Raw genomic sequence first — 576,716 nt, 5'->3', positions numbered from 1 at the left:
AGTACGTGGCACTTGAGTGCAATGGCCTAGGTGTGCATGCAAATCATGGCCAGGGGTGTTCTTGCAACTCTGCTAGTTGTAAGTCATGGCTTACTGGAAGTATATGATGTGGACAAAGTTCTGCATTGCAAGACATGTGTGGCACTGGGATTGGTCAAGGGTTTGCTGTCTCCTATTTGTAGATGCACCTTACCTGTGGTGTGGGTGCCGAGCCAAACACATGTCCATCTTTCATAGGCTTCCTGGGTGTCCATGTTGTTTGACATTGTTAGTTGTTTCTCCACCCCACCACCCTCAAACACAAGCATGGGTTTGTGAATAGTGTACCTAGGACTGATGATACAAGTATGTTACACAGACATGTAAATCAGTGAATCTTTGGTCGGAACCTAGTATACACATTCAGGTTTAGCACATGAGTACTATACTAGCAAGTCCATTTACAACTTGCAAATCAGGTGGCTCTAGAGTTCCATCCCGTACACTGACATTTGTAGCCCTGGCATTGGTGGAGGATGCGCAGCATGATTGTTAGCTGACAACTGGCAGAACTCTGGTGCCAAAATCAGGCTAGTTGTTACCCATTTTTTAGGGTTTGGATGTGCTATGTGTCATATGACCTTTGTAAGCTGGCCTGCCGTGTACTTCCTCAGGGACATTCAATGATCTGTATGATGATAGGAGCTGTTACAAGTACAGTAGATGTACTGTCTGATTTACTTCTTGGGCCATTTCACACAATGCAGTTCCTAATGTAAGTTTTTTCTTTTGTCTTTACAGCTGCTAATATGACACCCATCCAGGTCTGTGAATTCCAGAGGGGGGCAATGCGTTACCAGCACATCCTGCTGGTAGAGTCGGGGTACAGAAGGATGGCCCGAAGATACAGAACTAAACGTGCCTCCGGAGCCTGGAGGGCTTTCCCACAGGGTGGCCCTTCTTTGCCCACCACAGCCACCACCAGCATGACCACCACTACCACCCAGGTGGCACCACCCACAGCTGGGACCGTTGTGCCTACAACATCTGCAAGTGCTCCAGGCCCTAGCAGTGGACCACCTTCAGGGCAGCCCACAGGCATTGACCATACACGGCCACACACGTCCTCAGCTGGTACCCAGACCGCCCCAGCTGCTACAATTGACCCTTCTGCTTTTGTGGACATGCAGCGCAAAATGAACTGTGTCCTCAGGAAAATGAGTCACCTGCGGCGGGATGTTTGCCATATCAACAGGCGTGTGCTGTCCATTAAGCAGACCCTCCGGAGGGCCAACCTCTAGACTTTGTTGATGGGCATGATTCCCTCCCCTCCCTCCTTCTAATACTTAGTGGGCTTAGGGGGCTTAGTGTTAGGTTAGTATAGGCTGTTAGTTAGTGGGTGGGGGGGCCTGATAATTTCATTTTTTTTTTTTAGTGTGTGGGTGTGCGGCTATGTTGGGGTTCTTGTGTTTAGAAAAAATATATATAAAAAAAATATATATATATATGTATATATATATATACATATATATATTTATATATATTTGTTTAGGATAGGATAGTATGTGTTTAGGTTAATATCTGTTGTCCTCCATGTGTCCAGTCTCATAAGGGGGGTGGGGGGTTGATGTTTAGAACATTTCGTTACATGTGATAAGTAATTTTAGCTTAGGTTAGTTAGGGACAGTTATGGGTAATGAGTAGTTAGGGTAGATTAGGGTAGGTAAGACTTTTCCCCGAGTTTCCTCTTCTGTTTCTGTTATCACCATTTAATAAATATGTAGAGAACCCTTTACAGTATGTGTGAAATGCTTGTAGATCAGGGCCTTGGCATAAGTGTACATTAATTCTGTTCTATTACATTTGTGTCCTATGCTATGAACAAATCCCAACTGAGCTGTAAGATTGTCAGCTACCCCAGAGCTACCTTGCAAAGATTCGACCATTTATTGCATCCACCAATCACAGTTACTATGGATCCCAACATGTTTATTTCATTACGTATGTTTTCAATGTCACATACAGTGCTTCCATATTTCGTATTGGGGACACTGTGTTATGTCTGAATGCAGTGTGATGTTCAAGGAAACCCTTATTAGCTGAGTGGTAGAAAGCACTCTTGTAGTATTGTGTTAATGACTCACAGAGATCATTTGTGACACTGTCCAGCATGATTACTTATTTGGATGTAAACTCAGACACCTTCATTCATCCAATTTGTTGACTGTTTGCTTAGATTTGTGGGCAATGTTATATATGTTAGTATTGCATGGTGGCAATATTTTGCTGCCACTATTTAATGGCTTAGATATCCCTTGAGGAAGTATTATTCTGTCCAACACAGCATTATGGTGTATGGTTTCTCTTTTCACCAGATATTGCCCTCATGAAGGGCAGAGTAGTGTGCAATCCAGGCCACTGTGCATAATTATCAGACTACATAATTTCAGGACAGTTGTATTGACAATCTATGATTTTTGACAGGAGCCAAAATTCAGTGATCTACTGCACGGTTGATGTGTCACATTACACAGAGACAAAGTGGTTGTGTAAGTGCTATTTATTGAAAAGTGCTGTAGTGCTATATGTACATTGTCCATGATTGGGAGTCCATTATAGTGACATCTTCCATTGTGATCCTACACAAGTGCTAAAGAAAAATGCACTTGACATGCTGGGGTGATGTGTCAGACAGTGCAGAGGGACAGGATTTGCCAATGAGTAAGTGAGAGACAATCACTGGGCAGGCTGACAAGATATACAGTGGTTTGCAGAACAGCCATTGAGTACAGTTGTTGTAATACTGGCATGTTACAAAGCGCTGGACCTTGGTAATACTTGCCCATGTGGCAGGGACTAGTGCTTAAGGGTACTTTTACGTGTGACTGTGATCTGTTCCATGTCTTCTTCTTCTGATGTGTGTGTTGCCTCCTCTGTCTTTGGTGGTGGTGGTTGTGAAGGGGCAACATACACCTCAGTATTAGAAGACGTGGAGTCAGACATCCCTGTTGCTGCTACCTGTGAAGATCTTAAGGGCAGTACTGCTGCAAGGAGGATCTGCTGGTTCTTGAGAATAGCAGCCACATCACGATGGTAGGCAGCCAGCCAGCCCTGAGGGGTTCAATGTTGCATTCGTGCACGCGTTGACAGGATTGATGTTGTAGGTGTTGGGTCAACTGTATTACAGCTGTGCTGATTTCCTTAAGCCTTTTTTCTACTTCCCTACAAGATAGTTGTTCGCCCTTGCATAGCTGCTGCCTGTTCTTCAGTTGACATCATGCACGAACGCACCCCCTCTACGCTGGCTGCCATATTTTGCATCCCCACCCGCACCTCCTTGGCCAGCTCCCGCTGTACTCCAACTACAGTTCTCTCAAAGCTGGTGCCTGTGTCATCTGAGTCCTCAGCTGTATTGGAGCTGGCAGGTCTTACACTTGGTGTTGTGGGTGGATCCTCTGTGATGGCTGCTTGTTCTGAGCTCCTCCTTGTGACAGAAGGTGGGGTCTGGAGGGTTCCAAGGACATCTTGGAGGGTCTGGTGGCTGATGTTTGTCAGCTCGTCATCCATGTCATCAGGGTAGTCCTGGACAGGCATATCTGAAGGAGATCCATCTTCCTCTGCAATGCAATAGGGTACAATTAGTGTGTCTGTGTTGTGGCATTGGTGATGTGACATGCCTGCCTTGTGATGATTTTTACATTGTGATATTGTTTCCTGTTCATTGCTCCAGTCTTTCAGATGGGCATTTTCCCAGGCCTATGCCCCACATGCATGTCACATGTATTGTGGTAAGTTATTAGACTTGTCGGCATCATCTCCTCTAGTGTTGTTTTAGGCCAAATAGTGAGTTGCCACCTTCTTGTCCTACTTAACCCTCCATCTACATCCATTCTAATGGCGAGGCCTTTCACTGGCTGTGGGTGTTCTGATGGCACTAGCAGTACACTTAACAATCTGGACCTGCCCCAGTCTCTGATCTTTCACATCCACTTAAATGTAGTTGAAATGTAGCGTATCCCATGCATAGCATTGTAATGGCACGATATGGATGTTAGCATTGGTAATGTGTACAGCTGATGTAGGGGGATGTGTGGAGATTGGATTGCCCTGATAGTTGTAGCAGTGTCCTTTTTCCTTTTCTGACTGTGCAGGTGTATTTTCCTTGTACCTCTGCTGTCCTCTCTCTGTCCATTTCCCTTTGCTTTCTGCTCTTCCCTCTGGTAGCCATCTTCCTCCGTTTTCTGCTCCTCTTCTGTAGCCCACTTGCTTCGCGTCCTGCTCTTCTCCTGTGTCCTTCTCTTCTTCCTCACCGCATTTTCATCGTGTTCTGCTCTTCCTCTGTGTTCCGCTCCTCTTCCTCACCGCATTTCCTTCGTGTTCTGCTCTTCCTCTGTGTTCTTCTCTTCTTTTCTCTTCTTCCTCACCGCATTTTTGTCGTGTTCTGCTCTTCTTCTGTGTTCCGCTCCTCTTCCTCACCGCATTTTCTTCATGTTCTGCTCTTCCTCTGTGTTCTTCTCTTCTTTTCTCTTCTCCCTCACCGCTTTTTCTTCATGCGCTGCTCTTCCTCTGTGTTCTTCTCTTCTTCCTCACCGCATTTTCTTTGTGCGCTGCTCTTCCTCTGTGTTCTTCTCCTCCTCTGCACCCCATCCTTCTTGTTCTTTTCTTCTTCTGTGTACTTCTGCTCTTCGTGCTCTTTTCTTCTTCTGAGTTCTTCTGTGTTCTTCTGTGTTCTTCTGCTCTTTGTGCCCTTTTCTTCTTCTGCGTTCTTCTGTGTTCTTCTGCTCTTCGTGTTCTTTTCTTCTTCTGTGTTCTTCTGGTGTTCTTCTCCTCTTCTGGTGGTCTTCTCTTCCTCTGTTCTCTTCTCTTCTCTTCTTCTGGGTTTTTCTCTTCTCTTCTTCTATTCCTCTCTTCTTTTCTTCTGATTCCTCTCTTCTTCTGTAATCCATCTCTTCCCTTCCCTATCCTCTTTCCCTTCCCCTCTATCTGCCCCCACACCCCCCGCCCTCTGCTTTCCCGCCGCCACCACCCGTTCGGCCCAGCCCCCCCTGCTCCCATTCGACGCCCCCCCTCCCGCCCCCAGCTGACCCCTCCTCCCCCCCTCCTCCCTCTTATGGCGGCTGCTGCACAGCTGCGCTGCTGGCGCGCCGAAGGTGCGCCAAAGGCAAGCCCGTCTACGCCCGTTTGTGCCTGGACCTCGCCCAGCGCCCAGCACCACGACCCCTGGCCCCCAGCACTCCCAAACCCCGCGGCGCCGCTACGACCCCACCTCCCTCCACGCACTCAACCCGGGACGCTCTAGAACCTGCTTCCAAGCCAACCCGAAACGCACCCATGGATCCTTCGCATGCCTTACCTGCAAGCACACCTTCCACCGCGACTGCACCCCGCCCACCAGCCCACGCGCCAATAACCACCTCAAATGCATCCTCATCAACGCACAATCCGTCCACAAGCACGACATTGAACTTTGGGACCTCCTGGACTCCACCGCACCGGACGTCGCCTTCATCACTGAGACCTGGATGAATGCCTCCTCGGCCCCCGACATCACCATAGCCATCCCTGACGGCTACAGGATCGCCAGGAAAGACCACACCAACCAAGTCGGAGGAGGAATTGCCATAATATATTCAAGGTCACCACTTCCACCGAAGACACCCCCCTCGCCGCCGAACACATGCACTTCCAGATCCACACCGACCCCAGGACCATCCTCAGAGGAACTCTCATCTACAGACCCCCTGGACCACGTGCCCTCTTCAGCTAATCCATCGCTGACTTCATCTCCCCGCACACCCTAGCCTCGCCGAACTACATCCTCCTCGGAAACCTCAACTTCCACCTGGAACAGAACGACCCCAACACCACCACCCTGCTCGACAACCTCGCCAACCTTGGTCTCAAGCAACTGGTGAACACCCCTACCCACATCGCCGGACACACGCTCGACCCCATCTTCTCCGACAGCAACCACGTATCCTTCAGCCACTCCTCCATAATACACTGGATCGACCACAGATGTGTCCACTTCACCTTCAGACGCAAGACTCTCCACCTCCGCACACAACCTATCCCACGCACACATTGGAACAAAATCTCCATGGACAGCTACTCTCCACTCTCAGCCACAGCCAACCTACTATCTCCACCGACGCCAACAACGCGGCCCTCAGCCTCACACATTGGATCACCAACTGCGCGGACAACCTCGCACCCCTCAGACGCCTCCCAAGACAGAACAACACCAAGAAACCTCAATGGTTCACAGACACCCTCAAGGAATCTAAAAAAAACTTCCGTACCCTCGAGAAAGCCTGGCGCAAAGACCACACCGTAGAAAACATGTCTGCCCTCAAAAACGCCACCCACGAACACCATCAGCTGATCCGCGCCACCAAGAGAACATCCTTCAAAGACAGACTGGACAAGAACACTCACAACAGCAAAGAACTCTTCAACATCATCAAAGAGCTCTCCAATCCTAACGGCATCTCCAACTCCATCACGCCCTCTCAAGATCTCTGCAACTCCCTCGCCACCTTCTTCCATCGAAAGATCACCGACCTTCACGACAGCTTCGGTCCTCAGACCCAGCCAGCCACCACAGAACCACTGCCCCAGCCATCACCCTCAACGCCTGGACCCATATCAGCGCGGAACAGACCAAAACTACCATGAACTCCATCCATTCCGGTGCCCCCTCGGACCCCTGCCCCCACTTCATCTTCAACAAAGCCGACGACATCATCGCCCCCCACCTCCAGACCATCATCAACAGCTCGTTTGCATCGGCCACCTTCCCCGAGAGCTGGAAACACGCGGAAGTCAACGCTCTCCTGAAGAAACCTACGGCAGACCCCAACCACGTGAAGAACTTCCGCCGCATCTCGTTCCTCCCCTTCCCTGCCAAAGCCATTGAGAAGACCGTCAACAAGCAACTGACCAAATTCCTTGAAGACAACAACCTTCTCGACCCCTCCCAGTCCGGATTCCGAGCCAACACCAGCACAGAAACCGCCCTCATCGCAGTCACCGACGACATCAGAACTCTGATGGACAACGGAGAAACAGTCGCCCTCATCCTCCTCGACCTCTCGGCTGCCTTCGACACCATCTGCCACCACACCCTAACAACCCGCCTCCTCTCCACCGGTATCCAAGGACAGGCCCTTGACTGGATCACCTCTTTTCTCTCTGACCGCTCCCAGAGAGTCTCCCTCCCGCCTTTCCTCTCCGATCCCACCGAGATCATCTGCGGCGTCCCTCATGGCTCCTCATTCAGCCCTACTCTCTTCAATATCTACATGAGCCCCCTCGCTGACATCGCACGCAAACACAACATCAACATCATCTCCTACCCCGACGACACCCAGTTAATACTCTCCCTCACCAAAGACCCTGTCACCGCCAAAACCAACCTGTGGGATGGAATGAAAGACGTCACAGAATGAATGAAACTCAGCCGCCTGAAGCTGAACTCAGACAAGACGGAAGTCCTCATCCTCGGAAACTCCCCGTCTGCCTGGGACGATTCCTGGTGGCCCACGGCCCTGGGCACCGCACCGACCCCCTCAGACCACGCACGCAACCTCGCATTCATCCTGGACCCCCTTCTCACCATGACCAAGCAAGTCAACGCCATCTCGTCTTCTTGCTTCCTCACACTCCGCATGCTCTGAAAGATCTTCCGCTGGATCCCCGCCGACACCAGAAAAACTGTCACCCACGCCCTCGCCACAAGCCGCCTGGACTACGGAAACACCCTATATGCAGGAACCACCGCAAAACTTCAGAAACATCTTCAGCTAATACAAAACGCCTCCGCTTGCCTCATCCTCGACATACCCCGCAACAGCCACATCTCCGCCCACCTGAGACACCTGCACTGGCTACCCATCAACAAAAGGATCACCTTCAGGCTCCTCACCCATGCACACAAAGCCCTCCACAACAAGGGACCCGAATACCTCAACCGTCGCCTCAGTTTCTACACGCCCACCCGTCAACTTCGCTCTGCCAATCTTGCACTCGCCGCCGTCCCTCGCATCCGCCGCACAATGGCAGGTGGGAAATCCTTCTCCTAGCTGGCGGCCAAGACATGGAACTCCCTCCTCGCCAACCTCAGGACCACCCAGGACCACCTCGCATTCCGGAGGCAACTCAAGACCTGGCTCTTCGAGCAGCAGTAACCCCCTCCCCTAGCGCCTTGAGACCCTCATGGGTGAGTAGCGCGCTTTATAAATATTATTGATTGATTGATTGATTTCAGTGACCAGTTACATGTGTTCTCCCCCTCAATTCTGTTATCTGAGCAGTATGACATTTGGGATGTTGCATTGTGACCCAGGCACAGGATGGACCCTGGCATATGCAGCATGGGTGTGACCTTAGTGCTGTGTAGCTCCTAATGTTGAAGACATTGGCTGATGTTTGGGGCAACTATGGGCATTCACATTTGACTGGACTGGAACATTTGTCTTGCTTCAGGGGATTGTTAAAGTTGTCATCCTCAACCCACTAATTTAGGTGTGTATGATCCATTGGGACATTACTGCCATTGGCTACTTGAGCTGCAAACAGAGTGGAGGTGGTAGTGGCAACTGTTGTCACTGTTACATTCTGGTTGTCGGTATGGCTAGAGGTTGTTAATTGGGCCCTAGTTATTGTAGGGGGTATAGTGGCTGACGTGTGACGGGATGTCAGTTTGACATTGTGCCCTTCCCTCCTGGCGTGGCTTTACCTTTGTTACATCATTGGCATGGCAGCATACCTCCATGGGACTGTTGTTGGTGTTGTGTTATGGTGTGCCCCAACTTCTCTCTGTACAACCCATGCTCCCATTGAGGAAATTCGATTTTTAATACGATCGTATCGACCCGCCATTTTGTGGCCCGCCGCCATTTTATGTTGCCTTCACTCAGGCAGCACAGCGAACGAAGTCCATTCTGCCTTTTCTGCTTATTCTGCAACATGGTGTTCAAAACAGCCTTCTGCCTCTATCTTTACAAGGCTGGTATTAAGGTCTGACCGAGTACACTAATCCCTGTCTGGTTTTCTAATCCTTGTTTCAACTATCTGTAGGCTCACACTATTCTCCGCCGATCTTATCTTATCGTCTGGCCTTCGCTGTCCTTTGCTAGTAATCTCTCATTTCACAACTGTCCTCCAAACGCACACAAACTTATCGCACCACATGCAACTTCGTTGTGGATCGGTTAATGAATTAGTTCAAGGGAGGGGTGACAAACACAGCTGGAGGGGAGGCAACCTTAAGTCACTTGATACTTTGTTTTCCAATTCCTTCTATTGGTGCTGTCTTGTTTTCCGACATTTCTATTGGCTCTGTTCTATCTTCACATTATTCTTACTGGCTCCTTTCTATGTGTTCTGGGAGTGTATGTAGTTAATAAATGGTTTTTATACGGTATATAAGATTGTGCGCCACAAAGTAAAGTGGCAGTCTCCTGAGAACATACCTTGTGTACTTCTTGGACAACTGTACTAGCTGCAGCTAATAAAATCTGATCTTTTACGCCTGACAGAGTGTCCCGTGTCTCTGTTAGTTGAGGCAGGTGAATCCAAGGAGATTTCAGGCGTACCCTGCGCCGCCAGGCCCATAAGGTTCTGGTTCTTCAACTGGCGCCCAACGTGGGGCGGCTTCAGCGGTACCGGTTCTGCCTGAAGGTCGTGAGGAACCCCGCAAGAAAATTCTGGAGGAATCGCGAGCCACGTCAAGCGACCCCTGTATGTCGAAGTGGTCCGAAGGTCTTTTTCAGCGCGGTTACTCCTTCCTGACGGCTACTGACGACTGCTGCCCTGACTGCCGCCCTGCCTTGGCCCTTTCTTTGATGATGTATGGTAAAGCGAGACGATAGACGGGCCTCTGTTGGTGTAAGAAGACATCCTTAGTTAAGTATTTGGTGGGTCGCGCCCACAAATTTTGGTCTTTGTTTTGTCCTTAGGTCCTTAGATTTGGCCATTGCAGTGGCCAAAGCCGAGGGGTAAGTGCATTTGTGCTGTGTAAACTGAAAGTTTTACCCCCTTGATGTTTGTGAACAGCCAGTAAAAATCGTGAGATGTCTGGTCTGACTAAGTTTGGAAAACTTTGTTGCTTTGGTTGTAATAGGGACTCCCAGCTTGAGGACTCCTGTCCGATTCCTTCGGTTGGAACTCCCACATATGAGCTCTATTCTAAACATGGTGTTGGTCCTATTGCCTTTAATAAGACATGGACCCGATATGCAAAGAAAGATGGTGTTTTAAAATGGCAAGAAAATGGTAGTTTCGAAACTGATGTGCTAGATAATTTAGAAGCAACGTTATTTAAAAGAAAAGCCCGGCCGGCAATGTTTGACTCTTTTCGCCTTTGGCGTAAGGAAGCCAAACAGAGAGAAATTAAACAAGCGAAACGAGATAGGAAAACACAGGGAATGACGATTATACAGGCTGCTCAGCAATTCAAAGATGATGAAATAGATAATGCAATGGAAATTTCAGACAGACAGCATCGAATGGCAATAGATAAATGCTATCCGACGTTGCCTATCTCTTCCCTTGATAAGAGAAAAGATTTTGAGGAAGATTCCTTAATGTCCCACTTATTGAAATTGCCTCCGCCCTATGTACAAGGTGCTAATGCACCCCCGATGTTACAGCCTGTTCAGCCGCCAGTTGTGCTTCCGCCTGCTCCAGCTTTTCCACATTTGCCTCCTCAAGTATTGCCTATGCCAGCTTTGCCTTTAACTCCTTTGCCTTCTGCTCCTTTGGCAATTCCTAATGCTCCTTTAGTTAATTCACCTAATACCTTGTCCCCTATCCTTATGTCAAATTCTCCATCTATGCGTAAGCGATTTGCAGATACTGTCTCTGGTCTCTTATCACCTTTCTTTGAAGCTTTAAATGTGTCTCCAGCTTTTTCTCGAAGACAGTCTCGTAGTCAATTCCCAGACTCCGAAGAGCGAGAAAAATTGGACTCACTTGCTTGTAGATGGATCAAGAAGGGTCCCCAATATAGTACGTCTGATATTATGTCCACCTTTCTGCAATGGAATGCACCTACGCAGAGATATGTTTTTAAAGTTATGTGCGATACTCTCGCTAAAGAATGGGAGGATATGAATTTGGGTTCGGTCCCACAGGATCTGTTAGATGTTCAGGCTGACTTTGACAAAGGACTTATTGTGGGTCCTAAGGTTGAAAACGCTGTCAGAACACTTATTTCTTTCAGATCCCTATTGTTCTCACAGACTTTTCCTGATTCTGATCCTTCAGTTAGGACAGCACTGAAAAACTATCCCATGAGAGAGGTTTCTCCAATATGGAAGGAAGAAGTTGCAGCAGCAGGTGCTAATCCAGCTATTCCTGCGCATTTTCAGCGCATATGGATACATGTCCCCTGGAAAAGGTCTGAAGTTTTAGCACTTAAACAGTCACTACCAGATTCACGCAAAAATCCTGCTGGTTACTATAAAGAGTTGTCGCAAACAGTTGATGCATGTACTATGAATCTAGCAGATATTGACATGTTGATGGGAAATGTAGTTCCACAGACAATATGGGCTAAAATTCGTAGAGAGGATCACGCTCAAGAATTAGGCGGCGATTGGAACGCTATTATTGCCGCAGATAGAGGTCAAGTAGGTGGTGCAAAGCCCGACGCTTTGATCTCAGAACTCCCTGGTAGGATTATTACATTAATGAAAACAATGATGCCTGCTTTGAGAGTTAATTGGGATAAGCTAGCAGCATGTAAACAAAAGAAAGATGAAAGTGTTTCCGATTTCTTTACCCGATTCGAGGAGACATTCATTGATCACAGTGGTCAAGATATGGCTACAGAAGGGGGACAGCGATTATTTGTGGATAAGTTCGTATATAACTTGCTTCCTGAACTATCACACAAGCTAAAAGACTCCGAGAGTTCATGGGCAGTTTCTTCTTCCGCCCAGATATTGGCTACTGCACAATATTATGAAAATAGAGACAAAGAAGAAAGGGAAAAACAAGAGAAAAAGACGAAAGAATTAAAAACTAAAGTTCTCTTGCAACAGGCTTATCCTCCTTGTTATGTTCAGCCTCAGTTTCAACAGCCTCCGCAGTTTCAGAGGTTGTATCAAAAGCCTGAACCATTCATTCCAAGACCTTTGCTAGGTCCCAATCAATGTGCTTATTGTAGGGAGGAAGGTCATTTTAAGAACAGTTGTCCGGCATTGTTGCAGCGTAATGGAGCAACATCTGCTTCACGAGGTCGTGGTGGTCTTCAGTCAGCAAATAGAGGTAGAGGTCGAGGTGTGTTAACCCAAGAGCAGCGTTCTTTTGTTCCTCCAAATTCCGGAAATTACTTTGACCAGCAAAATGTTAGGTCTACACAGTATTACAGTGAGGATCAGTATATTGAAGGAGGGAATGAAAGTCTTCATTTTGAATAGGACAGCCATGGACAAAGTAAGGGGGTTACGTCAATTCCAGTGGATCAGAATGGACCTTATGTTAATGTCACTACAATGGGTGTTTCAGAGCCATTTCTTTTAGATACTGGTGCCATGAGAAGCTCTATCATTCATTCTAAACTCCCTGGCGCACCTTTGTCTGGCTTAACGAATGTATCTGTAGGATTTTCTGGCGCCCCTGTTCGCAATCCAGTTTCTTGCCCTTTGCCTGTTTCAATAGGCCCTTATGATTTAGAAGCTCCGCTTCTTCTGACGAATGGTTGTGGTGAAAATCTGTTGGGTTTAGATCTATTAAAAAGAATGCATGCTACGATATATTGTTCACCTTCTGGTGTATACCTCACTCTAGGACAGAAAATGACTAGTCCAATGTACTTATCAAAAGATCAATTCCCACCTGAATTGCTTTCTCTTCCCGAAACGCTTTGGGCTACGGGTCCGAATGACGTTGGTTGTCTTGAGATCCCACCTTATGTTGTTACTCTTAAGCCCAATGCTGAAATGCCACGTATTCCGCAATACAGAATCTCTACTGAAGGTGAGAAAGCACTTCTGGAAATTGTCCATGATTTGATTCAGAAGGGTGTGGTTGAGGAAACGAGAGGAAATACATGTAACAGTCCTGTTCTTCCGGTTCTTAAACGCACTGATCCTTCTCAGCCTCCTGTTTATCGTTTTGTAATTGATCTTCGGGAGGTAAACAAGATTGTCGTACCGCAGTTTCCTGTAGTCCCAGATATCACTGCTCTGTTGACGATGATACCTTCTACAGCGACTTGGTTTTCAGTTATTGATCTAAAGAATGCTTTCTTTAGTATTCCCATCGCCGAAGAGAGTAGAGATATTTTTGGTTTTTCCCTCGGAGGCCGAAGCTTCCGGTTTAAACGCGCACCTCAAGGTTATTGTGAAAGTCCCTCTATTTACAGTCAAGCTCTAAAATGTCATCTTGATGCCTTTTCCTTACCGTCCGGTGCCGCTCTCATTCAGTACATGGATGACTTATTAGTTGCCGCTGATTCAGAGGAGATTTGCAAAAACGTGACCGTTGCACTGTTGCGTCATTTGTTTGATCTGAATCACAAGGTTTCTCCTTCTAAATTACAATATGTCTGTCGCGAGGTGACTTATTTGGGTCATCTCTTGTCAAAGGAGGGACGACGATTGACCCCCGAACGAATTCAGGCAATTGCACAAATGTCAGTGCCATCCACACAAAGAGAGGTACGTGCCTTTTTGGGCATTACTTCTTATTGTAGACAGTGGATTCCGAGTTTCTCTTTATTGGCTAAACCGCTGTTGGCGCTAACTTTAAAAGATACGCCTCAGCCTCTTCCGTGGACTGACGAATGTCAGAAGAGTTTTACTGATTTGCGTATTGCTTTGTGTTCTGCTTCTGTATTGGGTACTCCTGATTACAGTAAGCCCTTTACGCTCTATGTCCACGAAAGAGAGGGTTGTGCATTGTCAGTCTTAACGCAGCGTTTTGGAGATCAACAGCGACCATGCGCATATTTCTCAGCTACGTTAGATCCAGTAGCTAAAGCATTGCCTAGTTGTCTTAAGGCGACAGCGGCAGCAGCAATTTCTATTCGACAGTCTGCTGGAGTAGTGCTAGATAATACTCTCATTGTTATGGTGCCACATGCAGTGGATACTTTACTAAATAGGACAAAAACGCAGCATCTTACGAGTGCTCGGTTGTCCGGATATGAGCTGACGCTTTTGACTAGTCACATACACATCAAACGATGTAATACCCTGAATCCAGCTACTTTGTTGCCTCTTCCAGAAGAGAGAGATGTCTCTGAACAGCATGATTGTTTTCTCCGTACTGAAGAAGAGACTAAGGGTAGAATTGACCTAAAAGACACGCCATTGGTGAATCCAGATGGAACACTATGGGTAGATGGTTCTTGTTTCAAGCTCCCGAATGGAGATACAGTTTCAGCCTACGCTATTACTACTTTGCATACGATTGTGGAGACAGCACGCATTAGACATAATTCAGCTCAGGCAGCTGAATTGATAGCCTTAACTAGAGCGTGTGTGTTATCCAAAGGAAAAAGAGTAAACGTGTACACTGATAGCCAATACGCTTTTGGTGTAGCGTTTAACTTTGGGCGTTTATGGAAGGAAAGAGGATTCTTTACTTCCCATGGTACTAAGATACAACATGGTCAATTAGTGACTGAACTTCTTGAGTCACTTACAATGCCTACTCAGATAGCGATCGTGAAGTGTAGTGCACACAAAAAGATTGTGGACGATGTTGGTCGAGGAAATGCATTTGCAGATGAGGTAGCGAAAAAGACAGCCAGAGACAACACAAGTCGAATGTATGTTGCAGGTCCCGCAAACTGCGTAAAAGAAAAGGGAATGTGTGAAGATACAGTAGAGAGTGTGAAATCAATTCAAGGAGAGGCTACGGAGAATGAGTTGAGAAAGTGGAAGGAAAGTACAGGAATGTTAGATGAGATGGGATGTTGGGTTGAATTATCAGAACATCAACGTTGGCTGTTACCAGATGCTTATGTACTACCTGTAGTTACTATGGCACATGGTCCAGCTCACCTAAGTGCAAAAGGAATATGTAAACTTCTGGCTCCAGTGTGGCAAAATGAGGGGATTCCAAAGTGTGCAAATAATGTAGTAAAACATTGTATTGTTTGCTTGATGTACAATCCGGGAAAGGGAACCCCAACTCCAGCAGGTCATTTTGCTCCTCCAACATATCCATTTGAGGTGTTGCAGATCGATTATATTCACATGGAACGATGCAACAACCTCAAATATGTTCTGGTGGTAGTATGTGCTTTTTCTAGATGGGTAGAAGCCTACCCTCTGAAGGACAATACTGCTTTATCAACTGCCAAAATACTTTTGAAAGAATTCTTCCCTAGGTTTGGTTTGCCGCGCATTGTCTGGAGTGACAATGGGAGCGAATTTGTGGGTCAAGTCATGCAAAAAGTTTGTGCAGGTCTTGGCATAAAACAGAAGTTCCACGCGGCGAATCACCCACAGTCGGCTGGTTTAGTAGAATGCTACAATGGAACCTTGAAGCTTAAAATTGCTAAGGTGCAAGCTAGCACAGGACTTAATTGGCCTGATGCTTTACCATTGGCTCTTCTGTCCACCAGAACAGCAGTACACTCTCGTTTGGGGCTTAGCCCTTACGAAGTGATATTTGGTCGCCAAGCTAATGTATGGGGAGTTCCTCGCCCTAAGAAATACTCAGACTTGCCATACCCGATGTTGATTGACTACTTGCATGACCTTACAACTAAATTGCGTGTTCTTCATCAACAGGTTCAGAGTGCTCTACCAGAGGCTTCCACAGACCCAGGTCATTCCATCCGACCAGGTGACTGGGTCTGCACGAAAAATTTCCAACGACAGAGAAATTTGGAGCCCAGATGGAGAGAGCCACGCCTGGTTCTTTTGACCACAAGAACAGCAGTTAAAGTCGAAGGAAAGAAAAACTGGGTGCATGCCGTGCACTGCAAGAAAGTGCCTTTGCCCTTGCCTTTCGATCAGTGGGTCCGTAGAGGCATCAGTGACTCTGAAAGTGAGAAAGTTCCGCAATTTGTACCATTCAGTGATGCACGTCTAATTGGAACACTTTCTGAGAAAGAGGACGACGACATCCTTCAAGAAGCAATACCATCGCATCGTCGCTTGAACACGACAAATCCAGGAACATTGTTTCAAAACCAGACTGCCTCTGGACAGGAACGCTATAATTTGAGACCAAGACCAAAGAACTTGTAAATTTCTCTCCTATGTAGTACTCTATCCCGGTTGCAGGGTCACGGTAGGAGTCTTAGTTACGACCTGAGTAAGTGGCAATAGGCCTGCAGGACCTCACAGTGTCATAGGACGGTAGATAATCGTGACTACAGTGATTGAGGAAGATTGCCGTGAGCATCCACTTAGAAAGATGGAGGCTACATTAGATAAAAGAGAAAGTAAAAATGTAAAGAATAATTGTAAAGAAATATATAGTCGTTGTAGTATTGCTCTATGCGTCATTATATTGTCGTGTATTCTTTTGGCATCTGTAAACTGGATCATTATTACTCTGCAGCAAAAAGTTGTCTCTTCTCCTACCTCTACATCTTCTTCTACTATCTCTCCGCACCTATTTCACACTCTTCCCCAGCATGAACTCATCAGAAGAACTGAATACTTTAACAATTCCTTCGTCCAGTTGTTACATCAACATCAGTTAGTGATCAATACAACTGACTGTTGGGTGTGTGGACTCATACCACATACGGTAGAAAAAGGAATGCCATATTTAGTTCTTCCATTCTCCTATGAAGGTTCCGCTTGGGCTTATTTTGTCATTTTCAATAATGCATATCAAAGTAAAATTAAACAACCTGTCAGTTCACATAGTGTTGGTTCAAATTTCAGTCATAGTTTATTGATAAAGGGAATGGTAGCTATGGCTAAAATCATGGAAAAAAGTGAAGCTTCCATAGATGAAAGAAAAGCATATACCAATTGGAACATAACTAATTACATTTCCAGCCTCAATGATAAGGTTGAGCAAGGAAAATCTCCTCCGATACGGGTCATACCCCAACAAGGAAATTTCTGTCTGCAAATAAATGGTAGAACTCCAAACACCGGACAAAGAGAAAGTTTATGTTCCCATACATATGTTTATTCAGCCCTGAATTCACTGCCGTTAGTACCATCTCAAGGTACATACTTCGTTTGCCACGATAGGGCTCATACATGGTTGCCAGCTGATTTCTCTGGTACTTGTTATATAGCCTTTCTTCTTCCCCCTACATACACCGCTCCTGCGAACCATCATAAAAATAGATATGGCAGAGGGATTGTGGATTCGAAAGACACAGCAGGACAAGAGGGAGGAGATTTCCTCAAAGGATTTCTTCCCTTCTGGGGTCCAATGGCCAACAGCAGAAATATAAGGCAATTGGTTCGTGTCGTAGAAACCACCATAGACATCACTGTAGGAGCTTTAAGTAACATTACAGCTGAACTACAGGCTGATCGTCTTATGTCCTTGCAGAACCGTGTTGCCTTAGACTTTGTTCTTGCGGACCGTGGTGGAGTATGCAAATTGATCGGATCAAGTTGCTGTATTTTCATACCTAATGACGCTCCGACAGTATACCAAGCTATCTCTAAGTTACACATAATCTCCGAGTCGATTCATCAGGACGAAGGAGATTGGTCCTTTTCAGAGTGGTTTTGGGGATTACTGTCCAAATGGGGTTGGAAGGTATTGACATTCTTTGGAGTAATTTTAGCTTTTATATTCTCTTGTTGTCTTTGTATGCACTGCGGTCCTGCCATCTGCAACCTATGTGCTACTGCATGTATTCCCAAACCCAAGTCACAAAGAGCAGAGAATATCAAAATGATGGTACAGCAACAGCTTGATGACCTCATGGCCATAGACATCGACTCAGATTAACATGAGTTTGTGTATCTTGCCTGAGTTCTGGCAAAAGGAGGGTCTGAGGAAATTCGATTTTTAATACGATCGTATCGACCCGCCATTTTGTGGCCCGCCGCCATTTTATGTTGCCTTCACTCAGGCAGCACAGCGAACGAAGTCCATTCTGCCTTTTCTGCTTATTCTGCAACATGGTGTTCAAAACAGCCTTCTGCCTCTATCTTTACAAGGCTGGTATTAAGGTCTGACCGAGTACACTAATCCCTGTCTGGTTTTCTAATCCTTGTTTCAACTATCTGTAGGCTCACACTATTCTCCGCCGATCTTATCTTATCGTCTGGCCTTCGCTGTCCTTTGCTAGTAATCTCTCATTTCACAACTGTCCTCCAAACGCACACAAACTTATCGCACCACATGCAACTTCGTTGTGGATCGGTTAATGAATTAGTTCAAGGGAGGGGTGACAAACACAGCTGGAGGGGAGGCAACCTTAAGTCACTTGATACTTTGTTTTCCAATTCCTTCTATTGGTGCTGTCTTGTTTTCCGACATTTCTATTGGCTCTGTTCTATCTTCACATTATTCTTACTGGCTCCTTTCTATGTGTTCTGGGAGTGTATGTAGTTAATAAATGGTTTTTATACGGTATATAAGATTGTGCGCCACAAAGTAAAGTGGCAGTCTCCTGAGAACATACCTTGTGTACTTCTTGGACAACTGTACTAGCTGCAGCTAATAAAATCTGATCTTTTACGCCTGACAGAGTGTCCCGTGTCTCTGTTAGTTGAGGCAGGTGAATCCAAGGAGATTTCAGGCGTACCCTGCGCCGCCAGGCCCATAAGGTTCTGGTTCTTCACCATGCCATACCCCTTTACCCATGCCACTTCATGTATATCATGGCTTCCATGCATTTTGTGGTCGGTATCCCCCGCTTACAGTTAACATTAGTGCATTTTAATTCCCCATGCTACTTACCCTGCATGTGTGCTGTCTCCTGGTAGTCTGCGCTGTCCTGTCCTTGAATCCCTGTGACGATCTCCTCAAGGATGACGGCTGCGACAATCTCCTCCATGTGGTCCAGGTCCTCCTGGTGTGCTGGACTCCCACCTCCAATCTGCAGTGCTGCTTTCCTGTTCCTGGCCATCTTTTCCTTGGTCCTGCGCTTGCAGTCATGCCAGTGTTTCTTGCACTTGATGACTGTTCTGCGTACTTCTGCCACACTGTTAATCTTGTCAACAATTTGATGCCATATTGCCTCTCTCCTACTGATTGGCAACTTTGAGGTGACAAACAGTTGGTGCTGGTGTTCCGTCACCTCTTTAACCAGACTTTCCTGTTCCTCTATACTGAGGCGACACTTTCTTTTCTTCTTCAAACTGTCCTGGGTCTTGTGTGGGTCTTCCTGGCTGGTTCCTGGTCTGTTGTCATCTTCCTGGGGTCTGTACAGGCATCTGGAATCCATTTTGGCTCTCCTCTGCTGAAATGGCTGTGTTTCCGGGGAATTTTGACGCTATTGCGTCAAAAAACGCCGCATATCCGGTTTGCGGTGTCGTAACTCGACCCACAGTCATTTCCTCCACGTTAACGTCGTTTTGCTTTACGACTTGACGCTGCGGTGTACATAAAAAAATGATTTACACCTTTGGTTTGTGCCACCATGCGTCAAAGTATAAATTTGACACCCACACAGCGCACCGAAATGGTGTTAGCCAGCAGTAATATTTTTGACGCAAAACTGCGCCAGTGCAGTTTTGCGTCAAAAAGTATAAATATGGCCCTGAGTACCATAACATTAAGTACTGCAACACTAGGGCTGGCTAAACAGAGATTCACCTTTTCACACTACAATTAGAACTGTGGTTGCACTTATCATGCCCAGTGCCTTGAGACCCTACCTAGCACGCTTAACAAATTACTGATTGATTGAATGAAGAAAGACAAACAAGGGCATTCATTATATCACATATAACTTTCCTGCATGCATAGGGTTAAACTAAAAGAAACAAAAACAATCCAAGAAATACAAATGTCCATTCTGGGCTTAAACAGTTAGGGTGGCACAGTTTGGTTTGGTTTCACTGTGTGTGTGTGAAAAACCCTTCAAAAGCAAATTCCTCAAACCTGAAACACAGGCATGAATGACACAATTTAAATCCAAAAGTTATGCTATTAGAGAAAGAAAAGTTACGTAAATGCTCTTTTAAAACTTTATAGCCAATCAGGAAAGCAGTTGAGTTATAACATGTGGATGAGTCACCACACCCAATTAGAAGCACATGTCTACATCACACACAATTAAAAGCACATGTCTACACCTGCTCACATTAGCAAACAAGCATTGGTAAAACAAGCATTGATAAAAAACAATTTTATAACACAGCACATTATGTTTACTTAGAAACATGAAGGTTTAACCAAGAACAGAGATATGATTTAACCCTAATCCCTGGGGATGCTGACAGAAAATGCAGGAGGCACCTTGGGGATTCCTGACACCCAGAAGGCCACACCTGGGATCCAGGACCCTATCCACCCAATAGCTTTTCTTTGTTTAGCAAGAAGCAGTTAAGAAAATAAGCAGGAGCTTATATGAGATCTTGCGACCTCTGGGTTTCACCACCATACCCAAGAGACAAGCTCTGTGTCTCATAGGGACAGCTATTTCCTCCAATAACTCGATGTGGGGCACCACCTCATCCTAGAAGCTATGCACCCCTGCATAGTGCCATGCCAAATGTATGGCTGTGGCAGCTTTCTCCCCATCACATGCACATCGCCCCTCTCTGCCCTGCCAGGGTTAATATGGTTGCGCCGGGCCAGGTTTATGTATGTGTGGTACAAGTAGTTAAAGTGGAGTGGTTTAAATCAGTTGTTACAGGACCCCACCTTTACCAGGCTTCATGCATGATTCCAATTTTAAACTTTAATTACTCCCACCACATCTATTTCCCATGCTGTTTTTGCTTTGTACATTGTTCATCAGGTCACCCTGAAGTGCTTTATGGAACAGGGAGATAAGGTATCTGCCTTTCCCTCAACAGAGCAGCCACTTCAGTATGTGTGAAGGTTGTGGTGCTGCTGGGTACGTGTGCCAGATTTCCTTTGCTGTGTTTTCTAATTTGGCAAACTGCAGGAAATGGCCTGCACTACATTAAAGGTGTCCTGTGGATCCTGATAAGTGAGAAAGACCTCCCTGGGGTACAAATCTCCTGCTAAAAGGCATTCACCCTCTCTCCACCTCTCCATGGACATATCAAGGTAGATAGATCAAAAGGGTTCCAGGTCCTATATGTGTAATTCCTTGTCTAAAGGGGCCCTGCAAAACATGTTTTTCACCACAGTTTCCCACATCTGTGTAGTATGGCGAACCAGATACAGTGTTGGGGTGTCTGTCTGGCCCACCCTCATTAATATGTGCAGTAACATTCCATTACCAATCATACCCTGTAGGCGGCATGTTGCAGGTGTGCTGCAAAATAATAAAGGTGTATGACTGAAAGGACAAAGCCACCCTCCCACATATCCCTTTTCAAATCAGGTAGGGCCACTGTGCTGCATTTCCCCATTTATATCAGTGAGAGGAGGAAACTATTTAAAATCTGAAAAAGATGCCCATGTGTGGGGAAAAGTGCATTCTGTACCATATATGGACACCGTGAAAGGAAGACCATTTTAGCAACAGCTGCTTTCCCCATGACCGAGAGGAGCAGTGTGTGCCAGAATTCAACTGATTTGGCTAGACCATGCACCACCCAGTCTGCGCTGATGATCTGCTGCCATCCTAGTGACCATAATGCCAAAGTACCGGAAGCTCTGCCACTCCCACCTGATGCCCCGGCCCGACAGCCGGTACTGCAGCAACATGGCCAGTCTCCAAATGGGGTACAGCAGAGTTTTCCGAATGCTCATGTGTAGGCCAGACACTCGTTCAAAGGTCTCCAGGTGTCTTAATATAGCAGGCAGCACTTCTGTAGGTGAGTGGATATTCACAAGCGCATCATCAGCAAATAATGAGAAGATGTGTGTTGATTCTTCCAGCCAAATTCCCCAAGGCTCCAGCTCCCTAAGCAATGGCTGAGTAACTAAAGCGAATAGGAGTGGCAAGAGGGGCATCCCTGTCGGGTGCACCGCTCCACTTTCCAGGCCTCTTATACCTCTCCCACCAACCTGACATGGGCTATAGGGCTCAGGAATGACAACTTATTAACTGTAATAAGGAATCCCAAGTGTTACGTTATGAGAGGGGTAGGCCTCACAGAAGTGAAAAAACAATGTTGACAGTTTTTCACCACAAGGACATATAAAACTTGAAAATACATGTCCTGCCTTTTAATTACAATAGCATCCTGCCCTATGTGATTCCTAAGGGTTAGGTTCGGGTTTTGAGAAAAAGGGGAGTTTAAGGCCTGGCAAGGGGCATTAAATGGTAAGTTAACCTGGTAGTTCCAATGGCAAGCCTGGCACATGTTTTAAAGGGCTACTTAAGTGGGTGGTACAAGGAGTGCTACAGGCCGGCTAGAAGCATTTAATTTACATGCCCTGAGCCCATGTAGTGCACTTTATTAGGGACTTATAAGTAAATTAGATATGTTAAGTAAGTGTATACCAATCAGACCATGTTTTAAAGTAAAATCACATGCACTTTAGCACTGGTCAGCAGTGGTAAAGTGCTTAGAGTAGTAAGGCTAACAAAAAGAAATGAGGAAAATGTGAGACAACCAGGCAAAAGGTTTGGGGGAAGACCACTGTTAGGTCTAACAATGAGGGTTGGATTCAGAAGTATAAAGAGAATGATGGTAAGATGCAAATTTATAAAAATTATCCCCATATTTGAAAGGAGGAATTGTATTGTTTCAATGGATACAGTTTATTTTAACCCATTCGTTTTTTTAACTTTTAAATAATTAACTAGACAGTTTCCTGATTTATTTTGTTATCCATAATATTTATCAATGGATTTAAGGAGAAAGGAAGCATTCTCCTATGTAGAGACACAGCAGAACTCTGAACCCTCTCTGGAAATTATTAACACACACAAAATAACACTAAGAAACACAGGGTAAAATGTTAAAATGTTTATTTTCTAAATCCCTAGTCTAATGCATAGAATTTGAAAGGTATCCACACAGAATGTGAAAAAACATGCAGCAATGCATGACAACACAAAAAGATGATGGACAGAATGCTGAACATTTTCAAACATTCACCCCTGTCACAGATCTCAGTTTAATCCATAGTTATTTAGCTTGCCATGTCATTCCAGTGTGTACCCGGCCATATGCTAATCAACCTTAACCGTGCTCCCTGTGGGAACAGTCCAGCCCGAACTGCCAGGACAGATCCTCCCTGGCCTGGAAAACAAGGCTCCTCAGACCAGTTTCGGGGTATCATACCTCATTAGCCAGGAAGGCTGGAAAACAGCCTGTGGTGTGGAAATGCATGACACGGCCAGAGGAATAAATTTGAATACTCCCAACATGATTAACAGGTTTCTAGCACCCTAATACACTAGGGTAATGTCACAACTTAGCAGAAGCATACGACAGTCAACCTAGAAACCGAGGCCCAGACTCTGGAAGGTGTCACGCAGCTCAGTGCAGCAGCCAAAAATGCTGCTTTGTACTGTGTGTCAAGGAGAGAGCAAGAGAGGGCCATATTCACATAGAAGTGGCACTATCCTCCCCTCTCCCTAGAGCAGGAGCTGATTTCAGCTGCTGTGTGCCACGCACACACCTTAGCACCATGGTGCTAGGATGTGTGTGTGAGTCTATCAGATGTTTTGTACAGGAACTGTATCCCTTCTGTACAAAATACTAGGCCTAGACAAGTGGAAATGTTTTTCCTACTGTGTATGTGTGTTGTACAGTGCAGCACACATGCAAAGTCGGAAAAGCAGGGACAAATAAAAGCATTTCTCTGTTGAGTGGCCATAATGGTGGGCTCTAAACCCTTCCTTCTGATGTTTCAGAATATGGTTTAGCGTCAAAAAGGATGGGTGGGAGCAGAGGTATGCCCATGTACCACCCATTTACCACCCCCTTGACAGGAAGTAATGCAAAGCACCATTTCATGCTGCTTTGTGTTCATTTGCCACGCAAACCAACACAAATACCACTTTGCGGTTGTTTGTGAATGCCAAAAAATGTTTAGCATAGGTTTAGCATTACAATGTAATGCTAATCTGATGCTAAATCTTTGAGAATCTGGGCCTGAGTTTCCTAAATTAGATCACACAGCATACCTATTTCAGTAAAAATAGATGTTTAGCTAACTTCAATCACAATCCTTACCCAGGAATGATAAACAGTAGTAGGCTTAATATCAGTTCTCTACTCCATTCTCATAGTCATGGAGCCAGCCTGGCTGGGACTGGAATGTGTAGAGTTGCGATCATGACGAAATGAGTGCACATAGCGGGATGGGACATTAGGTCCCATCCTAGGGTGGGAGTAAGAATCTTACCCATAGAACTAACGTAAGTGGTCTTGCCCGCAGGGACACGTGGAAGAAGTAATAAATAGGGGACCGTGATGAGAACCCATCTCCACTTACTGCAATGTCAAGTACGAGTGAGCACCCATCCGGTACTCACCACGGTAGACACTGAAGCCTCCATTAACCTGCTGTCCAAGGCGATGTACCAAAAGCTACACCGACCCCCCACCTCTCCAGAAAACACTTGTCAAAGTCTTTTCATATGGACAATGCCACCCAGTCGCCATTCAAGGGAAGTTCCACATGCCCATCTCCCATAGGGCTGAGTCGTGCAGCTTGGTTGCATACGCCACCGAAAAAGGCAATGGCATGCTGTTAGGGTGCAGAACGGCCGAAGCACTGAAGATCGTCACCTTCACCCTTAGAGTCCACCAAGAAGGAGTGACCCACATCTTTGACGAATTTCTTGATGTGTTCAAAGGAATCGGGTGTCTTAAAGGAAATGAAATAACACTACACATTGACCCAACAGTGAGGCCAGTAGCTCTACGACACTGTAGATTTGTATTCCACTTGAGGCCACAAGTAGAAATAAAGCTTGCAAAACTAGAAGAAGAAGGCATCATGTAAAGAGTGTCTGGGCTCACCCCTGGGGTTGCCCCAGTTGTAGTGATGCGAAAACCAAAACGGTCTGGGGAATCTGGACACGTAGCTGCCTAATGTGGCTATCAAGCGGGAATTTCACCTCACCCACACCGTAGATGACCTACTAGTGGAGCTAAGTGGTACCTGCTGATTCTCAAAGGTTGACCTGTGCTCCGGATACAATCAGCTCCCCCTAGCAAAGGAGTCACAATACATAACCACTTTTTCCACCCACATTGGACTGCGACGCTATCGCTGTCTAAACTTCGGCAACTCCAGTGTTACCGAAGTCTTCCAAAACACTATCCATGAGATCCTGGGGGACCTCCCAGGTAAAATAAATGTCAGTGATGATAGTCCATCCCAGAGCACAAAGGCAGACTCTGAGGGGTGCTCCAAAGAATTCAGAAACCGGACTCACTCTCCATGAAAGCAGATGCTAATTCCTGACCCAACAGACCAGATTCCTTGGGTACACCTTCACAGCTGAGGGGGTTTCCCCAGATCTTGAAAAAGTACAGGACATCAAAGAAGCTGTTGCACCCACCACCTTAATTGAAGTTTGTAGTTTCCTGGGGATGGTAAACTACTGTGGAAGGTTCATTCCTGACACAACCTCTCTGGGAACTCATGAGATCCTCAATGCCTTGGCACTGGGGGGTCTCCAAGAGCTTTTCAAGCAACTAAAGCAGCCCTGTCTGCTGTCTTCACCGTGGTGCACTATAACCCACAGAAAGAAACCACCATTGATGTTGAGGCTGGTCCAAAAGGATTAGAGACAATTCTAATGCAGTGACCTGAAGGAAGAGAGTGGGCTCCGGTTGCCTTTGCGAGCCAATCGTTTATGGACACCGAGCAGCGGTACTCCCAGATAGAGAAGGAGGCCATCACGATACACTGGGGGTGCCGGCATCTTCAACTCTATGTCTACAGTCAGCTGTTTTTGGTCACCACCGACCACAAACCCCTCATTCCCCTGTTCCAAGGAACTGCCTTGAAGCCACACCCAAGGATAGAAAAGTTTCTGCTACAATAGCAGGAGTATGCCTGTCAAGTGGAATAGGACCCGGGTCCTCCAACCCGGCCGACTATCTATCCAGGCACCCCAGAGCAGTGACTTCAAGTGAGGAAGATGAAGCCCAAGAACATGTCCAGTGTGTTGTAAACCGATCTCGCCCACTACCCATCTCCCTGGACCACTTACATCACAAATGCTTGCAACAAGCCTTTGAGGGTGTGAGCAGAAATCAGTGACATTGGTGTAAAGCAAGGTGGGCTCCCAAAATGCCTGAGGCATGAAATATCATGTAGGGTCTGTACCATATCCGTCAAGTGTTGGTCGCTGATCCGGAAGGATGCCTGTTGAAAGGACACCGGCTGGTCATCCCCGCCAGCCTCCAGAACCAGGTGGAACAACTCGCCCATGCGGGCCATCAAGGCATGGTCAAGACCAAGAGAAGGCTGTGCACAAAGGTCTGGTTCCCCCTCATGGACGAGCAATATCGAAGCTCTGGTGACGGCCTGTCCCTGGTGTCAAGTTACAGGCGCGGCCTCGAACCCGGCCCCAGTAATACAGAAATAGGGCTGCAGAAACTTTGGGTCTGTGCTAGTTTGGACTTCTGTAGCCTCCCTGACAGATGTCACACCATGTTAGTTATCAGCAATTACTTCAAGTACCTCGAGGTCGAAATCCTATCATCCTTAGTGGCTCCTGAGATGCTTCCCAAGCTAGAAAATATAATGGCCACCCATGACTGCTCAGAGAATTGAGAACTGACAATGGACCCCGTTGTCACAGCCAAGAGATGGCTGAGTACCTTTAATCCTGGAACTTTAAGCACCATCTGACTACCCCAAGATGGCCTCAAGCCAATGGGGAGGCCAAGCGTTTTATGAGAACTATCAACAAAGTGATCCGGATCGCTCATGCCAATCAACAACCATGCAACTGGGCCATTTATGCATTTCTCAGAGAGTATAGACAGATGCCCCATTTCAACAATGGACATGCCCTGGGGCACCTGCTAATGAGCTGAGTGGTGCAAGACTCCATTCATCATCATCCTGCGTGAACCCCCATCTCAGTGGATCACGAGAAGGCTCTCGGTAACAGTCTAGTGCCTGCACCAGTTGATGTAATAGGGCCAGGCCCTCAACTCTCCGAGTAGGCGACTTAGTGCTCACCAAGGACGGAAATCCCGGCAACAAGTTTTGACTGCCTTTCAAGAGATCCCGGTAGATCATCACCCATATACATGGCACCAAGGTGTCTGCTCGGTGAGAGAGCGAGGTGGTGTCCCGAAATGTGTCACATTTCAAAATGTTCCACATTTCCACATCCTCAAGTCCAGAGACTGACCTAGAGGAACTGTGTAGTGAGGATGGAGACAGCCCCCGAATGACTGAGTCCAGAGTTGATTCTCTGCCGGTGGCGAGAGGGGGCGGGGGCGGAGACAGTGTGGCCTTGGACAGTTCTGCAGAGAAAGAAGGGGAGTCAGCCCCTCCTTTTTCCGGCAAGGAGAGCAAAAAGGCACAATATCAAATGATGTGGTCCAATCCGGCCCCATTTACTCGGCTGAAACACTATGTAATGTATGAATAATGTTGTCCTTCAGATTAAGACTTGAGGGAAGTTTCAGGTGAATCTGTTTTGAAGTTTGTACCATTGTTTAAAATGAGGGAGAAATATGATGTTGCGCTCATGACTAAATAAGTGCGCAGAGTTGGATGGGACATTAGGTCCCCATCCCCAGGGGGGAATAAGGTTTGCCTGCGGGGTCACGTGGAATAAATGGGAGACTGCGAGGGGTGGGGATCAGGAAGGCTCTGAACCAGACTGATACTGGTCCGTGTATTCTTGGACCTCGGCCCGATAGTAGCATCGCCAGTGCACTGTGTTCTCCTGCCGGTCTGCCAGGGAACATTACAGGGTGCAGCAAACATGTGTGGCTCTTGACAGGATAGTTCCATTGTGAAGCCTCTTCAAACTATGGATAAATTCAGTTTTTTTTTTTATAGCACCTGATCTCTAGTTTTTATCTCATGTTTATAAGTTTAGAGACACTAATGTCACAACAAGGCAAAATAAGTATGGCGACAAATTTGTCATTTAGATTCACATGTTGACATTTTTGCATCCATTGTAAGTATTCATATTAACATGGCAGCGACAATAACAGAAGCAATGATAATATGTCAGCCTACATAGGAGGTGGACATGATGCTAATTCCTTTGTGTACGTCTAAACATCATATTTTAGAACCAAAAAATGTAAAAGAAAGTCTGCAGGCAAGTATACACTAAAAATAGAAGAGATTTAAACGTGGAGTGTCATAATGTTCATGACATGACAGATTTTCAAAAACTTCACCAACTCAGCTATGAAGATTTCTATGTTTAATTCCTTTCAAATATGTTTGTCCTTCCTACCTTGTGAGCCAAGCCCTAATGTACAAAAAAACCATAAGGGATCATTGGCCCATATTTATAATTTTTGACGCTAAACTGCGCTAACGCAGTTTAGCGTCAAAAAATTTTGCGCCGTCTAACGCCATTCTGAAGCGCCATGGGGGTGCCGTATTTATGGAATGGCGTTAGCCGGCGCTAGCAGACTGGCGCTGCCTGGTGTGCGTGGAAAAAAACCACGTAGACCAGGCAGCGCCGGCGTAGGGGGAAAATGGCGTTAGGGCATCTTAAAATGGGGCAAGTCAGGTTGAGGCCAAAAAATCGCCTCAACCCGATTTGCGCCATTATTTTCGACGCCCAGACGCCATTTAAATGACTCCTGTCTTAGTAAAGACAGGAGTCATGCCCCCTTGTCCAATGGCCATGCCCAGGGGACTTATGTCCCCTGGGCATGGTCATTGGGCATAGTGGCATGTAGGGGGGCACAAATAAGGCCCCCCTATGCCACCCCAAAAAAATTAAAAAATATAAAAAATTATACTTACCTGAACTTACCTGAATGTCCCTGGGGTGGGTCCCTCCATCCTTGGGTGTCCTCCTGGGGTGGGCAGGAGTGGCAGGGGGGGTCCCTGGGGGCAGGGGAGGGCACCTGTGGGCTCATTTTGAGCCCACAGGCCCCTTAACGCCTACCCTGACCCAGGCGTTAAATAGTGGCGCAAATGCGGGGTTTTTTGACCCGCCACCTCCCGGGCGTGATTTTTGCCCGGGAGTATAAATACGACGCATTTGCGTCGCTGTCATTTTTTTAGACGGGAACGCCTTCCTTGCATCTCATTAACGCAAGGAAGGCGTTCACGCAAAAAAATGACGCTATTTGCCCATACTTTGGCGCTAGACGCGTCTAACGCCAAAGTATAAATATGGCGTTAGTTTTGCGCCGAATTTGCGTCGAAAAAAACGACGCTAATTCGGCGCAAACGGAGTATAAATACGGGCCATTGTCTGTGAGAAATTACATGAAAATATGATTTATGAATGTAGATGCACAAAGCAATCATATGCTGTGACAACAAATCTTTATGAGTAGAAATTACAAGATATTGAACTGCAAGTAGTGGTTTGGTAAAGAGGTACAAATTGTGAATATCACACTAGTAGCCACTGATGAAACTGGTGAACCAGGAAGTGAGCTAGGGGCGGTGTTACAGAAGAGAATAGAGGTACAGAGTGTATCTCTCTACCAGCATTTTAACATCAAAATGGCAAGTCAAGAATCAGCACAGGGTGGGACAGAAAAATAAAGTCGAAGTATGCTGAGTTGGAAATCTTGGTGGAGGAGTGCTCGGATGAGTATGAAAAACCATTTGGAAAGTCACTATTAAATGTTGCAAAAGCCACCAAAAATTACAATGGCGAATTAGAGACCACATCAGCTCGGTTTAGAGTCACTAACAGAACCATTAAAAAAATCCAAAAAGCAGTGCTAAGATTTGTGATGAGGTACGAAAGCAAGGTTGATTGCAAAAATAGCAGAGGCTATTGGCACTGAAGGTGGTCGTAGCACTAACCCGTGCCCCCAGCACCAATGGAGATAATGATTGCAACAACATTTCAATCAAAGGCAATCCGTGGGGTCAGTAACATCAGCACATTAATTGTCCATATTAACAGCGAAGACACCTTTGGAATATGTTAGTTAATAAAAATAAGCATTTTACAAAGTAAAGCATATCTTAAAATACACTCACTCGTTCATACACACTTTGAGACAGTCATTCGTCCTGCATAAGTAGCACAGGCTTCAACTCATCAATTAAATCAAGTATGACTTCCATGCTCAGCCTATCTTTTCTAAACCTCATCTGTCTAATCAACAGATGAGCTCATCTAAAAATCCGCTACTGTATATTCTCTTTCTTCATTGTGGTGCCCTCAGTGCTTACATCCCACCACCATTTTATAAAGTGATGCCATTGTGGATGTTTGTGGTATATTTTGGGTCTGCTTGTTAACCTTTTACCTGGTTACCAGCCGTTTCCAAGAGATGGTAATGCAATTTGGATGTTTTTATTTGGGAATAACAAAAGAAAAAATCAAATTTTTACCTTTTCAAATATATTCACTTCACTGTGCATTTTTTGTGAATTTTTATGTTCACCCCTAATGTCAGCCCATTTTTGGGAGATTTGCAAACCGGTTTCTACCTGACTTGCGAATCGCTGTTTTTTTCTTTTTTCCTGTACAATAGACCCCACATTACTTATGTGAACGTTGTTTTTGGAACTGGGCATTGCACATGATTCATGTTGTTTACAAACCCTTTCCACCAACTTTTTTAATAACATTCACAGCCAGCAGTAACAAACATTAGCAATGACCATTCTCTAAAAGAACAATGAAAGTCTCCTTAAAAGTCATATCATTAATACAGTTGTCATTTGTTCATATGTTTCGTATTAGCCCTAATAACAATTTTCGTTTTGAAACATACTGGATATGAAATTGATTGACCTTGGATTATCTGTGTAATGTATTCAACATTCATTGAGCAACCGCTTTGAGCCAGGGTATAAAAACTAATATTTACATGTAGTGACATATTGACTGAAATTTCAAAACGAGTTTCTCTGGAATCAAAGGAGTAACCGACTTAACCAGGAATATTTCTAAATCGTTTAGGCGTAAAATACAAGACTTTCCAGTCCATCCATTCCTACTCTTTGGCTGAAATATTTAACGCAAGACAAACCTTACTAGTATAATAGGTTTATTTCACTTACTCTGTGCCAAATGTAATTGAGTTAGATCAGGGTGTTTTCATGGCCCAAACCTATGCCATAGTATAAATTACTCCCAGGGAGCCTTTGCTACTTTTAATTTAGTAGAGGGTGGACGGATTAGTCATTTTTCTTTAAGCCTGGTGGGAAAGGAAATGGCAGTGCAATGAATGTATGTCTCCCTTGTATAGCGTGTAGTATGATGCAGAACAGTGGTGTATGGATGTTTCCTGTGTCTTGTGTTTATGGATGGTATGTTGCCCTCTTACCTGGGTGGTAGCGGTTATGGGAAGATTTCTTTGTCTAGTGTAAGGTTGTGACTAGTGTCTTATGTTCTGTTTCTAGGACGTATGGCAGATGCTCTCAGTGTGAGGGCGTACAAGTTGTTTGGATGGTGATATGATCTCTCCTGTCCATGACCCTGTCATTTTGCGATTTCTTGTAGATGAGGTTGTTTCGCAACATGTATCTAGAAACCTTTAATTGTAAGTCTTAATAAGCTGTACGTATTTTGACGATTTTCCTTTTGTGCCTGTCTCAAATCTGCCCTTTTTCAAAATCATTAAGGGATTGGGGTTTAGTCTGATATGAATTTGCTTATACTAATTCACTGCTCTGCTCAGTCTGTGCACATGAAGCCCCATATAATGATATATATATATATATATATATATATATATATATATATATATATATATATATATATATATATATATATATATCGTTGTATGTTCAAGATCAATTGTCTATTGTGAGGTTAATGAAGATCATTTCAATATACAATTTAGGAAAATATTGCATAAGAACTTTTAAAAGTTTAAAACATATCAGCACCTTCTGACAAAAAACAATGACATCATTAACAATTCATTTTAAAATGTCATGTTATTAATTAAAGCAACTTATATTGTGTGAGGCACAGGCTTGAGTTTTCCTTCTCCTTTGGCTGTTATGGAAAAGTAGTGTACAGATGCTTATGGATCAGACAACATAATATCAAGAACTTAGCCGTTGTTTTCCATTTAGTGGTCCAAAGAGAGATAAGATGCAAGCGGGATTCTTATTCAACTGGCGTAGCAAAAGAGAAAAATACACGTATTTGATGATTCAGCAGCTTTAGCTGTTGCATTCTAATGAAATATGTTCAAAATGATTGTCTGTCTTTTTTTCAGTTTGACTGTCCCAGATGATGTAAACTTAAGAGTACTGGCACATTATATAACCTGGTTCTGTTAATGTTTTACAGTTCAGTTGCCCAGGCATTAGTGCCATTATGCATAACATACAAGACAATATACTTGTGGATTCCATGGTACCTACAAGAAAACTGAAAAATACTAGAAGACTTAAACTAACAATAGGAGAAACAAGACATACTTTGGAGTTACCAAAAGGAAGAAAACTTGTCTGACCCCTGGACAATGGAACTATATTTCCTGAATTCATATCAACAGTCCCTAAGCTCCTGGCATTCGGTAAAAATCTAAAGACCACCGTTTCACCCTCTTCCTACTACAGTTTCCTCTCCCTATATTTAGGCAAAGTTACATTATTGTCTTTGATAATAATACATTTATTTTTGGAAGTCGGTGCTGTAAGTGTTCATGGCCATTTCATGAAATGTTTTATGTAAATTGCCCCACTGCCCCTCAGCTAAGCCATTCTCTATAAATATCATAAGTAAATAAATAAATATATCCAAACACAGCCCGCACCGTATAGTAAGCTATCAACTAAAATGGGCTACTTCGAACCGTGAGTGGGTCTTAATTAAAAGGATGCAACCCTAGTTGTTTTATGATTTTTGTCCACAGATGACGTGCCCAAATATTGGCGATATATCACTGCAGAAACTGGCAAGACACTTTTGATTCTACTTCGAGCTTTGACTGGTGTTTAGTTGAGTTATTGTAGCCCCCCTAAAAAATCTTCAAGAGTTTCAACATATGAATAAGATTTACAATTATATGAAATACTATTGTTATTTTTAAATTCTTTTTATTGAGTTTTCCAACAGTTCAGTTTTACAGTGCAGTAACAAAGTGCCACCGTCCCTAGCCACATCCTTTTCACTTGATACCCCCTTTTGATTTCAATAACCAATATTATAACCCACAGTTCATGTCACCTCGCCCACTCCAAACCCACCACTGACATCACTGTGCCCCAGATTGTATAGTGTGCATTTCTTACCCTGGGGCCTTCATACAGATGTCCATTTCAGGGTATGTTGTTGTGCTCTTTACATTGTCTCCAGATTTTGTTATATTTATGTGGACAACCTCTTAGCCTGTATACCGCCTCTTCAACTAGTGCACAATAGTCCACCACCCTATATCACCTCAAAAATGGAAGGGCTCTTTAGATCTCCAGTGGCCCGCTATTCTCATTTGGGCAGCATGCAGCCAATCCTGATGAACAACTTTTGTCCTCTGTTCTCCTCCCATCCTGGGAATACCCTCATGATTACCACTTTAGGGTTGCAGTCTATCAGGATGCAGATCAGCATTTCTAAATTATGGAATACTAAGTTCCAGCATCAAAGTGCCTCTAGCCTGACCAAAGTGAAGACAGGCATGGCCGCTGCCCTGCCCCATCCTACACAGCCTCTCAGGTGTGTAGTACATTCTATGGAAGTATCACAACTAGATTATTGTGAAATGGGTCAGTATTACCAGTTCTCAAGCCGCCATTTTGGCCTCCATTTACTCTTCCTCTTCCAAAGGGCCTCAGATCTGACTTCCACTGTTTGACTAAGGGGTCCGGGACCTCTAACTCTAGAGTTCTATATAGGTTGGATATGCCCTTACCACAAGTGGCAGTCATCGTGAGTCGGACCTCTAACGGGCTGTATGTGGCAAAATTGCAGACAAAGGAAAAACTGCGATCTATGAAGGTCATATTCAGCTGTTTGTTGCTCATAGGACATCATGTGGTGTGTCTGCCATATGTCTCTCAGTTTAGAGATGCTAAGCCTATTCCATTACCTAAAGCGCTAGAGACCCATTATTTGGGATAATCGTGCACCCATCCACAGCAGCGTCTCCCTAGTGAGCACCCTATACCACCTTATCCACTGTAGTGCCTTTTTCCAACTGATAGGGATAGCCACAATGGTTGAGAAGTGGAATGCAAGGGTTTCCCCGTATAGACAAGACCATTGTACTTGCAAAATGAAAGAAGTCCATTTAAGTCTCATGACCAGTTCTTTGTGGTCTCCAAGGATCCAGACATTGATATGAGCTGCTGGGCTGGTCTTTAGGACAGCCTCAAGCCTTCCATCATGTTACACCTGCCATTGTTGGTGTGGTTTCCTCTGACGTTTTGCCTTCAGATCTCTTGTTTTGATGACCTTGTTTTTGCTGGCTTAAGGATTCTGAGCACTTTACCACTGCTAACCAGTGCTAAACTGTGTGAACTCTCAGCTTAAAACTTGGTAACATTGGCTTATCCCCAAATGGTGTATGTAGTTTACTTATAAGTCCCCTGTAAAGTGCACTACCTTTGTTCGGGCCTGTAATAAAATGCTACCAGTGTGCCTGCAGCACTGATTGTGCCACCGATTACTATAGCACTTCAAACATGTCTCAGGCCTGCCATTGCAGAGCCTGTGTGTGCAGTTGTAAACTGCCATTTCATCCTGGCAAAGTAACCCTCTTGCCAGGCCCAAACTTTACTTTTTAATACTTATGTCACCCCTAACGTAGGCCCTGGATAGCCCAAGGGCATGATGCAATGTATTTAAAAGGTAGGTCATGTCCTGTTATGTTTTACATGTCCTAGTAGTGGAAAAACTCTTAAATTCCGTTTTTACCATTACCGGGCCTATCCCCCCAATAGGATACCATTGGGATTACCTTATTACATGTTATAAGTGTGATTTCCAATTGGGAAGAAATGGGATCCCCAAGTTTTGTGTTTCTGGAATCACAATTTAAAATCACAACTTATGGTGAAGTTGGATTTTAAATTGTAATTCTGAAAATGCCACTTTTAGAAAGTTGGCATTTTCTTACTTTAACCATTTAGTGCCTTCTGCCTGTCTCTGAATACACGTCTGATCTGGTTGACAGCTGGGCTTTGTGCATTCTCTCTAGACAGCCACACACAAAGGGAGCTTAGGTTGGAATGATGGGCCAGGCGCAGCCTGATGGGCCATCCCGGTTAGGATGGGAGGGAGGAGCTGACACACTTGAATAGGCTGTGTCCTGTCTCTACACAAAGGGCTGCATACCTCTCTGTAGTGAGTCTGGACCCAGGGAAGGAAGGTCAGGGACTCTGTGCACTTCAAAGGCCTCTCCTTGAATCTGGATGTAAGTACTGGATCTCAGACACCACCATCTCAGTACTCTTCTGAACCTGTGGATACTTTGCCAGGAATGAGGACTGCTGTGCTAAAAGGGCTACCACCCTGCTGCACTGCTACCCTGCTGGGTCCTGCTCTTCTGTTCTGACCTGCTGCTGTCCTTACCTGGGACTGAGAAGGACTGGACCAGCATCTCTCCAACGCAGTACAAAAGTCACTCCAGTGGCTTGCTGGCTTGGCTCCTGTTTTCTGAAGTCTCAGGGACACAAAATACATCCAACTCATCTGCTACAGCACATGGGCTCAGCCAACTGTGAGTCTTGTCTTGCCAAGTGGTGCCAATCCAGTTCTAGGCCTATGAAAGTAGGTATAAAGTGCTGCTCCCGTCAAATCAATGCATCATCATCGCTGCATGGATCAAAACCGGTGAATCACTAGTCTATAATTTAAATTTGAATAAGAAGGGGGGGAGGCACATACATTTTATCTCCTTTGAGAGAGTGGCTGGAAAGAACTGGAAAGTACAGGTACTTGTAAAGTGGTTTTGGTGTTGTCCTATGATTATACTACTTACTGGTCTCAAGATTTTCTCTGTGGAGCCAAAGCTGCTCACGATCAGGATTCAGTTCTGACTCCAGACAGGAGCCTCTTGCCGGAGAGAGGTAAAGAGTGAAAGGAGGTTTCTGTGTTTTCTTTGGGAGTCCAGATGGTCTGGGGCCATGTCCTGCCTACTAATGCAGTGTTGGGTGTCCATGGTCGACATGAAGCCATTTTGGTCAGTGTACACCAGAGATGGCACCTATTTACAAGGGCCTTTGCCACAATTTTGGCCTCTACATTTATTAGGGTGATCATTCTGTAAAATGTGCAGTCTTTAAGCAGTTGATGGTTTGGGAAGGACCACAACCGTGGTGCCACAGATGTCAAAGGGGAGGATTGCTTCAGTCCCTGCTTGGTCTACCATTGCAAGAAGATGCTGGATCCCTGTGGATGCAAACCTTTTCAGGAATTCCACAGGAAATATGTTCAGGCCAGAGGCCTTCCCATGTTGCATCTCTTGTAATGCTGCCAGCAATTCCTCCATGGATCGGGGACCAACCAGTCCCCTAGCGACGATCTTAGGAGAGCTGCTGCACTACCAGTTGTACTGCTATGGGGTCTTGTTGTTCTACCCTCCCTGGTGGGTTTGACTGGTAGAGTCTCTCATAGTACTGAGTGTACACCTCTGCTATGGCTGTAGTGTTTTGGGTCACCGTCATACCTGCAACTTTGGGGATCAAACCTATCTTCCACCAATTTAGTTGCTAGACTATGGATCAAATTCCTGGTCTTGTTGCCAAATCTGTACACTCTATGTTGGGATTCTGGCATGGTTGCTCTCTCTCTGCAGTTTCTGCTTAAGGGCCTCCCTGGCCACCTGAAGGCAATTATATACACATTGTCTTCTATTTGAGTTGAGTGATCCAGATCCTAAATCTGCCTTTCCAAGGCCATTATATCTGTTTTCTCCCTACTATGTATGCTATCATTCCCCCCCTAAGGACTGCTTTCATAGTTTCCCATAGTATGATTAGTGTGACATCTGTTGTGGAGTTTACTTTGAAATAGAATTCTATCTTTTCGCTGAAATGTGCCTGAAACCAAGCGTCCTTCAACCATCCAGTATTAAGGCCCCATTGCATGTTAGGGCTGTGTGCGACGAGTCCCACTCTAAGCGCAATCGGCGCATGATCGGACAGCACCCTTGGGTGAATTTTGTCCCTCAACACCTTTAGGATTTTGGCAGATTAAAGAAAGTAATAGTGTAAACTTGGGTGTGACATGTGTATGTGGGAGTAATAATTGAACTATTGTGCTGTTGAGTTCCTAACTCCTCATAGGTCGCTGAGCCCAAGAGATTCTGCCCATGATGGCAGAGTCATGTGTCGCCTCTTTCCGGCCCACCTTTTGTGTCATGTTGCTGGTGCATACGTAATTAAAACCCCCTTCCCCACCATGAGTACCCAGTCTGGGGAAAGGGTATGACTTTTACCACATCTGTCATTGTAGTCCCCTGCAGCATTGGTGCGACATACACTGTCATTGCCGTCCAGGGTAGCAGGAACAGTTAACCAGTAACCACCACATACCCTGTCATAGTGTTCAGGATGAACTCTGTAACCACTAGAAGGAAGGTTTTATATAGCAGGATCGTCACCCCTCTGGACCCCCTGATGAACCCTCCGTAATACACCCAGTTGAATGCATGGTGGACCAGAAACTGCACCTATTCCAAAGTAAGTGCATCCCCTGTAAAAGAAGGACCACTGGGGTCAGTTTATTCACTTGTTGGAGGCTGGCTGAGCATTTGATTTATTTCCAGCAGCCCATTTACATTCCAGGACACTATCTTTTAGTGTGTGCGTTATTGTTAGAGGTCATGGAGGGCCATCTAACATGTGTGTCTGAATCTCAGGAGATGTGTCCCGCATGTGGTGTAGTGTGGCATCTAGAACTAGACTGGACTGAGTATCCTCAACTGTTTTCCCAACTCCCCACCACCCAGTCCTTTGAAATTGGAAGCGTTTGTTGCCCTACAAACAAAAATGCTCATTATAAGCAAGAAGCAGTAACAAAATGAAACAGCCACCTTATGTAGCGGGGAGGATCTTGTCCCACATCAGCCTCTCTTTCTGAATGTGACATGTCCCTTGGCTGCACCTGCTGAGAATGAATATTTAAATACAACGGGTGAGGGAAGGTAGCAAATGCCCCTACCATCTCAATAGACAGCCTTCCTTTAGCTACTAGTGGGGTGCCCTCCAAGATGAAATGTGAGCATAGCTCAGTGTCTGGGATCCATGACTTGAACCAGTTCCATAACGAATTTCTCTGGGTGCTGGCCCTCCAGGTCTTTCAGCAGACCAAACAGCTGCAAGTTGTTTCAGCACAACTTGCCTTCTGAGCCTTCCACTCGGTGTTCAAGGATTATTGTCAGTTCTAACAACCATTTAATATCCTTGCCTGTGGTGCCCACCACATCCTCAAGGGATGAAATTCACCCCTCTGCCTCTGTTGTATGAGCGGACAAATTACGTAAGTCCTGGTGAAATTCACTTCTGGTGTCACTCCCTGGTTTGTGTCAGAGGCGGAAGGAGCCATCACCCTTCTCTTGCCTAATGGGGGCCTTGTACCCAGCCAAGCAAAATCTTTCAGGGCTGATCTTCCTCATGAGCCTTTCATGGCTGCTGCACCTGCAATCCCCAGTAAGGGGAGAGAGGGGACAAAGCGGACTGCTGATGTCATCCTCGCTGACCTAGCTGTATTGGCTATCAAAAGGCCTATTGTCATGTGGCCTGTCTGCACTCTCGGTCTGTCGGTTCCCCAGCTCCGTTCTGCTTCACCTGGCCCACGTTCTTCAGTATGGACTGAGGGAGGATTAGAAGGGGTGAAGGAGATCAAAATCCAGTGAATTGCTGCTGGGACTTAGTTACCGCCGGTTCCAATGTTGCAGGATTCTCGGGCTGACAAGGAGTTCACTTAAAGTGCAGCTGCCATCTTAAGATGTCTGGCTATGCCAATATATACTATTATTGAATATGTTTTAAGTAATGCAAAGTCAAATTATATATGTGAATTACTTAAGAGGAGTCCACTAACTTTACAACATTGTGTAAATATGAAGAAGAAAGCTTTTTATGATGACCTTACAAATTATGCCCTGGAGCCGCTAGTCTTACTGTATTCACAGAAATTTGACAAAATCCAAACACTGACTTTGCAGGGTATGTAATATGTCTTTCTTGCTTAGAAATTACATATCAGTGATTTTGTTGTCTCAGATTTGAGTCAAGTTTGTTCCCAAAGTCAAAAGGCAGAATTCTCACATTCACTTGCTTACTAAGAACCGACTCTGATTCTCCTGATAAATATTGAGATTGAGACTGAGTACCACACTCACTCAACACCTAGCAGAAGACAGACTCATCAAAGGTCCTACATTTGCTTGCCTCAAGAAAAAATGTAGAGTCATTATAATGTCAACATTCACTCAAATCCAGGCAATCAATATATTGTTAGAATGTCTAGATTTACTCAGAGCCTCATTAAGAGTTTGGAGTGACCTGAAAATCTTCCAATATCTGTGAGGCACTCTAAGTACAGAGTAGAATATGCTCACTTTATTTCTTCCATAATGATGTCGCTATGATGAAGACATTTAGCTGGAGTGTATACTCCATATTTAGATTTAGAGATTTGCTCAGAAGAAAACTTACCTGTAACTGCAGTTCTCCAGTATTGGTATCTTTCATAGATTCACATGCTTGAATCATCCCCGTCGTCGAGGTGGGAGCCTCACGGTAAGTTTAAATACATAAAGCAGTAAGTCAGTTTAAAACCAGTAGGCCCTAGTAGGCCTCATAGGGTATTTTACAGTCTATCCACTTTGTTTTGTGAGAAGACCCAAACTTCAGTGTCAACCAATCAGGATTCAGCCCCTCCCAAACACTCCCAACAGAGGCTGAATTCCCTCAGATTTTCTAGTAGAAGTGTGAAGTTTCATATCTGTATAATAGGGGAGCTTCTGAGGGGAGGAGGGTGGGTCGCATGTGAATCTATGAAAGATACCAATACTGGAGAACTGCAGTTACAGGTAAGTAACTAATTTTCTTCTCCAGTATTGGATCTTTCATATATTCACATGCTTGAATCAGAATAACGAGCAGTAACGTTTGATAATTAGTGAATTAATTTGACTGTAATTTTATCGTAATTCTCTAAGTGATGTCACTCACGTTAGTATACATTTATACATCTATATATATATATATATATGTGTATATATATATATATATATATATATATATATATATATATATATATATATATATATATATATATATATATATATATATATATAAGAATAATAGAAAAAGCTGTATGGCAGAAAATTTTGACACAATATGTTTTGTTGTTGTTTTGAGGTCTACAACATGTTAACACAGTTATGAAAAGGCGTTGAGATTACGAATAATTTGAAGCACAATCTTAGAGTAATCCACACTGTGATATAAAATTAGATATTAACGAGACTGAGAACCAATATCGAACATACCTTGAGTTTGGTGGTGGGATGTGTAAGAGGCTCACCTTAATGAAATAAATGCCTCAGCACTGCTTGTCCCACTGCTGTATCGACGTTACTAGTTTCCTCGAGACAGTAGTGTTTTGTAAACGTATGCTGGCTGGACCATGTGGCCGCTCTGCAGATGCTATACAGTGGCACCCCTGCAAAGAGTGCAGCTGAAGTGGCTACCGATCTTGTGGAATGGGCTCTCACTTTGCTGTGGAGCGGTTTACCTGCTTTTGCATGGCAGAATTGAATTGCCAGGCCAATCCATCTGGCTATAGTCTGTTTGGACACCGCATGTCCCTTTCTTGTTCCGCCAAATGCAACAAATAATTGGTCAGACTGGCGGATGGTTTGTGTTTTCTGTAGATAAAACTTTAAACACCTTTTAATATCAAGGGAATGTAATGTCCTGTCGGCTACTGTTTGCGGATTTGGAAAAAAGGTTTTTAAGATGACTGGTTCATTCAAGTGAAACGTTAAGGGAACTTTCGGGACGAACTTAGGATTTGTTTGCAGGATCACACCTGAGTTTGTGAATTGGAGGAAAGGCTGTTTGACAGTGAAAGCCTGAATGTCGCTGACTCTTTTGGCTGAAGTAAGAGCTAGTAGTAACGCAGTTTTCCATGAGATGAATTTTAGATCGGCTTTGTGGATTGGCTCAAAGGGAGCTTTCATGAGCTGCATTAATACAACATTCAGGGACCATAACGGCGGAGGTTTTCTAACTGGCGGGAAAACACGAAAAAGGCCTTTCATGACTTGCTTGACAAGTCTTGTGGAACATAATGAGACCCTGTGTGGTGATCTGCGGTACCTCGAGATTGCTGCCAGATGCACTCAAATGGAGGAATATGAAAGTCCTGACTTTGCCAAGAGCAAGAGATATGGAAGTATCTGCTCTGGAGGAGCGGAAAAGGGATGTATGGCTTTTGCTGCACACCATATGCAAAAACGTTTCCATTTAAGTCTATAGGTTTTGTTGGTAGTGTCAGCTCTAGCTTTTGCTAAGATGTCTCTACACTCTGAGGAAATGTTGAGATTCAAATATTTATTGTATTCAGGAGCCAATCCGACAAATGAAGAGATGACGGATCTGGGTGCCTGACTTGTCCCTGGTGCATTGTTAAGAGAGTCGGACTCTGTCTGAGTTGCACATGTGGCTGTTCGGAGAGCATTAGGAGCTCCGTGTACCAGACTTGTCTGGGCCATCTGGGAGCTATGAATAGGAGGCGACACCCCTCCGTCTTTAGTTTGTTGATGACTCTCGGAATGAGCGGGATCGGAGGAAAAGCGTAGGCATAAACCACGGACCATCTCATCGAAAACGCATTCCCCCACAAACCTTTCTGGGGAAGCCAACTTATGTAATACTGGCATTTCTTGTTCTCGAGAGTGGCAAATAGGTCTAGGTTCGGTTTGCCCCATAATAGAAAAAGTCGGTTGAGAATTTTCTGGTCTAGCTCCCACTTGTGATAAGGTATCACTGTCCTGCTCAGGGTGTCTGCCAGAACATTGGTTTGTCCTGGCACATTCTCCGCTTTGAGTGAAATATTGTGCTTGATGGCCCATGTCCAGATTTGTTGCGCTAGCTGCGAGAGTTGTAGGGATCTCATGCCTCCTTGCTTGTTTAGATAAAACATGCTGGTTGTGTTGTCCGTCCTGATTAAGACGCTTGAATTTTGTAGCTTTGGCAAGAAAGCTTTTAGAGCTAAGTGTATCGCTTTGAGTTCTAGGTAATTGATGTGGAGTTGAACCTCTTTTGTATTCCAGGATCCGCTGATTTGCAGGTCCTGGCAGTGTGCACCCCATCCTTCGAGAGAGGCATCCGTTGTTACTATGTAACTGGGTGTTTGATGAAGAAATGAAAGTCCGTTTGACAAATTGGTTAGAGTTGCCCACCACCTCATAGTGTTTTGCATTAGAGGTGTTATGTGAATCTTGTCTTCGAACGAACCGTTGATCTGGGTCCATTGTATGTCCAATTGCTCTTGCAGGGGTCGCATATGGAGCCTGCAGTCTGGGACTTGCGGAATGCAAGATGAGATCATCCCTAGCAATGATTTGTAGATGCGGACTGAAACGAACTTTTTTGTGGAGAGTCTGCCTGCTAAGGAGGTTAGTTTTTGTTTCCTCTCGTGAGATGGGTACGTTATGTTGTGGACTGTGTCTAGTATTGCTCCTAGGAAGTTTAATACTTGTTTGGGGTGGAGCTGAGATTTCTGGTAGTTGACTACAAACCCCAGGCTGTTTAACAATTGAAGGCAATACGAAATATGACGTATTACTTGCGACTTTGAGGGTGCCTTTATGAGCCAGTCGTCCAAGTAAGGAAAAACCTGGATACCCGACTGGCGGAGATGCGCTGCTACCGGAGCCAACATTTTTGTGAAGATTCTGGGGGCCGATTTGAGACAGAATGGGAGAACTCGAAATTGGAGGTGCATACCACCCACTCTGAACCTTAGGAATTTGTGGTGGTTGCAATGTATGGGAATATGAAAGTAAGCATCCTGGAAGTCTAGGGATGCCATCAGATCTCCAGCATTTAAAAGACGCAGGACATCCTGAAGTGTTTCCATCCTGAACCACTGTTTCTTTAGAAACTTGTTTAGTGCTCTTAAGTCCAGGATGGGGCGCCAGTCTCCTGAGGGTTTCCTTACGAGAAAGAAGCGGGAATAGAATCCTCTGTTCTTTTGAGAAAAAGGAACTGGCTCTATCGCTCCTTTGCTCAGCATTACTTTTACTTCCTTGAGGAGTTGGTTCATCCTCGGGGGTGGAGGGCCCGATGGAGGAACAATTGGTGGTGTTTGCGTGAATTCCAGAGTATGACCTCTGGCCACTATATCGAGTACCCACCTGTCCGATGTTATACCCTCCCATTGGAGGAAATAGGAAGTGATGCGACCTCCGACCCTCGATATTGGTGGGTGGGGAAGTGCTGAGATGACTGGCGGGTCATCGTTTTCTGCCCGTATCTCTTCCTCGGGCAGCTCCTCTTCCTCTAGTTGGATGTTTATAAGCTGCGGCCGGTGGTAACCTGTAATGCTGCTGTTGCTGGTGGTACTGGTGTCGTGATCCTGTGGAGGAAGACTGATACTGGGATTTGTACTGTTGGTATCCCCCTCGAAGGGAGTAACTTCCTCTTCCCCTTGCTCCACGAAAAGGTTGTTTTTTATATTGAAGGGTGTAGGAAAGTACCATCTTGCCTGGCATGTTACCCCCCATATTTCACTGTATGTATGTTGTTTTAGTTGTATGTGTCACTGGGACCCTGCCAGCCAGGTCCCCAGTGCTCATAAGTGTGCCCTGTATGTGTTACCTGTGTTATGACTAACTGTCTCACTGAGGCTCTGCTAATCAGAACCTCAGTGGTTATGCTCTCTCATTTCTTTCAAATTGTCACTAACAGGCTAGTGACCAATTTTACCAATTTACATTGGCATACTGGAACACCCTTATAATTCCCTAGTATATGGTACTGAGGTACCCAGGGTATTTGGGTTCCAGGAGATCCCTATGGGCTGCAGCATTTCTTTTGCCACCCATAGGGAGCTCTGACAATTCTTACACAGGCAGCCTGAGTGAAATAACGTCCATGTTATTTCACAGCCATTTTACACTGCACTTAAGTAACTTATAAGTCACCTATATGTCTAACCTTTACCTGGTAAAGGTTGGGTGCTAAGTTACTTAGGGGGTCATTCCGACTTCGGCGGTCAAGGACCGCCGGGGTCGGCGGTAGCACCGCCAACAGGCTGGCGGTGCTCCGCCGGGCATTCTGACCGCGGCGGTACAGCCGCGGCCAGAAACGGAAAGTCGGCTGTGTACCGCCGACTTTCCGCTGCCCATGGGAATCCGCCATGGCGGCGCAGCTTGCTGCGCCGCCATGGGGATTCCGACCGCCATCCTGTTCCTGTCAATTTCGACCGCCAGGAACAGGATGGCGGTGAGGGGTGTCGTGGGGCCCCTGGGGGCCCCTGCAGTGCCCATGCCAATGGCATGGGCACTGCAGGGGCCCCCGTAAGAGGGCCCCACTTTGAATTTCAGTGTCTGCTCAGCAGACACTGAAATTTGCGACGGGTGCCACTGTCGCACACCTTCCACTCCGCCGGCTCCATTTGGAGCCAGCTTAATCGTGGAAGGGTGTTTCCCGCTGGGCTGGCGGGCGGCCTTTTGGCGGTAGCCCGCCAACCCAGTGGGAAACCCAGAATGACCGCCGCGGTCTTTTGACCGCGGTACGGTCTTCTGGCGGTCTTCTGGCGGTTCAGAATGACACCCTTAGTGTGTGGGCACCCTGGCACTAGCCAAGGTGCCCCCACATTGTTCAGGGCCAATTCCCCGGACTTTGTGAATGCGGGGACACCATTAAACACGTGCACTACATATAGGTCACTACCTATGTGTAACTTCACAATGGTAACTCCGAATATGGCCATGTAACATGTCTATGATCATGGAATTGCCCCCTCTATGCCATCCTGGCATTGTTGGTACAATCCCATGATCCCACGGGTCTGTAGCACAGACCCGGGTACTGCCAAACTGCCTTTTCTGGGGTTTCACTGCTGCTGCTGCCAACCCCTCAGACAGGTTTCTGCCCTCCTGGGGTCCAGCCAGGCTTGGCCCAGGAAGGCAGAACAAAGGACTTCCTCAGAGAGAGGGTGTTACACCCTCTCCCTTCGGAAAATGGTGTGAAGGCAGGGGAGGAGTAGCCTCCCCCAGCCTCTGGAAATGCTTTCATGGGCACACATGGTGCCCATTTCTGCATAAGCCAGTCTACACCGGTTCAGGGACCCCTCAGCCCTGCTCTGGCGCGAAACTGGACAAAGGAAAGGGGAGTGACCACTCCCCTGACCTGCACCTCCCCTGGGAGGTGCCCAGAGCTCCTCCAGTGTGCTCCAGACCTCTGCCATCTTGGAAACAGAGGTGCTGCTGGCACACTGGACTGCTCTGAGTGGCCAGGGCCAGCAGGTGACGTCAGAGACTCCTTCTGATAGGCTCCTTCAGGTGTTACTAGCCTATCCTCTCTCCTAAGTAGCCAAACCCTCTTTTCTGGCTATTTAGGGTCTCTGCTTTGGGGATTTCCTTAGATAACGAATGCAAGAGCTCATCAGAGTTCCTCTGCATCTCTCTCTTCCCCTTCTGCCAAGAAATCGACTGCTGACCGCGCTGGAAGCCTGCAAAACTGCAACAAAGTAGCGAAGACGACTACTGCAACTCTGTAACGCTGATCCTGCCGCCTTCTCGACTGCTTTCCTGGTGGTGCATGCTGTGGGGGTAGTCTGCCTCCTCTCTGCACTAGAAGCTCCGAAGAAATCTCCCGTGGGTCGACGGAATCGTCCCCCTGCAACCGCAGGCACCTAAGAACTGCATCACTGGTACCCTGGGTCTCCTCTCAGCACGACGAGCGAGGTCCCTTGAATCCAGCAACTCTGTCCTAGTGACTCCCACAGTCCAGTGACTCTTCAGTCCAAGTTTGGTGGAGGTAAGTCCTTGCCTCCCCACGCCAGACTGCATTGCTGGGAACTGCAACTTTTGCAGCTACTCCGGCCTCTGTGCACTTCCAGCGGAAATCCTTTGTGCACGGCCAAGCCTGTGTCCACAGCACTCTAACCTGCATTGCATGACCTCCTGAGTTGTCCTCCGGCGACGTGGGTCTCCTTTGTGTAACTTCGGGTGAGCACCATTTCACTCCTCTTCGTAGTGCCTGTTCCGGCACTTCTGCGGGTGCTGCCTGCTTCTGAGAGGGCTCCTTGTCTTGCTGGGCGCCCCCTCCGTCCCCTGACGCAATTGGCGACATCCTGGTCCCTCCTGGGCCACAGCAGCATCCAAAAACCCTAACCGCACGACTTGCAGCTAGCAAGGCTTGTTTGCAGTCTTTCGGCAGGAAAACACTTCTGCACGACTCTCCATCGCGTGGGGGCATCCATCCTCTAAAGGCAAAGTCTCTAGCCCTTGTCGTTCCTACAGAATCTTCATTTTCTACTGTCCAGTAGCAGCCTCTTTGCACCAAAAGCTGGCATTTCCTGGGCATCTGCCCATCTCCGACTTGCTTGTGACTTTTGGACTTGGTCCCATTGTTCCACAGGTACCCTCGTTTGGAAATCCATCGTTGTTGCATTGCTGATTTGTGTCTTTCCTGCAGAATTCCCCTATCACGACTTCTGTGCTCTTTGGGGAACTTTAGTGCACTTTGCACTCACTTTTCAGGGTCTTGGGGTGGGCTATTTTTCTAACCCTCACTGTTTTCTTACAGTCCCAGCGACCCTCTACAAGGTCACATAGGTTTGGGGTCCATTCGTGGTTCGCATTCCACTTTTGGAGTATATGGTTTGTGTTGCCCCTATCCCTATGTGTCCCCATTGCATCCTATTGTAACTATACATTGTTTGCACTGTTTTCTAATACTATACTACATATTTTTGGTATTGTGTACATATATCTTGTGTATATTTGCTATCCTCATACTGAGGGTACTCACTGAGATACTTTTGGCATATTGTCATAAAAATAAAGTACCTTTATTTTTAGTATATCTGTGTATTGTGTTTTCTTATGATATTGTGCATATGACACTAGTGGTACTGTAGGAGCTTCACTCGTCTCCTAGTTCAGCCTAAGCTGCTCTGCTAAGCTACCATTATCTATCAGCCTAAGCTGCTAGACACCCTATACACTAATAAGGGATAACTGGGCCTGGTGCAAGGTGTAAATACCCCTTGGTACTCACTACAAGCCAGTCCAGCCGCCTACAAAGTGTACCTAGAGATTTTGCCGTATCCGTATCAGTTTTGATGGCCTGTAACCTGTCGTCGACATGCTTCCCAAACAAACTCTCTCCATCAAAAGGCATGTCGAGAACGCGACTCTGGACTTCCAGTCTAAAAGATGTGGCCTTTAGCCACCCTTGCCTGCGCAGGACTGCTGCGCCAGCCAATTGCCTGAAGCCAGTTAGAGAAATGTCTATTGCGCTGTCTATAATCTCTGCGGCAACCCTTTCTCCCTCCTGCAACACCTTTTTTGCTTCCACCTTGACGTCCTCTGGTAGGAGATCCAGAAAAGCAGACATGTCTGCCCACATTTGGCGATCATATCTTCCCAGGATGGCGAGGGAGTTAGCCGCCTTAACTGTGACCGCTGCGACAGAGGAGAATTTTTTACCGATGTTGTCTAATCTCCTCCCTTCTTTGTCTGGGGGAGATGCTATAGGTGCAGAGGGGTTTCTGGAATGTCGCTGCGCCGCCTGTGATATCACAGAATCAGGTTTTGGCTGTGACACTAAACAGGCCGGAGAATCATCTGGGGCCTTGTACTTCTTCTCTAATCTTGGCATTTGTGAAGGCACTGTTGCAGGATTTTTCATTGCCTTCAAACCCTCCTGCCATAAGAAATCTACTATAGGTATAGCTTTTACCGATCTCTTTGATGGCTCTTTGAAGTCGTACAGAAAACACTCTGTTTCATGAGAGACAATTGAAAGGCCAAAACGCTTTGCCGCTCTCTCTATCAGATTATGAAAACCTCCTATGTCTTCTGGAGGTGAATCTACTGGACCTGCTGGAGGTGAAGATGGTGTGGGGACGAGATAATCATCCCATTCACTAGTCGCAGAATCTCTTAGCTCACCCTCTTCCCTTTCGTCGTCTGACAAGGGATGAGCTTCCTGAGTTTGGCTAGTTACCGGTATGCTAGCCTATGGTGTTTCCGGAAGATTAGTAGTCTGGGTTTGACGAGGTGTCTGGTAGCTTTCAGGTCTAGGTGGCGTGGTCTGCGTTGATGGTGGAAACCTTTTATAGTAGTCATTAAGCATATATTGTAGGTCCGCTACTAGTGTGCTAGGCATGGAGAGGGGCGATTGTTGTTCCGCCTGTGGGTAGGATGTTGAGGCATAACTAGGCTGGTAATGCTGTTTGTCCTCCTCATCAAAATCTTGGCACTTGACATGGAGTTGAGACGGGCTACTAGCTGCCCCAAACATTCCCTCGTTTTGGGAGTATGCATCATCATCTAAGAGATGTTGTGGGGGGTATGGCAATACCTTGCTTGGTGAGGAATCCATTGGCAGAATATAAGAAGCTTTGTCCCCCATGGTGATAAGTGAAAGGGGTAAGAACCTGGTGGAGTCGTCCTGATGATAAGGCAGACTAGTTGATGAATGGTGCGGTGGAGTATCCAGGAAGGTCGATGGTCTATACATTGTTAATGTTGTGGACGATATGATCGTCGACGGTTCCCTCGTCAACGGATCCGTCACCGATGGTGTTTTTGTTGACGGGTCCTTCGTCGACAGGTCCTTCGTCGACGGGTCCTTCGTCGACAAGCCCTTCGTTGATGGGCCCTTCATGGACAAATCCTTTGTCGGCGGTTCCTTCGTCGACGGTGTCTTCGTTGACCGTTGTTTCGTCGACGTATCGTCTGTAGGTGCCTTCGTCGGCGGTGCCTTCTTAAACCTCATTGAGAGGTGCTTCATAGATGGGAGTGCCCTGGTCGATTGGTGATCCCAGGAGGCCTCCGCCGTCGACGATGTGTTTGCCGATGAAGCCTTTTTTTAAAAAATTGCTGTACTTATCGTCGTCGACGATAACGGCGACGACGTCATGATCATCGGTGAGACCGCTGTTGTGAAACGGCGACGACACCGTAGTAGATGTCACCGTCGACACCGTCGTCGACGGGGTGGTCGTCGACCTGAGTTTTTTCCCTGAAGAGATTTTTTCTGGCTCTTTCTGGGGTGACAGAGACAGGGATGTCTTTTTTGAGGTGCTTTTCCTATGCAAAGGCGTAGTAGGCTCTGAATGAACCTTTTTTGGCAAAATTTTTAGTGTCTCTGAATGGGAAACATCCTTTTTTGTCTCAGTAGAGACTTGTTTTATCTTCTTGGGCACCTTCCTTGGTGGCTCATCAGACACTCTCCCTCTCTCACCTGTTCTTTTCTGAGGGCGAGGAGCATGAGATGACGCTTCACTTTCGTCTGAGGAAGGATGCTCCATGGCTTTCTGTTTCTGCTGCCATAAGAGAAGTCTACGACCACAGTCCTGGAGGGGTTTTTGACTAAAGGTGCGACAGATCTTGCAGTCTCTCACCTTGTGGTCTGGAGGGAGGCAGTAGATGCATTTCTTGTGGGGGTCATCAACATGCAGTCTCTTCTTCCCACAACTGTCACAGTCTCTGAACAGACCCTTTTTTGTCTGTTCAGACATGATAAAGCTGTAAAGCTAGTTTCCTGAGAGAAACAATCTTCAGTCAGAAATAAGGTAAACTAAGCAGAGCTCAGGGAGACTCCCTTCACACGACGTGCGGTAGTAAATCTGAGGGAATTCAGGCTCTGTTGGGAGTGTTTGGGAGGGGCTGAATCCTGATTGGTTGACACTGAAGTTTGGGTCTTTTCACAAAACAAAGTGGATAGACTGTAAAATACCCTATGAGGCCTACTACGGCCTATTGGTTTTAAACTTACTGACTTACTGCTTTATGTATTTAAATTTACCGTGAGGCTCCCACCTCGACGACAGGGATGATTCAAGCATGTGAATCTATGAAAGATCCAATACTGGAGAAATTAGAGAATTTTCATTTACCAAAAAAAGCTCTAAATGAGGACTTAAGTCCCTTCTGAAACCTAGCCTCAGTATATTGCTCACATTGATTCAAGTCTTAGTAAAGAACAGGGGAAGTTTAACAACCAATTCCTCAGCTTGTGACAAAGCCGCTGTTAGAAATTGGGTTTCTGGATGGCAGGGGTATGCACCCTGTTAAAGCAGGAACCACAATCCTAGTCAGGGTAAGTCAAAAACACACCCTAAATGAACCTGTGCCCAACCACTAGTAGCTTGGCAGAGAGCAGACAGACTTAACTTAAGAGGCAATGTGCAAAGTATTTGTGCAACACTTCAAAACGTAAAACAGTGAAAACACCACACAAAAAGATACCTCACCTGATTAGGAAAACAGAGCTTAATTTAATGAACAAAACAAGACCAAAATGATAAAAGTCCAAAAAGTTGAACCAGAGCTAAGAATAGAATGAAATGTAGTGCTTAAAAGCATAAAGTGCCAACCGGGGCTATTTGGTTGTGCTAGACTGGATCAAATCCAAAAGTTCAGGCCAACTGCAATGGAGCATAGGTTGGATACAAGGACCAGTCTTGGCCTGCTTCAAAGTACCTTCTTTTGCATCGACGTAGAGGGAGATGCGAGGACCAGGGGAGATAATGCGTCATTGTTGATTCTTAGGGTGGGGGCGATGCACTGGTTTTAAGCCGCACAAAGTCAGAGATGTATCGGTAATGGAAGTGATGCACTATGCTGTTGGCGATGCGATGTACTCGATCCTTGCAGCAGCATCTATGAAGATGCACCATTTTGAGTAGTTTATACCCATTTCCAAGGGATCTGGACTGGATTGGCACCACTTAGCAGGGCAAGTCCTTCTGTTGACAGAGTCCTAGTGCTGTAGCAGATGAGATGGAAGTCTTTTATGTCCCAGAGACTTTAGAAAACAGAAGACCAGTCAGCTGGCCCTAGAAGTCTCTCTGGGTGTTGGGTTCAATTAATGTGGGTCCAGGCAATAAGGGAAGCAGGTCAGTTCAGCAAGAAAACAGTTCTTCCAGATCAGCAGAGTGGCAGTCCTTCAGCAGCACAACAATCCTTCTTCCTGGCAGAGTATGCACAGGTCAAGAAGTGTAATGAGTTGGTAGGGTCAGAAATCCAATTCCTATACCCAGTGGTCCCTTTGAAGTGGGGAAGGCTTTGAAGTGCACAGAGGTCCTCTCTTTCTGCCCTGGCTTCAGACTCACTAAAGGGGTTTAAATAGTCCTTTGTCTGAGGACAGAGCACAGCCTATTCAGAGGTAAGTGTGAGGCTCTGGCCCGCTCCTACCCAGGATGGCCCATCAAGTCCTACCCAAGCTCCCATTGTGTATGGCTGTTGTTAGACCTGGCATCCTTGGCATGGTCTCCCCTAGCGTTTTGCCTCTACTTCCCAGGTTGTTGCTGTGTGCTGGACTCTGTTTTTGCTGTTTAGGGTCGAGCCTGCGTTGCATGCGCTTGCGCATGCGTATCGCAGCAAGACGCTTTTGTATTTAGAAAAGGGCTCGGAGCCCTGTCAACCTCACGTCAGTGTTTTTTATTGGTTCGTGGGCTTGCCTAATAAAATCTGCTTGCTTTCATTAGTCAAAGGCAAGCATACGTCATGCCTTTTCCGGTGGCTAGCCCTCCTCGAGCGCAGCGACCAAGTACTGAAAACATGCGAGGCTTGCTGTTTTCCATCAGGCTCGTGGACTTTTTTTTCTCTATTTTACTAGCGCGATTTCGCTTGGCAGAAGTCGAGTGCTTTGCACAGTTAATTTCACTTTTTCGGGTTGTGTATACAAATGCACTTTTGCCCGATAGGTGAAAAGTCGGGTTAGGAGTTTACAGTGCGATCAGCTCTAACATGAGCAAACGCGAGACCCGTTGCATTGTAAATGCTTGTTTTGTTACTCTTGGCACTTTACCACTGCTCACCAGTGCTAAAGTGCAAGTGCTCCCTATGAGAAATTGTATGTGTAATTGGCTTTTCTATAATTGGCATATTTGATTTACTAGTAAGGACCTAGTAAAGTGCACTAGAGGTGCCTAGGGCCTGTAAATCAAATGGTACTAGTGGGCCCACAGCACTGATTGTGCCACCCACATGAGTAGCCCTGTAAATATATCTCAGAACTGCCACTGCAGTGTCTGTGTGTGCAGTTTTAAACTGCCAATTCGACTTGGCAAGTGTACCCACTTGCCAGGTCTAAACTTTCCCTTTTTATACATGTAAGGCACCCCTAAGGTAGGCTCTAGGTCGCCCCATGGGCAAGGTGCAATGTATGTTAAAAAATTTACAGATGTGTTTTATATGGCCTGACAGTAAAATACTGCCAAATTAGGTTTTCACTGTGGTAAGGCCTATCACTCTCATAGGTTAACATGGGGGCTGCCTTAAAGTATCCTTAAAGTGCAGTTTCCCTTTGGGAGCAGATAGAAATTTGGAGTTTGGGGTCTCTGAACTCACAATTTAAAAATACATATTTTAGTGAAGCTGTGTTTTAGCCTGTTCGCTTGAAAATGCTACTTTTAGAAAGTAGGCATTTTTGTGCTTAAATGTGTGACTCTGACTGTTTGTGGATTCCCTGGCTGGGTCAGACTAATATTTAGGCTGTTTGTGAATCTCCTCTAGACATTGACACAAAGGGAGCTGGGGTGTAGCCTGCGTATCCTGATGAACCATCTGGGCTAGAGTTGAGGGAGGAGTGGACACTTACACCTGAATCGTCTGTGCCTGCCCTCACAGAATGCAGCCCCCAACCCCCTGGTGTGTGTATAGGGCCTGGACTGGGCAAGGCAGGATCCTGTAAACAAACGAGACTTTTCTTTGAAGTTGGGTAACTTAAAAGGCAGAAAGTAGTGGACCCAAAACCCCAGACGTTAGATTTCTTGAAGATCACTTCTCAATTCAAGAGGACCCTCTGCCAAGAAGAAGAGCTGAAGTGCTGCCCCTGCCTGTGACTGTGCTTTGTAGGGCTATCCTGCTGTTGCTGCTTCTGCCTGTGAAAGGGGACAAAGACTGGGCTTTGTTGTGCATTGCTGCTTGAGAAGACTCTCGAAGGCCTTGGACTGAGCTTGTCTCCTGTTTTGAAGTCTCAGGGCCATCAAAGACTTCTTCTGCCAGCCCCTGGCTCTCTGCTGAGACTCCTGCCCTGCCAAGTGGTGCCCCATTAAGTCCATAGGCCCTTAAAAGGTGAAGCTGGCAGAGCAAGGACTGAAATCCACGCACAGAATACCGTGCGGGGAATTTTTAGCCGCACCACCTGCAACGCGGCTGAAAAACGACATGCCACCCGCTTAATGGCTCGAATCAATGCTCCACCTGCATTGTGTCTGAGAGATCGATGCATTGTGGCTGGAGAAATAATTCAACACCCACTTGCGGCTGCTGATAATGACACAAACCCCATGCAGCAAAGTTTTCCAACCCCATGCGACCGGATTTCTCAAGCATCGTCGCTGGGCATCAAAGTCACCATGAACCTGCACGGATCTGAGGTGACCTGTCTAGAAATAGACGCATCGCTCTCTTGCATGGGAGAAAAACGACGCATAGCCTACCAGACTGGAGACGAAACGATGCACGGCCTCACTTGCAAGTAAGGGATCAACACATTGTTGACTTTTCCAACGCATGCTCACCCGTGCAGCTTTAGTTTTGATGCAAACCAAGTACTTTGAGTAAAATCAGTGTTTCCATTGTTTTCTATGGAGTAAGCCTCTTTTTACTTTGAAAATTCATATCTTGATTTGTGTATTTTGGATTTTTGACATTTTGGTCTTGTTTGATTTAGATAAATATGACCTATTTTTCTAAACTGGTGTGGTGTCCATTTGGTATTGTTTTCACTGTATTACTGTGGGTGTTGGTACAAATACTTTACACATTCCCTTTGAGATAAGCCTGACTGCTTGTGCCAAGCTACCAAGGGGGTGAGCAGAGATTATCTAATTGTGCATCTCCATTGCCCTAACTAGAATGAGGGTCCCTGCTTGGACAGAGTGCAAACTGACTGCCAACCAGAGACCCTACTTCTAACAGCTGTCTAGAGGAAATGCACAAACCCCAGTTGTCACCCACCTAAGACGTGTATCGACACAGGCTCGGGCACAGAGGGATAAGAGCAGGAAAATGACAACTTTCTAAAAGTGACATTTTCAAAACTGAAATAAAAAATCCGACTTTACCTGTAAAGAAAATTCATTATTACAGTGCATAGGTACTAAATATGAGAGATCTACCTCTTCTCAACCAGGAATTCCAACTATTAAATGTAATAAGGAACCCTCAATGTTATCCTATGAGAGAAGTCGGCCTCCCATTAGTGGAAAACAGATTAGGGAGATTTTAACTGCCAGAACACTTAAAGCTTAAACGTACATGTCCTTCAGTTTAATTACACAACACACTTTCCTATGGGCTACCTATGGCCCACCTTAGAGATGTAATATGTAATAAAAGGGGAGTTTAAGGCTTGGTAAGGGGTATTAAATGCGAAGTCCACATGACAGTGTAACACTGCCTTCAGGCCATGATGACAGGCCTAGGACATGTTTGCAAAATGCTACTTAAGTGGGTGGTACAAGCAGTGCTGAAGGCCTACTAGTAGCATTTTATTTACAGGCCCGGGACACATGTAATGCACTTTACTAGGGCTTATAATTAAATTAAATAGGCCAATTATGCATATACCAATCAAACCATGTTTTAGGGAGAGAGAACAAGCACTTTGGTACTGGTTAGCAGTGGTAAAATGCACAGAGTCTTTGGCCAACAAAAGCAAATTCATCGAAATTGGTGGCAAGCAGAAAAAGTTTGGCTGTCAGGTCCAACACCCACACTGAGAACAGAGTTCACTTTCACCTCTTTCGTGATAAAGGCTTAGTTCGCTATAAAGTGTCTCTCATATTCATGAAGATCTGGATAGATTTCTGTCTCACCTCTTGAAATATGAAGGATACACTTAGCCCTTTTTGAATCACTGGCTTACTGGATTCAGTCTGTGGTATGATATGCCACAGCTATATACTATTTTCAGGACTAATTTCATGAACCTATTTATTTTGATATTGGTGTAGCATCTGCTGACTTACAAAAACTAGTAAAAGGAAATAAATTGCTTACAGTTTTTGACATTGTTCCCTGTATTCTCCTAGAATGCACGTTAATATTTCATACTTGTTAGCTTATATTTTGTAATGCAATTGCATTTTAGAGTCTTGGGTGATGACCACAGAGGTACTTATATTGAGTCAAACGAGCCTCAACGTAAGCAGGTAGTACATTGAAAGATAGAGAGCTCAAACTTACATGGCTTCATTGTAAATGATTGGTGTGGTGTGGGTTACAAGTATGATCCTTGAGGTAAGTGCTTTAAATGATGTCCGTGATGAGCAACACCTTGCCGTTATCCTGTTGCTGCAATTGTGTAGAGGTATTGTATGGGTTGCACTGAATCAGAGAGAAAGATATCTGCATTGGTATTGGTGTATGCCTTGCCTTCATAGGAGCTTGTTTCTGGTTCTTAAGGAAGTATGATCCTATAACATCCCTAGGAGAAGGGTCAACACTTTGCCACCTTCCTGAATTGTAGGTGGACTTGGATGGCACTAGCAGTTACTGTGATGGAAACCCAGAGGTAAGCTACCTGTAAAGTGTAAGAGGTTCTACAAATTGTGACTTCATACAGGATTGATGACCAGCAGGAGTACCAGTCTACAGCAAAGGTTTCTATTCTGTATCTTTGAAGTTTTGCTTGAATGAAGGTTGGGCCCACATGTGGGAAGTTGGAAACAAATTGACCGTTGACAGTACAAGTTTAAAAGAGAGGATAAAGTGGTACTTCCAGACATGTTAAAAATGAATATAATCAAGTTGTGTAATGAGGGACATTATGGAATTATTAAAACTAAGTAGGATGTGAAGAGATGCTTTTGGTGGCCAGGTATGGATATCAGCAAAAAGAACAGATGATGGATGGAATGCTGACCAATGTAAACATTCATCCCCAGTCGCAAAGATCTGGGTATAATCCATTTTTTTTGCTCACCATACCATGAATGGATTAAACCCAGATCTTTGTGGCCGGGGGTGAATATTTGCGTTTTCAGCATTCGGTCCTTCATATATTATTTTTGCATTTGTCACCCTAAGTGCAAATGGTATGCCCAGACGTAAGTCCTGTGCTCACTGTGCCACTAGATTCAAACTAGCCTATTCGATGAAGGGTGATACCCTGAAACCGGTTCTAGGGTGCTTGTTTCTGGTCCACGGAGGACCTGACTTGGCAGTTCAGGCTGGACTGTTCTCATGGGGAACAGGGTCAAGACTGGTTTGCATATGGCTGGGTCCAAACTGGGGTGGTGTGGTGAGCAAAAAAAAACGATGGATTAAACCCAGATCTTTGTGACTTGGGGTGAATGCTTGCATTGTTCAGCATTCCGTCTATCATATGTTCTTTCTACATTTGTCGCCCTAATTGGGAAGGGTATGCCCAGACGTGGGTCCCGTGCTCACTGCGTCACTAAATTCAAGCTAGCTTGGTTGATGAAGGGTGATACCCTGAAACAGGTCCTAGGATGCTTGTTTCTGGTGCAAGGAGAAACTGGCTTGGCTGATCGGGCTGGACTGTTTCCATGGGGAATAAGGTCAAGACTGATTTGCATATGGCTGGGTCTCAACTGGGGTGGTGTGGTGAACAAAAAAACGATGGATTAAACCCAGATCTTTGTGACTGGGGGAGTGAATGTTTGAATTGTTCAGCATTCCGTCCATCATTTCTTCTTTTTGCATTTGTTGCCATAAGTGGGAAGGGTATGCCCAGAAGTGGTCCCCGTGCTCACTGCCCCACTAGATTCAAGCTAGCCTGGCTGATGAAGGGTGATACCATGATGTTGTTAGGTGGGGCAGGCGTGGTGCAAGAAAGCTGGCACATCAGCGCTGATGAGCCAGTTTTAAGTAAGTGTGCCCTGGAATGTATAGACTAAGGGCCTGATTTATAAAAAGTTTGTGCCGCCTTAGTGTCATATTTTGACGTAAAAGCAGCGGAAATTTACAAAATATAATTGCATTTTGTTAGTTTGAGCCACTTTTGGACCAAAAAATTATGTTAAGGCGGCGCAAACTTTTCATAAATCAGGCCCAAAACCTTAGGGACCACCATCGATTTCATACCTCTCAGGCAAAAGATTACGACCTTGTTATTCCATAATTATCTCTAAATGCAAATCACTTTGTAATCTTTTGCTCTTCTATTTATCAGCATTTTACCACAGCCCCAAGAAACCCCTCTGAGTGTATGTGTGGCTATTCAAAAGTGAAAAATGCATAAAGGCATATAAAATGTGATGTGATATAAGTCCAAAGCTGTTATGCAATTCATTTATTCATGCCTTAATAATATAGGGGGTTATTCTAACTTTGGAGGAGTGTTAATCTGTCCCAAAAGTGACGGTAAAGTGAGGGATATACCACCAGCCGTATTACGAGTTCCATAGGATATAATGGACTCGTAATACGGCTGGTGGTAAATCCGTCACTTTTCCGTCACTTTTGGGACGGATTAACACCTCCTCCAAAGTTAGAATAACCCCCATAGTGTTCAGAAATGCCACCCAGGCACCCATCCTCATATTTTCGCAATCTTTGTTTTAGGTTCCAATAAAGTGCAATACAGTCTCAGAAAATGTTGCCCATTGTGTTGGGGCGGGTAGACAAACAGCAGATGGTGTTCCGTGCTACAAATCTGGCTTAATCCAGTTATCAGTCGGGAGTTTAAACAAACTCGCAGCTATGTTTAGATGCCTTTCGTGCTGTTGTTAAATGGTGCGTTTTATGGCATTTCCTATTCTTTGACAAGAGCACATATCCTAGAGAGGAAAAAGGAAGGAGTCTGATCCTGCCATGTCTTTCCGACTGCGTATGATTCCACCTCAAATGCCTTTTGTTCACGTAAAATTATCCCTCAGAGTCGTTCTTGGGAAAGCGAGAGAGGACATTATCCAGTAGTCACTAGGGAGCTCAGACTTTAGCGAGTAGGGGCGTGAAACTCCGCGAGTCACCTCGCAGTTTGTCGAGATTGTTAGTGGGAACTTCTCAAGCCGTATGCCACCCTGGGGGTGGGTGTTGGACGTGTCAAAGCGTTCCCATCTCTTTTGGGCCAGTGACGGAGTCTACCTCCAGACAACCTTCCCCGGACAGTAATTATGGGGTTCCACGCCACTGGTGTGACCTCACTGTCATTGTTCGCCCAAGGGCAGAAGTAGAACAAGACACTGAGGCGGACGTTGTATTCTACAGTACAGACTTCCTCTCCATGGCGCTGTCTTTCCTTTTACTAAGGAACTTTCAGGACACAACCTCAGTGAAGAAAGAATGGGCCATTGTATGTTTTTATTTGATATGCTGCTGTAAACGTTTCGGGGAATGATTCTCTGGTTTTGAAACGCAACATTGACGACATCGTATTAATATGTTTTCGTGTTGTTTTATTGCCAGCTACAGTCACATTACTACGAAATGTCTCACTGTATCTCGAGTCAACGGCCTAAAGTAAATGTCAGCACATTATAGTTATAGCGCATGCAGGACCACCCCGAAAAGTCACATTCTTTTTCAATTCCTAGTTGAGCTGACTCGCAGTGGATAGTAAGCAAGCGAATGGATGGAAGTGAGTTTCTAGCGCTGACTAAAAGTCAGTTGCATCAAACTGTGGGGCAGACTTATGGAAAGCGCAGTGAGTGCTTCCCCACTTTCCCTGCACCCCTTAGCCCCTCAGCCACCGCCATGTGTGCGCCGTATTTAAAATACGGCGCACCATGGCGCAGGATAGGGGGCAATAGCGTCATTATTTTTTACACATTTGGGGGCATATTTACACTTATTTTGAGCCAAATTTGCGCCTTTTTTTTCTTCTCAAATTCGGTGCAAAACTAACTCCACATTTATACTTTGGCGCTACAGGGGTCTAGCACCAGAGTTATGGAGTTAAAGTCATTTTTTGGATGTGGACACCTACTTTGCGTAAATGAGATACAAAGTAGGCGTTCCCATATGTTAGACTTTTCTTCCATGGCGTTGTCTCCCTTAACTTTTTGCTTCTGTTTCCCAGGTTGTTGATGTGCGCTGGACTCTGTTTTTGCTGTTTTTGTTACTCTGGGCACTTTACCACTGCTAACCAGTGCTAAAGTGCAAGTGCTCCTATGCAAAATGTGTATGTAGGTGGTTCATCCATGATTGTCATGTTTGGTTTACTAGTAAGTCCCTAGTGCAGTGCACTAGAGGTGCCCTGGGCCTGTAATTCAAATGCTACTAGTGCATTGGTTGTGCCACCCACATTGGTAGCTCTGTAAACATGGCTCAGACCGGCCACTGCAGTGTCTGTGTTTGCAGTTTTAAACTGTAAATTCAACTTGGCAAGTATACCCACCTGCCAGGCCTAAACCTTCCCTTTTCTTACATGTAGGTCCTAGGTAGTCCTGAGGGCAGGGTTAAGGTAGGACATATTGTAATGTGTTTTATATGTCCTGACAGTGAATTATTGCTAAATCCGTTTTTCATTGTTGCAAGACCAGTCCCTCTCATAAGTTAACATGGGGGCTACCTTTAAATATGATTAAAGTGTAGATTCCCATTGGAAGCGGATAGACATGTGGAGTTTGGGGTCTCTGAGCTCACAATTTAAAAACACATCTTTTAGTAAAGTTGATTTTAAGATTGTTTGTTTGAAAATGCCACTTTTAGAAAGTGAGCATTTTCTTGCTTAAACCATTTCTGTCACTCTGTCTGTTTGTGGATTCCCTGTCTGGGTCAGTTTGACAGTTGAGCTGGTTGCACCTCTCACTAGACGGTGTGACACAAAGGGAGCTGGGGTGTAGTCTGCATTTCCTGAGGAGCCATCTTTGCTAGGAGGGAGTGGAGGAGTGGTCACTCACACTTGAAAGGTCTGTGCCTGCCCACACACCATGCAGTCTCCAACCCCCTGGTGTGTGTCTGGGACCTAGCCTGGGCAAGGCAGGATTTCACAATCAGGCGAGACTTTCCTTTGAAGTAAGCCTACTTCAAAGGGAAAATGGGTATAAGAAGGACACCCAAAACCACAGACTTTAGAACACTTCTGTAAACCAAGAGGAACGTCTGCCTGGAGAAGAGCTGAAGAGCTGAGGAAAAAGAGCTGCCCTGCCTGGTTTTCGGACCATCGTGCAGCTGAATTTCTGACGCAAACACCGCTTGGTGAGTAAAAACAATGCAAGGCCTGCCCGGACCTGAGAGTGCTGACCAGACGCATCGCTGTCCTGCGGAGAGAAGAAATGACACACTCCGACCAACTGAAGGAGAAACAACACAAGGTCTCACGCATGAGTGAAATCTATGCTTCGCAAGCCCTTTTTGACGCACAGTCGCCCTTGCTGGTTTTTTTTGGACGCACCCAAGGTACATTTTCATGCTAACAGCGTTAGCGTTGTGTTTAAAACTACATGAAGACTCTTTTTGGTTTTTAATTGATAACTTGACTTGTGTATTGCGGATTTGGTCCTGTTTTGTTTAGATAAATATTTTAAATTTTTCTAAACCTATGTTGTGTCATTTTGTAGTGTTTCCATTAAGTTACTGTGTGTGTTGGTACAAATACTTTACACCATAGCACTCTGAAGTTAAGCCTACTGCTCATGCCAAGCTACCAAGGGGGTGAGCGGGGGTTAGCTGAGTGTGATTCTCTTTTACCCTGAGTAGCGTGAGGGTCCTTGCTTGGACAGTGGGTAACCTGGCTGCCAGCCACAGACCCCATTTCTAACACTGTGCAAAAAATGACTCTATGGCCTTAGCGCCATATTTATCCCCCCGTGCTAAAATCATGCACGGGGTGAGGAGGTGTCAAGTAATGGTGCAAATCTTGCTTTGCACCATTATTTAATGCCTGGGTCAGGGCAGGCATTAGGGGACCTTTGGGCCTATTTCCATGGTGGAACACCATGGAATAAGCCCAGAGGTACCCTCCCCAGCCCCAGGGACACCCTCTCCCACACCAGAGGGACATCAGAGGATCGGGGACCCCATCCCAGGTAAGTATAGGTAAGTACAGGTAAGTATTTTATTTTTTATTTAAAGCACCATCGGGAGCCTCACTACATGGCACTGGGTGCAATGGCCATGCTTAACGAACCCTGGTCCCATGTGCTGGCCACTGGGGTGGTGGGCATGACTCCTGTCTTTTCTGAAAAGAGTCTTTTTTTTTTACTCTAACCTGCCAAACGTCATTTTTTGGTGCAAAACCCCCTTCTTCTGTAGTGTAGCCATTTTTAATATAGCTTCATGCACGTTAGTTTCTCGTATTAGGCCACTGTGCACTTTGCCCTGGATATATTTTATTCAACTTCGCACTGTTAGTTTACAATAACCAGTTTTACGGTCTTGTTTTAATTTCTTCTATCGCACTGTTTAGCTTAGTTCAGCACTGTGTTCTCAAATAATGCATTCTTGATCGCCCTGTGCTTCAGTCAAGGCTACAGTCTGGTACATTGCCGGTAAACGTGGTAGAAGTTTAGACTCCAGTATTCGTAGAAAATACACATCCTCTTAGAATTTTCTTAGAACATCTGCGTGTTAGTTATAAAAATACTTCCTAGTCCTAGTACACGTCAAGAGGGAGATTCCGGCCAGGAACCTACAACTAGATGCTGAATGCCCCGTTGCAGATGCTGATGCAGATTACAGGCCTTTGCTCAGGTATGAGGGTTGATGTCCTCCCGGGGGAACATGAAAGGCAGGCGTGGAGATTCACATGCTGTGCTCAAAATATAACTTAAAGAGAAAATAATATAGTGGCACTATGATAGCCATATTCTTGTGCTTCACTCTCATTGTTACTATTTTAATCCTACTGTGTTGTGTAGTTCTGGTTATTGCAGCTCACGCTTTGCTATCTAAAATGCAGTTGTTTTATTAAACCAATTGTTAAAACTTAAACTGCCTTTGTCATTTATATATGAGACCGTACTGTGTATGAGAGAACCGGTTGTGACCTGAGTGACCACGACTTCCCTGGGAAGTGTTAAGATGTCATGCGCTCGGCTGCCCAATTGTCTCTACCATTTGGGAGACATGAGGCACTGCTAGTTAGCCGGAGCAAAACCTGGATCTAGAATGATAAGGGTCCTCCACCATGGGTCGGACTTAGTCCCCCACTCTGTGAACGATCTTGCCACTCAAAATCCAGTAGTCTCATTAGGATAATGAGAGCCTACGTGACATGGCGCCCAACGTTTGGTCAGGCTTTAATTTTCAGGTCCACCGGCATATCTCGGTCTCACTTTTATATAATGACCCCTCAGTTCCGTATACGGAGACATCCGTGGTACTGAGGATTTCCACCACAGCCGCATAGGTAACCCTATTTTACAGCGGGTGGTTGTTCAAGCTTGAACCTTAAAAGGAAAAAAAACCTGTCTTGGTGTGCCTTCTCTGAACCCTTACTGCTTTTATAATGGCGAATCCCCAGGCTGTATAAATAGCTCTTAACATGAGACAACCACTTATGACACATTTACTAGCACATGGACTTACAGCACAGGGAGGTCCAGTCACATTTCTGGTGGACTCTCACGCAGCCTATAGAACAGAGCTGTTTTACTCTTGGGTCACATTTACAGCAGTTGGTGGGAACACAAATACATTTCATACATATACAGTTGTGAACGCGCCTGGGCAGTACAGGGCGTACGCATACTTAGAGATACCTCTATCTTATCAAGAACATAATAATTGGCTTGATGGCGCCCTATCCCATACAATATTACCAGTGAGGTTAGGTCCACTAAGTAATGATGGTCGTACCTGGCCTTTATTGAATTGACAGCAATATATAGACGATTAGTACAATTTGTGATGCAGACACTGAATACAAACCCAGCGCGTGCTGCTCCAGCACAACCACATGCAGTAACACCAGGTATAAATCCGGTGACTGTACAGTCTATTATGGGTAAAGTCCCAGTCAAACGAGAGGAAACTCAATTTTGGCTAGCACAAAAAAGTAATACGCTGGAGGCAGTATTTCCCCATACGGGACCTCAGGATAAACATAGAATATTAACTATGTGCTTGCCCTTTGGGATGGTTCCCACAGTTGAACACTGTAATACATGGGGCACGGTATTTGCCGTACTCTATACAACGGCACACGGTACACCAACACTTGCCAACCTACCCGACGTGCTTAAACAAATACAAGATGAATACGGGGCTGCCCCGGCCCTAGATTTAGGAATGCAACTGATGGGCAACTTTGCCACAGTTTCTTCAATTATTCTAAGTAACGTTAAAGGGGAAGCAGTTGCACTTGCAGTGCGCATGTGTCTTCGTGACGTTCCGCAACAAGATCAGGAGCGAGAACTGCCTAAAATAATAGCGGAAACATATTCCAGTATCAGCCGAGATAGCCTTGGGGCTAGACCACAAAAACCACAATTTCAGGGTAAAATTACTAAAGACAATACTAAACAACAACCTGAGGGTAATAAGAAGCGCTAGGAGAAAAAACAACAAACGCCTAAAAAAGAAAGGGGCGAATCGCCACGCACGGAGACCCCACAGAATAGGTATAATCTCAGAAATAGAGAGAATATAAAAATGCCTGATAGATATCAATATACTGATACTCGCCAATCTCGTTCCTTTCAGGACTCATCGGAAAAGAGAAATGAGAGAGGTGGGTGATCAGAGCAGAGAACAGAGTACGTGAAACCGAGACAGGAATCACAACGCTCTTCGGAGGTTTCTGTTAAGAAGGAAGAGACCAGTACAACAAAAACAACAATTTAAAAAGAAAAATTGGCAGCTGTCTCAGTTAGACATGCCACTCAGGAAGAGGGTTCTCTTGAAGAACAAGAACTGGGCTCTAGCACTGCTAGATTGAGCGGCAGAGGTCACAATAGTTCGCCGGAATCTTCTAGAGCATCTGGAGGTGAAAGCAACTGATGGCTTCATTCAAGTAGAAACAGCAGATATGCGTGTCTCCAAACCCGATAGGGTGTATAGAGTAACTCTACAATTAGAAGGAGAAATTGAACGCACCATACACGCAATCTTCTGGGATCGCGTAGTTAAAATATATGACATTTTGTTGGCCGAACAAGATTGGCCGCCTGATTTTGTCCGCACCTGCCCAGCTGGGGAGGAGGTTATTAAACCTTCCTTCTCGCCCCTTGTTCCAGAGGAACTCTCTGAGTCCTATTCTATAGAATGGGCTCTCGCACAAGCACCTGCGTTGTATAGAAATCACCTAGGGCTAGGGTGGGACAGGGATTCTCCATACCATGTAATTCCCATTAAAAGTGAACCTCAGCCACAACCGCAGTATCCCATAAAACATGAAGCAAGGGCACCGGTGAGAGAAATACTTATGCAATTAGAATACCAGAGGGTGATTGAACCCTGTGTTTCACTGATGAATAATCCCTTATTTCCTGTAACTAAACCGGACCTGTAGCCGGGCATCTACAGAAGCAGCTCCCCATACGGCTACCGGGATCGAGTGGCCATACCCCCGGGGCACGAGAAAAAGCCTCGGGGCGTGACAGCAGCCGGAAGAAGCCGCGTCGAGAGAATAGAAAAAGACGATGGACTAGGGGAAGAGGGCAAGCAGGAAACGGAGGACCTCGAACTAACCGGACCGAGAGAGCGAGAGAGCCGAGAGCCGACGACGAAGGAAACGAAGCCCAACCAGGGAAAAGAACCGCGGGGAACGAAGGAAAACCCCAGAGCGCCTCTCGGCCCTGCCGAAGCAAAGTCGGGAGACCACGAGACAGCCGGCCGCGTCCCCGGAGGGGCGTGGCCCCTACAGTTATGTTCGTACCAGAACAGGGGCTTCCTGCCTCAGGGGTTACGGGAAGTAGGGGCTAAAAGGGGGCCTACCGGGAGGGAAAAAGGAAGGTCCTGTCGGGAGGGAGAAACCCTTTAAGTCGGGGAATATCTGCAGGAACCGTCCCCCCCCTCTTAACCTCACAAAAAGCCCAAAGAGCGAAAAGAGAGAGAGAAGAAAAAAAACACCCTCTCTAGAAAAGAGAGAAACCTAGGCACCACAGGGGAAGGTGATGCACACCGAGTGAATGACAGTTACCTCACCCCAACCACCTGCACTTACCCTCACCCCTATTAACCCGCTATAACTTTACTTACCTCTACACTTACCTATTTTTCGTTCTGTCTTTATTTTGGGAGACACTCTGCTACTTCCACGCAAGACCAGACAGGAATCCCTTCAACTCAGGACCGGACCACAGTGGGAACCCGAACGGAGCCTGAGAAGGAGAAAGGGATACTGAGTGAACAAAACAGGAAGTAAAACCTGTGGAACAAACAGAGACAAAAGAAAACCCATTCTTGATAACGAATAAATAAATCATTCAACCCCCTCAAACTGCGCCTATTGAATTATTCCAATATCTATCCTACTCGGAGATAAAGAACCCGTTACAGTGGTGTCAGAAGTGGGATATTGGAATAGGCGACGGAATCGATAGAGACCATGGAGGGTACCCCTACAATAGCTGACATGATGCAGCAATTAGCTGAGGGTCAACGTCACCTGCAAATCGTGTGGGAGGAGCAGCAGAAAGAAGCAAAAGTGGAACGAGAAGCCCTACAGAATGCCCTTAAAAGTCAGGCCACCATCATGGCCAACAACCAGTTGGTACATGAGAATGCACTAAAAAGCCTCACGGATACCATTGCGGCCACTCGAGTACATCCAAACGTACCCAGCTCAGTCTTACAGAGGTATCAGGAAGGCGACGACCCGGACGCCTTCTTTACCAACTTTGAGCGCGTTGCCACTTCCGCCACCTGGCCTCAAGATCGATGGGTACAATACATCGCTCCTTTACTAATGGGGACACTTCAAGCTGCGTACCAAGCGGTAAACCCGGGTGGCACAACACCATATCAGGACATAAAAAAGAGTATCCTGGAGCGGGTGGGCTTTGACACGGAACATTACCGGGTCAGGTTTAGGAAAGCCAAGTGGGGACCCTCCGAGAATCCCAGGGCATTATACTTTCGGATTAAAGATTTGGGTCTCAAATGGCTAGGACCCATTGGGACTAATAGGGAGGATCTCATTGAGGTTGTCCTTTTAGAGCAATATCTATACGCCCTTCCCACCAATACCCGCAACTGGATCAAGCAACACTCGAACCCTGATACAAACACTAACATTGAGCTGGCCTGTGCCTTCCACCGCTCCCTCGAGTTCAAGACGCCCCTCCCACGTACACCACCTAACCCCATCCGACAGAATCCCGGACAAACCTCGTCCTTAGGGCGAAGATCGGTAGAAGACCTAGGAAAAACTCGAGCAACTGAGAGACCATACATACAGCAACCTCAATGTTTTAGTTGCGGAGAGTGGGGTCATATCGCCCGGGTTTGTCCCCTAAAAACTGAAAAACCTGAACCGATGGAGATAGGGGTTACCAGAGGAAGGGTCTTCTTCACAGGGGGAAAAGAAACCTAGTACAAGAAAGAACTATTAATCAATGGGAGGTTAACTGTGGCCCTCATCGACTCAGGCTGCAGTCAGTCCGTAATTAAAGCCGATTCAATAAACAGTCATGCCTTCCCTCCGGGACTCACTGTATCCATTTGTCGTATACATGGGGAAACAAGGGAATATCCCCTAATCTGGGCCACCCTTTCATGGGAAGGAAAAGAGACCCCCATACGAATAGGGTTGGTTGAACGACTGGTTGAGGAAGCCATCATAGGAACAGATTTTAATGACTTTTCGATACTTCTGGACAGTACAAGGAATAAAGAAGACATGAGTACCTGGTGGAGGAGCGCTCCCTTCTTTAACCTACCAATTCAACCTCCTGTTGTACGATACAAACCCACAAGAAGAGAAAAACGAAAAACAAGGAAATCCTATGCACAAGGGGATTCGAGCCACAATGGGGTAATTACACGGGTCCATACCCTTACCGGTCTTCCTCCCTTCCGTAGTTGTCAAAGGGAAGATCCGAGTTTGATTAATGCATGGAAAACTGCCAGACCTCGAAGTCCCAACGATACGGGTCCATCCTTTACGATAGATAAAAATCTGTTATATCGAATCACTGGCCCTAATAGGAGGGAAAAGAAACAGCTACTAGTACCCGAACCTTGTAGGTTGCAGGTACTACACCTGGCCCACAGTCAACCAGGGGGTGGTCACTATGGGAGAGAAAAGACAGAAGAATACCTGTTAAGAAGGTTCTACTGGTATGGGGTCTTCTCTCAGATCAGAAAATTCTGTCAACAGTGCCCTAAATGTCAATTGATCGATCCCGGCCCAAAGAGAAGAGCCCCGTTACAGCCCCTTCCCATTATTGACGTGCCCTTTTCCAGAATAGGAATGGACATTGTAGGTCCTCTTCTTCCTTCATCTAAAGGATACCGTTATATACTAGTATTTGTAGACTACGCCACTAGATACCACGAGGCCATCCCCATCACCAGTATTAACACCAAGAGTGTTGCTGATGCCATGATAGGATTCTTTTCCCGGATAGGATTTCCCCGAGAATTTTTAACCGACCAAGGTACCCAGTTCATGTCCAATTTAATGGCACAGGTTTGTCAACTGCTGAGGATTAAACAGTTGAGAACGGCGGTTTATCAGCTGCAAACGGATGGGTTAGTCGAGAGATATAACCGCTCCCTGAAAACTCTCCTAAAGAAATCAATTTCAGAATCAGGTAAAGATTGGGATAGGAAGCTCCCGTTAGTATTGTACGCCATCACAACACATGAACAAGCATCTACGGGACACAGCCCGTTCGAATTGTTGTTCGGGGGACAACCTAGGACATTACTCGATATGGCAGCAGAACAGTGGGAGGAAGAAGAAGACGGGGAAAAAAGCCTTTTGGATTATACCAGCGACTTAAAATTCCGATTACAAACCGTATGGGAGGACGTTAGGGAACATATGGAGAGTGCCCAGGTTAAACAAAAACGATATTACGATAGGAACACGCAATTGCGAACCTTTAAAGAAGGGGACAGAGTATTGGTACTTCTCCCCAGTTCAGATAACAAACTGTTGGCCAAATGGCAGGGGCCCTATCAGGTAATAGGAGTGGTAACTCCTGTTACCTACAATGTCCAACTCTCGACCCATCCCAAAAGGTCACAGATCTTTCATGTCAATCTGCTAAAGAAATGGGAGGAACCGATAGTAGGTCAGATCACGGGATGTTTAGTTAATACGTTTAAGGAGCTAGAAATAGGATGGTGTCCTACTGACCAAACCTCTGAGCCCGAGGAACCCCATAGGAATACAGAAATCACGCCTCAACAGAACAGACAATTAACCCTACTCCTCAACGGTCATTCCCATGTGTTTTCCCCGACCCCGGGTAAAACCACCCTAGTACAACATCAAATTATAACTCAACCTGGGAAGGTAGTTCGGTTGCGACCCTATCGTATCCCCGAAGCTAGAAAGGTTCTGGTAGAGAAGGAAATAGAGAAGATGTTAGATCTGGGTATTATCGAGCCTTCCCAAAGTCCCTGGTGTTCCCCGGTGGTGTTAGTACCGAAACCGGATGGGTCGATAAGCTTTTGTATTGATTTTAGACAAGTCAATGCCGTATCACAATTTGACACGTATCCCCTTCCACGGGTAGACGAACTACTAGAAAAATTAGGGAAGGCCAAATACATGTCTACCCTTGATCTGACTAAAGGCTACTGGCAAATTCCTTTAGCACAGGCAGATAAAGAAAAAACGGCCTTCTCTACCTCCTCAGGCCTATATCAATTTAATGTTCTCCCTTTCGGGTTACATGGGGCACTCGCCACCTTCCAACGACTCATAGATACCATCTTACGACCTCGTACTGGATATGCAGGCGCCTATCTGGATGACATCGTTATTTATAGCGAAACATGGAGTGACCATTTGTTACATTTAGATAAAATACTTACAGCCCTACAGAAAGCAGGACTGACAGCCAACCCATCCAAAAGCCGGTTGGCCTTCAATGAGATCTCCTACCTGGGATATCATATAGGGAGAGGTATCATTAGACCACAAATGAATAAAATAGAGGCCATTTTATGCATAAACACCCCCACTACAAAGAAAGAGATCCGTTCGTTCCTAGGCCTAGTGGGGTACTATCGGAGATTTATACCGCACTACTCCACCTTAGCAGCACCCCTGACAGACCTTTTTAAAAAAGGGCAGCCTAAAAACATCTCCAGTCTGAACCCAGCGCAGTCCCTTAGTTACCATATCCTACAACGGTGTCTTACTACCTAACCTGTTTTAAAGTGTCCTAAGTTTGACCTCCCGTTTCATCTACAAACGGATGCCTCGGATGTGGGACTGGGGGCTGTACTTTTCCAGAAAGATAAGGATGGCATAAGTCACCCAGTAGTATTTATTAGCAGAAAACTTTTCCCCCGAGAACAGAAGTATCCCATAATTGAACGTGAGTGTCTCGCCATCAAGTGGGTGATCGAGAGCTTGCAATACTACCTCCTAGGAAGATTTATTTTGTTGTATACAGACCACGCTCCTGTTACCTGGCTCTCGAGGTATAAAGATACCAACGTTCGAATTCTGAGATGGTTCATGGAGCTTCAACCTTTCTCCTTTCAGGTTTGCCATCTCCCTGGGGCTCTTATGGGTCAGGCAGATTATTTGTCCAGGTTCCCGGGCCCTCTGGGTCTCGAACAGCCCCATTCAAGGGAGGGGATGTGTAGCCAGGCGTCTACAGAAGCAGCTCCCCATACGGCTACCGGGATCGAGTGGCCATACCCCCGGGGCACGAGCAAAAGCCTCGGGGCGTGACAGCGGCCGGAAGAAGCCGCGTCGAGAGAATAGAAAAAAACGACAGACTAGGGGAAGAGGGCAAGCAGGAAACGGAGGACCTTGAACTAACCGGACCGAGAGAGCTGAGAGCCGACGACGAAGGAAACGAAGCCCAACCCAGGAAAAGAACCGCGGGGAACGAAGGAAAACCCCAGGGCGCCTCCCAGCCCTGCCGAAGCAAAGTCAGGAGACCACGAGACAGCCGGCCGCGTCCCCGGAGGGGCGTGGCCCCTACAGGTACGTTCGTACCAGAACTGGGGCTTCCTGCCTCAGTGGTTACGGGAAGTAGGGGCTAAAAGGGGGATTACGGGAGGGAAAAAGGAAGGTCCTGTTGGGAGGGAGAAACCCTTTAAGTTGGGGAATATCTGCAGGAACCGCCCCCCCCCTTAACCTCACAAAAAGCCCAAAGAGTGAAAAGAGAGAGAGAAGAAAAGAACCACCCTCTCTAGAAAAGAGAGAAACCTAGGCATCACAGGGGAAGGTGATGCACACCGAGTGAATGACAGTTACCTCACCCCAACCACCTGCACTTACCCTCACCCCTATTAACCCGCTATAACTTTGCTTACCTCTACACTTACCTATTTTTCGTTCTGTCTTTATTTTGTGAGACACTCTGCTACTTCCACGCAAGACCAGACAGGAATCCCTTCAAATCTGGACTGGACCACAGTGGGAACCCGAACGGAGCCTGAGTAGGAGAAAGGGATACTGAGTGAACAAAACAGGAAGTTAAACCTGTGGAACAAACAGAGACAAAAGAAAACCCAACCTTGATAACGAATAAATAAATCATTCAACCCCCTCAAACTGCGCCTATTGAATTATTCCAATATCTATCCTACTCGGAGATAAAGAACCCGTTACAGGACCATTCATACAGAATAGTTTTAGACTACAGACATTTAAATGGACATACCGCACATATTCTATACAAAATTCGCATAGAACTGCACTAATGAGTAACATTGTGCGAAAAAAATATAAAACATCTTTAAATATCTCAAATGGATTCTTCTGCCAGAATATAGCGCCTGAAAGCAGAGATTTAACAAGCTTTAGCGCACTAGGCTTCCAGAAAATTCTGTTGTTTGCCTCAAGGGTATGAGAACAGCCCAGGACTGTGTGCAGCTCGTGTGACTGCTATTTTACACGAGATAGACCCTGAACCATTGTCATATGTGGACGATATATATCTCACGGATGACGAGTTACTACAACATTTAAGATGGGTAGCCCACATTGTTGAAGGGTTTGCCGAACTCAGCTACAAATTTAACTTCAAAAATTGCCTTCCTCAGCGTCCTGTTCCTGGGATATAAGCTGTTGAATGAAGGGAAGAGCCTAGCGCCACAATTTTGTTAAAAATGTGCACAATTGCAACCACCAAATAGGATTAAAAAACTACAATCATTGTTGGGCTTTCAAAATTTTGGCATAATATACATTACTGATTATGCTACACGCATAAAACCTTTATATGAATTAATACGTCCTGATTTTTCAAGCAAATACTGGACAATTGAACACACACATACTCTTCGAGAGTTACAGGCACACATGCTAGCAGCAAAACATTTACACACACGGGACAATAAGACACATTTGGTCATTAGGGTGATAGCTGGGTCATTGGTTTTACATACGTCACCTTTAATGAAGGTGAGACACTCCCGATTGCATACAAATCACACCTGTATTCCGCTTCAGAACAACGCTTTGCACCAACGGAGAAAATTCTCACTGCTGTCCAGATGGCTGTTATTAAAGAAAGACCTCTTGCCCAAGGAAAATGCATCATTGTCGTTACTCCTATTCCGGCCCTTGAGGCTGTTACAAAAGCTAGTGTCCCGAACGCAAAAGCACTTCACCCACGTTGGATACAATGGTCTACATCTTTAACAGCCACTGATTTAGACTACATCTTCGACCCAAAGTTACAAACTCAAGAATTTCTACAATATGAAGTAGAATATCCAGTTCCCGCTGACACCTTGCCTATTGATTAATACAATGTAGTCATGTATACCGATGGCTCTGCGCAACCAGCAATTGGAACCAAACATCAATATTCTGCTGCATGTGCGGTCGTGAGCGGCTATATGGAGGGCGAGAAATTCTGTCCCCAACATACCTATACACAGACCTTAGGGGATTGTACAGTACAATTGGCTGAGCTAAAGGCTCTACTAATGGCACTAGAACACACAGATCTGACACAGTTTACACTGATTGTGATTCATATTATTGCATCCAGTCTTTTAATGAATACCTGCATTACTGGTGCTTGAATGGATTCAGAGATTCGAAAGGTAACACCATAAAACACAGGCTCCTGTGGGGCAAGGTAGCAGACCTGAAAGAGACACTACACAAAGTCCATGTTGTGCATACACTTGGACACCACCGCGTTGGGATACACGTTGCTGGAAATACTTTGGCTGATGAAGCCGCAAAGTCAGAAGTTGCAGTTGCCACTGTAGCTGCAGTGACTCATTCGAGTTCCAAACCAGACACAGACATTATGGCTGCCATAAAAGCTACGGTTGGTGGTACGCCTTATCATAAAGGATTTCCTAGTATATATCAACACTTGATGGGAAGTATGCTGAACGCTGAAGTTAAAATTCTAGGCGTAGGCGTACGCGACATCCCCAATACAGATGTAAGACCACAATTGATTAAAGCAGCGCATGACGGGGTGGCATCCGCACATGCTGGCATGGCTGCTACAATTTCACTCTTGCAGGCCCGTTATTGGTGGCCTGGTCTCTATAAAGAGACTAAGCAGTACGCCCTTTGTTGTGACATCTGTCAACAAATTAAAGTTTCCACAGCTAAGCGCCCACAGCAGACACCCCTCTTAATTCAAATAGACCATTACAATGTGTGTACTTGGATCATTGCGGTCCATTAACACCTGATAGTGTATACAAATATATACTAGTTGCTGTTGATTCTTGCTCCAGATTTGTGTGGGTGTGGCCACAACACTCGGCTGATGGTCGGACTGTTATTAAAGATTTGCGAGTCTTTGTCGGTACATATGCAGTTGCGGCATTCCATTCGAATCAGGGCCCTGCTTTTGCCTCAAGGGCATTCAGGGACACCATGGCTTCAATGGGGGTCCAGCTCCAGTACTCGTCTCCATTTCATCCTGAGGGAAATTCTGTCGTGGAGTGATTAAACCGTGATTTAAAGCAATTCTTAACGGCCAGAGTCTTAGGTACGGGTCGTAGTTGGCTAACCCATCTGTATGGAGTTCAGAGAGCACTAAATAACCTGCCTAGAAGGTCCCTGGGGGGACGTACTTCATATGTGTGCCTGTTCGGAACACAAATGTTTGTTCCGGATCTTGATGGTCCTGGTGTGGAGGCGGCAGAAAACACCTTTTGACATAAATGATTGTGTCACTGTTTTACAGGAATTACAGCAGTTCCGTGAAGATAACTCTTCTAAAAGTGCTGCCTCCACAGGAATTAAGGATGTGCCAGTAACACTTACTGGCTAGATTCCCCGAGTTGGGCATCTGGTGCGTGAAAAGGTCGCAGTGAAAAAATTATTTGGCCCTTCTCATCGAGCACCAGTCCCTGTGTTGGGGATACACGGTACCAGAACTTTTATTCTACCACCGTTGCCAGGTGCCAAAGAAACCCGCTTTGTTTCTATTGACAATGTCAAGTTACAACATGTGGCCGATTCTACACAGCCGACCAAGAGGAACGTCCAGTAGTTCCCGAATCCCTCTCACTACTGGAGAAGAAGTTCAGCTTCAAGTTGTCTATACCAAGACTGATGCCTCTCCGAGCTTGGGGAGGGTGGGTGATGATGATCTTGCATTGGTTCCACTAACAACAAGCAACTTAGAAACATTTGATCAAGTCACTATGACTACAAACGAGATGGATGGTGCTGTCTACTGTGTACCACCACAGGAAACACCAAGTCCTCCATTGACTATGGCAACACCTTGTGCACAAACTGCCTCTGGTTACTTTGCCGACTACAACAACGGTCTATCGGACTCATTTGCCTCTTCGACTGCTGACCTGTCAGGTGCACGTAAGCTGATACATTGGCTTAAAGATACGTATTTCATTTTTCCATGGAACTATGTGTGGCTTTCCTTGACTGTCCTAGCCTTTTTTCTTTGGATTGGGTTTGTCATTACCTTTCTTCTGTTAATACATGGTCATTTTCTTCCCGAGAGATCAGCGGTTGAACAGGTGGAGGAGGTATTGAAACCACATTTTTCATCACATAAGGTTCAAAGAGACTTGTCCTTTGTGAACACTTCTGCAGTGCCAATTCCGGATGGGATTGTGTGGGATAAAGTAATGTTTGATATATATGGCCGCACTGAAATAATTCAAATACTGTATGTGTTAAAGTTATCCATGAACGATATAGTAATACCAGGCACTGTATCTGATGACTGGGATGTGAAAACAGTTGATTCAATGATGACAGAATTGCAATATTATACTGTCTATGAAAATGAAGATGTTTACCAGTTTAAAGACAATTATGGTGACATGTTTTGCTATAATTATTATGGGCACCACTTCATACATAAAGCGAGCAGTCCAAAAACGATATTTGATTATGCACAATGGGAACATTGCCCAACTCCCCCTCAAGGGAGTTCAAAAACTTATTCTGAAAAATGTGTGTATTTTTCTGGGCATCATCAAAAAAATGCTGAGTCATATTATTTTAAGATAACTCTGACTAGGGATAAACATATGTTGTTGGCCAACCCAAAATTTGTATATTCTGACTCCTTTGTTTCCCGGTTATCAATTGAAGGTTATGAATATTGGTCAAAAAATATTGATTTGAAAAGTGTTTGGGGAACAAAAAAATGTCAGACCAAGGGTAGAGAAACATTGTTTAGAGCATGTCTCATCCCGTTCAAATGATTTTTTTAAATGAAACAGTACAACAGACCAGTTGCTTAGGCTTAGCTACAATTAGAGAATTAAACATGCCCAATATACCTGCCCCTGCAAAATGTAATAACTGGCAAAAGTACACGAATGCAACTTTTAATGAGTGGGTCCAGAATGGTACATTTAATACTTCACTGACACGTCCAGGCGGGTGGTTATTGTGGCCAATAGATACCAATGGGTGTCATCAACATTTTGTCACCTCCTCTGGGGGTTTCCGAACGAGTAGGTCAGACCCTCGCTACATATCACCAGAACATGCTGACATAATTACGACATATAGGGGGTCATTCCAATGTTGGCGGGTGGCGGAGGCCGCCCGCCAGAATTCCCCCATCCGAAATACCGCGCCGCGGTCAAAAGACCGCGGCGGGTATTACAAGTTTTCCCCTGGGCTGGCGGGCGGTTGCTGAAAAACCGCCCGCCAGCCCAGGGGAAAACGACCTTCCCACGAGGATGCCGGCTCGTAATCGAGCCGGCGGAGTGGGAAGGTGCGACGGGTGCAGTGGCACCCGTCGCGTATTCCAGAGTCTGCAAGGCAGACACTGAAATACTTTGTGGGGCCCTCTTACGGGGGCCCCTGCCGTGCCCATGCCATTGGCATGGGCACGGCAGGGGCCGCCAGGGGCCCCGCGACCCCCCCTACCGCCATCCTGTTCATGGCGGCTTTCCTGCCATGAACAGGATGGCGGTAGGGGGGGTCGGAATCCTCATGGCTGCGGAGCGCGCTCCGCAGCCATGGAGGATTCACACGAGCAGCGGAAAGTCGGCGGGAGACCGCTGACTTTCCGCTTCTGACCGCGGCTGAACCGCCGCGGTCAGAATGCTCGTTGGAGCACCGCCAGCCTGTTGGCGGTGCTCCCGTGGTCGGTGGCCCTGGCGGCCACCGGCCGCCAGGGTCAGAATGACCCTCATAGTGTAGGAACATTGTGCCAACAGTGGCTAAAATCATCCTCACTAGATGCAGTTAAGACACATCTCAGTCTCCTGTCTAACAATACTGACTTACAAGAATTTTTGTCAGGCCCAAAGATACCACGTAGGAAGCGTTTCTTGTATGAGGTATACAATGAAATATGGAAACTTTCCCAACAAGAGGCTGCAGCCCGGTTAAGGCAGATAGATCAGGAAAATCTGAAAAAGGCATTAGCTGTTGTGGATAATGGGATTCACACCTTGTCCGACCGGATATATACAATGAACAGCATTGTTTCTTCTGCTATAGACATTATACGATCTGATAAGTCTTCTTTATATCATGGACAGAGTCAGACCAGGTCCATTATGCAGTTTGGTGGATGCTTCAGACATTGAAGGCGGGTCGCTTTCTGTGTGACTACATCAGTGCCAGGGAAATATTTTTTTCCTTTAATTTAACGCAACAACAACAACTAATGGCTAAAAAGGAGGCGACTTACGTCATGCTCAACAATGAAAAGATAGAAAGATTGCCTTTTACCATGGCCGAGATTCCCTCAGCAGAGTGGTTGATACACGGGGTTATTAATCTGCCTATTACTACATTACAATTCACTTCTTGTGTGAAACATGTTCCGGTAGGCAGATGTGAAAAGTTGGGAGATATTTACATCCTTGAGGTGTGGGAGCTTCCCTTCTCGTACAAATACCTCAATGGCATGAAAGAGGTCTTTCTTAGCGGCAGTGAATGTGAGACTTTAGTCAGCCATTCGATGATTTGTAAGCAGCTGTCCTTGCATGGGGCGTGTAATGCCTCGGTTGCAAACTTGGCTTGCTATCTGAAGGGAGTTCTGGTCCCCTTGATTAAACGCACGTTCCAGGTGCTTTCAAATAGCAGCTACGTCCTCCTCAATAGTGAAGACTGTTGTGGCATCCGGGCTGGAATAGTTTACGTTGTTTCAGTCACTAAGGTCGTTACATGCTGCGGGAACGTGTTGTTTCCCCCGCTAAAATTAGGGAGGTAGCAGATATTTGGCCTCACATTGCTACTTCCAAGGTGAATTTTGACAAGTTAAGTAGACTGAAGGCTTTATTGTTTCAGAAGCATGTGGCCCTTACATCTGTACGCGAGACCTACGGACTTCAGGTGGCAAGGTCATCAGCGGAAATACAGACCCTGTTAAATACAAACTTTCCGAGACACTTTGGTGAACTCGTGGGACGTAGATTTAATGCGTCCAGCACGGCTGGATTAGCACATTTTTTCAAAGCTGTTGGTATTGGTTTTGTTCACACCTTTTCCTCCATATTCAGTTTAATACCTTCGGCTATTCATTCAATTTTCAGAAGCATTTTTGGGGGATTTCCGATAACTTTGGCTTTATTAGCCGGCATTTTGCTGTTGCTGTTGTTTTTCCGCAATGGCTGTCCCGCCGCAACAAGGACAAATGAGGGCACTCCCATCAGCGCAGCTGTGTCGTGAACGCATGATACAGCACTTTGGAGCAACACTCCTGGAACATTTGGGGTGTGACTGGTCTCTGTCATTCAGACCGGTTTTGGATTGTGTGCAGCCCGTGTTTCAGTGCCGTTGGTGCTCTTTTAAACAGGCACTGGAAGTTTGTCTCTCACAGCAACGCCCCTCAGTGATTGATGCTGATCTGTTGATGTTCTCGTTGAGGGTTCATTACCAGATGTGCGCGCTGCGTTTGCTCAGAGAGGTTAATTACGAGCTACCCTTCCTGGAGGAAGTTACCATTAACTCGTTGATAGGCACTGCACGGGATGCCGCCTTGGTTGACGCTGGGGCTCTGGAACACTCCTGCTCCTTGGTAGTTTTTGGCATGGATTTACCGGTTTTGTCATCTGCCGAGGTGGAGAATCTCCTGCTTTCCATGACCGATGCTTGATTTGGAACTGTCCTAAATTGACATTCTCCTTTGAATTCGGCTTTTGGCCGCATGCTCATTTTAAAATTGCCAAATAGTATGCTTGTGTGTCCTCTTAACTTGTTAAAATGAAGTAGGGTTTTAAATATATTTGAGCTTAGGGCATTTTAGCTTAGGCTTAAACCACTTTCTATCGACAAGGGGAGGGTGTAGTGTAGCCATTTTTAATATAGCTTCATGCACGTTAGTTTCTCGTATTAGGCTGCTGTGCACATTGCCCTAGATATATTTTATTCAACTTCGCACTGTTATTTTACAATAACCAGTTTTACGGTCTTGTTTTAATTTCTTCTATCGCACTGTTTAGCTTAGTTCAGTTCTGTGTTCTCAAATAATGCATTCTTGATCGCCCTGTGCTTCAGTCAAGCCTACAGTCTGGTACATTGCTGGTAAGGGTGGTAGAAGTTTAGTCTCCAGTATTCGTAGAAAATACACATCCATACTTAGGGACATTTTCCTAGAACATCTGCGTGTTAGTTATAAAAACACTTCCTAGTCCTAGTACACGTCAAGAGGGAGATTCCGTCCAGGAACCTACAACTAGATGCTGAATGCCCCGTTGCAGATGCTGATGCAGATTACATGCCTTTGCTCAGGTATGAGGGTTGATGTCCTCCCGGGGGAACATGAAAGGCAGGCTTAGAGCGTCACATGCTGTGCTCGAAATATAGCTTAGAGAGAAAATAATCTAGCGGCACTATGATAGCCTTATTCTTCTGCTTCACTCTCATCGTTACTATTTTAATCCTACTGTGTTGTGTAGTTCTGGTTATTGCAGCTCACGCTTTGCTATCTAAAATGCAGTCATTTTATTAAAGCAATCTTTAAAACTTAAACTTCCTGTGTCATTTATATATGAGACTACACTGTGTATGAGAGAAACGGTTGTGACCTGAGTGACCACGACTTCCCTGGGAAGTGCGAAGATGTCATGCGCTCGGCTGCCCAATTGTCTCTTCCATTTAGGAGAGATGAGGCACTGCTAGTTAGCCGGAGCAAAACCCAGCTTTAGAGTGACAAGGGTCCTCAACCGTGGGTCGGACTTAGGGCCAGATGTAGGAAGCCTTTTGCGACTCGCAAACGTCGAAAAACACAGTTTGCGAGGCGCAAAAGCCCTTACGCGATGCAGAATCACATTTTGCGAGTCGATACCGACTCGCAAAATGTGATTCCGATCTCGCAAATAGGAAGGGGTGTTCCCCTCCTATTTGCGACCGCATCACGATGTAGAGTTGATTTGTGACCGCGAAAGCGGTCGCAAATCAACTCGCAGTTACCAGCAAAACAGCCAACATGTGTTTCGTCTACAAGACTTTTTCAAGGCTTAGGATATGCGAACAGAGATTCGGTTAATAAATGTAATGAATTCGTAGTGGTCTTGGATCACTAGGAGCAGTCAAATAGCACTGAAGTGATCAATGGTGGCCATGATAAGCCTAATAGAATCTGAAGGAGTTATCCGTGCAAGACGCGTCGGGATGCCACACACTTCGTGCGTCTTGCACAGATTACTCCTCGAATCTCTGTTCGCATATCCTAAGCCTTGAAAAAGTCTTGTAGACGAAACACGTGTTTTCTGTTTTGCTGTATGGACTATTGTTGCAATTGGTCATTCTGTTTGTAACTTTGACCATTTAATATCATCTGGCTGTTTGGATATATGGACTCACTGTACATGTAGTCTTTGGGATTGAGACTCTGACTACCCATCTGCATCTATAATAAATCTCGAAAACGTCATCTTCTCTGACCGGACATCTACTTTATTCCTGAATATTATCTGGATCTACGATACGGTGTGCCCTGGCCACTTCTCTTTCTCTGTCACCGATGATGACCACCAAGTAAAGCTGCTCTTTGCATCAACAGTGACCACAAGCGACAACTGGCAATCTGAGACTTGCATGTTGCACTGTGGCAAAGACAGCCCACAACAACCGTCAACATAAAGCTACAGCAATGGCCATCCATGGTACCTCACTGGCTCTTTGAGCTGCAGCCACAACCATCCATGATGCTGAAACTGCTCACTGATGGTCAGCTTCTTCCTCACCACCTCCAATGCAAACAGAACTCTGTGCCGGACTTAGAAGGTAACTTTTCAAATGGGTAAACCTGATCCCTGGAATCTGACCTGCTCTCTAATGCGGTGGGCATCAACCTGAGACTTTTTCCCCTGTCTAGTGTGACCAGACGACCACAAGTGCTGATTAGTGTTTTTGGAGCTATTTGCACTAAACATGGAAAAACGTAATATCGCAGGTGGGTGAGGGCCAAGATATGCTGCCAAGATACACTGCTGGACTTATATAGTCAGATTATGTCACCTGTGTTTACCGTAGGGTTCAATTGTTTCATGAAACCTCTCTAATGCATGTATGAAGCTATATATATTCTTGAAACTGGTCTTATGCAGTATGAGGCAATTCTTTCATAAAGTGGTCAGCCACCCATTGAGTCTTGTTTGCACTATGCAAATAATGTATAAATAAATGAAATAAACATCAAATAAATTTGTTATGGTAATAATCCCTGTATTGCATTGGCTGCACTGGTGTTAGGCACAAGTTATTGGGAAGGCTTGGGAAAGCTTTGATGTTCTGTGCTCAAGGTTTTTCTGGGTAGCCCTACGCTTTTCCTACAGTGAATTTAACAATCATAAAAATCCATAGAGGTGCTCAATCTATTTGTTTTCTTTTTATCACCTAAGATTGTGGAACACCCAACATTTAACTTCATCGACACAGTAACAACTATTCCCTCAACAAAACTATGTGGATACCATTGGCAGTGGTATTAGCAAAGTTATAATCTAGAGGCACAGATGTTTTTACCTATACTACTTTGGGGAGACTCCTAGTAGTTGTCCCTGATTAAAGATCCATGCTGCTCCCCAAACAGGGATCCATTACTTTTACCATGTGTGGGGCAGGTACAAAAGATGTCTATGTGGGTTACAGGTTGTTGGCAATTAGTGGGGGGCGATTTAGACAGATTATGCCTCCTGCAACTGATGGAGGCTTTTCCTTTTAGAATGCTGCCTCTCTATGTTTTAAAAACCAGTCTGATTATGGTCCATCCCAGGTCTCCTTCACCAAACTGATGCTACTGTGTCAGTGGTAAGATGTCACCAGCCACTACTTTGTTCAGAAGTTTCACCTTACCTCATTGAAACCAAGCTAGCTAGTTTCTTTGACAACAGGCAGAGATGCAGAAATTTGCCTGAGTTGCAACAAATCACTTAGGAACAAATATACGTAGGTTTAGGTTTGTGATTACCAAATAGAATTGTGATTCGCTATTTGGTAGTGGCAAACACCTATGCACGAAAGTGTGATTTATACTTTCTGCAATTCCCATTGCGTTAAAAATAAATCTACCTTGCTAATATTCATGGGGCAAGTCTTGCTTTGTGACCCATTGAGAATCACAAAAATCACAGGGATGGGGCCTACTGGGACCAGCAGACAACCATGTCTGTGATTGTTTTTAAATAAAGCAATGATTTTTTTAAAATTCAGTCTGTTTTCCTTAAAGGAAAATGGATGTATTTCGAAAAGAAAAAATGAAAAGATTTCTTTTAATTTTTTAAGAGTAGGCAGTGGTCCAAGGGACCACTACCTGATCTTAAAATTATTTTCCCACCCATTCCCAAAGGGGAGGTAGTCCCTTGGGGACCCCCCCCCCATTTGTGAATGGGTTACCACCAACTTGCAGTTGGTGGTAAAATGCAAATGTTTTGTGACCGTATTTTGGTCGTAAAACATTCACACATACCACTGCTATTCGGTATTAGGAAGGGATGCCCTAAACATGCCTCTTCCTAATACTGTCTTGCAAACTCATTTTGCAATTCGGTAATAGGTTACTGAATCGCAAATTGGGACTTTGATATTAAAAAATGCCTTTTTTCATTCGCAAATACCCCGATTCTGCAAATCGGGATGTTTGAAAATGAAAAAAAGCTTTGTGCAGCTGGCCCCTGGATCATTCCAAATTGACTGGACAACTACTGGCTGCAGAGCCCGGGGAAACTAGACAGCAGCAGGAAGATGCACAACTCCAAGTTCTGAAGAGTGTGCTCCTCTGTTTGCCTGCCTGCAATGGCCAGCAGATCATTACTTGATAGATCATCTGGACCCTAAGGCGGCCTGCAAACCATTGTAAGAGGTGATGTTTCAACTGGATGAAAACCTCTACTGCCTTCTACTTTGGCTCCAAACTGTGCTCAAGTCTGGAAAGCCTGCACAAAGCTTTCTTTCTTTACCATGTAGAGTGGTGTAGAAGACACCAGCAAGATAATTTAGATTGTATTCAGCTGAAGTAGACAACCTAATAAAGGAGGAACTGCACAAGGCCCAGCTCACCAGATAACCTTCATGGAAAATATCTCGAAGGGCTGGGATCAACCAGGAACACAAGGTCTTTGCAGCCTCCTTGACTAGGAGAAGAAAACATTTGACAAACAAGCAACATCTGGATCTGGGAGCTACAGCATCTCCTATCTTGATCATTTGATGAGTCAGCTATGTCCCAAATAACTGTGTGCATGTACAGATCATGTGTAGTGATCTTGTGTCTGTTTCCTCAATCCCAGAAGAACTAGAGCAGAGGGCAGTCAACCATGATACTCTTCCATGAGGTGCCAGTACTTTTGGATGGAAAAGGTAATCCAAGCATGTGGCTTGATTCATCTGAATAGAAGAGCCCATCTCAATTCTGGAACCATTATAACTGCCAACGAATAGTTTCAGATGCATTATATTTCACGTTTGTTGTCAATTCATATCCTAATATTCAATTCACAGTATCTGTGACTGGACATCTTCCATTATGGCTTGTATTTTAGGATCTGTATCAGTCAATACTTTAGGGCTGGGTTTTTATGGTTGGAAGAGGATGGTTGGGCACAGCGTATATTTTTGGGACAATGTTCATATCGTCTTGGATACTGGATAGTACAACAGATGAGGTTTCAGTGCAGTGATACCAATGTGGTACCAATGGCTGGACCAGTAAGAGATTTGGGTTCAGAGTCCGCACATATGTATCCCCTGACAAGCCCAAATACCTGAAGAGAGAAAGTATATTTAAGAGCCATGACAACCTACAATGTATAAACTCTCAGAGATTAGGATAACATTTTTAAGGCCAATATCACAGAAAAACATGCACCTAGTGCACAGAAGCACCAAAAATGTTTGGGGTTGTATCTTGTATCTTGAAACCTGGCTTGGATGAAAGTTGGCATTTGAATCCTTCCAGGTTCAGGGTGCTGACCCAGGCTTGGACCAGTTGTTGCTTATTGTTGCTTATTGTTCTTAACAAATAATTGTAATTCTGTGTGAGGTTGAGCTTCTCTTAGGTGCTGAACAGCGAGGTCTGAATGAGTTGCAGGCAGTGCCTGTGGCTTTGAATGTCTTACATGGATACGACTTTCCAGCATGGTTGTGTGTTGTTGCTGTATTAGTGAGTTTTGATATTGTTATCATAATGTAGTCCAAAAAAGCTCCATATAGAAGTTAAAGATGACGGGGTACAAGCTGGAACCCTAGGAGATGCATCAGATGATAAGAATATTTTGGCACAAATGAATGAGGTAGTGTTGGCTAGCTAGATATGTCAGGAATGGATCAGGGGTACATGGAGGCATACGACCAACAAAAGCAGCACACAGGCATGGCAGAGAATGACTGTAGAGAAGCAAGAGTGGAGGATTTGGAGGGCTAGTCAGTGGCTAAGGGGGCACCAAGGTACCAAGCAGAAGAAAGATCTGAGGAAAGGATTGAGGTTCCAGAGAAATTTAAAAGCAGTGGTCGGTTGTCTTTCAACTGCTTAGTTGTATGATTTTAAATAAAGGAATTAATTCATAAAATTAGCTTCTGTGTCATTAATAAATTCCAGATTTTCTTTCCACCAAAGCTGAGGAAAATCTACATTCTCTGACTCATATATTTGACCACTGTTTGCCCCTTGCCTTCACCTTTGTTGCCATCTCACCTCCTTTCCTTACTTACTCCCCTCTGAAGTTGTCTACCTTATTTGATTTGCCCACTCCTGCATCTAATGAATTACTAGTTATAAAAGAAACCTTTTCTCAACACAACCATTATCTGGAAGGTTCTAATATCCTGTTTAAAGTTTAGACTGTCCAAAAGGCTCTCAGACTTCTAAAGTCAATGAAATGCACCAATGCCAGGCATGATAGATGGACCCTGTTCTTTTCCCAGTTTCACTATATCATGACCTGCAGTCCGGCAAAATAAATAAGGCAAAGCAGATGCTCTATCTTAATTAAGGGGTAGAAAACAATAAGGATCCTGAGCCCGTGACCACTACATTAGCTGTGAAGACAAAAAAGAGAATTTCAGATCAAGTCCAGCACGATGAAAGTGAAATTAACACTTAATTACAAGAAAATCCCTCCCAAAGGGGTAAAAAACAGTGTTATTTGTGCCAGGATCATGCCAATCCTTGTTCTGGTCTTCCAGAAGGCAATAAACCACTGAATTAGTAAGGTGGTTGTCTTGGTGGCCTAATGTGAAGAGGACACTATAGGACTTCATTGATATTTGCATCACTTGTGCCCAGAATAATTCATCCCACGACAAGACCGTAGGTTTCTTAGTATTGCTACCAGCTTCGATGTAACCAATGTCCCAACCATTTATGGATTTCATTGTGAAGCTACCATAATATGAAGGATGCACTGTATTGTACATGGGAGTGGAATATTTTTCTAAATTGTCCCATTTAGTTCCGATCAAGTATTTGCTACAGCAACAGAACTTGTTCAGCTTTTTGCAAAAGAAATAGCCAGACTCCGTGGGCTTCCTGAGATAATAATTCATAGGAACTATTATAAGTCCCTGAGTTACCATCACCAAATTGATGGTAAGATGGAAAGACTAAAGCAAACAATAGAACAATATCTGCATTTTTTTAAAACTGACTACCAGGAAGAACGGGTAAGGCAGGATCGCTTTTAGCAATTCATAGCATAGTTCCCTGGGGTTATTGCCTTTTTTTGCATTTTCTTGTGCATTCCAAGAGTCTGACATAGGGCCTGAGTTGGATTTTGGTGGCAACAGTTCTGCCATTGAGTTCTCGACTGAAAACTCATCTACCGCCATGACAGTCCGGCCGTCATATTTAGATGTTGGTGGTCCCAAAGCTGAAAGCCTGCATTCGTACCACTGTCTCCGCCAAGAAAAAACATCTGTGTTGATGGCATGAGGGGGAAAAGTGAATGCCGATGGGACCTCAGCACCCTTTACGCTGTGTAGATTTGGATGTGCCTTACCACCAAGCAAAAAGTGGTGGTTCAACTTCCACTTCTGAGTTGGTGGATTGGGGGGGGGGGAAGGGGTGAAAACTTACCTTTTTTCCAAATTCCACTTCTGTTTTCAACTGGATCCTGACTGTACAACACCTGCTGTTCCTGCTGCCATTGACCCACAGAGAAAACACAACTCCACGTCACCAGACTCGAAGTTAGGGATGCTGCATTGCCATGGTACATTGGGTGGGCACTTCATGGGAGGTATTTCACATTCATTTCTTTAAGTCACTGTGACATGCATATGTCGGGGAGCCAATTGTGTCACACATGGCTTGGGGCACACTGGCACATCTCACATTTTGGACACATACATACATGTCATTGTGGTGTCAGTATTCTTTGCCAAATGAATGCTGGACGACAATGACGGTACTTCACAGTGGCAATGGTGTCCATGTGTGCACATTGCAAGGTGACTAGTATTAGTAGGTTTGTATGTGCATCAGTACGTGTATCTGTGTGTGTGGATTTGCTGGATAGGTGGTGGGAGCTGGAGTGAGTGCTATGGTTGTGTCTGTATGTTTGTCGCTTGCATGTTAGATCTATGTTGTGGATGTTGTGTTGTCATGTGACACATTCAGGTGAGTGTTGTTTTTGCATGGCAGATGCGATGTGTGTAGCTGTGTGTGTGTGTGTGAGTTTGTTTGTGTAGATGGTGTGTAGTTGTGTTGGCTGTTGTGGTTGTGCCATGTGTGTGTGCAGTGTCAATAGTGTCAATAGTGTGGGTACTGTGTCATGGATGTATGTCAATGTGTGTTTTCGGCAAGTACAGGTTGTGTTGGAATTGTAATGGATGATGGTGAAGTATGTGCTGTGTTTTGTAGTGTGTAGTGTAGAGGGACACATATAGTTAAGGGACAGTGTGTGTGTCACTTACCTCTATTCCATAGACTCCTCCATTGTACAAAGTCCATTGGGTCCTGCTGGCATTTCCCTCCATGAGCAATGCATCACTAGTCCACTGCTTGCAGAGCTGTAACATCTAAATGCGGCAGGTGGAACACTGTTGACTTGACGGTCTTTCATGTCTGCTGCCCATACGGCTTGACAGTAATACCGTCAAGCTGTAAATCAGGCCCATAGTTCCTTTGGTCCCATTGTTTGCCTTCTGTATGAACCATTTACAAGGTTTAGCTGAGGCCCACAAAACAACTGTACAAAACCTTTTATGAGCCAACATCAAGTATAAAAAATGTACTCACACACATAGGGGGTCATTCTGACCCTGGCGGCCGGTGGCCGCCAGGGCCACCGACCACAGGAGCACCGCCAACAGGCTGGCGGTGCTCCCACGAGCATTCTGACCGCGGCGGTTCAGCCGCGGTCAGAAGCGGCAAGTCGGCGGGCTCCCGCCGACTTACCGCTGCTCGGGGGAATCCTTCATGGCGGCGGAGCGCGCTCCGCCGCCATGAGGATTCTGACAGCCCCTACCGCCATCCTGTTCATGGCGGGGAACCCGCCATGAACAGGATGGCGGTAGGGGGTGCCGCGGGGCCCCTGGGGGCCCCTGCCGTGCCCATGCCATTGGCATGGGCACGGCAGGGGCCCCCGTAAGAGGGCCCCGCAAAGTATTTCAGTGTCTGCCTTGCAGACACTGAAATACGCGACGGGTGCAACTGCACCCGTCGCACCCCTGCAACTACGCCGGCTCAATTCTGAGCCGGCGTCCTCGTTGCAGGGGCATTTCCTCTGGGCCGGCGGGCGCTCTTTCGGAGAGCGCCCGCCGGCCCAGAGGAAATGTTTAAATGGCCGCCGCGGTCTTTTGACCGCGGTGCGGTCATTTCACGGCGGTACCTTGGCGGACGGCCTCCGCCGTCCGCCAAGGTTAAAATCACCCCCATAATCTTTGGTATGTCTCATTATGTATGTGACCTAGTGTGGTTTTCCTCAGCTAAATTGGTCAGTCCTGGTACACATTCTAAACTTGGTCCTTTTACAGTGAAGGTATGGGGGAAAGGCAGAAGTACCATTAAAACTACCTTATAGCTGGCACTGTGCAGGGTTATGGGAAGAGGCTGGAATTGCAACACTCAGCGACTTGTTTTCAGAGGGAACATTGCTGTCCTTTCAAGAGCTCAGAGAACTCCACGGTCTACATGAGGGAGCATCCTGTCCTATGTGGCTCTCTAAGCAATGCTACAGCAACACTTCGGAGTCCATGGTCAGATCTGACACAACACCCAATACTCCACACACTATACTTAGTAGGCCATGGTAGCCACTTAGGTCCTCATTTATGAGGCCCTTGTGCCAACGGAGCGTCAATTTCTAGCGATGCTCCAGTGGCGCTCTGCCCAGCTCCATATCTACAAGGCAACATTAAGCCACTTTACATGGCTTAACATGACCTTGTAAGTATGAACTGCTCTGACGCCGTTTTCTGCAGCTAAGGGGTATGAAATGGATTTTGCTGTGGGCGTACCCATACAATACCCATTGCTTTTTCTGCACCAGATTTAAAAGAAATCATACACCTGAGGCAACTCCAGAAATTGACTCCACCCCAGGGGTGGTGTTAGAGTGGCACAATGAGGAGAAATACTTTTATTTCTCCTTGTTTTTTGTTCTCTCTATGTGTGCTGTATTCTTCAGCACACACAGAAAAAGCAAATCACCAATAATGATTGCTTGTGTGCAAGAAGGTGTCTCTTCCTGCACATAAAGAATCACACAGTCTTGTCGGCATCCTTGTACTGTGGCACAACAGTGGCTGCATTGACGCTATGCAGCTGATTTAGTGCCGGTGCAGGGGAAAACACAGGGATGCACCGAATTCTTGTAACTAAGTCACATCCCTGCATTTTGAAAATGATGCAGTTCAGCACAGCAAAATTGCTTGTGGCAGCGTGCTGCACCATTTCCTCCTAAATGAGGCCCTTAGTGCCATAGATGTACTGAGCCTTTGCCTTTGACCCCCTTGAGGTGCTCACCAACCTGAAAGTGTGGGATGTATCCCTGGGGCAACCAGTCCATGATTCGGAGTGGCTCAAGGTGTTAGAATACCCCCGTAAATTCCTTTGCGATATATACAATTCTGTATCCTACATAGGGTCTACCTGACACCTAGGTCACTGTATCATATCTATCCTTTAGTTGTGGATGAATGTCCTAGGTGCAGGACCCTACTAGGATGCCATATTGCTCAACATATCCTGAGCTATGGGATGGGAAAAATTGGACACTGCTCACAATACCTATGGACCTCACCCCTCGCCCCCAAAACCTGTAAAATCATGATCCGCTTCACTGACCTTGCACTACTTCTGGCCAATGGAGCAATATCAATGCAGTGGAAACTGGCCACTCCTCCTTCAGTCTTGCACTGGCATGCAGAAGTGACTAAATGGGAACAAGTGGAAGGCACTGCACTCCAGAGAGGAGCATTATGGGCTGCAAAAAGTCCCCCTCACAAGTCACTAGGACTTGATCCTCTGTTATTTCATGTCTCAGACAATAGATGACAGCCAGTCCCTTTAGACACTGTTGCAAAACATTGATGCCCAAACCTATCCCCACGGTTACCATGGCCCTCCCCTTTCTTATCTAAGTTGTTGGTTGGTTGGTTGGGTATTTCCCCCTCACACTGTCAACCTGAACTTTGATACCAACATATACTTGGCTGCCATGTTTGAAAATAACGTTTTGGTGAGTTTCCAGGGGGGTGTAGCTTAGTTCTTCATTTACTTGTTAGTTCATAAGAACATACTCATACTTCTAAGACAAACAACACTACAATACATGCATACTGCTATCCTGGTATATCGCTGAAGGGCTCCACAATCCAGATCACATCCCTGAACAAGAACTCACCAACTTCTGAACTGCCTTGCATGCCAACTGAACTTAAACCTAGTTGTACATATTGTTCTACAATGTTCTGCTTTGTATTTGGCATTACAAATTGGTTTAAAAAAATACCTGATAGCTGAAAGAGTCACCCTGTGGTCAATGGCCCTGATTCACAAAGTTAAACTGAGACTTTTGGTCTAAACTTAGACCAAAAGTCTAAGTTTATGACTTTCGGTATTCACAAAGGGCATTGATGAGTAGTATCTTTCTTTATGTTCACACTCGGAGAGGATTCTCCACACTGAGGGTGGAGAATATACACTCGGGCAGAATCTCTGCCCTCGGGGCGGAGAATCCGCACTCGGCCTGGCACACAAAATACTTAAGATGTAGAACCAAAATAGCATATAATACATCACTGACAATATGAAATAGCTACAAGTAGGCACTGGACAGTTACATATGTAGATGTGTATGGTGTGTAGTGGAGTAGTAAATGTTCTCTCACAACTACATACCACTATAAGAAAGTTTTAAAACTTAATAAATGCAATAAAACATTTCCTCTACAGTTTCACAAATAACCCACAATCATGGGTTATGTAAAGTCTTCCACAGTCAATTTGTAAATGTAAGATCCCACTCTAATTCTATGAACAAACATCAGAATCTTGCGTTTCTCCCAGAAATACTAAATACACCTGTGTCAGTTTTACCATCCCCCGAGGTTGGAAGCTGTTAGCCAATCACAGCCTGGTTGTGGATATACAAGCTGAGCTGCCACACACAAAGCTTTTCAGACCTTTTAACATGTCTGTGAATGTGCTTGCTGGTTTGCCCCTGGTCATGTGACAGAATACTTTGAGGAGAAGGCGGTAAAGGAGAGCAGAGAGGGTCTTCAGGCAAAGGATTAACCTCTTTGGGATGTCCAGCCAAGGTGTCAGCTCCAGATTGTGTTTCCCCTCCTTATGTCATCCTGGAGATGGATTCTGAGTGGGAGCAGGATCTTGATTCTGTGACCTGCTGCTCTCATGCCATCTCAGCCTATACCAAGCTTCTAGAAGCTCTTCATTTCTTTGCCACTGGCTCATTCCAGAGGGTGTCCAGTGTCATTGTGGCCATACCACAGGTACATCAGTCCCAATGCTTGCATCAGGTACTGCGATGCATAAATAGGAGAGTGCATCAGTTTCATAAAATGCCACATACACTGGCAAGAAAGCATAGATCTGCCAGGGCTCTTTACATATTATCCTGCTTCCCATGTGTGGTTGGTGCAATCGATTGCACTCTTGTGGCACTTCAGCCACCTCGCCACAGTGCCCACATCTTTCGCAACAGACACAGCTGGCACTCCATCAATATGCAGGGTGTGTGGTATGCCAGTGGCTTTTTTACGGTTGTGCATGCAGTGTTCCCTGGTAGTACACATAGCAGTTATATATTCCGCAGGCCACCCCTGGCCTTGCAGCTGACAGCGGGAGAATTTGGCAACATGTGGTTTCTGGGTAAGTACACAAACTACAGAGAAGTTTGAATGTGTGTAAAGTTGTTTTCATACACATCCATCACAATACAATTATTTTTTGCTACATGTATATGAAGGCAACAGACACTGGATGTACCATTTCATCTATAAATAACTTACTAAGTGCAACAGGGATATGCCCCAAAATCTGTACTTTTCCTTCCTCATGTTAAGCCACATATGCACTCTCCACGCATCTCCTCACACCATACAGACATGCAGTCACTGTACCTCAGCAGAAGTATAATAGGACACACACATAGAGAGAAGCCATAGTCGAGTATACCTTTGGACTCCTAAAGGTATGTTTCAGATGTCTTGACCATACAGGGGGCATGCTGAAGTTGTGTGCAAGATTATAGTAGCCTTTTTTGTCCTACACAACATTGCAGTACGTCAGGGCTCACACATACCTCTGAACCCTCTTCTAGGTCTGAATCCAGGGAACAGGGCCATTGTACAACACAGAGGGCAGGGCAAGCTGGTGCGGGACTTACAGGTTCACACCTTTTCTCTTGAACCACTAGTTGTGTTATGGACTTTATGTGATTGCACAGTGTAAGCCATACATAGAATTTGTCACCAGCAAATGTTTTCAAGATTCAGAAGTCCCTGCTACAGATTTTGTGTCCACGTCAATGTGTAGTGTTGCCACAGTGCAAATGACTCCATTGCCTAAAGGGAGTACATGTTAATTTATTTGTGTGATCTTCCTGGACAATAGATATCTTAAACATTTTCCACATTAAGAACCATACCTATGAGCCTATGGTGCCACTATACCATTACTTTTTGTGACGCAGTGATGGCACAGACCTTGCCACCATATCACTTTGGGTGATTTTGAACGGCCTCATAGATACGAAGTAATGCAGAGCTGCACAAATTGCTGCATTGCCTTTCTCTGCACACTGGAGGCGTTCCGTGTTCCAACCCAACACCCATGGATTTAGATGAATCCCCAGATTTACAAGATCTTGTTTAGTTGGGGATGTGCCAAAGCCTTATGCCTCCCAGGGGAGGCGCCACAAGAAGAGATATGTTTGTTCCTCCTTCTTACCTCATCCTATGTGTGCTGAATTTTGCAGTACAAGGCAGTATTATGAGCCCTGGGGGCATATTTTCTCAAATTTAGGGCAGTGCTGCACAGTAAGTTGCTTTGCCGCGGTGCACTGTCATTGGGAAATGTCCTGAAATCACCACATCTAAGGCACATGGTGAATTGCTGCCCTCTATCCCTGCACTGGTGTAAAATGGGATGCCTAGTGCCAATGCATGCACCTTTGCACCATTGTACACAGGGTGCCTGTGTTGCACTCATGATTTAATTTGTGCAGGCAGAGACACCCTCCTGCACATAAACAAATCTGGGTGGCTTTTCCCTCTTTCTATGTGTGCTGCAGGGGAGAAATAGTGAATTGGCTCCTCATTGCACCACACCTCTGGGACCTATGTTTTTTTTAGCTTTTCTAAGGTTACATGGGCTTCTAAATTTGGGAATGTGTCAAAATCCATGGGTGTTGCATGGGAATAACCACTGCAAGCCAGAGAACAGTAGTGTAATGTAAAAACTTGTTAACATTACTGCTATGTTTGATTTATGATGCCATTCAAAGCCACTTAAATGTAAATTGGCTTTGTGTGGCTTCATATAAATTTGACATTGAGGCTTGCATCATGCATGTACCACTTTGTGTGGTGGTAACATGATGCAATGCTCTCATACATGTGTTTCTTAAAATTTAATTCAGCTGCAGGAGTGTTGCACTCTTTTGTTGGTGGTAAGGTTGTTTCAAAAAATATTAAAATTGCTGTGTAATGTTAGGTACTGTATTTCTTGTTTTTTTGTTACCTGGGTGCCATTTTCTTCAGTAATTCATTGCTTCGTAGGTTGTGCATGGAGTCTCCGCCCCAAGCGCGTACACTTCACACACGGAGCAGATACGTGGAGCGTAGACTCTGAAGTCCGGCTCAAACCCAAATCCATCATACAGGATATGACAAACAGGAACTAAACAGCAGGACGTTCATAAAAGAAACCGTCTGGCAACCATTTTACAGTCATTCTGAGCCATCCTAACCTGCAAACAAGATCCTCTACCATACTGCTGCTCTGTCTACCAAATCAGTCCTCAACATGGCTGAGGGGCTTGGGGCCAGATGTAGGTCTGGTTACCAACTCACAAAATGGAAATGCGACTCGCAAATAGGAAGGAGTGTTCCCCTTCCTATTTGCGATTCGCATTGTGATGTAGAATTGCTTTGTGACCGCAAACGCGGTCGCAAAGCAATTCGCAGTTAGCACCCAAATCAAATGGGTCCTAACCCATTTGCAAAAGGGAAGGGGTCCCCATGGGACCCCTTCCCCTTTGTGAATGGCCCTAAAAACATATTTTCAGGGCAGGCAGTGGTCCTATGGACCACTGCCTGCTCTGAAAAAATGAAACAAAAACGTTTCATTTTTTCTAGTGTATTGCAACTCGTTTTCCTTTAAGGAAAACGGGCTGCAATACAAAAAAAATAACTGCTGTATTAGAAAGCAGTCACATACATGGTGGTCTGCTGTCTCCAGCAAGCCACCATCCCTGTTAGTGCTGCGAATCACAAGGGGGTCGCAAATTGCGACCCACCTCATTAATATTAATGAGGTGGGTCTTTGCGACTCCCTTGCGATTCGCAGATGGTGTTAGGGCCACCATCCTGCATATGGGTTTGTGACTCGCAAATTGCGAGTCGCTCAGACTCACAATTTGCGAGTCGCAAACCCAAACATACTGACATCTGGCCCTTGATGACAGGGCACCCTCTTTCAGCAAGACTGAATTAAACATCTTAGCTGAGGGAGTGCTTGTTGGGTGACCACCTGGCATTGTGGTAAATTCTGGACAGGTCTGTAAAAAATCAGGACAAAGGGTCAAAATTCAGGACAAAAACTTAAGAATAAACATCAGTTTTATAGACACTTCCAAGTGAGGCCATACCCCATTACGTTATCAGTGCATTTATTTACTCTTTTTTACATAGAACCATATAGTCACTGTGGTCTTTTTGTGATTGTCTCCTGGCATGCTTCATTATGTCCTTGTTCAGTAGTGAATGAATGCCCTTCAGCATTGTGTCAAGGCTACCAACCCTACCCAAATCTACCCAATCTTTCTTGGGGAGACAGCAACAGCAACATTTTGATTATGTTTCTAAACATTTCAAAACCCATTAAAACAGTTTGGGAAATATTAAAGTAAGTAATCTTATGCTAGTTTAAACAAGTTGAACAAAAACATGTGGCTCACATCAACCTCCAATGGACTTTCAACCTACAAACAATTTAATGAGACAGAGCAGATGGTGTAGGAAATGGTCTTACACCTAATGTCAGGATGTGAGGTATCCACCTCTCACAGCACCAGAGTGTACGTCTGGGACTCTACCTTCATCTCAGACCTGGGATCCCGGACTAACAATCAAAGATAACAAAAGAGGAGGGTGAAAGTGAGATCAGATAGGAGATCCAGAGCAACTGATTCAAAGAGTTGTTGCTAAGAATTGGATAAGTAAGGAAGAGAAGAACAAGGTGGGACAATTCCTAAAATAAGACAAGATGGGTCCACCAAGAGTATCAGAAGGTATTGCGTACCTGTGGGGTTGTCTCTGCAGACAGGAGAGAAACAGAAGAGGCACTATCAAGTAGTTGAACAAGCAGCACCAACCCACCCTGGCAAACTCTTCTGGTGCAATGGTCAGCTATTCATGCTTTTGAAGGGTGAGCAGGTGTCAGACCCCTTGCAAAGTTGTGCTAGACAATTGCCCACTCTGTCCATGTCTTAAAATAGTTTTGCAATTGAGCAAAAGCCAAACCAGTTATTTGTCTTATCCCTAAGTGTCAAGTACACGTAGAATCTTTAAAATATATGGGATGAAAACAAAATGTTAGAATATGAGAAATGCATGCATTACGCCACTTTGTAACCCGAGGCGCTACATTAGGCCTGCGTCAGGCATAATGTATGCAAAGGGAGGTGTTCCCACATTAGGGTGGCTGAAAAAACGGCACATATAAATCTAATAGATTTCTTTGCATCATTGTTTTTTACACTTATAACACCTGCTCAGAATAGGTGTTAAAAGGAGGCACTGTGTTACTTACAATGGTTCTCAACGGGCTTTGCAGGATTAGCATCAACTTTTTTTACGCTAATCCTGCAAAGCTCCGAACTAGCATAAAAAATTATGATGCCAGTTCCCTAACTGCCTCCATAAATATGACACACACATGGTGGCGTTATGGGGGGGGTGCTAGAAAAGTGGAAGCGCCACTTTTCATAAATCTGCCCCTTAGTGTTTCTTCAACATATGGTACTGTTTTCCTCTTTATATACAATTAGATATCAGATTGAACTTGGAACCCGTTGCCTTTCGATACCTAGGGATTAATATCCACCATTTCCCCACTGATATGCAGGATGGAAATCTCAGCAGAACGTAACAGTCCCTCTGAGCCCATTTTGCTTTTTGATCTTCTCTTCTGCTTTCTGTAAAGGGCCACATGGCGCCAGTGAAGATGGTGTGCTACCCTGATTATTGTATTATCTTGCAAACCTTCCGCTGCTCATCCTTGATTCCTTCATCAGAATTGATCACTGGAGTGCCATCGGATAACTCTTTCTACTCTAAAGCTATCCAATGCTGATGGTGGATTAGGCCTTCTGGGCTTAGAACACTATTATTTAGCTGCACAGGTCCAACGGGTGGCTCGCTGGCTGTCTGCCTGCCCCCTGCTTGAGATGGGATTTATCACTAAAGGCTTTAAGAAAGGCTTACTGCACTACTCATTGTTTCCTACTGACTATCCTATGGAATACCACATTCACAGCTTTATCCTGCCTTGCTAGAACCTGTAAACTCACTGACACAAAGAAACCCTGTGTTCCTGCACTACCTTTGCTAGGACTTTCCACTCACACAGGATGGCTGTGCTCAGAGCAACTCCACCAGTGGCATTCTGCAGGCATCTTAAAATTTTGGTATTTGTTTCTGGACGGCGAGCTACTAGATTACCAAAGCCTTGTGACAGACTACCATCTTCCCACTGGTCAACTCCTCACTTACAAACACCTTAAACAATCATTAAATGGCCTATTTCATGTCTAACACCGATCACTTACCCTACACGAGGTGTGCCAGAAGCGCTACACCATAGGGACTTGCAGCCAACTGATAAGATGGGTGTACAGACTTTTCCTGCAACATGGAGACCACTCCAGGGCTTTTCATCATACTACCTGGGAGATTGATGTAGCCAAACTTCTGCAAGATACGGACTGGGCTAAAAAACTGGACTTTCCCCACAAAGTATCCCACGGCTTCCACTTTAAGTACATTCATAGAGCTTCCCTCAGAATGCAGTGCACCCGTTGCTTGCCATTGACTTGTTGGTTTGTAACTCACATTTTGTTGCTTTCAATTTACTGGGTCTATCTGTTTTAGGCTATCCAGCTTGACGTTGTCCCTTCCCTTGCCCAAACCTTATTTACAGCATCCTTCTGAGTGCTCCCTTTCTGTAAACAGGGATTTAAAGCTTGTCCTTATCTCATCACATTTGCTGTGCATTCAAAGAACAAGGTCAAATATCAGGCTCTTTCTTCAGGGAGAGCTTGGTGTTTACTTTTCTTTCTCTAACTTCAAAGTGAGATGATTTATGTGACAATCTTGTTGGACACAGGGAGTAGGAAAGATTTATTTCTATCACATGACATTTAATTGAACTCCGCGAGAAATTCAGAATGTATCAGAATTAGGAATACAAATTAAGCACATTTTTATTAATTCTGAACTGTGCTGGAAACAAATGCCTTAATATGATTAAAACCAATCATTACACTAGGTGATGCAATTTCCACACATCATCATCTATGCACTGACTAGTTTTATTACAAAAAACAAATTTCTGTTGAAATGTAATGGTAATTTCAATCAAAAATGTGTTGTCTGTAATGGCAGTGTGCTACCAAATCATGCATACTTGACTCCACTCTACTCTGCACCGTTCCACACCACCGCACCCTACTCTACAACAATACACTTTACATCAGTCCATGCTACTGCACTTTGGGACACTGCACTCTACTCTACTCTGAACCACTCCACTCTATGCCACTGCACTCTATGCCACTTCACCCTACCCCTCTCTACTCTACTCTGTACCTCTCTAAGTCAATGCACTTTACGCCTCCCTACACCACTGCGCTCTGCAACTCTGCACTCTACACCACACCAGTCTAGGGCACACCAATCTAGTCTACACAACTCCACTCTATGCCACTCTGCAACTCTGCACTGTACGTCACTCCACGCCAATACACCGTATGGTAGTGCACTTTACTCTCTAACACTAACCTCTGTGCCAATGCACTCTACATAAATACACTGTACGTCACTCTATTCTACTCTGCACCACTGCACTGTATGCCACAGCACTCTACACCACTATACTCTATGCCATCACACTCTATGACACTCTACTCAACTGCACTCTATCCTGCACTTCTCCACTCTACACCACTTCACTCTACTGTATAACAATCTACTTTACACCACTGTACTCCACTCCACTGCACTCTATGCCACTGCACTCTACACCACCCTGCCCCACTGCACTATAAAACACCACACTCTACTTCAATGCACTCCATGCCAATGCACTCTAAACACCCACACTACACGCCACTGCACTCTACTCCACACCACTGTACTCTATGTCACTGCTCTCTATGCCACTCTACACAACTGCACTGACACTCTACTCTACACCGTTGCACTCTCTGCCACTGCACTCTGTACCCTTCTACTCTGTACTACTGGATGGTGTGCCAATACACTCTATGGCACTGCACTCTACGCCACTGCACTCTATGCCACTGCACTCTGCATCACTCCACTCTATGCCGCTGCACTCCACATTACTATACTCTACTCTGCATTGCATCACTCTACGCTACTGTTGACCGTACCACTCCACCCCACTGCACTCTATGCCACTCGAGTCTACTCTTCACTCTACGCCACTGCATTATACACCACTCTACATTACTGCACACTCTACTGTATGCCACTCTACTATACGCCTCTACACTTTATGCCACTCTACTCTGCATTACTCTACTCTCCACCACTTCACTCTGCTATGCACCACTCTAATCTATGCCTCTGCATTCTATGGCACAGCATTGTTTACTGCTGAATTCTATCCTGCTGCATTCAATACCACTTCACTCTACACCCCTGTATTCTACAACACTCTATACCAGTGCACTCTACACCAGTCAACTCTACTGCATACCACCGCGCTATATGCCACTCTACATGACTCCATACTATGCCACTCCTAAACACGACACTCTGCCACTCCACTCTACAACACTTTACTCCACTCTTTGCCATTCCACTCTGTGACACTCTGCACCACTCTCCTCTAAGCCACTAAATTTTAGCCGTGCTGAACAACAGCCACTCTGATGTATAACATTGCTAAAACATATTAGTAAAGCCAATAACTCTTGTGTAGATGAGACCCATTGGCAATGTTTGTTAGTACGATGTGATGCTGAGGTCCTTAAAAGCCCTGTGAATGTGTACATCCTTATTTTAAACATGCATTACACTAAGCATTATATATGGTGCTACAAAATGCGCTTTACATTTAGGTTAAGTAGAAAAAGCCCTTCTAAAATATTGATTTCAATAATATACAGATTATACCTAGTGCAAACATATTTTATAACTGTTAATTAAACCCACACACTCCACAGCTCAACTTATAACATCCTTACAGTACCTCTCTAAAAATATCTAGAAAATATATTTGTCATCAGAAAACGTAAGTGACACCTTCAATTAAAGCCAATACAGGTTTCCAAGCACCTTTACATTTGTAGATTTACCACTGCACATTTGCATTTCTTTTGGGAAGGAGACACCCTGAAAAGAAGGCCTGCTTCTTATCTGTCTGCTCCTCCCTTGGGAACAGAGCAATCCTATCTTTCAATCCAGCTGGGGAAACAGAAGTTTCCTAATTAAATTTGTCCTTTTGCTGAAGGGCTAAAATTATGGACAAATACGTCCGTTACACCTTTCATCATGGACAACGGATGGTAGGGCTAAATTACAGGCAGTCCATGAAAACTACGGACCGTGGTCACCCTAGGTGCTTGGTAAGTACCCTCAGCTTTATGGGGTCCCGGAAGAACAGCTCAGTACTACTGCACGCACCAGATTATGGGAACACATTGCAGCATGCTGCTGTGCAGTGGGTTCAGCAGTTCAAAATGTCTAGGAATCACTGAGAGGACCTGCAATTCTGGGTCCGGATTAAGGCCTAAGAACTATTCGGCCTGTTCTCCCAGCCACATGTACATGGGCCCCACTTCAGCCAACTGTACTGGAAGGTTCTGAGAACAGCCTAGCCGACACTCCATGTTCAGCTGGAGGAGTATGGGCAGCAGAGACCTGGTAAGAGCATGAACTGCTTTATGTGTCTAGTAGTATGATGTGAGTGGTGAAAGAGATATTACTTCATGTCTATTTGTCAGCTTTCACCCTATGCATGTTATGGTTATAGTATTTATGAGGTCTATGTCTCCTTGTAGCAACTGTAGCTGCTTTATGAGGGCATTCTGAGACTTGTAGTTCAGTAAACACAACGGGTAAATTTCACTTTCAATTGCATTTTAATGAATAAATGCACTTACAAAATCATGACTAGTCTACAAAGGACCTCATTACTGTTGTATCCAATGGGGAAGTAAGGGCTTGCACAAAGTCTAGTGTCGGTATTTGAGGGGTTTGGGTGTCGGATGCTGTCTCACACGTGCTTTTTGTGTGTATTTGTTTATATGTTGAATAACATATTTTGGGATAATGAAGTAAAGGCTGACTTTGTAATACTTGTCTTACTCAAAATTATACAAACATATCAAAGAGCACATACACACATCTTCAGTGCAGTGGCACATATGTCATTTAGAATTTCTAGATCAAAGTCCTAACTATGCAAATTTGGTCACCGGTATACAGCATAGACAAAGCTGTCTGAACATGCTAAATGAGGCACTTGTCATATACACTGTCTGATGTTTTATAGGAATATTATAGTATTTTGAATCACATCTTTGACTAGGTCATATCCAAGGCATTGTTTTTATCTGTTCACTCTATCATGCCGGTATGTAGTGCATCCGTATGCTACACAACAGATGACATTTGATAGTAAGCGTATGACTGTTGAGACTGCACATTTCAGGATACTCCTGGACCCACTTTTAGCTGTGGATATATCCATTCTGACCATGGCCCTCATTATGACATTGGAGGTAAATGCTGCTTACTGCGGCGGTGACGGCCGCCAATATACTGCCGTGGTGGCGAATATCCATTTTCCATATTATGACACACACACACACACACCAAACCAACAGAATACTGCCACATACACAAATTCGCCAGCCCAAAGGTCAGTGTTAAAGTGTAGGCATGAAAAACCATACCTTTACGACAACAAAACAATGCCCACCACATTATGACCCACGAATCACCATGGCGGACATTCAGTGGCGCGTAAACCATTGACGGTACACACCGACACGCTTAGAATGGCCACCCAAATACAAAACAACACAACGTTGGTCTAAATGAAAATCACACACCTGACACTGATCCACACACCACACACACCTACCCACAGCACTATAAAACAAACACCCAGATTACCCACAACCCTTTACCAAAACCAGTAATCGCCACAAGACTAACACGAAGACCACTGAGACAACTACACACACACACCACAAACACCCATATCCATCCATCACGCACCCCACATCCCACATCCCACCACGTAACTCAACACCCTCTGCACAACACACTTCACACAACACCCATGTCCCCACAAAGGCACCCCCGTTTCACTGATGAGGATTTGTGGGTCATGGTGGAGGAAATAGTCAAGGTAGAGCCACAGCTGTTAGGAGCACAGGTACAACAAATATCCATTGCCAGGAAGATGGAGCTATGGCGTAGAATCATGGACAGTGTGACCGTCATGGACAGCATCCAAGAACGAGGGCCGACATCAGGAAGAGCTGGAATGACCTATGGGAGAAGGCATGTTCCATAGCAGCAAGGCACCAGCTCGTCATCCAGAGGACTGGTGGTGGACCCCCACCTCCTCCTCCACAGCTCACAGCATGGGAGGAGCAAGTCTTGGCAATCCTGCATCCTAAGGGACTCGCTGGTGTACCCGGAGGACTGGACACTAGTGAGTCAATATTCAATTCTTATTGCCCCCACACATGCATGCCATCTCACCCCCTCACCCTCACTCCCATCACTCCACTCCATCCCACACGTTGCACCTACACATCTGACTAACCCAAATGCCAAGCCCTGCATGCTATATCAATGCATGGACAGCCCTCCCAGCCCTGCATGTACGCCCATCACCAAAGCATGCACAGATTGCAGAACTAACAATCCCACAATACATCACCATACACAAACAAAGGGGCCGGGCAACAGAAACAATAGAGGGAAAGCTAGGGATGTACAATATGTCACAGACATGAAGCATAATACATCACTTACATCCCCACAGGAGCCCCAACCAATGTCAGCGGCGAGGAGGTGCCACAACTATCCAGTCCTCCAACAGAAGATGCCCCCAGTGATGACAGTAACTCTGGGCTTCAGGATCTGGATGAGCTACCTGGCCCATCAGGGACCACTGGTCAGTCGGCTAACCCAGCCCACTCACAGTCCACCACAGACCCTCCCCCATCAGTATCCAACACCAGAGCACCCACCCAACGTCCCCACACCTCTGTCCCCAGGACACATCAATCAGCAGTGTGCCCACCTGTACAGGGACCCCAGTCCACACCTCACCCCCAAGACAATCAGGGACCTGGGGTCAGTGGCAGTGGGCACACCTTTAAGGGGACAGAGGTACAGGGGAACAGGGACACAGGGAAGACTGCTGTGCACCAGGGGAGGGACAGTCCCAGGGAACCAACTCTCTAGGAGGCACTCCTTAATTTCCTGGGGACTTATCAACAATCCCAGGATAAGATGGGCCAGATCCTTACCAACATGCAGAAGAACAAGTGGCTGCAGGAGGAACACTATCAAGATATCAGGGAGCTCTTGCAGGCCCTCAACACTACCATGGTCTCCACAGCAGGTGTGAGAGAACGGTTCTGACCATCAGCTCTGCCCTGCTTTTTCGCTTTTTTACTACCTGTTTTTTTACCTTTTACTTTGAGGGAGTCTCCTATGCGGGGACTCACGCTCAGTAAACTGATGGTAAAATGGACTGCGCGTGTTTTCTGCAGGTGCCGCCATACTAAGGAAAGGTTGCTGTAGCGCAGCAATGGCAGGAGGCCCCGGGCGGGTTACATGTGATCATTTGTGCACATGGATGTGCACCCATGTGAGGGCTGTGTGAGGGGGATTCCTGGTGTGCGCAGCCCAAGAACTGCGCTTAGGTAAGCCTGGTGCAGGAGGAACTACGCAGAGAGGGGTGTACACATGTGAGGGATAATCAGTGTGCTCACTGTCTTTTCACTGTAGGGACACTCCGTTAAATGCCAGTGTCAGTGTGCTTAATGTATTTGCATTGTGGGGATACTCCATTAAATGTCAATGGGAAAGTATGGCCTAGAGTGCAACTCCAGTTCTCCGAGGTCCACCTAGACCAGAGTCACACCAAGGTACACTGTAACCTGTAAAAAAAGAATGATGCAGTAGGTTACAAGACCATAGTTGTCCAAGTTATGGATCATCCAGGGATGTCATTTTTCTCTGACTCAGCTCAGGATTAGGGCCAATTACTGCGCTCTCCAGTTGCTTGAGCAGGGCCTTGAATCAATCAGGCAGCTCTCATTCTGTGCCAGGAGCAGGCTGGAGAGGCCCTGTTAGGAATGTCAGTGAGGAGGGGCTGAAACTTTCAGAGTACATGTGGCAACTAACTCCTGGATGATGCCATTTTGAGCTAGCCCAGAAGACTGTGCAGAAAGGAGGTGATGGGGGCAAGGACGTGATGTGGCACATCTGGATAGGCCAGAGGTGCAGACCTGATGGACACTTCCACCCCCACTTAAAAGGTCCTGCACAGGGGAGAGCTCTCTCTCTTGGCTGTGCTTCACTGCTGGATGCAACTGGAAGGAAGAACCCCCTGACTGCCCCTAGGGCAGGTACTCTGCCCCTGAAGAACTTCAGGCCAGCAAGGAAAATGCCAGGGCCAGGTAAGCTGGCCCCCTTACCCCACTGACGACTAGTTGGGGGAAGGATTGGCACGCTGCCCAGAAGGAAAAGAGGGCACCCAGAGGAAAGGCTGGTACAAGGAGTCAGTGAAACTGGCTCAACTAGAGTCTGAGACCCTTCTAGGCCAGGAGGCCTAAGGAGAGTCGTCCTGGTGGCAAGGGCTTGTCACCAGGAGCAAAACAATGCCAGAATCATGAAAATCGGCCCTTGGGGGCCTGAGATATTAAGGGGAGAAGGATTGTGACCTTTGACCTTTCCAGAGGCAGCGACGAAGCGTGTGGTGCTCTGCCACTGCTCCAGACTGTGCCCCAGGGGTGAGCCAGGGCCCGGGGGCTGCCCCAGGAGGAAGAGGAGCCGGGGGAATGCCGTCGCACTCCCCCTCTGGAGGAGGGATGGGGCCCAGGGCCCCGTGAAGCCTGGCCATTTCAACCTGATGGGGGGGCGACGTTGTGCACCCCCAGCCACAGTGGGTAGGGACCCCGGACCCCATCCCGGGGCTCCCTGTGGCCAAAGTAAAGTCGTGAAGCTGGAACATGGTGGAAAGGGGCCCCGGATCCCATCTCTGGGCCCCGTGAAGAAGGATGAGTGGGGGTGCCATCGCACTCCCCTGCAAGATGGCCGCTGGCTGTGGAAGGGTCCGGCAGCCAAAGAAGAAGCCGGGGAGGGACGGCATGCTCACCATGAAGATTGGGGTGGACTGTGCCCACTAGGGGTGTAAGATGATATTATACAATGTCAACCAACTGTAATCTGAATGTTAACAAAGAGTAATTCAAAAGTAATCCAAAGGTAATCTAAAAGTAATCTTAGTCTTTAAATTGCTTAAACATAATCCTACCTGTTCCTTGTTGATGCTAACTTGAGTAATGAGAATGACAGCCACCTCTTGGCAAGATAGATGTACTTAATTTCAGATGTAGGTGTGTTCATTCTACATTACAGTCAAATGTTGCATGGCCACACCGGGGATTGTTTCTTGGATTATATTCCCCCTCTGGATTATATTCCCCCTCAGGGGGACATGAGAGATTACACAATGTCATCCCAGAGTAATTCCATCACTTTGTGTATATTTATAAATTGTTGCATAGTATTGAACAGCGTATGTGTGAGTAATAAATGTACTTTTACTTTATCAAAATAAAAAGCACAGACTGGATAATCATTTTTTGAGGGTTATGCTTGTGTGCTTGTGAATGTGGATTACTAGCCCACACCACCTCCCTTGAGTAAGCCTTGGACTGCTCTGCCTCGCTACTCTATGAGAGTCAAGGGCTACAATGGGATGTTTGGTTCCCAGTGGCGGTCGCGTTCGGACCCCTTACTTGTGCAAGCCACACAACTAATGACCCACCTTTCAACAGCAGGGGTGCTGGCAGATATAGCCAACATCATGAGGGAATGGACAGCACACCAGCAGGCCCCTACCACTAGCCATTCTACTTACCAGCCCTCTACTTCTGCTGTAGCCAGTGGGCAGGAGGCCCTGCCACAGGACTCACAGGCCACCAGCACTCCTCCTGCAGAAGGTGAACCACCCTGCAAACGTTCCCTGTGACCCAAACGGAAGCCAGAGACACTTGCCAAGACCAAGACCAGCGCCAGGAAATGACACCCTCCTGAATGTTCTCCTTGTGTCCCACCCTGTCACCTTGTTCACTTTGAACTGCCTTTGCTCCCCTTCCTATGGCCCCTTGGACACTGGACCTGTGCTACAAACAGACTGGAACAATACCCTGGACTTTCCTCTACTGTCACCCCATTCCATTACACTTTTCCGTCAATTATTTGCACTACAATAAACACCCTTGAACACAAATTGAGTGATAGTGTTTTATGTGATGACAATGTGCATTTATGGAAACAGTCACATCTTGTGCAAATGATCTGAATATTGTGATAGCATAGAATTCGTGATCTGTAGATTCCTGTAGTCATCACATCAGTGCACAGTTGTTATATCACCAACATCTGCAAAAATGAGAAGCCATAGGTGACAGTAAGTTGAGATGCAAAGGAAGTGAATGCCATCCTGCTACAGCCACACAGAAAACATAATTATTCAGAGGAATGATCGGTTCCACTGTCTCACCTGTGTGTCATTGGAAGTATTGATGTATAACTGATGGTCTGTTGTCCACATCCTCATCCTCTGCCTCCTCATCCTCACTGTCCTCAGGGTCCACTGCTGCCACAAGGGCATTTCCAGTCTTGTCCTCCTGCAGATAAGGCACATGTCGTTTGAGGGCTAGGTTGTGCAACATGCAGCATGCCACTACTATCTGGCAGACCTTCTCGGGTGAGTAGCACAGGGATCCACCTGTCAGATGGAGGCATCTGAACCTAACCTTCAGCAGGTCAAAGGTCCGTTCAATAATTCGCCTGGTTCATCCATGTGCATCATCATATTGATTCTCAGTGTCTGTCCTGGCATTCCTCACAGGGGTCAGGAGCTATGATAGAGTCACCTGCAAGTATTGAGGGACAAACATTAGCCTTACACAATGGTATGGGTTTAACACGACATCCATTGGGTGGGGAGTCAGGCTCACCAATTAGCCACACCCTGTGCCTCTGTAGTTCTGCCATCACATTTGGGATGCTGCTATTCCTCAGGACGAAGGCATCATGCACCAACCCAGGATACTTGGCAGTGACATGGGAGATGTACTGGTCTGCCAGGCACACTATTTGCACATTGAGTGAGTGGAAACTCTTCCGATTCCTGAACACCTGTTCATTCTGGCGAGGGGGACAAACGCAATATGTGTACCGGCAATCGCCCCATTAATATTGGGTATATGTCTCATTGCATAGAATCCTGACTTCACAGTGGCCAAATCTTCCACCTGGGGGAAAGCTTTGTAGGTGTACATGTGTTTGACCAAGGCAGACAAAACACTTGCCAGCACGATTGAGAACATTGGCTGTGAAATTCCTGCTGCCAAGCACACCATCGCTTGGAAAGAACCAGTTGCCAGGAAATGGAGCACTGATAGAACCTGCACAAGTGGGGGGATCCCAGTGGGATGACGGATAGCTGATATCATATCAGGCTCCAATTGGGCACACAGTTCTCTGATTGTGGCCCTGTCCAGTCTATAGGTGAGTAGCATGTGTCAGTCCTCCAACGTAGCCAAGTCCACAAGGGGTCTGTACATGGGAACTTGTCTCCTCCTCCTATTCATCAGCAGTGGTAGGTATCTAAGGGACACAAGAGTGAGTAGGCTGTCACAATTTGAACAATGGAACCACCACCTCAGTGTACATTGAGCATTGATGTGATGGAACAATGGGAATGTCAATGTATGTGCAAATTGAAGCAATTATGCAGTTATGGATTATCTGAATATAGTCCATCACCATTAAATGGGGACCACCTGTCCTCTATCTAGGGACAGGTGGAAGTGAGGGAACTCCACCGAAGTTGGGCATCATGGCGGAAGACGATCTTGCACAGCCATGCAATTCCTCATTGGCTGATATGGGGCTCTATGGAGAACAGTGGTCAATGGGGATTAGCCGCGGCGTGATGGTTTACACCAGCAAGGACGTGGCCGCCATTTTCTATCTAATACCTCACTTGATTCCTGATTTCCCACAGGACAACACCTACACTGCGTGCGCTGCTGTGACCTGTGTCTGGATCCTGCCATGGCCTCTTTGACTGGGGAAAGGGCCCCTGCCTTCACTTCAGAACAGATGGAGCACTTGGTGGATGGGGTCCTACCCCAGTATGGACAGCTGTATGGGCCTTCAGACCAACAGGTGAGTACACCTTGGGCATGATGCATGTGACAAGTATTCATGAAGATGTGTGTGCAAGCATTGTGTCACTTGGGGGGTGGTATGTCTGGTGGTAGTGTGCATGGTGGGTGCTGGGTGATGTGTGTGCCAATGGAGATGGGAATGGGATTTGTGGGCCACATATGTGACAGGCCGGATTGTATGTGTAATGGTGTCCTCCTGTCGGTGTTTCCTCTGCAGGTCAGCACCAATCAGAAGAACTAGTAGGCAGGTTCCCCTTTTCAGCTGAGGTGCCCTCAACCCCTCTTCCCCCTGAATTGCCTGACCATTTCCAACATGATGCTCCTGCACAGTGTAGTGTGGATTTCGTCAGGGAACAAGTTGGGGCTTGGACTGTGCCCTGTGGCCATGTGGGCCTTTTGTACTTTGGACTGGCCATTGGCCCTTTCTGAATATTTACTCAAATTTCTCTTATCACATAGACAATATGGTGGCTGTTGGCATCAAATTACAATATCAGTTATAGCTAAATGTTGTCTTTGCATTATTATGATGTGGGTCCTGTGAGAGTGGTTTTCCTCTGCAGCTGGTTGTGTGTACGGTGTGTGTGTGGATGGTGTGTGCTGTGCATGTTTGTGTCACTCTCCTTTTCCTCCCTCCCTCCCTCCCTTGTGTGCTAGGCGGCCGTACTCACCTTCGTCGTCTTCGTCGGTGTTCTAGTTGGAGCAAGGCGTATAGGAGCATTGAGAGGACTTGAAGTTCCGGCTCCATGGCGGCGTTGATCTTCTCTATGTTTCTGATGGTGAGTCTTTTGTCATCTGAGTTCTGTTTCTGCAAGGCTTTTGATGGCGTTGGTACCGCCCCGGAAATCGTGGTGGTTTTGCTATGTCCTAATATGATGGGCAGTACCTTGTCTTCCGCCTGGCTGTTGATGGCTGCCCCCGTGGCCAGTGGTGTTAACACCCTGGTGGTTGGTGTGGTACATTGGCTGTCTATGGGAGTTATTACTGCCATGATCATAATTTGGTGATGATTACCGCCAGCCAGTTGATGGTGTTACCTCCACTTGTCACTGCCATTGTCATAATGAGCACCTATGTCTTATACCTACTTGTAAAATGTTACTTTGGACGATGACTATGTTTCAATGACCAGAAACTCACATCACACCAATGCAGAAGGAGAGGATTAGTAAATACTGAATATTATACAGAGACAACCTAAAACAGATGCCATTGTGTGTGTAATATCAGGGCATCCCAGTAAAAATGCACAGGGTTCCAAAATCATGACATTGCCTAGTAAGATCAAAGGATTACAAAGTCAGCACTCATCTTCTTTATGATTTGTACACCAACTACACAATTGTTTGCCTTCTATTTCAGTGGACCCGGCTGGCCAAGGGACATCCACCCAGGACCAAGGACAGGAGAGTGAAACCTCAGCTCGTAGGCGCGTGCAACCTTCTGATTCCACCATTAAGGAGGATTAGGGAGATGAAGATCGAGGCAAGGGAAGTGAACCTACCTGGATCAAAGCTTCTCCAACAACACCATCAGTCCTGGTGGAGGCTGGGGACATTGATAGGGATACCAGCAGCCATGGTGGGTGGAAGAATGTGGGTTTCCCCTTGGCCCAGAAGAACTGGATTTTGATGTTGTGCCCCAAGGCAGGCGCCATCTCCATCTGTCCTTGCTACGACCCCATCCTGAACTTCTGGGACCCCATTCCATCAGATTCTCTAGTTGTGCCCACCTCCATGTGCCCGCCTAGAAGAGCTGAGGGAGGCACCTGCCAGACACCCCACATCCCTGTTGTTCAACCTAGACCTCTCCATGTACTGTGGTTCCTCTGGCCGCATCCGAGGAACTGGTTTCCTTGATTGAGGGGAATGTGTCCTCTCGGATCTTACAGGAATTCAGAAATGAACTCTGTATCTTCTGAGAGGCACAATTCGAGGTATTGCTCACTTCAGTACCTCCATCACTTCCTTGGGGGCAGCCCTATTGTCTGTGCTGGCCCAGTACCCCCATGTCATGTCTGCCAATGCGTTTACCCTGTCTGTATCCCCAGCTACCCCTCTTACTCCTCATGTTGCCTTCTCCCATCGGATGTCTGGTCTTGTATTTGCCAGCCAAGAGGAGTCCACAGATGAAGCTGACTTGCACATTGTTGTCAAAGACAATGAAGATGGCCAATGATTGAACATTGTTTGGACTAGAGCAGAGGCCTTCAACCTTTCCTATGATGAGAGCTACCTCTGATCAATACAAATTGTCGAGAGTGACTAATGACTTTGCTCATTGTTGCAGTAGCGACCTCATCAGGTACGACCACAATAGTGACCACATTTTGCAAAATTATATTTATATATATATCAAGATAAATAGATTTGGATCAGTTTCAGCATGCCCTCCATCATTTTCATAGCCAAGGCATGGTATCTTGCACTCGCTTCTCTATGGATGACAATGATCTCATTTATCTTCTTTGATATGCCTTGCTAAGATTTATCCATCCTGTATAGGACCTGGATCAGTCGGTTGGCCATCTGAGGGAATTGGCGCATGACCTATAGTGAGTCTGAAATGTAATACAGAGTAGCCCCTATGGCATGAATGTCCTGCCTCCCATCAGCCTGCTGTTGGCAAAAATCCTCCTCCCACTGGCCACCATAAACATCTGCCCCTTCCACATGGGATGCTTCGGACACCACCATCAGATCTACCAGAGGAGAGAGGGGCAGGTGGGAGACTGTGGGCACCAGGTTGGTACCTACGGGATACCTGTTCCTCACTATGGGTGGTAGGTCCCTCAGATGATGGAGAGAAGGCCTGGGAAGCACTGTCATGGGTGGAGTGTGTAGGGGAACCAACACTTCTGACCTGGATGTGAGGGCTGTGAGGAGCTGTGAGGGGTTGATGGCTATGTTGTGGTATCTGTATGCTGTGGCTGGTTGGCTGACTGCTCGGAATGGGCAATCCTCGAGGTGGAGGTATTATGCTGGCTGGAGCAGGTGTGGGCTTAGATCTTTTGCCCAGTGGGCCAATAATGGTGGGCAGAGGAAAAGCCTCATCATCTTCTGTAAAGACCACCAGATCTTCTTCAACCTCCTCTATTTCCTCCTCATCCTGTGCATTACTGGCAGCTGAAAAGGCTGCTTGGAAGAGGAGTGGCTTCTGTTCTTGGATTGGCCATTGCCTGCCACTGGTGGATGGTACTTCTTCCCGAAGCAACTCATCGTCCTCAGCACCTAAAAAACAGAAGTTGCAACAGGATAAATATTGCCTTGGAATATCATGCGGTGCAACACAAGGGTTGAGTAAAATGATCTTTGCATCAACGAATGTTCCACATGTGATCTGGTTTGTGTACACCTACAGCTTTAAGGGCTTCAATGCAGATTTGCAATGCAAAAGCAAATTCTCCACTCCATTACAGCTCTGTGTGGTATAAGGGTTTGGTATGGTTTAATTCAGGAATGGGAGGATTGCACCTGTCTTGAGCACTTCTAGGAAGGTGCCCTTAAGTGAGGGAGACGCTAACTATGGTGAGTAGGGCTGAGGGAGCTTCAGAGACAGCTTTGATGAAGTACAAGTGTAAGACACACGGGGTCATTCCGAGGTCGGTGGTCTCATGACCGCCATGTTGACAGTGGCGGTTGTACCCTCAACAGGCTGGCAGAGAAGACTGCCAAATTATGAGCATGGCAGTCTTACCAATAGACGATAGCCAATCCACCGCTGGCACGGCCAGTGCGGGAAGGCCGCCATAGACGACAGGTGGCGAGCATGTCCTGACGGACAGATTATGAGGCTGCACACTGCCAAGGTTTCTGCTGTGGTTGCACCACCATGGAAAGCCTGGCGGAAGGCAATTCCATAAAAGGAGACATTCACCTTCAGGAACAATTACCCGTCTTTTTTTTTGTGTCCTCATTTGCCTTATAGTTTTCCATACTCAGCGCCAAGATCTTTCTCTACTAGTATGGAACGGCCCCAGGAAGCTCAATGGTTCTCATCTATAGAAGCCAGTGATACTGACTTTTGGGTGTCTCTCACTCATCACCACATCTCGATCCCATGTGGCTGTAACCATTGGAGTTTCACCTTGCTACCAAAATTGATTCATACCCTGCTTTCCCTTTCAAACCACCTTATCCAGTGGGTACACAGTTTTTTAGTCCTTTTTTATATGGGTTTGATTAATGTCCGTCTTGCAAGCATGAATTTCTGCATTCAGCCAGTCAGTCTTTGAAGGGGCCTTCAAAGATGTCCATTGTTTGAAAATCTCCCTTCTACCCAGTAACATCAGATAGAACAACAAGTCTTTGCTTTAGCCGTAAGGAGTGCCTACCTTTGGTGACCACCCAAAGAAGACCAATACTGGGCTTCCATCGATCTGTAAGTGGAAGACTGCCAAACTAATACATGCCCATCACACAATACACAGCCATCACAGCGGGACGAATGCAAGGCACACACCCACACATGCTGGCCAAATACAACTGATAGCACAACCACCACACATACAAAATGTACTCACACATAAACAAAAGCAGCCAAGACCAAATCAGCCATAAAGAATGAAAGGTATTAAAAATCTGATCTTGGAACCAACAACTGGTTGGCCCAATGTATGGCAACAAATAAATATATATAAATATAGAACTATTTACATAATAAGAGGCCATAGGCTAGACCATACACATATGTGCTGCAGGCACATATAGCATATTTCAGTGCCCCTGCTTGACTCCTGACTGCCATACAAGCTCTACAGGTAGGGGCATCAAGGGGGCAGGCAGTCACCTCAGGGAATAGGGGGGAGAAGGGGTGGTTTGGGTTTTGGTTTGGGAGGTAGATCCTTGGACTTGGGCTTGGGAGGGGGAGGCTTAGGTCGAGGCTTAGGGTAGGACATGGAACTCTTGGGAGGGGTTGATATCTTAGGGGGGGCATGGGTACCTGTGGGGTGCCAAGGGAGGACTTGGGGGTAGAAGGGCTGGACTTGGGGAGGGACACATATCTTCTGGGGGTCACACGGGGTGGGAGAAGAGTGGGGAAAAGATTCAACTCTGAGAGGAAACATTTCTTCTACACATGGGGACAGTCATTGGAAAAGGGTTTGGAAGTGGAGGGAGAGGGAGTGATTGTAAGAGGTGTTTTGTGGATGTCTTAGGTGCATATGTGTGTGAGGTATGCTTGTGTATGGATGGTGTCTGTTGGGTGGGTGAGTGAGTGTGGGCATTTTGTGTCTTGGGAGGAGGGGGTGGAGGTGCTGGGAGATGCCATGGTGGATGGCTGACTGTCTGTTGACTGTCTGTTGATGTGGTGACTGCAGGTATGGTGGATGTGCTGCACTTAGGCGTGTCAGTGGTTGTATTGTCTGCGGATGTGATGACTGGGGTGGATGTCATGGGTCTGCTATTGTGGTGACTGTGGGTAGGAGAGGATTTGTGGCTGTAACAGTGAATGTTGGTGTGGTGTCTGCAGGTGTGACCAGTGTAGTGTCTGTGCAGGTGGGGGTGATGGGGAAGTCAGTGCAGGTAGTGAGTGTTGGTGTGTCTGCAGGTGGGTGTTGTCTGTGTGAATGCTAGGGATGGGTCTTGTGGTGCCTGTGTCTGTCAGCCGTACCCTTGGATGTTGAAGTGGGTGCATGCTTGTCTGTCTGTGTGCTTTGGCTGGGACAAGGAATAGGGGAATGGGATTGGGAAGAGGAAGGTGGAGGGGGGACAGAAGACAAAACGTGACTGGCTGCGGTCAGTGTGGAGGCCAGAGCCTGAAAGGGTCTCTGTGGGCCAGCCAGTATAATGTGAATGCCCTCCAGGAAGGCATTGCTCTGCTGGACTTGAGTTGCCAGTCCCTGGATGGCATTCACAATGGTCGACTGACCCATAGAGATCATCCTCAGGAGGTCAATAGCCTTCTCACTGAGGGTAGCAGGGCTGACAGGGGCAGAGGCAGAGGTGCCTGCAACAAAGGAGACACCCACCCTACTGGGTGAGCGGGCACAGACACCTGGGTGGGACAGTGGTGGTAAGAGGGAGGCAGACAAAGATGGTGCTGGGGTGGTCCCAGAAGGGTCCGTCATTGCCAGGGAGTGTCCACTGGAAGAGGATTCCGATGATGAGGAAGCATAAGATCCGGTCTCCCCCATGGCACTCCCCTCACCCTTTGGGCCACTGAGTCCCTCACTGTCGTGGCATCAGCACTCTGGGTCCCATAGCTGGTAGTATCCCTACTCGCCTGTTCCCCAATACCTTCGCCTGGCGATGATGATGCACAAATATAGAGAGAGAGGGAGGGAGAGATAGCGAAGGAGAGAGAGGGTCATCACATTCTTCACATACACACATTATATCAAGGACAACTGTAGGTATACATCTCCTGCTTAGTCCATGTCATCTAGTAACATACATAATTTACATCATGTCATAACATGTTACTCCTATCCACCCCTTCATGTCCTCCCTATCACCCACATCATAATCTAATTGAGGTGGGACAAGCGGAACATTGCAATAAATCACCTGTAATGCTATGTCAGCATGCTCATTATGCCCTTGCCGAAGCAGAAAATCTGTCCTAATCTGGATCAGAACTCTCCATACTCTTATAACCTTTAGGAAAAACATTGTACTGATCACAACATAACATGTTCTGAATCTACACCTGACCAGTCCATGTCCATAAGTAATGTCCCATGATAGTTAAGAAACTCATTCTCAGACCACACAGCACCTGACATTCTAATCACATGCCTTGCTGGCCCTCTGTACATATATGCCATAATGGAAACAATCACTGATGTAGCCACAACATGAGGCACTTTCATACAGGTGACATCTGATGTGTATGATACATGTCTGTAGAACAGCCATGTCACTACATGTACCAAATTCCAGAGGAACGTCTGCAGACACAGAACGCAGATACACCACATAACGTCATATATGCATGTGCAGCTACAGTGGGCTACATAGCACACATGACACATCCACTGACAATCACCGAGTGCAGTGTAAGACTACCTAAACATTAGCCAGCCATGAAATACTTCATAGGGTACCTAACATACCACCTGGCATGCTGTTACAGTTTCACCCCATGACTACATGAGTAAAGCAACACCACTCACACCTTTCCTGACATGTGATTACCTGTACTTAAGTCCAGACAACACACATATCCAACTGAAGAGACATGTAAACATGATGTACACATGGAACTACACGACTGCCATTGCACTGACAAGATATCTCGCACCAACATATGTATTAGAAATTTTAGTACAGCTAAACCATTAAACTTTGAAATTAGAAGTCACTCAATGACAATTCCTGTCCAAACTGCAGGGGCAGAGGGTAGCAATGATTGACCCACTCTATTACATGTGACCCCCCCAAAGTAACCATTGAGACATGATGTAGGCAAATAATAACATATGTATCACTGTAATTGGTAGGACATTGACGCACATAGCCTGGACATTGTATATTATAAAAGAGTAGCTCTGCCTAGCCACTTACCACCTAGAGAACAAAGTTATTGGGATAAATGTGATTTGCCCAAATGTCAATGTCATGAAAATGCATGAAAAAGACAAATAGACAAAATCGGACAACCAAAGTAGAATAGCCTTCCTTTACTATCTTCATATAACCCATAGTATGAAGATAATGGGACAGTGGGGAGACATCAACAGACTCATATGTTCTGTCCCTTGCTGGCCATATCTGTGTTGTGATTGAGAGGCCTGCCTCACATGGAGTCAATACCTGTACAGGACAAATGCAACATAACCCCTGTACAAAATACCCAGTTGCAAATATAGGTTATCTAGACAGATGGGAGTGCGCAGACACCTTAGAGCTACTAGATCACATATGTTGAAGGATGGACCAAGACATACTCTATGGGTAGGATAAAACTGCAGCTTACACCTATAAAAATGGCTAGGTGGAGAACATATGTGGCATTGTCATCTGAGCATCTCCACGTGCAGTCATAGATATGTCTTGACACAGGTGAAATAAATGTATGCATAGCAAGCCATGAAAGCTAGATCTACATCTAATAAGCAATGGGGGTACTATGTATTCCCACTAATCTATATACATGTAGCACCTACAACATTGTCACAGCTGCTACAGTGTGACTGGAAACACCATACAACCAGAGCCAAGTACAAGGATACAGTCAGTACTTTCACCATTGTGGCTGCTGTGCTGCCTTAAAAGACCCTTCCACCTCAGGGTAGGCCACCGCCAAAATGTGAAACATTAGGGGTGTCAGGGTCCACCGGGCACCCCTCCCACTTTGAGAGGACATCCCCAGCTGGGCCTCCGCGATCTTCCAGGCCCAGCGTCTCAGGTCCTTCCACCGCTTGCAGCAATGGGTGCTCCGTCGGCTTTGACCCCCAGGGTCGGCATTTGCTTGCCGATGGCACTCCATATCCCCTTCTTCTGGTGGTTGTTCACCTGCATAGATGTCACAGACAAAAGGAGAACGTCATGTATACATGAACCATCCCATTATGAGTGGTCACTACACATCTGTCACTGCAAGAAGGCACACATACCCATCATTCCTGCTCACACGACTTCACAATTTGGCATCTGCATGCATCTACACCCTCACCAGTTCACATGCCAGAATAAATGTTACACACAACACCAATCATACATGGCTGGGCCATTAACCTCACCTGCTCCTCTGGTGCCCCATATAGCTGTCCATACAGGGGTAGGACTTCCTCCACTAGCTTATCAAGCTCTTCAGGGGTGAAGGCAGTGGCCCTATCACCTGCAGGATGTGGCATGATTGGTCCCAGAGGCAGTGCATAGCAGCTCACCTCATTGATGTCTTGCTGGCAACAGTGTCAGAAGTTCAGTGAGCAAAACTACTGAAAATGTCGGTCACAGCCGCCATGTACAGGACCGTCACCGCCGGCGGTCATGCCCATTGGCCCAAGACTGCCAAAGGCAGTAATGTTGACCAATGACAAGTAGCATGGTGGTTGTGACTGCCTACAGCCATTATGACTTCCACCGGCAGACTTATGTCACTGCCAACTGTCCACTACAGTAGGTCAGGTGCCTACCATTTTATGGCACATGTAATCGATGGGTGTGCAAAATAATGTGTATCAGTCACTTACTCCCCCTATTTTCTGTGTGACCGTTTGTTTGGCCATCATGGTTGTGCAATATATTGTGACTCTGTAGTACATTGGACACGGCTCGGTATAGGTAGATACCAAAACGTATGTGTAATGAGTCCATGACAGCAAAGTCACCCACACATGTACAATGACAAATGTTTTATATGTACATTCCAATTTACATGTAAGCCAATATGCAGCAATGAGGGTGAATTAGGTACATATCTGTGTTCTGTGTTATATATGTCAGCAGTCCTACACCACCTCTACAGATGCTAGTGTCATGTAACAATCAATGTGTTGGTGATGTGTACATACTGCAAAACTAATTGTACATTCCCTCCTCTCAACCTAGTTGTCCTGCCATGAGAAGAGTGAGACAACCACCAGTGTACTGTCCACTAGTTGGAGGACAGCTGTGTCATCCGGACATATCATCTGAATCGTCATACCATCATGGATCTATGTACACAGTTGGAGCCAGTCTGATGCCACCCATTCGCAATCCCTATTGCATACTTCCCACAGTTCAAGTCTTGTCAGAGCTACACTTCGATGCCACAGGGTCCTTTCAGAATTATGTCGCATTAACATCAGGGATGTTTCAGCTCATGTTCAGTTGGGTATTGAAGGATGTACTGTGTGCCTTGTTGAAGCGCCTGGACAGCTGCATCAGGTTCTCCCAAAGAGCGGATTTGATGTTTGTGAAGGCAGACTTTGATGAGATGGGACACATTCCTCATGTGGTGGGAGCCATTGATGGCACCCCTGCAGCCCTGGTCACTCCCAGTGTCAACGAACGTTTCGAGAGGAACAGGAAGAACTACCACTCAATCAACGTACAGGTGGTGTGTCTGGCAGACCAGTACATCTGACAAGTCACAGTCAAATTTCTTGGATCATTGCATGATTCCTACATAATGTGGAACAGCAATGTCCCACATCCTATGGCATGACTACACAGAGGGGCTGGCTGCTTGGTACGTATGCACTGTATTGTGTGTTTCAGTGATATGACACCTGTCATCACATCATAGGCAGTTGCTGAAGCTATTTATGTATTGTTCTACAATTGTGTTCACAGGTGACTTTGGCTATCCAAACCATCCTTGGCTGTTGACACCAGTGAGGCACCCCAGCCACTCCAGGGGATCTCCATTTCAGTGAGGCCCACGGGAGGACAAGGTGTGTAATTGAGTGAACATTCAGGCCCGTATTTATACTTTTTGACGCTAAACTGCGCTAACGCAGTTTAGCGTCAAAAAGTTTTGCGCCGGCTAACGCCATTCTGAAGCGCCATGCGGGCGCCGTATTTATTGAATGGCGTTAGCCGGCGCTAGCAGACCGGCGCTGCCTGGTGTGCGTGGAAAAAAACCACGTACACCAGGCAGCGCCAGCGTTGGGGAAAATGGCGTTAGGGCGTCTTAAAATGGTGCAAGTCAGGTTGACGCCAAAAAATCACCTCCACCCGATTTGCGCCATTTTTAACGACGCCCAGACGCCATTTACATGACTCCTGTCTTAGTGAAGACAGGAGTCATGCCCCCTTGCCCAATGGCCATGCCCAGGGGACTTATGTCCCCTGGGCATGGTCATTGGGCATTGAGGCATGTAGGGGGGCACAAATCAGGCCCCCCTATGTCAAAAAAAATATAAAAAAAATTACAAATTATACTTACCTGAACTTACCTGAATGTCCCTGGGATGGGTCCCTCCATCCTTGGGTGTCCTCCTGGGGTGGGCAAGGGTGGCAGGGGGGGTCCCTGGGGGCATGGGAGGGCAGCTGTGGGCTAATTTTGAGCCCACAGGTCCCTTAACGCCTGCCCTGACCCAGGCGCTAAAATCCGGCGCAAATGCGGGGTTTTTTGCCCCGCCCACTCCCGGGCGTGATTTTTGCCCGGGAGTATAAATACGACGCATTTGCGTCGCAGTCATTTTTTTAGACGGGAACGCCTACCTTGCATCTCATTAACGCAAGGAAGGCGTTCACGCAAAAAAATGACGCTCTTTCCTCATACTTTGGCGCTAGACGCGTCTAACGCGAAAGTATAAATATGGCGTTAGTTTTGCGCCGAATTTGCGTCGAAAAAAACGACGCAAATTCGGCGCAAACAGAGTATAAATATGGCCCTCAGGCTCTTTAAGGCAATATTCAGGTGCCTGGACCAATCTGGAGGTGCCCTCCTCTACTCTCCTCACAAGGTATGTCAAATAATTGTTCCCTGCTGCATGCTCCACAATCTAGCCCTGAGACTTCACATACCATTAATAGCAGATGAGGAGGAGGCAGCAGGACCAGTGGCTGGCAATGCTGATATGGCAAGTGATGATGAGTCAGAGAAAGAAGGAGCAGCTGACTCTAGGACAGAGCTCATAAATCAGTACTTCTACTGACATCCAGGTATGTGGAGTGGAACTTTACAAGTGTGCATGTGCACATTGTGATGTGAATGGCTGCCATGACACCTCCTGACTAGATTCATCAGTGGTGGTGTAATGAGCTCTAATGCCTTATATGTGAACTGGGGAAGCTGACTGATAGATTGTAAGGTGTACAGTAATAGAGGGTCAGCTCTAACATGTATTATTACATCTGATCCTAATATTCACTTCTGGAATGAATAGATTATCCAGTTTTGAGCTATGTTTCTGGCATTCTCCTATCCTCTTTTCCTTCCACTCGCTTAAATTGCATTTTCCTGTTTGCCTCTGCAACCTACGTCTTGAGTTATTTATTGTCAGTAGCCAATGTTAGTTGATGACAGACATGATAGTTGATAATGACAAGTAGCAGGTAAATTGGATATATTTACAATGGGATGTTAACACATTTGTATTCCATTCATACATGTGGAAATTTGACAGCTTCATCCTTTCCTATTACCAGTGGGGCTGGGGGGATGTGAAGTGGTATTTTTCATGTCAGTTGAAGTATGTGGCACTTGTGCGAAGAAGGGATAATGGGCACTAGCTACACAGTGGGTGGAGTAGTTTGTGATGGCCATGGGGCCTAGCTGTGTTTGTATTAAGATGTTGTTGTACAAGGTGCAGATGACTGTAAAATGATAAATCAGTAAGAACATTACTCTGGGCATAGGCCCTATGTTAGTGTATGGTTAATGTACTGGGTCCTCTGTGATGTCATATGCGTGTTCCATGGGATATGTGATTATGTATCTATGCTATGTGTATGTGAAGAGTCTGTACCTGGTGATATATAGGTCCATTCTGGGCGCCCCTGCTTTGTAGGTGAGTTACCATAGCCATGACTTCTGTCACCTGTATTTGTACATTGTGTGCGACTATGCCTTCCATCCTGATAGTACTCTCTGTCATGCTCTATTTGCAGATTGAAATACTGACTATACAATGGTGTTGGCCTGGATTGCAACTTCTCTGACACCTGTCCTGCGACATCTCTGTTGTATTATGTCTCATGCTGTGGAATTCTCCGTCTAATGAACATTAGACAGGCTGTTCAATGCTGGGGGGCATGACCACCCCACAGTTGGCAAGCATGACAATTGTTGAGGTATTAATAAAGACACATATACAGGAGCTATGCTCAATTGTGATTTATTGTGCACATCATGATGAATAAGGTCAAAATCAAAGTGGTAAAATGAAAAAAGGGGTGATGAGTTAGGTCATGGTAGATGGATTCATCAGAGTAGAAGCTACACCAGTTGGTTACACAGGTCCAGTGCCCATGTACCATTGGAAAATTAAGTCCTGCCTGAGAAAATCGACAGGGTGTCTCAGTGGCACACAAGGGTGACATATCAAACGAGGTTCATTCACTGGCAGTGGGTTTGGTTTGGCATCTGCTCCAGTCGGATGTCTGTGTGGACGTCCACATTTATGGGGGGTTCTTTAGCGATGGAGGGAGGGGTGTCTAAGGCTTTGTGTGGTTCCCATGGCAAGTCCTTCATTCCACCAGCTACCGCAGATGTAGATAGGCAGATGTTAGGTTGCTAGTGGAAGGGGTCTGATGGTGTGTTGAGGAACCTATGAGGGTTGTATTGGTGTCCCTCAGCACCCCTGTGATGGGAGTCATGGTGGCAGCATGTGCCTGCCATAGCTGCATGACTTCTTGGTGGTATTCCCTATGCAGCCTTTGATTCTCCCCCAACATGTTGATAATTTGGCCCATCCTGTCCTGGGAACTTTGGTAGGCTCCCAGGACTTGGGAATGGTTTCCTGGTCTGTGGAGTCCCTATGAGACCCACCTTCTGGCCCACAACTTCCCTCCCACACACCTTACCTCCAGCTGCCTATGGCCCTGGCTCAGTGTGCCCACTCCCAGTGGTAGCAGGGCATTTATAGTCAGGGATGTCAAGGTTCGACTCAGGTCCTTGTACTGTGGGGCATACAATTGATTGAACTGGCCTTGGGACACAGATTGGGGAGTGAATGGTTGCCTGTGATGTGGTTGCACCAGGGGTGGGGGGTATTGATGTGGGCAGGGTGAGGCTGGGAGTAGTTGACTGACCAGGTGTCCCAGATGGTCCAGGTTGTTCGTCATTGTGCAGACATCCAGGTGTGTAGTTCTCACTGCAGCCTTCATCCTGACGTGGACTGGCAGTGTCTGGTATCCTCTCCATGGTAGCAATGACTGGGTTATCTGTGGAGGGATTGAGACAGAGAGTTCAGCTTGGAATGTGTGTTAGATTACCCCCTAATGAGAAGCATGACAGTGGCTCTACATGATTCCCTGCAATGACATTGACAGATGTGCACAACATACCTTTGTTGTATATACTACTCTATGACATGATTGCCATGCTCCATGTTGAGAGATGTCATAAAGGTTTGGTACAGATTGCATAGCAGGTGAGTTCTGTTATTGTGTGATTATTGAAAGAAGAGTGGCCAGGGCACACCAATAGCATGAATCCTGATCCTGATAATGTTCAAGAATAAATAGAAAGTTCGTTCTTGGAAGATGATGTGTAGATATTTATTATAAGTGCAGGTAGAAAGTACAAATCTCAATCAAAAGACTGCGTTGTACAAAATGACCATGTGTCCAGAGCAGCCAGATGGCGATAAATGGTCAAAGTTACAATAGGATGTTCGAATGTAACAATAAGTCCATACAGCAAAGCAGCCAACACGTGTTTCGTCTTCAAGACTTTGTCAAGGCTTCAGATGTATATAAAACATTATATGTAAACATGAAAGGTACATAGATCAAGCTGCTGGTAGTCATGAGTCCTTGGGAGAAAGTATTTGTGGAGCGAATAAACCTGTGCCGTGCGCGTCGGGGTTTTGGCAGAGTGTTACACGCTCACGGCACGGGTTTATTCGCTCCACAAATACTTGAGGCTTATCATGGCCATCATTTGCCTATACTATTTGATTTCTCCCAAGGACTCATGACTACCAGCAGCTTGATCTATGTACCTTTCGTGTTTACATATAATGTTTTATATACATCTGAAGCCTTGACAAAGTCTTGAAGATGAAACACGTGTTGGCTGTTTTGCTGTGTGGACTTATTGTTACATTCGAACATCCTATTGTAACTTTGACCATTTATCGCCATCTGGCTGCTCTGGACACATGGTCATTTTGTACAACGCAGTCTTTTGATTGAGAATTCTACTTTCTACCTGCACTTATCATAAATATCTACATATCATCTTCCAAGAACAAACTTTCTATTTATTCTTGAACATTATCAGGATTCATGCTATTGGTGTGCCCTGGCCACTCTTCTTTCAATATTTAGGCAACCACCCACTCTCCAGTGTGTGGCCCTCCGACACCTGTGGTGGCAGGTGTTAGGGCTATCCTGGCACCCAACAACATATTGTTTAAATTTTATGACTTCGCTTGGATTTCACTATTGACATACGCTTTGCAGATGTGCAAGCACTCTCTGGCATCCGCCACCTTCTTCGCCTATTGTGTGATTATTGACATGACTGTTCACCTCTGTTACCTAGTGGTTTGTGAGGCTTGCTAGATGTCACAAATTATAGCTGTACAATACACAATTGTGTCCTAGTGGGAGCACAGTATGTGAGTATGCAAGAACTAAAGTCCTGTATGTAGATGTTTTGCATGTGTGTCGACTCAGCCACCTTACTTTCCAACCCAGTTCAGTCTATTTCTGGCTTAGGATCTCAGGAATAGTCACTCAGCTGCAGCTGTATGGTGTTTTGTATGCTATTGCGAGTGTGCCATTGCATTTCTGTCATTGCCATGTACTGGTCCTGGTGCTGGGCAATTTAGATAACAAGAGTAGTTGGGAGGTGAGAAGGCATGCAAGACAATACAGTTGTAAGACATGACTGTTGTAGGTACTTATCAGACTCTAGCCCCCCAGGTAGTCCGATCAGGCCCTCCGGATGCAGTATGTCCAAGACCTTCTCCTCCCATGATTTGAACTGTGAGGGAGGCGGTGGGGGCCTACCGCCAGTGTTGTGCACTGCAATCTGGTGGCGTGATGCCAGGGAACGCACCTTCCCCTATAGGTTATTCCACCTCTTCATGATGTTGTCCCTTATGCAGGGATAGCTGCCTACTGAGTTGACCCTCTCAACTATCCTTTGCCACAACTCTATTTTCCTGGCAATTGATGCTTGTTATACCTGTGCTCCAAACAGTTGTGGCTCTACCCTGACAATTTCATCCACCATCACTCTCAATGCCTCATCAGTGAAACGTGGGTGTTTTTGTGGGGACATGGTAGTGGTAGTAAAGACAGTGAGGAAGTGATTAAAATGATGAATATTAACTGTGTGTGATGATATGTGTGTGCTGTGATGTGAGTGGGTGAGGGTTGATGGGTATTGTGTGGTTTTGTTAATTGTGTGTTGTGTATGTAGTGCAAGCCTGGAATGTGTACTGAGTGTAATGTGTAGGGGTGCCTATTGTTAGTTTAGCTAGTTATAATTGCTTTACTAGTGTCTGGCTGTGATTGGCATTATGTTTCAAAGGATTGTGGGTTGTGTTGGGATGTGCTATGGTGCTGTGGTTTACCGCTATGGAAGAACTGCTGCTGATTTGTGGTCCATAATCTGGTGGGTGGATTTATGTCAGGCTGGCGGTGCTGGTGGTGGAACTGCCTCTTTCCCTCCCTCCAATGTCCTGGTGGTCTCAGATTTCTGGATGTTGTTTGGTGGTCCTCACTGTGTGACTCTTAGTACAGCATTCGGATGACCTCCAACATGGTGGTCTTTTGGAGCCCTGCACCGCAACTGTCTTTCGAAAAGATTGCCAAAGTCATAATGAGACCCACAATCTTCATCAGAGGTGTTTTTAATGGAACCGAGGATGTGGGTGAGGTCCGTAAGAGTGAAGGTTTTGAAGGATTAACATCATGGGACACAACGCAGAGGAGTGTGCATCATAGGTGAAGCACTCTTGGTTTGGTTTTATCAATGTGCTGTGAGATCTTTGTATATTTTAACTAGGTTTCTACTTTCAGAATTAGTGGCAGTATTTTATAGTAGTTGGCTTTGGCTGATGAAATAAGTTGGCTGATTAAATTAGTAGTATGCATGTTTCGCAGATGGGTTTAATAGTGTGAGGTCATCAGATCCTGTGCGTTTTCCAAACTAAATTGAGATTTTAGTTTTATTCTTGCTTATGTTCCTGTTGTGTAGCCATTTTAGTTATAGCTTCATGGACGTATTTTTAGCAAATTAGGCCTGCCTCTGTGCACTTTAACCTAGACATATTTTATTCAGCTTTGTTTTATTATTTTTATCTAGGCCAGCACTGCGTTCTTAAACAAGACATTTCTTTCACTCTGTGCTCTTCTCAAGGCTGCAGTAAGATTATGAGCTGCCAAAGATTATCGCGTAGACCTACTCTAGTATTGGTTGAGATAGTCTGGGGTCAGACCTACAAAACCACAGTTTTAAGGTAAATCTAATAAAGATTCTACCAAGCAAGCTCCTGAGGGTTCTAAAAAATGTTGGGATAAAAAAACAACAAACACCTAAAAAAGAAAGGGGAGAATCTCTGCATACAGAGACCCCACAGAATAGATATAATCTCAGAAATTTAGATAATATAAAAACACCTGACAGATATCAATATGCTGATACACGCCAATCTTGTTGCTCTCAGGACTCACTGGAAAAACGCAGTGAGAGAGGTGGGCGGTCATAACGAAGAACTGAGTACGTGAAACCGAGACAGGAATCACAACGCTCTACAGAAGCTTCTGTTAAAAAGAAGAGAAACTTCCCCAACAACAATCCAATTTAAAAAGAAAAATTGCCAGCAGTTGCAGTTTGTCATGCCACTCAAGAAGAGGACTCTATTGAAGAACAAGAAGTGGGCATTAGCGCTATTAGACGGTGCGGCAGAGGTCACAATAGTTCACCGGAAGCTTCAAGAGGATCTGGAGGTGAAAGCAACTGATGACTTCTTACAAGTTGAAACTGTGGACATGCGTGTCTCCACGAATGATAGGGTGTACAAAGTAACATTACAGTTAGAAGGAGACATTGAATGCACAATTGACGCAATCTTTTGGGCCCGTGTCATAAACATATCTGATATTCTACTGGCCGAAAGGGATTGGCCACCTGAATTTGTCTATACTTGCCCTTATGGGGAAGATGTTATTAAACATTCTTTCTCACCCGTTGTTCCCGATGAGCTCACAGAATCCTACGCCATTGATTGGGCATTGGCACAGGCACCTGCATTATATCGCAACCACGTAGGGTGGGATAAAGATTCTCCCGACCATATAATTCCAATAAAACATCAACCTCAATCTCAACCACAATATCTAATAAAACATGATGCTAAAGCACCCATGAAGAAAATCCTTACACAATTGGAGTACCATGGCGTAATCAAACCCTGCGTCTCACCAATGAATAATCTCTTATTCCCAGTAGCTAAACCAGACCTTTCATATAGAATAGTCTTATACTACAGACATTTAAACAATCATATACACACATACGCTATACAAAGCTCACACAGCACAGCACTCATGAACAACATTGTGTGCAAAAAATTCAAAACAACACTGGATATTTCCAATGGTTTCTTCTGCCAAAATATAGCGTCTGAGAGTAGAGACTTAACAAGTTTCAGTGCACTAGGCTCCCAGAAAAAAATTCTATTGTTTACCCCAGGGGTACAAGAACAGTACACGGCTGTTCGCAGCTCGTGTGACTTCAATATTGCATTACATTGACTCTGAAGCATTGTCCTATGTAGATGATCTTTATCTCACGGATGATGAAGTACTGCAAAATCTAAGAGGGGTAGCCTGCATTGTTGTAGGTTTTGCCAACTTAGGCTGTAAATTCAACTTTAAAAAAACAAAAATAGCCTTCCTTAGTGTCCTGTTTCTGTGATGTGAATTATCAAGTGAAGGAAAGAGCCTAGTGCCACAATTATTAGAAAAATGTATGACGTTACAACTGCCAAATACAATTAAAAAACTCCAACCCCTAATGGGTTTCCTAAATTTGGACAGAATTTACATTCCAGATTACTCATCACGCATAAAACCTTTATATGACTTAATACGTCCTGACTTTTCCAGTAAATTTTGGACAGTCAAACACACACGCATTCTCAGAGCTTTGCAAACAGACATGCTTGCAGCACAACACCTACACACAAGAGACAATAAAAAAAAATCTGGTCATCAGAGTAATTGCTGGTGACATTGGTTTTACCTATGTAACTTTCAATGAGGATGAGACGGTCGTGATAGCATACAAATCACATTTGTATTCAGCAGCAGAACAACGCTTTGCTCCCACTGAGAAAATTCTCACTGCTGTTCAGATGGCTGTCATTAAAGAAAGACCACTGGTCCTGGGGAAATGCATTATTGTCGTATGTCCAATCCCCGCCCGTGAGGCTATTATCAAAGCCAGCATTCCAAACGCTAAAGCATTACATCCACGTTGGATCCAACGGGCAACTTCTCTGACAGCCACTGATGTTCACTTTATTTTTGACCCAAACTCAAGAGCTTTTGCAATATGAACTAGAATATCCAGTTCCGGAAAATACACTGCCTATTGATCAATATCAAAGAGGCATGTACACCGATGGCTCAGCACAACCAGCAATAGGCACAAAGCATGAAGTGGCTACATGGAGGATAATACATTTTGTCCCCAGCATATATTCACACAAACCCTAGGGGATTGCCCAACTAGCAGAGCTGAAGGCTCTGGTGAAGGCACTGGAACATATGGATCCTGCACAGCTAACACTGATTGACTGTTATTCGTACTATTGTGTCCAGTCCTTCAATGAATACCTGCATTACTGGCGCCAGAATGGGTTCAGACGTTCTAAAGGCAACACCATCAAACACAGACTTCTGTGGGGGAAAGTAGCAGATCTGAAGGAAACTCTACCAAACATCCATGTTGTACATACACTTGGACACCAGTGTGTTGGTATACACATTGCTGGAAATACACTGGCTGATGGAGCAGCCAAATCAGCAGTATCTACGGCTTCTATTGCTGCAGTAACTTGTTCTGGAATGAAACCAGACAATGACATATGGGCTGTCATGAAAGCCATGTCTGGAGGCACGCCCTATCCAAAAGCATTTCCCGCTAAATATTCCTACTCAATGTGAGGCTTCCTTGATACAGAAGTAAAAATACCAGACGTGGGAGTTCGAGTAATTCCCAATAAAGACATAAGACCAGAGTTGATTAAAGCAGAGCATGAGGGGGTTGCATCTGCCCATGCTGGTGTGGCAGCTACAATATCATTATTGCAAGCACATTATTGGTGGCCAGGTCTATACAAACAGACCAAGCAGTATGAACTTTGTTGAGACATCTGCCAACAACTTAAGGACTCCACCGTCAAACTCCCACCGCAGACACCCTTCCTAATTTCCAACAGACCTTTATAATGTGTGTACTTGGACTACTGTGGTCCCCTAACACTGGATAGTGCATACAAATACATCTCAGTCGCTGTCGACTCTTGCTCCAGATTTCTATGGGTGTGGCCACAATGCTCAGCTGACGCTCAAACTGTTATTAAAGAGTTGCAAGTCTTTATTGGCATATGTGCAGTTGCAGCTTTCCACTCGGACCAGGGCCCTGCTTTTGCCTCAAGGGCATTCAGGGACGCCATGGCTTCATTAGGGATCCAACTCCATTACTTGTCTCCATTTAATCCCGAGGGTAAATAGTGTTGTGGCATGATGAAACCGTGATTTAAAGCAATCCTTAACAGCCAGAGTATTAGGTATGGGTCATAGTTGGCTTAATCACCTGTATGGAGTCTAGAGAGCACTTAATAATCTGCCTCGAAGGTCTCTAGGGCTTCGTGCTTCATACGAGTGCCTGTTTGGAACTCAAATGTATGTTCCAGATTTTGATGGTCCTGGAGTGGAGGTGGCAGAAACACCTTTTGACGTAAATGAACGTGTCACTGTCTTGCAGGAAATTCATCAGTTCCATGGCGACAACGCTTCTACCAGTGCTGCCTCCGTAAGAATTAAGGATGCACCAATAACATCTACCGGCTGGATTCCAAAGGTTGGAGATCTAGTATGTAAAAAAGGGGGTGTGAAAAGGGAATTTGGTCCTTCTTATCCTGCACCAGTCCTGGAAATACATGGTACCAGAACTGCCATTCTACTACCGTTGCCTGGCGCTAAAGAAAATCGCTTTGTATCTATCGACAATGTCAAGTTACACCATGTGGCTGATCTTGCACAGCAGACCAAGAGGAGCAGCCAGTAGTTCCCAACTCCCTCTCATTACTGGCCGAGATGTCCCTCTACACGTTTTGAGCAGCAACGCTAATACCTCTGGAAGCTTGGGGAGGGTGGAAAATGATCTTGAATTAGTTCCACTAACATCTGTTACAACAAACAACACAGAAATTACTGATCGATTTGACACAACTTCTATACAGGCGGATGGCATCATTTACTGTGAACCATTGCGGGAGACCCCTACCAGTTCTCCTCCTGCAAATACGGCTTCTGGATACTTTGCCGACATCAACAACACTTTCTCTGACTCACTTGCCTCATCTACATCTGAACTGTCAAAAACACGTAAGCTGATAAACTGGCTTAAAACAAATTACTTTATTCTCCAATGGAACTATCTGTGGCATTCTTTGATTATATCAGCTTTCCTCCTTTTGATTGGCTTTGTCATAACATTCTTTCTATTAATACATGGTCATTATCTTCCTAAAGATCAACAGTTGAACTGGTGGATGAGGTCCTAAACCCCAATTTTTCTCCTCACAAGGTCTGCAGACACTTGTATTTCGTGAACATTTCTGCTATACCAATTCCTGATGGGATTGTTTGGGATAAAGTCACATTTGATATATAAGGCCCAACGGAGGTCATTCAAATACCATATGTGTTTAAACTTTCAATGAACAATGTAATAATACCCAGCTTTGTTCCTGATGACTGGGATGTAAAAACAGTTGATTCTATGATGACTGAATTGCAGTATTTTACAGTGAGGATGTTTATCAATCGAAAGAGAATTAGGGTGACATGTTTTGCTATAATTATTATGGACACTATTTCAATCACAGAGCAAGTGCCCAAAGTCTACTTTTAATTACACACAATGGGAACATTGTCCAACTCCTCCACAAGGGAGTTCTAAAACGTGTTCTGAAAAATGTGCATAATTTTCTAAGCACAATGTCAAAAATGCTAAGTCAATGTATTTCAAATTGTCATTAATGGAAAATGTACATATACTATTGACAGATACAAAATTCATTTATTCGGATTCCTTTGTTTCCTGGTTGGCAGTAGAAGGCTATGAATATTGGCTGAAGTCGATTGACGTAAAATGTGTGTGGGGAACAAACAATTCGCAAATAAGGGGAAAGGAAGCTTTATTTAGAGCATGCCTGATACTTGTTCAAATGATATTTTTAAATGAAACAGTACAGCAGGCAAGTTGTTTAGGCTTCGCAAAAATTAAGGAATTGAATGTGCCCACTATTCCTGCCCAGCAAAATTTTACAAATGGCAAAAATCTATAAATGCAACTGAATATCAGCTCGATGAATGAGTCCAGGATGGCACGTTTAATGCTTCACTTTCACGTCCTAGTGGGTAGTTATTGTGGCAAATAGATACCAATGGGTGTCATAGACGTTTTTTAAACTCCACGTTTTTTTTTAGAACAATTAGGCCAGACCCTCGCTATGTGTCATCTGAACATGCGGTATAGTAGCAACATATAGTGTAGGGAAACTATGTCAGCAATGGTTGAAGAGTTCCTCACTAGTTGCTGTTAGAGAACACCTCAGTCTCCTGTCTAGTAACACTGACTTACAAGATTTCCTGTTAGACACAGGAAAACAACGCAGAAAGTGCTTCTTATATGCAGTCTATAATGAAATTTGGAAGCTTTCTCAACAAGAAGCTGCGGCCCGGTTAAGGCAAATAGATCAGGAAAACTTACAGAAGGCATTAGCTGTTGAGGGTAATGGGTTTAATACTCTGTCCGACTGGATATACACCTTAAACAACATTGTTTCTTCTGCAATAGACATAATACAAAGTGACATGTCTTCTGTACATCGTGGACAGAGCCAGATAAGGTCCATTATGCAGTTAGGTTGGACACTACAAACATTGAAGGCAGGTCGCGATCCCTGGCAACACGTGAGCCTAAGGGATATATTTTCTGCATTTAATTTAACACGACAACAACAACTAATGGCTAAGAAGGAAACAACTTATGTCATGTTAGATATTGAGAAATTAGGAAAGTTGCCTTTTACTGTGGCTGAAATACCATCTGCTGAGTGGTTAATAAACTGGGTTATTAATCTGCCTGTTTCAACACTTCAATTCAGTTCCTGCTTAAAACAAATTTCAGTAGGCAGATATGAAAGGCTAGGAGATAGTTATATCCATGAGATGTGGGAGCTGCGCTTCTCATGCAAGTGTCTCAGAGGCATGAAAGAGGTCATTCTTAGCAGTAGTTAATGCAAGACTTTTGTCAGCTATTCAATGCTTTGTAAACAGCTGTCCTTGCACGGGGCGCGTAACGCTTCGGCAGCGATCTTGGCTTGTTATCTGAAGCGAGTCCCAGTCCCCTTGATTAGACCTACGTTTCAGGTGCTCTCAAATGGCAGCTAAGTCCTCCTTAATAGTGAAAACATCTGTGGATGCGAGCCAGAATAGTTTATGTTGTTTTGGTCTCTAAGATTGTTACATGCTGCAGGAATGTACTTTTTCCTCCTACACGACAGGGGGAAGTAGCTGAGATTTGGTCCCATATCGCTACTTCAAATGTGAATTTTGACAAGTTGAGCAGACTCAAGGCTTTATTGTTTCAAAAACATGTGGCGCTCACATCTGCAAGGGAGACCTATGCGCTTCAGGTTGCAAGGTCATGAGCAGAGATACAGTCCCTTTTAAGTGCTAACTTTCCAAGGCAATTTGGTGAGCCCGTGGGACAAATATTTAATGCATCCAGTACTACTGAAATCGCAAACATCTTTAAGGCTGTTGGTTCTGGTTTCATTCACACTTTCTCCTCTATATTCGGCTTAATACCTTCAGCCATCCACTCAATATTCTCCAGTATTTTGGGGGGAATTTCCAATAAATTTGGCTATAATAGGTGGCATCTTGCTATTGCGACTTTTTCTGCGCAATGGCCGTCCCGCCGCAACAAGGAGGACTGAAATCGCTTCCATTACCACAGCTGTGTTGTGAACGCATGATGCAGTACTTTGGAGCATCACTCCTGGAGCAATAGGAGTGTGAATGGTCCCTGTGATTCAGACTGGTTTTCTACTGTGTTCAGCCTGTGTTCCGATGCCTCTGGTGCTTGTTTGAACCTGCCCTGAAAGTTTGTCTTTCTACGCAGCGCTTGCTTTCATTTGACACTGATCTGTTGATGTTCTCGCTGAGGGTTCATTACCAGACATGCACGTTAAGGGTGAGTTTGGTACGGGAAGCACCTTATGAGTTGCCCTTTGTGGATGATGCAGCTCTAAACATATTGTTGGGCAAACCACGGAATGCTGCTGCCTTGGCTGGAGCTCAGGCTTTGGAACACTGAATGCTCCTTGGTTTTCCTTGGCGATGAACTTCCTGCTTTACCACCTGCCGAAATGGAAGATTTCATGTCTTCAATTATCCTGGCTTCGATTAGCAACTTCCAAAATTACTCTAACTTGTGAAATTTTGTTTTGTTTTTATGGCACAGTTAACATTTCAAATTGTCCTTCTTACACATGCTCAAGAGTCTTTTTAACTTGTCATAACTGACAATCTTATATATATGCTGGAGGTTGAATTTTAATAGATTTTATAGATAATTAGGCTTTGACAATCCTTTGAGCCGGCAAGGGGAGGGTGTTGTGCAGCCATTTTGCTTAAAGCTTCAGACATGTTATTTTAGCAAACCAGGCAGGCCGCTGTGCACTTTAACCTAGACATATTTTATTCAGCTTCGTTTTATTATTTTAACAATAGCCACATTTGTGGTCTTGTTTTATTTTCTCTATCTAGCTGTTCTTTGCCTAGGCCAGCACTGCGTCCTTAAACAAGACATTTCTTTCACTCTGTGCTCTTCTCAAGGCTGCAGTAAGATGGGTTGCCGGCAAACATGGTAACGCTTTGTCTCTAGTGTTCATAGAAACATACACACTCTTACATGGGGATCCGTTCTTGGAACATCGCTGTTTTATTATAAAAGCACTAAATTGACCCCTGTACGTTAGAGGGAGATTCCAGCCAGATGACCACGACTGTATGCTGATTGCTTCACTGCAGCTGCTTGTGTAGACTACAGGTCTCTTGCTCAGGTTTGAGGCATGATGTATTCCCAGGGGAACCTGAAGGGCAGAATTAGAGCTTAACATGCTGTGCTCTAACATAGCCTAGGTAGGAGCTTTTTTTAACGATTCTAGTGATAATATGATAGCATTATTTTTATGTTTCACTCTCCTTGTCACAATTTTAATCCTGTCATGCTTCATCATCCTAGTTATTGCAGTATGTGCTTTATTATCTAAAACCCTATTGAATTCTATTCAGCCTCTGATTGTCCTTGTATATGTGAGACTAATGTAATGAGAGAAACAGATGAGATCTGACTGACCACGATTTCCCTGAGGAGTCAATTGTGTCATGCACTTGGTTGTCCAATCATCCCTGCTCTTGGGTGGAGATGAGGTACTGCTAGTTAGCTGGAACAAAACCCGGATTAGACCGACAGTGTCACCTGTAGTGGATGCAGACTCAGTCCCCACAGTGCAAGTGATTCTGCCGCCCAAATCCAGTGGTCTCATTAGAATAATGAGAGGCTATGTGACAGTCCTACAAGTTTTCAGTATACTTGCACATCTGCTCTGTGACTAATCATGAATGGTTTTATTTTTCACTTCTGAGGTCTTAGTGACAAAATGGCAAAGAACATTTTGAGACACTAAATTGAGGGGAAGGCTGAAAAGTATGAAAATGGAAGGTGCTGATAAAATGAAGGGTCACTAAAACAAATATGAATTGTTTTACTTTGTGAGCATCACTGTGAATTCATCACCATCATTAGTACTTTAGTAAACTTGAACAAGCCATAAAAGTTTACATTAAATATAGGACAGTACATAACAATATAAAACTTCATTAAAATCATAAAAGAATACAGCTGATAAAAACCTCTGGTCTATGTATTTACCACAAATCCGTAGTGCACTTAAAATTAAGTTCAACACTGTGTGGATAACCTTGTTGCTTCCCAAACTATGTAAATAAGCAAGGGTGAGCTAATTCGACCTAACTTCTGAAGATAATAATACTGGATGGAGAGATTGCATTCTCTGTGTGAAAAATAGGGTGCAAATTAAAATAAAGTGCTTCGTGCTTTAGGATGATAAGCCATTGCAGGGATGAAAAGGCAATGATGACAACCATGTGCCCTGACTAGGAAAAGCTACAGAAAATGTATGGATTTAAGGCAGAATCTGGCAGCACAACTGTATGCCGCTCATGTGAAATTATCTGCCAATACAATGCCGGGTATAATTTGGCATGTATAATTTGGTCAGGTATTATTTGTTAGTTCTTGAGAATCATCCTTGAGAAGGTACCTATTTGCGATGCGGGCAGAATGAGTGCATTTCTAAAAAAGCAATTTTACTCTGCACGCTGCTCTGGCAGTGAGGGCGTCCGGATTAGAAAAATATTCTGGGATGCCTAAGTTTGTTAAACTATCTTTAATATAGCTAAGCCATGGTGTATCTAAAGCCTTAGCCAGGGCTGATCAGTCATTCACAGCTAATCTATAGAAATTGGCCTATAGGTTCTGCCGAACTCTAGGCCAAAGAAAGTAACAGAGGCTGTAATTTGATATGATCTTCTATGAGCCCAAGCCCAACCTCTTCATGACAGAAAGGTGTAGGGGTCGACTGCGGCACTGCCAGCAGCCTTCTCAAAAATTTGTTTTCAGCTATTTGGAGACAATTACTGCTGGCATAGCTCCACAGGCCAGCATCAAAAAAGACAATAGATAAGCACTTGCTCCTAAAACACAGAGTAAGGGGCATATTTATACTTTATGATGCAAAGCTGCACTAATGCAGTTTTGCATCAAAATGTTTGGCACCGGCTTGCACCATTCCTGCTGTTATTGTTAATTGAACGACACTGCAATACATGGATACGAGTGCAGGCAGTGAATGTGAATAAGGATACACCAGGTAAAAGGAAATAATGTAGTAATTCAAGGTTGCCCATTAGCTTCACTACTGTGGTTTCAGTAAGTGATGGATCTGCTGTTGGTCTTTTAAAAATGTGTTCCTTCTCGCCAGTGCTTGACAACTATGAAATACATTTATGTGTATACAAAGATGACCTCATCTTGTTTAAATGTACCTAACTGGCCTGCAAAGTAAACTACAAGTCCAGAAACAAATTGCAGATTAGGTGAATTTCAGAGTTTATTTTAGTTTACATTTTGATATTGTAAGTGACATTTTCACCTAAATATAACGTCACTTTAACCTTTGTATATTTTATTGAATTTCTAGGGTTGTTGTAAGGCAAATTAATTGATTACTACCATTCCTAACTATACCAGCCATGCACTGCACATTACCTGTGGACAAGCTCTCTCCTACCACAAGCTTTGATTATGTACAAACCAGAATAGATTTTTAAAAACTAGTAAGAAAACTAAAACCTAACAAGTGGCATTATCTCAAGTATGGCTGATCGGGTGAGGCCAGTGGAATTGTAAAAGGCTACTGACTTGACAATTGGGGATGTAGACATGCTTGTAACCCTTCAGGAGTTGGAGCAATGGAAGGCCCAAGGATATTGGAGTACTAACATTTAAAGAGTTGTTGATGAACTAGCTATTGCTTATGATAGATATTTACCTAGGAAATCAACTTTCCTATCTCAGATGGCTGCTGATTCCACAGGCACCTTTTAAGGACATCATCATTAAAGAGCTAAAGAAAATTAGGACTTGCTGAATATAACAGATGGTAAAGTTTATCATGGGACCAGGGAAAGCCTATTGTAGCCTGCACTAGAGATGTCAACATTGTGATTCGTCAGGCCGATAAAGTGGGCAACATTGGTAATTTTCCCAGGGTGATTTACGCAAGAGAAGCCAGTTGACAATTAGCTGATACTAGCTGCTGTATTGTAAGCAATGGAGAGATATGCAGCAGAACTGTTGTTGATTATTGGACCAAATTTGCTGGTTGGAGAAATCTCAGTGTATTAGAACAGGAAGAATTTGATTAACTCAAGACAGTCTTTTTGGCATCTGCCATAATTGTATTTATTACCTAAATTCATAAGGACAGCAATAACCCACCTGGGAGACCAATATTTTCCTCTAGCAGCACCACTCCTGAAAACACTTCTAGAATTTTCTTGGAAAAATTGAAGGTGTAGAGTGGGCAGATGATTCCATCCTTCTGACTATGGAAGACTGCTCCCTCTATACCAATTTCGTGGACGTGAAAGTTTTAAGATTTAACTTTATTACCTTTTTTATGACAATCTCTTTTATTAAACATTGCACTGTGTAAATTGCTGAAATATTCATTTCATTGCAATTATTGGTCATTTTATTTTAACAAAGACAATACTGTAGGAGGCTGGCCTGGTGTGTAGTGGATACCTAAGGTACTTACACTTTATACCAGGTGCAGTTATCCCTTATTAGTGAAATGTGGGCAGTGTGTAGCAGCTTAGGCTGGCTAGGGGTAGCTGTGGCAGAGCAGCCAAAGCTGAACTAGAATACATGCAAAGCTCTTGCAATACCAATATAGTCACATAGCACTTGTACACAATAAAAGACAAAACTCGGTGTTACCAAAAATAAAGGTATTTTATTTTAGTGGCACAGGGCCAAAAATATCTTAGAGGCAATACTCCTACTGGAGGTAAGTATTATACACAATATATACACTAGTAACCAAAATCAGGTAAGTAAACAGTCATAGAATAGTGCAAACAGTGAAAAACACAGTGGATTGCAATGGGTCTAGGGGCAACACAAACCATATATTAAAGTAGTGGAATGCGAAAGTTGGATTCCCCCTTAGACAAGTGTAGTGTGTAGAGGGGCACTGGGAGTGTAAGAAAACACCAAAGGTACGCAAAATACCCCATCCCAGAGCTCACGAAAACAGGAGTACAGTACAGCATGTTTCCTCAGAACACATTAGAAGTCGTGGGGAAGTATTATGCAAGAGCCAAGCAAGACTGCAAGAAACCAATGATGGATTCCCAGACCTGAAGACCTGTGGAGAGAGGAGACCAAGTCCAGAAGTTGATGAAGAGTCTAGGAAGTACAGGAGCCCGTGCCAACCTGGAAGAAGGTATAAAAGTGGATTCTCCGGATGGAAGAAAAGTACAGAAATGCACCAAAGAAGATAGCTGTGGGTTCCTGCTTGGTGCAAGAGATATCCCACGTTGAGTCGTTGGATGCAGGCTGTTTGTGTTGCTGGATTCCACCAACAGGCATTGGTTCACGCAAGAACGCATTTTGCGTCAATGAGGAGCTCCCCACACCCAGTAGGGACCTCGGGGTCTCAACTTGAACTGAGGAGACAGAGGGTGCTCTCAGCACTTCAGAGAGCCCTCAGAAGACCTGGCAGCACCCACTAGAGGCCCAGGACATGGGGACAAAGGAGTTTCAAAGTGCGGTCACCGCAGCCCTACACAAAGGGATCCCATGCTGCCGGAGAACAACTCAGGGAGCTGAGCATTGAAGGGTAGAGTGTCTGGGGACCTGGGCTACTCTGTGCACAAAGAACTTTTGGAAGAAGTGCACAGAAGCCCAAGGAGCTGCAGAGGATGTGATGCACAGGTGTACTGTCTAGCACGGGAAGGCAAGCTCTTACCTCCACCATATTTGGACAGCTGGACCTTTGGACAGTCAGTGTCACTTCAGTCCACCACCTGTATTCCAGGGATCATGCTCGTCGACAGGAGAGGAGTCCCAGAGTACCGGTTGTCGTCGCAGAGAGGTGCCTGCTGAACCAGGGATGTGACTCTGTCACTCCATGGGAGATTCCTTCAGTTCTTCTGGTGCAGGGTGAAAACAGGCATTCCTCAAAGTGTACACAACCTGGAAACTGTTGCAATTGCTGGCTAGAGCTGAAGTTGCAGGTCACAGTAGCCTTCCTGGATACTTTGTTGCAGTTACAGCGGTTCCTGGAGAAGTCTGCGGTTGATCCGACAGTCAGAAGCTGAAGCAGAGGATGCAGAGGAGTCCTGGTGGAGTCTTGCAAACCGTATCTTAGGAAACACCCAGAGGAGAGACCCTAAATAGCCATGAGAGGGGGATTGACCTATCCAGGTATGCACCTATCAGAAGGGGTCTCTATCGTCACCTGCTAGCACTGACCACTCAGGTGCTCCCAGAGGGTCCCCACACCTTGTAATCCAAGATGGCTAACACCAGGGACACTCTGGAAGAGCTCTGGGCACCACCCCTGGGGTGGAGATAGACAGGGGAGTGGTCACTCCCCTTTCCTTTATCCAGTTTTGTGCCAGAGTGGGGACTGGGGGTCCCTGAACCAGTGTAGACTGGATTATGAAAGGAGGGAACCATTTGTGCCCTTCAAAGCATTTCCAGAGGTTCTGGGAGGATACCCCTCCCATGCCTGTAACATTTATTTCCAATGAGAGAGGGTGTGGCGCCCTTCTCCTAGAGGAAATGCATTGTTCTGCCTTCCTGGGACTGAGCTACTCAATCCCCAGGAGGGCAGAAACCTGTCTGTGAGATGGCAGCAGCTGGGGCTGCAATGGGACTCTCAGAGAGCTGGTTTGGCAGTACTGGGGGTCCATGGTGGAGCCTCCAGGGTGCATGGAATCAGCCCCCAATACAAGATTTGGATTGGTGGTTCAATTTCATCATTTTAGTCACCTCACATGGCTATACACCACTGTGAAGCAACATATATGTATTGACCTATATGTAGTGCACGCTTATAATGGTGTCCCCACACTCACGAAGTCCGGGGAATTGGCCCTGGACAATGTGGGGGCACCTTTGCTAGAACAAAGGTACCCTCACACACAGTAACTTTGCACCAATTTTTCAATAACTGAAGGTTAGAATTATAAGTGACTTATAAGTTACCTGGTGCAGTGAAAGATGGCCGTGAAATGGTGTGTGTACTATTTCACTCAGGCTGCAGTGGCCGTCCTTAAGGAGTGTTTGCTTGAGCTCCTTATGGGTGGCAAAAGAAATGCTGCAGCCCATAAGGATCTCCTGGAACCCCAATGCCCAGGGTACCTAGGTACCGTATACTAGGGACTTATAAGGGGGATCCAGTGTGCCAATCAGAATTGGAATATGGAGTCACTAAACTATAGTGACAAATTTGGTACACAGAGCAAGCCTAAGCACTGGAGTTCTGGTTAGCAGAAATCCATTGACGCAGTCAAGCATACTGACAACACATATAGACCACAAACTATGAGCACTGGGTTCCTGGATAGCAGGATCCAAGTGAGAGCAGTAAAAACACACTGACAATTAGGTCTCAAACTATGAGCACTGGGGTCCTGGCTAGCAGGATCCCAGTGAGGCAATAAAAACACACTGACAAACACTGACCAACAGGCCAAAAATGGGAGTAACCATGCTAGAAAGAGGCTTCTTTCTCACAAATACATGTTGATATTGTGATCCTTTCAAAAAGCCAATAGGCCAACTTTTTAAATGTTGGTTGTCGGATCTTGTGACAAATTCAGTAGGTCTGCCTCACCTAAAATGACATCCAGGCCTGTGCTCAAGCTTCTGCAGCCCATGACTGTTGTGCAGCAGTGAGGGTAGGACACAGGGATTGCAGCCAAACCCACATCACGCATGCCTGGAGGCCCTGCGCGGTGTAGGGTTGGCTGCCAGTGAGAGGCTGAACTTAGTTATTGGTAGTAGCATCCAACACCATTCCAGACATGCCAGGCACTTGCAACTAAACCCATAAATTATGTATGCGTTGAAGAGGGTGAGGCAGAACGATGAACACTGAGGCACTCTGCAAATGGGTTTGTGGGTGTCTGAGGAGTAAGGTTCTAGGCTAAACACTTGTGATCTAGCCTTCAAGAAGGAGCACATCCAGTGGAGAATATGCCCCTGGATGCCAATCTTGTACAAACACCTGATGAGGATGCGGTGAGGATGTGTGTCAAATGCTGTAGAGAGGTCCAGGAGAATAAGGGCTGCTCTGTTTCCTCGGTCAAGGATCATGTGGATGTCGGACAACTTAATGAATGAAAAATATTGGGATACCAAAATATCTTGTCAATAACAGCAGGATGTAAAAAATATTGTGGATAGCTATATTGAAGTTAAGAATATTGTAGTAAGTGTTGTTTTCACTATTGTTTTAAAAAATATCAAATATCGTTGTGTAGAATATTGTTTTATGTATTTCAAATACAATGCTGTATAGTTTGTAATATTTTAGTTGTTTGCTAACTTTTTTGATTAGTGTGTTTAGTAAAATAAATTATATATTAAAGTATATTGTGAACTTGTTAAAGTTTTATTAATGTAAATAAATAATGTTTATGTTATTGTGTTTTAGTAGCAGGATGTTGGGTTTTTGAGGGATAAGGGTGGGGAGATTTTTAAAATGTGAATATTTTAATTTGATGTTAGGTGAAATATTTAGTAATATGCAAATTAATTATTTGACATTTTGAAAATGATTGTTTTTTTAAGACTAAGGCCCTCATTACAACCTCAGCGGTCTTCTGAGAAGACCGTCGAGGCAGGGGGCGCCAGAATACCGCCAGTGCTGGAGGCATTCCTGGTTCCCTATTTTGACTTTTCCGCTGTGTGTGGCCCGTGTGGCCCAGCGGAAAAGTCACACCAACATTGCGGCTGGCTCGTAATAGAGCCGGCTGCAATGATGATGTGCAGCAGGTGCAGTAGCACCCGTTGCACATTTCACTGCCTGAAACTCGGGCAGTGAAATGCGCGATGGGGCTATGCCAAGTGCATGGCCAGTGCAGGGGCCCCCAGGGGCACCCCAAGTCCCCTTTACTGCCAGCCTTTCCATGGTGGTGTTTACCACCGTGCCCAGGCTGGTGGTTGGGGACTCATAATCCCCAGGCGAAAGCCTGGCGGTATAGTAGAGGGGCCGGAGATATGGCCGTGGCTATACGGCCACGGTCATAATAGCATGCAGAACACCACCAGCCTGTTGGCGGTGTTACTGCCAGCTTACCGCCGGTCGTCAGGGTCGTAATGAGGCCCTAAGTTTTTTTAAATGTGCAATTATTAATTCAAATATATTAATACATAAAGAACAGAAAAAAACCTTCTTTCATCTAAATGTTATTTTAATTTTTATCTAATTAAAACATTTTGGAAAATTAAAATATTAAGATTTCAAATTGTAGAATGTGAATATGTATGTAAAATGTACCTAATTTATCATTTTAATACATAAAATTGATAATTACCGTTTTGTAAAATTAAATGTATTATATTTGTTTTGTTTTTGGTTTTGAAATCTGAAATATTTAATTTTCCTTTTTAGAGTAATGGGTAAAATAATTGTTATATTTTCAGTGTAAATTATTTAATACATTTATACATAATTTGTAATATATAAACTTTAAGTAAAAAAAGTTGAATAAAATATGTATTAATTATACTGTATTTACAAATAATAAATTTCTGTTTACATTCCTTATGTATATTTTTCTGATGTTTTATTAATATATATTATATTATTTTTTGAAACTTGTAATCATATTTTTATAGGTACTTGAAATATCTTTTACTATTTCAATATGATTATTATGTATATATTTATGTTTAAATTTTTATTTAGATTTTGTTACATTACTGAAAATAATAAAAAATTATGAATATGTTTTTGGTTTATGTTAAATGTATAGCTTTTTTCTGGCAATAGTGTGTTATAAGTGATAGTCTTATTGACGTTATTAATAAAGTTAACATGTTTTACTATGGAGTATGAATTGTGTATGTAAATCTCTACCACTACCTTCTCTTATATGGTTTTGATTAGCATGGAAATAGTATATATTAACCTTTAGTGCTCAACACCTTCCCTAAATAAATTAGATTTGAGTGGGAATTGTAAATGTGACCCCTTTAGTGTACAGCACTTTCACCAAAATTGTTTAGATTAGAATGGGAATAGCAAATGTGTCTCTTTTAGTGTACAATTCTTTCACCAAAATGGTTTAGATTGTAGTGGGAATAGTAAATGTGGCCCCTTTAGTGTCCAAAACCTTCCCCAAAATGGCTTTGATTGAAGTGGGAATAGTATATCTTACCCCGTTAGTGTCAAACGCCTTCTCCAAAATGGTTTATGTTTGAGTGGCAATAGGAAATGTAACTGTAGCCGGTTGTCAGGAAACCCGGCTCATGACGCCTCCGAATGGCGTCTACCGCGCGGCGTTTGTGGCAAGGAAGACGGCCTGCCCTATTGCCTAGGCAACAGAGACGCTGGAACCTCCTGCGGGAAACCGGATATCCGGGTTCCCGACAAACCAGAAAAGGAAGACGGACTTCCCGGAAGGGGACGCACGGAGGATGAAGAAGACGCCGAAGAGACAAGACGAGAGGAGGACGGAGAACGCACCAAGGACGAGGCACGGAAGACGAGCCACGATGACAGCAGGATCGGGAACCACGCGGTTCCCAAGAAACCAACCGAGCAGTGGGGAACCGAAGAAAGTGGAGAGACGCGAGCATACCGCCATGCCCCAGGAGGGACGTGGCTAGCAAAGGTACGGTCCTTTTTAAAGGACAGTGTTCTTAGGAAACGCGAGGGTTACAGAAGGAGGGGAAGGGAGGAGGACGGTACGGGAGGAGCGAGGGGAGAGGCTTGGAGGGAGAAGGGAGGGGACGAGGGGGAATAAAAGAAAGGCAGCTGAAATTTAAATGTCCTACAACCAAAATGTTATAAAAAGCACGTGAAACAAGGGATGTTCACGGGGTGAAGTACAAGGAGGTGACTTTGCACACTCACTCTTATATAATACTACTTGCACACCGGGAGACATCTCTCTCTCTCTCTCTCTTTCTCTCTCTCTCTCTCTCTCTCTCTCTCTCTCTCTCTCTCTCTCTCTCTGTCTCTCTCTGCCCTCCTATCTACTCCAATTAAGATGGTCAACCTCTATAACCCTGACTTACCTTCCTTTTTCATTCCTCTTTTCGGTACGGCTGGGGAGTACTGCAGACCATCTTCGCTGGTCAAGAGGGGACCTGGGAAATGAGAGAGAGAAGAGTCACTCTATGGGAAGGAGCACAACCCCCCTTCTCTACACTATTGGCAAACCTAAAGACTATAAGAACTATAAGTGAATACACGGTTTCACACGTAATCAAGCATCTGAGTCCTTATTATCACCTGGCCCACTGTTACAATGGTGTCAGAAGTGGGATTGTGAAAAGTGATAAAAGGAGCACCATAAATAGGAAGCCATGAGGGAAAAACCAACACTGGAGGACATGATACAACAGCTAGCTGAAGGACAACGACACCTTCAGCTAATATGGGAGGCACATCAGAGGGAGGCGAAGGAGGACTGGGAAGCCTTGCAGAGTGCACTAAAGAGCCAAGCCACCATCATGGCCAATAACCAATTAGTGCATGAGACGGCCCTCCAACAGCTTACGGATACCATTGCAGCTAGTAAATTACACCCCAATGTACCTAGCTCTGTCCTACAGAAGTTCCAAGACGGTGAGGATCCTGACGCTTTCTTCACTAATTTTGAACGGGTGGCCTCCTCTGCCCAATGGCCAGAAGAGCATTGGGGTCAGTATATCGCACCGCTGTTAACCGGTATCCTCCAAACAGCATATCAAGCCGCCAACCCGGGCGGTACCACACCCTACAAAGAAATCAAACGAAGTATGTTGGAGCGTGTAGGCCATGATTCTGAATATTACCGCATCTGCTTCCGGAAGGTCAGGTGGGGGCAGACAGAGGATCCCCGGACCTTTTATTTTAAAGTCAAAGACCTCGGTTTGAAATGGTTGGGACCTCTAGGGACTGAGAGGGAAGATATCATAAAGGCAGTAATATTAGAACAATATTTGGAATCTCTTCCCTCATCCACTCGGAGTTGGATAAGGCAGCACCCAAATGTTAATACTGACATGGCTGTGGATTTAGCCTGTGCCTACCATAGGTCGGTTGACTTCAAGAACCCTAGCCCTAAGATGTCACCAAAACCAGCTGTTGTACCTGTCAGGAATTTTTTTCGGAAACCCCCAGAAGAGACAGTCCCTCCCAGACTTGGAGAAAAACCCCCTATGCAGCAACCCCAATGTTATAGCTGTGGTGAGTGGGGCCACATACCGAGAGTATGCCCTAGAAAAGGGGAAAAACCGGAACCCATGGAAATCGGGGTCACAAGAGGGAGTGTCTTATGTACCGGTGGGGGTAACCCCAGGTACAGACAAACAATCAAAGTCAATGGAAAGGTACTCCTAGCTCTCATAGACTTAGGATGCAGCCAATCTGTGGTGCGAGCAGATCTGCTAAACCATTCAGACCAAAACACCAATCAGTGGGTCTCAATCTGTTGTATACATGGGGATAAAAACAACTACCCCCTGGCTCTCGTGCACATAGAATGGGAAGAGAACCAGGATCCACTATCTGTTGGGGTTATGGACCGATTAGTGGAGGAATGTATTCTGGTAACAGACTATGAGGGTCATTCTGACCCTGGCGGCCGGTGGCCGCCAGGGCCACCGACCACGGGAGCACCGCCAACAGGCTGGCGGTGCTCCAACGAGCATTCTGACCGTGACGGTTCAGCCGCGGTCAGAAGCGGAAAGTCAGCGGTCTCCCGATGACTTTCCGCTGCTCGTGTGAATCCTCCATGGCTGCGGAGCGCGCTCCGCAGCCATGAGGATTCCGACCCCCCCTACCGCCATCCTGGTCATGGCGGGAAAGCCGCCATGAACAGGATGGCGGTAGGGGGGGGTCGCGGGGCCCCTGGGGGCCCCTGCCGTGCCCATGCCTATGGCATGGGCACGGCAGGGGCCCCCGTAAGAGGGCCCCGCAAAGTATTTCAGTGTCTGCCTTGCAGACACTGAAATACGCGACGGGTGCCACTGCACCCATCGCACCTTCCCACTCCGCCGGCTCGATTACGAGCCGGCATCCTCGTGGGAAGGTCGTTTTCCCCTGGGCTGGCGGGCGGTTTTTCAGCAACCGCCCGCCAGCCCAGGGGAAAACTTGTAATACCCGCCGCGGTCTTTTGACCGCGGCGCGGTATTTTGGGGGCGGCATCCTGGCGGGCGGCCTCCGCCGCCCGCCAGGGTCATAATGAGGCCCTATATACGGTTCCCTGAACTTTTAAACAGGGTAAAAGCAAGGACCATATCAGAAGACTGGTGGACGGAAGCACCCTTTCATGATAGTCACATCGAAAACAACCCATGTCGGCCAAGACTTACTAGACGAGAAAAGAGACAAGTAAAACAGGCATATCAGGCCACTGGAAAGAGAAGGGTCGTAGAGAGAGTGGTGGCCAATACTACAGCCCCTTCCCCGTCGTTTCGAGCAGTCAGAGGGAAGACCCGATATTATGTCTTGCGTGGAAGACAGCAAAGTCCGAATCCACTAATGAGGTGGGTCCCTATTTTCTTATCCAAAATAATCTCCTTTATAGGGTCATAAAGCATAATAATATTGAAAAAAGACAACTAGTTGTACCAGAACCATATCGTTTACAGGTCCTTTTTCTGGCACACAACCAACCAGGAGGGGGACATTGTGGTAGAGAAAAGACCAAGGAATATCTATTAAGGAGATTCTATTGGCCCGGGGTATATGCTCAACTCAGACAATACTGTGCGCATTGCCCACGGTGTCAGCTAATAGATCCGGGACCCCACAGGAAAGCCCCACTGCAACCCCTACCTATCATTGAGGTTCTCTTCTCCCGGATCGGTATGGACTTAGTAGGTCCCCTTTTGCCCTCCACAAAGGGATACACATATATTTTAGTATTAGTTGATTATGCTACGAGGTATCCCGAGGCAATACTCCTTTCTAGCATGACCTCTAAAACAGTGGCCCAAGCTATGATCACTTTCTTTTACAGGGTTGGATTTCCTCAGGAGATCCTAACGGATCAGGGAACGCCCTTTATGTCCTCCCTGATGAGTAATATCTGTAAGATCCTTGGGATCAAGCAACTAAAAACCTCGGTCTATCACCCCCAGACGGATGGGCTGGTGGAACGCTATAACCGTACTATAAAAACACTACTACGAAAAACAGTCTGTGAATCAGGACGTGATTGGGATCAAAAACTTCCTTTAGTCTTATATGCCATAAGGACACACGAGCAGGCTTCAACAGGACATAGCCCCTTTGAATTGGTCTTCGGGAGACAACCCCGCAGTCTCTTAGACATGGCAGCTGAATTATGGAAAGAAGAGGGCGGGGAATGAAAAGCCACTGTTAGATTATATACATAACTTGAAAACTTACCTACAGTCCGTGTGGGAAGATGTTCGTAAACACCTAGAGAAATCCCAAATAAACCAAAAGAGATATTATGATCAAGGAACGAAAACCCGATCTTTTCAACCAAATGATAAAGTCCTGATATTAAGACCCTGTTCCGGTAATAAACTCTTAGCCAGGTGGCAGGGTCCGTACACCATCTTAAAGGTCATATCCCTGGTTACTTACCTGATAGAGCTGTCACAACACCCCAAAAGAACACAAATATACCATGTTAACCTATTAAAAATATGGGAAGAACCTACAGGGGCCCCAACACAATCAGCTACTGGTTTCTTAGTAACCCCTGAATAACCCCTAAATATAGAATTATATCCTACGAACACGGAGGAAATAGTTAAAACTTCACATATAAATATCGACCTTACAGAGGGTCAGAAGACCCAACTAGAGGACTTACTAAAAACGCATCAACCATTCTTCTCAGGACGTCCTGGAAAAACCAATTTAATCCAGCATCATATAAGAACCCCTGAGGGAAAAATAGTAAGATTACGGCCATATCATATTCCTGAAGCCCGTAGACACCTAATTGAGGAAGAAGTACAAAATATGTTAAAACTGAAAGTGATAGAACCATCAACTAGCCCATGGTGCTCCCCAGTGGTCATCGTGCCAAAACCTGACGGGTCCATCCGTTTTTGTATTGACTTCCGCCGACTGAATGATATATCACTATTTGACACCTACCCCGTACAAAGAGTCGATGACTTACTAGAGAAGCTGGGAAAAGCCCGTTATATGTCAACCCTAGACCTAACAAAGGGATACTGGCAAATACCACTCGCGACAGCTGATAAAGAAAAAACAGCTTTTTCCACACAATCAGGGTTGTACCACATTACAGTACTCCCTTTCGGTCTACACGGGGCTCCAGCCACATTTCAGAGATTGATGGACTACCTTTTAAAACCATTCCAAACTTTCGCTGCTGCATATTTAGATGACATTGTGGTATTTAGTAATACCTGGGAAGACCATTTGAAGCATCTCCATGAAATATTCCGCACTTTACACCAGGCCGGTCTCACAGCCAATCCTAAGAAATGTAATCTAGGTTACGATCACATTGCATATCTAGGATATTTCATAGGGAAAGGCCAACTACGCCCACAGAAAAGCAAAATAGAGGCCATCCAACAGGTACCCATTCCCTCTACCAAAAAGGGGTTACGGTCCTTTCTGGGGTTAATGGGGTATTATCGTCGCTTTATACCACAATATTCTACCTTAGCCGCCCCCCTCACGGATCTCCTCAGGAAAAACATACCGTCAAAATTTCCATCCCTATCAGCTACACAATTATCCTGTTTCAACCAATTGTAAACTTGCCTCACAACAGAGCCAGTCTTACAGTGCCCTGACTTTTCCAAGGTTTTTCATCTCCACAGTGATGCTTCGGATGTGGGGTTAGGGGCTGTACTCTCACAACCCGACAAGGAGGGCCGTGACCACCCTATTGTTTACATTAGCAGAAAATTACTTCCAAGGGAATGTCATTATCCGATTATTGAACGGGAATGCTTAGCTATTAAATGGGCTGTGGACAATCTGAAATATTATTTGCTGGGCCGCCCTTTCGTGCGATTTACCGACCATGCCCCTTTGACTTGGTTAGCTTCTCATAAGGATTCCAACTCCTGCATACTTCGATGGTTTATGGAACTTCAGCCTTTTTCCTTTCAGATCCGACATATTCCGGGTGCTCTCCAAGGTCCCGCAGACTTTTTGTCTCGGTTTCCGGATCCTTCGGTACTATATCAGTCCCGATCTTGGGATGGGGTATGTAGCCAGTTGTCAGGAAACCCGGCTCATGACGCCTCCGAATGGCGTCTGCCGCGCGGCGTTTGCGGCAAGGAAGACGGCTTGCCCTGTTGCCTAGGCAACAGAGACGCCGGAACCTCCCACGGGAACCCGGATATCCGGGTTCCTGACAAACCAGAAAAGGAGGACGGACTTCCCGGAAGGGGACTCACGGAGGACGAAGAAGACGCCGAAGAGACAAGACGAGAGGAGGATGGAGAACCCACCAAGGACGAGGCACGGAAGACGAGCCACAATGACAGCAGGATCGGGAACCACGCGGTTCCCAAGAAACCAACCGAGCAATGGGAAACTGAAGAAAGCGGAGAGACGAGAGCAGACCGCCACGCCCCAGGAGGGTCATGGCTAGCAAAGGTACGGTCCTTTTAAAAGGACAGTGTTCTTAGGAAACGCGAGGGTTACAGAAAGAGGGGAAGGGAGGAGGACGGTACGGGAAGGGAGAGGCTTGGAGGGAGAAGGGAGGGGACGAGGAGGAATAAAAGAAAGGCAGCTGAAATTTATATGTCCTACAACCAAAGTGTTATAAAAAGCACGTGAAACAAGGGATGTTCACGGGGTGAAGTACAAGGAGGTGACTTTGCACACTCACTCTTATATAATACTACTTGCACACCGGGAGACATCTCTCTCTCTCTCTCTCTTTCTCTCGCTCTCTCTCTCTCTCTCTGCCCTCCTATCTACTCCAGTTAAGACGGTCAACCTCTATAACCCTGACTTACCTTCCTTTTTCATTCCTCTTTTCGGTACGGCTGGGGAGTACTGCAGACCATCTTCGCCGGTCAAGAGGGGACCTGGGAAACGAGAGAGAGAAGAGTCACTCTATGGGAAGGAGCAAAACCCCCCCCTCTACACTATTGGCAAACCTATAGACTATAAGAACTATAAATGAATTCATGGTTTCACACGTAATCAAGCATCTGAGTCCTTATTATCACCGGGCCCACTGTTACAGTAACCTATTTAGTATTTAGTGTCAACACCTTCTCCACATTAGTTTAGATTGGAGTGTGAATAATAAATGTAACTCCTTTAGTGTCCAACACCTTCCCTAAAATGATATAGGGCCTGATTAGGAGTTTGTCGGACGGGACAAACCGTCCGCCGACCTTCCGATCGGGAGGTTGCCGCCATACTGGCTACCTCCCCGCTGGACCCATTACAACTTTCCCACTGGGCTGATGCCGCACGGAAACCACGGTTTCTGTCCCCACAGGGGGCACCAGCACCCTTGCAATGCTTACTGGGTGTTGGGCAGGGGGACCCCTGTGCATGTCACGTGCATGGGTGATACAGGCCCCCCCCATGACCCCCTGCACAGGTTCTCCACCAGCCTTTTCATGGTGGTTAATCCGCCATAGAAAGTCTGGTGGAGAACCAGGTCATTATCAGAAAGGCTGCGCTGCATTTAGTGCCGCCCTGGCTGATTCTGACCTCTGCCACCATCAGCTCGTCTGGATCATTGATCCCGGTGGAGGCGGCAGTATCCTGGTGGTCTGACCGCCAGGGTCGTAATGTGGCGGTTGGACTGCCAAAGCAGCGGTAGTCCTGACCACGACTGCGAGGCTGGCAGTCTCAAAACCACCAGCTTTGTAATGAGGCCCTTCGATTGGAGTGGGAATCGTAAATGTGACCCAAGTAGTGACCAGAACTTTCTCAAAATGATTTAGAGTGGCTTGCGAACAGTAAATATAACCACTGTAGTGTTCAAACCTTTCCCCAAAATGATTTAGGTTGGAAAGGGAACAGCAAATGTGACCCTTTTAGCATCCAAAACTTTTTTCAAAATGGGGTACGTTGGAGTGGCAATAGAGAATGTGACTCCTTTAGTGTTCCACACCTTCCACAAATTGGTTCAGGTTCGAGTGGAAATACTAAATGTAAACCTTTCAGCACCCGATACTGTTGTTAAAATAATTTTGTATACAGTAGGAGTAGTTATTGCAATTTAATTAGTATCCCAGAGTTTCTAAAAATATTTCACTTATGAGGTGGGTGTTCACTCGTTTACCATACATGTTTACCTTTAAACTATGTACTTGTACTTCTACAAAACATTCATATTGATAAATAAACAATATGTTAATGGAAATGTAGTGTTAAATAAAACAGATAAAACATATTCAAACTGTTTTTTATGTTTTACAATCTTCTGTGTTTTTTTCCATTCTGTAGCATTTTTTACACAAATTCATTTCTTTCAAGTACATTTTTACACATAATTTCTTACATAACTTGTTTAGTATCAATTAAATAATTGTACAATTGTATACTAATATTTAATTGACACGTTGCATTTTATTGATTTGTTTTTACATATGTTTTACATATTTATCATTTTTTTTCCCTTTTTCATCCATTTTTCACACATTTTTATTGATATTCCCATTGTTGCCCATGGGGAGATAGTCTTTTTTCAGTTTAATTTAGCAGCCATTTTTTCACTGCTATACTCTATTTTGTAGGCTATTTGTATCAATATTAGTCTATTTTCCTGGAAGGAATGTGCTACTGTTTTTCGGAACAGGTAAAACCTTTTTCAAAGTTTTTTTCTTAGGTTTTTGAAGTGAGGGTGAAAAGACAGAAGGTGTAAACTTTAGTTATAGTACTGTATTTGCGTTTTTTATACATTTAATTGTATTTCTTGTAGTGTTGTTCACTAGTGTGTTGGCTTGGGCTTAGGTAGAGTTTATTGGTAGTGTATCATTATGAAATGTTAAATTATGTTATGTTATGTGCTTTTTCATTAAGTGTGATGTATATGCTATTTTTGAATTTACTGTTTTTGATGGGTTTGTATTGTGTTTGACTTTGCAGGTTTTTGATTATCAGTGCCTTCTATAGACATTTCGAGTTATCATTATTTTTTTTAAAGGAAATAGTTTGGGATTTTAGTAAACCAATGTTTTTATTTTGATTTCCTTTTTTTTTGTTTTCTAGGAATGCTTCTTTTTTTAAAAACCTTTTCTTTTTTTATGATTTATGAAGACTTTGGACTGCTTCAATGGATCTTTATTCGACTAGTTTATTTTTGCCTTTTTTTTAGTGTTCTGTAGTTTCTTCTTACATTTTTTGTGGCTGATACTTTTTGATTGCCTGGATACAGAGGAGGATCTGCAGCTGAAGAACACTTAGTAATATTTATGGTTTTTGTTCTGGGTGAGAAATGTTATATTTTATGCGTTCTGTTAGATTTATGTGATTGAAACTTGATAAAGTACATTTTATGAGCTATTTGAAGTTTGTGGTTGGTGAGATTTATATTTTTATATAAATAATATACATACTAATTTTATTCACCAGTCTTATTTAAAATTGAAGTTTTATTTATTTTTTGGTTGATTTAAAATACAGGCCCTCCTCGTGACATTGGTGGTAAATCCTGCTTAACAGCACAGTTACGGCCACCAATATACCGCCTCAGTGGCGGATATCCGTTTGCCATCTTATGACACGCAAACACCAATCCAACAGAAGACTGCCACATACACAAATCTGCCAGCCCAGAGGTCAGTGTTAAAGTGTCGGTACCAACACCCATGCTGTTACGCCAACAATACAGCGCCCACCACATTATGATTCACAAATCACCACTGTGGACATTCAATGGCGGTAAACCATTGGCACTACACACCGGCGAGTTCAGAATGGACACCCAAATACAAAACAACACTACATTGGCCAAAACCGAAATCACACACCTGACACTGATACACACACCACACCCACCCACAGCACTATAAAACACATACCCACATAGCCCATAAACCTTTACGAACACCAAATATTGCCACCAGACTGAAACAAAGACCACTGAGATAACTAGATACACACACCACAAACACCCATACATCCGTCACGCACCCCACACCCCACACTCCACCACATTACTCAACACCCTCTCACCAACACACACCACACAACACCCATGTCCCCACTAAGGCACCCTCGTTTCACTGATGTGGAGTTGCGGGTCATGATGGCGGAAATAGTCAAGTTAGAGCCACAACTGTTTGGAGTACAGGTCCAGCAAATATACATTGCTAGGAAGATGGAGCTATGGCAGAGAATCGTGTACAGGGTGGACGCTGTGGGACAGCATCCAAGAACAAGGGACGACATCAGGAAGAGGTGGAACAACCTACGGGGAAGGTACGTTCCATGGCAGCAAGGCATCAGCTTGCGATCCAGAGGACTTGCAGTGGAACCCCACCTCCTCCCCCACAGCTGACAGCATGGGAGGAGCAAGTCTTGGCAATACTGCATCCTGAGGAACTCACTGGAGTAACCGGAGGACTGGACACTGGTGAGTCAATATTTACTTCTTATCACCCCCCATACCTGCATGCATGCCATCACAACCCCTCACCCTCACTCCATCACTCCACTCCATCCCACACACTGCACCTACACATATGACTAACCCCAATGCCTAGCCCAGCATGCTATACCAATGAATTGACAGCCTTTCCAGCCCTGCATGTACCCATCACAAAAGCATGCACAGCATGGAGATCTAACAATCCCACAGTACATCACCATACACAAACAAAGGTGGCAGGGCAACAACAACGATAGAGGGGAAACTAGGGCTGTACAATTTATCACAGACATGTAGCATAATACATCACTTACATCCCCACCAGTGCAACAGACAATCTCAGCAGAGAGGGGTGCTACGTCTAACCTGTCCCCCAACAGAAGATGCCCCCAATGATGACAGTAACTCTGGACTTCAGGATCTGGATGAACTACCTGGCCCATCAGGGACCACTGGTCAGTCAGCCACCCCAGCCCACTCACAGTCCACCACAGAGCCTCCCCCATCAGTATCCAGCACCACAGCACCCACCCAACGTCCCAACACCTCTGTCCCAGGAAACTTCAATCAGCAGTGTGCCCACCTGTACAGGGACACAAGTCCACACCTCACCCTCAAGACAATCAGGGACCTGGGGTCAGTGGCATTGGGCACACCGTTCAGAGGACAGAGGCACAGTGGAACAGGGACACTGGGAGGACCGCTGTGTGCCTGGGGGAGGACAGGCCCAGGGAACTGACTTTCCAGGAGGCACTCAGCAATATCCCGGGGGCTTACTAACAATCCCAGGACACAATGAGCCAGATCCTTAGCAACATGCAGGAAAACAAGCAACTGCAGAAGGAACACCATCAGGAGATCAGGGAGGATTTGCAGGCCCTCAATACCACCATTATCTCCATAGCAGGCATACTGGCAGACATGGCCAACATCATGAGGGAATGGACAGCACACCAGCGGGCTCCTACCACTAGCCAGCCTACTGACCAATCCTCCACTTCCGCTGCAGCTAGCGGGCAGGAGGCCCTGCCACAGGACCCACAGGCCACCAGCACTCCTCCACTGCAGAAGGTGAACCACCCCACAAACATTCCCTGCAACCCAGACGGAAGCCAGAGACACTTGCCAAGACCAAGACCAAGACCAACAACAGGAAATAAGACCTTCCCAAGTGTCCCCCTTGTGTCCCACCCTGTCACCTTGTCCACTTTGAACTGCCTTTGCTCCCCTTCCTATGGCCCCTTGGACACTGGACCTGTTCTACAAACAGAATGGAACAATACCCTTGACTGTCCTCTACCATCACCCAATTCAACTGCACTTTTCCATCAATTATTTGCACTACAATAAACACCTTTGAACACAACTTGACTGATAGAGTTTTATGTGATGAAAATGTGCATTTATGGAAACAGTCACATCATGTGCAAATTATCAGAAAACTGTGATAGCATACAATTAATGATCTGTAGCTGTCTGTAGTCATCACATCAGTACACTGTTGTAATATCACCTGCAAAATGAGAAGCCATAGGTGACAGTAAGTTGAGATGCAGAGGAAGTGAATGCCATCCTGCTACAGTGACACAGATAAAACAATAGTCAGTTACACTGTCTCACCTGTGTGTCATTGAAAGTATTGACGTATAACTGATGTTTTGTTGTCCACATCCTCATCCTCTGCCTCCTCATCCTGACTGTCCTCAGGGTCCACTGCTGTCAACGGGGCATTTCCAGTGTCCTCTCTTGCAGATAAGGCATATGTTGTCAGAGGGCCAGGTTGTGCAACATGCAGCATGCCACTACTATCTGGCAAACCTTCTCGGGTGAGTAGCACAGGGATCCACCTGTCAGATGCAGGCATCTGAACCTGGACTTCAGGAGGCTGAAGGTCCTTTCGATAATTCTCCTGGTTCGCCCATGTGCATCATTGTAAAGATTCTCAGCCCCTGTCCTGGCATTCCTCACAGGAATCAGGGGTCAGGTGCCACAATAGGTTTGGGTAGCCTGAGTCCCCTGCAAGTATTGAGGGACAAACATTAGCCTTACACAATGGTATGGGGTTAACACCAGAAGGCATACACTGACATACATTGGGTGGGCGCTCAGGCTCACCTATTAGCCACACTCTGTGCCTCTGTAGTTGTGTCATCACATTTGGGATGCTACTTTTCCTCAGAAGAAAGGCATCATGCACCGATCTAGGATACTTGGCAGTGATGTGGAAAATGTACTGGTCCACCAGGCACACCATTTGCACACTGAGTGAGTGGAAACTATTCAGATTACTGACCACCTGTTCATTCTGGCAGGGAAGGGGACAAACACAATATGTGTTCCGTCAATTGCCCCAATAATACTGGGTAAATGTCCCATTTCATAGACTCCTGCCTTCACAGTGGCCAAATCATCCACCTGGGGTAAAGTAATGTAGCTGCACATGTGTTTGACCAAGGCAGACAGAGCTCTTGCCAGCAAAACTGAGGACATTGGCTGTGACATTCCTGCTGCCTAGCCCACTGTCACTTGGAAAGAACCAGTTGCCAGGAAAAGGAGCATTGATAGTACTTGCACAAGAGGGGGGGTCCCAGTGGGATGATGGATAGCAGATATCAGATCAGGCTCCAATTGGGCACATAGCTCTGTGATTGTGGCCCTGTCCAGTCTATAGTTGAGTATTATGTGCCGGTCCTACAGTGTAGCCAAGTCTACAAGGGGACAGTACACAGGGGCTTGTCTTCTCCTCCTATTCATCCGCAGTGGTAGGTACCTAAGGGACACAAAAGTGAGTAGACTGTCACAATTTGAACAATGGAACCACCGCCTCAGTGTACATAGAGCATTAATGTGATGGGACAGTGGGAATGGCAATGTACGTGCAATCTTCAGCAATGACGCAGTTATGGATTATCTGAATGTTGTCCACCACCATAAAATGGCGACCGCTTGTCCTGTATCTAGGGACAGGTGGAAGTGAGGTAACTCCGCCAACGTTGGGCGTTGTGGCAGAAGGCGGTCTCGCACCGCCATGCAATTCCTCATTGGCTAATATGAGGCTCTATGGAGAACAGTGGGCAATGGAGATCGGCGGCGGTGACGGTGTACACCGCCGCTGACGTGACCCCCATTTTCTATCTAAATCCTCACTTGATTCCTGACTTTCCACAGGACAACACCTACACTGTATGTACTGCTGTGGCCTTTGTCTTAAACCTACCATGGCCCGTGTGACTGGGAAAAGGGCCCCTGCCTTCACTTCGGAGGAGTTGGAGCATTTAGTGGAAGGGGTTGTACCCCTGTATGGACTGCTGTATGGCCCTCCAGACCAACAGGTGAGTATACCCTGGACATGATGCACGTGGCAAGGTTGCATGGAGATGTATGTGCAAGCATCGTGTCATTTGGGGGGTGGTATGTCTGTTGGTAGTGTACATGGTGAGTCCCGGGTGATGTGTGTGCCAATGGAGATGAAAATGGGATTTGTGGGACATATGTGTGACAGGCTGGATTATATGCGTAATGGTGTCCTCCTGTCTGCATTACCTCTGCAGGTCAGTGCCCATCAGAAGAAGGGATTGTGGCATGCCATCGCCAAGGACGTGTGGACACTGGGGATCTATAGCAGGCAGAGCACCCACTGTAGGTAAAGGTGGGTGGACCTGAGACGCTGGGCATGGAAAACTGCGGAGGCCCAGCTGTGGATGGCCTCCCAATGAGGAAGGGGTGCCCATTGGAGCATGACACCCCTGGTGGCCTACCCGGATCTGGATGGGCGCTTGAGGGCATCACAGCAGCCACAAGGGGGTGAGTACAGTGGGTGTCACTACAATCATTGGTAGGTGGCATGGGATCCGGGTGGTGTGTGTGAGTGAGTGGGTGCCCCTTAATCCAGGTCAGACATTGCAGCGTGACCCAGCTCAAGGGTAATGGGTGTATAGCAAATTCAGGTAAACTAGCTAGGTTGTATTCCATATCCGACAGGGCTTAGTGGGTCCCAGGAGGGCTGCAGTTGGCGGTGTTTGGCCCTCATCTTGCTGTGGCACCTAGCCAATTGATTGCCAGTGTGGTGCATAATGCTCAATCCTGAACCCTATGAGTGATGGTAATGTGTATGCCAACTGTGGTGTTGATGCTGTAATTGACCCAGTGCTCCCTTTCTCTCTCTTCCCCCTTTTTTCTTCTGTCATCCTGTCCATGTGTGCATTAGCATCATCTGGCGGAGGAGCAGGAGCACGGGTGACAGAGGGAGCTGCATCCCACATGGCCCTGGAGGCAGAGTCCACCGACGCCGAGCGAACCAGTGTGACGGAGGGCGAGGGGAGCACCACAGCAGAGACAGGAGTTGACAACACTGACTCTGATTCCTCCTCTGATGGGAGCTCCTTGGTGGTGGCGGACACCTCTGGGACCAACCCAGCTCCGGGTACAGCAGCCAGCCCCTGTACCAGCACTGCCCTCTCAGGTGCCCCTCACCAAGTTGCCCCTGCCCACTCACCCAGGAGAGTGGGCATCTCCTTCGCCCCAGGCACCTCAAGCCCTGCCTCAGTGAGCCCTGCTGCCCTGAATGAGGAGGCTATTGTCCTCCTGAGAACCATCTCTGTAGTGCAGTCACCCATAGTGAATGCCATCCAGGGGCTGGCATCCCAGATGTAGCAATGCAATGCATTCCTGGGGGGCATCCAAGGTAGATTGGCGGCCCAACAGAGATAATTTCATGCTCTGGCCTCCTCTCTGATGGCAGCCATTGTCCCTATTCCTTCCGTTACCCCCCTCCAACTATCACTTCCCAGCCCCACTCTCCTCAACCCTAACCCATCCCATGCACACATACAGACAATCATGCACACAAAACATCACACAAGAGTAGCACAGTCAAACACAGGCAGCACACTTCAGACCACAAGCACCCACACAAACAACAGATAGTTGCATACACAGCAACATCCACTGCCTCCACTGTCTCCTCCTCCTCCTCCTCCTTCACAGTCACATCCGCACTCACACCTGCATGCACTGCTTCAACAGCCAGTACCACCATCACCACACCAAACAGCACACACACCTCACTAGCAGACACCTCCACAACATCCATCCACGTGTCCCCTGTGTTCTCTCCCACCCTGTCTGTCCCCCCTTCCTAAGGGACACAAAAGCATGCACTCAGACACCCAACAGCCATCCACCTCACATCAGCACACTGCCCATGCACCTGCATCCCAGTCCAGCAGCTATACACCTCCAACAACCACTCCCTCAACCTCCACTCCCATCCCTCCTCCTCATCCCACCCCACCGTCCCTAAGCAGCTTTTCCTTGCCCAACTTGACCTCTTCCCTCCCCTCCCACCCCGTCCTGCTGTAAGAGCAGGGTCCCAATGACCCAGCCCAGCACCTCAGCCAAACAGTTTCCCCAGCCTCTGGAAATGCTTTGAAGGGCACAGATGGCGCCCTCCTTGCATAAAACAGTCTACACCGGTTCAGGGACACATTCTCCCCTGCTCTGGCAGGAAACTGGACAAAGGAAAGGGGAGTGACCACTCCCCTGTCCATTACCACCCCAGGGGTGGTGCCCAGAGCTCCTCCAATGTGTCCCAGACTTCAGCCATCTTGCATTGCAAGGTGTGGGGGCACTCTGGAGGGCTCTGAGTGGCCTGTGCCTGCAGGTGACATCAGAGACCCCTCCTGATAGGTCCATACCTGATAAGGTAGCCAATCACCCTCTCAGGGCTATTTAGTGTCTCTCCTGTGGGTTCCATGGAGATTCTGCCTGCAAGTTTCCTTCAGGATTCCTCTGCAACAACTTCAGCATTCTCTGAGCTCGGATCAACCGCAGCCTGCTCCAAGAAATGCTGTAACTGCAACAAAGTGTCTACAAGAGACACTTTTATTCAGCAACCTCAGCTCCAAGTCAGCAATTGCAACAGTTTCCACAGTGTGCATGCTCTGGGGACTCCCTGTCTTCATCCTGCACCAAAAGGACCGAAGAAATCTCCAGTGGAATGATGGAGTCACTCCCCTGCTCCAAGCACGCACCTTTCAAGGAAACGACTGGTACCCTGGGACTCCTCTCACGGTGACGAGCGTGCTCCTAAGGACACAGAGGGTAGACATCCTGAAGTATGTCCTGAAGTCCTGCTGAAGCAATTTGGAGGAGGTAAGACCTTGCCTTCCACAAGAACAACAGTACCCATGTGTACTGTGTCTTCTTCACCTCCTGAGGTCTCTGTGCACTCTTTGCAAAATTCCTTCATGCACAGCCTGGCCCAGGTCCCCAGCACTCCACCCTGTGATGCTCATGAGTTGTTCTCCGGCGGCGTGGGACCTTCTTTTGCTGTGCTGCATCAACTGCGTTTTGCACCTCCTTTGAACCCAGATCCGGCAGCTTTTATGGGTGCTGGCTGGCTTACCGAGGGCTCTCTAAAGTGCTGAGAGCCCCCTCTTCCTCCTCACACAGAGTTGAGGCCCCCAGGTCCCTCCTGGGTCCATCCAGCATTTTGATGAAAAATTCACTTTTGCCATAGCCAAGGCTTGTTGGTGCTTTCCAACACAAAATCTCATCTGCAATGATCTTCACACCGTAGGACATCTTTTGCATCATGCAAGAACCCACTGGCATCTTCCTAGGGTGCATTTCTGCAGTCTTCAACTAACCAGGGACTCTTCTTTTGCACCCTCTTCTGGGTTGGCAGGGGCTCCTGTCCTTCCTGGAACTTCTTTCGACTTATGGACTTGGTCCCCTTCCTTTGCATGTCTTCAGGTCCAATAATTCAGCAGTTGTTCTTTGCAGACTTGGTTGGCTGCTGCAAAATCCCAAACACGAGGTGTAGTGTGTCCCAAGGAAACTTGCAGTACTTTACTCCTGCTTCTCTGGGGTGGGGTAATTTACTTACCTTTACTGTATTCTTACTCTCCCAGCGATTCTGCACACACCACATTTGTCTAGGGAGGAATTTGTGATTCACATTCCACTTTTTTAGTATATGGTTTGTGTTGCCCTAGACCTATTTTCTCCCATTGCATTCTAAAGGATGCTCTACTGTTTGCATTGTTCTATGACTATATACTTGTCTAATTTTGGTGTCTAGTGTATTTATTGTGTATAATACTTACCTCCAGAAGGAGTATTGTCTCTAAGATATTTTTGGTACTGTGTCACCCAAATAAATACCTTTATTTTTGGTAACACTGAGTATTGTCTTTACTTGTGTATAAGCACTGTGTAACTATAAGTGGTATAGCATGAGATTTGCATGTCTCCTAGTTCAGCCTAAGCTGCTCTGCTATAGCTACCTCTATCAGCCTAAGCTGCTACAACACTACTACATTCACTAACAAGGGATAACTGGACCTGGTGTAAAGTGTAAGTACTCAAGGTACCCACTACAAACCAAGCCAGCCTCCTACATTCGCTATCTCAGAGACTGTGACCTTGCACTCCCCAGCATTGGGAAATGGTCATGGAGCCCCCTCCAGAAGCAGTGGGAGAGTTCCCCACCTCAGAGACTGTGACCTTGCACTCCCCAGCATTGGGAAATGGGCATGGAACCCCCTCCAGAACCAATGGGCAAGTTCCCCACTTCAGCTGAGATGCTCCCCACCTCCCCTTCCCTCTGAGGTGCCTGTCCACTTCCAACATGTTGTCCCTGCACAGCTTAGTGCGGAGAATGTCAGGATCAAGTTGGGGCTTGGACGGTGTCATGTGGCCATGTGGGCCTTTTGTACTTTGGACTGGGCATTTGCCCTTTCTGGACAATTGTTCATGTATATTTTTTGTCACTTCGGTACTTATGGTGGTTGTTGGCATGCAAATACAGTTTCAATTCTGCCTTACTGTTGTCCTTGCATTATAATGACGTGTGTCCCATAACATTGTTTTTCATCTGCAGCTGGTTGTGTACATTATGTGTGTGTGAATGGTGTGTGTAGTACGTATGAGTGTCACTTTCCTTTTCCTCCTTCCCTCCCTTGTGTGCTAGGCGGCTGTACTCACTGTCGTCGTCTTCGTCTGCGTTGGTGTTCCAGGTGGAGCATGGAGTAGAAAAGCATTGGGAAGACTTGCAGATTCGGTTCCATGGCGACGTTGATCTTCTCTGTGTCTCTAATGGTGAGTCTTTTGTCGTCTTTGTTGTGTTTCCGCCAGGGTTTTGATGACGTTGGTACCACCCTGGAAATCATGGTGGTTTACTGTGTCATGATATGGTGGGCGGTACCTTGTCTTCCGCCTGGCTGTTGATGGCTACCGCCGTGGTGAGTGGTGTTAACGCCCTGGCGGATGGTGTAGTACATTGGCTGTCTATGGAAGTTATCACCGCCATGGTCTTAATTTGCGGTAATTACCGCCAACCTGTTGGCTGTATTTCTGTCACTTTAATAGTCACTGCCACTGTCATAATGACCACCATAATATGAACATTATTTATTTAAGAATTGTTTAGTTATGCTAGTTTGGATTATGTTATTTCTGTTTGTAGGTTAATATTTATTTTATAGTAAGGGTTTGGCTACTGACCCTAGCTAATATCCTACTTTATTGTTTATAATAAATAGGTTTTACATTGTAGCATGTCATACATTCCGTTAGTTTGTTTGCTATTATTTGGTGTAATTCGGGTTACTTGTTCCATTCATAGTTGTTGGTAGCTATAAGCCTCATTACGGCATTGGCATTCCCACCATGGGACCACCAATGCTGCAGGGAGGAAGCCACCACCATGCCCATTGTGTCCCCTTAGTCATATTACAATGTTCCCGCCGGGCTGACTAGCAGGAACATTGTATCACGACCTTCCCGCTTGGGTTACTGGCTGGAACAGAGCTAAGGTATTGGCCTGGGCTCCCTCAAGGGAGCCCAGCCCAATACTGTAACACACCAGCAGGCAATGTGCATTCTAAGTGGGCATGTGCAGTGCAGGGGCCCCCATGTAGCCCCCAGCACTGGCTTTCCGCCAGCCTTTCCATATCGGGGTGACTGCGATGGAAAAGCTGGTGGAAAGCTGAGTTGTAATCAGCATGGCAGCACTGAGTTCAGTGGTGCCATGGTTGACCACAACCCAGACCATGATCTACCCATTGGGAACCATGTTCCTGCCATCGACGGTGGTCGTTAGTCGGTCCCACCCACCAGGTTGATAATGTCTGAAGACTGCAACACTTGTAATGAGGCCCTATGTTCTTTTTGTAGGACTTCTATAAATGTATTGTGTGTTGTTTGGGTTCTTCCTAGTGTGGATTGGAAGGCATTGTGCCATCCTTCTTTTGAATTGTTTGTTTTGGCTTCCTGTGCCATGGTGTTGCCATAGACAGTCCACCATGGTATCTGGAATTTGGTCTGGCGTCTGTGTCCAGTGCAATGTAATCTGTCAACCCAAGTCTTCAAAATTAACCACTATGGAGCTTAGGCCCTGATTATGAGTACAGCGGACTGAAGACCGGACTACCCGAGGTGGTGGTCCAACTGCCGCAACTTTGCCGGTACCACCGGCAGATTACAATGCTGCCAGTTGGACCGCCACAAGACCACCATCACTGCCAGGATTGTGGATCTCGACATGTTGACGGTGGTGCAAGCCATGTTCAAGCACAGCGATGCCATGTCAGCACTGCCATGCTGATCACAACTTGCCTTTCCCTCTGTCTTTCTATGGAAGGGAGTCTGCCATGAAAAGGCAGATGGCAGCGCAAAGAAGGGGCCAGAAAGGGGGGCCCTGCACTGCCCATGCCCATGTCATGGGCAGTGCAGTGGCCCCCCCTGTCAGTACAGTTGGAATGCACACTGTTTGCCATGGCAGACAGTGCGCATTCCGACTGCTGGCAGCACAGTCAGTGTAACTGGCATTGACCTCGGCTCTCATGCAGGAGCCTCATAATATGGCGGTCTGGAGGCCAGCGGGCAGCCTCCTGACTGTCATATTGGTGGTCCCACAGTCAGGTCGCCAAACTCATAATCAGCCCTTAGTTGGTGTTTGTTTTGTTGATATAATGAACTTTCTATACATAAATTGTAGTGGTTAGCTACCCCTGTGACAGGGTCATAGGCAGCCATGTTTTTTTAATTCGGAGGCAAATGGTCTGATTGTAGCATATTCTACACTCACTGCTGATTATTGGAGATATTTTCATATGCTTTGATTGAAATGGTAGTAACAGCCTTGTATGACTGTGTGTGAGTAAAGTTTTAAAATGGTTTGAATCATGGTTTGTAAAAGATGTGTTATTATTTTTTGTGGGCAGTAGTTATACGTTTTAATTTAGATGTGGTTTAATAGTTTGGAGCATGCGTTACTTTGTTTATTAGGCAGAAGGGCATATATGAATAGTATGTTTGTGAATTGATATTAATGAGTGTAGAGTGCATATCTGGATGAATGGTTTGGGAGAACATTTGGAAGGTCCTGTTCATCATCCAGGTTTAACTATGGGGTAGTTTTAGTATGTTATCTGTTGTAGAAAATATTAGGATTTGTGTATCATTGTGTAGGTTATACTATAAGATGAAGGGTTACTAATTATACGTGATCAGATATTTCGATATTTTGGTATCTTCTGGGGCAGAAGGGGTATCACTGGTTACAATTAAATGTTTCAAGGTGGGTTAAGCTGGTAGTTGGCCTGTGATGTTTTGGGGAATTTATGGATTATGGGCCTTATGATGATAATAGCGGTCCAACCACCGGACAGCCAGTATGGCAGTGGGGAAGACACTGCCAAGCCGACAGCCTTCCCATCCTCATATTATGATCACCCTGCTGGGCTTGCTGGAAAAAACAGTGCAGCGGCTTTGGCCAAGGCCAATACTACCGCACTGTCAGTGCCACCAGCATACTCGTAATGTGCACTGTCTGCCAAGGTAGACAGTGCGCATTCCAAGTGTGTTGACAAGGGGGCCTCTGCACTACCCACGACATGGGCATGGGTATGGGCAGTGCAGTGGAGCCCTTGTGGCGCAATTTCTGCCTTTCCACTCACCTTTTGATGGCAGGATCCCCGCCATAGAAAAGCTGGTGGAAAGGTAAGTTTTGATCAGTATAATAGTGCTGACATTGGCACCGCCGTGCTTGACCAAGACTTGCACCACTGCCAACCTGTGGGGATCCATGATCCTGGTGTGGTGGCGGTCTTTTGGTGCCCTGACTGCCAGCATCTTAATCTGGCAGTCGGACCGCCAAGGATGCAGCGGTTGGACTGCCACCGCAGGTACGACAGTCCATGGACCTCCGTATTCAAAATAAGGCCATGTATCTTTTAGTATTTTAGTTGTAGGCTCTTGGCAGCTAGTGCTTGCTTCTCTTATATCTTGCAACATGTGTCTAACTTCTATTTCTGTCATATTTGGAGGGTGGTTGTGTTCCCTTACATCAATTACAGCATCATCTTTTGTAGTGGATCTCCTATAGCAAGCATTTGAGTAATATTTAGAATATTTTCAGTTGACAGTTTCCATTGTTGTACTTCCTTGATTGTAAGAGTATCCCATGTGAGATCATAATTGCTTTCCTTTCTGTGATGTGATGTATCTTGCTAGTTCTCCCTGAAAGCAGTGTAATAGTATAAAGAATTACAATTTTAAAATGCACAGTACATTTGTTATTCACCTACAAAATTATGCAATTTTTTTGCTAGATGTTGCACATTTTCTTTGCAGGTTTTGGGGGTGTTGGAAGGGTGAGCAGATGGTCTATTGTATGTTGGTTTGAATAAAAGTGTATTGGATGTATTTTAAATGTAGGTTTGTTTTGTTGGTAGATAGTGAGGGTTGAGGCATTTAGGTCTTTTTTTAAACAGTCAAATTAAATGTACATATTTGTGTATGCCTTTTCCCTGTTATGTGACTGTTTTTTCAGTAGATTAGCAGCTTCTAGATATTATAGTAATGTTTTAAGAGTAACTTAATATAACGATTGAAGTATCAGTGTGGTTTGTTATGTGTTTGTTAGTTGACATTTTTAAGTTCAATTATTTTTATGTTTCAGCTTCTATATATGTTTCACTTGGGGCCTCATTATGAGTTTGGCAGTCCAACCAAGGGACCACCGAACTCACGGGGAGGACGCCAACCCCGGCGGTAACATTGCAATACACATTCCCGCCCTGCTGACCAGTGGGAACAGTATTAGGATATTGGCCTCAGCTCCCTTAAGGGAGCCAAGGCCAATATCCTAACACTACTGTACCCACGGAATGCGCACTGCCTACAAAGCAGACAGTGCGCATTCCGACAGTGCTGGGCAGGAGGGGTCCTACCCTCCCCAAACCATGAGCATGGGCTGTACAGCGGCCCCACTGTGGCCCCCGGCACTGACTTTCCACCATCCTTTTCATGGGGGGGCTCCTTACTATGAAAAGGCTGGCGGAAAGAGGGGTTGTAATCAGTCAGGCGGTGCTGAGTTCAGCGCCGCCATGGCTGGTTACAAGTCCGACCCCCATCACACCCTCAGGATCTTTGATCCTGACGAGGGCAGCAGTCTTTAGGCAGGTCTGCCGCCAATCTTGTAATGTGGCAGTTGGACCTCCACTGCCATTGCGGTCCGACCACCACCGAAGGGTTGGCGGTCTTAAGGCCACCAGCCGCGAATGAGGCAATTCCTTTGCAAAGTTGTTGTATACGTATGTCCACTTCTGCTTTCAGGTTCTGGGTAGACAGTGCAGTAGAGTCCCCTCTTCTTGCAGCTTTTGTAGTTTTTGGAAAGCAAGTAGATAAAAACAGTGTGTCTTTTATATTGTTGGATTAATTGTTTGAGTGATTTTATTAGTTAACTTTGTTTATGGTTCCTTTTTATTGATTTTTTTTCATTTATGTCCTTTTATGGTGAATGCTAATTAGTGTATGTTTTAGAATGATTAATATATATTTAAATGATTATGCATTTATTTTATTTTATATATATATATATTTCTTTTAAAATAATTAAAATATTGATTAAAAGTTTGTACTTATTAGAAATATTTTAATTGATTTTATGATGTACTTTGTTTTATTTTGGGTGATTTCCATTGATTTTAGTAACGTTATATATTTATTATGTTTAAAAAAATGTTTATATGTTGTTTAATGTTTATTTTTATATTTTGTTTAACGTAAATAGCTTTTATTTTTATGTTATCTGATTATAACTTGATTATTTTGGTGATATTAATGTAGTCAATATCGTGTGAAGCAATATTTTTGACTACTTATATGTTAATTTAAAGGTTACAATATTTATGTTTCCTATATTTTTGTAAAAACCTATTTTTATGGCAGCAATATGTTTGGTATCGATATCTGTGATTTTCTTGGTTAATTATAGAAAGATATTATTTTTGTGAACTATATTTATTTTCCAGTACTGTTGTGAATCAATATTTTGTGCATCAATATTGTATCATTAATCGGTGGATGTTGTCTGTGGTCGCGGTGAGTTCTGTTTCTGTACTGTGATTGGGCCCGAATCTGAACTTCATGGGGTTGAGGAGCTGGTGGTTGTTGAGGTGGTCAGTGAGGTGTCAGTTGATTATTTTATCTAAGACTTTTGTGTTTATGTTAGGAAGGAGATGGGTCTGTAGTTTCTTGAGCAGGGACATGACGGTGGTATGCTTACAGGTGCCCGGGAATGTGTCTAAGTCGATGAGATGTTGATGATGGGTGTCAGTGCTTTGCTGGTTGGCAGGGTTTTGGTGAAGGCATGTATGGGACACGGGTCAGGTAGGGCCCCCAGGTGGATGGGCTTCATGGTAGCAGAGATTTTGACTGTGGTAATGGCAGGCCACAAGATCAGGGTTTGTGATGGGAAACTGAGTTGCAAAGGTAATGGGGTCTGGTTGAGGCTTGAACTTGCAGTATAAGGAGGTGATTGTGATACAGAAGAATTCCCAGAGCTTCTCAATACCATGATTGTAGGATGTTGACAGCCCAGGGGTGACACTTGTGACCAGAATTCAGGCAGCCTGCACTGGCATTTTGCTTGCCACTCCTTTTTCAATTTACAAAATGCACTCCACCCAGTTTATTATCTGTTTGCTCCATCAACCCATACAAACCCATAAATGCCTGTACACAGGAATAACACTGGGGGTCAAGTCTCTGAAGGGATATGTTTGTGTATGAGGAAGACTACAGGGATTGTACTAAGCGTACTACAGACCAGCTTTTCAGGGAAGGGTAATCTAGATTGCACAATAAACAATGATTCTGCCAGATGTAACAAACGATATTTATATTACATAATTGTGCAGCATATATTCACAAGGAAAACACATGTATATTGGGTATTTCCATACTCTGGAAATACAGGGCAGCATTGTTTTGTTAAGCGGTTCGGGATTTCTGATTGTACATCTGAGAAATGCAACAAAATATTAAGCAAATCTATTAGAAAATGAAAATTACACCACATTTTTCAGTGGTATTCAGGCTTCAATGAGAGATTGCTGCAGGATTCTGTCTAATACAAAGCACGAAATGTGTCAAAGAATGTAGTTGGTATGGGTGCACTACGAGACCTAAGATGTACTTATGCTTCAACAACCTAATGTCATTTTTAAACTTCAGCACAGAGGTGCACTAACACCCACAATGAAAAGATGAAGAATTTAGGAGAGTTACAGGAATAAAGGAAAAAGAATTTCATGGGCTTTAGTTTGAGGTGTTTGGATTTTGGTTTGGCAAGATTTAAAGGGGTTGGTGCTACCAGAGTTAGAGGGGGGGGGATTAAAGAGATCCTGATGAAATTGCCTGACAAGATATTATGGAATACAAACATAGGGCAATCGAAGGGACAGTTGTGAGATAAATTAAAATTAAAATAAATTAAAATTACCCAGAAAGGGACCTGTAGAGGCAGAAGCCCAAGGTCCATAAAGTCTGAATAGAAGTCCAAAAAGTCTTCCTAGAGTCAAATAAGGGGATGCTTATGGTAGCTTTGAAGTTGGAAAAAATATGCTATTGTGAACAGGTGACTCGGTGTCAGGAATTTGGGATGTGAATAGAAGGAAAGAGAAAGAGATAATATGAAGATAATAGTGCCAGCACTTTCTTTGCCTTCTGGTATGGCAGGTGGTTCAGGGAGAAGTAAGTAGATGATACATAGGAAGAAGGAGATATTGCAGAGTCAGAATCAAATTTCAGTGTCAAAAGGAGGCACAAGTCCATGTAGAAAGAAACATATACTAGCCATTGGAACATCCTCTAGTAAATCACAGAGTATTAGCTGGATGGCACTGATAATTGGGCACTTAAGACAGTATTACAAAAGGGAAAAGAAAACAAATGCACTAAATCCCAGAACAGAGCGAGAACCACAGATAGAAAACAGAAATATACAAAAGAGTAGGAGGTGGATACCTAGGAAATTGTCCCGGAGAAAAGGTGCCTCGGCTATAAAGATCTGTTTGTTAGATTAAAGGTCCTGAGAGGAATAGGTAATACATTGACATTGCCTGATAATGAGGGTTGCTAGGGAAAGAAATGAAAGCCAATATTAGGCTGTTGTCCGGTGCCTGTCTTTCCTAGCTGGTGAATACCTGAAGGTTAAAGGCACTATAGAAAAATATCTGACTTGTCTTGTCAAGAAGATATAGGCTGCACCATTAGGTATCACTTCCATAGACAGGATATGTCACGGTGGAGCATGGCTATATGTCATAACAGTTTGAGCCTTTGATGCTCTAGGGCTTAAGCAGCAGGTAGTCAATAGGCATAACACAAGCAGTAATATCAGAGATTGAGAGGGTCAAGGCTGCAAATGCAGAAATGTTGTTGTCCAGCAAGCTATTAGTCATTGAAGGATGGTTGAAGGGTTAGAAGCCTGGGATGGCAAGGGCATATGGTCAAAGAGTTATGGAAATGGATTGAAGGGAGCTGCCAGAAATAACTTGGCTAGGTTTGCAATCCAGAGGCTAATGGAGAAGTCCAAACAGCCTTCACGTTCCAGGAGGACATGTGAATAGGCAAGGTTACAAACATGTGAAGAATATACTGCTGTAAATTGACAACAAGCGGGGAGGGTTTATATATGATCCAAAGAAGTTCCACAAAGGAACATTCAGCAGGTGTCTAGGCAAGGCGAGGCCACAATCCTGCCAAAAAGTCACTCATTATCCCAAAAGTAATGGGGTTTCATTATGGACCTAAGTAGAAGCATGTTGTCACAGCATCCAGGAAGAGCTTCACAGCTTCCATTAGCATAAAAATCAAGGAAAATGTAGACAGACCAAATCAGCAGATGACCTGCAAGTGGAGTGACTTAGAGCCTGATTTAGATATTGGTGAAGGGGTTACTCCATCGCAACGGTGACAGATATCCGTCCTCCGAAATCTAAATACCATTGTTTTCCATGGTATTTAGATTGCAGTGGACAGGATATCCTTCCTGATTGTGACAGAGTAACCCCTTCACCAAGATCGAAATTAGGCCCGTAGTGTCAGTCATGACACAGCTGTTACTAAACATGCCAGTGGTAGGGCTTCATAATCTGTTCTAAAGCATTGATAGGAATGCAGCAGGGCAAAGAACTGTGAACCTTAAACTGAAGAGGATCAAATTTGAAGGAAGTCTAGATTTGCTGGCTCATTTGTTCATTGACAAGTCAACAAGTAGTTCCTTGAACTTAGAAGGAGGCACTATCTCAGTCCTTGTCAACATAAAAGACTACAATACAGAAGAATCTGACAACATTTAGGGAAAATGGACTCTAAAGTTCGATCTAGCGCTGCTACTAGAAGGAGAGTATTCATTTGAGTCATTAACTAAACAATGAGTGAGAAAGTAGGGAAAAGTAAAACTGGAAGTTTCTGGGGAAAAAAGCCACTTTGTGCTACTCTTGTAATTATCACAATGCGTGTGCTTAAGAATAATGTGACTATATAATTATATTAATTTGTTTTTCACGTACAAAGACAAATTTAAGATAACTATTACACTGATTGATTTGCTCATGTATCCTACATGATGATACAATGCAGGACATATTTTCTATGTACGAACATTGCTCATGACTATGAAAGAGAATTACTATGGCGAGTAAATATTTCAGCCTCAAAATAGATGCATGAAGTCCATCCAACACAAAACGTGTTTGCAATTATGCACAGGCGCACACATTGGCACAATGCTAATTAGGTACATAGTTGTTTTATTGTTTTCGGATTATTCCACTTCAACCTCAAAATAGATGCATGAAGTCCATCCAACACAAAACGTGTTTGCAGCAATGCACAGGTGCATACATTAGCACATTCCTAATTTGGGTACATAGTTGTTTTATTGTTTTCGGATTATTCCATTTATAGACCTCTGTTTTTCCATAGTTGTACATGTTTCCTGTGATAACAGGACCGATATCTTTTAAATGATGCGCAAGCAATATATCCAGATCATGAGCACAATACTTAGATACAACGTCAGAATAAAGATCATATACATTTTAAGTCTAGTGGCCGGCGGTACACTGGACAGTAGGCATTTCCCAATGGTCCTCCTTTCTGGCCTCTCATCCAAAGTGAATACAAGTGAAACCAATTACTACTTCACATATTACAAATGAGAGATGGTGCCATGCTGAACCAGGAGAATATTATTTCTTAAAGAATGAGCTACCAACTCTGTGTTCGGCCTTAGGCAGAACTACAGGTGTCATTTCCCACAGGGTCACCACAGACTAATGTAAAAAGTGAGCGATAACTAACACAAAACTGGAACCTGGATGCTGCTTTTAATTTTAGAACCAATTAGTAATTCATAATAAATACATTTGGAATAGAGAATAATTGTAGCGGTTTGATTTTGCCAGATTCTTTGTGGCGATGGACACGGCATGGCACAACATTAGACCACCAATGCCAGGGGTGGGTGGGGGGCAATAACGTATGAATTTGTGTTTGAAAAATCCAATTTCTAAATATATCCAGAATAACTGAACACCCCTGTTGGTACTTCAGGCAGACTGTGCATTGGAACTGGCAATGGCAGAATTTGTGCAGCACGGGGCCATAGATAAGGTTTTGAAAGATTACCTGGAATTAGTTACAGAAGCAGAATTAGATAGTATAAGAGCCCTTCAGTCAAAACTAGAACCAGTGGGCTTAAACACTGCGGTCAGCCAGTCCATGTTGGTCCAAGTCAATGTAAGAGTCAAAGGGGGTCATTCTGACCCTGGCGGTCCATGACCGCCAAGGCGGAGGGTGGCGGAAGCACCGCCAACAGGCTGGCGGTGCTTCCTGGGCTATTCTGACCGCGGTGGTAAAGCCGCGGTCAGTAAAGGGGAACCGGCGGTTTACCGCCGGTTTTCCCCTGGCCCAGGGAATCCGCCATGGCGGCGCTGCTTGCAGCACCGCCATGGGGATTCCGACCCCCTTCCCGCCAGCCTGTTTCTGGCGGTGTCCACCGCCAGAACCAGGATGGCGGGAACGGGTGCCGTGGGGCCCCTGGGGGCCCCACAAAGATTTTCACTGTCTGCTTTGCAGACAGTGAAAATCGCGACGGGTGCCACTGCACCCGTCGCACCCCTGCAACTCCGCCGGCTCCATTCGGAGCCGGCTTCCTCATTGCAGGGGCTTTCCCGCTGGGCCGGCGGACGGCCTTTTGGCGGTCGCCCGCCGGCCCAGCGGGAAAGTTGGAATGACCGCGGTGCGGTCATTCGGCGGTAACCGCATGGCGGGCGGCGGGCGGCAACCGCCGCCCGCCGCGGTCAGAATGACCGCCAAAGTGCCAGGGAACAAACACCTTGCCCATCAGGAAATTTACCAGTGGTGGCAGATTTTTTTTAACCCTAAGGGAGTTATTTGTTGTGGTGTTTCCATTTTCAAAATAATTGTTGGTGCAAAAGGTTCCCTTTTATGATCAGTCTTTACACACTTGGGGACTTTTCAATTTGGAGATTCGACAGTTGCTCCCCTAGCTTTGTTCAATCTGTATAAGTTAAAAAATTGATCCCTTTATTAAAATGTCTTCTCCTGAATTGTCCCAGTGAAGTTGTTTTCGTGATATCTTTTCCAAGAGATCTCAACAATGTCTAAAACAGGAGGCATGACGGCAAAGGTTATGGATTATATCCACTTTGATAATTTCTAGTAGCCTGTAATCTAAAATAGAGGAGAGGAAGGGACATTTTAGCCTGACTCACACTGGAAGACGATCCTGTCTTGGAATGTGATAATTAGGAATAGCTTTGAAAAGAGATCGTTTCTGGGGGCCTTTCTTTCTTCTGTGATTGGTAGAATTCCAAGTGAAGGAAGGAGGCAAATTGAACACTGAATCGGCTGATTAGGGGCTCATCTGATATATGCCTTTGGACAAGTTTATTTAATATTTTATAATACATGGGATTCTGTTATCCCTGTATAAATGCACATCTCTAATTTCTTTATAATGGGCAACTAGTGACATATTCAGTTGGCGGATATGAAGAAAAGCTGTATTTTAATAGCTTACAATGACAAGCAGAAAGAAAATGCGTATTTTTGCACTCCTTAGATAGAGAAAAGCTAGAGTCTTTCTGCATCTTTCTACACATCCCAAGCTACTGCAGTCTTTTTTTAATGACTTGCATCGAACTGTTTCTAATATGTGCTTGCAACAAATATCTAACTGGTTTTTGATGTGTTCAACTTTGCACTAGAAGTTAAACACTTTCATATTTTCATTTGGAAAATAAAAATATTTATTTTTATTTTTATTTAAAAAATATATATTTTATTTTTATTTTCCATATTTGCTAACATGCTCACGTGAAATGTAAAATAAGTGTGCACCAATGTAGGAAAGGTAATGTGTGAGTATGTATTATATGGGATAAAAGTACCCCATTCTTCCTTGTTCCTCCACATGGTTATTGAACTCCTCAGTGACTTACAATTTCCTTATAATGTACAGCAGGGTGTACATTATCTCTTATATAGTCTTTTTACTGATGTCAGAACCCCTTTCGGAGGATCATGGGGCAAGCAGGAGCTACTGGCCCCAACTGTGGGGGTTGAGGCCTTTTTATCAGATGTCTGAACGCCCAAACTACTATGAGTCCTGAGCAACTGGGCCAAGTACCCCTTCACCTTTTGATTCCTAGTAGTAGTGTTGGTCGAGTAGTAACAGGCTTCTTGTGGGAGGTAGATGCAGGGGGTGAACACAGGCTCACAACTCAAAATGCGTTCAATAGGAGCAATAAATGATTGGCTAGTCAATTACTTGATTTTATGAAAATAGGAGTATTATATACAAAGACAAAGTAAAGTAGGACATGCACAAATAATACACACAGTCCTCCATAGGTCAATACACTAGAGCTTGATAGGCAGGCCCTCGAACCCCACACCCGCTCTCTATTGGTAGTAGTTATTTCCAATCCATGATAGGTGACATTTAGGTTAGGTCTCACTAGAAGTATGAGTCTTGGGAGTCACACTATTTGAAAGTCAAAATAGTTCCTATACTCACAGAACTATGATGCAGAACAAAGGCTCTTCGGCCCTGTGATCAGTTTTACCCACTTCCACTGGGGTTGCTCTACAGAGCCCCCAGGAGCGTTCCACGCTTGGATATTGCAGAGATCTATAGCGGCTGCCGGTAGTGAGTAGGACTTGTGACTTCCCAGGGGCAGCAGCTGGTTGTCTGCAGAATTCTCTTCAATGACACTGTTACTTCTCCCAATAACAGGTAGAGGAACAATTGTTTGTGTTCTGATGCTTCAGTCAGGGCTCAGGGCACTCACAAGTCTCTGTGATGTCTTTCCCGCTCAGCATCTGCAAAACTAGGTAGCCCTTGCTTTTCACAGCTGTCACCCCTCTGGCACACTGGGTCACCGATTTACTCCGGATGGGGCCTGGATCCCAATTGGCACAGAATTAATTAACTCTTCACGGTGGCCCCTTTGACACATGGGCTCACCAAGTTTACTTCACATTCGTTCGGTCTATGGCTCATCTGCTCAGCAGTAATACACTCCTCATGGTAGACCCCTCCGGCACACGGGGTCATTGATGTTACTCCGCACATCAGCTATGACCCCCTTAGCACAGCATTAATGCACTCTTCATGGCGCCCTCCACTGGCATACAGGGTCATCAACTTTACTCCTTACCCAGGCTATGGCCTGATCTGTGCAGCAATGCCATTATTCTCGGTGACATCATCAACTTAAGTCAGCACAGGGGTGAGTACCAGATTGGTGCAACAGCATCTTAGTCACACCTCGCTACAGGAGTCCACTTGCCAAAATTCCTCACTGGACCTCTCTCTCTCCCAACACTCCCCTCTCCCCTACAGGGCATGCTGGTCTTGACAAGCAGGTAGGCACTGGTGCTCCAGTCTCCAGGGCAGAGGCTCTTTGATTTCCCAGGTGATGTCACTCACATAGGAGACTGGCAGACCTTATCCCCCGGTCCTGTTTACAAGCAGAAGTCTTGCAGAGTATTTCTGCCTCATCCTACAGCCTGACTGGCTGTTCAGTAGTTGAACATTTTGTAGGCCTCGAGCTCCCTTTGTCACGGTTGACTCCTCGCTTACCAGATTTATCTGCAGGATGGTCTTGCTACTAGTAGGTCCTGCCTTGGCCAAAATATGGACAACCCTTTCTGGTAGCCTCAGTGCTGCTGACAAGGGAACGTCAAGGCAGTCCGTGCCCTCCAGAAAGGAGTCCCTGAGGAAAAACCAGAAGGAAAAAACCTCAAAGGCTGGAACTCCCTGGAACAACAAAAAAGGCACAGGCAAAGGTAAGTTTTCAATAACAAAAATATAACTGGAAGGGCCAGAAAAAGGCAAAAGAAAGGCTGGAAAACCAGAGCATGATCACCACTAAAGGAAGTGTTGCAGTGCAATGAGTTCAAGTGTCTCAGTCCATATATACCCAAGAAATGGAAGGGACATTCAGGAAGGGAAAAGACGCCATGTTAGTTTTGGAAACACTACCATAGAGAATATAGATGAAGTCACCATGTTAGATAGGGATCCTGATGCATACAAGGAAGAGAAAGGCATGCTGGGAAGAAGAAGCAAAAACATGGCTCCACACAAAAAGAGACAGACAAGACAAAGAAAAACAAAAAAAGAAGAGAAAAGAACAGAGGAAAGCAAAAAAACAGGTATGTGACATAGTGGGGGATAAGGGGGCCCACCGTTAATTCTTAGGCAGCGCCGCACCCCGAGCTCGCCGAGGCCCGATGCAAAACCTAGGGCCTTGTGCGAGGAAATACCATGAAAAAGGGAAGCAGCATGCCTGGTGGCCGAGGAATTGTACCGCGGCCGCAGCCGCGTCCCGACTTGGTGCCTCTGAGCGTGCCGTGGTAGGCCGCGGCGCAACACCCCTTCATATAGTTAATTTTCAGGCACAAAATAAATTGTGATTTAGGCGCTCATTACAGCCCTGGCGGTCAAAGACCGCCAGGGTTGTTTTGGCGATCGTACCGCCAACAGGCTGGTGGTACAATTTGCCATATTACCGCCAGGACCTGTGGTTTCTCAACATTGTTGTCCCGGCGGTTATAATCCGCCAGGGCAGTGGGGATTATAACTCCCCTTCCCGCCAGCACTTGGCAGGGGCACTGCAGGGCCCCCCAGGCACAGCTCCACCCTGCTTTTCACTGTCTGCACAGCAGACAGTGAAAAGTTCGACGGGTGCAGCTGCACCCGTCGAACAGCCGCAACACCGCCGGCTCCAATGTTACAGCTGACATCCCCGCTGGGCCGGCGGGCGGAAACTCTGTTTCTGCCCGCCGGCCCAGCGGGGATGTTGTAATGCGGCCGGCGGGTTTACGGCTGCAAAGGCGGCCGACAGCGGTTCAACCTTGGCGGGTGGCCGCCGCTGCCCCCCAAGGTTGTAATGAGGGCCTTAGTGCCTGAGTCTTGGAAGTTTGTGTTGGGTTCTGCTTCCTTCTGAAGAGTCCACTCCTTTGTCCTGCCCTTCCCCAGAAACCAGTCTGTCACAGCAGGTAGAACTCCAAATTTGATAGCCCCACAACACAGGCCATCAGAATGACTAGAAGTTCACACATGGATGCCAGCCACTGTGATATGTGCACCAAAGGATTATCAAAGGGCCCCAACCATACTATATATGATTTCCTTATTAGCCCCATCTTTTTCCTAAAATGTGCCTAGAGCCCAATCCAGTGACCTCACTCAGAACCAAAGAGCACCCTTTGAGGTGTACTGAAGAGCTTGGTTCTTGCTTCCTTCTATGTGTCTTCCAACCATCTCTCTGGAAAGCAGCAATACACAAATAAGTCTTGGGGGACTCCTCTCCCTCCCCATGCTCCTTCAGTTAGCCTTGGTCTCCCATAATGGAATCCAAAGTCCTCCATGTATTGTAACACTCACAGGCACACATACACCCAGCACATGCATGCAACCATGTGTGCTGCACAGTGCTATATACAAACATGATGTAGGCCCAGGGTGAGTTAAGCACACAGCAGTGGAATTTTACATGGATACACCTGTAGGCCTCACTCCAGTGACACAAGTAAACAGGCCTTTTCACTCCTACTGATCACTACATGGCTTGCCACTACAGCACTTGTGCTACGTAACTCCTGATAAAGACAGTAGCCTTTCACCACCAGGAGGGTAGCTCTTTTGGTGCTCATCCCAGTCTAACAAGAGCACAATCAGTGAGACAGGCCTATGTCATGGCAAACACGCATGACCCATGTTCAACCATGATTTAAAAAATCACCATCAGGAATCCAGATATCATTGCAACTGGGGCACTCAGGGAAGGGATGCACATCAGTCACCATGCAAGAAGCTTTTCTGTCACAACAAATAAGTTTGTCAAAGCAATACAAATAAAAACTAACAAAATCATATTGTTATGAAGTTGACCTGACATTGATACAGAAAAAAGGATGTAGAAGGATTAGACATTTGTTAGCAAAATCATACTATCAAATTAAGTCAGCAGTAACCAAATCATACCATGTTATGCCAACAATCAACCCAGTGTTATTGCTTTGTAGCGATTCAATTGCCAACACAAATTGAAGTCACTGACCGGACCTCTGCTAATTTTGTAAAGTTAGATCAATTGCAGGAGAAACCAGTGTTTTGTTAGTAGTGGATCACTGCAACACAAAACACATAGGGCTTCATTAGGAGTTTGGCAGTCTTTTGGCAAGATCGTAGCCAAAAGACCACCCTGTTGGCGGTCATAGGAAAACCGTATTAAGAGTCACACTGCAAAGCCGACCAAAATCCAGCCAAATTTCTGGAACCGCCAGGACAATGGAGGGCGGGAAAGAGGTGTTCCCACCACCACCAAAACAGCCCCCCAAAAAACCTCAGATCATATTACAATCCACAAATCATGATAACAGTTCTCCTATGCCAGAAAACAAATGGAGGCGCGAACTGCGGTGGTGGGCGGTCACATCAGTAAAACATCACACCACATTGGATAGTTTGAAAACCCCACACCTGACACACATAAACACTCTGACACACATACTCACTGCACAATATAACACACCCCAACACAACCCACAATCCTTTGATAACAGAATGCCACTCAGAGCTAGAGAGAAGCAACTTAAAAAAATCACAAAGCATGCAATAGGCACCCCTACATATTTCACCTAGCACTCATCCCACACTTGCACAACAAACACACACAAACACAGGTTAGTACCCCACACAATAGACACCAACAGTCACCCACTCACATCACAGCACCCACACCTCACCACCAATTTATTTTCCTTTCCATTTCTTCTACCTAAGCGTTTCATCCAACACTACCATGTCCCCACAAAAACATCCATGTTTCACTGATGATGAGTAGAGTGTCATAGTGGACGAAATGATCAGAGTAGAGCCACACCTATTTGGAGTACAAGTCCAGCAAACATCTATTGCCAGGAAAATGGAGTTGCGGCAAAGGATAGTCAACAGGGTAAATTCTGTAGGCAGCCATCACATGTAGGAAAGTACCATCTTGCCTGGGATGTTACCCCCATATTTCAATGTATATATGTTGTTTTAGTCTATGTGTCACTGGGACCGTGACAGGCAGGGCCCCAGTGCTCATAAGTATGTGCCCTGTATGTGTTCCCTGTGTGATGCCTAACTGTCTCACTGAGGTTCTGCTAACCAGAACCTCAGTGGTTATGCTCTCTCTGCTTTCCAAATTTGTCACTAAGAGGCTTGTGACTAAATTTACCAATTCACATTGGCATACTGGTACACCCATATAATTCCCTAGTATATGGTACTGAGGTACCCAGGGTATTGGGGTTCCAGGAGATCCCTATGGGCTGCAGCATTTCTTTTGCCACCCATAGGGAGCTCAGACAATTCTTACACAGGCCTGCCAGTGCAGTCTGAGTGAAATAACATCCACGTTATTTCACAGCCATTTACCACTGCACTTAAGTAACTTATAAGTCACCTATATGTCTAACCTTCACCTGGTGAAGGTTGGGTGCAAAGTTACTCAGTGTGTGGGCACCCTGGCACTAGCCAAGGTGCCCCCACATCGTTCCGGGCAAATTCCCTGGACTTTGTGAGTGCGGGGACACCATGACACACGTGCACTGTACACAGGTCACTATCTATGTACAGCGTCAAAATGGTAACTCCGAACATGGCCATGTAACATGTCTAAGATCAAGGAATTGTCACCCGATGCCATTCTGGCATTGGGGGGACAATTCCATGATCCTCCAGGTCTCTAGCACAGAACCTGGGTACTGCCAAACTGCCTTTCCGGGGTCTCCACTGCAGCTGCTGCCAACCCCGCAGACAGGTTTCTGTCCTCCTGGGGTGCAGGCAGCCCTGGCCCAGGAAGGCAGAACAAAGGACTTCCTCTGAGAGAGGGTGTAACACCCTCTCCCTTTGGAAATAGGTGTGAGGGCTGGGGAGGAGTAGCCTCCCCCAGCCTCTGGAAATGCTTTGATGGGCACAGATGGTGCCCATCTCTGCATAAGCCAGTCTACACCGGTTCAGGGATCCCCCATCCCTGCTCTGGTGCGAAACTGGACAAAGGAAAGGGGAGTGACCACTCCCCTGACCTGCACCTCCCAGGGGAGGTGCCCAGAGCTCCTCCAGTGTGTCCCAGACCTCTGCCATCTTGGAAACAGAGGTGTCTGTGGCACACTGGACTACTCTGAGTGGCCAATGCCAGCAGGTGACGTCAGAGGCTCCTTCTGATAGGCTCTTACCTCTCTTGGTAGACAATCCTCCTTCCTAGGTAGCCAAACCTCCTTTTCTGGCTATTTAGGGTCTCTGCTTTGGGGATCTCACCAGATAACGAATGCAAGAGCTCATCAGAGTTCCTCTGCATCTCCCTCTTCACCTTCTGCCAAAGGATCGACCGCTGACTGCTCAGGACGCCTGCAAAACTGCAACAAAGTAGCAAGACGACTACTAGCAACCTTGTATCGCTTCATCCTTCTGGCTTTCTCAACTGTTTCCAGGTGGTGCATGCTCTGGGGGTAGCCTGCCTCCTCTCTGCACCAGGAGCTCTGAAGAAATCTCCCGTGGGTCGACGGAATCTTCCCCCTGCAAACGCAGACACCAAAAGACTGCACCACTGGTCCTCTGGGTCCCCTCTCAGCACGACGAGCGTGGTCCCTGGGACTCAGCAACTCTGTCCAAGTGACGCCCACAGTCCAGTGACTCTTCAGTACAAGTTTGGTGGAGGTACGTCCTTGCCTCCCCACGCTAGACTGCATTGCTGGGTACTGCGTGATTTGCAGCTGCTACGGCTCCTGTGCACTCTTCCAGGATTTCCTTCATGCACAGCCAAGCCTGGATCCCGACACTCTAACCTGCAGTGCACAACCTTCTGAGTTGTCCTCCGGCATCGTGGAACTCCCTTTTGTGACTTTGCGTGGACTCTGGTTCACTCTTCTTCCAAGTGCCTGTTCAGGTACTTCTGTGGGTGCTGCCTGCTTCTGTGAGAGCTCCCTGACTTTCTAGGTGCCCCCTCTGTCTCCTCCTCCAAGTGGTGACATCCTGGTCCCTCCTGGGCCACAGCAGCACCCAAAAACCTCTACAGCAACCCTTGCAGCTAGCAAGGCTTGTTTGCGGTCTTTCTGCTTGGGAACGCCTCTGCAAGCTTCATCGCGATGTGGGACATCCATCCTCCAAAGCAGAAGTTCCTAGCTCTCTTCTTTCTTACAGAACTCCAAGCTTCTTCCAACAGGTGGCAGCTTCCTTGCACCCTCAGCTGGCATTTCCTGGGCTCCTGCCCACTCTCGACACTTTTGCGACTATTGGACTTGATCCCCTTGTCTTACAGGTACTCAGGTCTGGAAATCCACTGTTGTTGCATTGCTGGTGTTTGTTTCTTGTGCAGAATCCCCCTATCACGACTTCTGTGCTCTCTGGGGGTAGTAGGTGCACTTTACACCTACCCTTCAGGGTCTTGGTGTGGGCTATTTTTCTAACCCTCACTGTTTTCTTACAGTCCCAGCGACCCTCTACAAGCTCACATAGGTTTGGGGTCCATTTGTGGTTCGCATTCCACTTTTGGTGTATATGGTTTTTGTTGCCCCTATACCTATGTGCTCCTATTGCAATCTATTGTAACTTTACACTGCTTGCATTACTTTTCTTGCTATTACCTGCATAATTTTGGTTTGTGTACATATATCTTGTGTGTATATCTTATCCTCATACTGAGGGTACTCACTGAGATACTTTTGGCATATTGTCATAAAAATAAAGTACCTTTATTTTTTGTACTTCTGTGTGTTATGTTTTCTTATGATATTGTGCATATGACACCAGTGGTATAGTAGGAGCTTTACATGTCTCCTAGTTCAGCCTAAGCTGCTTTGCCATAGCTACCTTCTATCAGCCTAAGCTGCTAGAAACACCTCTTCTACACTTATAAGGGATAACTGGACCTGGCACAAGGTGTAAGTACCTCTGGTACCCACTACAAGCCAGGCCAGACTCCTACATCACGCACAAGGGAAGACATCAGAAAGAGGTGGAACGACCCCAGGGGGAAGGTGCTTTTCATGGCCACCAGACACCAGCTAGTGGTCCTCAAGACTGGCGGTGGGCCGCCACCTCCGACCCCAACTTTCACATCATGGGAGGAGAAGGTCTTGGACATTCTGCATCCTGAGGTCCTGACAGGAATACCTGGGAGAGTAGAGTTGGGTAAGACACTACACCATTAATGTCACCAAAAGGTTTTGTCTTGCATGCTCACTGATCAACTTTGGCCACCTCAACAACCAACCAACCAACCCGCCACCCCTGTGTCCAAATGCCCAAATACCCCTCTCTGGCATGCAACTAAACTCACCTGGGGGCACATTGCCTGTGTATAGCCTGGGTAGTACAGGGACTGACAGCACTACAACTCCCAGCAGGCAATGTTCCACCTTTAAGAAAACCAGAACAGTGTACTGCAAGGAAAATAGCCTTGCACGTGAAACTAACAATCAATTCCATGCCCCTGAATGCTCCACTATTGTACAGTCTATTGCAATGTCATCAATGCTATGGCCTACTAGCAGTACTACTAGAAGCAACACACAGCTACAGTTGTGTCCCCTACCAAACTGGCTCTTGAAATGACTATCCAAACAATGTAATGTACTCCCCTGGTGGTAAAAACTATATAGGAGGCTGGATGTATTTGCAGTACACCCAGACAGAAGCCCAGGTTAAATGGTAACTCCCATTCTGTGGGGCAGTTCTGTCACCATAGTACATTTTGCAGCTGTTCATTGACTCAATGATGCTATACACCTTACTAAGAGATAACTTTCCATTGTCATGTATTTACTCAGCCAAGATATGTGCCAATGAACAGTTATCTAACCACCAAGATACTCAAAGATCTTGAAGCATGGCATATGAAATTGGAAAGGTCTGTGCCCCACATATCTCTAAGCCAGATTTGGAAGTGGGTGTAAGTGTCCTATCAGGGGATCATGGACAGGCTTTGTGTGCATGTCACAGAGCATGTCCAGCAATCAAACTTTTAAATCACCTGTTGCATTGCTTTCAACAACTGTGTGTTCCACATCTCCTACAGGTAACCTTGCCATTGTCACCACGGAGATGTCACCAGAAACTGCCACTACCCATCCGGATGAATGTCCCAGTGAGGAAAACATCCCCGAATGTGTGGACATTGAGGATGAAGCTGGCCCATCTGGGACACCTGGTCAATCAACAACTGTCAGCCTCACCCTGCCCACATCTACTCCTCTTCCATCTTGTTTCCCCAGTAAAGGTACCTGAGTCTCTTGTTGTGAACCCAGACAATGATGGACCTGCCACCAGTGGAAGTGGGCAAACTGTGCCAGGGGCACAAGCACATGGGGGTAGGGTGCGTGAGAGGGATGGTGAGGGCCAGAGGATGGGGCTCCGAGAGACACATCTGGCCAGGACACCATCTCCCAAGTCTTGGGAGCTTACCAACAATCCCAAGACATGATGGGGCAGGTACTTACCATGATGGAGGAGATCAGACAGCTGCAGAGGGACAACCGCCAGAAAGTCATGCAGCACTGGCAGGCCTAAAATACCCATTTGGCTCCGATTCCAGGGGTGCTGAGAGACATGAATACTACCATGAGTAGGTTTTGTACCCAACATCTGGCCTCTTCCACTAGCAATGAAACATCAGGCACTTCCACATCTGTGGCAGCTAGTGGAATGCAGGCCCTGCCAGGGGAAGGGTATACCTCAAACAGCCCATCCTCTGTAGCAGAGGAACCACCCCAGTAAATGTGGACGTTCCCCTAAACATCCAGGAAGAGCAAATGCCAAGACCAAAACCACTGCCAGGAAGTAAACCACTACTGATTAGTTCCCCTTGTGTGGCACAGATACACCCTTTTCACTGTTCTGAGACCTATCTCCATTTACCTTTGGTACAAGGACACTGGACTTGTGTCCCCAAATAGTGTAGCAGCTACCCTGATGATTTCATCCACCAGGACTGAACCCTTCCCTGTTTACTTTGTGTTTTGTTTTGTTTCAATTCACTAATTTTGTTGTGCACTCCCCAATAAATACCACTGAACCACAGATCATGTGTTAGAGTCATTTATCAACCATATACAACTGTCATGTATAACACCTCTTGCACAATAAGTTACTCTCAAATGTAAAATCTTTGTAAGGTTTCATATACATCTACTGTATAACCAGACAATATTTTGTATGGCCTGATAATGATAGACATAACTTAAATCACCTGCAATTCACTTTCCCACATATAGGTTGGAAAAATGCCAAGGATCACACAGTGAAGTACTGTTGCTAACTTCAGAGTTACAGCATATGTGTAACGCACCCACAGATTTCTGAAGTTAGGGACATGCCAGTCTTACACTATCCCAGGAGGCAAACATATTGTTTCAATGTATCATCAGCTAAAGCCTAATCACATACCCATACCATGGATCCCAAATGACCATACCCCATGAAACAGAATGAGGCCAGTACAAATGTCCCCAATCATTGAACCTTCCAACTTACCATGGTGAGGTATCTGTATGATTGCCACTCACCTATGTCAGTCATCAGGCACAAGCACATTGTTCTGCATTAAGGAAACACACTGACAGCTACATACAAGTTTGTTTTTAGCAACACAAACCATTATGACGCTACAGGGTATGGAGAGCACATGATGACACATTTCAGAAAAAAATGAATACACACATGGCACCATTGGCCCCACATACAATGCCAAGCAGGTCTTTAGTGTAGAATAACACACTACCATCCCACTGACCTGACAGTCTGGGCATAGAGCTCACACACAACATATCTCAAGCCTGACAGGAGTCTGTGGCCAGGAAGTGCAGCACAGACATTACTTGTACAATGGAGGTATGCAAATGGCAGACATCACATCTGGCTCCAACTGATGAAAGAGATCCATGATTGTATGCCTATCGAGGTGGTAGATCTGAATCACATGTCACTCCTTAATGGTCTGCAGGTCTGCTAGTGGACGGTACACTGGAGGTTGTCTCACTTTTCTCATGCCAGGGTAACTATGTGGGAGAAAACCAGTATGTATGTGAATCACTCAATCTGTACATCATAAGTATGCTCACACCTACGTCACATATGATGCTAAATATTTAAATAAGAAACTGTACATATGTTGGACACAGCATATACCTAAGCAAATAATGGCTTATAACTGCATTAACATCCCCTAACCCCTATCATGTATTTGAAACGGAGAAACATGTCACTGACAGTTTATGAGACATTAATCTTCTTTACATGTTGCACATATTTGGTACACTTATACCGTTTTCAGATAGTCATTACTCTGCTGACAATACTATTACATGTACATAATTCAGGATACATCAAATTTAAATCCTGTAAGTGAAAAATGCACAATTCAACATGTTCGCTTAAAGCCTGCACTGAACACAGTGTCATAGCTATGCTTCTCAGCTTCTGAAGCTACTTTAAAAACTTTTTCGTTTATATATGAGCATTAAAATTGCAGCTGCCAGACCCACTGTACTGGACATTAGGAAGTGACCTAACTTCTCTAGCAGACGTCGTCATGGTGGTAGGCGGATACAACCACAGAAGACATTAGAACACATTGCTGCCTTTGGCGGTCTTGAGCCAATGGCGTTCTCTGCATGCTGTGATAGTCATGTACGTGGCAGACGTGACTGCCATCTCATACTTCATCTCTCACTTGACTCCTGACACTGCTGCCAGCAAGACCTCTACTACCTGAGCTGCTGTGTACTGCTTCAGGGAGCAATCATGCCACGTTCTGCAGGTGATGGGGCCCTTGCCCTCTTGACAGAAAAGATGGACAAGTTTGTGAAGGAGGTCCTACCCCTGTATGAACAGCTATATGGTGCACCAGAGGGGCAGGTAAGAGCAATGCAATGCCAATATTTGAATTGTTGACAGTATGATGATGTTCAGGAAATATGGTTGAATGAAGGATTGAGGTAATATGTGTCGGTAGATGGACATATGTACATATGCATAGATAGATATTAAGTCCTGATACATAGTAGAGAGTGTGTGATAAATGTACCCTGACCCACATACATACAGTATTCCATGATAATTGACGGTGGTGTTAAAAATATTTGGGCAGATATACCATGTTTAGAGATATGCTTGTGGTCTGGTCATATGTTTCAAGCTGATACATGGTGCTGGATATGCATGTTGTATGCCTGTCACACATGGACTGGCTGCAGATGGTCATTCTCTTCTTGTCTGTGTCATCCGTGCAGGTCAACGCCCATCTGAAAAAGGGACTTTTGCATGCCATCGCCAAGAAAGTACGGACCCACTGGGTGCACAGCTGGTAGAGCACCCACTGTAGGAAGTGGTGGGAAGACCTGGGATCCTGGGCCCGGAAGACCGCAGAGGCCCCGCTGGGGATGTCTTCCCAAGGAGGAAGGAGTGCCTGTCGGACGTTGAGCTCCCTAATTGCCTGCATATTGGTGGTGGCCTACCTGGAGTTGAATGGGTGTTTGAAGGCAGTTCAGCAACCAGAATGGGGTAAGTACAGACTTAACACATTTTCATCCCTTTACCAGGTCAGTGTATGAATTGAAAGATTTCAAGCTCTGACAATGTGGTAAGTGCAAAGGGTAAAATATCTCCAAGTAACACGTAGATGTACAGTCCCCAACATTGATACACAGGTGTGCACATTCTGTTGTGTGTAGGGACATATTACTCACCTACTTTGTCCCCTCTGTACAGAAACATATGATGATGCACATGTGACTGTGCCATATGTGTACCACTATGCAGCTTTTCATACCCTGATGGTTGTTCCTTCCCACCAACAGAACAATACTCCCAATATTATGATGGTAAGTTGTCCAGGTCTTTGCCCTCTGTCCAGTCCAAGGTCCCTTGATCCATGTCTATGTGCAACACAGAGTGTGACAATTGAAATTAGTTCCTAATTTTCATTAGGTTTCTGATGAGTGGCAGGATCATGTGAGGCTGTGATGTCCATCTGACATTTAACATGCCATATTTTCAAAACGTATTCAGACCTGATATAAGGTCTATCCCCTTTGGAAGTGTGGGATGTACATTGGCCTCCATAATGTGTCATCCGAGTAGCCATCATACATGTGGGTAACCATGGAGGTATTGCTAGGCTCCTATTTGATCACATACATTGATGTCAGCGCTGTGAATGTTAGTACCTTATTCATGTTCTGTAGGTATGAAACGGCTACACAATTATTTCCTTAGCCATTGTGTTGTAGGCATGATAAATAGACCAAAACAATCTTATCTGTTTTTCGCCATCAAGTGTACATTGTAAGGTTCATTCATCAATCCACATTGTAATGAGTATTAAACATCATTTCTAGAGCTATTATGGATATGTTTTGAGTCCGTCTTGTATGGTAAACTACTGTTTGCACTGACTACATTGTGGTGCAGTTGTGGAAGTTCACATACACATATGAGTGAAATGGTATGTGTAGTCAGGCATTTGACTTGCATCAAAGTGCATGTCCCTGTCATGATAGACTCAGATGTGGTTTGTGTCTCTCAGGTTTTTTTTCCAAACAGTTGTAGGGCAGTCATGTCTGATGTGTGGATGGTGATGGGCTCTTGATGGAATAATAGCATGATATGTTGGACTATATGTCACCTTCATGCACATGGTAGGTGTCCATTGCATTGAAATAGTAGTTATACTACCTGTGAATGTGTGTGGGTGAATGCTTTGAGATAATTAGGCTCTTCTAATTGTGCCATACTTTGTTTTCTGGAGTACAATGACTTGGATGACTTGGTCCACAAAGTATGTATCACAATTGCTCCATGTGTAGGTGACATGTGTTATGACTCTATCATACTCAAAATTTGGGTGTGCCAATTAGAGTAGTTGCATATTTGCCAATTTCCTTGGTGAAGGTTGTGTACTTAGTGACATGAACTGGGTATGGCGTGAATGCAACATGCTGTCTTGTGTTTACTATACAATGAGGACCCTTGCCTGGTATATGACATCAGGTCAAAATGTAAGTATGTGTTTAGTTTGTGTACATGATATGTGGAAATGTATGTTACCTATATTTCCAATAGCTTGGATGTTGGTTGACTATATTGATGTGAATAGGGACACAGTATCATGCGGCCAAGTCACCTTTTCATGGATTAGTTTGTATGCTCACTCTACTGATATTGAGGTGTTGTATGTGTGTTATAGGTAGCTTAGCTGGTGTGTGACAAGATTTTATTGAGGGTTGTACATTGTATCATGTTTTGACATGATGTTGGCATTAAACTGGTACTACCTGAGGGTGTTGTACAACTAGATGTGGTGTTGCTGATGTGTACAGGGTGATGCAAGTGGTATGTAAAGAATGTGATGACCCTACCTGACTTTCTGTTTTCCAGCATCGGCAGGCGAAGGAGACGGGGCACAGGCGAGTGGGGAAGCTGCTGGCCACCTGACCTTCAGTTATGAGAACACCAACAGCAAGGGACCCAATGGCCTGGAGGACGAGTGGAATGCCACAGGGGAGACTGGATCCAGTTCTTCATCTCTGGAATCCTCCTCCAGTGGACATTACCTGGTGGTGGCGGAACCATCTGGGACCACCCCAGCACCATCTCTGCCCACCACCCCCTTTCTAGCACCACCCTCCCTATAGCTCCCCACCCAGTTGGCCGTGCTCTCTCACCAAAGAGGGTGGGCGTCTCCTTTGCGGTAGGCACCTTTGTCCCAGGCCCTGTCAACCCTGCTGTCCTCAGTGAGGAGGCTATTGACCTCATGAGGTCGACCATCCTGAATGACATCCAGGGACTGGCAACTCAGATACAACAGAGTCATGCGTACCTGGAGGGCATTCACGGTGCACTGGCTAGGCTACAGAGATAATTTCAGGCTCTGGCCTTAACACTGACTACAGCCAGTCACCCTTTGTCTACCATCCCCCCTCCACCTTCCTCTTCCCAATCCTAATGTCCCCTTCCCTGACCTAGCCAAAGCAAACGAACAGACAGGCATGCATGCACCTCAACAGCAAGGGTACCACAGAAAAACCAATGCACGCTAAGACACACCACTGGCATACACACAAGCAACATACACATGCACACACAGCAGCAGTCACAATATGCCTTGACATCTCCACCACCCCGAGCATCACAGACATCACACCTGATACACCTGCAGACACCACTCCAACATTCACAGATCTAGCCACCACACCATCCTGCCCGCAGACAGCACCACAGAAGACCCGCAGACATCCATCCCAGTCACCACACCCACAGAAACCACAACCACTGACACACCTACATGCAGCACATCCACCATACCTGCAGTCACCACCCAAACAGACAGCCACCCATTCACCACGGCATCCCGCGCCACCTCTACCCGCTCTCAGCCCAAGAGACATAAACTCTCCCACTCATCCACCCAACAGACACCCACCACTCACAAGCATACCTCCCACAACCACGCACCCACGACATCCACACCAACACCTCATATGAGCACTCCCTCTCCCTCCACACCCAAACTCTTTTGTTATGACTGTCTCTGTGTGAAAGCATTCCTCTCGGAGTTTTACCATTTCCCTACTCCTCCCTCCCATGACACCCCTAAACATTCAGGTTCCCTTCCCAAGACCATCCCTTTCACCTCCAAGGCCAACCCTAGTCCCCATGCCAGTATCCATGCCCCTCCCCCACCAAGAAGGTGACCCCTCCCAAGAAGACCTAACCCTCCCCAAAGCCAAAACCAGAACCCCTGACAAGCCAAAGCCCTCTCCCCCTCCCAAGCCTAAGCCCAAGCCCACCCTCGGCCTCTACCCACCAAGATCATCGCTGAGGTGCCTGCCTTTCCCCTTGATGCCCCTACTTGTGGAGGTTACATGGCAGTCAGGACTCAAGTTGGAGCACCATATAGTGTCTTTGGCACCCCACTTTGTTTTAATATTGGACTGGCCAATGGCCTTGAACCTTTCTATTTGTTGTTTGTGATGATATATTCAGACCAACCAGTTGTTGGTTTACTGGTTGCATCTTCATCTTTGTCCTGCTTTTTCTTTCCTAGATTTAGGTCGTTCCTACTTGACATTGATTGTGTGTGAGTATTTGTGTGTGTGTGTGATGCTTGTGCTTCCTGTACAGTTTGAGCAGTAGTTGAATGTGCGTGCAATGCTTTTGTACCCAGGGACAGAGTGTGTGTCGTGTGATGGGCATGTGTATGTTGCAAACATGGGCCCTCATTACAACCCTGGCGGTAAGTCCCGCTTACCGCCGTGCAGAAGACCTCCAACACACCACTGCAGCAGTGGACTTCTGCTACAGCTATTACAACCCACAGCTCGGAATCCGCCAAAATCCAGACACCCACACAAGTCCGCTACACCAAAGGTCAGTGATAAACTGGCGATAACAAAACCTCCACCGTCACGCCAACAGGAATACGCCCACAGTATCACGACACACGAATCCACGCAGCAGTCTTTTAACCGTGGTATTCCATTGGCGGTACACACCGCCACACTCAAAATACACACACATTTGCAAAACACAACCAGATTGGACAATTCAAAATACACACACCTGATACACATACACACACCACTCCCACACACCCAATCCAATATAAAACACACACCCACATCACCCACAAACCCTTATGACCAGAATTGCGATAGAAGGCCAGAGAAAGACACCACCAGAAACAACACTAGCATCCACAGGCACATCATCACTCACACAACATCCACGTGCCTCAGACAACACAGACAAACACATCCCCTCACACATCACAACCGACACCACTTCACACATCACCCACACCACATCATGGCACCTCAACGACACCCCAGTTTCTCTGAGGAGGAGCTCAGGGTCATGGTGGAGAAAATCATCTGGGTAGACCCACAGCTATTCGGATCACAGGTGCAGCACACCTCCATTGCTAGGAAGATGGAGCTATAGCGCAGAATTGTCGACAGGGTCCACGAAGTGGGACAGCACCCCAGAACACGGGATGACATCAGGAAGAGTTGGAACGACCTACGGGGGAAGGTGCGTTCCGTGGTCTCAAGACACCAGATTGCTGTACAGAGGACTGGCGGTGGACCCCCACCTCCTCCCCCACAACTAACAACATGGGAGGAGCAAGTCTTGGCAATATTGCATTCTGAGGGCCTCGCAGAAGTAGCAGGAGGAATGGACTCTGGTAAGGCAACTCTTAACTATAATATCCCCCACCCTACCTGCATGCCATCACATACCCCCACCCTCACCCTCACCCCCATCACTCCAACACCTCACATATGTCCCACTATCACAACCCACACATCCCAACACCAAGCCCTGCATGCAACACCAAAGCATGGACACCCATCACCAAAGCATGTCCACTACAGATACCCACACAGACCCCAAACCAAATATCACACAAGGACCTAGACAAGAATGCAAGCACTGGAGTACAGGGTCACTCACCCAATCGCACACAATGGTACACACAGATGCAATAATCATCCCTTTACACCCCTGCAGGACCCCTATCCAACGTCACCGGACAGGAGGTTCCAGACATGTCCAGTCCCGCCACAGAAGAGGCCCACAGTGATGACAGCATCTCTGCACAACTGGATAAAGATGACCAGCCCGGCCGATCAGGGACCTCAGGACAATCGGTTCCCCTGACACTGGCACAAGCCACGACAGAGCCTCCCCCCACAGAAAACACCAGCACAGCACCCACTCAGCGGGCCCATCCCTCTGTACCAAGGACACGTCAAACAGCAGTGTGTCCACCACTACAGGGAAACCAGGCAAACCCACCACCCCAAGAAAATCAGGGACCTGGGGTCAGTGGCAGTGGGCACACGGTTCAGTGGACAGAGGAACAGGAAAATAGGGAAACTGGGAGGACTGCTGTGCGACAGGGGGAGGACAGGCCCAGGGAACCCACTCTCCACGAGTCCCTCTCCAACATCATGTCTGTGTACCATCATTCCCAGGAGACGATGGTAACGGCACTGGCCAACTTTCAGGAGACCCAGCTGCTGAAGGAGGAACACTATCTGGGGATCAGGGAGGAACTCAAGTCCATCAAAACCAACCTGGTCACCATTGTAGGGGTGCTGCAGGACCTTGTCAACACCAGGAGGGACACTGTGGCACAACAAGGGGCCCCTGACACTAGCCTGGATGATGAACAGCCCACCACCTCCACCAGCGCTAGTGGACAGGAGGCACCGCCACAGGACCACGACACCAGCACCCCACCCCCTGCAGATGGAGAGCCACGCTGCAAATGGTCCCTGAGATCCGGGAATGAGACAGCAAACATTGCAAAGAACCCCAACAGGAAATGAGACCCCCCTGAATGTCATCCTTCTGTCCCACTTTGTCACCCTGTCCATCCTTCAACTGCCCTTGCTCCACTTCCTATGCCCCTTTGGACAATGAACCCATGAAACAAATAGACTGGACCCTGCCATGGACATTCCTCGACCATCACCCCTGACCATTTTACAACCTCCTCCACTTATTTGCACAAAAATAAACACACATCAATCACAAAACATTCTGGAGTCAGTCTGTGCTTTCACAAATGTGTAATTGCAATAACTATGGAATATAGCAATTTAAATGTCAACATACTGATGTAACACAGCTTTAGTCCATGAGGAAATATAGCAGAGGTCACAAAGTGGGACCCACATCTGTTAAATGGAAAGGCAAAGTGACAAGTCAGAGTCCATACACTGGGTGAAAATGACATACTAAAGATAGGTCAAAAAATATTATGAGATGTGGGAGGCAGTGATATCTTCTTACTGTGTCTCACTGGAAGTATTGCTAGATAACGTTTTTCTGTTTTCGATATCCTCTTCTTCTGCCTCCTCTTCTTCACTGTCCACAGGCTCCACAGCTTCCACAAGACTTCCAGGTGGACCATCCTCCAGCAGAAAAGGTACCTGTAGTCGCAAAGCCAGGTTGTGCAGCATACAGCAGGCCACGATGATCTGGCACCCCTTCTTTGGTGAGTAGTAGAGAGAACCACCTGTCATATGGGGGCACCGGAACCTGGCCTTCAGGAGGCCGAAGGTTCTTTCTATAATCCTCCTAGTTCGCCCATGTGCCTCATTGCAGCGTTTCTCTGCCCTTGTCCTGGGATTTCTCACTGGGGTCAGTAGCCATGACAGGTTTGGGTAACCAGAGTCACCTGAAAATATTGAGGGACAACTGTTAGACACACATTAACCCGAAGGGACAACCCCAGACCCAGGCAACTATTCACAGGGTATAGGGTCCTTGTCCTCTCCTATTAGCCACACACGGTGCCTCTGGAGTTGCCCCATCACATAAGGGATGCTGCTGTTCCATAGAATGTAAGCACCATGCACTGAGCCAAGAAACTTGGCATTCACATGGGAGATGTACTGGTCGGCCAAACACACCATCTGCACATTCATCGAATGGCAGCTCTTCCGGTTTCTGTACACCTGTTCACTCCTGCAGGGGGTACCAAGGCCACATGTGTCCCATCAATGGCACCTATGATGTTGGGGATATGTCCCAGGGCAGAAAAGTCACCTTTCAATGCAGGCAAATCTTCCACTAGAGGGAAAATGATGTAGCTGTGCATGTGTTTCAGCAGGGCAGACAACACTCTGAACAACACGTTAGAGAACATTGGCTGGGACATCCCTGATGCAATGGCCACTGTTGTTTGAAAAGACCCACTTGCCAGGACATCAGGTCTGTCTCCAACTGTGGGCACACAGTTCATGTATTGTAGCACAATCAAGTCTGTAGGTGACTATTAGGTGTCTCTCTTCCATTGTCGACAGGTCCACCAGCGGTCTGTACACTGGAGGATGCCACCATCTCATCACCTGCCCCAGCGGACGTACCCTATGGACAAGAACAGCGAGCAGAGAGTCAGCCAACACTGAGGTATTGCAAAATGTTATTTGCACACATTTATTAATCCGCAATGTGCCTGTCACTGTGTGTATGCAAGGCCTAGATAGGTGTGACGCAGTTATTATTAATGCCATGTGGCACCCTGAAATGGCAGCTGCCTGACCTGGAAGGTGGGAGAAGGGGATATGAGGTAACTGCGCTGGCTTCCAACACCATCGCGGTAGGCGGTCAAAGATCGCTGCGCAATCCTTCATTGGTTAACATTGGACCCTATGGGTTCCAGGCGCCAATGACGATGTACGCCGGCGGTGACGGTACGGCGCCATTTTCTGTCTGTATACTCACTTGATACCTGACCTTCGACAGGAGAGGACCTACACTGCAAGTGCTTCTGTGACCTCGGTCTGGAAGCGACAATGGTTCATGTGTCTGAGGAAAGGGCCCCTGCCTTCACCTCAGAGGAGTTGGAGAAGTTAGTGGATGGGGTCCTCCCCCAGTACACGTTACTCTACGGTCCTCCAGACAAACAGGTACACTGTGAGCATGCTGCATGGGAAATGCCTGTTTGGAGTGGTGTGGATGGAAGATACATATGGTGTGGGGGACTGATGCCTGCATGAACTGACGGTGTGTCTATGTGCGTCAGGGCAAGGATGGGAACGTGGGCCAATGAGTATGATGGTCCAGACTGGTAAAGATTATCCTTTTCCCCTGTAAGATGGGAGGACTTTTGCCGCTGGAGCAAGAAGACGGCGGAGGCCCAGCTGCGGATGGCCTCCCCCCCTGATGTTCCAGATCCTGGCGGTGGCATGTCCCGAGTTGGATGGGCGCTTGAGGGCATCACAGCAGCCATAAGGGGGTGAGTACAGTCACAATCATCTGACTCTGTGCGCATTACGAGGTGACTGGGTAGGGGAGGTGGCCAGTGGGTTCCCCTAAGCCTGGGTGAGCTTGGTAGGCATGGTCCCTTATGAGGCAGGCTCAGTGGCACCCTAACCCCACTAGTGGTTAGTGCCATCTACACCCAGTCAGGATCCTGTGACTTCCATGTGTGCATCAAGCGGGCATAGGCCTTGTACCCCATGGCCCTGTGAATAATCTAGGAACTATAAGTGCATGGCATAGTGCAGAGGTCTGCTGTGCCTGTAGTGTCCGCCAACGGTAGTGGTGTTGCATGCACTGAACATGTCTTCCTTCCGTCTCCCCCCCCACCTTTTTGTTGTCTCCCTGTTCTTGTGTGCAATAGCATCATCAGGCAGAGGAGCATTGGCAGCGGAGCAGGAGGGAGCTGCATCCCACTTGGCCCTGGAGGGTGAAACAACGGAGTCTGAAGCCACCAGTGGGACAGAGGACGAGGGGAGCTCCACCGCGGGGACAGGAGGTGACAGCAGTGACAGCGACTCCTCCTCTGATGGGAGCTCCCTCGCGGTGGCAGGCCACTCTGTGCCTCCCGCATCAGGTACAGCCGCCACCCCCCCTACCAGCACCGCCCTCCCAGCAGCCCTTCAGCGTGTGTCCCGTGCCCGCTCACCCAGGAGGGTGGGCATCTCCTTCGCCCCAGGCACCTCATGCCCTCCCCCAGTAAGCCCGCCTCCCCTCAGTGAGGAGGCTATTGACCTCCTGAAATTCCTCACTGTTGGGCAGTCTACCATTCTGAATGCCATCCAGGGTGATAAGAGTCATTTGGAACAAACAAATGCATACCTGGAGGGCATTCATTCTGGCCAGGCATCCCAAAAGAGAGCATTTCAGGCTCTGGCCTCAGCATTGATGGCAGCCATTGTCCCTGTGTCCAGCCTCCCCACTCCAACTTCCTCCACCCAGACCCAATCCCCTGTACCTCAGCCTATCCCAAGCACACCACCAGACCAGCATGCACACACCTCAACACAAGGGTGGCTCAGGCAAACATAAGCACCACACATCCCACAGGCACTCACACAAGCACCATACCCAGGCACACATACCAACTTCCACTGCCTCCACTGTGTCCCCCTCCTCCACATCTCCCTCATCCCTCCCAGTCTCGTCTCCACTCACACCTGCATGCACTACATCTTCAGCCACTACCTCCATCACCAGCACGCCCATCGCCACACACCGCTCACGTGCACTCACCACCCCTACTACCATTCACACATCCCCTGTGTCCTCTCCCAGTGTGTCTGTGAGCCCTCCTCCCAAAGTACACAAACGCAGGCATACACCCACCCAACAACCATCCACCTCACAGCAGCCTCCAGCCCATGCACCTTCACCCAAATTCAGCAGACGTACACCTCCTACAACCACTACCTCTTCCTCCACTCCCAACCCCCCTCCATCTTCCCGTCCCAGTGTGTCTAAAAAACTTTTACTGGCTAATATTTCCCTCTTCCCTACACCTCCGTCCCCTAGGGCCAGGCTTTCCAGGTCCCAACCCAGCACCTTAGCCACCACATCCCCAGGCACAGTGGTGCCAGCAACTGCAGGCTACTGGAGTGCGCCAACCATCAGGGCTGCCAGAGTGCCACATAGCGAGGGCAAGGGCATTCCTCCACCTGCAAAACTAAAAAAGTTGCCCACATCCTGGAAGGAGAAGCAGAAAACACCTGCCACCAAGGGCTCAGGGAAAACGAAAGGCAATAATGGCAAGACAGCTGCGCCACCATCCAGGGTGGGGAAGGGCCAGAAACTAAAGGGCAGGTCAGGAGAGGGCATGGTGGCAAGGACTGAGGGACCAGTGTCACACCTTCTGTCCACGTCGACGCCAACCTGTACGGCGGAGAAGACCGCCACCTGTACCGCCATAGAGCCCGCCACCAGCACCGCCCCCACAGAGCCCGCCGCCAGCACCACTGTCATTGAACCCGACACCAGCAACGCTGCCACAGAGCCCGCAGCCAGCACCGCCGCCACAGAGCCCGCAGCCAGCACCGTCGCCACAGAGCCCGCAGCCAGCACCACCGCTACAGAGCCCACAGCCAGCACCGTCGCCACAGAGCCCACAGCCAGCACCGCCGCTACAGAGCCCGCAGCCAGCACCGCCGCCACAGAGCCCGCAGTCAGCACCGTTGCCACAGAGCCCGCAGCCAGCACCGCTGACACAGAGCCCGCAGCCAGCACAGCCGCCACAGAGCACACCGCCAGCACAGCCGCGACTGACACCGCCGCAAGCACCGATGCGACTGACACCGCCATAAGCACCGCCAGCGGCCCCGTGACATCATGAGCCAGTGGCACCACCCCAGACATGGCTGCCATCCCCAGTGGTCATTCATCCGATGAGGCACTCTGGGCATCAAGTCCCCTCCAGAACCAGTGGAGAGATACATCCACTACCTCTGTCCTTGGCAGGATGAAGCACTCTGGGCACAAAGCCCCCTCCAGCACCAGTGGAGAAACATATCCACTACCTCTGTCCTTGGCAGGATGAAGCACTCTTGGCACAAAGCCCCCTCAAAAACCAGTGGAGAAATACATCCACTACCTCTGTCCTTGGCAGGATGAGGCACTCTGGGCACAAAGCCCACTCCAGAACCGGTGGAGAAAGGCATCCACTTGTGATACTGTGGCTTTGCACTCCCCAGGATAAAGCAGTGGGCAACCCACCCACTTGAGACACTTGAGAGACTGTGGCTTTGCACTCCCCAGGATAAAGCAGTGGGCAACCCACCCACTTGAGACACTTGAGAGACTGTGGCTTTGCACTCCTCAGGATAAAGCAGTGGGCAACCCACCCACTTGAGACACTTGAGAGACTGTGGCTTTGCACTCCCCAAGATAAAGCAGTGGGTAACCCTCCCACTTGAGACACTTGAGAGACTGTGGCTTTGCCCTCCCCAGGATAAAGCAGTGGGCAACCCACCCACTGAAAAGACTTGAGAGACTCTGGCTTTGCACTTCCCAGGATAAAGCAGTGAGCAACCCACCCACTTGAGACACTGTGGCTTTGCACTCCCCAGGATAAAGCAGTGGGCAACCCACCCACTGAAAAGACTTGAGAGACTGTGGCTTTGCACTCCCCAGGATAAAGCAGGGGTCAACCCACCCACTTGAGACACCTGAGAGACTGTGGCTTTGCACTCCCCAGGATAAAGCAGTGGGCAACCCACCCACTTGAGACACTTGAGAGACTGTGGCTTTGCACCCCCCAGGATAAAGCAGTCGGCAACCCACCCACTAAAAAGACTTGAGAGACTGTGGCTTTGCACTCCCCAGGATAAAGCAGTGAGCAACCCACCCACTTGAGACAGTTGAAAGACTAGCTTTGCACTCCCCAGGATAAAGCAGTGGGCAACCCCCCCACTTGAGACACTTGAGAGACTGTGGCTTTGCACTCCCCAGGATAAAGCAGTGAGCAACCCACCCACTTGAGACACTTGAGAGACTGTGGCTTTGCACTCCCCACGATAAAGCAGTGGGCAACCCACCCACTTGAGAACTTGAGAGACTGTGGCTTTGCATTCCCCAGGATAAAGCAGTGGACAACCCACCCACTTGAGAGACTGTGGCTTTGCACTCCCCAGGATAAAGCAGTGGGCAACCCGCCCACTTGAGAACTTGAGATTCTGTGGCTTTGCATTCCCCAGGATAAAGCAGTGGGCAACCCGCCCACTTGAGAACTTGAGATACTGTGGCTTTGCATTCCCCAGGATAAAGCAGTCGGCAACCCACCCACTGAAAAGTCTTGAGAGACTGTGGCTTTGCTCTCCCCAGGATAAACCATTGGGCACCCCACCCACTTGAGACTCTTGAGAGACTGTGGCTTTGCACTCCCCAGGATAAAGCAGTGGACAACCCACCCACTGAAAAGACTTGAGAGACTGTGGCTTTGCACTCCCCAGGATGAAGCAGTGGGCAACACACCCACTGAAAAGACTTGAGAGACTGTGGCTTTGCACTCCCCAGGATAAAGCAGTGGGCAACCCACCCCCTTGAGAGACTGTGGCTTTGCAGTCCCCGGGATAAAGCAGGGGGCAACCCACCCACTTGAGACACTTGAGAGACTGTGGCTTTGCACTCCCCAGAATAAAGCAGTGGGCAACCCACCCACTTGAGACACCTGAGAGACTGTGGCTTTTCACTCCCCAGGATAAAGTAATGGGGAACCCACCCACTGAAGAGACTTGGTAGACTGTGGCTTTGCACTCCCCAGGATAAAGCAGTGGACAGCCCACCCACTTTAGACACTTGAGAGAGTGTGGCTTTGCACTCCCCAGGATAAAGCAGTGGGCAACCCACCTACTTGAGACACTTGAGAGACTGTGGCTTTGCACTCCCCAGGATAAAGCAGTGGGCAACCCACCCTCTTGAGACACTTGAGAGACTGTGGCTTTGCACTCCCTAGGATAAAGCAGTGGGCAACCCACCCACTGAAAAGACTTGAGAGACTGTGGCTTTGCATTCCCCAGGATAAAGCAGTGGGCAACCCACCCACTTGAGACACTTGAGAGACTGTGGCTTTGCACTCCCCAGACAAAGCCATGGTGTAGGAGGCTGGCCTGGCTTGTAGTGGGCACCAAGGGGTACTTACACTCTGTACCAGGTCCAGTTATCCTTATTAGTGTAGAAGACGTGTTTCTAGCAACTTAGGCTGATAGAAGGTAGCTATAGCAGAGCAGCTTAGGGTGAACTAGGAGACATGCAAAGCTCCTACTATACCACTGGTGTCATATGCACAATATCATAAGAAAACACAATACACAGATATACAAAAAATAAAGGTACTTTATTTTTATGACAATATGCCAAAAGTATCTCAGTGAGTACCCTCAGTATGAGGATGCCAAATATACACAAGATATATGTACACAATACCAAAATTATGCAGTAATAGCAAAAGGAAGTAATGCAAGCAATGTAAAGTTACAGTAGATTGCAATAGGAGCACATAGGTATAGGGGCAACACAAACCAAATACTCCAAAAGTGGAATGCGAACCACGAATGGACCCCATACCTATGTGAGCTTGTAGATGGTCGCTGGGACTGTAAGAAAACAGTGAGGGTTAGAAAAATAGCCCACCCAAAGACACTGAAAAGTAGGTGTAAAGTGCACCTATAACCCCCAGAGAGCACAGAAGTCGTGATAGGGGGTTTCTGCAAGGAAGACCAACACCAGCAAAGCAACCAAAGTGGATTTCCGGACTAGAGTACCTGTGGAACAAGGGGACCAAGTCCAAGAGTCGCGACAATCTCGAGAGTGGGCAGATGCCCAGGAAATGCCAGCTGAGGGTGGAAAGAAGCTGCCACTGGATGGTAGAAGCTGTGGATTCTGCAAGAACGAAGAGGACTAGAAACTTCCCCTTTGGATGATGGATGTCCCACGTCGTGAAGAAGCTTGCAGAGGTGTTCCCACGCAGTTAGGGTTAGGGTTTTTGGATGCTGCTGTGGCCCAGGAGGGACCAGGATGTCGCCACTTGGATGAGGAGACAGAGGGGGTGCCCAGCAAGTCAGGGAGCCCTCAAAGAAGCAGGCAGCACCCACAGAAGTACCAGAACAGGCACTTGGAAGAGGAGTGAACCGGAGCTCACCCGAAGACACAAAAGGGAGTCCCACGACGCCGGAGGACAACTCAGGAGGTTGTGCACTGCAGGTTAGCGTGTCGGGGACCCAGGCTTGGCTGTGCACAAAGGAAATCTTGGAAGAGTGCACAGGAGCCAGAGCAGCTGCAAATCACGCGGTACCCAGCAATGCAGTCTAGCGTGGGGAGGCAAGGACTTACCTCCACCAAACTTGGACTGAAGAGTCACTGGACTGTGGGAGTCACTTGGACAGGGTTGCTGAGTTCCAGGGACCACGCTCGTAGTGCTGAGAGGGGACCCAGAGGCTCGGTGATGCAGTTCTTTTGTTGCCTGCGGTTGCAGGGGGAAGATTCCGTCGTCCCACTGGAGATTTCTTCAGAGCTCCTGGTGCAGAAAGGCGGCAGGCTACCCCCAGAGCAGGCACCACCAGCAAACAGTCAAGAAGGCGGCAGGAGAAGCGATACAAGGTTGCAGTAGTCGTCTTTGCTACTTTGTTGCGGTTTTGCAGGCGTCCTGAGCAGTCAGCGGTCGATCCTTTGGCAGAAGGTGAAGAGAGAGATGCAGAGGAACTCGGATGAGCACTTGCATTCGTTATCTAAAGAATTCCCCAAAGCAGAGACCCTAAATAGCCAGAAAAGGGGGTTTGGCTACCTAGGAAGGAGGATAGGCTAGTAACACAGGTAAGAGCCTATCAGAAAGAGTCTCTGACGTCACCTGATGGCACTGGCCACTCAGAGCAGTCCAGTGTGCCAGCAACACCTCTGTTTCCAAGATGGCAGAGGTCTGGAGCACAATGGAGGAGCTCTGGGCACCTCCCCTGGGAGGTGCAGGTCAGGGGAGTGGTCACTCCCCTTTCCTTTGTCCAGTTTCGCGCCAGAGCAGGGCTGGGGGATCCCTGAACCGGTGTAGACAGGCTTATGCAGAGATGGGCACCATCTGTGCCCATCAAAGCGTTTCCAGAGGCTGGGGGAGGCTACTCCTCCCCAGCCCTGACACCTTTTTCCAAAAGGAGAGGGTGTAACACCCTCTCTCTGAGGAAGTCCTTTGTTCTGCCTTCCTGGGCCAGGCCTGGCTGGACCCAGGAGGGCAGAAACCTGTCTGAGGGGTTGGCAGCAGCTGCAGTGAAACCCCGGGAAAGGCAGTTTGGCAGTACCCGGGTCTGTGCTAGAGACTCGGGCGATCATGGAATTGTCTCCCCAATGCCAGAATGGCATTGGGGTGACAATTCCATGATCTTAGACATGTTACATAGCCATGTTCGGAGTTACCATTGTGACACTATACATAGGTAGTGACCTATGTATAGTGCACGCGTGAAATGGTGTCCCCGCACTCACAAAGTCCGGGGAATTTGCCCTGAACGATGTGGGGGCACCTTGGCTAGTGCCAGGGTGCCCACACACTAAGTAACTTAGCACCCAACCTTCACCAGGTGAAGGTTAGACATATAGGTAACTTATAAGTTACTTAAGTGCAGTGTAAAATGGCTATGAAATAATGTGGGCATTATTTCACTCAGGCTGCAGTGGCAGGCCTGTGTAAGAATTGTCAGAGCTCCCTATGGGTGGCAAAAGAAATGCTGCAGCCCATAGGGATCTCCTGGAACCCCAATACCCTGGGTACCTCAGTACCATATACTAGGGAATTATAAGGGTGTTCCAGTATGCCTATGTGAATTGGTGAAATTGGTCACTAGCCTGTTAGTGACAATTTGTAAAGAGAGAGCATAACCACTGAGGTTCTGGTTAGCAGAGCCTCAGTGAGACAGTTAGGCATCACACAGGGAAAACATACATATAGGCCACAAACCTATGAGCACTGGTGTCCTGGCTAGCAGGGTCCCAGTGACACATAACAAACTTACTGAAAACATAGGGTTTTCACTATGAGCATTGGGCCCTGGCTAGCAGGATCCCAGTGAGACAGTGAAAACACACTGACATATACTCACAAACAGGCCAAAAGTGGGGGTAACAAGGCTAGAAAGAAGCTACTTTCTAACACAACCCCCCCCCCCAAACGAAGGACAATAAGGCTAACCTTGGCCACTTGAGACTTTATTGTCTAAGTGGTGATAAGTAGAGAGTAGCTCTGCAATAGACTGGTTACTCCCTTTATCATCCACTATATGGTTACTTCCCTGTGGGGATGTAAACCACCCTGTTTGAAGTTGTTTAGCTAAGCAACAATGTGAAGATATGTTTTCAGAGTTTCTATCAGTAAATTTTAGTTTAGAACAGTGGGAATTGTCCACTGGACCTATTTCTAGTGATGAGAATGCCAGACAGGGATGCTGTCGCAGTAAAGCCATAGCTGGGCAAAAACGTTGTCCATATGGCTGGAAGAGAGAACAGGGATGTTGTTTCTCTTGAGTTGTAGCAGGGCAGGGATGCTGTCCTATGAGCTCCACACTAGGGCAGGGCTGCTGTCCTAAGTGTTGTGAGGCAGTGCAGGGTTTCTGCACTAAAGTTTCTCTGGGAGGGTTGGAGGGATGCTCCATGTTAACTAAAATGGTGCTCTTTTTCTCACCAATATGAGTTATCCCACAGAGAGGTACTTCCACCTCAGGGAGTACAGCTATGCCAGCTGATGATTCCCTTGGAACAGGTGCAACCCCAGGAGAGGTTTCTCCCACCACAGGAATGGTATCCTGAATGGCAGGGTGGTCAGGGGATACTGTGATACCCTTTTTACCTGTTGTTGGAGAGGGATCCTGAGTTTTCAGGTTTTCTTCTCTCCTTTACTTTTTCATTTCAGTAGAAATGAGAGGGAACAATTCCTCAGGGATACCCAGCATGGCTGCATGGGTATAAAACTCTACATCAGCCCAACCTGAGGCCTCTAGGTCATTACCTAAGAGACAGTCTACAGGTAAGCTAGGTGACACTACCACCTGCTTAGGGCCAGTAACTCCACCCCAACTAAGCTGAACTATAGCTAAGGGAAGAAACTTAGTGGAGTTATGGACATCAATAATCTTGTACTGTTGTCCAATGATGTGTTGTTCAGGGGCCACCAGGTTTTCAGTCACCAAAGTGATACTGGCACCTGTGTCCCTGCAGGCCTGGGCCTCAACATCATTTATTGAAACTGTCTGCCTGTACTTATCCATTGTAAGGGGACAAGCAGCCAGTGTGGCAAGGCCAATGCCACTAGGTGTGACAGAAACTGTCTTGGGACTGACTACCCCAGTTTCTATGATGGACCCATAAGTGAACCCAACTACACCCTTAGCTTGACTGTTGCCAACAGTCCCACCACTATTACCACTACTGCTAGGGGCACTAGAGCTTGATGTATTAGTGGTGGTAGGCTCAGGGGGTTTACCTGGACAGGACTTATCCCCTGGCCTTTATTTTTACACACAAAGCACCAAGGCTTTTTAATGTGTGTAGGTTGTGAAGAAGAGGAAGAATTTGTTTTATCCCCACCCCTTAAAGAGTGTTTAGGATTTGAAGAAGGATCTTTGGTTTTACCCGTATCCCCATGCTTATCTTGAGATTTCTCACCATCTTTCTTCTTGCCATCCTTGTCACCCCCTGTATGAACTTTTCTGTTCACTCTTGTTCTGACCCTTTTGTCTGCCTTCTTTCCCAATTCTTGGGGAGAGGTCAAATCTGAGTCCACTAGATATTGGTGTAACAAATGAGACACACAGTTATTCAGAATATGCTCTCTCAGGATCAGATTATACAGGCTTTCATAGTCAGAAACTTTACTGCCATGTAACCACCCCTCCAAGGCCTTCACTGAATAGTCAACAAAGTCTACCCAGTCTTGTGAGGACTCTTTTCTGGTTTCTCTGAACTTAATCCTGTATTGTTCAGTGGTTAAGCCAAATCCATCCAAGAGTGCATTCTTCAAAACTGTAAAATTATTGGCATCACTTTCCTTCACAGTAAGGAGCCTATCCCTACCCCTTCCACTGAAAGATAGCCATAGGATAGCAGCCCACTGCCTTTGATGGACCCCCTGTACCATACAGGCCCTCTGAAGTGCAGCAAACCACTTGTTAATGTCATCCCCCTCCTTGTAAGGGGGAGCTATCTTATGAAGATTCCTAGAATCATGCTCTTTCACAGGATTACTATCAGGAGTACTGCTGCTGCCACCATGGGGTCCAAACCCCAACCTCTGTCTCTCTTTTTCTAAGTCTAGGGATTCCCTGTCTAGAGCCAGCTGTTGCTGTTTAAGCTTCAGCCTGGACTCTTCCACTCTCAATCTATTGAGTTCCCTTTCTAACATTCTGTCATCAGGGTGGGTGGGTTGGGAATGCTTTGACACAGAAGAATGATGTGAATGAACAGAGGGAGACCTGTCCCTAACAGTTGGCACCGTAGCAACCTGGCCTGCAGGAATAAAAACATCCCTACTGTGATGTGAGCTTCCATTAGTACCAGCTATGCTAGGTGGTCTGCTAAGGGGCAGGTTAGGAAGGGCACCCTCTAACACTCTTACTGGGGGCTCCCCCGAGTCAGAGTGTGAGCTATCTTCTAACTTCTCAATTGAAGTGCCAGCTAAGGCCTTATCATTTTCAATAAGCATGTTAGACAATAATTCTCTAGAGGGGTTCTTTCCTATCACTAAAGCTCTATCAATGCAAAGACTCTTTAGGCCCTTAAAGTTAAGGTGGTCATAAGCTGTATTGACCAAATTAAGAGGAGTTCCTACATCAGACATGATAGAAAAAGGTTTAGGGACAGATAATAGAGAGAAAAAGTTTCAGTTTTCTTTAAGGAAACAGAAAAATACTTTTTCAACTTTTTAGAACCTTTTTGAAAGTTTAGGAGTACTTTTCAGCACTTAGCAGATAGTGTAAGAGAAGAAAAGCAAAACTTTTTGGTTAGGTGTACGTACACTGAACTTGTTTTGTATATTATTCTCTTATGAAAAGTACAATATGACAAAGTGGTAAGTAGTTACAAGTACTTATCCCACCGCTGCACAACCGATGTAGGAGGCTGGCCTGGCTTGTAGTGGGTACCAAGGGGTACTTACACTCTGTAACAGGTCCAGTTATCCCTTATTAGTGTAGAAGAGGTGTTTCTAGCAACTTAGGCTGTTAGAAGGTAGCTATAGCAGAGCAGCTTAGGCTGAACTAGGAGACATGCAAAGCTCCTACTATACCACTGGTGTCATATGCACAATATCATAAGAAAACACAATACAAAGATATACAAAAAATAAAGGTACTTTATTTTTATGACAATATGCCAAAAGTATCTCAGTGAGTACCCTCAGTATGCGGATGCCAAATATACACAAGATATATGTACACAATACCAAAATTATGCAGTAATAGCAAAAGGAAGTAATGCAAGCAATGTAAAGTTACAGTAGATTGCAATAGGAGCACATAGGTATAGGGGCAACGCAAACCATATACTCCAAAAGTGGAATGCGAACCACGAATGGACCCCAAACCTATGTGAGCTTGTAGAGGGTCGCTGGGACTGTAAGAAAAAAGTGAGGGTTAGAAAAATAGCCCACCCCAAGACCCTGAAATGTAGGTGTAAAGTGCACCTATAGCCCCCAGAGAGCACAGAAGTCGTAATAGGGGGTTTCTGCAAGGAAGACCAACACCAGCAAAGCAACCAAAGTGGATTTCCAGACTAGAGTACCTGTGGAACAAGGGGACCAAGTCCAAGAGTCGCAACAATGTTGAGAGTGGGCAGATGCCCAGGAAATGCCAGCTGAGGGTGCAAAGAAGCTGCCACTGGATGGTAGAAGCTGTGGATTCTGCAAGAACGAAGAGGGCTAGAAATGTCCCCTTTGGAGGATGGATGTCCCACGTCGTGAAGAAGCTTGCAGAGGTGTTCCCACTCAGAAAGCCCGCAAACAAGCCTTGCTAGCTGCAAGGGTTGAGGTTAGGATTTTTGGATGCTGCTGTGGCCCAGGAGGGACCAGGATGTCGCCACTTGGATGAGGAGACAGAGGGGGCGCCCAGCAAGTCAGGGAGCCCTCACAAAAGCAGGCAGCACCCGCAGAAGTACCAGAACAGGCACTGGGAAGAGGAGTGAGCCAGTGCTCACCCGAAGACACAAAAGGGAGTCCCACGATGCCAGGGGACAACTCAGGAGGTTGTGCACAGCAGGTTAGAGTGTCGGGGACCCAGGCTTGGCTGTGCACAAAGGAAATCCTGGAAGAGTACACAGGAGCCGGAGCAGCTGCAAATCACGCGGTACCCAGCAATGCAGTCTAGCGTGGGGAGGCAAGGACTTCCCTCCACCAAACTTGGACTGAAGAGTCACTGGACTGTGGGAGTCACTTGGACAGAGTTGCTGAGTTCCAGGGACCATGCTCGTCGTGCTGAGAGGGACCCAGAGGACCGGTGATGCAGTTCTTTTATTGCCTGCGGTTGCAGGGGGAAGATTCCGTCGTCCCACTGGAGATTTCTTCAGAGCTCCTGGCGCAGAAAGGAGGCAGGCTACCCCCAGAGCATTCACCACCAGGAAACAGTCGAGAAGGCGGCAGGAGAAGCGATACAAGGTTGCAGTAGTCGTCTTTGCTACTTTGTTGCGGTTTTGCAGGCGTCCTGAGCAGTCAGCGGTCAATCCTTTGGCAGAAGGTGAAGGGAGAGATGCAGAGGAACTCGGATGAGCACTTGCATTCTTTATCTGAAGAATTCCCCAAAGCAGAGACCCTAAATAGCCAGAAAAGGAGGTTTGGCTACCTAGGAAGGAGGATAGGCTAGTAACACAGGTAAGAGCCTATCATAAAGAGTCTCTGACATCACCTGATGGCACTGGCCACTCAGAGCTGTCCAGTGTGCCAGCAACACCTCTGTTTCCAAGATGGCAGAGGTATGGAGCACACTGGAGGAGCTCTGGGCACCTCCCCTGGGAGGTGCAGGTCAGGGGAGTGGTCACTCCCCTTTGCTTTGTCCAGTTTCGCGCCAGAGCAGGGCTGGGGGATCCCTGAACCGGTGTAGACTGGCTTATGCAGAGATGGGCACCATCTGTGCCCATCAAAGCATTTCCAGATGCTGGGGGAGGCTATTCCTCCCCAGCCCTGACACCTTTTTCCAAAAGGAGAGGGTGTAACACCCTCTCTCTGAGAAAGTCCTTTGTTCTGCCTTCCTGGGCCAGGCCTGGCTGGACCCCAGGAGGGCAGAAACCTGTCTGAGGGGTTGGCAGCAGCAGCAGCTGCAGTGAAACCCCGGGAAAGGCAGTTTGGCAGTACCCGGGTCTGTGCTAGAGACTCAGGGGATCATGGAATTGTCTCCCCAATGCCAGAATGGCATTGGGGTGACAATTCCATGATCTTAGACATGTTACATGGCCATGTTCGGAGTTACCATTGTGACGCTATATATAGGTAGTGACCTATGTATAGTGCACACGTGAAATGGTGTCCCCGCACTCTCAAAGTCCAGGGAATTTGCCCTGAACGATGTGGGGGCACCTTGGCTAGTGCCAGGGTGCCCACACACTAAGTAACTTAGGGCCAGATGTAGCAAAGGTTTTTACCCATTCTGTGTCTATGGGAAAAAGTGTTTATACATATGGCCCTTAGCACCCAACCTTCACCAGGGGAAGGTTAGACATATAGGTGACTTATAAGTTACTTAAGTGCAGTGTAAAATGGCTGTGAAATATTGTGGGCATTATTTCACTCAGGCTGCAGTGGCAGGCCTGTGTAAGAATTGTCAGAGCTCCCTATGTGTGGCAAAAGAAATGCTGCAGCCCATAGGGATCCCCTGGAACCCCAATACCCTGGGTACCTCAGTACCATATACTAGGGAATTATAAGGGTGTTACAGTATGCCAATGTGAATTGGTGAAATTGGTCACTAGCCTGTGACAATTTGTAAAGAGAGAGCATAACCACTGAGGTTCTGGTTAGCAGAGCCTCAGTGAGACAGTTAGGCATCACACAGGGAACACATACATATAGGCCACAAACTTATGAGCACTGGGGTCCTGGCTAGCAGGGTCCCAGTGACACATAACAAACATACTTAAAACATAGGGTTTTCAATATGAGCATTGGACCCTGGCTAGCAGGATCCCAGTGAGACAGTGAAAACACCCTGACATATACTCACAAACAGGCCAAAAGTGGGGGTAACAAGGCTAGAAAGAGGCTACTTTCTCACAAGTGGGCAACCCACCCACTGAAAAGACTTGAGAGACTGTGGCTTTGCATTCCCCAGGATAAAGCAGTGGGCAACCCACCCACTTGAGACACTTGAGAGACTGTGGCTTTGCACTCCCCAGGATAAAGCAGTGGGCAACCCACCCACTTGAGACACTTGAGAGATTGTGGCTTTGCACTCCCCAGGATAAAGCACTGGGCAACCCACCCACTGAAAAGAGTTGAGTGACTGTGGCTTTGCACTCTCCTGGATAAAGCAGTGGGCAACCCACCCACTGAAAAGACTTGAGAGACTGTGGCTTTGCACTCCCCAGGATAAAGCAGTGGGCAACCGACCCACTTGAGACACTTGAGAGACTCTGGCTTTGCACTCCCGAGGATAAAGCAGTGGGCAACCCACCCACTGAAAAGACTTGACAGACTGTGGCTTTGCACTCCCCAGGATAAAGCGTTGGGCAACCCACCCACTTGAGACACTAGGGAGACTGTGGCTTTGCACTTCCCAGGATAAAGCAGTGGGCAACCCACCCTCTTGAGACACTTGAGAGACTGTGGCTTTGCACTCCCTAGGATAAAGCAGTGGGCAACCCACCACCTGAAAAGACTTGAGAGACTGTGGCTTTGCATTCCCCAGGATAAAGCAGTGGGCAACCCACCCACTTGAGAGACTGTGGCTTTGCACTCCCCAGGACAAAGCAGTGGGCAACCCACCCACTTGAGACACTTGAGAGATTGTGGCTTTGCACTCCCCAGGATAAAGCAGTGGGCAACCCACCCACTGAAAAGACTTGAGAGACTGTGGCTTTGCATTCCCCAGGATAAAGCAGTGGGCAACCCACCCACTTGAGACACTAGAGAGACTGTGGCTTTGCACTCCCCAGGACAAAGCAGTGGGCAACCCACCCACTGAAAAGACTTAAGAGACTGTGGCTTTGCACTCCCCGGGATAAAGCAGTGGGCAACCCACCCACTTGAGACACTTGAGAGATTGTGGCTTTGCACTCCCCAGGATAAAGCAGTGGGCAACCCACCCACTGAAAAGACTTGAGAGACTCTGGCTTTGCACTCCCCAGGATAAAGCAGTGGGCAACCCACCCACAGAAAGGACTTGAGAGACTGTGGCTTTGCACTCCCCAGGATAAAGCAGTGGGCAACCCACCCACTTGAGACACTTGAGAGACTGTGGATTTGCACTCCCCAGGATAAAGCAGTGGGCAACCCACCCACTTGAGACACTTGAGAGACTGTGGCTTTTCACTCCCTAGGATAAAGCAGTGGGCAACCCACCCACTTGAGAGACTATGGCTTTGCACTCCCTAGGATAAAGCAGGGGGCAACCCACCCACTTGAGACACTTGAGAGACTGTGGCTTTGCACTCCCAAGAATCAAGCAGTGGGCAACCCACCCACTTGAGACACCTGAGAGACTGTGGCTTTTCAATCCCCAGGATAAAGCAGTGGGCAACCCACCCACCTGAGGCACTTGAGAGACTGTGGCTTTGCACTCCCTATGACAAAGCAGAGGGCAACCCAGCCACTGAAAAGACTTGAGAGACTGTGGCTTTGAACTCCCCTGGATAAAGCAGTGGGCAACCCACCCACTTTACACACTTGAGAGACTGTGGCTTTGCACTCCCCAGGATAAAGCAGTGGGCAACCCACCCACTTGAGACACTTGAGAGACAATGGCTTTGCACTCCCCAGGACAAAGCAGTGGGCAACCCACCCACTGAAAAGACTTGAGAGACTGTGGCTTTGCACTCCCCAGGATAAAGCAGTGGGCAACACACCCACTGGAGAGACTTGAGAGACTGTGCCTTTGCGCTCCCCAGGATAAAGCAGTGGGCACCCACCCACTTGAGACACTTGAGAGACTGTGGCTTTGCACTCCCTAGGATAAAACAGCGGGCAACCCACCCACTGAAAGGACTTGAGAGACTGTGGCTTTGCACTCCCCAGGATAAAGCAGTGGGCAACCCACCCACTTGAAACACTTGAGAGACTGTGGCTTTGCACTCCCCAGGATAAAGCAGTGGGCAACCCACCCACCTAAAGGACTTGAGTGACTGTGGCTTTGCACTCCCCAGGATAAAGCAGTGGGCAACCCACCCACTTGAGACACTTGAGAGACTTTGGCTTTGCACTCCCCAGGATAAAGCAGTGGGCAGCCCACCCACTGAAAAGACTTGAGAGACTGTGGCTTTGAACTCCCCAGGATAAAGCAGTGGGCAACCCACTCACTTGAAACACTTGAGAGACTGTGGCTTTGCACTCCCCAGGATAAAGCAGAGGGCAAACCACCCACTTGAGACACTTGAGAGACTGTGGCTTTGCACTCCCCAGGATAAAGCAGTGGGCAAGCCACCCACTGAAAAGACTTGAGAGACTGTGGCTTTGCACTCCCCAGGATAAAGCAGTGGGCAACCAACCCACTTGAGACTACAGAGAGACTGTGGCTTTTCACTCCCCAGGATAAAGCAGTGGGCAACCCACCCACTGAAGAGACTTGAGAGACTGTGGCTTTGCACTCCCCAGGATAAAGCAGTGGAAAACCCACCCACTTTAGACACTTGAGAGACTGTGGCTTTGCACTCCCCAGGATAAAGCAGTGGGCAACCCACCTACTTGAGACACTTGAGAAACTGTGGCTTTGCACTTCCCAGGGTAAAGCAGTGGGAAACCCACCCACTGAAAAGACTTGAGAGACTGTGGCTTTGCACTCCCCAGGATAAAGCAGTGGGCAACCCACCCACTTGAGACACTTGAGAGACTGTGGCTTTGCACTCCCCATGATAAAGCAGTGGGCAACCTACGCACTTGAGACACTTGAGAGACTGTGGCTTTGCACTCCCTAGGATAAAGCAGCGGGCAACCCACCCACGGAAAAGACTTGAGAGACTGTGGCTTTGCATTCCCCAGGATAAAGCAGTGGGCAACCCACCCACTGGAGAGACTTGAGAGACTGTGGCTTTGCACTCCCCAGGATAAAGCAGTGGGCAACCCACCCACTTGAGACACTTGAGAGACTGTGGCTTTGCACTCCCCAGGATAAAGCAGTGGACAACCCACCCACTGAAAGGACTTGAGAGACTGTGGCTTTGCACTCCCCAGGATAAAGCAGTGGGCAACCCACCCACTGGAGAGACTTGAGAGACTGTGCCTTTGCGCTCCCCAGGATAAAGCAGTGGGCACCCACCCACTTGAGACACTTGAGAGACTGTGGCTTTGCACTCCCTAGGATAAAACAGCGGGCAACCCACCGACTGAAAGGACTTGAGAGACTGTGGCTTTGCACTCCCCAGGATAAAGCAGTGGGCAACCCACCCACTTGAAACACTTGAGAGACTGTGGCTTTGCACTCCCCAGGATAAAGCAGTGGGCAACCCACCCACCTAAAGGACTTGAGTGACTGTGGCTTTGCACTCCCCAGGATAAAGCAGTGGGCAACCCACCCACTTGAGAGACTGTGGTTTTGCACTCCCCAGGATAAAGCAGTGGGCAGCCCACCCACTGACCAGACTTGAGAGACTGTGGCTTTGAACTCCACAGGATAAAGCAGTGGGCAACCCACCCACTTGAAACACTTGAGAGACAGTAGCTTTGCACTCCCCAGGATAAAGCAGAGAGCAAACCACCCACTTGAGACACTTGAGAGACTGTGGCTTTGCACTCCCCAGGATAAAGCAGTGGGCAAGCCACCCACTGAAAAGACTTGAGAGACTGTGGCTTTGCATTCCCAGGATAAAGCAGCGGGCAACCCACCCACTTGAGACTACAGAGAGACTGTGGCTTTTCACTCCCCAGGATAAAGCAGTGGGCAACCCACCCACTGAAGAGACTTGAGAGACTGTGGCTTTGCACTCCCCAGGATAAAGCAGTGGAAAACCCACCCACTTTAGACACTTGAGAGACTGTGGCTTTGCACTCCCCAGGATAAAGCAGTGGGCAACCCACCTACTTGAGACACTTGAGAAACTGTGGCTTTGCACTTCCCAGGGTAAAGCAGTGGGCAACCCACCCACTGAAAAGACTTGAGAGACTGTGGCTTTGCACTCCCCAGGATAAAGCAGTGGGCAACCCACCCACTTGAGACACTTGAGAGACTGTGGCTTTGCACTCCCCATGATAAAGCAGTGGGCAACCCACGCACTTGAGACACTTGAGAGACTGTGGCTTTGCACTCCCTAGGATAAAGCAGCGGGCAACCCACCCACGGAAAAGACTTGAGAGACTGTGGCTTTGCATTCCCCAGCATAAAGCAGTGGGCAACCCACCCACTGGAGAGACTTGAGAGACTGTGGCTTTGCACTCCCCAGGATAAAGCAGTGGGCAACCCACCCACTTGAGACACTTGAGAGACTGTGGCTTTGCACTCCCCAGGATAAAGCAGTGGGCAACCCACCCACTGAAAGGACTTGAGAGACTGTGGCTTTGCACTCCCCAGGATAAAGCAGTGGGCAACCCACCCACCGAAAAGACTTGAGAAACTGTGGCTTTGCACTCCCCAGGATAAAGCAGTGGGCAACCCACCCACTGCAAAAGACTTGAGAGACTGTGGCTTTGCACTCCCCAGGATACATCATTGGGCATGGATCCCCCTGTGGAGCAGCGGCGTTGTGCGTTCATCAGGCTGAGGTGTCCCCCTCCCCCTGAGGTGCCTTTTTATTTTTGATCTGATGCCCCTTCTGTGTTCACTCCATTTGGATGCAGGTATCTGGTGTTGGTCTTGCCCATGCATTTTTGGCCCAGTGGTCCACGGACAATGATTGGTGCACTATCCGGACTTGTGTAGTTGGTGAACATAATTGTATATACTGTATTTAGAGTTTTGATTACTGGATTTTTATTGATTACAGTCGTTCAAATCAATTCCTTTTGTCCTTGCCTTATTCAAGGGCGGTGGGGGTGTATATGTAATGTTGCAGCATGTATTTGTGTGTATGGTGTTGTGGGTGAGGGTGGGGGTGTTGCGTGCTGAGTGTTGCGTGTCTCTTTCCCCCTCCTCGCCTGTGTTGTAGGTGCAGTACTCACTGTGGTCGTTGCTGCCGTCTCTGGAGCTCCAGATAGAGGAGCAGGAAGACCATCGCAGGCAGGATGTGAAGTTCTGGCTCCATGTCGTCCTAGTTCCTCATGGGGTGTCGCCGTCTTTTTGTTCGCATTGGTTCCGCCCCAAAAAGGTGGCATATTGGCATCTTGTGATAGGGTGGGTGGTACATTGTCTTCCGCCTGTCTGTTGGCGGTTACCGCAGCGCTGTTTGTTTGTACCGCCATGGCGTTCAGAGTGTTAAAGTGGCTGTCTATGTTGGCCGTGGTCGTAATCCCATTTTTTTTCCACCGCCTGTTGGCGGTATTACTGCCGCTTTAACACTGACCGCCAGGGTTGTAATGAGGGCCATGTTGTTGTGATGGTATTTTGTGGTGTTTGTGTTGACATGTGTTTTATGTTGTGGTATGTGGCTTTGTGTGCTTTGCCTGTGTGAGTGTGCGTGTATTGTGCATGTCATGATAGGTATGATGTGCTGTGTGTGTTGATTGCTAAGTTGTGTGATTGTGTAAATGTGTGTGTTTTTTCTCTGTTGGTTGTACATTGTGTTGTATGTGTGATGTGTCCCTGGCCAGTGTTGATTGTGAGTGCTTGACAATGTGTATATTATTTTGCAGTTGTGGTGTGTTATAATGTTGTGTGGGTTTGTGTGAGACTGTGCCTGTGCTGTATAGCCATGCATAAGTGTGTTTTCTTGACATGTGGTGTGTGTGGTGGCTGCAGTGTGTGTGCTGTGTAGGTGTGGGTGTCTTTGTTGTTGTATGTGAGTAGGTTTGTCAGTGTACTGTTATGTGGCAGTGTTGCCCTCGCATCCCCTTCCCTCTGGTATGTTATGTAACTGTACAAAATGTAACAATATACAACTGCTACAGGTAAGTGTGTGTACTTATGGTTGTTGTTGTTGTCATCGGCGATGATTCTGTTGTCTTTCAGCCAGCAGAAGCAGCGGTATGACGTCTAGTTTTGTTCCATGGTGGCTTCAGACGAGTGTGGCTTCCTGAAGGTGAGTGTCTCCTTTTATAAAATTATGATTCAGCCTGCGTTTCCGTGGTGGTCTGACGTCAGCAGAAATTTTTACAGTGTTATACCTCATAATAGGTCTGACTCAAACATGGTCTCTGCCGTCCTGCTGGTAGCTCTAATCATCCACGGTGGTCTAACCACACTGGCAGGGCCGGTGGTGCTTTTGCTGTATTCCGTTGGGATCACCACCATAGTCATAATTTTGCTGTCTTCTCCGACAGCCTGTTGGCGGTCTGACCGCCACCACCAACATGGAGGTCACAGGACCTCCAAACTCGTAATGAGGCCCATATTCTTAATAGCGACCTCAAATGTTCATCAGCCGTGGTTTTGGGACCTGCAATAATAAGTACATTTTACCAAAATGTTGCAAAAAGTGATATATTGAAGCAAGTGGGTGTTTGGGAATGGAGCCTTTTGAAGATGGCCTGGCCGTCCTACACCAGCCAAGCACCAGGGCCACCAGTCATCTTCTGGAGCAGGGATGTTCATAACATAGTATAGGAGCATGGGCAGTGGTGCACATTGCAGTAAAACATTTGTTGTTTCAACAATCGTGCTAATGAGGTCAGACCAGGAGGATTGAATTGAGTGATAGGTCCAGGCCAGGTGTATGAAGTCAGCAGGATCAATGGAAAATCAGATACACTCGTAAGGTCATGACACGTCCATCTGGTGTAACTGATGCATAGTGTAGGATGCAAGATTAATAACATTAAAATGAATAGGTCTGTGCCCCTAGTTGATGGAGTAATACTTAGGGGGTCATTCTGACCCTGGCGGTAAAATCCGCCAGGGCCAACGACCGCGGGAGCACCGCCAACAGGCTGGCGGTGCTCCCTTGGGCATTCTGACCGCGGTGGTACAGCCGCGGTCAGAAACGGAAAACCGGCGGTGTACCGCCGGTTTTCCGCTGCCCTGGGGAATCCTCCGGGATTCCGACCCCCATACCGCCATCCTGTTCCTGGCGGTTTTGGCCGCCAGGCACAGGATGGCGGTATGGGGTGTCGTGGGGCCCCTGGGGGCCCCTGCAGTGCCAATGGCATGGGCACTGCAGGGTCCCCCGTAACAGGGCCCCACCAAGATTTTCAGTGTCTGCCATGCAGACACTGAAAATCGCGACGGGTGCAACTGCACCCGTTGCACCCCTTCCACTCCGCCGGCTCCATTCGGAGCCGGCATCCTCATGGAAGGGTGTTTCCCGCTGGGCTGGCGGGCGGCCTTCTGGCGGTCGCCCGCCAGCCCAGCGGGAAACCCAGAATACCTGCGGCGGTCTTTTGAACGCGCAGCGGTATTCTGGCGGTCCCAGCCAGGTCGGCGGCTTCCGCCGCCGGCCGGGGTCAGAATGACCCCCTTAATCTTTTCTCAGCAGTGACCTCAAATATTATTGGACAGAGATGTGCTGAGGTTAGTCTCCCACCGCTCTTTAAGGTTGTCTGTAGTGGAGGGGATCAGAGCCTCCTTAATCCTAAATGAGAGGGAGACCCCGCCCCTAGTGGTAGTAAACAAATACATCTGTGTGACGGGGCAAACTCTTGTGGTTCTCGTGGAAAGTCAGGCCATTGTTTCAAGACAACAAGGTACAGTCTAAAATAAGCAAACTTGCTCTAGTCTGAGAAAGAGGCCTTCTTGAAATAACTGACTAATTTTTGTTTGCCTGGTCTCAGCAGCGTAGAGCATGCAGGCTTAGACATTGTAGGAAATAAGGATAGTATAAAAAATGGGCATCGCTGGGGAGTAAACCTCAGACAGTCCAGCACACTTCACCAGCCACCACACTGTCTAGTGCCTACGGCAAACTATTTAAATACATTTAGGACTGGGCGTCTTAATAGCTAGCGTAGTGTCCAACTTACCATCCTCAAAGTGATCCCTCTCATTTGAAAGGTGATGTGCTGACCCAGTAGACAACATAGTGCACCTGTACAGCTATGAAATAACGTCCAGGTTCGGGGACAGCAACAGCATCCCTTCCAAAGGCTCCAGTGATCCATTCCCAGCTCACATGCAGAGTTTCACCATTCCATACGAGCTGTGTCAGAAAAGAATGGAGAAGGGAAAGCAATATCCTACCCAGAGGAATGAGGATGAATATGAATGAAGATAAGAATTTTAGAAGGCTCATCATCTTTATAAGCAACACTTGGTCAGCCAAAGACAGGGGATGGGCTTGAATTAACATTTAACCCAGGTCGCAAGCTTATCTAGTGCTCTGTAGCAGTTATCCTGGAGGACTGAGATTACACATCTATTGATTGACCAATATAGCAAACTCGGACATCCTTCCACAGTAGTGTGAAATCTAATGGGAACCACTGAGTATAATCTGTGAGAGAGAATCTTTCTGGATCAGTTGAACTGAATACTGATAGCCAAAGTCTGATCAGGGCCAAGACCACTTAGAACAGTAGAAATTAAGGAGACTGACAGCTTCTGTCACAAAGAGACTGACATTAGTGCTCAATGTGTGAAAACATAAGTAATGGTCCCCAAAAATATCCATCAATTGCTCACTGTTACAGTAAGAGTTGCCAGCTGCTGTGGAAGAACGGGGGTGTGGGCCAGGGAGGGCCTTTGATTCTTCTTTTATTGAACTGGGCAGGTCACAAGTTGAACAGGAGTACCCAGCCAACTCTGACAGCTGCCACTATTCATCTGGACAATCATCCTGGTGGAAAGGAAGCAGCACACTGGTTGGGAGACAAAGAACAATTCTTCTTCCTCTAGTATGTTTCAGTGAAATAGGACACCCAACACACTGAAATGACGAAGGGTCACAGTATTGGGTCTCAGCCTTCTATTACTCTTGACCTTTGTGACCTTTGCTTTCTCCTGCTGCACAGTAGAACACTGATACAGCAGGAGGTGGTAAAGTGTCTCGTCCCCAGAAAATTATGACCATGACTGACACACACCAGCCCATTTAGTAAATTCTTATTCAGTAGATAACTGTTAAAGTCACAGATTCTGCAATCTAATTTCCAAGTACCATAAACAGGAGAGTGTACTTTTACATTGCAGGCTACACCATCGAACTATCCTGCATTATAGAATTTGGACCATTTGGGTGTAATAGGCCTCAGCAGCCCCTGAGGTGCAGGGGGCACCTAACCCTCTAGGGGACCCTTTCATTCCAAGGAAAATTAATATCTACGAGACATGGGAGTCTGAGGCTTACCCACCCATCACATTCTGCAGGGTGGGCCCATCGTTTTGCATTAGGCCACTGGTTCAAACATAGGCCCTCATTACGAGTCTGGAAGTCTAAAGACCACCAGACACGCTGTGGCGGTTGGATCGCTGTGGTTGTGGCAGTCTGAGCACCACATTACGACGTGGCAGAGCCGAAACGATCAAACCGCTGACACCGCCAGGTTGCCGCCAGTCAACAGCCTGGCAGTCTGGGTGGTCGTAATCCGGAAGGCTGGCGGAATGGGGACACCCTGGGGGTCCTTGTGTCGCGTAGGCTCTCATTATTCTAATGAGACTACTGGATTTTGAGTAGTAGAATCGCCCGCGGTGTGGGAGACTGAGTCTAAGCCACTGCCAGTGACACCTGTCGCTCCAATCCGGGTTTTGGTCCGGCTAACTAGCAGTGCCTCATCCCTACCAAAGGATAGTGATGATTGGGCAGCTGAGCGCATGACATACTAGGCTTCTTAGGGAAGTCGTGGTCACTAATGTCACATCAGGTTTTCTCATTTACAATTCAGTCTCATACATTAATGAGAAACAGAGACAGTATATGTTTCAATAATGAGTTTAATAAAACAACTGCATCTTGGATAGCAAAGCGTGAGCTGCAATAACCAGGATGACACAACATGACAGTATTACACTTTTGACAAGAAGAGTGAAGCATTGAAACAACACTATCATATTGTCACTATAATCGATGGACTATTTCCTATCTAGGTTGTAATTTGAGCACAGCATGTTAAGCTCTTATTCTGCCTTTCAGGTTCCCCTGGGAAGACATCAACCACTATACCTGAGCAGAGGCCTGTGGTCTGCATTAGCATCTGTAGCGAAACATTCAGCAATCAGTGTACAGTCGTGGTTCCCTGGTTGGAATCTCCCTCTAACGTGTAAGGGACAAGGAAGTGTTTATATAATAACACAGCTGATGTTCCGAGAAAATTTCCCTACATAAGGATGTGTATTTTCTACGAATGTTGGAGACTAAACTTCTACCACGTTCATCAGCAATGTACCAAGCTGCAGCATTGAATGAAGCACAGAGTGATCAAGAATGTCTTGTTTAAGAAAGAGTGCTGGCCTAGGCAAAAACAGTTAGATAGATGAAAATAAACAGGACCGTATGAATGGTGATTGTAATAATAATAAATAATAAAGCGAAGCTGAATAAAATACATCTAGGTTAAAGTGTACAGCGGCCTAGTGTGTTAAAATAACGTGCATGGAGCTATAACTAAAATGGCTACACAACACCCTCCACTTCTCGGTTGAAAGTGGTTCAAAGCTAAAGCTAAAATCTTATCGCTAAGAAAGCCCAACTTAGGATATATATAAAAGCAAAATCAATTCAGACAAGTTGAAGGGACACACAAGCATCCTACATGACAATTTAAAACATGAGCATGTGGCATAAAACCGAATTCAAGGGCATGTTAATTTAGAAAAGTTCCAATCTAATTCTGAGTCATTGAGAATAGGAGATCATCCACCTCGCCACGAAGGATGAAAGAGCGGGTGTGTTCCGTAGCCCCAGTGTCAACCAAGACGGCATCCTGTGGTGTGCCCAGTGATGAGTTGTGAACAACTTCCTCCAGGAATGGTAACTCATAAGTAGCTTCATGCAGCAAATGCAACCTCATTGCGCGTGTCCGGTAATGAACCCTCAGTGAGAACATCAACATATCAGCGTCCACTGCAGGCAAGCGCTGCTGCGAAAGGCAGATTTCCAGTGCATGTTCGAAAGAGCACCAGAGGCACCGAAACATGGGCTGCACACAATACAAAACCGGTCTCAATGACAAAGACCAGCCACACTCCAATTGCTCCAGGAGTGTTGTTCCAAAATACTGCATCATACGTTCACGACACCGCTGCGCTGATGGGAGCGCCGTCATTTCTCCTCATTGTCGCGGGACAGCCATTGCACATAAAAAACAGCAATGGCAGTATGCCAGCTAATAAAGACAAAGTTATCAGAAATCCCCCGAAAACACTAGAGAAAATTGAGTGGATAGCTGAAGGTATCAAACCGAATATTGAGGAGAAGGTGTGAATTAAACCAGAACCAAAAGCTTTGAAAAAATGTGCGATTCCAGTTGCACTGGACGCATTAAATATTCATCCCACGAGTTCACCAAAGTGTCTCAGAAAGTTTGTATTCAACAGGGACTGTATTTCTGCTGATGACATTGCCACTAGAAGTGTGTCGTTCTCGCGCACAGATGTAAGGGCCACATGCTTTTGAAACAGTAAAGCCTTGAGTCTGCTCAACTTGTCAAAATTCATGTTTGAAGTAGCAATGTGAGGCTAAATATCAGCTACCTCCTTAATTTTAGGAGGGGGGAAGAGTACGTTCCCGCAGCATGTAATGACCTTAGAGACCAAAACAACGTAAACTATTCCAGCCCGTATGCCACAACAGTCTTCACCATTGAGGAGGATGTAGCTGCCATTTGAGAGCACCTGGAACGTAGGTCTAATCAAAGGGACTGGAACACCCTTCAGATAACAAGCCAAGTTTGCAGCAGAGGAGTTACACGCCCCATGCAAAGACAGCTGTTTACAAACCATTGAATGGCTGACTGAAGTCTTGCATTCTCTACCGCTAAGAAAGACTTCTTTCATGCCATTGAAACATTTATACGAGAAGGGAAGCTCCCACACCCCACTTGGCATGGGCAGTGCAGGGGCCCCCATGGACATCCCTGTTGCGCTTTCCACTGCTCTTCGCACAGCAAGTGCTGCTGTACCTGCCACACTGCAACTTTGCCGCCAACTCGATTACGAGATGGCGTCAATGTCAAGGCCCTGTTTCCCACTGAGCTGGCGGGCGAAAACAGCTTAGACTGTCCCCTGGATCCAGTGAATTAGACAATGGTACAGAAATCACTGTCTAAGCAAGGTATGTAATCTCAACATGTCATTAAAGACTATTCTCTAAACACTGCTCCAAGGACATATTTTGTGAGGATATTCTCTATGGAATCAAAGATGGAAAACATATGTAGGACCCTAGAGGACATATAGAAAGATAACCATATTACTCCCTATTACGTCAAAGTATGTCCCCATTGGCCAACGTATGATTATGATCACCTGTCAACTAACCAAGTGGCACGTCCCAGCCAGTAGGACGGCATGGATTTAAAGACATAGGTACATTGCACTTTCTAACATTAGAACAGATAGAGCAGTGATTTAATCTTCATTGGTAAGGTGGAGTCTACTAAATTGATCTATTAATTTATTGGGGATTCAGGATGACATACAGTATAGCTTGGTAGTGTAAGGGTAATTTAGAGTCCAGTTGGAGGAGATGGGAAGCCTTTTCTGATAGTCATCGATTTCGAGCCTTGGGCCCTCATTATGAACACAGCGGTTAACACTGACATGTTCATGCTGGCGGTCTTTCTATAGACCGCCAGCCCTCCTGGGACCCTGCCGGCCGTATAATGAACATTCTGCTAGGCCGGCGGGTGGAAACAATGCCTGGCCAGGACATTGCCGGCGGCAATGCCTCTGTGCGGCGGGTGCAGCTGCACCCGTCGCGCAGATCACTGCCCATAAATCGGGCAGTGACCTGAGCAATGGGGCACTGCACAGGGGCCCCTGCACTGCCCATGCCAAGTGCATGGGCAGTGCAGGGGCTCCCAGGGGGGCCCGTGAGAGCCCCTTTTGCCAGCCTTTCCCTGACGGGGAAACCCACCAGGGAAAGGCTGGAGGAAATGGGATCATTATCTGAGGGGCAGCAGCGCTGCCCTGTCGGATCATGATGCTGTCCACCATCAGGCTGCCTGTCGGAGGCAGCCTGGCGGTGGGTGAGGGCCACCACACGCTGTTCATTATGTGGTGGTTCAGCCCGCCATGCCGGTGGCGGGCTTTTCAGCCGCCGCCAGCATGGCGGGCTGAACAGCCGGGGTTCAAAATGACCCCCTTGGTCTGTACAGACATATTTTGAAAGGAAGCCTGAGTAGCTCAGTTTTCAGAAGCTTGTGAGTGGTACAGATCTGAAATTAGTGAATAGTGTGATATCTATTTACTCTGTGTTTAAACATTTTGAAATATTGTTGGCTAATCAAATTTGCAGATGCTGACCGAAGACCACTCATTTGTGCAAAATAAATGTCAGTGCTTAAGAGTGTCCATGCATTACTTTTTTCTCTTCACATATTTAGGCCTATCTTGCCTTGCTTTGCCATTTACCATCTTTCAATCAATAATCAATAGCAACTAACCCGAACAGTTCATCTTCTTTCCCTAAGAAAAGACAAATGGCACACTCCAAAATACCAAACTATGGCCCATGTTTATACTTTTTGATGCAAACCAGCGCCGGCGCTAGTTTGCATAAAACAATTTACTGTTGGCTGCCGCCATTCTAACGCACAAGACGGATGCCTTATTTATGGATTGATGTTAGCCGGTGCTGTGGCCTGGTTACAGTAAAAAAAAAATGCCTCTAACCGGGCAACGCAGGTGTAGCGAAGAATGGGGGTTGTGCGTCAAAAAATGGTGCAAGTCAGGTTAGAGTAAAAAACCATGGCTCTAACCGGACTTGCGCCATTTTTTGAGGCACAAGCCCCATTGAAATGAGGAAAGACAGGAGTGATGCCCCCCTGCCCAATGGCCATGCCCAGGGGACTTCTGTCCCCTGGGCCTGGTCATTGGACACAGTGGCATGTAGGGGGGCCCAAGTTAGGTCCCCCTATACCACTTAAAAATTACTTACCTCTACTTACCTGTACTTACCTGGGATGGGTCCCCCCATCCATGGGTGTCCTCCAGGGGTGGGTGAGGGTGGAAGGGGGTATCCCTGGGGGCAGGGAAGGGTACCTGTGGACTGCTTCCATGGTCAGAGACCATGGAAATGAGCCCACAGGTCCCTTAACGCCTGCCCTCACCCAGGCATTAAAAAACAGCGCAAATCAGGCTGTGAGCCATTTTTTAAGGCCCGCCTCCTCCTGTGCTTCAAAATGACGCGGGAATATAAATAAGGTGCACAAGCCTTAAAGTCATTTTTTTATGGACGGTAACGCCTACCTTGCATGTCATTAACGCAAGGCGCTTTCCCCCATCCAGAAAATGACACACACTGCTGAATTTTGATGTTCGCGGGGTCAGGCGTCAAAGTATAAATATGGTGTTAGGTTTGTGCTGAATTTGCGTCAAAAATTGTGACTAAAATTTGCCATAAACAGAGTATAAATATGCCCCTCTGATCTAAGGCCCCTCTGGTATTTCGTGTATCTTCTGGCATTTCTGTCACTCACTGGTGCAAAGCAGTATCTCTGAAGGCTCTAAACTGATCCTCCTTATGCAGTACACAACATAATTTCTCCTGGTCTTTTTCTGAATCCTGCCAGCAGTAGGGGCTACATTGGGGAACAGCAGTAAAAAAGGTCTGATGTATCTAAACAGCCATCACGCCCTCCAGAGCTAAAGATATGGGAGATGCAAATGATGCTGGCAGCCAGATGTTACTCACATAAGAGGCGCACCCTGAAGGAACTCTCAAAAATGATGAATTAATGATCATTTAGCAGCTGATGTGTCCAAGTGTAAGCATCGTGTGTGTGGGGTTGCTGCAGACTTCATAGTCCCGGGTAGGGCCTGGGAACTTCGGTTACTGGTCCACGTGTGATTAACGTAGGGCTTGTAATGAGGAACTGGAAAAAGGATGAGGTCTTGGGAGGAGTGCCAATGGGCACACCTGCTTCGTTCAAGTATAACTTTAGTAGGAACCTCCAGGGACCTACGAGTCTTTTCTGTAGACCAACTCTTAATTAGGTTTCTCTTCAAAAGGAGGGGCCGTTAGTAGGCCAGACATTTGTAAGCATCTTCCCACGGGAGAGGCACGCAGCCTTGAATATGGGAGAGAATTAATCAAGTAAATTTATAAGGCAGTGAAGGTCCTGTGGAAGGCGTGGACATTCTTCTAATCCATAACATATGACGTGGACGAGTTAAACGACGAACTAACGAGAAAGTAAGAAACTAGGAAACATGGAGGTACATATGCCAGATGTTCATCGTGGTTTTGTGAAAGCTAATGAAAAACTCACTTTAGTCAATTAACATCACTGACACATCTCCATAGTTCCGCTGACAGTGGCATGGGTTGAGCGTCAAAATAAACAGAGGTCTTAAGAGCTGAGGAAGCTGTTGAGAAGTATTAGACTCAAAAAGGAAATCTCTACTTAGCAGTGAAGTGATAAGAAAGACATTTTGATAATGAGCTAACATTTACAGGAACAACAGCACGCCTTTCTTTCCAAATTGTTGGTAACATGCCTTGCCTTTGTCAAAACATGGCCCCAGAGACTGGTCCTTGTTCAGAATTATCGTGCATATTGTGTTAAACTACATTCGCTGCCTAATTAATTTTCCTGACATTTAAAACTATGAGGGGCAAAGGAGCCACAACACCAGCAACTTAAAAAAGGCGATAGAAAAATGCACAGATTGGACCTTTGCATGTCCCTTGATTATGGCTAGTATGTGGTGAATAAAACAGAATACACACGCATATTCGAGGAAGGGTCTGAACAATTGTAAAGATATCCTCTGGGGGTGTTATTGCTGCTTTACAATGACGAAATCTTTCCATTGTTTGCAAAATCGAAATTCATTATTTTCGTCTTTTGTCATTTCTGTTTGTTCCAAACTAATTGGGATTATTAGTGTGTGTGTGATGGTTTTATTGCAGTCGAGAGCGCTCAAGTGTAGTGGACAAGATTACTTTATCACCTTTATTTATTCCTTTTTAAGTCATTTTTTTCTTCAATTGCTTCTGTCTATTCCAACTCATTCAATGTCAGGTCTACCTGTGCCCTCCTACAAGTAAATGCCTCTTCCCTGGCCTTCTGGCCTGTAGCTCGCTGGAAAGGTCTGTTGAGGGAATATTCAATAAGGGTCTTTCTGCACCATATATTAACACCTCATACATAATATCCTAGGGTCATATGTACGAACACGTTCTCTCAAAGACACAGAATGGGTAAAACCCTCTGATACATCTGTTCCTTAATCCTAAGGAACTGGTTTTTTTCCGTTTTAGTATTATCATGTAATTAACGAAATGCAGTACGACGGGCCAGATGTATGAAAGCATTTTGCATTTTGCATTCGCAAACGGTGAGAATGCCCGTTTGCGAATGCAAAATGCCATTTCAGAATGTGTGAAATACATTCTGAACGCAATTGTGAGGAATCGTTAAACTAGCGATTCCTTAAAATTGCGACCCTGTTAAGAGAGTCGCAAATTGCAACTCTCTAAATTAGAAATCGCGAATAAGGATTCCTTATTCCCGGTTTCTTAGCACATGTATGAAGCAATTCCGAAATGCGATTATGGCATTTAGGAATCGCTAATTACCACCAAGTTGAACTTGGTGGTAACCATGTGCAAAATTTAAAAATGCATTTAAAACTCATTTTTAAATTGTACATGTAAAACACACATGCCCTTTTGGCATGTGTGCACCTTACATGTCCCCCAAAAAAATTTTGGGGTGCAGCAGAGGGGGCCTTAGCCGCCTAGCACCCTGGGGTTTTGCATTTCCAAAATTGCGATTTCTGGTTCAGAAATCGCAATTTTGGAAATGCAAAAAATTCGCGGATATGGGCCAACAGGCCCATTGCTGGGAATGGGGCTGGTATCGCAATTTGCGATTCGGTAATAGCATTTGCGATTTTTAAGAAATCGCTATTACCGATTCACAAATGTGATACATGGCACTTTGCGAGTAGGAAATAGCAATTTCTTAAAAATCGCTCTTTCCGAATCGCAAAGGGCCGTGATGATACATCTGGCCCCAAATCCTTGTCCATGACAAACTCACCATTCAGCCAGAGATGGAAGGCAAAGAAAAAGAATGCCCTATACCAAGATTTCACAGCACATGGACTCAGCCATTTAGAGACACAGATGGACCAAATTCTCACTAACATACCTCTGGCTCTCTGTTCGATAGTTAGGTCAAGTACATGACTTAATCCTACAAGAGATGACAGGGGCAGAATAAGCAACTCACGGTTCAAAACAGCAACGTCCAGACAATGAAAATTACAAAAAGAAAAAACAATGCATTGATTAGAAACCGCTTAGGGTGAAAGATCATGCTCCAACCTGGATTGATTATCTGTTAGAGATTTGCAGTTAGATTCAGAATTAAGGCAAAGTTTCTGGTGGCGTAAAGAATGGTCAGAAAAGAGTGGGTTGGTGTATTTAGTATTATCAGGTTTTCATACTGTTAGGATTGGATTGCTCGTCTTCTGAGGACGAAACACAATCAAGCTAGTAACTGCTATTTATGTGATGGAGAATGTGCCGCAGGCTAAAAGATATTTCAACTGGTCACCCGTCCACAACAGAAGTCTTTTAACTAGACTGATGGATTTACAGTGTGTCCAAAAACTAGCACCTCAACACCTGTACCCCAACGTCTCTTAACACCAGTCAATAAGCTCTCTCTCTCTCTTTTTAATCAGGATATAAAAACCTGGCTTCCTCCACCCTTTCAAATTGAAGTCTAATGCTGGTAGAGCTTTTCAGTCCAAGGCTCAGAATTATGGAACTCTCTACTACAGTGTTTGAGACACTCATCCAACTTTCTAGGATTGTTTAAAGAACTTAATGCCCATGTGTATCAAGCAAGTCAAATAAATGAAGACCAGTCTGAAGAGACCGTTGAGTAGCATGTGCTATTTAAATGTGATGCTGATGATGACTATCTGCATCAAGGTAAGGTTAGGCCTGCAGAGCAAAGTATCACAACACAAGGTCATTGTCTCAAAAATGTAGATTTTCCTAGTAAATTATGAAGGAAAGTCTTAATTTTATTAAAGACACGGAGACGTGTATTATGCTTTCTTTTCTTGGTAAATTTTAATAGCAGCAGTCAAGATAGAAAAAAACACCAATTATAAGTGGCAATCGACAGTAGCAAATGGGAAGAAACACATACTACACAGTGATACACCAATCAATAGCCAAATGACCCAATAATACTTATGTTGACCGTGAACAGCCGTCTTTTCTTGCGTGAGAGGTTAGAAAGTTATAAATATCAGAAAAATAGAACAAATTATGCAACAGGCCACAACAATAGACAACAATTCTTGTAAAAAGTTCACAACTCCAGGCATGAATTGTGGGAAAACCAAAGCGTCTGAATCTGAACTGTTGAAACAATCAGTCGAGGCTGCAGGAACTCCTGTATGGTGCTGAACAGGAAGAGTGTCCTTAGGAGGGAGCTTGCGAAAGAGTTGATTACACTATTAGGGAGTGAGAAAACATTAGGTAAGAAAATGTTGAGGTGGGTTAATACTCATCTCCATGTCATTAATAAAATTAAGACTTTCCTTCATAATTTCCTAGGAAAATCTACATTTTATGACAAGACCGGAGGCTCCTATTATGCCTGTTTGAAGCTAATTAATCACAGTTCAAGAAGCATGTTGTACTGGGATTCAATAAAACACTTTAAAAACATTATCATTTGACCAGTCAGCCAATCTGAGAATGTCCTCGAGCCTGGAACCAGCCCAGAATGCTTTAGAAGCCATAGTTCCTCTGGATGAATGGGCTCCAACGGAGGAAGTATCAATGCCCGCTAAGGACATAACCGACTTAACCCAACGGTCGACGGTGAGGAGGATACAGGTTTGAAAAGTTTTCTGAAAAAAATAAGGAGTTGGGATGATAAGGAAGTTCTCAAATTGACTGTCTTTTGTTCTTATAGCTTCAAACATTGACCTACACATAATTTAGGAAGGCCAGGAAATTAGGGATATAATACTGTTGATAGATTAGTCTAAGTGCATTTATTAATAGTAAATAAAACACCTGTTTGAGGAAATTGAAGAGAATTAATATCGAGGGCTCTAACGTCTGAAAGTCGTTTGAAAGAAATAAGGCATAACAACATGGTAAACTTAGCAGATAACATTTTCAAAGAAAGAACTACATTATCTGGCCAAGATAAGAATAAGTTCAATACATCATTGACATCCCACAAAGAACTATATTTTGGCTAAGGAGGATTACAAAATATTACTGCCTTCAACAGACGGCAGACCACGGGTGTTCTCCGACTGGTTTTCCATTGAAGTAAGGGTGAGTGGAGGAAATGGCTGACCTATACAGGTTGATGGTGTGGTAAGTTTTGTCTTTACTAGCTTCCGCTGCAAGGAAATTAACAGTTAAGGTTACATCTGCAGAAAGTGAATCTATATGTTTTCCCATGCACCAGCTAACCCATAAGGACCATGCTGATCTATACTTTTTTTTGTTCTTAAAGCCCAAGTGTGTTGGATGAAGTTTGAAGCTTCTGCTGAAATAGAAGGGATTGGCTGGGAATCCCTGATATTTTCCAGGCAGAGAGGGTAAGAAGATTCTCTAAGAATAAATTGTGAAGAAGGCCATGAGGATTCAAAAGTGGGTTTGGAAAAGAAGGAAGAAGAAATGGGGATTCTATTAGCAGCACTTGGGATTGCCAAAAGGGGGCTATGAGAACCACCGCTGTTCATTGACATCTTACCTGTGCTAACAATCTGTCGATCATGATGAATGGTGGGAAAAAGTAATTGAGAGTAATTGACCAATCCTGTGAAAAGCATCGGAGGCTAATGCCAAGGGATCTCGGCGCCAACTGAAGAACTGGGGAAGTTGCGCGTTGAGATGAGAAACAAATAGATCTAAATGGAAAGGGCCCCATTTCCGATGAACAGTGCTGAATATTTCGGGATGGAGCTTCCAATCGCTTCAATCTTGAAGATGTTGAGAATGCCAATCTGCCATTGAGTTTAAATTGCCTGGTAAGTAATCTGCATGAACCAAGATTCTGTTTTGGAGGCAAAAATCCCAAAACCGCTTCACTAGCTTCATAAAGGTTTGGATTTTGTGCCCTCCCAAATGATTCATATAGCAGACAGCTGAGATGGTGTCCATCCTGAGTAGGACAGAATAGCAAACTATGGCCCTCATTATGACATTGGTGGTAAATCCCGCTTACTGCCACACTGATGGCTGCCAACTTACCGCCGCGGCAGCGGATAACCATTCACCATATTATGAGACACACACACACATCAATCCGACAGAATACAGCCACATACACAAATCCGCCAGACCAAAGGTCAGTGAGAAACTGGTGGTATCAAAACCCACACCGTTATGCCAACAGAACAATGCCCATCACTTTATGACCCACGAATCACCACAGCAGACATTCAATGGCAGTAAACTATTGGCGTACATACCGCCGTGCTCACAATGGACACCCACAAACAAAACAACACCACGTTGGATAATTCAAACAACACACACCAGACACCCATACACACACCACACCCACACCACTATAAAACACCCACCCACATTACCCACAACTCTGTACGATTACAATTCATTGGCACAAGATTGATACTAAGACCACCTAGCCAACTAGAGCCACACACCACTCACGCCCATACACTACTCATGCACTACACATCACACACCCCAAAACATTACCCAACACAACTCACATAACACCAATGGCACCACAAAGATACCCCCGTTTCACAGAGGGGGAGTTAAGGTCCATGGTGGAGGAAATTGTCTGGGAAGAGCCACAGCTATTTGGAGCACAGGTGCAGCAAATATCTGTAGCTAGGAAGATGGAGCTATGGTAGATAATCGGGGACAGGGTCAACCCAGTGGGACAGCACCCCAGAACAAGGAACGACATCAGGAAGAGGTGGAACGACCTACGGTGGAAGGTAGGTTCCATAGCGGCAAGACACCAGTTCGCTATCAAGAGGACTGGCAGTGGACCCCCACCTCCTCCCCCACAACTCACAGCATGGGAGGAGCAAGTCTTGGCAATACTGCATCCTGAGGGCCTGGCTGGGGTCGGAGGAGGACTGGACTCTGGTAAGTGAAATTCCATCAATTATCACCCCCCATATCTGCATGGCATCACATACCCTCACCCTCACCCTCACTCCCATCACTCCACTACATCCCACACACTCCACCGTCACATCTTACTAATCCCAATGCCAAATACAGCGCATGCTGTACCAGTGCATGGACACCCCTCACAGCCCTTCATGGACACTCTCACTAAAGCATGCAGCATAGAGAACTAACAATCCCACCATACACCAACATACACAAGTAAAAGCTGCCAGGGCAACACCAACCATAGAGGGAAAGCCAGGGATGTACAATATGTCATACACATTCATCATAATACATCATTTACATTCCCACAGGTACCCCAGCCAATGTCCCTGGAGAGGAGGTGCCAGCACTATCCAGTCCCCCAACAGAAGAGGCCCACAGTGATGACAGTAACTCTGGACTTCAGCATCTAGAAGATCTACCTGGCTCATTAGGGACCACTGGAAGCCGGTTACCCAAGCCCAGTCACAGACCACCACACAGCCTCCCCCATAAGGAAACACCACCACAGCACCCACACAGGGTACCCACACCTCTGTCCCCAGGACACATTAATCAGCAGTGTGTCCACCCATATAGGGGCCCCAGGCCACACCTGATACCCAAGATAATCAGGGACCTGGGGTTAGTGGGCGCCCGGTTCAGGGGACAGAGGCACAGGCCACCAGGGACACTGGGAGGACTGCTGTGCGCCAGGGGGAGGACAGGCCCAGGGAACCGTCTTTCCAGGAGGCACTCTCCAAGATCCTGGGAGCCTACCAACATTCCCAGGACATGATGGGCCAGATCCTGGACAATGTGCAGGAGAACGGGCAACTGCAGGAGGGACAGTACCAGGGGATAAGGGAGCACTTGCAGGCCATCAACAACACCCTGATCTCCATAGCAGGGGTGCTGGCTGACATGGCCAACATTATGAGTGAGGCAGTCTCACACCAGCGGGCCCCTGCCACTAGCCAGTCATCTGAACAGCCTTCCACTTCTGCTGCCGATAGTGGCCAGGAGGCCCCACCACAGGACTCACAGGCACCAGCACCCATACCCCTGCAGAAGGTGAACCACCGTGCAAATGTCCCTTGCGATCCAGACAGAAGCCAAAGGCACTTCCAATACCCCCATCAGGAAATGAGACTCTCCTGATTGTCCCCCCTATGTTCCACTCAGTCACCATGTCCACCTTGAACTGCCATTGCTCCCCTTCCTATGTCCCTTTGGACAATGCACCTGTGCTACAAACAGACTGGAACAATACGCTGGACTTTCCTCCATCACCACCCCATCCCATTGCACTTTGTCCCTATATGTTAGCACTTCATAAAACACCCTTTGAAAAAAATTGATTTTGAGTGTGTCATTTATATCAAATATGTATTGTTTGAAACAGGTACAACCATTGCAAATGAACTGTAGATTGAATGAGCACAGATTAATGACCTGAAGTTGGCTGTAGTGATCACACCAGGAGTATATGTCATATTACCAACATCTGCAAGATGAATAGCCTTGAATTGGGAATTACCAGCATGCCAATGCCACAAAGAATACAATCAAAGTCATTGAAATGTAAAGTTACACTGTCTGCCTTTGTGTCATTGGAAGTACTGATGGATCACAGATGTTCTGTTTTCCTCATCCTAAACCTCTGCCTCATCATCCTAACTATTTACATGGTCCACTGCTCCCACAGGGGCATCTCTAGTCTCCCCCTCCTGCAGAAAAGGGACCTGGCGTCTGAGGGCCAGGTTATGCAACATGCAGCATGCCACTACTATCTGGCAGACCTTCTTGGGCGATTAGCACAGGGATCCACCTGTGAGAAGGAGGCACCGAAACCTGGCCATCAGGAGGCCAAAGGTACTTTCAATGATCCTTCTGGTTCGCCCATGTGGCTCATTATAACGTTCTTCTGCCCTTGTCCTGGCATTCCTCACAGGGGTCAGCACCAATGATAGGTTTGGGTGACCAGAATCACCTGCAATTATTGAGGGACAACATTTAGCCACACACTATCCTATATGGAACACACCGTACCCATACACCAACATACACAGGGTGGGAACCAGTACTCACCTATTAGCCACACCCTGTGCTTCTGTAGTTGGGCCATCACAATTGGGATGCTGCTATTCCTCAGGGCAAAGACATCATGCACTGAACCAAGATACTTAGCATTGACGTGGGAGAATATACTGGTCCCCCAAGCACACCATCTGCACATTCATGGAGTGGAAACTCTTTTTTTTTTTTTAAATATGTTTATTGAATTTGTTAAATGCTTTACAGTAATATAAACATAGAAGCAAATTATTATTCCAAGTCATCTTACATCTAGAACACCTCTTCTGTCATCGTGATGCAACAACAGATCTCTCGTTCAACATAAAAAAAAAAAAGAAAAGAATAACAATGAAATGCCATTTAGTCACAAAAAATAGTGGAACGCCCGTGGTTCAAACTCTTGTCTTGAGTGTATGAGGGGGGAGAGAGGAGGAGGAAGAAGGGGGAGCGGGGGGACAAGAAGGAGAGGAAAGGATGGATGGAGGGAAGGGACTGCACATCGTGAAAAGACCATAGAGAGAAGGAGAAGGTGAAATGAGAGCACACATCCTAATGAGATAGATTCAGTTCAAGGAGGCCGGGTGTCATCCTTTTGTTCCAGATGTTCTATGAAGGAGTCCCATATGTCCACCCCCTTGATCACCACCCCACTGTCGTGTAGTGTGTGTAGTACCTGTGCCTCTCCCCTAGCCCAATGCAGTAACTCTGATGACCAGTGGTGCGTGTCTGGGGCGCTTGGTGATTTCCACTGGATCGCTATTAGGCGCTTGAGTAGGACAAACGCAAGGTCCGTGCACCGATGTCTCTGCTTATCCTTCCAACATCGTGAACGCACCCCCAACAGGCAGGATTCCGGAGTTGGGAGTAAGGGTAATCCCGACCAGACAGCTGTCTGTGCCGTTACCTCTTGGCATACACGGAGTACCGATGGGCAACTCCATTTCATATGAAGAAAGTCAGCCTTCAGGATCCCCCATATCGGGCAATCTGGGGTGGAATGTGGAAACATATGCTTTATCCTGGCTGGGGTGGGATATGTCTGGTGTAGGTAATTAAATTGAGTGTATCGAAAACGGGCATTTCGCGACACCTCTCGAGTGGTTGTGAGCACTGTATTTGAAGTTTGCGTAGGTAGAGGTGAGAGCAAGGCAGCCTCCCATCTGGACTTGTGACTGGGGCTCCTCCGGTTAGTCTTATATATCCAGGATATATCGGATTGTGCACCTGTGCCCAGCAATAGCTCATGAAGAAACGTTGACGTGCGCAGCTCATTATTGCCGTTCCCCCATGTATTGCGCACCACCTGTTGCAGCGCTCCATGTGTGAGAAATTCACCCCGGCCTAGATCGAATGTTCTAGCCATTGTCTCATATGGTAGAAGTTGTCCCTCCCCAAACATATCTCCGATAGTGTGTATACCTTTTGCGACCCAGGCGGTTAATTTGAACTGCCCTTTTATTTTGTTTATTCAGGGGGTGGCGAGCAATGGGATCCTGGGCAAGTACGGCGGGGACTGCCCCTTCACCATCACGTATTGGCGCCACACCCATTCCGCCACTCCAGTCAGAATGTTACTGTGGGATGACGGGCCTGCTCGGCCGATGAGCCATCTCAATATGTCGGAGTGTCCCAATGAGGTATGCACCCCTTGTTACTTCGAGCCGTGGGGTTTACACATCCAGTTCATTATCCAGTGTATTTGTGCCACTGCATAATACAGCTCAAACTACGGCGCACCCATCCCCCCCTTTCCAGTGGCAGATAAGTCTTGGCTAGGGCCACTCGACGATGTCCCCCACCCCATATCAGGTCTATCAGCAGACTGGAGAGGGGTGCAAAGAAATTCTTGGGAAGCTTTAGCGGCAAAGCCGAGAAATAATACAAGACTCAAGGAAGTATGATCATTTTTGCTATTGCTACTCTCCCCAAGGGTGAGAGTGGAAGTGAACACCAGAAGGGCATCGAGCCTCTTATGGACCTAATCGTCTGATCTAGGTTCCCCTCCCTGAGATCCAGTTCGTCGTGGTATATTAGCACCCTTAAATAATTGAAAGTGGTGTGACACCACTGTAAGCTGTGCACGGTGAGTGCTTCTCTTTGTGGGCCCGGGAACGGTCGCATTGGGAACAGACATGATTTCGACCAATTTACTCGCAGACCAGATAGCTCCCCGAAGGCATCTAATAGTCTTAGTAGGTTGGATATAGATTCAGAGCAATTGCGTAAATATATTAGTGCATCATCTGCATACAGGGAGATGATTCTGTATTCACTCCCATCAAGAATACCCCAGTGCAGAGCCGCGGATCGCAGTCGCGCTGCAAGTGGTTCAATTGCCAGTGCGAACAGGAGTGGTGATAGGGGGCAGCCCTGTCTAGTGCCTCTGCCTATCGCGAACCCCTCTAATATAATCCCGCCTGTCTTCACTCTTGCTTTCGGGTCTGCATATAGAGTTGCTACCCATTGCATAAATTAATTGCCAAATCCCATGTGTTTCAGTGCCTCCATCAGGAATGGCCAGCCCAACGTGTCAAATGCTTTTTCTACATCTAAAGAGACCGCCATTCGTGTTCGGTCTAATTCTGGGGTCTCAGCTATGAGCCTTAGGAGACACCTGATATTAGTGAAGGTGCTGCGGACGGGTATAAAACCGGAGTGATCCGAATGGATTAGAGTTGGCATCAGTGGAAGGAGGCGATTTGCTAGCACCTTCCCCAACAGTTTGCAGTCGGAATTTAACAGAGACAGGGGCCGGTAGGACCGAACATCTAAGGGTTTGCAACCTTTTTTGTGGAGGACCACTATTATTGCTTCCCGTTGTGACTCTGGGAGACTACCCCGTTTGTATGCCTCCTTTAGCATTTCCAGGTATGGCATTAATGCCTGCGCTGAGAAAATTTGATAATACTCACCTGGGAGACCATCCCCCCCAGGGGCTTTATTATGGGCCATTCGTCCCAAAGCTTGCTGGATCTCGTCCAGTTTATGGGTTTCTCCAAATCGAATAATTTTGATTCCGTCAAGTGAGTTAATGGAGATGCCTGGAAAAATTCCCTCATCTGATCCGAGGGCGGGGGGACCCCGCCCTATACAGAGTGGCATAGTATTGTCTAAAGGCCTCATTTATCCCCAGCTGTGTATTGACTATGTTCACTCTGTCTAAGCGGATGGCGTTTATGGTGGTGTGTTCTTGTTCACCTCTCACCAGCCAAGTCAATCATCTGCTGGAGCGGTCCCCCTCAGCGTTCATTCGCGACGCGTAATGCTGGTAGTCAAATTTCCGTAAGCACGCATCGTTCTCGGTCCATTGTTTTTTAACTCCAGTTATATCGTTCATGTCTCCCTTGCCTGTCTCCACCCTCCTCTCTGCTCCCCGCAATCTCCCCTCAATGCTGTGCAGTTCCACAGTCAGCGTGCGTCAGACTCCTCCAGCCGCCGACATACACAAGCCCCGTACTACCACGTTATGTCTGTCCCACTCAACCGCCCGTAGCGATGCCCATTTCGTGTTTATTTTAAAATATAAGTCTATTCCGTCTGCCAACTCAGCTCGGAAGGGGGGATCTCGCAGTAGTGAAGGTTGCAAGCGCCAGGTAGGAGTGCGTGTGATCAGCCTACCCCATCGCACCGCGAGGACCAGCGGGCAATGATCCGACAAAGTCTTAGCCAGATATGATGCCCTGTCCAGGAGATGTGTGAGTTCGCTTGAGCATAATAGCAAATCTATCTGAGTGTGAAAATGGTGCACCGGGGAGAAGAAGGAGTATTCCTTGTCTGTAGGATGTAAGCTTCAGGCGTCGTGGAGTCTCCTCTCTGTTAGCCAAGACCGCAGCGCTTGGGAGAGTCTCCTGCTATGGGCGCCTTCAAGCGGAGGGTGGGATCTATCTATGGTTACGTCTGGCACGCAATTGAAGTCCCCTCCCCAGATGCTGGGTATTGATGGGTCCCATGACAGAGCTGTGTAGGTGGAGAGCAGGATATCTCCCTTTTTAGTATTGGGTGCATATATACCCATTATGGCCAGCTGTTTCCCATCCAATTCTCCCATCAAGTGGACGTATCTACCATCCGTATCTATTCGTGCAAGTTTAACTGTATAAGGGACCTAGGGGGCAATCCATATTAACACTACTCTTGCGAATGCCGACTTTTTTGTGCCGTATATCGAGCCCGACCATTTCCTGCCAATACTATCCAATTCGTCAGTCATGAGGTGGGTCTCTTGGAGTACAGCTATGTGTATTTTATGGCGCTTAAGGTAAGCATATATTCTACAGCTTTTGGGGATATTAGCCATACCTCTCACATTCTAAGTTAAAATATTATACATAGCCATAGCATTATAGTTACTGTGGGCCGTAACGCCCCCTGTCAATCAAGGGCCCCCCTGTCTCGGGGACCCCCTCCCTGCCCCCCCACCCCACCCACCAGCCAAGCATGAAAGAAATGGCATGCAAAGAAAAGGCATAAGGATACGAAAAAACTTACAATAACCAGAGCAACATTAACCTGCGTGGCACAACCGGTGCCAACAAAAACACTAATCCAATCAAGGTCCATTCGGTCACCCATGTGGGTGTAAGGGCGTGGTCAGGGAGAATCTGAGTCGGCGGGTATTCGTAGCCCATACAGATGATCATGTTTCCCTTACAGTCTCGGTCATCCGCCCTCCCGGCTCCATCTGTCCCCTTAGATCAAGGACTGACACAACTTCCGTTTCCGGGTCTGTCCCCGTCCCGCCCAGGGGGGCACAGCATGTTCAAGTCGCGGTTCTCTGGCAGCCACTGCAGCGCTGGTCTTTTCAGAGCCACTTATGTCTCATAGTGTTCCTTTATATGGCTGAGAGCTCAAGTTTTAAGTTCATCCGAGTCTGCATACGGTGTTTCAAATGTCATCAGCCATGCGTGGTGTTAGAGCAGGGCCAAATATAAGTGGCAACGAGGGGGGGCTTAAGCGGCCTCGCGAGGAATTTAAATATGTGTCTCTGATTTCATTTCTGGACAGTGTTTGCGCTGTCGTGAACATATTTGCCTCTTTAAGGGCTTGTGCCTGTTTGTCCGCGGCCTATGATTTTGATGGGCGTGCTTTAATCCCAGTGTTAATTTTTTTCTTCCTCCAAGGACGTTGTTCCAGCCAGTCCCCATTTCCATCAGCCTCTTCTACTGGGTCCACAAGGCCCTTGGCATGTAACCACGTCCATACATCCTCTGCTGACGGGAAAAAGAGAGTTCTGTCGCCGTCCAACACTCTTAATCGGGCTGGGAACAAGAGGGAGTAAGTGATGTTTTTGTCTCGGAGTACTTGCTTCACTTTGATAAAAGTGGTGCGTTTGTGCTGGACTTCCACTGTGTAGTCTGGATATGTTGTGACCTCAGTGTTCTCCATGCGGACAGGACACTGAGGGGCATATTTATACTCTGCTTGCGCCGAATGTGCGTCAAACATTTTGATGCACATTCGGCGCAAACCCTGCTCCATATTTATACTTTGACGCCCGACCCCGCGGACGTCAAAATCCCGCCATGTGCGTCATTTTTTGGAAGGGGGAACCTGCCTTGCATTAATGATATGCAAGGTAGGCGTTCCCTTCCAAAAAATGACTTTAAGGACTGTGCGCCTTATTTATACTCTGGCGTCATTTTGACGCACAGGAGGGGGTGGGCCTTAAAAAACGTCGCACAGTCTGATGGGTGCCCTTTTTTAACGCCTGGGTCAGGGCAGGCATTAAGGGACCTGTGGGCTCGGAAGGAGCCCAGAGGTCCCCTCCCCTGCCCCCAGGGACACCCCCTGCCACCCTCGCCCACCCCAGGAGGACACCCAAGGATGGAAGGACCCATCCCAGGGAAGTTGAGGTAAGTTGGGGTAAGTATTATTTTTCGTTTTTTTTTAAGTGGCATAGGGGGGCCAGATTTGGGCCCCCCTACATGCCACTATGCCCAATGACCATGCCCAGGGGACAGAAGTCCCCTGGGCATGGCCACTGGGCAAGGGGGCATGACTCCTGTCTTTGCTGTCAATGGAGGTTGGGCATTCAAAAAAATGGCGCAAGTCTGGTTTGAGGCCTGATTTTTGCCTCAGACATGAAGTGCACCATTTTTTGACGCACAACACCTATTTTCCCATACGCCGGCGCTGCCTGGTGTGAGTAATTTTTTTTTACGCAGCCAGTCCCCAGCGCCGGCTAATGTCATTCCATAAAAACAGCACCCGCATGGCATGTTGGAATGGCGTTAGCCGGTGGTAAAAATTTGCGTTGGCGCAGTTGTGCGTCAAAAAGTATAAATATGGCCCTGAGTCCGGAAGCCTTGCAGGACTTGATCCCTTTCTTAGTAATTTAAGAATCTTGCAATCAGCGGTCTGGGCGGAGCACCAGGACGGGGTGGCCCGCCTGTGATCCGGTGGGCTCGTTCTACCACCAGCAGTGGTGGTACGCTTTGAGATAACACTGTGTCCCTCAGCCATCGCTCCAGGAAGAGTTCTGCGTTGGGGAGCTTCGCTCGTTCAGGTATACCCAGGAACCTGACATTGTTCCTGCGTGAGCGTCCTTCTGAGTCCTTAGTTCTGAGTTGTAATAGCTTTATTACAGCTTCCATGCATCAGATTTGAGCGTTCATTTCAGAGATATCAGGTTGGGCCGTTTCAAGTGCTGATTCAGTGATGGTGACTCTGTCCGCCAGTTTGTCATGATCCGCTCTAAGGAGGTTAACTTCCAGCACTACTGAGTCTATTTTCCCTTCTAATGAGGTCTTAGTGTCCAGTACCGCCTACAGCACCTTGTCAAATTGCGCTGAATCAGTAGCCAAGGTTTCGGACATCCTATGTAGGGTGCCAGCTTGAGCTCCTGTTCCCCCTCTGAAGGAGGGGTCCCAGCCCCTGCGCTGGAGTGTGCTCTCAGTGGCTTTGGTTTAACCATGATTGCGCGTGACGTAGCTGCCTTGCTCACTAAGTAATGCGTCGACAGACCAGTTCCTGTCATATATTGCAATCCGCTCAGAGTTCATGGCAGGGCACGAGGTCCTCCCCAGGCACTTTCTACCCAACCCGTCCTGGTAGTGTATTCCTTCTCACCTCTCTCACCCCTCTTGGACTCCACGCATGCCTGTCGCCTACGCCGCAGCCCCCAGGAAAAGGTGGGGGTGATTGTTTCAAAGTTATTAGGTGGCGATGGCCAGGGGGGTTGTCATGCCTGTCTCAATACCGGTCTGTTATTGCTTGGGCTGGTCTGCAACGTGCCCGGCGTATTCTCGTGCCGCTGCGCAGTCCGGGGTTGACTGCCCACTCAAGAACTGGTGTCGCTGAACCCCCCAGCCTAGGCCACTGGTGTTTGGTTGAGGTAACAGTGGGGGGCAGGGGTGAAATCAGGGTCTCTTCCCGCAGGGACGCCATCATCAAGCCACAGGGAGAAAAAGAATTGTGGGGAAGGGGGAGATCTCAACCCCCCGCACCGTCAGAGAGAGGGCTCCACTTACTTGGGGATGTCCTGGTTTTCTTTGCTTCCCTTCTGTAGATCCTGACTGCCCCGCTGGTCTCCCCCGGGGCCAGTCGAGGATCTTCAGTTCTCTTGTGGTCGTTTTGGTAAAGCAGCTGTCCGGGGCAGGGGCACCCACAGGGCAATCCACAGGTGAAGTTGCTCCCCTGCACCTTCACTAGGTTGGGTGATCCGACCACGAGTACCCACGCGGGTCCCTCTGCGCTGGCGCGCGGAGTCCGCTTCCGTCTTCAGAGGGTCTCCCGGGGGGTCTGGTTCTGTCCAGGCCGCAGCTCTATCTTCCTCTTTCCTCTCCGGCCGCAGGACATCAAAGGGCTCGGCGATCTCTTCCGTTGTGGCAGCCCACGGCCTCAGATAAGGGAAGCCCTCGCCGTCCCTGTCCAGCACTCGGGCCCGGCAAGGACCCGAAAGCCCTCTCTCGGATCCCTTGCGTGCATTGGGAGTGACACCGGCAGCAGCAGCTGCCTCCTGGGGGCTCCGCGATGCCGAGGTAGACTTCGGGAAGACCTTAGGGATGGAGATTTACACAGATTAGTGTTAGGCCGCGAGCAGAGCTCGAACTACACGTCCGCTCCGGCGCCATCTTAACAATGCCTCCCATGGAGTGGAAACATTCTGGCGGGGGAAAAATGCAATATGTGTACCGTCAATCGCCCCAATTATATTGGGGATATGTCCCATTCCATAAAACTCGGCCTTCACAGTGGCCAAATCCTCAACCTGGGGGAATGCAATGTAGCTGCATATGTGTTTTTATCAGGGCAGATAATATTCTAGTTAGCACTATTGAGAACATTGGCTGTGACATTCCTGCTGCCAAGCCTACTGTCACTTGGAAAGAGCCAGTTGCCAGGAAATGGAGTACTGATAGCACTTGCACAAGAAGGGCGATCCCAGTGGGGTGACGGATAGCAGATATCAGGTCAGGTTCCGATTGGGCACACAGCTCTGTGATTGTGGCCCTGTCCAGTCTATAGGTGAGTATTATGTGCCTGTCCTCCAGTGTAGCGAAGTCCACCAGTGGTTTGTACACTGGTGTATGTCTCCATCTCCTATTCATCAGCAGCGGTAGGAATCTATGGGACACAAGAGTGAACAGCCTGTCACAAACTGAACAATGGAGCCACAACAATAGTTTGCATTCTGTATACATGTAACAGCCAGTGTGATTTGTCCAGTATGTGCCTTTTTCTCTTGTGATGCAGCATTATTCTGTAGGCCTGCCCCCCCCCTGAATTGGCATCCGCCTGCCCTGTGTGGCGGGACACGTGGAAGATAAATAATTCCGCTGATGTTGTGCACCGTGGCGGGAGGCGGTCGGGAACTGCCGTGCAAATCCTCATTGGTTCATATTGGGCCCTGTGGGGTACAGTGGCCAATGGTGATCTACGCCAGCGGTGATGGTGTGCACCACCACGGACGTGACCGCCATTTTCTATCTGATTCCTCACTTGTTACCTGACCTGCCATAGGAGAGAACCTACATTGCATGTGATGCTGTGACCTGTGTCTGGAACCTACCATGGCCCGTGTGATCGGGGAAAGGGCCCCAGCCTTCACTTCAGAGGAGTTGGAAAGACTGGTGGATGGGGTCCCACCCCAGTACGGACTGCTGATTGGGCCTCCAGACCAACAGGTGAGTACACTGTGGGCACGATATATGTGTCATGAATGTATGGAAGTGTGTGTGAAGGCATCGTTTAAGCGGGGAGGGATGTCCTCCTGGCTGGATACTGTTGGACTTGGCTTTTTGACAGGGTCATCCCCAAACTTTTTGCCTCCTTCATCCTATTTTTTTCTGACCTGTTGTTGTTGGCTTTTGAACTCTGGGCACTTTACACTGCTAACCAGTGCTAAATTGCATATGCTCTGTGTGTAAATTGTACTGTTGATTGGTTTATCCATGAGTGGCTATTTAATTTACTTGTAAGACCCTAGTAGAGTGCACTATATGTGCCTAGGGCCTGTAGATTAAATGCTAGTAGTGGGCCTGCAGCACTGGTTATGCCACCCACTTCAGTAGGCCCTTAACCTTGTCTCAGGCCTGCCATTGCAAGGCCTGTGTGTGCAGTTTCACTGACACTACGACTTGGCATTTAAAAGTACTTGCCAAGCCTAAAACTCCCCTTTTTCTACATATAAGTCACCCCTAATGTGTGCCCTAGGTAACTCCTAGAGCAGGGTGCTGTGTGGGTAAAAGGCAGGACATGTACCTGTGTAGTTTATATGTCCTGGTAGTGTAAAACTCCTAAATTTATTACACTACTGTGAGGCCTGCTCCCTTCATAGGCTAACATTGGGGCTGCCCTCATACATTGTTGAAGTGGCAGCTGCTGATCTGAAAGGAGCAGGAAGGTCATATTTAGTATGGTCAGAATGGTAATACAAAATCCTGCTGACTGGTGAAGTCGGATTTAATATTACTATTCTTAGAAATGCCACTTTTAGAAAGTGAGCATTTCTTTGCACTTAAATCTTTCTGTGCCTTACAATCCACGTCTGGCTAGGTTTAGTTGACAGCTCCTGCCAAGAAGAACTGCCTGGCTGGTCAAAGGACTCACCTGTCTGCTTTCTACAAAGGACTTTGAAGGAAGGGTTCAGCAAGGCAGCAGGCCAACAGCAAGGCAGCAGTCCTTTGTAGAAAGCAGACTGGTGAGTCCTTTGAGCAGCCAGGCAGTTCTTCTTGGCAGGATGTAGGTTCTGGTTAAGGTTTCTTCTCCAGCAAGTGTCTGATGAGGTAGGGCAGAGCCCCTGTTTTAAACTAAATTGTGCCTTTGAAGTGGGGGTAACTTCAAAGAGTGGCTAAGAAATGCACCAGGTCCCTTTTCAGTTCAATCCTGTCTGCCAAGGTCCCAGTAGGGGGTGTGGCAGTCCTTTGTATGAGAGCAGGCCCTCCACCCTCCCAGCCCAGGAAGACCCATTCAAAATGCAGATATATGCAAGTGAGGCTGAGTACCCTGTGTTTGGGGTGTGTCTGAGTGAATGCACAAGGAGCTGTCAACTAAACCTAGACAGACGTGGATTGTAAGGCACAGAAAGATTTAAGTGCAAAGAAATGCTCACTTTCTAAAAGGGGCATTTCTAGAATAGTAATATTAAATCCGACTTTACCAGTCAGCAGGATTTTGTATTACCATTCTGGCCATACTAAATATGACCTTCCTGCTCCTTTCAGATCAGCAGCTACCACTTCAACAATGTTTCAGGGCAGCCCCAGTGTTAGCCTATGAAGGGAGCATGCCTCACAGTAGCGTAATAACGAATTTAGGAGTTTTACACTACCAGGACATATAAACTACACAGGTACATGTCCTGCCTTTTACCCACACAGCACCCTGCTGTAGGGGTTACCTAGGGCACACATTAGGGGTGACTTATATGTAGAAAAAGGGGAGTTTTAGGCTTCCATCGACAAGGAGGTGAGGACCAAGGGGGTCTATAGCAGGCAGAGCACCCACTGTCGCAAACGGTCGGAGGACTTGAGACGCTGGGCATGGAAGACCGCAGAGGCCCAGCTGGGGATGGCCTCCCAATGAGGAAGGGGTGCCCGTTGAACCCTGACCACCCTGATGGCCCGCATACTGGCGGTGGCCTATCCAGAGCTGGATGGGCGCTTGAGGGCAACACAGTAGCCACAAGGGGGTGAGTACAGTGGCCATCATTACAACTTACCCCTGGTGGAGTGGTATCCAGGTGGTGGTTGTGTGTACTTGGGTGCCCTTATGCCAGGTTAGACATAGCAGCGTAGGTCCTCTGGTGGCTATGGGCCTGAAGGGAAAATAATGCCTACCTAGCTTGTTAGCATCCACTACTGGCCAGGGCTGCATGGGTCCCAGGTATGCAGCAATTGGCGGTGTGTGCCCCCCCTCATGCCTTGGTGGTTAGCAATATCACTGGTAGTGCAATGCACAGTACATAGGCCTGTTCCCTGTGTGTGAGGTGCTGTGTACACCAACGGTGGCGTTGGTGCAGTCATTGACCCAGTGTATCCTTTGTCGCTCTCTCCCCTTAGTTTTTTGTTTTGTCATCCTATCGTTATGTGCATTAGCATCATCTGGCGGAGGAGCAGAGGCACCAGTGACGGAGGGAGCTGCATCCCACAGGACCCAGGAGGCAGAGTCCACCAAAGCTGACGGCACCAGTGGGACAGAGGGCGAGGGGAGCACCACGGCGGAGACTGGAGGGGACAATACAGATACTGATACCTCCTCTGATGGGAGCTCCTTGGTGGTGACGGGCACCTCTGTGACCACCCCAGCTACAGGTACAGCTGCCACCCACCGTACCAGCACCGCCCTCCTAGCAGACCCTCAGCGAGTTGTCCGTGACCACTCACCCAGGAGGGTGGGCATCTCCTTCGCCCCAGTCACCTCAGGCCCTGCCCCAGTGAACCCTGCTGCCCTGAGTGAGGAGGCTATTGACCTCCTGAGATCCACAGTCAACCATTGTGAATGCCATCCAGGGGCTGGCAGCCCTAATGCAGCAATCTAATGCATTCCTGGAGGGCATTCGCACTGGATTGGCGGCCCAACAGAGATCGATCCAGGCTCTAGCCTCCTCTCTGATGGCAGCCATTGTCCCCATTTCTACCGTCCCCCCTCCAACTTCCACTTCCCAGTCCCATTCTCCTCAACCCCAACCCATCCCAAGCACACAGACTGATGAGCATGCAAACAGGACAACACCCAAGAGTGTCACAGGCAAACACAAGCACCACACTTCATCACACAAGCACTCACACAAAAACGATTCAGTTGCAGACACAACACAATCCACTATTTCCACTATCTCCCCCTCTTCCTCCTCCTCCACCTCCCACCCTGCTTCGTCCACACTCACACCTGCATGCACCACATCATCATCCACTACCTGCATCATCACCACGCCAAGCAGAACACACACCTCAATGGCAGGCACCTCCACAATATCCATGCACACTTCCCCTGTGTCCTCGCCCGCCGGGTCTGTCCTCCCCTCCAAAAGTACACAAATGCATGCACTAACAACAGCCATCCACCTCACAACAGCATCTAGCCCGTGCACCTGCACCCAAAATCAGAAAACATCTCCAACAACCACTCCCTCATCCTCCACTCCCATTACTTCTCCCTCTTCCCGCCCCAATGTCCCTAAAAACCTTTCCTTTCCACCATTTACTTCTTCCTTACTCCTCCCCCCGTCCTGCACATATGGCCAGCCTCCATGGGCTGCTGTGCGACCTGTCCCATCCAGAACCAGTGTGGGAGATACCCACTTGAGAGACTGTGGCCTTGCACTCCCCAGGACCAGGCACAGGGCATGCTGCCCCATCCAGAACCAGTGTGGGAGACACCCACTTGAGAGACTGTGGCCTTGTACTCCCCAGGACCAAGCACAGGGAATGTTGCTCCCTCCAGAACCAGTGGGCAAGTCACCCACTTGAGAGACTGTGGCCTTGCCCTTCACAGGACCAAGCACAGGGCATGTTGCCCCTCCGGAACCAGTGGTCTTGTTTCTGCATCCAGCTGAGGTGCCTCCCAGAGGTGTCTGCCTATTTCCCAACTGATGCCCCTGCAGTGTTCTCTCCGTATTAATGCAGGTAACGAGTGGGGCCTTGGACTTTGCCCTGAGGCCATGTGGCCCCTTTGAACTGAGGACTGGGCAGTGTCCCTTTTTTGTACATTTGTACATATCTGTAGCATTGGCAAAATTATCATTAATGTTTTGATCTTATTACAATCATTTTAGTAAATTCCTCTTGTCCTTGCATTATTCAGCCGATTTACGGGGATAAATTGTTTTATTGGGAAGCTGGTTGTGTGTATGGTATGTGTGTGTGTCGAGTGTGTGTTGTGCGTGTGTGTCACTCTCATTTTCCTCCCCACCTCCCTTGTGTACTAGGCGGCTGTACTCACTTTCATCGTCTTTGCCGGCGTTGTTGTTCGTGGTGGAGCATAACGTAGAATATCATCGGAAATACTTGCAGTTCTGGTTTCATGGTGGCGTGGTTCTTCCCTGTGTCTCCAATGGTGAGTCCTTTCACTTCTGTAAAGGGTTTCCGCCAGGCCTTTGATGACGTTGGCACCGCCCCGAAAAAGGTGGTGGATTTTGGTGTCATAATATGATGGGCAGAACTTTGTCTTCCTCCTGGCTGTAGGCGGCTACTGCCGTGGTGACTGTTGTTTCCGCCCTGGCGGTCGGTGTGGTCATTGGCTGTCTTTCGGAGATTGTTCCGCCATGGTCATAATTTTGCGGTAGTTACTGCCAGCATGTTGGTGGTATTACCTCCACTTTATCACCGACCGCAAGGGTCATAATGAGGGCCTATGTCTTTTTCTAGGCTTTTGACCTCAAAGGAGCCGGCAAGCATCTCTAAACAATTGATATGCAATTTTGACTCCTCTAGTGACCCTGTGCCTCCAGTCGAGATTGGACCACACTGGGCTCCCCAGCCTGAGCAGCTTGCATCTGATTCTAATACAATCTGGGGCTGATGCAAAGATGGTCTTGCCATTCCAGGCGTCTAAATGGTCTATCACCATTGCAGCTCTGCGAGAGATTCTTGATCTAGGGTAATATAATGTCCGAATAAGCAAGACACTTTTGAAGATGATGTATCTTTAGTCTTTGAAGGGCCTGGTAAAGAAGCGGACCACGAGAGAACCTAGAACTGGTACTAGCAATGACTTTTAGTTGTTGATGATAAATCTGAGGTCTGACAGAAGAGAACAAGTTTATTGGACTTTAGATTGAAGAAAATAAATATTTTGCTTCATAATCAGAATATTGTGTAAGTAAATGATCAATCTGACTCCTTGAGCTCTGAGAAAAGCTATTACCGGTTTCATGAGCTTTGTAAAGCACCATCGAGCAGAAGAGAGACCAAAAGGAAGAAAGGAGAAATGAAAAGTCTGGTTCAGCCTTTGAAATTGTAGATACTTCCTAGAGTCCGGATGCATGGGGACGGTGAGAAACGCATCCTGTAGATCCAAACGAACTATCCAGTTACTTTGAATGAGAGAATCTCTGAGATGTAAGATGGTCTCCATTTTGAAATGGCGATAAACAACAAAGTGATTGAAATGTTTCAAATTGATGACTGGATGCATCTTGTTGCTCTTTTTTTGAACCAGGAATATTGAACTGATGAAACCTGAAAAATCAAGTGGACAATGGACAATTGCCTGCTTTTGGAGAAGAGCCTGGACTTCTGATGAAATTAAGTATGTCATTTCCGTAGAAACTGGGGAGGATGAGGAAGCACTAACTGAAAAGGTTCTGAGTAAATCTTGATAACAGAACCTTGAACAGTGTTTAATACCCAATGATCCACAGTAATAAACTGACATTTTGGAAGAAAAAGTAAAAGGTGACCACTTACAATATGAAGGCCAGAAGGGTGACTTACCAGTTTGAGAGGAAGATCTGGAACTCCTGTTGCCTTTGTAGTGAAATCCACATCCTCTCTTCAGGTAGAACTGTGGTCTATAATCTTGGTAAGAGGTATTGAATGCACCACGGAAACCCTGGTTATTGTACGAGTTGCCGGCAAAGTGGTTCCTGCCTCTGCCAGCCCTGGTGAAAACCCAATTGGAGAACATCTTTTTAAGGGATTGCTTGGCTTTGTCCAGGGAAGCAAACGTAGCAACATATTTGCTAAGTTCCTTGATAAAGGAGTCCCCGAATAGGAGACCGTCCGCATTAATGCCTGGATCCGTGACGGCTAGATTTACCAGTTTGGGGTCAAGTTTTAGCGGGAGTCCTATTCTACGCTCATGTGTGATTGCCGAGTTGGCATTACCCAGTAAACATATGGCTCACTGGCCCCATAAAGATAAGTCGACTGGGCTAATGAGGGTATTATCCAACCTGGCTGACTCTGCCAGATCAGAGATGCGGGTTAATGGCCCCACAACATCTAAAAGTTTGTCCTGGCATGTGGACCATGCCATATCCACACCTTTGCAGGGATTCTTGCCAAACTTTGTAAAGAAGGTATGAAGGGAAGGGTCAATAGAAGAAGTTACAGTAATTTGGAATTGCAGGGAAAGACAAGGGCATTCTGATCTGAATTTTGTTGTGATCTGTTTGTCCAGAGGTGTACGCAGTCTTGAAGCAACGTACTCCCCAGCATGATCCACAGGAAACCATTCTGTAGAATGAGGGTGATGGATGTAATTTGGGTCAGACATAGGGACCACTTCCGTATCAGTAATTAGTACAGTTTGGAAACCTCTTGAGCTGTAATTTGGCTTTCTTTGGAGGTGGGGTGGGGGGTGAACAAGTCCCCATTATCATTATCAGACTTTCCTGCATCTGAGTCTGCATCTCCCATGTCGTCATCAGTATCAAGAATTTTTAAAATAATTATGAGGGAGGTTGTATGTTTAGATTTTGAAGTACATTCGAGAAACATTTTCTCTGTGTGGTTATCCCCTCCTGGTAAGTGAGGCCTGTGAGGAGCCACGTCCTGTGCCTTATGTGAGGAACCCTCAACGACCAACAGCACCACATTTGAAACTTTTTGGGAAAGAGGGTGCTTTCTGGTATCTCCCGCAGACTGTGCCAAAATCGTCTTGGAAACCAAATTGATGACAGAATTTTCCAAACTTTCTGATAATTTCCCAGAGAGGCAGAAACAGCTTGCTCCACAGAGATGTGAATAAAGTCACTCAAATTGGCTTTAATAGACTCCTTCTCCTCATTCAATGTATGTGAAATAGGGTAACAGTCTAGTAAAACTGTCCTTTAAATACAGACCGGTGAAAAAAGAGTTAAATTTATGAACTGGAGGAAAAACAGCTCAACTCCACCTATGGGTAGAGAAAAGTGAGGGACCTGCGAGGCAAGGAGGGAGAAAACCAAATGTGGGGAAAAAGGAAAACTTTCCGGCAATGAAGATTGCGACCGGCAGCAGCAGGGATAGAAGAAACCTGAAAAATGAGTCGGCAGTTGCAGTCTGACTACGGAGCCAGGTAATTAGCTCGATGTCTCCCTTAACCGTCGTCAAAAATGGCGACCGCAGTCTGAGGAAAATGTCAATGCTTCAGGAACAGCGCGCAAGAAAGGAGCGCTTGGCACAGTGCTGCTACAAGCCGACTGGGGAAGGATAGGCATACAAAGCTGCGTGATTAAAAGGACCAGCGCATAAGGCAAAAAAACTTAAATAACACAAATGCATGCAATGAGTGATAATAGTATTCAGAAAATATACTTCTCTTGACTCGAGCAGCAAAAAAAGAGGACTGTTCTTGGTCAAGATAAGTACTATAGGGTCATCTGGCTGTTGATTGGTGTATCACTGTGAATTGGCTATTGTCGTTCGCCACTTGGGATTAGTAGATTTTTCTGTTTTGACTGCTGCTATCAAGATTTACCATGAAAGAAAGCATAATATAGCCTCCGGTCTTGTCATAAAATTATATTTGCAAATAGTCCTTAATTATTTTGCTCCAGCTGGCCTGTTTTAATTGAATAGCAGTGTTGCATAACCATGTATGTTGCAAAATGCCAGTGCTGTTGAAGGAGTTGCATTTATTGGAGGGAGAGTGAGTGAATTGCTACAGAAAACCTGAGGTGCACATTTCCCAGCTGGTGAAGTTTAAAAAAAAGAATTTTCGGAATTGTGACTGAGTTCAGCTTGGCAACTTTGAGCAGCACTAACAAAGCTGCCTTTTCTAGACTCATCTTCAAAGTCACCATTGACACTAAAACAAATTCCTTTGCTGTGCCTATTGTGCCACGGAGCTGCGGTTGACAATTAGCAAAGTTAGTATGTGAAAAGGCGCATGACACGAAAATGTAGTTTAAAAAAACAACAACTCTATGTTCTAGCGGTTAAAATGGGTGATATATTGGTGACAAGAGGGTAGGAAAGATAAGGCGCAGCTGTGGCTCGCCAAGAGGCCTCGAAAGTGTATTTACAAAAGGGATAGGTTGACTTAAGCAGCATGATAAAAGGGGTTGGAGGTCTCTATCCGAGGTCAGCTGGCTGGGACATATCAGTTATGAAGTGCGCATTCCTGGCTCTGTGAGAGGGAGTCGCCGAGGGTGAGAATGAATGCCTCTACATTTTTATTAAATGAAAGGTGTTTGGAGAAAGGCTGAAGCAGGCAGACACAGTATATGAAGAATGGTGCAGGTGGGAGAGAGGTTAAGGAAAGAAGTTGGCAAGGTGACATGACATTGTTATACATTTATGTTTTCTCCTTGTGTGGTAAAGGAATGCGCAATAAAGGTGATTGAAGTATATGTGCAAAGCTTAATAGAGTAACTGCAAGTGCTTCAAATTTGCATCTGATCAGTAATGACTAACTGCAGACGCTGATATATGTATCTCGTTACAGCACAATTCAACAAGAATCTTGAAAAACATCTGATTACTGCTGGTTGTTACTAAAAAAATATAAATACTTGATGGAAGGTAGTTGTTAATATCTAGCGCTTTCTTTTACTTCTACGGTTCTCATTGTAGATGCAACGTGAACAAAGTGAACATGGCTTCTTGAACTAAAGGTTTAAGAAGCTAAACCAAGCATGTTATGAGATGTTTATGCTATATTGTGTTTAATATTTTTTGATGAATTGTATACTTTGCTTTCACTGTTCACTGATGAAGAAATGAAGGGTTACGTCTACTATATATAACAAAGACTATTTCAGCCCTGTTGAAAATTAACAGAAACAAGATTGAATTTGTGTTTTTTGCCTAATTTGAAAACTTGACACACTAGTATAATCAAAAAATAAGAGGGTCATAACCTCATATTCAAAGGTATCTTGTGGTTTAAAAAACGAAGTAGAAAGAAGTGAAAAAATATTTTAAAAAGTACATTCACTCCACAAGTTTTGAATATCATAAACAACTCATACTTATCTTTCGTCATCTATTTGATGTCAAACCCAACCCCTACTTGAAAAAATATCCCTGTCATCATCATCAAAGAAACTTTATTCGATTGTTTTTAACAATCATAAAAGTCATTATGCATAAAAAACAATTTTCAGAGGAAGAAGGAAGGAGGATGCAGAGAATAAAATGCGTATAAATATGAATATAAATACAAACAGGTAAAGATTAAAAAAGAAGTAAAAATTAATAAACAATTTGATTAAAACAGGTAAAATAATCTCAAATATAGTGCTTGGAAGTCTCACCCATTTGCCTCAGGACATTGTCTGGCCTTAATCACTGAACACAGGAACAAGGCTAATCCATTGCAAACCATGATAGACGGAAGGGATAAAAGATACAAAAAAGCTGGATGACATTGTTTAAAATGCATTAATTTTAAAAGTGGTATCACAAACATTTTCCTAGAAGTTGAATAATATTTGCAAAAGAGAAGTGTGTGCATTGTATTTTGATCGGAGACATTATCGCAGGGACATTATTCCAGTTGTAAAGACCAGTCATTAATCAGGGGAAAACTAACGAGACGATGAAAAGACTCTAGTCTCAAGCGCGTAAGGACAAACTGATGTCTTGGGTTCGTGACTTTGCATAAGTATGGTTCCATGCCATTCGATTGCTGTATCATATGGTTTCTCCTGACACTATCTTTATTTGCCTCTGCATCCCATCTCAATTCGGCCAGGTGGGTGAGGCAAGTGTTTTTAAGGTCTTTCCTGGAAATTGTTTTCAATTCATCTGGGGTAAAAAACAGCTCAGGGTGGCCTAGTTTAATAAGAAAGTGCTTTATGTAATTTAGACATGGGATTTTGGACGAGTAGGTAAGTGCTAGGGAATCTACTATGATAGCCTTGTTCAACCTCGCAGGATCTGAGGTCCATACTTTATGCCAGTGTAGAATTGGTTGGACACAAATGAGATCTGTAAGGTATGTTACTCCCATTTCTGAATGGCATACTAATGTTGATGTTGATTGCGGGACACTTAGGACTGTTTTCAGGAGAGCATTTTCGGTCAGCTGTAAGGTAGTGCAGTCTCGATATCCCCAAAGTCCAGCCCCGTACAGTGCTACTGAAACACATTTCGCATTGTAAAGAGTCATCATGTCTTTGGGAATTGCTCTCCCCACCCTTTTAGAAAAGTTTTTTATCGCCATAACAGTTTTCGTGAATAACAATTTTCTCGCTTTTATGGCTTGTACCCATGTACCTTTGTCATCGAACACAATGCCTAAGTACGAAAATGTCCCTGCGTCGACTAGTTTTGCACCTTTTAAGTCTATATGGCAGTTCTTTGGGCGGCATCTGGAATATGTCATAGAGATCGTTTTAGTGTGATTGATTTTGAGGCCCAAGACATCCATGCAGTTATCAAAGGTTGTTACTAATCTTTGCAAAGCGACTGGGGTGCGGGCCATCAGAATGGCGTCATCCGCATACAAGAGGGCCGGGATCTTCCGAAAGCCTACTTGTGGAATATCACCACAGGCATCGGAAAGAGTCCCCTCTAGACTATTAATATACAAAGCGAACAATAGGGGAGCTAACACGCAACCTTGAAGCACCCCTCGTTCAATGGGGAAAGATGAAGTGCATTCCCCTTGACGCCCATAACGGACCTTGGCATTTGCACCAGCGTACAATTCCCTGATAAAGTGGACTTTGGTAGTATCGACCCCCATGTCCAGCAAAATGGGCCACAACTTTGAATGCACCACACAATCGAATGCGGAGGTTAAATCGACAAATGCAAGGTATAGTGCTCTGGGCTTGGCCCTTGTATATTTACCAAGTATGATCTCTAAGTTAAGAGCCTGTTCCGTTGTCCCTATGCCAGCCCTAAACCCGTATTGTAGATCAGAGAGGATGTGATTTTCCTCTATCCAATCTTGTGATCTATTTAAAATGATACGTCCCGCAATCTTTGCAAGTGTGTCAAGCAGTGAAATAGGACGATAACATGCAGGATTATGGCGATCTCCCTTTTTATAGATTGGAATAATTATAGACTAGGCCCAGGTCGAGATGAAAGTAGTTGAACAGCAGGCGCGTAGCACCTGCGTCAATAGTGGACCCCAAAGAGAGATATTAGATTTATAGATGTCAACTGGGACTCCATCTGGGCCTGGGGCTTTTCCGCTTTTACTTGCATTAATAGCGTCAGTGACCTCGTTTAGAGTAAATGTGGTGAGATGAGGTCATGGGAGTCTAGTTTAGGGAGATTTGTTTCCAGTGCCAAATTGTCTGAGGAGTGTATGGCAGAAAAGAAGGCAACCCACTCTTCTTCCGTGATGGCAATTTCAATTTTTGGTATTTCTTCATCACATAGGAGCGGGGAGTTCACAATTTTCCAGAATTTTACATTATCATTCCGGAGGCTTGCATCATAGAGGGATTGCCATGCCTCATTTTTTAAGTTCTGTTTTCTTTTCTTTATGGCATTTTTATACTCCTTCCTCTTTAAACTAAGTTGGCGTTTATCCGGGATTTGTAAATGTAAGTGACATTTTAAGTTCTTGCGAGCTTGTGTACATTCAGCATTGAACCAACCTTTATCCTCTTTCGATTTGCTAAAAGTTGCCTTAAGAAACTGTTTTATACCAGCCGTAATTACCATGAAGGCCTCAATACAGTCTTGTGGGCTCATGTTGTCTCCAAGGCAAATAATAAATTCATTAGCATAATTAGTCACTAGTCGTTTCATAAAACCTGTAGGTTCAATGTCTGACCACCGGATGGTGTAACCATTTCTTGCACCCAGTTCAATATTTTCTACTATCTCTTCCATGTCCCTGTGTATAAGGGCGTGTTGGGGAAATGTGAGGCCTACGGTTTGAGGGGTATGGTCGCTGAATATGGTGTCTTGAATATCGTAATCAAGTACATAAGGGAGGAGGTTATTGGAAAGTAAAATAATTTCAATTGTCGTATTGGCTTGCCTACCGTTAAAAGTGGGTTTCAATTGTGGCCTACCCTGAGTCAGGCAGTTGCATAGGATGAGGTCAAGGCTAAATAGAACTTCATTCAACGAGTTGCCTGAATTGTTGTGTATGAAGTGTAAGGAATCATCATCACCGTCAGGGGCGTGAGGGCAGTAGCCCTTAGTTGATCTGGGACACAGGTGTGTTAAAATCACCTCCCCACACAATATAGGACTGTTTATTTGAAGAGTCACATACTCGGTCTATATCATCCTGGAGGAGGTTGAGTACTAATCGGAGATCTTGAAAAGGTACATTATTATAAAAATTAATGACCACCAGTTGTGCAATATTTTTTAGATGACATGAAATCACTTGATAAAACATATTAGATATTAGAGCAATGTCCTTGATTGTATCACACTTATTGTATATAAAGGTGCACAAACCGCCCTTAGCCCTGCCCCGTGCGGAAGGAACGGCAGGAGTATGTAGTGTCCTATAGCCGTTTATGTGAATCGGGTTCACAGACCAGGTCTCTTGGCGGCACACCCAGGGAAAACGCTGGATGTGTTCTAACCAGGCTTCATTCTCCACCTTAGATCGGAGGCCGGCCACATTCCAAAATAAAAAAGAAAGATGGTCTTTATGCATTGTTTTAGCCTGGCCCGCAGAAGACTTATCAATTATCTGAGTTTTCCCTGGAATAGTAATGGTTTCTGTGCGTACGAGAGGAGTCAGGGCACAGGTAGAAGTCTTTTTTGGCAGGGGTCTTGGAAACAATTCATCATTGACAGATTGTCTAGAGGAGGGTTCCATGTCCGATCGTTCTTCTCCAGTGTCTACTGCCGAATTGTCTATGCCCAGATGGGCGAGGTCCGATGTTTCTGTACGGTGCTTGGCCTGCAGGATTCCTTGTCAGATAATAGTCAATCAGTATCTTCCATGCTGAGCCCCCAAAATCTATTCACAGTAGGAATCATATATTGCGACTCAGGCCTGGTTCTATGATCCTCAAGACAAAGGCCAGGTCCATCATGGTTTTTAGTACTCGTATAAAAGAAACCCAAAGGAAGCAGGGCAACGCCATGGTTGGTAATCTGGTGTGGACTTAAACGTTTTAAGATATCTTTGACCAGCGTAGGGGTTTTGAATGAGAGAACTACGCAATCGCCCTTGAATATTTTATGGTTTCTACCCACCCATTTTACCCTTCTAACCATCTTGATGTCTTCAAAAAGTTTATTTGTCAGGCCAGGTTTCAGGTGAGTTGCAATCTAGTTCAGGGCCTTGTTCCTCAGAGCTGCCCATGATTCCCCCCGTGCTCCAGATAGAGTGGGGACATTGGCAAGAACTGCCACATAGGGGGTTGCCGCAGGCGGGAGGTCAAGAATGTCTCTCCCAGTTAAAGGGGCACCCTGATAAACTTTAGGAATAGTTACGTGTTCCCCTCTTTTTGGCGACATTTTGTGGGATTGGGCATTGCCAGTTCTTTCGGGTGAGGCACAAGGGTCAACTTGTCTTTGGGTAATCTGAGAAATGGGTGGTTGGGTGTAATGCGTTAGAGGGGGCCTAGCGTTGAAATCAGTATAACGAAGCTGTCGTGTAGTTGAGGTTAAAGGGTTTATTAATTGTGGATTCAATGTTTTAAGCAGATAATCCATTTTTCCCTCAAATTGGGTTAGGCGTTCCATTACTTGATCAAAGCGTGTACTAACTAGTTTTTCTAAGGCAGTCAATGGCTCTGCGGCACTAGTTTTCCCTTTTGCTGTATGGGGTTTATTCTTATGATCAGATTTTTCGTTTTGAGGGCGAGTTTGAACGTTTTGGATACATGCATTGGGTTGTGCTTTCGAGGAGCCATGTCTAACATTCACTGGCGGCTCTTGTTTAGATGGTATGTCCTTCCTTGCTAGTTGGGGTTTCCTCTTACGTTTTGGTGAGGGAGGATGGTCATCACCATCTGAGATAAAGTCAATTGTATCTTGAATACAACCATTAGTAATTTTAGTCCGGGTTTCACTTTCAAAAGGCTTTGCCGAGTGCTCAGGAGTTGTTGTTAAAGGGGTAGGGTTAGGGGGTACTAGTGGCCTATTCTAGGTAAGTATTTTTCCCTCGATATTGGTAATCTGTTTGTCGATTTCCCCCATTGCTCCTGAGATAAATTTCAGAATTGACGTATGTTTTTTTAAAAGTGAAATATCATTTACTCTGGGTTGTTTCCTTTTTCCCATTATTACTAGCTGCCTTAAGCACAGAAGTTCTATGGTAGTTGACTGCAAGGTAGAGGCTCACTTAGGAGGTAGAATAACAAACAATTGCTTTTAGGAAGATGGGGGCGAAGAATGGTAGATGTGTTATCCCAGTATTTTGGGGATTTTTTAAAAGGGGAGAGGTGCAGGCTACAAGAATATAGTCACGGAGGGTCAAGGAAGAAAAACACAGTACCTGTTTTGGAGATTTGTGTACCAAGTCCTGAGCTCGCGGGGAAGATCTCTGGGGGGTGGCCCAGCCCAGCCTCTGCCGGCCACTGACGGGCGCAGGATGGGCCCGCCCTTGGCCCGGGCGCCGCCCACGCGCGTCCCGCGAGCGGGAGTGCGAAGATTACATTTAAAGGGCTCCTGCCCTGCTTGTTCTGCCGCTGCCGCCTCCTCCTCCACTAGCCACAGGACGCGCTTCCCGCAGAGCGGGAGCGCGAAGATTAAATTTAAAGGGCTCCTGCCCTGCTTGTTCTGCCGCTGCCGCCTCCTCCTCCACCAGCCACAGGACGCGCTTCCCGCAGAGCGGGAGCGCGAAGATTAAATTTAAAGGGCTCCTGCCCTGCTTGTTCTGCCGCTGCCGCCTCCTCCTCCACCAGCCACAGGACGCGCTTCCCTGTCATTCGCTGTCACCCATCCATATTTCTATATATTATTTATTACATTAGGTTCACCAATGGTACAGATGAGAAAGGAAAATAAACATATGTCCTTTACATCTTTTTGAGGCACCCAAAACATTTATAAGATTAAAAATGGTTTATATACGAGTTGATTTATGAGCTGATAATATTGCTAGCTTTATTGCTATAATTGCAAGACTGGTAAAGCATCTTCTATGTTTGAGATGAGCGAACTGAGGCCCATATTTATCCTTTTTTTGTGCCGCATTTGCCTCATTTTTTGACGCAAAAGTGGCACAAACTTACAAAATATAGTTGTATTTTCCAAGTTTGTGCTGCTTTTGCACCAAAAAATGACACAAATGTAGTGCAAAAAAAGTATAAATATGGGCCTGAATTTACACACTATATTAGGCTAAGTATAGCTGATTCCTAATGAAGAGTAATACTGCTGATTCCCTAATGATTAACGTACGTTGCATTCGGGCTTCAAAAAAGTGTAATTAATATGTGATTTTCTTGTGTGACATTTTAAAATTTGAGAGAGAACCACGGGCAGATTTATCAACATTTAGCGCAACACAACTCAGCAAGACAACTTGCTGTACTGTGTCAAATGGAGATAGCAGGAATGCGCCATATCTACTAATATATGGCACAATCCTGCTTGCTCTCACAGTCTACAGTCTAGTGCCAACACAGGCATCCTTGCACCATGGTGCAAGGGTGCCTGCATCACGAGCAGAATTGTTTTTGTGCAGGAAGATACACCTTCCTGCGCTAAAACAATTCTCAGAGGCATTTCCTCTTTCTAAGTGTCAAAAGAGGATAAAAAACCTGGAGAAATAAAGTAATTTCTACTTTTTGCACCCCCTGTGATGGCATGACTTTTTGACACATTCTCATATTTGCTAGTTTTAGTAAATCTGGAAATGTGGCAAAATCTATGGGAACACCCAACTCCATCCTTGGAACAGTTTCCCAAGGCAGAGTAGTGACTTGCGAGGTGTTGCTTCAGATTTACTATGCCATGCATGGTAAATCTTCCTTAAGGCGTGTATTGCCCTTGTGTCACCTTGTGTGGTCCAAGGGCAACACAATCGTTTCTGAAATCTGGCCCCAAGTGTTTATTTTCAAAACATCTTGACTACTGGTTCTGCTTCTTCCCAAAAGCTTTGTATTTGTGTTTGTTAGAGCATCCTTTCATCGTGTAGTCCAAAATATATAGATTGAGTTTATTTAATGTTATCATATTTACATAGTACAGAGAAATTAAGAAAAAATATAAACCATGGAGCTCATGGGAATAGCAACCTTTTAAAAATCCCAGGACTAAAGCCGCATTTTTCTCTGAATAAGATATAATGTGTTGTCTGATATCAATGAGACAACAGGCATCATGTAACTTTGGAAATGAGTGATAAAATCTACCTTATTTAACAGGATAAGGACCTGAGGGGCATAATCACAAGCAAGTGGTGCATCATTAACGATGTGCCACTTTTCTTGCACCCCATTGTGCCACCCCCCCCCAATAGACCATGTGGGCACCGTATTTACAATATGGTGCACCATGACGCACGTTAGGCCAATAGTGCCAAAACATTTGAGCCCATTGTGGTGCTTTGGTGGATTAGTGCCAAAAATGATGAAACTAATCCATCAAAGTCAAGGGAGGCCCATTGAATACAATGGGAGCGTCACTTTAACACATGCCTAAGGAAGGCATTAAAAATGATGCTAAAAATGGCGCAGTGAAATCTTGTAGATTTCACTGCACCATTTTTTCAGGGCCTCCCAATGGGGGAACACCCCCCTTGCATGCAATATGCCTGGCACAGGCATAATGTGGCGCAAGGTGTTACAAAGTGGCGCAATGCTTGCTTTGTGTCACTTTGTAATTATGGTGAAATGAAAACACTGCCTTAACACCACATTAGCGTAAAAAACATTGCACTAATGTGTCACGAGAAGGTGCCAGGGGCTTGTATATATGCCCCTGTGTGTTGTCAGCATAAAAAAAGAATGTAAACTTAAAAGAATGAATCAACATAGCCACTGAACGAAGCGTAGGTCAAATAACATCCCTGTGGAACTCTGCATGATTGAGAGTGGGAAATGAATGGAAACGTGGATTATGCAACTGCTTGTATGTGGTCATTGAGGACAGATGGAATACGGGTGAGGGCTGTAAAGATGTCTCCATTTCGTGATCCTGAAGGTCTATCCTAGATCTTGTCAACTGACGTTGAAAAATCCATGAATCAATGCTGCTGCACCATTGTCATGCAGGGCTATCTAAATACCACCCAAAGCTCCAACTAACTCTGCTTCAGTGCCTTGTACTGGATAGAATAATGCTCGACAAAAGTATGTAGCCATCGAGCACTGCAAAATGTTAGAAAATCAATGATGTTTATTTTGCAGAGTGAGAGAGCAGGGTTGACTGGGCAAATATTAACAAGCACTTCTGGGTCTGCTGAATGCTTATATAGGCAGACTAGCTATAATCCCCAGCATACTGTACAGTAGAGGCGGAAGAAAGAGCAGGCTAAATTAAACTGTGGCAGAGCAACGGCAGCGCTGAGCCTTCCCCTCATTAGGGAATGTGGTCCTAATAAGTACATTTCCATTTTTTTACATTGAACTCTTTCCTGTATTGGAATGTCCATTTGTATCCCTTCCAACAGGGTAATTTCAATGCATTTCAAAAGGCAGGTAATGCATGATCCTTTCTCTAGATATATTGTTCAGCTTGTTTATACACTTGCTGTTGAGATTAATGTAACCCTTGTATTCACTCACTTGATTCCGGAGTAGGTGAATTTATCCATTTACTTTCCTAGATTAATATATACCTTTTAGTAATTCAAGATAATTCTGTTTAAAAGAGATTCCTTTTATATTTCGTCGAAGTGTCGGTGTAAATGCTCTGCACAAATGGGATAAGAAAAAGCCTTGTCGTTTTTAAAGCACTGTGTGTGCTGCATAAGGAGACTTACATATGTCTATTATATGGACCTAATTATACATAGATAGTTCAGAATCTTTAGTACTGTCTGCTGTCACTTCTTAGTAAGACCCAGGTCACAGCACAGGTTCAAATCCCCACAAAACAACCCAGGGTTAATATGCCTGCTACAGAGAAGTTGTAAGTGATATACAGATTCAAGTTCCACAAACAGTAAAAACAAATGGGGTTAACATATATGCATGTTGTAGAAATCAATGTGTGCCGTAAGTGTCACAGTGCACAGTTGTAGATAACTTACATGATTAGTGTTCCAGCTACTGAGATTTGTATACAAACTGTAGATCACAGGTTTGAGTTGCAGGATGGAGAACACAATCTGTGATCCTTGTGTGGATGACATGAGTTACTTTGAAATGAGTAATAGATGCAACTATTGTAACGCAATTTGTAATTGCATTTCCATAGCACTTACTAACCTGGAAGAGGCATTAAAATTGAGATATGCCTAGGTTTCACATGACGTGTACCCAAATACTTTTCTCTTTTCGTTACTTATATTGAGAACTGAAAGCCCATGGCCCTCACTATGAGTGGCCCGGTAACTGGTGCCATATTTACTAATTTATTGCATCCGTATAAAATGAGACTTTGCCAAGTCAGAAATAATCAGTTATGCTGCATACTACCAAATTATGGGTTTTTGCTGCACCAAGATCTGCATGTTCAGTAAAAATTGGACGTTTTCCACGTAAATATCATTAGTGTTAAAAGAGTCATTGATTGAGGAATTGATAACCCTACTCAAACAACAACCACAGCCCTTGTCAGGATGAACCACAAAAGTGACTAAATTTACCTGTTCTTATCGCTCTGGAGCACACAATAAAGTGAAAAGACAACACAAGAAAAATCCCTTACAAATTTAGAAAAGTAGAGAACATTTTCATAAATATAATGACACCAACACAAATTAAATCCAATCAGTCTTTAGTGCAATCCAGCACCTAAAAGATCAAAGGGCCAACCATGGGTTGAGTGAGACTGGGGCAAAGTCAAAAGTTGAGACCGAGTGTGATGGAGCATGGGTGTCAGACACACAAAGTGGATTTGACCCAGTCACTTAGAATGAATCATGAATAAAAGTCCAGGAGAAGGTAGAGTTTAGCAGGGAAAGGCAACAGGCTGTGTATGAGGAGGAGATGTCCTTATTGGGGAGTCGTTGAACAGAACTGCAATGAATATTTTTACCTTCAGACGTTGTCACTTTTTTGGAAGTTGCAAATCTCCAGTGGGATGAAACTGCAAGTTGTAGCTGACAAGGGCTCCATGAGGCCAGATACCTTCAGGTCAGGTTGAACAGGATATGCTGCTGCAGAGAGGAATGTAGCGGGAGCTGTCGCAAAGTCGGGTCGACTGGCAATGCAACTTGGGAGGTTTGGCAGCAGGTAGGTCTTTATTTTCTGTCAGTTCTCAGGCTACTTTTTGGTGAAAATATTTCTAAGTCTCAAATTTTAGGGTTAGGCAGGAGCAGCACACATCTAGTACCACTTCCAAGGATCCCGGACGTGGGAGGCACTACTTGGTGTCACTATCTGGGGGATTAGGACTCACTTTAGCAGAGGACAGGAACAGGTTTCAAGGTCTCTAGAGTTTGTTATTTCCCTGTAGCTCACAGAGAAGGCCAGCCAACTAGTCATTGGATTACCCTAGTAATCCTGGTTCAAGCAGCAAGGCATGCCTCAAGCAGCAGGGCAGTCCTCTGGGGTTTCAGACAGTCTTTCTGTAGTCTTCCACAGGTTCAGGAGTTTACTGAAAGGTTCCTCTGAAGGTCCAATATTTATACCTTGTGCCATCCTTTTAAATGGGGGATTTTTCTAGTCTACCCCCACAACAGAGTCTGGAGAGTTCTTGCCTTACCCGGCCAAGGTGCCAAGACATCTTACAGACAAAGTAATAGTGTCAGGTTGCTTTGTGTTTGTGCTGCCGTCAGGCCTTTGAAATGTAAGTGGGCAAGGAATGACCCTGCCCCTAGCAATCTAGGCAGGATGGTCCATCTTGCTTACCCCGTCCCCTTTTTCTTATTGTCCAGCAGAAACACACAAATCGTAACTGCAGAGCCATTCACAGTCATGTGACCCAGGACACTGACAGCAGCACAACAAGGGTTAGGGTAGGAAATTGCCAACTTTCTAAAAGTGGCATGTTCAGAATTGTGACAAATGTTTACTCTATCATAAAAGAGGATTTAACATTTCTATTCCTTTGAGTCTATACATTACATTTCTACATGTTTTGAATCAATAGTTAGCACTTATTATTAAATGTTATAAGGTAGCCCAATGTTATTGGGAGAGGTAGGCCTTACGGTAGTGAAAAGGAGTTTTTCACTACCAGAACATGTAAAACTGGATAACACACATCCCACTCTTTAAATACAATGCACCATTCCCTGTGGGCTTTTTAGGTGCCTACCTTAGATGTGACATATGTATTAAAAAGGAAGGTTTATGCCTGGCAAAAGGTCTATTTTGCCAGGTCCAGTTGGCAGTTTAAAACTGCACTAGAGGATGCAATGGCAGGCTTGATACATGTTTTAAAGTGCCACAGTAGTGGATGACACAAGGACTGTTATAGGCCCACTAGTACCATTTAATTTACATGTCCTGGGTACATGCAGTATCACTTTACTAGGCACTTAAAAGTAAATTAAATGTGCCATGTGCCAATCAGGTGTAGGCCAAGTTTGCCATGTTTTAAGGGAAAAGCACAAGCACTTTAGCACTGGTCCTAATTACAACAAAAACAAATATCAGAAAACAGGAGGGGTGAAGGGAAAGAATTGGGAGAAAACCACACCAAGGATGTCAGGTTTAAAAGTCAGGCTTGACCTGCTGATATTTATCATAAAAATCATGATTGTGATACACACAGTAATATTAATTACATTTAAGTGGACCACTTGTACTGAGGGCCTGCATGTAGTTACCTGCTCCCCATATCACTGCCACTCTCTCCATCAACAGGAAAGCATGCCTTCTGACATTAAATGGAAAGACAAATTAATGGAGCAGTACAAGGATTCAATTCCCACTGAAAAGCATTTTAAAGACTGCATTTCTAAACTGTCTAAATAATGAAAATATGAAGGACAGTGGGCATTGGCGTAGTGATCTGATCCAATAAAACATATGAATATAAGTAATGCTATCAATATTTGTGCTTTTCCTGTCCGATCTCTAAAACAAAAAATGTTTTGTGAATCCTTCACCACTTTTGGCCAAACCAAAAATTGAAATAGAAATAAAGAACTGCTGCAACACACTCTCAGTTTTCAGTCTGCTTGGGTATGTGCTTCTCCATATTGCTGCCAATAAAAATAAGCAACTGAGCATGTACTTGGCATCCTTCAGGCCAGGAAGAACAAGAGTGTAATTTTAAGATTACAAATGTGGCTGACGCATTAAAGGCAGAACAGTTTGCTAGGAAGTGCCATTTTGTGGCTTCACTCAGAAAACGTTTTTGTATCCATGTGGGAATTTGTTTCATTGACTCGAAAAAGGCAATATCCATGATACTTAGAGAGTTTTCTCTCTCTCTGTCATGGACATTATTTGTTTTCCCTGCCCGAGATTGCCATACCTTGACTGGCCCTCCCAGACAGATGTTATATGGTGAATGTATGGCTATTTGCTGGACTATCCTGGCATCACAGGTGTATAGCTACGCAGTCCTCGAGGTGGTAAATGGTTTAGTTATCTCACCAGTTTGCATATCCACTCTGAAGCCACGCAGGACTGGCTTGATGTGTTATTATAGGATCTAAATCTCACATAGATGGAGGAGTTTCATAATGATCAAGTAATTTAGAATACTTGGTTCAATGACACCACTCAATTGTTCCAAAGGCTCTGTAGTGTGGGTTCTTATTGTGGTACTGGGATAGTAACGCATGAGTATATGGGGAGGAGGTAACAGGACTAAGAATATGAAAGGATGAGAGGGCCTCTCCACCTTAACTTGCATGCTTGTATTATTATTATTATTATTAGTAGTAGTAGTAGTATTGTCATTGTCAGTGACCCTTGACCCAAGGGTAGGTCGGTCCCCCTGCCGCTGCAGCTCCTCCAGCTCCTCCAGGTTCCTGAGTTCCTGAGACCCACCTCACAGTAAGTACCCCCCCTCCCAGCCCCTCGCTCTGCCCCGCGCTACTCACCCTCTCTCCTGCTCCTGCTTCTTTTCTTCTTTTCTTCTTCTCTGTTCTTCCTCCTCGCTCCTCGTCTGTAATCTTCTTCTGTACTCTTCTTTACCCCCGTCTTGTCTCTTCTTCTGTGTGCTTCTCAGCCTCTCCTGTCGCCTCTCTTCTTCCTCATCTTCTTCTGTGGTCTTCTGCCTTCTGTTCTTCGTTTTCTGTATCTTCTTCTGTGTTCTTCTGTGTTCTTCTGTGTTCTTCTGTTCTTCTGCTCTTCCGGTCTTCTGCTCTTCTGTCTTCTGTCTTCGGCTCTTCTGCCTCCTCCGTCTTCTTCTCCCCGCGCCTGCCCTCCTGCTCCTGCCTCATCCTCCTCCCTCACTCGCATCCCCCTCTCTATCTCCCCAATCTAACCCGTTCACTATCTACCTCCCTCACTCCTCCTATCTACCTATCTCTCTATCTCTCTATCCCACTATCTAACTCCCTCACTCTCCACCTCCTCCTATCTTCCTATCTCTCTATCTATTTCTCTATCTATCGATTTCTCTATCTATCTATTTTCTCTATCTATTTCTCTATCTCTCCTCCCCTTCCCGCCACCCCCTCTATTACCTATCTTCCTATCCTCTCACTCTACCTCTCACCCTCACCCACCTCTACAACCCCCCTCCCCTATCTTCACAACCCTACTCCTATCTTTCTCCCTAATCTCCTAAACCTCCTAACACTCACCCCCCTCCACCCTTAAACCCCCCTTCCCCAGCTCTTCTCACTCTACCTGTTCCCCCCTCCCTCGCGCTTTCCCTCTGCGACCTCCTGCACGACCCCGCCCCCCAGCTCCCATTCGCCCCCAGCTGACCCCTCCCCCCCCTCCTACCTCATATGGCGGCCGCTGCGCGACAGTGGTAGCGACCCTTGACCCAAGGGTAGGTCGCTCCCCTGCCGCTGCAGCTCCTCCAGCTCCTCCAGGTTCCTGAGTTCCTGAGACCCACCTCACAGTAAGTACCCCCTTCTCCCAGCCCCTCACTCTGCCCCGCGCTACTCACCCTCTCTCCTGCTTCTTTTCTTCTTTTCTTCTTCTCTGTTCTTCCTCCTCGCTCCTCGTCTGTAATCTTCTTCTGTATTCTTCTTTTCCCCGTCTTGTCTCTTCTTCTGTGTGCTTCTCAGCCTCTCCTGTCGCCTCTCTTCTTCCTCATCTTCTTCTGTGGTCTTCTGCCTTCTGTTCTTCGTTTTCTGTATATTCTTCTGTGTTCTTCTGTGTTCTTCTGTGTTCTTCTGTTCTTCCGTTCTTCTGCTCTTCCGGTCTTCTGCTCTTCTGTCTTCTGTCTTCGGCTCTTCTGCCTCCTCCGTCTTCTTCTCCCCGCGCCTGCCCTCCTGCTCCTGCCTCATCCCCCTCCCTCACTCGCATCCCCCTCTCTATCTCCCCTATCTAACCCGTTCACTATCTACCTCCCTCACTCCTCCTATCTACCTATCTCTCTATCTCTCTATCCCACTATCTAACTCCCTCACTCTCCACCTCCTCCTCTCTTCCTATCTCTCTATCTATTTCTCTATCTATCGATTTCTCTATCTATCTATTTTCTCTATCTATTTCTCTATATCTCCCCCCTTCCCGCCACCCCCTCTATTACCTATCTTCCTATCCTCTCACTCTACCTCTCACCCTCACCCACCTCTACAACCCCCCTCCCCTATCTTCACAACCCTACTCCTATCTTTCTCCCTAATCTCCTAAACCTCCTAACACTCACCCCCCTCCACCCTTAAACCCCCCTCGCCCAGGTCTTCTCACTCTACCTGTCCCCCCCTCCCTCGCGCTTTCCCGCCGCGACCTCCTGCACGCCCCCGTCCCCCAGCTCCCATTCGCACCCAGCTGACCCCTCCCCCCCTCCTACCTCATATGGCGGCCGCTGGGCGACAGTGGTAGCGACCCTTGACCCAAGGGTAGGTCGCTCCCCCTGCCGCTGCAGCTCCTCCAGCTCCTCCAGGTTCCTGAGTTCCTGAGACCCACCTCACAGTAAGTACCCCCCCCTCCCAGCCCCTCGCTCTGCCCCGCGCTACTCACCCTCTCTCCTGCTCCTGCTTCTTTTCTTCTTTTCTTCTTTTCTTCTTCTCTGTTCTTCCTCCTCGCTCCTCGTCTGTAATCTTCTTCTGTACTCTTCTTTTCCCCGTCTTGTCTCTTCTTCTGTGTGCTTCTCAGCCTCTCCTGTCGCCTCTCTTCTTCCTCATCTTCTTCTGTGGTCTTCTGGCTTCTGTTCTTCGTTTTCTGTATCTTCTTCTGTGTTCTTCTGTGTTCTTCCGTTCTTCCGTTCTTCTGCTCTTCCGGTCTTCTGCTCTTCTGTCTTCGGCTCTTCGGCTCTTCTGCCTCCTCCGTCTTCTTCTCCCCGCGCCTGCCCTCCTGCCTCATCCCCCTCCCTCACTCGCATCCCCCTCTCTATCTCCCCTATCTAACCCGTTCACTATCTACCTCCCTCACTCCTCCTATCTACCTATCTCTCTATCTCTCTATCCCACTATCTAACTCCCTCACTCTCCACCTCCTCCTATCTTCCTATCTCTCTATCTATTTCTCTATCTATCGATTTCTCTATCTATCTATTTCTCTATCTCTCCCCCCTTCCCGCCACCCCCTCTATTACCTATCTTCCTATCCTCTCACTCTACCTCTCTCCCTCACCCACCTCTACAACCCCCCTCCCCTATCTTCACAACCCTACTCCTATCTTTCTCCCTAATCTCCTAAACCTCCTAACACTCACCCCCCTCCACCCTTAACCCCCCTCTCCCAGCTCTTCTCACTCTATCTGTCCCCCCCTCCCTCGTGCTTTCCCGCCGCGACCTCCTGCACGCCCCGCCCCCCAGCTCCCATTCGCCCCCAGCTGACCCCTTCCCCCCCTACCTCATATGGCGGCCGCTGCGCGACAGTGGTAGCGACCCTTGACCCAAGGGTAGGTCGCTCCCCCTGCCGCTGCAGCTTCTCCAGGTTCCTGAGTTCCTGACACCCACCTCACAGTAAGTACCCCCCCCTCCCAGCCCCTCGCTCTGCCCCGCGCTACTCACCCTCTCTCCTGCTCCTGCTTCTTTTCTTCTTTTCTTCTTTTCTTCTTCTCTGTTCTTCCTCCTCGCTCCTCGTCTGTAATCTTCTTCTGTACTCTTCTTTTCCCCGTCTTGTCTCTTCTTCTGTGTGCTTCTCAGCCTCTCCTGTTGCCTCTCTTCTTCCTCATCTTCTTCTGTGGTCTTCTGACTTCTGTTCTTCGTTTTCTGTATCTTCTTTTGTGTTCTTCTGTGTTCTTCTGTGTTCTGTTCTTCCGTTCTTCTGCTCTTCCGGTCTTCTGCTCTTCTGTCTTCTGTCTTCGGCTCTTCTGCCTCCTCCGTCTTCTTCTCCCCGCGCCTGCCCTTCTGCTCCTGCCTCATCCCCCTCCCTCACTCGCATCCCCCTCTCTATCTCCCCTATCTAACCCATTCACTATCTACCTCCCTCACTCCTCCTATCTACCTATCTCTCTATCTCTCTATCCCACTATCTAACTCCCTCACTCTCCACCTCCTCCTATCTTCCTATCTCTCTATCTATTTCTCTATCGATTTCTCTATCTATTTTCTCTATCTATTTCTCTATCTCTCCCCCCCTTCCCGCCACCCCCTCTATTACCTATCTTCCTATCCTCTCACTCTACCTCTCACCCTCACCCACCTCTACAACCCCCCCTCCCCTATCTTCACAACCCTACACCTATCTTTCTCCCTAATCTCCTAAACCTCCTAACACTCACCCCCCTCCACCCTTAAACTCCCCTCCCCCAGCTCTTCTCACTCTACCTGTCCCCCCCTCGTGCTTTCCCGACGCGACCTCCTGCACGCCCCCGCCCCCCAGCTCCCATTCGCCCCCAGCTGACCCCTCCCCCCCTCCTACCTCATATGGCGGCCGCTGCGCGACAGTGGTAGCGACCCTTGACCCAAGGGTAGGTCGCTCCCCGTGCCGCTGCAGCTCCTCCAGCTCCTCCAGGTTCCTGAGTTCCTGAGACCCACCTCACAGTAAGTACCCCCCCCTCCCAGCCCCTCCCTCTGCCCCGCGCTACTCACCCTCTCTCCTGCTCCTGCTTCTTTTCTTCTTTTCTTCTTTTCTTCTTCTCTGTTCTTCCTCCTCGCTCCTCGTCTGTAATCTTCTTCTGTACTCTTCTTTTCCCCGTCTTGTCTCTTCTTCTGTGTGCTTCTCAGCCTCTCCTGTCGCCTCTCTTCTTCCTCATCTTCTTCTGTGGTCTTCTGCCTTCTGTTCTTCATTTTCTGTATCTTCTTCTGTGTTCTTCTGTGTTCTTCTGTTCTTCCGTTCTTCTGCTCTTCCGGTCTTCTGCTCTTCTGTCTTCTGTCTTCGGCTCTTCTGCCTCCTCCGTCTTCTTCTCCCCGCGCCTGCCCTCCTGCTCCTGCCTCATCCCCCTCCCTCACTCGCATCCCCCTCTCTATCTCCCCTATCTAACCCGTTCACTATCTACCTCCCTCACTCCTCCTATCTACCTATCTCTCTATCTCTCTATCCCACTATCTAACTCCCTCACTCTCCACCTCCTCCTATCTTCCTATCTCTCTATTTCTCCATCTATCGATTTCTCTATCTATCTATTTTCTCTATCTATTTCTCTATCTCTCCCCCCCTTCCCGCCACCCCCTCTATTACCTATCTTCCTATCCTCTCACTCTACCTCTCACCCTCACCCACCTCTACAACCCCCCCTCCCCTATCTTCACAACCCTACTCCTATCTTTCTCCCTAATCTCCTAAACCTCCTAACACTCACCCCCCTCTACCCTTAAACCCCCCTCCCCCAGCTCTTCTCACTCTACCTGTCCCCCCTCCCTCGCGCTTTCCCGCCGCGACCTCCTGCACGCCCCCGCCCCCCAGCTCCCATTCGCCCCCAGCTGACCCCTCCCCCCCTCCTACCTCATATGGCGGCCGCTGCGCGACAGTGGTAGCGACCCTTGACCCAAGGGTAGGTCGCTCCCCCTGCCGCTGCAGCTCCTCCAGCTCCTCCAGGTTCCTGAGTTCCTGAGACCCACCTCACAGTAAGTACCCCCCCCCCAGCCCCTCGCTCTGCCCCGCGCTACTCACCCTCTCTCCTGCTCCTGCTTCTTTTCTTCTTTTCTTCTTTTCTCCTTCTCTGTTCTTCCTCCTCGCTCCTCGTCTGTAATCTTCTTCTGTACTCTTCTTTTCCCCGTCTTGTCTCTTCTTCTGTGTGCTTCTCAGCCTCTCCTGTCGCCTCTCTTCTTCCTCATCTTCGTCTGTGGTCTTCTGGCTTCTGTTTTTCGTTTTCTGTATCTTCTTCTGTGTTCTTCTGTGTTCTTCTGTGTTCTTCTGTGTTCTTCTGTGTTCTTCCGTTCTTCCGTTCTTCTGCTCTTCCGGTCTTCTGCTCTTCTGTCTTCGGCTCTTCTGCCTCCTCCGTCTTCTTCTCCCCGCGCCTGCCCTCCTGCTCCTGCCTCATCCCCCTCCCTCACTCGCATCCCCCTCTCTATCTCCCCTATCTAACCCGTTCACTATCTACCTCCCTCACTCCTCCTATCTACCTATCTCTCTATCTCTCTATCCCACTATCTAACTCCCTCACTCTCCACCTCCTCCTATCTTCCTATCTCTCTATCTATTTCTCTATCTATCGATTTCTCTATCTATCTATTTTCTCTATCTATTTCTCTATCTCTCCCCCATTCCCGCCACCCCCTCTATTACCTATCTTCCTATCCTCTCACTCTACCTCTCTCCCTCACCCACCTCTACAACCCCCCCTCCCCTATCTTCACAACCCTACTCCTATCTTTCTCCCTAATCTCCTAAACCTCCTAACATTCACCCCCCTCCACCCTTAAACCCCCCTCCGCCAGCTCTTCTCACTCTATCTGTCCCCCCCTCCCTCGCGCTTTCCCGCCGCGACCTCCTGCACGCCCCGCCCCCCAGCTCCCATTCGCCCCCAGCTGACCCCTCCCCCCCACCTCATATGGCGGCCGCTGCGCGACAGTGGTAGCGACCCTTGACCCAAGGGTAGGTCGCTCCCCCTGCCGCTGCAGCTCCTCCAGCTCCTCCAGGTTCCTGAGTTCCTGAGACCCACCTCACAGTAAGTACCCCCCCCTCCCAGCCCCTCGCTCTGCCCCGCGCTACTCACCCTCTCTCCTGCTTCTTTTCTTCTTTCTTCTTTTCTTCTTCTCTGTTCTTCCTCCTCGCTCCTCGTCTGTAATCTTCTTCTGTACTCTTCTTTTCCCCGTCTTGTCTCTTCTTCTGTGTGCTTCTCAGCCTCTCCTGTCGCCTCTCTTCTTCCTCATCTTCTTCTGTGGTCTTCTGACTTCTGTTCTTCGTTTTCTGTATCTTCTTCTGTGTTCTTCTGTGTTCTTCTGTGTTCTGTTCTTCCGTTCTTCTGCTCTTCCGGTCTTCTGCTCTTCTGTCTTCTGTCTTCGGCTCTTCTGTCTCCTCCGTCTTCTTCTCCCCGCGCCTGCACTTCTGCTCCTGCCTCATCCCCCTCCCTCACTCGCATCCCCCTCTCTATCTCCCCTATCTAACCCGTTCACTATCTACCTCCCTCACTCCTCCTATCTACCTATCTCTCTATCTCTCTATCCAACTATCTAACTCCCTCACTCTCCACCTCCTCCTATCTTCCTATCTCTCTATCTATTTCTCTATCGATTTCTCTATCTATTTTCTCTATCTATTTCTCTATCTCTCCCCCCTTCCCGCCACCCCCTCTATTACCTATCTTCCTATCCTCTCACTCTACCTCTCACCCTCACCCACCTCTACAACCCCCCCTCCCCTATCTTCACAACCCTACTCCTATCTTTCTCCCTAATCTCCTCAACCTCCTAACACTCACCCCCCTCCACCCTTATACTCTCCTCCCCCAGCTCTTCTTACTCTACCTGTCCCCCCTCGTGCTTTCCCGCCGCGACCTCCTGCACGCCCCCGCCCCCCAGCTCCCATTCGCCCCCAGCTGACCCCTCCCCCCCTCCTACCTCATATGGCGGCCGCTGCGCGACAGTGGTAGCGACCCTTGACCCAAGGGTAGGTCGCTCCCCGTGCCGCTGCAGCTCCTCCAGCTCCTCCAGGTTCCTGAGTTCCTGAGACCCACCTCACAGTAAGTACCCCCCTCCCAGCCCCTCGCTCTGCCCCGCGCTACTCACCCTCTCTCCTGCTCCTGCTTCTTTTCTTCTTTTCTTCTTTTCTTCTTTTCTTCTTCTCTGTTCTTCCTCCTCGCTCCTCGTCTGTAATCTTCTTCTGTACTCTTCTTTTCCCCGTCTTGTCTCTTCTTCTGTGTGCTTCTCAGCCTCTCCTGTCGCCTCTCTTCTTCCTCATCTTCTTCTGTGGTCTTCTGCCTTCTGTTCTTCGTTTTCTGTATCTTCTTCTGTGTTCTTCTGTGTTCTTCTGTGTTCTTCTGTGTTCTTCTGTTCTTCCGTTCTTCTGCTCTTCCGGTCTTCTGCTCTTCTGTCTTCTATCTTCGGCTCTTCTGCCTCCTCCGTCTTCTTCTCCCCGCGCCTGCCCTCCTGCTCCTGCCTCATCCCCCTCCCTCACTCGCATCCCCCTCTCTATCTCCCCTATCTAACCCGTTCACTATCTACCTCCCTCACTCCTCCTATCTACCTATCTCTCTATCTCTCTATCCCACTATCTAACTCCCTCACTCTCCACCTCCTCCTATCTTCCTATCTCTCTATCTATTTCTCTATCGATTTCTCTATCTATTTTCTCTATCTATTTCTCTATCTCTCCCCCCCTTCCCGCCACCCCCTCTATTACCTATCTTCCTATCCTCTCACTCTACCTCTCACCCTCACCCACCTCTACAACCCCCCCTCCCCTATCTTCACAACCGTACTCCTATCTTTCTCCCTAATCTCCTAAACCTCCTAACACTCACCCCCCTCTACCCTTAAACCCCCCTCCCCCAGCTCTTCTCACTCTACCTGTCTCCCCCTCCCTCGCGCTTTCCCGCCGCGACCATCTGCACGCCCCCGCCCCCCAGCTCCCATTCGCCCCCAGCTGACCCCTCCCCCCCTCCTACCTCATATGGCGGCCGCTGCGCGACAGTGGTAGCGACCCTTGACCCAAGGGTAGGTCGCTCCCCCTGCCGCTGCAGCTCCTCCAGCTCCTCCAGGTTCCTGAGTTCCTGAGACCCACCTCACAGTAAGTACCCCCGCCCTCCCAGCCCCTCGCTCTTCCCCGCGCTAATCACCCTCTCTCCTGCTCCTGCTTCTTTTCTTCTTTTCTCCTTCTCTGTTCTTCCTCCTCGCTCCTCGTCTGTAATCTTCTTCTGTACTCTTCTTTTCCCCGTCTTGTCTCTTCTTCTGTGTGCTTCTCAGCCTCTCCTGTCGCCTCTCTTCTTCCTCATCTTCTTCTGTGGTCTTCTGGCTTCTGTTTTTCGTTTTCTGTGTCTTCTTCTGTGTTCTTCTGTGTTCTTCTGTGTTCTTCCGTTCTTCCGTTCTTCTGCTCTTCCGGTCTTCTGCTCTTCTGTCTTCGGCTCTTCTGCCTCCTCCGTCTTCTTCTCCCCGCGCCTGCCCTCCTGCTCCTGCCTCATCCCCCTCCCTCACTCGCATCCCCCTCTCTATCTCCCCTATCTAACCCGTTCACTATCTACCTCCCTCACTCCTCCTATCTACCTATCTCTCTATCTCTCTATCCCACTATCTAACTCCCTCACTCTCCACCTCCTCCTATCTTCCTATCTCTCTATCTATTTCTCTATCTATCGATTTCTCTATCTATTTTCTCTATCTATTTCTCTATCTCTCCCCCATTCCCGCCACCCCCTCTATTACCTATCTTCCTATCCTCTCACTCTACCTCTCTCCCTCACCCACCTCTACAACCCTCCCTCCCCTATCTTCACAACCCTACTCCTATCTTTCTCCCTAATCTCCTAAACCTCCTAACACTCACCCCCCTCCACCCTTAAACCCCCCTCCCCCAGCTCTTCTCACTCTATCTGTCCCCCCCTCCCTCGCGCTTTCCCGCCGCGACCTCCTGCACGCCCCGCCCCCCAGCTCCCATTCGCCCCCAGCTGACCCCTCCCCCCCCACCTCATATGGCGGCCGCTGCGCGACAGTGGTAGCGACCCTTGACCCAAGGGTAGGTCGCTCCCCCTGCCGCTGCAGCTCCTCCAGCTCCTCCAGGTTCCTGAGTTCCTGAGACCCACCTCACAGTAAGTACCCCCCCCTCCCAGCCCCTCGCTCTGCCCCGCGCTACTCACCCTCTCTCCTGCTTCTTTTCTTCTTTTCTTCTTTTCTTCTTCTCTGTTCTTCCTCCTCGCTCCTCGTCTGTAATCTTCTTCTGTACTCTTCTTTTCCCCGTCTTGTCTCTTCTTCTGTGTGCTTCTCAGCCTCTCCTGTCGCCTCTCTTCTTCCTCATCTTCTTCTGTGGTCTTCTGACTTCTGTTCTTCGTTTTCTGTATCTTCTTCTGTGTTCTTCTGTGTTCTTCTGTGTTCTGTTCTTCCGTTCTTCTGCTCTTCCGGTCTTCTGCTGTTCTGTCTTCGGCTCTTCTGCCTCCTCCGTCTTCTACTCCCCGCGCCTGCCCTTCTGCTCCTGCCTCATCCCCCTCCCTCACTCGCATCCCCCTCTCTATCTCCCCTATCTAACCCGTTCACTATCTACCTCCCTCACTCCTCCTATCTACCTATCTCTCTATCTCTCTATCCCACTATCTAACTCCCTCACTCTCCACCTCCTCCTATCTTCCTATCTCTCTATCTATTTCTCTATCGATTTCTCTATCTATTTTCTCTATCTATTTCTCTATCTCTCCCCCCGTCCCGCCACCCCCTCTATTACCTATCTTCCTATCCTCTCACTCTACCTCTCACCCTCACCCACCTCTACAACCCCCCCTCCCCTATCTTCACAACCCTACTCCTATCTTTCTCCCTAATCTCCTAAACCTCCTAACACTCACCCCCCTCCACCCTTATACTCTCCTCCCCCAGCTCTTCTCACTCTACCTGTCCCCCCTCGTGCTTTCCCGCCGCGACCTCCTGCACGCCCCCGCCCCCCAGCTCCCATTCGCCCCCAGCTGACCCCTCCCCCCCTCCTACCTCATATGGCGGCCGCTGCGCGACAGTGGTAGCGACCCTTGACCCAAGGGTAGGTCGCTCCCCGTGCCGCTGCAGCTCCTCCAGCTCCTCCAGGTTCCTGAGTTCCTGAGACCCACCTCACAGTAAGTACCCCCCTCCCAGCCCCTCGCTCTGCCCCGCGCTACTCACCCTCTCTCCTGCTCCTGCTTCTTTTCTTCTTTTCTTCTTTTCTTCTTTTCTTCTTCTCTGTTCTTCCTCCTCGCTCCTCGTCTGTAATCTTCTTCTGTACTCTTCTTTTCCCCGTCTTGTCTCTTCTTCTGTGTGCTTCTCAGCCTCTCCTGTCGCCTCTCTTCTTCCTCATCTTCTTCTGTGGTCTTCTGCCTTCTGTTCTTCGTTTTCTGTATCTTCTTCTGTGTTCTTCTGTGTTCTTCTGTGTTCTTCTGTGTTCTTCTGTTCTTCCGTTCTTCTGCTCTTCCGGTCTTCTGCTCTTCTGTCTTCTGTCTTCGGCTCTTCTGCCTCCTCCGTCTTCTTCTCCCCGCGCCTGCCCTCCTGCTCCTGCCTCATCCCCCTCCCTCACTCGCATCCCCCTCTCTATCTCCCCTATCTAACCCGTTCACTATCTACCTCCCTCACTCCTCCTATCTACCTATCTCTCTATCTCTCTATCCCACTATCTAACTCCCTCACTCTCCACCTCCTCCTATCTTCCTATCTCTCTATCTATTTCTCCATCTATCGATTTCTCTATCTATCTATTTTCTCTATCTATTTCTCTATCTCTCCCCCCCTCCCCGCCACCCCCTCTATTACCTATCTTCCTATCCTCTCACTCTACCTCTCACCCTCAGCCACCTCTACAACCCCCCCTCCCCTATCTTCACAACCCTACTCCTATCTTTCTCCCTAATCTCCTAAACCTCCTAACACTCACCCCCCTCCACCCTTAAACCCCCCTCCCCCAGCTCTTCTCACTCTACCTGTCCCCCCTCCCTCGCGCTTTCCCGCCGTGACCTCCTGCACGCCCCCGCCCCCCAGCTCCCATTCGCCCCAGCTGACCCCTCCCCCCCTCCTACCTCATATGGCGGCCGCTGCGCGACTGCACAGCAGGCGCGCCAGAGGCGTGTCCGAGGCAACCCTGTCTGCGCCCGTCCGCGCCTGGCCCGCGCCCAGCGCCACGACCCCTGGTCCCCAGCTCTCCCAAGCCCCGCTGCTCCGCTACGACCCCACCACCCTCCACGCCCTCAACCCAGGACGCTCCAACACCTGCTTCCAAGCTCACCCCAAACGCACCCATGGACCCTTCGCCTGCAACTCCTGCAAACGCATCTTCCACCACGCAACTACCACGACCACAAGCCCACGCGCCATCAACCACCTCAAGTGCATCCTAGTCAACGCTCGCTCCGTCCACAAACACGCCGTTGAACTCTGGGACCTCCTGGACTCCACAGCACCAGACGTCGCCTTCATCACGGAGACCTGGATGAACGCCTCCTCTGCTCCAGACATCGCCACCGCCATCCCCGAAGGCTACAAGATTTCCAGAAAAGACCGCACCAACCAAGTAGGAGGAGGTATCGCCATCGTCTTCAAAGACTCCATCAGCGTCACCACCTCCACCGAAGACGCCCCTCTCGCCGCTGAACACCTGCATTTTCAGATTCGCACCGACCCGAGGACCACCCTCAGAGGATCCCTCGTCTACCGTCCTCCCGGACCACGCGCCCCTTTCAGCGACGCCATCGCCGACTTCATCTCCCCGCACGCCCTCGCCTCACCGGACTACATCCTCCTAGGCGACCTCAACTTCCATCTGGAACAAAACAACGACCCCAACACCACCACCCTGCTCGACAACCTCGCCAACCTCGGCCTCAAACAACTGGTGAACACCGCCACCCACATCGCCGGACACACGCTCGACCCTATCTTCTCCGCCAGCAAACACGTCTTCTTCAGCCACACCTCCGCCCTACACTGGACCGACCACAGCTGCGTCCACTTCACATTCCGACACGAGACCCGCCACCTCCGCACTCAACCCATCCCTCGTCGACAGTGGAACAAGATCCCTGAAGAGCAACTCTTCTCCGCACTCGCCGCCAACCAACCCACCCTCACCACCGACCCCAACAACGCAGCCCTCAACCTCACAAACTGGATCTCCAACTGCGCAGACAACCTTGCTCCCCTCAAACGCACGCATCGACAGACCAACACCAAAAAACCTCTCTGGTTCTCTGACACCCTCAAAGAATCAAAGAAAACTTGTCGCGCCCTTGAGAAAGCATGGCGCAAGGACCACACCGCTGACAACATGACCGCCCTCAAGAACGCTACCCGTGAACACCACCACCTGATCCGCGCTGCGAAAAGGAACTTTTTCACCGACAGACTGGACAAAAACAGCCACAACAGCAGAGAACTCCTCAGCATCGTCAAGGAGTTCTCCAACCCCAGCGCCAACGCCAACGCTGTCACGCCCTCACAGGAGTTGTGCGAATCCCTCGCCACTTTCTTCCATCGCAAGATCAGCGACCTCCACAACAGCTTCGGACACCAGACCCAACCAAACACCACCGAACCCGCATCCCCGGCCATCACCCTCAACAACTGGACCCACATCAACACGGAAGAAACCAAATCCATCATGAGCTCTATCCACTCCGGCGCCCCTTCGGACCCCTGCCCGCATTTCATCTTTAACAAAGCCGACGACATCATCGCCCCGCACCTCCAGACCGTCATCAACTCTTCTTTTTCTTCTGCTATCTTCCCCGAATGCTGGAAACACGCCGAAGTCAACGCCCTACTAAAGAAACCTACGGCTGACCCGAGCGACCTGAAAAACTTCCGCCCCATGTCTCTTCTGCCTTTCCCAGCCAAGGTAATAGAGAAGACCGTCAACAAACAGCTGACCACCTTCCTGGAAGACAACAACCTGCTCGACCCTTCACAAACCGGATTCCGAACCAACCACAGTACTGAAACCGCCCTCATCTCAGTCACAGACGACATCAGAACCCTGATGGACAACGGTGAAACAGTCGCCCTCATTCTCCTCGACCTCTCGGCTGCCTTTGACACCGTCTGTCACCGCACCCTAATCACCCGCCTCCGCTCCACCGGGATCCAAGGCCAGGCCCTGGACTGGATCGCCTCCCTCCTCGCAAACCGTTCCCAAAGAGTTTACCTCCCTCCGTTTCGCTCAGAACCCACCAAGATCATCTGCGGCGTACCTCAAGGCTCATCACTCAGCACGACACTCTTCAATGTCTACATGAGCCCCCTCGCCAACATTGTACGCAAGCACAACATCATCATCACCTCCTACGCCGACGACACCCAACTTATACTCTCCCTCACCAAGGACTCCGCCAGCGCCAAGACCAACCTACAAGAGGGTATGAAGGACGTCGCAGATTGGATGAGGCTCAGCCGCCTAAAGCTGAACTCTGAAAAAACGGAAGTCCTCATCCTCGGCAACACCCCGTCCGCCTGGGGCGACTCCTGGTGGCCCACGGCCCTCGGCACCGCACCGACCCCCACAGACCACGCCCGCAACCTCGGCTTCATCTTGGACCCTCTTCTCACCATGACCAAACAAGTCAACGCCGTGTCCTCCGCCTGCTTCCTCACCCTCCGCTTGCTCCGCAAGATCTTCCGCTGGATCCCCGCCGACACCAGAAAAACCGTGACCCACGCCCTCGTCACGAGCTGCCTGGACTACGGCAAAACCCTCTATGCCGGGACCACAGCCAAACTCCAAAATCGCCTGCAACGCATTCAAAACGCCTCGGCCTGCGTCATCCTCGACGTACCCCGCAGCAGCCACATCTCCGCACACCTGAGACACCTGCATTGGCTCCCAGTCAGCAAAAGGATCACCTTCCGACTTCTCACCCACGCACACAAAGCCCTCCACGACAAGGGACCGGAATACCTCAACAGACGCCTCAGCTTCTACGTCCCCACCCGCCTCGTCCGCTCCTCTGGCCTCGCACTCACTGCTGTCCCTCGCATCCGCCGCTCCACGGCGGGTGGGAGATCTTTCTCCTTCCTGGCGGCCAAGACCTGGAACTCCCTCCCCACCAGCCTCAGGACCACCCAGGACCACTCCGCTTTCCGGAGACTCCTAAAGACCTGGCTGTTCGAGCAGCGATAACCCCCCCTTTCTCCCCTAGCGCCTTGAGACCCGCACGGGTGAGTAGCGCGCTTTATAAATGTTAATGATTTGATTTGATTATTACTATCAGTATTAATACCAACAACAACATAACAATAATAATAATAATAATACATTTTTAAAGCACAATATACCCTCAAGAGGAGTCCCTTGGTGCTGGCCATTACTAAAGTACATGAAAGTTGCCACTGGACTAGTTCAACATTCTCAAGCATTTGGGTTGTCTTCGCTTCGTGCAAGGTGACTCAAGTGTAGTGAATCCATTTTAGTTTCCTGCTGGGACACAGGAGTTTATTTAGCCTTTGGCTTGCAGGCCCGTGCCCCTGTCACCTAGTGACCTTTTACCAGCTTAGCTTACTCTGTTTCATTTAATTTATTTTATTATTTCTTCTAGCTGGCTGCCATTGTTTATCTTTTATGAGAAATCTTTTGATTCTCATTATCAGTGCCATTCTGAGAAGGCATTATTAACCGCTTCTGTGCCTTGGACGAGATGATCTTGTCCAAGGCTACAGTTCCCCTGTGCCTTGGACGAGATCATCTCGTCCAAGGCACAGGGAAAATTGGGGGAGCACTAGCGTGCCCCCCCCCGTGCACCCCCCTCCCCCCCAAGGCGGGTATGGAAGGGGAACACCTTCCCCTTCCACCCCCCCCCGTGACGTCAGCGCGCGAAAGCGCGCTGATTTGTCACAGGGGCCTCCCCCATCGTGCTGGAAGCTCTGCTTCCAGCGCGATTGAAAGAGAAATGCAAAAGCATTTCTCTTTCAATCACTGGGGGAGGCCCGGAGGGGCTTCAAAGGGAAGGAAAAGTATTTCCTTCCCTTTGAAGTCTCTCCGAGGGTTTCAAAAGCCGGATTGCTTGCAATCTGGCTTTTGAAACCCCACTAGACACCAGGAATTTTTTTTTTTTTTACTGAAATTTCCATAAGGGAGCGACCCCTTGGGCAAGGGTCGCTCCCATGGGGGGCATTTTTTCGGGAAGGCCTTTGGGGGGATCAGCCTATTATTAGGCCGATCTGCCCCCAGGGGGGGGCAGAAACCTCTAGGCACCAGGGACCTTTTTTTTTATGTTTCATTTTATTTTTTTAGGTGGGGAGCGATCCCTTAGGCAAGGGTCGCTCCCATTGGGGGAAAATTATATTTAGGCCATTTCTGCCCCCCTTGGGGGCAGATTGGCCTATTTTGATGAGGCCAATCTGCCCCCAAGGGGGGCAGAAACCACTAGACACCAGGGAGTTTTTTCTTTGCGTGAATTTCACGCAAGGTGAGCGACCCCTTAGGCAAGGGTCGCTCCCTGGGGGGGCAAATTTATTTTAGGCCATTTCTGCCCCCAGGGGGGGCAGAAACCTCTAGGCGCCAGGGAAAATGTTTTTTTTTTGTTTTTTGTTTGTTTTTTTAGAGATGGGGAGCGACCCATCAGGCAAGGGTCGCTCCCCAGGAGTGCAAATTGTATTTAGACCATTTCTGCCCCCCTGGGGGCAGATTGGCCGAGTTTAGGTCAATCTGCCCCCAAGGGGGCAGAAACCACTAGGCACCGTTGTTTTTTGGCACCAATGTCACTCAGGGGGGAGCGACCCCGTAGGCAAGGGTCGCTCCCAGGGGGTGGGTGGGGGCTGGGGGGGCAAATTCATTTTAGGCCATTTCTGCCCCCCCTGGGGCACCAGGGGAAATTTTTTTTGGGTGTTTTTTTTTTTTGTTTTGTTTTTTTTTAGAGATGGGGAGCGACCCCTCAGGCAAGGGTCGCTCCCCTGGGGGGCAAATTGTATTTAGGCCCTTTCTGCCCCCCCCCCCTCCCGGGGCCGGCTGAGCTAGAGGCCAAACTCCACAGGTAGGCACTTTGCCAAAAACACCTCTGTTTTCTGTGAAAAAATATGTTGTGTCCACGTTGTGTTTTGGGCCATTTCCTTTCGTGGGCGCTAGGCCTACCCACAGAAGTGAGGTACCATTTTTATCGAGAGACTTAGGGGAACGCTGGGTGGAAGGAAATTTGTGGCTCCTCTCAGATTCCATAACTTTCTGCCACAGAAATGTGAGGAACATGTGTTTTTTTAGCCAAATTTTGAGGTTTGCAAAGGATTCTGGGTAACAGAACCTGGTCCGAGCCCCACAAGTCACCCCATCTTGGATTCCCCTAGGTCTCTAGTTTTAAAAAATGCACAGGGTTGGTAGGTTTCCCTAGGTGCCGGCTGAGCTACAGGCCAAAATCCACAGGTAGGCACTGTTTTCTTTCAAAAATTTGGATGTGTCCACGTTGCGCTTTGGGGCGTTTCCTGTCGTGGGCGCTAGGCCTACCCACACAAGTGAGGTATCATTTTTATCGGGAGACTTGGGGGAACGCTGGGTGGAAGGAAATTTGTGGCTCCTCTCAGATTCCAGAACTTTCTGCCACAGAAATGTGAGGAACATGTGTTTTTTTAGCCACATTTTGAGGTTTGCAAAGGATTCTGGGTAACAGAACCTGGTCCGAGCCCCGCAAGTCACCCCATCTTGGATTCCCCTAGGTCTCTAGTTTTCAGAAATGCACAGGTTTGGTAGGTTTCCCTAGGTGCCGGCTGAGCTAGAGGCCAAAACCTACAGGTAGGCACTTCGCAAAAAACACCTCTGTTTTCTTCCAAAAATTTGGATGTGTCCACGTTGCGCTTTGGGGCGTTCCCTGTCGCGGGCGCTAGGCCTACCCACACAAGTGAGGTATCATTTTTATCGGGAGACTTGGGGGAACATAGATTAGCAAAACAAGTGTTATTGCCCCTTGTCTTTATCTACATTTTTTCCTTCCAAATATAGGAGAGTGTGTAAAAAAGACATCTATTTGAGAAATGCCCTGTAATTCACATGCTAGTATAGTCACCCCGGAATTCAGAGATGTGCAAATAACTACTGCTCCTCAACACCTTATCTTGTGCCCTTTTTGGAAATACAAAGGTTTTCTTGATAGCAATTTTTTACTCTTTACATTTCAGCAAATGAATTGCTGTATACCCGGTATAGAATGAAAACGCACTGCAGGGTGCAGCTCATTTATTGCCTCTGGGTTCCTCGGGTTATTGATGAACCTACAAGCCCTATATATCCCCGCAACCAGAGGAGTCCAGCAGACGTAACTGTATATTGCTTTCGATAATCTGACATTGCAGGGAAAAGTTACAGAGTAAAACGTAGAGAAACATTTATTTTTTTTACCTCAATTTCAATATTTTTCTTTTTCAGTTGTTATTTCTGTAAGAAACCCTTGTAGGATCCACACAAATGACCGCTTGCTGAATTCAGAATTTTGTCTACTTTTCAGAAATGTTTAGGTTTCTGGGATCCAGCATTGGTTTCATGCCCATTTCTGCCACTGACTGGAAGGAGGCTGAAAGCACAACAAATTGCAAAAATGGGGTATGTCCCAGTAAAATGCAAAAATTGTGTTGTAAAATTGGGTTTTCTGATTCAAGTCTGCCTGTTCCTAAAAGCTGGGAAGCTAGTGAGTTTAGCACCGCAAACCCTTTGTTGATGCCATTGTCAGGGGAAAAACCACAAGCCTTCTTCTGCAGCCACTTTTTCCAATTTTTTTGAAAAAAAAGAAATTTTCTCTGTATTTTGGCCAATTTCTTGGCCTCCTTCAGGGGAACCCACAAAGTCTGGGTACCTCTAGAATCGCTAGGATGTTGGAAAAAAAGGATGCAAATTTGGCTTGGTTAGCTTATGTGGACAAAAAGTTATGAGGGCCTAAGTGCGAACTGCCCCAAATAGGCAAAAAAAGGCCTGGCACAGGAGGGGGAAAAGCCCTGGCAGCGAAGGGGTTACCAGCGTCATTATCAGTGATACACCTAGGTATTGTCATCATGTTCCTTTCTCACTTATGTGTGATAGAAACATCATGCACCCTTGTTAGGGATTGTTCATGTAATTGCTGCCACAAGTCTGCCACATTATCAGTTGTTTAGGAACATACCTGCATCAGGGATCCTACATGAGCTGCATAAATACATCTCACATGAAAAAGGTCACTAGAGGGTTCCTTCCAGATGCCATCTATGCTGCAAGTCACCTTGCTGCAGAACTCAGCCTTTGTGTCTCCACGGAGTCTGAACTAGAGAACTCATTCAAAGCTAACGAGGGTTGAAGGGCGTTTCTCATGGACATGTATTGGGAGGATAGGTTTTTTATAGTTAACTCTCACTAGGGTAGAGATTAGGTTCTCTTGGTTATGAATTTTATATCTCATGTTTATGGTAAGATGGTGGGGGGGTTATATTCACAACTCTCATCTCCACAATTCTGCTTCTTTTACCGTTCATTATCCTAATAATTGCAGCACATGCATTTTATCAAAGATTGCAGTCTTTGAAAGCCCTCCTGCATCTCCTTCATTGCTTGTGTGTGACAGACGTTGCTAACAAGAGAAAAGGATAACTTCCGTTCCACCACGACTTCCCTGAGAGGTCTTATCTAGAGTCCATGCATAAGGCTGCCAGAAATCACCTTTGCTTTCTGAGTTTTGGTGAGGTACTGCTTGTGAGCCTAGAGAGTTGGGCCAACAGTTGCGACTTGTTGTAGGAGTAGCTTAGCCATCTACAAACAAAAGTTCTGTTATCCCTAAACCAGCAGTTACGCTTAGGAGCGAGAGTCCAACTACGACATGGCGCCACCAACCATGGTGTTTTGTTGCTAATTTATGGATATCCTGAGTATCTCTGTCTCTCACGCAGCAGGTGCCATAAGTACCAATATACGGAGATGTCTGTGGTCTTAATGATAATCCTCCTCAGCTGAATAGGGAGCACCTAACTAGGCTGTAGGTTGTTCAAGCTTGAACTGTTAGAAAGGAATTCTCACCATATGGTGTTCCTTCTCTTCACCCATTATTCAACATGGCTAGCGCCATAGACATTTCAGAAAATGTCAGAGTGCATTAAAACAACATCTAATAGCCCATGGGTTAACAGATGAGGGTGGCAATGTCACATTTATCATGGAAGATCATGACGCTTACCAAACAGAAACATTCTATTCCTGGGTCACCTTTCCTGAAGAAGATGACACAACACATACATTTCACACATATAAAATAGTGAATGTATCGTAGCAGTACCAAGCTTATTGGTATCTAGAGATACTGCTTTCTTATCAAGAACATCAACATTGGTTCAATGGCACCCTACAACATGAACACAACCAGTGAGACTAGGGGCCAGATGTATCAAGCAATTTTGCATTCGCAAACGGTGCGAATCGCAAGATTTGTCTGTTTGTGAATGCAAAAATGCCTTTCAAGATGTATGAAAGGCATTCGCGGTTCAATTTTAAGGAATCGCAAAAATAACTATTCCTTAAAATTGCGACCCCATTTAGAGAAGCGCAAATTGTGATTCTCTAAACAGGAAATCGTAAATTCGGAATTCCTATTTGTTATTTCCAAAGTACATGCATCAAGCATTTCCTAAATGCAAATTGGGCATTTAGGAAATGCAATTACCACCAAATCCAATTTGGTGGTAAGCATGTGCAATTTAAAAAAATGTATTATAAATGCATTTTTAAGCATCACATGTCCGCAAATATTTTTTCGGGGTGCATCAGAGGGGGGCCGTAGGCCCCCAGCACCCTGGGGTTTGCATTACCTAATTTGCAAATTCCCAACTGGAATTCACAAATTGGGAAATGCAAAAACATTTGCACCTATGGGCCTACAGGCCCATAGGGATGAATGGAGTCCCATCTCTAATTGAGATTCGGTAATAGTGATTGCAAATTTTAAGAAATCGCTATTACCGAATCGTAAATTTCATACATCCCATTTTGCATTTCTTAAATAGCGATTTCTTACAATTTGCTATTTAAGAAACGCAAACCGGGAGCTTGATACATCTGGCCCTAGGTCCCTTAAGTAATGATGGACCAATGTGGCCTATGCTTGCCACATATACACCACATTCTGGCATATAGACAATGCAAATAGCTGACGTATGCACACTTTATAATGAGCTAGTACAACTTTACAGATGATTGGTACAATTTGTTATGCGGACCTTGAATACCGCCCCAGCATGGGTTGTGGCCGTTACTGAGATTAACCCACAAACAGTACATTCTTCATGGGGAAGGCACCCACGCAACGTGAAAAAATTATGTTCTGGATTGCTCAAAAAACGTACCTCTTGGAAGCAGCGTTTCCCCACATGGGAGCCCCATATAAATATAGAATTCTTAGAATGTACATGCCATTCAGAATGATTCCCTCAGTGGATGACTGCATCACATGGGGTACAGTCTTCACTGCATTTCTACCACATATGGTGCCCTGACTAATGCCAACTTACCGGAAGTGTTAAAACAAATTCAAAATGAGCACGGGGCTGATCCAGCTGTCGATTTGGGGGTGAAACTGATGTGTAACTTTGACACAGTATCCTCAAAAATACTCTGTAACATTAAAGGAGAAGTAGTAGCATTGGCTATACACCAGCGGCTCCAGGACATTCCACAGTTGGAACATGAGCATCAACTACAGAAAATTTCTTATGTGTTTAAAATTTCAATGACTGATGTAATTACACCTGGTGCTGTTTCTGGTGATTGGGATGTTAAAACAGTTGATTCTATGCTATCTGAACTGCAGGATTACACTGTATTTGGAAGTGAAAATGTGTATATAACCACAACACAGCAAATTATAGGAAAATGTTCTATTATCATCATTGGGGGACATTACTTTCTGCATCGAGCAACTAGACATAGATCAGTATTCAATTACACACAATCGGGACATTATTCAACTCCACCTGTGGGGAGCCCCAAAACATAGGTAGATAGATTTGCATATTTCTCTGGGCATGAAACAACAAATGCAGAGTCATATTATTTTAATTGACCACCTTCTAAAACGTGGAAGATTTTGCTAACCAACACTAAATAATCGATTCAGGCTCCTGTGTTTCCCAGCTTGCTGTTAAAGGTTATGAATACTGGAAGAGCACTATTGGTGTGAAAACTGTATGGGGAACACAATATTGGCAAATTCAGTGTAGGGAGGCTTTGTTTAGAGCATGCCTTAGTCCTGTCAAAATGATATTTTTAAATGACACAGTTCAGCAAAACATTCTGCTTTGGGGTTAGCAAAAAAACAAAAAATGAACGTGCCCAGCATTCCCAAACTAGCCAAATTCACCAATTGGCAAACATTCCTAAATGTTACAGAGGAAGAACTAGATGCTTGGGTTCAGAATGGTACCTATAATTTCACACATTCGAGTCCTGGCGAGGGGGTTATTGTGGCCATGAGACACAAATGGATGTCAGGCATGTTTTGTTAATTTCTCAGGGGGTTTCAAGATTAGCCGGTCTGATGCTCATTATGTCTTGGGTCAACACTCTGCTATAGTTACTATATACAGTGTGGGAAAACTGTGCCAACAATGGTTACGCTATAACACCTTAGCTGCAGTTAAAGAACATCTCAGTCTCCCGTCAGAGGATGTAGACTTTCCATGATTTCTTGCTAAGTCCAAGAAAACACCACTCTAAACGACTCCTGTATGCCATATACAATGAGATATGGAAGCTTTCTCGAATGGAAGCAGCTAAACGTTTGAGAAAGATAGATAAGGAAAATATGGAAAAGACTTAAGCTGTTGTCTATAATGGCATGAATACTCTGCCCATCTGAATATACACACTTAGTAATATCATGTCTTCTACGATTGACATAACTCAGAATGACATGTCCCTTTTACAACATGGGAAAAGTCAGCTGTGCTCTATCATGCAGCTGGGTTGGACATTGCAGATTCTAAAAAAAGGAAGCGTGCAATGAAATATATTAACAGTAGTAAATTGTTTGCTGCTTTTAATTTGTCCAGGGAGCAACAGATAATGCCTAAAAAGGAAGCAAGTTACACCATGCTTAACATAGAAAAGTTAGAAAAGCTGTCTTTCACCATAGCAGAGACACCATCAACAGTATAGCTTGTACATGGGGTTATAAATCTGCCAATTTCCACCTTTCGTTTCACAAAGTGCTTTACTCATTTTGCTGAGGGCAGATACGATCAGCCAGGAGATAGCTATATTAAGGAAGAGTGGGAGTTGCCTTTCGAGTTCAAATGTCTGAACAGCGAAACAGAGGTCTTTCCGAGTGGAAGCAAATGTGAGACTACTGTTAGGCATTCAATGATTTGGAATCAGGTATCACTTCACGGTTTCTTCAATGCAGAGGTCGCAAATTAGGCATGCTTTCTGAAGGGTACTCCTGTCCCTTTGATTCATCGAGCATTTCACATACTTTCAAATGGAAGGTATGTGGTCCTGAACTATCAGAGTTGTTGCGGAATGAGACCAGGCATTGATTACACAAATTCAGTCTCTCAAATTGTAATTTACTGTGGACATGTTTATTCTCTCCCACACAGGAGATAAGAGTAGCAGAAAGGTGACCTCACATTGATACTACTAATGTAAATTATGACAAGCTGAGCAGACTAAAGGTGATACTGTTCCAAAAACAGGTGGTGTTGACATCGGCCAAGGAGACGTGTGTTCTCCAGATAGAGAGATCATCAGCCGAGATAAAATCCTTATTAGATACCAACTTCCCCAAGCACATTGGAGAGGTGGTCTGCAGAATTTTCAATGCCTCGAGCACTGCAGGGATTGTACATTTTATTAAGAGTGTTGGGTCTGGATTTGTTTCTACCTTCCAGCCCATCTTCAGAGTCATTCATTCAGCTATCCCTTCACTCTTTTTGGATGTGCTTGGTGGATTTTCTATAACTTGGGTGCTGATTGGCGGAATACTGCTACTGCTCTTCCTAATATGCAGCGGTTGTGCTTTCCCAGCTATGTGGAGTGATGGAGCTACCACCAGCCCAGCTGTGTCATGATCGCGTGATATAGTACTTTGGTGCTCCATTGCTGGAAGAATTGAAGAATGATTTACCATTGTCATTCCAACCAGTCCTGTGGTGAGTGGAACCCATCTTTCATGCACCTAGTGCCTCTTCAAGTGTCTACCTTTGGTGTGTCTTGCCATGCCCCCAGTGCCTCCAGTGGATAAGGAACTGTTGATGTTCCCGATGAGGGTTCATTCACGGCTGTGCCCCATGAGACCGGGGTTGATTCACGAGGCCACTTATGAGCCACCGCTCGTGAACTACTTGTCACCGATGACATCTGGCATTATGAATGGTACTGCCTACGTGGGGGATCCTGCGCCTGAGGCCTCTGAACACTTCTGCTCCAGGGATCCTTCTGCCACTCCTGTGATCTCTCTGACATCTGCTGATGTGGAGTCCTTCCTGAACGCACTGCTGTTTGATGACTTCGGAGACATTCTTCAAGACCATGATTATTGTTGAATGATTTGACCATTGGGCTTTTTCAAACTTTAAAATATGACACCAAATTGTCTTATTAATTCAGCTCGTATTTGGCCTGCTGTGCTTGTCAGGGTTGACATTTTATCTCTTTGTATGTTTTGAATTTAGTTTTTAATTAGATTTTAGACTTTTAGTTCAGAGTATTTTAGTTTTGGACTCATGCACCCTCGCTAGTGAGTTAGCATCCTTGTTTCGGCAATGGGGAGGGTGTGGTGATTCCATTTTAGTTTCCTATTGGGGCACAGGAGTTTAGCTTAGCCTTTGGATTGCACGCCTGTACTCCTGTCACCTATTGACCTTTTACCTACTTAGCTTGCTCTGTTTTATTTCATTCATCTTATTATTTTTTCTAGCTGGCTGCCATTGTTTATATTTTATGAGAAATGTTTTTATTCTAATTTTCAGTGCCATTCTGAGAAGGTGTCATTATTGGTGGCACTATAAGTGATACACGTAGGTATTGTCATCATGTGGCTTTCTCACGTACATGTGATAGGAACATCATGCACACTTGTTAGGGATTGTTTATGCAATTGCCGTCACAAGTCTGCCACATTATCAGTTGTTTAGGAACCTACCCGTGTCAGGGATCCTACATGATCTGTATAAATACATCTCACATGGACAAGCTCATAAGAGGGGTTCCTTCCAGATGCCATCTATGCTGCATGTTAACTTGCTGCAGAACTCAGCCTTTGTGTCTCCATGGAGTGTGACTTAGATACCTCATTCCAAGGTAACAAGGGTTGGGGGCATTTCTCATGGACATGGTACTGGCAGATTAGGTTTATCATACCTAGCTCTCATTAGGTAGAGGTGAGGTTCTCTACTCTGAAAGGTCTTATCTAGAGTCCATGCGTAAGGCTGCCAGAAATCACCTTTCTGAGTTTTGGTAAGGTGTTGCTTGTGAGCTAGGAGGGTTAGGCCGACAGTTGCGACTTGTTGTAGGAGTGGCTTAGTCGCCTACAAACAAAGGTGCTGTCATTCCTAAACAAGCAGTCTCACTTAGGAGCGAGAGGTCAGCTACGACACAAGAACAAACACAAAGACTTCAGTAATATTTGCAAAGCTTTGTAAAGAAATGTAATGCAACACAGCAGCTTGCGCTTCATTACATTACATTTAAACCTAGAAGGCATTCCATGGGTGGAGCATGGGCATTCCCCTGCATCCCCCATTGATTTTGTCACTTTTCTAGAATTTACTAAAGATAGTAAACCTGGGAGTGCATCAAAATGGTACACCTTCACCACTGAGGCATAATGAGGAGAAATATGTTTTTTTCACCTTGTTACTTACTTTTACTGAGTGTGATGCATTCTGCATCACACATAGAAAGAGGACAATGCCTCTAAAGGGTGCCTTCCTGCACAAAAACATTCCTGCCCATAATGCAGGCACCCTTGCACCATGCTGAAAGTGTGCCTGCATTGGCGCTAGTCAGCACACACTGCGTCAACAAAAAAAAGAGAGCAGAAATGCTCCATATCTTTGTAAACATTTGGCACTACCCCAGCTTTGCTTGCTGCCGTGCGTTGTGTGAAAGATTAGTAAATGAGCCCCCAGGTTTTCAAGAATCATTAACATGATATCAATGCATACAATATCGAAACACTCAAATATCAGAAATGAAATATTTAATAATAAAAATATTGACTTCCTATACTGAACTAGTGAAACCACAAATATCAAGAACACAAATGTTGCTAAAAAAATCAATGTTTACCTACATTGAAACCAGAATTATAGGAAACGAAAATATTGTTACCTTTAAATAGACATATACTATGTCAAACATATTGATTCACACAGTATGGACTACAATATTGTTGCCAAAATAATTAAATAATTAAAAATACATTTAAAAAAAAATAATAATATGTAAAACAATTATATGAAAGGAACCCAAAACATTTTATACAAGTTTAAATTCAATGTAAATGAATATAAATACAAATAAATATAAATATATTGGCAACAAAATCAATAATTATTCATAGATTTTAAAAGAATCACTTTTTATATCAAATAATTATTGGAAATAAACCTAAAGCATTTTATACATGTTTAAATTACAAATGTTACATCAACAACATCTTTACCATTCACCCCAATAAATTATATACCTAAATTCATAACAATACAACCCAACAAAATATTACCATTAACTACAAACATTTAAACAATAACCTAAATAAAAATATATGTAAATACATCTGTATTCAAAACTATTAATCTATATGTATCATACATTAAAAATACAACCTAAATTAGTGCTTACCACAGAAGGGCATAACTGTAAAAAAATTCAAACTAAAACTAAACCAACCAATAAAAAAAAAGTCTGAACAACTTTAGCCAATAAAATTAGACGAACAATGAATATATATATCATACATTAAAAATAAAACCTAAATTAGTGTTTACCATAGAAGGGCATAACTGTAAAAAAATTCAAACTAAAACTAAGCCAACCAATGAAAAAAAAAGTCTGAACAACTTTAGCCAATAAAATTAGGCAAACAATGAAATCAACAATATAAAACGCACACTGATTTAATTAACTAAATACTTTGAAAACAACAAATGCTGCGAGATGTGGAAAATCTGCCAGATTCTCTCACCAGACCATTAAAGAAGAGATATATACATCTCAACAACTACTTAACAAAGTAAGTAAAACTTATATTTAAACTAAAACATATTTGTTAATAAAATTAAAAAGTAAAATAACAAAAAAAATAAAAAACACTCTCAGACTTCTAACTCTTTACATAAACTTTGAAAAGAGAAAACTATGGGGCCAATTATGAGAGACGCAGTAAGGTCACACCCGTGCAAATTGGCGGTCTGTCCGCCCAACTACGAGTTAAGCGGGTACACATAGGAAAGATCGCTGTAGCACCGACCATCACCACTAGGAAATACAGACCATAATGGCGGTGGTCGAGGCCAATGCATATGTCTGACGGCGGACCGCCGGTTCCACCATAGGTCCAATCACGATGCACCTTGCTGCCGACGTCACTGTGATGGACAAACCACCATACTTAAGCTGGTAGAAAAGGATGACTAAAATGCAGAAACTCACCTTCACTCATGTGTACACGTATCCTGATGTCATGGAGCATATTGTACATGTCCTGCCACTGCTGCTGCTGCTTGATGACTGGCAAAACCCACATCGTTGTGGTTGCAGCCAACGGCAACTCCTCATCTCACCCGTTTACACTTGCTTTCCAGTTCACAGATGCACAGACAGGGGCAATATAAGGTCCAGGGTGAGGAACAGAAATTGGCAAAACCCCCACCTCCAAATGTAGGTTACACATAAGGAATCCAAAAATATACCTTAACTAATAATAAACCTGTCTAAATGTTATTGAGAAGAGTTATCTTTTATCAAAACTGATTGATCACAATGCACAAGTTATTCTTAAACATGGTTGATAAGTATCAGTCCCCTCCCAATATTAACAAAAACGAATTTATCCAATACATTCACACACCAAACCACACATCATAGATCACATCATACCGTGCCACAAATCCAAACCACACTCTACCAACTAAAATAAATGTACAGCTGAAATCACCAAGACCATTGTTATACAAAAAACAAAATGTACTTCTATTGTACTGCTTCAAAAATACCCTTGAAACATAGAAGAGATATTGAAATTGCATTGTATGTTGTTGTCATTAATTCACACATACAGAATGTGATCTGATCATCCAAATATAGAAGAAGTTCACAATTTTTAATGACAGGAATGCAATAGAGATGTTACAACAACCAAAGATGACCATAAACTTTCCTTAAATTAAGAGACAGTATGAATTTTACAAGGGTCTCAGCTGAAAACTATTCGGATGGTGTCTGACAATTGTTGTTGCGGTGTCGACGTGTGTTTCGGTGCCACGTGGCTCACAGGCCATGCACCTTCTTTAGGACACAATCAACAGTGGTAGGTGATGCAAAAGACGAAAAGTCATGAAGGGGGCAAAATCCCTTGAATAATGCTCAAATAATATAAAAAAGATAATATAAGAACAGGTAAACATACACAAGAGGGCTAAATACCCCTGGTAGTACCTAATGCTCCCTTTAAGATCAACTAGACCAAAAGTACATGGAAAACAAAGAAATGAATGTTCACATGAGTTATGAAAACAGCAGATAAGAATTTAAAAACAGCATACAGTTGTAATTAAAAAGACCCAGAAAATGTGCTCTGTCATACGCTTTACAGCAGTGAACAAATACCATGAAGAAAAAGGTTTAAAAAAAAGAAAGACATAATGACTGAATAGATACCACTATGAGCATGCAAACATATAAGCATTAGATGTACCATGTCACCATAAAACCAGAAGAGAGTAACCCAACACTCAATTCCTGAACTTACAAAACATCTTCATGTTCATATTAGTACCCCAAGATGTCTCAAACCCAAATAGTATGAAACACAAGGACCAATAGAACACCAGTAATCTGTGCATCAAAATCAGATGTCGGGAACAGCCAATAATGTTTGCACCTAAGTCACCTCTCTGGTGTCCTCTTTGACCAGCTCACTGACACTGCACAGGGACACTCCTCCAATATCAAAATGTGTGCCGCAATAAAGGACAAGGGTAGTGATATGTGTCCACAATACACTAGCACAACAGCAGGTCCACACAAACATCACAGCAAATAATCACTGTGACACTCTCAAACTTCACACAGGCTACGTCCAGTATTGATAGACAACGAACCTAAGTAGGGTTGTAGCATTAAAATCAAACAAACCTTGTATGCCATAGTGCTGCACTAGACCATCACACATCAGGCACATCAACAATCACATTTAGAAAATGATGTCCTAAACAATACACCTAAGAACTAATGCAAACCCCCAATGGAAATACCCTCTGCACAACAGGTTTGTTACATTCAGAGAGCCCCCTAAAAGTCTGGGTCCCTGGGCCACAGTCCACTTCACCCATGCCACCAAATGTTTCTGCGCACAGGCCCCCAGGCTCAAAGTATAGCCAGGACATACAATAGCATCACCAAGTGCCATGCATATGTGTGCAATGTATAAGTGCAAGATATTTGAACAAACATATCAGTAACTGCATTCCTCAAATACAACTGAAGTAGTGTGTAAACTACACACAAAACAATGGACACGTCACAAAAAGAAGGGAAAAAAACATGACAACCAAACACCCTACAGGTGTGGAGAAATACATAACTAACTTGCACACAGTTAACACATATCCAACATACATCATTGGGAGAAGTGCAAGCCAAATGAGGGTGGCAATGCACAAGACTAGCTGAGCATTTTACCATTTGAAATGCCACACAAAACAATGTCATCCCCAATTTGGATATATCACACATATACATCCATGAACAGTGCTCATAACTTCTGTAAGTTATATACTGGTCACAAACATCTAATATACAAATCTGGTCACATTGATCACCATTATGGGGGAGAATAACACACCTGCATTCCTACACTCCAATGTTACATAACACAGAAATTAGGTGGGGCAAGTGATTTCCACGATCATGAATGTCTACCCAGAAAAGTACATAACTGTTAGACTTTTCATCCTTGGTGTGGTCTCCCTTAACTTTTTGCCTCTGTTTCCCAGGTTGTTGATGTGTGCCGGACTCTGATTTTGCTGTTTTTGTTACTCTGGACACTTTGACGCTGCTAACCCGTGCTAAAGTGCAAGTACTCCTTTACAAAATGTGTATGTAATTGGCTTATCCATGATTGGCATATTTGATTTATTAGTAAGTCCCCAGTACAGTACACCTGAGGTGCTCAGGGCCTGTAAATCAAATGCTACTAGTGGGCCTGCAGCACTGGTTGTGCCACCCACCTAAGTAGCTCTGTAATCATGTCTCAGACCTGCCATTGCAGTATCTGTGTGTGCAGTTTTTACTGTAAATTAGACTTAGCAAGTGTACCCACTTGTCAGGCCTAAACCTTCCCTTTTCTTACATGTAAGACACCCCTAAGGTAGGCCCTAGCTAGCCCTAAGGGCAGGGTGCAGTGTTTGGTTAAGGTAGGGCATATAGTAATGTGTTTTATATGTCCTAACAGTGAAATATTGCTAAATCTGTTTTCACTGTTGCAAGGCCTGTCCCTCTCATAGGTTAACATGGGGGTTACCTTTAAATTTGATTAAGGTGTAGATTCCCGTTGAGAGCGGATAGACATGTGGAGTTTGGGGTCTCTGAGCTCACAATTTAAAAATACATCTTTTAGTAAAGTTGATTTTAAGATTTTGTGTTTGAAAATGCCACTTTTAGAAAGTGAGCATTTTCTTGCTTATACCATTTCTGTGACTTTGTCTGTTTGTGGATTCCCTGTCTGGGTCAGTTTGACATTTGGGCTGGTTGAACCTCACACTAAGTGACAGTGACACAAAGGGAGCTCGGGTGTAGTCTGAATTTCCTGATGAGTCATCTGTGCTAGGAGGGAGGGGAGTAGTGGTCACTCACACCTGAAAGGGCTGTGCCTGCCCTCACAAAATGCAGTCTCCAACCCCCTGTTGAGTGTCTGGGGCCTGGCCTGGGCAAGACAAGATTTCACATTCAAGAGAGACTTTGCTTTGAAGTAGGCCTACTTCAAAGGAGAAATTGGGTATAAGAAGGGCACCCAAAACCACAGACTTAAGAACACTTCTGGAAACCAAGAGGAACCTCTTCCTGGAGAAGAGCTGAAGAGCTGAGGAAGAAGAGCAGCCCTGCCTGTGACTGTGTTTTGTGGATCTATCCTGCAGTTGCTGATTTTGCCAGAGTAAGAGGGCAAAGACTGGACTTTATGTGCCTTCCATCTTGTGAAGATCTCCAAGAGCTTGATTTAGAGTTTGCCTCCTGTTATTTGAAGTCTCAGGAACAACAAAGACTTCTCTCTGCCAGCACCTGAAGTTTCAGGAGAGACTCTTACTCTGCCAAGTGGTGCCCATCCAGTCCTTGGGACCCTGAAAGGAGAAGCTGGCAGCCTAAGAGGAAGAAATCCTTGCACAGAACGGCGTGCAGGGAAAAGATCAACACAACTCCGATCTGCGGCTGGGAAATCGGTGTGTCGCCGGCTTCACACTCACCTGTAATGTGACGAAGACTTGACGCACGGAGCTGGAGAAACGACACGCAGCATCACTGACAGAGGCTGGTGAGATCGCAACCCGCGCTGCTTGGTTTTTGGATCATCGTGTGGCTGGATTTCCGACACAAACACTGCTGGGTGTGTAAAAACAATGCAAGGTCTGCCCGGACTCCAGAGTGCTGGCTGGATCAACGCATCGCTCTCCTGCGGAGAGAAGAAACTACGCATGCCGACCCGACTAAAAGAGGAATGACGCAAGGTCTCGTTCATAAGTGAAATCGATGCATCGCAAGCCCTTTTTGACGTACACTCACGCATGCGGTGTTATTTTTGACGCACCCAAGGTACAGTTTCACGCTAACAGTGTTAGTGTATGTTTAAAGCTACATGAAGACTCTTTTTGCTTTTTAATTGATAACTTGACTGTGTATTGTGGATTTTTGTTGTTTTGGTCTTGTTTTGTTTAGATAAATAATTCCTATTTTTCTAAACCTGTGTTGTGTCATTTTGTAGTGTTTTCATTAAGTTACTATGGGTGTTGGTACAAATACTTTACACCTAGCACTCTGAGGTTAAGCCTACAGCTCATGCCAAGCTACCAAGGGGGTAAGCAGGGGTTAGCTGAGGGTGATTCCCTTTTACCCTGACTAGATTGAGGGTCCTTGCTTGGACAGGGGGTAACCTGACTGCAAACCAAAGACCCCATTTCTAACATTGGTGATCAGTGGTTGGGATTGGACTCGTATTTGTACTTGACATACAGTGATTAAGTGTACACTACTGTTTTGAGTGCAGACCACTACATGACCAAATACTACTTGTCTTGTGATTTCAGGTTTTTCTCTTTTGCTTGGATTTTCCCTAAATCCATTTTTGTGGTAATCTTTGATTGACTTCAGAACTTCATTTGGGAACTGCTTTTGGAACTTTGCACTTTTGTTCACTTTTCATCATGTCCCAATCTGGAGATGCATCAGTTGGAGCTGCTTTTGACCTAGAGAAATTGGATAGCTATACCAAGGCTTAGTTAAAGCAGTTCTGTAAAAGTTTTTACTGTCCCATTAAGAGCTCATACAAGAAGGAGGAGCTGCAAAAGACGCTGAGGGCCTGGGTGACAGCCAATAGCACTGAAGGGCACACAGAGGATGAGGAAGATGAGGAGGAGTAAGGGTATTCCATACACAATGGTATTGTGGGTGGGCCTGTTATGTCCAGGGAGAGGGCCTCTAGGGCAGGTAGCAGTGTCTCATCTAATGGTCTGACCCCTGAAGAATTGCAGGACAGGCAGGCAGAGAGGGAGCACCAGAGGGAGTTGGAGAAAATGAGGATTGCTATTGAAGAGAAAAAGTTGTTGTTGGCTCATGAGCTCAGCTTGAGGGAGATGGATCAGAAGAGCCAGTCTAATAGAGATGGTGGCAGCCACATCACAGTGCAGCCTGAAAGGAGGGTGTACATTCCTAAAGATCTAGTGAAGGATTATAAAAGGGATGATGACATATACTTGTGGTTTAAGGGGTATGTGTCTGCTCTCCATATGAATCTGGTCCCTGAAGCTCATTGGGGGGGAGGGTCTGTGGAAGCACTGTGAGGTAGAGAGGATTGTAGGAGGCTGGTCTGGTTTGTATTGGGTACCTTGGGTACTTACATCTTATACCAGGTCCAGTTAACCCTTATTAGTGAAGTAGTAGTGTTCTAGCAGCTTAGGCTGATAGAGGTAGGTATAGGAGAGCAGCTTAGGCTGAACTAGGAGACATGCAAAACTAATGCAATACCACTTATAGCTACACAGTACTTATACGCAAGTAATGACAATACTTAGTGTTACCAAAAATAAAGGTATTTATTCGGGTGACACAGTAATAAAAATATCTTAGAGGCAATACTCCTTCTGGAGGTAAGTATTATACACAATATATGCACTAGACACCAAAATTAGGCAAGTAAATAGTCATAGAACAATGCAAATAGTAGGAAATCCTATAGAAAATAGGTCTAGTTGCAACAAAAACCATATACTAAAAAAGTGGAATATGAATCACAAATTCCCCCCTAGACAAGTGTAGTGTGTGCAGAATCACTGGGAGAGTAAGAATACAGTAAAGGTAAGTAAATTACCCCACCCCAGAGCCCAGAAAAGCAGGAGTAAAGTACTGCAGGTTTCCTTCGGACAATCTACACCTCGTTTTTGGGATTTTGCAGCAGTCAACCAAGTCTGCAAAGAACAATTGCTGGATTATTGGACCTGAAGACCTGCAAAGGAATGGGACCAAGTCCAGAAGTCGAAAGATGTTCCAGGAAGGACAGGAGCCCCTGCCGACCCAGAAGAAGATGCAAAAGAAGAGTCCCCAGTTAGTCAAAGACTGCAGAAATGCACCCTAGGAAGATGCCAGTGGGTTACTGTGTGATGCAAAAGATGTCCCACGGTGTGAAGATTATTGCAGATGAGATTTCATGTTGGAAGGCACCAACAAGCCTTGGCTACGACAAAAGTGCGTTTTCCATCAAAATGACGCTAGATGGACCCAGGAGGGACCTGGGCGCCTCAACTCTGTGTGAGGAGGAAGAGTTGTTTCTCAGCACTCAGGATGCCAGCCAGCACCCCCAGGAGTCACAGGAACTGGGTTCCAATGAGGTGCAAAATTGCATTGATGCAGCACAACAAAAGAATGTCCCACGCCGCTGGAGAACAACTCAGCGAGTTGAGAATCACAGGATGGAGTGCTGGGGACCTGGGCCAGGCTGTGCACAAAGGAATTTTGCAAAGAGTGCACAGAGGCCTTAGGAGGCTAAGAAGACACAGTACACAGGTGTACCATCGTTCTCAGGGAAGGCAAGGTCTTACATCTTCCAAATTGCAACAGCAGGACCTCAGGACAGTCTATGTCAATGATATCCACCCTCTGTGTCCTTAGGAGCATGCTCGTCATTGTGAGAGGAGTTCCAGGGTACCGGTCGTCATCTTGGAAGGTGCCTGCTTGGAGCAGGGGAGAGACTCCGTCACTCCACGGGAGATTTCTTTGGTTCTTCTGGTGCAGGATGAAGACAGGGAGTCCCCAGAGCATGCACACCATGGAAACTATTGCAGTTGCTGACTTGGAGCTGAGGTTGCTGAAGAAAAGTGTCTCTTGTAGACACTTTGTTGCAGCTACAGCGTTTCTTGAGGCAGGCTGCGGTTGATCTGAGGTCAGAAGAGCCTGTAGTGTTGGAGAGGATTCCTGAAGGAAACTTGCAAGCAGAATCTGAAGAGAACCCACAAGAGAGACCCTAAATATCACTGAGAGGGGGATTGGCTACCTTATCAGGTATGGACCTATCAGGAGGGGTCTCTGAAGTCACCTGCTGGCACTGGCCACTCAGAGCCCTCCAAAGTGCCCCCACACTCTGCAAAGCAAGGTGGATGAAGTCTGGGACTCACTGGAGGTGCTCTGGGCACCACCCCTAGGGTGGTGATGGACAGGGGAGTGGTCACTCCCCTTTCCTTTGTCCAGTTTCCCACCAGAGCAGGGGAGAAGGGGTCCCTGAACCGGTGTAGACTGGTCTATGCAAGGAGGGCACCATCTGTGCCCTTCAAAGAATTTCCAGAGGCTGGGGGAGGCTACCCCTCCCCAGCCTGTAACACCTATTTCCAAAGGTAGAGGGTGTAACACCCTGCTTTCAGAAGAAATGGTTTGTTCTGCCTTCCTGGGCCTGGCTGCCCAGACCCCAGGAGGGCAGAACCCTGTCTGTGAGGTGGCAGCAGAGAGCTGGTTTGGCAATACTGGGGGTCCATGGTGGAGCCCTCAGGATGCATGGAATTGGCTCCCCAATACCAAATTTGGAACGGGGGGACAATTCCATAATCTTAGATATGTTACATGCCATATTTGGAGTTACCATTATGAAGCTACATATAGGTATTGACCTATGTGTAGTGCACACGTGTAATGGTATCCCCGCACTCACAAATTCCAGGGAAATGGCCCTGAACTATGTGGGGGCACCTTTGCTAGTGAAAGGGTGTCCTCACACTAAGCAACTTTGCAACAAACCATCAGCAAGTGAAGGTTAGACATATAGGTGACTTATAAGTTACTTAAGTGCAGTGAAAATGGCTGTGAAATAGTCTGTGCACTATTTCACGCAGGCTGCAGTGGCAGTCCTGTGTAAGGGTTTGTCTGCGCTCCTAATGGGTGGCAAAAGAAATGCTGCAGCCCAAATGGATCTCCTGGAACCCCAATTTCCTGGGTACCTAGGTACCATATACTAGGGACTTATAAGGGGGGTCCAGTGTGGAAATTGAAAGTGGTAAATGAAGTAATTGGTCTGCAGTGACAAATTTAAAAGCAGAGAGAGCATAAGCACTGAGGTTCTGATTAGCAGAGCCTCAGTGACACAGTTAGGCACTACACAGGCATACACATTAGTCCATAAATTATGAGCACTGGGGTCCTGACCAGCAGGATCCCAGTGAGACAGGCAAAAACATACTGACACACATGTGAAAAATGTGGGTAACATGCCAAGGAAGATGGTACTCTCCTACACAACCCCCCCCCCCAAACAAGAGACAATAAGGCTAACCTTGCCCAGATGAGTCTTCATTGTCTAAGTGGAAATATCTGGAGAGCCCATCTGCATCAGAGTGGGTACTCCCAGGTCTATGTTCCACTGTATAGTCCATTCCCTGCAGGGAGATGGACCACCTCAACAATTTAGGGTTTTCACCTTTCATTTGTTTAGACCATAATAGAGGTTTGTGGTCTGTCCGAACAATAAAGTGAGTCCCAAACAAGTAGGGTCTCAGATTTTTCAGTGCCCAGACCACAGCAAAGGCCTCCCTCTCTATGGCAGACCAACGCTTTTCTCTAGGGGTCAACCTCCTGCTAATAAAAGCAACAGGTTGATCCTGGTCCTCTAAGTTAAGTTGTGATAGTACAGCCCCTACCCCTAATTCAGAAGCATATTAGACAGTGAATTTTGTGGAGTAGTTTGGGCTCTTCAAGACAGGTGCAGAGCACATTGCCTGCTTAAGCTCCTCAAAAGCTTTTTGACAGCTAGCTGTCTATAATACCTTTATAGGCATTTTATTACTGGTGAGGTCATTAAGAGGTGCTGCAATGGAGCCATAGTTCTTAATGAACCTCCTGTAATACTCAGTGAGACCTAAGAAGGCCCTGACCAGGGTTTGAGTTGTAGGGGGAGCCCAGTCCATAATGGTCTGAATCTTCCGCTGAAGTGGTGGAATCTGTTCCCCACGTACCAGGTGGCCCAGATAAACCACTTCCCCCTGCCCTGTCTGGCACTTTGAAGCCTTGATAGTTAGGCTTGCCTTTTGCAGGGCCTCCAATACTTTCCATAGGTGGACCAGGTGTTCATCCCAGGTGGAGCTAAAGACAGCAATATTGTCTAAATATGCTGCACTAAAAGCTTCCAACCCCTGCAGGACTGTATTCACCAACCTCTGAAAACTGGCAGGTGCATTTGTCATACCAAAGGGAATCACTGTGAAGTGATAATGCCCTCCTACGGTAGAAAATGCAATTTTTGCTTTAGCATCTTCTGACATTTTGATCAGCCAATACCCTGCGGTCAAGTCAAAAGTGCTTAGGTACTTGACAGAGGCCAGTGTATCTATTAGCTCATCTGCCCTCGGTATAGGGTGAGCTTCTGTTTTTGTTACAGTATTGAGACCTGTATAGTACACACAAAACCACATTTCTTTCTTTCCTTCTTTGTTATGAGGTTTGGGGACAAGCACCACAGGGCTAGCCCAAGGGCTATTAGAAGGCTCAATAACTCCAAGATTTAAAAAAAATTGAACTTCAGCTTTTATGCAATCTCTGACATGGTCAGGTTGCCAGTAAATTTTACTTTTAACAGGTAAACTGTCTCCAGTGTAAATTGTATGTTCACACCAAGTAGTTGTACCAGGTGTAAGTGAGAAGAGTTCAGAAAACTGATCAAGGAGATTTGTACAGTCTTCCTTCTGCTCAGCAATAAGGCAGTCTGCCAGAAACACTGCCTCCACTAAACCATCAGTTTCAGTGATGGAGAAGAGATCAGGGAGAGGGTCACTGTCTTCTTCCTGTCCCTCATCTGTAGCCATGAGCAGGGTTAAGTCAGCCCTGTCATAGTAAGGCTTTAGGCGATTGACATGAAGCACCCTAAGGCAGCTTCCGGTAGTGCCCAGGTCCACCAAGTAGGTGACCTCACATTTTTTCTCTACAATTAGATGTGGTCCACTCCATTTGTCCTGGAGTGCTCTTGGGGACACAGGCTCCAACACCCACACCTTCTGTTCTGGGTGGTACTCTGTCAGGACAGCCTTCTGGCCAAACCATTGCTTTTGGAGCTCTTGGCTGGCCTGAAGGCTTTTGCTGGCCTTTTTCATGTACTCAGCCATTCTGCTTCTCAGGCCAAGTACATAGTCCACTATGTCCTGTTTTGGTGCTTTTAAAGGTTGTTCCCAACCCTCCTTAACAAGAACAAGGGGACCTCTCACAGGGTGACCAAAGAGGAGTTCAAATGGGCTATAGCCCACTCCTTTTTGGGGTACCTCCCTGTAGGCAAAAAGGAGGCATGGTAATAGGACATCCCATCTTCTTCTGAGTTTTTCAGAGAGTCTCAAAATCATATCTTTGAGAGTTTTATTAAACCTCTCAACCAGTGATTAGTCTGTGGATGATAAGGGGTGGTGAACGTGTATGTAACACCACACTCCTTCCACATTGCTTTTAGGTATGCAACCATGAAGTTACTACCTCTGTCCGACACCACTTCCTTAGGGAAGCCCACCCTGGAAAAGATTCAAAGGAGGGCCTTTGCCACTGCAGGAGCTGTAGTGGTCCTTAAGGGTATAGCTTTTGGATACCTTGTGGCATGGTCTACCACCACAAGGATAAGCCTCTTGCCAGAAGCTGTAGGAGGGTCAAGGGGCCAACAATATCAACCCCTACCCTTTTAAACGGCACCCCAACAACTGGTAGTGGCATTAAGTGGGGCTTTGGGGTGCCACCAGTCTTGCTACTGGCTTTGTAGGTGACACAGGAGCGACAAAACTCCTTTGTGTCTTCTGACAATTGGGGCCAGTGAAAATGTGGAACAAGTCTGTCCCATGTTTTATTGTGGCTTAAATGCCCAACTAAAGGGATGTCATGAGCCAGACTTAGGAAGAATTCCCTGTACTGAAGGGGGATGACCAGTCTCCTGGTGGCACCAGGTTTAGGGTCCCTTGCTTCAGTATAAAGGAGATTTTTCTCCCAGTAAACTCTGTGTGTATCAGTGACATCACCATTTTGCTGTTTGACAGCTTGCTGTCTGAGGCCCTCCAATATGGGACAGGTTTGCTGTGCCACACACAGCTCTTCCCTGGCAGGCCCCCCTGCACCCCAAAGCTCAGCTGTATAAGCTTCCAGCTCCTCTGGTGTAGGTTCTGCACAGCGAGAGAATTCCTCTTCCTCAAAAGGGGAATCATCTGTAGAGGGAGGGATAGTAGACAAGGGTTTGCACTTCCTACCCCTAGTTTTTGGGAGCACTTGGTCCATTGTTCCAGGATCTAAGTTTCTCTGTCCTCTTCGCTTCTTGGCCTGAGCGCTGGTAAGAGCAAAGATGTGCCCTAGAATGCCCAGCATTGCTGCATGGGCCTCCAACTACACTTCAGCCCAAGCTGAAGTCTCCAAATCATTGCCTAGCAGACATTCTACAGTTAAATCAGTACCTACCCCAACTTTCTTTGGACCAGTAACGCCCCCAGTTGAGATTCACAACAGCCATGGGGTGGCTTACAGTGTTGCTATGAGCATCTGTCTCTTGGTACTGGTGACCAAGTAGGTGCTGCTCAGGGGCAACCAGTTTGTCCATCACCATGGTGACCCTGGCACCTGTGTCCCTGTAGGCCTCAACCTGAACACCATTAATCAGGGGTACTTATCCATATTAAGGGGGCAAGCAACTAAAATGGCTAGGTCAATGCCACCATCAAAGACCAAAACAGCCTCAGTGATCTCCCTAACTAGACCAACCCCAACTATATTACCAATGGTGAGCCTAGCTACACTCTTTGATTGGCTATTAATAGTGTTCTTCCCACCAACACTGCTATTACTAGGGGCACTAGTGGTTGCAGTTGGGGTTGTGGTGGTGGGAGGCTTGGTGTTTCTTTTTGGACAATAAAGATCAGCTGCCCAGTGGCATTTGGCTTTACACATATAACACCAAGGTTTCTTATCTATGTGAGAAGAGGATTTGGACCCACCACCCCAGAGGATTTTTGTGGGCCTGTTGACGACTCTCATGGTTTTTTATCTTTGTCCCCACCCTTATCATGTGACTTACCATCCTTCTTCTTGCCATCCTTGTCACCCCCTGTATGAGCTTTTCTGCTCACCCTTGTTCTGACCCATTTGTCTGCCTTCTTTCCCAATTCTTGGGGAGAGGTCCGATCTGAGTCCACAAGATACTGATGTAACAAGTCAGACACATAATTATTTAAGATATGCTCTCTCAGAATCAAGTTATATAGGCTTTCATAATCAGTCACCTTACTGCTATATAACCAACCTTCTAGGGTCTTCACAGGACAGTCCACAAAGTCTGTCCAGTCCTGTGATGACTCCTTTCTGTTCTCTCTGAACTTAAGTCTGTACTGCTCAGTGGTTAAGCCCAGTCCATCTACGAGTGCATTTTTAAGAACCTGGTAATTATCTGCATCATCCTCTCTGACAATAAGAGGTCTGTCTCTACCTTTTGCCAGAGAAGATAACCAAAGAATAGCAGCCCACTGCACATAAGGGACCCTCTGAACTTTACAGGCCGTCTCAAGTGCAGCAAACCACTTGTTGATGTCACCACCATCCTTGTGAGGAGGGACAACTTTGTGCAGATTCCTAGAGTCAAAGGAAGTTTCCCTAACATTTGTATTCCTAAAACTGGTGCTGCCACCATGGGGAACTAACCCGAAACTCTGCCTCTATTTCTCCACAGCCAGGGATTCCCTGTCCAAGGCCAACTGTTGCTGAATTAGCTTCAGTCTGGCCTCCTCTAACCCCAGCTTTCTGAGTTCCCTATCTAGGGACTAGTCCTCAGGGTTAGAATTATGTGAAGCCTCTGAAACAGACGTAAGATGAGAGTTTGCAGAGGTAGATCTATCTCTAACAGGGGCCACTCTAGTGACCTGGCCTCTAGGGGTGAAGGGAGCCCTACTTGTGTGTGAACCCTTACCACTATCGGTTATACTAGGGGGCTTGTTGACAGATAGGTCTGTGGAAGGACCCTCCCCAGGATTGTCATCTTTCTCCTCTGAGCTTCCCTGGTTGGAGATATTCTCTACCTCTTCAGCAGTACTGATTCCCTGATCATCCTGTAGGAGGAGATTTAAGAGGTGCTCCTTATTGGGGTTCTTCCCATTTCCTAAATTTCTTTCAATGCAGAGCCCCTATAAGCTTTTATAGTTTAAATTGTCAAAGGTAGTCTGGACAGCTCTAGGGGTGGCTTCTACAGAAGACATATTGAAAGAAAAAAATGTTTTGGAAAGTGAATAAATAAAAAGTTAGTAGAATAACAGAGCTAACTTTTTAGAGAAAAGAAGAACACTTTTCAGAACTTTGTAAAAACCTTTGCAAAGTTTAAAGAACTTTTAAGAAAGTTAGAAATTGTTTCTATGTATATATTATATATGCTCTAAGTATTGGAGCAAGGTTTTCTTGTGAAAAGTCAGGGTAACAAAGTGGTAAAGCAATTGCAAGTACTTATCCCACTGCTGCACCACCAATGTAGGAGGCTGGCCTGGTTTGTAGTGGGTACCTTGGGTACTTACACCGTATACTAAGTCCAGTTATCCCTTATTAGTGAAGTAGTAGTGTTCTAGCAGCTTAGGCTGATAGAGGTAGCTATAACAGAGCAGTTTAGGCTGAACTATAAGACATGCAAAACTCATGCAATACCACTTATAGTTACACAGTACTTATACACAAGTAAAGACAATACTCAGTGTTACCAAAAATAAAGATATTTATTTGGGGTGACACAGTACCAAAAATATCTTAGAGGCAATACTCCTTCTGGAGGTAAGTATTATACACAATTTATACACTAGACACCAACATTAGACAAGTAAATAGTCATAGAACAATGCAAACAGTAGGAAATCCTATAGAATGCAATGGGAGAAAATAGGTCTGGGGCAACACAAACCATGTACTAAAAAAGTGGAATTTGAATCACGAATTCCACCCTAGACAAGTGTAGTATGTGCAGAATCACTGGGAGAGTAAGAATACAGTAAAGGTAAGTAAATTACCCCACCCCACAATCCAGAAAAGAAGGAGTAAAGTACTGCAAGTTTCCTTAGGACACACTATACTTTGTTTTGGGGATTTTGCAGCAGCAACCAAGTCTGCAAAGAACAACTACTGGATTATTGGACGTGAAGACCTGCAAAGGAAGGGGACCAAGTCCAGAAGTCAAAAGAAGTTCCAGGAAGGACAGGAGCCCCTGTCAACACAGAAGAGGGTGCAAAAGAAGAGTCCTTGGTTAGTCGAAGACTGCAGAAATGCACCCTAGGAAGATGCCAGTGGATTCCTGCATGATGCAAAAGATGAACCACAGCCTGAAGATTGCTGCAGATGAGATTTCATTTTGGAAGGCACCAACAAGCCTTGGCTATGACAAAAGTGAATTTTTCATCAAAATGGTGCTGGATGGACCCAGGAGGGACCTGGGTGCCTCAACTCTGTGTGAGGAGGAAAAGGGGGCTCTCAGCACATTGGAGAGCCCTCAGGATTCCAGCCAGCACTGCCAAAACTCACAGGAACTGGGTTCAAGCGAGGTGCAAAACATGGTTGATGCAGCACAACAAAACAAAGTCCCACGCCACTGGAGAACAACTCAGCGAGTTGAGCGTCGCAGGATGGAGTGCTGGGGACCTGGGCCAGGCTGTGCACAAAGACATTTTGAAAGAGTGCACAGAGGCCTCAGGAGGCGAAGAAGACACAGTACACAGGGGTACCATCATTCTCAGATAAGGCAAGGTCTTACCTCCTCCAAATTGCATCAGCAGGACCTCAGGACAGTCTATGTCAATGATGTCCACCCTCTTTGTCCTTAGAAGCATGCTCATCATTGTGAGAGGAGTCCCAGGGTTCCTGTCGTTGTCTTGGAAAGTGCCTGCTTGGAGCAGGGGAGTGACTCTGTCACTCCACGGGAGATTTCTTTGGTTCTTCTGGTGCAGGGTGAAGACAGGGAGTCCCCAGAGCATGCACACCATGGAAACTGTTGCAGTTGCTGACTTAGAGCTGAGGTTGCTGAAGAAAAGTGTCTCTTGTAGACACTTTGTTGCAGTTACATTGTTTCTTGGAACAGGCTGCGGTTGATCCGAGGTCAGAAGAGTTTGGAGTTGTTGCAGAGGATTCCTGAAGGAAGCTTGCAAGCAGAATCTGAAGAGAACCCACAGGAGAGACCCTAAATAGCCATGAGAGGAGGATTTGCTACCTTATCAGGTATGGACCTATCAGGAGGGGTCTCTGACTTCACCTGCTGGCACTGGCCACTCAGAGCCCTCCAGAGTGCCCCCACACTTTGCAAAGCAAGATGGCTGAAGTCTGGGACACACTGGAGGAGCTCTGGGCACCGCCCCTGGGGTGGTGATGGACAAGGGAGTGGTCACTCCCCTTTCCTTTGTCCAGTTTCCCGCCAGAGCAGGGGAGAAGGGGTCCGTGAACCAGTGTAGACTAGCTTATGCAGGGAGGGCACCTAAACCTTCCCTTTTATTACATTATAGACACCTCTAAGGTAGGCCCTAGGTAGCCCCAAGGACAGAGTGCAGTGTATGGTTAAGGTACGACATATGTGTTTTATATGTCCTAACAGTGAAATATTGCTAAATTCGTTTTTCACTGTTGCAAGGCCTGTCCCTCTCATAGGTTAACATGGGGGTTACCTTTAAATCTGATTAAAGTGTAGATTCCCATTGGGAGCGGATGGACATGTGGAGTTTGGTGTCTCTGAGCTCACAATTTAAAAAAACATATTTTAGTAAAGTTGATTTTAAGATTGTGTGTTTGAAAATGCCACTTTTGGAAAGTGAGCATTTTCTTGCTTATACCATTTCTGTGACTCTGCCTGTTTGTGGATTCCCTGGGTCAGTTTGACAGTTGGGCTGGTTGCACCTCACACTAGACAGTGACACAAAGGGAGCTGGGGTGTAGTCTGCATTCCCTGATAAGCCATCTGTGCTAGGAGGGAGGGGAGGAGTGGTCACTCATACCTGAAAGTGCTGTGCCTGCCCTCACACAATGCAGTCTCCAACCGCTTGGTGAGTGTCTGGGGCCTGGCCTGGGCAAGGCAAGATTTCACATTCAAGAGAGACTTTGCTTTGAAGTAGGCCTACTTCAAAGGTGAAATTTGGTATAAGAAGGGCACCAAAAACCACAGACTTTAGAACACTCCTGGAAACCAAGAGGAACCTCTGCCAGGAGAAGAGCTGAAGAGCTGAGGACGAAGAGCTGCCCTGCCTGTGACTGTGCTTTGTGGAGCTATCCTGCAGGTGCTGCTTCTGCCAGAGTAAGAGGGCAGAGACTGGACTTTGTGTGCCTTCCATCTTGTGAAGATCTTTTGGAGATCTCCAAAGGCTTGATTTAAAGCTTGACTTGTTTGAAGTCTCAGGGACAGAAAATACTTCTCTCTGCCAGCACCTGGAATCTCTGGAGAGACTCCTACTCTGCCATGCGGTGCCCATCCAGTTCCTGGGACCCTGAAAGGAGAAGCTGGCAGCCTAAGAAGAAGAAATCCATGCACAGAACTCCATGCGGAAAAAAGATTGATGCGACTCCGTTCTTCATCTGGGAAATCGATGAGCCACCGGCTTTGCGGCTGAAAATCACCGCTCGCCTGTAACGTGACCGAAGAATCAACGCACGGAGCTGGAGAAATGACGACCAGCATCGCTGATGGAGGCTGGTGAGATCGCAATCTGCGCTGCGTGGTTTTTCGGATCGTCGTGTGGCTGGATTTCTGAAGCAAACACCACTGGGCATGTAAAAACAATGCAAGGCCTGCCCGGACCCGAGAGTGCTGACCGGATCAATGCATCGCTCTCCTGCGGAGAGAAAAAGGTAAGCACGAGACCTGACTAAAGGAGGAATGACGGAAGGTCTCGTTCATGAATGAAATCGACACATCGCAAGCCCTTTTTGACACACACTCACCCGTGCGGGGTTATTTTTGATGCACCCAAGGTACATTTTCACGCTAACAGTGTTAGTGTGTGTTTCAGACTACATGGAGACTCTTTTTGCTTTTTAATTGATAACTTGACTTGTGTATTGTGGATTTTTGTCGATAGGGAAGGGGTAGCTGGGGACCTGGAAGGGGTGGATGCGGATATACTTGAGGAATTTTGAGAGATAGCAGAGGTGGTCTTGGGTGCGGGAGGGGTCGCGACCTCGTTCATAGTTGAGATAGGAGGTGTGGTAGGGTTCAGGGTCAGGGAAAAGGTATGGTCCTGTACAGAGAATTTAGGAGTGGGTTTGGGAAGGGGTGGGGTTTTCAAGGGAGATGGAGTAACTGTGACTGATTTGCCTGGGAGTGTTGTTGGTGCAGGTGCAAGAGTGTCTGGTGAATGTGCTGCAAGTATGGATGCCAACTAAAGGTGGGTTGTGTTGGGTGCTTGCTTGTGTGTATCTTTGTTTTTGGGGAGTATATGAGGTCAATGTGGTGTCAGTGATGCTTGCTGATGTGGAAGTGTTGGGAGTGGGTGTGGTGGATGTTGCTGTGGTGGTGACTGCATGTGTGGCTGTATGTGGTATGTGAATAATTGTGACTGAGGGGGTGCATGTGGGTGTGGTGTTGCCAGTACTGGATGTGGTGGTGGGTGTATGTTGTGTGCATTTGGGGTAGTGTCTGACATGCTGTGTCTGGATGTGATGGGGCAAGTGTTGTGTGTAAGTGGACGTTGTGTTGTCTGTGGTCGGTGTGGATGTAAAGCATGTGATGAGTCTGTGGTGGTGGTGGTGTTTGTGTTGTGTCAGTGTGTTTTAATGGGTGCCTGTTTTTAATTTTGTGTTTGCCTATGTGTGGATATGCTGCTTGGTTTTCAGTGGAAATGTATGCATGTGCTTTGGACAGACAGAGGAATAGGGTATTGCTAGGGGGGAGGGTGGAGGAGGGGCACTTGGTGGGAGGATGTGGAGTCTGCACAGAGGGACGAGGCCAGAGCCTGAAAGTATTTCTGTAGGTCATAGCACTATTAATGCCTTCCATGTAGGCCCCCATCTGTTGAAGATGGCTGCCTTGTCTCTGGATGGCATTCAGATTGGCAGTCTGACCCACATAGACGGGCCTCAGGAGGTCAATAACCTTCTCACTCTGTACAGCAGGAGGGATAGGGGCAGGGGCTGAGGTGCCTGGAGCAAAGGAGACAAGCCCACTCTAAGGAGAGTGGGCCTGGACAACTGGGTGGGGAGCTACAGGGAGGGTGCTGTTGGAACTCGAGGTGGCAGACAGGATTGACAATGGTACAGATCCTGTGGAGTCTGCCACCACTTGGGAGTGTGCACTGGAGGAAGACTCGGAAGATGACAAACTTGAGTTGCCACCCTTCGTGCCACTCTTTGCAACCTCATGGACACTGGGTTCCTCGCTGTCCTCCGACTCATAGCCAGAACCACTGTGGCCAGTAGCTTTCACAACAAAGTTGGCACTGTCTCCTTCATTTACCTTGTATGTACCTGAAATTACACATTAATAAGGGTTGATTGCATCTGCGTAAACACATATGTCCATCAGATTCAAGCACAAAATAGTACAGGAGGGCACAGACTGCTGCATCTGCTTGGCTCACTACATGTTACCCAACATTAGCAGGAGCATGTGCATGCATGCTGGATTAGCTGACAATAGTTGGTGACAGCCATGCCAAACCCTCCCCCCAATCCTAGACCAGATTTTTGCTTATTATTTACCACTCCCCATGTAGTCAGACAGTTTCCCACAGTGTATACTTTGATCCTTGTAATATACACCGCTGAACCGATTGCACAAGATTTAGACCGTCATTATTACAATGGCAGTGACTGTAAAAATGGCGGTAATACCGCCAACAGGCTGGTGGTAATCACCACCAAATTATGACCATGGCGGTGATAACTCCCATAGACAGCCAATGTACCACACCAACCGCCATGGCGTTAACACCACTGACCAAGGAGGTAGCCACTTACAGCCAGGCTGACGCCAAGGTACCGCCCACCATATTATGACATAGCAAACCACCACGATTTCTGGGGCGGTACTAACACCATCCAAAGCCTGGCGGAAACACAGAACAGAAAAAAAAAGACTCACCATCGGGGACACAGAGAAGGCCACTGCCACCATGGAACCAGAACTACAAGTCTTCCCAATGCTCTTAAGCGCCCTGCTCCACCTGGAACACCAATGTTGTCGAAGACGACGACGGTGAGTACAGTCGCCTAACACACAAGGGAGGGAGGGAGGAAATGGAGAGTGACACACACATGTACAACACACACCATTCACGACAAACCCTAAACACAACCAGCTGCAGAGGAAAACCAATGTCACAGGACACACGTCATAATAATGCAAGGACTACATGTAGGTATAACTGATATTGTAATTTGATGCCAACAGCCATCATATTGTCTATGTGAAAAGAATAAATAGGAGTAAATGTCCAGAAAGGGCAAATGGCCTGTCCAAAGTACAAAAAGGCCCACATGGCCAAAGGGCACAGTCCAAGCCCCATCTTGTTTCAGGACAATATCAGCACTACACTGTGCAGGGGCATCATGTTGGAAATGGGCTGACACCTCAGGGGGGAGGGGGGTGGGAGCACCGCAACTGAAGTGGGGAACTTGCCCACTGGTTCTGGAGGGGGCTCCATGCCCGATTCTCTGTGCTGGGGAGTGGAAGGTCACAGTCTCTGAGGTGGGGAACTTGCCCACTGGTTCTGGAGGGGGCTCCATGCCCGATTCTCTGTGCTGGGGAGTGGAAGGTCACAGTCTCTGAGGTGGGGAACATGCCCACTCGTTCTGGAGGGGGCTCCATGCCCATTTCTCTGTGCTGGGGAGTGCAAGGTCACAGTCTCTGAGGTTGGGAACAAGCCCACTGGTTCTGGATGGGGATCCTTGTACAACAGTCCCTGAAGGGTGGCCTACGTGCCCTCTGGTGAAGGTGAGGGATGCTCTATCTCAGCTGGAGTAGAGGGCTGCTGTGTCTCTGCTGGAGGTGAGGGCTCCTTGCCCACTGCTGGTGGAGGTGTTACCCTGCCTGCCTCAGCTGGAGGGGAATGCTGCTGTGTCTCAGCTGGAGATGAGGGCTGCTGTGTCTCAGCTGGAGGTGAGAGCTGCTGTGTCTCTGCTGGAGGTTAGGGCTCCTTGTCCACTGCTGGTGGAGGTGTTACCCCGCCTGCCTCAGCTGGAGGTGAGGGCTGCTTGCCCACTGCTGGTGGAGGGGGCCTCTTGCCTCTCTTTATTGGTGGAGTGGGTACCTTCTCTTGATTGGGTGGTGGAGTGGCATCCTTCCCTTTCTTGGGTGGTGAAGTGGGATAATTCCCTTTTTTTGGGTGGTGGTGTGGGAACCTTCCCTTTCTTGCTTCCACGACTAGGAGGTGCATCCACTGTCCCCGTCTCATGTCCCTTGAGTTTCACCACCCTAGTCCTCCCTTTCTGAGGCAGAGGTGTGCTCACAGTAGGAGTGGCAGCAATCACACTCTGGGTCCCCTTCGTGCCAGCAGCTGTTGATTTGATGGGAGCTGTGGCAGACTGTTTGGCTGAGGTGCTGGGCTGGGTCGTTGGGACCCTGCTCTTAGGGCAGGATGGGGGGTGGAGAGGGTGGAGGGATGGGATGGAGATTGAGGGAGTTGTTGTTGGAGGTGCACGTCTGCTGGACTTGGGTGCATGTGCATGGGCAGTGTGCTGATGTGAGGTGGATGGCTGTTGGGAGTCTGAAAGTGTGTGTTTGTGTCTCTTGGGGGGCAGACAGGGTGGGAGAGGACACAGGAGATGCGTGGATGGATGTTGTGAAGGTGTCTGCTAGTGAGGTGTGTGCGCTGCTTGGTGTGGTGATGGTGGTGGCTGTTGATGCAGTGCATGCAGGTGTGAGTGCAAATGTGACTGTGATGGAGGAGGAGGAGCAGGAGGGGGAGACAGTGGAGGCAGTTGATATTGTTGTGTGTGCAACTGTCTGTTGTTTGTGTGAGTGCTTGTGGCCTGAAGTGTGCTGCCTGTGTTTGTCTGTGCCACTCTTGTGTGATGTTTATTGTGCATGCTGCCTGTATGTGTGCATGTGATGGGTTGGGGTGACAGGGAAGTGGTAGTTGGTGGGGGGATGGTAGGAACAGGGACACTGGCTGCCATCAGAGAGGAGGCCAGAGCCTGAAACGATCTCTTTCGGGCCGCCAAGCTACCATGGATGCCCTCCAGGAACGCATTGCATTGCTGCATCTGTAATGCCATCCCCTGGATGGCATTCTCTCTGGTTGACTGCCCTACAGAGATGGATCTCCGGAGGTCAATAGCCTCCTCACTGAGGGCTCACTGGGACAGGACCTGAGGTGCCTGGGGCGAAGGAGATGCCCACCCTCCTTGGTGAGCGGGCACGGGCAACTCATTGGGGAGTGACTAGGAGGGTAGTGCTGGTATGGGGGTGGTGGCTGTACCTGTAGCTGGGGTGGTTCCAGAGGTGTCCGCCACCACCAGGGTGCTCCCATCGGAGGAGAATCAGAGTCAGTGGTGTCACCTCCTGTCTCCGCCGTGGTGCTCCCCTCGCCCTCCATCCCACCGGCCCCTCGGAGTCGGTGGACTCTGCCTCCTGGGTCCTGTGGGATGCAGCTCCCACTGTCGCTTATGCCCTTGCTCTTCCACCAGATGATTCTAATGTACACATGGGCGGGATCACAGAAGAAAAAAGAGGGGAAGAGAAAGGGAGCACTGGGTCAATTACAGCACCAACATCACTGTTGGCATACATATTACCATCACACACAGGGATCAGGATTGTGCACTATGCACTGCACTGGCATTCAATTCGCTCGGTGCTACTGCAAGATGAGAGCCAACCACCTCCAACTCTACCCCTCCTGGGACCCACTAAGCCCTGTTTGACATGTAATGCAACCTAGCTAGGTTACCAGATTTTGCAATACACTTATTTCCCTTGAACTGGATCACGCTGCAATGTCTGACCTGGCATTAAGGGGCACCCACTAACTAAAACCCACCACCAGGATCCCATGCCACCTACCAATAATTGTTGTTACGCTCAGTGTTCTCACCCCCTGGTGGCTGCTGTGATGCCCTCAAGCACCCATCCAGCACTGGGTAGACCACCGCCACTATCCAGGCCATCAGGGGGGTCAGGTTCCGACAGGCACCCTGCCCTCGTTGGGAGGCCATCCCCAGCTGGGCCTCCGCAGTCTTCCGGTCCCAGCGTCTCAGGTCCTCCCATCTTTTCCTACAATGGGTGCTCTGCCTGCCGCAGATCCCCAAGTTCCACATGTCCTTGACGATGGCGCACCACAATCCCTTCTTCTGATGGGTGCTGACCTGCAGAGGTAATACAGACAGGAGGACACCACTACACATACAATTCAGCCTGTCACACATATGGCCCACAAATCCCATTTCCATATCCATTGGCACACACATCACCTGGGGCCCACCATGTACACTACCACCATACATACCACCCTCCAAATGACACGATGCATGCACACACATCTCCATGCAACCTTGTCACATGCATTGTGCCCAAGGTGTACTCACCTGTTGGTCTGGAGGCCCATACAGCTGTCCATACTGGGGTAGGGCCCCATCCACCAAGCACTCCAACTCTTCCTTTCCCCAGTCACACGGGCCATGGTAGGATCCAGACACAGGTCACAGCAGCACACGCAGTGTAGGTGTTGTCCTGTGGAAAGTCAGGAATCAGGTTAGGTTATAGATAGAAAATGGAGATCACGTCCGCTGCGGTGTACACCGTCACCGCCGCCGGTGATCCCCATTGACCACTATACTCCATAGAGCCCAATATTAGCCAATGAGGAATAGCACGGCGGTGAATGACGCCCAGTGCCGGCGGAGTTACCTCCCTTCCACCTGTCCATACATACAGGACAGGCGGTCACCATTTTAGGGTGGTGGACAACATTCAGATAATTGAGAACCGCTTCATTGCTATAAATTGCACATACACTGCCATTCCCATTGTCCCATCACATTAATGCTCTATGTACACTGAGATGGTGGTACTATAGTTCAAAGTGTGACACCCTACTCACTCTTGTGTCCCTTAGATACCTACCACTGCAGATGAATAAGAGGAGGAGACAAGACCCGTGTACAGACCCCTTGTGGACTTGGCTACACTGGAAGACAGGCACATAATACTCACCTATAGACTGGACATGGCCACTATCACGGAGCTGTCTGCTCAATTGAAGCCTGCTCTTATTTCAGCTATCCATCATCCCAGTGGGATCCCCCCTCTTGTGCAAGTTCTATCATTGCTCAATTTCCTGGCAACTTGTTCTTTCCAAGTGACAGTGTGCTTGGCAACAGGGGTGTCACAGCCAATGTTCTCAATAGTGCTGGCAAGGGTTTTGTCTCCCATGCTCAAACACATGTGCAGCTACATTGCTTTCCCCCAGGGAGAAGACTTGGCCACTGTGAAGGCAGGATTCTATACAATGGGAAATAAACCTAATATTATTGGGGAGATAGACAGAACACGTATTGCTTTTGTCCTCCCCTCCCCCCACAATGAACAGGTGTTCAGGAATCGGAAGAGTTTTCACTCACTCAATGTACAAATGGTGTGCCTGGCTGACCAGTACATATCCCATGTTACTGCCATATATCCTCAGTCGGTGCAAGGCACCTTCGTCCTGAGGAATAGCAGCATTCCAAATGTGATGGCACAACTACAGAGGCACAGGGTGTGGCTAATAGGTGAGCCTGAGTCCCCATGCAATGTATGTCAGTGTATGCCCTCAGGAGTTGTCCCCATACCATTGTGTAAGGATAATGTTTGTCCCTTAATATTTGCAGGTGACTCTGGCTACCCAAACCTATCATGGCTCCTAACCCCTGTGAGGAACGCCATAACAGGGGCTGAGAATCAGTATAATGATGCACATAGGCGAACCAGGCGGATAATCGAACGTACCTTCGGCCTCCTGAAGGCCAGGTTCAGATGCCTCCATCTGACAGGTGGATCCCTGTGCTACTCACCCGAGAAAGTCTGCCAGATAGTAGTAGCATTCTGTGTGTGGCACAACCTGGCCCTCAGATGACATGTGCCTTATCTGCATGAGGAGGAGATTGGAAATACCCCTGTGGCAGCAGTGGACCCTGAGGACAGTCAGGATGAGGAGGCAGAGGATGAGGATGTGGACTACAGAACATCAGTTATACGTCAATACTTTCAATGACACACAGGTGAGACAGTGGAACTGACCATTCCTCTGACTATTGATGTTTTCAGTGTGGCTGTAGCAGGATGGCATTCACTTCCTTTGCATCTCAATTACTATCACCTATGCCTTCTCATTTTGCAGATGTTGGTATTATAACATCTGTATACTGATATGATGACTACAGACAGCTACAGCTAATTATTTGTATGCTATCACAGTGTTCAGATCATTTGCACACGATGTGGCAGTTTCAATAATTGCACATTTTCATCTCATAAAACACCATCACTCAAGTTGTGTTCACAAGTGTTTATTTTAGTGCAAATTATAGATGGAAAATTGCAATGGAATGGGGTGATGGTAGAGGTAAGTCCAGGGAATTGTTCCAGTCTGTTTGTAGCACAGGTCCAGTGTCCAAGGGGCCATAGGAAGGGAGCAAAGGCAGTTCAAAGTGGACAAGGTGATAGGGTGGGACACAAGGGGACATTCAGGAGGGTCTCATTTCCTGGCAGTCGTCTTGATCTTGGCAAGTATCTCTGGCTTTTGGCTGGGTCAAAGGGATCGTTTCCAGGGTGGTTCACCTTCTGCAAGGGCGAGGTGCTGGTGGCCTGTGGGTCCTGTGGCAAGATATCCGGTCCACTAGCTGCAGCCGATGTGGAGGGCTGGTCAGTGGACTGGTAGTGGTAGAGGCCTCTGGTGTGCTGTCCTTTCACTCATGATGTTGGCCATATTAGCCAGCACCCCTGCTATGGAGACCATGGTGGTGTTGCGGCCTGCAAATCTTACCTGATCTCCTGAAGGTGTACCTCCTGCAGACGCTTGTTCTCCTCCATGTTGGTAAGGATATTTCCCATCTTGTCCTGGGATTGTTTGTAAGCCCCCAGGACATTAGTGAGTGCCTCCTGGAGAGTCGGTTCCCTGGGCCTGTCCTCCCCCAGTGCACAGCTATCCTCCAAGTGTCCCTGTCCCCCCTGTGCATGTGTCCCCTGAACGGTGTGCCCATTGCCACTATACCCAGGACCCTGATTGTCTTGGCTGTGAGGTGTGGACTGGGGTCCCTGTACAGGTGGGCACACTGCTGATTGACGTGTCCTGGGGACAGAGGTGTGGGAACGTTGGGTGGGTGCTATGGTGTTGGATACTGAGGGGGAGGCTCTGTGGTGGACTGAGAGTGGGCTGGGGTTGCCGACTGACCAGTGGTCCCTGATGGGCCAGGAAGCTCATCCAGATCCAGAAGTACAGAGTTACTATCATCACTGGCGGCATCTTCTGTTGGGGGACTGGATTGTTGTGGCACCTCCTCGCTGCTGGGATTGGCTGCGGCACATGTGGGGATGTAAGTGATGTATTATGCTTCATGTCTGTGACCTATTGTACATACCTAGCTACCCCGCTATCTTCACTGTTGCTCTGTCACCTTTGTTTGTGTATGGTGATGTATTGTGTGATTGTTAGTACTCCATGCTGTGCATGCTTTGGTGATGGGTGTATATGCAGGGCTGGGAGGGCTTTCCATGCATAGGTATGGCATGCAGGGCTTGTCATTGGGGTTGGTCACATGTGTAGGTGCACTGTGTGGGATGGAGTGGAGTGGTGTGAGTCAGGGTGAGGAGGTGAGATAGCATGCAGGTATGGGGGATGATAAGTAGTAAATATTGACTCACCAGTGTTCAGTCCTCCGGCTTCTCCAGTGAGTCCCTCAGGATGCAGGATTGCCAAGACTTGCTCCTCCCATGCTGTGAGCTATGGGGGAGGAGGTGGGTGCCGGTGGGTGCCCACCGCCAGTCCTCTGGATGGTGAGATGGTGCCTTGCTGCACGGTACGTACCTTCCCCCGTAGGCCATTCCACCTCTTCCTGATGTAGTCCCTTGTTCTTGGATGCTGTCCCACGGCGTTCACCTTGTCCACGATCCTCCGCCATAGCTCCATCTTCCTGGTAATTGATATCTGCTTTGCCTTTGATCCAAACAGCTGTGGCTCTACCATGACTATTTCCTCCACCATGACCCACAACTCCTCATCTGTGAAACGGGGGAGCCTTTGTGCGGACATGGGTGCTGTGTGGTGTGTGTTCTGCAGTGGGTGTTGGATAATGTGGTGGGGTGTGGGGTGCATGATGGATGGATGGGTGTTTGTGGTGTGTGTAGTTGTTGCTGTGATTTGCGTGGCTATCTCTTTGCTATTTTTCATGTTCGTAAAGGGTTGTGGGTAACTTGGGTGTGTGTTTTATAGTGCTGTGGGTGGGTGTATGTGGTGTGTATATCGGTGTCAGGTGTGTATTTTTGTGATTGGCCAATGTTGTGTTGTTTTGTATTTGGGTGGCTGTTCTGAACGCACCGGTGTGTACCACCAATGCTTTACTAATTTTGAATGTCCACCGTGGTGATTCGTGGGTCATAGTTTGATAGGCGTTGTTTAGTTGGTGTAACAGTATGGGAGGTAGTACCGATACTTTACCACTGACCTTTGGTCTTGAGGATATGTGTTTGTGGCAGTATTCTGTCGGTTTAGTGTGTGTGTGTCATAATATGGCGCACGGATGTTCGCCTCCGCCACGGTATGTTGGCGGCCATCACCGCAGAGGTAAGTGGGATTTACCGCCATTGTCATAATGAGGGGCGTAATGCCTAGCAACAGTCCATCCCTACGTCCACACATGTCTCAGATTCCCCCTAATGCTCATTTTCCTGGAAAACGTCATGATGTGATGAATAGCAAGTCATTTAGCAAGATAGATGCAATAAGTGCTGTGGCAGACATCATGTCACATGGAAATGCAGAGTTCACATTGATTACATTTTTCTGGAGACACGTCTCCATTTGACCTGTTTCAAGATTGTACAATGAAAGCTGTACTAAGGTAGCTCAACTACCTATCACATGTAGCATAGAAATGTGGGCTGGAGAGAATCACAGCCTATACATTGGGAGATACATACTACAAATGTACACATCATGATAGTCTATATGCCACTGGGTGCATCACCAATCAGGGTGGGACCTGGTGACAACACCATTCTCAGATTTCATTCCTAGAAGCCAATACACCTTTTATGTTCGTTGTATGTCAGTGAATGAGAATCACATGAAGAGGGGGACACACTTCAGTTTTGATGGGCTGGCACAACACTGCACCATTTGGGATATGAAACACCAAAGAAAGGCCCTGTAAAATTGACTGCAGGCACTTACATATGAAACTAACTTTGTCACATATTACTCACTGCCTGATGCATGTCACCCATCAATGAATTTACAGACAAACAGTACTGCAGATGAAACAACTCAAGGGAAAAGTACACTGGGCAACGCAACCCCTACTGCTGATGTCACCAGTGATGTTTGCATACTCATATCACTGGAACCTCTATACTTACTACAAGTACAGGTCGGTTACTGCAGGTAAAGCTCACTGTATGCTATGGCACATGTAATATGGGTCCCAGAACATGAAACACAGCAGTGAGGGAAAAATGGTCCTAACGCAATGAAGACAAGTGGGCTGTCTGGTACAACCTTCTCCCAGAACATCCAACAACATGAGATGATCATGGCCTTACTCAGCCATGTGCCTGCTCTAAACAGACAATTGACAGTGGGCTGGGCTCTGCTGGCCTCTTGGTCAGACAAACATAAGGCAAAACACATCATCATACACCCACTTCTAGACCTACACAATTCAGAACTCTTTCTGTGCATTGCTCATGGCACAGCCACACTGTTTTTGAGCAATTGGCGACCTGAAAAAGAAGCCAATTTATAAGGTATCATGCACAATTCTGGTCAGTATTCATCCCCTTGAAGCTGCTGTTGGGCCCTCAACTGCCAATCCAGCTCCGGATAGGCCACCACTATAATGCGGACCATTAGGGGGGGTCAGCTGCTGGCGTGCATCCCGTTGGGTGGGACTTTCCGAGCTGGACCTCTGTGATCTTCTGAGTCCAGCGCCTCAGGTCCTCCCACCTCTTCTTACAGTGGACACTACACTGACAATAGACCCCTAGGGTCCACACCTTATGGGCAATGGCTTTCCATAGTGTCTGCTTCTGAATGGCATTGACCTACATGGACACATGAGATGAAAAAACATGTCAAGGCAATTATTGAGCTACTGTCATTGGTTGTAACTCAATTTGTCTACAACTAGCACAAACCAAAATCAAGAATGAATATATAACAAGTTTGCTTTGCACAGGATGAGCACTAGCAAGACATGTAGATACACTTGTGCTAAGCTCATCCCTGGTCATGTCCTACACTGACTAGACCAACACACTACTAACATGTTGCCCAGGGCCACATATGTATACTCCTGCTGGCCACAAAAAAAAATGACATACCATTCTGAGTTTAATAACAGCACAATATTTGTGCTTTATTGTACAGACACCTTTACATACAGGTCCATTGACTTGATGCATACGGTCCACACAGCTTGGAAGCATGGTACAGGCTACATCCTAAGACTTGGACAATCATGACAGCCCTCCCATCATAACCAGTGACAGCTTCCTCAATGCTTAAGTGTGGGAATGTGGACATGTTAAGGTAATGTCATGCTATGTCTGTTGAAATGTGTGTAGTATGTATCTACATTCCATAGTTGCCTTTGGTGAGGATGGATGTTAACAAATTGTTGATACATACTCCAAACAACATGTGAAACAAAAAATACCCACACTGCAACTGTGTAAGATGTGCACTAAGCCCCTTTTGGTAAATCATTACTTCTGGTAATTGAAATCCACACCTTTAAGGGTAAGGGGCCTGTCAGCACGAAATGTGACACATTGCTAATGTGGCTCAATGGAATGAGGCATCAGGTCAAAGTGGTTACCTCAGTCATCATTCCAAATCTATTCCCTGTAAAACCAAACCTGACTAATAATGTGTGTTCAAATTCTTTCAGTTCTCATCCAGGATTCAGAGATCTACAGGGGCAATACTCTTGGCGTCAGTTGTAGCACCACACAACCCCTACACCAGCCTGGCCGTAGTAATGATTGGGCACAACTCAATCCCATGCCTTGCCAACTGCAGGCAGAGCATATTTGTCCAAAGTGAACCTCATATTTCATGCATTTCAAAATGACATTTTAGATAATTCGGTATGTGTGCTCAAAGCTGTGAAGGTGTCTGTGTTCACAGACAGCATGTGTTTGGAGACATGAACTACACTGAGTGATAGGAGGTTATTTCAGGATACATTCACAGCTCATGCATTAAGGGTCAGACATGCGTTTGCAGAGTTAGCATGCTCTGAATGCCTCATTACTCTCAGCTCTCAGGATAGCTATACATGCATATATGGGTACATATCCCACCTATTAAATATATATGGCTTTCCACACTTCACATAGCCAAATGGTGATGTTCAATACACAATGTATACTGCTGCTCAATCCCAGACATCGCTAGCCTATGTAAGGGCCACAATTCTGTAGCCCAGTAATCATAGTGAGCATTTGGCCACAGAGGTACAATGTTACCTGTGGGAAGGGCCATTAGGGATTAAGACTGAGGGGGTCATTCCGCCAGAAGACCGTACCGCGGTCAAAAGACCGCGGCGGTCATTCTGACTGTCCCGCTGGGCTGGTGGGCGACCGCCAAAAGGCCGCCCGCCCGCCCAGCGGGAAAGCACCAGCAACGAGGAAGCCGGCTCCGAATAGAGCCAGCGGAGTTGCTGGTGTGCGACGGGTGCAGTTGCACCCGTCACGATTTTCAGTGTCTGCCAAGCAGACACTGCAAATCTCAATGGGGCCCTGTTAGGGGGCCCCTGCAGTTCCCATGCCAGGGGCCCCAAGACACCCGTTCCCGCCATCCTGTTTCTGGCGGTGAATACCGCCAGGAACAGGATGGCGGGAAGTGGGTCGGAATCCCCATGGCGGCGCTGCTTGCAGCGCCGCCGTGGAGGATTCCCTGGGGCAGCGGGAAACCGGCGGGAAACCGGCGGTTTCCCTTTTCTGACCGCGGCCTTACCGCCGCGGTCAGAATTGCCCCAGAAGCACCGCCAGCCTGTTGCCGGTGCTTCCGCGGCACTCTGCCCTGGCGGTTTTCAACCGCCAGGGTCAGAATGACCGCCTGAGTGCCAAATGCATGTGAGAGAGTTACCTGCTCCCCTTTTGAGCCAGCATCTCTAGCTCCTCTGCTGAGAAGAGATGGTCCCTCTTATCTGCTTGGGTAGGCATGATTGCTCCCAGAGGTCGCAAACTGCAGATAAAATAGAGGAGATCTTGATAGCAGCAGTGTCAGGAGGCAAGTGAGCCTTTTTCAAAACCTCAGTATATATGTATGTGATGTATGCGGGCATCAGCATATGCAGACACAGCCATTGTTCCACTAGGCAACAATCAACAATGTTAGCCTATGGCTGTATATGATGGGCCAAGACTGTCTTTCCGGCTCCTGATTATCAGGAGAGTTGTAATTACTGAAAGCTTGGTCTGGGGGTGATGTGGGTGTCTCCTCTGTCTGCATGGGCGGGCCAGTTGTTCTGCCGAATAGCCCTGTTGTGAGATAGAAAACAATGTTATTGCTGGAAGAGTGTTGGTTACATCCTGGTCTTCTGTGACACAGTGAGTACAAACCTAGGAGAAGGAAAAAGGTAGAGGTTACTATTATGATACATTTCAGTGGTCTTAAACGTGTTGTGAAGACATTTGTAGACACATGATTCATGTTCTTAAATAATGTAGTTCTTTGGATGTCCTGAGGTGTTTGCCTTTTGCATTGATGTCTGCACATTATGGCCCTCATTTCAAATGTGGCGGATGGCGTTAAAATGGAGAAATGTACTGCCAACAGCCTGGCAGTACATTTCCCCATATTACGATATTGGTGGTAACAGCCGTCGGGCTGGAGACTTCATTACGTCACTACCCTCCTGCGGGATTCTGACCCTGCCTAACGCCATGGTTTTTGTGGCTTCCTTACCGTCACAAAAACCATGGCGGTAGGCACTATCAGTGACAGGGAATTCCCTCCCTGTCACTGATAGGGGTCTTCCCCACCCCCCTGGTTTCCCCCCACCTCTCTGCCACTCCAGCCCCCCCACATACATGCACCTTCACTCACCATCGAACACACTCATATACACACTCATACCCACATTCATCCACCCATGCATGCATCCATTCACACACACATCCACACACACTTACATACATACATGCACACAGGCATTCACAGAACACAACATACACACGCTCACACATCCATACATGCACGCTTGCATCCATGTACACACAAACATACACACACACCCACACACACAACACCCCTTCCCCCCTCCCCCATTGGAGCACCTGACTTACCTGATTTTCGGCAGGAGACGGGACGGGGCGTTGCTGCCAGCAGCAGCATCCGCCAGCAGAACACCGCTAGGCCGTATCATGTGTAATGATACCGTCTGCGGCAGTCTACTGGTGTGGCACTACTGCTGGCAGCAACACCACCTTACTGCCATCCGCCGGCATGGCCGCAGCTGGAATTCCGCCATCCTTCTGGCGGAATTCCAGCTACGGTCATAATTTGGCAGATGGGTGGTAGCCATGGCGATGGTATTTTGTCAGCCACACTGTAGCGGTAGGCGGTTTGTGCCGCCAATGTTATAATGAGGGCGTATATCTCCCCAATATTCTAGTCAACACAGTGGAGATTTAACATTTCCATATGACAGTTTCAAAGGCCTAGCTGTGTAACATATAGGCAAGAGCACAACTTGTTTGCATATTTCACATTACTCATCATGTAGCCGGTGCTGTGACAATGGTTCACCTGAAATTAGTAGGAAACTGGGTTGACTTCATGCGTAGCTAAACTTTGGCTCACACATTTGCTATGATGTCAGTCCTTCCATCAATTGTTTCAATAGGGGGAACAGGACATTGAGAGTGAGTAACAGTTAGATAGCTGTAATTCACTAGAATCGAGTCCCTCAGGTATTCCAGCCAAGCCTCAGGATGCAGGATGGCCAAGACCTTATCTTCCCATGCAAACCATCTGATAGAGTTGCTGAGAGGTCCACCACCAGTCCTATTGGCCTCCAGTTGTTGCTTGGAGGCCAGGGAATGCACCTTCCCCCTGAGGTCATTCCATATCTTCCTAATTTCCTCTTGTGTGTGCAAGGTCGCACCTACTGAATTCACCCTGTCTACTATTCTGGATCACGTCTCCCTTTTCTGACTGAAAATTGTATTTTGGACTTGGACTCCAAACAATTGTGGCTCTATTCTTATGACCTGGGCGGACTCAACCTCACTGTTAAAGAAACAGGAGGGAGTGCATAAATTAGTTTGATTTCTGGAAAGAAGGGATCCAGCTATGCTATGGGAATAAAAACACCTACTCAGATACCAAGGTGAGTTTAATAGAAGGTTCTGTGTGGTGTGATTAAAAGGAGTGGGGAACCAGTGTGAGAGCAATGACTCACAAGGTTACCTATCTTAAAAAGTAGCCGACATGTTTCTGCCCTTGTGATTGAGCTATGGAGGGTCTCTGGGCATTCATCAGGGCGTTGGATCCCTGTTGCAGATGCTTATTGCGCGCTGCAGAATTAATCGCAGTAGGAAAAAGGGAAGGGAAGGAAGGGCCTACCTTAGCCAAGGGAATACCTGGAGAGGACCTATAGTAAATACAATAACATAAACAGACCAAAATTGGTGGTGAGAAGATAATTCACAGCAAACCACAGCACACGTGACAAGATTTCATGCATAACACAAGAGTACTGGTTGCAGATAAACGGTCGCGGCAATGCTGGCTATGCGCGGCGAGTGGTAGGTCAGGGAAGACAATTCCTTACCCTAACAATAGAGGCTACTAGCCTCTGGTATCCTGGAGAGGGAGCGTCCCCTTATAGTCAGACTCTAGGGTTAGGAGGGAAAAAGCAGAAGGGGAGAGTAGAGATGAAAAAATATATATGAAGGAATAGTACAGAAGTAGTCAAGGAATAGACGGTAGAAGCCAAGATCAGGTTGGAAAAAAACTGGAGAAGGGGGAAAAAAAGAGGGGGGAAAAAAAGGGGAGGGGTGTTTGTGTTTTGGGGGGAAAAAAAGGGAAGGAAAAAGGGGAGAAAAGGGAAAAAAGGGAAAAAGGGAAGAAAAGGGGGGGGAAACAAAGAAAGAAATAAGAAAGAAAGAAAAAGAAAGGAAAGACAGCTGAGAGAATGGAACGAGGGCAAGAGAAAAAGGGGCAGGAAAGAAGGGAGAAGTAAGGCTTCTTATCTGTGTTTCCATAGTTGGTCGACTCACTGCATCAAAGGTGGGCGCTCTCTGTGCGCCTATACCGACCTCTCTGTCAGGACCGCTTGGGTAAAGTGACCTGAAAGCCGGTAGCTGATATAGTGGTCTTAATGGGGGGAATTACTTGCAGCTGCAGGTGATCACCGCCGCGGCCCGGGGGCCGGAAGTAATGCGAGCTGTAAACGATTCTGTGCGCCGGAATTAATTACGGTCACCCCGGAGGTGCCGGGGGCCGGAAATGACCAATAATGGTGGGGGCGCCCGTGGGCATCGCCTCCCCAACATGTTATGCCCCTTCTAGGTATTGGAGCCGCCGCGGTAAGCGACCGCGGTTAGGGAAAGCCCTGTTTGGGCGTCAGCCCGCAAGCGCTGTCGGGAAACGTAGTTCCCCGGCAGCTATGTTGGCTGCCAATGCTCGCGAGGCTGGGAAACGTAGTCTCCCAGCTGCGAGCGGTGCTGCTAAAGAAGGGAGAGGCCGGGACAGGGGCGAAGTGGAAGGAAGGGGGCGGGGAAGGTTAGGGAAGAAAGGAAGGGAGAAATGTAAAGGGGAGGGGGGGGTTTGGGGATGAGGGGGAAGAAAAAAGGACTGTCAGACAAGGGGAGAGCAAAAGAAAAAGAAAATGAGGGGGGGCAGGGAAAGAAAGAGATGTTAAGAGAAAGAAAAAGGGGAAGAGAGAGGACCAAGAAGAGACAGAGGGTCGAGGAAGAGGAGGGAAGGAAAGGTGAAGGAAAGAGAAGGTATGAGAGAAAGAGAGGAGAGGGAAGGGAGAAAAGAGTTAAGAAGCGAGGGAAGGAAAAAAGGGGGTGCAAGGCCAGAGAAGGCGGAAAAGGGGGAGCAAAGAGGGTTCTAGATTTAAAGAGAGAACCACAGTATCTCGTCATTTAATCCAACCGTGTTGGTGTGCAATCTCCAAATCCGGCGTTGTTCTGCCCTAAATAGTCTTTCGGACAAGCTGGGGGTTGAAGGAGAGAAAAGTTCCAGGACCGTCCAAGACATGTCATCTGGAGAGTGGTTTTTTTGTAGGAAATGGCTGGTGAGTTTCGTCTCGTTTGCACCTAATCGTGCTTCTATGTTCACATATTCTGGTGCTCACCTTCCTCGTAGTCATACCCACATATTTAAGTAGGCAAGGGCATTTGATTAAGTAAACTACGTTTTTGCTGTTGCAATTTGTCAGTGATATTTGCACCCATGGAGTTTTGAGGTCAAGATCGATGGTAGTAGATCTATGGGTAAAAGGGCAAACGCTGCAGTTGCCGCATGGGTAATGACCTGCGGGGGGGGCCATTTGCCAAAGTGTAGTCTGTGTGGACCTTCGCTTCTCCTTTGGTCTAGTATGGACCACCATGTCCCGTATGTTGGTTGCTCTCTTAAACGCATGTAATGGTGGTTCAAAGGGTAAGCCACCTGATGTCAAAATTTTCCAATTCTCTCTAATAATCTTCTGGATTTCATTAGATAGGGGATTAAAGGTGGTGACACATACGATTTTATCCAGACTTGGTTTCTGTGCTCGAGGCTGTAGCAACTGGTCTCTGTTATTGTTGCGTGCCCGTTTTCGTGCCCTATTAACCAGATATGGGGGATAATCCTTGGTGTGTAGCTTGGTAGACAGTTTGTCTGCGTGTTTACGGTAATCGGTGACGGATGAGCAGTTTCATCTTAACCGTAGGAACTGCCCAACCGGGAGGTTATCTCGTAGGGCTCGTGGGTGGAAGCTCTGGTATTGTAATAGATTGTTGCAGTCCGTTGGTTTGTAGTAAACTTCAGTAGCTAACCCGCCGTCTTGTTCATAGATTAGTAGGTCGAGGAAAGGTAGTTTTTTCTCACCTATGTTCATTGTGAAGGTTAAAAAAGGGTTAGCCCCGTTGAGCCAAACAGCGAATGCCTGGGCCTCTTCTTTACTACCGGTCCATATTAACAGTACATCATCGATGTATCGCTTCCAGAGTTTAATCTGATCTCGGTAGGGGATGTCCTCATGTAGGACCGTATGTCTTTCAAAGTGGTCAACGTATAGACATGCTAGACTAGGGGCAAATGTACTACCCATTGATGTGCCTTGTGTCTGCAAGAAGAAACTATCTTCAAACTTGAAGTAGTTTCTGGTGAGGGCGAGATGTGCTAAGTCCAGTATGAACCCAGGGGGGGTTTGAGATTCACCCATATGTATGTCCAGCAGGTTGCTTATTACTTCCAGAGTAGCCTCTTGCGGGATGTTTGTGTAGAGTGATTCCACATCAAGAGTAATTAGAAGTTCCTTAGATTTGTCAAAGGCTATAGACTCCAGTAAAAGGAGGACATGGGTGGTGTCCTTAAGATAGGTCGGGATCATTTTGACTAGCGGTTGAAGGAAGAAATCCACAAATTTTGACAAGGGTTCAAGTGCCGAGCCTATCCCGGAAACTATGGGTCTACCGGGTGGGGGAATCTTTCCTTTATGTACTTTTGGTAGAATATAAAAGTACGGGATTTTTGGGTTGGTTTGTATCAATTATGATGCCTCATGATCTGTGATCCAGTTGTTTTCCTTCCCTTTTGATACTAGGAAGGTGATCTCTTCTTGGACATCAATTGTAGGGTCACGTGAGAGACGCTTGTAGTGTCTGGTATTCCCCAGTAGTCGCTCACACTCGTCTCTATACATTTTGTGTGGAAGGATCACAGTGGCCCCGCCTTTATCTGCGGGTTTGATGATTATATTAGGATTGGCTGTGAGGCTCTTCAGTGACTCTATTTCGATTTTACTCACATTGTGGAATACTTTGTTGGATGACTCGGTCAGCCCATTGATCTTAAGGGATACTGATTTTTCGAAAGCCAGTACCTCCGGGGGCATTTGCCCTGCTGGGGGGCAAAAGGTAGATTTCGGGCGTAGTCCTGTATTCTGTGCGGGAGTATCATATTCTTTCCCTAGGAAAAAAGTTTTAAGGCGGATCTTACGAAACAGACCTGCCAGTTCTGTTCTAGTTCTGAATAGGCCTACTTTAGGGGTAGGCACGAAATTCAGGCCTTTATTTAATGCTTGGGTCTCGATTTGACTCAGGGTCCGATTGGTTAGGTTAATGATGTTAACTGTATTCTCTAAATCGGGATTCACTTTGCCTTGCTTGTCCCTGGTATGGCGTCCCTGTGCATTGGGATTTCCAAAACATCCTCTTTTTGACGCCACTGTAGTTCTTTTCTCCTCCCTCTGTCCCTCCCATGACCTCTGTCTAAAAAAGGGGGTGGGGGTTCAGAGAAGGACCATTGAGCAGGGTGTTGCAGGTAAGGTGCTTGGTATTGTGGAGGGGGGCGTACTGGTTAGGCCACCCCCATTGTTGGTTAAGGTATGGGGGGTATTGGGGAGGTACGGGTGGATAATTCCATCCTCCTCGACGTTGGCCACATCGTCCGCGGCGTTGTCGTGTGTACCCTGACGAGTTGCTGTCACTATCTGAGTTGGTGTTGCTCCCTGAGGAAGTCTCAGATGTGTTAGAGGAGTTTTTTGCTACGTAGTCAGGTTTTGTATAAGGGTATATCTTTTCTAGGGAGAACCGATTCAGGTCTTTTTGAAACTTTCCTATTTTTTGTTGAGTTAAATATTCTTTCTATTCATTTATATTTTTGTTTACCTCCTCCAGTTTCTTTTTGAAGGAGAGAATACTCACACCTGACTTCAAGTTATTTTCACTGGTTTTTATCTGAATTAGTAAGGTTTCAGATAGCCTAGTAGCGGTTTTTATAATTAATATCAGCCAATCTCGTGTGCATTTCCATGCTATGAGTGACCAATCTTTACGAAACTCCAGATCGTCTAGGAATATGCGAGGTTCATTGGTGACAAGTAATCCGTTTGGTGCGGAGTTACTACGTAGGTATTCAGTGAGGATAGCTCCGTGTAATATGGTCTTAACCTGGGAGCGTTTCAATTCCACTAGGGAATCCCAGTCTCCAAGCTGGGATAGGCTTTTTGACAAAGCCGTGTCCCCAAGGAGTGAGGGGGCTGAGAGGATAGCTGATACTTCCTCGTCGTTGAAGGAGAGACCTTCTGCCATAGTGTGGCAGACGTAGTGGAGGGGGATGGGGATAAAGAAAAGGAAGGTGGGTAGTTAAGGGGTTCGGTCCACAGGTGGAGGGAACGTCAGAAAAAAGAAAAAGAAAAAGGCCCAAAGTACTGAGGGGCGCAAGCAAAGCAATGCGCTTGCTAAGGGAAAAGGGTTAAAGAGCAAACAACTCTCGCAACCAAAAGGCTGCTCTACTATGATAGTCCACAACGGGAGACTATAAGGGAGCGGGAAAGGACACCCATCGTACTCGACTCCCCAAACATAACACTAAATCACAAAAGAGAGTACGGGGTATTGAAATTATAAATGGATTGAAAGTGTGCTAATTGCGACACTAGACCAATCTTGGACCTCGACTAAAGGTAAATTGGGGTGGAACGTGGGGTGGTATGAGGTCTGTGGAGGGGGATTTCCTTTACGGACTAGGTGGTCTCACACACTATATAGTGTCATGCTTCATCATATGACCACCTGGGCGGACTCAACCTCACTGTTAAAGGAACAGGAGGGAGTGCGTAAATTAGTTTGATTTCTGGAAAGAAGGGATCCAGCTATGCAATGGGAATAAAAACACCTACTCAGATACCAAGGTGAGTTTAATAGAAGGTTCTGTGTGGTGTGATTAAAAGGAGTGGGGAACCAGTGTGAGAGCAATGACTCACAAGGTTACCTATCTTAAAAAGTAGCCGACATGTTTCTGCCCTTGTGATTGAGCTATGGAGGGTCTCTGGGCATTCATCAGGGCGTTGGATCCTTGTTGCAGATGCTTATTGCGCGCTGCAGAATTAATCGCAGTAGGAAAAAGGGAAGGGAAGGAAGGGCCTACCTTAGCCAAGGGAATACCTGGGGAGGACCTATAGTAAATACAATAACATAAACAGACCAAAATTGGCGGTGAGAAGATAATTCACAGCAAACCACAGCACACGTGACAACATTTCATGCATAACACAAGAGTACTGGTTGCAGATAAAACGGTCGCGGCAATGCTGGCTATGCCCGGCGAGTGGTAGGTCAGGGAAGACAATTCCTTACCCTAACAATAGAGGCTACTAGCCTCTGGTATCCTGGAGAGGGAGCGTCCCTTATAGTCAGACTCTAGGGTTAGGAGGGAAAAAGCAGAAGGGGAGAGTAGAGATGAAAAAATATATATGAAGGAATAGTACAGAAGTAGTCAAGGAATAGACGGTAGAAGCCAAGATCAGGTTGGAAAAAAACTGGAGAAGGGGGGAAAAAAGAGGGGGGAAAGAAAGGGGGGGGTGGGGGTGTTTGTGTTTTGGGGGGAAAAAAAGGGAAGGAAAAAGGGGAGAAAAGGGAAAAAAGGGAAAAAGGGAAGAAAAGGGGGGAAGGGGGCAAGAGGGGGGGAAAAAAACGAAGAAAGAAATAAGAAAGAAAGAAAAAGAAAAGAAAGACAGCTGAGAGAATGGAACGAGGGCAAGAGAAAAAGGGGCAGGAAAGAAGGGAGAAGTAAGGCTTCTTATCTGTGTTTCCATCGTTGGTCGACTCACTGCATCAAAGGTGGGCGCTCTCTGTGCGCCTATACCGACCTCTCTGTCAGGACCGCTTGGGTAAAGTGACCTGAAAGCCGGTAGCTGATATAGCCGGAGGTGCCGGGGGCCGGAAATGACCAATAATGGTGGGGGCGCCCGTGGGCAGCGCCTCCCCAACATGTTATGCCCCCTCTAGGTATCGGAGGCGCCGCGGTAAGCGACCGCGGTTAGGTAAAGCCCTGTTTGGGCGTCAGCCCGCAAGCGCTGTCGGGAAACGTAGTTCCCCGGCAGCTACGTTTCCCAGCCTCGCGAGCGTTGGCAGCCAACATAGCTGCCGGAGGCAGCCAACATGTTGGGGAGGCGCTGCCCACGGGCGCCCCCACCATTATTGGTCATTTCCGGCCCCCGGCACCTCCGGGGTGACCGTAATTAATTCCGGCGCACAGAATCGTTTACAGCTCGCATTACTTCCGGGCCGCGGCGGTGATCACCTGCAGCTGCAAGTAATTCCCCCCATTAAGACCACTATATCAGCTACCGGCTTTCAGGTCACTTTACCCAAGCGGTCCTGACAGAGGTCGGTATAGGCACACAGAGAGCGCCCACCTTTGATGCAGTGAGTCGACCAACTATGGAAACACAGATAAGAAGCCTTACTTCTCCCTTCTTTCCTGCCCCTTTTTCTCTTGCCCTCGTTCCTATCTCTCAGCTGTCTTTCCTTTCTTTTTCTTTCTTTCTTATTTCTTTCTTCCCCCCCCCCTTGCCCCCTTCCCCCCTTTTCTTCCCTTTTTCCCTTTTTTCCCTTTTCTCCCCTTTTCCTTCCCTTTTTTCCCCCCCAAAACACAAACACCCCCACCCCCTCCCTTTTTTTCCCCCCTCTTTTTTTCCCCCTTCTCCAGTTTTTTTCCAACCTGATCTTGGCTTCTACCATCTATTCCTTGACTACTTCTGTACTATTCCTTCATATATATTTTTTCATCTCTACTCTCCCCTTCTGCTTTTTCCCTCCTAACCCTAGAGTCTGACTATAAGGGGACGCTCCCTCTCCAGGATACCAGAGGCTAGTAGCCTCTATTGTTAGGGTAAGGAATTGTCTTCCCTGACCTACCACTCGCCGCGCATAGCCAGCATTGCCGCGACCATTTTATCTGCAACCAGTACTCTTGTGTTATGCATGAAATCTTGTCACGTGTGCTGTGGTTTGCTGTAAATTATCTTCTCACCGCCAATTTTGGACTGTTTATGTTATTGTATTTACTATAGGTCCTCCCCAGGTATTCCCTTGGCTAAGGTAGGCCCTCCCTTCCCTTCCCTTTTGTGATTTAGGCCCTCATTATGACCCTGGCGGTGTTGCACCGCCAGGGCCAACGGGGCGGGAGCACCGCCGACAGGCCGGCGGTGCTCCCTTGGGCATTCTGACCGCGGCGCTCTGGCCGCGGTCAGAAATGGAAAACCGGCGGTCTCCCGCCGGTTTTCCGTTGCCCATTTGAATCCCCCATGGCGGCGCAGCTCGCTGCGCCGCCATGGGGGATTCTGACACCCCCTACCGCCATCCTGTTCCTGGCGGTTCGCCCGCCAGGAACAGGATGGCGGTAGGGGGTGTTGCGGGGCCCCTGGGGGCCCCTGCAGTGCCCATGCCAATGGCATGGGCACTGCAGGGGCCCCCGTAAGAGGGCCCGCTAGTATTTCACTGTCTGCATAGCAGACAGTGAAATACGCGACGGGTGCAGTAGCACCCGTCGCACCTTCCCACTCCGCCGGCTCGATTACGAGCCGGCTTCATGGTGGGAAGGTCGTTTTCCCCTGGGCTGGCGGGCGGCCTTTCGGCGGCCGCCCGTCAGCCCAGGGGAAAAGTCAAAATACCCGCTGCGGTCTTGCGACCGCGGTACGGTATTTTGACGGCGGGACTTTGGCGGGCGGCCTCCGCCGCCCGCCAAGGTCCGAATGAGGGCCTTAGTGTTATGTTTGGGGAGTCAAGTACGATGGGTGTCCTTTCCCGCTCCCTTATACTCTCCCGTTGTGGACTATCTATTCTTATGACTTCATCAACCATGACTGTCAACTCTGCCTCAGAAAAACAAGGATTTTTAGGCCGTGGCATGTCCTCCGGATAGAGTGACAGTGCAACAAAAAAAGTGAAAAATCCACACAAATGGTTGATTAAAAAAAGGGTGCTGGCATGGTGTTTGGTGAGCAGTAATAGGGATGGGATTGAGAGAAAGGCCTTCTTTCTCTCAACAAGATACGCTGTGAGAATCGCTGTGCTGAGGTGGAGTGGCAAGGGATCATGGCCCCTCATTCATACTCCTTGGTGACCTCAACTTTCACCTGGAAAACACCTACGACTGCAACACCACAGCCTTGCTGGACAACCTCACAAATCTCGGCCTCAAGCAACTGGTCACGTCACCCACCCACTCAGCAGGATACACGCTAGACGCCATCTTCACCTCCAGCAACCACATCACCTTCACTCACACCACCACACTCCACTGGACTGACCACCACTGCGTCCACTTCTCCTTCATGAAACCCACCACCAACAACTCATCACACCCTACCGCTAGTGGAACAAGATCTCCAAGGAACACCTGATCACCAACCTCTCACAAACTCGACCACCCATCACCAACAACCCCAACACCGCCGCCCATAACCTCAAATGATGGCTAGAAACCTGTGCAGACTCCCTCGCCCCATTGAAAACAAACAAAAACACCTGCACCATCAAGACCGCCACCTAGTTCACCACAGAACTTCAATCTTAAAAATGAGAATGCCGAAAAACTGAGGAAGCATGGTGCCAAGAACCCTCAATGAGCAACTTCTCTGCCCTCAAAACAGCCATGGGCAAACATCACCAACTCATCCGGACCACCATACAATCATTCTACAAAGAACGCATAGACAACAACACACACAACAGCAAGGAACTCTTTGCCATCATCAAAGAACTCACCAAACCCAAATCCTGCACCATCGACCCCCCACGCTCCCAAGACCTCTGCCACTCCCTCTCCAACTACTTTCACTGCAAAATCGCAGACATACATGACAGCTTCACAACACCCTCATCATCAACACCCACCACCGCCACCACCGACACAACCAACACCACAACCCCCTACCGCACCAACCGACTAAACACCTGGACGCCCACTAACGATGAAGAAGTCGGCGAAACCATGAACTCCATCCACTCAGGCTCCCCAACAGACCTGTGCCCCCACCACATTTTCAACAAGGCCAGCCAAATCATCGCTCCCCAGCTCGGCACCATCATCAACAGCTCCTTCGACACGCAACCTTCCCAGACTTTTGGAAGCACGCCAAAGTCAATGCTCTTCTCCAAAAAAAAAAACAGACCCGGAAGACCTCACGAACTACTGTCCCTTGTCTCTTCTCCCCTTCCCCGCAAAGGTCGCCGAGAAGATAGTCAACACACAACTATCTCACTTCCTTGAAGAAAACAACATACTCAACACCTCCCAATCTGGATTCCGCAAGAACCACAGTACTGAGACCGCCCTCATCGCCTGCACAGATGACATCAGGACCAGTGTGGGCAATGGTGAGACTGTCGCCCTCATCCTCCTAGACCTCTCTGCAGCTTTTGACACTGTATGCCACCAAACCCTTCGCGCACGCCTGTTCGATGCTGGAATTTGCCACAAGGCCCTGGACTGGCTCACCTCCTTCCTCTCCGAAAGAACCCAAAGAGTTTGCCTCCCTCCTTTCCGGTCTAGAGCCACCAAGATCATCTCTGGGATCCCCCAAGGATCCTCCCTCAGCCCCACCCTCTTCAACATCTACATGGCTCCTCTCGCCAACATCCTCCGACCCCACGGCATCACCATCATTTCTTACACTGACGACACCCAGCTCATCATCTCCCTCACCAAGAACCCAGCCACCGCCAAGATTAACCTGCATGCCGGACTCCTCGACACCACCAAATGGATGACAACAAACCACCGCAAATTGAACTCAAACAAAACAGAGATCATTATCTTCAGCCCCAACAAGACAGCATGGAACGACTCCTGGTGGCCCACCACCCTTGAACCACCCCCAGCACCCACCACCCACGCACACAACCTTGGCATCATACTGGACTCATCCCTCTCCATGATCCAGCAAATAAACGCCATATCATCCTCCTGTTTGAATACCCTTTGCATGCTACGCAAGACTTTCAAATGGCTACCCCTAGAAACAAGAAGAACAGTCACCCATGCCCTCATCAGCAGCAGACTGGACTACAGCAACGCCCTCTACGCTGGGACCACAGCCAAACTTCTAAGAAAACTCCAGAGAATCCAGAATGCAGCCGCACGACTCGTCCTCAACTTCCCTCGTCACAAACACATATCCACGCACCTCAGATCCCTACACTGGCTGCCCATCAACAAAAGGATCATTTTCAAAATCCTTGTCCACGCTCACAAGGCCCTCCATGACACCGGACCAGCCTACCTCAACGAATGAGTAAACTTCCACATACCTACTTGCCAGCTCCGCTCCGCCGACCTCACCCTCACCACAGTCCCCTGCATCCAACGCACCACCTCAGGCGGCAGATCCTTCTCCCACCTCGCCGCCAAGACCTGGAACTCCCTCCCCACCAACCTACGCAAGACCCAAGACCTACTAACATTCAGAAAACACCAAAAACATGGCTTTTCGAGCAGTAACCGGACACTACCCCCACCCCTGTGCCTTGAGACCCTACCGGGTGAGTAGTGCGCTTAAGAAATTACTTGATTGATTGATTGATTGATAGGGTGTGTTTTATAGTGTGATTTTCAGGTGTTTCCACTTTGCAGTTGGTCATCAGGTTTGTTGCTTTTGTCTCCATGCAATGACCACTGTTCTGGTGCAATGCTGAGTGTGTAATTTGGCGGTCAACTGCTATCAATGGTGGCCACCAGTAGACCGCCAGTGCCACTATGTTTTCATAATCTGTTCGGCGGGAACACTCTGCACTGACGGCTATGGAGTACGTATAGCCAACATTGCAGTCAGCCGCTTCGCTGGCGGGCGACACTCCATCGGTGCGGCCATCATTTTGGGCTTCATGCATCGTAATTGGGTGTGTGGAAAATCGCCAACTCAGAAGGGACCCCCTCTGCAGCAGACTGGGGCTCCGACTGCCAAACACGTAATTGGGCTCTATGACTTGGAAAAACAATAAAGTGGCAGAAAAAACAACTACACAAGCCAGCCAAAAGAAAAAAGAAAGTAAGTATATATAAATTATTAAATAATTATAAACTCACCCAAATAGCGAGTAAAAATAAACCTAATGATCTTAACCTCTACAAACTACCAATAAATTAACATTTACAATGAAACTGGCATTTTTATTTTGTTCAACAGAAAATAAACCGCCTGTTCCACATAAGAACACCCCCAATGGAATAGCTGCAAAATTGTGTTAAATATATAAACAGAACATATGTAAGTATACAAAATAGAAGTAGTTGCATAATTTTACATGTAAATAACAGACATACAAACTTTAAAATATTGTATATATTTATACTATTACACTATTTTTAGATACAATGATACAGGCAGCAATGTACATACCTTTACGGAAAGGAAAACACTTACTAAATCACAAGGGCTACACCTACAGCCTCTAAAGTGCATCACACAAAAATGACAAATTGGAACTGTACCAAACATTATTCAAATGCATGCTATGGAAGGGCAACTATAAACGATTATGTAATTCATGCAAGAGAGCACACCTACTCTCCAAGTGTGACAGAAATAGAAGTAAGGGAGGGTATGATGGATACAAGAGAGGCAAGCACTATCTCCAAGGAACCAACCCACAACCAACATTTTTAAAGATATATTGCCCAAAATACCGGAAACATAACAGGCAAATTGTCACCTATACCCACTTTAAAACATTTAATTGCACAAACTATGAAAGCCACCATCTATACTCTGCCTGCCTCGTGAAGATACCGAGACATACAAATACCCGAACATTTAACAATGAAACATATGGAAGAACCTTTCATTTTACATGACAATCTAAATAATGAGAAACACATCCTATTTTTCTCTACAGCAAATAACTTACTAAAACATAGCCAATGTCAAACATGGATCATAGAGGGAAACTCCAAAATGTGTCCCAAACTATTCACTCAGATAAACACAATACATTGTGAATATAAAAATATAAATATTCCTTTTATTTATGCTCTAATAACAAATAAACAAAGTAGCAGTTAATACGACCTCTTAAACAACAAGCCCTGATTCAAACCACTTTTTAAATTTACCCCCACACAGCCATACAGGGCTGTTATTGTCATTTCAATCAAAGCAAATGGAGATACCTCCAACCATCTGCAGTGTAAAATATCCTACAAAAAGCAAATTTGCATTTGAAATAAAAAAAATATATAGCACTAGACTACATTCCTGTCACAGAGGTAGCCAACCATTTAAGTTTACCACTAGGAAGCCCTTTCTACCAACAAAATAAAGACAATCTAATCCAAATGGATTATTGTAAAGACTCAGGGGCTGGCAGACTGCAATGCTCCAGACATAGACCCCAACCCCAATTTCCATGGTGGAATGTCTATGACAACACCTTGGCACAGGAAGCCAAAACAAACAATGCAGTGGAAGGATGGCACAATATCTTCCAATCCACACTATGCAGAACCCAACAAACACTCTATACATTTATAGAAGCATTACAAAAATAGCAAAGCTATCAACAACTATGAATGGAGCAATCTGTTAGCCTCACTGCCCCTAAAATTATCAAACAAAACAAAAGAATGTGCAACATGCTACAATTTAAATTCAAACTTTATAAGTAACCCAGGAATACATTGCTTACAAACACTTACAAATACCAAACACATAATATTTACTCAAACAATAGAATATCACATTTCCCCCCCAAAAGAAATGAAATAAATGAAACTACCTGCTCTTTAGCTACAGACCTTCCTCTGTCTCCAAGTAGTCAAAAATAGTAATCCACCAAAAGTAGGAAAAAACCTGTCCAAAAAGCCCCAAAATATGCAATCCAATAGAGATCTCTCGAAGCAATCCGAAGTATGACAGAGCCATAAAAAAAGTTTTAAAACAAGAAATGCTTAAGGAAACTTGAAAAATGAAATCAAAGTAAAAAGTATTAGTTTATTATACACCAAAATTGACTTCCTTAAAAAAACTGAAGGTCCCAAAGCCCATAGGACATGTTAGTGGACCAAAACCTGTAAAGTAAATTAGAAACCCCCACTGCAAAGCACATTAAATTCTCATAAATACATATGTAGCACACGGAACCATTAAAATATAAGGAAAATACCACAATTTAACATAACAGAATGTTACATTACTAAAACTGTGTACGAAAAACCCGAACTACAAACTAGTGAAAAGCACTATTATTAATACATCAAAATATACCAAAATGCCATCTCAACACTGTGTCCTGTAGAGTTTGTGGCCATAAAAGACAGAAACGTCAATGGTTCCTCTTCTTTAACATCATTTACAGTAATATACTCTCCATCAGTCCATGTCATTGTTGGAACAAAGAAAGAATTGTATGGGATTAAGTATTCATAATAAACCTATACGGTTAAATGATTTTGCGCTTCCCAGTGACCATGTATATGGATTTATTCTAATATTGCTTGTGTGCTCATTTGGGTGGCGTCAGTGTTGTTATATTGATTTTTCTGTATTGGGTCTTTCCTGACTTTGAATATGATGTGTTTTATGATGAATTCTTAAAACAAAAATTATTCTGTGAGAACAGTACGCCTTTGGTTTCATGTTTTTGTTTTTTAGGTTAATTACATTGTTGGATCGTGTGGCCAACAAATTGAAAAGTATATTGTAAATAATTCCTCCAGGAGCACTTTTTTTGCACCTTGATTTCCCAGTTCCCTGAGAGAATATTGGATTGCCCTGTTGAGTAACACAACTTTCTAAAAGTGGCATTTACCGAACTGCAATTTAGAATTCAACTTTACCATAAGTTAGGATTTAAAATTGTGATTCCAGGGACACCAGACTTGGGGGGTTGATCTCTTCATATTTGGAAATTACACTTTTAGGAAGTAATAAGGCAACTCCAGTGTTATACTATAGGAGAAATAGGCCTTGCAGTGGTGAAAACACATTTAAAAGTTGTTCACTACCAGGACATGTAAAGCTTAAAAGTACATGTACAGCCTTTCAAGAACACTGCACCCTGCTGTCTAGTTGACATGGCAGTTTAAAACTGCACACGCAGGCTCTGCAATGGTAGGCCTGAGATATGTTTAAATGGCTACTTAATTTGGTGGCACAATCAGTACTACAGGACCACTAGTAGTTTTTAATTTGCAGACCCTGGACATAGGTAGTGCACACTACTAGGGACTTATAAGTAAATTAACTATGACAATGTTGCCATGTTTTAGAGAAAGAGTGCAAGCACCTTAGCACTGGTTAGTAGTAGTAAAGTGCGAGGAATCCTAAGACCAGCAAAATCGAAGTCAGCAAAAACAGGAGGTCTTAACACAAAAAGTTAGGGGAAATCATGCCAACGATGCCAGGTCTACCAGGTGGGTTTGCACCGATACTAGTGTCATTTTGCGATGGTGTTTACACTGACCTATAACATTTGTAAATGGGCAAAAAAAAAAAAGAAATGGGCTTGCCAGTCATTGCACATGTTTCTTTTACACTGGTAACTGAACACAAATGTTGGTGGAAATATTAATTTAATTCCAAACCATGAAATAGCCTAGCAGAAGTTGTGAGTGAATGAGTGAATCAATGAAAAAGCAGTGAGTAAGTCAAAGACATATTTCTGAGTGTGCAGTCACTTGAATGCGTCATTGCACAGTGCTGTAGGAAAAACATGGAGATCAGACACAGGAAGCGAAGTATCCAGTGTCTAAGAGAACAAATACGCCTTGAGACTTCTCCATTAAGGAATCTGGTTTTCTATTTGCCTTAAGGTGAATGGTAGATAATAAACTGATGCATAAAGAAAAAAGAACATAAAATAAAGATAAATAAAAATGGGTAAGGATTAGAATTAGGGTTAGGTGGAGATTAAATGTTAATGTACTATTACAAAATGTAACTACTAAAGTGTTCAATATAGTGAAAGTGCAAAACGGCTCTTCTTCTACAACCCGACCTGGCATCTCCGCTCAGCCGACCTCGCCCTCGCAACCGTCCCACACGTCTGCAGAACTACAACCGGCGGTAGATCATTCTTGCAGCTCGCTGCCAAAACGTGGAACACCCTTCCCACCCACCTGCATCAGACCAAAGACCTCCTTACCTTCAGGAAACTTTTTAAGACCTGGCTGTTCGAGCAGTAGCAGCACCTCCCCCCTCCTCCTCTCTCCTCAGTGCCTTGAGACCCTCACATATGAGTAGTGCGCTCAACAAATTCCTGATTGATGGATTGAAAGTATTAAGGTTTGCAAACAAGCTAAGAAGAAGGTTATTCCTATTCAGTGTTATGTCTATGTACGATAAAGTATTACAATTAGGTGCAAAAAATGACATTTGTAATTAGTAAATGCACAAAATAAAGCACTGAGTTAAAATTATTGAGGAATAATCACAAAGATAAGAAGTCACATGTAAATATGCTCTCATGTGAATCTGCTCCTGCATTTGGTGTAAATCTACACTTTTGTGCAGGCCACTATTTCTGAGTGTAGATTTACACATAAGGGTAGACTTACAAGTCTACCCCTGATAACAAGGGGTGGAAAAGACTAAATTTATGAGTGAGAAATTATCACTAGTAGTTTTTCACATGCAGGTTGAGATCTCCACTTATGGAAAAATATGGGAATAATGAGTTACGCTTTTTAATTTAGAAAACTATTAGAAATATTTTAATGTATAATATAAAAATAATTTAAAATACATTTTTCTAACCTGTAAATACAGTTACAGCACGTTAATTCATTAAAATGAATGTTCATTAAATAATTTAACTCTAATAATTTATTTTATAAATATTAATATTTAAACAAAATAAAAAACACCATGACTAGCTTTTTTATTTTAAACATATACTTCAAAAATCAAATTAAAATTGATGTGTTTAATTATTGTAGATTACTTTCTATGTTTTATTAAAAGGTTTAAAATGTAATTGGAGGGGTTGTAGTTTACATCCTATTGAGATGGACAGTTGAATGAGGACCTCGGAAGTCCATCATACTGGCAAGCTGCATTATATCTGTAGAGAGGCCATCTTCTGGGCAGAGTCATTTGCATAATAACATGAAGACTGACTTTATCAGGGGAACCAATCTTGGTCAGTATTAATAGTGTGGGGTTGGGAAGGGGCCATAGCTTGTATGTGTGATGTGCAGCCCTGGCTGCTTAGCCATGATAGGGGCTTTGGGAGTACTCAGGGCTGCACCTACTCCTGAGACATCATGTTGCCAGAGAACATGTACAGTGCCCTTGCCTCCTAAATATGTGCAGAACCTGGGCCAGGTCCAGAGCCCAGAGCGGGAGCATAGATCGGGCCCAGAGCAGGAGCATAGATCGGGCATGTGGCAGCCAGAAGATTGGGTCTAACCCAAGTAAATGGATGGATGGGCCCTGAGTTCACATGCATGAGAGAAGACAGAAGCAGACATGAGAAGGAGGGCAAGGTTATAGAATAGAATAGTACATGAATTGATCATTATCACAATTATGCTGCCCCTAATATTTTCCCCAATATTTAAAAACTTAAATTGGACAAAGCACAGTGTCTTCAGTTCTTCACCATTCAAGGCCAATGTACATTTCCTCTGTCCTAATGAGCTTCTCCATTAGAGAGACATAACTGACAGGGGCTTCGTAACACATGTTGGCAATGGCGGTGTTCTGGCACAGCTGAGGAGCCACAATGTAGAAGACAGCAGGAGTACAGCTCATCCCATTGTGTGATTGGTTGGTGTCAATTCAGTGGGAAAGGAAATAGTAGACAAGGCAAACTGCAAATTGAAGTACAAAGTGTAGCCCTCAACAGAGGTGAGCACTGCTCTGAATTGGGGGAGTTGTCACTTTGGGCAAAGGCCTCAGGTCAAGATCAGTAGATGCTAGGTGAGACAATCTAACCACTCATTTAGACCACATACAGAACAGCCTGGATCAACAAGAACTTTGTGTAGCTGACACAGAGCAGCACATTAAAGAGGTCTCAGTGAAACAAACAACCATGGGGTAAACCATAAAACACTGAAAAAGTCCCTGTTGTTCTGGGGATGATCTGCTTACTCTGGCCAGTGCAGCATTGTGGCAGATCGCTAATAGTCGGTACAGGTTTCTCTGAAGACTTGTTGATTTCAAGCTGATTCAAATAGTGGCTATCAAAGAATGGTTGAAAGGAGGCACCAATTGCTGTTTAGATGATATGGTAACATGAGCAGGTAAGCCATTTGTCTGATGGTGAAATCATGCATTACAATATAGGCCTGTACGGGGGGGACGGCTCTCAACTACAGCCCCATTGCGTGCATCGTCTTTATGAGTTTGTAAGTTGGAATATTAAATGTAATGATGCTTATGAGTAAACGGTAATTGACTCACTAGAAACTGAGTTGGTGGGGGGAGTTTTTGGTCCTTTCTGTCCAGTTGTATGTGCTCACATATTCTGTCACTATAGTGTACGTGGGCATTTCTATAGCTCCATATTTGCTATATATCCACTCTACCATACTGTATCACATTGTACTCCACTCCAGGCCACTCCACTGTACAACACTTCAATCCATTCTGTGATATCCTTCTCTACTCTACTCTATGCCACCTTCTGACACTCTACAGCACACCATTTCACTCCACTGTACCACACACCACTTCACTTTACAACACTTTACTCCACTGTAGATTATGCCACTCATTATACTCAACACCATTGTAGGCGAGAACATGCTAATCCAATGTATGCTATGCCACTCCACTGGACTCCACTCTAGTCCACTGCACAACATGTTACCCCTCTCTGTGGCACTGTACAACACTCCACCATCCACCACCCCATTCTACCACACTCTACTGCACTCTGTGCACTTCACTCTACAAAACTCTACTATACTCTGTGCTGCTATACTAACACTGGACTCCACTCTATGCCCCTACACTAAAATATACAACCCTCTACTCCACTCTATGCCTAAACCCCACTATACAACAGTCTACTGACTCCACAACACTTTTGATCACTCTAAGAAACACCACTCAACTATATTGCAGAGCACTCCACGCCGATTTATAACACTTGTCCCAACTCTACACTAAGCCTTTCCACTCAAATGCACTCCATGCCACTGTAGTATACAACACACCACTATACTTTATAACAATTTACTCCATTTTGTGCTACCTCACTCCACTCTATTATACTCTATGACACTCCATTCTACTCCCCTCCACTCTACACCACTCCACTCTACTTCACTCTCTTGTATGCCACACCACTCTACAACACTCCGCTCTATGCCACTCCACTGTACACCACTCAACTTTACGCTATTCCACCCTATGCCACTTCACTGTATTACACTCCACTCTACGACACTACACTATACTCTACGAAAGTACACTTTATGACACTCTCCTCCACTTTACTGTACAAAACTTCACTTAATGGCACTCTACCCGATGACAGTAAGCTCTACTATTTGCAACACAATTTTATTAAACATGAAAAAAACTAGAATTCACTGAAAGAAATAAAGCTTAAAATACATAAACATTACAAGCTCAAAAGTTATAGTTATACCTTAAATGTATAACTTACACACCACCTTCAAATGGCATAGTGTGTAATAGTGTAGAGTGTAATAGTGTATTGTGGAGTGTCAAAGAGTGGAGTGGCATAGACTGGAGTGGGATAGAGTGGAGTGGCGTAAAGTGGAGTGGCATAGAGTGGAGTGGCATAGAGTAGAGTGGTATACAGTGGAGTGCCATAGAGTGGAATAGCATAGAGTTGAGTGGCATAGAGTAAAGTGGAGTACATTGGAATAGCATAGAGTGGAATGGCACAGAGTGGTGAATAGTCAAGTAGCATGCAGTGGAATAGTACAGAGTAGAGTGGTGTGGCATGCAGAAGAGTGGTGTAGAGTGGAATGGTGTAGGATGGAGTGGAATAGAGTAGAGTGGGGTAGAGTAGCGTGGTATAGAGTGGATTGGTGTAAAGTAGAATAGAGTACAGTGGAGTGGCATAAAATGCAGTGGCGTACAGTGGAATAGCACTGAGTGGCGCACCATAGAGTGGTTTTGAGTGGAGTGCCATGTAATAGCGTAGAGTGGAGTGGTGTAGAGTGGATTGGTGTAAGGTGGAATAGCGTACAATGGAGTGGTGTACACTGAAGTGACAGAGAGCAGAATAGTCTGAAGTGGAGTGGCAGAGAGTGACGTAGATTTGAGTGGCATACAGAGGAACAGCATAGAGTAGAGTGGCGTAGACTGCAGTATCGTATGATGATGTGGTGTACAGTAAAGTGGCTTAGAGAAGAGTGGTGTCGAGTACAATAGTTAGAAGTGGAGTGGCGTAGAGTGGAGTGGCATAGAGTGGACTCATATAGAGTACAATAGCATGGAGTGGAGTGGTGTAGAGTGCAGTTGGATAAAGTGGAGTGGCAAGCAGTGAAGTGGTATAGAGAGGAGTGGCGCACAGTGGAGTGGCATAGAGTATAATAGCATAGAGTGGAGTGGCATAGAGTGGAGTCACATGTCGTAGAATAGAGTGGCTTGTCATAGAGTTGAGTGACATGGAATGTTGTAGAGTGGACTGGGCTTCCGTAGAATGTAGTGGGGTGTTGTAGAGTGGAGTGAAGTGTCACAGAATGGAGCATCATACATTGAAGTTGAGTGGCATGTTGTAGAGCAGTGGTTCCCAACCTTTTGACTTCTGTGGACCCTCACTTTATCAGTACTGGAACCTGGGGACCCCCACTGAATCATTATTGGAATCTGGGGACCCTCTAGTGAGTCATTACTGAAAGCTGGGTACATAATCTGTTCATATTTTTTTATTTTCTGAACAGCTGTGGACCCCCTGAGGAGGCTTCGCGGACCCCCAGGGGTCCCCGGACCACAGGTTGGGAACCACTGTTGTAGAGTATTGTTTGAATAGACATTGTGTGAAAATGGCAGAATGGATGTAGATTAAATTTGTCAGAAGTATGGATTATGTGGTGTAAAGGGTCGTTTTTGCTAGTAGATCTACATTGTTTGCATAGTTTTAAAGTAATAAAGCATAACTCAGAAAGGTAAACTTACAGTTTGGGTAAGTTTACAACTATTTGCTATTTAGAAAGGAATTTTACTTGTCGCATCTTTAAAACTGTGGTTTGTGCACAAAAAAATGTAGGAAAGTCCTAACTTTTTATGTGTGGAGACCGCGCAGTCACAAAGATACTCCCATTAAAATTCCTTTGTAAATAGCAAACAAAAAAGTGTAAGTTTACCATTGTGAATCAGGCACATATTGCACAAAATATAGTGATATAGCAGTCTGCGGTAATTTCATGGTATACCATGATATATGCCAATCAAAAAACAGTTCAAATGTGAAAGACAGACATATTATTTAAACCACACTTTGGTTGTGTTCTGGATTTTAAGGTGAGCATTGTATCCTACTGGCTTGTAAGTGTATAGGAAAAGATGAGTCAGTTTATGTAAATACGTAAAAGTAAGTAAAATGTGTGAGTTCTGGGTTTTAAAAGTAAATATAGTATAGTACAGTTTTTTAAATATATTTTCATATTTTTTCTTGTTTTTTTAGTTCTAGGCCCTATTTCCCCTTGGATCAAAGAATGCAGAGTAAGTGTGATCTAAACAATACTTCACCCTTCCAAAATTGAAAGTGCAAAATATATTTAAGATCACGCTTAGGGCCTCGTTATGACTTTGGTGGTCTGATAGTAAGACAACCGCAGAGGCAACTGATAAAAGACCACCATGTTGGTGGCAACCCGACCGCCGTATAAAAAATATTTCACCCTTTCAAAATTGAAAGTGCAAAACATATATAAGATCACCCTTAGGGTCTCGTTATGACTTTGGCTGCCTGACAGTAAGACCACAGCAGTGGCGACCACCATGTTGGCGGCTACCCGGCCTCTGTATTAAGAGATACACTGAGAAGTCTGCCAAAAAACAGCCAAATTCATGAAACTACCAGGACATTGGAGTACGGAAAAGAGGGGATCCAACCACCAGTCCCAAAAGCCCCACAGAAATCCACCCATCAGCTTATGATCCTCAAATCACAACAGCAGTACTTTTATGGAGGAAAGCCATTGGCAGTGCGAACCGTGGCAGTCTCAACTCACGACACAATGAACACGGTACCACATTGGATAATTTGAATACATACCCCACACCTGACACACATCCAAACACACAACACACCTACACACTGCACTATATAACCCAACCGTACAAAACCCACAATCCTTTGCAATCTGAACGCCACACAAAGCCACAAACAAGCGAAATCGTACACAGAAATAGGAAAACCAATATTAGCATCCACATACATTTCACTACGCACACATCACACACCTGCACAACATACACAACACACATTTTACTACCACAAACAATCCATATAAACTGTCACCCACTCACATCACATCACCTATACCTCACCACTTACCTTTTACTCCAGCATTTCATCTTTGAACAAAACCACACCGTCTTCACCACCACTAGCATGTCCCCACAAAAACACCCAAGTTTCACAGATGAGGATTTGAGGGTCATGGTGGACGAAATTGTCATGGTAGAGCCTCACTTGTTTGGAGCACAGGTCCAGCAAACATCCATTGCCTGGAAAAGTGAGTGGTGGCAAAGAATAGTCGACAGGGTCAATTCTATAGGCGGCTATCCACGCACAAGGGAGGACGTAATAAAGAGCTGGAATGACCACAGGGGGAAGGTACTTTCCATGGCCATGGCCTCCAGGTACCAGCTGGCAATACTCAAGACTGGTGGTGGGTCCCCACCTCATCCCCCTACTTTCACATCTTGGGAGGAGATGGTCTTGGACAAAACACCATCCTGAGAGCCTGACAGGAATACCTTATAAGTCCCTACAAAATACATGTAACACATTTGTCATGTCCTGCATGGTCCCTCTCCACCTTAACCCACTCCAATTCACATACCTCCCACCACATCTCTGTCCAAATGTCCTCATACCAGTCTCTGGCATGCCACCTGTCCACTCACTTGGCTCCACAGCCCTTGGAAATGGCATGTGAAGTACTGGCAACTCATAGCACTACAATTTACAGAATGCAATAACCCACCATTGTGAAAATCAGAACTGTGCAGAAAATGTGAGATGTCATGCTTGTGAAACTAACTACCAGTATAAGCCATCTTGATTGTGCAAGTGTGTAACAGTGAATGGCAATGACAGCAATGCAATGGCCCCTCCCACTATCATCACCAAGAAAACACAGCTAGAGCTGAGTGCCCAATCACAATGCTCATAGAATAAAGATACCTAAGAATAAAACGTACTCACCTGGGATTGAAATATTGGTGTAAAAGTGGATGCACATGCAGTGAAACTAGTTACAGGTCAATGTTTATTGCATTGTCCTATACTGTATTACTACTCTATTGTGCATTGTACACCTCTTTGTTGTGCTAATTATCATGTCAGACACTTCAAAAAGCAACAAAGATGACTACCCATAGCAATAATCTGACAGCATAAGATGGTATCAGCAGTCCAATCATCACTAACATTGTTTAACAGCCACAAGCATGGTGTATGGTATGGAAATTACAGAGGCTCATGTTGTAGTAAGCAAGATTGTGCAGCGGCTCTCAATGTCATTTCTGGGGATCATGTAAAGGCACTGTCTGCATCTCACACAACATCAACCATACCCTAAATGCAATAGCAACTCTGTGTTCCACTTGTCCCTCGGGTAACCTTGCCAATGTCAGCATGGACAGGATACCAGAGACTGCCGCCCACAAACCCTCTGGATGAAGGTCCCAGTGAGGACAACACCCTGGAAGTACGGACACTGAAGAGGAAGCTGGCCCATCAGGTCAGTCAGTAACTGTCATCTTCACCCTGCCCACATTGACTCCTCCCAGCCCTGTTGCATCTACATCACAGGCAACAATTTACTCCCTAACCTGTGTCCCAAGGACTGTGACATCCATTGTGTGCCCCACAGTACAGGTACCTGAGTCTCCTCTTGCCACCACAAACAATGATGGTCCTACCATCACTGGGAGTGGGCACACTATACCAGGGGCATGGGCACATGGAGGTAGGGTGCGTGACAGGGATGCTGTGGACCAGCGGATGGGGATTCCAAGAGACAATACTCACCAGGAAACCACCTCCCATGTCTTGAGAGCATACAAAAATTCCCAAGGCATTATGGGCCAGGTAATCACCATGATGGGGGAAATCCAACAGCTGTCGAGGGCCCATCGCTAGGAAGTCATGTAGCAGTGGCAGGCACAAAATGTCTGCCTGGCTTCCATTGCTGGGTTGTTGAGGGACATCAACACTACCCTGAGTAGTACTGCAGCACATCAAACCTCTTCCACTAGCAATGAGTTTACAGGCCCTTATACAACAACAGATGCTAGTGGAATGGACTCCCTGCCAGAGGAAGGACATGCCTCAGACACCCTACCCTCTGTAGCAGAGGAAACCCCCTGCAAAATTGGACATTCACTAAGACATCCAGGAGGAGCCGATGCCAAGACAAAACCCATTGCCAGGAAGTGAATCTCTCCTGATTTGTTCAACTTGTGTGCCACACATACACCCTGTTGACTGTTCTCAAAGCAAACTCCATTTTACCATGGTACAAGGACACTGGACCTGTGTATCCAAATAGTTAGCAGCCACCCTGATGATTCCAGCCAACAAGCCTGAAACCTTCACTGTTTAGATTGTGTCATTGTAGATTGTAGATACACAATAAATCACACTTTAACACATGCCCTGTGTATGTGCCATTTATTTACCATGTACAACTGAGATGCATGGCAACTCTGCTAGCAAAATATCCCTCTGTATTGTACCACCTATGGCATTGACACCACACATAGACAATATCAGCATAAGACTCATTACATTAGGATTCAAACATGGATAGATTCAAAGTCTTTACTATGGTACATCTACACACCTTTTTTGGTAGATATGCAAACAGGGCATTGAGTATAACTGACAGTAACATAAAGATGCCTGCTAAGTAGGCAGACACTGCTAATTCACAGGAATCAAAAGTTATGGACATATCAGTCTCACCACAAGCCAGAAGACATACAGAATGTTACTTTTTATCACCTGGTAAAGCCTTATCACATGACCATACCTTTGTTCCCTAATGTACATATCCCATGGTACAGACATGGTACAGACAGATATCAGTGCTGATGTCCTCAGTATAGGGATCTTTCACTTACATTGGTCACATGCCTTCAGGGTTGCCACTCACCTATGTCAGTCCACCAAGACATGCACATTGTTCTCCAAAGTAGGAACACATGGAGAACTAGGTTCAGAGTAGGTTACATACTACAATAAACATTGTGATGGTAGAGGCTATGGTTCCACATTTTCACATGTGCCAGACACAAATGGACACACCAATGCTCCATTTGACCACCTCCAGTACCCTACAGGTAAACCTGAGGGGTAGACAAAATTCTAGCCTGGTGTCCTGACAGTCTGGCCCTGTAACTTACTCTCCACAGACTCATTGCATTCAGTACCTGGTTTCAGCCGTGTCCACTTCTCATGTGTGCCTGCAATTTCCATCTGCCTTTGACACTGACTATGACTTGCCAATGATGATGAGCCAAGCTGAAAGTTGCTAAATCTGTGATTGACATGGATGACAGATAGGACATACCAGAAAATATTCCTCATTGCAGACAAGTCATGTTCACAAGAGGGTAATTGCAAGTGCATTAAAAATACATGATACTGTATAACAGTCTATTATTTCCACAAAACCAAATTACAGTCTGCATGCACAACTCACTCATAGGCATTTCAGCTATCTAATTCCCCATAGCTGATGGTAAAGAGGAGGTGACATGCTACACATCAACACTAGCTTAAAATATTTAATAATTGCATCATGATTACATCAGATACCTTGAGTCAGTTGGAGTACTAATTGATGATAACTGCCCTGGAGTCTCCAGCTTCATCCTCATCTGGCTCATCATCACTTGGCAAATCAGCATTTCCACCCAAAGGTACTGCAGGTTCCCCCTCATCTGGTAGAAATGGTATCTGATGTCTCAGAGCAAGATTGTGGAGCATGCAGCAGGCAACAATTATTTGACATATCTTGTTGGGTGAGTAGAGGAGGGCTTCTCCCGAAATGTCCAAGCACCTAAATCTTTCCTTCAGGAGCCCAAACATCCGCTCCACAACATGCCTTGTCCTCCATGGGCCTTATTGTAGTGGACTTCCCCTGGTGTGGTCGGTTAGGATATTCACCTGTAAGCAATTAGGTAGAAAAAAACAAACATATAGGTGGGACATGCAACATTGTTATGGCAGGAGACGTACTTTGCAGACACACATTTCTATAGTATCTTACGAACCAGCCAGGCCCTCTCTGTGTTGAGTCATGTCATCAGCAGTGGGACATTGCTGTAACGCATGATGAAGGAATCATGGACTAATCCTGGATACTTAGCACTGATTTGTGAAATGTATTGGCCTTCCAGACACACCACTTGAACATTGATGGAGTGGTAGTTTTTCCTGCTCCTAGATACCTGTTCGTTGGCACTGGGGGAACTAAGGCTACATGGGTGTCATCTATAGCTCCAACTACATGTGGAATGTGTGTCATAGCATAGAACTCTGTCTTCACATAAGCCAAATCTGCATGTTGGGGAAACCTGATGTAGCTGTCCAGGTGTTTCAACAATACACGCAGTACATTCTTCAAAACCAGACTGAAGATGGGCTGAGACAGCCCAGCATTTAGAGGCACTGTATTCTGATAGGACCCAGTGACCAGGAAGTGTAGCACTGACATGACTTGAAAGATGGGAGGTATTCTATAGGGATTGTGTATGACAGGCATCAGATCTCGCTTCAACTGATCACAAAGATCCATTATTGTATGCCGTTTAAGCCGAAATGTCTGGATAGTATGTCTTTCCTCCATAGTGTACAGGTCTACAAGTGAATGATACACTGGTGATCATCTTCCTCTCCTCGTGGAAGGGTAACTGTGGAAACATGTAAATATAGTATGTGACATGACGCAAGCACACATCATGTAAATGTCTATATACAAGTCATACATATCTGCTCTTGAGGTCGGTTACAACCTCTGACATCTACAGTACAGCACATAGCTATGCATCCTATGACACTCTCCTTGGTGCACATTCCCTCAATTACGTCATGTACTACACATGCATATTCATATATAACAGTGTTTTTTGTTAGTCCAACCGACTTGACATGTCGTACACATATTGTTGCACATTATCTACATTAACAATGCATATGGGATGCTCAGAATAAGTGTACTTTGTTTTCACCACATGTCCTTCAGTTACATGGCTTTTACTGCTCACATGCACTAATAGACAACTAAACATGAAGGCAGTTACAAATATAATGCACAATATAGGGCTTAGTTTATGACGCATATTACACAACTCTTCCATACATGAAACACGCTTAAAATGGCAGCCGCCTGACCTACTGTAGTGGACATTTGGAAGTGACCTGAGTCTGCCGGCGGAAGTTGTCATGGCGGTAGGTGGTTACAACTGTGGTGGAAATTACCATTGGAAGACATTGCTGCCTTTGACGGACTTGGGCCAATGGCAACTTCTGCTAGCTGTGACGGTCCTGTACATGGTGGACGTGACTGCCATCTTCTGAAGTATTGCTCACTTGACTCCTGACACTGCTGCCAACAAGACCTCCACTACCTGGACTGCTTTGTACTGCCTCTGGGAGCTATCATGCCACGTTCTTCAGGAGATAAAGCCCCAGCCTTCACTCCTAAAGAGCTGGAGAAGATTGTGGAGGAGGTCCTTCCCCTGTATGAACAGCTAAATGGTACACCAGAAGAGCAGGAGAGTCCAATGTTTTACCAATGTGTGAAAGGTGTGGCGTATGATTGTGTATCTGAAATGTTAAGTAGTGAAGTTGTTGATGCATGCAGATGCTAATTTGTATATTAGTGTCAACTGAGAGGTTGGGAATGTTTGCATCATTGCTGTTACTGAAGTGTTCTTTCCACTACTATTTGTTTGGTACATGTGGACAGGAATTGTTCCTTTTGTCTGTTTCATCCATGCAGGTCAATGCCCATCAAATAAATAGAACCTGGCATGCCATCACCAAGCAAGTGCAGACCCTGGTGGTCCACAGCTGGTGGAGCACCCACTGTAGGAAGCGGTGGGAGACCATGAGATGCTGGGCCAGGAAGACCATAGAGGCCCAGCTGGGGATGTCCTCCTAATGAGGGAGGGTTGCCCGTCGGACATTGACTCCCCAATGGCCTGCATTTTTGCAGTGGCCTACCCTGAGATGGATGGGTGTTTCAGGGCAGCACAGCAACCACAAGGAGTTAAGTACTGACAGAAACCATGTATATGGCTCTGCCAGTTAAGTTTACGATGTCTAAGTATTGCAGATGTGACAATGTGGTAGGTGCCACAGTTAAATTGTCTCCTAGGAATACATAGTACTATAGTTGCCAACATTGAAACACAGATGTGGCTATTGCATTGTGTATAGGGACATGTTAATCACAATGTAAACCAAATAGTATGACTGCATGAGGTGATGCACTTGTGACTGTGTCATATGTGCAACTCTACTCAGCCATACATATGTGTAACCTGCAGTGTCATTCTTCCCACCTAGTGTTCCCAAGTCCATTTACACAAATGGTAAGTTGTATTGCTCCTTGGTCTCTGGCCAGTCCTATTCCACTGGATCTAGTTCTCTGTGCAACATTGGGTCCGACAGATGAGTAACAGGGCCAAGTAATCATGTGTCATTAAATAGATGGTAACTTCATGTGGGACTGTCACCCCAATCAGTATTTTGGTATGGCAAACTTACTACATTCCCTACAAGGTTTGAGGAAGTGTCTCCATTGACATGTCAGATTCATATATTGGAAAATGTGAAGTTTTCTCAGGGTGGACATCCTACATAGTGAAAATCATGGTAGTCACAATACATTGACATTTCAAGACATAACACTGACGTGTTCAAATACCTTTTATTCTAATGTACTTGGTGTTGAGCAGGTATGTGACTAGGCTGCTGATCCCTTAGCCCGTGTATATTGTCCATGCTACATAGGGCAGTCCAATACCTGCATGAGTGTAACATAAACTATTTTGTGTCTACATCAAGTGTCAATTGATACTTTGTGCATATTGTTATGTCAAGACCTAATCTTTGCCAGGCTAACCTTTGCAAATCTGAGGCTGTTTGGACAGTTCTAGAAATGGATCTGCTCGCGACCCGGAGTGCTGATAACACCGAGGGACCCAGTGAAATGTTGGACACAGAGTTCTTTGTAGGTCGTTCGGTCAGTAGTATGATTGTGTATTTGTATGTGTGTTTTGCCTGTTGGTGTTACATTGTGAAGTCTGTGTGATGTGTCCCTGGGTAGTGTCCCCGGTGGGTCTCTGCCAAGTGATTGGAGATGGTGAAGTTGTGTTTTTTGTGTGCCGTGTTGCTGTGTTGTGTGGTACGGTGCGAGTGTAGGCCTGTGCAGTGTTACTTGAGTACCTGTATGTGTTTGTGACGTTTGTATGTGTGTATGTGTGTAGTGGCCGTGTCATGTTTGTTGGTATGTGAAAGTGTGTGTGTGTCGCTGTTTGTGAGTGTGAGTTTTCGTTTGCTGGTAGGTGTGAGTGTCACCCTTGCATCCCCTTCCAGAATGCTTGTTGTGTGTGTGTACAAAAATTGACAATGTACAACAGTAACAGGTAAGTGTGTATACTTACGACTGCTGTAGTCGTTGCAGATTCCAAAGTCCTTCTGCGAGCAGGAGCAGCAGAAAGATGTGTAGTTCTGGTTTCATTGTGGCTCCGGACAAATATGGCTTCCTGAAGGTGGGTGTTTCCTTTTATACAGTTGGTCTCAGCCTGGGTTTCCATGGTGGTATGACCGAGGCGGAAACCTTGGCAGTGTGCAACCTCGTAATATGTCAGACAGAAACATTGTACCTGCCAGCCTGTAGGTGGCTACTGTTGTCCGTGATGGCCAGTCTGAAGTGGTGGTGCTGGCAGTGCTTTGGCTGTTTTCTGTTGTGAATACTGCCTTGGTCATAATATGGCAGTCTTCTCCGCCAGCCTCTTGGCGGTACGACCACCACTGCTAACATGCAGTCCTAGCACCACAAAACTCATAAAGAGGCCCTTAGTGTGCATTCTGGGTTTTAAGGGGAAAAAATAGTGCAACACACTGCTGCTTTAAATTTTTTACATAATTTTTCAATTTTTTTTAAAGTACACTGTACTACACTATATTTCGTCTTAAAACTTAGAATTCCAACAAAGGCCCATATTTATGGGTTTTGAGGCACAGGGCAGAGCAGCATGTCACCTTGCTGACCTGCCCTCTGTCACATGGAAAGGACAGGAATGCATCGTATTTACTCAATGAGGTGCATTCCTGTCCCTTCCCCCTGCACTGGCAGCCTGTTGGCAGCCTAGCGCGAATGCAGACATCCCTGCACCAGGGTTACTATTGCATGGAGTCAGGCAACACAGCGGTTTGAGCTACTTTGCCTCACTCCATATTTGTGAAGCCATTCAAAGCTACCAGAATGGCTTTGGATGGCTTCAGAAAAGTGTCTTATTGGTTTGCACCATGCATGTACCACGTAGCATGGTGCAGCCATGGTGCAAACCACTCATAAGTATGTCCCTAAGTATAAAATGTATAAAAAGTTACATATGCAAAAAAAATATTTGAAAAACACCGTACTACAGTATCTTTCTTCTTAGGTATAAAGTACTAGTGTTCCTATTATTTTTTCAAATTTTTATTTGTTTAAATTTGTGTCAGTAGTGCGGTACTTTCTAGGTAGTAAGTTAGTACTGCGAAAACATTTTTAAAAGTACACAAAAAATGTAAAAAAAAACATAGTACATTATGATTTTAAAAAATGTGTACTGCAGTGTGTTTTAATTTTTTTTACACATTTAATTTTTTATTCTTTTTGTCAAGTCCTGAAGCACTTCCTAGGTAGTACTGTGGTACTCCATTACCTTTTTTAAATATATAGAAAATGATAAATAATTTTCCCAACCTATTGCTTCTTTAATGAAGTGGCCATTGGCATGGAAAAACATTTGAATCTACTACTTACCTAGAGCTAAAGCCCTAACCCAGAACACCGCCAAAATGTGGTCCAAACAACATGGCTGCCTTTTCCTTTTGTAAAGGCAGTCATTATCCAATCATACAATGCCTTCTCATTGGGAAGTACCGTGTGGTGTACCGTGGCCTGACATATCACTAATTTCCTTTGCCTTATAACTGCAAAACTTCTGAATGTATTTTCGAGAAATAGCAAAAAAGGATCCTTGCCAGACCATAATCTATGTAACTGTTAAAGTTAATGAAAATCCGCTCAGCTGTTTTGCTGCTATATCTGTCCAAAATGCTAAAAAAAAAGTCTATTGAAACTGCATTGGTGGAATAATGCATTTGGGACCTCCCTTTTTAATTTGCACCTCCTTGACAAATCACTGCAAAACATTTGTCTTCCGCCAATCAATATATAGCAATAGCTCTGCAAACTTTTGTGGAGATTGCTCAAACGGTGGCAAAGTTATCAGTGAACAAAAATCCTAGGAATTGCAATGTCTGTGAATCCGATATATATATATATATATATATATATGTATGTATATGTTATATTTTGTACTTATATATATATATATATATATATATATATATATATATACATATATATGTTACATTTTATACTTATATATCTATATATATCTATGTATCTCACTCACTTCATTGCGCTGAACGCCTCTGAGTTGCGAGACTGGGAGGTGTGCCACTCATCGCGGAGTCACCGTCCCTGCCTCAGCACATAAAGGCCAGATTTAACAGGGCCTAGCACCTCCTTGCACCACATTAGCAAATTTTTTTACTCTAATGTGGCCCAACAAGGCCAAATTTACTAAGTGGCAGAATGCATGCACTGCGCCATTTTGTAAACCTTGCGCCTCATTATGTATGTATATATATATTATAATAATATGATTTAACGTCAAAATAATGTTATTATTTCAACAGCTGTGTGTTTACTGCTTTTATTGTTATGTAAGTCTTCTTTTTGATAATATTGAACGATTATATTGCCCATTTACAAAGCACATACTCAAACTCGATTCAATTTGGATTGTTGAGAACTTGGGGCCATATGTACAAACACATTTTCCCAGAGACACAGAATGGGTAAGTTCCTTTCGTACATCTGGCCCTTGGTTTCATTATTGGTTCGTCTATCACACTTCTAACTATAGAAGGGTGACTCCCTGCCCGAAGATTGAGAAATATGTTGCCTCTGATTTAGTCAGACTCATTAACTCCTCCTCAATGACCCATTTAAATGGTATTCATCTCTTCTGCATCTGTTCTTTGTCTCATCCGCGCCTGTAGGCTGACTTTGGATAACCTACCAAGGCATCGTACAATGCATGCTAACCTGTTCCGTTTCCCTTAGCATTATGTGATGCCATGTCTGAGTTTCAGAATCTGTTGGCCACAACAGGGTGAACCCCTCAGCATTACTAATTGTTCGAAAGGACAAACCTTGGTATGCCTGCCAATCTCATTGCATAGCCAGCTGGCATGTCAGAGTTTCATTAGTGTTTGCCATGATCATTAGAGTTTGGATGTTCTGATTTCTTCCCTTGTTGGAATTTTCCAGTGGTTGATTCTCTGTTCTCTCCCCTAGCTTACTTTAGTTCACTGGCTAGCGGAATATCAGTCCCATAATCTGTTTTTCTCCCTTATTTCATGTGCACTTTGGAGCCCATGAGCCGTTGTCTTCTGGCGCACCTTTAACTGTGGAATCAGGTTAAGTTATTTGAACAATTGCAGGTAGTTTGGCAATTATTGTGCTACCACTTGCTAATATCTTGGTGTTCAACCTCGGGCAGGAATGCATCTGGCTCCTCTTTGTGTTGTTTTTACTTCGGGGATCATCGATACTGCCCCGTGAATTATTTTTTTCCTCCTTTAATGGTTGTTCCTTTGTGGGTTCTAGTCCTGAATTTGAGAACTTTATCAGGGATGTAAACCTAGCTGATGTTATTTTTGGTGCACTTTGTACATCAAAGTGCGCTAGACAAAGTCACCCAGGTGTCTTCCTTTTGAGGATCTGCTTTTACCTCCTCATACAGTTAGAACTCTTCTGAGGAATAGGGATAAGTGGATTATGCTTGGATGTTTTATTAGTAATCTTCATTATACCGAATTCTAGCTTTCCCATGACATTCCAACATTTCCTCCCACCTACCCAAGGTGTCTTCATCCATTTGTTAACGGACCGATTAGTGAGGATGAACCAAATGTATACGTTATGGAGTAAACGCTACACCTTTTGTTTAAGGTAATTGGCAATCTTAGTCCTAGTCTCCAGAAGGGCACTCATTAAGGCATGATTGACAAAAGACAGTGAGAAAACCATAAAATGCTCCTGTTGTTTTTTTTTCCTTCAGAGTGGATTACTGACTTTTTGGTGATTCACAAAGCTTCCCAGGCATGCACCAGGGAAGACATGAGAGCTGTAAATTACCCCAGTGCTTCAATTAAAAAAAAAACCGTGCATGCAGAAATCAAAATGAAGACATGCATTGGTGCATGGCACAGTTTTTTTCTCTCCACAGGGAAAATATTTTAACAATTCTGAGGCATGAATTTCATTTACATTTTAATGAGAACATTTAAATGTGTTACCTTCAATTAGTATATGACTACCGCCACAGGTACGAGTTTGTGGCTATTTATCTAATTTACCCGTGTGTTCTGGCCAAATATGATAACAATTCCACTGTCACTCTAATCCTGTGAGTTTGGCGATTCCGTCATATTGCTGTCTCCATAGGCGCACCTTATGACCACAAGTTTCCTCCAGTCCTGATTCCTGTAAACAGCAAATGTATGCGTTGAAGTGCTGAGTATGTGGTCCTGTCTTCAACGAAAGCTGCTGTGAATCAGTCACATTGCATTTAGTATGTAACTAGGTTAATCTCATAACAAGATCTACAGTAAATCTATGGTTTACCTGCTAAAAGTGCACCAGGAGAAATAACTAAGAAAATCAGGACCTAAATAACTGATTGTTTAAGCAAATCCCTATTTCAATCGGGATCCTCAGACTCACAAATGTAATATCGTGTAACGCCGCCCACCTGGAATTACTGATGGCTTAAGTAAATATGGTGTGTGGGGGTGTTAATTGGCATGACTTCAGGGCTCTCGTAATGAGGCCTTCAGTTGGGACTACAAAGAAAACGGGATAGATTCGGTATAATAGATTTTTATTAGCAGAGAATATCAAAGTCAAGTGAAAAAATGATGCAATCCCTGGATTGACTGAAGCTATGTGACCAACATCAACCATCTCATTAGGATCTAATTGCACTTTTATGTGTGTGCATCCATAGCTGCCATGTTTTCCAGGTGCGTGAGCCACTAGGTAGTCCAATCCTGTTTTCTTAAATTAGAATTCTGAGATATGTAGTCCTGCTTTTATACTGGGTTAAATAAGACTACAAATTCTAGAGTTCGTAATAAAAAAACAGGACTGGTCTAACTAGTCATGCATCGACAGGGGAAACTTGGCACCTCTATGCACTGGGATATTCATTTTGGCCTCTGCATATGAACGAGGGTTCTGACTAACCTCACAAATGGATTGGCAGGGGAGGAGATAGGAAGTACCCACAATGGCCAGTTTCCCTTGAGACTCCGCTAAGGCACTGCTACTTCCTGCCCAGTGGCAGTTTCTGGGACTACTGACAGTCGCTGTGTGGAGGACAGAGGTGGCCCACAATGCCAGGAAGTTGACAGTAGGTGAGCTGCCCCTTGTAGATGAGGCACTTGGCTACTTGTTGGCTGCGGCTTCCAACGAGTAGCTGCATGTCTGCCATCTTGGGTCGGGCCTACTTCCAGGAGTGGTATGGCGCTCCTGAGAGACAGTTCCCCAGTGGGCCCGAACACAGCAGATTTGAGCTGTGCTCCATGCCATGGCTGCAGCGACTTCTAATCTGTACCCATGCCACTCCTGGCATCACAAAGCCCTGGGATGTGTGGTGACACTGAGGTCTGGAGTGGGAGCTCTACTATAGCATGCAATTAAGTATTCTATCCCTTGTTGAGACCTCGGCTAGCCATGAGGTTTTTTTTTTATAGTGCTAGGTCACTGCACCTGGGCGCTGCCCTTATAGGATCACATCCATGGACTGCTGTACCTAGAATGGTTGCTGTGGATGGTGAAGTGTGAACTATTCAAAATCACCTGCTACTGTGCTGTCTTGGAAGGCAGGTGCTCCCTCCTTCAGAGTGGACGGCCTACGGGGCTTGTAATCTCCTGGACCCTGTCTGCAGCTGGCAGTCTCAGGGGGTTCCTTTGGTAGTCATTTAGTGACATTGACTTCTGTGAATTGACAGCTCATGCTGCTCTGGAGTGCCCCATCCCCTCATGTCCAGCCCCATGGATTACTGCTTGTCGCTGCCACCTTACTCAAAGAAGGATGGATGAAGCTAGGGGCCTTGTAGGCTGCTGACGAACACTGGTTCTGTACTTACTGTGCATTGAAGCTCTTCTGGCTTATTTCCTCTTCATTAGAGCTGGTAACAGGATTTACAGGCCCCTCAGAGTGGTCTGTGACTGGGACCCCTTGCCCCACATACCAGCTTTAAACATTTTTTCAGTGATGAAGCAGTGAATTCCATCCACTCCATCTGGGAACCAAGCATTTGTCCCTTCACCACATCACACTGCAAAGACTAGTGGTACACTAATGGTTGTTGTCAGCAGCAGCTGCCCAACTTAAGGTCAGCCAACCATGGACTGCTTCCTCCCCGACTGCCGCTGAAATGTTCATGCTTCTGGGGGAAATCAAAGTCAGAGGTGCAACTTTGATAATTATGGACTGTAAAATGATGGATCTCACCACAGAAGTGAAAACACTCTGACAGGAAATCTCTATGCTGCACACTTTAGACCAACAACTTGGTAGAAGCTCAATATGATGCTCTGCTTCACTGGGAGAGGAATATTGCCTTAATCCGCAACAAGATCACTGATTTGGAAGATTATTCTCAGCATAACATAATGTCCATATCTGCGATATTCCATAGAACACAGAAAGGGGAGATGTGGCCTCCTTCTTAAGAGATCTACTGCAGAAACTCCATAATCTCTGAGTCTCTGAAGCCTTGGAGTTTCAAACGGTCCACCATATCCCGGCTCAGAATTCTCAGTCTTGCTTCTCCTCACGGCCAGTTATTGCCTGTGCCTACGCCACCAACATGCCAGAGCATTCCTCCAAGCGACACAGAAATCAAAGGACCCAATATTGATCAGGGGTGCTGCATCTCCTTTGCAGACTATTACTCCATCACTTACATCAAGCTCCAAACCTTTCTCGCACTATGTCCATGGCTCTGATGATGGGATGTCCAATAAGGTCTCTAATATGGTATCATGGACACAGTACACATGCTGTTTACAACTGAAGGCAAAATGCAGGACTTCTCTGGCATGGAAGATCTGAAGTCCTTCCTAGGCAGGATGGAAGACTTTAATAAGGATACCCATCTCACCCAGGATGTATCTACATTTTCACCAACAGCTGGGTGCAGGCCGCTCTGTGGTCACAAATCCAACATCAGAAATGTCCACAGTGCTCACTTGGCCTATGCAGGGGATTGGACCACGAGGGTCTCCAGCAGGGGGTGAACTCTCTTCAAAAGGATAGATGTAGGAACAAGCCTAGATTGCCGCTCAAACCGGTGACAGTGGACCCTGCATCTGGCGATGGACACCAGACAAACCTCCAAGTGGGTCTCTAGAGTATGGGGTATGTTGTTTTGTCTACTTTGGAAATATGTCACTGTCTCTTTGGTCTTCCTACAGACTTAGGTCATCCTTGACATTGCTCCTACACCATTTGCCCTGACCTCTTAGTTTCCCTGCATGCCTCTTTTGTTCCAAATACTGGTATGGACTGGCTGGGGCTACTACTGGGTATTGTCCTGTTCTGGCACCTAGGGCATTTATTGTACGCCACACCTCGCCACTTTTGCCCAGATACTCTTGGGGGGTTGGTTGGGGTCCTCTAGTATTGCCCCCTCAGTTCATTGCTCAGAATGAACTGTGCCAGCAGTGTGAGGCATGATCACGTCCTGTGCAATGGTGATTCAGCTCCCCTTCTGTTACCGTGGTTTGACACCCACTTCCGTATTTTGGTGGAGGCTTAGGTTGGTGCCCTTGGGTGATATGGGAGCTAGCTCATGTCTTAAGGTCTTGTGGTTCCTTCCAGTTTTTTTCTCTCCCTTTTTCCAGCCTCTCTCCCTTGCACACAAGAGACAGCTGTTCTTGATTGATTTATGTCCTCCTTTCTCGTGCAGTGTGCATGGATGACCTCAGGTGTCCTCTGATCGGTAGGAACAGTTTTAGTCCTTTGTATCTTCCTCTCCATCTCTCTCAATCCCTTTTCCTACTCATAGTTTTCATACCCTTGCCATCTTTTCTGTAAGAAGCCTGAAGACCACACTGCTACATGTCAAAGTCTCTGTCAATACTGCCTTGTCATGAATACTAACAGCTTATCCCATTATGTTAAGTGAATTTAGGTATTGCATTATTTACATACACAAGATGCAGATCTCGCCCTGCATGGAGAAATGCACCTCTTTGAGGCTGAATCCCCTAAAGGTTAAAAGAGATGGGCACAGTTGTAATTAGCAGCTGACAGGTGTCAGCAGGTAGTGACTTGTCCTCACTCCATAGCTCCTCAAAGAGGTGTTGGTTCCCCAGAGAATAGAGCCTCTCCTGCAAAATTCTGAGAATCTGGACAGATGATGGGGGTAGATGGGACTTCGTCAAGCTGTGAATATTGGTAAAGTCAGTGATAGTAGAGAGTGGGCTCTATATATTCACACATTCAGGCAGGGTGACTTTCCCAGCCCACCTCTTCTGAGTTCTCACAGCTTTGGGATGCAAGGCTCTGATTTAGGGGAGTGGCTGGATTCTACCCCCTGACCCTGTCCTGGGCTGATCTGGCCACTCTGAAGGACATAATCGGCTAGGCAGGGCTTTACTGCACAAACTCTTGGAGAGTCATGTTTTTGTGGACACTTGGTATTTACTTCACCCCACAACTCAGGATAACCTTCTTCTCATGCCCACATGGGAAACAGTCTTGCATTGATTATGTCCTAATGCAGGAGCAAGTGCTACTGGATGTGGTGCAGTACAATATTCTTGCAGTTGGAATATTGGACCATAGTCCAGTGCAGTCGGATCTGGATGTTGGGTTGGTTCTGGGCCTGCCAGTTCATTTGAGGAAGAGAGCTTTTGCCTATAGATATCCTGAGCAAAACACACAGCTCAGGTACCACATCAGTCTGGCCCTCATTCTGACCTTGGCGGGCGGCGGAGGCCGCCTGCCAAAGTCCCGCCGTCAGGTTACCGTTCCGCGGTCGAAAGACCGCGGCGGTAATTCTGACTTTCCCGCTGGGCTGGCGGGCGGTCGCCTTCAGGCCGCCCGCCAGCCCAGCGGGAAAGAGGCTTCCACGATGAAGCCGGCTCAGAATCGAGCCGGCGGAGTGGAAGCTGTGCGACGGGTGCAGTTGCACCCGTCGCGTATTTCACTGTCTGCGCAGCAGACAGTGAAATACATTTAGGGGCCCTCTTATGGGGGCCCCTGCAATGCCCATGCCAGTGGCATGGGCACTGCAGGGGCCCCCAGGGGCCCCGCGACCCCCCCCTACCGCCATCCGGATCCCGGCGGTCGGACCGCCGGGAGATGGATGGCGGTAGGGGGGGTCGGAATCCCCTCGGCGGCGCAGCAAGCTGCGCCGCCTTGGAGGATTCAATGGGGCGGCGGTACACTGGTGGGAGCCCGCCAGTGGTGCCGGTCCGACCGCGGCTTTACCGCCGCGGTCGGAATCCCCATTGGAGCACCGCCGGCCTGTCGGCGGTGCTCCCGCGGTCCTCCGCCCTGGCGGTCTTTGACCGCCAGGGTCAGAATGACCGCCTCTGTATTTAGCAGACACTAAGAATCCTGTGGGCCGCATGAAAGGTGACATTGCATGGCATCATGAAGCATAAAGCTTTGTTGGATGTCTGACTTTTGGAATGACAAATCAATGAAGGCCAGAATAGTTAGCAACTGACACCCATGCCCATGCTTCTGAAGGAATTGGAACTGGCTAAGTCATGTAAAATACCTAAGTCACTGCAACAATGGAAAAGGCACTGGTGAAGCTGCAATGGGGGAGGTATGACCATGAAGAAAGAGTGGGTTGCCTGCTAGCTGCCCCATTGTTTCAACACAAGTCCCAAATGTCCATGCTGGCATTTTCGTGAGGCATCTGGCGCTGTCTTGACTCACCCACTTGATATACCAGACTGCTCTGCTTTCTTCCACTTCTCGCTATATATGTCAGGGTTTGAGGCCACTTTGGAACAAATCAATGCCTTCCTCTCTCCTCTAAATCTGCCCATTCTCAATGCTGAAAGGCATAGGTGCCTTGAGGGAGATTTTACAGAGGAACTATATTTGGCTGTGTCTACTTGCAAATCGCATGGAGATGATGGTTTTCCATGAAGAATTTTCGAGACAGATAGACCCCTTCTGGTGTCACCCTTCACTAGGGCATACCAAGAAGCAATAGCACTCAGACCGTAGGCCCGATGTACAATAAAGTCGTATCACCCTAATTTTTAAGGAGAATAAAAATGCGTTGGAATGCGCTAGTTATCATCCTCTCTTGCTGATACATGTCAACCTGAAGCTCGTGGCCAAATAACTTGCAAAACTACTGCTTTGGGTGATTACCGACCTCATCCCTAAATGATAGTTGCTCTTTGTCCCTGGTCGATGCTCAGGCAACCATTTCAGGACACTGCACACACCCTGTAGCATACTGCAGATGACGTGGCATGCAGGCTAGCCCTCTCACTGAATGCCGAGAAGGCTTTGGATTGGGTGGAGTGGCCTTATCTTTTCTGGGTGATGTGCCTGATGGGGATGAGTGAGTACTTCATAGGTAAAGTCGGACTTCTATACAACTCCCCCGTGTGGCAGAAATGAACTGTGGTGGCTTTCTGATGTGCACCTTCACAATGCACCAGGGCACTCTGAAAGGATGACCCCTCTCTCTGCTGTGCTTAATGTTGGCTCCTAGTCATCTTTATATTGCCAGTTGCTGGGCACCAGAGATTGGGGACATCCGTATGGGCAAAGGTGAGGTCAAGGCTTACTGTATGTAAGAACACTTTGCTTCTTCTGTAGCTTCTGGAGGCTTCTGTCCCAGCGGTTATGGCCATTTTTTACCATTTGGCCCACCTATCCGGCTATAAAGAGACTGGAGGAAATGTTAAATACTCCCTATGTCAAAAATGACTGACAGTACAAGAATACACACGTAGAATATGAGTTGAGTTCCATAGGGTCTCAAGTATTTGAGTATCCATATAAATAGCAGCCTCCCTGGCATGGCATGGTCCAGGATAATTTATTACCCTTAACGGAGAAACCTAAACACAACTTCCTCAAAACATGTCATTTTAGGAAGAGTTCAGTAAATATGATGGTGGTCCCTCAGTATAATTATATGTTAGGGATGCTGCTTCTTTGGGTGTCCCCTGCTCTCATTTCGGGGATCAAGCCAGATATCCACTCCTATATCTGGAGTTGGAGTAAGCCCCAACTCTGAGTCCCGTTGCTGTGGGCAGATACTACAGTAGGAGGGTTGTGTCTTCTTCATATGACATCCTAGCTTCTGACTTTTCACCTCTCTTAACTCTCTTACCACTTACTTGACTCAACAGAAGTCCCTGTGTGGGTGTGAATTTAACTCCATATTTTGTGATGCCCTGACTCAATCCCCCTGGTCTATTTGTCCACTTTCCACTGCCTCATGCCAGAAAACCCTATTCTCAATGTGATCCTTTAGGTATGATGTTCGGCATATAAGCTTTGGGCGTACCCCTATTGCTCCACTCAGGGTCCCCTTCATGGCCATCATGGAGTAGGGTGGGGATATGATTCGGGATAAGTTATTATAAGGTAGCATTTTGAAACCCTTCTTGCAACTACAGGATTAATTCAGCCTTCCCTACAGTAAACATTGGAGGTTTCAGCAGATGGTCCAATTGCCTTCAGAGAACACTGCCCTCTAATCGTATTGCCAGTTTCTCCCACCCATCAATATCTACAGCTCTGGTGCAGTTTTAAGGGGATGTGTTAGGGCTATATGAGGTACTGATCAGGGCCCTGACTCATCAACATCCAGCTGCATTGGCAGGTACTCTTTCATAAGGATTACTCACCCGAGGATTGGGCCATTCTACTTTTCAACTATGGCAGAGCCCTGAGAGTCTTCACTGACTGGTATTGGTCCCCATGTATTTCCCACAGGGCACATTTGTTGCCACACAATCTGTTTTTGATTTGCAGGAACCTGCGCTGTGACATATATCATATCTTGTGGTCATCTGGGCCTCACAGCTCTATTGGACGTTCTTGTGGGCCAGCTTTCCGACACTGGTTATCTCCTATTCCGTGGCACCCCTCGAACCCTTGAAAAGCTCTCAATTGGAATTAGTGGAATTAGTGGCACAGCTGTGATTACATGTGTGCACCATGTGGGGGTCCCTGGGCATAGCTCCCGTGCTTCCCCTGCTCACAAACCTTGGGGTACGGCTAGCATAGCCCCTCTGACTCCTGTGATGCTTTGCCTTGCCTTGCTTTGTTTTGATTTCTCTCACCTCTGGATGAGCTCTGGAGGGAGCTAACAGTTGACTGCCTGAACATTGGAACATTAGAATGGTTGGCTGTATGTTGTTGTAGTTTGTCTAATTGGTAGGATATCTGATGAGGTAGGTGAGTTCTGGTATGGAATGTAAGGGAGTGAGAGAAGAGTGGATGTAAGAGAGACAGAAGGAGGCAGGAATGTAAGTTGCAGATGATGGATGCATTTAAGTAATAAACTCCTGCTTCTACTAAAGTTTGTATAGTGCTTCATTTGGAGAGGGGGCGGAGTTGCATCATATGTCTATGCTTTCTGATCACTAACCTGCCTCACCAGGGGTGTGTTAGCGTGTCTGACCTTAATAAGTAAACTTACAGGGGGACGCGAATAGGTCGATGAACCTTTTGACTCACAATTAAGATGTTCCCACCAAAATTCCAGTACATCCAGATCAATAATCAATAATCAATACACAATATCAATAATCAACAATAATCAATAACAGTAATAGTCAATAGAGTCAGTAATTGTCATGCACCATGATCCTTCAGCCATGAATAACCACACATTTTAGTAAAAGTTAAAATATTTATTTCCCTATATTAACAATGCTAAAGTCATGTAAATTAATCTTAAAATCAAATTATATGCATACAGAAACAACACTGGCTGTCCAAAGCAATAGAAAAACGTAATCTAATCAAAGCTTGAACAATTACCCAATCTAAGTTTACAGTGCAACAAGAACAATTCTGCAACAAGATCACATAAAAGTCGATTCAGCAAAGAAACTTATCAAGCATTATTCCCTATTAGCAGATTTTCATTAGTGAGGATCCTTAACTAACACCAGATTAGCATCAGCATGTTGGGCTTCATGCAAAACAATTTAGTAACACAAATTTGGAAAAACATCTAACTATGGCTCTATCAAAACAGTGTGGTTGGTACCTAGAAAGAAAAAGCAAATATGCATAACAGACACATAGGTACGCTTTATACCTCTCCTCAATTGGATCGACAAGACAAGATAGACTTCATCATCAGGACATCAGTCGATTAGCAAGGCATCAGGATTCAGGATCAAAGTTCAGAAACGCAAAGTTTTTAAGCATTAAAGTTAAGCACGTCTCTTGTCAAGACGCAAAAGAAAATATTTACTTTTCAGACAGCAAGAAAATGGGCAATGGGCTTATGGCAAATGCTGGTTTCTTCTCAGTGCAGTCCCGTTAATTTGAATTCACTAAAACTATTTCCCAAATCCCTATTGGTCAAGGGATCGCATGTTCACACTTTGTCCAATAAAACTAAAACTCCAAATCTATGAATTCTACCATTACTCCATTCACATGTTGCTGATTGGCTTTCCTTTCAATATCCTCATCATCCGGCTCATCAGGTAACAATATTGTTGCAGCTTCTACTCCAGTCAGTGCCTCCATTGTTCTCCTCCTGAGAAAGTCAGTCTTACGCACATTACACACATACTGTTACAGTTAACAAGAACAGCATCTTCTAGCAGTCGGTTCTCATGAGAAAAGATTCTCAGCTGTGAGCACATTTACACAATACAATGGAAAATCACAGTTTAACTCTATAGGACAACCATTTATTAATTGTTAAGAAATACAGCTTGACCTGAGGCCTGGCAACTAGGCCAATAAATTTGCTAAGTTAAGACCTACAATTTATAAAGCTGATACATAATGTATAACCCTTAATATGACATATTACTACATTAGTCAAATATATGCTCAACATTTCTTAGTATTAGACTATTAATACGTACACTTTGTGAACATTCGCGGCCACTCATTGTAACCTCATTTTCAAATGTGTGCATTATTTTTCTATGTTATTATATTTTCTACAAAAATCCATTATTCAGAATACATGAATACTCATTAATAATTTTTATTAAAACACCATGCGCTAGCAGGTGCTAGGGGTTTTGGAGAAGATGGATTGTGGTAGAGCTGATTGACTGTTTCCTGTTTTGCCTCTGCTTCCTCTATGTTGCCCTGTCTTCAGGCCTTCCCACCTTTGTACCCCTTTCTCCACCCCCTTACCACTTTCAGTATCTCTGTTTTATACTGGCTTCTGAATGGTTTGGGAAAAACGTTCTTACTAATTGTTCATGTTGTCCGTGTGTACATGCTGATGTCCTTGTGCCTATTTAAACAGCCCTACCTGTTAGGCAATGGCTGCTGTTGTTTTTTTAAATTTAAATCTGTAAATATGTGATGCAAAATAACAAAAGCATAGGAGCTGCACAGTTTTTATTTATTTTATTTGAGTTCATTCGGTCTAGAAATCTAGACCATTTAGAGTAACAAAGATAACAATCATACATGATAGATAATATTTGTTAAAAAAACGTAATAGCAATATAAAAAAACAATAATAATCAGGACAGTATAACAATAAAATCAACAGGACTAAGTATTTGATCATAGATAAAAAGTACAATAAATAAGACATGGCTAAAAATGTTAAGAGAAAAAAGATAAAAGCTAGGATATAAAATTTTGTCTAACATACCAATGTGTGCAGTTATTTTCCCGTAAGACCTGGCCCTCGTCAATCCAAAAAACAAATAGAGTTCCCATTTAGGTATAGGGTACTTTAACAAGAAGCCTATCAGATTTCAGCAAAAAAAAAAGGCTATATAAGCTTATACAATCTCCATTGTTCATATAGAGCGCAACAAGTTCCTACTAAAAATTCCTACTGATACTACTAGAAAATAACAGTTGAGACTCCTTCTGTCGACTAATGTCAGGATGGCTCACATGCCCTTTGATACAATAAGCCTACGCAGGATGTACCAGGCCTCCGATAAATATTTGGTAACTGTAATAGCTACCACGGAGGATGAGTCATATGTACAGATTCTGGTGGCGTTTGCTCTATCCTGTAATGACATGTTTTTGCAGAGGGGAATGATCCACCTCCCTCTGGGACTCTAATACAAAGGGCAGAAAAATAGTATATGCTCTATTGTTTCTTTGCAATTTTGGCAAGAGATACATCTATCATTTGAAACGATGTTAGATGACCAGTGAGCCGTAAAACCATTAATAGGCAGTGTACCATATCTTAGTTGGAGATATAAAGCACGGGCGTACGGAGGCATGGGAAGGTTCAAGAAGTTCTCAGTCCAGGGCTCGTGCTTGAATTGGAGAAATTCCATTGTTAGCCTGCCCGCCCCCTTTTGGTGCAAGGAGTCTTCATTAACTTTCTCCCAATATCTTTTTGTGACAAGTTTCCTTGCATTATCGGGGATTTGATCCGGATATTTCCAGTAGCAAGGAAAACCTATTTTGACCCAGGCAGATTTCATCTCCTTCAGCCATGGAATTTTCTCCAGTGCCGGGGGGGCGGCTATGAGGTCTCTTATAGCCAGCCTATATGGTTCGAGTTCAACAGATTTCCATAAACGAATCCAATAGGAGAGAGGCCTTAGGGCCGCTGTGGTTTTAATACTGTTTAAACCTAGGTCAAGCCTTAGAGGGGTCATTGCTGAGCCCATACTTAACCGGGCAATCTGTCTAAGGAAATGGTTTTCCTTGGTTTGCAGAGTATCGAGGTTTTTGTGGGACCCCCAAAGTTCCGCTCCATAAAGGGCCGCTGCTCTGATTTGGACATTGTAAATCTCTGCAAGTATGTTCAAGGGGGGACTCGGAGCCTTTCTCGATCTACGGACAAGGGCCCTGCCTCTCTGGCTTATAATGAGAGCCCCTTTGTCAATGGCTGCCTTCCATTTGCCTGTGGTCGATAATCTGAAACCCAAATAGTCGAACTCTTCTACTTTCTCCAATGGAATCGAGTTCATTTCTATACTAACACGTGATCGTTTCTTGGAGGTACTATATATCATAAGTTTTATTTTCTTAATGTTTACGTCCAGACCATAGTCACTACAAAAAACACAGAATTGGTTGATCAGGTTTTGGATTCCCATTGGCGATTTTGATATCAAAATTGTATCATCTGCATATAGCAGACACAGGATTTTTTTCCCAACCAATTTAGGTGAATCATTTGTACAGTTCTCTAAGTAGTGGATGCAATTATTGATACATAGCAAAAAAAGAGTGGGTGCCAGGACACATCCCTGTCTAACTCCTTTTTTAATAGCTACGGGGTCAGTCAACTCGCCCCCCCTGGCCACATCTAATTTGAGCGAAAGTATTTTCATGCAGTTGAGCAATGAGTTTCAGGAGACCAGATGGCACTCCCATATTTGATAATGTTGACCACAGCAGGTTCCTGGGGATCAAATCAAATGTGGCTCTGAGGTCTATGAAGACCACATAGAGATTGCCCCTCCCCAGGTCAACATTCTTCCATTTTATTGACATGAATCTTAGGGCTTGGTCAACTGTACTCACTGCAGGTCTGAATCCTGCTTGTAGGTCAGAAAGAGCTTCAGACTCCATAATCCATTCCTCAAGATGGAGCAGAAGATGTTTTGCATAGATTTTTTGGGAGTTATCAAGGAGACTAATCGGACGGTAATTGGCAGGGATATTCGGATTTCCTTTTTTAAAAATGGGTACTATTTCAGCCCCTTTCCAAGTGGGTGGAGCGGGGGCCCCTGCTGCAATTGCATTGCAGATAAGGTTGAGATATGGTGCCCATATATCTGGTCTTGATTTGTATAGATCGCCTGGAATCTTATCTGGGCCAGGGGCCTTTCCCCATTTCAATGAGTCTATTGCTGCTCTTGTTTCGGTTAGGGAGAATGTGATCGAGGTGGTCTCTTGGTTTATTGAGGCATCAGGGGCCCACAGAGATGCTTCAGATGGCCCTTCGTATAGTTGCCCAAAATGCTCTACCCATGATGCTGAGAGAATTGAGGAGCCAGGTGCGGCAGGGGAATTACTACAGTCATCAGTTATTAGTTTCCAGAACCTAGATGTGTTATTGGATTTAGCAGTCTCCAGAATAATAACCCATCTGGCCTCTTCCCAGCTTCTGCGTGCCTTGGAACATTCCTTCTTATAAACCTTTCTGGCTGTTCTTAACAGCCCAACATGGCCTTCTTTTATTGCTTCCAGGAGAGATAGTTGTGCTTCTCTGCAACAATTGTCAAACCAAGGAGCGCAGTGCTTTTTGTTAGGATTATTAAGAATCTTTTTTGTAAAAAGATGCTTTAGAGATTGAAACAAATCAGTGTGGGCTGCTAAGAGTCTGTCACCCTCCCCATTCTCGTTTAGCCAGATCATACACTCCATCTGGTTGGCAAGCAGGTTGTAAATAGATGCCAGGTGTTTAGGGGAAGAAATAACAGATTCCCATTTTAGGTTGCATCTGTAATTAGTTAGGACCAGCTGGGAGGCATGGATCTTAGAGTAGGGCACATTATACGAAGGAAAAAGTCCTCTGGTCGATAAGATCAACGGGTCATGATCGCTCTCAATTTGCTTTTGGACCCTCATATCGAACATGTGGCTCCACAGTCGGATGTCAAGAAATATATAGTCAATACGACTGCTGTGCCCTCCGCGCCTAAAGGTAGCTTGCAAATTTACATCCGAGCGTGAGCGACCGTTGCAGGCTCGGAGGCTGCACAGTTCATTTGTTCATAACTAGAGAGGGATTTAATCCATATCACCACCCTTTCTTAAGCAAGCTATATTCAGCAAAAGCTGTATAGTGGAACATGCACTTGCATAACCTAACACTTTACCAGACGCTCCAAGAGAAGTGAGAAATGTTTGCAAGTTTACTGTGCACAATTTGAAATCAAAGACAGCATTATTGGTGCTATTTTTACAGCACCATGCTGCTGCACATTATATCACCAATATAGTAATTACATTATTCATGAAAATATCTTAAAATGCAGAATAATGTACATTTAACTGAAGAATAAGTAGTCACTAAAGATACTTATGTCCAAAATGAGGAACCAGGCCAAAGGACAAGCTATCTTATAAGGCCATGAGACATTCAAGGGCCTTGTAGTGTTCTTTGGATGTATGGTGCAGGCACACATTATTCCCTGGTGTTGCATTATGCTCCGTTGGGGTAGAGGGTATGGTAGAAGGAGCAGAAGTGAGTAGTCAATGTGTGACATACTCAGTACATGAAGTAGTGGCATCTTATGCTACTAGTACAAAGAGGTACAAAAGCTTGCTGTACCTATGCCTTTGCAGAGGAGATAGGAGTGCAGCCTCTAGCAATGCATTATCATGGTGGGATTATAATGCATAGATGCTTGGACTTGCCCAGGCCAGAGGTTGCCATTCTCGCACTGCAGCTGAAAAAGCAGGAATGTGGCAAGCCACAGGAACACTTTACATTTTAGCTTGTGCTTCTCCCTTTGAGCACCCATTTCCTTAATGTATCTGTAAAATGTTCACATGATTGGTTTTCGTTAAAGAGTTGGAGCCAACCTTGAATCCGAGTGTTCATTTGCTCTGAGTACAACCATTAATGTCATGGACATAGGAGACCTTGCTTGGCTTATCCAATGTTCACTTTTACTTCAAGGAGTGTTGCACACCTGTGAATAGGAAGGCTAGAACCAGACGCAAACCTTCTCGCTGTCCCCCATGGAGGAATAAGAAGTAAATCCCACTGGCTGAGGTCAAGATGATGCTGCTGCATCTGAAGAAGGAGCAGTAGATTGTCCTTCACAGAAATCTCCAGCCTTATTCAGCAAGCTCCTAAGTCCACTAAACCTCACTTGCTTTGATGATAAGTTAGCTTGCTGATATTGATGCCTTTGTTCGTCACTCAGACAGGACCATGATTTCCCATTCAGAATGCATGTAATTTCAACAAGAGACCTGTTGCGGCTCTCATGAAATCTGTCCTGTGCATCTGGACTCCTGTGCTATAATTGCAACCACATCCAGTCTTCTGCAATGCTGATGTCCATGTGACGCCTTAGTGCAAACACCCCTGAACTGATGTGCACCTGTGTGAGGCAGAAGGTTCCCACCCAGTGGATGCTAGTGTAACTACTAAAATATGCAACCACTGCCTATCCTAGTAGAACTGGGCTTGCTGGTTCTGTTGTGCTGTACAGAAAAACAGTATCTTTACCAATATGGTATCAGGGCTCAACCTGTTCAATAGGATAACTCTGAAAAGCAGATGGATATGGTTACATAAATATGAGAGCTGTATCTATTGATCCAGGAGGCACAGAGAAGTTAATGAGTAAATAGGTACACACTCAGAGTAGACATGTAATCATGATGCCCAATTAATTGGCATATTTTTGTACTACAGATAAAGTATTTTATATTTTGCTTAAAAGAACAACACTTCTTCTATAAAATAGATATTGTGAGTTATACATGTGTTATCTGACTGACTTGACGTTCTACCTGACACCATGCTCTGTGGGCTAAGAAGGAAGTACACAGCAATTCAATCAGCTCACATATATACAAGCCCCCATGTTTCCAGGAATGGGAGCAACAAGTGTTAAAAGCAATGCCTAACTGCTCTTGAGTCACACATGCCACAATAAAACATGGCTTGACAGACACGTATTGTTAGAAATGAGGTCTTTGGTTGGCAGTTAGGTTACCCCCTTTCCAAGCAAGGACCCTCACTATAGTCAGGGTAAGTCACACATAATCCAAATTATCCTGTGCCCACGCTCTGGTAGCTTGGCACTGAGCACTCAGGTTTAACTTAGAAGGCAATGTGTAAAGTATTTGTGCAATAAATTATGCAGTAACACAGTATAACACCACAAGAATACACCAGACAGTGTTTATAAAAATATATATAATATTTATCTGTTTAAATGCAGGTCAAAACGATTAAAATTTGATAAGTACACTTTGAGTTATCACTGTAGGAAATTATAAAATAAGTCTTTAGTCTTTAAAAAAGCAACAAATCTCTCTTGCAAGCACAAAGTACCTCGTTTGCGTTCAAATTCTCCGCAAGGGGCCGCAGAGGAGGAGATGCGTTGAAAACGGGGAGGTGTGCGTCGATTTTCTGGCGCACACCGACGATGCGTCGTCGAGTTTTCACACAGGGCAGGCTTTGCGTTGATTTCTGGTGCATAGACTGGGATGCTCTTCGGGTTGAGGGTTTTTTGGACGCCCTGGGAACGATGAGGAGAAACCCTGGGCATGCAGGATGAAGTCACAGGGGCTGCGTTGGGCGATGTGTGGAACTTTCAGTTGCACAGCAGGTGCTGCATCGAAGTTCTCGTCGCAACGCTGGCACTGCGTCAATCTCCTCTCAGGGAGCCGGGCTGAGTTGTTCCGGTTCAGCGTGCGGTGGTTGTCACACCGCAATGCAGGCCATACGTTCTTTCTTGCAGGCTGTGCATCGATTTTCACCGCACAAGGAGTTCTTCTCCAGAGATGAAGTCTTTTTGGTCCTGAGACTTCAAGGAACAGGAGGCAAGCTCTATCCAAGCCCTTGAAGAGCACTTCTCGCAGAGCAGAGGGCAGCAAGGCAGCAATCCTTTGCAGAACAGCAGTCAGATGAGTCCTTTGGGCAGCCAGGCAGTTCCTCTTGACAGGTTGCAGGTTGTGGTTCAGGGATTATTCTCCAGTGGTATCTTGTCCAGAAGTGTCTGAGTTGGTAGGGTCAGAGGCCCTGTTTGAATACCCAACTGTGCCTTTGAAGTAGGGTATACTACAAAGAGTGGCTCAGAAGTGCACCAGGTCCCCTTTCAGTTCCATCCTGTCTGCCAGGGTCCCAGTAGGGGGTTTCGCAGTCCATTGTGTGAGGGCAGGCCACTGTCTTTTCAAATGTAAGTGTCAGGCCCTCCACCCTCCCAGCCGAGGAAGACCCATACAGTATGCAGATGTGTGCATGTGGGACTGAGCATCCTGTGTTTGGGGTTGTCGGAGTGAAATGCAAAAGGGAGCTGTTAAGTAACCTACCCAGATGTGGATTGTAAGGCACAGAAAGATTTAAGCGCAGAGAAATGCTCACTTTTTGAAAAGTGTCATTTCTAAAACAATAATATTAAATCCAACTTCATCAGTCAGCAGGATTTTGTATTACCATTCTGGCCATACTAAATATGACCTTGTTATTCCTTTCAGATCAGAATCTACCACTCAAACAGTATATGGGGGTAGCCCTAGTGTTAGCCTATGAAAGGAGCAGGCTTCACAGCAGTGTAAAAACAAATTTAGGAGTTTTACCCTACCAGGACATTTAAACTGCACAGGTACACGTCCTGGCTTTTATCTACGTAGCACCCTGCCCTATGGGTTTACTGAGGGCCTAACTTAGGTGTGATTTATATGTAGAAGAAGGGGAGTTTAAGGCTTGGCAAGTACTTTTAAATGCCAAAGCGAAGTGGCAGTGATACTGTACACACAGGCCTTGCAATGGCAGGCCTGATGGATGGTTAAGGGGCTACTTATGTGGGTGGCACAATCAGTGCTGCAGTCCCACTAGCAGCATTTAATCTACAGGCCCTGGGCACATATAGTGCACTTTACTGGGGTCTTACAAGTAGATTAAATAAACCAAATGGGTATGAACAAATGTCACCATGTCTTAAGGGAGAGAGCATATGCACTCTAGCACTGGTTGGCAGTGGGTAAGTGCGCAGCGTCCTAAAACCATAAAAAACAGTGTCCAAAAAGTGGAGGGAGGCAGGCAAAAAGTTAGGGGTGACCAACCTAAGGTTGTCAGGTCTAACACATATCAATTACGTTACGCACAAGCTAGGAGGACTTGGTATGTTCCATAATTAGTATAAGCATAAGTTATTAATTTCTACTGCTCTGCCTTTTCATGTGAATAGCTCAGGATGACTTCCTGTCTTGAATCATTCAACAGCTCTGGTTGCTGAAGATATTCGCAGAGATTGTCTTTATTCCCTAAAAGGGTAGGTTAAGCAAATCACTGGAGAACTGAAGGAATGGTTTGCTGTGGATATTTTTTCAACAAGCTTAAATTGGGGTACCCCTGAGGGCTCCTGCAGTTTGCAACTGCAAAGTACAATCTTTGTAAAGTTCATCATTCTGCTTTCCAAATGGGGTTTTTCTAGTGTGACCTCTTTGGTATGACTGCAGTATAGTTTCTTCCCTACAGTATAGATTGTCACCAAGTATCTACCACTGTCAATGGTCTATTTTTTTCGGAAAACCCTTACTATCAAGAAAAAGAAGAAGGAGGAGGAAATTCTGCCCCACTGACTCTCAGGAGCTCATCAAAGCAATCCCCTCCTGGAGTTGTAGGAAAAGATGAGTCTGCATGTCTTCTGGAATATATGTCATGCTTTAAATGCTTCTGTCTGTATGAAGCTAGTCACCCCACACTACAAAATGTGGGACAACCAGTACTGTGACCTGACAGGCCAGCAAGGATGGGCCACCAATTCAAGAGTTTCAACAGCCAGAGCCAGCTAAGGCTCCACTAGCATCAACCAAGAAGTTCTTCTACCTTTGAGTAAAGTGTGGGAATCACAAGTCTGGTGGGCTAGAGATTAAGAGGTTAACAGCAGTGCTCCTGATCCACACAACTATAATCATCCCCTCTAACCCAAGTGGATTATTTACTGCCTTTCTTCTTCCCTTATATCTTTCAGCCATTTGTCCTTTGTTTTGTTTCTTCCTCCTTTCCTCTCTTCCTCTCTTCTGCCATGCCTTTCAAATGTCCCTCCGTTCCTTCTGCCTTTCCATTCTTCTGTCTTTCCTTCCTTAATTCAGTCCTTCATTCTTTGTTTCTTTCCTTACTTGCTCCGTTCCTCCATTCCTTCCTTTAATTCTAAACTTCTGCCATTCCTTTCTTCATTGCTTCATCCCTGCAATAATTTCCTTAGTTACTGGGTGGAGAGTGTAATATGGTAATCCCACTGTCTCCCCACACCTAAAACCAAAATCCAGTTTGATGCATAAAAAAGCTGAGCTTGTAGCAATCAGGCAGTGGATGCACACAAATTGTTTTGGCATTCTGTTTTCCTCCTTTGAAGTGTGCCTCAAATGTTTTTAGTAAACATAGCAGACCTGTCCAACAGGCTGTGACAGTACAGTGTGAAAAGAGACTGACTGTGATTGGGGCCTGACTTTATGGCAAGACAAAAGAAGAGCCCTGCTGAAGTGTCAGCTGTTTGCCTGTGACAAGGAGACCTCTTTGAAATGCTCCCAAAGTGTCAGATGAAAGGTCCCAGCAGACCTCTCCTGCAAGATGTGACATTCGAGCAGGACTTGACAGGAACCTTCCAGCCCCGTTTCTATTCTGTCATGTTCAGAGGGGTCATTTCTGCCAATTCAGGTCAGCGTGTTGTTTTGCACCTGAGAACAAGTTAACACCGCATTGATGCCCATTTAAATGGTAATTTCTGGCAGGTCAAAGTGGGAGAACAAATGGCAGATTTAGGTTCCAGAGTCTTCATGGAGAGCATAGGGTTTTAAAAGTTATTTTTTCCATAATATTTAGGTTTCACCTTTGACTTGGATTTTTTAAAAAAATTTCACTATTATTAGTTGCATAGTTTTTTTTAGCTAGTCCCATTACCAAGGTACAGTATTGGAATTTAATATTGCATTCCAAAGTTTTCTAGCGCTAAACATGTTACTGTGAAAATAGCTTTTGAGTGCATTTGTACTGTAAGGACATGTTCAACAATAAAACTTTCATATGTCCTACTCTAAATACCAGGCACACAGCCTTTAAGAGCAATAAGGCCTACTTTAGGCTTACATAAATATTTAAAAGGAAGGTTTAGGCCTGTCAAAAAAGGTTTATTTTTACAGGCTGAAATTACAGTTAAAACCTGCACATTTAGGCTACTGGTGGAAGGTCTGCAATCATGTTTGCATTGTCACTGCTGTGGGTGGAACAATGCATACCACAGTCTGCTTGTGACATTTAATTTACAGGCCTTGGGTACACCTTGTTATACTAGGGACTTACAGGTAAGTTAAGTATGCTAGGCAGGTGTATAATATTTTCATCATGTCGAAAGGTGGAGCAGAAGCACTTTACCACTGGTAGCAGGTGTGAAGTTCACATAGATCTATAGCCTACAAAAATAGTGTTCAGCAAAAAGGCAAAATAATCTGGATCATCCAAAATAGAAAGGGCACATTTCCAACAGTTACCTACTCCTTTCCCTGTTTGTTTCATTATTCTGTATTACACTTTTAGTTAATCTTCTGTACACTTTATTTCATTTGTGTGACTAGATTCAACAGCCTGTTTATTTAAAGTTCATAATTCTCAGAAAAAGTGATGTTCCAGTAATAGGTTGTTTCTACATTCTTAAGAGCCACCAGCTTTCTCTGCAGGAAGCAGACTGTAGGCTAGGCCACAGCAGCTTGATAGATGACAGAAAAGCCAAAGACGAACGTTTAAACTATTGAATAGCATCTCACTTTTCCCAGCCACGATAATAAAATTGAGTCTGAAGTCAAAAGGGACTGAAATGTGTTAGTCAAAGTCTACATGAGCATCAGTTTTTTAATTAACAATGCCATGGTACATTCATCTGGACGCTTTTTTTTTAAAGAACTTTCGGCCTTGCAAATGACACATTCCCTGAAATGTCATTTCATTGCTCACTTGCTTTATGACACAAGAATCGGCTATTTGGTTGTGTTGCACTTAGATGTCTTCATTATGATCACTTCAGATTACGTGAAAACGTTTCATTATTATGGTATATTTATGAAATGCAAAGTGAGAAAAAAAATATTGCCTTATTAGAAGGTGAAGCTATCAATTGTGTAGCAGGTGCAGAGGTACTGTCGCCCAAGGGTATAAGGAACCCGTGGCTTCCCAAATAGTAGCTTTGTTTACGGCCAAACTAGTGCATGTGGCCTCATCTAATTGAAACCATGCTTCACCGGTGTACCTGCTTTGTATATTTCTTTACTGAACACATGTGTAACACTGGGCAGTTCAGACCGTTTAGGTTGTTACAGTGTGTTTACTTTCCACTAAGCAACTCCTAAAATGTGTGCTTTTTAGCAAATCATACTTAGATGAACTCGCTCAAAGTGGCCACACCTTTCTCCTAGTCTGCAACAGTAGCACACGAAGGCTTAAATTTAGCAAAACTTTGTGGCAGTGCAAAGTCAGAAACAGAAACTGGCTCAAAGTGCTGGTTTGTAATTTAGTTTCCAGCACAAACTTTGGTTTGCCTTGGAAAGTTGGCTAATAGTAATGCAAATTAGTGCTTTGCACTATGCCAAACTCATACAAACTTTCCACAGAGGAATGGGGAATTACTGTAGAAACTGGTGTTTGTGCACTGATTTCTGTAATTCTGAGATTATGGACACTTGTCTGCTGACATGTTGGGTCGAGCTCTACTTGTCGAAATGTGTCAGTGGCAGTCTTCATATGTGCAGGTTTACTGCATTTCATGAAATCCTGATTCAGCTGGCAACGCTGTCACCAGGCGAATAGGCATTATCCTTGGCATAGGAAGTCAGTACTTTAGAGGGCCACAGTCATGGTATAATTATGCATTGTACGTATTACCTATGGTTTACCGCTTTTCTCTAAATGAGTGCAAAAGTGGGAAAGTGCACCTTTAACTGGAGCCTCTGTCTCACAGAACACAACGTTCTATTGATGTCTTACAAAATGTTTTAATGTCAGTTGTCAATGGAGCACATTTAAGAGCCCCTAGCGTCACCTTAGCGCTGCCTTAGCGTATTTTCTTTTACGCTAAGGTGAAGCTAAAGTGGCTTTTCTGCCGCACCATATTCACAAAGTGGCATAATGCATGCATTGCGCCACTTTGTAACCCCTTGCCCCACTTTATGCCTGCGCCAGGCATAATGTATGCAAGGGGGCATTCCTGTAGTAGGTGGCCGCAAAAAACTCACTGTGAAATTTAAAAGATTTCACTGCACCATTTTTGGCATCATTTTTTAATGCCTGCTCAGAGCAGGTGTTAAAATGACGCTCCCATAGTAACCTATGGGCCTCCTTTCACTTCGGCACTAGAGTCAACATTTTTTACGCTAGTGTAGCAAAGTGCCACAATAGCGTCAAATATTTTGACGCTGTTGTGCTAAGGATCACCATAGTGCGCTATATTATAAATATGGCACAACCATGGTGCCGTTAGGTGCCGGTGGTGCCGGGGTCAAGAAAAGTGGCGCATCATAGCTGATGCACCACTTTTTCTTAAATATGGCCAATGTTTTTTAAGGAGAAACATTTATACCCAGTGGCCAAAGTGGAACATTGATTCCTAAATATGGGGGAATTAGTCTTAACTAAATACTACAAGCTCATCTTTTGTGCTCACAGTTAGACCATGCATTGAATTATTGTTGCTCCTAGTTATGTGCCTACTCCTGTCTTTGCAGACAGACACGTAGACATAGATACACATAGATAGATAGATAGATAGATAGATAGATAGATAGATAGACAGATAGATAGATAGATAGATAGATAGATAGATAGATAGATTAAGGGGTATATTTATACTCTGTTAGCACCGAATGTGCGTCAAAACTTTTGACGCACATTCAGCGCAAACCTTGCCCCATATTTATACTATGACACCCGACCCCGCGGACATCAAAAATCCTCTGTGTGCGTCATTTTTGGGATGTGGGAAACCGCCTTGCATTAATGACATGCAAGGTAGGCGTTGCCATCCAAAAACTGTCTTTAAGGCCTGTGCGCCTTATTTATACTCCCCTGTCATTTTGACGCACAGGAGGGGGCGGGCCTTAAAAAATGGCGCACAGCCTGATGTGCGACGTTTTTTAATGCCTGCGTGAGGGCAGGCATTAAGGGACCTGTGGGCTCACTTCCATGGTCTCTGACCATGGAAGCAGTCCAGAGGTGCCCTTCCCTGCCCCCAGGGACACCCCCTGCCACCCTCGCCCACCCCTGGAGGACATCCACGGATGGGGGGACCCACCCCAAGTAAGTACATGTAAGTTGAGGTAAGTATAATTTTTTTATTTTTTAAAAGTGGCATGGGGGGCCTAACTTGGGCCTCCCTACATGCCACTGTGCCCAATGGCCATGCCCAGGGGATGGAAGTCCCCTGGGCATGGCCATTGGCAGGGGGACATGACTCCTGTCTTTGCTAAGACAGGAGTCATTTCAATGGGGGGTTGTGCATAAAAAAATGCCGCAAGTCCAGTTTGAGCTATGATTTTTTACTCAAACCTGATTTGCACCATTTTTTGATGCACAACCCCCATTTTTCCCTACGCCGGCACTGCCTGGTTTGAGTCATTTGTTTTTACTCTGACCAGCCCGCAGCACCGTCTAACGTCAATCCTTAAACAAGGCGCCCGTCTGGCACGTAAGAATGGAGTTAGCTGGCGGTAAATTTTTTGATACAAACCTGCGCCGGCGCTGGTTTGCATCACAAAGTATAAATATGGGCCTAAGTGAGCAAATGGTGAGTGAATGCGGAGTGGATATGAAGAATGATTGACTTGGCTATATAAAGGAGATATGTTTGGAAACTCTATTCCATTAAAAAAAAAAAATAGATGCTTTTAGTTTAGGAAAATCGTCTGGTGAACGATTGTTTGTTTAAAATACTGTTACCAGAATTGTCATTGAGCACCAAGAGCACATATGTAGCCTTAATCAGACAATGAGTTACTGTGCAGTTAATCTCTCCTTTATTTGTTTAAGAAAATACGTCATCTCATGCTTTGGAATGTATTATTTCTTGTGACGAATTTGGAGAAGTACTTTGGCAACTGCATTTATCAATTAAGCAAATACTTTTTTCTGCCTGTTCTCTACTGTATTTACATTATATTGCAGGGATATGCAATGTGTGCTTCTAAACTCGTGTTCCGCAAAGAAGCGCTCAACCATGATCATATAAAGCAATCCCTGCAAGGGCTAATTTTTAAGGGCATAGGGCCGTCTCACAGAAATAAACCAGTTACACTGCAAGTGTTAATTTAGGACTAGGGGCCGGATCACAAAACATTTTTGAGGGTGCTATTTAATGTTCTTGTCGGTAAGGTAGGGCTTGGTGCAAACACTTGTTTTCACCATATTACGAAAGTAAATTTTCAAAGATGGCAATATGTGACAAGAATGTTTGTTATGTGACGTTTGGCACTTTGTTCTTGGGGTGTTGTGTTATGTTGTTTTTTGTGCTGTTCTTTGTGCTACAGAATTGCAATGTAATGTTATGTTGTATTGGTGTTGCATTTTGTTTGGATAGTTTTGTAGTGATATGTCCTCATGTTTTGATTTTTGTTGATTTGTGTTTGTTATTGTGTTACTTCTGTTGTTTACTTTAGATGTGTTGACAAATTATGCTTTGTTTCCATCAAATTCAGAAAACACTGTTAAAAGTTCCAGTGACAAACAATCATTTACCACTATCTAAGCTGATAAAAAAGCACTGCCTAAACTCTCCAATTATTTAAGACACTGGCTGTTAGAAATTAGGTTTCTGGTTGGGAGAGGTATGTAACCTGATCAAGCAGAAACCACAATCCTAGTCATGGTAAGTCTCCTGCAAACCCTAAATTAACCTGTGCTCCACCCCGGTGGCTTAGCACAGAGCAGTCAGCCTTACCTTAGAGGCAATGTGTAAAGTATTTACGCAGAACTTCAAATGGAAAATACCACAAAAATGATACCACATCTGGTTTGAAAACAGAACTTAATTTAACAAATAAAACAATACCAAAACAAAAACATTCCAAGAAGTAGAACTTGAATTATGAATTTTTAAATAATAAACTGTAAAATAGTACTTAGAAGCAAGAAGCGCCAACTGGGGTTATCTGGCCACTCTGGCACAGGGTCAAAGTCAAAAGTTGAGGTAGACTGCGGTGGAGCCTGGGCCAGATACAGGGACCAGTGACACCCACCGAACAAAAGTATCTTAATCCTGGTTGTGTTGATGACGAAGATCTGCATTGCAGCTGAAGCAATGCGTGGGTGTCAATTCCAGCCACAGAGGAGATGGGTTGATTTCCCCATGCTGTAGATGAGATAGGTCAATTTTCTCCACGCAGCAGCAGTGATATGTCGGTTCTGATATGTGTTGTGTCCGAAGGTGAAGAGCCATTTCTGTTCTTGCAAAAGAGGCAATCCACCTGAGTCAATCCCTGCAGCAGAGGCGATGCACTGCTTCCAATCCATGCAACATGGTTCATGGGTCAGGTCTGAACTATTCAGCAATGGTTATGCATCAAGTTGATGGAGGGTATGTAGTTTCAGCTGCACCTTAGGCCTACTTCCACAGATCTAGGTGTTGCAAGCCACTCACCTAAACTCCACGTGGTTCCCATGAGGTGACAATAATTCCTGTTAGAAATGGGGTCTCTAGTTGACAGAGGTATTCACCTTTGTCCAAATAGGGACCACAATCCTAGTCAGGGTAAGTCACCCACAATCCAATTTATCCTGTGCCCACCCTCTGGTAGCTTGGCACTGAGCAGTCATGCTTAATTTAGAAGGCAATGTGTAAAGTATTTGTGCAATAAACCATACAGAAACACAGTGAAAACACCACAAAAATACACCATGTAGGTATAAAAATATATATGATATTTATCTGGTTAAATTGAGGTAAAAAATGATAGAGATTCAATAAGCATAGGTTGAGATATCACTTTTGCAAGATTAAAAAGAGTCTTAAATCTTAGAAATCAGCATTTGTCTCTTGTTTGCACAAAGTACCTGGTTTGCATAAAAAATAACACTCACGGAGACTGCAGAGGAGGAGATGTGTAGAAAAATATGGTGTGCATCGGAATTTCTGGCCCAGCACATCGTTTCTTTCCACGCTGCAAGGGGCTTTGCGTTGATTTATGACACGCAGTCTTGGTTCCTCACTGCGAGGAGGGGATCTTTTTGACACCCAGGGACAATGTGTGGAAAGCCTGGGCATGTGGGATGAAGTCACAGGTGTTGCGTCAATCGGTATGGCGATGTGTCAAATTTTCAGTTGCACGGCAGACGCTGCATCGATTCTTCACTCAGGAATTCGGGCTGCGTCATTCTGGTTCAGCTGTGCGTCGATTCGGTTGGCCTGTGAATCAAAGTTCCAGTATCAGGGCAGGCGCTGCATCGATTCTTCACTTGGAAGTCAGGCCGCATCGTTCCGGTTCAGCTGTGCGGCGATTTTCTTGTGGCAAGGTCGGCTGTGCAGCTGTTCAGACAGGCTGTCCTCTGATTTTTAGTGCACGAGGAGTTCCTTGAGGAGATGAAGTCTTTTTGGCCCTGAGACTTCAGAAAACAGGAAGCAAGCTCAATCCAAGCTCTTGGAGAGCACTTCTCAGCAAAGTCAGAGGGAAGCAGGGCAACAGCATGGCAGCAGTCCTACACTGCAAAGCAGTCCACACGAGTCCTTTGGGCAGCCAGGCAATTCCTTTTGACAGGTTCAGAAGTTTCTGATTTGGAGGTGTCAGGGACCCAGTTTATATACCCAAAAATGCCTTTGAAGTAGGGGGGACTTTAAAGAGTGGTTTAGAAGTGCACAAGGTCCCAATTTAGTATAAGTGTGTCTGCCAGGGTCCCTGTAGGGGGTTTGGCAGTACATTGTGTGGTCCATTGTGTGAGGGCAGGCCACTAGCCTTTGAAATGTATGTGTCAGGCCCTCCACCCTCCCAGCCCAGGCAAACCCATTCAGTGTGTAGATGAGTGCAGGTGTGACTGAGTATCCTGCAGCTGTGGTTGTGTGGGTGAAATGCACAATGGAGCTGTCAACCAGCCCATCCCAGACGTGGATTGGAGACAGGTTGAAAGGCACAGATGGATTTTAAGTGCAGAAGAATGCTCACTTTCTTAAAGAGTAATACAAAATGTAACCTCACCAATAAGGAGGACTTTGTATTACCATTCTGGCCATACTAAATATGACCTGGTTACCCCTTTCTGATCAGAATCTATCACTCAAACAGTATATGAGGGTAGCCCTAATGCTATCCTGAGAAAGAGGCAGACCTCACAATAGTGGAAACCCAATTTATGTGTTTTCCCCTACCAGGACATATAAACCACACATGTACATGTCCTGCCTTTTAACTACATAGTGCCCTGCCCTATGGGTTACATAGGGCCTACCTTAATGGTGACTTATATGTAGAAAAAGGGGCGTTTAGGGCTTGGCAAATACTGTTAAATGCCAACCCAAAGTGGCACACACAGGCCTTGCAATGGTAGGCCTGAGACATGGTTAAGGGGCTACTTATGTGGGTGGCACAACCAGTGCTGCAGGCCCGATAGTAGCATTCAATTTACAGGCCCTGGGCACATGTAGTGCTCTTTACTAGGGACTTACAAGTAAATCAATTATGACAATTGGGATTGAACCAATGTTACCATGTTAAAGGGAGAGAGCATAGGCACTTTAGCACTGGTTGGCAGTGGTAAAGTGCACAGAGTCCTAAAACCAGCAAAAACAGTGTCAGAAAAGTGGAGGGAGGCAGGCAAAAAGTTTGGGGATGACCACCCTAAGGCTATCAGGTCTAACAATCCCTTAATCGCAATGAGAAGTGACAGGGCAGCAATAAAGTACACACTGCAACCAAAGGAGTTTCCAAGAGGAAGGGGTGTTGGTGTGAGAGAGAAAGAAAGAAATACCAGGACTTCTGCATATTTGTTTTTCTCGCCTCCGGGCACTGCTGAGCTCAAGGCTATCTGGATTTAGGATACAGGCAATCAGGATTATTCAGATACAAGGGTCTGGACTCGGATTTCCCTTCAAAGCAACCACACTTTAAAACAGGAAAAACTAAAAAGATCTTTGGCATTAACTAACGTCAAATCAACATACCAATAATTTACACTAGAAACATTCCCCAGTGTGATTCAAGAATTATCATTAACTGGAATTATCATATACAAGGATTTCACTGAGAGAAAATAACTGGGTTAATCACAACAAAACTGCTTCAAATTCTTCTGTAGTTCAAGAGTCTCAAGAGTTCAAGGTTCATATGCAAATATTCAATGGCAATCAGATTATAGTTATCAATTGTCCCAAAAGTCTGTAGAACACCAACATAAGATTCCGATTGAGAAAACGCAGATTGATACCCAACTATGAGCACAAGATCCAGGAAGGAGCAGGTATTACAAGACATACAACTTTCCTCTAATGTGTTTTCAATCACAAGATTTATCTGAATGCTATTGCTGGCTTTAGATAAGTTTGATTAATCAGCGCTGATAAAGATCCCAAATTAAACAGAAAAACCTGTGTTACCTTATTTGGGATGACTCATATCTTTTTGGCAGTGCAACAAAGCGTGGTGCGAAAGATGAATTGCAAGCTGTCTGCCTTTTACAGGTACTATGGTAAATGCGGAGATGATCAGAAATGCTAGGTAGGAACGCATCGCTGCCAGGAGAAGCCTTTCACTGTGAAGGTATGAATGCTGCTTAGAAGAAAGGACTGCCATTGCAAAGGTAAGGCTGCCAAAGACTGGAGACAGGCAAGCGTTGCTTCCAAGTTAAACGAGGATAAGCAGGATTTAGTCTGAAACGCTGGCTTTTATAGCCAGCCTGAACCATTTGCAAGGAAAAATATGGGGACAATTGTAGAACTTGTTAGTCATTATTGTAATTGCCATGTTTCTCAACTGTCTTTTGTCCATTCGGAGGATCATTTAAAGAACCACCAGTAGCTGACAGTTGACAAGTGCTTCTTGGATTACCTAGGTGAGGGCCAGGTGATTGTAAACATTTTACACGTGCTTCTTGGATTACCTGGGTAAGGCTCAGGTGTTCAAAAGTTATCTTGACAACAAGCATTGGACTACATATGCTTTAAACATTGCCATTATGTTATTAACTTAGTTGCCAAGTTACACAAGGTTTCAAAGGCATAACATGATTCAAACTGGGACTGTGATGAAAAGAAAGTAACAGCATCTCTGATATCTCTCATAAAGAGGGGGATAAGGTATGACTAAGGCGTGACTAGCCCTCCTCACAGCTGGGACCATGACACAAGGATTTGAGGGGCACCACTTGGCAGAGTCCGGTTACAGCAGTGATTAGTTGGAAGTGCTTTATGTCCTTCCAATGTCAGATCAGGAGACTAATCAGCTGGCCCTTGGAGTCACTCTGGGTTGGAGAGATGCAGGCCCAGTCCTTCTCACTACCAGGCAAGCTGGCAGCAGGTCAGCAAACAAAGCAGGAGTCCAGACGAGCAGCAGTCCAGCATAGTGGTGGCCATTGTAGCAGCAAAACAGTCCTTTTTCCTGGCAGGGTATCCAGAGGTCCAGGTGTATAATGACGTCTTGGGGTCTGAGATCCAGCTCTTATACTCATTTATGCCTTTAAGGTGGGGGGACCTCAAAGAAGGGTCTTTGAAGTGCCCAGAGGCAATCCTTTCCAGCCTTGCCTCCAGGCTCACTACAGTAGTGTATGCAGCATTTGCATGGGGACAGGATACATCTCGCCAATCCTACCAGTCCGTGCGGCTGTCTAGAGGAAATACACATAGCCCACCTGTCACCCAACCCAGATGTGCAATCAGAGACAGACTGCAGACACACAGAGCTAACAGCAGGAAAACACAAACTTTATCAAAGTAGCATATTTAAATTTGTATTGAAAAATCCATCTTTACAAATCCATAGGTATTAAACATGACAGATTTGCATTCTTTTAATTAAGAATTGCAGCTTATTAAATGCAATAAGGAATCCCCAATGGTGTCCTTTGAGAGGGGGAGGCCTCACAGTAGTGAAAGCGAATTTGGGAGTTTTTCACTATCATGGGATGTAAAACTTAAAAGCACATGTCCTATCTTTTAATTACATAATACCTTTCCCTGTGGACTTCCTAGAGTCTACCTTAGGGGTGACATAAGTAATAAAATGGGAGTATATGGCTTGGCCAGGGGTTGTAAATGCAAAGTTGGCATGACAGTGAAAGACTGAACGCAGGCTGCAATGACATGCCTGGGACTTGTTTAGGAAGGCTGCTTAAGTGTGTGGCACAATACATGCTGCAGGCCCGCTGGTTGCATTTGATTTACAGGCCCTAGGTAAATGTTATTCTACTCTGCAAGAAACTTACAAGTAAATCATATATGCCAATTGGGTATTTGCCACTCAAACCATGTTTTGGGGGGAAAATACAAGCACTTAAAACTGGTCAGCAGTGGTTAAGTGCACAGAGTCCTAAGGCCAACAAAAACGAATTGAGCAAAATTGGAGCCAAGCAGGCAAAACATTTGTGGGAAGATCGCCTGACCTAAAGGTCTCACACTGACCAACTAAAAATTCTAGCAAAAACATTGAGCTGTATCACATGAAGTAAACATTGTAGGCGCTACGTTAAGATATAGGGCCTTAATACGAGGCTGGCGGTCTTGAGACTGCAAACCTCATGGTGGCAGTCTGGAACGTCACTGCTGTGGCGTTCTGACTACTGACCGCCACATCACAACCTTGGTAGTCTGACCGCCAGGCTACTGACTGCCACATCACAACCTTGGTAGTCAGACCGCCAGGGTACCCCCGTCTCGGCTGGGATCGGGGGATCCCGACGGGCTGACAGTGGCGGAGTTCAGAATAAGCCAGGGCAGCAATGCATGCAGTGCAGCCCTGCAGATTATGACCTTGTTCTCCGCCAGCCTTTTCATGGCGGTATCACTGCCATGAAAAGGCTGGCGGAGAACAGGTGCAAGTGGGCCACACGGGGGCCCTTGTAATGCATATGCCTTTAGTATAGGCTGTGCAGGGGTCCCCCTGCACAGCACCCTTGCAATGCTCACTGTCTGCTGTGCACCCTGCGCCAGCAGCCTTGTCACTGGCTCTATTACAAGCTGGCGACAATGCTGCTGCCACTTTCACACTGGGCAGACTGCTTCCATCTGTCTGCCCAGCGGGAAAGTCGTAATGGGCCCGGACGGGAGGTAGCCAGCATGGTGGCAACCTCCCAATCGGAAGTTCGGTGAATGGGTTATCCTGTCCGCCGAACTCGTAATGAGACCCATAGTCTTTGCAACAGTTTTGGACAGATTGATGGCTGAAATAGTTGACAGTCTGGAGCAATGGTATTTTAGCACCTCTGATAAGGGTAAATGTTTGTATTTTACTAGAATTTCCAGTTCATGTGCTGCTTTTGGCTTGAAATGTAGCAGCATTTGTTGACATCTCTAAAACTATTACTCAGCACAAGAGAACACAATGCAATAACATAAACCGAAGCAAAATAGCAACACAACAAAGACATAACATGAAAAAATTGGCAAGAAAGACTGCAAGGGAATACACAGTACAAGACAACAACACTACTGTATATTAATACAGAACACACCTACACCAAAACAATGCAACTCCTCACCACCCTCACAACATGTAAGACAGGAATGCACACAAATATACCTCTTATGTAGTACCAGCTCCACAAATTTGTTTTTCTACTACAGTGGTGGAAGTTGTTTACCTTACGTACCACCAAGGATACATATTACCTGCCACAAAATGTTTTGTGATATGGAACATTAAGTTTAAGGAAGCATACTCTACACCACAGAATTTCTAAATGAAAGACATTTCTTTTTAATAGAATCATTGCATTTTTATTAAATAGTGTGGTAAGTCAACATCTGCTAACTTTGAGATGTTGACACAACACAGGTTGCAAAACAGCTGAATGCACAGTTCCACTAAAAGGAGAATGAAAGCTAAACCCAATGAGGGAAAAAAGAGAAAATAGATCTGTGTGAATATCCAAAATCTAGGACAAACGCCCTCACTCACCAATTGGTGGCATGCTTCATCATCAGGCTTTGCTCCTTGTCAGGCTGGCGCTGCAATGCCTGACGGGCCCCTCAAGGGGGCTCTTTGCCGGAGATCTTTTATTGAGAATATTTGCCGGTATGTGACTGTGATTATCTGGGGATTGGTAAAAGGAGATGCTGTTAAAAATGACTAGAGGGAAAAATCCCAATAGAGCAATTTATTGAAAAAAGAGAAACCCTCTGTCATGATTAAAAACAATCAGTAAGGGGAAAATAGAATAATGTCTGTTCTACCCTATTTACATACGCTGTCTGGTAACCACAAACCCTATCTTCTGGGGATGTGGTGAAGGCAGGATCGGTCGTCCCTACACTGCCGTAAAGTAGGTCAACATGTTTCTCGCTCAAGTAGTCAATAAAGATCTGGTGCGATTCATCAGGACCTTTAACAACCTACCCAATCCTCACTACACTAATAGACTTAAAATAACTATATAATACAGGAACCTTCCTCACATTAAAGGATGGGCTATATAGGGATGTCGGAGAACTTCAGTAGTCTAGTCACTAATGGACATTTCATTGAAGATGGACCGGTTGACTACACCTACCCCAGCTCTGCACTCCCTGTAGTAACACAGGTTGACCATGTTAAAGATCATCTCAGATATTGGTAATTGTAAATTTCTCACATACAGGTGTTTTTCATAATTTTGGGTCCTATGACCATTGGTCCTCCTCCTTTCTTCTAATGAAGACCCTCCCCAAATAATTACTGAGGGGTTGAAATGCGGGTCAACTGCAACATATTTTTAACTGCTTTCCTTATAGATAAATCATGGTTTAAACTGAAAATAAGCTGCAAAGAACACTTTCTGATTAGTTTATACCACAGCAAATAAATAACCTTCCAATGAACCAGCCTATAAAAATGCTTTGTTGTTCACGATTTTCGTAATTTGACCTGCACTTATTCCAGAGCATAGTGCAATCGCCAATATTTGTTCACTGTAGTATCTGGTCCTGACTGCAATGCATTTTATATTAGCTTTTTAAGAATTCGTTTTCTACATAAATAGAGAGTCATACTTCCACACATTGTTACGTCCCATTTAAGATATTTTCTTTAGGTAGTGAATACCTACATTTTAGTAGATATGCTTTGATTGCCCTATCAGATTACATTTGCTAAATGTACTCCGAAGGCACGACTGTGTCTTTGTGATAGATATTGCCAGATTCTTAGGTACACTAGATTGCACATTTCACATTTATTCATTTACTGATTTTAATTGCAGCAAGATTACAAAAAAAGTTATCAGATACAGTAAAAAGGGATATAAAATCATGATCTGCATTAAAGCATTAAAGGGGTTTGGTCTTTGGGTGATGCATTGCTATCTCCTGAGTATCCAGTAATTTCTGCTAAGCCTGCCATTTAATAATACTTGAGCCTTCTTGCAATATATACAGCTCAGTGTAAATTGCGGCCTATCACTCTACAGTCTAACTCCTCTGAAGGTCCGTATATATCACCTCATTCATCCTGATTTTAATAAGCAATGGACTGTATTGGGTGGTTTCATTGTGTTTCCAGAAACTGATGATGCAGAGGCTCACTGATGCTTCTGAGATGAGTCCTGATGGGCTACATGACTTTGTGGTGCAGGGTAGACTTTTCCACTTGAGTAATCCCCCATGATGTGCCAATTCATTTGGGCTTTGTTCTTGCTCTGGCACTCCTAAGAGAACACAGCAACAGGGGTCTCCCAGGCCCCAGACCTATTAATTTAGGGGTGAAACACCAAGATGGGCCAAACCACATTTCTGAATGGGGGTCTAGATTGTATTGTGAATCCCAGTCAAATTAAAGAAACTGGGCGAGATTACGAAAATGCAATTTTGCATTTCTTAAATAATGACTTCATAGAAATCGCTATTCAAGAAATGCAGTGTACTAAGATACCGATTGCCTAATAGCGATTCTTACAAAGTAGGAATCGCTATTAGGAAATTGCTATTAAGGAATCCCACTGCACTTGATTCAATGGGCCAGTTTTGCATTTCCTAAATAGCAATTTCATATTAGGAAATTGCTATTTAGGAAATGAAAAACCAAGGATGGCAATGGGCAAAAGGCCCTCCTTGTTGCACCCCAAAAACAGGGGTGCACCTGTAGTGCATACATATGCCCAGGAGGTATGTGTGTGCTTTATTGCAATTAAAAAGCACTTTGGGGTGCTTTTTTGAAATTGCACCTGGTTAGCATCAACTTCAAGTCAATGGTAATTGCACCTCCTAAATGCCCAAGTCGAATTTAGGAAATGTATGGTACATCAGAATAGGAATTGCAAATAGAAAATCCCTATTGGTGATTGCTATTCTGTGAATCGCAAAGTGGGATTTCTACAGGGTAGAAGTCGCAATTTGCGATTCCTTAATGGTCTTTGTACATAAGAAAAGCCCAGTTTGCATTTCTTAACGGCCCGAAATAGCGATTCAAATCATTAAGAAATGCAAACAGGCTTCATGCATCTTGCCCACTGTCTCTAAAGGATCTCTTGTTAACCAGTTTTAGTGGGGACTGGTGAGAAATCAGAGCCCATAAAAATATGGTCCACCTTAAAAATTCAGAACTTCCATTGGTCCCTAGGAGGATACGTATTTCCAGGAACTTCTACACTACAATGAGGGAGTAGGAAGCAAATGTTTTAACTAATTCCTACACTAAAAGAGACAGGCTGGTCTTTCCAAGTGAGTCACTCCTATTTTTATTATGATATCAGGTTCACGCAAAGGAAGAGGGTACTGCTCCTTACAAAAATGTACAACATAATACATATAGGCTTGCCATCTTTAGCAGGAGAGACTATCCCCGGAGAGAACTGGGGGCAGGGCTATTCAGCAGGTCAAGCCAATTTTGGTAAGTCTTTTATTTTCATGTAGGGTTCTGGCTAAATATACATTGGAGCCAGAAATTGCTTCAAGGTTTTGAAGGTGTAGCCCCACGGGCTGCTCCAAGGAGGCAATCCATAATAAACACTCAGAATCCCTGACTATGGAAGGCTGAGCAGATTCACAGGGAGGGTCAGTAGGCACCTCTCCCAAGCATACATTTAAAGAGGCATGTGCCTCTGTGCTGTGAATAACATGACACCAACCACCAATCTTCCTACTGCTTGGGAAGGGGGCTGTAGTCATTCACAATATTAGTGGGAACACAGTGTGTGTGTTCCTCCTGCCTAGAAGAGCCTAACACTCTGTAAGGGAGAAACAAAGGGCCAGATGTATGAACATTTTTTGCACTTGCAAACGGTGCGAATCGCAAAATTCGGCCGTTTGCGAGTGCAAAAAAGTGGTCTGCGATGCATGAAAGGCATCTGCAGACCACAAATAAGAAATCGCTAAAATTGCGATTTCTTGCATTGCGACCTGGATTTTGTGAGTCGCAATTTGCAATTCGCAAAATCCACATCGCAAGGTGATACTGCAAAAAATCGCAAATTGCGATTTTTCGCAGAATGGCATTTTGCACATGCAAAATACCATTAAACAAAACCAGGTGGTAACCTGGTGCAAAATAAAAAAATGCATTTAAAATGCATTTTTAAATTGAATATGTAAAGCACACATGCCCTTTGAGCATGTGTGCACCTTACATGTCCCCCAAAACATTTTGGGGTGCAGCAGAGGGGGCCTTAGGCCCCCAGCACCTTGTGCATTTGCATTTCCAAAATTGCAATTTCTGGTTCAGAAATCGGAATTTTGGAAATGCAAAAACTGTGCAGCTATGGGCCAACAGGGCCATAGCTGCGAATGGGGCCGGTATCGCAATTTGCGATTCGGTAATGGCATTTGCGATTTTTAAGAAATCGCTATTACCGAATCGCAAATGTGATACATGGCACTTTATGAGTCGGAAATAGCGATTTCTTAAAAATCGCTATTTCCAACTCGCAAAGGGCCGTGATGATACATCTGGCCCAAAATCACTGTATAGGCTCTCCAAGTGGTGAACCCATCGTGCAATCTTACATGGCAGAATGAGTATAGTTGATGACAGAGTGCACAAAATGGAGGCAGCATTCAGGCATGACCTATCTATGATGGGCTTACAACCAAACATTCTGAGACATGCACACACTATAATAATGGTTAGACTCATCTCATGTGAGAAATGGGATTGTTGGTTGAATGGTGGAAGGGTGACCCCTTTTGAAGCAACAGTCAAAGTCACCATCAGGATGAGCCACAGAAGTCACTGAATTAGCCAGTGCTTACCCTCTGGTAGTTTGGCACAACAGCAGTCAGGCTTAACTTAGAGGCAATGTTTAAATTATTTATGTAGCACAAAAAGTAATAAAGTGAAAACACAACTGAAGAATAATCCTACACCAATTTGGAATAATAGAGTCAAATTTAGTAAATTATTTGGCACCAAAATGACAAAATTGAAATAGTAGAGATATGCAGTTTTAAAGATCTAATTTAAAAATTGCTTAAAATAAAAAATTGTCAACTGTGCTGATCTGGCCATGCCGTACCAGGACAAAGTCACATGCTCAGGCTAACCGCTTTGGAGTTTGAGCCGGATACAAGGACCATGTTAGTCCCACTAAGAAATGTACCTTAAATCCTGATACACAAAAAGGATGCATCACTCAGAGTGGTTTCTGATGAGCTAGGCATGCTGTGAGATGGGCTTGGTCGAGGCTACATCAGGCTGCGTAGGTTCTGATGAGGCACTGCGAAGAGCTGCATCAGGTTTCTGTTGTTATGCGTAAGTTCTGATGGAACCACACTTGGGCTGGCAGAACACCTTTAGACCCATTTCCAAGGTTTCAGGACTGGAGGGGCACCTCTTGGGGGATTTGGACTTTCAGCCGCTAGAGTTGAGGTGCAGGGTTGAAGATATTTGGAGCATTTTCTATCCCTTAGGCTCTGATCAGGAAATCAGCCAATTAGATCTTGCTCCTGGCTTCAAGGTGCAGGTCCAGTCCTTTTCACTCAGGCAGCAGGACAGCAGGGCAGCAGAGTAAAAGGGCAGCAGCACAGTCTTTCTTGCAGCAGAGCGACACAGCAGTCCTCCTTCTGAAGTCCAAAAGTGTACTAATGAGTTGGTCTGAAGGTCCTATTTTTATATCTGGTGCTATCTTTGAACAATGAAGGGGTGACAAAGTCTTTGTGTGAAGGAAGGGCACAGCCTGTTAAGTTGCATGTGGGGCAGTAACCAGTTCTGCCTCCCTCCAAACTGAGTGTGATGGCCCATCTAGGCACACGTAATCCCTCCATTGTATGACTGCCTGGGAGGAATAAACAAAGTACAACTGCCAACTATACCTAGTCATACAACCCGCCAACAGACTGCGAGCACCAGATAGGCAGGGCAAGAAAATGGCAACTTTCTAAAAGTTACATTTTCAAAATTGTAACTTAAAATCTGACGTTACCATTCAAAAGGATTTTCCCAGATACCAAATACAAAATGCTTACCTGTTTCAAATCAAAGGTTAGCTTGTATTAAATATAATAACGCAACTCAATGTTGTGCTATGGGAAAAGTTGGCTTCACAGTAGTGGAAAGGGAGTTTCAGAGTTTACCAATACCAAGACATGTTAAACTTAAATACAGTATGTCCAACCTTTTCATTACAATTCATCCTGACATCTGGGCTACAAAGCGTCCGCCTTACGGGTGAGGTTTATGCAATAAAAGGGTAGTTTAAGGCTTGGCAAGGGGGTTACAGTTCCAAGTTGAATTGGCAGTTTAATACTGCATACAGGCAGCAATGTGGGCCTAGGACATGGATTAAGGGGTTGCTTAAGTGGGTGACACAATATGTGCTGCAGGCTCACTAGCAGCATTTATTTTACAGGCCCTGGATATATTATATGTCACTTTAATAGGGACTTATAAGTAAATTAAAGATGCCAATCAGGTGTAAGCCAATTTTACCACATTTTGGAAAGAATGCACAAGCTGGTTAGCACTGGTTTGCAGTGGTAAAGGGCACAGTGCCCTAAAGCTAACCAAACCAAATTCAGGATAATAGGAGGGGTGAAGACAAATGGTTTGGTGGCCATTCTGTGATGACAAAGTCCAACAGTCATATCTCAGCCCAATAATGTGCTTGTACCTACTAATAGTTTGCGATCACCCTAATTGGGTTTCACTTTGTACATTTTCCAGAGTGAATATTAATCCAGGCACTCCCTGAAGAACAGGTAGACTTAAACAGGCAATGTAATAATTGGATACATATTTATAAAGGTCTTCACTCCAGAAAAAAGGTGTTATCTTCATATGTGTAGTATGTCAGATATTCCTCAAAACTAATGTTGGAACCCATTAGGCATAAATTAACTCCAGTAGCAAGTATGTGTCCTGGAAATCACACTTTAAGAGGCAAGATTTTGTCAAAGAAAGGGAGAGAGTGTTTGACCTCCTCAACGTTTCCAGTTATTCCCTAAGGACATGGTGTAATGATATGTTATTACATACCAAACAGAGGTAACTCAATCTCAGCCAGATGGTGTTATGTATTTCCACTATACTACTTGATTTATGTGTGACTTTTTCATATGCGGATGTGACTTGCTCTTAAAACCTTTTCAGTCTGCAATATGACACGGTCACATGGAGTAAAGCTGTGAAGCTCTGACAGGACAGTGATTCACTGAACTCTATTCCAAATATTCTTTATCTGCTAAAATCAGACACATCACTGTACCCTTTGAGAGTCAATAACCACTTCAGAACACTTGACACCAGGGACAGTGCACTTACCAGGCCCGCTGACATCAGTGGGAAAAAGACAGTTATTCATAATAGAAGAACTGCACAGTCTCTTCTGGCTGCCAACAGACCCCCCCCCCAAAAAAAAAAGTCAGAATATGGTAAACAAAATATGAATAATAATGTACCTTTCACTTTGGATTCGCAGCTTTCAGGTGACATTAAAGTCAGTTTCTACCAGTTGATGCTAATCAGAAAAAACATTCAACCATCTCACATTACTCAGGTGGTGCATGTATCAAGAGCAGATTCCAACACCAGGGTGTTTGGACAAAATATTGAGTTCAATACATCGGGGTCAGAAATATCAGAAGTGAAATATTGTGATACATAAATATTGCAATGTAATAACATTGTTGACAAGAATATAGGGCCTCATTACGGGTTTGCGGGGCCTGTGACCGCCATGTTGGCTTTGGTGGTCAGACCGCCAACGGGCTGGTGAAGAAGACTGACACATTATGACTACAGAGGTGACTCCAATAAAATACAGCCAAAGCACTGCCGGGCACCACCAATGCGGTGAGAGCACCGCGGACAACTGGAGTCTCAAGCAGGCTGGCTGAAACCATGTATCCGTTGGACGTATTATGAGGTTGCACACCTCAAAGGTTTCTGCCTCGTTCAGACCACCACAGAAACCTAGGCAGAAACAAACTGTATAAAAGGAGACACTTACCTTCAGGAAGCCACAGTCATCTGGAGCCACTATGGAACCAGAACTAGATGTCATCCCACTGTTCCTGCTCGCTGAAAGACAACAGAATCTTTGCCAACAACAACTATAAGTACACACACTTACCTGAAGCAGTTGTATATTGTTAAAGTTCGTACAGTTATATAACATATCAGAGGGACAGGGGGTGAGGGCAACACTCTCACTTAAAAGTACACTGACACACACACTCACATACAACTCCAAAGACACCCACACATACACAGCACACACCCTCAGCCATCCACACAAATACACACACGTCAAGAGCTCAAACTTACGCATGGCAACACAGCACAGGCGCAGCCTCACACAAAACCATACAACATAACAACATGCCACAACAACCTGCCACTTCCGCAACATCACAAACACATTGGCAAGCACTCACAACCGACACTAGCCAGGAAGACATCAAACATACAACACAATGTACAACCAACAGGGAACAAAAATACACAATCATACAACTTACCAATCGACATACACATCACACACACAACACATTGTACCTATCAAACCATGCATTATATACTCACAACCACAAAGTAAAAACACACAAAGCCACACTCCACAACAACAAACACATGTTAACTCAAACACCACACAATACCATCACAACAACATGTCTGCTATATACACATGCCCATCATATAACACACACCCTATCCCTGGGGGACAAAAGCACTGCACACACCCTCACATACTGCCCACACAAAACAATGAAGCACAAGCACCACACACACACACACACAAATACTTGCACACAACCAATGTAAGTAGGAACAACTCAAACCTAGGAATGAAAATGCAGGACAAAGATGTAACCAGATAACCAACAACTGGTTGGTCAGAATATATATATTGTAAATAAATAAGATAAGAGTCAAAGGCCGTAGGCCAGTCCATAGTCCTCGGAATGTGCACCAAAGGCACATAATGATACCCCAGCTGGAATCCTGACAGCCGCAAAACCTTCACAGGTAGAGGCATCAAGGGGGCAGGCAGGCACCTGAGGGAAGATCTGGGCTGTTGGTGGTGGGAGGGGTTGGGCCTAGGCTTGGGAGGGGGAGATGTGCTTTGGCTTGAGGGGGGGCTAGGTTTAAGCTTGGGGAAGGGTTGGCTCTTCTTGGGAGAGGTGGACTTCTTGGCAGGGGAGGGGCATGTGTACTTGCAGGGGCGGTACGGTAGGCCTTGGAAGTAGAAGGTATTGCCTTGGGGAGGGAAACTGAACATTTAGGGCTGTGATGGGGGAGCAGGGAAAAGATATAAGTCCGAGAAGAAAGCTTTCTTATACACAGGAGGATGGTCAAAACAAAAGGGCTTGGGTGTGTAGGGAGATGGAGTGCATGCTTGGTTGCATGTTTGTGGGAGGTATGCTTGTGGGTGGTGGGTGTCTGTTGGGTGGGTGAGTGGGGATGCTTATGTGTCTTGGGCTGAGGGGGGTGAAGGTGGAGGGGAATGCCATGGTACTATCTTTTGTGGTGGTGACTGCAGGTATGGTGCATGTGCTGCACGTAGGCATATCATTGGTTGCCATGTCAGTGAGTGTGGTGACTGGGGTGGATGTTTGCGGTTCTGCTGGGGTGCTACCTTCAGGTAGGATGGGTGTGGTGACTGGATTTGTGAATGTTGGTGTGCTGTCTGCAGGTGTGTCAGGTGTGGTGTCTGTGATGCTGAGGGTGGTGGAGGTGTCAGGGCAGGTTGTGTGTATGCCAGTGGTGTGTCTTGTGGTGCTTTGGTTTGTCTGCAGTACCCTTGGCTGTAGAGGTGTATGGATGCCTGTCTGTTTATGTGCTTTGGCTGGGTCGGGTAAGGGGTGATTGGGATTGTGAAGAGGAAGGTGGAGGGGGGACGGTAGACAAAGGGTGACTGGCTGCCATCAGTGTGGAGGCCAGAGGCTGAAATGATCTCTGTAGGCCAGCCAGTGCACCATGAATGCCCTCCAGGAACACATTAATCTGTTGTATCTGAGTTTCCAGTCGCTGGGTGACATTCATGATGGTCAACTGACCCACGGAGATAGACCTCAGCAGGACTGACAGAGGCTGGGGCAGAGGTGCCTGCAGCAAAGGAGACGTCGACCCTCTTGGGTGAGCAGGTACGGTGAACTGGGTGGGGAGCTACAGGAAAGGTGGTGATAAAACGGGGGTGGCAGATAGAGATGGTGCCGGGGTGGTCCCAGATGGGTCTGCCACCACCAGAGAGTGTCCTCTGGAGAAGGATTCTAACGATGAAGAACTGGATTCAGTCTCCTCTGTGGCACTCTCCTTGCCCTCGCTGTCGATGTTCTCATGACTGGACGACCCATGGCCAGCAGCTTCCCCACTTAGCTGTGCCCCATCCCTTTTGCCTGCCGATGCTGGAAAACAGAAAGTGAGGTAGGGTCATCACATTCTTTACATACCACTTACATCACACTGTACACCTCAGCAACATCACATCTAGTATCCAGTAATATCCAATGAGCAAGCCTCAATAAAACCTTGTCACACACTAGCTAATCTACCAATATCACACCTACAATACCATGATATCAGTAGAGCTCCCACACCAACTGGTCCATGACAAGGTGACTTGGCCACATGATACTGAGGGCCATATTTATACTTTTCGACGCACAACTGCGCCAACGCAGTTGTGCGTCAAAAAATCTAACGCCGGCTAACGCCATTCTGAAGCGCCATGCGGGCGCCGTATTTATTCAATGACGTTAGCCGGCGTTAGCCGGCGGAGCTGCCTGGTGTGCGTCAAAAAAAATGATGTACACCAGGCAGTGCCGGCGTAGGGGAATATGGAGCTTGGGCGCCAAAAAATGGGGCAAGTCAGGCTGAGGCAAAATTTTCGCCTCAACCCGATTTGCGCCATTTTTTTTTACTCCCAACCCCCATTGAAATGACTCCTGTCTTAGCAAAGACAGGAGTCATGCCCCCTTGCCCAATGGCCATGCCCAGGGGACTTCTGTCCCCTGGGCATGGTCATTGGGCATAGTGGCATGTAGGGGGGCACAAATCAGGCCCCCCTATGCCACAAAAAAAAAAATATATACTTACCTGAACTTACCTTATGTTCCCTGGGATGGGTTCCTCCATCCTTAGGCGTCCTCCTGGGGTGGGCAAGGGTGACAGGGGGTGTCCCTGGGGGCATGGGAGGGCACCTCTGGGCTCCTTCCGAGCCCACAGGTCCCTTAACGCCTGCCCTGACCAGGCGCTAAAAAACGACGCAAAAGCGGCTGGACGTCATTTTTTTTGACCCACCCACTCCCGGGCGTCATTTTTTCCCAGGAGTGTAAATACGGCGCACATGCCTCGGAGTCAACTTTTTAGACGGGAACGCCTACCTTGCATATCATTAACGCAAAGTAGGTGTCCAAGCTAAAAAATTACGCAAACTCCATGGACTTTGGCGCTAGACGCGTCTAACGCCAGAGTATAAATATGGAGTTCGTTTTGCGTCGAATTTGCGTTAAAAAAAATGACGCAAATCCGGCGCAAACGGAGTATAAATATGGCCCTGAGTCTCTATCCACAGCAACATGGTTAACCAACAACCAAGCTATTAAAAATATAGGTAACACGTATTTCCAAATATCACATGCACAAACTAAACACATATTAATATTTTGACCTGATGTCATGTACCAGGCAAGGGACCTAATTGTATAGAAAACGTGTTGCTTACAAGCCATAACCACTTCATGTCACTGAGTACACAGCCTTCACCAAGGACATTTGCAAACGTCCAATTACTCTAATTGACATGGTTGAAGCACCTGCGTGCCAGTGACTGGCAGCATTTCCAGTAACCTCACAGACAAAGCTGCTCTCTGCTGATGAAGGGCTGAACCCAGAAACACGTGTCCAGAGATTTACAGCACTTGCTGCACCTACTGAGGTGAAAAACTGTGGAGTACTTTATGGATACAAAACCAACTAACTTGTACTGCATTTACCATGATGCACTGGGACTGACTACATGCGTAGTGTACTACGTGTGAGGCAGAGTGCTCCCTTTCAGTTTTTCCTGTTTAGAAGGCTCCCTTGAGCCAACCAGGTGACAAGCTCTGGTTGAAGCACCTGCGTGCCAGTGGGTGGTACATAAACCTGAGAGGACTTTTGGCAGCATTTACAGCAACCTCACAGACGCAGCTGATCTCTGCTGATGAAGCGCTGAACCCAGAAACACGTGTCCACAGATTTACAGCACTTGCTGCACCTACTGAGGTGAAAAAATTTAGATTACTTTATGGATACAAAACTAATTTGTACTGCATTTACCATGGTGCATTGGGGCCCACTACATGCTGGAGTGTGAGGCAGAGTGCTCCCTTTCTGTTTTTCCAGTTTAAGAAGGCTCCCTTGAGCCATCGAGCTGACGAGCTCTGGTTGAAGCACCTGCATGCCAGTGAGTGGTACATAAACCTGAGAGGACTTTTGGTAGCATTTCCAGCAACCCCACAGACAAAGCTGTTCTCTGCTGATGAAGGGCTGAACCCAGAAACACACGGCCAGAGATTTACAGCACTTGCTGCACCTACTGAGGTGAAAAAAATTAGAGTACTTTATGGATACAAAATTAACTTGTACTGCATTTACCATGATGGACTGGGGCTGACTACATGCTGGAGTGTGGGGTAGAGTGTTCCCTTTCTGTTTTTACTCTAATTGGCATATCCAAATTTTGAATATGATAGAGCCAGAACACGGCACCTACACATGTACCAATTGTGAAGTAGGAAAGGATTTTACATAGTTTGTGGACCAAGTCATCTAAGTCATTGTCCTCCTGAAAACAAAATTTTACACAATTACAAGGGCCTAAGTAACTCAGAGCATTCACCCACACATTCACAGGTAGTATAACTACTCTTTCAATACAATGGACATCTGTCATGTGCCTGAAGGTGACATGCAGTGCAACATATCATGCGATTTTTCCATCAAGAGCCCAGTGACTGAGTGGCAACATCACTATCCACACATCAGACATGACTGGCCCTACAACTGTTTGCGCAAACAACTGAGAGACACAAACCACATCTGAGTCTACCATGACAGGGACATGCACTTTGATGCAAGTCAAATGCCTGACTACACATACCATTCAACTCACATGTGTATGTGAACTTCCACAGCTGCACCACAAAGTAGTCAGTGCAAACAATAGTTTTCTATACAACAATGACTCAAAACATATCCAAAATAGCACTAGAAATTATGTTTAATACTCATTACAATGTGAATTGTTGACTAAAGCTTACATTGTACACATGGTGTTGGTAAATTTATTCATCATGGCTACAACACAATGGCTAGGGAAATAGTTGTGTAGCAATTTCACACCTACAGAACATGAACATGATTCTAACATTCATAGATCTGACATCAATGTATGTGAGCCAATAGGAGTCTAGCAATACCCCCATGGTTACCCACATGTAGGATGTCCACTCAGATGACATATTACAGAGACCTATGTACATACCTCACTTACCAAAGGGGTAAACCTTGCAAAAGGTCTGACAAGTTTTGAACAAATGGCATGTGAAATGTCAGAGGGACATCACAGTCTCACATGATGCTGTCACTCATCAGAAACCTGATGAAAAGTAGGAATTAATTTCAATTGTCATACTTTATGTTGCACATAGACATGGATCAAGGGACATTGGAATGGACAGAGGGTAAAGACCTGGACAACTTCCCATCATGATATTGGTAGTATTCTTCTGTTGGTGGGAAGCAACAGCCAGCAGGGTATGAAAAGCTGTATAGTGGTACACATATGACACAGTCACATGTGCATCATCATATGCTTCTGTACAGATGGGACAATATAGGTGTGTAATATGTACCTATACACAATAGAATGTGCATACCTGTGTACCAATGTTTGGGACTGAACATCAATGTGTTCCTTGGAGATTGTTGACCTTTTGCATTTACCACATTGTCAGAGCTTAAAATCTTTCACTTCATACACTAACCTGGTAAAGGGATGAAAATGCGTTGTCTGTATTTACTCCCTTGTGGCTGCTGTGCTGCCCTCAAACGCCCATCCAACTCCATGTAGGCCACCACCAATATGCAGGCCATTAGCAGGGTCAAGGTCTGACAGGTACCCATTGGCACGTTCGCCACATTCAAGACCGTCACCACCGGCAGACATCGCCATTGGCTCAAGACTGCCAAAGTCAGCAATGTGTTCCAATGGCAATGTCCACTGCAGTTGTATCTGCCTACCACCATTACGACAGCCGCTGGCAGAGTTTGGGCACTTCCTAACATTTATTACAGTAGGTCAGGCAGCTACCATTTTAAGGCTCATATCTGAATGAAAAAGTTGTTAAATTAGCGTCACAAGCTGTGAAACATATCCACGACATTGTGTTCACTGCTGGCTTTAAGAAACACTTGTCAAAATGAGCATTTTTTCATGTACAGGTTGTAAATTTAATGTATTCTGAGCTATGTACATGTAATAGTATTGTCAGCAGAATAATGACAATCTGATAATGGTATAGGTGTACCAAATATGTGCAACATGCAATGAAAGTTAATGTCATATAGACTGTCAGTGACATGTTTCACTATTTCAAAAACATGATAGGGGTGAGGGGATGTGAATACAGTTATAAGCCGTTATACCCTAGGTATATGCTGTGTACAGCGTATGTGCAGTTTCATGTTGAAATATTTGGCATCTTATGTGACATATGTGTGATCATATTAATGCTGTACAGAGTGATACACATACTGGTTTTCTCCCACATAATTACCCTTGGATGTGGAGAACGAGACAACCTCCAGTTCACCGTCCACTAGCATGTCTGCAGACCATGGAAGTGCAACATGTGATTCAGATTTACCACCTGGATAGGCATGCACTCATGGATCTCTGTTGTCAGTTGGAGCCAGATCTGATGCCTGCCATTTGTAATCCCTATGGCATACCTCCAATTGTACAAGTAATGTCAGTGCTGCACTTCCTGGCCAAAGGCTTCTTTCAAAATACTGTGGCCCTAACTGAAGAAATGTCTCAGCCTATGTCAGTCTGGTCTTGAAGGCTGTACTGTCTGCATTTTTGAAACACCTGGACAGCTACATCCGATTTCCACAATGTTAAGACTGGGCCATGTAAAGGCTGATTTCTATGCTTTGGGACACATTCCACATGTGGTTGGAGCCACAGAGGGCACACATGTAGCCTTGGTTCCCCCTAATGACAATGAACAGAGTTTTAGTACCAGGAAAAACTTTTACTCCATTAATGTCCAAGTGGTCTGTTTGGCTGACCTCTATACTTCACAAGTTTGTGCCAGGTACCCTGGGTCAGTCCACGATTCCTTCATCATGCAGAGCAGCAATATCCCACTGCTGATGACACAACAGTACACAGAGAGGGCCTGGCTGGTTGGTAAGTCACATTTGTCATGTGTGTCTGTAACTTATTTCTGCTACCAGCGATGTGGATGTCCAATATTTATGTTTGGCTTGTTGTAACTGTTCCTTACAGAGGACTCTGGCTACTCTACCCAACCTCACCAGGAGAAGCCTCCTTTGATGAGGCCCATGGAAGAACAAGGCGTGTCATGGAGTGGACTTCTGGGCTCCTGAAGGCAAGATTCTGCTGCATCGCTAAGTCTGGAGAAGCCCTCCACTACTAACCCACCAAAGGATGTCAAATTATTTTTGTCTGCTGCATGCTCCACAACCTTGACCTGAAACGTCAAATCCCATTTATACCAGATGAGGGAGAGCCAGCAGTTCCAGTGGGTGAGAATGCAGATTTGCCAAGTGAGGATGAGTCTGATGAGGACGAAGCTGGATACACCAGGGATGATCTAATCAATCAGTACCTCACCTGACTTTAGGTATGTGATGTAATTAGAGTTCTTAAGTGGGAAATTGGTAAGGTTAGGAATGCTTGATAAGGGTCATAGTAGAAGTCATCAGTAGCTCCAAATCCCATGAGTCAGTTGTGCATGCAGATTGTTACATGGTGTAGTGTCCATCATTTGATCAACATGGTATAGGTTTTTCACACTGCACAATCTGAGTCACATTTGCATGTATGATTTGGCTGTGTAATGTTTATGTACCTAATGTTTGCCAATTACAAATTGCAAGTTAAGTGAACAGGCTCATCTTCATTTCGCAGTATCAGACAGTGTCACAGGTAGTTGGGATTTGCAGACTGACAACTGAGATGGTTATGGATTGAATCAGGTACTGTCAGCTTGAGATTTGTTGTGTGCGAGTTCTATGCTCAGACTGTAAGGATAGTGGGATGGTGGTAACCTATTCCACAATAAGGACCGGTTTGGCATCGGATATGGGGGCAATGGTGCCATGTGTGCATTCATTTGTTTCTGAGCCATGTCATCATGTGCTATCCATCCCCTCTAACTTCATGATGGTTTGTGTTGCTAAAAACAAACTCGTATGTTGCTGTCATTGTGTTTCCTCATTGCAGTCCAATGTGTGGGTATCTGAAAACTGACATGTGAGTGGCAAGCCTACAGATACCTAACCATGGTGAGTTAGAAGGTTCTGTGAGTGGGGACATTTGTACTGACCTCTTTCTGTTTCATGGGGTATGGTCATTTGGAAGGTATGGTATGGGTATGTGATTAGGCTTTAGCTGATGATACATTGAAATAATATTTTTGCCTGCTGGGATAGTATAAGACTGACATGTCCCTAACTTCAGAAATATGTGGGTTGGATAGTGCATGACACCTATGCTGTAACTCTGAAGTTAGCAGCAGTACTTCCCTGTGTGATCCTTGGCATTCTTCCAACCTATATGTGTGAAAGTGAATTACAGGTGATTTGAGTTATGTATATCATTATCAGGCTATGCAAAATATAGCCTGGTTATACAGTACATGTCTTTGAAACATTACAAAGGTTTTACATTTGAGAGATTTTTTTTGTGGAAAAGGTGTTATACATGACAGTTTTATATGGTTCATAAATGACTCTAACAAATGATCTGTGGTTAAGTGGTATTTATTGGGCCATGCACAGCAAAATGAGTGAATTGAAACAAAACAGAACACAAAGTAAACAGTGAAGGGTTCATCATGGTGGATGAAATCATCAGGGTAGCTGCTACAAAATTTTGGAACACACATCCTGTGTCCTTGTACCATAGGTAAATGGTGATAGGTCTCAGAACAGTCAACGGGGTGTACATATGCCACACAAGGGGAACTAATCAGTAGAGGTTCACTTCCTGGCAGTGGTTTTGGTCTTGGCATCTGCTCCTCCTGGATGTTTCGGGAGAACGTCCACGTTTGCAGGGGGTTCTTCAGCTACAGAGGCCGTGGTGTCTGAGGCATACAGTTTCCCGGGCAGAGCCTTCATTCCACTAGCTGCCTCAGATGTAGAACGGAATGATGTTTTATTGCTAGTGGAAGAAGCCAGATGTTGGGTACAAAACCTACTCAGGGTGGTATTTATATCTCTCAGCAAGTGGGCATTTTAGGCCTGCCACTGCTGCATGACTTCCTGGTGGCTGTCCCTCTGCAGCTGTCTGATCTTGCCCATCATGGTAAGTACTTTTCCCATCATGCTTAGGGGTTGTTGGTAAGCTCCCAGGACTTGGGAGATGGTGCCCTGGCCATTTGTGTCTGTAGGAGCCTCAATCCCTTGGCCTATCCCATCTCTCCTATGCACCCTACCTCCACGTGCCTGTGCCCCTGGCACCGTTTGCCCATTTCCACTGGTGGCAGGTCCATCATTGTCTGTGTTCACAACAAGAGACTTAGGTACCTGTACTGGGGGGTACAAGATGGAAGACACTTCCTATGAGACACAGGTTTGGGGGCGAATGGTTGCCTGTGATGTTGATGCAATAGGGCTGGGAGGAGTAACCGTGGGCAGGGTGAGGTTGACAGTTATTGATTGACCAGGTGTCCCAGATGGACCAGCTTCGTCCTCAATGTCTAAACATCCAGGTGTGTTTTCTTCAATGGGGCCTTCAGCCAGAGGGGTAGTGGCAGTCTCTGGTGTCCTCTCCATGGTAACAATGCAAGGTTACCTGAAGAAGTGGCAAACACAGTTGTTAAAAGTAATAAAACAAGTGATATCAAAGTTTGATGTGACATGCACACAAAGCCTTTACATGTTCCCTTGATATGACAATGACACCTGCTTCCAAATATTGTTTAGAGCTATGTGGGACACAGAGATTTCCAACTGCATACACCATGCTCCAAGGTCTTGAGGTATCCTGATAGTTGGATGCCTGTTCATTGACACATATCTTGTCTGAGTAAAGACATGACAATGTAAAGTTATCTCCTAGTAAGGTGTATAGCATCATTGAGTCAACTAACAGCTGCAAAATGTACTATGATGACAGAGCTGGCCAACAGTATAGGAGTTACCATTTAACCTGGGTCTCTGTATAGAGGTACTACAAATACATCCAGCCCTCTTAATAGTTTTCCCCACTAGGTGAGTACATGACATTGCTTGGATGGTAATTTCAAGGGCCAGTTTAGAAGGGAACATAGCTGTAGCTATGTGTTGATTCTAGTAGTACTGGTAGTAGGCCATAGCACTGATGTCATTGCCGTAGACTGTACAACAGTGGAACATTCAGCTTTGTTGAATTGATTGTTAGATGCACATGCAAGGCTATTTTACCTTAGTACACTGTTCTGGTTTTCTTAAAGATGGAGTTGTAGTGCTGTCAGTCCCTGTACTACCTATGCTATACACAGACAATGTGCCCCCAGGTGAGTTTAGTTGACATGAGGCATGCCAGACAAGGGTATTTGGGCATTTGGACACGGGGTGGTGGGTGGCTTGGTTGTAGAGGTGGCCAAAGGTGATCAGTGAGCATGCAAGACAAGACAAAACTTTTTGGTGACGTTAATGGTGTAGTGACTTCACTCCCCCAGGTATTCCTGTCAGGCCCTTAGGATGCAGGATGCCCAAGACCTTCTCCTCCCATGATGGGAAAGTTGGGGGAGTAAGTGGGGGCCCGCCAGTCTTGAGGACCACCAGCTGGTGGCTGACAGCCATGGAATGGTCCTTCTGCCTGAGGTCGTTCTATCTCTTTCTGGTGTCCTCATTTGTGCGTGGATGGTTGTCTACAGAATTTACCCTGTTCACTATCCTTTGCCACAACTCAATTTTCCTGGCAATAGATGTTTGCTGGACTTGTACTCCAAATAGGTGTGGCTCTATTCTGATAATTTCGTCCACCATGTTCCTCAACTCATCAGCAGTGAAACGTGGATGTTTTTGTGGGGACATGGTAGTGCAGGACAAGACGGTGAGGTAGAAGAAATGGAACGGAAAATAAATTGGTGATGAGGTGTGGGTGCTGTGATGTGAGTGGGTGAAGGTTGGTGTCTAATGTATGGGGTACTAATTTTTGTGTTGTGTGTTGTGCAGTTGTGGGGTGAGTGCTAGGTCAAATGTGTAGGGGTGCCTATTGTATGCTTTGTGATATTTTTTAAGTGGCTTCTACCTGGCTGTGTTTGGCATTTTTGCTGCAAAAGATTGTGGGGTGTGAAGGAGTGTGTTTTATAGTGCAGTATGTAGGTGTGTCAAGTGTGTGGATGTGTGTCAGGTGTGGGGTTATCAACCTATCCAATGTGGTATGGTGTTTCACTGATGTGACTTCCGCGGTTTGTACCACCAGTGGTTTTCCGCCATGGAAGAACAACTATCATGATTTGTTGGTTTTAATATAATCTGAGGTTTTTTGGCAAGCTTGCGGTACTGGTGGTGGGACCTTGTCTTTCCTACCGTCCAACGTCCTGTTTCAGAAATTTGGCTGGATTTTTCCAGACTTCGCTGTGTGACTCTTAATATAGTGGTTGTATGACCACCAACATAGCAGTCTTTTGGGGGTTGCTACTGTGGCAGTCTTGCCAAAAGACTGCCAAGCTCATAATGAGGCCCATAGTTTTTTGAGGTAAGTAATATTTTAAATAAAATTGATGTTTTTAATATTGTTTTCAGAAATATAGAGGTTAAAAATAGTGGGGGCCATTATGAGTTTGGCAGTCCCTGGACTGTCATATTGGCGGTGGCAGTCGTACTGCCGACTGGCTGGTGGAGAAGACCGCCATAATATGACCATGGTGGTATTCACAAAAGAATATAGCCGAAGCACCGCCGGCAATGCCAGTGCGGTCTAGCCACCACAGAGGACCTGCAGGCTGGTGGAGACCATGTTTCCGCTGGACAGATTATGAGGTTGCACACTGCCAAGGATTCAGCCACGGTTGCACCACCTCTTAAACCGAGACGGAAACCAACTGCATAAAAGGAGGCACCCACCTTCAGGAAGCCAAACTCATCCAGAGCCGCCATGGACCCAGAACTACCTGTCTTCCTGCTGCTCCTGCTCACACAAAGACTTAGGAATCTGCGACGATGACAGCAACTGAAAGTATACTTACCGAGTGCTGTTGTAAATTGTCAATTTTTCTACACACACACGCACGACATACATTCGGGAAGGGAGTGTGAGGGCGACACTCACATGTAACTGCACACTTACATGCACACTCACAGACAGCTACACACTCGCATATACACAACAAACATGGCACGGCCAACATACACACGCATACAAACGTCACACACACAGGTACACACAGTAGCACTGCACAAGCCTACACTCACACAGTACCACACAACACCACAACATGTCACAAAAACAATACAACCACACCATCTCCAATCACTTGGCAGGGACCCATGGGCACATTAACCAGGAACACATCACACAGACTTCACAACGGAACACCAACAGGCAAAACACATATACAAAAACACAATCCTACTACTTACTGATCGACCTACAAAGAACTCGGTGTCCAACATTTCATGCACATAACGCTCACACAGTCAATGCACACAAAGCCAGACAACACACCAAAAGACACATCACAAAACCAACAACACACAATAACAATACAACTTAACCCCTTAAACACACAAATGTACATCACACAACACATTGTTGAGCCGCCGGGACGTGCGCTGAAATTAAATAAAAGCCCTCTGGCCCCCTCCCCCTCGGCCCTTCACTTACCTGGGGTCCCCTCTTGGGCTTCTCTTTCTTCTCTTCCTGTGGGAAGCCATTTTTCCTGCTATCCCATCATACCTTTGCCTTCTCTGGTTCCCTGCATGCACCTGTTTTCCTTCTTCCTATGGCATTTTTTCCTATTTTGTTCTATTGCCCCTTCCCAATCCAAGATGGCCATTTTTTATTTTCCTTTTCATCACTTCCTGTTTAGAGGCATATAAGAGCATTGATTTCTTTTCTGCTTGCGTTGCAACACTGCTTGGTGGTGGTTACGCTCCAGCTGGTCTTCTCATTTGACGTCCAGTTTTTAGTCCTGTTTTTTCCTGTTCTCCCTATGTTTTTTCCTGGCTTCAAGGGTCAGATTTTTCCTTGTACCCTCCTTCTTCCAGGGAGTTCCCATCTGGAGGTTCTTTTCCTATGGGGTTTTTCCTCAGGGACTCCTTCTGGAGGGCACGGACTGTAGTGGCGTATAACTGTCAACACCATTGTGGCTACCGGAAGGGGTCGCCCCTACCTCGGCCTGAGCCGGACCTGCAAGAACCAAGGCCGTACCCCATCTCCCTCTGGTCTGGACGGTAAGCCAAAGACAAAGTTTGACACATAAACCCTACCATTTTCGTACAAAATCACTGGACACAGCCTCACATACTGCCTCACGCAGCCCAAGCAGCACACACACACACATACAGACACACAACTAATGTCAGCCAGGAACAACAAATACTACGGAAAGAAATGCATGATAAAGATGTAACTAGGAAACCAACAACTGGTCGGTTTAGATTAATATTTGTAAATACAAAGGCCATAGGAAAGTCCTTTTGCAAAATAACACAATGCACACAGTGCACATAAGTGTGCCCCGAACTTGACTCCTGACTGCCATGTAATCTTCATAGGAAGGGGCATCAGTGGGGCAGGCAGGCAGCTCAGTGGTTATTTGTGTGGGGCAAAGGGGAGCGGTTTGGGTTTGGGTTTTGGAGGGGTGCCTTTGGGATTTGGCTTGGACGTAGGTTTAGTGGAGAGTTGGCCTTTAGGTGGAGGGGGAGACTTCTTGGCAGGCGGAGGGGCATGGGAACTTGGAGGGAAGAGGATGTCTTGGAGGCGGAAGGGCCAGACTTGGAGAGGGACACAGCACATTTAGGGGTATCACAGGGTGGGAGAGGAGTAGGGAAAAGGGCAAACTCCGAAAGGAAAGCTTTTTTAGACAAAAGGGAACGGTCATAGCAAAAGGGTTTGGGTGTGGAGGGAGAGGTTATCTGAGGTGTTTGTGTTGATGTTTGGGGTGCATTTGTGCAAGGGATGCTTGTGAGTGTTGGGTATCTGTTGGGTGGGTCATTGTGGGTGTTTTTGTGTCTTGGGAGGAGGGTGTAGAGGTGCTTGGAGATGCCGTGGTGGGTGGGTGGCTGGGTGGCTGTTGGGGTGGTTTCTGCAGGTATGGTGGCTGTGCTGGATGTAGGCATGTCTTTGGTGACTGGGGTGGATGTCTGAAGGTCTGATGTGGTGCTGTCTGTTGATAAGATAGGTTACTGGCTGGATCTGAGTATGTTGGTGTGGTGTCTGCAGGTTTGTCAGGTGTTGTGTCTGTGATGCTGGGGTGGTGGGGGTGTCAGGGCAGGTTGTGACTACTGCTGTGTGTGCAGGTGTATGTTGCTTGTGTGCATGCTGGTGGTGTGTTTTCTGGTGCTTGTCTTTGTCTGAATTACCCTTGGATGTTGAGGTAGATGCATGCATGTCTGTCCGTGTGCTTTGGCTGGTTTGGGGAAGAGGGGTTTGGGATTGGGTAGAGGAAGATGGAGGGGGGCGTAAGACAAATGGTGAATGACTGCCGTCAGTGTGGAGACCAGAGCCTGTAAGGATCTCTGTAGCCCAACCAGTGCACCTTAAATGCCCTCCAAGAACGCATTACTCTGTTAAACTTGAGTTGCCAGTCCCTGGATGGCATTCATGATGGATGACTGGCCCACAGAGATGGACCTCAGGAGGTCAATAGCCTACTCACTGAGGGCAGCAGGGCTGATAGGGGCAGGGGCAGAGGTGCCTGTGGCCTAGGAGATACTCACACTCCTGGGTGCGGACCTTCAGGGAGTGCGGTGGTAGTAAGGGGGGTGGTGGACTGAGATGGTGCTGGGTAGTCACAGATGGGTCCTCCACCGGCAGGGGGTGTCCACTGGAGGAGGATCCGAATGATGAATGAATAACTGGATCCTGTCTCCCCCGTGGCACTCCCCTCACCCTCCGGCCCACTGGGTCCCTCGGTTTCACTGGTTTCAGCATTCCAGGTCCCGTGGCCATGAGCTACACCTAGAGTTAATCAAATTGAATGACAACATATGCCATAACACCAACATGTGTAGGTCAAATGAAAGCCCTTCTACACTACCAAGCAAGGAAGAAATGAGCAGATTCATTACTAGAACTGTCCAAACAGCCTCAGATTAGCAAAGGTTGTTCTGGCAAAGATGAGGTTTCAACATAACAATGGACATGAAGTATCAATTGACACATGATGTAGGCACAAAATAGTTTATGTTACACTCATATAGCTATGGTACTGCCCTATGTAGCATGAACAACATACATGGGCTAAGGGATAAGAAGCCTAGCTACTTACCTGCGCAACACCAAATACATTAGAATAAAAGGTATTTGAGCACGTGTTAATGTTATGTCTTGAAATATCAATGTATTGTTACTACCATGATTTTCAATATGTAGGCTGTCTACCCTGATCAAACTTCACATTTCCCTATGTATATATTTGACATGACAAGGGAGGCACTTCCTCAAACCTCATAGGGAGGATAGTAAGTTTGCCATAGCAAAATCCTGATTGGGATAACAGCCTCACATGAAGTTACCATCTATTTCAGGACACAGGATTACTTGGCCCTGTTATTCATGTCACACCTAATGTTGCACATAGAGCAAGATCCAGTGGAATAGGACAGGTCAGAGACCAGAGAGCTATACAACTTACCATTTGGGTACATGGAACACTAGGTGGGAAGGATGACAATGCAGGTTACACAAATGAATGGCTGAGTAGAGTTACACATAGACGCAGTGACATGTGCATCTCCACATGCAGTCATACTATTTGGTTGACATAGGTGATTAACATGTCCCTATACACAATACAAAGGCCACATCTGTGTTTCAATGTTGGCAACTGTAATACTATGTCTTCCTAGGAGACACATTACCTGTAGCACTTACCACATTGTCACAGCTGCAATACTTAGAAATCATACACTTAACTGGCAGAGGGAAGTACGTGGGTTCTGTCAGTTCTTAACCCCTGCGGCTGCTGTGCTGCCCTCAAACTTCAAATCCACCTCAGAGAAGGCAACTGTCAAAATACGGCCAGTTGTGGGGTCAAGGTCCAACGGGCACCCCTCCCTCATTGGAAGGACATCCCCAGCTTGGCCTTGGCGTTCTTCCGGACCCAGCATCTCAGTTCCTCTCACTGCTTCCTACAGTGGGTGTTCCACCAGCTGTGGACCACCAAGGTCCACACTTGCTTGGTGATGGCACGCCATAGTCCCTTTTTTGATGAGCATTGATCTGCATGGATGACACAGACAAAAGGAAACATTACTGTCCATATGCACCATACCAATAGTAGTGGACAAAACACTTCAGTAACAGCAAGTAGGCAAACATTTCCATCCTCTCAGTTCACACTCAGGTAGAAATTAGCCTCTGCATGCACCAACACCGTCACTACTTTTAATTTCAGGTACACCATCATACACTACACCTTTCACCCGTTGGTATTGCATTGAACTCACTGCTTCTCTGGTGCACTATATAGCTGTTCATTGAGGGGTAGGACCTCCTCCATGAGCTTCTTCAGCTCTTCAGTGGTGGATGCAGGGACACTATCACTTGCAGGACGTGGCATGATAGCTCCTGAGGCAGTACACAGCAGCTTAGGTAGTGGAGGTCTTGCTGGCAGCAGTGTCAGGAGTCAAGTGAGCAATATTGCAGAAGATAGTGGTCAAGTCCACCACGTACAGAATCGTCACCGCCGGCGGACATCGCTACTGGCCCAATTCTGCCAAAGGCAGCAATGCATTCCAATGGCAATTTTGACCACAGTAGTGACTGCCTACCACCATGATGACTTCTGCCGGCGGACTTAGGTCACTTCCACATGTCCAGTACATTAGGTTAGGCGGCTACCATTTTGAGCACATTTCATGTATGGAGGAGCTTTGTAATCTACGTCATAAACTAAGCCTTATATTGTGCAGTTCATCTGTAAGTACTGCCTTAATGTTTAGTTTTCTATTTGTGCATGCGTTGGAAAATGGGTTATTGGTAAGGGCAGGTAAGTACCTACACTTAGCAATAGGCCACTATCCCCCCACTTAGGTTCAGTTAGGTCTCAGTAAATTAAACCTAACTCAACCCTTGGTAGCTTGGCAACGAGCGACAAGGCTTAACTTAGGAGACAAAGGGCCAGATCTATGCAAAAGCCTTTTGCGAATCGGAAATAGCAATTTTTAAGAAATCGCTATTTCTGATTTGCAAAATGCAATGTATCATATTTGCGATTCGGTAATAGCGATTTCTTAAAAACCGCAAATGCTATTACTGAATCGCAAATTTGCATACTCACTTTATACAGAGCACAGGCCCTGGTACTGGTTAGCAGTACCCAGGACACCATCAGAGACAGGAAAACCCCAGCAAAAAGTGAAAAATGAGGGCAAAAAGTCAGGGGGCCTCTGCAATCAGCCCTGTTTTCCCACAGCACGTGAGCAGTAAAAGCTGTTTAACTGAAGGACATGTGGTGATAGCAATGTACACCTATTCTGTGGATCCTATGTGCATTGTTTATGTAGATAATGTGCAACAAGATGTGTACGACATGTCAAGTTGGTTGGACCAACAAGAAATACAGTCACAGATGAATATGCATGTGTAGTACATTAGGTAATTGATGGAATGTGCACCAAGGAGAGTGTCATTGGATGCATAGTTATGTGTTGGACTGTAGATGTCAGATGTTGTAACCGACCTCGACAGTAGAAATGTGTGACTTGTATATGGACATCTACATGATGTATGCATGCTTCATATCATATACTATTTTACATGTTTCCACATAGTTACCCTGCCATGAGGAGAGGACGACAACCACCAGTGTACTGTCCACTTGCAGACCTCTACAAAATGGAGGAAAGACATACTATCCAGATATATCGGCTGAATCGGCATACCATCATGGATCTTTGTGATCAGTTGGAGCCTGCCACACACAATCATTATAGCATACCTCCCATTGTTCAAGTCATGTCAGTGCTACACTTCCTGGCCACTGGGTCCTTTCAGAAACAGTGGCCATAACTGCAGGAATGTCTCAGCCCATGTTCAGTCTGGTTTTGAAGGATGTACTGTGTACATTGTTGAAACACCTTGACTGCTACATCAGGTTTCCCCAACATGCAGATTTGGCCTATTAAGAAGGCAGAGTTTTATGTTATGGGGCACATTCCACATGTGGTTGGAGCCATAGATGGCACCCATGTAGCCTTGGTGCCCCCCAGTGCCAATAAACGGGTGTGTAGGAACAGGAAAAACTACAACTCTATCAACGTTCAAGTGGTGTGTCTGGTACACCAGGACATCTCACAAGTCAGTGCTAAGTATCCAGGATAAGTCCATGATTCCTTCATCATGTGTAACAGCAATATCCCACTGCTGATGAGACGACTCAACACAGAGAGGGCCTGGCTGGTTGGTAAGTTACAATTGAAATGTCTGTTTGCAAAGTGTGTCTCCTGCCATCACAGTGTTGCATGTCTTACATATATGTGTGTGTCCTACTACCAAGTTGCTTATGCAGACTGCAATGTGGTATTGTGGAAAGAACAAACTGGTATACAGTATCATGTATCGTTAATGCACTTGCAATGACACTCTTGTGAAAATAACTTGTCTGTATTGTGTAATGTTTTCTGGTATGTCCTATCTGTCATCTATGACAAGCACATATTTGGTGACTTCCAGTTTGGCATATCATTGTTGGCAAGTCACAGATAGTGTCAAAGGCAGATGGGAATTGCACGATCATTGCTGATGCCACGATGGGCATTGCATGATGATTGCTGATGACACGACTCAACACAATGAGGGCCTGGCTGGTTGGTAAGTTACAATTGAAATGTGTGTTTGCAAAGTATATCTCCTGCCATCACAGTGTTGCATGTCCCACATATATGCTTGTGTTGTTCTACCAACTTGCTTACAGGTGACTCTGACTATCCTAACCGTCCTTGGTTGTTGACACCAGTGAGGTACCCACCCACGCCAGGGGAAGTCTGCTACAATGAGGCCCACGGGAGGACAAGGCATGTCATGGAGTGGACTTTTGGGCTCATGAAGGCAAGATTTAGGTGCTTGGACATTTCAGGAGGAGCCCTCCTCTACTCACCCAACATGGTATGTCACATATGTGTTGCCTGCTGCATGCTCCACAATCTTGCCCTGAGATGTCAGATATCATTTCTACCAGACGAGGGTGAGCTAGCATTACCTGTGGGTGGAAATTCTGATTGGCTAAGTGATGATGAGCCAGATGAGGATGAAGCAGAAGACTCCAGGGCAGATCTCATCAGTCAGTACTTCAACTGACTCAAGGTATGTGATGTATTCATGATACAGTGATCAGAAATCTTAACATAGGGTTGATGTGTGGCATGTCACCTCCTCTTAACCATCAGCTATGGGGTATTAGGTAGCTGAAATGCCTATGAGTGAGTTGTGCATGCAGACTGTAATGTGGTATTGTGGAAAGAACAGACTGGTATACAGTATCATCTATCGTTAATGCACTTGCAATGAGACTCTTGTGAAAATAACTTGTCTGCGTTGTGGAATGTTTTCTGGTATGTCCTATCTGTCATCTTTGTCAATCACATATTTGGCGACTTCCAGTTTGGCTCATCATTGTTTTTGGAGTGGGAATAGTACATTTCCCTCCTCTGTAATCTAACACTTCCCCTATGTTGCACAGACTGCAGTGGGAACAGTAAATTTAACCCCTCAAAAGTCCAACACTTTCCGTAGTATTTTGGTGACTACAGTAGGAATAGTAAACATAACCCATCCGAAGTCCATTTTCCTACTGTTGCATAAACTAGAGTACGATTAGTATATTTAATACTCTTTGACCCCAACAGTTTTCATAATATTGGTTAACTAGATTTTCTAACATTAATTGTTTATTTTTTGTATTTTATATTATTTGTTTTTATTTTAAAATGTATTCTGTTTATATTTACTAAATGTGTGTTTTCATTTACATTTTTAATGTGTTATTTTTCTTTATATTATTCAATATATTCTTTCTTATTGAATTGTATATTTGTTATGATTTTATTGTGCATGTATTTTATACATAGTGTAAAATAGTTACTAAAAATATTAATTTTACATAATATATTTATTTATAAAATATTCTAATGAATTCATATATATGTAAATATATATATATTTATTGTAATAAATAATGAATTAAACTATTTTAAAGTTAATATAAAGTAAAATAAATATGTTTATTAATCATGTTACACTATCTCTCTCTTTCTATATATATATATATATACACATATATATATATGAATATATACGTTGTCTGTTTATATAAGTATTTATTTATATATAGTGTTAAATATTTGTGGAATTTATTTATTTTACATTATATTAAATTTACATAATAAAATATTTAACATTTACTACTTTAAACATTTAGGTTTTGATTGACTAATTCGAGGAGAAAGTAAGATAGAAATAATTTATCAATATCGCATTCCAATGCTTCAGGAAACAGGGCAGCGGGATAAACCCAAAGTTGAAGTCTATGTGACCTTTTGTGTAAATGGCACCCAGATGGGTAGACGGAGAATGTTAGGTGACCTACTTGCACTGCTGTCAACAAAAATCATAAAAGCTGTATCAATACAAACATATTTAAGCATTGTGTTCTAATAATGGTAACACATTGAAACGCAGTTTTGAATCAAATTATGATTTTGGTTAATATATATGTGCAGAGGCTAATAACATTGCTTAAAATAATAGAGGAAATTGATTCTGAGATTTAATGGTTAAAGCTTGACCATTCAAAAACAATAGCCATAATGGTGGGGGATTTCAACTTAAAAGTGGTACCTTTGGCTGCAGATGTTATTGTAGGAGATGTACTGGAGGCGTGTAAAATTACAAAAGCCATTTTCCAGATTGTAGATTGTAGTTGAAAGGACTTTGCTTGTCGTAATGGGCACATACCCTTTGATTCACCAGCAGATAAAACCTCCTGTTATTGTAATTAAAACATTCCCCACTCTTTGTTCTAAAGTGACAATTTTGGTTTAGTGAATTTTAGTTGATAAGGAGTAAGGGAAGTGACCATTGGTTATTGGAAGTTTTTCTTCTTGCAAAATTTGCAGCATACATTATTATAACTTAGAAAGAGTCTTTCCAGTATGGATTGACTATTCATGAAGACTGCCTTCACGTTTTGACCAAACACATATACAAATGCTGCATGAGTCAATCAGACAAGTCAAATTTAGTAAAATCAATAATAAGGCTGAATGGTATTAAAGTAAAGTAATAAAAAGGTTGTTAAATGTATTTTACTTACCAATCTAAAAACCCATAATGGTGTAAGTGGGAAGAAAAGTATAGACAGAGCTAATTGATTTGATGCCTCCTGCCATGAATTGAAAAAAGAAAATATGCTTCATGGGAATGTTAAAAAGAAGATTACAATTGTGGGCTTTTGAATGGAAATAATGCTATTAAGAAAGAAAAACAATGCATGTTTGATGTAGAAGAGGGTAGCTTATGCTAAAACCAAATAAAAGGAAACAAACTCTGTTATACAATCGGGGGACGAGGAACAATTCTGGAGACTGGTGAATGCTGTATTTAACACAAATCTATCTTCATTATTAAATATATCCAGAGCTAAAATATGAATGTCATTTAAATAAATGATTTGGATTGCCTGTTACAAAATGTGCATTAGTTAATTGTGCGATAAATCAGGATATTGTAAAATTGGTCTCAATAGATTTTATAAGAAATACCATGCACAGATTAAAATGTACTCGTGCTGCAGGACTACATAACATCCCGGCTTTGGTGGTTCAAAAGAATATTGAATGGCAAATCAGATTTTACAAACTTTTATTTAAGTGGATATCAGTCACTGTTGGAATTTACTAGACTCCTGGAAGGGTGCTGTAGTAAGTAAAACCAATATTTTAAAAGGAAAATTGAAGTAATGTGCAAAAGTACAGATTCATTTTGCTGACCCATGTAGGATCAAAAATTTTTGTGAAGCTCATTCTAACTCACCTACAGAGTTGGAGTTTAAGGAAACATTAAAAATCGATACCTATAAAGTAGGGGGCTGAGGGCATTCTTAGAAGGTGCCTCATCACCCCTTCTACAAAAAGAATTCTGTAAACTCCACTCCAAGTTGCTGGTCCTGCAATTGCCCAAAGGGAGATCTTATGCATATCCTTTCTGAATGTCCTCCTACTGTCTCTTTTTGGAGAAAAGTTTGGTGTCAGCTTACCTGCATTTTTCATTTGCAATCCTAATTATCTCCACTGGTGCTTTTTATGGTAGTCTCTCTGCTGACATTGTTTCAGATTATGATAATTTAAAATTGATGGATCTCATGTTAGTTTTGGCCTTTCAACAAGTTACTCTCAATTGGAAAAATTCATCCAATATTTCCTATAAAGCTTGGTGGAATAATGTTTGTCACTACCATAGATTAGATATTGCTTTTACCTCTTTATGCTGCCCTTACATAAATAGAGATTTGTACTGGTTACCTTTGACTGATTATCTTAATGCTTAATGAAAGTTATGTTCAAGAAAAAAACGAATACTTGGTGCACCTTGATTAAAGAGTAAAAATGTAATACTGTTTGTAAATTGAGCTATGCTTAAATTGGTATATAGCAGTTAAATGGTGTGTTCCGGCAAATCTGTGTAGCAAATCTCTTAGGTTATTTTATTAAAGAAGGTCCAGGTGTCTTTAGTTCGTAGTGCATGGGTGTTGTAATTCTGTTATTTTGTGAGGAGTGTGAGAGAGAATTCAGTTTTCTTCCCTTTTCTATGAAGATGGTGGAGTTCTCTTCATATCAATCTCGGAGTTGGTGACTGCCTCTGGTTTTGGGAGAGTAGACTTTCACTATCTTAAATTGTCTTTTGCTTTGCCTGTCACCCTTTTTAGGTTTGGTTTTGACAGTGCAGCTGCCAAACATACCTAACTTTAACAATGTAAGCAGACTGAGCTTTGGGTTTGCCTCATTCAGCCCGTAGGTTTCTTTAACCAGTCTCTCAGCCTTTGACATGACACTACACCAATCATGTGTTGCCTCAACACAGTGAAGTATTCATCTTTCACTGGGTGATATTTGATGTTTGGATCTTTCTTTCTGCCTTCACTTGAGTGCTTGCATGAATCGGTAGGAGAGACCTATTTACAATCACAGCCCTTTCTGCCTGCTCCTGCTGGCTCCTTTGCTCTAATGAGCTAACCTTGCAAATAGAAGTACATTAATCCCAGACCTTTGGATTTGCCATTGCTTCTTAGGGAGGTGGGCTTAACCATTGAGATAAGTGTTTTTTTTTTAAATTTGCTTCTTTCTAATTAATGTTTTGCCATATTCTCCAGATCGAGCGAGGGCTACTATTTTATATGTATTTTTTAAAAGTTTTGCAGATCTTGTCTTTTGAATCTTTTGGGACAATGGCGTCCGTTATCCAAACAGTGCGCTACTAACTGATTAGATGAACAAATGGTAAATGTCCCATGAGGAACAGGGTCAAGACTGATTTGCATATGACTGGGTCCAAACTGGGGTGGCATGGTGAGCAAAAGAACGATGGATTAAACCAAGATCTGTGACTCGGGGTTAGTGTTGGCATTGTTCAGCACTCTGCCCATCATCCTTTTGTGTTAGTAGTAGGAGGGGATACCTTTCCTCATCAACTGTAAAGTGACAGTTATCCCACCCCGGAAGTGACGTCACTTCCGTTACTGGGACTTCCGGTGCCCTAGAGAGTCCGCCCTGGAACTGACATACGTGTGGAGGTGTCACGTGCTTTGTGACCTCATGATGTCACGTGTTACCCATGTGGCAGGGTCCTAGCCCCTGGATATTTGTCTAGGGGCTGTGTAAAATGAATGCCTTGGTGTTGTGCAAGCAGTTTCAGAGCCTAAGAGGACAGGTCTGGACATGTCAGACATTCAGGACCAAGTGGCTGTTTGGGGATCCCCTCACAGGGCTACAAAGTGGGCGGGCAGGCCAGACCTCCTCATGGTTAGCTACTCCAAAACAAGGGGATGGTCAAATTATGCAAAAGCTGTGACATGTGGTTAGCACCATGTGTAACACGGCAGCGTAACAGAGTCGCCAATGTGAGCATGTGATAGTTATTGGTTGTAGAGGCGTACGCCCTTTTGAACCGTTGAATACATATAAGTGGCAGTTAGAGCTACATGTCAAACCATGATCTAGAGTTGGAATAGGGTGTCTAGGCAACATGAAGAGATACAATCCGATAGCCAGAAAAACCGCGGCCTCAGGAATCGAGAACCCTATCAATGGATACTATCGGACCCTCGCACCAGTGGTGATGGATGAGAATGCACAGCAGACTCCTCCTAAAGATGGTGTTCCGACGTTACAGGGTTGCACGAGGAACTCTGCCAATGGCTTGAAAAGCTCAGCCTCAAGGATTGGTCGCAACTGGTATCACCCATCAAGGTTGATCGCAGCAACAGCTAAGCCTTGAAAGACGAACTAAGTGATGCAATCAACTTCAACGACACTGAAGATGTTGAAGGTGTAGCACCGCCAAATTTGCTGATCTATGAAGACATGGGTTTTCAGAAGGGCCCCGATCCAGAGCCCATCCTGATGCAACCGGCAACTGTAAAATCCGAAGTCACTTATACATCAATGGACCTATGTGACTCGCAAGATTTCAGAGGCGTCGCTGAGAGTGGCAAAAATGTTGAGGTTAGTAAAGACTCTATAGACAATTATCGTGTATATATCGTTATCATACTTTTAACTAATAGTATGTCTTTTGCTTTTCTGTTTGAACTGTAGAAAACAACTGCCGAAAGAGCAGCACTAGAGGGGTCTACGCCAAAGGTTAACAACGTAAATGTTTACTGCTTATGCTGTTCCAGACAGACTGAAAGTATTACAAGCCAGAACAAAAAGCAGCGTAAGAAATGTGTCAGCACTTACATTAGCGCCGATTATTAAAAGGAAACGCCGGGCATACCCTACTACGCCATATGGCCTGTTAAAGGTTTTGCGGCAGCAGTTGTGCACACATGTGTTAAATGTGACTATTATATCCTGTGTTACGGGCATAAAATTAACTAGCCCCAGCAGGAGGCTCAAGACTGTCTATATGAGTCGTACACTGCCAGAACAATTTGGAACATATGCAGCTGTTTAGACCCGCACAAGGTATATAGGTTGCTAAGGATGGTGTACGGGCTGGCAGCTGTGAAGAAAGGGGTCCACGACGATATGATTAAGATCTTGGCAGATACTGTCAATGAGATCTGATACACTTCTGAGCCCTTCTCAAAACTGGAGCGCATGCAGGGGTTATGTACTTATTTTGACAAAAGTTTGATAGAAAGGGTCATAGAAAAACGTATGTGTGATATTTATTATAAAAATAGTCGAATTACGTCTTTAGCCCCCAGAAAGTTGTTAAAAAAAAAGAAAAACAGAGGTCCTGGGTAAATGACCATAACGGTTTTACTTAACGCTCCATACTTACTCACTTTTAGGACGATAATCAGAGTGTCGAGGGGTAAGATGTCTAGGAGTTACACCCTGGTTACACCTGTATCGGGAGATTGATATCTGTGCTGGTTAAAGAGAGAATAGCTGAAATACACCCTGTGACTCTGCGCTATCTGAACATTATGGAACCAGCTGCTGCGCTGCAGTGCAACAGTCCTGTGTGTATCGCCAAATGTTGTATCAATGCGTGGCTACCCACAGCGGATAAATACTGGAGTGCGGGCCGAGACTGGACGTGTGAGTTAAGACTTTCACCCCTAACGGGGCTACACAGTGCTTTGGAGCTCATGACTGAAAATTATTTCACAAATAAAGGTCCTATACTGTCCGACCTAGAACTGTATGAACTGCTTAATGCTGTCAGTATCCTGAGCGTCCAGAGTTATAGGCGGGGTGAATGGGAGGTCATGTCTAGTGCTATTGAGAGTATAGCTATAAAAATATCAAACGCTGAGACCTGGTAAAAGGAACAACTTGGAGTAATATGTGTAACATGTGTCATGCTATGTATACGCCGTCATATGACCTCAAGGTGATCAGCAGACTTTTATGTTTTTTATGTTTAATAAAACAAGCTTACACAAAACAAATGTCTTTCATTTTGTGGTTGCTGTGTGTGACAGCATGGCGGGGGATGCTTTAAGGGGGTTTTATTACGATGCACCTAGGGTTCGAAGCTTCGGCGGCAGCGAAGCTCTATTTAGAAGGGCTCAAGTTGAAAACGAGTCTTTAAACCGCTCAAAGGTGAAGACCTGGTTAGTGGGAGAAGAGGCGCATTCGCTCCACATGCCAGCCAGGAGACGTTTTAAGAGGCGGGCCACAGTCGTTGGCGTGCAGCTAGATTATCAGTGGCAAGCGGACTTAATCAGTCTTCAAGATCTAGCAAAACATAACAATGGTGTGGTTTAGATATTAACAGTCTTAGACGTATTGTCCAAGTATGCCTATGCAGATGCGTTAAACAATAAAAGTGGTAACAGCGTCACTGCTGCCTTTGAAGGCATCTTTGTGAGAGGTCGAGTACCTCAAAAACTACAAACAGACGCCAGAAACAAACCTTTCCAGAAATTATCAAAGCAACACGCTGTTCAACATTTTGTAACGCATACAGAGGTAAAAGCGGTGTTTGTAGTGCGTTTTAACAGAACTTTAAAATTAAAGATGTGGCGATATTTCACAGCCAACAATACCTGCAGATATGTGGATGTTCTACAGCATGGGTACTCGCAAACAGTTTCTCAGGGGACAAAAAGTTTGGTCTGTGACGTGCCTGGGGGCTGCATTGATGCCAGGGCTGTGGCGGTCCGGTGGGTGGGGTGACTAGGGGGATTGGTGGCAAGGTAGGTGTAGGGGAAGCAAAGGATATACATCTAGTGGGTGAAATAAACAATGGGAAACCAGAAACCCTGGAATTAATCCCGGCTTACCCACTTTTCCAAATTTTGTGATCCTAGGCAATTGTTTAGTGTCACTTTCCCTCCTTTTTCTGCATTATCACATTTAAGATGACCTCTAAATACATGATTCATGGTGTGTGCTGCACAAAACCTGCTTCTATGTTTGATTTAATAAACTATAATGTGGTTCATGTATGATAGGAACCCAGGCTACCCATAAAGTGCACATACCAAGTGACTTGCCTCTTTACTTTACTATTGGTGGTGTTCTCAGGGTAAGGAAAATAATTAATGTTTCCAAATATATGTTTGAAAACTATCACTTTAAAATGAATACATCTCAATGCACTGATAAAATAAATTGTTCTAAGGCGAAAAGGTTCTGCATGTTAACTAAATACACTTAATTAATTTTGAAGAGACTGTCTTAGTTTTACACTTATGCTGCAAGATGTCTTTAAAAATGAAGGCGTTTCTAAAGATAAGTGCAGGAGTCCATAGTTACTTCCTTTCTTTAACACCAATTAAGTTTGAAATAAATGATTGTGTGTGTATTTCATATTTTTGTTGAGTGGGGCAAAATGCTGCCCAGTGCTCCTGTTGTCCCAGGGGCCGCATGTAAAGGTCAGAGGGCCGCATGAGGCCCGCGGGCCGTACTTTGAGTATCCCTGTTCTACAGGCTTTTATAGATGTTTATAACACCAGTTACCATAGACCGATCAAAATGGCCCCCATGGAGGTAACAGCTGATCATTCGTTAATGGTGTGGAGAACCATGTGTGGCAGTCATCTCTCATCAAGGGTCAAGAAACTGGTTTTAAAAGAAGGAGATCATGTCAGGGTTTCAAACTTGAAGGGTGTCTTCACTAAAGGCTACCAACAGACATTCAGTGATGAGATATTCATAGTGGAAAGTGTGGAGCTAAAAGAAGGGGTATATATTTACAAGTTGAAGGAGTACGCCGGGCTAGAGGTATCTGGTGTCTTTTAAACCGAAGAGTTACAAAAGGTGCCCCACGATTCGAACAGGGTGTACAGGGTTGAAAAGGTTCTGAAAAGGAAAGCATCGGAGCTAAGAGACACGCGTTGGTCAAATGGAGGGGATGGCCCGAGAAATTTAACAGCTGGGTGTTGGAAAGCTCGCTGCACGGGGTGTGAAGTTGAGCTGTAAGTGCCGCAATGGAGAACTCACCTTTTTACATTACACTACCGTCCAACGCCTCGAAGGGCATGTTCCCCAGCAATCAGATTTCCAATTATACGGTGAAACTGGCAAAACCTGTGGACTTGAAAGGGCCATGGGAGGTGGCCCTAATGTAGATACAATACTCTAGAATGTGGAATACATTTACAAAGCACAATGCTAAATTTAGTATAAAACATGAGCAGGACCCTCAGAGCATTCACGTGGGATTTCCTCATGACTATTACCCAACCGTTTCCTCGGTGGTCAACTCCATCAACAAATCTATAGGCAGCATTGAAACGTATGCGGATATACATCTGGTGTCAGATAACGTTAGGAGAAAAGTGTTTCTTAAAGCCCCGGAGCTCTGTACAGTGTTTAACTGTTCAGGTAAATTACAAAGGGTTTTAGGGACTGTACAACATGTGAAAAGGCAGGTGGATCCAGACCCTACATCCCCTGATATTAACGGCGGATTTTATACACTCTGGTGGTCATTACAATCTCAGCGGTCTTTTAAGAAGTAGTGGCGGTTTGCCGCTCGGCGTATTATGACCGTTGGCTGCCAACAGCCATACTTGCAGGCAGCGGGGAAGTGGAGGTTGCTCCACCTCCACCGCCACGCCAACAGAACACCGCCCAGCTAATCACGTCCTGTGATTCTGCGCGGCGGTGTTCTGTTGGCGGTGTGGTGTTGGCAGAGCTGCCCCCATGGCTCCCGTCCCCTCCCGGCAGATCGACGGAACAGGTAAGTCGATCGTCCGTTAGGGGAGGGGGGTGAGGGGTGGGGGGGGTGTTGTGTGTTGCATGGGTGCATGGGGGTGTGCGTCTGTGTATGTAGGGGTGGTGTGAGTGCGTGTATGCTTGCGGGGTGTTGCGTGTTTCAGAAATGTGTGCGTGTCTGTCTGTATGTATGTCTGTATGGATGTGTGCGTGAATGTGTGAATGTGGGTGTACGTGTCTGACTGTGTGTGTGGATGTTGGCATGTATGTCAGTGTGTGTGCATGTATGTGTGTTGGTGGTGCCTGCATGCGTGTCGGGTGTGTATGTGTAAGGTAATGTCGGGGGTCGGGGTGGGGACGGGGGCCCTGCCACCTTTGGGGGGTGGCAGGGGTGGTGGGGGGTGTAGGGGAGGGAGTCGGGGTGGGGGTGGGGTGTGGGGGAGACCCCTATCAGTGCCATGGAAGGAATTCCCTGGCACTGATAGTGCTTACCGCCATAGATTTCATGGCGGTTCGTACCGCTGGAAATCCACGGCGGTAAGCCGGGTCACAATACCAGCAGCGGTATTGTGACGGCTGCCGGGCTGGAGACCCAGGTCTCCAGCCCAGCGGTCGTCTCCGCCCTGGCGGGCGGAACGGAGAACCGGCGGATGACCATGGCGGTAACCGCCATGGTCATAATACTAAAAAAAAGACCGCCAGCCTGTTGGCGGTCTAACCGCCGCTTTAACACCGTCCGCCAGGGTTGTAATGACCCCCTCTATGTGTATAGCGACATTGTAGAACCACAGAGGATTGGTGACAGTTATTCACCGTTGTTGAGATGGGTCCCTGTGAAGGGGGAAAATAACACAATGGTAATATACAACATCACAAACCTGACTACGTGGCAATTTCCCAAAAACATTTTGACACTATAACCATCATGATCTACGACGATCAATCAGAGCCGGTGGCCTTTAAATATGGAAAATTATTGTTAAGCTTCATTTAAGGCTGCGCCGAGACGGTGACTATTAGGCAGGCGCAATGGTCATAATGAAAACGTACAGGGATCCCTCAATGTACAGGGATTATTACAGAGTTCAGGCTGGTTATGGGGGCCCACCGCCCTACTCTCAAGGGTTCCCCGTTCTGTACAGTGCCAGATTGGAGGGATTCTTTGGGAGTTTGTTTAGAAGAGCCATGCCATTCTTGAGACGGGGATATGAAATTGCAAAACCTCAGGCTAAAACAGCTGCCTCGAACATAGCCCATGACGTTGTAGGCTCCCTAACATCGGCTGTCGCTGAGCGCATGAATAAACAACCCCAGGAAGAAGCAGGGTTGCTGTACAAGGTGCGCGCTGGTGTTAAAAGGAGGCAAAGGGCTATGAGGCGTAGGGGCCCACGAATGCCCTATAAAAATCGGAGGATTTCTTCAAAAGGCCCACACAAAAGAAGAGTCGTAAGACGGAGGAGATCTGGTGCCGATAGAGTTTTATGTATCAGGGTCAACGGATATGTATAGGGATCTCAACAACACCCTGTTACACCTCGTATGTAAAATAACCAAAGCGAACTGCACCAACATCGAGGATGATGCTAAAGTGGCATTGATCGCCTACCCCATCGCAACCATGTTTAATCAAGTGAACATTAACCTGGGTGATCGACTCGTCACGCAGAGTGACAACATGTACGCCTACAGGGCATACTTAGAGAGTATTCTAAATTACAGTCGCGAAGCCCTGGACACACAACTTTCAGTGGTACTCTTCTACAAAGAAACTGAAGTGCATTTTGAGGACACGGCGTTGGACGACTCCAACGTTGGCTTTAAAAAAAGAGCCAGCTTTGCAACCAGCAGTAGGCAATTTGATCTCCTGGGGCGCATACATTCAGACCTTTTCTTCCAAGATAAGCTTCTAATCAACAGTATAGATCTTAAGATCAAACTCAACCACAACAAGGACGCATTCTGTCTCATCAGCGGCGATGTGGAACAGTATAAACTGGTTCTACTGTCCGCGAGTCTGTTTGTAAAGAGAGTGAAAGTGTCACCGAGTGTCAGACTGGCCCATGCTGAAGCTTTACAACTATTGAATGGAAAGTACGCCATTGAAAGAGTGGCTCTGAAGATATTCAGCATCCCCGCCGGCACTAGATTAATGCAGCAGAACCTTTTTTGGGCCAGTTACCGAAACACATCATCATCAGGTTTGTGGACAATACAGCTTTTTGGTGGCCTCTATACCTCGAACCCTTTCAACTTCAAACACTACAATATCAACTACGCCGCTCTGGTCCAAGAGGGTGCTGTTATCCCAGCAAAACCATTCACTCCTAGTTTTGGAACATCAAATTTTGTCAGGGAATATCTCGGACTGGTCTTGATAACGGGGAAACATCTGCAGGACTCAGGTGTCGTTGTTTCAGGAGAGGGGTATGGGGCTGGCTATGCATTGTTTGCGTTCGACCTGACGCCTGAAATGGAAGATGGCGACCAGTACAATTTAATCAAAAACAAAATCTAAAAGCTGAAAGACGTTTTACACATGCCTTGGCGACCAATGTGAATATGGTTGTATCCTCAGTATTTCAAAGCATTATCCAGGTCAATCACGCCCGGCAACTTATGTTTGACTATCATTAAAAGCTTGTAAAATGGACACTACTGAGATACGTGACTTCTTCAGTAGGCATAGATACGCTAAGAAATACTTTTTATGTGTATTTCCGAGCAATGGGCTACCTGAAAAGATAGGCCCTGAAAGTCCCCGCACCCTAGTCTTTAACACCGACCCGCATTACACAGGCGGTACACACTGGGCTGCAATGTTTCTCGATGTAGACAAGGTTATAGTGTTTGACAAATTAGCGGAGTTCCCCGAGCATGACGTTTATACAATCACCCACTGTTGTGTATAACAAACTACGTGTACAGGATTCTCTAGCCATCACATGTGGGGAACATTGTATGTATTCAGTTCGTAAAGTGTTTGAGGGTATGACGTTTAGAAATGTTTTAAATCTGTACTCCACTTATCTAGTAAACAACTACGGTATTGTTATGAAATATGTGAATGAAAAGACTAGGCCCATGTCGAGCATTGTTAAAACAGAATATGGTGTAAGGCTTTGTAAAGCCTCTATTGTACTGTTGAATGTCTCAAATAAAAAAAATTGTAACCTAAAAACAGACTATACATTTTTACCCTATCACACATTTTAGAACCATTTAAAAAAAAAAGATGTTGGACTACTGATGAAATGTTAAAAGCGTTTATTAGAAACAGTTTTCACCACAAACATGTACAAGGTTAAAAATCTTTCGACATGTGAATCTTTTAACAATACTGTACATTGGTTCAAATTTCGGGATTACATTAGAGCGGTAACCAGGTGTCCATTTTGAACAGTCTCTTTTTAGGAGCCAGTTGTAGAGCGTTGATGCTCCTAGTTAGCTGAGGGTGGAAAGGCGATGTCGGCATGAGTGGTCCCCTAGTAAAAACACTGGGGATGTAACCTTTCAAACTTTCAAGCCTTCACCGATGGTCGGCGTTGCCGATGATTGTTGAGGGGATATTAAGTTCTGCAGTGGCGCTTAGGAACTGCTCCCAACCTCTAGGAGCGTCTTGTGTTGATAGGGTTTTACCGTGCGTGAGACCTCTGACCAATTCATACATCTGTGATCCAGCAACCAACTGCCCCTTGTAAACAAATTCACCCCTGTCGTTCCAAGAGGTCAAATCTTTAGTAGCAGCCATTTTACTGAGCAACATTTGAGCCGCCCCTCTATACTTCTGACTTATAGTTTTTTAAAAGGTCTACAACAAAGGCACCCATGGTGGGTGATGGTCCATGGTCTTGAGGAGCTACTGGGTCAGCTGCCGGCTGTTCCTCAGCGGGGGTGTACAGAGTTTGTTTGTTTTTTCATCGTGCAGTTGCTTGTAATACTGTAAAAAGTTTTGAAGTGCTCCTGAGTAAAGCCCCACTTTGTTGTGTGGTTTTAAATCGGTTCAGTTCAAAATGGTTTTGATCTCAGGATCGAGACACTGGTGGTCATTCTGACCCTGGCGGTCTTTGACCGCCAGGGCGGAGGACCGCGGGAGCACCGCCGACAGGCCGGCGGTGCTCCAATGGGGATTCCGACCGCGGCGGTAAAGCCGCGGTCGGACCGGCACCACTGGCAGGGTCCCGCCAGTGTACCGCCGCCCCATTGAATCCTCCGCGGCGGCGCAGCTTGCTGCACCGCCGCGGGGATTCTGACCCCCCCTACCGCCATCCAGATCCCGGCGGTCGGACTGCCGAGATCCGGATGGCGGTAGGGGGGGTCGCGGGGCCCCTGGGGGCCCCTGCAGTGCCCATGCCACTGGCATGGGCATTGCAGGGGCCCCCGTAAGAGGGCCCCTACATGTATTTCACTGTCTGCTGCTCAGACAGTGAAATACGCGATGGGTGCAACTGCACCCGTCGCACAGCTTCCACTCCGCCGGCTCGATTCCGAGCCGGCTTCATCGTGGAAGCCTCTTTCCCGCTGGGCTGGCTGGCGGTCTGAAGGCGACCGCCCGCCAGCCCAGCGGGAAAGTCAGAATTACCGCCGCGGTCTTTCGACCGCGGAACGGTAACCTGACGGCGGGACTTTGGCGGGCGGCCTCCGCCGCCCGCCAAGGTCAGAATGAGGGCCACTGTGTCTCGTTTCTGCGGATGTCCCAATCGTCGGCCATCGAGGGGCCCAACTGTTCCAGCTGATGGCAAGGCATAAGGTACATTTTTTGGGAGTGCTCCATCATGTCCTTGACAGGAGACCTGTTATTAAGGGTATAGCTATACCCAGCAGCAAACCTATAAAGCCTCCTGACTGGTTGCCCAGTTTCCTTTTAGAAAGGAGCGATGCCCTTTTATTGCTGAGCTTCTTAATAATGTGCTGCTTCTTGTTCAGCACACAGAACTGGCTCGTCAATATCGGAAGATTACCTTTTAGTGTGTTTAGGGCTATTTCTGAAATGGCCGCTACTAAATCGTCCGAAGCAGCGCATAGGATAGCTTTTCTATTCATGGGGCTGGCTGTGACCAGCATTTTTAGGTGGTCTAAATTTCGCCGTAGCCGCGCAGACATTGTGGTGACCCTTTATTACAAGGTTTAGAGTATAAATGTTATAAAAGTCTTCTTAAGGGGTCTTTTTATAAGCTTTGGGGGGTGTTTTAGGTATCTAAGTAACTGGAAAGTCCAGGGAGAAAATACCAGTGCATTGTCTGTAGTCTTCTAGAGTGTTGGGTTTTAAATCGACCAGTGAATAGCCATGGGGTTTTACGGTGGCATCGTTAAAAGCTTCCATGAAAAACTGGGTGTTTCCGGGGTACATCTGTTTAGCTATAATTGCTATCTGTAGCTTGTCGCTGGGGTTTTAAATAAGACCAAGTATGAGGCATTGAGAGTAATAGAACAACTGCTTTTGCTATTGTAAAACAAGTTCTGCACGATGTAACATATACTCAGATTACGATGATGTGAATATTGAGTAAAAGCTCTCTCGATCTCGGGGTGGTCCCCTCCTTCACGCATGAGATCGTCCACAATGACAATGTTTACAAGCTGTTTAGGTAACATGTCTTCGTTGTTGAGGTTATTGGGGATGCCTTCTATAAATCTGATGTGTGGAAACTTTAGTTCTGTGTAAAGATCTTGCCAGCAAGAATAAAACCATAAAATGCTGTTAGGGGTCTGGAATAAAGCACCAGGAGCATTTTTAAGCAGTTTCTTTATAAAATAACTTTTACCGCTATTTTTGAGGGGCCGGCTAGAACACATGAGAATGGGTGTTCCAGCCTGGTGTCCATAGCGGTTGGGGGTCGTCACTCTAATGTTTTTCAATAACTGGACGATAGCGTTTTGTAGTCCTCAGCAAGGATCAGTTTATCAAACATTATGCGTAGTGTTTTATACAGGGGTTGTGTTGTAATTTCCCACCTCTTTTTGGACCTGCCTATGCTGGGGTGATTTACGACTATTGCTCGGCTATTTTTATGATCGCTCGATGCACAGTACTCATACACCAGCCCCTTCAGACTGTCAAACTTTATTTTAACTGTATTGTTAACGTTTAAAGTGATGCCTTTGACCTTCATGCAGACCCTGTTGTTAGAGGTTTTGTAACTGTAGGTTTGGGCCCTGAGGACGTGTATTCGAGTATGTACTCATTCTTTTCGAGTTTGCTGGTCAAATCCCCTAGATAATCACCCAACGGCGGATCTTCATCACCCTCTTTACTAACATAAATAACAGAGTCTGTCCCATGGTACAAACAGTGATGCTGAAGCTTATCCAACAGTCTGTGAAGCTCTAGACGAGCGTGAGCGGTTGTGAAGCACGCTACGAAGATGTTTATATTGCTCCAATATGTGGGGTACTCTTTGGTGTATTTCCAGCATAGAACAGTCATCTCATCGACTATAAATTCACAACTGGACACGTCATAAGACGGAGCAAATAGATACTTAAAAAGCTCGTCTGGGTCTGTGAGGATGGATGTGTGTGACAGATTGGTGCGCTGTGCGAATTTACCCCACAAGGAATTAAGACAGAGCTTGGCCAGCTAGCGTCTGATGGGGTTAACGTTGATGAACTCAGGTCTCAATGTAATACCCTCGTGAGCATGGTAATCAGCGATATACTTTTGCTTTGAGGGTTCATCGATGCACCAATTGGGATACCCCGATGCCTGCTGTTTGTCTCTGAGAAACAGGTTGATGTACTCAGAAAAGAGTCGAGTTGTGGTGTGGGGAAAGTGCCAAATCTCCAGTATTTTACTGAGACGGTAACCTTTCTCGAGGGCTGCTTGTACCTCGATGGTGCACCAGGTCCCCTCCAGCAGCCTTTGCTCATCACTATGGCCCATATTTATACTTTTTGACGCTAAACTGCGCTAACGCAGTTTAGCGTCAAAAAATTTTGCGCCGTCTAACGCCATTCTGAAGCGCCATGCGGGCGCCGTATTTATGGAATGGCGTTAGCCGGCGCAAGCAGACCGGCGCTGCCTGGTGTGCGTGGAAAAAAACCACGTAGACCAGGCAGCGCCGGCGTTGGGAAAAAATGACGTTAGGGCGTCTTAAAATGGGGCAAGTCAGGTTGAGGCAAAGAATCGCCTTAACCCGATTTGCGCCATTTTTTTACGACGCCCAGACGCCATTTCATGACTCCTGTCTTAGTAAAGACAGGAGTCATGCCCCCTTGCCCAATGGCCATGCCCAGGGGACTTGTGTCCCCTGGGCATGGTCATTGGGCATAGTGGCATGTAGGGGGGCACAAATAAGGCCCCCCTATGCCACCCAAAAAAAATTAAAAAATATAAAAAATTATACTTACCTGAACTTACCTGAATGTCCCTGGGGTGGGTCCATCCATCCTTGGGTGTCCTCCTGGGGTGGGCAGGGGTGGCAGGGGGGGTCCCTGGGGGCAGGGGAGGGCACCTGTGGGCTCATTTTGAGCCCACAGGCCCCTTAACGCCTACCCTGACCCAGGCGTTAAATAGTGGCGCAAATGCTGGGTTTTTTGACCCGCCACCTCCCGGGCGTGATTTTTGCCCGGGAGTATAAATACGACGCATTTGCGTCGCCGTCATTTTTTTAGACGGGAACGCCTTCCTTGCATCTCATTAACGCAAGGAAGGCGTTCACGCAAAAAAAATGACGCTATTTGCCCATACTTTGGCGCTAGACGCGTCTAACGCCAAAGTATAAATATGGCGTTCGTTTTGCGCCGAATTTGCGTAAAAAAAAACGACGCAAATTCGGCGCAAACGGAGTATAAATACGGGCCTATGGCCCATATTTATACTTTTTGACGCTAAACTGCGCTAACGCAGTTTAGCGTCAAAAAATTTAGCGCCGTCTAACGCCATTCTGAAGCGCCATGCGGGCGCTGTATTTATGGAATGGCGTTAGCCGGCGCTAGCAGACCGGCGCTGCCTGGTGTGCGTGGAAAAAAACCACGTAGACCAGGCAGCGCCGGCGTAGGGGGAAAATGGCGTTAGGGCGTCTTAAAATGGGGCAAGTCAGGTTGAGGCAAAAAAATCGCCTCAACCCGATTTGCGCCATTATTTTCGACGCCCAGACGCCATTTAAATGACTCCTGTCTTAGTAAAGACAGGAGTCATGCCCCCTTGCCCAATGGCCATGCCCAGGGGACTTATGTCCCCTGGGCATGGTCATTGGGCATAGTGGCATGTAGGGGGGCACAAATAAGGCCCCCCTATGCCACCCAAAATAAATTAAAAAATATAAAAAATTATACTTACCTGAACTTACCTGAATGTCCCTGGGGTGGGTCCCTCCATCCTTGGGTGTCCTCCTGGGGTGGGCAGGGGTGGCAGGGGGGGTCCCTGGGGGCAGGGGAGGGCACCTGTGGGCTCATTTTGAGCCCACAGGCCCCTTAACGCCTACCCTGACCCAGGCGTTAAATAGTGGCGCAAATGCGGGGTTTTTTGACCCGCCACCTCCCGGGCGTGATTTTTGCCCGGGAGTATAAATACGACGCATTTGCGTCGCCGTCATTTTTTTAGACGGGAACGCCTTCCTTGCATCTCATTAACGCAAGGAAGGCGTTCACGCCAAATAATGACGCTATTTGCCCATACTTTGGCGCTAGACGCGTCTAACGCCGAAGTATAAATATGGCGTTAGTTTTGCGCCGAATTTGCGTCGAAAAAAATGACGCTAATTCGGCGCAAACGGAGTATAAATACGGGCCTATGTGTACACACAATGGTCTGTTTACTTTCAGTGCATGTTCGACATAGGGGGAACATTAGCTTGCCGTCGACTCTGTACAGAAGTATTGGGAAGTAAAGCTTCTGTGGACGGTGAATTTGGCACTTTACGAGCCCAAAGTACTTGTAGAGGGGCTTAAAGTTCCTGTATATGATCCTAGGATGCCCCACTGGATACAACTTCTCTTTGTTCACATAGGGATACAGACTGGTGAAGTCATAGTAGTGTATTTTCTCACCCTCACCAGCAACACGGTACAGTTGTATGGAATTTGTACAATCGCTGAATAAGGCGTAGTGGGGTTCCAGAGGTGCTGGTAACTGTTGACTCTTAATAAAAGTGCTCAGTTCAGCATCTTTTGCTAACTCGTCTAACCACTCGTGCTCCCAGAGGGTTCTCAAAGCAAAATCGCTGTTCTCCATATACTGTGCCTTGGCCAGAGTATGCCGGTGCAGATGTTCAAATGTGGTGCCCTGCAGTCTATTATACTCATGGGGCTTGTAACAACGCGGGCAGCCATGATAAAATCAACCGTTGAACTCAAAGGCGGTTGGCACCCCGTTACTTAGCGCATACCCATCTAGGTGGTAGCGGCCCAGACGGTATTCACCCCCCTGCAAAGCGTGCTGAATGAAGATGTTCTCTTTCTCCGAGACGTACATGAGCCACTGAATAGACGGGGTGGAGTAGCGTTTCTGTTTACCATTATAGAGGTCGGGTGGTACTAGAGCTATGGTTTCAGGTTTTAAAAACATGTGGTGATAAATAGACATGCACATCAAAGCCAGAGTAATGTTCCTAAATGGGTCTAGGTATTAAATTTTCTTTCTCTTGCGGGATATGGTTTTAATAATCCTAACCCACTTTGTCATCTCCACCACAATGTCTCTGAAAAGGTTGCATGCTTTTCGCAAGATCATGACATCTGCCTTACAGTAAGCTTTCAACTCTGTTTGAAAATGAAACCGATTTTCATGGTTTTCATCGTACCATTGTAGAAAACTCTCTTTTTTAGACGGCATCATGTACGTCATAACTGTCAGGTGGAGCCATAGGACTGCTGTAATTCTGATTAGCCCAGGTGTTAAAAAAGTGAGGGAAATAACCTTTACAACTTTCAAAACCAAAGGCTTTTGGCAACTTGCTCAACTTCATGGGCAAAAAATTCAAGGTGTCTATGAATCTAATTTCAAAAGGCACAACCTTTAACAACATCAGTTTGGAACCCTGGGTGATGAGGTCCACCGCCAACTTTTGACGAAGCAGGTCCCAGATAATAAAGAACGAGTCATACGCTTTTGAGTTGTGCGCTAGTATTGTATACTCGTAGTATTTTGGTTGCATGAACGTGTTGAAGAAATCGTTCACGCAAGACCGGCCTTCAAACTCCCTGTTTTCATCGGATGTTAGATGATGGCCATAAATGTAGTTAGGCTGGTGCACACCTGTCTCCTGCGTGCACTCTATATCGAATACGATATAGTCTTCTGTTTTTCTCTGGGGGTGTCCTACGAGCATGTAACATTCATGCGACATCCAGAGTATAAAATACGCTTTACACTGGGGACATTGCATACCTTTACAATCGTGGTCTAACGCCTTGTAACGACCGCAAGCCCCACAGTCTGATTTACGGACGCACTGTGCGAGGTTTATGTGCACGTTCAAACAGGCTTGTGATCGACAGAACATCTTGCACATCAAACAGTTCACCTTCTGAGCGTTACTGGCGGCACCCCCATCCCTCTGACACATTTTACAGTGCATTTCACACTGGTGTCTGGTCCGGGTGTTGTATATGAGGTCGCAGTGTTCGCACACATACTTGGCACCTAGAAAACCCTTCAGGTTCAAGATACCGTAAAAGTGGTTTTCATGATGTAGCACATAAACAGTCTTGTTTCTGACACGTTCATTGGTCGTGAAGTACTTCCAAGAACCGCTGTGTCACAGAACTTTTACCATAACGCCAAAATGGTTCTCAAAAAGACCAAGGTCCCCAAAACCAACCAGTCTGTCGGGTGGTAGTTGAAGCGCCTCATGGGCTGTAACCGCCATAGACATAATGACATTGTCTGGGGTGGCCCGGTCCACCAACAACCCCGCAATGCTTGCTGCCCGACACATGTTGGTACCGCCGGTGTTAAAGTCGAGCAACCAGCAACATTTTTTACCGATCATTTTACTATACATGACGCTCTTTAAGGTTCTGGAAGCACCACCCTCACGGCCCCTAACAACGAGGGCGATGATTCTAAAGGTCCCGTACGCCAGTAATTCAGCCTTGCTCTGTAAAAGCTTAGACAGGTTTTCTAGAAACGTCACAGCGCCAAACACATCTCGAGACGACCGTCTGGGGAACAGAGGACTATTGAGACCCTGCCCTTGAAAACGAATATGAAATAAATCGTTAGGCCCCACATCTTGTAACAATCATTCTATGAGTGTTTGCACTGCTTGATGTATAGCTCTAACACTATAATCGGAGGAGTTTAGGTGGTCAAGGTTATCAAACCTAAACTCCTCATAGTGCCCTGTAGCGTTAAACCGCTCTACAGTGCGACTATACCATCTCACACTTTCCAAAAACACCTGTTCTGAAGCCTCAGCATGAGAATTGTCAGTTGTTGAAGGGCCCCCAGGGGTATCATCTGCAGGTAATTGACTAAGGTTAGCTGTAGGTGTGTTTTTATGTCTCCTTGTAACACTTAGTCTGGCTTTCTTTAACTTACTTATTAAAAGCTTGCGCTTTCTAGCACTACCAGCCCACTTCTGTTTCTTACAGGTCAATTTGGTTTTTGGCAGCCAGCCACAGCCTGTCTGAACAACATTTGGGATGTTTGCAAGTGGTGACCCTGACCTTTCACCTAATAAGGGTGGTAATCCTTCAGATTGTTCTGGGCTGAGCCGGCTCTGAACTTTACTCCCTGAGGACCTGTAAATTCCCTTAGCATCTCCTAACTCTATATTTTGAGGCCTTATGGGATGTGTTTTAGGTGTTGAGGGTTCTAGTTTTACTTGTTTCAAACCGTTAGGGGGTAGCTCACACTGCTTTTGAGTTTTTAGCGCACGTAAAACCCTTAGAGCTTTACTGAGCACATACTGGGTCTTCTTTTTATATTTAGACCTAAGGACAGTAGTATTAGTAAATGCGGGTCTTTCAGTCCCTAGGGCGGTCTGCATGCATAGTCACGTGGGTATGTTACACATGTCCGCAACTGCTGAACCACAAGCTTGGACCACCTCGCTTCTACACTGGGCCAACCGCTGTATTAAAGCCCTTACGGTAGCTCTGGAGGCACCAGTATTGTAACCGTTCTTACCCAGTTTTAAAGTCTTTAGACAGAGTCTGAATTTTAACTGTCTAACAGACTGATGTATTTCTTTTATATAGGTGTCCAGGGCTCTAGAACGGTCCATAGGGCCGGTTTCTAGGTCATTATTTGAGACTTTATGTGTATGAGTGACATCCCACTGATTAGCCCCAGCTGTAGGACCCTGGTTAACATTGTGACCCTCTTTCTGAGTGGACGGACTGGCGCGGACGTAAAAACAGGGTTCCAATGTGAACACCCTGGGGTTTGAGAGACCTGATTGTCGCTAGACAGGGTTCCTAAACTGTGACTTTGTCATCAGCTGCATCCTATACTGCTGGCGGGGCATATTGAGGAGGATGGTGAAGACCACTGTGCTCAGGCACTCAGTGCAGGGCTGGTGGGGTCGTACGCCCCCCGTGGTGTAACTGGTGACATCAGACATGGGGAGGTTAAATGCTTATCGTAATACTCAGGGCCTCGGATGCATCTGAAGTTCTGAGGGTGGGTGATGATGATTGTAACCCTGCTGACTGCAACCTTGATGGGGACACATTAGAAGTGTCACGAGGCGCTGCTGTGGCTTCAGACCCCACTGCAGTGCCAGATAACGCCTTTAGAAGCCCTATACAATGGGAATAACGATCCTCTATGTGATGCTCATTGTCCAAGTCTGTGCCACAAAGACTGTGATGGAACGTTATACTGTTTGTTGGTGGTAGGTTGCTGATAGGCCCTCCAATATTAGACTCCGTCTGTGTTGAACATTTAGAACATTGGAAGCTTGGTGGTGTAGGCTGAGCCTTAACAACTTTTTTAAAAGACTGGTCTCTAGGCATGGCCAGTAGCTATGGGGTTTGCAACTTCTTCTTACAATTCTTTAAGGAGAGGCGATTTATTTTAGGATTGATGCATTGCTTAGGGGTCCCCTCTGAGGTTTCACAGGGTACAAGCTGCGGGATGGCTGGGATCGTGAGCATGACAATGTCAGTGTGTCCACGCCACCACCCGGAGGTAGGCAGTGTAGCGGTGTTGGTAGTATTGAACACGCCCTTTATGACGGATGATGTGTTGTAGTTAAGAGTTGTACCTGGGTCATGACTGATGTCTGTAGAACCGCTGCATGGTAGGTCCTGGGGTCCTGCGCTGTTCACGAATACGGTTGGTGCAATGGGGTTTTGACCGGCCCCGTTGTTGACCTTTAAAGACGACTTCGACCGTTTAGTCCGATGACCGACTCCTCCAGAGCTCTTATGTAATGACCCTAGGATGTAAAGATAGCAAAATACATATTAGGGGTTGTCATAGCCGCTATACCACTGGGGTGAAAGAGGTTTGAGACACACTGAGGATTGTATTCATCTGGCTCTACAGTTTCTAAAAACGCACCTGGGGTTTTCCGGCATGAGGGGCCATTCTTAATAGTCAGTTTGTCGTTAGGCGCTGGGTTCTAACTCTTGCGTACAATATTTTGAACGTTCCCATCCACCTTCTGGGGCGTTACCCCTGGAGTCGCATACCCCACAGGGGGACTTCGGGATAATTTTTTTTTTTTACATTTACAATATAATACATAGACTATACGAGTTCTCTGTGGGCTCCAACATCACAGGGGGTATTTTAGATTTTCAAGTCATTCACACATGGACTCCTTTATTTACCTGCATAAGTGGTATACTGAGACATTATGCATGGACCGTCTTGAACCAGGAGGATCTGTTGCAGAGCGTCAACCGCAAGTTGTAGGTCTGCATCATAACCTGTGCAAGCACACGGACACATGGGAAACCATTAATGGTAAAATAAAAAATAACAATCACGACAACTCTGTTTAGAGTGGCCTGCGTCCCGTAACTGACATTGTTGCACTATCTCCATTTCCTCTGGGGGCGTCGCAAGCTCTTGGAGGTCCTATGTACAAAAGAGACAGAATTGACTTTTAGCACAACTCATTTAATGTTATATGCATAACCCTTTCATAAAACCTTGCAATGTGCTGAAACAAAATAATAAAAAAAAAAAAAAAAAAAAAAATAAAGCCTCTCAAGATACATCTTGTTGCGCCCCAGTGTTCTGGAAGTATAATTCACAGAGCCTTTTGTAGACCTTTTCTCAAAAACTGTACACTGTTTAATAAACAAAGTCCACAGGGTGGGGCTCTTGTACGATATAAAGTCTATGATTCTCTCTATGAAGCATTATTTATCTAATTCTAAAGGCTCAACAGCCTTATTTTACTCTTATTTCAAGGCACCCAAAGGTCTTTATAACACCATATAATTACACCAGTTATAAAAATATATAACAATGCGCTACTTAAAAACATTACAATTCCTAGAATTTATACATATACAATAGACCGGAGGCAAAATCCTAGGATCCATGCCATGTTTTAACCATAGCTAAACAAGGCTCTGAACCATGTGTGGGGGCGGAGCTCGATCTAAACTCCCACTTCCAGGGTGGAGCAGACAAGCTGAGCCAGTTCCAACACCTCACACACAGTTTTTTTTTTTTAAATGGCTGCCTGTGGTAGCAGCATGTGTGGTGACCAGTGTTTTTCACTGTACAGGCCTTGGACACCAGATTCCCCTGAACTACGGTGAGTGGCTGGGGATCTTGGGGGCCTGAGCCTACTGCTCAATACCCCAACAGTCATTGCAGGTTTAGTTTTTTTAGTTTTTTTTATTATTTTTATTTTATTTGACCTGGTGCTTTTTTATAGTTTTTTTTTTTATTTATTTAAAAAACAAAATCTGCCAGTTGGAGCCCTGGGGTACCCTGAGCCTCATGCCCATGGTCCCCAGGGTCACACCTGGTTTATTTTTTATTTTATTTTATTTAAAAAAAGAAATGCCCTATGGGCCCCTGGGGCCACGTGTCCCGAGCTCGGGCACCCCAGAGGCCAAAAGATGCTTTTATTTGTTTTAAAACTGTAAGGGCACAAGGGTCTGTGGGCCCAAGAGTGAGGCGCATGCCCTCAGGCCCCCACCTCGCACCGGCTGTTTTTTCTAATCTAGCCACCCTCTGGTGGCACAAGGTCTTTTGAGAGCAGCTCTGAAAAGTTAATAACGAGGGTCCCCAGAGCACTGGACGTCTCTGGGGACCGCCGTTATTAACTTTTCAGAGTTGTTCTCAAGAGACCTCGTGTTCTCTTGAGAGCACTGCTGAAAAGTTAATAACGACGGTCCCCAGAGCGCTGGATGGCTCTGAGGACCGCAGTTATTAACTTTTCAGTGCTGTTCTTATGAGACCTCGCAATCTCTTGAGAACAGCGCAGAAAAGTTAATAACTGTGTCCCCCTGAGCGTTGGCCATCTCTGAGGAACACAGTTGTTAACTTTAGAGCACTGCCCACCGAAACTCGGAGAGCAGAGCTCTAAAGTTAACAACTGTGCACCCCCAAAGCTCTCCTCTTAAAAACACGACTGCTTCAATTAATTGCGTAAACACAGAATACTGAGGCCGAGTGCCGCTAACAGCGACACATTGGACCTCTCCATACCATTTAAGGCCACCCAATCCACCTAGAAGCAGACCCCCCCAAACAAATACATACATACAGGGCACCAGAACCACCAAGTACAAATTAAGCATTGGCTTCACTCCCAAAATAAGTGCAGACCCTCAAAAATACATACAAATACGAAGTCCCAGAACCAACATGTACAAATTAAACAGGGGCTACATCCTCAAAATAAATGCAGCCCCACAAAAATCCAAACAAATGCGCAGCCCCTGAACCATCAAGTACAAATTAAGCATGGGCTCCACCCCAACCAAACAAGTGCAGACCCTCAAAAATACACACAAACACGCAGCACCAGAACCTACAAGTACAAATTAAGCAATGGCCCCCACCCCACAAAATTAAAGCAGACCCTCAAAAATACATACAAAAACACAGCAACAGAACCAGTAAGTACAAATTAAGCATTGTCTCCACCCCACAAAATTAGTGCAGACCCTCAAAAACACATACAAAAACACCGCACCAGAACCTACAAGTACAAAATAAGCATCGCCTCCACCCCACAGAATGGGTGCAGACCGTCAAAAATATGTGTAAATGCTCAACATCAGAACCATCATGCAAAAATTAAGCCTAGCCACCATCCCACAAAATAAGTGCAGACCCTCAAAATACATGCAAATGCATAGCCCCAGAACCTACAACTACAAATTAAGCACGGCCTCCACCTAACAAAATACAATGTAGACCCTCAAACTACATGTAAATGTTCAGCAACAGAACCAATATGCACAAATTAAACATTGTATCCTGCAAATTACCGCTGACCATCTCCAACATACATTAATATCATTTTAAAAACATATGCATTTTACTCTGCTGTGTATAGTTAAACAGGTTGGGGGTAATATCAATGTTAAACTACCTTAGAACACATACAAACACCACACTGTTACAGACCTTAGGTAGAAGAGGTTTAGCAATACCAGTCTGCGCTCTGCCCTTTATGTTTTCAGCCATGATGTCCTGATGGTGCCCTGCTTGCCGCAAACTTCAGTATGTAGTTCAGAAAAAAGAGGTCTGTGAAGGTGGGGGCTCTTATACCAGACTCACTTTGCTAATTATGCTTAGGCTTTGTGGTGGGTGGGGCCTGGAAATAGACATCTGTTTTAGGTTAGCAATACTCGCCCATTGTTTTGTTTCAAACTTTTATTTGCATGGACAGTTTCTAATTTAACCTCTACTGTGTCCCAGGGAAATCCTGTAGGCAAACATCTGTTTTAGATTTGCAATGCCAGTCATCCTTTGAGGCCAGTCCTTGGGGGTCTACATCTGTTTTAGATTTGCCTTTCTAAATTGATAGGCTGGCTCTAACAAAAGCATAATTTGACCATCCCCTATTTTTGGACTAGCCAACCGTGAGGAGGTCTGGCCTGCTCGCCCACTTCGCAACCCTGTGAGGGGATCCCCAAACAGCCACTTGGTCCTGAATGTCTGACATGTCCAGACCTGTCCTCTTAGGCTCTAAAACTGCTTGCACAACACCAAAGCATTCATTTTACACAGCCCATAGACCAATATCCAGGGGCTAGGACCCTGGCACATGGCTAACACGTGACATCATAAAGGTCACAAACCACGTGACACCTCTACACCTACGTCAGTTCCCGGGCGGGCTCTCTGGGGCACCGGAAGTCCCAGTAACGGAAGTGACATCACTCCAGGGGCGGGATAGCTCTCCCTATACAGTTGATGAGGAAAGGTATCCCCTCCGACTACTTGTGTTGCTAAAGTTGCCCTAAGTGGGAAGCGTATGCCCAGCTGTGGGTCTCAAAACCTGCGCACACTTCACTGGCTTCCCATAGGGAAAAGAATCACCTTCAGGATCCTCACCTATGCACACAAAGCCCTCCACAAGACCGGACCAGCCTACCTGAACAGGCGACTCAACTTCCACGTACCCCACAGGACCCTACGCTCAGCCCAGCTCTTTCTCACAGAAGTACCCTGCATCAAGAAAACTAGAACAGCGGGACACTCTTTCTCCTTCTTCGCAGCCACAGCCTGGAATGCCCTTTTGCTCCACCTCAGACAAACTACTACCCTCCTCAACTTAATGAAGGAGCTGAAGACATGGCTTTTCGAAGAACCACCTCACTGATGGACGCTACACGCCCCCCGCAGCACCTTGAGACCCTTTGTGGGTGAGTAGTTGCACTTAATAAACACATGATTGATTGATTGATTGATTCAAGCTAGCCTGGATGATGAAGGGTGATACCCTGAAACCGTCCCAGGATGCTTGTTTCCGGTCCAGGGAGGACCTGGCTTAGCAGTTCGGGCTGGACTGTTCCCATGAGGAACAGGGTCAAGACTGATTTGCATATGTCTGGGTACAAACTGGGGTGACATGGTGAGCAAAAGAACAATGGATTAAACCCAGATATGTGACTGGGCGTGAGTGTTTCATTGTTCAGCACTCTGTCCATCATTCTTTTGTGTTGGTAAACTTATCATAAGTGGGAAGTGTATGCCCAGACGTAGGACCCATGCTCTCTGAGCCGCTGGATTCAAGCTAGCATGGCTGATGAAGGGTAATATCCTGATACCGGTCCCAGGATGCTTGTTTCCGGTCCAGGGAGGACCTGGCTTTGCAGTTCAGGCTGTACTGTTCCCATGAGGAACAGGGTCAAGATGATTGGCATATGGCTGGGTCCAAACTGAGGTGGCATGGTGAGCAACAGAACAATGGATTAAAGCCAGATCTGTGATTGGAGGTGAGTGTTTGCATTATTCAGCACTCCGTCCATCATCCTTTTGTGTTGCTCAAATGGTAAGTGCACACTTACAATTAAAAGCTCAGTAGTCAAACTGATTAAATCACAGGCAACATATGGGCATCAATTATTACCCCTAGTCAATGAGCTTCTACTCCACTTACATAGCTAGTAGGGCCCAAAAAATTATAACCCTTTATTTTGGTAACATTTATTTTGCTCTGTGACCATGCACTAACCCCTGATATTAACCATTGGACAGAAATTTAGGGCCAGATTTATGGAAAGTGGTGATGCACCGAGTGCAGCGCCACTTTCCCTGCGCCCTTTAGCACCCCCCTACTGCCACCATGTGTGTGCCGTATTTAAAATACGGCACACCATGGCACAGGGTGGGGGGCAATAGCGTCATTTTTCATGATGCTATTGATGTACTCTGCAGGATGCATGCATTGCGCCACTCTGTAAATAAGGCGCGGGTATTTTGGCCTTGTTGGGCCACATTAATGCCAAAAATAATGACGTTAATGTGGCGCAAGGTGGCACTAGGGGACTATAAATATGCCCCTTAGTGACTAGAAACTGTGGCAGTGGTGATAACTAGGGTGTGGTAGATCGATGTTGAGTGTGAATGGGCTGCATATAGACAGCTGCAAAGGAGGGTCAACACACTCTAGTTCAGCATGTGCTGTTATTCTAAAACACTTTCAGCAGTAGTGCTAAATATCCTGACCTTCAAACCTCATTACTGGGAACATCTTTCAAATTAAATTGGTAGTGAAGATGAGGTTCCATGTATTGTACTATAGATACTCTTATTTTTTGTTTTGCACTCTAGACCAGTGGTTCCCAACCTTTCCACGTCTGTGGGCCCCCACTTTATCACTACTGGAACCCGGGGACCCCCACTGAATCATAATTTGAATCTGGGGACCCCCCACTGAGTCATTACTGAAAGTTGGGAACCTAATCTGTTAATATTATTTCATTTTCTAAGCAGTTGCAGATCCCCTGAGAAGGCTGCGGACCCCCAGGTGTCCCCGGACAACAGGTTGGGAACCTCTGCTCTAGACCAGTGGTTCCCAAACCTTTGACTCCTGAGGACCCCCCCACTGAATCACTACAGGAAGCCAGGGACCCAAGTAATTTGTACACTTTAAATTACAAACATTAAAACAGCAATTTGCAAAAATACACAAACAAGTACACACCAAACAAATACTTGAATTACTAAAGATCTAATTAGTTTATATTGAAAAATATATTAAAAAAATATTTTAATAGAAAAGTTGGCTCTGCATTGCGATTACTAACGTTTCAATGTTTTATTTAAGAAAGCTGAATCCTCAGGTCAGATTCTTCATTTCCCATCGATTTCAGTTTTTATTTTTTACGTACAGAAGATCTGAGAAAACTGTCTCACATAAATATGTGGACGGGAAATAAAGCAACACCATAAGGGCCTCTCATCTCTCCATAGCTTCTCTGTCACATATAATTTATTTGTTTTATAGCACCTCTCATACCAGTGTAAGGTGTCAGAGCACCTCACAGGGGACTACAATGTGGAGATGTCATATTTCATCCACAGTGGTAGGCATTTTCTAAGAGTCCTTGATCTGGAGATGCACAAACTCAGGATTCAGAACATAACACTGGTTAGAATTGGCATTAATAATAAAAAATTATTTCTATGCACGCAAACCTTTTTTAGCAGCAGAAGAATAATGAAAGACTGGGGAAAAACATAACTATCTAATTTGTGCCATGAAGTTTGCATACAGCTCTTTGTTGTCAGTTGATAGCCCACTGTTCTAGATTATGATTGTAATTTATGAACTGCACAGCAGCAAAATAATCTCTGTGATAAAAGCAGTAATTTACTGTGATATGTACATAAAATACTGTTCTTTGCTTGATACATGTTCTTTTCAGCAGGCATATTAACCATCTATGCTACCTTAGATGAGTAAAAACTGCCACTAGACAAACCTCCCACCTCTCTCCAGCAGGTACATTAATCAACAGAGTTATCTTGATGCTTTTATTTTTGCCAGAAACCTGCTGGATGTACAAGAAACTATGCAGTGCTTCGAAAACTAATGCACAAAGGAAGTAAAAAATATATAAAAACATTCATGTGTTTCTGTGGTGAGCCCGAGCTCGAGAAGTGCCTTCCTTCCAGTCCAGGCTTGCGGACTGCCTCGGAATGTGTCATGGACCACTGGGGTGACGCAGACCACAGGTTGGGAACCACTGCTCATGACCACATGTCAGCATCATTAAACCATTAGGTAAGTAATGTTGAGTAGGCAATATCAAGATGTCTTAATATTGTAGCCAAAATATCAAGGACCACAATATATTGCCGACTAACTATTATAGTTTTCCAACACATTTCTCCACATGTGGGTACACTGACAATATATACCTTCAAGGTACGTAGTTGTGGGATTAACAATTGTAAATCCATACATACCTTTACCAGGGGCCCTATTACTCACATGACGCATTCTACGTATTTGCACCTCGGCACACCTTTCAAATTGTGCTCCTGGTGCAAACAGGAAAACTGTGCTTTATCATGGTTACTGAGATCCCCTCAGGGCAGCAGTGAACTTGAGCTGCCTTGGGGCAGTGCATTCAAGTAAAATATGAAGCAGCTGTTTACAGGCCACTCCTTATTTTACTGTGCAGGTACTTTTAAGAGGGGGGAGAGATCCCCTTGTAGGCGGGTGCAGTGATTGACTGCATCCTCCTGCTGGTTGGTATCTGGGGGGGGTCCATGGGACCCCATTTCCCCCCCTCCTGAGGGCTGCTCACAGAGGGGTGTGCTGACAGTGCATCATCTTTTAGTGGAGCACTGTCAGTGTGCCTCCCAATGACTTCATTGCCTTTGCGCCCACATCCATAATACAGCGCAATTGCAGAGGTAAAGCGAGAGTCCCTACGCCCACACAAATGAGGGAGCATTGTCTCATGATAGCACAGGCCCTACATGTGTGCCAATGCTATCTATATTACAGAAGGGGTTGCATAAGCATCTGCAGTGTTGTCTGTAATACTAAGGGGATCTAGGGGCACTCAAAGTGGGTACCCATGCCTGTTGCATCAGCAGGGCACTTTTTGTAATATGACTCCAGGTTTACTGGTGAAAGGACACAAGGGCTGGGAACAAGGGATGCACTCTAAGCTCACAGTACTTGAGCACTATTATTGCTGGTTGCTTTTCAAAGCTAGAACGTTTACAGGGTGATACTGGGAGAAAAGATATACCTGTATTTCAAATGTGACATTTTGACGTTTCCAAAATAAACTCTTGAATTCTGTCAGACGTTATTGGTTTTGTCATAGAATTATACATTATGCGGATGGGGACTTTCTGTTCATACAGTTTGCCAAGGACTAAGCCACTTTGTGACCACACCACCAACCACAAAATGTCTTTTAAACTAATCAAGACCCTTCACGAATATTTTCCTTTTGCTAATGCACCATAATAAAGAAAAATGGAAAAAACTGAACTTATAAGTGCTATGATGATATTTTCATTGTTTATCGCAGCTAAGAATACTTGCAGATTATAGCTGCACAACAATTTGAAATTTAATTAGAGAGCAGGGTCTATTAATAGAAACCAGAACTGCCTAATAGTTTTACCTCTTATTTTGTAGATTAAGCAGCCAAACTCAAATCCTTAGTTCGGGAAAAAAAGGATGAATTCATGAACAAGTGAATTAGAGAATGTGAGTGTATGTATTTAAAATAAAATCACCTGTGTATTTGCAGAAGGCACATTCATCCTTAGGCTTCCCTGGGGGTATGTTGGCGCTGCGTATCGGATGTTTAGTGCTGCTGAACTCAATGGTATTCATTGTCTCAACCTCAGACGAATGAAAGGCTGGGAGTCCCCAAAAGAATATCAATTTGTGATCATAAAACCAAAGAGAGGTTACTAGACTAGATGGATTACACAGCTGAGCAATCACACTCTGCAAACGTTCAAACTGGCCTAATTTAGTATAGAGTCAGAAGGTGTATGTTCATGTTTGTATTCACGTATGCTAGTGAATGTCTATGTGCTTAAGTGCATGTGGTTGTGTTTGTTTCATCATGGGCCTCCACCCTGCTGTTAAGGGTTAACATGAAACACACTCCTATCCAGGTTTCAATGTGGTACCGAAAGAGAAAATATAAGATATTGGGTACATTTCACAAAAGATTTTTTTAAATGAGTACGTTTTTACCAGTTTTGAATAAAATGTCTAGCTTTTATGAAATTCTGTAATTATTGATTTAGTCAAGAAATGTACATCAGTCTTAGATTTCCATGAACACTGAAATTTGTAACAACTTTTACATAGGACTTTCTAACAGATGCAGATGTACAATTCTGCAGGAGTTAATACACATTTTTAAATTTAAATTTTTTCTCCTACACTCCCACAAATGTGGGCGCATTACACCTTATTCCTGTTCTGCAAATGCACTTACTCATTTCATGGTCAGGAGAAAATCTGTTGTGTTTCTAAGTGCACTATAAGGAGTGATGTTTCTAATGTACCATCAAGCCACTGAGGTATCCCACAGCGAGTATCCCACAGTGAGCGTTGAGATACATACAGCAATTGAGAGAGATATAAGTCTCGATTTACAAAGCATTCTTGCATGAGTAGGTGTGACTTAGTAATGGAAATTTAGGAGATGGTGCATCATTTTAAGTTTGCTGGCAATGTTGGTCATGGCTAGTGCATCAAATTTGAAGACATCTGCTTGTTTGACAGATATTTATCCCCTACAAATCTCCTATTGCCATGGCAAAAGAAGCTCCAGGTGGGGGAAAAAGATCTGTGAGGACAGGTCTTCCAAACTGATGCTGGCATGACATTTACTGTGTTTCACAGTAAGGATCTTTTGATTAAACTAATGCCCTTTGTGCAATTGGAGCTGTGCACCTGGAGCTGACTTTTTCTGTTTTGGAATTCCATGGTTTTTTGGTGCTCCCGGATAAAATGGATTGCAGTGGGAATGGTGTCAAATTGGGCAGCCAATCCAGCATCACTCTGTCGTAGGACTCCTGTGGTAGTAACAAGACTGTGGGATTTTGGGCAGAAGCACCACTGAGCATGGGGGACTGAGTTTGATTCCACAGTGTGTGACAACTGTCAGCCTAACCCTTCCGGCTAGCTATCACCAGTGCCAGAGGTAGAAGTGATTTGTGGCAGCCCATCGCATGAAACTCAGACCCCTGAGGGAAGTCGTGGCAGAACAGATCATACCCTTTGCGCTCAGTTAGACAAGTCTCATACATGCAAATCAGAAGCAGGATCTTGGTCCAATAGGTTTTATTGAAGCAACTGCGTTCTATGTCAAAAGGCATGAATTGCAATTATGAGGCTAATGAAACACAACACTATTACAGCAGTGTTGGACCTGGCCCTTTTTGCAGGGTCATCCTTTATCTTTTTGCCTCCTTCCTCCTATTTTTTCTGACCAGCTGTTTTTGGCCTTAGGACTCTGGGCACTTTACCACTGCTAACCAGTGCTAAAGTGCATGTGCTCTCTGTGTAAATTGAATTGTCATTTGACTTATCCATGGTTGGCATATTTGAATTACTAGTAAGTTCCTGGTAATGTGCACTAGAGGTGTATAGGGCCTGTAAATCAAATGCTACTAGTGGGCTTGCAGCACTGATTGTGCCACTCACATGAGTAGCTATGTAAACATGGCTCAGACCTGCCACTGCAGCGTCTTTGTGTGCAGCTTTAAACTGTCAATTCGAATTGGCCCAAGTATGCCCACCTGCCAGGCCAAAACCTTCCCTTTTGATACATGTAAGGCACCCCTAAGGTAGGCCCTAGGTAGCCCCACGGGCAGAGTGCAGTGCATGTTAAAGGTGGGACATGTGCTGATGTGTTTTTACATGTCCTAACAGTGAAATACTGCCAAATTCCATTTTCGCTTTCGCAAGGCCTATCTCTCTCATAGGTTAACATGGGGGCTGACTTTAAATAACCTTAAAGTGCAGTTTCCCTTTGAGAGCAGATAGAAATGTGGAGTTTGGGGTCTCTGAACTCACAATTTAAAAATACATATTTTAGTAAAGTTGGTTTTTAGATTGCTAGTTTGAAAATGCCACTTTTAGAAAGTAGGCATTTTCTTGCTTAAACCATTCTGTGACTCTGCCTGTTTGTGGATTCCCTGTCTGGGTCAGTTAGGCTGTTTGTGAATCTCCTCTAGACAGTAACACAAAGGGAACAGGGTGTACCCTGCATATCCTGATGAACCATCTAGGCTAGAGTGGAGTTAGGAGCGGTCACTTACACCTGAATGGGCTGTGCCTGCCCTTACACAATGCAGCCTCCAACCCCCCTGGTGTGTGTCTGGGGCCTGGCCTGGGTAAGGCAGGAGCCTGTAAACAACAGAGGCTTCAGCAACTTCAAAATCCAAAACCCCAAACTTTGGATTACTTCAAGGATTCAAAAGGAACCTCTGCCAGGACAAGAGCTGAGGAGAAGCTGAGCTGCCCCTGCCTGTGCTTTGTTGGACTATCCTGCAGTTGCTGCTTCAGCCTGTGAAAGGGGACAAAGACTGGACTTTGTTGTGCATTCCTGCTTGAGACATGTGTCCAAGGGCTTGGACTGAGCTTGCTTTCTGTTTTTGAAGCCTCAGGGACAGCCAAGGATTCACCAGCCAGTCTCTGAGTCTGCCTGTTGTGGACTCTAGCTTGTCATAGGGTGCCATTCCAGTTCCTGGGCCCCTGACAGTGAATTTCTGGTAAAATACCAGTCAAACAACACCAGGTGATACTATGTGACTTTGTAAGGATGCCGCGGCATGGAACACATGGGCCGCCTGAACCTGAAGCCGTGAACCTCGCAGAAGCGCAACAACTACACCAACATCGCAGGGCCCGGGTCACCGACCCCGCAGATGTCCCACGTACTCACAAGATCGGAGTTTTGTAGCAGCGACGTTCGTGACACATGACTCCAATGCAGCACCCCTTACCTGTCACTTGACTGCTCCCCGTGAGGTCGCCCCGCAGCATCATGACTTTGCGTGACTTCGACTTTGCTGGAGGTGCCCAGGGACCAACTCCTCGCAACCGACGCTGCTTCACCTCCACCGCTCCGCAGAAGGGACCCGATGCCTCTTTGTGATGCCTCTGCTCCTTTGCCCCACAACACTGGAACCGACGCCACATCGGATCCAACGACGTCTAGCTCCCTGACTCCATGCACTGGCCTGTTCTTCCACACTTTTGCTAAGGTACTGTACCTGGGGGTCTGTGTGACTCCGTAGACGGTGCCAGTGGCGTTGTTTTGTGGGAAACAAATCCGTCACAATGCCACTTAACATCAAATTGCAGCATTGGTGCTTCTAGGTGCTATTTCTGTGCTTTTAATTGGTAAAGACATATTTTAATTGTGTACCGTGGAGTTTTATCGTATTTGGTCTTGTTTACTTAGATAAATATTTACTATTTTCCAAACCTGTGTGGTGTCCATTTTGTAGTGTTTCCCTTTATTACTGTGTGCGTTGGTACAAATATTTTACACATTGCTTCTGGGTTAAGCCTTTCTACTTGTGCCAAGATACCAAGGAGGTGAGTGGGGGTTAACCAAGTGTGTTTCTCCTTTGCCCCGAATAGAGTCAGGGTCCTTACTTGGACAGGGGGCAACCTGACTGTCAACCAAAAAGCCCATTTCTAACAAGGAGTGACCAGGAAAGTGAAACACAGGAAGAGTCCCATCATATTGTCACAGTAGCATGTCTATTATCCCTACATACACTACAAAGGCCCATATTTATACTTTTGTGCACCATATTTGCGTTATTTTTTGACAGAAAAACGTCTCAAGCTTACAAAATATAATTGTATTTTGTATGTTTGCGCCGCTTTTGCGTCAAAAAATGATGCAAATGTGGGGCAAAAAAAAGGTATAAATATGGGCCTAAGTTTCTACATGAGAGCAAATAGCAGTGGTAGCACTAATCTGGTTCCGGAAGAAAGCTCAGTCCCCATACTTGTGCTCTGAGATAAAGAAGAACTGTTAGTCTGCTGGGAGTCCTCCCTCGTATATGAAGAGGAAGCACAGAGTTGCAGCAGTAACTGCGACGATGCATCATGAGATGTCAGGGTGGCTGGAATGTCCTCTCTAAGTTGGTGGGGGAAGCATGTTGTTTTATACTAAAACATCATCTTGTTCTGAGAACTGCCTTGACGTGACAATATGTCTTTTTTGTGTAGGGTAGACATTGTACTCTCTGGTCCGGCAACACCCAGGTAAACTATTGTGTATGGCTTTGGAGTGAGCACAGGGTGAAATGTCGTGCAAAGAAATCAATAACAAATTCTGCATGGAAGGGGAACTGATAACAGTAATGAAACATCACCACTGAAATGAATCCTTGCTAAAATTGTAAGAGGAATAAAATGACAAGTGAATTAGGTGAGAGGGCACAAGACCCAGACCTAAGCAGAAATAAATGTGCCTACATAAATGCTAAAATAACCTCACAACAAGTTCTGGCAGCATCCAGCCAGGTGCAAGGGATCCTCTGATTGCAGAGCAAGCAGTCCAGAAAATTGCCTGACTTTCAAGTGTGAGGAAGGAGAATAAGGGAACAGACTCCACATCTGCCTATTTTTAGTAGATGTCTCCTATCCACTCTCCTCCAAATTTTATTTTAAGCCCGGAGCAAGCCAAAGTAAGTCACCCCTTTTGACAGAAAAGCATTATGAATCAGGCCTAATGGAATGGATGGCGTGGATCAGTATTAGGGTGCTAAGTGGAATTGTGCCAGTATGCAGCTACTGGATATCACATGTACAAGACACAGATTATACAGTACTCAATTCAACCCAGCTAACAGATTGGGAAAAGAGAAGATTAGCTGTGCGAGAAGGTCAGAGGCCAGCAACTATATTGCCTGGCCAATAGGTGCCTTTGAAAGGCGGGGCGGGCTGCCAGACATGTGACTAATTCTCTCACAGTGTTTAGGTTTTAGCTCAGGGACTTGTCTTTCAGACGTTCTCCTATTTTCCGATACGTCAAACTCCCTCTGGGATCTGTGCCTTTACTGACGACAGTTTTAATCCGTGATGCCAGTGTAGCAAAGTCTTCTTGTTCTAGATGCCAGCACTGTCTCACAAACCTCCTAAAGATGCGAATTCCGCATTCTAATGGGTTTGTGTTGACACAGGTTGTACCCATTAACGAAAATATCCTAAAAAATCTTATTCTGGAGCAGAGTTCACCTGCCAATTCTGGAAAAATCTTGCCCCACTGAAACTGTGTTCCCTTCTGCACTGCTCGATTTGGGAGGTGCCAAGTTTGTTCATTAAGGACTGGGAGAATCGAGGCAACCCATAAAACAAAGTAGCCATGTGCCTGCTCACACTGATTGATATGGAGCGGGGAGAATAATTTTGTTTGCTCGCATGCTTCTCTTTTAGCACGTTTCCTGTGTTGTCCCTGAACAGAGTCTTTGTTAAAGAACATCTCTGCCAAATGCTGCATTAGTCTTCCAAAATCCTAAACAATAGGTACGTCAATAAAAGGTCATACTGCCCCATAGACTGAACATTTAAAGCGCACATTTCTATTTTGCACTTTAGTTTTGGAGCAGGTTGAGATGATCTTTTAATAACCATACAGCATTCAGGGGCATATTTATACTCTGTTTGCACCGAATTAGTGTCATTTTTTTAAACTCTAATTCGGTGCAAAACTATCTCCATATTTATACTTTGGTGCTAGACCCCTCTAGCACCAAATTTATGGAGTTAAAGTCATTTTTTAAAAGTGGAGTTCTACCTTGCCTTAATGAGATGCAAGGTAGGCGTTCCCGTGCAAAAAATGACTCTATGGCCTTAATGCCATATTTAGGGGCATATTTATAATCTCCGGCATATTTAAACTCTGTTTGCACCGAATTAGCGTAATTTTTTGTACTCTGATTCGGTGCAAATCTAACTCCATATTTATACTTTGGTGCTAGACCTATTTAGCACCAAGGCCCTGATTTATACTTTTTTTTCACCGCATTAACGTCATTTTCTGATGCAAAAGTGGCGCAAACGTACAAAATATTGGCCCTTATTTATACTTTTTGCTGCAAAACTGCACTAACTCAGTTTTGCACCCAAAAGTTTAGCACCGGCTTGCACCATTTCTGTGCACCAGCCGGACACCATATTTATGGAATGGTGCAAGCCGGTGCAAAGGGTAGGCTAGAGTAAAAAAAAATGACTTTAGTCGGGTGGGACTGGCAGTATAGAAGAAGAGGGTTTAGCACCAAAAAATGGCTTTAGGCAGGTAAGAGTAAAAAAAAATGACTCTAACCAGATTAGCGTAATTTTATGGTGCTAAACCTACCATGGCACATGACTCCTGCCTTAAAAAAGGCAGGAGTCATGCCCACCACCCCAATGGCCAGCACAGAGGACAGGGGTCCCCTGGGCATGGCCATTGCACCCTGTGCCACGTATGGGGGCCCATCTCAGGGCCCCCTATGGCACATTAAAAATTAAATGCACTTTCCTGTACTTACCTGGGATGGGGTCCCCCATCCTCGCTGTCCCTCTAGTGTGGGTGAGGGTGCCCCTGGGGCCTAGGGAGGACACCTCTGGGCTTATTCCATGGTGTTCCACCATGGAAATAGGCCCACAGGTCCCCTAAAGCCTGCCCTGACCCAGGTCTTAAAATATGGGGCAAAGCAAGCTTTGCCCCATTTTTTGACCCCTCCTCCCTCCCTTGCACCATTTTTGCATGGGAGTATAAATATGGCGTTAAGGCCATAGTGTAATTTTTTGCACGGGAACACCTACCTTGCATCTCATTAAGGTAAGGTAGGTTTCCACTTCCAAAAAATGACTTTAACTCCATAAATTTGGCGCTAGACGGGTCTAGCACCAAAGTAGAAATATGGAGTTAGTTTTGCACTGAATTAGAGTTTAAAAAAAAATGACGCTAATTCAGTGCAAACAGAGTATGAATATGCCCCTTAGCGTCAAACAATGATGCTAATCTGGTCAGAATCATTTATTTTGACTCAAACCTGCCTAACGTCATTTTTTTTTAAGATAGCCTACCCTTTGCACCAGCTTGCACCATTCCATAAATATGGTGCCCAGCTGGTGCTAAAAAATGGTGCAAGTCGGTGCAAAACTTTTTGGTGCAAAACTGCGTTAGTGCAGTTTTGCACCAAAAAGTATACAGTAAATAAGGCCCTCAATGTTTTGAATTACTCATTGAGCGCATGGTTTGACAGAGCAGAACATGTGGACAGCAAATTGTGCAGTGGCATTTACTTAATGCACAGGAGACAAAATATATATTTTACATCAGACCATTAAGAGTGGGCGAGGGGATGGTTCATTTTGCACGAGCAACGCATAATTTCGCGTTTAAACAGAAGGCAGAGTGGTCTACATTTATCTTCCTGGCTTTTTCCATCTATGTACCCAGGGTCTAATAATCTGGTACAACATCCCCAGATCCATCAGGTCGTTCAAACACTGCCCCAGTTTCGGAAAGAGTTAAAACCTCATCTCTTTAAAGAACACTACATCACAATGATTTAACTGTACACAACTCAGCTTCCTGTCCTATTACTTGCCAATGTTAAGCTTGCCTTTGATCATGCATTTCGCTTTGCTGCCTTATGGCTAGGTTTGCACTATAGAAAGACCATATATATACATACATCCTCTTTCAAACTTGTGCGACCAGTGTGGTGCTGCACTCAAATACATAGGCCCTCATTACAACCCTGGCGGTAATTCCCACTTACCGCCGTGCTAACGGCCGCCAACATACAGTGACCGCTGCAGATAACCGCTAAGGGTATTATGACCCACATTGAGAAATCCACCACTATACAGACACCCACACAAGTCCGCCACACCAAAGGTCAGTGATAAACTGGTGATAGCAAAACCCACACCATCACGCCAACAGGAATACACCCACAGTATCATGACCCACGACTCACCGCGGCGGTCTTACAACCGCGGTAAACCATCGGCGGTACACACCACTGCGCTCAAAATACACATACATATACAAAACACCACCACATTGGATAATTCAAACTACACACACCTGACATATATACACACACCACACCCTCACCACTATAAAACACACACCCACAACACTCACAACCCTTTCAACAAACAAATTAGAACAAGCAGAGTGAGAAAAACAAAGACCACACCTTCACCCAGAGGCACAGAACACCATCACACATACACCATCCATGCACATCACATAATACATTAAAGCACAGCACCCCACACATCACCTCACACATCACTCACACCACATCATGGCACCTCAAAGACACCCCAGGTTTTCTGAGGAGGAACTAAGGATCATGGTAGAGGAAATCAAACGGGTAGAGCTGCAGCTATTCGGATCACAGGTGCAGCAGACATCCATTGCAAGGAAGATGGAGCTTTGGCGGAGAATCTTCCACAGGGTCAATGCCGTTTGACAGCATCCAAGAACCTGGGATGACATCAGGAAGAGGTGGAACGACCTACGGGGGAAGGTACGTTCCGTGTTTTCAAGACACCAGATTGCTGTACAGAGGACTGGCGGTGGACCCCCACCTCCTCCCCCACAACTAACAACATGGGAGGAGCAAGTCCTGGCGATCATTCATCCTGAGGGCCTCGCAGGAGTAGCAGGAGGACTGGACTCTGGTAAGCCAATTCTTTACTACTTTATCCCCCCACCCTACCTGCATGCCATAACAAACTCCTACCCCTATCCTCACCACCATCACTCCAACACCTCACATATTCCCCACTCTCACAACCCACCCATCCCAATACCAAGCCCTGCATGCAACACCAATGCATGGACACCCATCACAGACCTGCATGGACACCCATCACCACAGCATGCACACTAGATAGACTCACCCAGCCCACCTAATCAACAATCACACAAGGCAAAGGCCTTGTGTGATTACTGCAAATTTATACAGGGAAACACACCCATTGCACAAGATGGAAAACACAGATACTATAACAATGCATTTGCATCCCAACAGGACCCCTACCCAACGTCACCGGACTGGAGGTGCCACCTACATCCAGTCCCCCCTGAAGAGGCCCACAGTGATGACAGCAGCTCTGCACGCCTGGATCAGGATGACCAGCCTGGCCCATCTGGCACTTCTGGACAGTTGATTCCCCTGCCATAGTCCCAAACCACCACAGATCCTCCCCCCTCAGGAAATGCCAGCACCGCACCCACCCAGCGGGCCCATGCCACTGTCCCCAGGACACGTCAATCAGCAGTGTGTCCACCACTACAGGGACCCAGGCAACCCCACTAACCCAGGACGATCATGGACCTGGGTCAGTGGCAGTGGGCACACTGTTCAGGAGACAGAGGCACAGGACAAAAGGGAACCTGGGCGGACTGCTGTGTGACGGGGGAGGACAGGCCTAGGGAACCCACTCGCCACAAGGCTCTCTCCAACATCATGGGAGCATACCACCATTCCCAGGAGACCATGGGCATGGTACTGGCCAAGTTTCAGGAGACGCAGCGGCTGCAGGAGGGACAGTACATGGGGATCAGGGATGACCTCACCAAAATATGCACCATCCTCATCACCATAGCAGGGGTGCTGGCTGATATGGGCAAGACCATTAGGGAGGCAATGGCTCAACAAAGGGCCCCCGACACTAGCCAAACTGAGGAACAACCTTCCACCTCTGCTGGCGCTAGTGGACAGGAGGTACTGCCACAGGACCAACAGGCCACCAGCACCCCACCCTCTGCAGGAGGAGAACGACTTGCAAATGGTCCCTGCGATCCAGGCAGAAGACAGAGAACATTGCCAAGACCCCCACCAGGAAATAGGACTCTCCTGATTGTCACCCTTCTGTCCCACTATGTCACCCTGTCCACCTTAAACTGTCATTGCTCCCTTTCCTATGCCCCATTGGACAATGCACCTGTGATACCAAGATACTGGACTCTACCATGGACCTTTCTCCACCATCATCCCAGCCCCTTGCACATACCCCTATACCCATTAGCACCTAAATAAACACCCTTTAATCAAAAACCAATCTGTAGTCAGTCTGATCTTTCACAAATGTGTTATCACAACATTAGCAACAAATTGCAATGTAAATGTTCAGTTACTCATACCAATGTATGACAGTTGTTGGGCAGCAGTACACATAGCATAAGGCAGAATGGGGTACACAGCTCTGCAAAAGGGAAATCCAAAAGGAACAGTCAGTGTCCATAGACAGAGGTTAACAGGCTGCCATGTACAATGTCCTAAAGTACACTGAAATGTGAAGAGGAGTTACAGTCTCTTACCTGTGTGTCACTGGAAGTACTGCATGATGATGTTCGCTCTGTTGTCAATATCTTCTTTCTCTGCCTCCTCTTCCTCACTGTCCACAGGCTTCACCGCTGCCACAAGACCATCACCAGCTTCATCCTCCAGCAGGAAAGGCACCTGGTGTCTCAATGCCAGGTTCTGCAACCATGCAGCAAGCCACGATTACCTGGCACACCTTCTTCGGTGACTAGTACAGGGAGCCACCTGTTAGATGGAGACACCGGAATCTGCCCATCAGGAGACCGAACGTCCTCTCAAGAATACGCCTAGTTCACCCATGTGCCTCATTGTAGCGTTCCTCTACCTTTGTCCTGGCATTCCTCACTGGGGTCAGTAGCCATGAGAGGTTGGGGTAACCATAGTCACCTGCAAATTTTGAGGGATACCTGTTACACACACACTAACCCTTAGGGACTACCCCATACCCAGACACCTACTCATACTGTGTGGGGACCTTACGCTCACCTATTAGCCACACCCGGTGTCTCTGGAGTTAGCCCATCACATTAGGGATACTGCTATTCCTCAAGATATAGGCGTCATGCACAGAGCCAGGATACTTGGCATTCACATGGGAGATGTACTGGTCCGCCAAACACACCATTTGCACATTAATCGAATGGTAGCTTTTTCTATTTCTGTACACTTGTCCATTTCTGCAGGGGGGGCAAATGCCACATGGGTACCATCAATGGCACCATTGATCTTGGGGATATGTCCCAGGGCATAGAAGTCAGCTTTCACTGTGGCCAAATCATCCACCTGGGGGAATACGATGTAGCTGTGCATGTGTTTCAGCAGGGCTGACAACACTCTGGTCAACACGTTGGAGAACATTGGCTGAGACATTCCTGATTCCATGGCCATTGTAGTTTGGAAGGAGCCACTTGCCAGGAAATGGAGCACTGACAGGACCTGCAGTAGAGGGGGGATACCTGTGGGCTGGCGGATAGCTGACATCAGGTCTGGCTCCAATTGGGCACACAGTTCTTGGATTGTGGCACGATCAAGTTGTATGTGAATATGATGTGTCTATCTTCCATTGTCGACAGGTCCACCAGGGGTCTGTACACTGGAGGATGCCGCCATCTCATCATCTGCCCCAGCGGTTGTAGCCTATGGAGGAGAACGGTGAGCAGAAGGTAGCACAACTGTGTCTGAAGTAATGTTAGAGAGTCTGTGTGTGAAATCGTGAGTCCGTACATATGCCAATATGTGCTGTGACGCAGTTAGGTGCCATGCCATGTGCACCCCTGAAATGGCAGCTGCCTGGCTTGTGAGGAGGGACAAGGGGAAATGAGATAAGTGCTCTGGCTTTGTGCAGCACCGCGGTAGGTGGTCGAAGATTGCCGCGCAACTTCGCATTGGTTATCATTGGGCCCTATGGGTTCCAGGAGCCAATGCCGATGTACGCTGGCGGTGACGGTATGCACCGCCACGGACATGACCGCCATTTTTGATCTCTTCACTCACTTGATACCTGACCAGCAACAGGAAAGGACCTACACTGCAAGTGCTGCTGTGACCTCAGTCTGGAAGTGACAATGGCTACAGTGTCTGGGGAAAGGGCCCATGCCTTCACTGCAGAGGAGTTGGACAAACTGGTGGATGGGGTCCTCCCCCAGTACACGCTACTCTACGGTCCTCCAGACAAACAGGTGAGTACACTGTGAGCATGATGCGTGGGCAATGCCTGTTTGGAGTGGGTTGGATGTAAGCCACATGTTGGGGGGTGGGCTGAGTGCTGCATGTGAGGATGGTCAGTGTATGTGCTTCAGGGTGTGGGTGGGAACTGGTTGGCAATGAGTATGACGGTCTGGAAGGGTGAGTAATTTCCTTTCCTCCTGTACTTTCCCTCTAGGTCAGTACCCACCAGAAGAAGGGTATTTGGCGTGCCATTGCCAAGGATGTGCGGACCCTGGGGGTCTATCACAGACTGAGCACCCACTGCCGCAAGAGATGGGAGGACCTGTGCCGCTGGAGCAAGCAGATGGCGGAGGCCCAGCTGGGGCTGGCCTCCCAACTTGGAAGGGGTGCCTGTCGCACCATGACCCCCTGGTGTTCTGCATCCTGGCGGTGGTCTATCTGGAGTTGGATGGGTGCTTGAGGGCATCACAGCAGCCACAAACGGTGAGTACAGTGTCATAAAGCTAACTCTGTGCAGTTTAGGAACTAGCTGGGTGGGGGGTGTGGACTGTGGGTGCCCCTGGCCAGGGCAGTCATGCCAGGGTATTTCCCTTGTTTGCAGGCTCAGAAGCACCCCTACCCCAATGGTACAATTGGGCAGCTACTAGTGTGCAAAGTCCTGTGGGTGTCAGGTGTGCAGGTGCTGGTGTTAGGCATTGTACTCCATTGGCTGGTGACTACCATAGTGACAGGTTGGGCAAGGCCTAGTGCATAGGGCAGCTCAGTGTGTGTGTTGTGTCCGCCAACAGTAGTGGTGTTGCTGGCATTGACCATGTGTGTCCTCTGTCTTTCCCTCCCTTCTTGTTTTGTCACCCTGTCCTTGTGTGCATTAGCATCATCTGGTGAAGGAGCAGAGGCACTGGCGACGGAGGGAGCTGCATTCCACATGGCCCATGAGGGTGAACCCATGGAGGGCGAAGGTTACCAGTGGGACGGAGGGGGAGGGGAGCTCCACGACAGGGACAGGAGTGGATACCAGCGCCAGCGACTCCTCCTCTGAAGGAAGCTCCCTGGCGGTGGCAGACACCTCTGTGCCCACCCTAATTACAGGTACAGCCGCCACACCCCCTACCAGCACCGTCCTCCCAGCAGCCCCTCAACGTGTTTCCCGTGCCCGCTCACCCGGGAGGGTGGGCATCTCCTTCGCCCCAGGCAGCCCTGATGCCCTCAGTGAGGAGGCCATTGACCTCCTGAGATCCCTCACTGTTGGGCAGTCAACCATTCTGAATGCCATCCAGGGTATCAAGAGGTATTTGCAGCAAACAAATGCATACCTGGAGGGCATTCATTCTAGCGTGGCGGCCCAACAGAGAGCATTTCAGGCTCTGGCCTCAGCACTGATGGCAGCCATTGTCCCTGTGTCCAGCCTCCCCCCTCCAACTTCCACTACCCAGACCCAATCCCCTCTAACACTCTGCCTATACCAAGCACACCTTCAGACCAGCATGCACACACATCAACAGACAAAAGTGGCTCAGGAAAACATAAGCACCACACATCACACAGGCACTCACACAAGCACCATACCAATGCACACATACCAACATCCACTTCCTCCACTGTATCCCCCTCCTCCACGTCCTCCACCTCCCTCCCAGTCTCGTTTCCACTCTCACCTGCATGCACTACATCATCAGCCTCCATCACCAGCACACCCATCACAACACACTGCTCATGTGCAATCACAACCCCCACTACCATTCACATGTCCCCTGTGTCCTCTCCCAGTGTGTCTGTGAGCCCTCCTCCCAAAGTACACAAACGCAGGCACACACCCACTCAACAGCCATCCACCTCACAACAGCCTGCAGCCCATGCACCTTCACCCAAACTCAGCAGACGTACACCTCCTACAACCACAACTTCTTCCTCCACTCCCACAGCCCCTCCATCTTCCCATCCCAGTGTGTCTAAAAAACTTTTCCTAGCTAACTTTAACCTCTTCCCTACACCTCCCCCAGTCCTTCCCCTTGTGCCAGAGTGTCTAGATCCCAGCCCAGCACCTCAGCCACCACATCTGCATCTGCTGTGATCCGTGCAAGTCCGGTTGGATTGAAGGGGGCACCCATCAGAGTTGCCAGTGTGCCACCTACAGATGTGAAGGACCACCCGATGCCGCCACCTGCCAAGGTCAAAAAGAGGCCGGCTTCCAGTAGGGGAAAGTCGTACCACCCACCCAGCAAGGCCTCACCCAAACACCGAGAAGACAGTGACAAGGTCCCAGCAGTGACTGCCAAGGTGGGGACACAAGACAAAGGGCAAGTCACCTTACGGCACGATGCCTCCTGGTGAGGGGCTGGTGACCACCATTTCCTCAGGGATGCCAGCGACCTGTACCACAGTCACCACCGCCGCAACAACTGGCACCTGCACCGCCACCTGCACCGCCGCTGCCACAGCGTCAGTCTGCAGCATCCTCCCCAAGGATCAGCCATCCAAGGCTGCCGGAGATGGGATGGGGTCTCCCTCCACCACAACAGACACCTGCACCATGGCCAGCACTGGCAGCATCTCCGCCGCAGCCACCACTGCAGCCACCGCCGCAGCCACCACCACCGCCACAGGCACCACCATCTGCACCGCCACGTGCCCAGCCGGTACCACTAGATCAGACATCAGCAGCACCACCAGTGGGCAGCCACCTGAGGCTGCAGGTGGCGTCCTGGACCCTGGACACGCCATTTGAGGCACCACCACCAGCACTGGCACGACCAGCAGTTGGCAGCCTAAGTCGCCGCAGGATGGAGTGTGTCTCTGCCTTCATGGAGTTTCATGCTACCTGTTCCATGTACATCTCGTGGCTCAGACACCTAGGTGAGAGGATGTTAACTGCCACAACCCAGGTGCAGCATCACTAGGCACAATGCCCCCTCCAGAACCAGTGGAGAGCTGCATCCAATCCCCCTATCCTTGGCAGGATCAAGCACTCTGGGCACAATGCCCCCTCCAGAACCGGTGGAGAGATGCATCCACTCCCCCTATCCTTGGCAGGATCAAGCACTCTGGGCACAATGCCCCCTCCAGAACCAGTGGAGATATGCATCCACCCCCCCATCCTTGGCAGGATCAAGCACACTGGGCACAATGCCCCCTCCAGAACCAGTGGAGAGATGCATCCACTCCTCCTATCCTTGGCACAATGTCCCCTTCAGAACCAGTGGAACATGTCACTGACTTGAAAGACTGTGGCTTAGCACTTCACAGGAGCAAGCAATGGGCAAACCACCCACTTGAGAGAGTAGCGAGACTGTGGCTTTGCACTCCCCAGGAGCAAGCAGTGGGCAAACCACCCACTTGAGAGACTAGCGAGACTGTGGCTTTGCACTCCCCAGGAGCAAGCAGTGGGAAAACCACCCACTTGAGAGACTGTGGCTTTGCACTCCTCAGGAGCAAGCAGTGGGCAAACCACCAACTTGAAATACAAGGGAGACTGTGGCTTTGCGCTCCCCAGGACCAAGCAGTGGGCAAACCACCCACTTGAGAGACTGTGGCTTTGCATTCCCCAGGAGCAAGCAGTGGGCATGGAGGCCCCTCGAGGGGCAGTGGCGTCGTACCATCTTCCGGCTGAGGTGTCCCCCTCCCCTTCCCCCTGTGTTTTTTTTTACCTGATGATCCTGCACTGTTCTCTCCATTTTGAGGCATGTATCATGTGTGGGCTTTACCCATGCTTTTTGGGAACACTGGTCCACGGACATTTACAAGGGACAGTGTACGGCCTTGTGTATATAATGTGAACATTTGTATATACCGATTTTTGAATTTCTCTTGCTATATCTGAATGTTCCAATATAACACTGGTTAGACTCATTTCATTTTGTCCTTGCGTTCTTCCACGGGCTGACGGCTGTATCAGTATTGTTGTTGGATGTTAGTGTGTATGTTGATGTGGGTGAGGGGAGGTGGGGGTGTTGCATGCCACATGTGTGTGTGTCACTCTCTTTTCCCTCCTCCCTTCCCCTGTGTGCTAGGTGCAGTACTCACCATCGTCACCGCCTTCTTTCCACTTCCTGGTGCATGAGAAGATACACCAACATGGGGAGGATCTGCAATTCGGGCTCCATGGCGTCCTGGTTCTTCGTGGAGTGTCAAGAGGTTAGTGGTTTCCCTTCCAATTCCTGTTTCCGCCGTGCTTTTGCTGACGTTGGTACCGCCCCGGAAAAGCTTGCGGATTGGCCTCTCATAATGGTGTAGGCGGTACATTGTCTTCCGTCTTTCTGTTGGCGGGGACCTCCGCAGAGTTTGTTGCTACCGCCGTGGCGGTCTATGTTGGCGGTTTCAGCCGTGGCCGTGATCTCATTTTTTTTACAGCCGGCCTGTTGGTGGTGTTACTGCCACTTTAACACCAACCGCCAGGGTTGTAATGAGGCCCATAGTCTTCTTTTAACAATCTCAATGCTACAAAAAGTGGTGAAAGGAGAAACGCCTGGGAAAATGAGGATTTACATGGGAACTTGGGTGCAGAATTATCAATCCCCCAGTACTGCAATACATTGTAATTCCCAGGTATTCCTGCCCCAAGTGTTATCTTGAGCCCGAACATCACTCTTAATGAGGCTCATAATGGCAATACAAGCATAAAACACCAATTAACTGATAACTCTCCAAGGCTTGACAATCCAAGCACAAAGGATCAATGTAATGTCCAATGGAATTGCACAAGCCAGGTGGACTTCAAATCAACTACATTAAGTCAGCTACCAGCCATTCAAGTTCCACTTGAAATCCAAGTGATCTACCGCTGACTTAATAGGTTGCTGTTCTGGGGAATGTTTTCTTCAAGATCTAATGACAATGTATCGTTGGAATTGCATGCAGGGTTTTACTTGGCTTGCATGTACAATTAATTGTAACACCATTAAGTATTAAACACATAATCCTTTCTGAGTCATAAGGCTCACCCTTTCTGCTGAATGGTTAATCTCATTTTGGTATTTTACATTTTGAAGGTTCATGATAATTCAGGTATTTGAGACTCTGGACCTTTCTGAAAGAAAAACAGAAGTCTCTAAAAAAATAAACACATTCATAAATATTAATCTAAAGTTGAGGTGTTGCACTGTTCCTTTATTATCAACAATAAAAACAAACAACTCATTTCCGGTCCGAGAGTTCAATGAATATTATTTTCTCCAATTTGCTAAGTTCCTATTGTATCCCAATCATGCTAGAAGCTTTGATGTTTTCTTTGTACTTAGCCCCTTGAATCCTTTCAATTTCCTCATGGAACCGCTTCCATCCTGACTCCTGATCCTCTTTTGAAGTTACCTGTAATTTATGAAAACTGTCATAAAACTTAAAACCTTTTCAAGCCCTTCTCCTTACCTAACAATGCTTGCTTCCTTCAGATCTGACTCAGATGATACATCTATCTAGATTTTTTTCCTCTGTTGAAACTAGGGCTGAGATTTATACTTGCTTTGCACTGAATTAGCGTCATTTTTTTTTTTTTACGCTAATTCAGCGCAAACCTAACTCCAAATTTATACTTTGGTTCTAGACCCGTCTAGCGCCAACGTTTTGATGTTAAAGTAATTTTTTGCTAGCTGGAAGCTACCTTGCATCAATGAGAGGCAAGGTGGGTGTTTCAGGGCAAAAAATAACTCTAAGGCCCAGGCGCCTTATTTATCCTGCCGTGCAAAAATTGTGCACAGGAGAGAGGCGGGCCTAAATAATGGCCCTAAGCTTTAGGGGACCTGTGGGCCAATTTCTATGGTGGAACACCATGGAATAAGTCCACAGACGCCCTCCTAGGGACACCCCCACTCACACCAGAGGGACAGCAGAGGTTGGGGGACCCCATCCCAGGTGATTAGAGGTGAGTATTTTATTATTTTTATAGTGCCATTGGGGGGCTTGAAATGGGTCCCCCTACATGGGACTGGGTGCAATGGCCATGACAGGGGAACCCCTGTCCCCAGTGCTGGCCATTGGGGTAGTGGGAATTGCTCCTGTTTTTTCTAAGACAGGAATCATGTGGTATAGTAGGTTTTGCATCAACAAATGATGCTAGGCTGGTTAGAGTCATCTTTTTTTTACTCTAACGAGCCTAATGTAATTTTTTTAGTGCAAACCCCACTTCTCCCATACCACCATCCCCACCCGGCTAACGTCATTTTCCATGATGTTAGCCCACCCTTTGCGTCGAATTGCGCCATTCCATAAATAAGAAGCCCAGCCGGCGTCTTGGAATGGCTCTAGCAGGTGATAAACATTTTCACGCAAAACTGCGTTAGGGAAAAAAGTATAACTTTAGGCCTAGATGTGCACTAGTCATGTTTGAATTTTTAACCTCCATAACTGAAGAAGAGTAACTGAAAGGAAAAATTGCCCATTTTTGTGAGTCAAGAAATAAAACCATCTGCAATGTTGGTGAGGAAACCGGTAGCATACCCAAAATAGGTTTGTTGTAATATGAAGAATTTCGACAGATACTATAACAGAATGATGCCAAGGCAACTGGATGCTTTCAGAAGGGTCAATAGTCTGCAGTGTCCAGTGGGTCACAGAGCAAGCTCTGTGAAGGTTACTTTAACAACAGGGTCATAGAAAAAGACAATTTCCTGAGAAGAACTGTAGGACCTAGATGGTTAATGACCTGTTCTACGTGGAAGGGAAGTTCTACAGGCACCCAGTAGTACCAGGACTGCTGACTCTGGATTGCAGAAATCCAGATCCTGCAGTTGTGTTTACAGTGCCTGTGAGTACCTCTTACTATCTGAAGAAAAACTGGATAGAAGTCCATCATTTGAGTTTATTGAGGGTCCTTGAAAATAGAATCGGAGAAGCCATCAGCATTGTACATTCCTATATAGGGAGGCATTTTAGAAACCTCTTAGCCCATATTTTACTACAAATCCAGCACACTGTGTAAATGGTGAATTTGGGTCTGCAAACAGATTATTCAATGGAATGTATCCTCGAGAACTCTTTTTTCGAGGTGAGCTTGGCGAAGGCTAACAAACCTGAAACCATGTGTCCCACTCGGAGCATTCTGTGAGGGAACCCTTATAACAAAGGCTCACACAAAGGATCAAAAATGTAACAGCGCTTTATCTTCCCACTCAGTGTTTCACTAATTTGTATGTCCTGGAATAAATTACGTATTATTTAAGGACTTGGAAATCGATTCCCAAGAATATTTTCTACATCTTTTAAAAACATCAATGAAACGAGCAAAAAGTAGATGAGATATAATTGACATTATTGATCTCTGTGATGGAAGCATCGTTTGACTAATTGCACCAAAACCAATAATTTATTAAATGCATCAAAAAGGCATAAAACCTTGAAGAAATGTCAGGGAATAAATAAGAAACAGGAAACAAAGCACATTTCAAAGGAAGGTCTGAGATTATGAGAGTGGGAGAATTTATACCTTCCATAGTAAATATGATGAACTCTATAAGAATGAACGTTTAGTGCAACAATCACTTACATCACATATATACCATCCACATAATTAAGAATAACCCCCAGATTATACTAAAGTGCCTGTTTTTAATGCACATGTGAGTGACATTAAATAGTCTAAATATGCAAGAAAAAAAACAAAAGACAGTAGAAAGACGGAAAGACAAAAAAGGAAAAATCCAACCTAGAGGAATAACTTCCTGGGTAAAAAAACAGCCAGTATCCGAAACCAAATGTCAAGAAATAAAGTATGAGAGGATAATAGACCCTAGACTGAATGCCATCACTTTGACTGAGAGAAGGTTAACTAAGACAGAGATCACTGTACTAGCTATGGTTCTAGCCCTTTGTTTTACATCCAATGCTCGGATTACTTACCAGTAATCTTCATTAGTCTGATTCTTCCTTACATGTCCCAATACTTACTGAAGGAGTGAATGCGCCCACTCTCTTTCTCCATTCCACCATTACCCAAGCTGTTTCTTTTGTTTCTGCTACACAGGTAGAGACTCTACTCATGAAGCATCTCTTCCCCCTCAACACTTGCTTCCCTAGCAAGCCCTTCCGTAGAAGCTGATGAAGGAGGCAGGGTGGGAGGGAGGGTTGGAAGTATTGGAATGAGTAAGGAAGAATCGGAGTAATGAAGATTACTGGTACATAATCTGAGCATTCCCTCCTGATTTCCTTCCTTGTCCCACTACTTATTGTAGGGGTATGCCCCAGTAAAAAAAAAAACATCAGTTAAAAGACAGCAATCAGACTGTGTAGAGGTGAGAAGAAGTTTATTGCCCCCTTTTCCCTCCTTCAGAAAATGAAAGTGAAATAGACCCAAAGTTATCAATCCAACGAAAATATAGCTCTGAACTGAAAAGGGGTTTCTTTGCCCATCCGAAGGTTGACAGATTTCTCAGTACTTGACTGGACTGAAAGTAACAGACAGAGATTCTGAAACGCTGTAACTGGTTGAACCTTTTAAGGGAATTGTTAATGTCCGCATTATGTCCAGAGGTTGCCTTAACGTATCTGGAATGCTGATGCCAAGTATTAGAACAGTCTATTGAATCATATGAAAGTCAATATTGAACTAGGAATGAAATTTGAATCTGAGGAGAAAACAATCTGATCATGCAACTCTTCCAGATGAAGCAATGAAATGACTCAAAATAGCACCCAATTCATCTAAACAACGAGCAGTGGTGGAGGTTACTGAATGGAAAATATTTGAGCATATAGTTTCCAGAGGCTCAAAGGGAGCTTCCTGCAGCTATGCTAACACCAAAGGTACATTCCCAGCTGGAAGGGATTATGAACCTTACATCTCAGAGGACTAGAAATTCTAAACAATCTTGATACTAAATGCTGTACAGAGGAAAGGTTTGTCAAATGAAGCAAAGCACCTTCATTGCAGACCACAGCAACCTCAGCGTAGAGACAAATAACCCCTTAGGAAAGCACACCTGCATGAATTGAAGAATAGTGGGAGTTGCAGTAGTGATAGGAGAAAAACATCTATCCCTACATCTACACCTACATAAAGATCCCAAAGGTGAACATAAGGTCTGAGAACTGAGAGACTATGTGTGGCCCTTGGTATGTACCTGCTGTGTTAACTGATTCTGTTAGGTGGAACCTATGCTGAACTAATGGTTGAAACAGAACCTGGGACTCATGCTGGCAGTAAGTACATGCAGAGATGGGGGAGTCTTCCTCAAACTGGAATATCAGATCCTTGTACCCCTGTTATATAGGAATCCAGTAAAATAAGATGTCGGCTACCACTAGGAGCGGCTCCTCCTTTAGTGCAGAGGAGCGTCGCCCCACTAACAAAAATGCCCCCAGAAAAGCCCCAGAAATGAAAAATAAAATGGTAATAAAGTTAATTTGTTAGCATTTAATTTTCAACCAACCCATACCAAACTGAGTGTCAGGATGGGGCGGGACATTCGTAGAGCAGGGAGGAGTGGTGGGCTGGCTGTGCACTTATGTTTAAAGTGTGCATGTCTCTTTGGCCAGCTGTCTTGCAATGGCCTGCCAGACGTGCACAGTTTAAACCTCTCTAACCCAGCTGTCTTTCCTCAAATCAAAGCCGTTTTCTTGCTGGTGCCTCCTGCTTTGACAACAATATATGTAACAAGTTCATGAGCTTCTCCTACTTGGACCCTGGAGCAAAATGAGATCCTGAACAGTGCTTGAACACTTTAGACATCACGCTTCTGGAAAAAACGTACGAACCAACATCTGCTAGGTGTTACATATGTAAAACAAATCCAGATCTGGAAAGCTCTCCCTTACTGGGCTTGATCTTCAATTGTGGAACAACCTGCAATACTAATGGAGAAACATCTTTTACAATTTTAACTTAGGAAATCATTGAAAACCTTTAAATTTTGATAATCATCTGCTGTGGTGTTGGTCTTGTCACACGGTAATTACTTTCATTAAGCTGATAGTTCTCTAGCGCAAAAATGCTTGAATGTATGCACTACAAGTAAATAAAAAAGAAATAAGAATTGCTTCATATAAAAGTGCCATAATAATATTGAAGAGGTATCATTATCAATATTGGGAAAATTAATCTATAATTCAGCACTTTTGACCAGTGTTAACATTGCAGCAATGCTTAGATCAAGTGCAACCTGGCTACGATATGTGATGAATACAGTATCACATTTAGCATACTGTCTAGAACGTGTTGTTAGTTTTTCTAAGTGGTAGAACTGGGTTCAAATATCATTTCCATGAGTTGTTAGGACTTTCTTATTTTGTTTTGTGTTCCTCCTATCACCTCTCTTCCTTTACTAATTCTAGATAACAATTTATGTCTTATAAAAGTAATTGCTTTTACTGGATATTGAATTTATTGTATGTAATCAATGTGCCATACTTTAAAAAAAAACGTTATTTGTCATTTTATATGACAGCACAATACAAAAACAGCCAAATGACGCAAATTGGAGCAATTCACAATACCAGTGATGACATTGTTATGACTCGGTAGGGGCAGTAGGAGAGTCAAGACCAATGTCAATATGCAGAGTATGTAGTTGTTAAGCAGGTGGGTGGGGCTGAGCAGCTCTTAGAAGGGGAGAGAAAATCGTAATCAAGAGAGATTGGGGTGGTGGAGGCACTCCAGCTATTTGGTTTAAGGGATAATAAATACTTTTGAAGGGGTTGCAAAATGTTCTTTGGTAGTGTACTAGAGGGCTGCAGAGTTGTGTATACTTCACTCGTCATATCACAGTACATCATGCTTTTGATCCAGGCCTTGGTAGTGGGGCATTCTCCATTGCCCCAATGCAATGTTATCTCTCTTTTGGCTAGGTTTAAGGCCATGGCAGTGAGCCTGCGCATACTTTCCAGGGCACCTGCCATGAATGCCAAAAAGCACCAGGACGGGTCAATTTCTAATCTTGTCTCCGTTATTGGGGATAGGCAGTCAAACACTTCAATCCAGTATGTACAGAAATGAGGGCATGACCAAGTTTAGTGTAAAATGTCAGCATCTGGGGCTTTACAATTGTGGCATTGGGAGGATCTAGTGGGGTCTATGTGGGATAGGGTGCTTAGAATCACATAGGCTCTGTGTAAAAACTTGAAATGAAGAAGTTTATGTTTATGGATCAGTGAATGTTAGAAATGGGGTCTTTGGTTGGCAGTCAGGGTACCCCTGTCCAAGCAAGGACCCTCAATCTAGTCAGGGCAAAGGAGAAACGCACCCGGTTAACCGCTGCTCACCCCCTTGGTAGCTGGGCATGAGCACAAAGGCTTAACTCAGAAGCAATGTGTAAAGTATTTGTACCAAAACACACAGTAATACAGTGAAAGCACTACAAAATGACACAACACGAGGTTAGAAAAATAGCCAATATTAACTGAACAAGATAAAAACTACAAAAATCCAACATCCACAAGTCAAGTTATGAATTTTTAAAGATTAAACATAAAAATAGCGCTTAGAAACACAAATGCTTCGATTAGGTGATATCACGGCGTCGTGACGGAGTCGTTACCAACAATCCGACGCCAATTGCGCCGGTCATGGAGTCCCATGGACCCCCCAATTACAGTACCTTGTGAAAATGAGGCAAGCCAGTTCATGGAGTCGGGGACTACGGCATTGGTTCTGGTGCTGCGGAGAGAAGGAGCGGAGGCATCACAAAGAGGCGTCAGATCCTTGTTGCGGAGCATTGGAGGTGAGGCTTCGAGGAAACGTTGGATCCGCGAACTTACGGCAGTCGGTGTCTGGCGGTCATGACGTAGTGCGGCAACTTCCATGGAGTCACAGACTTCAGCGACGCTGCAGCGGCGTAGGGCCTGCGGGGTCATTTCACTCCAGCTAGGACCACTGCTTTGGTTGCAGGCAGCTTCACAGGATTCGACAGTGGCGTCGGTCCGGAGTCCTCCGAAGTCAGTTTCCTTGGATCTTCTTGGTTTTCCACCACCTTCTCCTTTTATGGGCCCAGGGACTGGATTAGGCACCACTTGGCAGGGCAGGAGTCTCAGCAGGGGGTCCAGGTGGTGGCAGAGGAGGTTTTTGATGGCCCTGAGACTTCAGAACAGGGGGCAAGCTCAGTCTAATCCCTTGGAGGTTCTTCTCAAGCAGGAATATACCACAAATTCCAGTTTGTGTCCCCTTTCACAGGCAGAAGCAGCAACTGCAGGACAGCCCAACAAAGCACAGGCAGGGGCAGCACTTCTCCTCAGATCTTCAGCTCTTCTCCTTGGCAGAGGTTTCTCTTGCATCCAGAAGTGATCTTGAAGAAATCTAAAGCCTTTGGTTTTGGGTCCACTACTTATACCTCTTTCTGCCTTTGATGTTGTCAGACTTCAAAGAAAAGTCTCTGTTGTTTACAGGATCCTGGCTTACCCAGGCCTGGCTCCAGACGCACCCCAGGGGGTTGGAGACTGCATTGTGTGAGGGCAGGCACAGCCCATTCAGGTGTAAGTGACCACTCCTCCCTCCACTCTAGCCCAGCTGGTTCACCAGGATATGATGGCTACACCCCAGCACCCTTTGTGTCACTGTCTAGAGGAGATTCTCAAACAGCCCAACTGTCAGTCTGACCCAGATAGGGAATTCACAAACAGGCAGAGTCACAGAAAGGTTTAAGCAAGAAAATGCCTACTTTCTAAAAGTGGCATTTTCAAACCAACAATCTAAAAACCAACTTTTTAATATGTGAGTTCAGAGACCCCAAACTCCAAATTTCTATCTGCTCTTAAAGGGAAACTGTACTTTAAGGTTATTTAAAGTCAGCCTCCATGTTAATCTGTGAGAGAGATAGGTGCTGCGACAGTGAAAAACAAATTTGGCAGTATTTCACTGTTAGGACATGTAAAACACATCAGTATCTGTCCCACCTTTAACATACACTGCACCCTGCCCATGGGACTACCTAGGGCCTACCTTAGTGGTGTCTTACATGTATAAAAAGGGAAGGTTGAGGCCTGGCAGGTGGATATACTTGGGACAATTGGAATTGACAGTTTAAAACTGCACACACAGACACTGCAGTGGCAGGACACACCCATGTTTACAGAGCTACTCATGTGGGAGGCACAATCAGTGCTACAGGCCCACTTGTAGCATTTGCTTTACAGGCCCTAGACACCTCTAGTGCACTTTACTAGTGACTTACTAGTAAATCAAATATGGCAATCATGGATAAGCCAATTACACATACACTTTCAAATAGGGAGCAGTTGCACTTTAGCCCTGGTCAGCAGTGGTAAATTGCCAATAGTAACAAAAACAGCAAAAACAGAGTCCAGCACACAGCAACAACTTGGGAAGTAGAGGCAATACGTTAGGGGAGACCACACCAAGGATGCCAGGTCTAACAGTGAGACAAGTCTTATCTGTGAACATTCATTGTCTAAGAGGAGGCAGCCCAAATCGTTGCCCCATGAAGTCATAATTATTGTGTCTTGGAGGGGGTCTGAGGGCAATGCATGCATGGCAAAGCATGAAATCTAGTTGCCTCCCGCCAGTGCCAAATATTAAAAGTGTCAGAGGGGTGAAATTGTCCGGGCCCAGGGGGTATGAGGAGATACGTGTTCCCAGAGTGCCACGCGTGTGCCGAAGAATCAAGTCATCCATAGGAGAGGCAATGTGCAAATCTGCTGTCATCTATGTGTGTGAGGATATGGCTGTCAGGGAAAAGGTGTATTTCATGGCATGTCAGTGTTTGTTGGACGATCTTCTCAAGTGTTAACTGCCATATATTATGGGTGAGGGGTGCAGGGGAGAATAGGAGGCCATTTCCCATGATGCAGCAGAATTTTCTCCATGCCCTACACGTGGTGGATAGTGAATGTATCTCGGAGGGGTGCTGTTTGAGGCCCTATGGTAGGAGAAATCTCAAGGGGACAGTTCTAGCTTCATCATGTTCAGGTTTGGCATAAGGAGGCAGGTGTCTAGATGAAACCAACGAAGTGCGAATTGATATTGTGCTGCAAGATAGTATAGTTGGAAGTCTGGGACCCCGAAACCTCCTCGCTCATACACCAGGACAAGTGTGTCCCATCTGAACCACGATCGGTGACCTGCCCATATCAGTCTCAACAGTAGTCTCCTCTGTGTGAGGAAAAAGGAGTTGGTGAGTGGTATAGGTATGTTTAGGAAAGATATATAGGAAGGAGGAAGGGCCACCATCTTGATGATGGCAATACGAGCCACCATGTATCGGGGGAGTCAAAGCCATCATTCATTCTGTACGGTAAGTTTGTCAATGGCTTGACCGTAGTTTAGGCGAATCACCAGTGTTTTTTCGCATTGTAGAACAATACCCAGATATTTAGAGGAGTCATCACACCACTTAAGTAGGAACTTGAAAGATAGGAATGTGGTGCTAACTGTAAGGATAAATAGTTCTGATTTGGCTCTGTTTAAGTGTAGCCCAGAGAATCTGCTGTATCTAATAATTTCATGAATGATAGGGGCAAGGTTATTGGAACTGTGGCAAATGAACGGCAAAATGTTGTTTGCATACATGGAGATTAACAAGGGGCCCGGTCAGAACTGGAGGCCATGTTTCAGGTGGCAGTGCTGTAAATGATGGTCAAGCGAGTCCATAGCTATTATAACAAAAGGGTTGATTGGGGCAAACGTGTCTCGTACCCCAGGTTATGACAAAAGGTTCAGAAACAAAGCTGTTAACCCACAATCGGGCCACTGGGTTGGAATCGAGTACTGCAATCAGAGCATTGAAACCCTTAGGGAGCCTTAAATTTTGTAATGTCACAAGCAGGAAAGGCCACTCTTGAGAACCAAATACTTTCTCAGCATCTAATAATGCGACAGCAGCTGGCACCTCTGGGGAGATTCTGTTGTGAACTGCTAATACAGTATGTAAGTTGAGAGAGGAGGATTTGTATGGCACAAAGCCGGACTGGTGAGATGATTTGTTCCATCAAGAGAGACAGTCAGTTAGCAACTACTTTGGCCAAGATTCTGTTATCAAAATTGAGTAATGACAGGAGTAGGTAGGAGGAACAAAGACAAAGATCCCTGCCTGGTTTAAAGGGAGAGAGTAATCAATGTCTCATGCAATGAAGGTGGCAGTTGTCCCGTCTATAAAGCCTCAGAATAGACCTCCAATAGACAAGAGGCTAATTGCTGTTAATAAGCCTTGAAAAAGGCAGCCAAGAGGCCGTCAAAGCCAGAAGCCTTGGAGCCATCGGGAGAGTCTATGGCTTGAACTATCTCCTCCCCCGAGATGGGTTCACTCAAAAATGTATGCTGTGCTTGGGGGAGCCATACCATCGTAATTTCTTCTAGGTATTCCTTTTCCCCAGTAGTATCTCTGGCAAGTCTGGTAAATCAAAATAAATTCTTGGGTGATGTCCTCATTAGAGGAAACCTCCCCCCTTCCTGTAAGTGTAATTCTGAGATATAATCTGGACCGCGATTAGGGCATAGGAACCAGGAAAATGTATGTCTTGGGTGCTTGCTGTTAGAAATGAGGTCTATGGTTGACAGTCAGCTTACCCCCTGTTCAAGCAAGGACCCTCACTCTAGTCAGGGTAAAAGAGAAACACCCTCAACTAACCCCTGCTCACCCCCTTGGTAGCTTGGCAGAGCAGTAGACTTAACTTCAGAGTGCTAGGCGTAAAGTATTTGTACCAACACACACAGTAACTGAATGAAATCACTACAAAATGACACAACACAGGTTTAGAAACATAGGAAATATTTATCTAAACAAAACAAGACCATATCAACAAAAATCCACAATACACAAGTCAAATTATCAATTAAAAAGCAAAAAGATTCTTTATGTAGTTTAAAACACACACTAACACTGTTAGCGTGAAAAAGTACCTTGCTTGCTTAAAAAATAACCCTGCACGCTCGAGTATGCATCAAAAAGGGCTTGCGATGTGTCGATTTAACTCACGAGCGAGACCTTGCGTCGTTTCTCCTTTCGTCTGGTCAGCCGCGTTGTTTCTTTGCTCTGCAGGAGAGCAATGCATCGATCTGGTCAGCACTCTCGGGTTGGGGCAGGCCTTGCGTTGTTTTTACACGCCCAAGCATACTTGCGTCAGAAATCCAGCCACATGATGATCCGAAAACCATGCAGAGCGTGTTGCGATCTCCCAGCCTCCGTCAGCGATGCTACACGTCGTTTCTCCTGCTCCATGCATCAATTCTTCAGTCCCGTTTCCGGCGAGCATCGTTTCTTCAGCCACAGATTGGAGTTGCGTCGATCTTTTCCCCGCACAGTGCTCTGTGCGTGGATTTCCTCCTCTTAGGATGCCAGTTTCTCCTTTCAAGGTCCCAGGAACTGGATGGGCAGCACAGGGCAGAGTAGGAGTCTCTCCAGAGACTCCAGGTGCTGGCAGAGAGACGTCTTTGCTGTCCCTGAGACTTCAAGCAACAGGAGGCAAGCTCTAAATCAAGCCCTTGGAGAGTTCTTCTCAAGATGGAAGGCACACAAAGTCCAGTCTTTGCCCTCTTACTCTGGCAGAAGCAGCAACTGCAGGGTAGCTCCACAAAGCACAGTCACAGGCAGGGCAGCTCTTCTTCCTCAGCCCTTCTCCAGTCAGGGGTTCCTCTTGGTTTCCAGAAGTGTTCTAAAGTCTGTGGTTTTGGGTGCCCTTCTTATACCCAATTTCTCCTTTGAAGTAGGCGTACTTCAAAGTAAAGTTTCTTTTGAATGTGAAATCCTGCCTTGCCAAGGCCAGGCCCCAGACATTCACCAGGGGGTTGGAGACTGCATTGTGTGAGGGCAGGCACAGCCCTTTCAGGTGTGAGTGACCACTCCTCCCCTCCCTCCTAGCACAGATGGCTCATCAGGATATGCAGACTACACTCAAGCTCCCATAATGTCCTAGGATTATAGGTAGGCCCCCAGGATCTTGGCGAGTGTTGGATACTGATGGGGAAGGCTCTGTGGTTGACTGGGAGTGGGCTATGGTGACTGACTGACCAGTGGTCCCGATGGGGCTGGTAGTTCATCCAGATCTGGAAGTCCAGAGTTACAGTCATCACTGGGGGCATCTTCTGTTGGGAGACGGGTTTGTCATGGCACCTCCTCTCTGCTGACATTGGCTGGGGCACCTGTGGGGATGTAAGTGATGTATAATGCTTCATGTCTGTGACATCCCTAGCTTCCCCTCTATCGTTGCTGTAGCCCTGCCACCTTTGTATGTGTATGGTGAAGTATTGTGGGATTGTTAGTTCCCCTATGCTGAGCATGCCTTTGTGATGGTGTCCATGCAGTGCTGGGAGGGCTGTCCATGCATTGGTATAGCATGGAGGGCTTGGCATTGGGGTTAGTCAGATGTGTAGGTGCAGTGTGTGGGATGGAGTGGAGTGATGGGAGTGTGGGTGAGGAGGTGAGATGGCATTCAGGTATGGGGGGGTGATAAGTAGATAATCTTGACTCACTGGTGTCCAGTCCTCCTGCTACTCCAGTGAGTCCATCAGGATGCAGTATTGCCAAGACTTGCTCCTCCCATGCTGTGAGCTGTGGGGGAGGAGGTGGGGGTCCACTGCCAGTCCTCTGAATGGCGAGCTGGTGCCTTGCTGCCACGTAACATACCTTCCCCAGTCGGTCATTCCACCTCTTCCTGATGTCGCCCCTTGTTATTGGATGCTGTCCCACGGCATGTGAATTACAGGGCATTTCTCAAATAGATGTCTTTTTTACACACTGTCTTACATTGGGAAGGAAAAAATATAGAGAAAGACAAAGGGCAATAAAACTTGTTCTGCTATTTTGTGTTCCCCCAAGTCTTCCGATAAAAATGGTACCTCACTTGTGTGGGTAAGCCTAGTGCTCACGACAGGAAACACAACATGGAAACATCCCATTTTTACAATGAAATCTGAAGTGTTTTTTGGAAAGTGACTAGCTGTAGATTTTGGCCTCTAACTCAGCCGGTGCCTAGGGAAACCTAGCAAATCTATACATTTTTTAAAACTAGATACCTAGGGGAATTCAGAATGGGGTGCCTTGCGGGGTTCTCACCAGGTTCTGTTACTCAGAATCCTTTGCAAACATCACAATTTGGCAAAAAAAAACTTTTTCCTCACATTTCGGTGATAGAAAGTTCTGGAATCTGAGAGGAGCCACCAAGCATTCCTCCAAGTCTCCCGGTAAAAATGGTACCTCACCTGTCTGTGAGGTGGCAGCAGCTGTAGCTGCAGTGCAAGCTAACGCAGTTTTGTGGCAAAATCCTTAGTGCTAGCTGGCGCCATTCCATAGCAGCAGCTGTGCGCCATATCTACGGAATGGCGCACGCCTGGTGCTAAGGATAGGCAAGTGTCTAAAAAAAAAGATGCAAGCCGGGTGGGGGGGGGGGGGGGGGGGAGGTAGAGTAAAAGGCGGTAGTTGGCCAGTAATGATGCAAGGATAGTTAGCTGCAATAAATATGCCGCTAACTAGCCTAGCATAATTTTTTGACACACTACACCCAAAAATGACTCCTGTCTTAGCATTGAGAGGAGTTATGCCCACCACCCCAATGGCCAGCACAGGCGACCAGTGTCCCCTGGGCAAGGTCATAAGACCCAGTACCAGGCAGGTTGCCCCATGTAAGGGGCCCCAACAGCACATTGAAAAAATATATACTCATCTATACTTACCCAGGATGGGGTCCCACATCCTATGGTGTCCCTCTGGTGTGGGTGGGGTGTTCCTGGTGCTTGGGGTTGGCATCTTTGGGCCCATTCCATGGTGTTTGGCCATGGAAATGGGTCCACAGGTACCCTAATGCCTGGTCTGACCCAGGCATTAAATAATGGCGCTAAGCAGGCTTAGCGCCATTATTTGGGTCCGCCTACTCCGTGCTCGTCATTTCTGTACCAGAGTATAAATAAGGAGGTTGGGGTTAGCATCATATTGCTTACGAGAACGCCTACTTTGCATCTAATTAGCGCAAGGTAGTTTTCCACATCCATAACATGATTCTAACTCCAATATTTTGATGCTAGACTGGTCTAGTGGCAAAATATAAATATGAAGTTAATGCAGTGCTGTTTTAACATCAAAATTATTGATGCTAAAATGGTGCAAGCACCGTACAAATATTTCCCTAAGTCCCTGTGTTACAAAAGGAGTTTGTGGTGACATTGCTTTGCAGAAACAGCATGTGATGGACAGGTAGGTAGGGTTTTTTCTTCAGCCGGTGAATAACAGAAATAGAGGGTCCCATTGGGCCCTGGTTCAATGTCAATTTGTTGCCTTTGTTAGGGCTGGTCCTGGCAGGCCTTTGCCTACTTAAAGTTTTCCTTGATTTAATTAATCATTTATTAAGTTCTGCTATTCTTTTCTTTGCACAACATTTTCATTCTGTGCTTCATTCAAGGCTGAATGTGATATGGTACAAGTTATTGCCGGCACAAAGTATTCGTCATGTCCCCAACTCTCATACACAGAAATATGGGTGTTGTCATGTCAGGGCAGTTTTCTCAGAACACCAAATGTTTTATTATAAAACACCTCACTGCTCCCTACATGACAGAGGGGAATACCAACCAGTTACCATTGTACACTGCACGTCACCTTTGCAGTTCCTGCTGAGACCTGACCTGGCCTAACTCCATGTGGGAGGATTCGCAGTAGATCTACAGACCTCTTCTTTACCTACAATAACAGGTATGGGGTTCTCCCAGGGGGTGCTGATAGGCACATTAGGGCTTGCACTGCCATTCTCTTGTATGGAACCTTAGTATTGCAGGTAGGGAATCTAGAACCATTGTGACAGAAAGGTGGGAGTTTTCCTATGTTTCACTTTCCTTGTCACTGCCTTGCTTTTATTATGTTTTATCATCCTTATAATCGCAATACCTGCCTTTTTACATGGACTGCAGTTGATTCAATAAAACCTATTGAATCTAGTACTGCTTCTATTTTGCCTTTGTATGTGTGAGACATAGGTGACTGAGAGAAAGGGGTAAGATCGGTTCCACCGTGATTTCCCTTTGAAATCAAGATGTCATTCTAAGGGCTGCTGAAAATCCCCTTTTACACTTGGGTACTAGTGAGGTGCTGCTAGCTGGCCGGAAGGGTTAGGTGGACAGTGGTCACATAGCGCAGGATCAGAGTCAGTGTCCCGTGCTTGGTGGTGCTGCTGCCAAAATCCAGCAGTTTTGTCACTATCACAAGAGTCTTTATGACACATTGGGGGGACAATACAGCAGACTTCAAGTAAGTATTCTTTTTATTTGGTGAAACTATTGTCTTTGTAGGAGGAAACATCATACAGTTGCTAAGATCAAAATGTTTATGATTATTGTCACAAAATAATGCTTAGAAGTCATATGGGTTTGTTGACCCACTGAATAGGTGGTACAGACCTCCAGGGTTCCACAAACCACAGATTAAAAACTGCTCCTGTAGAAAGATTGGCACAGGCTGTTAAAGAAGGAGAAAAGAACAGCATGGAGGCAACAAATGATGAAGAAGAGAATGAGATAGTCTGTCCCTTCCTCTTCTAGTTGTTCAGTGAATCAGGCAGAAAAAATGACAATATCATGCAATTTCTGCAGTAGCATGGTAACTGCATCCTGCTGACTATACTTTCTGCATTGGTGATAGCCCCACTTCTCCTCTATCATGTATGATCTAGAGGGTCTCCAGAGGAGGGGATGTCTTATGGTGTCACTTATGTATATGATTCCTGTTATTCATTGCGGTGGCAATCTAGACCACTGTAGTTGGGAGCAAATGCATGTGTGCGCTTCTCTGTTCTTTCCTGCCAATAACCTTGGTGCACCAAAGGATTCTCAGACAATGTGATAATATCCCATGCACTGTTGTTCTTGTATATTCTGTAGACCTTTGGTTTCCATATTTGTCGGGACCCTTTCAATATTAACCTGAGCAGGTTAATTTGGCATTAATTTGGCAGTTATGAGGAGATCAGAGAGATATGCTGAAAAACAGCAGAGGGCAGTTTCTTTGTTCAAGCTATAGAGAGATGTGGTACGCCATACACAAGCTCCTTCTAGGCTTTGATGGCCATTAACCACTTGTGTGCGTCGGACGGCTGAGAACTGTCTGATGCCGCAGTGGGCATGCACGTAGGACAGTTCCCACCTGTCCTAGAACCCACCCACGAGGGAAGAGCAGGCACTCCCCTTGTGGGCCACCCATCTACACCTCCCTCCCACCAGGGATGGCAGCAGAAGCACTTCCGCTGCCACCCCTGACCCCCATCGGCAATATGTTGACATCAGTATGAACAGTATGCCTATGTCATCAAACCCACCGGGACGGTGGTGAAAGCCATTTGTTTCCAGCTGCCATTGGAGGACAGGTAAGTTTTTATCTTCCAGAGAGGGTTTGGGGAATGCAAAGAGGCATTGGGGTAGAGGAAAGGGGTTTCTTTCACCCAATGTCTCTTTGCAGTGCATTCCTGCTGTGTGCTTGCTAGGATATTTTCTGTTTTATTCATTTGAGGATCAGCCCCTTGGGCAAGGGTCACTTCCCTTTCAGGGGGCCTACATTTTGGCATAAATGTGGCTGTTGCTGCCCCCATTGGGGGCCGAGGGGCCAAATTGTTTGGCTGATCTGCCCCCAAGGTGGGGAAGAAATCCACTAGACACCAGGGATACTATTTATTTGCATATCAGGGAGCAACCCCTTTGGCAAGAGTTGCTCCCCTTACTGGGGACATGTATCTTCACCCATGGGAGCAGATCGGCCATATATTTAGGTAGATCTTCCCCCAGGGGGCAGAAACCCACCAGACACCAGGGAAACGAATTATTTGAATGTCAAGGAATGGCCCCTTTGGCAAAGGTAGCTCCCCTTACAGAGGGGGATATCTTATGGTCATTTCTGCTCTCCTTGGAAGCAGACTGGTCATATTTTTAGGCCCATCTGCCCCCAAGGGGGCTGAAAGCCACTAGGCACCAGGGATATTATTTATATGAATGTCGGGGCACGGCCCCTTACGCAAGGGTCACTCACCTTTACTGATGGCATGTATTCTGGCAGTTTCTGCCCCCCTTGAGAACAGAAAACCACTATACCCCAGGGAAAGTTTCTGTGCATGTGTAAACTGGATTTTGGGTGACAGTCTACATGTACATGCATTTGACTGGATGTGTGTATACTGGCATTTGGCTGGCAGAGTGTGTGGACTGATGCTTGCCTGGCAGTGTGTGTGGATTGGCAACTGGTTGGCGGGGTGTGTTGACTGGCTTCGGGCTGGCGATGTGTGTGGCTGGCATTTGGTTGGTCTTACTCTTCATCAGAGGCAGAGGAGGGAGTATAAGATTCTGGCACTAAATTTACTGTCTGAGAGGAATCCTCTGATAATGAAGCCACTCTCAGTGCAAAGTAAGTGCCTCTTTTAGAGGAGGACATTGATGTGCCAATAGTACAGCAAGAGGCATCTGGATAGCAGCCTGGGCTGAAAGGCTTTCAGTTGGAAGGCCTGAACTCCAGTTTGTCCCAAACATGGCGTAGCCAGCATTGTCTGACTTTACTGGTGTCACAGTTTGTGGAGTGAATACTGAAAACTTTTGGCTATAAATTCCTTTCAGTTGTTTATGGACAATGTATTTTGGGATGATATTGCTGACCAGACTAATTTGTATGCTGAACAGTATTTGAGGGACACAGTGCCAGACTTAAGCCCCGTTCAACAGCAACCCAGTGTACTCCTGCAAATCTTGAAGAGTTGAAGAAGTTCGTGGGTTAAGCTTTGTTGATGGGCCTGGTAAGGAAGCTGTCACTTTCTTAATATTGGTCTCTTGATGGCAATATCCATATTTTCTGCAATCATCAGTCGTGACTGGTATTTGCTTCTGCTTCAGATGCTGCATTTTGTTGATAATGCTTCCGTATTTCCATGAGAACACCCTGATTGTGACCGTCTTTTTGAGATTTGGCCTGTCCTTGATCACTTGGTAGATCAATTTTCACAGATCTATGTTCTAGGAAATAAATACCTGCAGATGAGTCTTTGGTCCTGTTCAAGGGCCATTTGGTTTACAGGCAGTATACTCCAAGCAAGAGAATTTGTTATCGAATTAAAATGTATATGCTGTCTGAGAGTAGTACAGGATATGCCTATAATTTCAGGGTATACACTGGTAGGGATTCTACTATTGACATCATGGTTGTTTGTCCACTTTTGGAGTTAGTGAAAAAAGTGTGTGGGAACTTGATAGAGGACTTTTTAACACATGTCACCATTCATATGTAGATAACTTCTACACTGTTGGGCAGTTGTTCAGAGAATTGTTCAAAGTGGACATTGTTGCTTGTGGCACAGTCTGCTCTAACTCTAAAGGTTACCTTGTTTGAAAAAAACTTCAGAGGGGGCAGTACTGTGCCTTGCTTAGTGATGAACTGTTAGCTGTAAAATTTGCAGACATGAGAGATGTCTACATGCTGACTACCATCCATGATTGAAGTTCTTCACCTGTGAGTGTTTGGGGTCAGGTTGCTGTAGTGTGCAAATCTTTTTGCATTTTAGACTACAATAAGCACATGGGTGGTGTAGATAGAGTAGATCAGAGGTTGAAACCTTATCCTGCTGTTTAGAAAGCTTACATTTGGTACATTTAGCTAAGACGTTGGCTATCTATTTGAATAATATAGCAACCTTCAATGCTTTCGTTGTATTCAAAGATTGTTCTCCATGTAAAAGATGACATTTGTTCAATTTCAGTAGTCTGTGATAGGCAGCCTTGTTGTAGTGACAAGTGTTCCTAGAGTTGGAGTGATGGAGGATGTGGCTAAATTTAAAGATTGCCACTTTGCTGATTACATTCCTCCCACGCCCAAAAAACAAATCCCTGTAGGAGGTGTAGAGTCGGTATCAGAAGAGGAATGCGAAAGGAGAGTTGTATAAACTATATAAACACTGAAGGTGTGGGGTAGTAGGAACTAAAAAGGGGGGATGCTGTGTTGTCACACAGGAGTCAAGGGGAGTTTCCTTTACGGACTAGGTGGTCTCACACACATAATAGTGTCTTGCTTCATCATATGACCACCTAGCCCCACCCAAGTAAGATGATACTACTTGGGCGGACTCAACCTCTTGGTTAAAAGAACCAGAGGGAGTGCTGAAATTAAACTGACTGGATAGTTACAGTGATCCAGATAGGGTGAGTAATAAAATTACCGAGCAAGTCACCGATAACTATTCCTAATTTTAATGGTGGTGTATGCTGGTAAGACTAAAAAATCTATATGGGGGAAGAGAGGCTCGTTAGAGAATAATGTCTCTAGGAGTCTAAAAAGAAGTACATAGGACCAACATGTTTCTGCCCTCACTGTGTGCTGGGAAGTCAGGGGCATTCGTCAGGGTCGGAGCACATGTAGTCAGTGGGGTGCTCAAAGAGAATGGTGTGGCCTACCTGAACAGGTAGTTCACGGTGGGGTAGGCCTGTGGTAGATGATAATTAGATCACAGTTATTCAAGGTGGAATAAGTGGGCACTGCATACAACACAGCAATTGGTGAGGAATAAAATAAGATAAGGTAAAAAACACTCACACACGCATGCAAATGTGACTTACCCCGGGCAGAGGGGCGGTATGCCTCAGGTCTGGCTGATGCCGGGGGGGGTTTTCCCTTGTAGTCACACTCTGAGGGGGTCAACAGTTTAGCGTGGGGTCAACAGTAAAAAAGGAGACGAAAAGTAGGGGCGCAATGTATGCAGAGGGGAGACTAGAGACCAGGGGGATTAATGAGGGGAGGGGATAAAAAAGAGCGGAGGAGAGAAGGAAGGGAGGAGGGACTAATAGAAAAAAGAGAGAGAGAGGGGGAAAAAAGGGGTGGAAAAAGGAAGAAAATGGGGGCAGAACATGAAAAAAAAGGGGAAAGGTGTCAGAGAAGAAAAGAAAGAAAACGCCAGGTCATAGAGACTGTTCAAAGAAAGATCAGAGCGTGGAAGAGAGCAAGGGAAAGGGAGAGAATTCCAAGGGGCCAGGGAGGCCATCACTTACCACTCCAAAGGGAATACCATGGGGGGTACCTACATGCCGGAGCCAGGCCGCTCTGCTACCGGCTAGTAAGCAAAGTGAGTCTTTATGGTGGCTTGCAGCCAATCGGTCTGGTGCTCCTGGCGTGGGGGCGGGGCCCGGACGGGATCAAGTATGCCGGGCAAAGCCAGGTGAGCCCGGTTCGAAATTATTGGTGTGCCACGCCCATATGATTGGCCGCGCCCTCTCGGGGGCTGTGCCGTGTCATGGGCCTGGGGGCCAGCAGGGCCGTGGTGAAGCGTTGTGGTCCGCGGGACCTCTGGGAACCGGGGCCCCGTGGGAAAATCCACGGAACGTAGGCATAGTTGTATCCCTGTCGTGGCGCGGCTGGCGCACACGGGGGTGGAATCCGCAGTGACGCGGCGCGTATCGCGCGACGCGTCACTGAAAGCAGGGGCCGCTGGGAGAGCGAGTCCCAGAACGGCGGACGCGCCGCGTCACTGCGGATTCCACCCCCGTGTGCGCCAGCCGCGCCACGACAGGGATACAACTATGCCTACGTTCCGTGGATTTTCCCACGGGGCCCCGGTTCCCAGAGGTCCCGCGGACCACAACGCTTCACCACGGCCCTGCTGGCCCCCAGGCCCATGACACGGCACAGCCCCCGAGAGGGCGCGGCCAATCATATGGGCGTGGCACACCAATAATTTCGAACCGGGCTCACCTGGCTTTGCCCGGCATACTTGATCCCGTCCGGGCCCCGCCCCCACGCCAGGAGCACCAGACCGATTGGCTGCAAGCCACCATAAAGACTCACTTTGCTTACTAGCCGGTAGCAGAGCGGCCTGGCTCCGGCATGTAGGTACCCCCCATGGTATTCCCTTTGGAGTGGTAAGTGATGGCCTCCCTGGCCCCTTGGAATTCTCTCCCTTTCCCTTGCTCTCTTCCACGCTCTGATCTTTCTTTGGACAGTCTCTATGACCTGGCGTTTTCTTTCTTTTCTTCTCTGACACCTTTCCCCTTTTTTTTCATGTTCTGCCCCCATTTTCTTCCTTTTTCCACCCCTTTTTTCCCCCTCTCTCTCTCTTTTTTCTATTAGTCCCTCCTCCCTTCCTTCTCTCCTCCGCTCTTTTTTATCCCCTCCCCTCATTAATCCCCCTGGTCTCTAGTCTCCCCTCTGCATACATTGCGCCCCTACTTTTCGTCTCCTTTTTTACTGTTGACCCCACGCTAAACTGTTGACCCCCTCAGAGTGTGACTACAAGGGAAAACCCCCCCCGGCATCAGCCAGACCTGAGGCATACCGCCCCTCTGCCCGGGGTAAGTCACATTTGCATGCGTGTGTGAGTGTTTTTTACCTTATCTTATTTTATTCCTCACCAATTTCTGTGTTGTGTGCAGTGCCCACTTATTCCACCTTGAATAACTGTGATCTAATTATCATCTACCACAGGCCTACCCCACCGTGAACTACCTGTTCAGGTAGGCCACACCATTCTCTTTGAGCACCCCACTGACTACATGTGCTCCGACCCTGACGAATGCCCCTGACTTCCCAGCACACAGTGAGGGCAGAAACATGTTGGTCCTATGTACTTCTTTTTAGACTCCTAGAGACATTATTCTCTAACGAGCCTCTCTTCCCCCATATAGATTTTTTAGTCTTACCAGCATACACCACCATTAAAATTAGGAATAGTTATCGGTGACTTGCTCGGTAATTTTATTACTCACCCTATCTGGATCACTGTAACTATCCAGTCAGTTTAATTTCAGCACTCCCTCTGGTTCTTTTAACCAAGAGGTTGAGTCCGCCCAAGTAGTATCATCTTACTTGGGTGGGGCTAGGTGGTCATATGATGAAGCAAGACACTATTATGTGTGTGAGACCACCTAGTCCGTAAAGGAAACTCCCCTTGACTCCTGTGTGACAACACAGCATCCCCCCTTTTTAGTTCCTACTACCCCACACCTTCAGTGTTTATATAGCTTCTTCTAGGGAGACGGTGTGGGCCAGCTATTCTCCCAGTACTCTCTTTTTGTGTATTTGTAGTTAGCACAGCAGCCAGCTGTGAGAGTCTTGAATGTTCTAAACCTGTGACACATGCACAGAAGAGTATATATATACTTTTTCTAAAGAAGTTTTATTCCCCTTCCCGACTATGGCGGAAGGGCTTGCCTTTAGCGAGGACGAGCTCCAGGCCATCCTCGCGGCACCTTCACTTTTAGGAGACTCTTCACTTTCCAAAACAATAGCCCAGCTAGGGGATTGGGACACTCTGATTGAATTAAAAAGAACACAAGTAAAAACAATACTACACGGGGCTGTCCTTACAGAATATCTAAGAAAAAATGCAGCACCAAATGGTCTAATTATCACTACAGAACCCCGGATCTTCTTAGAAGATAAAGAATTTAGAAAAGACTGGTCACTAATAGCCTGGAAGTGTACACGTGATTGGCTAATCCTAATCATCAAGACAGCCACCAGACTATCAGATGCCCTGGTCATCCAAATTAAAACGGCAGAAAGTAACCTAAAAACCGGACTGACAGTTGCAGCATTCAAGAAAAAACTAGAAGAGACAAATAAGACTATCGGGGAGTTCAAAGATTACTTGACTCACCGTAAAATTGCTAAATTCCAGAAAGACCTGGACAGGTTTTCCCTAGAGAGAGTACAGCCTTACTCGAGGGAAGATTTTGCAGCCCAATCCTCTTTGCCCTCCGATACCTCCTCCGGGGGTTACTCTAGTTCAGATTCTGACACCGGCCGGACACAACCGACACGACCAAGACGGGGTAGGAGGGGCAATAATCGAAATAATTGGCCTACACCATTTACAGGCCCCCCGCCCCCGTTGCTCAACATGCCCCCCTGGGCATGGCATTCCCCCTATGGGCCACCAAACCATTTTCAAGCCCCACTGTATCCCCAGCCACAAACGACCTGGGCCTACCCCAATGTTCCTTTTTTTGGGCGAGGCCCTGGACGGGGAAGGGGCCGGAAGAAGGGAGTCAGTTGGAATTTAAAGGAGGTACCAACAGACGACGAACTCCCCAGCACAAGCAGAACGTAAATAAGGGGTCCACTACAGTTGTCAATTTAAGCTCCAGAGTACTAAATAATAACGAGCTCCAAGCCTTAGAGAAAGGTCTGGGCTTTGTCCCCACCCCGAAACTCGACGTCTTTAAACTAAGGATAGAACTAGCAGAGTTCTTTCGGAAGATCAGATTGAAAACCTTCTTTCTCCAGAACCCCGAATCTAACACACAATGCGAAAAGAACACTGGGCTACGCCCCAAATCCAAGTTCACTCCCACCTCCCACCTCATGCCACCTGAAGTCCTAGCATTTGAGAAATCAGTGAGCAGAAGGATCGATGCTTTACAGAATACACAGAGAGAGACTTTCCACAACATCAGTACCGATGAACTAACAGCTCTCCACGATCTTAGTAATGATTCGTCCATCACCATCAAACCAGCCGACAAGGGCGGGGCTATAGTGATAATGCCCACGGTGATGTACAATACCGAATGCTTACGCCTATTAAACAATGATCATCATTACAAAAAACTGGCACGGGACCCAACAGAAGAGGTCAGGGAAGAGATCATCTTCCTCATTGACAAGGGTATGAATAACGGTTGGATTACTAAACATGAGGCCTCCTTCCTTAACCAACCCGACCCAAAAACTCCGTATTTTTATATTCTGCCCAAGATCCATAAGAATAAGCACCCGCCCCCTGGGAGACCAATAGTCTCAGGGATCGGTTCTATGCTGGAACCATTGTCACAATTTTGCGATTGGTTCCTTCAACCACTCGTGAAACAAATCCCTACATACCTGAAAGACACAACCGATGTGCTCTCTCTTATAAACAACCTAGAATTTGATAAAGACAAAGAACAGCTCATGACACTGGATGTGGAGTCATTATATACGAACATTCCACAAGAGGCAACCCTAGAAGTGGTCAGTGACCTACTAAACAAAGGCACCTGGGACCACATGACCCCCCCAGAATTCATCCTGGACCTAGCCCACCTGGCTCTCACTAGGAATTTCTTTCAGTTTGACAAAAATGTCTTCTTTCAGATCCAAGGGACCTCGATGGGGAGCACCTTTGCTCCCAGCCTGGCATGCCTATACATGGATCATTTCGAGAAAGAAATGGTCCTCACTGAAGAGAATCCATATGTTAACCAAATCAGGTTATGGAAAAGATACATCGATGACATCCTGATCATCTGGAGAGGCACAAAGGAAGAAGCAACAAGCTTCACCACTTGGTTAAACACCTTGAATCCCTTTCTAAAATTCACAGCCACACTAGGCAGCCCGGCAGTCTCCTTCCTTGACCTATTAATAACTGAAAGAAATGGTTGCCTTATAACAGAAGTATATTACAAACCCACTGACCGCAACACTCTCCTTTAGTTTCAGAGCTTCCATCCTCGTTCCCTCAAGGAAAATCTCCCAGTGGGTCAATACCTTCGCCTACGAAGAAATTGTACCGAAATAACGGATTACAAAAAGCATGCCCTACAACTTACTGGCAAACTTCGAGCACGAGGATACCCGGATCACCTACTAAGGAGAGCCGAGAAACGGGCCCGCGTGAGCCCAAGAGAGACTCTACTGCACCCTAGCAATAGAACCAACAAGGGGAACCAATTGATCTGTGTGACAACGTTCAACCCAGCATCTAACATGATTAAGAAGATTATCAGTGAAGACTGGAGAATCCTTACCTCTGGGGGTCTCCCTTTTGAGACCCCAATGAACGCCTACAGAAAGGCCAGAAGCATTCGGGATATGATTGTACACACCCGCCCACGGGCAAACCCTACCACAAGCAAACAAAAAACCCTTTGGGACCTTCCCCCTCCTCAAGGACACTACCCTTGTGGGAATTGCAGTGTTTGTGTCTTTACCAAAAAAACCCTTACACTTGACTTGGGATTACAAACACCTTGGGAACTCAGACAACTTACTAACTGCAACAGCAAAAACGTGGTGTACATGATCACATGCCCTTGTGACAAGAAATATATCGGGATGACGACAAGAAGAGTGGGTACACGCATTTGTGAGCATAGAAGCACCATCCGATGTAAAAGAGACGCCACAAGACTCACCGAGCACTATATCTCCAGCAATCACCATCCTGACCACATGCAGTGGGTGATACTGGACCAACTTAAACCCCCTACAACCAATGCCAAACACAAGCTCCTGCTATATGAACAGAGATGGATCTGGAGACTGCGGACTGACACCCTAGGACTGAATGACAACATCCAATGGTCAGCCTTAGGCTGATTAGTTGATACCAACATGATATCTTTCCTGTACCAAAAATCTTCCTTTTTTAACTTTTAATGTTAATCCATTTATACTTTGCAACTGTATTTGAGTATTTTTCTAAGGACCCCTGTATTTTTCTAAGAACCCCCCCCTTTTTTTTTTTTTTTTTTTTTTTTTTTTTTTCATTGAACCCCCCTTTTGTTTCATTGAACCTTTAAAAAGCCCCACTGTGGGACCCTGCTACCATGACCATGTGGAGCAATTCCACATACTTGAGTAAACCCCTAGACCCCATATCAGTTACACCATCATCACTCCCCCTCCCTACACCTCCTGCTTTTTTTCCCCCCCCTTTTTTTCTTTTTTCCTCTCTTTCACCTGTTTTTTCCCCCCCGATTCCTCCGCCTTCTGTGTGTTCAACTGCGTCTCCCTTTTTCTCTCTCTATCTTTTGCTCTTTCTTCCTCACCTTGTTTTTTCCCCCCACACTTGGCTTTCCGCCCCCCCTCCTCTTTTTTATCTTTGTTATCAATTTCCTGATTTCCCCTCTGTTTCTTTACTGTCCTTTCCTTTCTCTCCCCTTCTTTTCCCCTTTGTAGCTCTCTCCCTCTTTTTTTCCCTTCCCTTTCCCCCCCCCCCCAAACCCCCCCCCCAACCTCCCCTGCCCCCTCTTCGTGACTATCCATCTCTTCTTTTTTCTCCCCCGACTGGGCTCGTCTCCTCATTATCCATTCCATTGGTTTCCTTTTTCTTCATTTCCTCCTTGCTGTCTCTATTTCTTCCTCACTTCCCCTTTGCCCCCCCACTTAGCTCTTCCTTCCCCCCTTTCCCCTGCCTATCAATTACCTTTTTCCACCCCCCCGTTCCCCTCCCCCTGCTCCCTTTCGTTTCCTTTTCTTCCTTTTCGGCTTGGACTACCAGTCCGCCGTTCTGGGACTCGCTCTCCCAGCGGCCCCTGCTTTCAGTGACGCGTCGCGCGATACGCGCCGCGTCACTGCGGATTCCACCCCCGTGTGCGCCAGCCGCGCCACGACAGGGATACAACTATGCCTACGTTCCGTGGATTTTCCCACGGGGCCCCAGTTCCCAGAGGTCCCGCGGACCACAACGCTTCACCACGGCCCTGCTGGCCCCCAGGCCCATGACACGGCACAGCCCCCGAGAGGGCGCGGCCAATCATATGGGCGTGGCACACCAATAATTTCGAACCGGGCTCACCTGGCTTTGCCCGGCATACTTGATCCCGTCCGGGCCCCGCCCCCACGCCAGGAGCACCAGACCGATTGGCTGCAAGCCACCATAAAGACTCACTTTGCTTACTAGCCGGTAGCAGAGCGGCCTGGCTCCGGCATGTAGGTACCCCCCATGGTATTCCCTTTGGAGTGGTAAGTGATGGCCTCCCTGGCCCCTTGGAATTCTCTCCCTTTCCCTTGCTCTCTTCCACGCTCTGATCTTTCTTTGGACAGTCTCTATGACCTGGCGTTTTCTTTCTTTTCTTCTCTGACACCTTTCCCCTTTTTTTGTCATGTTCTGCCCCCATTTTCTTCCTTTTTCCACCCCTTTTTTCCCCCTCTCTCTCTCTTTTTTCTATTAGTCCCTCCTCCCTTCCTTCTCTCCTCCGCTCTTTTTTATCCCCTCTCCTCATTAATCCCCCTGGTCTCTAGTCTCCCCTCTGCATACATTGCGCCCCTACTTTTCGTCTCCTTTTTTACTGTTGACCCCACGCTAAACTGTTGACCCCCTCAGAGTGTGACTACAAGGGAAAACCCCCCCCGGCATCAGTCAGACCTGAGGCATACCGCCCCTCTGCCCGGGGTAAGTCACATTTGCATGCGTGTGTGAGTGTTTTTTACCTTATCTTATTTTATTCCTCACCAATTGCTGTGTTGTGTGCAGTGCCCACTTATTCCACCTTGAATAACTGTGATCTAATGATCATCTACCACAGGCCTACCCCACCGTGAACTACCTGTTCAGGTAGGCCACACCATTCTCTTTGAGCACCCCACTGACTACATGTGCTCCGACCCTGACGAATGCCCCTGACTTCCCAGCACACAGTGAGGGCAGAAACATGTTGGTCCTATGTACTTCTTTTTAGACTCCTAGAGACATTATTCTCTAACGAGCCTCTCTTCCCCCATATAGATTTTTTAGTCTTACCAGCATACACCACCATTAAAATTAGGAATAGTTATCGGTGACTTGCTCGGTAATTTTATTACTCACCCTATCTGGATCACTGTAACTATCCAGTCAGTTTAATTTCAGCACTCCCTCTGGTTCTTTTAACCAAGAGGTTGAGTCCGCCCAAGTAGTATCATCTTACTTGGGTGGGGCTAGGTGGTCATATGATGAAGCAAGACACTATTATGTGTGTGAGACCACCTAGTCCGTAAAGGAAACTCCCCTTGACTCCTGTGTGACAACACAGCATCCCCCCTTTTTAGTTCCTACTACCCCACACCTTCAGTGTTTATATAGCTTCTTCTAGGGAGACGGTGTGGGCCAGCTATTCTCCCAGTACTCTCTTTTTGTGTATTTGGAGTTGTATAAACTGCCACAAGAGTCATTCTAAACCTGGGCTGTGTGTGCCCACGTTTTAAATTGTACCATATGCAACATAGTTTTTGGGAGCCACCGTGAGCATAAAAGTATACTGAGTTGTCTGTATCATTTAATATTTTTTGTTCAGATTTCACAGTTGGCATTAGTTTGATGTATTTAGTTAGAACTGTTGTGTTTGTAGTTAAAGTTTTGTATTTACTTCCAATTGGTTTCTGTTTTCTTTTTATTTATTTTTTAAATGTGATGGCAGTGTCCGTGGAGCTTGTGCTTAGGCTGGTGTTACATGTAAGCTGGCATTTGGCTGGCAGGGTGTTACTAGTGACTTGCTGATGGTCACTAAACACACACTAGCTAAACGCCAGTCCACACACTCTGCCAGCCGCCAGCCAGTGTGATTGCTGTGTCAGGCAAGTGGGCATTTGAAAGTGATGGGCCCTTGAATGATGCTGTCTGTTGATGTAAGTATTGCAATATTCTAGGCCCACGCTGGCGGTGTGAATGGTCTTGTGTGTGTCACCTATCAAAGGTGTATGAATGGCCTGTAAAGCCATTGATGCCTTGATGCGGATTTGCAGCTCATGAGCTGTGAGTCACTGGCTCCGTTTTTTAACCTTTCAATTTTTAAATGTATTTCATTTTTGTGAAATGTCTTGTTATTACAATTTTACATTTTTAACCTTCACTCATCCTCATGCTAAATTCAACCATTATGTGTGTGGACTTGAGGAGTAAATGGTTGTACAATAATATTTGTCTTTTCTGTCTTTCTCTGCCAAGGTGTACATTTTCTCCAGGGAAAACCTACCAACTCTAGATATTATCATAAACTAGACACCAAGGGAAGTGGTGTGCGTCTTGAAGATTCCAACAAGTTTTCTTAACCACATTTCCCTGCAAACCTCAAAACGTGACTACAACCACACATTTCCTTGCATTTCTGTGTCATATTCTTCCAGATTTAGAAGGAAACCACAAAATTCCTGCCACCCAGCACTTCTGTACTTGTTCTAAAAAAAATGGTGCCAGCTTGTGTGGCTGGGGTCTAGTGCCCACAACAGGACCTGATCAAACTAACATCAATAAAAGTCCTCACAATGGGACCCTCCTTGGCCTTGGCTTGATCTGTTCTGGTGCAGGCACTAGGCCTAGCCCCACAACTGAGATACCATTTTTATTGTGAGCCTAGGGGGAATGCCGGGTGGAAGGAATCCCAAATTCCTGCAGATCCGAGAACTTTCTATCACAGAAATGTGAGGAAAATGTGTTTTTTGTTAAGGTTTGCAACGGATTCTGGGTATCTAAACATACCGAAAGCCTTGCAAGTCACCCCACCCCTGATACTCCTAAGTGTCTCGTTTTCAAAAATGTACACGTTGGCTTGGTTTCCTTAGGTTCCAGCTGGACTTGTGTCCAAAATCAAGAGCTATCTTTATTGGAAAAAGACGGTCAGTTTGTGGGGAAAAATGTGCTGTGTCCATGTTGCCTTTTGATCCATTTCCTGCTGTGGGCACTAGGTTTACCCACACAAGTAAAGTACTATTTTTATTGGGAGACATGGAGGAATGCCGGGTGGAAGGAACTTTGTGGCTCCCTGCGGATTCTAGAACTTTCCATCACAAAATGTTTAGGAAAATTTATTTTTTAGTCAAAGTTTGAGGTTTGCAAGAGATTCTGGGTAACTAAACTTGGCAGTAGCTATGCAAGTCAGTTCACACTTGATTCCACTAGGTGTCTAGTTTTAAAAAATGTACAGGTTGGCTAGGTTACCCCAGGTTACAGCTGAGCTAGGGCCCAAAAGCTAGAGCTACCCACATTCGAAAAAAAGGGTCAGTTTTGGGTGGAAAAATGTGCTGCATCTGTGTTGCATTTTGGGCCATTTTCTGTTGCGGTCACTAGTTCTACCCCCACAAGTGAAGTACCGTTTTTATCGGGAGACTTTGGGGAAGGCTATGTAGAAGGATGTTTGCGGCTTCCTACAGATTCTAGAACTTTCCATCATAGAAAGATGAGGAGAATTTATTTTTTTAGTCAAAGTTTGAGGTTTGTAAGGGATTCTGGGTAACTAAACATGGCAAGAACCACGCAAGTCAGCCCACTCTAGATAACCCTAGGTATCTAGTTTTCAAAATGGTACAGGTTGGTTAGGTTTTCCTAGGTGCCAACTGAGTTAGGGTCCGAAAGATAGAGCTACCTGCATTTAAAAAAGAGCGTCAATTTTGGGTAGCGAAATGTGCAGTGTCCATGTTGTGTTTTGGGCCATTTTCTGTCATAAGCACTAGGTTGACCCACTCAATTGAGGTACCATTTTTATTAGGAGATGTGGAGGAATGCCGGGTGGAAGGAACTTTGTGGCTCCCCACAGATTCTAGAACTTTCCATCACAGAACGTTTAGGAAAATGTGTTTTTAGTCAAAGTTTGAGGTTTGCAAGGGATTAAGGGTAACTAAACTTTGCGGGAGCTATGCAAGTCTGCTCACCCTCGATTTCCCTAGGTGTCTAGTTTTCAAAAATATACAGGAAGGCAAGGTTACCCTAGGTTTCAGCTGAGCTAGAGTCCAAAAGCTAGAGCTACCTACATTGGAAGTCAAAGTTTGAGGTTTCCAAGGATTCTGGGTAACAAAATGTCACAGGAGCCATGCAAGTCAGCCCAACCTGGATATACCTAGGTGTCTAGTTTTCAAAAATGTACAACGTGGCTAGGTTTTCTAAGGTGCCAGCTGAACTATCCACAATCTAGTGCTACCTACATTGGAAAAGCAGCACTAGATCTACCCACACAATTGAGGTACCATTTTTATCAGGGGACTTGGGGGAATGCTGGGTGGAAGGATGTTTGTGGCATCCTGCAGATTCTAGAACTTTCCATCACAGAAATATAAGGAGGATGAGGTTTTTAGGCGAAGTTTGAGCTTTGCAAGAGATTCTAGGTGATAAATAGCGGCGAGAACCACACAAGTCAGCCCACCCTGGATATTCCTATGTGTCTATTTTATCAAAATGTACAGGTTGGCTAGGTTTGCCTGGGAGCCAACTGGGCTAAGGTTCAAAATCTAGCTACCCACGTTGTAAAAATAAAGTCAGTTTTGGGTGGAAAAATGTTCTGTGTCCATGTTGTGTTTTGGGTCCTTTCCTGCTGCAGTCACTTGTTCTGCACACACAAGTGAGATATCATTTTTATTAAGAGACTAGTGGGAGCATAGAATAGTAGAACATTTATTACAAGCCATTGAATTTTGCTGCATTTGTGGCTTTCAAATGTAAACCAGTTTGTGAAAAATTACATTTTGAAAAATACCCTTCCAATCATTCGCCAGTACGGGTACCCACAAATTCAGAAATGTAGAAAAAACACTGATCCTAAACTCTATATCTTGTGCCCATTTCAGAAATACATAAGTTTCCTTGATATGCATTTTTTTGCCCTGCCTATTTTGCTGTAAGATTTGGGGCCTCATTTACAAAAAATTATGCACCGCTGCCGCAGCATAGAGGTTCATCAAAATATTTAACGCATGTAACAACTGATATTTACAAATCAGCACACCATGGCGTTAGGATTGGGGCAGCATAAAAAAACATAAAAAATACGCTAGTTTGTGTGCCGCATTGCACACAAAAAAGATGCTAGAGCTGCAAAAGTGATGTTAGCCTGATTAGTGGCATGTAACCTGACACTAGCCATCCTAACCACTTTTGCGCGTAAAACGTGTCAGAAAAACAGCCACACAATGCCACTTTAAAAAAACAAACAAACAGGAGGCACTGCAGAAGTAGAAAAAGGGAAGCCAGGAGACCAGAGACCCCAGGACAATACAAGCAAGCCCAGTACCAGCCAGGATGTCCAGATAGACTCCCAGGAGGTCTGTACACATACAATGGCGTGGGCCTGAGTCATATGACGCGTGACACTCCGCAGATAAACATCTCACATCAGGATGCAAGGGGGGAATGTAAGTGAGCTAAACTGCCCAGTAGGACAAGTTCCATCACCTCAGAGCAGGCACACAGTGCCTGTGAGAACAATCAATTTGCAATGTAAATCTTGGGAAACAGTGCATAAATACCCATGCCCAACAGGTGTATTACACATCACTGTTCAACTCAGGGCCCCATGTATGAGGAAATAATGCAACATGGTGCTGCAACCCAGCTTGCTGTGCTGCATCAATTTGAAATTGATGGGAATGCTTTGTATTTACAAAAAGGCAACGCATACCTGTACGTTCCTCAGTGTTGGTGCACTAACTGCTTCCTAACACCAGCACATGCACCCTTGCACCATTTTCAGGAATGATTGCTCACGTCCTGAAAGGGACACTTTCCTGAACTTGAACAATCATGAATGGCGTCTTCCAATTTCTGTGTGTGCTGCAGAACAGAGCACCCACTGAAATATGAAAAAATGGAAACTAAAATGTCAGTTCTCTCCGTTGCACTACTTCAATGCCTCCCTTGAGTTTGGGTAGCAATCCGACGGATTTCCAGATCTCTCTATCTGGGAATGTGTCACATTCCTTTGCATTCCATGGGTGTTGCAACACCCACAGCTACACCCATGGAACTCACCTTTTATGCAGTGAAATCATGAAAGGAGTACACATTTACAGGACCATAACAAGCTACACAAGTGGGCCTATTGTAGCCTTGTAAATTAAGGGACTGCACACTGTGCCACCGGAGCATCAAATACAATGACAATCCAGTTGTGCAGTGTGCTGTTAGGGCCTTGGAAATGAGGCCTTGAAAGTGCTCCCTTGGAAACCTTGATTGTAATCTGATTACTCATTTCAACATCTAGCATCAACATTAACTTACCTCCATTTCATTTGCAGAGGATGACACCATACTTCCAGGCCAGCTGCCTGTCCTGGACTTCTACGATGATGCAGATGACCAGCTGCAAACCATACATCTGGATACCCTCCAGCAAATCCTGGGTGCCATCCAGACACCATCTCCAGTCGCAAGGAGCCTAGACAGTGTTGAGGAGTTTCCAGATGATCCATCCAACATATACCACCTGCCAGCTCAACCACAGCCCTAGACTCCTAGGACCCGGGACTTACACCCCAAAAAACTGCAGGAGGAGTCCAGCGGGAACTGGCAGATATGGTGTGGGTGGGGATGGAGACTGTGGTGGGTACCCTACAGGCAGTCCAGAGGTGACTCAGTCTGAATAAGGACATCTGGGCTTCCATACTAGGCACCTACACTCCGCTTCGTGTCCTCCAGCAGTCCCTAGCTGACATTGCTGGTGTCATGAGGCAAAGGCGTGAGCAAATGCCCAGCCAAAGTGGCACCAGCGAGTTGGCCAACAGGCTGGGGTCAATACAAAATATCTTTGTGTCCATGGAGCGGAAGCAGGACTCCCTCATTGACACCTTGGGTGCCCTTAGCCCTGACGTTGCTGCAGTGTTGCAGAGCCTGCAGCGTCTCCTGGGTGCTGTGCTGCCTCATGTGTTCCCACAGATGAGAGCTCCCATGGACATAGCATCCACATCTTCAGCCCCTGATGTGTGTATGCCTTCCTCTACTCCAGCACCTTCAACACCCCTGTCAGAGGAGGCACCACATTTCTCTGTGGCACATGCCTCCTTTCTCCTTTGCTCTGTGCTTAAGATGATGACTGTGTCAAAACACCTGGCACCCTCCACAATTGGAATGTCCCACTGTTGGCCTCTCACTTATGTGGGCTGTCATTGTGGCCAATCTTCCGTAATGGCAATGCGGTCCTCCTCCTCACTAAAGCACTCCTCTGCCTCACATGCCCCATGACATGCTCAACCCGATGGACTCTGTCTGGACATCTACTGGCTAAATACATCTGTTGGGGTTGTTCTTATGTGGAATGTACATCAGTACTGCATGTAAATTGACACATGTAAATAAAATCACTGACTACAACCTTGGTGTTTGTATGTGTGTCTGAAGCAGAAATAACATGAACATGTTGCATTGTGTGAAGCAAATACACTGACTGCTTACCAAAGGGATATGTGTGGATTGCAGTCAGAGACAATGCCACAAAGACTGAGTGAACATACTTGATGAATATAATATGTAGTTGACAAACAAACAGGTTTCGAGGCCCCCAAGCATGTCATGCAACAGGTATCCTGCAGCCAGTGTGACAGCTGATCTAACTCACACTACAATTGGCTGGTCTAAGCAAGGATAGGAGCAACAATCTTACATTGATGTGACAACCAAATGATGCAAGTTGAAGTCTAAGGCCCATATTTATACTTTTTTTTAGCATCACATTTGTGTCATTTTTTTACGAAATACGGTGCAAACTTACAAAATACAATTGTATTTTGTAAGTTTGTTCTGCTTTTGCGTCATAAAGTGGTGCAAATGCGGCGCTAAAATAGTATAAATATGGGCCTTAGTGTGTGAGTAACAAATCCATGATTCAGGGTGAGTGCAATAACAACATTTCACCAATGCATGTCCTGTGACTTACCAGCGCAGAGCAAATGCACAAGAATGCCTGTTTCATGCATGTGTTTCCATTCACTTCCAGATTGTCACTTACATTGCTTAATGATGTTTGTAGATAACTGATGAGATCTCAATGCCAACCTGACACACACGTGCCCATAAGGAATAAACCTTGTCACAGGTTTCCAAATACTTCTTGTAAAATGTAATGCAAGTTCCTGACATAACCTGTGCTAGCATTCTAAATCCTAGTCAGTAAATTATGATGTGACTAAAATGTATAAAACAACAAAATGTAATAAAACTATGAATCTTTCACTAAAAACTACCTAAACAACCTAACCTAACTATCATAACCTATCCTACTCTAACTTAAGCTAATTTATATCTACAACTAACTTAACTTATCTTAACTTATCCTGTACATTTAATGCCACATGATAAACATCATCCCCCACCCCTCATAAAAACACATCTGTAGACAAGGACAACAGTGACTACAGCTATATATAAACTAATTAAACATCTAGGCATAAATAAAGATATTATATTTTTGTATTTTTTCAAATGTTTTATAAAATTGTTAGTGTTTGTTTTTTAGAGAACACACACCTTAAACATCACCCCCCAATAACACCCAATAAAAAGAAACCCCCCAAAAAGAACCTACCCCTAATAAAATATACCATGAACTACAACTAACTTACACTACACTAACGTACCTAACACTTACTATCTAAAGACCTCAACATTAAAAAAAAACTATATACAAGGGGAAGGGAGGTAAGTGTCCATTTGGGCCATCCTGCTCCTCATTTTCATATTAAGGCTGCCTTGATCTCCTGGAGCATGATGATCACCTGGCTGGACAACCGGAACTTCATGTCCGCCACTGTCCTGCCGAATGTCCTGCTCAAAATCTGCCCAAAGTACATTTGGTGGGACCTGTACTGTGGATTGGGCAGTTGTTGTGGTGGTGGAGGTGGCTGGGCCTGCCCCTGCAGGCCCACCCCTGTCTGTGGCCTGAGCCTTGCCCTTTCCATGGTGGGAGCCCCTTGGTAAAAGGCAATGAGGGACCCCGATGCTCGCTCTCGGCCATAGGTTTGCCCCATTATCTTGAAGGCCTTTCACACATAACAGATGTGATGATAGCAGTCAGCCCTCTTTTCAAAATTCTGCTTCTGGGAATGGGTCGTGCTTCCTGAGTAAACAGAAGGGATACATGTTATACAATGGTTAATTTGGCAAATAAACCTCAGGAATTCCATGTAAATACTATCTGCAGACATCACATGAAGTACATCACAAATCTCACACATCAGACATAGACTGCACCATGAGTAACAACAGCCTATATGTGCATATGAAAAGCTTTACTCAGGTATACAGTACCCTGCCATGTTCAGTTATGATTCCACAACCACTTATGTTCACAGATCCTGGCATTATGGTCATTGCTCTTTGGTCTGGCCAGCAAATTTGTGGGTCCTCAGTGATAGAAATTGGAACCTCCTTGACATTAGTCAGATGCTGAGTCTTTAGGTTGATCTTTCCCTATTACTAAGGGGAAGGCTGGCGGACCTATCCCACATGATCCACTGGTAGGGGTGCTGACACCCCCCACTGTGTTTTGAAGCTAGGCCATATGCATCACAGAGAACTCCGAGGCGCTTGAGGAAGCCATGCAGCACAGGTGATATTGTGAAGCAGCGTCCACATCAATGAAACAGAGACGTTGCGCTGTGTAAAATGCAGCTACAAGGACAAAACGTCTGACCTTTTGGCAGCCTGGCATATTGCGCTTGTACTTGGTTCACAAGGAGTCATTGGTGGAGTTAGGAGCCACTTCACTGTGCTCAAGCACAATGCTGCATGATATTCTCCATCGGAAAATGGCATGGCCAAGGAGGAGGTGTTTGTGCTTCGGGGGCTGCCAAGTTTCTCACCGCTGGGTAAGTGCCTATAGATTGTTCTGCTTAGCTCTTTCTTTCAGCAATTAAGGGTCGCTTGGTCTGGCCCCATACTGCACCACTGGTCATATATTGGGTGCATGCTTTCGACAATCCATGAGGAGGGGGGAGGCCCTGCTTCTGATAAAAGGCTTCTGAGATAGAAACGTTTAAACACATTAAAGCAATGAAGCCCAGTCATTGTGGATCCCATGCTCTTGAATTCCTGAACTGTGGGGGTTGGCTTGTCAGGACCAGGGCTAGGGCCAGGTCAAGAGGAGATGCGGCAACCCATGAATAGGGGCTCCTATGTTAGCCCTGGGACATTTGACTCCCCTCCAATATTAAAAAGGGCAAAAAGTGGCCCATCCATCCTCTAGTCGCACAGAAGGGTAAAATATTGAGTCACCTGTATGGGGCAGCAATGGGTAAGGCCGCAATACCCTTTGCTCATCAATTTGAGCACTAGTCAATCTGGACTCTGAGGCCCCTCAATTGGAAAAGCAGAGTACTATGAATGGTGAAAATTGTGAAAATAACCAAGGGGCCATGGTGTCAGCTCGTGGACAGGTTGTGACTTCCTCCTCAAATTAACTCTCCCAGGTAGCAGCGACAATGCCTGATGCAATCCTCCCTCTTGTCGAGAAGGGGCCTCAATGGAAGGCAAGATTATCCTCTTTTTTTAAGAGTTCCAGCAAGCCTCATGCAGTAAATACCATGTCATCTGTAGGGAAGGCCAGCGTGATTCTAGAGGAGTCCTCTAGGCTACACCAGATGCAACAATCTCCATTGCCAACGGCTTTTTCAGCAGATGGGGGGCTCCTGGTACCACTTAACCAGGCATTGGGTCACGTTCATATATCAGGAGTTCCCCTACTAACGGATTTTAGGAGCCAAGTCAACAGTCCGTAGAGAGTGACATCATCCAAACCCCCCTACAGGCCCAGATACCAGGTAATTAAATGGAGCAATTTGAGGATAGACATGTGAAGATGATAGGGGTCTGACCCAGGTGGAGTCCCAGGCCCTGCTTGAGATTATCTTGATGGAAGTGTGCAAGTTTAAAGATGTGCAGTGAAATGAGGCAGCAGTCATTAACCAAAGGCTTCATAAAATCGAAGGATCAATTGGTCAAATATTGTCACGTTTACAAGAGAGAGTATCAGATTTGGAAGATCGTTCTGTAGTTCAGGACTCTGAGTTGGGAAAAATAAAAAAAAAGCTGACTGAATCCATAAATGAAATGGAAGAGATGGAAAATTATGCTAGGAGGTCAAACATTTGTTTTACAGGGATTCCACAAGGGGCAGAAAATCAGAAATCAGGGTAAACCTCAGGGCATGCTTCAGTTCATGGATGATCTGATCAGGACTTACATTATGGAAGATTCACCAGCTCAGTTGAGAATCATGCAAGCCTACCTGGTCCCTGCTCAACAGCAGCCAAATGCAAAGTACCCACGTACCATCATCGTCATTTTGCTGATTATAGGATTAGAGAACGTATTCTTTCTAAAATAATACAACAGAAATTTTTCTCCTTGGCAGCAAATGACTGAGTTCGAGCTTTTACTGATATGTCCGTAGTTACAGCCCGAAGAAGTCAACATCTGGCTGGCATGATTGCACACTTTAAAGCAGCTGGGGCACAGGCCTCTATTAATCAACAATCAAAGCTAAAAGTCTTGTCCAAGGGTCAAATCCATATATGCACAACTCTGCAAGATGCTCAAAACCTGTTGGACAGGGTTAAGTCTGGTTTATGATGAGACTGGAACGTGTTTTTATGTCGGTATTACCGATAATTTTTTATTATTGGTATTGTTGATGACCAGATGACCCTCACATTCATCACCCAATATATGTTTAGTTAATAAAAGGCAGAGGATAGGAGACTTAGTGGGGGCTACGACTATGGTTGTCTGATGTTGCAATGTGAGTTGGTACCTTTTTAGGGTGGGGGGAGTAAGGATGAGGGCAACAGCTCCCGTCCTCAGCAGGCCAGATGCTTTTCCAGGGCACCAACACAGCAGTTTGGGATGATAGGGGGTAATGTGGGCTTTTCCCCCCCAACGGGTTGGGCAAGGCAGTTCTGGTGGAACTGGGTTGATTGGGGGGAGAGTATGGAGGGTGGTGAATGGGGTGAAACTAAAAACAAACTTAGTCATGAAGAAATGCTGCTCAAAGTGAAAAGATTATTTGAAAAATGGTACCTACTTCCACTTACGTTAAAAGGCAAAGTCTCAATAATCAAAATGTCAGTGGTACCTTTGTTTTTATTCTTCTTTGCTAATCTACCTGTAAAGGTCATTAATACTTTTTTCAAACAATTAGACTCCCTTGTTATTATATTTTTATGGAAAGGTAAACATCCTAGAGTAAAGTATTCAATCCTACAGTTGGATAAAGAGCAGGGAGGTTTGGCTTTACCAGATTTTTTCCTGTCTTACCAGACTGCATGGCCTGATACGATGGTGAAAATGGGTTCAGGGGATGGAGGTGCAGGTGAAGGTTTCAATACTTTTTCATAAGGAAAATGGTGCAGCAGAGTTGAGATTGCTTGCCATTATTTCTGAAAATAGCTAAACTCCCCAAAACAGGAATAAAATGCAGGCTGATATACACTGGTTTATACAAAAGTTTTTCAAGTTATGGCAACTTCCACCTTTCCATCGATTGGTCAGGCTACAGGATTGCCAGGGTCCCAGACACTATTTGTAGTATTTGGAATGCCAAAGGGTATTGGATATTGGGTGATTTTTATCTCGGCACGCGGTTGGCTAACAGGGCAGAAATAACACTTCAAGTCGGGGGTTGAAGCTCCCAAACTTTGTTACAGCTACATCCAACTGACAAGTCTCATGAATAGCAGTCTGCAAGAGCAGCATTTCTTCTCAGAAGAAACTATTACAAAATGATGGTATAGAAGTCAATTAGTAGGAATAGGTAATTGGTACAGGTCTTTACAGAAATATACGGATTTACCATGCATAGAAAAGCACTTAACTAAGATAGAACAGGAGACAGGATGCAGATTGACAACTAGGGATTGGGAAGGTATATCAATTCTAGGCCATTAAGCACTTTGGGCAGCTAATTTTAAAAGAACGTGCTTTCTATTGCATTGGTTGGCATACTACACACCTAAAGCTATCCATAAAATGTATACTTCAGTTCCCAATGTTTGTTTCAGGTGCTTCCAAAAGGAAAAGAGGATTGGGCACACATGATTTTTGATTGCCCGACATTAATGCAATTTTTGCCTAATGTATTCTGCCTCTTGAGGCAAGGAATCTAGGTAACTGGGCAAGTGGAATTAAAATTGGCTCTGTTTGGCGTTTCAAATCAGACATGTAATCTGGGCAAATATAACCAGAGCTTTATTGCAGCATCAGTAGCTGTTGCAAGGTCCCTGATTCTTTAATGCTGGTGTACAACTACAGTGCCTACTTCACAGGAGTGGTTGACAAAGGTAAAACAGGTAGGATTATTTGAAGAAGCATGTGCCAGATGAACTGGTAGCCCTAAAAAATATCAGTATATTTGGACTCTCTTTGAGTTGATGATTACGGAAAAATACTTAGGGCTTGATTTATGAAAAGTTAGCGCCGCCTTTGCATCATTTTGTTACCCAAAAGCAGCACAAACTTACAAAATATAGTTATATTTTGTAAGTTTGTGCCACTTTTGCAAAGGTGGCGCTAACTTTTCATAAATCAGGCCTCTAGTTTTCCATTTTGCACTGGTCCAAGAAGTCCTAATACTGTAAGGCACTACAGTATTATACGCTCTTGCACCCGCCTGATGAGTTTTTTGTTGCAATGAGCAATAATACTGTGCTACATAGCACCTAAGCAAGAATCACCATTATTGTAAGGTATAAGCACTTTACCCACTTTTGCACTTTGCAACTATAGCACCAAAAGTTTCTAATCCTTTCTTTCTGTACCTAATCGTGTATTTGCCAGAGATGTCTTGCTTTGCTTGTCTGAATTCGCTTGTCATCTTTTATTGTTGATTATGTTGAATATGTTCAGTTAAAAAAAAGACATTAGTCAGACGTAAATGAACATCCTGGACCCAGCCTCTACTTTACTGTCCATAAACATGTACAGCCTATGGAGTTTCACTTTGTATACATGCACTTTGTACAAGGCATTGCACACAGCATACAACATCACACACTATCCTTGCACTAGCCATTAAACATACTGGATGACACTCATTGATAACATTGGGGTCACAGAAGCTTTCCACCTCTCCAGTGGTGTATGGCTCAGGTCCACCTTCAAAACATAACATGAGAAATAGCACTGTGAACGTTGAACAATGAACACTGTGGTTAAATATTGCACATTACATGACTTGTAAATGGACATAAAAGACTTATGGTTGTAACAACTCAAATAGGTCATAGGACATGTCTCAATGTCATAAATTGGTAAACCAGTCTGATATGTACACATATGTGATGGTACCATATATACATGTCTCAGGTACATCATTTAAGACTTACTACCCTAAGCCTTTTTAAGGCTGGCTGAGTGTAATGGCACTCTGCACCTACATAGCTCACAGAACACACTCAGCCATGACTAGCAATACTCCTGCTTCACTCTTGTCAGCACATGCACATGACTATGCAACATACAGCAGTCGTTAGGCATCCATGTCATTGCCGCATGGTCAAAGACAATGAACATACATGTTTTCTCCATCCCCAAACCACTATATTTTAATTTCAAGTACAAACATATGTATGACATGTACGGATGTATGGCATTCCACATGCTAGAACTATGTACATAGTCACTGTTAGAAATGGGGTCTTTGGTTGGCAGTCAGGTTACCCTCTGTCCAAGCAAGGACCCTCACTCTTGTCAGGGTAAAGGAGAATCTCCCTCAGTTGACCCACGCTCACCCCCTTGGTAGCTTGGCACGAGCAGGCAGGCTTAACTTCAGAATTAATGTGTAAAGTATTTGTACCAACACACACAGTAACACAATGAAAACACTACAAAATGACACAACACAGGTTTAGAAACATAGATAATATTTATCTTATCAAAACAAGGCCAAAATGAAAAAATCCAACATGCACAAATCAAGATATGAATTTTTAAAAGAATAAGAGTCTTAGGGCCAGATGAACGAAAGTTTTCAGAATCGCAAATGGGTCTCAATGCTATTTGTGACCTCGCAAAAAACGAAATGGTATGTACCGATGCCATTCCGGAGTTCCAAATAGCGATGCGACCCATTACTGACTCGCAAAAATTGCGACCTGATATTGCGACTCACAATTATGAAGTCACAAATTGCGAATCGCAAACCGAATGCACAAGGCAGTTGCAAATTGCGACTAGTAGCATAAAGCCCGTTTTGCACACCCAGACTAGCACTGATTCCGAACAGGTGGTAACCAGAACCAAAGTAGAAAAGGAGACCCAGAAGGCATCTGGGTTTCTCAAAATGGCTGCACTATATGTGAATGCATGGAGGAGGAGAGTCCAGGCTGCCCAGCAGAGGAGGAGGAGGCAGAGACAGGAGAGGTTATACCGAACCAGGCAAACACCATTTCAACAAACTGAGGATGAGATTTATGATAAATACAGACTGAGTAGCGCAGTTATCCTAGAGATCATTAAACTGCTGAAACCTCAGCTTGAATGCCAGACAATGCGTGACTGCTCCATCCCCACACATGTGCAAGTGCACTGCTCACTGCACCTCTTGGCCAAGGGTAGCTATTAGGGGGTGATTGCTGTGGCAGGTGGGGTATCCCAGAGTGCCATCTCACGATTCTTCAGACGTTTCCTAGATGCCATTCTTGCATACATGTCCGGATATATATACCTTTCCAGGAATGAGGTGGAAATTAACAGCACCAAGTTGGACTTCTACAGAATTGCTAACTTCCACCATGTAATCGGGTGTGTGGATGGGACACATATACCAATTTGCCCACCAGCATATCTGGAATATGTGTTCCTCAATAGGAAATGTACCCACTCACTAAACATCCAGGTGGTATGTGATGCCCATAATGTCATTACTGACGTTGTGTCTAAATATCCAGGGAGTACACATGATGCATACATATTCAGGCACAGTGGGATACACCAACGCCTAGAAAGTGGGGAGTTTGGCGAAGGATATTTATTAGGTACTGTTGAGTACACTCTGATGCCTTAAATACATGTCACTACGTAACCCTGTGATGCCCTGCTAATTTTGGCTCTTTTGTCACACAGGCGACAGTGCATATGCCCTGAGACCATGGATACTCACTCCATACCTAACACCTGGCAATTAGAATGAGAGGCGATACAACATAGGACATCGGCGGACCAGAGCTGTCATTGAGAGGGCGTTCAGCTTGTTGAAGTCACGTTTCCGATGCCTGCACAAAAGTGGAGGGGCACTCCAGTATGCCCCAAAACTGCATGCAAGCTCGTTGCAAATTGTGCCATCCTACACAACATTGCCACCAGACGTGGGCTATATCTCACCTTCGACGACACAGATTCGGAGGATGAGGAGCAAGAGCTACCACATCGACAGCCTGGGGATGGAAGCGTCGCAATGGAGGGCAGACAGAGTTGGAACCACATTGCAACCCACTACTTTGGCAGGTACGTGGCAACCGTGACAACACTCACAAATGTAAGACACACATAGCACAGTTATGTAGTACAACAAATTAACCCTTTAATTTCAGGAATATAATGCAGAAAATATTGTCAACTCAACTGCACAAAAAAAGCAAAAAGTAATGTCTGACACATTAAGTTCATGTGCCTCAGTCAAAACACAGATTGGTAGCTCATAGCCTCCTGCGGCTACAGCCACCAGGGCCCAATCCAGTTTGGTCCCCTGATCCTTGCTGGGCACTGCTACTCCGCAGGATCCGTGCATCAGAGGCAGATACACTGCTGACGCTGGAGATCTCGCTATCCTGAGGGGTATCGCCAATGCCTCTTGCTGCCTGGCTGGTCTCTATCAGGTCCACTGCATGGCTGATGTGCCCTAGTCCTCTTGCCACATTACCAGCAAAATGGGCAAGTTCCACCTGCAGCTTCACTGTGCGCCTTGACAGGCAGGTTGTTGTGGTTGCAAGGCGCCCAATTGATACACTCAGTTGGTCCAAACGGGCAGCAGTGTTGCGCTCTCTCCACCTTGCATGTGCCCTATCTGCCACCATTTCCCTGACCATGTCGTTTATGGAGGTTGTAAGGTTTGCCATGTTTGTGTTCATTGCAGTAAATTGGTTGTCCACATTGGCAAAACCCTGGGAGAGTGTCTGCTGCAGTCTGTTCAGGTTCCTATTCATCACCCGCGTGTTTTTGTTTTGCAGCTGGTGAGTCTGCAGTAAGGATGCCTCCAGTCCTAAAAATTGTTCGTCGATGACATCCTCCTCACTGGCTGACTGCATTGGGCGTTGCCGTCTCCGCACAGACCCAGCTGACCTATGTGGCCGACTCCCACTCATCAGTGTCCCCGGTGTCAGGTCGCCTGCCTCAAGACCCAGATCAGTGTCATCAATGTTCTCTGGTGCATGTTGGACGGGTGGTATTGTAATGCACTCCCCAGCAGTTACAGTGGCTGCCTCGTCTGCTGCGTTTGTGGCTGGTTCATCTCTCTGCACAGTAGGGTTGTTGGTGGGTCCTTGTGGGAGACCTGTGGGGCAAAGGGGATACACTGTCAGTACCTCACATATGTTTGATGTCTCAGAATAAATATTCCTCAAAAGTTGGACTACTGTACTACATTGCCCATAATGCACTGTTCTATCGGTTGCAATATAGGCATGGAGCAAATCTGGAGGATGCATGCTTATGTGTACTGTGGTTGTATGCATGGCGCATAGAGTGGTGTAAATAAGGGAATTTTGCTACTTACTTTTGGATGTTCCTGGAGTAGAACTGTCAAGGTCTCCAATCCCGATTACAACCTCCGGCTCCAGAGTGAACTCCACCATGGTCTCTATGGCTGTAGGGGGTGGTACTGTAGATGGTCCTACTCCAGTGCCATGCATCTCCCTCATACGCTTGGCCACCCTTTCCTTGGTCCCGGACCGTAGGTCGTACCACCCTTTGCGGACCTCATCTATTGTGCGAAGGCTGACTCAAATGGCATTTATCTTGGTAAGGATGTCCTGACAGATTTTCTTCTTTTGGGTGTCGGGGACACTCACTGCTGCCTTTCCAAACAAGACATCATGGTGCAGGCAGTACTCCTCTGTTAGGACCTCAAGCTCCTTTTCAGAAAACTTCAATTTCCTTTTCCTGCCAGCACTGGGAGTGTACTTGTCCTGAGATGCCATGGTTGAGTAGCTCCTCTCAGCTGGGTGTGACTCTGCTGTTTGTGCTGGGTAGGCTCCTCCCTGTTCTATAGGGGCACTTCCTGGTTCTGATGTCATCACTCAGAACCAGGAAGTGTGTTTTTAACTATTTTTTGGCACCTGCGTGCAATTTGCGACTGGGTCGCAATTTGCGACTCCGGACCACACCCTTGTGCAATTTGCGACCTCACAAATTGCAAACTCGCAAGTAGCGATTTCGCAAATTGCGAGGTTGCAAATTGCTGTGCGACTCCGCACCGACTCGCAATTTGGTATTGCGATTTTTTTCATGCATCTCGTTTTGCGAGTCAGAAATAGTGATTCGCAAGGAGTCGCTATTTCCGACTCACAAGTATTTTTCTTCCTACATCTGGCCCTTAATCTTTAGAAAACAGTGAGAACGCTGTTATCGCGCAACAATACCTGGGTTGTGTCAAAATAAAGCTGCACAGGCAAGAGTGTGTTGAAAAAGGCCAGCTATGCATCGATTTCTCACCCGCAAGCGAGAACGTGCATTGTTCCTTCTTCGGTTGGGTCGGCGTGTGTCATTTCTTCTCTCCCGCAAGAGAGCAATGCATCGATCTGGCAGGCACTTCTGGTTCAGGCAGGCTTTGCATTGATTTTTCGCGCCCAGCGATGTTGCGTTGAAATCCAGTTACACAGTGTCAAGAAACTGCAGTGCGTGGGGGCTTGCGTTGTTAACAGAAGTAGCTGCAGGTGTTGCACGTTGTTTCTCCAGCCACGTTGAATTGATTTTCCAGTCATGATGCAGGTGGAGCATCAGTTTTTCTCACGAGGTCGGCAGTGTGTCATTTAGCAGCCGCAAGGAGGGTGGTGCATCAAAATATTCCCTGCACGGCGGCCTTTGCGTCAATTTTCAGTTCTTAGCTGCCAGCTTCATCTCTCAAGGGCCCTAGGACTGGAAAGGGCACTACTTCGCAGGGCAGGAGTCTCAGCAGAGAGTCCAGGTACTGGCAGGGGAAGTCTTTGATGGACCTGACCCTTCAACAACAGGAGGCAAGTTCAGTTCAAGCCCTTGGAAATTCTTCTCAAGCAGGAAAATACAACAAAGTCCAGTCTTTGTCTCCTTTCACAGGCAGAAGCGGCAACTGCAGGATAGCCCAACACAGCACAGTCACAGGCAGGTGCAGCACTTCTCCTCAGCTCTTCAGCTCATCTCCTTGGCAGAGGTTCCTCTTGATTCTAGAAGTGATGTCATTTTCAGGGGTTTTGGGTGCTCTTCTTATACCCCTTTCTGCCTTTGAAGTAGGCCTACTTCAAAGAGAAGTCTCTGTTGTTTTCAAAATCCTGCCTAGCCCAGGCCAGGCCCCATTCACACACCAGGGGGTTGGAGACTGCATTGTGTGAGGGCAGGCACAGCCCTTTTAGGTGTAAGTGGCCACTCCTTCCCTCAGCCCAGATGGCCCATCAGTTTATGCAGGCTACACCCTAGCTCCCTTTGTATCATTGTCTAGAGGAGAGGTGTAAACAGCCAAACTGTCAAACTAACCCAGACAGGGAATCCACAAACAAGCAGAGTCACAGCATGCTTTGAGCAAGAAAATGCCTATTTTCTAAAAGTGGCATTCTCAAACACAAAATCTAAAAACAAACTTTACTAAAATATGTATTTTAAAATTCTGAGTTTAGAGACCCCAGACTCCACATGTCTATCTGCTACCAAAGGGAATCTGCGCTTTAATATTATTTAAAGGCAGCCCCCATGTTAACCTATGATAGGACTTGCGACAGTGAAAACCGAATTTGGCAGTATTTCACTGTCAGGACATGTAAAACACAAAAGTACATGTCCCATCTTTAACATACACTGCACCCTGCCCACGGGGTATCTCGGGCCTACCTTAGGGGTGCCTTACATGTATGAAAAGGGAAGGTTTAGGCCTGGCAAGTGGGTACACTTGCCAAGTAGAATTGGCAGTTTAAAACTGCACACAAATACACTGCAGTGGCAGGTCTGAGCCATGTTTACAGGGCTACTTATGTGGGTGGCACAACCAGTGCTGCGGGCCTACTAGTAGCATTTGATTTATAGGCCCTGGGCACCTCTAGTGCACTGTACTAGGGACTTACTAGTAAATCAAATATCTCAATCATGGAAAGCCAATTACACATATGTTCTACATAGGAGCACTTGCACTTTAGCACTGGATTGCAGTGGTAAAGTGCCCAGAGTATCAAAAACAGACTCCAGTACACATCAACAACCTGGGAAACAGCGGCCACGCTAAGGATGCCAAGTCTAGCAGTCACACACATCATGCCTCATCTAAATGAGGCGTGATTGACTGAAGGGTCTCATATCTGTGTCTAATAGTAAGGGACATCTCCCAGGGTGGCACATGTTGATATATGCTCTGGCAGCAGGCCAAATATTGGAAATTTGCACACTTCCTCGGGCTGCCCACAGCACATCAGGTGACATGTGCACCATGGTACTAACAGGAAAGTGCCAAACAGGTATGCTAGGGATACTGCTCAGTGTGGGGGCATAGCAGCCCTCTTCTCAGAAACCTTTGTGTCGTGCGTCGTCTCTGAAGTGACTTTTTTGGGGTGTGATGGCAGATGAGCCCTGACATATGTCAAGCACTAACACAATGGGCCACAGTTACCAGCCCAAGTGTCACCCTACACCACCAGAACAACATGTCTGGTGAGTTTATGTGGCACAGTGTACCTGGCCATGGTTACAAAGCTGGTAGTGCATCAGAGTCAAACATCACCTCCTGGGGAACATCACAGTGGCCCAATGGGGATAAAATAACATATTATCCATGTTTTTCTTCTTCCTATGTGTGCTGGTATCTACAGCACACATAGACAAATTACAACACCATTGATTGTGTATGGGCAGGAAGGTGTCCCTTGCTGCACATGTACACTCGCCCCTGGCAACCATGTACCCCTACAACATGACAGAAGGGTGCCTGCATATTATTGCTAATCAGCAATTTGCGGGCTAGCACAGGAGACAAGTACAGGAATGTGCTATATGTCATCATTACAGTACATAGCTGCACTCGTCAGGAATGTTGGTTGGTGCAGCAACATGGCTTGCAGCCCTGCCCTGTGCCCTATGTTAGTAAAGGAGGCCCTACGGGCAGCAGACATCTACTTGCACATGCAATACAGTAATCACTTACAAAGATTGTGTACTTACCAATAGTTCCACCGACCTCTGTCCCGGGGTAGTCCAGGAGGCCATTTTCCAGGAGGTGATGTCTTCCTATCAATGTTTGAGTTGGTGGGTCAGCCACTCCACCTCGAACACCTGTGGCATGTGGAAGCAGACTTTCCCCCACCGTAGCTTGCATGCCTCCGTCCTGAACCCCAGGATCACCCGCCCACCCATAGCCACCATATTTGGCAGGTAGTGGGTGACCAGCTAGATGAAGCCCCCCAACTCCTCCTCACTCATGCCACAGGCGCTTCCCTTTGCCTGACATGTCCCAACCCAAACCTGTGATTAACCGAATAAAAAAAGAAAACCCCAAGCTATACCCATCTACCCCAACGGACTAACCTACCGCAAGGACAAACACTAAACAATACACAGTAAATTAGAAGACAGTATACGAATAGACACAGCAAAAAAAAAACTTTAGGGACACAAATGAGACAGCAGATAGCACAAAAGCCACCTGAAAAAGCACGCTTCAACACAAGTCCAGCATCTCATAACTTCTCACAAGCACAGACACAAAGACTGTGAGTGTAAGAGAGACTGAAATTAACTTTTCACTTCCTGGTCTGCAACATTGCTGATCCATTCCATCACTTCCTGGGCTGATGCTGCATGTTTTTAGTCAATGCATTATTTATTTTTTATGCTTCACGCCAATGCTTTGATTTTTGAGGATGAATGACAAAGCACCATGAAGTCTTGATGCACTGCATGGGATACATCAATTTTTGGCACAAGCCATGGTTGAAAAAAGCATGCGTTTGGACAATGTGTCAATTTTTTTAACACAAAGAATGAAATATGTGTATATGTGTATGGTGTCATGTGGAATTCATTTTTATAGTCATATAGATTGCTGTGTTGCCTGTGAATAGTTGTGTTTAACACTCTCCTCTCTTTTCATGTTCCCAATATATGTTTTGTAAGTGTACATTGGTGAAAGTACATGCATTATAAACATCAGACTACCCATAGGACATATCTCCTATGTTTAGTTGACACTACACCTTTGAAGGGTTGTCCCATGTGCCAGCTATGTGTTGGCACCTGAATCCGTTGCTTAGTTTACCCCCAGGGATGCCATGGACTTGCCCAGGGATGTGTGCCACCCACCCACATCTAGGACAGCATAGACGTCTGCCAATATGTGCTGTGTTCCAAAATGCAGATAGCAGGCTGTCAGGCAAAGGGGGGTTACAGTCTCCAGTGCAGGTAAGTGTTGTGATAGCTAGTACACACATGTGAAGGAATATATGAATGGTGCAATTTGCTCATGTTTCTCCCATCAGGGGACACACTACCAGTTTGCCTCAGGAGATTGTCTCTGCACCTGGCACCACATTTTACATACAGCAGACAGTCAAAAATTCCATGCTGTATTATCTACTAGGGAATTATAGGTAGTTTGATTACCCTCTGCCCTTTTATTTACTAGGAACTTATAGGTGGGTTGATTCCCCCTTTCCCGATTATCTACTAGGCACTCATTGCTTGATTCCCCTTGCATTATTATCTACTAGGGACTTACAGAAGTCTGCCATAGGCAGTTGTACTTGTACCACTTCATATCACACACTGATCCACTGTGCCTTTTATTCAGAGCAGTGGCCCTAGGCCTGGTTAGCAGACCCAGGGTACAGCCATGGTCAGTCACCAACATTTTCATTAAATCAAATTTGGTTGTAAATGCAAACAGGATGACTTTCTCATACTGTGGCTGGGCAGGTAATTTTCGTACACAATGGTTGTGATGATATGTGTATCTTACATCGATATACTTTTGTTTGCCACACTCTTCTGACATTGTGTGGGTCATTCGCGCATGTACCACACATATGACTAGTTTATGGTACTTCAGCAATGTTGCTGATACTGATGTTACATCTTGTGCTTGCTCCCCATCTTCCCCTTACTCATCATCCCGTTTTTCATGTTCCTCATTGTCATTGGGCCATGGGAGATTATGCCCTGGCCATGTGTTCTGCAATGTGTAGCACACTAGTATTGGTTCTGTTGCTCTTGGTGGTGAGTAGGCTAATTGGCCCCCAAACATATCCTGACTTCTGATGTAATGCTCTGGAAGTCCCCTCCACAATGAGGCAGCTCCTGTTTAGGACATTATTGTGACTCTGCTGGGCTTATGTATGGGGGTGTTTATGAGGAGTACTCACCCACAGCTACAGACTACATGCATTGTCAGCTGCACAGTAAGTAGGGGTGGATTGGGGAAATGGTCATTACAGCTAATGGTCCTGCATATATATACAAATCATTCTATGTCCTGATGTACTCAGACATATTGGCAATATTATGAGACATATCATGCCATTGATTGGCATACATTGCATTTTATCAAAGATTTGTCGGACACTGTGCTACACAGATAAGTGTACTGCCCTCTTTGATGCATTTACTATTCTACATACATGTGAGGGCAAAAGATGTGGATGTTGTGAGTTGTCACCAGTGTCATGAATCTTTCACCCATTGAGTTGACACATATCACACACTGATCCACTGTTGCAATTTAAGACTGCTATTTACATACCTTGACATACAATTTAGGCCTAATGTATCCCATAGTGAATCATATATATAAATTTTCATTTTGTACCAGAAACTCATTGTTGGATATGAGTGTTTTCAGTTCAACATGTTTGTTCGACAGGCAACGCATACATTACACACCACACTTTTCAAAGATCAGTGCAATGTGTCTGGTACATTGAAGATGATGACAGTGTTCACACTTGATTGACAACTGTTGTGGCCTTCTTATGGTTTCCTGGGTGTGGGTGTGTTTTTTTAAGTGAGACTGTGACAAACACTCCAAGACATATGTTAAATTGACTCATTTATCGACATGTTTGAAAGCCATGCCTTCAGTCACATGTACTTAACTAAAGAAGTTCTGCACAGTATGTTCACGTCTCTGTGGTCCTGCAGCAGTTTCTTCCCTTAGTGACTCCAGGTCTTCGTCCCAGGGGACATTTGTCCTGACACAAGCTAAGATTATCCTGCTGACCAGTGGAGGGGGGTGTGGGGTTTTGGGGGTTAAAATGTCTAGACAGCGAAACTGGCCCTTGAGCAGGCCAAAGGTCTGCTCAACGATGTTTGTCATATGACTGTGCACCTGGCTCAGTCTGTGGGTTTCCAAACGGGTTCATGACCGAATAAACTCCTTGACCTCAGCCACAATGCAACCGTTTAAGCTTGAATACCATGTTTGAATGGGGGGTCCCAGGCAGAAACAGTCAGGCAGGGTAAGAATTACTTTGGTAAAATCAAAAACACCAGTCAGGGAGTATATAAACTCAAATTGGTCTTTTGTGGCTTTGTAGTGTACACTAAGTCAGTGTATGACACTGCACAAACACAAGTACTATCCTCACTGCTGATCATAAATGTTAGAAATTGGGTTTCTGGTTGGCAGAGGTATACACCCTCTCCAATCAGGAACCACAATCCTAGTCAGGGAAAGGCACAACATACCCTAGGTTAACCTGTGCTGACCCACTTGTAGCTGTCACAGAGCAGTCTGGCTTAATTTAAGAGGCAATGTGCAACACTTCAAACAGTAAAAAAGTGAAAACACTACACAAAAAGAAAAATAGAGCTTCATTTAATAAATAAAACAATACCAGAGCAACACAAATCTAATGAGTAGAACTTGAGATATGTACTTTTAAGGAATAAACTGTGAAATAGAAACTGTGAAATAGTTAGAAACAAGAACTGCCAACTGGGGAGATCTGGTCGAGCTGGACCGGGACAGAGTCAAAGGTTCAGGCCGACCAAGGTGGAATGCGGGCTGGCTACATAGACCCCATTGGGCTGGCTAAACAAAAGTACCCTAATTCTGGTTTCCACACAACAGCGAAGATGTGTCGATTTTCTCCACTCATTTGCAGCGATGTGTTGGGTCTAAGATGAGGCGATGTGCCGAGATCAATCCATGCTGGAGAGGCAATGCATCAAGTCCGATACAGGCAAGGGGGGGATGCGCTGGTTCCAATCCACGCAACAGGGGCAATGTGCTGGTCCGCACCATGCCACAGCGGCGATGCATTGATCTGACGGAAGCAAATTAATATTCTTAATTTCTTGTTCCAGGTCTGCAATTTCCGATAGAAAGATGTTCCACCTCTCAACATGTCTAATAAGAATACTCATCATCCCAACTGAGGACGATGCAATTAGATGCTCCCATTCCTTTTGGAGGTCTGGTCCATATTGTCAAAAGATGGGGAAATAATTACTTGCAGTCCACAAGGGACCTGTTTCCATTCTAAATATCTTTTCAAACTAGTGGCATCCTACCACCTGGAGAGTTCCTGCTTTCTTAAACGCTCCAATTTGATGATTTTCTGTTTTAAGCCCCCCTGTGCAGGTATAGTGCAATTTTCCTTAGTCAGTGCAGGCTTAAAAGAAAATAATTCTGCAGCTAGTGCATCCCTATAATCATTAAACAATGTCATACTAGATATATCGAAACCCTGTGTAGTTACGCAAACATTATAGCAAACAAAAGGACAGGAGTGCAAATTACCATAATATACAATGCAAACATCTTCCAATAAAGTGTAGCAGTGGTAAAACAAATGCACCTCCTATAAGTGTCCAGCAGTATGAAGGTAGGACAAACTTATTTCAGTACGTCTACCAGTGGTGCTACATGTTTAACTACCTTACTACCCAAAGGCAGAAACATGTATTCACAGATACATGGTAAATCTAAACAATACAACCACAGCACTCGGTTCAACGAGACAATTGACTTGGTGACAAAACACGTGTTGGCTGTCGAGCAATAAACTGAAACGAGGAATTGTATTGGAATATGAATGATAGTGACAATTCACAATAAAGTATTTGGAATACAAGAAGGATTGGTCTGGGACTCATATGACCTTATGATTGTCAATTGTCTAGTTGAACTGAGTGCTGAGTGCTGTGGTTGTATTGTTTATATGTTGAAGGACTAATTAAGTGGGAGGCACAACTAGTGCTGCAGGGCCCCTAGTAAAAAGAACAGATGATGAACAGAATGCTGAACAATGCAAACATTCACCCCCAGTCACCACATTGTCCCAGTTTGTACCCAGCTATATGCAAAACAGTCTTTAAACTGTCCAGCCCAAACTGTGCCACTGGATTCAAGCTAGTCTGGATGATGAGGGTTGATAGCCCAAAACTGGTCCCAGTGAGGATCTGGCCTAGCAGTTCGGGCTGGGCTGTTCCCATGGGGAGCAGGGTCATGGCTGATTCGCATATGCTGGATTCAAACCGGGGTGCCGTGATGAGCACAACTAAGATCTGTGACTGGGGGTGAATGTTTGCATTGTTCAGCATTCCACCCATCTGTTTTTTTGTTTTTGCAGGACCACTACTAGTATTTAATCTATAGGCCCTTGGCACAGGTAGTGCACTTTACTAGGCTAAGTAAATTAAATATGTAAATTGTGAATAAGCCAATATTACCATGTTTTAAGCGAAGAGCACATGCACCTTAGTACTGGTTAGCAGTGGTAAAGTACATAGAGCCCTAAAGCTAGCAAAACGAGGTCAGCAAAACTGGAGGTATGTAGGCAAAAAAGTCAGGGGAAACCTCACCAAGGATGCCAGGTCTAACATCCCTCATTTACCCAAAGCTGTTGTCATTTAATTATCCGTGCATGTGAAAGCTAACAACCTCTCTTATACGATGCAGACTGGTTTATGGCCTGTTGCCGCTGCCTTGGTTGAGAATTGGTTGTCTACTGACAACAATGTTGCAGGTTCTTTGATTCTTTTGGACCTGTTGACTGCTTTTTGACCCCAAGGACCACCACAAGCTGTTTCACAAACTAGAGGCCCTCGGTGTCAAGGGCAACATTCTTGCTCGACTTAAAATCTTTTTCACAAATTAATTTCAAAAGGTGCTTGTCTCTCCTATTTTTTCTAGTAGCGACCATAGGTCTGTGGTGTTTCTAAGGACTCAGTTCTGGCCCCTTTGCTATTGAACCTTCATATGATCACTCCTGCCTAGCTCATCCAACCATTTCACTTCTCCTCGTACATATATGCAAATGATTCACAAACCATTCTTAAATTCTCTGCTGATGTAAAGGACTGTGCAGCAAGTTTACATGATTACCTTGAGAGAACGAGAACTGGATATGTCTCAATCGGTAAATGTTGCACTGGGGCAAGATGAAAATTCTGTACCTTATGGGCCCTCTCCCTTCTGGGAGCTCCTTTACTGTTCACAATGCTTAGGTGATAAACCTGTGCCAGTCGACAAGATAAATTGTAATGTAAGTCTGCATTTTCCAGCTTCAGACTTTAAAATGGATCTTCTGTTTATTTTGTTCTCTCAGACAGTCCAAATCATGAATGTTTTACTCGCAGTCCTTATTGACTATTGTAACACGATTCAGTTTGACCTACCTATGTATGCTGGACATAAACTACAAAGGATGGAATTTAGCTGCAGTGGGTTGTTAGGATTAGAGAAAGCTGACCGTGTTTGACCTGTTTTGGCCTAACTGCACTGGTTGCTTGTGAAACTGAGATTTGTGTTTAAATCAGTTTTTCTGTTACATAAAGCTTTGGATGATACGCAGCAAATACTATGATTTCGTTGGTTTTCTTGATATTATTCTAATCGTCTGTGGAGTCTACTGACACATTCCTTCTTCAAACTCCCACGTTTAAAGGGCCCACGATTGGCAGGAAAGCTTTCTAAGCGGAATTTGCCTGCCTTCTTTTCTCGGTTAGAAGTATCACTTTTGAATTTTTGGAACGGCTCTCTCTGTTACTCCGCCAGCTGAAAAATTGATGCTGCTTGATTTTTCTGACCACTGAGATACCGTAGTGGTGGACACAGAGCATCACAATGAGAAAAAAAACATAAGGTAAAGCGTAAAACTACCCAAAAAGCAACATTTCTGAAAAGTCATGACTGAATGTCAGACGTGACATAGGGCCCATGGTAGTTATTAACAGCTTCATTCGTCAGTGAGTTCAGTCAAGATATAGTACCACATCACTCAATGAGCCCAGCATACAGACAGCACACCTCGTTGAACGGTGATTTCAGCAGAGGGGCAGTGGCGTAACAAAGGCCCCCGCAGTCCCCGCATAGGGAGCGTATCAATCATCCTACAACGTGTCTGGGTACAAATAGAATACAATTTTCTGTAGTCAGTGTAGCTTATAGGGTCAATGCGCAAAGCCAGCTAATACTGCAATACATGTGACAAAAAGTACCCGTAATGTTGTCACATTTTTATAAAATGAGCTTACATAACATACATTTGACCCGCTTAATTCACGTGTGGAGTTCCCGGCAGTTAATATCTGATTCTTTGCTTGAAAAGAAAAAAAAAAACATTTTGTTTTCGGAAGTTTATAAATCATAAGTGAGTAAGTTAACAACTGGCTTGTGGAGCAGTGCATGCCGCCAAGGGACTACTTGGTCTCTAGTAACTATCCTCTGCTTACAGGACGACCGAAACAACAACAGGAAGTAGAAAGGGGGTCACGCACTTTTCTTGCTGTTAAAAACATCTACTATCTAAGGAACCTTGGCAAAAGTGCCGGTCTTTAAGTTTTACTTTTAAACCGTGCCAGTTCTCAGTGACTCAAAGTGAGATGGGAAGGGCGTTCCGAAATTTGGCTCACTAAGCCTCCTGCTGCCGCCCTCCAGAGGTTTTCAGTTAAACTATTTGACCTTTAAGAGATGGCTCCTAGTAGGAATTTAACAGTCCCCTTAATCCAGTTGGTCAGGCTTCGGAGACGGCTCTTAAGGATGCCAAATGAAGCTTAAACACGAATTCACATTTTAGAAACAAGTTCTGGGACCATCTTGGCATCTATTAGACTACGTTTTAATGCGAATACGTCCCCTAAATAGTCTACACTGTATTTGACAGCGGCGGTGGTTCACAAATTGAATCGGAAGGGCAGAAAAAACATTTCACAAAAAATAAATGTTTCACTTACCTTACACTGCAAGTACTCGATGTTCTGCAGCATGAGGGGCCAGATGTAGCAAAGGGTTTTTCCTATTCTGTGTCAATGGGAAAATGTGTTCGTACATGTGGCCCGAGGTTCCTGGCTCCAGACCGAACACGAGGTCCCACAGCCAACTCCCTTATCCAATAAGGATGCTGCTCTCATGCAGTTAAGCAGCAGGAGTGAAGCGTCTGGATTGCTTTCTGCTCCAAAAGGCACTGGAGGCCTGTGCCTGCTCTTCAACCTAACTTCCTAAGACAGCTGAGTTGGAGAGGTTTGAATGGCGCATGTTCGTCTGGCCGTAGCAAGATAGAATGCGAAACCAACCTGCGCACTTCAAACGGAAGTGGCCCCTCCTCACTGCTGGCAGTCAGCTGCAGCGATGCACTGGCCACAGTTTACTGGCAGAGTAAAAATAGAAAATTATAATAAAATTGTTTTATTTCCATTTTATTTTTCACACGTTCTCCACAGTAGTGAGGAGGTGCAGCGCTCCTCTGCTGGTATGGAGGCACCGTGCTGGTATTTAATATCCTCTCCAGCGAAAATGGGAATTTCCCATGGTACCCATAACTAGAATCTCAAACAATGAACATGGTTTCAACTACCTCATTGGTTTTGTCGGTCATCAAGGGGATGGAAGCTGTACTGGACCACTCCGAGCAGGAATAGCACCCTGTCTGGGATTTGGTGGTTGTGGCAGCATTAATGAGCACAGACAGGATACTCTTGTGTAATGCAGTAGTCTCTAACCTTTCCTGTAATAAAAGCTACTTATATTCAATGAAAATATTCCCAGACTACTAATATTCTTAGCATTTTAAAAGTGACCACATAAGACACAATTACATTAGTGGCCACTCAATGCTAGTTTGTCAGCAGAGATCACCTCAATACATCATGCAGGGTTGCTAGCAGTAAGATAAGACGGTTTTATCAGTTTTAAATGCCTCCAAATGAGTAATACAAGAGAGCAATAGCTGCAATGCCCATGGTATTAAGGTAAACATATGAGTAGTTAGTCTTCGTGACACCACATGTTTTATTACTCATATCAGCTTTAAATATATCTAGCAAATTCAACCATTTTGTCCAACATCAGTTTCAGAACCAAGCTCTAAAAATACACACATTTCCATCTCGAATAAACACTTTCTAATTGTGGGATACATATATTAATTAAATCAAGCAAAAGCTTCTAATTTAATAGGCTAAGCTGCCCACAAGAGAGCTACTTACAGGTAGCTGGAGAGCAACCAGTAGCTAATGAGCTCCTTGTTGGAAAAGCCCGGTGTAATGCATGCCACACAGATCACACAGGCTGCGGGAGCAGACAACAGAAGAGACATACACACATCGTTCAGTTACGGGCCAAAGACTTGGAGCGGTCTTGTGCCCCTTTATTTATATCTGCGTCTGGATCTGAGGTTGTAAGAGTGCCTGCTTGTGTCAGAGCAGTGCTTAATTTGAGCTGGTGGGTGCTGGTGGGGGGCACCAGCACTTATTTTGAGGGCCGGCACTTATTTTTTTGCATCAGGCAATTACTACAAGCAAAAGACACATATGGGAAAGACGCAGTAAGAGAAAGACAGAAAAGCGTCACAAAGGGAGAAAGCAGAAAGCTGCAAGATTGAGCTGAAAGGGCAGGAGTGGCTGTAAATGAATTAAAAAAGCCAGAGATGACTTTAGGATTACGCTGTCTCAGTATTCTGTGCTCGCACATTTCAGTGCAGCAGCCGCATGTTTCAGAGAAAAGCTTTGGGGACTGGCACATTTTTATTTACAAATTAACCACTGTGCCAGAGGTCACTCCCTGGTGGCTGGATGGCTTACTATATCTCCCCCAACTTTAATCCACTTCACCAGTACCATCACTGTGGTCGGTAAGCACAGCCGTGCAGACAAAATCCCTCAGTCTTTGGCTGGACATTGAGTTTGGCCTCAGATCATACTGCTGGCTACAAACACAGCTGTTGTGTACTTCAGACTCTGCCAGAGTCATCAGCTCGTGCCAGGCTGCTAGGCTGTCAGAGTCTCCTGTGCTCCCTTCCCTCTGAGTGCCATCATGGTTGGGCTCCCTAGGTTCACAGGTTATGGGTGTCCCCAGATATGCTCCATCATCTTCTTCACTGATCTCTATTGTGGTGTCACCGCTTGCTTAAACCAGAGATGTTCCTTGTCACGGTTTCTCCCCCTTGGTGAGCCATCAACATGTTTACCCAGACCTCCATCACTATCCACACACCAAGATCATAAGACATAAAGAATTTTCATCCTGGCTGATGGTTGAGCATCGACACTTGAACTCCTGGCTGTAGTTGGGGACTGTGGGATCTCAGCCTCCGGCTTGCATGCTCACTAGCCTGCCTTTACTGCCTCTGAGCACTTTCAGGATCGTAGTCTGGGAGTACCCATTCTGGGTAGGTGGGAATGTGGTGTAGTTGGTGTCCCTTCAACATCAAAGCCCACAGCATGGTCCTCGTTGTGCAATCTGGGCTGCTGTGGTATTTTCTGAGGAAGGTGTCAAGGTTGGTGTCTAAATCTTACTTTTCTTGGACAGCTATCTGTAGCATCTTATTCAGAGTAGCGGCTGGCCGGTTATTTGCCTGTGCCGGACGCAAAGGTCCTTTAAGAACTGATGGAATTTAGCCCCTTGGAAGGGCTGGCCATTGTCAGTCCAAATTTCCTTTGGGATCCCAAATAGTGCAAATTTTTACTCCAGCCGTGGATTTGATGACCTCGACAATGGAGTCTTTTGAGTGACAGTCCACCATTACTAGCGTAATTTGCCCATCTGGGAAATTCTCAGTCTAGACTGACCTTTTCCCGTGGTGCATCAAATTGCTCTTCGGTTGCTACTGGAGCAGGAATATCTGGATTGCCAGTCATTTGACATGCAATGCACTCTTTGACTAGGTTGTCTATGGTCCTTCCTGGCCTGGGAACCACACCTTCTCTCTAAGGCAGTATTTTGTTTTGGCCACCCCTTGATGTCTGCTATGAGTTAGCTCAGAAATTTGCTGAGTTGGGGCTGTGGGTATTACCAACTGATGACCCCTCAGCACTACACCCTCAGATGTGGTGCTGAGCTTGTGCCACACCCTTTAAGCTGTGTGAGCCATTCTTTCTCAGGGCCAGCCCATTGATTGGCGTCTTTCAGGAACATCCTCCAAGTGCCACCTTATAGTGTGTTGCTAATCTTCTGAAGGACCCTGTCTTTTGTTGTGGCATAGCTTATTTCTTGCAGGGTTATCACTCATAGGCAAGCTGCCAGGCCCACCAGCTTCAAGTATTCATCAATCTGGATGTCGTCAACTATGGTGGGAGTTTCTGCTGACACAGGGTAGCAAGTTAGAAGGTCTGTTGGGTTTCTCGATCCTGGCCTGTACACTACATCCAGTTGGTATTATCCAGTTGGTATTTTTGCAGTTGTATGGTCCAGCATTTGATGCAAGGCAGTTGGTGTGGAGAAGCACCATTGAACAGGGAAACTAACCGTCGCTGGTCTGTGATGACATGGAATGGTCATCTTCGGAGGTACAGGTTGAAGTGATCACAACCCCATTTTATAGCAAGGGCTTCTCGCTCTATTTGAATGTACCTCGCTTCAGTTGGAGTGAGTGCTCAGCTGGCGAACGCAAGAGGTGCTCATCTCCCTGGCTCTGTTTCCTGGATCAGAACTGCTCCTAGGCCCACAAGGCTCAAATCTGTGGTCAGTTTGGTTGATTTTTTTGGATCAAAGTAGGCCATTGTGGTAGTGTTAAATAGTGTGTCCTTAACTTTTTCAAACAACTGTCTCTTTTGGACCCCAGGTCGATCTCGTATCCCATTTGATCAAAACTCAGAGGGGCTCTATGATAGGTTTGGGATGAAACAGTCACAATAGGTTGCCATTCTTAGAAGTCTTCACACCTCAGTGGGACTTGTCGGAGCTTGTCGGATCGCCTGAGATTTGCGCGGGTCAACCTGGATGCTGCCCTTCATGAACACATAACCAAAGAATTTGATTCTCCTTTTGAAAAAAGGAAAACTTTTTGTGGAGGAGGTTCACTGAGGCATTTCAGTGCCACTTTGAGCCAGTGGTGATGTTCCTCACTAGTTGTGGAGTATATGACAGTGTCATTACTTATGTTTATCACAACCTGTATCCGGATAGAGTTTCTCATATGGTGTTCTGGAATACCTTGGTTGCTGAGGAGATATTGAAGTTTAATCATTCATACCTCTTTAGGCTCAGGTAGGTAGAGAACGTGCTGATCTACCTGCTGTCTTCGGCTTGTTGTAGTTTTGTGGTATCCCAAAATTAGGTCGAGTTTGGAGAATCATCGTGCTCCATTGATGTCTGCTATTATGTCATGCATTGCGGGGGTGCTGAAGCAGGTGTTTTAATTAGAAATTATTAATGAGTGTTTATGTAGTTTGAATAATGAATTATGTAGAAAATGAATAACGTAGAAAAATAATGCAAACGTTTGAAAATGTGACCTCGAAGAATGACCACCAATGTTCACAAAATGTACTAATTGCTGATTAATACTTATGAAATATTGAAAATATATTAGACTAATGTAATAATATGTCATATGTAGGGTATAAATTATGTTTTAGCTTATTATTTGTAGGCCTCAACTTAGCGAGTGTCTTGGCCCAGTTTTGCCAGGCCTCATGCAGAAGCTGTATTTCTTAGCATTTAATAAAACGCTGACAGAGTGAACTAACCTGTGAAATGTCCATTGTCTTGTTAAAAGTGCTTAACCAAAGCTTTCAGTGAGAACCAACAGACAGGAGACGATGTACCTAGTAATGTAACTAAATGTGTGTAATGTGTGTGAGATGTATTTTCCCAGGACGCAAACAATGAAGACACTGACTGGAGATGAAGATGCAACAAATTTGTTCCTGACGAGCCGGATGATGAGGACACCGTAAAGTTGACCAATTAACTTTGTGTGAAGAGCAAAATATTAAAATTCATAGATTTGATATAGAAATATTATTGGGTAGTGTATAAACATCTGATTGACTGACCATTAGAGAATTAGGGGATAGTTTAGGTAACTTTGATAGAACAACACGACAAGGGGAGAATTGTAGAGAGAAGACGATGAGACCAGAGATCTAGAGTGACATTGGGAGAAGAAGAGACTTTAGAAGAGTTTCGAGATTCTGTCATTGTGCTCTTACTCTCTGACTGAAAGCCTGATGTTTTTTGCTGATCGATTGATGACCCGAGGACGAAGACTGATTCTGTTTGCTGACCCGTACCATGAATAGGTAGGTATGACAATGTGACTGAATTGCATTTTTATGTCTTTTCTTTCTAGGTAACAACTGCATTATCTTGATAGTTTCCCTAACTAGATATTTTTCTAAATTTGTGTTCTAAATTGTTTTGCATGAAGCCCAACATGCTGATGCTAACCTGAGGTTAGATGAGGGCACTCACATAATGACTGACGAATTACAGGGACAAATGTTTGATGAGTTATTTTGCTGAATTCTATGTATCACCTATCTTTATTGCAGCTGACTTTGCTTTTGATTTGCACCTTTGCCCTAGAATGTGTTGTGATTGAGGCTTTGATTAGATTGCGTTTCTTCCGTCACTTTGGTCAACCAGTATTGTTCTTATATGTGTTTCAAATGATTTTGAGATTAATCTACATGTCTTTAGCATTGTTAATATAAGGGAAATAAACTTACTAAACTTACTAAAGGTATGGTTATTCATGACTGAAAGGTCATGGTGCGTGACAGTTACTGACTTTGTTGATTATTGATTTTTGCTAACGATTATTGATTATTGTGTATTTATTATTGTTTTATGTACTGGAGCTATGGCAAAAACATCTTAAAAAGTCAAAAGGTTCATCAACATATTTGCGTCCCCTTGTAAGTTTACTTATTAAGGTCCGACACACTAACAGGTGTGATGTGTCTTTGTCTCCAGATCGCCTTATTGGGCAGGTTCATGTCTATACACAGCTGGATTTTGCTGGGTTGCTTTGCTTTTTCGTTGATCACCATCAAGAGACCCATGGCATGGGTCCTAACATCACAATGACATCAAGTCACTCAGGGTTGTCAAATTCTTCTTCCACTAGGAACTATAGAAGAACAATAGATGGAATAGTATTCTGTGATGATGCAGGGCCGCTGGCTTGACGGTGGTTTTAGTGTGTAGCTCTCAGGAGGCCCCATTGAGGCACCCCAGTTCTTGACATGGACAGAAAAAGCCACTTAGTATGTGGTAAACTTAAAATGATTGGACATTTTGTGCAAAGAACACAAGTTCGATACATTTGGCTATATGACATCCTATGAGGGTTTTTGTTTCTAATTTGACAACGTGGGACACCACCTTCGTTCCCTTACTGTTGCTTTGCACTGGTACGTTGAAGGTGCCGAGTAGTGGAAGTGAGGCTTGGCCTCCGTAAGTGTATATCTTGAAATATGAAAGTGACAGATCCTTCACAGGCCACAGGCAAGTGTATTAATGACTGCTCATCATGTTTATGGGTGCCCTCGTGTCTAATAAAGCCTTCACTGCTTTTCCTGCCACTGTTATTTCGCAGATCAGCTGTGGTCAACAGCGTTCCTTCATGTGCACTGTGAATGATACCACAAAGATTTCATCCTTGTCCTTGGACTACGTGTCATCTCCATAGCTAATAGTTCTTTCATGCTGTGGTGCCCGGTGCTGCTGCTCAATCTCGTCAAGCTTGAGGTGCTTGACAGCTCTCGTGGGTGATGTACTTCCACTTGGCATGTGGTTTGTCAGCCCACTTCTGCAGATCTTGGAGAAGTGGTTCAGTTTCCCGCATGTGAAACATGTTTTTCTGTGTGCTGGGCAGGTGTTGAGGGGTGTTCCTCCTGTTCGCTGTTCCAGCACCAGGTGCCAGGCCTCTAATCACCTGCGCACTCTCTCCCTCATCTTTGGTTGTGCTCTGATAGCACCTACACTCTTCACTTTAATAGTGCCTGGTAGGTCATGTCGCAAGGGTGTGGGAGATTGCTGAGTCCATTTCGGCTGCTGGCACTGCTGATAGGTCATTGGATCCGGTAAGGATGAGAATGTCCTCGAGGGTGATACCTGGTTGTCTTAGAATCAGACTCCTAAGAGTCTTTGACCTGCACCCCTAGGTGAGCTGAGCACACACCTCCTTTGACTGGTTGTTCTGCAGTGCAGATGCTGGCTGATTTGTAGAGGCTGGCACTCCGCTTCCCACTTTGGCACCTGCCTTAGGTTGGACCACTCAAAGTCAGGATTGCACTAGGGGTCAAAGTGGGCATTAAGGGCACTTGCTGCTGCACCATAGTTGTTGTCTACCCCAGTTGTTGGAAGGTGCTCAACAGTTTGTTGATCCCCTTCCCTGTGTAGTGAGCAAAAGCGATCTCTTTCATGCACAGTTTGTCTCGCAAATGGCCTTGCAATAGTTGGCGGCCCATCCAGCTTTTCCAGCAAGGTGCAGCAATGGCCAGGTCAGTGAGCTCACTGAATCCTAGCAGGGCTGCGACCGGAGTGTAGGGGTAGACACCTGCCATACGGGCCATTGACAGGGCAGTTGCTGCGTGATGCACAGAAGAGGGATCATTGGATCCGGTAAGGATGAGAATGCCCTCGAGGGTGATACCTGGTTGTCTTAGAATCAGACTCCTAAGAGTCCTTGACCTGCACCCCTAGATGAGCTGAGCACACACCTCCTTTGACTGATTGTTCAGCAGTGCAGGTGCTGGCTAATTTGTAGAGGCTGGCACTCCACTTCCCACTTTGGCACCTGCCTTAAGTTGGACCACTCAAAGTCAGGATTGCACTAGGGTCAAAGTGGGCATTAAGGACACTCGCTGCTGCATCATAGTTGTTGTCTACCCCAGTTGTTGGAAGGTGCTCAAACAATTTGTAGATCCCCTTCCCTGCGTAGTGGCGCAACAGTGATCTCTTTCGCGCACAGTTTGTCTCGCCAGTGGCCTTGCAATAGTTGGTGGCCTACCCAGCTTTTCCAGCAAGGTGCAGCAATGGCCGGGTCAGTGAGCTCACTGAATGTTAGCAGGGCTGCGACCGGGGTGTAGGAGTAGACCCCTGCCATACAGGCCATTGGCAGGGCAGTTGCATGATGCACAGAAGAGGCATCGTCAACCATTGTGCGGGCCTGAGGTGGTATTAAGGGAGGGCAAGAGAAGTGGCTGGACCCCAGAGATTAGCCTTGGAGGTTCTGGGGCATCCTTGCCAATGGAGGCTGTAACAGGGCTCACTCTCATCTAAAGTTGCAGGTACTGGGGCACAGGGGCTGGGGTGAAACTCATCCACAGTGTGGGGCCCGTGGTCCATACGGCTGCTGTGGACGGTGCAGAAAAAGTATTTTTCCAGGGAGAGTCAATAACAGGGCCTGGCGGGGGAAGGATGAAATACTTCAAGACTGGTAGAGTGCCATAGGAGTGTGAGGCTGCTGGCGATGTAGGCAGATGTGGCCCGGGAGTGGGCCACTGTCAAGTGCCATGGAGGCCACCATCAAGGGCGACAGAGGCAGGAAGCCCATGAGCCAGGAGCATTGCGCAGAAGCAGCTGTGTTCCCACAGTGAGCTCACCCAGGCCGTGGGAGGCCGACAACAAAAGAGGCATGCACCCACCATTCACTTACGTGCCAAAGACCTTCAGCGGTCTTGTACCTTTTTATTTATACCCTCGGGCTGTGCCTGGCTCTGAGGGTTGCCTGTGTGCAGGTGTCAGAGGTCTCTCCATAGTGGCTGGATGGCTCAATACAATTTTATTTTGTGAGACGGGCTATGAGTGGTCCCAATCCCCTTTATTTACATCCTGTAGCTGTCCCCAGCTACATGGAGTCAGAGTCATACACACAGGATAGGAGGCTCACTACAGAAGCCACTGCCATACCCATACAAGTCAGTAGGGTTGATGGAGTTCTCTCACTTCAGAGACAATGCCTTTCCTGTGACACTTCAGTGTTTAGAGCCATGTAATAAATGTTTAGGTTTCCTTATGCTCAGTTTTCAAAAAGTTCATTTCACACATCATTTTTTTCTTTGAATTGACAGATTTGTGACAAGAATCAAGACATAAAACTTACTTCATAGACATGTTGTGAATATGAAGTGTAATTACTGAGGCAATGATATTTGAATCTGGACGCCTGGGTGCTCATAGCATCACAGGCACTAAACGTTTAATAGTGTGATTCTGGTCAACTCACATTATCTTCTTTCACCTTGATATGTTCTTAACTGTGATAAATAATACAAATTAATGAATAAATAAAAATGAAGGTCCATATTACAACTTACAACTGGATGCATGGCGTAGGCCACGCTAAAGCCAACACACTAAATAATGTCAGGGAAGCAGAACACATTTTTCTTTTTAAATACAGATGGCCATCATGGCTATTGAATGGGTCTTTATAAGTCTCTCAAAGATGGGTGTAGTTAAATAATGCACCCACCCTTTCAGGAACTTCAGTCCTCAAGAAAGATTTGGGGGTGCAGACTTCCCCTACGTGAAAACTGTCTACATTGTGAATGCCACATTTTGACACTCCAAAGAGGGGCACACCAAGTTCTGAAGGCTGAGTAGTGTTCAGTTGGTGCTTTCTGCAAGGCTATTTTTAAATCTTGGAGACAGACATCTTTAGAAGTCTGTAGGTTAACTAATTGTTTCCAGCAGATAGCATGCACTTAAAGTGGGCTTCAAATCAATCCCTTGCTCATGATTGGATGGCATTATTGTCTGTCTTAGTTGTCTGTTTCTGATTCCATAACTTCCCTATTCCTGGGTTTGTCACGCTGAGGAGCATTTTAATCTGAGAATGTCCTGATTTGATGAGTTGTATTAACCTCCCACCGCATACCTGAAACTCCATAGTAATACATGTGGTTCCTTGATCACTCCATCTCTCTAACCCCACAAGTTCTCTTTTTCTTCCTCACTGCTTCCCGTCACAGTCTGCCACACTCCCTACCCTGTTTTCTATCAGCTCCCTCTGTTACATAAAAAAAAATGCTTTTCATTAACACCCGATAGCTGTGAAGTGCTCACATTTTTGGTTGCTGGACTTCCCCCTCCCTATCCAGCTGGAGAAGCCCTGTGAAAACGGGTTACTGGCTGAAGAGGGTGAAACCATACTCAAGTAGTAACCACAATCCTTGTCAGGGTGAAGTCAGAAGCAAACCCCGACTTACATGTGCTCAACACTCTGGTAGCTTGGCACAGAGTAGTCATGCTTAACTTAGAGGCAATGTGTAAACTATGTATGCAGCACTTCAAACAGTAATAAAGTAAAAACACAACACAAAAAACATCCCACAACAATTGAGAAAACTAGAGTAGAATTTAATAAATCATTTTACACCAAGACAACAAAAATCCAATTAGTGTGACATTTTAAAGATTTAAGTGAAAATAGCACCGAAAAGCACAAAGTGTCAACCACAGCTCTTTGGTTGGGCGAGACCGGGTAAAAGTCACAAGTTCAGGTTTACAACGATAGAGCCTAGGCTGGATACAGGAACAAGGTTAGTCTTGCTGAAGAGTTACCTTCAAACTTCAGTGTAACAACTTCCATTTTTGGTGGAAGGCGCCAAAAGGAACAAGGAGAGCGTTGCAGATGGGTGTGATGGAGCACGAATGACAGGCTGGGCATCACAGGCGGTCATCACTGTAGCACAAAGTTCCTGTTGACGTTGTGATAGTCCTTGCTTAAACTTCGCATTGGCTGTTGCTTTGAGCTGTCGATGCTGTGGTGCAAAGTGCAGACCTTGAGCTGCTGGGTGTTGTTGGCTGTCACTGTAGTGAGGAGCTGGCACTTGGTGTTGATGGGTGGCACAGGCAGCAAGGTATTGGCCTGTCATCTTTAACAAGAACACAAAAACTTCAGGGGAGCTAAAATGAGGCCACACACAGGGTCCAGGATCTGAGGGACACCACTTGGGGGTCAGAAACACAACCCAGGAAAGGCCAGCATGGCTCGGGTAGATCCAATTGCTGGTCAGCTTGGCAGTTGCAGGGAGCCTCTGGGATGCCCCTTTAGCTCAGAACAGGAGATCAGCTGGTTGACTCTTGGAATCACTTCAGCCTGGGAAGAAAGGGTGCAGGTCCAATCCTCTTTCTCAGCAAGCAGGGAAGACGGAAGCAGATCAATGGAGTAGCAGGGCAACAGAGTGGTAGTATCTGAAGTGTACGGAAGAGTTGGTGCCTGAGGTCCAATACTTACACCTGGTGCCTTCTTTGAGGTGGAAGAAACTCCTACAGGATTTCCTTTTAGGGGCTCAGGTTGACTTTCTCCCCTGCTCTGGCTCCAGAATAATTAAGGAGGTATGCAGTAGTATGTGTGAAGGGCTATTCAGGTGTAAGTGGGGCTGTGCTAACTCCGTCCTCCCATCTTACTAGTGATGGCCCTTCTAGCCACACCTAAACCCTATATTCCAACTATATCCAATCATTTGTCCCAGAGACAGGCAGCAGGCACTAAACGGAAAAGGCAGGAAAATGAAAACTTTCTAAGAGTGGCATTTTCACAATTGTAACCAAAAATCCAACTTTACCATAAAAGAGGATTTTTCATTACAATTCTAAAGACTTCAAACATGAACCATTTACTAGTTCCCATTTGGAAGCTACAGCTTATTAAATATAATGAGGTAACTCCAATGTTATCCTGTCGGAGAAGCCAACCTCACAGTAATGAAAACAAACTAAGAAGGTTTTCACTATCGGAATTGAAAAACTAATTATTACATGTCTTACTTAAATACATTACACTGTGCCTTGTGGGCTCTTAGGGCCTATCCCAGGGGTGATGAATGTGTTTTAAACAGGCAGATCTGAAAATGGCAAAATATTTATTTTGTCTTTGTTAGAAATGGGGTTTTTGGTTGACAGTCAGGTTAACCCCTGTTCAAGCAAGGACCCTCACTCTAGTCAGGGTAAAAGAGAATCACCCTCAGCTAACCCCTGCTTACCCCATTGGTAGCTTGGCAGAGCAGTAGGCTTAACTTCAGAGTGCTAGGTGTAACGTATTTGTACCAACACACACAGTAACTTAATGAAAACACAACAAAATGACACAACACCAGTTTAGAAAAATAGGAAATATTTATCTAAACAAGACAAGACCAAACGACAAAAATCCAACATACACAAGTCGAGTTATGAATTTTTAAACTCGAAAATAGCGCTTAGAAACACAAAATGCTTCGATGAGGTGTAAACATGGCGTCATAACGGAGTTGTTCACAACAATCCGACACCAGCGGCGCCAGACACGGAGTCGCTTAGACCCCCAGGTACAGTACCTTTGGTGAAGAGTGAAAACAAGCCAATGCGCAGTGTCTGTGCGAAACGTTGAATCCGAGCACTTCGAGTGCTGTTGGTCACAACGTGGTGCGGCGACTTCCACGGAGTCTCGGACTTTGGTGGGGCTGCAGCGATGTCGGGCCTGTGAAGGTCGTCACGTTCCAGTGAAGATCACAGAGTCGGTTGCAGGCGGCGTCACCGGATTCAGCAGCGGCGTCGGTCCGAAGTCGTCCGAAGTCGATTTCCTTGGATTTTCACCAGCTTTCCTTTCAAGGGCCCAGGGACTGGATAGGGCACCACTTGTCAGAGCAGGAGTCTCTCCAGGGACTCCAGGTGCTGGCAGAGAGAATTCTTTGCTGTCTCTGAGACTTGAAACAACAGGAGGCAAGCTCTAAATCAAGCCCTTGGAGATTTCTTCACAAGATGGGAGGCACACAAAGCCCAGTCTTTGCCCTTTTACTCTGGCAGAAGCAGCAACTGCAGGATAGCTCCACAAAGCACAGTCACAGGCGGGGCAGCTCTTCTTCTTCAGCTCTTCTCCAGGCAGAGGTTCCTCTTGTTTCCATAAGTGTTCTAAAGTCTGCGGGTTTGGGTGCCCTCCTTATACCTAATTTCTCCTTTGAAGTAGGCCTACTTCAAAGTAATGTCTCTTTTGAATGTGAAATCCTGCCTAGCCCGGGCCAGGCCCCAGATACTCACCAGGGGGTCGGAGACTGCATTGTGTGAGGACAGGCACAGCCCTTTCAGGTGTAAGTGACCACTCCTCCCTTCCCTCCTAGCACAGATGGCTCTGCAGGAAATGCAGACTACACCCCAGCTCCCTTTGTGTCACTGTCTAGTGTGAGGGGCAACCAGTCCAACTGTCAAACTGACCCAGACAGGGAATCCACAAACAGGCAGAGTCACAGAAATGGTATAAGCAAGAAAATGCTCACTTTCCAAAAGTGGCATTTTCAAACAAACAATCTTAATATCAACTTTACTAAAAGATGTATTTTTAAATTTTGAGCTCAGAGACCCCAAACTTCAAACGCCCATCCACTCCCAAAGGGAATCTACACTTTAATCAGACTTAAAGGTAGGCCCCATGTTAACCTATGAGAGGGACAGGCCTTACAACAGTGAAAAACAAACTTAGTAATATTTCACTTTTAGGACATATAAAACACATTACTATATGTCCTACATTAACCATACACTGCACCCTGCCCTTGGAGCTACCTAGGGCCTACCTTAGGGATGTCTGACATGTAAGAAAAGGGAAGGTTTAAGCCTGGCAAATGGGTACACTTGCCAAGTTGAATTTACAGTTAAAACTGCTCACACAGACACTGCAATGGCAGGTCTGAAACATGATTACAGAGCTACTTATGTGGGTGGCACAATCAGTGCTGCAGACCCACTAGTAGCATTTGATTTACAGGCCCTGTGCACCTCTAGTGCGCTGTATTAGGGACTTACCGATAAATCAAATATGCCAATCATGGATAAGCCAATTAGATACCCATTTTGTAAAGGAGCACTTGCACCTTAGCACTGGTTAGCAGTGATAAAGTGACCAGAGTAACAAAAACAGTAAAATCTGAATCCAACATACATCAACAACCTGGGGAACAGAGGCACAAAGTTAATGGAGACCACGCCAAGGATGAAAAGTCTAACAGTCTTGTTTATGTGTTGCTCTAAGTGTTAGCTTCCAAACTGTGTGCTATATTAATGAGGTAGGTCACAAATTAAGACCCACTAGTATTGACTACAGTCAGAGGATTTGTGTACGGCAGGGGTTAGCAGACTCCAAAGTCTGTGATTGGTTTTAAGAAAAGCAATATTTTTTTTTTATGTAGCCCATTTGCCTACAAAGTAAATGGGATGCATTTAAAACAAGCATTTGCAATGTAATAGGTATCGCATTTACCTGAGTTGGAGCTATTGGCATTGTAAATGCATAACTGGACATTTTTTTGCCACACTTATTGGTCAACCCTGTTGCATATTTTGGTCATTTCTCCCACTTAATTCCATGGTTCATCATATAACTAAAGGGCTAGTAGGTCTAATTTAATATTTTTTAAACATGGCCCTTAAAACACAAACTACTACCATGTGCAAAACATATTTACTTGACAGTTGGTACAGGCGACATTGCCCTTGGAGCAATGAATAAAAAATTGTACTCCAAGAATCAATGCTTATTGGACCACTGTCAATTTACTGGAGAGAACAAAATGCCCATGATTTTTAACACACTTGAGGAAAGCCATCTCACATAATATTAATGATCCTCAGATAGTATTGAATTTTAATTTTAGTTATAAGATACTTACCATTGTACAGCATAATAAACTGTAAACTGTCCTTCAGTTAGTTTTTAGAAATACAGACATACACACACACCTCAAGTTTCACAGACTCAAACATGTGTGGTTCATCTAGGCAGGTTTCTGCTTTGTATTCACAATTTGTATCACATTATAAAATAAAACTACAAATCCTAGAATGCAAAGCAGAAACAAACTTAATGAGCGAATCACATTTTGAACAAGGGAGTTGAACAACTCTACGAATACTACTCCAAGGACTGGCTTCCAACTTTACGATATTACAGTTGGATTAGCCATTTGAATAGTAACGTATCATTGTAAAAACAAGGCAAAGCTAGGAATTCAGCGCCTTACCTAACTGTTTTTATCACAAATTGCAGCTACAGCTTATGAGCTGGGGTTGGCTGCCTACACAAGGATTGGAAGCAGCCAAAGTTCACAAATTTCAAAGGTATTTATTAAGGACTTCAGTAAAGTTGTAATATTGCGCTCAAACAAAAACTCATTATTCCTGGTGGCCCAAAAAAACAAACATCTTCTAAGCAGAAAATAGGCTTAAAGGGCTATGAAGTAACACAGCTGCTGTCTATAAATGTTAAAGCACTAATTACTGAGGCAACGTAATTTTAGAGCAAAAAAGAAATGGCTCTTATTAGGTAACAGTGTAAACAATGTGAGCAGCACTCTCATACCGCCGATCGAGTTCGCGCTGTGAGTGCCATGGCAGCCACCAAGCACAGAAAAATGAAAAAGCAGTTTGTCCACACTGAAGTATATCAGCTGTCATGGAATTATCCCTGTAACAGGGTCGGTGTCCAAGGCGGTAACCAAACGGCCATTAGGTGGAACAAACGTAAAGCATTTACCAATGACATGAAACAATTTTTGAAAGGCAAGCCCATGAACAAATGAAAGTGATGGGCATGAGGTGGGCATGGTTAAAAGCCCATAATGCTTACAACAGATCAAAGCGCTTGCGAGCTCGACCTAAAAACTCAGTATTCTGTAGACCTGCCGCCTCACACAGTGCCACAGTGTGAGACACAATTTTGGTTCCCTTTATACCGTCACCCAGTTACAGAGCTGATATCACACAGTGACAAGGAAAACAGGCTTATGATGATTGTTGAGATAGTTTGATAAGTGTTTCAATGGATGAACGAACATGCAGTTGGATATGTAAGTTGATTAGTAGAACAGTGCTCGGATAAGTGGATGCATGGATGAGTGTGTAGATGGATGATTTTGTATTATTGGATGTGACTGGATATGCATGCAAAAGGGTGAAGGTGTCATATAAGGACATGAGTATGTGAAAGGGTGTGTGGATTAATGTGTGACTGGATGGATGAAAGTGTAGATTGTTGAATGTTTATGGAGATGGAAGAATATGCTATCGGCGAGTGTGTCAAGGTGGACAAATGGGCATGATGATCAATGGGGAGCAATACAGAATGTGCAAATCCTGGATATAAGCCTGTGCAGATGCTCTGACATGGCCCACTACCAATAAGCAAGTGGACTGTGCTAAGAACACATATTGATGGGACAATTTTGAAAGTGAACCTTCCTACACATACAGATTGAGACAATTTCACACACATACAACAGATGTACAGGCATACGGACCTTCTGACACTCAAAATGACAACCTCACAACCAAGTTAGCCAGCTGAAATAGAACATGTTCAGTAGTATAGGTACACGTTAGAACCGGAGTCGACTTGGCAAGGGCAGAGAAATAGGTCCGTAGAGACTTTGTCACACGTGTGAAATCTGTGCAAAGTCAATTGTCAACACGTCAGTGCTGACAATGTACGGAGATGTGTTGTACATTGTCACCTAGCCAAATCTAAGGGTCTCACTGATGTTTAACTAATTCTATTGCATATGTGAAATTGGATGGGATGTCCAGGGTATATAGATGCAACCGTGTTACCACCACTGTGGAATTGATTCTATGTATGGAAGTATCATGTCATCCCCAGTTGAGACACATGGACATCTCTTTCACATGACATACTGCAAGGGAGTACACAATGTACTGCAAGTCTACAAAAATACTGCTGACATCCGGTCAATCAACCAAACACCAGTTCAGATAATGAAACAACCCAATGCTGATGGGACATCCTAGAAGCCTAGGATTCCACACAATAACACAAACACAGATGATTTACAGACAACACAAGTGCTAATCATGGTGCAAGCAACATCAAAATGTTCTCACTCATTTTCTCTTCCAGCTGATCAGGGGTATGGGATCCAGCCATGGATCATGACCCCATTTGCAAACCCAAGCACAGCATCAGAGCGTGCCTATAATGAGGCACATCGGAGGGCATGCACCATAGTCGAGAAGGCTTTTGGCATCCTGAAGTCAAAATTAAGGTGCCTCGACATCACTGAAGGCAGCCTCCTATACTCACCAGAAATGGTCTGCAAGATCATTTTGACCTGTGCCATCCTGAAAAACATTTGTGTAAGGAGGAACATTCCCCTCTATAAACCAGACCCACAAATGGCTGAAGAGGAGGACTTTGTCCAACAACATGAGGGGGACCATCCAAACACAGCAGCAGGATTGCGTTGGACACAACACATTGTCCAAAACTTCTTTTAACTATAGTCACCATCACCATTGCCTTACCATAGGTCATTAAACACCTATTCTAATCACTATATCATGGTCTGGGTAATCTTTTTTGCATCACATTATCCCTAAGATTCATAATCAGAGTGTAGCCTCATGGAGCATTGCAGAAATACATATTAGGATCCTGAAAAATCCACATCACATTTGATGGGTATGAATGTACAGCCAACTTCACACACACTGTAAATGACATATATCCTGTCCATTTCACATTTGAAGGGCAATAGCAGAGAACCACAGCTATTTCACACATACATGTTGGCAACATGGTTCATTGCAGCATATGGCACGCAACTAAGACACCATTATTCACTAAGGAAAAAAATGCCTCATACATGAGGCAGTGGATGTGCTATAGCATTGGTAACAGGAAGGTATGACCAGACCCTTGACAGCAGTAAGTGTGACATCCGCTATCTTTGCAAGAAGTATGTATATGTGACAAGAAATCCATGTAAGCAGCAAATGGATAGCACGAGTGCCCCAGGTATGACTAGCATTGCGCACAAGACATCCCCTGCACATGCCATCCCACGTCATAAGTCCTGCCACTGCCATGTTCTCTGTCTCTCCCTACCCTTCTCGAGGGGGCCCTGGAAATGGACTATTTGTACCAAGATAATCCCTCATCTACACACACCCAATGTCACATTCTGACTCCAGTGTGCTTTCCTCTTTAGTATGGTATGCCATAGCCATTGTTCATCTGTCTGCATGGACTTCTGGTCGGATAACGCACTGCCTTGTGGTCTGTAGGACCTGTAATCACCTGTCCATTGCTTCCCATGTGAAAGGTAATGTTGGCCCTTAGAACTTGATTCTCACCTACAGGACTTGTGAGAGACTGGAGCTGCACACACCTGTGAGCACCTCCATGCAGACCAGCCATTTGAACATGCACTGCCCTTGCAGCTGCCTGGAACGGCATAGAAACTGCCATTATATGTATGTCACTGTTATGCATTGCTGTATAAATCACTTGTGTAACAGAGGCCTTGCCTTGGGTTATTGTGTAACGTTGCAGCACACAGGACAAAAACAGTTTACATTTTCCACAGTGTTGTTCCAGCTTTGACCAGTCTCAGTCTGCTCACTGTGTATTTGCCTTGTTCATTTTTGTTCCTGATTGACCCTGCATCCTGTTAGCCTGACTGGTTCCTGTCTTTGCATTACCATAAAGGTTCCCTGTGGCTACATTTGTCTCATCGTTGCTTTCCATGCCCTCACTCTCCTCCTGGGGTATTGTGTCAGGTAGGTCTTCAATGAATACTTAAATACATTGTATAGGATAATCAGTTTACTTATTGTATTGGGGTGGAACTTGTCTTCAAATAGCTTAATTATGGCCCATCGCTTGTCTGGGTTTCATGTATGCATGAGTGACAAATAATGACAGTGTACCATGGCTGTATGCATGGATTGGGTATGGTGCCTCCAACAACAACAAACAACTTTAGATAATGTGCATGAAATGTCAACACATGTTTGTACCCTGATGGTCCACACACTGATCCACATTGCCCCCAAAATATTGATGGGGTTTGCATGGTGAATAGCTGTGAGATTAATCTGCACAGAGGCACTGATGTTCCTGGATGCAGTGGGAATTTTAGAGGCCACCCTGTGTACAAATGTTGTGAGGAAACCTGCCGGTTTAAAATGATTGATTCATTAACTTTGTGAGCACACCAAGGTTGCCCTGTTGTCAGTCTCATAAAGCTTCTGCAGTGCCATAGCTGGACTATCCCCATGTGTGTTGTCAATTCCTCTTTGGCTTTCATTCAATTGAGCTGTAAAGGATACTTTGTTAATGCATGGAATGGCTCCACAGACTCATGACTAGACCTATATGTAACTGTGACAACATGGACCTCAGTAATGATACTGGCTACACATTGGCCCACACACTTGAACTGGACACCTTTGTGCAATTAACCACTGGAAATATGTGAACACGTGCTGCTTGGTCTACTGGTCCTCCACTGCCACAGTAGAAACATAGGTCAATTATACAACTCAAACTGTGGAGTGACATTACATTTGTGGATTGGTTTTGGGAACGGTGTCACAAACACCATACCCACATAGCATTTTCCAATGCCTGACTCATGGGTAGTATACAAACAAGTGACCAGAAAGTGGTATCCAACATTCCAGGACATGTGATGGCTTAGTCTTGGAACATTGCCATGATCAACTGTCTTCTATCTATCCTGTGCATGGTTTGTCATTGGAGATGCTTATGTCCCAAATATTTGGGACGTTCACACAGCATTTGTTGCTACGTGTATGACAAACACATTTCCTTTCTCATTTCCACACTGAATAGCATCTGATGGTTGGCCACATTGACAACACATGCATACAAGCACATTTATGAAAACACGTCTTGTGATGTTCACACAGTGAGACAACTAAATTCGGAAGAGCCAATTCACACACATTGACACACAGGCAATGAGTTACTGTATTGAGTTGCGTAGCCTTGCTATCCTCTGTTGACGCACAACCTGCTCAAACTGGGTAAGACCAATATGTATTCCACATGTTTCGGGATCTATTGCATCAGTGGAGTGCAAATCCTGTACAAAAACTAGAGGATCATGGTTCGCAGTAGTATGATCTGCCACATGTGCCCATACACCGGAATGCACTATGTAGGTACAAACAGCCTATCTCTGTATAGTCACACCTGTCATGTACTATAAAGTTTGAGAAATGAACCAAACCCAGTAAAAGACAGAAATGTTGACGCATATGCGTCAAAAAAGGCGCACCTGCGTCACAAAATGCCTGATGTGCGTCGAAAAATGACGCTCACTACCATGATACATCCATTGGCCCTGAGCGGTAATTCCCACACTGTACCCATGAAATTGGTTAACTCTGAAAAATATTTGAAAATATGGATGCGGGATAATTTCTAAGAATGTGCATAAAACAAATGTCGCACAGACTGTAAGCGTTATAATATTTTTACGCATAAGAATAAAAACGCACCGCATTTGAGGCAGGAAGTGATGTAATATGATATCCTGTTTACAGAATTGGTACGGTGGGTGTACTTTCCCTTTCACTTTGCAGTCTGTGATTTTTCTTGACTGTGTGGCTGTGTTTGGACTTGTCTCTCTGTGAATATTGTGACTTTGTCTCCTGTGTGCTCTTTATATTGTCTTTTGGTGTTTTCTAAGTATGTGTGGTATCCACACACATTTACATTTGTAAGTGTATTTTTGTCATTTCTGGTGTCTAATTTTGTCTTTGTACTGTTGGGAGTCTGTTGTGGGTAGTGTTAGTTTGGGTATAGTTGGGCTGTTGTAGTGTTATTTACTTTTCATTTCCCTCTCCTCCTTTCCCTTCATTGTCCTCTGTACCCCTTAATTCCTTCTTTTTATTCAAGCATGTTGGGTAGGCCATGTCTTGGGAGAATGGGAGAGGAGGAATTGGGGGGATTCATTTGGCTGGTGTGCCACTTCCTCCCATTGATGAAAGAAGCAGGTGGATGGGTGATACAGGGGTATCACACAGAGGCAAGGAGGCTCCGGTAAGCAAAGGTCCTGTACCATCTGCAAAGAATATACAACACACCGCACAATGACCACCAGCTAAAACACCGTTGGACTGACATGGTTGCCAGGGAGCAAGACCTGCAGGACCACCTGGGGATTGTGATTGGTGGCCATGTTGGTGAGAACAATTCAGAGTAATGTGCACATTAAAATGCTCTGTAGTGACAGTAGCAGATTTGTTCATATGCTGCAGGCAATGTTTTTGGACATGTGGAATGCAAGTTTAATATACAGTGGCCATGAGGTGCATCACACAATAAATAATTGTCCTTTGGTGCACAAGCCACAATACCTGAGTGACTGGTATTGCAGTGCTCCAGGAATGTGGCTTTGCATGTCTCTCATTCCTACAAATGATGAGAGGAGTACACTCCATAAATGAGTCTGCAAACCATTGTTGGAGCATGTTTGCCACCACATGATAGTTAGGGCCAGTGCATGTGTGCAGATATGTGTGTATCACTACTGGAGTGACCAGGTCTGTAAATGTTTGCAGTGGTATGTCTGTTGCAGTATCATCATGCCTGAGAGGCTGGACTTTTAGCTTTAATGTCACACACAGTAATTGTATTTGGAAGTGTTGTACAGTGCACAGACATTGAGCACATTTCTCCCTTCCATGCTTTACAGGTGGACCTGCCCCCTACACAATCGGAGTGGTGGCTTGATTTGCGGACCCAGACATCTCCAGTAAGTGTTGATATTTCAGTTCTGTGTTGTGTTTGCAGCTGTTGTGTGATTGACTCCTGTGTGTTGGACACATAGCAAGGTATGATGTGCTGGGAAATGATCGGATATGTTACTTGAGTGGAGTATCACTTTTTTCCACCTTTGACTTGGACAATCATTAGCGTATAGTCGTATTTTGGGATTGTAGTGCAGCCCTGTAGGCATGGCCATGTGAATAGGGTGACATTTGTTGATAAAAATGTTATTAAGAAAATTTAGAAGAGGGCCATATTTATGATTTAGTCAGCAAGTCAGACCCTGAATCTCACAGAACAGAGATGCCAAAGTCTTACCCACAGACTTGAGCCTCATTGTTCAGTAATGAACATGTTTGACTGTATGTTTGACTTCCTAGGAGCATGTAGCTCCCCATGTTGTGCTACGTGTATGTGGCACTAGAGTACAATGTCATAGGTGTGCATGCAGCTCATGGTCAGATGTGTGCTTGCATCTATCTGCTTGTTGTAAGACATGTATTAGTGGTATTAAATGATGCTGACAATTGTCTGCATTTCCTAACATAAATGTGGATGGGATTGTCCAAGGTTTTTTGTGTATCCTAGTTGGACATCCTCCTTACCTGTGGTGGACTGCCCAAACTCATGTACAGCTGTTCAAAGCTTTCTGGGTGTCCTAGATGTTGGAAAGTATTTGTTGCTTGTCCATCCCACCCAGGCACAGGCTTAGAGTTATGAAATGTGTACCTAGGAGTGATTATCCATGTTTAGTACACAGACATGTAAATCTGTAAATCACTTGTCCAAAACTAGGATACCCACTCATGATTAGCAACTGTAATCCATCCTGGCAATTCCATTTACAAATCACAGATCTTGTGGCCCTTGATTGTCATCCAGAAGATAGTCATTAGTTGGCCTGTTACATGTGGAGGACTTGCAGCATTTCCTATGTGACAAATGGCTGAACAATGATGCATAGGTCATTTAAGTTGTCACACATCTTTTAGAGCATTGCTGTGCTGTTAGATAGGACATGTGTAGGCTGCATTGGCATGTTCTTCCTCAGGGACAATCTGTCATCTGTTATGATATGGCCTGTTTCTGCTACATTAGATGTATTGTCTGATTTACTTCAGTATCTATATCACACAATGAAGTACCTAATGTTTTGGTTTTATCTTTTTTTTAACAGCAGCCAATATGAATGCCATCCAGAATCGGGATGTGGAGTCTCGGTTCCACCACATAGCACTGCGTTATCGCCATGAAAGAGCCTCCGGAGTGTGGAGGGCATTTGCCCAAGGGGGCCCTTCGGTGTCCACCACAGCCGCCACCACCAGCACCACCACCACCACTACCACCCAGGTGGCGCCAACCACATCTGGCACCACTGCAGGACCATCAACCTCCACTGCTCCGGGACCTATGACAGCACCACCTGCACCTCCCCCTACAAGCATGGCACCAACAATCGGACAAACATCTTCAACTGGCACCCAGACCACCCCTAAAGCAGTCATTGACCCTGCAGATTTCCAACGGATGCAACATGACATGCAACTTATGTTGTGGAAAATGAACAGGCTGCAGCAGGAGGTGGGCAAGTTAATAAGAGGGTATGTGCCATCAAGAAGTCCCTGCGGAGGGTGAACTTGTGAAAAATATACCCTCAGCCATGATTCTCTCCCCTCCCTCCTCTTTCCTAGTTCTTTAAACTAGTGGGTTTATTGGGCTTAGTGTTAGGTTAGAATAGGCTGTTAGTTTAGTTAGTAGTAGTAGGTTGGGGGTGGGGGTATGATAATTTTAATATCTTTTTTATTATGTGTGTGGTGGGTGGGTGGGGGTGATATTGGGGTTTTAATAAAAAAAAAGAATTATAAAATATAAAAATACAAAACAATATATATTTGTTTAGTATAAGATAGTATGCGTTTAGGTTAGTATATATTGTCCTCCATGTGTCCCATGTTATAAGGGGGCTGGGAGGTTGATGTTTAGAGTGTTTAGTTAAATGTGATAAGTAAGTTTAGCTTAGGTTAGTTAGGGCCTGTTGTGGATAATGTGTAGTTAGGATAGGTTAGGTTAGGTAAGGTGTTTACCCAGGTTTTATCTTCCTTTTTTACTGTTAAATAATTATTTAGGTAATCCTTTACAGTACGTGTCAAATGCTTGGGGATCAGGGCCTTGCCATGGCTGAACAGTGTCTCTTTAGTATTTGCATTTGTGTTCCATCCTGCAACCAATTCCCAATTGAGCTGTTACATTGGCAGCTACACCAGAGCTACTTTGCTAAGATTCTGCCATCCGTTGCACCCACCACTCAAGGTTACTATGGATCCCAAAGCGTTGGTAATTTATGATGTATTCTTTTCAATCTCACATACTTTGGGACTAGATTTGGTATTGAGGACACTGTGTTACGTCTGCCTGCAGCCTGCTGTTCAAGTGAAGCCTTATAAGGTGAGTGGTGGTATGATCTCATATAGTATGGTATACATAACTCACACCTATCATTTGCTACATTGTTCAGCCAGGTTACTTATTTGTACGTACACTCATACACATCCATTGCTGCTGTATGGTGTTTGTTAGGAAAATGTTGGGTCAAATGTCACATACGTGAAGATTGGATTGAAGTAAAATTTGAAAGCAATAATTTTTGCCTTAGACATCCTTTGAGGAAGACTTATTCTGTCCAACACATAATTATACTGTTTAGTTTATATTTCCCTCAGAATTAACCCTCAGGAAAGGCAGATGATGTTACAATCCAGACCACAGTGCATAATTATCAGCCCACATTTTTTCAGGGCAGTTGTATTGACATTCTATAACCATTGACATGAGGCAAACATCATTGACCTCCCTCACGTTTGATGTGTCACATTACACAGAAACAATGTGGTTGTGTAAGTGTTATTTATTATAAAGTGCTATTGTGCTATATTTACATTGTCCATGATTGTGAGACCATTAGTGTGACACCTTCTATTATGATCCTGCACAAGTGCAAAAGAACATGCCATTGGACATGCTGGGATGAAGTGTCAGACAGTGCATAGGGACAGGATTTGCCAATGAGGTAATGAGAGACAATCACAGGGCAGAGTGACAAGATGAACAGTGGGCTGGAGAACAGTGCTTGAAAGCAGCTGTTGCAAGACTGGCATGTTACAAAGCACAGGACCATGGTTACAAGTGGCCACGTGGCAGGGACTAATGCTGCCAGGTACTCTTACGGGTGAAGGTGATCTGTTCCACGTCTTCATCTTCTGATGTGTGTGTTGTCTACTCTGCCCTTGGTGGTGGTGGTTCTGAAGGAGCAACACACACCTCAATGTTTGAAGACGTGGAGTCAGACATCCCGGTAGCTGGCAACTGTGGGGCTATTAATGGCAGTACTACAGCAAGGAGGAGCTGCTGGTTCTTATGAATATCAGCCACATCACTGTGGTAGGCAGCCAGGTCATCCCTGAGGGGGTCAATATTACATTTTTGCATGCGTTGAAAAGTTTGTTGTTTTTGTAGGGGTTGGGTCAACTCTCCTACAGCTGTGCTGATTTCCTTCACACTTTTTTCAAGTTCATGCAAGATTGATGTTCGCCCTTGCATGGCTGCTGCCTGTTCAGCAGTTGACATCATGCACGAACACACCCCCTCTAGGCTGGCTACCATATTTTCCATCCCCACCCGCACCTCCTTGGCCAACTCCAGCTGTACTCCAACTACAGTTCTCTCAAAGCTGGTGCCAGTGTCGTCAGAGTCCTCAGCTGGGTTGGAGCTGGCAGGTCGTACAATTGGGGTGGTGGGTAGTTCCTCTGTGATGGCTGCTGTATCTGTGCTCCTCCTTGCGACTAAATGTGGGGTCTGTAGGGTCCCAAGGACATCTTGGAGGGTCTGCTGGCTGATGTTTGTCAGCTTGTCATCCATATCATCAGGGTAGTCCAGGACAGGCATATCCCCAGGAGAGCCATCGTCCTCTGCAATGAGATACTGTACAATTAATGTGTCTGTGTTGTGTGATTTGTAATGTGACATGCCTGCCTTCCTATGTGTTGCACATTGTGATCTTGGTTCCTGTTCATTAATCCTGTCTTTAATATTAGCATTCTCCCAGGCCTATGCCCCATCTGCATGTCACATGTAGTGTGGTCAGTTTGGGGACTTGTCAGCATCACATCCTCTAGGTGTTGGTTCTGGCCAAATTGTATATTGCCACCTTCTTGTCCTACTCAATCTTCCGCCTACTTCCATTCTCATGGTGAGGCCTTGCACTGACTGTGGTTGTTCTGATGGCACTTGCACCACACTTAACAATCTGGAACTCAGCCAGTCTCTGATATTTCACATCCAGCTATATGTTGCTGAGACCTACCATATACTATGTATAGCATTGGCATGGCACACTACAGATGTCAGCATTGGTAGTGTGTAATGTTTATGTTGGGAAATGTGTGCTACATTGGATTGCACTGATGGTCCTAGCAGTGTTCCATTTCCTCTTCTGACTGTGAGGGTGAATTTCACTAGCCGGTGACATATGTCATCCCCCTCAATGCTGTTGTCTGAGCAGTATGACATTTGGGATGTTGCATGGTGTCATTGGAGCTATTGTGACCCAGGCACAGGGTGGACCCTGACATATGCAACATGGGCATGGCATTAAGGCTGTGTACCTCATAATGTTTATGACAATAGCTGATGTTTGTAGCAACTATGGACATTCACATTTGACAGGATTAGAACATTTTTATTGATTACAGGGGATTGATAACATTATCATCTTGAACCCTCTAATTTGGGTGTATTTGATCCATGGGGACGTTACTGCCATTAGCTACTTGACCTGCACACACAGCAGAGGTGGCAGTGGCAACTGTTGTCAATGTTAAATTCCACTTCCAGATATGGCCTGAGACTGTTAATTGAGCCCTAGCTCATGAGGGGGGAATACCAGCTGTTGTGTGACAGCAGGCCAGATTTACGTTGTACCCCACCCTCCTGGACTGGCTTTACCTTTCCAACATCCTTGGCATGGCAGCACACCCCCATGCAAAGGTTGTTGGTGTAGTGTAGTACTGTGCCCCAGGTTTCCTCTGAACGGGCCATGCCCCTGTGCCATGCCCCGTGCCATGCCCCTTTACCCATTCCACTCCCTGAATAACATGACTTATAAAGTAGGTATGTTCCCCAGCGCTTGCAGTTAACATTTGTGCATTTTAATTCCCCATGCGACTTACCCTGCACCTGTGTTGTCTCCTGGTAGTCTGCGCTGTCCTGTCCTTTAATCCCTGTGACGATCTCCTCAGGGATAATGGCTGCCACCATCTCCTCCATGTGGTCCAGGGCCTCCTGCGGTGCAGGACTCCCACCTCCAGTCTGCAGTGCTGCCTTCCTGTTCCTGGCCATCTTTTCCTTGGACCTGCACTTGCAGTCATGCCAGCGTTTCTTGCACTCGATGACTGTTCTCCATACTTCTACCACACTGTTTATCTTGTCAACAATTTGTTACATTATTGCCTCTCTCCTACTGATTGGCAACTTTGAGGTGACAAAAAGTTGGTGCTGGTGTTCCGTCACCTCTTTCACCAGAATTTCCTGCTCCTCTGCACTGAAGCGACACTTTCTTTTCTTCTTCTCCCTCTCCTGGGTCTTATGTGGGTCCTCCTGACTGGTTCCTGGTCTGTTGTCATCTTACTGGGGTCTGTCCAAGCATCTGGGATCCATTTTGGCTCTCCTTAGCACATTTTGCAGTGTTTGCGCTGCTTTTTGATGGCGCATATCCAGTTTGCAATGTCGTAAACCAGCTCACAGTCATTTTCGGCGCGTTGTCGTTTTTCTTTACAATTGACACATTGGTTTGTGTAAAATAAAAATGACTCACACCTGTGGTTTGCGCCGCTGTGCATCAAAGTATAAATTTGACGGCCGAGCAGCGCAAATAAATGGCTTTAGCCGGCGGTGAAATTGTTTGCGCAAAACTGCATCGGCGCAGTTTTGCGTCATAAAGTATAAATATGGGCATTGATTTTAAAACACCATTCCCCTCTGGCCTTCGTATATCCTCTTTGGAAAAATGAAAGACTAGCCAGACCTGCTTGATACTCTCAGCTCTCGTAACAGGTACTCGGCCAGTGCAGTCTTATGTATGGACAACAACATTTGAAAGCTCTAATCGGGGACACTTCCAGGAAGCCACCAGGACATATTCCTCCCAGTGGTCTGCAGCTAAGAAAGAATATTTCGCCGGAAAGACGCCGAATAAAATGGCACTGCTCAAACAATCATTGGCAATGCCAATGCTTGTTTAAAGGCTGTTATTTAAACAAGAGGCACTGAGGCTACATTTCCCACATCATTTGAAAGCTGCTAGGAAGAGAAACATTTACCCCTAGATTCTTGTAATCCACAGGGAACTGAATTCCTGCTGAACATGAACTTCGATTTGGTCTTAATGAAAGAGAGAAAGCGAGAAGCCAGTGAAAGAGAAAGAGAGATAGAGAAAAAGAGAGAGAGAGAGACCAGGACATAAAGGAAAAGTATAGAGAAAGAGAGAGTGGTTGGAAAGAGAGAGGATAAATTGAGAGACAACGAGAAAGAGTATAACAGACTCAGAAAAGAAGAGTTGGAGAGAAAGAGTGACAAAATTTAAAAGAATATAGAACGGGAGAGAGAGAGAGAGAGACAGAGAAAGGGAGAAGGGAGAAGGGGTTAGAAAGAGAGATAGGAAAAATTGAGAGAGGTGAAGAGAGTCATAGACTCAGAAAAGAAGGTGCAAAGAGAGAGAGGGGAGAGAGAGAGAGAGACAGAGACAGAGAGATGGTCCTTGTTATGATTCCACCATCAAAACACTGCAGCTAAAATATGACAAACTCATCAAACAAGCACTTTCTCAACTTTCCCCCACGATGGCATCTTTGCTAACATGAAGATTTTCAAGGTTTAGCTGGGGGTGGAAACAATCTTGACTTTTCTATTGTTCCCTGTCGTGCACCATATTTATGGAATGTTGCAAGCCAGTGCAAAGGGTAGGCTAGCTTAAAAATAAAAATGTCGTTAGTCGGGTGGGGCTGGCAGGAAAGACAGGAGTCATGCCCACCATCCCAGTGGCCAGCACAGGGGACCAGGGTCCCCTGGCATGGCATTGCACCCAGTTCCGTATAGGGGGGCCCACTTCATGGCCCCCAAAGGCACTTTCAGAAAAAATAATACTTACCTGTCCTTACCTATAATTACCTGGGATGGGATCCCCATCCTCTGCTATCCCTCTGGTGTGGGTGGGGGTGTCCCTGGGGCCAAGGGAGGGCACCTGTGGGCTTATTCCTTGGTGTTCCGCTATGGAAATAGGACCACAGGTCCCCTAACGCCTGCCCTGATCCAAGCGTTAATAAATGGTGCAAAACAAGCTTTGCACCATCTCTTGACCCCTGCTCCCTCCTGTGCATGATTTTAGCACAGGGGGGATAAATGAGGCCATGGAGTCATTTTTTCACGGGAACGCCTACTTTGTATCTCATTGACGCAAAGTAGGTTTCCATGTCCAAAAAAGGACTTTAACTCCATAAATTTGGCACTAGACAGGTCTAGTGCCAAAGTATAAATATGGAGTTAGTTTTGCACCAAATTTGCGTAAAAAAAATGACACAAATTCAGAGCAAAACAAGTATAAGTATGCCGCTAAGTCGGTTTACCTCCAGTTCTGACCCCCTCCTTCAGCTCAGAGTTTTAAACAGGTTATTTGTCATCTTTTGATAACTGTGTCCACGAGGAAAAATAAAAGAAAACCTGAGTGGTAACTGAGAAAAGACAACTTGGCAAAATGAAAGAAAGTTAGTTTTAAAAAATAAAACTTTGCAATCTTGTTTGTCTTGCTGGGCACGTTTGCCACTCACAAGTCTTCTGTTTGCAGGGCACTAGAATTTAAAAATAAAAAAATAGTACCTCAGTCACATTGGGAGCAGTAGACGGGCACCAATTAAGTTGATCCCTGCTCCACACAGATCATATGGCCAGATTTAAAGAAAAGTGGTGCAGCGAGGTGCTGTGCCAAAAATGGCAGCGCTGTGCTGCATCACTTTAGAAATGCAGGGGTGCACTGTATTTAAGGGAATACAGCTAAATTTAGCTGCCAGCGCCAACGCAGGCATCCTTGCACCATCGTTCTAGTATCTCTGTGTTGAGAGGTGTGATTGTTTATGTGCAGGAAGGTGTCCCTTCCTGCACATAAACAATCACTAATGGCGCTTTGGCAATTCAGTGTGTGCTGCACAATGCAGCACACACAGAAGTGCCAAAATGTCATTTTCGAATGATTGTTTACGACCAGGAAGGGGCACCTTCCCGCACATAAACGATAATTTCTGGCATTTTGCTTTTTCTATGCGTGCGGCAGAATGCAGCACACATACTAAAAGCAAAAAAACGAGGAAGAATGGTGATCAACAGGTGGGCTCCAAGCCATTTACTAAACACAACAGAGTCTTGCAAGTGAGATGCATGTGCTAGTGCATGCACTCGCACTCTCGACCCTAAAAAGAAAATTAAAATATTGTAGGAGGCTGGACTGGCTTGTAGTGAGTACCAAGGGGTACTTACACCTTGCACCAGCCCAGGTATCCCTTATTAGTGTATAGGGGTGTCTAGCAGCTTAGGCTGATAGAAAAGGTAGCTTAGCAGAGCAGCTTAGGCTGAACTAGGAGACAAGTGAAGCTCCTACAGTACCACTAGTGTCATATGCACAATATCATAAGAAAACACAATACACAGATATACTAAAAATAAAGGTACTTTATTTTTATGACAATATGCCAAAGTATCTCAGTGAGTACCCTCAGTATGAGGATAGCAAATATACACAAGATATATGTACACAATGCCAAAATATGCAGTAATAGCAATAGAAAACAGTGCAAACAATGTATAGTCACAATAGAATGCAATGGGGGCACATAGGGATAGGGGCAACACAAACCATATACTCTAGAAGTGGAATGCGAACCACGAATGGACTCCAACTCAATGTGACCTTGTAGAGGGTCGCTGGGACTGTAAGAAACCAGTGAGGGATAGAAAAATAGCCCACCCCAAGACCCTGAAAAGTGGGTGCAAAGTGCACCTAAGTTCCCCAAAGAGCACAGAAGTCGTGATAGGGGAATTCTGCAGGAAAGACCAACACCAGCAATGCAACAACGATGGCTTTCCAGACAAGAGTACCTGTGGAACAAGGGGACTAAGTCCAAAAGTCACGATCAAGTCGGGAGTGGGCAGATGCCCAGGAAATGCCAGCTGTGGGTGCAAAGAAGCTGCCACTGGATGGTAGAAGCTGAGGATTCTGCAGGAACAACAAGGGCTAGAAACTTCCCCTTTGGAGGATAGATGTCCCACGTCGTGAAGAGTCGTGCAGAAGTATTTTCGTGCAGAAAGACTGCAAACAAGCCTTGCTAGCTGCAAGGGTTGCAGTTAGGGTTTTGGGATGCTGCTGTGGCCCAGGAGGGACCAGGATGTCGCCAATTGCGTGAGGAGACAGAGGGGGCGCCCAGCAAGAGAAGGAGCCCACTCAGAAGCAAGCAGCACCCGCAGAAGTGCCGGAACAGGCCCTACAAAATGAAGAGAACCGGAGCTCACCCAAAGTTGCACAAGAGGGTCCCGCGAGGCCGGAGGACAACTCAGGAGGTCGTGCAATGCAGGTTAGAGTGCCGGGACCCAGGCTTGGCTGTGCACAAAGGAAATCCTCGGTGAGTGCACAGGAGCCGGAGTAGCTGCAAAACACGCGGTTCCCAGCAATGCAGTCTAGCGTGGGGAGGCAAGAACTTACCTCTACCAAACTTGGACTGAAGAGTCACTGGACTGTGGGAGTCACTAGGACAGAGTTGCTGAGTTCAAGGGACCTCGCTCGTCATGCTGAGAGGAGACCCAGAGGACCGGTGATGCAGTTCTTTGATGCCTGTGGTTGCAGGGGGAAGATTCCGTCGACCTACAGGAGATTTCTAGTGCAGAGAGGAGGCAGACTACCCCCACAGCATGCACCACCAGGAAAACAGTCGAGAAGGCGGCAGGATCAGCGTTACAAGGTCGCAGTAGTCATCTTTGCTACTTTGTTGCAGTTTTGCAGGCTTCCAGCGCGGTCAGCAGTCGATTCCTTGGCAGAAGGTGAAGAGAGAGATGCAGAGGAACTCTGATGAGCTCTTGCATTCGTTATCTAAGGAATTCCCCAAAGCAGAGACCCTAAATAGCCAGAAAAGGAGGTTTGGCTACCTAGGAGAGATGATAGGCTAGCAACACCTGAAGGAGCCTATCAGAAGTTGTCTCTGACGTCACCTGCTGGCCCTGGCCACTCAGAGCAGTCCAGTGTGCCAGCAGCACCTCTGTTTCCAAGATGGCAGAGGTCTGGAGCACACTGGAGGAGCTCTGGGCACCTCCCAGGGGAGGTGCAGGTCAGGGGAGTGGTCACTCCCCTTTCCTTTGTCCAGTTTCGCGCCAGAGCAGGGCTGAGGGATCCCTGAACCGGTGTAGACTGGCTTATGCAGAGATGGGCACCATCTGTGCCCATCAAAGCATTTCCAGAGGCTGGGGGAGGCTACTCCTCCCCAGCCCTGACACCTTATTCCAAAGGGAGAGGGTGTAACACCCTCTCTCTGAGGAAGTCCTTTGTTCTGCCTTCCTGGGCCAAGCCTGGCTGGACCCCAGGAGGGCAGAAACCTGTCTGAGGGGTTGGCAGCAGCAGCAGCTGCAGTGAAACCCCGGGAAAGGCAGTTTGGCAGTACCCGGGTCTGTGCTAGAGACCCGGGGAATCATGGGATTGTCTCCCCATTACCAGGATGGCATTGGTGGGGCAATTCCATGGTCTTAGACATGTTACATGGCCATATTCGGAGTTCCCATTGTGAAGCTATACATAGGTAGTGACCTATGTATAGTGCACGCGTGTAATGGTGTCCCCACACTCACAAAGTCCGGGGAATTGGCCCTGACCAATGTGGGGGCACCTTGGCTAGTGCCAGGGTGCCCACACACTAAGTAACTTAGCACCCAACCTTTACTAGGTAAAGGTTACACATATAGGTGACCTATAAGTTACTTTAGTGCAGTGTAAAATGGCTGTGAAATAACGTGGACGTTATTTCACTCAGGCTGCAGTGGCAGGCCTGTGTAAGAATTGTCAGAGCTCCCTATGGGTGGCAAAAGAAATGCTGCAGCCCATAGGGATCTCCTGGAACCCCAATACCCTGGGTACCTCAGTACCATATACTAGGGAATTATAAGGGTGTTCCATTATGCCAATGTAAATTGGTAAAATTGGTCACTAGCCTGCTAGTGACAATTTGGAAAGAAATGAGAGAGCATAACCACTAAGGTTCTGATTAGCAGAGCCTCAGTGAGACAGTTAGTCATAACACAGGTAACACATACAGGGCACACTTATGAGCACTGGTTGGCAGGGTCCCAGTGACACATACAACTAAAACAACATATATACAGTGAAATATGGGGGTAACATGCCAGGCAAGATGGTACTTTCCTACAAATATTTACAAACTTTTTTTATGATTAGGCAGTGTCAGTACTTTGTCTACTCAGACCTTAGTCCTTAAGCAATTCTACTGTGAAACATTTTTCAATAAATGCACAACAGACATTTTAAAATTTACATTCAAATTTAAAATAGATGAAAAACACTTAGGGGGTCATTCTGACCCCGGCGGGCTGCGGTTGCCACCCACCTGGAGGGAACCGCCATTTGGCCGCCCCTCAGTCAAAAGACCGCTGGGGCCATTCCAACTTTCCCGCCGGCCCAGCCGGAAAGGGGCCTGCAACACTGAAGCCGGCTCCAAATGGAGCCGGCGGTGTTGCAGGTGTGCGACGGGTGCAGTAGCACCCGTCGCGCTTTTCACTGTCTGCTAGGCAGACAGTGAATAGCAGGCTGGGGCCCTGTTAGGGGGCCCCAGGACACCCGTTCCCGCATCCTGTTCCTGGCGGTAAAAACCGCCAGAAACAGGGTGGCGGGAAGGGGGTCAGAATCCCCATGGCGGCGCTGCTTGCAGCGCCGTCATGGAGGATTAGCCCAGCCGGGGGAAATCCGGCGGGAAACCGCCGGACCCGGTTTTCCGACCGCGGCTTTACCGCCGCGGTCGGAATGGGCTTTGAAGCACCGCCACCCTGTTGGCGGTGCTTCAGTCATCCGCGACCCTGCCGGTCATAGACCGCCAGGGTCAGAATGACCCCCTTAATTTTTAAAAATTACAGTTAATTTATCCTACCTGGAATGCAGACCCTGAAATCAGTCCAGTGTTAACGCTTCCTTCACAGATAACAAATATCACCCTAGAGCAGATGATACATCCAAATGTCTAATTTCCAACAAGAGGGAGACAGCTTGTCCCCTGTCCCTAACTTCATACTTCCATAAAATAGGCCTCAACAATAATTTATGATACTCTATAAACCACAAACAATCTAAGGAAAGGTGGCCATAATCACATTTCATATTCAAACTGTTGAAATATGAAGTTAGGACTGAGTTTACACTGCATCTATATTTTAAATGTGCCAGCTTTAATGCTTTGTTATGTAGGTTTCTAAATATGGAAAGGATTCTACCTCTATCCAAGTTGATCTTAAATGACTGTTAGACCTGGCATCCTTGGTGTGGTTTCCCCTGACCTTTTGCTTTCTTACCTCCTGTATTGCTGACTTAGGCCCTCATTACAAACCTGGAGGTAAATCCCGCTTACCGCCATGCAGAAGACCGCCAACATACTGCTGAGGCTGCGGAATTCCGCTACAGGTATTACGACCCACAGCTCAGAATCCGCCACAATACAGACACGCACACAAGTCCGCCACACTAAAGGTCAGTGATAAACTGGCGATAACAAAACCGACACCGTCACGCCAACAGGAATACACCCACACTATCACGACCCACGAATCAACGCAGCGGTCTTTCAACCGCGGTAAACCATTGTCGGTACACACCGCTGCGCTCAAAATACACACACATTTACAAAACAGAACCACATTGGACAATTTGAAATACACACACCTGATACACATACACACACCACACCCACACACCCAATCCAATATAAAGCACACACCACCATCACCCACAAACCCTTACTACCAGAAATTTCAAACCACGCCAGAGAGATACACTACTAAAACAACACCAGCATCCACAGACACACAACACCATCACTTACACAACATCCACACACCTCAAACAACACACACCAACACACCCCCTCATACATCACAACACACACCACGTCACACATCACCCACACCACATCATGGCACCTCAACGACACCCTTGGTTCTCTGAGGAGGAGCTCAGGGTCACGGTGGAGGAAATAGTCTGGGTAGAGCCACAGCTATTCGGATCACAGGTGCAGCAGACATCCATTTCAAGGAAGATGGAGCTATGGTGCAGAATCTTCTACATGGTCAACGCAGTGGGACAGCATCCAAGAACTAGGGATGACATCAGGAAGAGGTGGAAGGTGCGTTCCGTGGTCTCCAGACACCAGATTGCTGTACAGAGGACTGGCGGTGGATCCACACCTCCTTCCCCACAACTAACAACATGGGAGGAGCAAGTCTTGGCTATACTGTATCCTGAGGGCCTTGCAGGAGTAGCAGGAGGACTGGACTCTGGTAAGGCAAATCTTTACTACTATATCCCCCCCACCCTACCTGCATGCCATCACATACTCCCACCCTTACCCTCACACCCATCACCCCAACAACCCACAGATACCCCACCAACACCACCCACACATCCCAAAACCAAGCCCTGCATGTAACACCAATGCATGAACACCCATCACCCAAGCATGTCCACTACAGAGACTCACTCATGCCCCAAAATCACCAATCACACAAGGACCAAGCCAATAATGCAAGCACTGGAGTACAGTGTCAACCACCCATTGAAAACGATGACACACATACAATAATTATGCATTTACACCCCAACAGGGCCTCTACTCAACATCACCGGACAGGAGGTGCCAGACATATCGAGTCCCCCCACAGAAGAGGCCCACAGAGATGACAGCAGCTCTGCACAACTGGATCAAGATGACCAGCCCGGCCCATCTGGGACCTCAGGACAGTCTGTTCCCCTGACACTGTCACAAGCCACCACAGAGCCTCCACCCTCAGGAAACACCGCCACAGCACCCACCCAGCGGGCCCATCCCTCTGTCCCCAGGACACGTCAATCAGCAGGGTGTCGAACACTACAGAGAACCCAGGCAAACTCACCAACTCAAGAAAATCAGGGACCTGGGGGCAGTGGCAGTGGGCACACGGTTCAGGGGACAGAGGCACAGGATAACAGGGAAACTGGGAGGACTGCTGTGCAACAGGGGGAGGACAGGCCCCGGGAACCCACTCTCCACGAGGCACTCTGCAACATCATGGGAGCTTACCATCATTCCCAAGAGACAATGGCAACGCAACTGGCCAAGTTTCAGGAGACCCAGCAGCTGCAGGAGGAACACTACCTTGGAATCAGGGAGGACTTGAAGTCCATTAACACCACCCTGGTCACCATTGCAGGGGTGTTGGTAGACCTCGCCAACACCAGGAGGGACACAGTGGCACAACAAGGGGCCCTGACACTAGCCTGGACAATGAACAGTCCTCCACCTCCGCCGGTACTATTGGACAGGAGGCACTGCCACAGGAACTACAGGACACCAGCACCCCACCCCCTGCAGATGGAGAACCACCCCACAAATGGTCCCTGAGATCCAGGAACAAGACAAAGAACAATGCCAAGACCCCGCCAGGAAATAAGACCCCCCTGAATGTCACCCTTCTGTCCCACTATGTCACCCTGTCCATCCTTGAACCTCCATTGCTCCACTTCCCATGCCTCTTTGGACAATGCGCTTGTGAAACAAATAGACTGGACTCTGCCATGGACATTCCTCCACCATCCCCCAGCCCATTTTACAACCCCCTCCACTTAGTTGCACAGGAATAAACACACTTCAATCACAAAACAATCTGGAGTCAGTCTGTGCTTTCACAAATGTGTAATTGCAATAACTATGGAATATAGCAATGTCAATTTACTTGTTCACATACCAATGTAACACAGCTGTAGGCCAGCAGGAAACATAGCAGAGGGCACAAAGTGGGACCCAAATCTGTGAAATGGAAAGTCAAAGTGACAAGTCAGGGTTCATACACTAAAAGAAAATGACACACTTATGCTAGTTCCAACAATAGAATGAGATGTGGGAAGCAGTGGCATCTTCTTACCTGTGTCTCACTGGAAGTATTGTCTGATGATGTTGTTTCGGTTGTCGACATCCTCTTCTTCTCCCTCCTCTTCTTCACTGTCCACAGACTCCACAGCTGCCACAAGACCACCATCTGGCCCATCCTCCTGCAGGAAAGACACCTGGCATCGCAAAGCCAGGTTGTGCAGCATACAGCAGGCCACGATTATCTGGCACACCTTCTTCGGTGAGTAGTAGAGCGATCGACCTGTCAGATGAAGGCACCGGAATCTGGCCTTCAGGAGGCCGAAGGTGCGCTCGATCACCCTCCTAGTTCAATCATGTGCCTCATTGTAGAGTTCCTCTGCCCTTGTCCTGGGATTTCTCACTGGGTCAGTAGCCATGACAGGTTGGGGTAACCAGAGTCACCTGCAAATGTCGAGGGACAACTGTTAGACACACACTAACCCTTAGGGACAACCCCATACCCAGACACCTACGTCAAATGTATTGGGACCTTGACCTCACCTATTAGCTACACACAGTGCCTCTGGAGTTGGCCCATCACTTAAGGGATGCTGCCATTCCTCAAAATGTAAGCATCATGCACAGAGCCAGGATACTTGGCATTGACATGGGAGATGTAATGGTCAGCCAAACACACAATATTCAGATTCATCGAATGGTAGCTCTTCCGCTTTCTGTACACCTGTTCATTTCTGCGGGGGGGACAAACGCCACATATGTCCCATCAATGGCACCAATGATGTTGGGGATATGCCCCAGGGCATAGAGGTCACCTTTCACTGTGGGCAAATCCTCCACCTGAGGGAAAACGATGTAGCAGCGCATGTGTTTCAGCAGGGCAGATAACACTCTGGACAACACGTTAGAGAACATTGGCTGGGACATCCCTGATGCCATGACCACTGTTGTTTGAAAAGACCCACTGGCCAGGAAATGGAGTACTGACAGGAACTGCACTAGTGGGGGGATTCCTGTGGGATGGCGGATAGCCGACATCAGGTCCGACTCCAACTAGGCAGTCAGTTCCTGGATTGTTGCACGATCAAGTCTATATGTGACCAGGATGTGTATCTCTTCCATTGTCGACAGGTCCACCAGGGGTCTGTACACCGGAGGATGCCGCCATCTCATCACTCACTTGATACCTGACCTTCAACAGGAGAGGACCTACACTGCAAGTGCTGCTGTGACCTCAGTCTGGAAGCGACGGTGGCTCATGTGTCTGGGGAAAGGGCCCCTGCCTTCACTTCGGAAGAGTTGGAGAAACTAGTGGATGGGGTCCTCCGCCAGTACACGCAACTGTACGGTCCTCCAGACAAACAGGTGAGTACACTGTGAGCATGATGCATGGGCAATGCCTGTTTTGAGTTGTGTGGATGGAAGATACATGGGGGGCTGAGGCCTGCATGTGCGGATGGGGAGTGTATGTGCATCAGGGCAAGGGTGTGAACTGGAGGGCAATGAGTATGACGGACCAGACGGGTAAGTAATTTCCATTTCCCCCTGTACCATTCCTCTAGGTTGCGCCCACCAGAAGAAGGGTATTTGGCGTTTCATCGCCAAGGACGTCCGGACACTCGGGGTCTACCACTGACAGAGCACCCACTGCTGTAAAAGATGGGAGGACCTGTGCCACTGGAGCAAGAAGACAGCGGAGGCCCAGCTGGGGATGGCCTCCCAACTTGGGAGGGGTGCCCGTCGCACCATGACCCCCCTGATGTCCCGGATCCTGGCGGTGGCATATCCGGAGTTGGATGGGCGCTTGAGGGCATCACAGTGGCCACAAGGGGGTGAGTACACTCTCATTCAGCTGACTCTGCACGCATTACGAGGTGTCTGGGTGGAGGAGGTGGGCAGTGGGTTCCCCTAGGCCAGGGCGAAGTTTGTAGGCAAGGTCCCTTGTGAGGCAGGCTGTGTGGCACCCCAACCCCAACAGTGGTAAGAGCCATCTACATCTAGTCAGGCCCCCAAGACTTCCAGGTGTGCAGCAATTGGTGTTAGGCCTCGTACCCCGTGGTCAGGTGAAATTTCTAGGAACTGTTAGTGCATGGCGTAGTGCAACGTCTGCTCCATTTATGTTGTGTCCGCCAACGGTAGTGGTGTTGCATGCACTGAACATGTCTTTCTTCTGTCTCCCCCCCTTTTTGTGGGCTCCCTGTTCTTGTGTGCAATAGCATCATCAGGCGGAGGAGCATTGGCACCGGAGCAGGAGGGAGCTGCAACCCACTTGGCACTGGAGGGTGAAACAACGGAGTCTGAAGCCACCAGTGGGACGGAGGGCGAGGGGAGCTCCACGGCGGGGACAGGCGCACACTGCAGTGTCAGTGATTCCTCCTCTGATGGGAGCTCCCTTGCGGTGGCGGGCACCTCTGTGCCCACCGCATCAACAAGTACAGCCGCCACCCCCCCTACCAGCACCGCCCTCCCAGCAGCCCCTCAGCGTGTGTGCCGCGCCTGCTCACACAGGCGGGTGGGCATCTCCCTCGCCCCAGGCACCTCAGGCCCTGCCCCAGTCAGCTCTGCTGCCCTCAGTGAGGAGGCTATTGATCTCCTGAGATCCCTCACTATTGGGCAATCTACCATTGTGAATGGCATCCAGGGTGTTGAGAGGCATTTGCAACAAACAAATGCATACCTGGAGGGCATTAATTCTGGGCAGGCAGCCAAACAGAGAGCAATTCAGGCTCTGGCATCAGCACTGATGGCAGCCATTGTCCCTGTGTCCAGCCTCCCCTCTCCAACTTCCTCCACCCAGACCCAATCCCTTGTACCTCAGCCTATCCCAAGCAAACCATCAGACCAGCATGCAACACACGAGTGGCTCAGGCAAACATAAGCACCACACATCCCACAGGCAGTCACGCAAGCACCATCCCCATGCAGACACAGCAACATCCACAGCCTCCACTGTGTCCCCCTCCTCCACGTCCTCCTCCTCCCTCCCAGTCTTGACCCCACTCACACCTGCATGCACTACATCCTCAGCCACTGCCTCCATCACCAGCACGCCCATCACCACACACCGCTCACGTGCACTCACCACCCCCACTACCATGCACACATCCCCAGTGTCCTCTTCCAGTGTGTCTGTGAGCCCTCCTCCCAAAGTACACAAATACAGGGACACACACCCACCCAACAACCATCCCCCTCACAACAGCCTCTGGCCCATGCACCTTCACCCAAATTCAGCAGACGTACACCTCCTACAACCACTACCTCTACCTCCACTCCCAAACCCCCTCCATCTTCCCATCCCAGTGTGTCTAAGAAACTCTTCCTGGCTAACATTGACCTCTTCCCTACACCTCCCCCCGTCCTTCGCTAGGGCCAGGCTTTCCAGGTCCCAACCCAGCACCTCAGGAACCAAATCACCCCGCCAGCTTGTTTGCGGTATTACCGCCACTTTAACACTGACCGCCAGGGTTGTAATGAGGGCCTAAATGTTTGCTGGCTTTTGGATTCCATGCACTTTACCACTGCTAACCAGTGTGAAAGAGCAGGTGCTCTGTAATCGAAACATGGTGACACAGGTTTATCCACAATTGGCACATTTAATATACTTTTAAATCCCAAGTAAAGTGCACTATATGTGCCCAGGGACTGAAAATTAAATGCCACTAGTAGGACTGCAGCACTGATTGCGCCATCCACTACAGTAGTCCTTTAAAAATGTCTCTGGCCTGCTACTGCAGAGCCGGTATGTGCAGTTTCAAACTGCCATTTCGGCCTGGCTAGTTCACCCACTTGCTAGGCTCAAACCTTCCTTTTTAATACATGTAAGTCACCCCTACGGGAGGCCAAACTAGTCCCAAGGGCAACGTTCAGTGTATTTAACATTTTTAAAAGTTGGACATATACTTTTAAGTTTAACATGTCCTGGTAGTGAAAGACTGTTACATTCGTTTTTCACCAGGTTAACATTGGGATAACCTTGATATGTTTTTAAGTGTAAATTTCCAAATTGGAAATGATAGAAAGTTAGAGTTTGTTATCTCTGGACACAAAATCTAAAATTACAACTTATGGTGGTCAGATTTTAAATTGTTAGTCTGAAAATGCCACTTTTAGAAAGTTGTAATTTTCTTACTTTAACCATTCTGTCTCTGCCTGTCTTTGGGGTAGGTGAAAGCTGGGTTTTTGTGCATTCCCTTTAGACGGTCACACACAAAGGGAGCTGGGGTGTGACATTCACATCCCGATGGCCGATCACCAGGGTGATGGGCCTTCCTGAGTAGATTTGGAGGGAGGATCTGACATTTACACTTTCATAGAGCTGTGCCTGTCCCCACACAAAGAGCTGCATACCTCCTCTACAGTGTCTGGAGCCAGGGAAGGAAGGGCAGGGCCCTTGTGCTCTTCAAAGACCTCTCTTTGAAGTCTCCCCACTTCAAAGGCGTAACTGTGTGTAAGTCCTTGACCCCAAACCCCACCAGATCAGTATACTTCTGGATCTGATGACATTCTGCCAGGAAGAGGGAATGTTGTACTGCCAAGAGAGATTGCCACTCTGCCTAACTGCTTTGCTGTGCTGGCTTGCTGCCCCTTGCCTGGGAGTGAGAAGGACTGTACTTACCTCTCTACTTCCCTCAAGAACTTAAGTGACTCCAAGGGCTTGCTTGCCTCCTGTTCTGCAATCTCAGGGCCATCAAGGACTTCCTTCGATCCTGCTTCAGCTACTGGACTCTGCCAACTGTGAATCCTGTCCTGCCAAGAAGTGGCAATCCAGTCCTGGGCCTTGAAAGTCGGCTTAGCAGCTGTTTTTCTACAAAAATCAATGCATCAAGGCTGTTGCGCAATCATAACTGCTGTATCCCTCCTCAACACTGACTCATCCCTGCTGCAGCCGATGACGAGCACTTCACATCGTTGACTGCATGGTTCAGGATCGATACATTACCGCCAGTCCCGGTTTGTCACCTTCGCATCACCGGCTGCACGGCTCAATGATGACGTATCGCCTTCATTGCAAAGGTTTTGACAACGTACCTTGAGGACATCGCGCTGATGAATGTGTGGCTTGATGACTATGCCTCCTCTGGCTGCGTGGGTCAGAACCGGCGCATCGCCTTTTCATTGCCTCTTTGAAGATGGCGCAACCCTCCTTCCAAGGTACTTTTTAGCGGCCCCTGTGTGGGTCCTGTATCCGGCTTGCCCTCCATCACGGTCCTCCTGAAATTTGGGTTTACCCCAGTCTAGCACGATCTCAAGTAACTTTTAAGTGTTATTGACTTCTAAGCATTATATGGCAGTTTATTCCTTGAAAATTCACATCTCAAGTTCTACTTATTTGATTTTTGTTGTTTTGGTCTTCCTTTACTCAGACAAATATTCTTTCTTTTTTTTAAACTGATGTGGAGTCTTTTGGTGTTTTCACCGTGTTACTGTAATTCAAGTGTTGTACAAATACTTTACACATTGCCTTTTAAAGTAAGCCTGGCTGCTCTGTGCCAAGCTATCAGAGGATGAGCCCAGATTAATTTAGGTTGTGTATCTGATTTGCCCTGAATAGGATTGTGGTTCCTACTTGGACAGGGTGCATACCTCTGCCAACTAGAGACCCGAAAGGTATACAGATCTCTTATTATCTAAGTAAACTACATCATCACTTTTGCTGATTTTCAGTTGTTGGTGCAAGTTATGTGTTATAGATAACTTACCACATATCCCAATATTTATTTTCTTTACCGGTATTGCCCTTTTTAATTCACTCTTCTGGATCTCCACTTGTGGAGATTTCTAGGAGATCTTCTTTTTTAATATGTCTTTATTAACTTTTTCCAAAACAAGAGAGATGCTAGGAGAGTTAACCTTCTCTAACAGTTTCCAGTATCTAATTACCTGGATAAAAGCTAGGTAACTCAAAGCTGTGAGACCTGTCTCCACCCTTATGGCTTGAATCATAACTGAGGGAGGTAACAATAGGAGTCTTTTCAAACACCTCCCCTCCTCTAGATTTAAATTGATTTTACTGCTAAACATAGCAGCTCCACTCCGTATTGAAATTGTGACTTGTTCAAAACTTGATAAGCTGTTAAACAGGTCTGAAGGAAGGCTTTCCATACTCCCTTCCAAATTTCTTATGACTGCCTGTAGTCATTATGGGATTTACCTGTAATGCTTCAATGTGGTCAACTTGTCTCCCAACTATATCCCAGGTGTTTATATTTATTGACAACCTCTACTTCTACATTGTCAAGGAACCACTTAAACTTCAATTTCTTTTCCTGAGTAACAAAACCTTATTTTTTTCCAAATTTATAGTCAGCTTTTTCTTCTTACAATTTTTTGAGAAAACATCTAATTTCCTCTGTAAACTGATTTCTGTCATAACCAAACCGACTAAGTCATCATCCTAAAAAAGACAACTAGCATGAGTGCCATTCATCTTAGGGCCGAAACCATTCACTGATCCTAGTAGGCTGGGTAAATCAGCTAAAAATAATGAAAATAAGAACGAAGGCAAAACACATCCTTGCCTTAGGCCATTCCCTTGCCTTAGGCCATTCCTTTGGACCACTTCCTACTTTTAAAAAATGTTTCTCTAGCAGGAGAAAAGGGTCCCTTGCAGACCCATAACTGTGCAATGGGTTAGCACTTCTTTGAGTTGGTGGTAAAACATTATGGGGGTCATTTTGACCCTGGCGGTCCGAGACCGCCAGGGCTAAAATGACGGAAGCACCGCCAACAGGCTGGCGGTGCTTCCTGCCCTATTACGACCGCGGTGGAAGCGCCGTGGTCGCACCGCCGGGGCCGGCGGTTTCCCGCCGTTTTCCCGCCGTTTTAGCCCCGGCGGATATAATCCGCCAGGGCAGCGCTGCAAGCAGCGCTGCCCTGGGGATTATGACACCCCTACCGCCAGCCTGTTTCTGGTGGTTTGCACTGCCAGGAAAAGGCTGGTGGTAAGAAGTGTCCTGGGGCCCCTGGGATGGGCAGTGCCAGCTTTTCACTGTCTGCACAAACAGATGAAAATGGTTAACCAAAAATGTCAGTAATTGCAAAAAAACATTACTGTGGGGTTCAGCACAGTGGCCCATCAGTTGGCAGACAATCAAGCCAGCACGGACATGAAAATGAACAAATTGACAAGTGCCCTTGAGAAACTCTTCACGGAGATGCCAGAGGGCAGGAGCACTCAAAGGTGCAGAGAGAGTAGCAGTGCTGTGTGCATGAATGACATGACCAGGACTATTGGGAGACTTGCACAGGCCACCACCACACTATTGAAGCTTACTGTGACGCTACAAGTGGAGATTTGCCACTTCAGTGGGGATGTCTTGAGAGGCCTTGGCCAGATAACCGCTGCAGTGGAGGCAATCCAAACTGCACAAGTTGCTAGTGGTGTGATTGAAGAGGCTCCTGATGGTGAGATGTCTGCGTCAGCAGCATCTCTGCCACAGATGCATGTGTGCTGCGATGCAGTAGCAGCCGCCCTTTTACACCTCATTGTGGTGGCAGATCACATACCGGATGCACTCCAAAATGAAATTAAGGAGTGTCAATAAGGGAGTGGCTATATTTGTTTTTCCTTTTGTTGTTGGTGCTGCAACTGACTTACATGTTGACTTCATGGTGTCAAAATTCAGAAGAATGACAACTTGGCTGTCAATTGTTTGGTAGCACCTGCCATTAAAGGTAGCTTTACTGTGAGAACTCAATTAAGTGTGGTGGCATTTCTTTACAGTATTGCGGATATGAGATTGTCTTACCTTGTGAAGTAATGTGTAGCAATGTAGTCCCTGCACCTTCTTTCCTCGACTGCTCTGCTGTCCTCTGTTGGATGCTGAACAGGTGGACCAGGATCCTCGTCCTCTGAATCAGATTTGGATACCGCAAAGTTTAGTCCTCTCCTGAAGGCAATGTTGTGTAGTTTGGCACATGTTGCTACAATCTTACAAGCGGTTTCTAGTATAGATTGCAAGCCCCCCCCCACTCTTATAGAAGCAACAAAAACAAGATTTGAGAATTCCAAATGTCCACTCTGTCACAGTCCTGGTGTGATGATGTGCAGTGTTGTATCGCCTTTCAGTTTGGGTAGTGGGAGAAAGGTAGGGTGCATGGATCCAGGGACGTAAGGCATATAGACTGTAACCTGAAACATATATATTAGTGTGAGCCAACATACATTTTGTGAGGATTGGGATCTTACATATCAGCATTTACATTAATGCTATTCTGCTGTGCCTAAATATGAAGGAGTCATTGCTGCCTCCTGGATATTGTGATAAAATGTCAGTTATTATGTTGTGGGCATTGCCAGCCACCTGTATTTTAAGGGAATGTGTATTTTTCCTAAAAAGGTATTCAAGATGGGATGGAGGACCTACGGGCACATGTGTCCCATCAGTACACACTATGGGGGTCATTCTGACCCTGGCGGGCGGCGGGAGCCGCCCGCCTGGAGGGAACCGCCGAATGACCGCATCGGCCATTCTGGCTTTCCCGCTGGGCCGGCAGGCGACCGCCAGAAGGCCGCCCGCCGGCCCAGCGGGAAACTCCCCTCAACAATGAAGCCGGCTCCGAATAGAGCCGGCGGAGTTGTAGGGGTGCGACGGGTGCAGTGGCACCCGTCGCGATTTTCAGTGTCTGCAAAGCAGACACTGAAAATCATTATGGGGCCCTGTTAGGGGGCCCCTGCATGCCAGTGGCATGGGCAGTGCAGGGGCCCCCAGGGGCCCCACGACACCCGTTCCCGCCATCCTGTCCTGGCGGTAAAAACCACCAGGAACAGGATGGCGGGAAGGGGGTCGGAATCCCCATGGTGGCGCTGCAAGCAGCGCCGCCATGGAGGATTCCCTGGGCCAGGGGTAAACTGGCGGGAAACCGCCGGTTGCCCTTTTCTGACCGCGGCTTTACCGCCGCGGTCAGAATGGCCCAGGAAGCATCGCCAGCCTGTTGGCGGTGCTTCCGCGGTCCCCGGCCCTGGCGGTCATGGACCGCCAGGGTCGGAATGACCCCCTATGACCTGAGGAAAGTTTGCTATCCTGTAAAATTACAATTTGGTAATAATAATGTTCTCCTCATTCTTGGGCATGTATATGTGGTGGTGGATGTTGAGCAGCATTGCATTGAGGAACGAGTGGAAGAAACGCAAAAGTGCACTTTGTGACACCACACCTTCAACAGCTATCACATCCTGGTAACTCCCAGTGGTTCTTAAGCATAACAAGCACAACACCTGGACATGGATGGGGATGGAATTGTTGCAGAGTACTGCTTTTGAAGTGTGGCTTTAAAGGGGGAATTAACTCTGAAATGACAGTGCTACTTGGACTGTATTTGCCATATATCTCTACCTCTGTATGGTCAAAAATGTTCTGCCAGACAGAATATCCTCTCTTGTCTCCGTCTCCTCCGCTGCTGAGCAGCCAGTATGCACATCCTCCTTGCTATCACATACAGGGCACCATTGTGGATAGCTGTAGTACATTCTGGGCCTGCTTTTATAGTTTGCACCCAGTTGCCACCTGTTTTGATTTGGTGGTAGATTGTATGTGGAAATGGTCCAAATTGCATCTAACCTCCATCTGCGACTACTTCAAACATCCCGCTTGCGGGTCGCTATTTGCAATTTCCTATTTCTGAATTGGCGTCTCGGTTCATAGAAAATACTGACTCGCAAACCAGTTGCATTGCTATTTTTGGTTTGCAAATGGCTTTCGTACACAGAGTTCAGGCATTTTTCCATTCACAAACCACGTTGCCTCCATTTTTCATGTCACTGTTCTTTTGTAGATATGCCCTAAATGGATTTAGCCGTCTCAAACCCTCAAATTTATTGAAACGGATGTTTTGCAACCATTAAAACACTTTGTACATGATGCCCATAGAATCCAGAGTAGGGCTGCTCAGCATTCTCTCTCAAAGTTGAGAAATTGACTACTATTAAAATAGGTATTATCGACATTTGTGATCTGCAGCGTTTAGAAAAAGCAGAAATACGATTAAATCTTCCATGAAAAAATATTATTTATTCTTACCAAGAAGATTCTTATCTAAGGTTTCTGAAAGCCCATGGCTGATTTATGAGTTAACATAAAAGACAACCCACACATCTCCAGAGAAGTCTTCAAAATCGAATGATGTGGAATGTCCTCTTGGCTTCGGGAAAAGTAAAGTAAAACGTTGTTCAATAAAATTTTGTGCTGCCTGCCGATTTTACAACAGACATTAATTTTCTTTACGAGTGCTAGTTTTTTGTAGGAGCACTATTTTAGGAGTAAGTAAAAGGAAACCTGTGATGTTGGTGACACTTTTGATCAGCATACTAAACAACTTTCAAGCACATGCTCTTGGTCACAAAAACCTGTGGTTTTGTTTATACTTTTCTTGTCCTAATTTTATGTTTCTTATTGAACAGATTTAAAACCACACACAAATAGTTTACTTCCAAATGCAGATTTTATTTTTTTAATATATATTTCTGTTGCAGATTTTTATACAATATCGACACAAGAGGAGAATACCATTAACAACTACCATTAATAGTGATAAAAAGCAAGCAGGGTATATTTTTCATAATTCGCTATTTTTTTTAAAAATACTTCAATAAAATTACAAATTCAGACTCAATTGAAAAGGCCTCTATATTATTCCGCCAAGTTATAGCTCCCTTAAGAAAAGATCTCACCCACCGCCACACCAACGCATCCGAGGCCATACGCAACCACAGGAAGGCTGGGCGGTATTGCAAGAAACCCCTATCCTTCAGTATGGGAAGTAATTACCAATGCCTAAAGGGGGAATAAAAACCACAGAACAGAGTAAATTGAATTAAAGTCTGTAAAGATACTCCATCACAGGGGCATGGTTTTATAGCTTTTTCATCAAACTGACCTAGAAGGAAACACAAATTGCTTCTAATGACCCCAAAGTGGAATCACAAGATGAGAATCCTTTCCCTCACATTTCTTATCTCCAAGAGATAAGCCTCAGGACCCACCCCCATCTTTAGCATTATAAAATCCCTTACTGATTTTTTCCTTAAATCCTCCACTTCCCTCTTGGCCCCCGAAACTTTGGAGAAATTCTCCTTAACCCAGAGTTTATCAGATTTGGTGAGACTCTCTGGAGCCTCATACATAGCTGGTGGCCCCAATATGGAATATAGTTTTCTGATATACATTAGCCAGGGAATATCCCTCACACACTCAATAGCCATACAATCCAGCAAAATCTCTCTATTAAAAGAGGCAAACTCATTCATCCAGATAGAAATCCACAACATAAGGGGAGCAATCTTAATGGTACCTTCTATAAAGTCTAAGGTCAATTCAGCATGCAAGCAGTAGCTGGAAACATTTTGACCAACTCATACCAACCTCCTACAGAAACGGTTTTCCTCTATTGGAGGGGCCCTATTTTCCGTGTGCCCCCATAGTGACGCCCCATACAGCAAAACTGGCAGACACTTTCGCCTATATATTTCAAGCAGGGCCTTAACAGGTTTATTACCCACCCTAGAAGCAAACTCAAAAGTGCCACCTACTGTTGCGTTAAAGAGTGCCCTTCTCCTGGCTATACAAGGTTTCCAGGAACCTTTGTCATCAAAATGAATCCCTAAATAGGGGAATTCCTGAACCTTACTGATTGCTTGCTCATTGATCCTCAGCACCCCCACCCTACTAAGTGGTTTCCCATACACCATAAAATGCGATTTATTGCAATTTATCTCTAAATACAGGGCCGTCATAAAAATATCATAAGCTCTAACCGCCTCTTGAAGGCCATTGATAATGGGAGCCAGAAGTACTGCGTCATCCGCATAAATCAAAACCGGGACGCTCTTACCATTAATTTTAGGGGTATCCTTACAAACAACCCATTTGTGTACAGAAGAAAAAGAGTAGGAGCCAGGACACATCCCTGGCGCATCCCCCTGCCAAGCTCAAAAGCATCCGAACGTTCTCCATTTGCCCCAACCCTCACATTTGCATGTGTACCTAAATGGAGATACCGAAGCAGCTCCACAATTGAGGGGTCCAATCCCAGCCGGGTAAGCTTCTCCCACAGATTAGACCGATTGACCTTGTCAAAGGCACAATGGAGATCCATAAAAGCTAGATATAAAGTGCCTTTCCTAGCTTGAGTATATTTCCCAATCACCATCATCAAATTAAGGGACTGTTCCTGGATACCCAGCCCTTCCCTAAAACCATATTGTACCTGGCTCAGAATTGCATTTTTGACCATCTGGGCCTCAATACATCTCAAAATAATCTGGCCCAAAATTTTGGCCGAAGAATCAAGAAGAGAAATTGGATGATACGACTTAGGGTCATTCTGATCCCCCTTATTATACACAGGAATAATACACGCTGATCGCCAAGTATCTGGAATACCCACTCTCACTAACCCAAGCTTCGAGGGCAACATTACAGCCCAGGCCTTCAGATGTTTCTGAGTCACTGGGACCCCTATTAACAACCTTCCAAAACAAGCCAGGGTTTTTACACTCTACTGCACATTCCAATCTCTTCCAGGCTAGCTCCTTAAGCTTCAGCTTTCTTGCCCTCAGAACAAATTTATCCTCAGAAATGTCTTAGCCTCATGACAAGGCTTACTAAACCAACCACCCTTATGCTTACTAGAAGACTGAGCGGCTACAGTGCGGCTACAGTTAGACAATCTTTTAAAGCTTTGTTCACCCTAAGCATAGCATCCATTACTTCTACTGGGCTGGGGGTTTCTGCCAAAAGCGTACCTATGAACAGATTTAAGTTTTCACCCACCACCCTTTCTACTACTTGTTGAATATTTACCTGCCTCCACCCAAGTCTCCTACCCTGATCGTTTCTCTTTACCGAAACTAGCCCTCCCCTTCCTGATTTACGTGCAATCTCTGGAAAGCTAAAATGGACCGTGAGGGGGTTATGATCACTAAAATACTTCTCACCCACCTCCCCTTGTTTAACCAAGTTCTTTAAAGATAGACAAACAAAAATATAATCAATTGTTGTACCTACCCCCCTATCTACAAAAGTTGGAACCTGATAAGTACCCACAGCTTCAACATCGCAGAAGTTCATCAGGCCCAAACTACGTAGGCTCTTGATCAAACTTCTGCCCCTGGTATCCTGTGATCCATCAGCTATATATACCTCCTGATCTTCCTCAAAAGGATTCACCACTATACTGCCCTGTCTTCGCATCAAAATCTCCTGCCACAACAACACAAAATTCCACGCCAACCTCCTCCATTCTGCTCCTCAGTGTCTGGAGAATAGAAAAGAGGACACTAATTTGACACCCAGAGTCCCAAACAGCATTATAAAAATTTACCAGTAAAACATTAAATTTGTTTGGAAAGACCACCCACAAAATCAGTATACACTGATGATGATTACAATTGATTTGAAACACTTTCGCTATTTTAGAAAATGGAATCAGAGTAACTAAACCCCCTTTCGGGCATCCCCCTTAGGGCCGAATAGCCGGGACTGCAAACCTATGATAGCAATCCCAGACAGCTTGCCCATATGACAAGGTTTCTTGCAACAGAATGAAATCATACTGAGCCAAGCACCTAGTCCATTCATGGTCTAACAGCTTAGCGTTATACCCAGCAACATTCCAAGAAATGAGACCACAGGCTGTATACTTTCCACCTTGGGCCTCCATGATCATAGAAACATTTGGGGGATCTGCGAAGAACTCACTGTATATGTCTACATAACGTCAATCCACCCCCTGCAAACCCAGGGAACTGGTGACATCATTCCTCATACTGATTCCTTGTGCAACGTCCTGACCTTGATGTAAATTCCTAAGATTCCCAGACAAGATTTCACCAGGTTCATCCGGCTGTCGTATATGAGCATAAAAAAAAGCTCAAATGGACAAGACCAATTTTGCCCTTTCTCTGGGAAGCCGAACTTTGTGTAGAAATGAGTTTCTGGGCCAGACCAGGATACCTACAATTTATAATAATACAATCCACATTTCCCACTTTTGCTCGCGGCCCAGCCCAATCAATTCTTCTAACAAAGAGAATATCGCTAAGATCCTTACAAACAATTTTTGCTTGGCCACTGACCAGTTTTGTTTTTTAGTTGATCCATGGATTCCCTAATACCTAGAGCAAGCGCCGGGACGTCTATCAGTACCACCACATAGGGGGCATAAGCCGGTGGAAGCTCCAAACAGAGGATTGTTTCCTAGATAGGGAGCTTGTGCCTCCAAAGACCCACTCTCTGATAGCTTTCCACCTTGCAACCTATTTTCCCCTCCTGGTCTTCTTAGCAAATCAGCAGGGGTAATCGAGGACGAGGCAACCTCCACAGAAATACCATGAGCCCCTGAATTAACAAGATTTGCAGTTTGACATATGGCTGCATCCGGTTTCCTGGGGTGACCCTCACAGGGAGATGCCCTTTCAGTGGTTGAATTAAATGTCGAGAGTCCGGGCCACCCTCAACTATCACTGGAGTAGGCCTCTCCTGCCCACATATCTGGGACAGTGATTTCTCAAGCACCTGCAGTTTCTCCAGGACCGGGGCCAGACTCGCCTCGACCATCTCCTTAATCTTCATCAATAAGCTGTTGGCATCCCAGCCCAGGGTCTGCATGGGATCAATACCACCCATCGAGCCAGTGAGATTCAAGGTTACTGATGTAGGCAGTGTAAAACTACTCCCAACTTTCTTTGGTGCTTTTTTCTTTTTCAGGGGGGGACTGCTACTCTCCAAAGGGGAGGCTGGAGGAGACCTCCTCAAGAACCTTTTACTTTTCCTTAAAGCCCCAGTCAGACCATTTGGCCCCATCTCCTCAGGAAGCAAATTTTCAGACACAGCTTCTTGCACTTTTCGTGAGGGACCCGCCTGAACGTCCAGAAACCCCAAAGCCTCACTTTCAGTGGAGATTTGGCACCAGTCACTCATCTCCAGAGAGATCCTCCTTTCTCCCAAATCAATCTCTTTGGTAACCACCCCAACAGCTCTGGAAAGGAAAGAGTCCAGGGTTTTGTTAGTACTTCCCCTTCCCTCCACCAGCCTGATCAACACTTTGAAGGGCCCTCCTCCTGCCCATCTTCACAATATAACAAGGGAGACTTATCTAGAAAGCAGCTAGTCGGCTGCTGTCACAGTGAAATAATAAAACAATGGAATGCTAAAAAAAAAAAGAAAATGCTGTTTTTATTTGTGGGAGAGGCAGTCATTTAACAGTTAGGCTTTAGGGCAGATAACCAAATGAAGGGCAGGATAATAACAGGAGCACTCACCCACCAAGCAGGATTAAAGGGGGGGTGGCCCAGCCTGGCCTCTTTCAGTCATTAACGGGCGAAGGACGGGCCCGCCTTTGACCTTGGCTTCGCCCGGGCGTGGCCCGCGTGGCAAAATGAAGGTTGCGCTTAATAGAGCACAGCCAGCACGATGCTCCTCCCCCTCCTCACAGCCTCCTGGGACACAGAGTCCCCGCACCAGGTCTGGAAACTGCACGCACATCCCGTGTGGCAAAATGAAGGTCGTGCTTAATAACGGACAGCCGGCATGATGCTCCTCCCACTCCTCACAGCCTCCTGGGACACAGATTCCCTGCACCAGGTCTGGAAACTGCACGCGCATCCCGTGTGTCAAAATGAAGGTCGCGCTTAATAACGCACAGCTGGCACGATGCTCCTACCCCTCCTCACAGCCTCCTGGGACACAGAGTCCCTGCACCAGGTCTGGAAACTCCACACGCATATAGCTTAAAACCAGTACGTCTTAAACTCAAGTGGAATAGCCTGAAAAAATAAATAACACCCCAGGTAGAAATGCCATTTTCACAGCATTGGTTTGACCAACTATCGAGAGATGTAGGTTATCCATCCTCCATAAATCCCTTTTGCTTTCGCGATGACTGGGGCTAAGTTAGTTTTCACTCTATGATCCACCTTTACAACCATAGTGATGCCCCAATACACTGCTTTCTCCACAACCCAGTTATTCCTAAATTGCATGTATCCATTGATAACTATCCAGGTTTTATTCTGATTCAAGGAATATCTGGGAAACTGCCAAAAACCTGAGCCTCCCTTTCAATCTCCCTTGATGCTGCCCTAGGGCTAGATGTGACCACAGCCACGTCATCAGCATGGGCAAGAACTTTTGTGTCTCAACCATTGAATCGCATGGGTATTTTTGCCGGATTAGAGTTGAGCCTCCAGATTACAGAGTTATTATACAATGCAAAGAGAAAAGGGGAGCAAGGACACCTATGTCTGTGCCCCTTTAGATTTGATTCTGGGCAGACTGGTCCCCCATCAGCTGCAGCCTAGCGATGGAGCTCAGATAGATTGCCCTTACTGCTTTGATATAGCCATGCCCAATCCCAAATCGGCTCATGACTGTCCATAAATACCTTCATGAGGCCTTAGCAACTGCTTTTTCTACGTCTAATAAAACCAAAGCCGTAGGGTCCCTGGAGACCGCAGACGCTATTAAGATAGTGTTGACTCAGCAGAATGTGATCCGTAGTCCTCCTTCCAGGTATAAGGTCATGTTGTTTTGGGGAAACAACCTTGCCAAAGATTTGGCCCAACCTAGTGGCCAATACTTTAGAGTATATATTCAGATCTCTGTTAATTAGGGTGATCGTCTATACACTCCAGGCTCTTGGGGGGCTTTGCCTCTTTGGGGGCATCACTATGTTTGCAGAAAGCCATGACTCTGGAGCAACCTGCCCTTCTTGTATCTGCAGAAAAGTGTCCGTCAGGTCTGCACCCAGAAGAGAGGAAAACAGTTTGTCAGATTCCACTGGAATACTGTCTGTTTCAGCAGCTTTCCCTGTGGGGAAGTTTTTTATAGCAGCCTGAACAAGAAAAGTGGGTGTCCAAGAACTCCTGATCTTCAACACTAAACTGCCTAAAAGGGATTGACTCCAAATACTGGAGAATTTCCCGTTTTTCTTGCCCCTCTTTCTCTCTATAAAGCTTCTCATAATACCCCTGGAAGACCTCTTGTATTCCCTCTGGGTCAGGGACCAGGTCAACCAGGGCATCCCTCACTTCGGTTGTCATTCCTTTCATAGCTTTTTGTCTACAATGGCAAGATATTTATCACTACTTTTTGTTGAGATTTCATCAATCAAGGCTTTAGCAAGTGCCACTTTGTGTTGTGCCCCCTCCTAGTCCTCCTTTTTCGATGCAGCCCATATTAATTGATATTCAGTTTCACCCAAGGCCCTACAGAGCTGTGCCAGCTGCAGCTTCTGTTTTTTTGCCAATTCGGGCTAAAGCTAAGCATCTCTCTTCTTACACCAACCTTGAAAGCATCCCACACTACCCCATCTGGGGTTTTTCCCATGCTGTGCCCCATAAACTCTGGATTCCAGTTGCTCATATGCCAAATATAGTCTTCGTCACTAATATGTGCTCACTCAAAATACAATTCTGCATATCTCTAACCAGCCCGGTCCCAGCTAACTCTAAGGCGAACGGGCTAAGGTTAGACATGACCCAAGGAAATTTTTAGTTTTATACCCTCAGAGCAGACTGTAGGAAATAAAAAAAATATATCCAGACGAGCATGTGACCTGTGCGGGGCTGAATAGTAGGTGAAGCAAGGATCTGAAATATAAATCTTGGGCCAGACATCAGCTAGCCCATGATACTTCCCCAGTTAGTGCCAAGATATAATTACTTTAGGCTTTCAATTGGCTTACCCCAGCTTCCAGCAGCTCACCCACTACATTAATATCAAAGTCCTCACAAACTATAATTGGGGTAGACTAGAGCACTAATTCTGTTTCCAACTAGTCAAAGGCTCTGGGCTCATTGATGATAGAACCATTGAAAGTCCCCTGGGGTAATGACACTCAGTGCTTACCCACCTGCCAAATTTGTCAGACAGAAACAGGTTAATACTGCCGTTGTTTTTATGTGCCATGATGTCTACCCCTTCTTACCCCTTGGGTTGTACACCCCACTAGATGGAAACCTAGAGAGTCCTGCAGATGCCTCCTAGCCCCCTCTATATGCATCCCCCTGTAGGCAGTGTATATCTGCCTGAAGTACCTTTAAGTTGTTAGTCACCATCCACCACTTGCAACTGTCATTCAACCCACAAATATTCATAGTTGGAATGGGAAGCTTACTCATGGCTAGAATGTGAGAGAAATGCTGAATGATGGTCCCCCACTGCAAATCGCAAAACAAATTATTCATCTCCCACTATTACAAGGCATGCACACCTCTTGGTTCCACTCTTGTGTTGAGCTCCACTTCCCCCCTTAACCCACCACCCAGTCTGACCCCAAGACTCCCCCAGCCCAGCCCATGCCCTGTTCCCCCCCCCTGGCCCAACCACCCCCCACCCTCCTGCACCCACCAACACCTTGAAGCAGTCAGGTCACCCATTGTCTGAGTGATTGTTCCCAAGATCATCATCTGTGCTCTCCTGGCTCATGAAAATTAAAACAGAATGACTCTGTGCTGAAAAAAGTAAATGCACACTGCCCCTGAAAAGGAGACAGGAATGAAGGTGTGCCCCCCTTATTCCCATATCCAAGGTACTACTAGTGTTAGCCTAGAAAAAAATAAAAACCCACAAAAAGCATTTTCTCCTCACCACCCCCTATAAGGTCTTGTGAAGTTGGGAGTCAGGGTTAGGTTAAAAAACAGATACTACAAGACAAAGGAAAAAGATAAACCCTCTCGGCAGAGAGCGTTTTTAGGTCCCGGAAGTGAGTTTATTCAAATATTCTTTGGCATTACCTAAGACGCAAATTACTAAATCTTGCCCTTGAATGACCTTCAGACGGGCAGGGTTCATCAAGAAATCTTCACCCCACACAGTCCTCAAATGCCTTGATGAGCTGTCTGAGCTACCTTCTCCTCTCCACTGTAGCGTGGCAAAAAGAAAGTATGACCATCATAACTGTTTTTCGTTGGAGTGAGCATTTTTAAATATTGCTTGCCTAAGTAGATAACTCCTGTACTACACCAAGATAGCCCTCGCCTATAGGTCTGCTCATCACATTGTTTTTTAAGTATCAGTGGGAACCGATGGACATGTTGGACCTCCAGGACCCAATTCCATGTTGTCAATTCAGGGAAAGTCCCCTTAAAGGTCCTGATATCACTGCCTTCCATGCTTTCTGAAAGCTCCAAGAATCTGAGATTGTTCCTTCTCTGTCTATTCTCAAAATCTTCCATTTTCCAGTATATAGCCATCATCCGGGACTCATAGGTGTCAGCTTGACCCAAGTGCTGATTTTCTATTACAAAATAAAAAAATGAGAGGGCCCTGAAATACTAATAATGGTACTAGCACGCACAAGTGGCACGCTCACCACAAGACACATGCATATTGCAAATTCAGCCTCACATTCACCACATGACACTATAAGCCTCATGTAACTATGTCACGTGTCTCTCCTGATGAAGACAGACAAAATGGGAAAGTAGCACATGGAAATGCACATCTTCGTAACCTTTATCAATTCTACATAAATTGGTCATGCACAACTGATTATATCTCAGTTTGCATACATGTCTTAGGTATTGGCATTTATATGGTGGAGACCTAGCTGTGAAGCAACGGAGCACTGTACATGACATGAAGGGGTGGGAGATGATGTACAAGACTGTGTATATCTAGTGTGGATTACATAATCAGTACTCCAAACAAGAAACAACTATAGCTTTCTACAATAATGTTAGCTTCTTCTGGATAAGACTATTTTTATTATTTTTTATCATAGTTCATACTAAGGTTATACATATTATCAGTACAGACCATTCACAGGGCCTTAAGTGGCAAAATGCATAGAGTTTTTTTGCCAATAAACTAAGAGTAAGAGTTTGCACCAATTCTCGTGGCTACAACTCAGTATTCACACACACACACGGACACTCACACACACATACCTTCACTGAAAAAACAAAGGTTAAAGTAACCTTGTAGTTCGGTGAAAGGTTCTATCACAACATAATTCAGGAGTAATATTTATGGTTATCTCAAGTAACGATAGCTCGTGATCTCAGGTAACTATAACTTATGCCCCTGTCATGCACAGTTTTGATATCAATAATTTCACTGCAAATGTTGCAATGATGTTATGAATTATGTCATAGAAATTGCCAGGAGTGATGTAATGTGTGGTATAATTATCAGTGCAAAGTGAGGACACAAGTTAAAGTAATCTTAGGGCGTGAGTTATAGTTACTAGAAATACCTCTAACTGGTGAATTTAAGTGGTTCTTAGAGTTTAAAATGTTATGTTGTTACTGAACATTTCACCTAGCTATAATGCTACTTTAACCTTTGTTTTTTTCAGGGGATTTCTAGGGGTTAAGATTTTACACACATAAAACCATAGAAATTAAGCAGTGATGGTTAGCTCAAGAAAATATAACTTGTGCTCTAAGGTAACTTGGTCATCCTCGTCGGGGTGTTGGCCGTAGGGCCTGGCTTTGTAGAATCCTCATGTACAGAAAACGATGAGAGTACAAAGAGTGAATCTCCACCAAACAAGAGTACTTCCTCTTAGTTATATGTAGTAAGTGCTTTTTTGTTTTTTTTTGGTGGAGACATGCTTTTATTTCTCTGTATCAAGAACGCATCTCCGTTAGCAGTAGGAAAGGCTCTGTGGGGCTTTTTGATAAATTGTTTATCGTCCTGAAAGAAGGTGGGAGGAAATTGCATATCACTAACTTGTATGTGGCGTGGCCAAACGGCGGGGCCTATAGGTTATTTTGCATACTCGTAGTGGATAAAAGGGAGAACAACAAGCTCTGTTCTCAACAGAAATTACGAGAAAGAACCCACTTGTAAAGTCTCTAAATAACATATTGTGCTCAAAAGAGTAACAATGCAAATACATCCATCAGGGATTTTATATAACTTTTCAAGGTGACAGTGCAGGAAAAACAAACTAGCTTGGCCCTGATGCCAAAGGTCTCCTGGGGACTTCGGGGAAGTATCAAGGCCCCAACGGTCCCTGTTGGCTTCTTGCTTCTAGCAAGAGCCAGCATTGCTCCCCCACACAGGAAGCAGTGAAAAATGCTGCTCCATCTGTACTGGAGCAATCATTTCATCTGTTTTCCTACTCACTTGACAGGATGCTGGAAAACAGATGAAAAGTCAGCTGCCACTGGGTGGGAGCATTTTTCCTGCTCTCACCCACTGGAAGTAGGCTCACAGGTTGTTCTTGCTTCCACTAAGCAACAGCACACTGTTATCTCCCAAGTGGGGGGGCACCTCTGGAGATAGGGGTCTGGCCCTGGGGGCTGGCAGTGCCCTTGGCTCTTTGTGGTTTGAGGAGGGGGCCCCCTTCCTTTGTTCTTTAGGGTGAGTCCTGGGGTGGTGGTGGTCCATGGGGCAAGAAATAGTCTGGGAGGAGGTCCACTCATCCCTCTTCCCACTTTCTTTTCAGTTTCTGGCCTGGGGAGGTGATGTTCCCTAGGGCCCTCAAGTGCCAAGAAGGAGGTCTATGTGGCCCTCCTCCAATTTCATATTAAAGCCCCAAGGAGGTGGTGGTCCTCAGGACTCTTTAAAGCCTGAAGAGGGGGGACCATGAGGCCCCTTCCTCTAAACTGTTAAAGCCCCTGGGAGATGGTGGTCCCCAGGGCTCTTCTGATTAGAAGGAGGAGGGTGTGTGAAACCCTCCTCCTAGTTATAATTAAAACCCTGGGGAAGTTGTGGTCCTGAAGTGTGAGGAGGGGGCTGCGGGCACCCCCTCCTAAAATAAAACACAATGGCATGCCCCCGAGACCTAGCTCACCTGGGGGCTGAATGAAAAACAAGCACAGGAGACCGCACTGTTAGTTTTTCCAGTTTTGAAGCAGATTCACAGATCTTCCATGATTTCATAGCAGAATGTAAAAATTACAAATAAACATTGGGCCCCTGGGGAGTCCCTGAGGGACCCAGGGCTATGGGTTCAGGGTATTTCTACCTTCCACCCTTTATTTTAGTTGTAAGGTTTTGTTTTTGGGACTCGGTGTCCCAAAATGTCTTCCTATTTGAAGTGTTGGCAGCCAACCAGATATCAGCACTGGGACTGTCAGATCTGTGGAGGATCTGCATCGCTTGATATCTATATTTCTTTTTCCTTTTATATCTCAAAAACTACTAAATGAATTTACACTAAATAACAAAATGGGCACTTTCTGGACAAAGATCTAGCTTTCTGCCAAATTTAGTGTAATTCCGTCCAGCTGTTCGGGTTGTAGTTGTGTCAAAAAATCCCTATGGAACTTACATGGGGAAAAAGCATTTTGGGCCCCCCTTTCCTCAGCCCTTGCTTGATGAATCACCCTTAAACTTTAAAGTCAGAAGCTGAAATGACTGGTGTACCAATTTTGATTTTTTTCATTGAGGATTCGTTCAGCGGGACCAAAGTTATTTGAAACACAAAAACAAGTTTTCTATTGAAATATAAATGTAATTATGTATATATATATATATATATATATATCTATATATATATATATATGTGTGTGTGTATACACCACATATATATGTATATAAATGTATATGTACATATCTATGTATGTTTCATATGTTATAAGTGATTTAGTATGAAAGGGAATAAACAGTGCATAGGAAAGGCATGCGTTATAGTTAATGTAGTGTGGTGAGTGAAGTAACAAGACTGTGTTCAGAGGTGTGCTACTTATAGTATTGTGAAGGTGGTGTGTAAATTATAAATTGAAGTTATAAATATACATTTATAATTTTTAATGTTTATGTATTATAAGTTGGGTTTGTATAGAACAAATACATAAGATATTTCCAACTGGAAATTATCTTTAACCGTTGTTTTTTTCATTGTATTTCATAAAAATGTATTTTAAATTGCATTGCGGGGTGTCATTGATTGGGGTGTTGTAAAGTGGATTGTAGTACAGTACAGTGAAGGAGAGTGTCATAGAGTCTAGCATGGTTGAGTGGAGTTTTGTTGAGTGGAATAGAGTGGAGTCAAATAGAGTGGAGTGACGTAGCGAACACTAAAGTGTTATACAATGGAATAGCGTGGTATGTTGAATAATGGAGTGGAGTATTATAGAGTGGAGTGGTGTTTTGTACAGTTTAGTGGTGTGTCAAACTTTAGAGCTTAGTGTTGTACAGTGGAGTGTCATCGAATGGAGAGTAATGAAATGGAGTGTGGCGGAGTGGAGTGTCATTGAGTAGAGTGTTGTAGAGTGGCATATAATCTAGCAGTGTTGTACAGTGTAGTGGCATAGAGCTGAGTTCAGTGGAGGTGAGTGTCATATAGTTCAGTGTTATTGAGTGTAGTGTCGGGAAATACGGTGGCAGAGAGTCTCATGCGGTGTAGTATTGTACAGTGGAGTATCAGTATTTGTGAGAACATAGTGCATAGTATAGTGCTAAGATATACTTTGAGTTGCCTGGTTAGCAAGATGAAAAGCTGAAATGGATGTGTAACAAGGTCAGCTACTTATCATGATTTGAAGGTGGTGGATAAAGTGTAAATTAAACTTAACTTTATAATTTTTAAAGTTTGATTCATTTAAACCTGATTTGTACATGGAAAATATGTTTTCCTAAATATAACTAAGCTTTAACTTTTGTTGTTTTTTAATTGAATTTCAATGTATTTTAAACTTTTTCTTTAAAAATGTGTTTCAAACCGTAGAGTCCAGTGTTGCAAGTGAAGAGTTATTATGGGGCGTGTTGTGCAGTACGGTGGAGGAGTGTGTTGTAAAGTCTATTGCCATAGACTGGAGTATTGTAAATTGGAATTGAATACAGTAGAGTGTTA

At 45.9% G+C, this 576,716-nt stretch overlaps 1 long non-coding RNA gene across 1 annotated transcript; it reads left to right on the top strand.

Moving 5' to 3' along the window:
- Nucleotides 1–244,843: 244,843 nt before the first annotated feature.
- On the top strand, nucleotides 244,844–494,170 carry LOC138261730 (uncharacterized). Its single transcript, XR_011199142.1, has 2 exons — nucleotides 244,844–244,964; nucleotides 493,099–494,170. It is a non-coding gene; the product is annotated as an uncharacterized lncRNA (long non-coding RNA).
- Nucleotides 494,171–576,716: the final 82,546 nt, after the last annotated feature.

This window comes from Pleurodeles waltl, chromosome 10 (genome assembly GCF_031143425.1).
Source record: "Pleurodeles waltl isolate 20211129_DDA chromosome 10, aPleWal1.hap1.20221129, whole genome shotgun sequence".
In the NCBI taxonomy this organism is placed as follows: Eukaryota; Metazoa; Chordata; class Amphibia; order Caudata; family Salamandridae; genus Pleurodeles; species Pleurodeles waltl.
This window is presented reverse-complemented; position numbering and strand designations above follow the sequence as displayed.